At 43.3% G+C, this 466,206-nt stretch overlaps 2 protein-coding genes, 2 long non-coding RNA genes and 1 pseudogene across 33 annotated transcripts, besides 12 other annotated features; 2 read left to right on the plus strand and 3 right to left on the minus strand.

The window, feature by feature from the left end:
* Nucleotides 9,519-9,728: an enhancer, noted in NCBI's record as "active region_29460". NCBI's record gives its function as "activates an Ori minimal core promoter by ATAC-STARR-seq in GM12878 lymphoblastoid cells {active_cell/tissue: GM12878}" and the evidence as "EXISTENCE:reporter gene assay evidence [ECO:0000049][PMID:35858748]".
* Nucleotides 13,119-17,798, plus strand: PHKA2-AS1 (PHKA2 antisense RNA 1). Its single transcript, NR_029379.1, has 3 exons — nucleotides 13,119-13,451; nucleotides 16,028-16,161; nucleotides 16,970-17,798. It is a non-coding gene; the product is annotated as a PHKA2 antisense RNA 1 (long non-coding RNA).
* Nucleotides 15,121-106,937, minus strand: PHKA2 (phosphorylase kinase regulatory subunit alpha 2). 13 transcript variants are annotated; one of them, NM_000292.3, is made up of 33 exons: nucleotides 106,678-106,937; nucleotides 77,077-77,235; nucleotides 75,317-75,364; nucleotides 73,927-74,095; nucleotides 71,567-71,649; nucleotides 67,901-67,981; nucleotides 66,533-66,631; nucleotides 64,352-64,498; nucleotides 62,818-62,871; nucleotides 61,450-61,572; nucleotides 58,878-58,973; nucleotides 54,464-54,571; nucleotides 52,051-52,129; nucleotides 49,276-49,410; nucleotides 48,491-48,600; nucleotides 47,204-47,348; nucleotides 46,879-46,957; nucleotides 42,855-43,024; nucleotides 41,504-41,677; nucleotides 33,695-33,783; nucleotides 31,624-31,757; nucleotides 30,723-30,879; nucleotides 29,841-29,920; nucleotides 29,559-29,637; nucleotides 29,318-29,447; nucleotides 28,581-28,682; nucleotides 24,308-24,426; nucleotides 23,493-23,522; nucleotides 21,996-22,049; nucleotides 19,986-20,156; nucleotides 17,961-18,014; nucleotides 17,027-17,227; nucleotides 15,121-16,478 (listed from the first exon to the last, which is right to left on the minus strand). In NM_000292.3, the coding sequence occupies exons 1-33, from the start codon at nucleotides 106,753-106,755 to the stop codon at nucleotides 16,308-16,310; spliced, it is 3,708 nt and encodes a 1,235-aa protein (NP_000283.1). In that variant the 5' UTR covers nucleotides 106,756-106,937; the 3' UTR covers nucleotides 15,121-16,307. The 13 variants fall into 13 exon arrangements, 11 of the variants coding, with proteins under 11 accessions (NP_000283.1, NP_001427734.1, NP_001427731.1 ...); NM_001440805.1 differs by having other exon boundaries at nucleotides 21,972-22,049; NM_001440802.1 differs by lacking the exon at nucleotides 66,533-66,631.
* Nucleotides 38,066-38,358, minus strand: RN7SL48P (RNA, 7SL, cytoplasmic 48, pseudogene; annotated as a pseudogene).
* Nucleotides 106,739-107,239: an enhancer, noted in NCBI's record as "H3K27ac hESC enhancer chrX:19002034-19002534 (GRCh37/hg19 assembly coordinates)". NCBI's record gives its function as "activates a minimal SCP1, AML or CMV promoter by ChIP-STARR-seq in primed H9 embryonic stem cells {active_cell/tissue: H9 hESC(primed)}" and the evidence as "EXISTENCE:reporter gene assay evidence [ECO:0000049][PMID:30033119]".
* Nucleotides 106,739-107,740: a biological region, named in NCBI's record as "H3K27ac hESC enhancer GRCh37_chrX:19002034-19002534".
* Nucleotides 106,932-107,621: a silencer, noted in NCBI's record as "silent region_20686". NCBI's record gives its function as "represses an Ori minimal core promoter by ATAC-STARR-seq in GM12878 lymphoblastoid cells {active_cell/tissue: GM12878}" and the evidence as "EXISTENCE:reporter gene assay evidence [ECO:0000049][PMID:35858748]".
* Nucleotides 107,240-107,740: an enhancer, noted in NCBI's record as "H3K27ac hESC enhancer chrX:19002535-19003035 (GRCh37/hg19 assembly coordinates)". NCBI's record gives its function as "activates a minimal SCP1, AML or CMV promoter by ChIP-STARR-seq in primed H9 embryonic stem cells {active_cell/tissue: H9 hESC(primed)}" and the evidence as "EXISTENCE:reporter gene assay evidence [ECO:0000049][PMID:30033119]".
* Nucleotides 107,722-107,771: an enhancer, noted in NCBI's record as "active region_29461". NCBI's record gives its function as "activates an Ori minimal core promoter by ATAC-STARR-seq in GM12878 lymphoblastoid cells {active_cell/tissue: GM12878}" and the evidence as "EXISTENCE:reporter gene assay evidence [ECO:0000049][PMID:35858748]".
* Nucleotides 110,410-179,956, plus strand: LOC101928415 (uncharacterized). Of its 3 annotated transcripts, XR_001755808.2 has the most exons (4): nucleotides 110,410-110,877; nucleotides 111,081-111,164; nucleotides 173,629-173,804; nucleotides 174,527-179,956. It is a non-coding gene; the product is annotated as an uncharacterized LOC101928415 (long non-coding RNA). The 3 variants fall into 3 exon arrangements; XR_001755805.2 differs by having other exon boundaries at nucleotides 110,410-111,164; XR_007068405.1 differs by lacking the exons at nucleotides 110,410-110,877; nucleotides 111,081-111,164 and adding an exon at nucleotides 164,886-167,899.
* ADGRG2 (adhesion G protein-coupled receptor G2) lies at nucleotides 112,130-245,779 on the minus strand. 16 transcript variants are annotated; one of them, XM_006724455.3, is made up of 29 exons: nucleotides 245,726-245,779; nucleotides 205,525-205,569; nucleotides 191,540-191,658; nucleotides 163,012-163,047; nucleotides 160,412-160,459; nucleotides 160,290-160,313; nucleotides 158,765-158,800; nucleotides 156,436-156,477; nucleotides 153,807-153,860; nucleotides 151,006-151,061; nucleotides 150,042-150,097; nucleotides 146,732-146,771; nucleotides 146,239-146,276; nucleotides 143,927-144,021; nucleotides 142,422-142,488; nucleotides 136,509-136,897; nucleotides 133,436-133,601; nucleotides 132,449-132,605; nucleotides 130,803-130,946; nucleotides 130,058-130,180; nucleotides 129,043-129,088; nucleotides 128,825-128,928; nucleotides 127,581-127,702; nucleotides 125,669-125,937; nucleotides 122,684-122,783; nucleotides 121,819-122,102; nucleotides 118,874-118,975; nucleotides 117,719-117,871; nucleotides 112,130-113,871 (listed from the first exon to the last, which is right to left on the minus strand). In XM_006724455.3, exons 3-29 carry the CDS (start codon nucleotides 191,655-191,657, stop codon nucleotides 113,687-113,689), a joined length of 3,054 nt encoding a protein of 1,017 aa, XP_006724518.1. In that variant the 5' UTR covers nucleotide 191,658; nucleotides 205,525-205,569; nucleotides 245,726-245,779; the 3' UTR covers nucleotides 112,130-113,686. The 16 variants fall into 16 exon arrangements, with proteins under 16 accessions (XP_006724518.1, NP_005747.2, NP_001073327.1 ...); NM_005756.4 differs by lacking the exon at nucleotides 245,726-245,779 and adding an exon at nucleotides 245,265-245,291 and having other exon boundaries at nucleotides 160,421-160,459; NM_001079858.3 differs by lacking the exon at nucleotides 245,726-245,779 and adding an exon at nucleotides 245,265-245,291.
* Nucleotides 229,816-230,445: an enhancer, noted in NCBI's record as "OCT4-NANOG-H3K27ac hESC enhancer chrX:19125111-19125740 (GRCh37/hg19 assembly coordinates)". NCBI's record gives its function as "activates a minimal SCP1, AML or CMV promoter by ChIP-STARR-seq in primed H9 embryonic stem cells {active_cell/tissue: H9 hESC(primed)}" and the evidence as "EXISTENCE:reporter gene assay evidence [ECO:0000049][PMID:30033119]".
* Nucleotides 287,515-287,666: a silencer, noted in NCBI's record as "fragment chrX:19182810-19182961 (GRCh37/hg19 assembly coordinates)". NCBI's record gives its function as "represses an EF-1alpha promoter that drives an FKBP-Casp9 reporter gene in an ReSE screen in both phorbol 12-myristate 13-acetate-treated (for megakaryocytic differentiation) and untreated K562 erythroleukemia cells {active_cell/tissue: K562 | K562(+PMA)}" and the evidence as "EXISTENCE:reporter gene assay evidence [ECO:0000049][PMID:32094911]".
* Nucleotides 317,534-317,633: an enhancer, noted in NCBI's record as "active region_29462". NCBI's record gives its function as "activates an Ori minimal core promoter by ATAC-STARR-seq in GM12878 lymphoblastoid cells {active_cell/tissue: GM12878}" and the evidence as "EXISTENCE:reporter gene assay evidence [ECO:0000049][PMID:35858748]".
* Nucleotides 383,151-383,651: an enhancer, noted in NCBI's record as "H3K27ac hESC enhancer chrX:19278446-19278946 (GRCh37/hg19 assembly coordinates)". NCBI's record gives its function as "activates a minimal SCP1, AML or CMV promoter by ChIP-STARR-seq in primed H9 embryonic stem cells {active_cell/tissue: H9 hESC(primed)}" and the evidence as "EXISTENCE:reporter gene assay evidence [ECO:0000049][PMID:30033119]".
* Nucleotides 413,821-414,321: an enhancer, noted in NCBI's record as "NANOG-H3K27ac hESC enhancer chrX:19309116-19309616 (GRCh37/hg19 assembly coordinates)". NCBI's record gives its function as "activates a minimal SCP1, AML or CMV promoter by ChIP-STARR-seq in primed H9 embryonic stem cells {active_cell/tissue: H9 hESC(primed)}" and the evidence as "EXISTENCE:reporter gene assay evidence [ECO:0000049][PMID:30033119]".
* Nucleotides 414,322-414,822: an enhancer, noted in NCBI's record as "NANOG-H3K27ac hESC enhancer chrX:19309617-19310117 (GRCh37/hg19 assembly coordinates)". NCBI's record gives its function as "activates a minimal SCP1, AML or CMV promoter by ChIP-STARR-seq in primed H9 embryonic stem cells {active_cell/tissue: H9 hESC(primed)}" and the evidence as "EXISTENCE:reporter gene assay evidence [ECO:0000049][PMID:30033119]".

Below are 466,206 nucleotides of genomic sequence, written 5' to 3' on the forward strand. Positions count from 1 at the left end.
ACTAGGAGGGATGGGAGGTCCCTGAGGAGGGAGAACAGGCAGGGTCCCACTTGGAAGTACCGCAATGGCTGTGTCTTCCTTGGTCCTTCCAGGGCGTTGCTGCTTGTGATTCTTTGCTTTCCCAGGGTCCATGTGGGAGGAAACAGCTCACAGGTCATCAATGAGACATCGGAGAGAGCCGCTAGGTGTTGTGGCAGATGAGGCAGTGCCTCCACGTGTGCTCATGGGCACTCCCGGTCATGAAGAGTGACCCACCTTGGCAAGGCTCTGGAGCTTGGTGGCCTTTGACATCCCGACCCAGAGCCTATTCAGGATCCCAGTGTCTCCTTGGATTTGGAGACACTCATTCATTCCCAGCAATGAACACCAAGCTTTTCTCATTCCTTTGGCTTGTACAGTACAGACCCCTCAGCAACTGCGCTCCATGCACGCAGCACTGTGTGGACTTGTTCCCCTGGTAACCACCTTCTATTCCCTATTACTGTGAGCTGGACTTTAGATTCCACATAGAAGAAGGATCACGTGATATTTGTCTGTGTCTGGCTTATTTCACTTAGCATAATGCCCTCCAGGTGCATTCGTGTGGAGGCAGGACTTCCTCCTCCATTTTTTTTTTTTTTTTTAAGGCAGAGTCTCGCTCGGTCACCTAGGCTGGAGTGCAGTGGTGCAATTTTGGCTCACTACAACCTCCATCTCCGGGGTTCAAGGGCTTTTCCTGCCTCAGCTTCCCGAGTGGCTGGGATTACAGGCGTGCGCCACCACACCCAGCTAATTTTTTGTATTTTTAGTAGAGACAGGGTTTCGCCATGTTGGCCAGGCTGGTCTTGAACTCCTGACCTCAGGTGATCCGCCTGCCTCGGCCTCCCAAAGTGCTGGGATTACAGGCATGAGCCACTTTTTTAAAGAGACAGGACATCCAAGTCCGAGGAGACACTTGGATCCTGGGGAGGCTCTGGGTCAGGAAGCCAAAGGTCACCAAGGTCCAGGGCCCTGACAGGGTGGGGCACTCTTTGAGACCAGGAGTGCCCATTAGTACTCATGGAGGCACTGTCCCATCTGTCGCCCAGGCTGGAGTGCAGTGGCTTCATCCCAGCTCACTGCAGCCTCCACCTCCTGGGCTCAAGTGATCCTCCCTCCTCAGCCTCTTGAGTAGTTGGGACCACAGGCGTGTGCCACCACATCTGGGCCCACTCTGCCTCTGCTATGAGTGCTCTCCCCCAATGGCCATGCAGCCCTTTCTCTCAGCCCTTTCCAGTCTTTGCTCAGATCTTTTCTTCTTGACAAGCCTATTTAATACTGCTGCCTGACTCCCTCACTCCAATCTTTCTTTGAGGCCTGAGCCGGCCTCACTGTGGAATTGGCTGCATAACATCCCGATTTGTTAAGGTCGTTGCTTATCGTCTGTCTCTGCCTGAACTTAGGCTCTGAGATGGGAGGAATCACTGTTTTGTTCATGGATTCTCCCACGTGTCTAAATCAGTGCCTGGCATGTAGTAGGTGCTCAGTAAATACGTGTTCAATGCACTGACTGAGGAAACTGGAGCCCAGAATGATTATGTGACCTGCCCAAGGCCACCCAGCACACTGGGGAAGGAGCAGGGATGGAAGCCTAGACTCTGGTACCAGGATCAGAGCTCTTAACCACCGAATACTACTGCTCACCCAGTGACACCTGTGGCCTTTGGGTGACCTCCACCCCTCTTGTCTAGGTCTCATTAGGTTGGGCTGGCACCCTGTGTGCCCTTCAGTTTCCACCCAGGCTGGTGTCTGGGCTCTTTTGGGGGTTCCTGCTCCCACCTCTATATCCCTCCCAGGAAGTGGACTAGACTGTGTGGTCCCCACCAACTGTCCCCTCACTGCCTGTTACCCCCTCACTCTCTACCCTGTCAGAGGAGCAAGACGCAGCCAACTCCTTGTGACCTCAGCCTGGCCTAGGGGGTGGCTGGCAGCTATTAGAGTGGGCCTTGACTTTGAGAGACCCCTGAATGACATTTCACCAGCTCTCTGTGGCTGTGCCCCCAGTCCTTTGGCCTTCAGGCGAATCCTGCCACCTGTGAATTCCTCTTCTGTCAGTTTTGTCTCGGGGAGGGTCGAGGCATAATCCCAAGGTGCTGCGGGGTCCCCGTGAGAATGAAATGCTGGCCCTGGCAGCCTCTAAGCCTCATGCCCACAGCAGCAGCAGCATCCCCTCCATGTGTCTTCCCCACGCAGGAGAGGCACCAACCGCGGGGATGCCCTTGGGGGAAGCCAAGGAACAGACCTGCAGAAATAGTTCAGCAGAGGCCCCAGGACAAAGGTGTCCGCTCTGTAGTTCTTCTGGATTTGGGGGGGGAAAGTGATAATGATCACTGCAAACTCCATGCCTGTTTTTTCTTCCGGTCAACCTCTTATTTATTTATTTACTTATTTTTGAGTCAGTGCCTCACTCTGTCACCCAAGCTGGAATGCAGTGGCGCAAATCACGGCTCATTGCGGCCTCAACCTCCCAGGCTCAAGCTATCCTCCCACCTCAGAGTCTCAAGTAGCTGGCACTACAGGTGTGTACCACCACACCTGGCTAATTTTTATTTGTTAACTTTTTTGTAGAGATGGGGTCTCATTATGTTGCCCAGGCTGGTCTCAAACTCCTGAGCTCAGGCGATCCACCTGCCTCAGCCTCCCAAAGTGCTGGGATTACAGGTGTGAGCCACCTCGCCCAGCCCTGCATCTTTCTTTAAGGCTTAGTAAATAATTGAAATTTTAATACTCCAAGTGTGCGTGAAGAATCCCAATATGTATTCGCAAATTGTTGAGCAGACCTGTCCTCATGTCTGTCAGCTCAAGGTTGTTAACTGTGTCACTGAGATCTTCTATGTCCTTGATGATATTTTGGTCAGCTTGACCTACCAGTAGTAAAAAAAGATGTCTCGGAGCCTCCCACCAAGATGATGAAGTCATCTTGTCCTTGTACTTTTGTTAATGTTTCCTGCATTTATTTTGAAGTTGTTTATTGGATAAAGAAATGTTTAAAATGGAAATGTCTTCTTGGCAAATTTCATCTTTTATCATCATGTTATCCCGTTTCTCGTCCTTAATACCACTTTTGGTCCTGAAGTCTATTTTACCCAACAGTGACACAGGGGGACCAGCCCTCTTTCTGATAGCATTTGCCTGGCATGTCTTTTTTTGTCCTTTTCTTTGCAACCTTCTGTATCCATATGCCTACAAAGAGCATATATCTTTCTACATGAACCATGTAAACCCAATCTGTCAACATTTGTCATTTAACAGGGGTCTGGTCTCTTGACATTATTGTCACCATCGATCTAGGTAGCTGGTTTTGAACATGTTCATGTGTATGGTGGCTTCTCCTACCTGGTCCTTCCTGTTGCAGAGCATACGATATACACTGCTTTGCATTACAGACTTATTTTAGTTTGTCACGTTTTGTCTGGGTGACAAACAGATACACAGGCACTCCGTCCTGGCTTCAGGATGGAAATTCTGTGTTTCTATGTTTCTTGTCTTTTTTTGAGACAGAGTCTTGTTCTGTCACTCAGGTTGGAGTACAGTGGCGCAATCTCGGCTCACTGCAACCTCCTCCTCTCAGGTTCGAGTGATTCTCTTGCCTCAGCCTCCCCAGTAGCTGGGATTACAGGCGCCCTCCACTACACCCGGCTAATTTTTGTACTTTTAGTAGAGACGGGGTTTCACCATGTTAGCCAGGCTGGTCTCAAACTCCTGACCTCAGGTGATCCATCCGCCTCGGCCTCCCAAAGTGCTGGGATTACAGGCGTGAGACACCACGCCCAGCCTCTCATCTTGTTTTTGAATTGATCTCTTTCTCACCCCTTATATTCGAAAAGAACATTTGCATATTTCACATCCCAGAGTGTCTACTCCCTCACCTCAAATTCTATCATGCTGATTTTATCTAGACTTTTCATTCTGGGTAATTATTAATATATTTGCAGCCGGGGGTGGTGGCTCACGCCTGTAATTCCCAGCACTTTGGGAGGCCAAGGTGAGCGGATCAAGAGGTCAGGAGTTTGAGACAAGCCTGGCCAACATGGCGAAACCCCGTCTCTACTAAAAATACAAAAATTAGCTGGTCATGGTGGCGGGCACTTGTAATCCCAGCTACTCGGGAGGCTGAGTCAGGAGAATCGCTGGAACCCAGGAGGTGGAGGTGGCAGTGAGCCGAGATTGCGCCACTGCACTCCAGCCTGGGCGACAGAGTGAGACTCTGTCTGGAAGAAAAAAAATATATATATATATATATGATCTACAGATCATATATATATATGATCTACAGATCATATATTTGTATGATCTACAGATCATATATTTGTATGATCTATAGATCATATAGATCATATATTTGTATGATCTATAGATCATATAGATCATATATATGATATAGATCATATAGATCATATATATGATATAGATCATATAGATCATATATATGATATAGATCATATAGATCATATATATGATATAGATCATATAGATCATATATATGATATAGATCATATAGATCATATATATGATATAGATCATATAGATCATATATATGATATAGATCATATAGATGATATAGATCATATAGATCATATATATGATATATGATATATATGATATGTATATCATATAGATGATATACATGATATATGATATGATATCATATATCATATATCATATCATATATGATATATATAATAAATATTATATATAAATATGTATATTTGCTCTTTTGCTTTGGTTTTGATTACTCTTTGAAGACAATCAAAAATCTTACCAAGGGCTGGACTCAGTGGCTTAAGCCTATAATTGTAGCACTTTGGGAGGCCGAGGTGGGAGGATTGCGTGAGCCCCATCCCTCAGAGTGCAACCTCCGGCTTCTTTGTGGGGATATTTTTGTTGGACCTTAGACCTGCCCGTGCTGCCAGGTCCCCTAGCCTGCCTTCTCCCAGCCCAGGACTGATGCAAGGGGCCCTGGACAAGGCATAAGAAACTTCAGGAAGCATAGAAAGAGGCCATGACCATGACCCAGGAGGCTAAGTGCTCCTGGCAGACTCAAGGTTGCCCAGCAGCCATCTCCCTTCTTCCCCACTAACAGGACCCCGAGTTTGTTGCAGATATTTGACAAGTGAGGTCTCCAAAGGTGCCCCACCAACCTTGCAAGGCCCACGATGGTTCCAGACTTAGAAATCCATCCTGTTAATCCTTATTGCGCTTGCCAGTGATTAGTGTTAAACAGGCATATGACTCAGTCCTGGGCATTTCGAATTAAGGAAAAGTCTGCCAGAGGGCTTCTAGGAGAGACTTCCCTACCTGGAATGGGTTGATAGGGGGAGAGAGGGGTGGAGAGGGAGCGAGGGAGTGAGAAAAAGACTGGAGCAAGAGAGAGAGAAGCCAAAAGCTAAAGAAGAAAGCCCTGACTCTCCCTCCTTGGTTGGGATGTTGTCCTTTAAGGATGTGATGCTTGGAGCTGTGGCAGCCATCTTGTAACCATGAGAAAAGAAAGCGCCACTCTGAAGTTGATGGAGAAGAAAGACAGGAAGAGCATGGGTCCTTCGTGGCATTGTTGAGCCACTGAACCAACTCTGCAACCTCCCAGCTGCAGTCGTTGTCTTACATAGGGTGAGAAATGTCTTTATTGTTTGAGCCACTGACAGGCTGGGTAGCTGTGATGGACAGCTGAAAGTATCCTGAGAGATTACTGAGGAATTTGTCCTCTTGTGTGATCCTGCCTGCTATTTTAATTTAATTTTTTTGAGATGGAGTCTCGCTCTGTCGCCCAGGCTGGAGTGCAGTAGCATGATCATGGCTCACTGCAGCCTCTGCCTCTGGGCTCAAGTGATCCTCCCAGCTCAGCCTCCTGAGTAACTGGGATTGCAGGTGTCTGCCATCATGCCCAGGTGGGGTTTTTTTTTTTTTTTTTTTCATTTTTTGTAGAGATAGGGTCTCCTTATGTTGCCAAGGCTAGTCTGGAACTCCGGGGCTTAAGCGATCCTCCCACCTCATCTTGGCCTCCCAAAGTGCTGGGATTACAGTCACGAGCCACTGCACCCAGCCATTCCTGCCTTTTAGAGTCCTGGGAGGAGACAGGTTATCAGAACGCAGATCCCAGGCAGTGCGGCCTGCACATAGGCAGAGAAGATGACAGTTGGGAGTTAAGGACCCTTTCCCCATCACACTGGCCAGCTCAGGGGCTGAGAATTCCACAAGTCAGAGCTTTCACCGAAACTTGCATGTGACTTGTGAAATGCAAACATTCCAGGGAGAACTGGGAGTGACCCGCACCCTGTGGCTTCTTTCCTGGAACACTTCAGCACCTGAGTGTCTCCCAGGTAGCGGGAGGCTGGCTGTCGAGAGGACAGCATGGGAGAAAAGGGATTCGGAGGCTTTCTCAGAGGAATTCATTGAATATTTGCTCTGTTCCAGCAGCTTTATCCCCACTATCTTTTTTTTATTACACAAACATTTATTTAGCACTTACTATGTGCCAAGTAGTATCCAAGCACTTTAAAAATATGTCACACTCAATCTTGTGACAGCCATGCGAGGTACAAGTGCTCTCACTAAGCCCAAGTACAGAGGTGGTGGCCCTGGATGTGGCCCAGACAGACCAGTGCCAGCCCCAGTGCCACGCTCTGAACCACCCAGCGTGCCAGGCAGCTCTTGCAGTCTCAGGCTGCTGTGTAGCAGTGACACCTCCAGCGAAGTGGCACCACTTATTGCCAGCTCCCTGGACCCAAGCCCTCCCTGGTTGCCTGCCCTGGTGGGTCCCGAGTGGGTCAGACAAAAGGCAAGCCCTGCTCCTCAGCCTCCCCTAGGGGCATCCCCCATCCCCGGCTCTCTCCCTTCTTCTAAGGGCAGACAGGCTTCTCCCAAGTGAGGGCAGGAGGCTCCGCACCCCTTTGCAACCCCAGGCCCTTGGGCGGCAAGTGTCAAGAGGAAGAAGGAATCCAGAGATAGGTGAAGGATGAAGACAGGGCCTTTATGCTCTTCGCTTCTCTCCTCAAAGTGCCACCTCCTGCCTCTGTCTGCTCTGCTCTGTCCTTGGTCCGTATAGCAGAGCCCTGCTCGGGGCGGCGCTGATTTCAACACCCTTGACGTTGAACTGGGCTCCTCCCAGGTGTGCCAGGCTGGAGTCCTCACAGAACTCTCTCTTGCTCTGTTTAAAATGGATGTATCCCCCTAGCTTATTCTTAACAGTCCTCCAGAATCTTCCACCATGAGCATCGTCATCCCCATTTGACCAATGAGGAAATGAGGCTCAGAGAGTGACTTGCTATCCATGGCCACGCAGCTCAAATGTCACCTGTCTGATCCAATGCTTACCTTCAGACACACCCTGGGCCCTCCGGGATGATCTGGAGCCTGCAGACCTAGGCCAGCGCCACCGTGGGGTGGGGGAGTGGCAGCAGCCTCTGTCTGCTGAGACTGTGCCAGTGCCAGGGGTGTACAAACGTGATCATGACCTCATTACATACACGGTATTGTTACTGTTATGTCCATTAGCTTGTTAATCTCTAGAACCACCACATGAAGATGGTTTATATAATCACCATCCCATTTCACAGAGGAAGAAACTGAGGTACCAAGAGATTGTGTCTAATCAAAGGGTGTCCAGCTCTAAGCAGCAGCATGGGGGTCAAAATTCTGGCCCATCTGACCCCTGAGCTCCTGGTGGTGACAGGGGCCCGGGAGGTAGCCAAAGCAAGGTGTTGAGACCTTAAACCCAATGCTGCCTGTGTCACAATTTTGCCAAAGGCTACCATCTGGGAACAGTCCCTAGGGTGGCTGTGCCCACATCACAGCAGAGGCTACTTAAGGGCTTTGTGGGCTCCAAAGCATGAGCCACATTTCTCCTGACCTTGAAATGGACTCTTTGAGAGAGGCAGGGGGGGGACCTGGTGTCCTTGCTTCCTAGCTGGGACAGCCAGCGGACTCGGAGGAGCTAAGAGACTTGCCACTGTCCACGGTGCTGCATCCCCAGCCTTGCTGCACCACCCAGTTGCAAGCGTGACTTCTATCACCCTGGGCTGAATTTAGCTTCCTAACCCCTGTATGCTAAGCTGAGAATTCCCTTCCCCTTCAATATTTCTCTTCATATCTACTATCCAAACCTTGAATAAACTGAACAAATGAGTCTCTCTTCTGAGGTAAATTTGTTAGAGACTAAAGCAAGGTTCTTTGCCTAGATCTAGGTAAACATGGAGGCCGGAAATGGGCTTCTTTCTGATCTGCCACTGACATGTGTGAATTTCTGAAATTCACAAGCCCTCTTGAGTCTCAGTTTCCTCATCTGTAAAATCCAGGTGCTAACAGCAGCCCTAACTAAGCAGGCATAGATGATGATCACGTGCTCTTCAGCACCTGTGGAATGTGTCCCTCAGCTGGAGCCACAGCTCAAGTCTTTACTCTCCTCTAGTTTCCAAGACGCCTGAGGTTTACAGGTAGAAGACCCCCAGAGGACAAAGTAGCTGATTCCAGGGATTCCTTGGAGCCAATCCTCTTGGCCTCAACTATCCCCTCCTATATTCCCTCTCCCCACCGGCTGGGGTACGTACTCCCTGGCCAGCCTCCTGGAATGTTCCACTGGTCCCCACCTCCCAGCACAGTACCCCTCCCTCCCGCTAGTGGATGACTCACTACATTTCTTTCTTGCTTTTTTTCCGATTGTGCTTTTTTTAAGTTTAAAAAAGAAATGTGTCAAAGTCAGCATAGCACATCTATTTAAAGTGCAGAGGAAGCAGCCTCTGAACAACTTGCGGTGTGGAGCCTTTAGAACCTTTCCAGGCCTCAGCCCCAAAGTCTGTCACTGTTGCTTTCTAAAGCCCCAATATGAAGGGCAGTGGACGCTTAGGGACGTCAGGGGAGAGGTAAGGTGAGAGCAGGAGAAGGCAGGGCGGAGGAGGGTGCCCTGGGGATAGAGTCCCGGCCACTGTTTCCTTTGCCCACCCCATCCCCCGAGGAAGGTGGCGCCAGCAGATGCAGGTATATGGCTTTGTACGTGCATGTCGGCTTGAACGTGGTGTAGGGACCACGTAGGGTTTCAGGCCTGAGACAGCGGAGGGAGCTGAGGAAGGGAACAGGCATCGCTTCTCTCTCCCTCTTCTGTCATTTCATCACCCCCATTTTCCAGTTACTAGATTATCTCCCCTAAATAGCAGCAAAGCAGGGGCTGCTCCCGAAGGCTGTCAGCTCCTCAAAATAGGTGGAAGGAAGTCACATGGCCTCGGCACTGGCTCCCTTCCTGGCTCCGCCTCTCACACATGTCCCTCCAGACCTGCGGTGAAATGAACTGCTTCTCCCCTCTGCCTCTGCCATGGCTCCACTGCCCCCTAACCTTTAAAGCAGATCTCTCTGGGCAGGGTTGGCAATACTTGTCATTCTTCCCAGTGACTTGGGACAAAAGCCAAAGTCTGGACTCCTTGGTGGCTCCACTCCCGCCCCCTGCAGACGTGTTGGGTGCAGTACTGCCTCCCACGTTCGCACTGGCGGTTCCTTGCTGCCCGGCACCGTCTCCTCCAGCTAAAGTGAGGCTCAGGCCCTCACTTCCTTCAGGTCGCTGATCACATCTTGCCCACTGAGATCTTCTCCAGTCATCCCAGAGGACAGGCCCTCTGTGCTCCCAGGCCTCCCCACCCGTTCCTCTGCTTCGTTCTGCCCCCGATATGCTGCGAAAATCATCACTCCTTGTTCATTTTCCGGGGCGGGGAGGAGGAGGGGTCAGTCTCACTTCCTCCCTCGGCTGAGCTGCAGGAGACTCAGAGATGGCCTTGGCCTCACCCAGCTGTGCTGTCCCCACCCAGCCGGCTGCTTTGACATTTAAAGGACTAGTCCGATCCTGCTGGGTCGCATTCTTGAGCAACTCCGGCGCTGTGGCCCTGCACTTTCTGGAGGACTGAGTGTTTTACTCAGCCTTCACCTATGAGGAGCCCGTGAGACCCAGGCGAGGGTTGGGAGGGTCAAATCCCCACCTCCTGCCCCAACCCATCTTGAGCCTCTACCCTCTTCCCCCAGCATAGCTGAGCAAGTGGGACTGGGGCTGGTGGAGGGGTAGTGCCTGCCATTCAGGGGCCGAAGACAGTGGCTTTGCTAAGGCCCCTCCACCCCCAGCCAAGCCCAGGAAGCCCCCTGCATCCCCTCCACCGAGTGCCGGCAGTTCCCAGGCTGCCTGGCCTGTGCCCACCTGTCCCCGCGTTTTCTGCCGCTCCACACCCCCTAGTCCCGGCTCTGGTCACTCTGCGGAGCCTCTGCTAACCCTGTGCTGACAGTGAGCTCCCCGACCCGGGCTCCATCTTGACCCCTCTTGCACCGCAGACTTATTTTTGACTCTTTGCCCTACTAGGCATGGAGCCCTTTGTGCCTCAGCCAGCCAAGCCCAGATCCAGCCACGTGGACGTGTGCTGACAGCACCGTCGATGCACAGTCTCCACCAAGCTGGGACAAAGGTACACATCCTGCGGGGGCAGGGCGGGGCGGCAGTCACCACCCTAGCACTAGGGAGCTCTCTGCTTTAGGCGATGGAAAGCCCAGAATCCTTTCTGGTGAGATTCAGGCGGCAGTGCAAGGAGCCACTAAGAACGGCTGCTTCATCTTCTGGCGTGAAGAGCTGCGTCAGCCGCGGTGGGTGCAATGCCCTCTCAAAACCTTCTCCCAGCCTGCTGGGCCACTTTCGCTCCAGATCTCTTGTGGCTAATGAGGGAAAGGGGAGCAGGGAGCTGTTGCCTGCACTTCCAGAAGGAGGGGAGGTTGGGGAGAGGCAGAGAGGGCCGCCTGGCCTAGATGGCTGTGCCTCTCTTGAGCCCAGGAGAGACTCCAGTACTTACAGGAACTCAAACGATCCCTGGTGACAGCTGGAGGAAATTATTCACACTGTCAAGAGAGAGGCTTATACCACGAACGGTTCCAATTCATTATTTTTAAATCCCCCAGCTGGCTAAAGAGTTAGAAGAAAAGATGTGACAATCATTTGAGTCTTGTCCCAGATGGGCTGTCACTCAAGGGCTATGAAAATCGAATGGGACTGGGCTGGTGGTCACAAAAACTGCAGGGCGCACTGGCAATTCTGCAGGGCTTTGCAGGATGGTGGAAGGTGGTCTGGTGGGCCATACTGGGCAGCAGTGGTGATCCAGCCCCTATGGCTCAGTAGCATTTCTACCCAAAGACAGAACATGTAATTAATTGTCCTACCTCCATCCCAGAGGTGGGTACCAGGATGGCTTCCATGCACCTGGGGTGAGGAGGGGTTGCCTGCACGCCCCTCTTCACTCCTGACACACAGCCTTCCTCAGGGGCAAATGTGCCTCTTGCGTCAGCTCTCCAGGGCAGACCCTGGCGAGGGCACAGGTCCTTCTTTTATGGGCAGAGGAAAGAAAAGCAAGCATTCCAGCTGGAGCGGACACTGAGTTTCAGATGTTTGGCATTTGAACCTCCTTCCTGTGTTCAGGGGATCCCCATGTTATGAAGTGGGGACCTCCACTTTGGAAGGCAGAATTCTCAAGATGCGGCTTTTTTCTTTTCTTTGAGACAGGGTCTTGTTCTGTCACCCAGGCTGGAGTGCAGTGGTGCAATCACGGTTCACTGCAGCCTTGACTTCCCAGGCTTAAGTGATCCTCCCACCTCAGCCTCTTGAGTAGCTGGGAAAACAGGTGTATACCACTGTGCCTTGCTGATTTTATTTTTTGTAGGGAGGGTTTCACATTGTTGCCTAGGCTGGTCTCTAGCTCCTGGGCTCGAGACCTCCTGCCTAGGCCTCCCAAAGCGCCAGGATTACAGGCACAAGCCACTACGCCTGGCTGGATGCTGTTTTTTCTAACCTCTCCCTCAGCCGAGGCAGTATGCTTGCCTGAGACCTTGAAGTGGCAGCTAGTGGCTGTTTAAAATCCCTTTTGGTGACAAGTAGAAGCCTCTACATTTAGTTTCCAAAAGAGCAGAGGCAGTGGTCCCAGTGACAGTGCCCAGCATTGGGGGTGTCTGTGGTGTAAGTCCTGGGGTATGAACCTGGGAGTACTGGAGAATGACATGGGATCTTGGTCCTGGCTAGGGAGCCGCTTAGCCTGGTGACCATGTGACCTATCCAATATTGTTTAATAAACTTCCCACTTAACCCAGCCACAGTTGGTTTCTGTTGTTTGCAAATGAACTTCGAGACAATGGCAGCTGGTGGCACAGAGATTAGAGCCAGTTACTGGGATTTCTCTTTGGCAAGTCCATCCTGGGTTTGCATCTGGGAAGATCTTTCACAAAAGGAGATGTGGAAGGCACAACCATCCCCTCGTGCCCAATTCAGATGCAGCTTACCCTTTGCAGAGCCTGGCACCTTGGCTATGCCAGCTGCAGGGGAAAGGGGTGGCGGCCACCTGCAAGGGTTGGGCCAATGCTGCACAGGATTCGGGCTCAAGACACCAACACCCTGCTAGGCCAGCGCAGGGAACACTCACCACGGGAGCCTAGGGGCTTCCTCAGGGGCCTTCAAGCACAAAAAGAGATACTTTTCACCCTCCCACCCCCCAACCAGGCTGTATGCCTGCCTGGCCCTCAGTGGGCATGGCAGAAATGCTAGGATTCGTGTTGGATTCATGCATTTTTCAGAATAGTTTAAGGACTGCACGAAGACAGAGGGACGAATCACATGACTTCAGAGTTCATTGGTTCCAACTATTCCAGCTCTCCTGAGAAGGCATGTTTTGCCAAAAGTGCACATATGTTCCTCTAAAGAAAACCATGGTAGTTTTTTGATGGAATTTTTTCCTCTCCCAGGCATCGTCAGACGTGCCCAGCACTCGACTGCAGAGCAGCCTCTCTCACAGTTTCCACTCTCATTTCTCAAAGAACTCTCTTGGTACCTCAAGGCCGTGGCTTTCCTAAGTGGCTTTTTGAGGGAGACAGCAGGGACTGGGCTTTAAGGGGGCCACAGCGCAGCTTTCTTTTCCCCTCACAGGCAGAGCTATCAGTAGCCACGTCGGGTAGAACAGAAGGCATTCTGGGAACGCGGTGCTCTCACATCCTGCAAAGTACAGGCCTGCAGAGCAGATGGCAGGGACTTCAAAAGCTAAGTCACCTTGAAAGATAATGGCACAAAGGGCGATTGGGGGTGGGGTGGGTGGGAGGCTTTTGTACCCTTTTGCAACAAGGAAGCAGAAAAGACAAAAGCTATTTGCCAGCCTGGTGCGGGAATCAACAGAATAGAGAGATGGTTCTGCTGCAATTTCCATCAAGGGTGGCCAAGCCTCCAGTCTTCTTGTCCAGAAGTAAGTGGCATCAACCAACTCTGCCAAACTGCATTTCCTGCCTCCTGATCTGGGGTCTTTTCCTTTTCTTTTTTCACACAGGGAGTATTTCCATCCTCTCTGTCCAGGCAGCTGAGCCTTGACAACCTCTCCTCCCCTTCACCATGCCCCGACTGATCTCCTAATGGAGCCCCACCCCTCGAGTCCCTGGGCCTGTGGAAGGTAGGGTCTCCCCCTCCTCCTCATCCTCCCCCACTCCACTCCAGGTGGGGTTGCAATAGGGCTTATCTGGTTTCCTCTAAGCATGAAGCCCTTGACCAGAGGAGGAGCGGGAGTTCACGTCACGCCCCCATGCTTAGTCCTGGCCTTTTGCATTTTTTGTGGATGGGTAAACTGAGGTACATAGTGGTCAACTCATGCCCAGGATCACAGAGGCACTGGCAGGGTGGCAGGAATGCTGAATTCACCTGATGAGAGCCAGGGACAGCAGCGGGTGGGGCGGTGGCTGCTTTTCAACTGAAGTTGTTAAAAGGAATGCTTATTCCTGGCCCCACCGGCTTGCCCTCCAAGGCAGAACGTGTTAATACCGAGCCCCAGCAAAGGTTCAAATTGACTTCTTGGCTCTGAGCAGGGAGGTAGAAGTTCCTGCCCCCGCCACCCCCGGCTCGAGGCTCCAGGGGCTGCCAGGCTCCTCTCGCCTGGCCTAGAAACAATCCCCTCCTGCCACCTCCACGCAGGTGCTGTCAGGACAGGCCCTCTGCCCTCAAACATCTGCTCCTCTCCTCGGGGAGGGGGGCCTCAGCTGCGCGCTGAAGGGGCCAGGCCTCAGAAGCCTGTTCTCCTTTGAAGCTGACAGCTTGATGCCTGTGGAAATGCGGTCCTATTTCAGGATTTCATTTTAAAGAGGTTTCAAAGGAGTGGCTGGAAGGCTTGGTGGAATCGCTTATTACGGCTCCTCTCCCGGCCCGCAGCTTGGTGGCTGAGCACGTCATCATCATTGGCAGGCAGGTGACTGTTCTAAATTAGCACCTGGCTCATTCTGGAGGGCTCTAACTCTTCCTGAGCTTTTTCCAAGAACAACTTTCATGACTTATACCTTCTTATACCTTTCCCACGTTATCTGTTTGAAATGATCCACGGGGCAGGTGAATTACGTGTCATCTCCAAGACTCTTGTTTCTGTCGGGCATGTCTTAAAGACACACACACATGCAAAGGCTATGAAAATGCGACCCCCCAGACCTGGGAAGCTGCAGCCCGTGGAGCCTCAGGGGCAAAGGGAGCAAACTGGCTTGTGAGGGAAGAGCTGCTCTGGTCAGCGGCTGTTGTGGGATGGGGAGGGAACAGGGTGACCCAAGGGGGCAGGGGCCTGGTGCCATGTCTGCTCATGTGCCGCCCTCCTTGTCTCTGGGATCTGCCCCCAAAATGCAAGAAACGCGTAAGCCCACTGTAGCAGATATGGAGAGACTCCGGGGGATTTTCCTTTACCTAACTACTCTGCACCTCTGCAAGGGAGAGCATTATGGTTTGGAAGAAATGGAAACGGCATGGAAGTCCCATGTGGGCAGAGCCTGCACACCAAACCCTTCTAGACTGCAAAGGGTTTGACTCAGCCCAAAGAGGACTCTGCCAGGAAGCTGTCAGGCACCTGAGGCCACCTGCCTCTCCTCCGCTTCAGGAATAACCATCAGTACTGCATCTTGGCTCTGAGGGGCACTGGGCATCACGATGCCCACTCGAAGCAGCTAGGGCACGTTGATCTCTGCATCTCCATACAGATGTCCGAGGAAATGATCCCATAGCCTCATCTCTGTTTCAGAGGCAGAGGCAGAGTCCACCATAATCTAGCCCATTGCTCTCAACCAGACAGAGCGCACCTCCTGGCCACTAGGTGAGCATTTGTCTTTCAAGGTTTATTATTTACAGAAACTGTTTTCCCATTGGTTTTGTTTCCTTCCCCCAAGGTAAGACAATGCCCGGAGAGAAACTCCATTGCTAGGGCATTGGCAAAAGATTTGCCAGACCCTGACACCTGACTCAACCTTGCTCTCCTCCAATCGGTGCCTCCAACTGCACCCACCCAAGAGAGTGAAGACCAAAGTGCTTCTACCAAGAGGGTACAGGTTCCTAGCCTGGCTCTATTTTTCAGAGGGAAGCATTGTTTCTGCGGGGACATGCCTGTTCACTTCCATGGCACTGCTGACTTGTGCTCACCCTATGACGCCTCGCCCAGAGCACAGGAGGACAGTATCCACTGCGGGGCGTTCACCCCACGCGAGCGGGGACAACAGGTCTAGCCCTAAACAACTGCTTGCCTGGCTATAAGAGGAGCCTTGTCTTTTTTTTTTTTTTTTTCTAGATTCCAGAAGATGCAGTATTTTTCCTAAGGCAGGAGAAAACCCTAGTTCATAGACAGCCAGGATAAAAACCCTGGAAGACCATGAGCCAAGGTGAACGAAGAGGAATTTTCTAAATCTTGGGGACAGAGAATTATGTTACATCAAGGCAGCCATGCCAATAAAATGGAAGGCTATGAAAGCAAGCAAGGCACAAGAAAACCCCCATTCCACAGAGAGACACAAGTGTTCTATTTGGTGAAGAGTTTGGTGCACAGACAGACTGCATCCTGTGAAGAGGTGGCCCTTGTCAAGGCTACTGCCGCCAGGAGGATCTTTGCATCTTTAGGATGTGTCACTAGCTCATCGAAACTATTTCTGTAACTCTCTGCAAGAGCCAATTTAAGCTGGCGTCTCAGTTCCCTCTGCACTCAAAAGAGACCAATTTCCAATTCCTCCTCAGAGTCCGTGAGACCAGATGCTACAGCAAATGTTCCAGAGAAATGAACCTAGAAAATGATCCCGGGGTGCTCCTTGCGGGGGAACACAGGACTCCTCAGCTCTATCTCTGTGGCTTTAACATACATCAGTTTCAGGGTGAGTGCTACCATTGCCCCCCGAGAGTGTTTCTGATGGGACATGCTTTCCTGATAGCACAGGGGATCTTGGGGGACAGAAGGTTCCCAGTAAGGCTAGGGGGCACGTGACAGATTGAGAGTGTGATCATGTTTCCAGGTGAGACCCTATTGCATCTGGCAGCCCGAATTGGGCAACAATTCCTGCAAATAAGAAGCCACTGCTCTTGTTAGGTAGGTCATCGTCCCATAAGCCCCACTCGGAGCGCTGTCATAAAAGAAGTGGCAGATTCCTGTGGCTTGGTCTTTCTCCAGGGTGTCCATGGCACCAATTGACACCTGCAGTAGGAAAGGGCAGAGGGGACAATAAGCGGAGCCCCCACTCCCCGTCACGCTTCTGCGTGGTGGTGGCAGCGGGTCAACATGGGCAGGGGTGAGGGTTGCTCTAGTAGAGCCTTGGCCTTCTGAGAGGCTCCAATTCTGAGGGCATGAGGGCACGAAGCCAGCGCTGCCAGGGGGAATGCCCTACCTCTCTGGGCACTGCACTCTGTTATCACGCACCCTAGTTTGTAGCTCCTGACTATAATGAGGACTACTCTGTTGAACTTGACTTTGTGTACAGGGTAAGGGGTTCACCCATGGTCACATGTGTTGCAAGTGGTGGTGTTTGGACGAAAACCTGCATTGAGACAGGCCTATCCATCCCCAAAGGTCTTGAGATTTCCCAAGTGGCCACTGTACCATTTTCTAAGCAAGTGGTTGACATTTTTTCCCCATCATCTGTGATGACATTTTCTTGGTTCGAGTATATTCTTTCCTATTGGACACAGAATCTCCAGCCTCAACAGAGATAAATGCCAGCCAACCCAGCTCCCTGGCACCCCCACCTGGTCCTGCAAGAACAGCTGACTGGCCATCTGCACGATCTGGTCCACGTGGATGATGCCCCCGATGCTGGTCATCTCCGTGTCCGAGAGCAGCGTCAGCACCATGATGGCTTCCACCAGCAGCTGCCGGTACTCGGGCTGCGGCACGCGGTTCAGCACCGATTCGACATGGACAGCAAACTTGATCTCATGCGGGGTCATCTACCAAAGGGACAGGCAGGCAACCACCAGTGAGAGGACAGATGCAGCCCTATCAATCAATCACCGAGTAACCAAGGGTGACCGTAGCAGTGCCTGGGCTCGGGGCTCAGCGCCACTGCTGCCCCTTTTCTGGCCACTCCCTGGATCCTGCTGGCAGTGGCCCTCAGAGCAGGAGGCTGGAGTATGCCTCCAGGAGCCAGCCTGTCCTCGCCTGATTTATCTACCCTTCCCCCCATCGACTACAGCTTCCAGGGAGCAGGGACCATTTCTGGTTTCTCTTTCCTCTTCATTATTCCTTCCAGCATGAAGCATGGTGCTTTGGGTGGGGTAAAACTAAAAAAAAATCCATGTTAAAAAGAATGACAAATCACCTAGGGACGATTACTGTTTTTAGTTGGAGAAAAGGGCCGAGAAGGCTGCCCATGGGGCAGGCCAGGGTGGCATGGAGATTGGCTCCTTTCTTTCACCAGGGTTCTAAGGGGTGTCTGGCAAATGCAAAGAGCTTGCTAGCCCAGAAATGCTGAGTCTCAGGTGAAGAAAAAGGCTGATGCCAATAAATGCTGGAAAGACATTTTTGCCAAATATGAGGGTGAAGGGGCTAGACAGCTCAGAGCTACAAATGGCCTGTCAATTAGAATGAGCCCAAAAGGAGCACAAGAGGTCAGAGTCCATGCAATGAAGCCCTTATTGTGAACCCACAGAGGGGCCCGCCTCTGCGTTTTTCTCATCGTACCTCTCGGGTCGTCGAGGATGGGAGGACATAACCATCGATGGAGAGACCGTGGCACTGGAGGCAGAATAGAGCGCATTTCAGTCAGATTCCAGAATGGGATAAGCACATGCATGCACACACAGGCGTGCATGCACACACAGCACCCTCTGCCCTGGAAACCCATATGAGGGCTGGGACACGCCAGACTGTCAGAGTTATTTTTAGAGAGCTTGTTCTCACTGCCCACAGGCTGTGTTTTCGATGGAACAATTCTAGGGAACCCAGCAGGCATCTTTCAGATCTCCCCCGAACAATGCCCTAGGGGGCTGCCGAGTCCTCCCGGGAGGCTCCGCATTGTACTTGGCAACTGGGCCCGGGCGGCTGCGAGGCCCCTTTGGTGCCATAATAAAGGGGGATTTTCATGGCTCCTGCTGGGGAAGGGATGCTTCTGTGCCTTTGCAGGCATCTATTTTTGAGATTTCTATAATAAGCACCAATCACAAAAGCCTCCAGCACATGCACAGACATGCACATGCACACCCATGTATATAAATATCGAGTGCCAGCTCAACACAAAATGCTTTTTCATAATAGAAATATCTTGGTATTGCGCCAGTGAGTCCGAGCGGAAGCATGTGATGCCCCAGGAAGAGTGGGGAAATTTTCTAGGAACAGCTTGTTCTAGTCTAACTGGCCACCTTCTAAATCCCAGCACCCCGGCCTGGAGCGTCCCCAGTGGGCTGAGGGCAGAACAGCAGTGGACACTCCCACCCCCTTAAGAGAGGCGGGAAGTGGAGCAAGCACCATGAGCCCCTGCAGGATCCTGCCTGGGTCCCAGGAGTCCAGCTGCTCGGGCAGGGCCTGCTCCGACCTCCTCACATCCCTCTGCGGTGGCCGTGAGGAATACCTTGGGGCCCATGAAGCACAGGGGCCCCTGTTACAGAAAGAACCTTGAGCAAGTGGTGCCATGGCTTTGGGAAGGGGGCTGTTGTATGCTGTCACTGGGATTATTTTTTCTCTTCTCTCCCACTGTGAAATGAACTAAAAAATAGTTCTGGGGGGAAAAAAATGTCTTGGTTTGCACAGCTTTTAAGCGAGGCACACTGTCCTTCCATTCAAGGGAAAAGACAGGGAGGGCCTGGTGCAGCCCAGGGAGCTGCATAAACTCTCTCGGGCTGATGCAGAAGGGAGACACTGGGGGGGTACAGAGAATGCTGCCCCCCTCCTTGACAACAGGCGCTCAGGGAGGTGCTCCTGTGCTCAGGTACAGGCACCACAGTTCCCAGGGACAACAGCTGGGGAGACGTGAACGGCCCCAGGCAGATGGGAAGCGCAACAGCCGGCTGGCTGAGGGGAGTGGGGCCCCAGGGTGTGAGGGAGATTGTGCCTTCAGGGCACACAGGACCTGGGGCTAAACTGGAAGCTCTCCACCTCTGTACACCTTGGGACTGAACACGGCAGGTACCCTGGGAGGGTGGGGCTCAGTCACATCGCTGAACAGCAGGGACACTACTCCTGCCTGGATGTGCGGGAGGCTGGGGGGCTGGCCTACTCCAGGCCCCTCCTGAACTGTCATTCCAGGTTCCAGGCCTGTAGGTGCTGCTCTGGGTGGTTTTACAGGGTTTTCATCTGAAGCCTCCCAGCCTTTCCCTGTTCTTCTATGTTCCTAAAATACGTCCAAGTTGGTCCCACACAACCACAACCTAGACTGCCACCTTGTCTTACTTGCTGTGGTTCTCAACTGGGTTGATCTGCCTCCCACGGGATGTTTGATAATGCCTGGAGACACTTTTAGTTGTCACACGGGGGTGGGGTGGGGAGAAGAGATGGCTGCTGGCATCTGGCGGGTAGAGGCCAGGGATGCTGTAGACATCCTACCACGCACAGGCCCCCTAGCAGAGAATGCCTCGGCCCCAGGTGCCAACAGCGCTGAGGCAGAGAAGCCATCCTCAGGGCTGTGTGTTTGCTCGCCTGGAGGTGCCACCATGCCTTGCCAGGACAGTAAGGGGACGGTTCACTTCCCCAGGAGCTCGCGTCTCGGCTTACCTTCTGGAGGATCTTCCACACCCTCTGGTAGAATCCCACGGGGACCCTGTTGATGGCCCCATCCAGCCTTCTCCTGCGCAGCCACTGGCCCTGCCGCTCACCCCAGCCGATGTGATGTCCTCCCGAGTCTGAGGATGACGTGCCAGTGGGCGAGGATGGGGTGCTGGACCTCTGCAAGACAGACAGCTTGGGGCCTCAGAAGCCACGCAGCAGGTGCCCCAGGGAAAGTGCGCCATCTCGAAGGGCGGCCCTGCGACCTAGGCACAAATGCCAGAACACCACTCGCCAGAGAGGAACACGGTTCCTCCAGTCCACCTTGTCTGTTTCCTCATGTGAGATGACTCGCATACTTTGGGTTGATCACTTCATTCCATGTTGCACTCTGCCCTGCCCCCCGAGAGGCAGTCCCACCCCCAAAGCTAGAACCCATAAGGAGGAGGCCGAACAGGGCGAGCACGGGCTTGGGGGTCAGACTGCCGGAGTGCTAATCCCCACTCAATGCCAGCGGTGCCAAGGACACACCCGAGGCCGTCTGGCCCTGCCATGAACACTGATTCTGGGCCTCAGTCTCATCTGCACAGTGGGGACACAGTCAGGCATCCTATAAAGAGCTGCCCGGAAGCCTTCACCACGTGGAGACACAGAAGCCCCTGAGGCATACCTAGTGTGCGCTAAGTGCCCATGAGGGGCAGCTGTCACCCGCACGTGGCGCCTGTGCCACTGCAGTGGGAGAGCTTTGAGGGTGACAACGGGCCCTCGGAGCAGGCATCCATGGCTCAGGGAGACAAACTCCATAGTGCCCACTTCATTGCTGCAGTGCCACAGAGAAGTGACAGACACGTTTCCACAGGACAGGAACCACAGAGAAGGCAATACATGACACGGGGGAAGACAAACAGTGAAGCCCGCGTTTAGTGGCGAGGACCTCGCAGATCAGGGTCCATCCACCCACCCTTTGCAATCCCATTTCCGGCTTTCCCTATTCTTGGCACTGGGCTTTATCTTAATTTGGGGCAATGGCTGCCTCTGAACTGGGGCTGACTTTGCTGAAGTGAGGGAAGAGGGCGCCATCTCCTTCCCACCTCAACATTGGCTGGACTGATTCAGGCTCCAGAGGGGGACACTGTCTGAGAGGCTCCCCACCGCTGGCGGGGCGGGCCTCTGTGAGTGGGGGCGCATCCCCTCCCTGCGGCAAAGCTCCCAGCCTTCTGTCTTGCCCTGCGGGGCTTCTAGCTTCGAGACCTCCAGGTCGAGAAGGGATAACCTTCACTCTCACACATCTCTTTGCCTGGGACTATCTGGCACTTTTGTTTCTCGATAGTGCCACACATCAAATGTGCACAGTCAAATGTAAAGGGTTAAAGTGAAATCCTGAAGTGTGCTAGCAGGGCAGGAGGTGGAGCTCTCCTTTCTGCAGCAGTTGGATTTCAACAGATCTTATTTTGAAAAGGCAGTTCGGCTGGGTTATTCCATTGGGCTCATTACTGCCACTTAAGGCAACAATTAGACACAAATAAAAGTAATTACAGCTGCACTCCTCAATGACTCAGCTGATCCGGGCCCTCCAGTTTCAGGAGGAAGATTCAGCCTCTGCTCTGCGGTGAGCTCAATCCGAGCCCTGCACGAGATCTGGGGCATGGCAGGTGCAGAGTGCTAGTTGGCACATGTGGGCAAGGGCTCACCATCCTGGCTCCATAAAGAGGCATGGAACTAATGCCCCGAAGTTTCCAGAAGCTCTGGGAATTGGTGAGAAGGAAACTCCTCACCCACACTGTGCCAAGGAGCACAGGCAGAGAACTGAGAGCTTAAGACGGAGAACAAAGCTCAGGGCAAGCACTTTGGGGCCTTCTTTCTACCCTCCTCAGAATTCCAGTTGGAGGAGCCTGTGAGCATCCCGCTGAAAACACTTCAGCCCTGCTCGAATCCTCAGAAGTTGGGCATGAGGTGGGAGCATGAGGAAGGACGCGAGGAGGAGCGGGGACGGACACAATAATCCCGAGGCACTGTTACCGCAGACTTGGAGGAATGCGCACTGCTGGACGCGGCCTGGCCCACAGAAAAGAACTACAAAACAAAAAGAATCCACTCAGTTGACAGCAATGACACCAAGAGACACAGCAGAGAGGAGGGTCATGGAGCAGCATCCGAAACACCCACAGAAAGCAGCAGCAGAGAATGCGGGCGCAGAGAAGGTGCCACAGCAACGCACATAGGCAAGCTCAGGTGCAGGGGCACCTGCAAGCACCGCTCTGGGCTTCGACTCCACGTGAAACTTACTAACTGCTCTTTTTAAAAACATGAACTGTTACCATTGAATGTAAACATTAAATGTTCCTGTCATATGTGGAGGGTGCATCATCAAGTTAGGACACTATTTATTTTCCAAACTCACAGCCATGAAATGCTCACATTTTATGGTAAGAATTGTGAAAATCTACAGATGAACCAAATACCTACAGCTGACACTAACATGCTGCACCTAACATTCAGTAGATATTCATTAAATGAATGAATATGATGATCGGGCTGATACCTTTGGCCACATAAGTATTTCCTCGTCTAAAATCTAGAATGTACCCTTAATTTGCAAGGGTACAGTGTGCTATCTACAAGGTATTCTTACAAAAGAGACTAGAGATTGAAAATACCATAACACCTATTACATTTTTGGAACAAATAATATGTTCCTTGACGTAAGTGGTCAAAGTTTGTACTAGCTAGGTGACTCTAAGCCCAGCAAAGAACAGAGGTGATCACTTCATCCCCGTAACACGCAAGAACAGCATGAAATAGAGGCGGAAGGAACCACTCAGATTCACCCACGGTCAGGCCATCGGGATGCGGGGACAGAGGGACGGTGCCACCGAGTGGCTGGCAAGGGAAGATGTTTGAAAAGGCAGTTCCCTACTTGGAAACAGCATAAACTAGGAGAGATAAAGCATGTTTTACCTCTGGGCAACATGTGGAATCGGCCTTTACATGTCATTAAGATGTCTCTAGGCTCTTGTGGTAATACACATCAAAATATTAGAAATGCGACTCCAGTGTCCCAGAGGGGGGTGGAGAACATATGTCACCAGGGTGATATAAAAGAAGAGCACCCTTACATGTTTTTCCTTCCAGGGTTAAGTCCCCCCAGGCGATCTGAGGACAGGAATAGCAGCATTCTTTCTACTGATATAACCAATGACCGCATTTCCCCCCCATTTAGTTTTCTATTTAGTTCCCTCTTTTTGAATAGAAACTCCCACTGAGGCAGAGCCTGGATGATCTCTTTCACAAAGTACCCTACAAAGCCCAAGAGTTTGAGAAACAGATTATTTTTAAAGGCATGGGGCAAGGTCGTCTCTCCTGCCCTCGAGTCCTGCTCTCTGCCTGTGCCCCAGCCCGTTTGCTGGATAGAGCCGCCCTCTACACATTCACACGCTGCGGAGTCACAGCCTCACTTTCCACATTCAAGCCAGAAAGAACAGGAAGTAAAGGACGAACAAGGCAAAGGGGTGTCACCTGTTCATCAGCACTAAACCGCCTAGTCATCTGAAAGCAAAAATACATCAGGAAATCAAAACCAGCTTTGAGCCAAGAACGCGTGCTTCTTCTATTGCCCTCTCTCTTAATCCAGGGCCGTGTTGGTCAAACCGCAGGGGGTGACCCATGAGTGCATCATGGACTCCATTTAGTGGGTCATGAACAGCATTTAAAATGGAGCAGAAAATTCGAGTGCATTTCTCATGGTCAGAGGGAAACTCTTTCCCAGCATGGATCCTGGGCAAGGCCTAGCACAGCACCCAGCACGTTAAGACTCCGATGTTGAGCTGTGGCCCTGTGCGGTCAGTTCAAAAGGATTTTTTTTTTTTTTTTTTTTACCAGGAATTAAAGGTGAACTAAGAAAAGAGACCCCTGTGGCTGGTGGAGAATCCAAGTATCATGGGCATTCTGGTCTATTTCCAGAGCCCTCTTGCTATTTCGTTTGAAGGACACAGATGATTCGGTGACTTTTTGCATGACTCTACTTTTTCAATGGCTGTGGCCCACTCCTAAGAGTGGTTCTCGGGAACAGAGGCAAACATGGACAAGGGTATTTTCTGGAACGTTCATGAGAACATCACGTTAAGGTTAAGGATGAGTGGGTAAGGGTGCGCATGACCGGCTCTGGAATATCTATCTGGGGACAGGGGTGTGTTCAGATCCCAGACAGAAGGGACCTCCCACTCTACAGACAGTGGGCTGCAGCCTCATGCCCTAGGTTTCTGTCGCTTTCTGGGGTAAGCCCAGGTAGGGAGACCACCACTCATCCCTCGCTGCCACTGAGGTGTTCTTACCTGTTTCATTTCACTCCTCAGTCTGTTAATGCCACTCCTCTCAGTTTTGGTGACTCCGGTATGGCCCACCTCGTGGATGGAGATGGTAGGGCTGGATGTGGAGGAGTGGATAGGGCGCACTGGGTGGGAAACACACACACGTGGTTCTCAGGAACTCTACAGCATCCAACCCGAGGCAGGATCTGCCCCTGTCTCCCCCACTTGACAATGAGGGCCTTCTCTGCCTGGCCAGCGCTGTGTCTCCAGCACCGAGAGCAGCACAGGTGCAGCACTCAGCTCTTAAAGGAGTAAACGGAAGTGTGCAGAGTACTTAAGCACCATTATAACACAGTGGCCAGGAAGCCCCGACACAGTGAGATATGTTTTTTTTTTTTCCGAGACGGAGTCTCACTCTGTCGCCCAGGCTGGACTGCAGTGGCATGATCTCGGCTCACTGCAACCTCCACTTCCTGGGTTCAAGACATTCTCCTGCCTCAGCCTCCCGAGTAACTGGGATTACATGCGCCCGCCATCACGCCCGGCTAATTTTTGTATTTTTAGTAGAGGCAGGGTTTCACCATATTGGCCAGGCTGGTCTCAAACTCCTGACCTTGTGATCCGCCCACCTTGACCTCCCAAAGTGCTGGGATTACAGGCGTGAGCCACTGCAACCAGCCATGTTTTTTTATTTTTTTTGAGACAGAGTCTTGCTCTGTTCCCGAGGCTGGAGTGTGCGATCTTGGCTCACTGCAACCTCTGCCTCCTGGGCTCAGGCGATCCTTCCGCTTCAGCCTCCCAAGTAGCTAGGACCACAGGTGTGCGCCACCATACCTGGCTAATTTTTTGTATGTTTTGTGAAGACAGGGTTTTGCCATGTTGCCCAGGCTGGTCTTGAGCTCCTGGGCTCAAGCGATCTGCCCGCCTCAGCCTCCCAAAGTGCTGGGATTACAGGCATGAACCACCGTGCCCACCCTTGCTTTTGGATAAGTAAAAAATTATTCTAATAAAACATACCCGGCCAGGCGCGGTGGCTCACACCTGTAATTCCAGCACTTTGGGAGGCCGAGGCGGGCAGATCACCTGAGGCCGGGATTTCGAGACCAGCCTGACCAACATGGAAAAACCCTGTCTCTACTAAAAAAACAAAATTAGCTGGGCGTGGTGGCACATGCCTGTAATCCCAGCTACTCGGGAGGCTGAGGCAGGAGAATTGCTTGAACCTGGGAGATGGAGGTTGCGATGAGCTGAGATCGTGCCATTGCACCCCAGCCTGGGCAACAAGAGCCAAACTCCGTCTCAAAAAATACACAAACAAACAAAAAACATACCCGAGGCCAGGCACGGTGGCTCACACCTGTAATCCCAGCACTTTGGGAGGCCGAGGTGGGAAGACTGCTTGAGCCCAGGAGTTCAAGACCAGCCTGGGCAGCATGGTGAGACCTCGTATCTATATTTAATTAGAAATAAATAAATAAACAAAAATTTAAAAAAAACCCAAAGCACACCTTCCTTGTAGAAAACTGAGACCACTGAACTACAGAAGCTAGAACTAACATCTCTTGATATTTTAGTCATGATTCTTCCAGTTTTTTTCCCTATGACTGTGTATGTTTTTAACTAACAAAACAGTACCATCACATACATACGTATAGATACAGAAACATGAGATGGATACATACATTCTGTGGTATGGTTCTGTGACCTGCCTTTTTGTACTTGTATCGTGAATGTCTCTCCCTGGCATTAAATATTCTATCACATCATGTTTCATGACCGCATGGAGTTTGATCTGGTGAGTGTTGACTGGTCAACAATATACCCAATCCTATTTGTATTAATATTTTTCTAAAGGGTTCGTCATGACTAATGTGTAGGACCCACATGGACCTTGCTGGGCTCTGTCCCCAGTCCCGTGTGACTCTCGGAATGCCCCTGGAAAATGACAAAACTGCTGTGGGCCCGAGGGGCTGGCACCCCGGGCAGCTGTGGCCGTGGGCTGGATGATCCAGAGGGCCTCCTGGTGCCAGGCCCTGTCTGGGCAGCAGATGCAGGTGTGAATGCAGGAGAATTCAGTGCCACAGCGGGGTCTGGAGGAGAGCCCATGCCCAGGCCTGAGGGCAAGGTGCCAAATGAAATGAAGGTGGCAGCTGGAGAAGGGCCTCGGGCTGGAGGGGGAAGTGCTAGGAAAGCCAGGCTGCCAGGGGCTGGAGGTGGAGGCAACCAGAGGCCACTGATGCACTGCACCAGGCCACCACCTCTCACTCCCAACCTATCGCACCAGCCTCGGGGCTCAAACCGGTCCCTAGCCCCACCACCCACAAGCCTGGCCTCTGTGCTGTGGTAACAGCAATCATTCTAAAAGGCAAGTGTGATCGTATCACTGCCCACTCCAAAGCCTCCCAGGTCTAGCTGTCTTCAGGACAAAGGCCAAACAGTCCTCCCAGCATCACCTGAAACTCTACCAACTCGAGCCCTACCTCCCCTCAACTCCCGGCCACCTGCACCGCACTGGGCATCTGCCTGTGCTGGAAGGCCAGGCCCAGCTCAAAGGTCACCTCCTCGGGCAGCATCCCCTGCAAGCCTCACCATCCCACCTGACCCCAATGGAGCCATGGGAGTGGAGGGCACTGTGCAGGAGGAGTAGTGACAAATAAGGAACTTGGGGACAAGAACATTTAAAGGACAGCAGAGAGGCAGGAGCCCATAAGGGAGACTCAGTGATGAGCTGGGGAGGGAGGACAGACCCAGGAAAGTGGAAAACAGAAGGAGAAGGGTCTGGAAGCTACAAGAGGGGCTGTCTGGGGTGGGTGTTCGCTGGAAACATTTATCTCAGACATCTCAGGATTTAATCAAAATTCTAAGCCTATTTGGGCTTCCTAATTTACAAAAATTGAGCAATTACAAAGGACAGCTAACAAATGATGTTATATGTTAAAAAGACAGCATGTCTTCTGCTCTTGCTTGCAATCGCACATATTTATGACTTTCAAATGACATTACTCAGTTCCTAGTTTCATAGCATCTATAGCTGTACATCTAATGACAAATTTTTAGTAATTATCTGTGTCAAGCCATGAATACTATAATGATGAGCAGAACACATTAAATATTTATCTCGTACATTACCATTTCAAGGACTCTGCCTTGGAAAGAACTGGAAATTACTTTTGCAAAAGCATTCTGAGCACCCCTCCTTCGGGAAAGGAGAAAAACCACCAAAACACATCTGACTGCACGATGCTGTCTTTGTTTGCAGCCAGCACATGCTCAGGAAACATACAAAGTACCCAATGTCCTTCTTATTAAATAATAAAGGAATGATAGCCCACAGTGCATTTCTTTGGCTTGATGAAATAAATTCACCAACGTGCCTGCAAATCATTTAGCTTTTTTATGAGGAGGAGAAATGATAATTGCTTCAATTATAATTAGGGAACATTTGAGAACAAGAATCACGCCAGGACTTGGGTGATTATGTTTCCCAGCACTGCAAGCAGGGTTCCGGTTCAGATAAAAACAGAGTGAGCGAGGCAGGACAAAGCAAAATAAGTTAGCTCGAGCATGCTGAGGTCACAGAGGGGTCTCCTCCCTGCCCTGTGGAGGGTGATGTGAGGCCGGGTTGAGAATGTTTTTACCCAAACCAAAGGGCAGGATGCTCAGGTGGTGTGAAAGGACAGCCCTTTCACCCTGGCATTCGGGGTCCCCCACACTTCTAACACTTTTTTTTGAGAACAGAGTTTTGCTCTGTCGCCCAGGCTGGAGCGCAGTGGCGCGATCTCAGCTCACTGTAACCTCCACCTCCCGGGTTGAAGCAATTCTCCTGCCTCAGCCTCCTGAGTACCTGGGATTACAGGCGCGCGCCACCACGCCTGACTAATTTTTTTTGTATTTTTAGTAGTGACGGGGTTTCACCACGTTGGTCAGGCTGGTCTCAAACTCCTGACCTCGTCATCCGCCCACCTCAGCCTCCCAAAGTGCTGGGATTACAGGCGTTAGCCACCGAGCCCAGCCAACACTTTTGCGTAAGTGATGGTGCCAGGTGCTTACGACTACAGGAGGCGGTATACCACACCCACATGCTGTGCCAACCTGGGCAAGAAAAGCTCGCCCAGCACACTGCGAGCAAGTCTCAAAGCCCCCAAAGCAGGAAGCTTGAGCCTAGGACTCTGTCCATCTCCTTCAGGTAGGAGCCTTCTCTTCCCACATTCGCTATGCCCCACAGTGCTGGTTCTAATGTCTGCTGCATGTAAAGGAGGCAGCTCCCTGAAGACGTTAACAGGAGCATGGAACTTACCACTTCTTTCAACGCCAAACTCTTTCCCACTTAGAATATGGTGCAGGAGATTTTTCATATCGAAAGGGCTGAGGTTCATCAAACTTTCAGAAGCCTCTTCTCCTAAAAACAAATATCTTGTAAGTGTCCCAAACACAGGGCTGGTGGCGGGTAAAGGTAGGGTCAGGTGGACGTGGGTGGGGAGGGAGGTGATAGCAGATGCCATGGCAGGTCCCCCTGTTCAGGAGAACCTCACTATTGCTTTGGGGCTGAAATGCACTGTTCCGTGGGGATTCTAAATGCTGCCGTTTAAATCATGTATCTGCTTAATTCTTAGACACATGATGTTTCACAATGTATGATCCCCAACGTTGGATGTCTCATGATGGATTTTTATATTCAAATTGGTAGGGTTTCTCCCAGTGAAGGTGTTATAAAATGGGGGTGACATCTCATAGCAAGGGCATCCAGGAAGGAGCTTAGATGTCGGGTACAGGGCGGAAGATTCCACATCGCCTTTGAGGCTATAATGGTAAACATCACCAGAGCCCCATTCTCCCTGACTTATGAACTTCAGCTCTATGCCGCATGGATGGGAGTTCCATCTAAATGAGAGAAGCTGGTAAGGCCTGAGCTTGCCACAGGCTTGGATGCTGGGTTCGAGATAACCTAAGCAGTTCTTCCCCTGAGAGTGGAGGCCGTGGCCGGGTGGTTGGGGTGGGGTGCGGCGGGAGCTGCAGGAGCTGCGGGCATCTCACCTGAGCAGTTCAGGCTCCGTGCCAGCTCCGTGGCCATCACCTGAATGATCAGTCCAATCCGGAGTCTCAGCATCTCCACAAAGAGGCTGGGCTGCGCCCTGACATACATGGCCAGGTAAACCACAATCTCCTGAGGCAGACACACACGGAGATAGGGTTTCAGAGACAGGGTGAGTGGCTGAAGGGTCCCCTCCACTCTGAGGAAGGCTGTGGCCCGACCCCTCCCACACCAGCCCCAGACCTGCGTGAGGACGGCAATGCTGATGTCCTGCCCACTGGCCTCGTAGATGAGTTTTGTGAGCTCCTCTGGGGGAAGGGGCCTAGAAAGGAGCATTGTGTCACGAATGTGATGAGGTGTCTTGAGACAGTGCCTCCTCGCCCTCCATGGAACACCCTTATTTTCTGTGCTAGACGCATCCATGTGACAGAGTGTCTTTAAAAAGCCCCTCCTCCGAACACTGGGAAGCGCTGTTTTCCCCATGGCTCCCCCGCAAACCTGAGGTCCCCAAGGCTGAGGACTTACGCAGAGATGATCTTCTCCCGGGGCTCGGGCGGCAGGCCCACGGTGAGCTGCTTCTGGTGCGAAAGCAGGTCTGTGCAGGCCTGCGCAGTTAAGGGGAAGGGTGAGAGGCAGAGCGCGAGAGAGATACTGGCAAAGACGACAGACAGGCAGTGGGGAGGAGACACTGCCAATCAGATCGTACATTTACCTTTACAAACTTAGTGACCCATGTTGCCCTTGATCTGAAAAATTCATACCTAGACCCCAGACTAAGCAACCCAGACAGGGATGGGTGTCTGTGGTCTCTGTCTCCAATGTGTGGCCCCAAGCCTGGCTCCGAAGGGCCCGTCAGTGGGCGTTTAATGCCCATCCACTAGCAAACACATTGGACTCCCTGCTATTGAGTGAGACAGGGATGAGTCCGAAGATACCGATGGTAAGAGTTAATAACCATATTCAATTCCTAAGTTACCCGTTTCCCCATTATTCACATCTAATAAATGCCATCATCTTACCATCATGACACTGAACTCGAGTGTCTTAGAAAGCAGCTCTGGATTTTGCCTGGCCTTGGGGTTATAAATATTAATGATCACTGTACTGTGGATGTGTGAAAAAAAGAGAGCTCTAAGAGGCTGCCAGGCCACAGAGCACTTTCATTTGATTTCCTGGCGAGACTTTTTCCGTAGCCAAGAAAGAACAAAACCAATCCACTTGCATTTCCTTCCCTCTGCTCGCCTTCCTGGAGCAGCAGGCAGGCAGGAGAGAAGGGCCCGCTCCACCTGTGGGTTAAAGAATGGGGCTCCTTCACAAGTAAGAGGTATAACTGGGAGATTGGAAGTGGAAGAGGAAGGGGGCACGAGCTAGTGAGCACACATGGGCAGCCTGCACAGTCGCACTGACCTCAGCCAGGACCTCCACTTTCTTCCTGAGAAGGCCTGAGATGTAGCGAATCAGACCCCACTCCTGGTTCAAGCCGGCTTTCCCATAGAGCTCACCAAGAAGGTTTTGAACGGTGACCCCGTGCTGTCCAGAGAGATTTGTGTCCCAGCTGGGACCCCTGCCAAGAGGTAGAAAAACCCAGAAATATGGTCCAGAAAGTTTAGACTGGGAGAGGAATGGATCACTGTGCATTTTGCACAGCACTTGGGCTCTCCCAGTGCCCCTGAGTCTCACTGAGAGGGTTACGCCCGACCAAAGCTTCCCTATGTCCTTTGAAACAGAAGCCTAACATCAGGACGTGGTGGCCTCCTGGCCTCACATAGCCTTCTCATGCTGGGGGACCAGCATCAGTAGGCAGAGAAGGGGATGGAAGTCTCATTCCTGGTGATCCTGGGTAACTGGGGTGAATATAATCATGACCTGGGCTGGCTAGAAGGCCAAGAATACTACGGAAAAAATTAAGGAGAACTGAGAAAGCTTAGCCTAGTAAAGACCATAAACTTACTGCTACGGCTTGAATGTCTGTTTTCCCCCAATTCCTATGTTGAAATCTTAACCCCCACAATGATGACATTAGGAGGTGGGGACTTTGGGAGGTCATCAGGTCAGAGGGCAGAGCCCTCCTGAAGGAAATGAGTGCCCTTATAAAAACAATGCCAGAGAGCTCACTCGCCCCTTCCACCATGTCAGGATGCAATGAGAAGATGCCATCTATGAGAAAACAGGCCTTCCCAGACATCAAATCGGCCTTGAGTTTCAACTTCCCAGCCTCCGGAACTGTGAGAAATTCATTTCTGTTGTTCCTAAGCCAATCTGTTCATGGTATTTTGTTATAACTGCCCGAATGGACTCAGACACTTACTTTATGACATAAAGAATGTACAGAATGTCTGCTTGGTCCTGTAGGTTCGAACAATCTTTTAGCTGCTCAACCAGCTTCTCACAGTCCACGTCACCATGGTCATCTCTGGGCCACTGAAAGTCACTTTCAGGAACCTGTTCATACAAGAGCCAGAAAGCAGGGAGATGGGCTAGGCATGGAACTTTCGGAAGATCAAGAAGTGAAACACCAATCTGGTCTTGGAACTCTATTGCTGTGCTGTGCTCCAGTTTTCAATGACTTTTTGTACCTCTTTATTTATAGGCTTTTACTATTTTTGATCAGTGAATCACTGTGCTGGTCAACATTTGCAAGAGACTGGACTGAATAGGTTAAAATATATGTGAGTTTTATTTATGGAAGGTTCACAGACCAGTAGAACTAACCTCTGGTGTTAGGAATCATGACAGCAGTTATCTCTGGACCAGAAAAGGAGAAAGAGATGGGAGGGGGGCACAGAAGGTGGTCATTGATCCAGGTATACTGGCTTGGTGATCATTCATTGAGCTGAAGGTGTGAAGGATGTGCTATCCCCAAATATGCCAGATTGGTATATTGACAATTTTGAGTTGAAAACATTGGAAAAATTGTAGTTTCAGAAAGGGGTAGCTGACCTGTCTCTTTCTGCAGGCAGCAAGCCATAAGGATGCCTCTGGGAGGGGTACACTCCTAGGGCGTGAAAATAGCCCATATCACCAGAGCCCAGGAACTGGGGGCGGCAATGGACCTGTATAAATACACTTACCCAAGGAAACCTTATCTTCCACTAGTTTTACACACCCTGTGTATATATCTCCTAGTAACTGCCTCTAGCCAGATTTTCCTTGTCCTGTCCTAGCTTCTCAAATTTATCACTCTTTGTTTAAAAAGTAGGAAAGCATCTTGCTTTGACCACTTCTTCAGACTTCACTCTCTTGTGAAGATCCCCATGTACCCAGACAGCTAATCACCTTTGTATGCTTTTTCTTGCAGATGCCTGGTGTCAAGCGGCTTCTAGACGGAGCCGAAAAGCCCTCACAAGAGCTAAGGAGGGGTTGGAGGTGACCTCTCGCTTCTCTATTCCTGCTTTCTGCACCATGCTGCATATATGGTATAGTTATTTGGAAGCAAAACAAACGCAAAAAGGATGTAAACAACCTAAAATTGAAATCAGGGTAAAATCTTCTCCAACAGGCACTGAGTGTGCCACTGAGTCTGTTCGTGTGGGGTAGAATCAGGGAAGAGTCCTGGATAAAATAACAAATTGTGGGAATTAATGGAACAGGCTGAGATTTTATTCTCCTGAGCAATCTTATTTTTAAAATTTTTTTATGCCCATCTTTTTCCTGCAGTATCCTAAGGAATCTTTTACTGTTTTTTCTTACATTAAGAGCATTAGGAGCCAGGTGCAGTGGCTTGCGCCTGTAATCCCAGCACTTTGGGAGGCTAAGGTGAGAGGATCGCTTGAGCCCAGGAATTCCAGACCAGTCTGGGCAACATGGTAAAACCCTGTCTCTACAAAAAATACAAAAATTAGCTGGGCATGGTGGCGCACGCTGGTAGTCCCAACTATTTGGGAAGCTGAGGTGGGAGGATTGCCTGAGCCTGGAGGTTGAGGCTGCAGTGAGCTGTGATCACACCACTGCACTCCAGCCTGGGTGACAGAGCGAGACTCTAAGAAAAATTTAAAAAGGCCATTAGGAACAAAGAGTCCTGTACTCTGTTCCCCAAGTAGTCCCACCTTGGCTGGCTAAACAGTTAGGCGGGGTTAGGTAGTGAGCTTTTTCCTCTAGTGGCTACATAGACTCTGATGAGTAGGCAGCAAGGTAGTAGCTTTTTCTACAGGCAAAATGTAAAGGTTTGCATCAAATTCAATGTACATATTGATGCAAGTCAGATTCCAGACAACGAAGTGATTGGGTTCACACCCAAGCCCAGAGCTTCTAAACTGAAAGGTCCCTGATATCGAGAAATATGCTGTTTCTTTTGAGTTTAGCCATTTGGAAGAGTTTGGGGACTCATCCTGCATTGTAGAACACCATACTTTTAAAAAAAGCTGTTCCATATACTTTACCTTTTCTAGGAGTGGCTGAGGAGAATCAACAAGATTCAGTGATTTACGGTGGGCACTTAGAACTTTAGTCGGCAAAGTCATGGGAACAACTGGAAAACAAAAGAATAAAGAGAGTTATTCTGAGGAGGAAGAACAACACTTTTTTTTTTTTTGAGACAGAATCTCACTCTGTCACCCAGGCTGGAGTGCACTGGTGTGATCTCGCCTCACTGCAACCTTTGCCTCCCGGGTTCAAGCGATTCTCCTGCCTCAGCCTCCCGAGTAGCTGGGATAACAGGCACGTGCCACCACGCCCAGCTAATTTTTTTTTTTTTTTTTTGAGACAGAGTTTCCCTCTTGTTGCTCAGGTTGGAGTGCGATGGCGAGATCTTGGCTCACCGCAACCTCCACCTCCCAGGTTCAAGTGATTCTCCTGCCTCGGCCTCCCAAATAGCTGGGATTATAGGCATGTGCCACCACGCCTGGCTAATTTTGTATCTTTAGTAGGGACGGAATTTCGCCATGTTGGTCAGGCTGATCTCGAACTCCCGACCTCAGGTGATCTGCCCACCTCAGCCTCCCAAAGTGCTGGGAATACAGGCATGAGCCACTAGGCCCAGCCTAATTTTTATATTTTTAGTAGAGACAGGGTTTTGCCATGTTGGTCAGGCTGGTCTTGAACTCCTGACCTCAGGTGATACAGCCGTCTCAGCCTCCCAAAGTGCTGGGATTATAGGCTTGAGCCACCGTTCCCGGCCAATACTTCTTTTGAGAAGTATGGCGGCTGCTCCTTATCTAACACAAACCAACAGAAGGAAAGATCACTTATTTAGTTTAGCTTCAACAAGAATTTATCATGTAGCCACCTCATGTGCTAAATCTGGGAATAAGAAGTGAGCAGGCATAGATCTTGCTTTGAGAACTGGATTTCGCTTTTCCCTCCTGGAATTCAGGAAAAATGATACAACATCCCAGGACTGGAAAGAAGCTCAGAAGTGATTTCGCCTGACCTCTTTTTCTTTCGGATGAGGAAACTGAGAGACCCAGAGAGGGCAGACCATTTGTCCAAGGTCACTTCCCATAACCAAGGTGTCTTGGCTTCCGGTCCAGTATGCACTTCACTCTGCCACTGCTGGGCAGTAGGGCTTGTTTTTCAACCACCTCTGGATATTATCATTATTGATATTTATTCATTAAGCCATCCCTGTCTTCCAGGCTATATCATGTCATCTCAGGAGAACAAGAAGTTTTCAAGGTAAAGATGATGCATATTTAAAAGGCATTTATAGACCTCCAGGTTATATTTGTGAATTGAATACACACTGTAATTTTAATTCCTTCCAACCCTCCACTAACATTACAGAAAATATATACAGTCATGCATTGTTTAATGACAGGGATACATTCTGAGAAATGTGTCATTAGGCAAATTCCTCACTGCATGAACAGCATAGAGTGTACTTACACAAACCTAGATGGTACAGCCTACTACACACCTAGGTTGGATGATAGAGGCTATTGCTCCTAGGCTACAAACCTGTATCCATGTTCCTGTACTGAATACTGTAGGTAACTGTAACACAATAGTATTTGTGTGTCTAAACATAGAAAAGGTATGGTAGAAAGATGGTATAGGCCAGGCATGGTGGCTCATGCCTGTAATCCCAGCACTTTGGGAGGCTGAGGTGAGAGGATTTCTTGAGCTCAGGAGTTCAAGACTGGCCTGGGCAACATAGTGAGACCTCATCCCTACTAAAATTAAAAAAAAAAAAAAATGGTAGGCCAGGCGTGGTGGCTCACACCTGTAATCCCAGCACTTTGGCAGGCTGAGGCGGAAGGATCACCTGAGGTCGGGAGTTCAAGATCAGCCTGACAACATGGCGAAACCCCATCTCTACTAAAAATACAAAATTAGCCAGGTGTGGTGGCACATGCCTGTAATCCCAGCTACTCCGGAGGCTGAGGCGGGAGAATCGCTTGAACCTGGGAGGCGAAGATTATGGTGAGCTGAGATCATGCCATTGCACTCCAGCCTCGGCAACAAGAATGAAACTGTCTCAAAAAACAAAACAAAAACAATGAGCCGGGTGTGATGGTGCATGCCTGTAGTCCCAGCTACTGGAGGGCTGAGGCAGAAGGATCGCTTGAGCTCAGGAGACTGAGGCTGCAGTAAGCCCTGATCGTGGCACTGCACTTCAGCCTGGGTGACAGAGCAAGACCCTGTCAAAAAAAAAAAAAAAAAGAGAAATATGGTATATAAGATGAAAAATGGTTCACCTCTATAGGGCCCTTGCCATGAATGGAGCTTGCAGGACTGGAAGTTGCTCTGGGTGACTGGGTGAGTGGTGAGTGAATGTGAAGGCCTAGGACATGACTGTACACTGCTGTAGACTTCATAAATACTCTACATTCACACTGCACTGAATTCATCACACAGTGTTCTTTAATATTAAATGACCTTAGCTTACTGTAACTTTATAAACTTAAATTTTTAAAAATCTGACTTTTGTAATAACAGCTTAAAACACAGATCGTACAGCTGTACAAAAATATTTTCTTTCTTTTTTTTTTTTGAGATGGAGTCTCGCCTTGTTGCCCAGGCTGGACTGCAGTGGTGCGATCTCGGCTCACTGCAACCTCCACCTCCCTGGTTCAAGCGACTCTCCCACCTCAGCCTCCCGAGTAGCTGGGATTACAGGTGTGTGCCTCCACGCCCAGCTAATTTTTGTATTTTTAGTAGAGACAGGGTTTCACCATGTTAGCCAGGCTGGTCTTGAACTCCTGACCCACCCACCTGGGCCTCCTAAAGTGCTGGGATTACAGGCATGAGCCACCACAGCCGGCCCACAAAAATATTTTCTTTACGTCCTTATTCTATAAGCTTTGATCTATTTTTTAGTTTTATTTATTTTACTTTTTAAACTTTTTTTAAAAAATGAAAACACAAACACACACATTAGGCCTATGCAGGGCCAGGATCATCCATCACTGCTTCCACCTCCACAGCTTGTCCCACTGGAAGGTCTTCAGGGGCAGTAATGTACATGGAGCTGTCATCTCCTAAGATAACAATGCTTTCTCCTGTAATCCCTCTTGAAGAACTGGTCTGCGGCTGTTTCACAGTTAACGTTTTTTAATAAGTAAAAGGAGTACACTCTAAATACGCAAACCAGCAACATACTTATGTATTATCAAGTATTATGTACTATACATAATTGTATGTGCTAGACCTGTACACGACTGGCAGCGCAGGAGGTTTACTGATACTGGCATCGCCACAAACATGTGAGCAGTGCATGGTGCTACAAAGTCACTACAGCTACGATGTCACTAGGTGACAGAAAGGTTTCAGCTCCATTATAATCTTAGGGGACCACCGCCATATATGCGGTCTGCCATTGACCAAAAAGTTATGTGGTGCATAACTGTATATATTTTTTTTTAAAAGACAAATCCTTGAGAATGAAGAAAAACAAGAAAGAAGACGACAGGAACAGAATTTCAGAAGCGGGAAAGCTGACAGATGAAAGATAAGTGATTTAGCTGACACAAGGCAACCAATTCCCAAGTCTGCAGTGGAGAAATCCGAGAGCTGGTCAGTTACACCCAAGGCTCATCAGAAGTCCCTGGGGCCTGCTGCACTATGTGCTTCTGGAACTGGGGCCTAGAAGGGGTGTCCAAAACAAGGAAGGCTGGGGAGAAGCTATCTGAGAAGCAGTGAGCTCCCTGGACATCCGCTTCAACTACACCCAGCTTGATGACCACCTCACTCACTCTGACAGAAGACTGGAGGGTCTCTCAGAAGAGGGTAAAGGAGGAAGGGGCTCGAAGAGAGAGGGGCTGCTGATTAGCACATCTGAAGGCGTAGATACATTCCTTAAGGGAATTATAAGTAACTATATAGCTCCAGGCAACCAGGCCCTAATCCTTGAAATAGGAAATCCACTAGGAGATTGTAGAGTATCTCTGGGAAATCAAATAACTCCGAGTCAACAAGCCCCACCCATGGGCTTGGAGATTCTCATGCATGACCAGGTAAGCGAGGAGGAGCAGGGCATTTGAAGGAGGACGCTCATGTGGAAGACAGAAACCTAAGCAAACCGGAAAAGGTGACTTGGGGGAATGGAAACCATTCAAAGAGTAAAAAGGGTATATACAAACCAAAACAAAAAGCCCTGCCATTAATATTCTTAGAATAATAACAAATTGCCAGGTATGGTGGCTCATGCCTGTAATCCCAGCACTTTGGGAAGCCACGGCAGGCAGATCGTTTGAGGTCAGGAGTTTGAGACCAGCCTGGGCAACATGGTGAAACCCTGTCTCCACAGAAATAAAAATAAAAATTAGCTGGGTGTGGTGGCATGCACCTGTGGTCCCAGCTACTTGGGAGGTTGAGGTAGGGGGATCGCTTGGGCCTGGGAGGTGAAGGCTGCAGTGAGCCATGATCATGCCACTGCACTTCAGCCTGGGTGACAGAGCAGGACCTTTTCTTTCTCTCTTTCAGAAAAAGAAATTATACTGTATTTTTACTATTTTTTTGAGACAGGGTCTCGCTCTGTCACCCAGGCTGGAGTGCAGTGGCATGATCATGGCTCACTGCAGCCTCAACCTCCCGGACTCATGCGATCCTCCCACCTCAGCCTCCCAAGTACCTGGGATCACAGACATGCACCACCACGCCTGGCTAATCTTTTTTTTTTTTTTTTTTGTACAGACAGTGTCTTGCTACGTTGCCCAGGCTGGTCCAGAATTCTTGGGTTCAAGGAATCCGCCTGTCTTGGCCTCCCAATGTGCTGGGATTATAGGCATCAGCCACTGCGTCTGGCCAAGAAATTATATTGTAAACGTGAAACAAAAACAGACACAATTTGGGGAACAAAGATTTAAAACATGATAGCAAAAGTGGCTAAATTGAGGGGATGGAACAAAAAGTTGAGACAATGGCTTTCAGGACAAGACAGAAAAATGGAAAACAGAGGGAAAAAAATGATAAAGTCTTCTCTAGGAAGTCAACTTTGGAATCATAGGAACACCAGAAAGAAAGAACAGAGAAAATGTTGGGCAGGAAATGAGTCAAGAAACTTTTTAGGAAAACTTTACAGGACTGAAAAACAAATTTCCAGATTGGAAAGGCCCAGTGTGTATCCAACACAATGGATGAAAACACACCCAGATAGAGATTAAGGTGCAGCACTGAGATGTCAGAAGCCGGGAGCAGAGAAGATCCTAAACACTTTCAAAGAGAAAAACAGCTCATATTTGAAGTATCAAAAATCAGAATGAGCCGGGCACGGTGGCTCACGCCTGTAATCCCAGCACTTTGGGAGGCCCAAGAGGGCAGATTGCCTGAGGTCAGAAGTTCAAGACCAGCCTGGCCAACACGGTGAAACCCTGTCTCTACTAAAAATACAAAAATTAGCCGGATGTGATGGTGGGTGCCTGTAATCCCCGCTACTTGGGAGGCTGAGGCAGGAGAATCGCTTGAACCCAGGAGGCTCGCTTGAACCCAGGAGGCGGAGGTTGCAGTGAGCTGAGATCGAGCCACTGCACTCTGGCCTGGGCGACAGAGTGATACTCTTGTCTCAAACAATCAGAATGGGTTTAATTTCTGATATGGTTTGAATGTCTCACTCAAATCTCATGTTGAAATGTAATCCCCAGTGTTGGAGGTGGGGCCTGGTGGGAGGTGTTTGGATCATGGGGGTGGGTCCCTCATGAATGGCTTGGGCCATCCCCTTGGTGATAAGTGAGCTCTCACTCTGAGTTCACAAGGGATATGAGATCTGGTTGTTCAAAAGTGTGTGACCACTCTCTCTTGTTCCTACTGTCGCCATGTGAAGTGTCTGCTCCCCTTTTGTCTTCCGTCATGACTGGAAGCTTCCTGAGGCCTCCCTAGAAGCCAAGTAGATGCCAGCATCATGCTTCCTGTACAGCCGGCAGAACCCTGAGCCAATTAGACCTCTTTTCTTTATAAATTACCCAGTCTCAGGTATTTCTTTATGGCAATGCAAGAATGGGCTAATACATTTTTTTTTTTTTTTGAGACAGGTTCTCGTTCTGTTACTCAGGCTGGAGTGCAGTGGTGTGATCACAGCTCACTGCAACCTCAACCTCCCTGAGCTCAAGTGATCCTCCTGCCTCAGACTCCCAAGTAGCTGGGACTACAGGCATGTGCCACCATGCCTGGCTATTTTTTCTATTTTTTGTAGAGACAGGGCCTCACTATCTTGCCCAGGCTGGTCTCAAATTCCTGGACTCAAGCGATCTTCCTGCCTCAGTTTCCCAGATTGCTCAGATTATAGGCATGAGCCACTGTGCCTGCCCAGGTTTAGATTTCTCAACAGCAACACCAACACACTGATAGCAAGAAGACAATAAGTCATACTTTCAAAAATCTGCAAAAAAATGTCTTTTTTTTTTTTTTTTGAGACAGGGTCTTGCTCTGTCACCCAGGCTGGAGTGTAGTGGCACGATCTCAGCTCACTGCAACCTCTGCTTCCCGGGTTCAAGTGCTTCTTCTGCCTCAGCCTCCTGAGTAGCTGGGATTACAGGTGCAGGCCACCAAACCTGGCTCATTTCTGTATTTTTAGTACAGACAGCGTTTCACCATGTTGGCCAGGCTAGTCTCAAAGTCCTGGCCTCAAGTGATCCGCCTGCCTCAGCTTCCAAAAGTGCTGGGATTACAGGTATGAGCCACCACGCCCAGCCAAAAAAATGTATTTTTAATCTAGAATTCTATACCCAGCCAAACTCTCAAATGGGTCTGGAACATTTGTAGACATTTTTAAAATGGCAAGGTTTCAACAATTTTACCCACCGTGCGCTGTTTCTCAGGAAACTACTGCATGTCCTCTATTAAAATAAGAGTGAACCAAGAAAGAAGAGTTGGGATACAGAACACAGGAGAGCCATCCCAGGAGACAAGTCAAGGAAGCCTCCGGGGAAGATCCCAGGGTAAAAAGCACCTCAGACACTGAGGGCAACCAAGCCAGAAGGGGGCAGAGGGCAGTGCAGTTCAAAAACAAGTAAGTCGAGAGCTGTCACCACCATGCCCTCTTCCACTTCACTTTTTTTTTTTTGAAACCTACTGAAACTATTCTAGAATGTGCTCCACCAAAACAGAAGAATACATTGAGAAAGGGGAACACAGCAGATTCAGGAACCACGGAATCCAACTAAGGAGACAAGCCAGGGAAACTCCCAGGATGACACATATGCAACAGGCCTAGAGCGCAGTCAGCACAGATAGAAGGAGACTCGTGGACTCTAAGAAAGGCAGTGGAATTGAGAGATTCACCGATACGACTGAGCTTGTGGAAATTTGTATTGCGAGGCCACTGGAAGATGTAGAAAGAAAGCAAAGCAAATGAAAAGCCAGGGTAACTTTACCTTTCGAAAAAACAGAGTAAAAATGGGAATATAAACAGAGTATACTATAATGCTCAGTTGGAAATATTTGTGTACATACAATGATATAAAGAGTGAATACTGATTTAACTAAACTTTAACCCCTTGGTGGGTTAGGGGGAGTGAAGCAGAGGAGTGGTGATTTAAGACAGCCAGATCCTTACCCACTTAATCGAAAGTCAACAAGTACCGAATCAAGTCAATGCATGTGAAGACAGCAGTATGTACACATTATTTGAGAAATATGGAGATATGTACATACCAGAAGAAAGAGCTAAAAGAGTTGAAAGTGGTTACCTCTAAGTAGAAGCACGTGGGGGGCATTTTGTTGTCTTCTAGGATTCTTTGGCTTTTAAATTATGTCCCTGCATTACTTTGATAAAAGAAGGTATTTTAACAGGCAGAAAAGAGTTAATAACATACATGGAACTTCCAAACCCTTTGCTTTTGCCATCACAGAAAGTATGTCCCGCGTGGAGTGGATAGCACTGAAGACATGGCGGTCTTCTGTGTTCTTACAAAGAGGAGGCAGATAGGACCTCAACGATGTGCTTTGCAGAAGGTGGTTGATATAATGGTCAAGTTCGTCTTGGCTTTCTGTAATTGGACAAGCAAGAAAAAGAGCCAATGAAACCAAGCTGTAGAAATATGACTACACAATAGTGACCATGGGTAGCAAGCAGCACTGAGTAGGCTTAGCAGATGACAACACTGAGATATCGATATTTGCACTCCCACTCACCCCTGAAGAGTAAGAAGAGATTTACAGAGATAATGTATGTGTGTAGAAATTTGCTGTTTGGAAAAACTTTATCCCAGGAAAAAAAAACTACCAGTCAAGATAGTGTTTACATCTCGTCCTCCCAAGATGAACTGAATAATATGTAAGACAGCCTGAAGGATAGCAGCCGAAGTCTGGGCTTTTTGTTTTAATTTGTCATGAGTGAGCTAAGCCTTATGGAACTCCCAGCCCTAATTCCAACTACTATCTAAAAGTGAAAAACAGATCACCTCAAAACCTTATTCAGACTGACAAATGTTATATACGTAGGGTTTCATCACTCATATCCAACCAAACCTAGATCATTCTACCACTCCTTTGAAAATTCAAGCAGTATGTTTCTGTCTTCAGAATGTATGTATTCTGTGCAAAGTCCCCATTCCTGGCCAGCCACGGTGGCTCATGCCTGTAATCCCAGCACTTTGGGAGGACGAGGCAGGCTGATCAGTTGAGCCCAGGAGTTTAAGACCAGCCAGGGCAACATAAGGAGACCCCATCTCTATAAAATATAAAAGAATTAGCTGGGTATGGTGGTGCTTCCCTGTAGGCCTATAGTCTTAGCCACTTGGGAGGCTGAGGTGGGAGGATTGCTTGAGCCCAGGAGGTCGAGGCTGCAGTGAGCCATGATCATGCCACTGCACTCCAGCCTGGGCAACAGAGCAAGACCCTGTCTCAAAAACAAACAACAACAAAAAAAAAAAAAAAAAAAGAGAGAGAGAGAAGAAAAAAAAGAAAAAAAGTCCCCATTCCTGAAACTCTTTGTCCTTCTAGGTTTAAAAATGCCCCACTTTCAAGGACATCATTTGCAGTTTCGGTTTTTAAACGGGCATTTTATTCATTTTAATATATGCAAGTTTCAGAAGCCTCTTTTTTGTTTTTCCTTGTTTTTAATTATCAATCATTGTCTATATTTGAGTCTTAGGGCAATTTTATCACAATGCTAAAGTTTAAATAAATTCAGCGAACTACCCACAAAAGCATTCCAAGCTGTACCTTGATTACAGGTGTCTTCCAGATATCCTACCAAATCTGAATCACTATCAGGACTGAAAGTCCCTTCGCTGGCATTGTCAAACAACTTCTCATCACAGTCTGGATCCAGAAAAGTCAGATATGTGTAGAACGATGTGGTGAGAAATTCCGAAAGGTTCCCTAATTTTACTCTGCCAAGAAGACACCGTGTTAGGGACACAGGTAGTGTGTGGATAACCTTCCACTATGAATCACTGAGAGACTTTTGCACAACCATGTGGTGCTTCTGCCAGAATCAATACATATATCACTCTGCAGATTGCCCCATATAAGCGGTCAGCCAAGACATTCAAACAAAAATTCAATAGCAAGTATGAAGTGAACGCGCACAGCATATTAAAAGCCAAATGAATCACACTGACTTCTTACTCCCAACCCAACACAAATACGACTCTATTTTACTGAACCAACCAACAGTTTGACAAAATATATTGCGCAAACTACTTTTAAACAGAACCAACCCATGTTTTTGTTTTGTTTTTTCCCCCAAAACGACTGGCCCAGAAGCAGTGATTCTCTGGGCACACTCGTTCCATTATTTATGAGTCCCTACCACGAAACACTGTCACACAGGGACAGGGGTGCTATGATGGAAGAGGTCAGGTTCCCTCTAGAAGGAATTCAATGGGGAAGCCATCCCCAGACTGGAGCAGAAGCCCTGAGTGGCCCTATCACCTTAGGCTGGGCACAGTTCCACTGAAACCTGGACGCTGGGTTTGGCAGCCTGGGGCCTGAGGTTCTGCAGGTCCAACCCCACACGCTGGGAGCGATTTGCACATACAGAAGAAAACATTCTTAAAAGGTTACACCGGGGGAGCAGAAAGCAATGGATCCCTCCCTCAGAGTTATCAGCACCAGATTGGGATTTAGTTGAAAAGGCTGAGAAACGTTTAAAGAGTCAATTGAGGCATATGTAATGCAATAGTATCAGAGGTGCCAGAGCTTCAGCCTCAAAAGGGCTATAACCAGAATGACAGCCCGAGGGAAAGAAAAGCCTTTCTTTAATTGAGCACCCCCCCCAAGTGGATCCAGTGGGTATGTAGGGTGAGTTCAGCTTTTAAAAAACCCTCAGAAATAGGCTGGGCACCATGGTTTATGCTTGCAATCCCAGCACTTTGGGAGGCCAAGGCAGGTGGATCACCTGAGCTCAGGAGTTTGAGACCACCCTGGCCAACATGGTGAAACCCCTCTCTACTAAAAATACAAAAATTAGCAGGGTGTGGTGGCAGGCATCTGTAATCCCAGGTACTTGAGAGGCTGAGACAGAACTGCTTGAACCTGGGAGGTGGAGGTTGCAGTGAGCCGAGATCGCGCCACTGTACTCCAGCCTGGGCGACAGAGACTCCGTCTCAAAAGAAAAACAACAACAACCCTCAGAAATAGAGGAAAAGCCAAAACTGTGACTCAACTTATCAAGAACTTAATTATCTTTGCAATATAATTTTTATAACACTGTGTTACATAGTTATAACTCCTATATGTAATCTATAAATCATATACTAAATTATAACTATATTAATTTTATTTATAAAGCTCTTAATGATCATGAACTGAGCAGAAGTAGCCTAGGCATTCCAGTCTCTTCTAAGGCTCTCTGAATCATCTGCCATGGTCTATAACCAAGGGGCCCTCCTGACACCAATAAGCCCTCATCCAGCTCAGCACCAGGGCTTAGAGGCCGGGTTCTGGGTTCACACAGAGCTGCTGCACCTATTCCTCTTCTGCCAATGGCTCTCTGAGTCTACAGCTCCTTGTCTATGAAATGGGAATTCACCCCAAGTCAGAAAGTGAAGCCTCAATGAGACAACACATTGAATACACGGCCAGTGCTCAGTGAACTGCAGACAATTTCCTTTTTACAATGATTAGATCTCAATAAAAGGATTTATTTTGCGGCTGGGCACAGTAGCTCACACCTGTAATCCCAGCACTTTGGGAGGCTGAGGCAGGTGGATCACCTGAGGTCAGGAGTTTGAGACCAGCCTGGCCAACATGGTGAAACCCCGTCTCTACTAAAAATACAAAATTAGCCAGGTGTGGTGGCACATGCCTGTGATCCCAGCTACCTGGGAGGCCGAGGCAGGAGAATTGCTTGAACCTGGGGGGTGGAGGTTGCAGTGAGCCGAGATTGTGCCACTGCACTCCAGCCTGGGCAACAAGAGTGAAACTCCGTTTCAAAAAAAAAAAAAATTATTTTGCAAAATGGTTAATTATAGGCCTTTGGTATTCTCTCTCAGTTATGATGCCATGCACCAGGTGGTAACTGAAGCAAATTGGAGGTAAAATGTGCAAAAGTGGATGCAGATTGCTGGTATGGCACTAGTCCTGAAAGTGTATACAGCAAAACACTGGGGACAGTCTCGCGAGAAAGGCCAGGAGAAGCTTGGATCAAGGGCCACTTCAAGTCTACAGCAAAACCTGCAAGAAGCTCTGTGGGCAGAGGGACCAACCTCAGCGGGCTCTTCAAATCGCTCAAGGCCAGGGTTAGAAATAACAGGGACTTAACTTTGGGGACATCATGTGAAATGAGCCAGTCACAAAATGATAAATGTTGTATGATGCCACTTATATGAGCTATCTGGAGCAGTCAAACTCATGGAGGCAGAAAGGCTGGTGGTTGCTAGGGGCGGGAGGAGGGGGAAGTAGAGTTGCTATTAATGGGTGTACAGTTTTACTTGTTGCAAAATGAAAAGAGTTCTGGAGATTGGTTGCACAACAATGTGAATGTACTTAACACTACTGAACTATACACTTACAAATGGTTAAGGTAATGTTATAGGTAAATTACCATAATTTTAAAAAAACGACAGTGACTTTGCTGTGGTAGGAGTGTCCCTGGGGTGAGAGGATGTGAGAAGAAAGGGTGGGCTTCAACTCCAAAAGTTTTAGCAACTGGAATTCCATCAGGGACCAAACAGAAGCCTCCCTGAGCCCTGGAAAGGCTACACCAGGGCTGAGCTACACAGTGAGATTCTCCTTTTTTTTTTTTTTTTTTTTGAGACGGAGTCTCATTCTGTTACCCAGGCTGGAGTGCAGTGGTATGATCTTGGCTCACTGCAGCCTCTACCTCCTAAGTTCAAGCGATTCTCCTGCCTCAGCCTCCCAAATGGCTGGGACTACAGGCGTGCACCACCATGCCTGGCTAATTTTTGTATTTTCAATAGAGACAGGGTTTTGCCAGGCTGGTCTCAAACTTCTGACCTCAGGTGATCTGCCTGCCTCAGCCTCCCAAAGTGCTGGGATTATAGTGTGAGCCACCGTGCCTGGTCCACAGCATTCTCTTGGGGCCCTTCTGGTATATCCTAGGGGATGGAAGAAGATGAGAGAATAGACACTACAGAGAAGACCTCTGCCTTGTGACAGTAGAGGGCACAAAAATGGAAGGGGTATTCCTGGAGGGCAAGCCCTCTATCACTCAAGGTGCTTAAGCATAATACCTGGGTACGTCTTCCCTACTTGGGGCCTGTAAACCAGAAGGGGGCTCATTCCACAGAAGGTGAGGGGCCAGTGACCTACACAGACTCATTCAGGTGCTCTGCTGTGAGGGCTCTAAGGAATTTGCCAAGTCCTGCAAATGAATCTTAAGGTGATAGCATATTCAAGTTGGTGCAAGGAGCATTTATTGGGCACCTGCAGGATCCCAGGCAGAGTATTTTCTTCCACACCTTTTAACAGAAATATACACAGAATTCCATACATGCGTTCCAAGAAGAACAGATGTTTCAGAGGGACTTGATGGTTCACCTCCCTATGTCCGAGGCCTCCTGGTGCCTGTAAAGCTTAAAAGATATCAGCCGAGTGCTGTTTCAGAGATGAGCCAAGTTTCACACGGGCGACTGGATTAGAGAAGTGTTACCTTCCTGCTTACTCTAAAACTGCATGCTTTTAGGTTCAACAATTAATATGAAAAATGGGACAAGGGCAGCAAAGGACTTTAAGAAAGGTCAGTGCTACTCTTATATTTTTTAAAAAAATCACAAATTACCTGGCTCCTCCAAAATATCCATCCTCTAGTTTTCTAATTGTGGAGAGCACAGCAGAATGAATGTCTGAGCCATCATTTGCTAAGGAAAAAAAGTGATGAATTAGTTTAGTCTGGGCAGACTTTTTTTCCGTTATGCACTGAAACATTTTCATCAACACCATCTAATTAAAATATTTCTGGCATAGAAGATTCCCGAGATAAGAAACCAAACTGCTAAGAAGCCCCTTCAGTGCTTAGTTCTGGCCATGGGAGCCATTTTAAACATTTGTAAGAGCCCAAACCACCCCTGGGGCAGGAGGGAGCCTGCTGAAATCCCTGGAGTTACTGAGCATGGTGCGACTGATGGGGAAGGTGAGTGTGGGTCTGCCCGTCATCCTCCAGCAGGTGCACAGGTAGGCCAGCTCGATCCTTAGCATCTCCACGATCATCTCATTGTCGAGGGCCAGGTAGAAGTGATGCTGGTCGGTGAACTGAAAGTCAGAGGAGGCTGGGTAAACGGCCACCCTTTCTTTACCTGGAAACACCAGCTGACAACTCAGGTCAGCACTAATCCTGGGGTTTTATTGCCAGGCAAGAGGCTCAGTACTCGTTTCAATCCACCCAGTCATGGGGCTGCCCTGCTCAAGATCAGACAAATCAGTCTGCTGCCTGCCCGGGAGCTGTCGCTGTAGGGTGGAAGGGAAAGGTGCACTGCTAGATTTATTTCCAGCTCCTCAGATGGGGATTTAAGCATCTTGCCCAACACTGCTGTCTCTGAAAGCAAATCAATAACTCCTTAATTCCTGATCCTTCCAGGGCTATGGGTTCGAAGATGCTTTCCAAGTGGGGGCACTGTGAGCAGGTGGGAGGTGGACACTCTGTTTACCTGATTGATGGCTTTGGTTAATGTCAACTAAAGACACTGCTGCCTGATGTTGAGAACAAATCAAACTGTTCTCTTGGCCTCTGGACTAGTGCATGCTCAGCTCTGGACTGAAATTTGCTACTAAGGGAAATAGCTCACAAGCTTTCTGTGAGCAGCAGGGGCTAGGATGAAACAGCAGCTTGACCCAAGACCCCATGACCAACCCTGTGCCCAGGTAAGCAGGGATTGTGCCCTGCACTGCCAAAGCGATCCCACTGTTGGTCTTTCTAGCTGCCCAAATGGGTGAAAAATATTTTCTATGTACTTCCACAGGACTAGTTTTCTTTGGAAACCAAAGCTCTCCAGTAAGTTCCATGAGTACATTCAGTATCCCAGTAAGCGAGGGTGTGGCCAGAAAATCAGCCTGGCTGTGTGTTACACAGAGGGTCTGATGACAGCTTGCACAAGGGTCAGAGATGATTGTGATTAGGGGCACAAGGGCTGTGAGTCAAGTGACATGTCAACAGCAAACTTCTAAAGCAGTCTGAATTTCACTAATATTCATGACTGGAAGTGATGGCACGCCTGTCTCAAAAAGCATTTACCGAGCACCTACTACGGGCAGACTTGTACTAGGCTCTTGGTATCATTTCATATGTCTCTATTTGAACCTATGCATGCAGAATTCTGTCATATTCACAGGAGAAAAGCTTACCAGACAGCAAAGAGAACTTAAAAAAAAGATGCTCGTTGGCCTGCTCTCCTCACCTGGGGTGTAAAAGTAAAGATTTGGTTCCTAATCACATATAGTTTAGAGGTTCCAAGGACACCAATATGTCGATACGGTCGCCCACTCAAATTCATATTCTTATTCCGTCCTGTTTGAGAAGTAAAAGATAAATTGGAGTTAGAGGAAATACGGTTAACAAGTAATCCAGGCAACTCAGGCTAAGACTGAGCTTATTTCTAGATTAGACAACCCATTTTGGGGCTTGGTTCTTCTACTGCCATCATCCTTTAAAATGGCACGAAGCTGAATATTAAAACAAATCCCGCCCCCTTCTTTTCATGAATGTATATGAACAGTACCCAGTTGGAACTGCATGGAATAAAACTACTAAAAGGACTATAGAACATTTACTTTCGATTTACTTAGTATTGAACCATAATAGTAAACAAAGTCAGATTGTAGAAAAAGCATAGAGAACCTCCTCCCATTTTAATGTGTAAATGAGCATTTTCTGATACTAAAGGTAAACATGAGAAGCATTATCAAGACACAAATGACTTTTCCAATTGTAAATTTTTCAAGGTGGCTCCTTATTTTACAACAGATCCGGCGAATGCTTGGCCACCTGTGACGGTGCCCACTGAACGGGTGTGAGAACGTGCTGGTTTGCCCGTTCCTCTTCACATCGAAGCGGTGGAACCGCCTGCTTTAGTTTTTGTCCAAGTCTTTAGAACTTACGTATATCACAGTCTCCCTCAGACCCCAAATCTAGAACCGAGATGCCCCCATGCCAAAAAGGCCCAGGTAATTTCCCCAAACCTACCAAGCTTGGCATATATGTGACTAAGAATCCGGCCCGGCTGGACTTGAATTGGATGAATGTCCGCGATACTCTGGACGTTCACCCCGTGTTTCCTCAATAAGTCCTTAATGTGATTGTTTTCTGCCAAAACAGTAACTGTGAACAAGAACACAGAATGAGCGTTAGCTCATGACTCTTGTCTCTTCACATGGACACGTGTTCCTTACTGCCCTCTTCTGCCTGGTGACATACACATCAGCATGCTCTTCCATGCAATGACTGGCTTTGGAAATGACAGTGTTCGTCCTGCTGCTCCTCCCCATTCTGTCCTTGCCACCCCTCAACAACCTCAACGCCTATTTATCAAGTGCCTTCATTGTGCAAGATAGTCTGATAGGAGACTTCTAGAAATTGTCCTCAATAAGTCCCAAGCCAAACTGCCCCGTCTCAAGTAATGTCTTGCCTCCCTCTGGGTCTGCATCTATTCTAAACCTGCCTGGTGTCCCTTTTTATGCAGGGTCAGGAGTGGAAACAGCTCCACTTGGGGGATGCCAGAAGCCTGTGCCCCTGCTCCCAAAGGACGGGGGAAAGAAGAGTAAGATGGGGGCGCCTGCTGGCAGGGGATGTTCTGAGGGGACATCCTTCCCTCTAGAGAAAGCAAAGTAGGTCTGTGAGTGGGGATGCTGGCGGTAGTGGAGCAGCCTGGCCCATTCAGAACCCCCGCACAGGGCCCCACCGGTGGGGAAAAAGCACCCCAGGGCTGGCCTGGGCCCCATCTCTGGTGGGAGAGGCTGGGCACCTGGCTCTCCAGCAGGCGGGGAGCTGATTGTGCCTGGGACCTGGGGGCCCATGGAGGAGGGAGGCCATCACCGGGGACAACCCGGGATCGGCTAGGCTGCACCTGCTGTACTAGTACCGCTGGCCTTTCTGAGAAGGGACAGTGCTTTGGCAAAGGGAAGGAGTACAGGGATGGGACTGGAAAAGGGGAGCACGGCCACAGGGAGAGAGGTTGGTGCCATGTCCAGCTGCGGCCGAGCCCCCTGGAAGCTGCAGAGGCTCAGGGCAGCGCAGGATTGGCTACTGTTAAGTACAATCATTGTACTCACAGGCTAGTGGGGCCGGAATGTACAATACATATACATGCAGTTGAGAGTTGAGTGTCACCTCTTTATATTTACACAGCACTTGATGCCTTTTCAAGTATTTTAATATCCATTATCTCATCTGACCTTCACAACAAGCCCCCAGGGAAGCCTTGCATGCTCAACTGGCCAGTTACAGCTGCACGTGGACTGAAACCTAATCTCCCAGGCCCTCAGCAAATGGGAACATCAGCCATGCAGGGCTGGCTAGGTGGCTTTCCTTAACACCTGTCTCTTCTAAAGCTTCCAATGACAGGCATGACTCCACATTTATCAAAACCCCAGCAGCCACTCTCTGTAGGAGTAACTCCTTTAGTGCAGTGGTTTTGGGGGAGACCTGGGAGCCTCATGATCTGTGCAGCTGGATGTGGCTAAGTTTCTGAAACTGCACTTCCCCTACTCTGTGCCTGACCTTCTGGGAATTTCTACACTGTTCTATTAAACAAATGCTGGTCAACACCCATCAAAGTGTCCCAGCCTGCAGGTGGAAAAACGGTCTTAATAGATTCAAGGGACTAATTAGCAGGACATGCTCTGGCTTAGCGCAGGCACAATGAGTCCAGCTGGATCAGTCCACCTGGAAGTCAGGAATGGATTCACACCTACAGCTGCCAGCTGTGGGTCCTTGAGGGAGTGGGTTAACTTCTAAGCCTCGTGTGTAAGGTGGAGATGATGATCATCATCTCAAACTTTACCTAATCAGAATGCTGTGACAGGTGTATCTCATGGCTCTATTGACTGGGTGATATCAGCTCATCTCACCACAGCATGAGCCCCCGAAGCAAAATGAGCCAGTGGCTACAGAGAAATGCTTGTCATTTGTTCAATCACTGTTTTCAACGTATGGGTGCGTATGTGCCAATCAACATAGAAACTGCAAGAATGATATAGGCCTTGTCATTAAGAAGTGTACAGTCTCAGGGGCAATATGGTGTACACACAACATGCTATGACACTAGCTGGTGTGCTCTATGGGGCACAGAGAATGTTACTGGACTGCCAGGAGGTCCTCCCTAAGAAGGAAGGTAGGAAGAGAACTGCTCCACCCGGGTGCACACCACAGGCCAGGCACTACACCAAGCGCTTTCCCACTGCAGCCTCAGTACATCTTAGGAAGCCCCAGTCAGGGAGCTCAAGTCCTGATGACCCTGAGGCACAGAAGGGTGAAATCACTTGGCTAGGCGGAGGGCAGCAGCAGCCTGGGCTGGTCTCGCCCCTCTCCAGAAGAAGGGCTGGCTGGAGAGGAGGGAGAGGAAAGGTGGACACAGGTGAAAGGCGGAAAGATGTCAGGACTCCAAGGGAGGAATGAATGACCCTCAGTTGGGTTCTGAGTTTTCACCAGGCTTAGGCTCTATTTTTCAAAGAATAACAATGATGATAAATGACGCGCAACGAATCACTTGTGCCCCAGTTGCAATCAAGGTTTATATTCAAGACAACAATTGCTTTGTAGAAAGTCATTTTGTGGTTGGGAAGAATTCTGTTGCCTTTGGAAGCCACTGAGTTATATAAGGCATCTCACACAACTGCTACATGCTAAAGCATAGGCACATACACACTTTAAAAAAATTAAATAAGAAACTAGGCAACAATTTGAATTAAAATAACATTGGTTTTACAAAGTTAAATATGAACAGTAAACACGCTCACAAACCTTGTACTACAACATCAGGTTTGACTGAAGTGGAAAATCTTCTATTTAAGGGATCGATTTCACCAGCGGCAAGGAATCCCTATGAAAAGAGGAGCATTAACACTATGAAATATTGATTAACTAAAATTTCATCTTAAACTGAAGTGTGAAAATGAAATATTTTGGGGCTCAACATATTCAAGACTTTTTTCTTTATATTTTTCGAGTCAATTGCTTATTTTCTGTGAAACAGAGTAACATCATTCAAACTGCCACTGATAAACGTATTACATTTTTGCACCTAGCTCTCTAGGGCTCGTCGAATATGCCACCATCTTGTATGAGCAAAAAGAATGATAACCAATACTTTCTGAGCTCACAGTAACATGCCAGGCATTGTGTTGAGCCACTGTATGCGCACTGTCATATTTATGCCTCCTGACAGGTAGGCACTACTTTTGGGGCTCAGAAAACAACACCCCCAAAACAAAGACCTCAGCAGCAGCCTCAGAAGCATAAGTTTTCCTCTGACCTTCTCCTGCCTCTCTCTCTCAGTCCATTCTTCTGGAGGCGCCACAGAAACTAGAATTCTTCTTCCCCAAGGTGGGCATAGAAACCAGAATCCCTTTTCCCCAAAGCCAGCCACAAAACCTACAAATATTCTCTGTAAAAACTGGCCATAAAAAATTCCCTCACCTACCTTGTTTGGCTGTAGGTCATAAGGGCCCCACTCTAGGGAGGGACCTGCCCCACACTCAGAAGGAAAGAGCGCTGCACAGAAAGGCCTCGCTGGGTTTCCCCACTTGGTCCATTAGCATTCATCAGGCCCCTTTTGTCTAATCACATTTCTACACAGCTGTCCATATTTTGTTGAAACTATGCATAAAAACAGAAAATTTCCCCTAGATCTTGGGGTATTCATTCTGAAGGCTCCCCTGTATACATGTTAAGTATATCTGCATGCCCTTTTTTCTTATTAATCAATCTGCCTCATGTCAGTGATTTTTCATCAGACCTTTAGGAGAACACCTTGGCCCCCACGCTACCACCATCACCACTGTACAGGTGGGGAAACCAAGATAATGACCCAAGGGAAGTGGCTGAGTGGGGACTTGGCCCCCACAACCCCACTCCCTTGCAAAGTATTCTCTTTGAATATGCACCTCCTTGCACTTTCTACAAATGACACGAACCCCGAGAGAGAGGATCAAGGTGTTCTGGGAGTTCTGAGGAGCAACTGGACCTAGCGCTGGGCCCAGAGAAAGCCTTTACATCAGAGAGGAGAAAGCAGGGGAGGGGAGTTACTCGTTTCCCATCTCACTGATACAGAAATCAGAGCTGGAAGGTCAGAGATGATCAAGTCCATCCTTTTCATTTTACAGATGAGGAAACCGAAGCCCAGAGATTAGAGACCTGCCCGGGATCAGAGAACTAGTGAGAGACAGGGCTGGCTTTCAAAGGAGATATATGCGTTTTCCCTACTAATAAAGACAGGAGTGGAAGACACAGCCCCTACTCCAAGGACATGACCATGACACTGGGGAGTCTTGAGGTACCTGTAAAACAACTGTTTCAGCTCGGCAGGTAGTGTTCCTGAGGGCTGCTTCCACGGTGGTATCTTTCATCCTGGGCTTCAACACTCTAGGAACCCGGTGGCATGCTGACCCACCACCCCTTCTGCCTTTTCTAGAGCCTGGCAGCCCCTCAGCCCTTCCCTGGGCTCCTTCCCCTCCCTGCCTCCCCGGGGTCCAGCCGAAGCACTCAGCTGGGCAGGACCCTCTCAGGAACGACAGCCCATCTGATAAGGTCACTCATACTGAGGAGTGGGGGATTCATTTGAGGCGGCTCCAAAGTATTTGCATATTAAAACAAAAGCCTGGGGACAAGTCAATGGTGAACAAAAAGAAAGGTGTCAAGAGGCAGTTGTCTGCAGAAGGAAGGGTGCTGCAGGTTGTCCGGGGCAACACCTGACACAAAATTCACCAGAGAAAATCCGGCCCGCCACCTCTTTCTGTAGAGATCTGTGGCCCTTGTGCTTCCTGCTCCTAAGACTGGGGCAGGGGCACCTAGGGGCCAATCTAGTCATTTCCCAAATCTTGTATCTTCTAGGATCAGATGTGCTAACAATCCTGGCCCAGAAACTTCCAGCTCCTCTGACCATCAACTGGAACAGATTCTAGCCACAGAGGAAGAATGCTGGCAGGGGGTGATGGGGAGTGCTGGGCCCTCATGGACCTGAGCTGGTTTAATGGAAATATGGACACACAAGGCTGAGAGTCAAGCCCCGGAGCCAACACGGTCCAGTTGACCTTAAACGAATGAAGATGCAAAAGACATCCACACGCACGCCTGGCAGAGAGTCCCTATGCCCTTCTGGGGTTCCCTGAACCTCCAATCACATGGTTTCCAGTCTGTGAGGCCACTAAGCCCCTACCTCTGCCAACAGCGAGCTGAGGATGTACAAGGATTGGCCCCACAGATGAGGCACCTTCCCCATAGGAACTCGGTCTACTGTGTGAGGATTCTTGTACTCTTCATCTACCTGGAAAGAGAGACAAATCCAAAGTCAGAAAGTCAGAGGATAAAATGGCCATGATACCTGACCATGGGGAATGCACTGAGGATTTATGAAATGGTACTCATCCTCCAGGCCAATTCTGTGCAGGTGCCAGGAGGCTGGGGAGCAAGCCCCTTCCTCGGGGCTGCAAGGCTACAAAGCAGCGGAGGTGGAAGTCAAATCGCGGCCTGGTTCTGGACAAGCACTCTTCCTACAGGCACACGCAAGGCCACGAGCACCGGATGCCTGGCCTGCCTGCTTTGCGCACAGCTCTGGCCATGAGAACTCTCATGGCTCATGCTTACAATTGGCTGCATGATGGGTGAAATGATGGAAAACATCAGCCTCCAGCTGTGGCGGTGCATCGCTGGAGCCATCCCTAGGGGTTTATAAACTGTGCGCCTAATGCAAGAGAATTGCCAGAAGGTGGCACTATTTACCGAGGAAAAACACTTGGACTACTAGCCTGTAACCCCTCCTTCAGGGCCTCAAAAAGCTGAACCCACTGGGGGGCTTCTGTCTCAGCAAAATAAACTTTGGTGTTCTTTCTGGAGGACAGGGCTGGCTGCGCATTGTAAGCTAGTCTGCAACTTTCTCTCTTTTAAACTCCATGCTGGACTTTGACATTTCAGTCATCACATCATTGGTTGGGGGTAATGTCAGTGACCGCTTTTGTCTTCCAGAAAACGTAAGTCAACCAAAGGAAATAGGAAACATCCTTCTCCCAAGGGGAACATCACACCATGAGGAGACTCATCTTCTGCTTGCAGATTAATCAATGATGTTATTAACATATTTAGTAAAATTTAAAATTTTTTCAATAAGAAAAACTTTAGTGCATGAACTGAACAGAATTAAATGTCATTAGTAATCAAATAATCCAATAGGACAATAGTGTGGAAGGAGATTCTCCAAAATGTCATAATCTTTGGGTGGTAGAATTAGAGATAACGTTTTCTTCTTTCTACAGAATCCTAGATGTTTTGTCGTGCACAGAATTACTTGTATGATAATCAGGTAGTATGTTAAAACTATTTGAAATGTAAGTCGTGTTAAGAAAGACTGAAAGGTCAGGCATGGTGGCTCACACCTGTAATCCCAGCACTTTGGGAGGCTGAGGTGGGCAGATCACCTGAGGCCAGGAGTTCGAGACCAGTCTGGCCAACACAGCGAAACCCTGTCTCTACTAAAAATACAAAAATTAGTCAGGCATGGTGGCAAATGCCTGTAATCCCAGCTACTCAGGAGGCTGAGGCAGGAGAATCACGTGAACCTGAGAGGCAGAGGTTGCAGTGAGACAAGATTGTGCCAATGCACTCCAGCCTGGGTGACAGAGTGAGACTCTGTCTCAAAAAAAAAAAAAAGACTGCAGAGATGTAGAATGAGAAATATTCAATAGAGAGCAGACAAGGTGTCCAGTTTACAAGACAGCCTGGCTTTGCACTCCTCCCACCCATGAGCCACCTCCTGCCCCGCATGGAGGCATCCCCCTCTGCCTCTCTGCACACCGGTCCTTCTGAACTGCCCACAGGTCCTCAAAGGTGCTATGCTTTTGCTGCTGCCACTGCCCTCCATCTCATGGACCAGCTCGTCTGGCCCCTGCTAACCTGCAAGCTCACAGGGACAGAGCTGGCGCTGTAGCCACCCTTGTGCCCCAGTAGCTAGCCTGGTGCCTGGCACGGAGTGGCTGCTCAATCCATGTTTGCGGGGACACTTTCATTGGTCTCCAGCTGTCCACAGAGGGCCTTATGGTGCCCTGCACAAGCACATCTGGCTGAGGAAATGAGTGGGGCTCACATCCAAGCTGCATGCCACCCTGGCCCAGGGCTGCGGCTACCCTGATGAGGCCTTTTATCTAATTTGCACACAGGTGCCACATGGGCCTGTGGTGGCCCTGTGTGCAGAAATCCTTCCTGGTGGTCTCTACATGTTATTGATGTGACTGATAAACCTTCCCAGCTGTCATCTGGAAGGAGCCAACACAAAATGCAATCAGTGTCAAAGAGTGTGCAAAATCAGTGCCTAGCACACCAGTGTAAACATGCTGAGGACATTGTAATGACAAGCAGAAACCCAAAGGTCAGTGTGGAGTTTAGAAGACAGAAAGTCACAGAGTAATTTTTTACAATGTGTAGTCAGCACTGTTCATCAGAAAGAAAGAAAAGCGTAGCTCTTAACACCTGGCATTTACTATAGTCAGTAAAACGTGCCCTCTAGTAGAACTGGACGGCTCTTCTCTACCATAGAATAAGTAAAATACCCCTGAAGGCACTTATTTTCCCTTGCTCTGCTTCCAGGTTCCAAATTACCTCTCATTACCAATTCGGTTTTCCCGAATGCCTCAGTACTGGGAAAGGAGCGACCTGAAGCGGGATATGAACATGTAGCTGCTGGAAGGTAACCCAGCCCCCACTGCCAGCCCTGCCCCAACCCACATACCGCAGCACGCGTACTAAAAGGAATACATTTATTTGCAGGGGATCTAGGCTGAGGACACTTAGAAGGAACACAGCCCTAGCAGGCTCCGTAGACTGATCTGCAGAGTGAGGGAAGACTAGTTCCTCTCCAAAGTCTGGCCCTTAACCCTGGAACAAAATCAGTCCTGAGAGAGCTTGGATGATGTGGGCTGTCGGTTCATGTTGGGATGAGGGGCCATCAACATTCCGGAGCTCAGGGCTAAGGGTCCAGGCTGGTGGGGCTTGGTGAGCCCACCTGGAGCAAGCAGCCACCTCAAGGGGCCCAGTGAACAAGATGGGCTGATATAAATGCAAAAAACTGAATGCTTCCGGCAATGGCACATTCTACTTCTCACGGAAACTCCTTCCTTTGATTTTCTACTTGGTTTAACTGGTTCAGTGATCTAACACGTAATAGTTCCTTTTAGATGAAAATAAGGCTCAAAGTGATACACGGTGGTACCTTTTTTGCCATAAGGATCAAGTATCAGATTGCTTTAAAATTTATATTCTATGGAAAAGTAAAGAAGTCCACTATACTATTGCTTTCAGAAGCCTAGTGAGAGCATCCACTGTGTAGATACTTCCATCACACAGAAATGTACCACCCATTAGGAGGCAGTGTGGGGTGGCAGCAAGGCCCTGAACCTGGGGTCTGGCCCCAGGGCGGAGCCCAGTGCTGTGTGAGCTCTGACAGGTTCCACAGCCTCTCTGAGCTGAGGCAGACACTTTAAAAGGCCCTGCCAGTCCTGTGGCCATGTGTGTGTGGGCCTGATTGAACCACAGAACACCTAAACCCAAGTTGCCATATGCCAGGCCTCTGCTGGCTTACAACCTCCTCCAGGCCCTGGCGATTTTGGGGAAGACACGGTCCTCTGAAGGCCTTTTCATCCCACAAACACAATAATCAAGCCCTGAGGCACCAAAAGCATCCAAGGGACAGCCAGGAACCAAGAATTCTTCTTCTAACCATGAGATATTGACAGACAAATCTTCCTGCCAAGATAATAGGTCCATCATGACCCAATTTAGGAAACTTGATAGAATAAAACTATGTTTGGGCATTTTCTTGGAACTGGACTGTTTTTCTCTCCCTGATGTAGAATGGCTTCTAAGTGATTACTCAAACTCTAGCTTGCAAACTGCTTGAATCAAAGGAAGAGATTCTCAATACCCCTGTACATTGGCCTTCGTCTGTGGAAGTGTGTAAGAACACGGTGCACAATGGGTTTACGCTCTTTAGAGAGCCTGTGTCAGGGTTCGGGGAGGGACAGGTATCATTTGAAGGTCTTCAACTGCTGCCTCCCCAGGATACCCATGGTCAAGCGTGTTCCACATATTTTTCCAAAGTCATGATTCCTTGGGATAGACAGGAACACTACCTAAGGCTTTTTTTTTTTTGAGATGGAGTCTCGTTCTGTAGCCCAGGCTAAAGTGCAGTGGTGTGATCTCGGCTCATTGCAACCTCCACCTCCCAGGTTCAAGCAATTCTCCTGCCTCAGCCTCCCAAGTAGCTGGGACTGCAGGCATGTGCCACCATGCCTGGCTAATTTTTGTATTTTTTTTTTTTTTTTTTAGTAGAGATGGGGTTTTGCCATGTCAGCCAGGCTGGTCTCAAACTCCTGACCACAAGTAATCCACCCGCCTCAGCCTCCCAAAGTGCTGGGATTACAGGCGTGAGCCACCGCGCCCAGCCTACCTAAGGCTTTTGAAACCATGTTTGGAGAAAAAGTGTTCATTAGTTCGAAAAAGGGGATAAAGAATACCAACAGGCCAAGCAATGAGTCACTTATTTCTAGATAAGCGGTGCAAAGGGCCCTCTGCCACTGGGTTACCTTGTTAGGCGGGACAGCGTAGAGTTCAGGCACCAGGCGGATCCCATTCTTGCCTCTGATGAGTATTCCCTCCAGGGCCTCTCGGTATTCTTGGACCTGGAAAACAGCCCCATCATCCATGGCAGGAAGGAGGTCTGGTCATGATTGCTGTAACAGCGGTGCAACATAGAAAAAAAGCTCTCATGGCAACAGATTAGAGTTCAGACACAGGGCAAAGAAATGCACAAATACCCTCAGCTCCAGGAGTGCAGGAGGCACACTTACAGTGTTAGGAGGAGCTAAACACGATCGGCTATTCCTCTCAGGAGTGTATCTAAGCTCAGCCCTGCCTGTCTTGCTTCCAGAAAGAGAGACAGAGCACCCATCATACAGTAGCTGTTTCTTCCTCAAAATTCCTCTAGTAGTCATATCTACACTGTGTATCAGATGTCTTTCCTGTTCTGTCTTTAACTCGTCATGTAATTATTTCATTCTTAACCCCTCATATATTTAAATTTTGTCTCAGTAACCGGATTATAAACTTCTTGTGGGGGAAGCTATATCTTAAGCAGTGTACCCATTTCCACCTCTTGGTAAGTTTTCCACTTAAGAGGCATTCATTACTATTCAGCCATAAAAAAAGAATAACATTCTGTCATTTGTAGTAACATGGATGGAATTGGAGGTCAGTGTGTTAAGTGAAATAAGCCAGGCACAGAAAGATGCCACATGTTCTCACTCATGTGTGGGCGCTAAAAAAGTTGACCCCATATTAAAAATGTCATTGGGCAACAAGTGTGAGCGACAGCAAAGGTGTAGAAGGGTAGTAGATTCCATGAAGCTTAATCAACAAGACGCTAAACACAGTCATTTTCCTCTCCTGAGTTTTCTTCCCCCCATCATTGTTAAGCCTATTCACAACTGAAATTCTAAGTCAATTCTTTTGAGATCTTTCAATTCTGGGATAAAATGACAGAAAACCTAAGATAATCACTGAAGCCTAAGAGAAAGCATCAACAGTGGGGAAATATTAACATTTCCAGCTGACTGCTGGTTCTGAAGCCCCCCAGCATTCCTGAGCAGGAGAGCTGTCAAGAGCTAAAGTGAATCTCTGATTGCTCATCCCCACCCCCACCAAACATGTGATCAGAACCAGTTGAAAAAATGGCAAAGCATCTGCGATGTCAGTCATTCATGTAACCTGCACAAAGACAGGTCGGTTCTGTTCAACAAAGTATGCTCAGGGCTCAGCACAGAGCATGGTACCAAGTAGAAGCTAAAGAGATAGGTCATGAACAAATGAGAGTTGCATCAGTAAATGTTTACTGAGCACATACTATGCACTAGGCACAGGGACTATACCCGTGAACTGGAGAGAGATGGCCTCTACCAGCGTCCTTTGACAGGTAAGGGGGAGATACAACATAGTGTGACCCATGCTGTTATAGTTGTGGGTCGTAGGAGCACCTGCCCCAGCTTTTAGGGTCAGAGAAAGCTTTCTGAAAGAAGACACACTTACATTGAACCAAGGGAAGGGGGAGGGGCAATTGGGGAAGAAAAGAATGTCCTCGGCCTTTGAGAAGAGAGGAGGGCACATGGCCTGTTTAAAGGACTGAAAGGATTTCATTGTGCTTGGATCACAGAACTCAAGAAAGAAGCACTAAGAAATGAGGCTACAGGGGTGAAAGCAGGGATCAGATCATATGGAACCCCACAAAACGCATGAAGTGGTTTTCAAGCAAGCTTTCAAGCAAGGCAGTAGCATAACCTAATTTGCCTTTTAATAAGATCACTCTGGCATGGGTGAGAAGAATGGAAACAGCAGGGAACCAGGCCGGAGGCTGAGATTCGAGTGAGGAGGCTGTTACATGAAGTAAGATGTTATCCAAGAGCACCCCAAACTAGGGCTAAAGACAGCAAACCACTGGCTGATCTGGAAAGAACAACAGCAACAACAAAACCTGTCTGTGATGGAATGTTCTTGCTAGACCCCAGTGAACCACGCCTCCTAGTACTCATGCCCTTGTCTAGTCCCCTCCCGCTTGAATATGGGATGGTCCTTTAGCCAACAGAATGTGATGAAAGTGACATTTTGTCAGTTCCGGGCCTAACACTTATGGAAGCTTGGCAGCTTCTGCTTTTGTGTTCTGAGGGGAAAACAACCAACATGTAAAATTAATGGCCCAGAGACTACAATATTGTGAGAAGCCCAAGCTAGCCATGTGGAGGAGAACCAAGGCCCCCACCAATAGCACAGCTGAGTTCCCAGCATCAGCTGCTAGCCAGCATCAATTGGCCATGTGAGTGAGGCCATCTTGGAAATAGATTCTCCACTTCCATGGAACCATCCCAGCTGACAGCAGGTAAAGCAGAGACAACCTGTCCCTGCTGGGCTCTGCCCAAATTGCAGAATCATGAGCAAATAAATAAAATAGGTGTTGCTTTAATTCACTCAGTTTTGGGAAAGTTTGCTAAGTGGGAACAGATAACCGAAACAGTGACCTAAATTCTTGCATAACCCTATGTTCTAATAATAATCAGTATACCAGTGGAATGAAAATAATTATCAACGTAACACCCAGCATTTTCTCACCTGAACAGCATCACCACTGAAGACTCCATCTATTATAAAATATGTCCAAAACACAGGCCACTCACATTCAATGTTTTCGAAGAGCTTGAGTTCAGCAGGGTCATAATGCAGTCGATTAGGGTCCTAGAATCAAATAAGTCAAACTTTTAAAAGGTGATGTCAGAATACATACATAATACCATTGTGCCTCATGGGGTTTCCCATGCTTGACTGATTTTTACAGCTTTGAAGTTGGCATGAGTAGGATTTTACTATAATGAGATGCTGTTTTTGGCAGTTTGCCATGGTAATATTTCAGAAAGTAAGTCAGAAACATACACAAGACTCCTTGGTAGTTTATTATACTAAAGCTTCCTATAACTCTAACAAAGAAATAGCAATATGTCTACCACCAAGTTTGGCAGAGGATCTGATTTATATCATTATATTAGTCAGTGTGGCAAAGAAACCCGAGGAGGAGGCCACAGTCGGTCTTTAAGAAAAATGTGTGAGCCACAGAACCAGTTCTCCTTGTCTACAAGCTGGTTTTATTTATTTTTAAAATTTTAAAGAAATTTTTATTTTTTTGAGACAGGGTCTCACTCTGTCACCCAGGCTGTAGTACAATGGTGTGATCTCTGCTCATTGCAGCCTTGACCTCCTGGGCTCAAGTGATCCTACCACCTCAGCCTCCTGAGTTGCTAGGACCACAGGTACATGCCATCACACCTGCCTCACTAATTTTATTTTATTTTTTTTGTAGAGACAAGGTCTCACTATGTTGCCCAGACTGGTCTCGAACTCCTGGGCTCAAGCAATCCTCCCTCCTCAGCCTCCCCAAGTGTTGGGATTACAGGCCACTGCACCTGGCCTACAAGTTGGTTTTTTGTTTTTGTTTTTGTTTTTGAGACGGAGTCTCATTCTGTCACCCAGGCTGGAGTGCAGTGGCGCGATTTCGGCTCAGTGCAAGCTCCGCCTCCCGGGTTCACGCCTTTCTCCTGCCTCAGCCTTCTGAGTAGCTGGGACTACAGGTGCCCGCCACCACACCCGGCTAATTTTTTGTATTTTTAGTAGAGATGGGGTTTCACTGTGTTAGCCGGGATGGTCTCGATCTCCTGACCTCGTGATCCGCCCACCTTGGCCTCCCAAAGTGCTGGGATTACAGGCGTGAGCCACCGCGCCTGGCCAAGCTGGTTTTAAATGACCAGCTCACCGTCCCTACTAAAGATACTATGCTATTGCCTGGCTCCAGGCTTGCTGACTCCAAAATTAATACTTCCCTTTCCAATATTCCAACATAAAATTATAATCAGCAGAGGGAGAACAACACATTGGCAACTTAGAGATGAAACAGTTGAGGAAAGATAAGAAACAATATTTAAATACAACCTCTCTTGGAGTTTTATAACCATCTCGAAGGAAGCGACAGCATCCATAACGCCCCTAATAAGAGAAAGTACATTCGATGAGCTCAGAGAAATTTTTTTGCCTTTTTAATTCAAGTCAGCCCTGCACCCTCTTTCCCATGAATCTTTTAGTAATGAATTTTATACCAAGTGTTCTTTGCTGTCAGTATAGTTATTAATATATTTAAGTAATAAGCAAAATCAATTCAGGTTTGATCGGTACTTGGAAGGGAACGCCAAAACATTCCATCAGAGTATCAGGGCTGCAAGAGTTATTACCAAGAGTTCAGTGAACGACCATGCCTTCATTCTGATTTACTGTATTACACAGAGACCTAAAAGGACCCTCACTATTTAGAAAAGCCACCAAGGCAGATACTTGGATTGGTTTGCTCCTACTTGCAAGATTGGAAAGCTGCAAGGACATTCCCCAGGCTCCTGGAAGTTAGGCTTTGGCTGCAGAGGAGGCTCTAAGGTCAGATGCACCTCCACAAAGATTAGCAGAAAGGGAGGGGGCAGCTTCCTGTGCTTAGGACTGTCGCTGCTGGTTTTGGGCTGCAGGCTCCAGGGTTCTGCCCCAGCTTCCTGGATGCTACGAAAGGAGGGCAGGGGCAGCACTCTCTTAATCTGACGCCCTTAATCCATAGATCACAGCTTTGGGTGTCCATTCTCCAGTTCCGTAAGTATGTGGAGGCTGCTACAGCAGATGTGGCTCTCGCGAGGGTCATGGAGGCAACCACGTCCCTAGCCCTAGCGACCAGCACCGCACTGTCCTGGGAGTCATCCCAGGAGGCTGAGCCTAGAACCCGCTCTTCTTGTAAACACTTCATTCTCTGTATTCATTCCCTTCCTACTTCAACTACCTAAAGGGGTTCCCTTTTTCCCACTGAACCCTGACTGAGACAGCTGCTTTCTTTTGGGAATATGATTGGAGACATAGGGACTCCAAGGGACAAAAGCATTTTTCATGGAACCTAAGTAGGACAATCAATCTGCAGATTTCAGCTTAGGGAAACTTACATTCTTTGATAATTTTACCGATAGTTTCAACTGGCTGGAGTATTTAATATTCTCAGTTTAGTGTATCACGGTTACTGCATTTCACCTCAAAACAGGGATTATTTTAACCTGAAGGTAACTTTGGGATTGGCAAGTCCATTGAAATTGTGTGTAAAGTTTGAGGATATTGGGACATATGCATTTTTTTTTCTGGCAGTGACTCTATACACTGTCTGTGACCTCTAAAGGGTTAAGTAGCTCTGCCTTAGAAGTATGGTACTGGTACAAACTGGGGTTCAAAGGTGCCTGCCTGAGTGCCAGTTCTGCTTCTCAAGGAGAGAACCAAGCCACTAAATCACTCGGAGACTTTGTTTTCTTGCCTGTAGACTCAGCTTTGAACGCTGTATGCATCTGCTTAGATAAATCAAGCAATTAACCTCATGGGGAACTGAGGCATGGGTGAGCTGCTCCATGCACATCACACAGGACAGAAGGGCACCAGCATGACTAATGCTTACCTGGAGCTTAGAAATAATTTCATTTTTGGTCACATTTACAAGGTTTACATCTTCCACTGCAAAGGCCGGGAAGGAAATAATGGAAAGAAGTCCAGCATCAATTTCTTTAGATGTCGACGCTCTTGGCAGCATGGAGAACAGAATAGACTGAATGAAAAACAAAGAGGTGGTTTAACCTGGAGATGCGCTAATAGGCGCAGTATCTAGGGACCATGAGCTCGGCCCCAAGGGAACATTCGAATACGGTTGCCAATTTTGAGTAGAGCTTTGTCCTACCAACATGGCCCCTGCTGGCCAACACTGTATATCCAGCCAATGATTCCTATTCCTCAGGCGAGAAGTCAGGGCTTGGGGAGAGCATGGTACTGTCTGAAGCCCACGCTAAGAACTGCTTGTCTCCCTTCCTTCCATGCCCTATTGACTTTGCCAGACCTTTAGGACATGTAGGGGAGGAACTATAGGGCCACCTGTGTCAGTAGGCTAAGCTGTCTTGGCTATGAAGACAGAGACCAGAAAAGAACACATACATGGGGCCAGCTTGGAGAAATGTCTGGCTTCTGTGGAATGTGACCAGTTGGACTGGGTGATCCAGAAACCACTTAAAGGAGGAGTCAAATCCAGAAGATCTCATGAACACTCAGACAAAATGGTAAACCACAGAATTAGTTTAGTCCTAGAATCTTTCTAGGGTTACTTAGAGGCACTATAATATGGCCTCAATTATAAATAAGTGGCTGGATTAGGCGCTGGAAACTTGTAAAGGAGTTGAAATTATCAGGAAAAGTTTGGGAAAGGAAGGAATTAACACTGAGATCTAACACGTACAGACATGGGGCTAGACCCCTGCAAACATAAGCTCATTGAATCTTTCATATGAAGAAGGACTTAGGGTACCATGTCCAATTCACACCTGAGGACCCTGAGACTTCGAGCAGCTAGTAAGTGACAGAACTAGGATTCTAACTCAGGCCCAGCTGGCTGCAAAGCTCACGCATTTCCACTGGATTACACATCTATTAAGATGCACACCACGTCCAGGCACAGTGGCTCATGCCTGCAACCCCAGAGCTTTGGGAGGCTGAGGTGGGAAGATCACTTGAGGCCAGGAATTGGAGAACAGCCTGGGCAACAGAGTGAGACCCTGACTTTACAAAAAAATTAAAAAAAAATTAGCTGGGTGTGGGTGACACGTGCCTGTAGTCCTAGCTACTTGGGAAGCTGAGGCGGGAGGACTGCTTGAGCCCAGTAGTTTGAGGTTACAGGGAGCTATGATTGCACCACTGCACTCCAGCCTAGGCGATAGAGTAAGACCTCCTCTTAAAAAAAAAAAAAAAAAATAGACTATACCCCAAGAAATACCGGGACTACCTAAAGGGGAAAAATTGAGTGAGCTGGAAGATAGGGTCAAGATGGGTGGAACCCTTCAGCTTCAGAATAAAGCTTTATTTTCTATAGCCAACTGAGCCCAGGGCCCTGTTCTGTAACTCACTCTTCCCTAGGGTTTCTCTGCCTGGAAACACAAACTTCTACCAAAGCTCTCCATTCACAAGTCTTTATGTATCTGACCTTCTTTAGCCCCAGCAACGTACTTGGCACACAGCGGGCCCTCGCTAAATAAGAGTTTGCTGAGGGCCTAGCAATTGATGACGTGCACTCTGCTCAATAGAATCCTCCAATCTGTATTAGATCACTCCTTTCTCTGACCTGTATTTCACAGAGGTTGTACTAATTTCCCATCTTTCCCATCTCATTTCTTCTCCACTACCTATTTCACCCATCCCCAACCCCTCACCCCCAAGTGAACTAGTGCTTGCTCATCATTCAATTTGGGGGCACTGTGAACTAAACCTGAAAGAAAACCATCTATGTGCTCAAAAGACATAAAACAGACTTTGCCTCTTGCAAAACAAGGCTGCTTGGATTGCTGATTCCATCTATACAGCATCATGGTGTCTTATACTTTTCTGGCTTACAAAGTGCTTAGACAGACTAAGTTGACTGATTCTTACAACTAGCTTGTGAGGCCAGAGGGTCCAGGATGCCCATTTTATGGGTGAGAAAACTGAAGCTCAAAGAAGCAAAGTATCACCAAGCCAGCAAGGTGGGGAATCTGCACTGGATCCCAGGCCTTCCATGCCAGGACTCTCCTTCCCTGCTCTCTGAAATGCAAGAGGCTATTACCTGGCAGTGCTCGACCTCATCTGGCAGAACATGAATCACTGACTTGCGTCCTCCATGGGCTCCAAAAAGGTCCAGTTCATCAATTGCCTCAAGAGCTGCCTACAAACACAGGTATGAGTTACTTTTTCTTTCTAATAAACATACACTCCAATATCTGGTGTTCCTTTTTCATTAAGCAATCTAGTATACATGTTTTCCCAAAGGTAATGAAACACATTTTAAAAATCCAGCTAGACTCCTGTAGTCATGTTCTAGTCTTTTTTATTCTTTTCTTTTCTTTTTTTTTGTAGAGACAGGGTCTCGCCATTTTGCCAGGGCTGGTCTTGAACTCCCGGGCTCAGGTGATCCTCCCATCTCGGCCTCCCAAAGTGCTGGGATCACAGGCGTGAACCACTGTGCCCGACCCTATTCTTATTTTCAGTGGATCAGAGCTCTCCTGTACATTGCTGCTCATTATGGAAACAAGAAAGAGAAAACAGAAAAACATTTTCCCAAGTGAAGTTAGTGTTCTACCTAAAAATGAATTAACAAGTTCATAACGTTGTGTGTGTGTGTGTGGGTGTGTGTGCACTAAATTCATGGTCGTCTTTTCTCTCACATGTTTTAACAGTTAACTTCAAACATCTGGCACTTCAGAAAGTTAATTCTTTTAGTAATAAGTACACTTTCTGTCTGTTTACTTCAATAGAGCATATTTTTTGTTGCTTTAAAAATTATAGCCCTGGAGGCTCTACTCTGTCCAAAAAATACATTACATTCTGGAGGAGGGAGGGAAGGAGGCACACCATATGTCTATGGCAAGAGAAGCAAACTGGTGACCCACAGATCGAATCTGCCCCATAGGTGTGTTTTGTTTGGCTTGAAGAGTATTTTAAATGAGTTTGAATCAGAGTACCTTCAGGGAAAGTTTCCCAGTGTCCCCAATTCCTCCCCTGACCCCCACCTTGCTGTCTGGCTAGTTTCACTTCGTACTGTTATTTGACTGACCTTGTAGACTTTTGAACTTGTGAGTCCAACCTACAAAGTGGTGATATTCTCCAGTCCTCTCTGTGACCCAGAAAAGAAGACTGGACATCACACGTGCAGCTTCTTAAACAACAGCAAGAGCTTAGACCCATGGGTGATGGCAGCAGCTAACCAGGACGGAGCACTCTTACTTTCTGCCATGGGCAGATTTCAGCATTGGAAACCTACCTTCTTTACCTAGAATTTCAGGTGGCTGGGGTAACTGTGCCACTTGAATTTCACATCCTTGATGCTGACTTTTGACAAATATGCTAATCAGATTAAATACAAACTCCTGATGAAGGGAACCAAATCAAAGCAGTAAAAACATGCAGAAGGAAGAACAAACAGGACAACTGTCACCTTGGCCATTCCTACGGAGCTTGCATTCAATTCCGGGATGCCCTGATTAGTCTTATCTCCACGCTCCCACATTCCATAATCCTGGGGGAGAAAAAGGTGGGAATCAGAGGGGAGAAAGAGGTATATAAGAAGTGCTATGGGAAAAATGCTTCCTTTATGTTCCTGCAGCCACACTGAAACATAAGTGGATCTTCTCGGAGGCTTTGTAGACTCATACTGTGCTCTTCCTCAATTTCAGTTCATGCGACCTCTGTGCAGAATTTTAGAAGAAAATATTCAAGTGGGACAAAAGTGCATGCCACAACACTCTCAAATTTCTTATTTCTTATTTCTAGAAGGTATTCATTTGTAAGAAACTCTGGATGTATGGAGAACAAAATATTTTATCTTCTTAAGATTGAATAAAATGCTGCCTCTCTAGTCAATGCCTTTGAACTTATATTATGTTGTAAAATGGAAGACAGAAACTTTAGCACATGGGTCATAACTAGTCAAAGCCAGCAAAAGCATTTAAAATAATTTAGTACTTATTTTTAGCATTACCTCTTGGGGAAAAAATGCTCAGCAAGTAACTGGAGCCAAAGTCACAACTGAGACACAGAACACTGAACCTACGTGGTATTTACAAACCGATTACTAGGGATTGGCTCACAATGCTGGCACCCAGAGGACTTGATACATGTGTACCTAATGTATAATTCATATTTTCATTAAAAAATCCACATATGGGATGCTGTTTTAAACAATTCTATGTGTACTACTGAAAGCTGACCACCCAACACACACAAGACTGATGCCAACATTTCAATCTTTATTTTTTATCTCCAAAAAAGAATATTTTCTTTTTTTCTTTTTTTTTATTTTTATTTTTTGAGATGGAGTCTGGCTTAGTTGCTCAGGAGTGCAGTGGCGCGATCTCAGCTCACTGCAACCTCCACCTCCCAGGTTCAAGCAATTCTCCTGCCTCAGCCTCCCGAGTAGCTGGGATTACAGGCGCACACCACCACACCCAGGTAATTTTTGTATTTTTAGTAAAGACAGAGTTTCACCATATTGGTCAGGCTGGTCTCAAACTCCTGACCTCAGGTGATCCACCTGTCCCAGCCTCCCAAAGTGCTGGGATTACAGGTATGAGCCACCGCGCCTGGCCAGAACATTTTCAAAATATAGAGATTGAGACTCGGGCATCCTAGAGCAACTTCCCTGCTGAGCGTGCCTGGTGACTGAGCCTGGGCTTCTTCCCTTGAGCACTCTTCTCATCTGCGCCTTCCTGCAGCCCAACCCACCTTTCCTCCAACCCCGGCACTGGGTGATTCATCCTCAAAAACTGCTTTGATTGCTGCTTCCCCTTGTTTCAGGGTCTAAAATGACAAGTGGTGTATTTCCTAGTGGATCACATTCACATCTCTCTCTCTGAATGGCCATATGCCCCATGATTTGGCCTCCTTAGACACACCCACAAGCTGAGAGTGGAACATAAGATCCACTTATGTTCTACTCTTTTCCAATGTCAGCTTTCCTCCTAAATCTACTCCTTTCCTCTGTACCCTTTTCCTCAAGCACCCCCTAGCCCACCCAGCCACACTCAGAGCCTGTTCCTGCCTCTGGGACTGCACAAGCTATTCCTGCACCCAAACTCCCTATCTCCTCCCTTCTGCTGATCTAGACTCTGCTCAGCTTCCAAGGTCCAACTCAATGCCCACCCTTTCCACAAAGACTTCTCAAGTTTCTTCAGACCAGGGTTTGTCAACTTCAGCACTATTCCATTTCGAGCCAGGTAATCTGAGTCATTGGGGTGGGGGGAGGGGGGCCTGTGCATTGTAGGATGTCTAGCAGCAGTCCTAGTCTTGGCTCACTAGATGCCACGAACACCTACTGACCAGGTGCGACAACCAAAAATGTCTCCAGACATCGCCAAATGTCTCCTGGGAGGGCAAGATTGCCTCTCGTTGGGAATCACTGCTTTAGACCTGGGGTCAGGGAACTCCACCCAGTCTTTGGAACAAATCTAGTTTCCCACCTATTTTTGCAAAGTCTATCTGGGACAGAGCCATGCTCATTTATTTACGTGTTGTCTATGGCTGCTTTCATGCTACAAAGGCAGAGCCAAGTAGCTGCGACAGAGACCCTAGGGCCTGTAAAGCCGACCATATTTACTCTCTGGCCCTTTACAGAAAACCTTTGCTGACCTTCCTTTAGACCATAGTGGCTTTTTTAAAACCAGCCTTTACCTTTTCCCTCCTTCCCTGAGAGCTTTACACACTGGGGTTGTTGTGTAAAGGTGCCTCAGGCTTTGCCTTCCAAACCAGACAGAAGCTCGGAGGAAAGGGGGTTTATACACATTTATACTCAGCAAATCTGGCCCAGGCTGGGGCTCTGCCTGGCTCAAGCCCCTCTACCTGTGGCCTGGTTGGGGCGACGCTCATGGCATCCCAGCTCCCACCAAGGTGCTAATGCTGCTACCTCTTTAGCCCCAACTCAAGCCAGCACATATGCATCCCGTAGGACATGTTAGGATCTTATTTCAAACAAGCATAATGGGAACTACCATTTAATCCAGCAATCCCACTCCTGGGTAACTACCCAGAGGAAAAGAAGTCATTAGACAAAAAAGACACTTGCACATGCATGTTTATAGCAGCACAATTCACAACTGTAAAAACATGGGACCAACCAAAGGCCCATCAGTCAACGAGTAGATAAAGAAGCTGTGGTATATATATGATGGAATACTACTCAGCCATAAAAAGGAATGGATTAATGGCATTTGCAGCGACCTGGATGAGACTGGAGACTGTTATTCTAAGTGAAGTAACTCAGGAATGGAAAACCAAAGATCATATGTTCTCACTCCTAAGTGGGAGCTAAGCTATGAGGATGCAAAGGGATAAGAATGACACAGCGGACTGTGGGGACTCAGGGGGAAAGTGTGGGAAGCGGGAGAGGAATAAAAGACTACAAATAGGGTGCAGCGTATACTGCCCGGGTGATGGGTGCACCAAAATCTCACAAATCACCACTAAAGGACTTTAATGTAACCAAACAGCACCTGTTCCCCAATAACCTATGGAAATAAAAAAATTAAAAATAAAATAAAATAAAACAAGCATAATGGGCCAGGAGTGGTGGCTCACGCCTATAATCCCAGCACTTTGGGAGGCCGAGGCAGGAGGATCACCTGAGGTCAGGAGTTTGAGACCAGCCTGGCCAACATGGTGAAACCCCGTTTCTATTAAAAATACAAACATTAGCGGGGAGTGGTGGCAGGCACCTGTAATCCCAGCTAATCAGGAGGCTGAGACAGGAGAATCACTGGAACCTGGGAGGCAGAGGCTGCAGTGAGCTGAGATCATGCCACTGTACACCAGCCAGGGTGACAGAGCGAGACTCTGTTTAAAAATAAATAAATAAACAAAATAAATAAAAAAATATAACAAGCATAATGGATTCAGACAGAGCACAGAGTACATTCCAAAAACCTGAAACCCCCAACTCTATTCCAGGACAAAAATATGCAGTTTGTGTGTGGAGGTGACACAATCTCATAGCGCTAGTCTCGCTAACCTTTTGGTGAGCCCCAAACAGCCTGGCCCTCAAAACACTGTATGATTTTTATTCTTTTTGTTGACTGGAACATCTGAAAAGACTACCAGGGTTGATACTTACAGCGACTTTATATGCAGCTTCTATGTAAAAGACAAGATTCTGTATGAAGGCCACCTCATCGAGAGTGAAAATGATACGTAAGCCTAGCAAAGAAAAACAATGAGGTTATGAAGCCATGTTGCAGAGAGCTGCCAGTCACAAATTACAAATATCACACTAGGAAATAAACCCTTTTACCCTCATTTTCATTTTTCTTCCAAAGGCATCAAAAATGAAGTCTTAAGTAAGGCATAACAGTGAGTGTCTAATCTCCGAAAAGAGGGAAGGAAGGAGGGAAGGAAGGAAAATAAGGAGAAGGAAAGGAAGGGCTCCACTTTCCTGTGTGTGCCTATGAGTAGAAAGGGATGAGAGAGATTTGGGACCTCTGGTACAGGTTGGATTGATGCGGGGAAGGTTCCAACAGAGCAAGGATTTTAGTCCAGAAGAACCAGAGACACTGTCTCTATCTTTGAGAGAGCCAAAGAGAAGGGTGAATACTTTTCCCAGTGGGAGACAGGGAGTCCCCAGCTCCAGGAGCTGGCCTTCCACCCTGCAGAAAAATATAGTCAGTTATAACAAATACAGGTATTTTTAAAGTATGAATTCTGGAAGCTGCTATGGATATGATAGGAAATGGACTCTTACATCAATGAGGGCAGCTTAACTAGTAAGCCAGATTAGAATTTCAATCAGAACTAAGTTTAACTAGAAACTGAAAACAATTTGGCAATATATATGAGTTGCCTTTGAGTGATATCTAACTCTCAGAAGGAAGTAAATGAAGATGGGGTCAAAGTTGGTATTGCAACATTAGTTATAGTAGCAAAATAAAAGAAGGAAGGAATAGTTAAATTAATTATGGTATACCCACTGATAAACTCACTAAAATAATGTTTATGAAGAGCTTGTTATATCACGGGAGAAGTGCTTGTTATAACGCTACGTAATAAAAAGACTATGTTTATGTGTACAATGTGACCTTAAACATGTAAAAAATGCACAGGAAAAAAGACTTGGAGAAGATGCAGCCAAATGAAAGTTGGCAGTGGAATTTTTTTCTTTGTATTCTGTTATATTTTCCAAAATATCTACAGTGAGCTCATATTAACTTTCATAGCCAAAACGTAACTTCATAAATGTGTGATTTATTCACACAGCCATAACAATACTGCTTACTGATTTCTGGGATTTTGAGAGTTTCACACTTGCAGTCTGCAATGAATGGGAGGCCTCAGACACATCAGTTGACTGGACTGGTAGGTGATAAGAACTCCCAGACATAGCCGTTAAGTGCCCTAACCTGGGGGAGCATCTGTGGCACATGCCATTGTGAGAGAGAGACCACCTGGTGTGAGACCCTAGTGGGAAAGAGAGAGGCCTGGCGTCCAGGCTGCCACAGAGGCCAGCGGCTCTGGCTTCAATGGGAACAAGGCACACCGCCGACAAACTGTGAGCCTACTCAGCCCGCTGAGTAGCGGGCTGCTCAGCCCGCTCTGGGCACACTGCTGAGTGGCAGAAATGGTGGTGCTCAAATATAATTTGGAAAAGTGAGGGTGTGTCTAGAAGAGGGTGACCAGGGTAGTGAGTGGGAGAGCTGAAAGGACAGGGCTGCTGATCCTGGAGGAGAAAAGTCTAAGAGCAGGGGTGAGATGGTCTGCAGACAGCTAAGTGTCAAAGTTAGACCAGACCTAGGTGGCTCCAGGAACTAGGAGAGAGTGACAGTAAAGGGGTTCTGTGTTCAACAGAGGGAAGCTAAGAGAGCCAGCTCAACGGCCTTTACCCTGCTGGTGCCCAGGTGGAGGGTGACTGTCCTCTCTGCAGGTTACAGGCAGGGTCCCTGCACTCCCTGCCCTATTGCAGAAACAAATGCACAGAATATGGAGAAGCATGCTTTTCTTTTGTGTAAACTGCTGATTTATAATACTGATTGCTACGGTTTGAATGTGTCCCCTCCAAAATTGAGGTGTGGCCAATGTGATGGTATTAAGAGGTGGGGCCATAAGAGGCGATTAGGCCCTGAGGACTCCTCCCATCCTACATATCCTACATGGGATGAAGGCTCTTACAAAACACACTTCGTGGAGCCTCTGGCTCTCTTGCCCTTCTGGTCTCCCCCATGGGAGGGCACAGCAGTCCTCCTCTTTGGAGGATGGAGCCCTTACTGGACAACTGAGCCTGGTAGTGCCTTGGTCATGGACTTCCCAGCCTCCAGAACTGCGAGAAAAAGCATTTCGGTTCTGTATAAATGGCCTTGTCTGAGGTATTTTATTAAAGCAGTGAAGCAGCACATGGCCTGACACACTGGCCGCTACCTGTCCTCCTCCCACCCCTTTTCCGGATTGTCACTCCTTATACAATGGGCTCCAGCAACCCCAGCTCACCTGAGGCGGTCATCTGGGCCAGGAACAGGAGGAAGAGAGAGGTGGCATCCACCTGGAGGTGGCCCCACTGGTCGTCGCCCACCACCGTGCCACAGGTGGCGGTGTTGTACTTGGCGTGCAGGCTGTCCTTGGTGCTCTGAGTGTGTTTGAACTTCTCCACTTTGGCCACCTGAGGGAGAAGGCAAGCCCGCTCTGCATAGTTATGGGGGTTCATGGCTGGCAGAGATCACGGCCATGGCCAGCCACCTGGATCTAGAGCTCTTATCTGCTACTTCTGGGAGCCAGAGGGATGGAAGGCAGCTGCTAGGCAGCACCGCACAGAGGGACTGTGCTGGGGATTCTTTTCGCCCACTTGCCTAAAATGTCCCAGCCTGGGGGGAGTCTCATCTGCAGGAGTGACGGGTCATGACAAAGGGTGTCCTTGTCTACATATCCCCAGCTGTGACACACGGTAGATACTCAAGGAGAGATGGAGGGAGGGAAGAAGGGAGAAAAGGAGGGGAGGAAAGGAACCTGTTTAAATTTCAATTTCTTGTTTCTTAATGTTGAAAGGAAAAGAGCAACTATGTCTTTTCTTGCGCTGACTGAGAGTGAGGACTGTTTTGTCTTCGTCTTTGAATTTGTGCAGATCCTAGTATAATGTTCTGTGTGCAGTACATGCTCAATGAATTGTTTTATTTACCCCTCACTGAAAATACCACTAAACAATAATATCAAGTTTTTAAAACTCAAGCATTTCATCTCAATGAAAATATACCCTTTTACAAACATGATGGAATAAACAATAATATATGGCTTTCTAGACGTGGCTTTTAAAAAAAAATGTTTTCTTCTCCATTAAAAAAAAAGCATGTTTCTCCTTTTATCCATGTACCTCTTCAAAAGAGATTCTCAGAAACTGTCCTTTGAGACTGTGATACAATAGTAAAGTTACTGAAAATAATTTTAAAAAGAGAAGGTAGCTGGGCATGGTAACTCCTCACACCTGTAATCCGAGCACTTTGGGAGGCCAAGGTGGGAGGATCACTTGCGCCCAGGTGTTCAAGACCAGCCTGGGCAACATAGTGAGATATTGTATCTACAAAAAAAAAAAAAAAAAAAAAAAGGCCAGGTGAATGGTACACACCTCAGGTGGGAGAACCACTTGAGCCCAGGAGTTTGAGGTTGCAGTGAGCCATGATCGCACCACTGCACTCAGCCTGAGTGACAGTGTGAGACCCTGTCTCAAAAAAAAAAAAAAAAAAAAAAGAGAGAGAGAAAGTAAGCAAAATATTTTCAATTTCTCTTCCTCTTGAGAAGAAAAGTACAAAACGTCTTAAGCATGTTAACTGTCACAATTACAATGACATGGAATGCCCACTTGGCAAACACGTGTGTGGGTTCTGCCTACCTGTCTCATCATGCACTGGAGAAGACCTCGCATCAGCTTCACCACGTTCTGTGGAGATAAAGCAGAATCAGCAACACGGCCCAGGGTCCTTGCTGCAGGAAAATCACCTCCTGATCACTGTGGCTGGCAAGCCAGTGCTGCCCAGCAACTGCCCTGGAAAGGCCAGTCCCGAGCCTACGTGAGTGTTCTGATGGTTCATGTCCTCTCCACTCCATCATAAAGAAAGAAAAATCTCGACAAAGTGACTTATCTCAAATAAAGGGGTTGGATCAGATGATATCTGCCACCTCTGAAATTCAGTGACTCCTCGTTGACATCTTAGCAACACAATTTCTGTAAGTGTAGTACTCTGGAGCTTTATGTCACATTTCTTGGTAATTTATTTTTCTTACACTAAGTCCACCACGCCTGCCCAAAAGTAATGTTTGCCAACATGGCCATTTGTGAAACCATCACTGAATTACCGAGTAAAGCTCTAACAAAATGCAAGTGACAGCCAAGGTTTCTGAATAATAGGATTTATTGTAACCAATTACTAGTCTTATTATCCTCATTATAAATAACAACAATAATGCTACGTTAATACATGAGACACCATGTCACAGACGATCCACTGACCGTGAGGCCATCGAAGAATGTCTGAATCAAAGATAAATCCCAAGGGCTCTCATGCCAAGAGAATGATTTTTATATTTCAGTGCTCTCTACTTCAATGCTACCACTCAAAACACTTGGAAAATACCTCCTGTGTTCAGGGACAGATTATTTTGTTACAAACTCAGTGATGGCAAATCTTTGGTAGGTATCTTGGTTCTGGATTTTGGAAAACAATAAAAGGACTTCATTGTCCTGTATGGTGAATAATATAGGCCCCCAAATTGGATAACACCAATTTGGTTCAAAATTAAAGGGTGACCATAAATTAATAAGATTGCTTTCCTGGAATGGTTCAAATTAGAAACGTATTTTTAAGGGAAGTTTCAAAAATATTTTAAGCAGTGGCAATAATGTTTGGATAAATATCCTTCCAGTGTGACTACTCTGAAGAGTACATGCTTTGGAATGTGAAGCTGTGGTGAGGTGACTTTTAAAAAACATATCAGTTTATGATGATGTCTTGTGTATAAATATGTACAAAATGGATAAAGTACGTGTGAAAGAAATGTAACTAATTATACAAATTGACACTTTGGGGTTAGAAATGTGGATGCAGCCAGGTGCGGTGGCTCAGGCCTGCAATTCCAGCACTTTGGGAGGCTGAGGTGGGCGGATCACTTGAGGCCAGGAGTTCGAAACCAGCCTGGCCAACACGGTAAAACCCTGTCTCTACTAAAAATACAAAATTAGCTGCGCGTGGTGGCAGTCGCCTGTAATCCCAGCTACTCGGGAGGCTGAGGCAGGACAATCACTTGAAACCGGGAGGCGGAGGTTGCAGTGAGCTGAGATCGCGCCACTGCACCCCAGCCTGGGTGACAGAGTGAGACTCCATCTCAAAAAAAAAAGAAATGTGGTTGCTTTCATTTTCTATTTGGTGTGATTTTGGATGTTGTCATTGTTTTATGTGGGAATCTCCAAACTCAAACAGAAAGACCAATGTGAGGTTGAGATAATCTAAGTACCTCCCCAAAATATTCTATAGCAGAAATAGAGGAGAGGCCTACACCCAAACAGTTCTGCACACACAGCTACTTCTCTGTGGGTTTTTCAGTTCAAGGAGAAGGTGGCTGAGCAGCCGAGATACAGCTGTCAGTCACTATTACCTGCTCCAGCTCGTAGGCCTTGGCCTTGTCCTCATCGCGGTCTGCATTCTTACGGTAGGCCATGCCCAGGCCCCACACGGCCAGGATACTGTAGATGTTATCCCGCACCCAGGCATCCTTCTGCTCATGGCTGGCTGACAGCAGCCCCGTGACGGGATTCTATTAGAGAAGAGACACAAAATGGCTCAGTGCCATCCTTCATGCAGTCCCTGGGTAACAGATGCTTGTCCTAACAGGGTAGATGAGGACCGGGACCTGGAGCAGGGAGACCAAAGTTCCAGTCCTTGCTCTGCCCCTAACAGTGTGATCTTGGGTGAGACATCACATGCCTTCTCAGCACCTTAGTTTCCTCACTTGTATAATGAGGATATGTGACTAGAAAATCTCTCAGAAACATTCCAGCTCTTATGTTCTTTTGCTTTCAGACGAGACCACACTGTTGTAAGTGGTAAAACAGAAGAAACAGCAAACAGGAAAAGACTGCAAGGCTTTCACAAAGCTGCATATTGCAGACCTTAGGTCTTCTTCAGTCTTCATGTGTCCGCACTAATAGGTAAAGCATTGAACCTGTGAGCAAGAAACCTGGAGGCAGGGCCCCACTCCGCTCTCTAGCTGTGTGTGCCCAGGGAAGCCACTTTCCCTCTCTGGGCAATCCAGATACTTCATGTGCCTAAACAGAAGGTGCCAAGCAAGAGGACATCTGGGAGTCCTATTTAGCTATGATATCACGGGTATTTAAAAGGGCAACTGAGTCACTAAAAAGCCAGACCTTGCCACAAAAAATTATACACAAATGTTCATAGCAGCATTATTCACAAAAGCCAAAAAGTGGAAATAAGCCAAATACTCATCAACTGATAAATGGATAAACGAAATGCGGTCTATACAAACAATGAAACATTATTTGGCAGAAAAAGGAAGTATGGATGCATGCTACAACAGGGATGGACCTTGAAGACATCACCCTAAGTGAAAGAAGCCAGATGCCAAAGGCTACATAGTGTGTGATTCCATTTGTATGAAAAGTCTAGAAAAAGCAACGCTATAGAGACATAAAGTAGATTAGTGGTTGACTGGGCTGGGAGTAGAGGTAGAATCTGGAAGTCAGTGGCTGCTAGTAGTTTTTTTTTTTTTTTTTTGGTGATGAAAATGCTCGAAAATTGATTGTGGTGATGAATGCACAAATCTGTGAATATACTAAAAACCATCCAGTTGTACAGCTTAAATAGGTGAATTGTATGGTAAGTAAATAAAGCTATTAATTTTTTAAAAGCCAGTCCTAATAAACTCTGCCTAGAAATCAGATTAAAGAGTCACATAATGATAAAGCCTCTGTTGACATTTCCTGAAAATTTGTACATATCTAATAAAATGTATCATAACAATCAGAACCTTGTAAGCTTAAAAAAATTACATTACTGTAAAGGGCACCATATTATTTACAAGAGAGCTCATGAAAAAACTGCACTGGGTACTTTCATAGTGATACTGCCAATATTAAGTAAAAAACACTGGCATGGTTTCACATGTTCCCACCTAAGGAATTAAATATTTGACTTTCTCCTCTAACAAATCTATGCCCTCTATCAAAACATTTAAAACTCAACTGATATTACCCACAGGGGCAATGGCATTCTATATATTGACATGGTTCTACGGCCAACAACTATGAATCACTGATGTTAAAGTCAACCAGAATTGAAACCTAGGAATGACTGAAAGTACAAATCTTATTCCAATAGTGGACTACTGGTATTCTTTTTAAATAACGTATAACATAAGCATTTTGGCTGGGTACGGTGGCTCACGCCTGTAATCTAAGCACTTTGGGAGGCTGAGGCGTGTGGATCACTTGAGGACAGGAGTTCGAGACTAGCCTGGCCAACATGGTGAAACCCCATCTCTACTAAAAATACAAAAATTAGCTGGGTGTGGTGGTGCGCGCCTATAGTCCCAGCTACTTGGGAGGCTGAGACAGGAGAATCACTTGAACCCAGGAGGCAGAGATTGCAGTGAGCCAAGATTGTGCCACTGCACTCCAGCCTGGGTGACAGAGTGAGAGTTTGTCTCAAAAACAACAACAACGACATAAGCATCTTTATCTGTTCTGAGGTCTGTTGGGTAAGCCGGGGACAGGGAAACATCAGGAGACCCAGAGTAAGAACTCAACCCATTCCTTGTGTGCCCACCAACCATGAGTCTACTAAAACAAACAACCTTCTGGTGACACAGCAGTGATCGCTTACACATAGTGACAAGTGTGGTTTGGATTATGAAATATCCCTGTCCTGTTAACTGAAAGTCATCTATCTTACTCTTTAGACACGCTTAACTGTTGGAGTAGATTAGTTCATCCTCACCCAAAGCTATACTGTCTGTCCCCCTCATTCAACTACAGAGAAGCAGTCTGAATGTTTCAGGGGATTCTCATATTCAGAACCATACACATACATGCCGTGTAAAATTAGGGTGTTACTGCACTCAGCAATAGGAATATTTACTTTTTGACTTGCTTCTCTTGTTAAGTCTATAAAAACCAGTGCATTGTGTTGGAAGAAGATGGGGGTGGTTCCATTTTGATGTGATTCATAAAAACTGAAATGACCACAGATTGGCAGATACTCTGCCACTTCTGCTCTGCTGTCCTTTTTTTCTTTCTTTTTTTTGAGACGGAGTCTCACTCTTCTCACCCAGGCTGGAGTGCAATGGCGTGATCTCAGCTCACTGCAACCTCTGCCTCCTGGGTTCAAGCAATTCTCCTGCCACAGCCTCCCAAGTAGCTGGGATTACAGATGCCTGCCACCACACCCAGCTAATTTTCTGTATTTTTAGTAGAGACGGAGTTTCACCATGTTAGTCAGGCTGGTCTTGTGCTCCTGACCTCAGGTGATTTTCCGGCCTTGGCCTCCCAAAGTGCTGGGATTACAGGCAAGAGCCACCGCACCCAGCCACTGCTTTCCCTTCTAATAGGGATGACCCAGTGGTTTTGTCTTTGAGTCATTCCCTTGCCTGGAGATGGACTATGCTGCCATATCTGTACTCTCACTTACTGATGCTTATGAACCACCTGAACAGGTCCATCTCTTTGGAGCTCTGGAGTCTTTACTTTAAGTATGGCAATGGAGGAGGGAGAAAAAGGCTGCCCTGTCTGATGCCATTCTGCAAGCTAAACATAAACACAGGCAAATGCAGACCACAGGAGGATGGTGGGGAGATTGGTCCAAGCCAAGCCTATGGTTTCAGATGTGATCATTTTAACCATATGTTGCTTTCCAATCTTTGAAAAACACTATTTAGCTATATCTGCACCCACACAGAGCATTGTAGAAATACGTAACCATAAGCAGATAGATGTATCTTTTTCAGTTGTCTTTCTTCCTTCTCTTTTTTGCTTGGTTCCCTCCTCCCCTCATGTCAGCAATTCCACACACTCCATATAACAGCCTCATATATACATTTTTTCCTATGTGTTACTAAAACCAGATTATATATATATATATATATATAATTGTACCCCTTAAACAGGTGAAGTATATATACATATATATAATTATATATAAATTCCTGTTCATGCACAGGTTTTCTTTTTGAAGGTGGGGGTCACTGTTGTTTTGTTTTCTTTTGAGATGGAGTTTCGCTCTTGTCACCCAGGTTGGAGTGCAATGGTGTGATCTCGACTCACTGCAACCTCTGCCTCCCGGGTTCAAGCAATTCTCCTGCCTCAGCCTCCAGAGTAGCTCGGATTACAGGTGCATGACACCATGCATGGCTAATTTTTGCATTTTTAGTAGAGACAGGGTTTCATCATGTTGGTCAGGCTGGTCTCGAACTCCTGACCTCAGGTGATCTGCCCACCTCGGCCTCCCAAACTGCTAGGATTACAGGCGTGAGCCACCGTGCCCGGCCAGGGTCACTGTTTTTAACGAGCGGGATGGTGGGATCATATGATACACACTGCTGCACCCTGCATTTCTCTTTCAACAGGACCTATGAGGTCCCTCCATGTCATCTGGCATAATTCAAATTCATGAGTTTTAGAGGCTGCATCATATTCCATAGAAGATACCTGTAATAATGGGTATTCATTTGTTTTCTGGGATTTTTTTTTAAATTTGGCAATACAAGGACTATAATAAATATCCTTATATATTCAACAGTGCTTTTATTTCCATGGAATAGAATCCCAAAAATGGGACTGCTGGGTTGGCATATTATATGTGTATACACTTTAAATTTTCATAACTATTCGCTATCTCTGCCATAAGTTATCAATAGTTTTAATTTTTTGTCAGTCTGATGGATGTAAAGTGATATCTCATCACCATTTTTATTTTTAAAATTTTTATTTCCCTGACTACCAGTGAATTTAACCATCCAGTCATTCTTGTCTGGGAGGGAGGGCGGGCCACTGGATTTGCTCTTCTGTGAGCTGATTAAGTTTCAGTTTCTTTTGTGTGTGTGTGTGTGCGTGTGTGTGATGGAGTCTCACTCTGTCACCCAGGCTGGAGTGCAGTGGTGCAATCTCGGCTCACTGAAACCTCTGTCTCGGGGATTCAAGCGATTCTCCTGCCTCAGTCACTCGAGTAGCTGGGATTACAGGCACATGCCACCACACCCAGCTAATTTTTGTACTTTTAGTAGAGACAGGGTTTTCCCATGTTGGTCAGGCTGGTCTTGAACTCCTGACCTCAAGTGATCCACCCGACTTGGCCTCCCAAAGTGCTGGGATTATAGGCATGAGCCACCACACCTGGCCTAGTTTCTTTTTAACCAGGTACTATTTCACCATTTCTACCTACAAAGAAAGACAACCTTCCATGTATTGTGTTTAAGAGCAGGCTAGAATCAAACTGCCGTGTTCAAAGCTCTCCTATCATCCAGCTGTGACCTTGAGCAAATGACTTCGGTGTCCACCTGTCAGATGGGGATTATAACAATGTGTACACCTCATAGGGTTATTTGTGAAGATTAAATGAATTAATTCGTATCAAGCTTTTTGGACTCTGTCTGGCACACATAACTGCTCAATAATTGCGATGTTTAATATTATTCACCTGTTTGAACGGCTTTCATTAGCATTATTTCTTCTTCATATAATTACAATAATTTCAGGAAGTCAGATGATGTAGCTAGGGGAGGAATCTGCAAGTGAGTTCGATGTAACCATCATTTTTACTAGAAAAAAACACCAAAGTTTGGGGTGCCCTCTTTTATCATTACTATAAACATTACTGGTGAAGATATTTTATCACATTGACATTTTTGAAACAAAAAACCTGGCCACTCTGTCCTCTCCACACCCAGGTCTTGCCTTTCCCCTTCAAGTTTAGCCTTGAATTTTGCTCATTCATATAAATTTTCTCTGTTTACTTTGCTAAACTCTCTGTATACTTTGCCTGAAAAAAATCATGACTAAATTAATATCAGGGGCAAATTCTGTAATAATATCCACTCTCCCACTCTCCCACCTATATCAGGTGACCTGATGTAGAGTCATGAAGGACAGGAAATGGGGCAGATCTCTAGATATGGCAACTCAGAGGATAGCTAAGAATCATAAGCAGTAGGTATTACAAGCCGGTCTTAGTGGAGATAGCCTGAACCTGCACTGACAGTTAGCATCCCTGCCTCAGAAGAACCTGCCAATGATATCCTTAAACTCTATGAGAAGGGGCCACAGAGACAGAGGAGCCTAATAGAAACTGAGTTTCATCAAAAGCAAGGGGCCAAGAGCTGAACAGCTTGTCCTTTATCTCCAGCCACTTGTTCACCTCTCTTACCTTCTCCACCTCTTCTGGGTTTCTAATGTAGGAAAAGTGCCCTTGTTGGCTCCTGTTGATGAAAAATAAAGGGCAGGCCCCTACGACCTAGAATGGATTGGGCCCAGAGCTTGGCCCCTATGGTCTGGTAACAAACAACATTAACATCTCAGTGGCTTATTACAACAAACGTTTGCTTCTTGTCCATGCCTTGTGTCCACCCCTGGCCGGCTGTGGTTCTGCTCTGTGTTATCTTCCCTCTAGAAACCAGGCTACTCAAGCAACTTGTATCTAAAGCACTGACTGTTATGATGCCATTCTCATATTTGCTATAAGGAAATATCTGAGACTGGGTAATTTATAAGAAAAGAGGTTTAGTTGGCTCATGGTTCTGTGGGCTGTACAGGAAGCATGGGGCATCTGCTTCTGGGGAGGTCTCAGGGAGCTTTTATTCATGGTGGAAGGCAAAACGGAAGCAGGCACTTCACATGGTGAGAGCAGAAGCAAGAGGGAGATGGGGGAGGTGCCACATACTTTTAAACTACCAAATCTCGGGAGAACTCACTATTGCAAGGATGGCACCAAGGGGTGCTAAACCATTTCTCACAAATACTAAACCATTCATAAGAAATCCATCTGCATGATCCAATCACCTCCCACCAGGCTCCACCTCCAAAACTGGGGATTACATTTCAACATGAGATTTTGTCAGGGACAAACATCCAAACTATATCACTGCCCATTCTGTGCACAGGAGAAGAAAGACACAGCGAACCATGAGGGTCAGTTCATCATGAAGATAAAACAATCTTAGACGTGTATGAACCTAACAAGAGGTAAAGGAATAAACACATAGATGGACAGAACAGAACAGAGTCTAGAAATAGATCCACATGAATAGGGCAAACTGATTTTTGACAAAGATCTAAAGACAATCCAAGAAAGGACAGTCTTTTTAACAGTGTTGGGACAAGTGGACATACACATGCAAGAAAAAGAACCTCAATCTCAATTCCACAGCTGTAGACCAGTTTGAAGAATACTACCATCTCAACCATATTGAGTCTTCTGATCCATGGACATGGGATGTCTTTCTGGCACAATCTGAAACATGGTTTTCATACTACAAGATTCCTAAAGGCAAAGCCTATCTTTTTTGTTTACCACTCTAGCGCAAGGTCCTGGCCTAGTTAGGTACCTAATAAATAAATAAATGAATATATAATAAATCACTATATTTTTACTGATTTACAGTCTGAAATATCTTTTCAAAGGTATTTAAAAGTATAGACATTCTCTGTCTATATATATTTGTATTATACATAGCTAATACAAGTAAATTTACCACTTAAGAATGCTCATTTTGGCTGGGTGCAGTGGCTCACGCCTATAATCCCAGCACTTTGGGAGGCCGAGGCGGGTGGATCATGAGGTCAGGAGTTTGCGAACAGCCTGACCAACATGGTGAAACCCTGTCTCTACTAAAAATGCAAAAATTAGCCAGGCATGGTGGTGCGTGCCTGTAATCCCAGCTACTCAGGAGGCTGAGGCAGGATAATCACTTGAACCCGGGAGGCGGAGGTTGCAGTGAGCTGAGACGGTGCCACACTGCACTCCAGCCCGGGTAACAGCGCAAGACTCCATCTCAAAAAAAAAAAAAAAAAAAAAGCTCATTTTATTATTATGCATGTCCTTCTGTTCAGCCTTTCTTTAGGAAACTCAAAAGAAATAAATCAGATATACACAACATGAACCTTGAGAATGACTCAAGCAGAAGCTAAAGCCTCATTTTTGCTTTAAAAGTAGAAAAGTGGACAAAACCGGGGAGCTGCTTCAAGTACAGGAAATGGCTCATTGCTCAACTCAGAGCTGAGATGGGTCAAATAGAGAACAGTAATGTCACAGGACGGAGGTGAAGTTTAAGGAGGCAGAAGTTAGGGTAGTGAATTTCAGTGGGAGTCAGGGTGCAGTGGTGGAAGCTGACCAGAGAATACAGGATACATGACTCCCTAGGGTGGTGTGTGTGTAATTTAAAAACACAGATTCAACATTATAATTTTGTATTGTAAAATGAAAAACAAAAAACTAAAGTCTTCATCACATCAGCTTGAGAAACAACACTTAAACAATCTTCTTGACTGGTGGCAATACAAAGATGATGATTCTCCAAGCAAGCAGGGGATGGGTTAGATTTTAACAACAGAAGAAGGCAGAGATGTTGAAATAGTAACATACACTGCTCCTTTGTGGGTGCGTGCATGGGCATGGAGGGGCAGGTAAGGACTGCAAAATGGATGCTGAGCCAATACTGGAACAGCAGAATGCCAAGGACTTGGACAATAGATTGAAACAAACTAAACAGCATTCAACAAGGATTTGTACATTGGGCTCACATGTTTCATAAATTTTTGCTGAACTAATTTTATTAGCCATCACTCCCACATTTGAATTGACTCAGCTCCCTTTACACATACACCCCCACCCCTGGGATCCCAATAAATCTTTAAACAGAGCTTCTTCTCTCTGCCAAATCACCTTTCACACCAGCAGCCACTCTGTGACCCAGCCACAGCTTGCCCAACACTTAGGTACAAGAAAATTCATGAAGCCAGTCTACTAAACCCATCTTATACCACAGTCAAACAAACAAACAAACAAACAAAATTCAACTGGATGATACTGACTGCAAATTTTAACAGCACCCTACCAACAGTGTGAGTACCACGTACCAGAAAGCCAATGCTGTGTTAACAGAAGTATTGTTTTCGGAACAAGGGAAATAAGAGCCTCACCAAACGCCAGCCTGGCAGAGTACATCTGGTGTACTCTGTTACCACCAAACACCATGTTTTAAAAGAGACATTCACTACCTAGAGCATAGCCAGAGGAGGGTGATTAGGGCAATGAAAAAGCTAAAAGCCACATATCATGGGAAGGAGGAAGAACATAGGTGTTAAGGGGAGGCTTCAAAGAGCTGAAAGGTTGTCCTCTCCAAGAGGGATTCAATTTTTCCCTTTACTGAACTCTTCCGATTTCAACTCAGGGTGTCCCCTTGGGCCCTTCGTTTCGTCCCTGTCCTGATGGAAATGTTGTTGCTTCTGCCTGTCCAGCCCCTGTCTCCTCCCTTTCTAGTAGTGGCCTATAATTTCCCCTGCTCTGCCCAGTGTGGCTCTGGTGGGGCTTACTTTGGTCCTGGCCCAGCTGCAGGGAAGGATATGTGGTCCAGGCCTGGCCAATCTGGGCACGGTTGAGAGATGGGCAGACAACCCAAGTTGGACCACCTGAGAGCCACGCTAAGTCAGTCAGGACTTTCGCTGGAGCCACTACAGGAAAAGCTTGCTTTCTGTGGAGGCTGCCACTCTAGAAGACTATCACCTGCAGCTCCCAGGGATACCTCTGTCACTACCTGGGACAACCCTACCAGAGAATAAAGCCCACTCAGAGTCAAACAGGGCACTGTAAAGAGACATACCATATTTGATGACTTGAGCTCCTGGATCCAGACATGCCTGAATCTAGGCCAATCCCCTGGACTTTTCAGTTATTTGAGCAATAAATTCTCTCTTGTGCTTAAGGCTGTTTGAGGTGAGTTTCTGTCATTTACAACTGAAAGAATCCTGACAAATACAACCATGAATGCTTATATGGCCATGATGAACTAGACACCATAAAACATGTGTTTGGTGCTATTAAAGACATGGAAGAGTGAGGCAATACCAGGCAAAAGACATATGCCTGATGGTAGCAGCAAACTACTTATATCTAACAGTTTGCAATTCAATTTCTAGCTGGACGGCACAGAGATGAATGTTGTCATCTACCCACCAGAAATAACACAAAGTACCAATTCCCTTTTTCCCCTACCTGTGTCCCACAGGAAAATTGAAATAGCTCCTCACTGATCTCCTTGCTTCTGGTATTGGTTCCTTCCAATCCATCCTCCTGAAAGGGTGGTCACAGAAAGACCACCCTTTCTGTGTCTCTAGGTCACAGACCTAGAATTCGAAGATTTCTGCACTCCTCAGAATTCTCCAGTGCCTACAAGATAAAATCTAAATCCCTTTGATTGCCATCCAAGGCTCATGTGTTGGCTCTTCCCCTCACATCCAGCCTGATCACCTGATCACCTGACACTCCCTCCTCAGCCCCCAAGAAAACCTGAATTAGTGTTTCCTGCACACACACTGCTCTGGCACTTCCGGGCCTGTGCACACGCTTGCTCCTCCCTCTGCCTGTAAAGCTCTCCTGGCAAACTGTTCTCCTGTGGGAGCTCCCTCCTCTGCAAAGCCTTCCCTGATCTCCCAGGCCTTTGGTTCCCTTTCCTTCACTCCATGGGACAGAGGTCAGAGGCCTCAGACGAACCCTACCCTTGGTCTTTTTTCCTTTGGATTAAGAATCGCTAAGTGCATATCCCCACCTTGCTCAGTTTCGAGGGAAGAAAGTATAGTTCAATTATTCAAATAAAATACGCACAAGAGACCAGGATAAATGTTGAAAAGACATGATTTCTTACCACCACTCTCCATTGGTAAAGCAAAAAATAGAAAGTGAAAAATCCTGTTACAATAACGCCAACAACTGGTTAAATTCACTTGTACCAGAATTCTGTTCCAGCTACTGCCTTTTGAAATATTAAAGAGGAGTGGGGAAGAGCAATGCTTTACACCTGAGATGTGTTCTAAAGGAGGAATTATAATAGCATTTATTTTAAAATGATTGCATCTACAATTGAGACTACTGATTGTATAAGTAACAGTTTCTTTTTAAGTTAGTTTAAAAGATAGATTTTGTACAATTTGGTAGGTAAACCTCAGGTGGCTTGGAGAATAATCTTTAAACCATAAGCTCTAATATGCCTCATGCTTTACTTAAAGGGATCACAGGTGTGCAATTCTCACTTTCAAATAATGTATTTTTGTCTAAATTGCTGCTTATTCGATTCTCCCCTCTGGGTTTACAAACAATGCACAAGCTGCAAGCTGTCCTGGTCCGAGGTATTTGCACCATCTGACATGATGAATGATGGCCTATAGGGAAATAAACTGGGTTAGAAGCCAAGCATTGCAGGCATCCACTTGGTGCAGCTTCGTTCCAGATCCCCACGCTCATCTTAAAACTTTCGAAACTCACACAAACCGCTCTGGGCTCTTTAGCTACAATCAAACGTGTAAACGACTTTACCACTCTCCTAGGAGACTTTAATTCTTTGCCTCTCTCACTAATTCGTGTAGTAAGGAGGGAGGATTACTGAGATGTAAGTCCTGAGCCTGGTGTTGTGGAAACATACAGAACACATTCAGCTCAGGGGGGCTGTCAGTTCCCTCTTGCCGATACCTGAAATATTAAGTACTGGTGGATTACTGGGTGCTGCGCTAGTCAACTTTCAGCTGAACAGGGGTATTACAGATGTCATTATTTGATATTTTCAATTATAAGCGTGACTTTTATTCCAAATGTTTCAGGTCGGGGTTTGGGTTTGGAGCATGAAGACACCACATGTCACTCTACAATAGGGCTCTTAACCTGGGGCCTCCAGAGGATCCGCTACGAGTCCATGAATCGCCTTTCTGGGGTGTGTGTGGGGGGTGCACATTGTGGACAGGGACACGGAAGGCTACGAGACTCCTGAAATTTTTGTGCGAGCGTTTTTTCTAAGGAGAGCATTGGATATTCAGCCTCTATCAAATTCTCAAATGGATCTGTAACCCATTTGATCAAGAACCACTTCTCTAGATGTATTTTATGAACATTAATTATGTTCTCCCTACCCATTGTGAGACAGGTGTGGTATTTATTTCACTAGTTAACAGTGATATTCAAATATAAGCGACAAGGAACAATATGGCAGAACTAAGTTTAGTGGAATATTTAAATAAATAGCCTTTTAAAGTTTCACTATTTTAACACATAAAGTAAGGAGAATGCAACTTTGTTTCATATTCACAGCAATCTGGTGTATCTCCACTTATCTGGCCTGGCCCAAGACAGTGCTTACACAGGGCTGTCAGCTCACGAGAAGAATTGACCTTGAAAAAGGTCCCCTCAACTCTCTTGGTGGTGGCTCTTTTGTTTTTTTTTTGTTTTTTTTTTTTTGAGATGGAGTCTTGCTCTGTCACCGAGGCTGAAGTGCATTGGCGCGATCTCGGCTCACTACAACCTCCACCTCCCGGATTCAAGCAATGCTCCTGCCTCAGCCTCCAGAGTAGCTGGGATTACAGGTGTGCGACACCACACTCGGCTAATTTTTTTTTGTATTTTTAGTAGAGACAGGGTTTCACCATGTTGGCCAGGCTGGTCTTGAGCTCCTGACCTCAAGTGATCCCCCCGCCTTGGCCTCCCAAAGTGCTGAGATTACAGGCGTGAGCCACCATGTCTGGCCCGTTGGGGTTCTTTAACTGTAAAAGGCAACTAAGTGATCTGACTAGATCTTTTTGATCCCTGCAAAGCTTGAAACAATTCCAAATCTCTCCCTTGTGTGAGTTATTGCAGTCCTTGATTTGTAAATGGAGGATTTGAGCACTTTTTTTCTATGAATTACTCAAATGTTTTCATCTGACACTAAATTATTTAAACGCTGTCCAGAAAAGAGCAAAAGCCTTCCTCCTGGCTGTCCCCAAAAAGAGCTGAAGTAGGAGGTGCAGAAGGCAGGGCCCTGGGTTATCCCAGGAGGGGGAAAATGTTATCTATGGAGTGATCCCTTTAACACAAAGACCAGACAACCACCTGTCAGCCAGTCCCTGTCTAACTAGGCACTAAGAATGTCACCTCTGCCCCAATTGGACCCAGTGCTGCCCGAAATGCTGGAGCTGGTCCCTGGAGAAGGGCACTTTGGCTTCAGCGGGGAGAAGTACAGGGAAGGGACTGACTGGATGCAGGAAAAAGACGGGAGGGGAAGCTACTGCAGGAGGAGGGACGGCGAGGCTGGTGGCTCAGACAAGAATGGTGGTGGTGACAGAGGAACAGAGGCAGCAGGTGGGCTTGAGGAATGTTTAGGGTGTAAAATCAACAGGGCTTGGTGATGGATTGGATATAGGTGGGAGAGGGGAAAAAAGGGGCCAAAAAGACTCCTAGGCTGCCGACTGGGTGGTGGTGCCAGACTTGTTGGCAAAGATCTTGGGTTTGCTGGAAGGAATGAGAAACTGGGGGTGGCTTTCTCTCATTTTCTCCTGGGGTCACTCTTGACAGAGAGGCAAAGTTTTCAAGTCAGTGGAGCCTGTTACTAAGCACTGAGCAGGACCCCACTGGTGGCGAGTGAGGGGAGACTGGCAGCTGCTGGCTTGGCTGCAGCCGACTCACAGAGGCTGGCCAGTCACAGGAGGGACTCTGCATTTTGTTCTAGGAGTTACGAACACTATGGGAAGGCTGCAAGAGGAAAGTAGTGTAGTCTGGTGCCTGATGGAAGATCATGTACTACTTTGGAGAGGAGAGTCTGAAAGTGGAAGCAGGGAATGAATTAGGAGACAAGAGGGGTGGTCCAGTCAAGAGATGACGGTGGCTTCGATGAGGGTGGTGACAATGAATACAGACAGAAGTGGGTGGAGCTGAGATGTGTTTCGGTGGTCTCTATCCATTAGAAAATTCTCCCCATTCAAGGTGGGGAATTTCCTTCCATTCTAGGAGGAATCAAAGCTGACTCCTACACTATGTTTAATATAGCCTTATTTAAAAAAAAAAAAAGCCTCAAACATATAGGGAAGCAAAGAGAAAGCAATATAGCCCATATCCATATAACCATCACCCAGATCCAACAAATGAAAGCATTCTGCTGTAACTGTGCCAGTCTTTCCTTTATTAAAAGAAGAAAGAAAAAGTTAAAGATCAAGTTGAAGCCTTCCTTGTGGTCTTCTCTAATGGTTCACAAACTTCCCAGCAGTTCTCAAACTTTTTGGTCTCATGACCCCTTTACACTTAAAAATTACTGGAGACCCCCTAAGAGCTTTTGTTTATATGCATTCTAGCTACTCATATTTACCATATTGGAAATTAAAACTGAAAAATTTTTAAATATTTACTAATTCGTTAACAAAAACCTACCGCATGTCAACATAAGTAAAATTTTTGTATAATTTCAAAACAAAACATTAAAAAAAAATTTTCAGGCCGGGTGCAGTGGCTCACACCTGTAATCCCAGCACTTTGGAAGGCTGAGGCAGGAGGCTCACTTGAGGCCAGGAGTTTGAGACCAGCCTTGGCAAAATAGCGAGACCTTGTCTCTACAAAAAATTAAAAAAATTTTTTTTCAAAACAAAAAAGTAACAAGAAGAATGGCAGTGATTAACATTTTAAAAAATCTCTTTAATGTCCGGCTTAATAGAAGATAGCTATATTCTCATATATGCTTCTGTATTCACTTTGTGGCAACGTTATTTCAGTTGAAGTATATGAAGAAAATCCAGCTTCACACAGATATGCAGGGAGAACTATTTTAAGTCTTTTTGGATAATTAAGAATATTATTTGATACAATCAAAACTCAACAAGTGGACGGTTTCTTAAACGCCAGTTGAAATGTGGAATCTGAAATCATAACAATGAGCTTTATGTACTCTGACGTTTTAAAATCCATTGGTCTATCTTGAGCTTTGAATGAATCATTTGCCCATGTGTGATTTTATAACATCAAGCATTGGTCATTTGGAATACATCAGTTTAGTGAGTTATGCAGTTAGCCCAAATGTTGACATATTTCATTATCCACATTTGTTAATATCACCACCAATCTCATCAGAAAAGTTTTTTAAGTATCAGGAAGCTTTAAGTCAAGTATTAGGAGCTTTAAGTCAAGCTCACAGTGACTCACAAGCTCATACATGTTTCCCCAAAATGCCGGGCAATGGCTCACGCCTGTAATCCCAGCACTTTGGGAGGCCAAGGTGGGTGGATCACCTGAGGTCAGGAGTTCGAGACCAGTCTGACCAACATGGTAAAACCCTGTCTCTACTAAAAATACAAAAAATTAGCGGGGCGTGGTGGTGCACGCCTGTAATTCCAGCTACTTGGGAGGCTGAGGCAGAATTGCTTGAACCCGGGGGCAGAGGTTGCAGTGAGCCGAGATTGTGCCATTGCACTCCAGCCTGGGCAACAAGAGAGAAACTCTGTATATTTAAAAAAAAAAAAAAAAGTTTCCCCAAAATCTCATTTCAATTCAAAGTTTAAATTTTATCACTGGCAACAAATATTGTCAGTTGTTTTCCTTGCAGCAATAGGCTCACTTTGCTCATTTTTGAGAAAATGTCTGCCAAATGCCCAAGTCTGAATGACCATAATTTGACAACCTTTCAAGCAAAAATGGTGTCCAAGAAAAAAACCAAACTGCTAGTTCAGCTCACAGCTCAGACAACTGTGTAAATGATTTTCCTAGAAGCAGCCATCGTACTTCGGTGTGCAGCGGAAGTGCTTTATATGTACTTTTCACGTCAACACACAGAATATTTTAAAGATCAGATAAAGTTTAAACTTGAAAAAAAATTTTTAATGCTCCAAAAAGGACATTCTTAAATGCAATTGTTTTTTTTTTCCTTTTCTTCTTTTTTTTGTTTTTTATAGTATGTGACTCCTAGTCTAGTTTGGAGTCCCTGCCTTGATTTGTACTAAAGCACCAGCTTTCTATTATCACTGCAAATGTCAACACAGTGAAAAAAGGCAAATCACATCTTACGAATGGGATGAAAATAGTTTTGACCTCACAGAGATCCTGAAAGGGTGTCAGGGACCTTCGGGGATCTGGGGATCACCCTCTGTGAACTGTCACACTACTCCAAAGCCGGAGTGTATTTTTCTTGTCCATGTTTTTAAAATTTTTACAAGAAAAGTATGTGTCCATAAGCAAGATATAACCATATTTCAGGTGTTTTAAAAGTTCTACATACCTAGTAATATTCTATACTTATTGTTCTATAACTTGCTTTTTTTACTCGTCTTTAAATTTTTTAATAGACAAAAATTAGGCTGGATGTGATGGCTCATGCCTCTAACCCCAGCACTTTGGGAGGCTGAGGTGGGAGGATCGCTTAAGTCCAGGAGTTCGAGACCAGACTGGGCAATACAGTGCGACCTCGTTTCCACAAAAAATAAAAAATTAGCCAGGTGTGGAGGCATGTGCCTGTAGTCCCAGCTACTGGGGAGGCTGAGGTGGGAGGATCACTTGAGCCTGGGAGGTTGAGGCTACAAAGAGCCTTGATGGTGCCACTGCACTACAGCCTAGGTGACAGTGATACCCTGTCTCATAAAAAAAGTATATATTTATCATATACAACATGTTTTGAAATGTGTGCATTGTGGCATGGCTAAATTGAACTAATTAACATATGTATTGCCCTACATACTTATTTTTGTGGTGAGAACACTTAAAATCTACTCTCTTAGCAATTTTCAAGAATGCAATATATTGTTATTAACTACAGTCAACTATAGTCACCATTCAACTTTAAATGTTTGAGGGTTATCCAGTTCGATACATGTAAATCTGGGTTATTCATTTTAATGGCTATATAGTATTCCAGTGTAGCTAGATCTCTTATTTGTCCATTTCCAAATTGAAGAACAGTCAGATTGTTTCTAATTTTCCTCTTTTATAAACAATGCTTCAACAAATGTCCTTGTACATGTTTCCTTGGGCAGTGAGTAAGAGCACATCATTAGTGTCTATATTTAGATATGGGCCTCCTGGGTCATAGAGCATGCATTGCTTCAGTTTCACCATCTCAAATTGCTTTCCAAGGTGATTGTACCAATTAACAGTCTGTAGTTTACATCTTGCAGCATAGACCACTACCTAATCACCAATCCAATTTCCTCTTCTTCCTAGGCACTTAGTTATACTATGTTTCCCATCATCCCTTGCAGTTCCACATGGCCCTGTGCTTGAGTTTTAGCTAAAGGAATGTGAATGAAAGTAAAGTACACAATTTCCATGCCTTGCCCATAAAGCCTTCCCATGAATAATGTTTAGTACTTTCCTGGTACACCAGCGGGATGTCTACATCCAGGGTGACCTTGGAAGCTGCACACTGAAGATGGTAAGGCCACTGGTAGCCCAGGTATCTGGGTGAACCGCCCAATGACCTGGACCCACAATGGACTGTTATATGTGTACAAAATAAACTTCTGTGTTTAGCCAAAGAAATTTGGGTTTTGTTTGTCATAGCAGTTAGCCTACCTTAACTAATACATCTTCTCATGAGTGACACATGACACTTACCTCTTCTTCATAACCTTGCCAACACTTAGAATTATGCTTTAAAACTGTTGCCATCTGTCAGTCTGAATTTGTTGTTTAGATTTGCTTTACTTTCTCAGATTGCTAGTGAAGTTGAGCCATCTTTTAGCCCGTTTGCTTTCTCCTCTGCACATTGCTTGTTTACATTGTAGAATATGATACTATTATAGAAATATATAAAATTACTATAAATGATGAAGGGAATCACCTTGAAGAGATACAGTGAAGTAAGTCACCTGGATTTAAAATATTTTTTTGGTTATTCTGGTACTATGTTGCATATCTCTTCTCTTTGTAATGAAAAGACAATATTTACAAACCCAGAAGCTAAACAATGATGGTACCTGCTATTTCATCAAATTAAAACAAGCTCTCAACTAAGATGGAAACCTGAATCCAATCAATTATATAAATGGCTGACTCTCTAAGGACTCTCTTAGGATTAAGCTTTTGTATTATAGATTGCTAAATAACAAATAATTCCAGAACTTGGTAACTTAAAACCAATAAACGTCTATTATCTCTCACAGTTTCTGTGGGTCAGCAATTCAGAAGCAGCTTTAACTGGGTGGGTCTAGCTCAAAGCCTCTCATAAAGTTTCAGTCAAGATGTTGGCCAGGGCTGCAGTCATCTGAGAGCTTGACTAGGGCAGAGGATCTGCTTCCAAGACGTGATTCAAAAATCTTTCCCATTCTGTAGCTCATCTTTTAGCCTTGTTTAGATAAACTTCTTGTCATAAGAGGTTTTGCTTTTGCATATAGTTGAATTTATCAATTTATTTTATGATTTATGATTTTTATGATTAGTTTAAGAAATCATTTCCTGTCTCAAGATCATAAAAGTGTTCTATTTTAAGTTTTATAGCTTTGCTTTTCACATTTAGGTCTTTATTCCCTCTGGAATTTATTCTTGTGCACGGTCTAAGAGAAAGTCAGAATTTCTTTTTATCCATATGGACAGCCAATTGCCCTAACATTTTTTATTGAATAATCTATCCTTTCTGTTCTTGAGGTCTTTCCTCTTTTCCACTGGTCAATTTGTCTGCTGTTGTGCCAATATCACACAATTTTAATGACCTTAGATTTATGTTTTGAAATCTGGTAAGGCATTCCTTCCCCTCTTCTATTTAAAATGTGTCTTGGCTATTCTTGGCCCCTTACTACAGCATGTGAATTTTAGGATCAATTTCCCTGAAAAAGTCTCTTTGGGTTTGGATTGGCAGTCTACCGAATTTATACATTAATTTGGGGAGAATATATCTTTACAACACTGAATCTTCCCATTCAAGAACATGCTGTGTCTCTCCTCATATTTGTCTTCTTTTATGTCCCTCAATAGAGCTTTATAACTTTCTCCAGGCATGTCTAGCCCTTGCATTATATTCAACAGTTTTTGTTGCTACTGTGAATGCTTTTCTAAGAAATGATAACATTTACGAATTGTTTGTGGCTGCCATAAAGGGATACCTTGATTACTGCATATAGATCTTATATATGGGAAGCTTGCTTGAAAAATGGAAAACTCTAGTTCCAGTCACTTTGGGTTTTCTGTAGCACTTTTTTCCTGCAAATAATAATCTCCATGACTCTTATTTCCTTTTCATATCTGTTACATGGGGGCACAATTACAATGCTGAATAGAGGGGGTGATAGTGGGGATCCTTCAAGTTCTTGACTTTAAATCTTTCCCCAATACATTACTTACGAGGTTTGTAGATTTATTTTCACATTACCCTTTATCAAGATAATAAAATTCCATTGTATGCCTCATTGTCTAAGAGGTGCTTTTTCTGAGACGGAGTCTCATTCTGTCGCCCAGGCTGGAGTGCAGTAGCATGATCTTGGCTCACTGCAACCTCCACCTCCCAGGTTCAAGCAATTCTCCTGCCTCAGCCTCCCGAGTAGCTGGGATTACAGGCGCCCACCACCACATCACATCCTAATTTTTGTATTTTTAGTAGAGACGGGGTTTCACCATGTTGGCCAGGCTGGTCTCAAACTCCTGACCTCAGGTGATCCATCCGCCTCGGCCTCCCAAAGTGCTGGGATTACAGGTGTGAGCCACCGCGCCTGGCCTTAAGAGGTGCTTTTAAAATCATTAATGGATACTGGATTTTATCAAATGCTTTTCTATATCTATTGAGATGATCACACTGTTTTTCTTCTTTATTAATGTGGTAAAAATAGATTAATAGATTTTATAGTAAATTTCCTTGTATTTGGGGGATAAACCACACCTGATCATGATGTTTTTTATATACATTGCTTGATTCATTTTCTGAATATTTCACTTCATGTATTTAATATCAATATTCATAAGTGACTTTCCTCTGTAAGTTTTATGTTTTAACATGCCTTGTTTGACTATCATGGGGTATTGGCCATCTGAAAGGAGTTGAGAGCTGTCTCTCTTTATCTTTTATCTGAAACAGTTTAAGATAGGGATTATCTGTTAATCCCTTGCCCCTCTGTCTACAACAATGGAGGCATTGTACTCACTGGGCAAAATGCCAGCTCTGGCTAAATCTGCCTCTGCCAACTCTGAGGGTGCACCCATGCAGCTAAACGTGGCTAGAGAAAAACACACAGCCACACTGACTGAACTCCCTTAAATTAATGACCCTTAATGCTGTCCAACGATTATCTAGAAATCCCTTGTCCATTCATTCCCTTTTTCTCCTAAAGGACTGTTTCGTACCTTCTCTCTCAAACCTCCAATAACTCCTCCCCATCCTCACTCTCAGCTAGTGACCGTGCTTCATATTTCGCTGAGAAGGCAGAAGCAATCAAAAGGGAACATGGTGCTGGTGTGCCCTGCTTCCCTCGTTTTGATGGATGTGCTCCTCTCTAAGGTCACCTGCAATATATATGCTACAATCTATCTGCTCTCATGCACGCCAAGACTTTGCTCCTTGCATTATCAGTTTTTCCCTGTCTACTAGATCATTTCCACCAGAAACATAATTTCTCATATTTAAAAAAACCCTCCCAACCCCATATCTCCACCCAACCACTGCTCTTATTTACAGCAGAACTCTTCAGAAGAACAATTTAAACTCAGAATCTTCAGTTTCTGTCCTTCCCTTCTCTCTTGAATTCGACTTGCCCAATTTTTGTGTCTTATACTCCACATAAACTGTCGGACATGGTCACCAATAACTTCCACATCCCCAAATCTAATGGTCAACTCTTAGTCCTGATGCTACTTGACCTTGTCTCATTATTAGCCTTTTACTCATCTGATTACTTCCTCCTCCTTGAATCACTTTCCGACTTCCATCTTAGTCAGTTTGGGTTGTTTTAACAAAATACCATAGATCGGGGGGCCTAAACAACAGAAATATATTTCTTGCAATTCTGGAGGCTAGGAAATCCGAGATCAGAGTGCCAGCAGGGTCAAGTTCCAGTGAGGGCCCTCCTCTTGGCTTGCAGATGGCCACCTTCTTGCTGTGAGCTCACATGGTGGTGGTGGTGAGAACCATCTCTCTTGTGTTTCTTCTTAGAAGGGCATTAATCCCATTCATCAGGACCCTAACCCTTATGACCTAATCATCTCCCGAAGGCCCCACCGCCTAATGCCATCACATTGAGATTAGGGCTTCAACACAGGACTTTGAGGGGACACTGACCCTTGGCTGCTTTTCCTGCTACTTCCCTGATGGCTTCTTCTCATCCCCCTTGGCAGTACCTCCCCCTCATAATCTGGATCTCTCCACTTTTGGGGGTCTCCTCTTTGAACCTCATCTCTCTTCTGTCTGTACTTGTTCCTGTGATCTCGTCTCGTCTCGTCTCAGGGCCTTTTAACTTCCACACATACACCAATGACTCCCACATTTCTGTCTCTAGCCCAGACCTCTCCCCTAACTTCTAGACTCACATATTCAACTGCCTACTTATCATTTCTACTTGGATACTGATATGATTTGGCTCTGTGTCCCCACCCATATCTCATCTTGAATTGTACTCCCACAATTCCCACATGTTGTAGGAGGGACCTGGTGGGAGGTAATTGAATCATGGGGGCAGGTCTTTCCCATGCTGTTCTCGTGATAGCGAGTAAGTCTCACGGGATCTGATGGTATAAAAAGGGGAGTTTTCCTGCACAAGCACTGCTCTCTTTGCCCGCTGCCATCCACATAAGATGTGACTTGCTCCTCCTTGTCTTCCGTCATGACTGTGAGGCTTCCCCAGCCACGTGGAACTGTAAGTCCAATTAAACCTCTCTCTTTTGTAAACTGCCCAGTCTCTGGCATGTCTTTATCAGCAGCATGAAAACGGACTAATACAGATACCTAACAGACACCTTGAACTTAACAAAACTCTATCTTCCACCCTAAACTTGCTTCCCCACAATTTTCTCCATTGCAGTAAATGGTAATTCCATCCTAACAGTTGTTTAAGCCTAAAATCTTGAAGTCATTCTTGACTTTTCTTTTTTCACACACCCAATATTCACTCCACCAGTAAATCCTGTTGTCTCTACCTTCGAAATTTACTCCAAATCTCACCATTCCACACTGTCTCCACTTGAACAACCGTTGTCTGAGTCATCATGCTCCAACTGCAGAAGCTTCCTAACTGGTCATTCATTCTGCTTTGCTCCTTGGTCCCCTACAGTCAATATTCCATGCAGCCAATGGAGTGACTCTTTTCAAACATGATTTGAATGATATCATATCATTCCCCTGCTCAAAACCCTCTCAGGGCTTCCCTTCTCACTCAGAATAAAAGTCAAATTCTTTTTTTTTTTTTTTTTTTTTTTTTGAGACAAAGTCTCACTCTGTCGCTCAGACTGGAGTGTGGTGGCACGATCTCGGCTCACTGCAACCTCTGCCTCCCAGGTTCAAGTGATTCTCATGCCTCAGCCTCCCGAGTAGCTAGGATTACAGGTGCCTGCCACCACACCCGGTCAATTTTTGAATTTTTAGTAGAGACGGGGTTTCACTATGTTGGCCAGGCTGGTCTCAAACTCCTGACCTGAGGTGATCCACCTGCCTTGGCCTCCCAAAGTGCTGGGATTACAGGCGTGAGCCACTGCACCTGGCCCAAATTCTTTAACTTCCAAGATACATAAAGAAATCAATCTCTAAATGTTCCTTGGTCCTTCTCTGTAAAAGCATCTTGGACTAGGACTTTTTGGACTCATTCCATTTCTTTAAAGGTTACAGGTCTAATCAGGATTTAATTTTTTCTTAACACTGGTAACCTTTATCTGGAAAACAGCCCACTCTTAATATAGTAGTCCTTCCTTATCCGTTTTTGCTTTCTGTCATTTAGTTACTGGTGGTCAACTGTGGTCTGAAAATACTACATACAATAAAATATTTTGAGAGAGAGAGAGAGGCCACATTCACATAATTTTTATTACAGTATATTGTTTTAATTGTTCAATTTTATTATTATTGTTCTTAATCTCTTACTTATAAACTTTCTCATAGGTATCTATGTACAGGGAAAAAACACAGTTTATATATGGTTGCTACTATCTGTGGTTTCAGGCACCCACAGGGTCTGGAATGTATCCCCTGTGAATAAGGGGGACTCCTGTATTATTCATTTGTCCCTCCTCCCTCTCCTGATCCCTCTCACCAACCCTGCCAGAAGTCTGCCTATTTACTAGTCTTTTCAAAAAATCAGTTTTTCACTTTGTCCATCTTTGCTGTCTGTTTTATAGTACATTAATTGCTGCTTGTACCCTTATTTCCTTTCTTCTATTTTCTTGAATACACTCTGTTGTCCTTTTCACAACTGTGAGTTTATTAATTTTTAAATCTTTCTTCTTTTCCAATATATACATGTAAGGATATAAATTTCACTTCAAACCCCACTTTAGCTGTAATCCCATACATTTTTATTTGGAATGCTTTTGCTGTCATTCAGTTCTAACTCTTTCATAACTTTCCTTATAATTTCTTTTTTGATCCATGACATATTCAGAAGCAGGCTTGCTAAGTTTCCAAACATATATGACAGGCATCAGCAATTGTTTGTTATTGCTTTCTAATTTTCTTGCATTTTGGCCAAAAAAAAATGTGGCATGCATAAAGTTGATCTTTCAGTATTTTTTGACATTTCCCTTATATTCTAATCTGTCATCACTTTTTGAAAAAATATCTTGTGAAGCTGAAACAAGTAAGTATTTCCTATTGGTTCAGTGCGGAATTCTATGTAAGTGTACTTAATCGAATTTGTTTCTTACGGTGCTCCAATTTTCTATGGCCTAATTATTTCTCTGCTTGATCTAACAGTATCTGAGAGAGGGGGTTTAAAAACTCTCACTAAGATTATGGATTTGTCAACTTCTCCTATAGTTAGGTCAAATTTTGCTTTACATACTTTGAAGCTATGTTGTTAGTATTCTGCAGATTTAAAATTGCTATATTTTTCTTAGTGAATTAGCCCTCTGTCATCTAGCAATACCATTCTGTATCCCTAATATAATTTTTAAAAAATTTCAAAGTCAAAAAAAAAATTTTCAAAGTCTACTCGGTCTGATATTCATACATCAACGTATTTTTGGTTAGTTTTGTCCAGTATATCTTGTCCCACTATATTACTTTCAACCTCTCAGTATCCTATGTTTTAGGTTTTGTCTCTTACAAATGACACACACCTTTTAAAAAGTTTTAAAAAAATAATTTCTATTACCTGGGCCAGGTGCAGTGGCTCACGCCTGTAATCCCAACACTTTGGGAGGCCGAGGCGGGCAGATCACCTGAGGTAAGGAGTTTGAGACCAGCCTGGCCAACATGGCGAAACCCGTCTCTACTAAAAATACAAAAATTAGCTGGGCATGATGGTGACTGTAATCCCAGGTACTCGGGAGGCTGAGGCAGGAGAATTGCTTGAACTCGGGAGGCGGAGGTTGCAGTGAGCCAAGATCATGCCACTGCACTCCACCCTGGGTGACAGAGCAAGACTCTGTCTCAAAATAATAATAATAATAATAATTTCTATTATCTGGTGGATTTCAACATTTATACTCGTTGTGACAGGTGGAGATACTCACCACTATACTAATGAGGAAGACTCTTGTGATTACTAATACTGTATAGTTGGATTTATTTGCATCTTATTTTGTACTTTATATTTACCACACTTTTTTCTTTATTTCCTACCCTCCCCAGCAGCCTTTTCCTCCCTTCACTCAGATGATCAGATTTTCTTTATTCTGCAATCGTTTTTAAAGTTATATATTCCAGAGGCCTGGCGCGGTGGCTCACGCCTATAATCCCAGCACTTTGAGAGGCTGAGTAGGGCGGATCATGAGGTCAGGAGATGGAGACCATCCTGGCTAACATGGTGAAACCCCGTATCTACTAAAAATACAAAAAATTAGCCGGGCGTGGTGGCACATGCCTGTAGTCCCAGCTACTCGGGAGGCTGAGGCAGGAGAATCGCTTGAACCTGAGAGGCAGAGGTTGTAGTGAGCCGAGATCGCACCACTGCACTCCAGCCTGGGTGACAGAGCGAGACTCTGTCTCAAAAAAAAATTAAAATAAAAATAAAGTTATATATGCCACATATATTAATGGTAATGCTTAAACACAAACTCTTATCTTAAAAGCTAGGATAATACCTTCATCCTCCTTCTTAATGGGATAAGGCCCTCAGAATGCTTTCACTCCTGGCCGGGAGCAGTAGCTCACACCTGTAATCCCAGCACTTTGGGAGGCTGAGGCAGGTGGATCACTTGAGGTCAGGAGTTCAAGACCAGCCTGGCATGGTGAAACCCCACCTCTACTTAAAATACAAAAATTAGCCAGGTATGGTGGCACACACCTGTAATCCCAGCTACTCCAGAGGTTGAGGCAGGAGAATCACTGGAACCCAGGAGGTGGAGGCTGCAGTGAGGTGAGATCATGCCACCGCACTCCAACCTGGGCAACAGAGCAAGACTGTCTCAAAAAACAAACAAACAAACAAACAAAACAAAAAAACACTTTCACTCCAGTCTCTTCCTATTCTTCTGCCATATTATTATTTTCTAATACTTAATTATATCTTTTTTAACTCTCTCCCAAATTCCTCTTTATTATTGTTACTATTTGTTCCATACTCCATGTTTTATTTATTCCATTCTTCTCATTTTAAATTCCGTGGCCATTAAATAACAGTATTTACTGTCCCAGTCTCTTAGTTATTTGCTTTATTATACCAAATAATCTGTCGTTACAGTGAACACTGCCTTGACCATTGTTTTTCCTTCTGATCCATATTCTCATCACCATTTCATACTTAATACTTTTATTAAGGAGCCTTCAAACAGCTGTTAGTGAAAAAAATGTACAAAGTTCATATTTCTTACCTGAGCCAAAACAATCTAAGAATTTCTTTTAAAGGCAACAAATGTTTAAAGATACTTCCTAGAGTATATATATTTACAAAATCAAACCTGCAAAAGGACCTTTTTGTAACCATAGCTCTTTCATTCTTTGCATTAAAGATTCAAATAATATTTAGCAGCAAGTATATTTGGCAAATGACTAATGGGAAAAGTTCTTCTCTTTCACAGATACAGGAAAAGGAATTAAGATGTTAGCTTAACTAATAATTTAATTTAATAATTAATAATTAATATTAAATAATTTAATTAATTTAATAATTTCAGCCCTTACTGAAATTATGTGAACCAACTATTACCTCTAACAGAAGAATGATTGTAGGGAAAAGAAAGAGAGATCAGACTGTTACCTGTGTCTATGTAGAAAAGGAAGACATAAGAAACTCCATTTTGATCTGTACCCTGAACAACTGTTTTGCCTTGAGATGTAACTTTAGCCCCAACCTTGAGCTCACAAAAACATGTGTTGTATGCAATCAAGGTTTAAGGGATCTAGGGCTATGCAGGATGTGCCTTGTTAACAAAATGTTTACAGGCAGTATGCTTGGTAAAAGTCATCGCCATTCTCCATTCTCGATAAACCAGGGGCACAATGCACTGCGGAAAGCCGCAGGGACCTCTGCCCAGGAAAGCCGGGTATTGTCCAAGGTTTCTCCCCACTGAGATAGCCTGAGATATGGCCTCATGGGACGGGAAAGACCTGACAGTCCTCCAGCCCAACACCCGTGAAGGGTCTGTGCTGAGGAAGATTAGTAAAAGAGGAAGGCCTCTGTCTCCTGCCTGCCCCTGGGAACTGAATGTCTCTGTATAAAACCCGATTGTACATTTGTTCTATTCTGAGATAGGAGAAAAACCACCCTGTGGCAGGAGGCGAGATATGCTGGCAGCAATGCTGCTCTGTTACTCTTTACTCCACTGAGATGTTTGGGTGGAGAAAAGCATAAATCTAGCCTACGTGCACATTCAAGCATAGTACCTTCCCTTGAACTTATTTGTGACACAGATTTCTTTGCTCACATGTTTTCTTGCTGACCTTTTCCCCACTATCACCCTGTTCTCCTGCCGCATTCCCCTTGCTGAGATAGTGAAAATAGTAATCAATAAATACTGAGGGAACTCAGAGACCGGTGCCGGTGCAGGTCCTCTGTATGCTGAGCGCCGGTCTCCTGGGCCCACTGTTCTTTCTCTATACTTTGTCTTTGAGTCTTATTTCTTTTTCTCAGTCTCTCGTCCCACTCGACGAGAAATACCCACAGGTGTGGAGGGGCAGGCCGCCCCTTCAAATGGTGATTAGCTTGGCATATTTAACACAAAATGATTTCTAACAAATGAAACCAATGTAAATTGATCTCAATTTAAAAAGCAAATCAGAAACAGAGTTTAGAACTTGTTACCAGCTGACACTAAAAAAAATGCCTCCTAAACATCTGCACAAAGCTACAGCAGGTGGGGAGATACAACATACACTTTAGAAACCGTTCGTGCAGCTCATTCTTTTTTTTTTAATTGTGGTAAAATATACATAACATAAAAGTGCTCATTCGTTTTTCTAGAGTAGTTAGGGGACCTGCCTAAGATTACTCAGAGAAGGTGATGAGGCCTTGAATGGGTTAGGGCTCTACAACTGTGAACACTAGTTGTGGGGGTGAATGGGTGCAATCCTGCACTTGTGGGCGCATGGCATTTCCCGGCAGAACTGTGCTGGGAGTATCCTGGTTAGCCAGAAGAGCTTGATGACACAGGAAGGGAAAAAGAGGGCAAACATGAGGGCTACTCACCAACTACCCCCAAAATAAATACAACTAAAGGCTCACACAACTTTTTTTTAATCATTAAAATGTTGGGGAGGAAAGTCCAATCTCACAGATTTGCTTTAATGAGAAGACAATTCTTTTGCTTCTGAGGGAAGGCAAGCCTGGATAGCTGGGTTATTAGGATGACTCAGGTCCTGCTGGAAGTCTTCTACCAACAAAGACTTAAGGGTACCTTTCATGCCTTTGGCCACTGCTTGATGCAAAGGAAGGAAACTGATGAGGTATCTGTACTTAGGATCTCTTGGCATCAATGGGGAGACATATTTATGCTCAAGGAATGCGGAGCTGTAGCAGGACCTTCAGGAAAGGGCGCACCATGAGCCAGAGTACTCCTGCAAGGACCACGAGGCCTGGGCACAAACGTGTGGCCTCTATCAAAATCATAACACCACCAAGAGCACCCATTATTTACTGTTGCCCAGTAGGTGCCAGACAAGATAGTAGGCACTAATTTTTTCCTTAGAAACACTCAGTGGAAGCAAGTGTTATTATCCTCACTTTACAGATGAGGGCATGGACTCAGAAGGGATCAAGAAAGGTCACACATGTCATTCAAGGCAGAGCAGGGGATTCAAACCCAGGTCTGACAAAAGAACCAAGCTTCATCAGCTCTCCTTAAAGCCCTCTCCATCACAGTCATGAAGGGAAAGGTTTTTCAACTTGGATTTTAAAACACTTTATAGATGTAATTAGAATATATTCCAAGGAAGAAGGGGAAAAATAACCTTGATTTGCCTGCCTACTTCTTCTGCTCTCAACTTGAACATCATCTCTTCCAGGACTCCTCTACTGCTCCCACAAACTGGGCGAGGGGTCCTTCCTCAAAGCTCTCAAAATAAAGACCATCATCCTTCATGTGCAATCTCAAAAGCCAGTAAGCTCTGAAAATTTAAAGTGTTTTCGTAAGTTTGCAGCAAGCTCTTTTGGTGGCAAAAGATGAGCCGAACTAATATGAAACTCTTTTCAGCCTTTACTGAAATTATGTGAATATTCATATTCTGATGTGGAAGTAATAACCTGTTTGATGAAGGGGTGCTGCCCAGATCTGGCTGCAGTTATTATGGTATATATAGTACGTTGTACGCATATTACCTTTCTAAAAGCCAAACATTTCTGATGGGCAAACCACAACTGGTCCAAAGGGTTTCAGATAATGGACTCTGAGGCCAGGTGCAGTGGCTCATGCCTGTAATCCCAGCACTTTTGGGAGGCCGTGGTGAGAGGATGACTTGAAGTCAGGAGGTCGAGACCAGCCTGGCCAACGCAGTGAAACCCCGTCACTACTAAAAATGCAAAAATTAGCTGGGTGTGGTGGCGCACGCCTGTAGTCCCAGCTACTCGGGAGGCTGAGGCAGGATAATCGCTTGAACCCGAGAGGCAGAGGTTTCAGTGAGCCGAGATCGCGCCACTGCACTCCAGCCTAGGAGACAGAGTGAGACCCTGTCTCAAAAACAAACAAACAACAACAAAGAAAACAGATTAAGGGACTTTGGACCTATACCTTATGCATAAATGTTACTGCACTACGATCATTTATTCTTGTAACCCCAGCACTTTGTAGAGTGCTTTGCATATAACAGATACACCACAAATATTTCCTAAGTGAGGAAACAAGGCTAAGAAATTAGTTAAGAAGGGAAAATGGTCAGTGCCTTGGAAATGACCATGGCTCCCAACTTGCAGGTCAGGCCTCTAACCCCTGAATGCCACTTCCTTCGTTGACTTTGAAGGCCCTATAAATAGTTGCTGTTGATTGAGGGCAAGAAACATAGCTGCTGTCTTCACTAGGAATAAAAATAGTTCAGTGGTCTTACACTGATGGACCCACACATAATTTTAGCCCAGGAATACAAAGCATAGCAGGCAAATTCATACCTCGGACCACATGGGCAGTGTCATAGGACCCTGTGAGCTTGGGAGCCTTTGGGTCTGACCTGCTACATGCAGTGACCTTTCTAGCCTCACAATTTTCTTATCTGTAAAATAGCAACCAAAGTAGCCCCTAAGGGCTTCCCAGGTGGGTCTCTACCAAGACAGCTCATGGGAGGGACGGTAGCTGTCGCCCCACACTGCAGAGTCCTGCGTAAACTTCAGGAGCTTCTTCACTCCTGTCTACTGTTCTCATTCAGTGTAGTCTGTCCAAACCCCCCACACCTCTTCTCGTCCAAAAAAAGCAGAGTCAATGCAAAAAGAGGCAGTTTGGACCCGGGCACGGAGGCGGCTCATTCTCATCCTGAACAATGGCCAAAGAATTCTGTGAAAAGTAGCCGTAGCAACAGTTAGGTCCCCTGAATCTTAAGGAGCACGGGGTGGCAATGGGGTGGTAATCACTGGCTAGCAAGGACTAGATTCAAATAGCAAACTCTTAATTGCAAGGTCTCAGGTCACAAGAGGGCCAGACCTGGGAAGGAGAATGAGTTACATGAGAGGGTAGTTCCACGCGTTCCCTGGGGGCGGTCCCTCCTTACCTGGTAACACAGGATGGTTTGCTGCACCAGCCGCGCGTACCCGTCCAAGCGGACCCCGGAATTGCTCCTGCTCCGCATCTCCCCGAGGCTCCCAGGCCGCAGCGCCCGATCTGCCGCGTGGGCGCGGGACGTCGGGGCTGTGGCCTCCAAGCGGGTCTGGTTCCCGGACACTCACAGCCTTAGTCGGTTCTTGGGATGGGACCGGGCCGGAGGAGGTCGAGACTTTTCTAAACGCTAGCCCCAAAGTCCGGTTGGAAAGCAAGCCAACCAGAGCTCCGCGCGGCGGGGAGGCGCGGGGGCGGGGACGGGGGCTGGAGCGACGAAGGTCCCGCCTCGGCCAGGCCTGCTGGGCTCCCGACGCTCGCGGGAGCAGCGGGAAACCAGGTTCCGGGAGTGGGGCGAGGACGCCCCTGCCAAGCCCCTTTTACGTCCCGGCGGTCGCGAGGAGGTCCCCCGGGCGCGAAGAAGACGCCAGCCCACCCCAGCCGCCGGGGAGATCGCCCAGGCCGCGCTCAGCCCCGCCCCTGGCTCTGCCCCCGCCGCGGAGCGGAACCCTCCAAGTCGCGGCCTGAGGAGGAAGGAAAAGGGGGCGGCCCGGGAGAGCCGCTGCGAAATCAGCAACGGGCGGGAACCAGGTTGCCTCCCTGAGTCCCTTCTCTCCCCGGCCGGCTGCCAACCACAGCCAAGGCCAGAGAAACAGGCCCTTCTGCCGCGGCCACCTGGGCGCCTTGGACCCGCCCTCCGGACTCGCCCCCGCCCCTGCCGCGGAGTGGAACGTTTGGAACCCTGAGGGGCACAGGTAAGGGGGCGGCCCCGCCCCGCGCCCTGGAACGACCTCACGGCCCCGCCCACATCCCCGCCCCTGGCCCCACCTCCGCCGCAGAGCGGAACCCTCAGAGTCGCGGCCTCGGGGGGGACGAAAAAGGAGGCGGCCCGTGGGAGTCTAGGGGAACCCGGCTTCGGGCGGCGGACGAGTTGGCTTTCCTGCGTGGTAGTGTGGAGCCCCCCGAGACGGGTGCCAGTCCCACTCGAGGCCGGAGAAAGAGGGCCGCCTACCGCGGCCGCCTGGGCACCCCTCTGAGGGCCAAGATTGTAGTCCCACCTCTGGCCCCGTCTCCGCCGCCTAGCGGAACTGGAGTAGCGGGACCCAGCCCGGAAGAAAAAGGGGGAAGGCCCGGAGAGGTGCCCCAGCGACACCTCTGGCGCCTGTGACCCCGCCCCTAGCCACTTGGGCGCCGCTTCCTCGGGCAGGTTCGCAGTTCATCTCCCACGGGTCTACAGCTTGAAACTTGGCATTCATTATAATGTTTCGTGGCTGCTGATAACCTACAGTTCACAATCTTCGGCCTGGTATTCATTGTCCACCAAAATCTGGCCCACATAGGAATTTACTGGACAGCTAGACTAATGCAATCAATTTCCGCAAGCTCTTTTCCAGTCTCCATGCATTTACTCTATGCTTGACCCCTTCGGCCCTTCTTCCTCCTCCTTGACTAACTGAAGCCTATCTTTCCCTTAACGGCCAGCTCAGCTCCTCTATTAGCCTTCCCCATTTTCTGAATTTCTGTAGCCATTGGTTTAGTAAGAGCTTAGGACTTAGAGTCAGTTCATTTTGAGTTCAAATGTCAGTTCTGTCATTTACAAGTCGTATGACCTTTGGCATCCCGTTTTACATGTTTGAACTTAAGTGTTCTCATCTGTAAAATGGAGATAATCATAGCACCTACCTCACAGGATGACTTAAGATCAAGAGGATGAATATAAAGCATTTAGCACAAGCCTGGCTAGTAGAAAAATACTTAATAAATCATAGCTAATTTCGTTGTCACTTGGCCACAATGTATTGCCTCCTGTTGTTATTTATGTTTTCATGTGTGGATGAGGCATATTTTCCTAATTGGAATGTACGTTATTCATTGAAACAGTCTTTTGGTATCTCCTACTATGCCTGGTACAGTGTTGAGCATATAGTTGGAGCTCAATTAATGTTGCTCGCATGAGTAAATGAAATCAGTCCTGCTTAGCTGCGTTCCCTTATGTTTGGTCCTTAACCAAGTTTATATTAGATATTCCAGAACATAAATCTATGGCTTTACTCTGTCACTCAACTAAAGCACCAAACCCCACATCAGCTCACATATTACTTCATATAATACTTTGTTTTCTTAATATTGGCTTTTGAATTATGCAGTGATCCATGTGATGTGCCTCCATGAAGAATTTGCTGTGGTCTAGGGGTGAATAAAACTAGACATTGTTATCACCACTAAATGTTTTGGAATCTGAATATGTACTCTTGCTAGAATTTTCATGTATTCATCTCCATCTAAAAGCTGGGATCATTGCTTCTTTTCATTGTGGCTTTTGTTTCCATTGGGTCCTTCCTTAGGAGTTGATTTTGCAGCCATATGGGAAATAACTGATGATCTTTGCTCCTTATCTGGCATTTCCACCTAGTATAGAAACATTTTCAGTTTCCTGACTTCATTCTTCGCTAATTCTGCTGTGCACATTTGCACCCCTTTTGGTGTATAGGCAATCTACATTCTTCGGCTTTGGTCTATGCGATTGCATAGCAATATATAAGCTATGTTCTTCAATAAGCTCAAAATTCTGGGATAAAACCAAGAAGGAAGGCTACTCCGTTTTAGCTTTTAAATTTTTAAAGCAAATTTTAGTGATTCATTTTGGACCAGAAAGCTGTACTATATAATAAATCAGTCTCACATTTTAGTATCCTCATATCCCTGAGGTGCAAAACCTCCATATCTTGGTCCCCATATCCATGAAGCCATTCTCTGGTTATCACCAATAGAAACTTGTCTCCAAGTCATTTCTCAAATATTTGTCAAGAATCAGATATAGTATAATGATAGGGAATGTTATTGTTTCTGAAGCTGATTCATGATCTCCATAAAAATGAAGACCCAGAACTGGACCCTGGGGTAGCACCATGTATGATTTTTCTGACCCCAGCCAGAGGATCTGCCATCATCCTGCCACAGAGACTTCAGCCCAGGTAGTTTCCAGAGAGCCCCATGTTAACATCCAAGGTGGAAACCAATAAATGTTTCTCTTGTAGGGTTCAGGTCTTTGGCTCTAAAGAAAATCACTCCATCTTTGACCCAGAAGGTCAATTCTGAATGAATTTGCTGAAAATGACCAATTCACCAAATTTAGTTATTTCTATGATAATTTAGTTGACTGGAAATCATTTTTTCGTTACATTTTAAAGAATGTTGAATTTGTCTCTGCTCCAGCTTCCTGTAGCTCGTTTGAGGCTAAGAGATAAAGAGAGGAAACACCAGGGAACATAAGATTTCTTCACAGTGAGGAATATATTTATTAAATATATTTAAAAGAATATATTCTAAAAGAACATATATTCCATTTTTGCCTGCTCTGACTTCTTGATGCTGTACCTGGAGACTAACATGAAAAGAAAGCAGTATATACTGGCCAGGCGCAGTGGCTCACACCTGTAATCCCAGCACTTTGGAAGGCTGAGGCTGGTGGATCACTTGAGGTCAGGAGTTCAAGACCAGCCTGGCCAATATGGTGAAACCCTATCTCTACAAAAAATACAAAAATTAGCTGGGCATGGTGGCAGGTGCCTGTAATCTCAGCTACTCGAGAGGCTGAGGCAGGAGAATTGCTTGAACCCAGGAAGTGGAGAGTGCAGTGAGCCAAGATTGCACCATTGCACTCCAGCCTGGGTGATAGAGCGAGACTCTGTCTCAAAAAAAAAAAAAAAAAAAGAAAAAAAAAGTATACACTGATAAGAATTCTTCAAATTGAAGATTATGTTCTTATGTCTACCCAGTCTTTCCTTTTTCCTTTCCTTCGGACTCCAACTAGAACAGCAAGGAGCAGAGACAAAGACAAACTAGTCCTTAAAATGCTGTTATGGAGACAAAATGACACCAAACAAGTCCACTCTGTGAATTGGTTATGCTGTAAATTAATCTTTGTCTAAATGGCCTTTGACAAACCGACTGACTCCTAGCTGACCTCCTTAGACATACCCAGTATCCCAAGTGAAGCTGTTTCATCGTTTTTTGTTTGTTTGTTTTAAAGACAGGAGGTCTTTCTGTGTTGCCCAGGATGGACTCCAATTTCCTGGCTCAAGCGATCCTCCTGCCTCCGCCTCCCAAGTAGCTGGGACTACAGGTGCTTGCCTGGCTTGCTTCACCATTTTCAGTAAGAACGATCATGATGCTGCTCACTGAAGTCAGCAGACTTCCTTTGTGGGGTTAATGACTGCAGTGTGTTTTGAGGAAAAACAAAACAAAACAAAAAAAAACTACTCCAATATTTTGAGGAAATACTTCTTTAAATACTGGCCTCTGCCCTGACACTCCTTGCCTCCTAATATTGGCACCACCTCTGTTTCCTTACAATAGAGTCTCAGAACATGGGATCAATCTTAGACCCAAAGGAGGATGCTTCTCAGAAACACTCTCTGTCCTGCCGTACGTCTGTCTAAAGTAAGAAAAATAGATGAGAGAATTCTGCTTAAGGACCACAGCACAGACACAGTAGGAAAAATAAGGGGGTGGGACCTAAAGGATACTGGACATTGTGCATCCTTTTATGTATATTTTGGTTATATAATCTGTTTTGGGGGATTGATTTCTGAGGTCTCACCCCTCTCCCAATCTAGAGGATCTCACATCTTCCTTTGAATTTAGTACTCGGCATCTTTGTGGGAGCTGAGGACCTTGAAGAAGAGATTGCTCAGAGACCTCTTACCAGGGTGAGGCCAGCTTCCCGTATTTGGGGATCCCACATGCTAACCAGCAATGCAGAAATCCCAAATCCTGTTCTCACTTTTCAGTAGTCCTACCTGTTTGACACTGAGGAAGCAGATACTTGGATGAGATCTGAATTGGGTCTTGTACATTGCCTACAGGCCAAAGGCAATGTGTTGAAGAGATAATCTTGAAAGAGTAATGGGAAAGGAGACCTCAGAAACTGATCTCATGAGGCAGAACAACCCTTGCTCTAATTTCATAGTCACAGGGTACCTGCTGATTTCCAAAAGATGTTACTGTTATGTTTGTCTTCTTAAGAGATGGTGTCTCGCTCTGTCGCCTAAGCTGGAGTGCAATGGCACAATCGTGGTTCACTGCAGCCCCAAACTTCCAGGCTCAAGCAGTCCTCCATCCTCAGCCTCCTGAGTAGCTAGGAGTACAGGCACACAACACTATGACTAACTAATTTTTAATTTTTTGTAGAGACAGGGGTCTCCCTGTGCTGCCCGGGCTGGTCTCCAACTCCTGCACTCAAGCAATCCACCTGCGTCAGCCTCCCAAAGTGCTGGGATTACAGGTGTGAGCCACCATGCCCAGCCAATTGTGTTTGTCTTAATCAGCATGTCCTACACCACTTCCATGCCAGGCCACCAGGGAAAGAGACTGCAGATGTTTTTTCTTTGTGAAAATTACCAAACTTAAAGATCTTAACTGCAAATTTATTTCATTGATTTTAACATTTTTGATTTTAACATATAAATACAAGAAAATTAAATAAATCAGAAAAGAAATATTGCAAAGACAAGTCAGCACTCACAGAAATGTGTATTATTACTATGGTTAGTCTGAGATCCAACATTCACTTGAAATATATGCAAGAGAACCTTAGTGAAAGACTTAACTAAAAGGGGTTTGAAATGTTCCTAATAAGGATGTACTTGAGGCACTGCTCAAGCAGATGTAGGTAGGAAGCAAGATAGACCCTGTATATAACTAGGAGCAATCAAGGCTCGATACATGTAGCAACAATAGCAGTGTAGGACAGTTCCCTGTTCCCAATAGCTACTCCCCTTGTCACTGTGCATTCTTCAAGACACATTTAAAAAACAATTATAGCTCTGGCTGGGCCAGAGTGTACCAGTCATAACAATCAACAATGTACCATGCAGTTGCCTTTTAAAGAACGGCAATATGATTTTTTTCCATATATATGTACCTTTTTAAGAGAAGGAATCCTAGTCTACTCTCCTGTTCCTAAAGGCTCTGGGGATTTGAGAAGCGGCAGTGTATGTACCTCATCTACGTTCACAATTTTCCTGACACATGGTCTGGATGACAGTTCATCCCTCTCTGTGGCCAAGGTATAAAGCTAAACATCTTGGTGCAGATTCTATAATCTGACTACTGGGGATGCGGTCAGGGGATGGGTATTCATATTGGATGCTGTGTTTGGCTGTACAGGTCGTGCACCCAAGAGGGTGAGTGGGGCTAAAATATGGTCTCTCCACTCTGTTTGTCAAACCATGAGCCCATAGGGCTGTGTCTGCCCAGTGGGGGCATCTTTTCCTAACTTGCTCAAAGGCACTGTATGAGCTAACTGTGGCACTGTCTGCTTACATTTTCTCAGTCTGGCTGGGATCATTATTTCTTGATTTCACTGAGGTTTCTGTATTTCACATCCTATATCATCTCCAAAAGGAGCTTTAGGATTTGCGGAACGAGCAAGGATTTTCTGAATTATCACGTGAGACAAAACAACCATGATTCTACAAAGGAATACATTTACACAGTAGAAAATAAATACAAAAAAATGTAGAAGTAAGATTTTTGACACATGGGTCACTAGAATTTAGCTTATATACAACAAAGGCATGCACAACTAAACTCACCAACAGGCTGAAGTCAACAGTTGCTTTATATGATGTTATCAAAGATAACTTAGCCTCTTTAAAAGGTAGCTGAAAGTTCACTACCTTTTTTTGTTTTCTTTATAGGAGTCATTCTTAGTGTATTGTTTAAAACCAACCTTCTTATAAAATGAAAGATAAGAAACCAAATCAGAAATGTCTAAAAACCATGGTGTAATGTCTTGGTTTCTTCTTGTAATAATAATCATCGCCCTTAATTAGCTTATGCTTCTCCAGATGTTGCCGAGAATAAAATGAGTTGATTTTCATACATCTCACATTGTGTAAAAGGTAAAATTGGACATTTCACACTGTCAAGCATCATGCTTTGATTTTAGAAGAAAGGAATCACATTTGCTCAATAAAGTGTAAGCTTCCCCGCTTTGAAGTCCTTCTGAGAGCCATACGGCCTTTCCCATTGCAGGAATCTTCCTTCTCGTTAAACATGTGCTGTTTTCCAGTGAAATCGTGAAGGCACACATCTCCATTCTGAACACTAAAAGAGACCCCATTCCTCTCTGTAGAAGCATTTCCTGTATAAGGAAACACAAAGCGGGTGGCATGAAGTATCCACAGAAAGCATTAAAAAGCAAACAAACTTAGACATTGCTTTATTCTTAAAGATGTATTTGTAAAATATGTTTTTAAAAACATTTGTGATATATGTTCATATTTTATTTATTTTTCATTACTTCCCTAAGGCCACTCAAAGTAAGCATACCAAAGTGGAGATTGCTTCAGAAACCAGTTCTCTATGGCAGTTTTTTTTTTGTTTGGTTTTTAATGAAACAGTCAAAATCTGAAGCAAGGTAATATATTAATAAAAGGCCCACTTCCTAACTCTGGTTGGATATGTTTTGACTTCAAGTAGCAGCATATGTATAATATAAGCTAAGGTAATACTTTGGTCTCCCAAAAGGTTAATGTTAACAGAGATCCCCATATGTACCCTTAGGAAGTTCTTGGTTCCCTAGGTTCCTATAAAATGAAACTTTGTACCAGAGAAACCAGAGCAACCAGCTACAACAGTCATGGCAAGAAGAAATCATCTCTCTTGTAGATTAAACCAGCTCCTCTGACTAAATCAGGACAGGACAAATTCCCAAGAGGAAACTACCAATTCCAACTTCAGAGTCCAGGCCAGGGAGCAGCTGGGCACTCAAGGGTAACTGTTGGTTTGGACGTGGGCCTTCCCCACCCCAAGCAGGCCCTGAGTTATAGGGGAGCACAGGTGCTGGCCTCCTCTAGTTACTTGGCACCATCCTTCTGATCATTAGACCATTGGGAGACTATACACAAAGCTGAATAATAAGCCCATTTGATAGTTCATGACATGATTATGATAACAATGATCATAACAGTACTGGGACACTTTATTATCTCATTTAGAGCCCTGCAGGGTGGGTACTACTGTTATCCCCATTTTGCAGATGAGGAAACGAAGGTTTCAGAAATTAAGTGCTCTCCCCAAGGTCACACAGCTCAGAAGTAATGGAGTTGACGTGTGATGTTGCTTCCAAACTGTGATCCTTGTGGTCCTGGGTACCAAATGAGATGGCTGCTGGTACCCCACCCTCTAAGGCAGCTCAGAACTGAACTGTGTAATATTCATGCAAACTAGGTGATGAATATGGTTAACGTAGCTCCATCTGTGACACAGATCAAATAGGGCATGTGACTGTCTGAGGCAGCTGTTTGGATTTAGGCATTTCGGCTTGAGGACATTTTGGTGCAAGAACAATTTGGTCTGGCATAATAAATCATTAAACTTCTAGCTTTTTTTGTTGTTGTTGAGACGGAGTCTCGTTCTGTCGCCCATGCTGGAGTGCAGTGGTGAGATCTAGGCTCACTGCAACTTCTGTCTCCTGGGTTCAAGCGATTCTCCTGCCTCAGCTTCCTGAGTAGCTGGGACTACAGGTGTGTGCCACCACGTCTGGTTGATTTTCACATTTTTTATTAGAGATGGAGTTTTTCCATGTTGGCCAGGCTGGTCTTGAACTCCTGACCTCAGGTGATCCTCCTAACTTAGCCTCCCAAAGTGCTGGGATTACAGGTGTGAGCCACTGCGCCCAGCCCTAGCTTTCTTTTTTGAAATTGCCAATTCCATTCCTCATCTATCCCAGATGCTGGGGCAAGGACTGAGGAGTCAGGAATGGTTATCTGACATGCATATTATGTGATATTAAACACTGAGCCATTTTGGCAGCCTTAAAATGTACCCCCATCCTCACCGTCAAGCATCAAAAGTAGCTGTGTCAAATCAGCTGTGTTAAACAACTGTGGTAAAATGTGCTGTTTCCATGAAATCTGATTTCCCAAAGGATGACAACATGTTGATAGAGCTAGGCAGGTGAGGCTTCATCTCTGAGCTCTTTCGAGAATATGGACAAATCTGGTTTATGGATTCAGAGCCCCAGATGACCCTGCTCGCTCCTTTGATGTCTCTCCTTTCAATTTGCTTTCTCACACTAACGTACTAACCAGCTGTGCTCCCCGCTGCCTCGCCTCTGTTTACCTACATTGAATCATTCCTGATAGAGCTATTTGGTGTAGAGCCCAGAGCTTGCTTTCTGGTATCGACAGTAAAGAGCTAAGGCTATACAACAGTTATTTCTCATCTTTTACAGCAGTGATTCTCAACTGGGGGCAATCTTGCTCCCTTCTTCTCCCCGCTCCCCTGGGACAGTTGGCAGTGTCTGGGGACATTTTGGGTTGTCATAACTGGGGGCAGGGTGCTACTGGCTCTAGTTGATAGAGTCCAGGGATCCTGCTAAATGTCCTGCAATTCCACAAAAAAGAATTATCCAGCCCCAAAATGTCAATTGTGCTTGAAGTTGAGAAACCTTGATTTTGAGGCATCCTATGGTATTTTAAAAGCCTAGACAGGCCGGGCACAGTGGCTCACACCTGTAATCCCAGCACTTTGGGAGGCTGAGGCGGGAGGATCACTTGAGCCCAGGAGTTTGAGACCAACCTGGACAACACAGCAAGACTGCATCTTAAAAAAAAAAAAAAATTAGCCAGCCATGGTGGCATGCTCCTACAGTCCCAGCTACTCGGGTGGCTGAGGTGGGAGGATCACTTGAGCCTGGGAGGTCGAGGCTGCAGTGAACCGTGATCATACCACTGAACTCCAGCCTGGGCAATAGGAGACCTTGTCATAAAAAAAAAGAAAAAAAAAAAAAAAAGTCTAGACACACCAGCAGGACTGCCCATCTTCAGGAAACGGGAAAACTGGTAGATGTATGAACCTTCTCACAAATTTATTTGAGTTAGTCATGAAAAGAACTAACATCCTAAAACAATGAATACAGGCAAATTCTCCATGGAAGGAGAAACTATACCAGCAGAGCTTATGTTTTTATAAGAATGCAAAAGATATATTAAGAAGCAAGAGAAGGTAAAAATAGATAAGGTAAGCTTTTATGAGTAATGAACAGCCTGGTCTTATGAAAGAAAGAAAATGTAACAGAAGTTTTAGCTAGAAATGTCAGAATTAATGAGTAAAGGAGGCATGGCAGCAATAATCTGTTCAGATATTGGTCACATATATGGTCACCAATACTGGTCACAAGTCATCTTCCAGTATTTTGACATATTCATGGGGATTTGGGTGCTGTCACAAGACAGCCACATTGTGGGAAAGAATTAACAAACATGAAAAGCAAAAAATAGGAAGGTTTAAAAGTGTTGGCTGGGCGCGGTGGCTCACACCTGTAATCCCAGCACTTTGGGAGGCCGAGGTGGGCAAATCACTTGTGGTCAGGAGCTCGAGACTAGCCTGGCCAACATGGTGAAACCTGTCTCTACTAAAAATACAAAAATTAGCTGGGCATCGTGGCGGTCACCTGTAGGTCACCTGTAATTCCAGCTACTCGGGAGGCTGAGGCAGAATTGCTGGAACCCAGGAGGTGGAGGTTGCAGTGAGCTGAGATTGCACCATTGCACTCCAGCCTGGGCAACAAGAGTGAGACTCCATCTCAAAAAAAAAAAATGTTGAACATGTATATTATGATAGATGTAATAAAAATTGCTATAGTCTTATCAGCTATTTTAGGTACTGCTCTCACAGAAATAGCACAATACTGAAGTCTTTGGACAATAGTTAAGTGAGGATTTAAAATGTTAAAATTTTTAGGTCATCATCAATTCCCACTATGAAAAACCAAATCTTAAAAAATCGTTGTTCCAGTATTTGCTCTATAATAAATCAATTTGGATTAGTAAACTTTCTCTTCTGTAAGGGAACCACATTTTGATCCACTAGTCATATATGTATTAATAGTTACTCACTTTGCTTAGCCAAAATGCCAATAAAGGATAAAACTATTTTAAAAAATAAACACTAGCTTGAGAAATACTATATTGAGACATACATACCATTCCCGCTTGCGTGTACTGAGCAATCATTATTCACTAGCAGTGTGGTGGAGTTAGTGGAGTTACTGCTTGACTGTAAGGAATTTGAAGAGCTGGACACTCCTTGGTTTACAGTCTGCTTCTTTAAACCATTAGTAGCAGTTTTACTCCAGTCTACAGCAGAATAAGCATTACAGAAAAACAGGGCAGTATGTTGAAGCTCAAACGCAAGAGACAGATCACAGTGTAACAAGTCCTAAGCAACTGATTTCTCACTTCAGGATCTTATGGAGAAGTCACCTTCCACCAGTTGGTGTGATAACATGTATTTTCATTTGGATTATTTACATTTGTCCTTCAAATGACTGTGGGGTTAAAAGTAACCTATATTCTCCTAGAACTAAAGGCCAAGCTAATTTGATTATGTCTATAAATATCCATAGAATTAGGTAGTGATTCAGAGCCTCACACTGTCTTAACAAGAACACAAATAGTCTGTGTTGTAATGACTAATTGTTCTTCACTCCATGAAAATGATTGAACTATGTGTACTGCCATTTTCTGAATACAGACTCCCGTGTCGCCCAGATACTGCAAAGGTGGTATTCATGCAAAAGGAATGTAGCTTTTCAAACAGTACTTCATTTTTCTCATTTTCTTAAAAAAAAAAAATGAGCTATTTGCTCTACTACCCAACCGGGTATATGTGAAAATCACTTCAAAATAAACAAATGTATGTTACAACCAAATGTATGCTAAAGCTTATACACAAAGTCTGGCTTACTAACAAATAAAGCAACTGACAACCAGGACCTGTGGAGAAAGGATTGAGTTGAGATTTTAAAAATTACCAAGGTAAATATTAAAAATTACTTTGGGAAATGAAAAGCATAATCTCAATAGAAAATCAATTCTAAAAATTTTACTGTTGCTTCATTGAAGAGGCAGCCAGCCCATCAATTTTATTGCTCAAAAAATTCCCAGATAGAAATAATTATTTTTTAATTCACTAGATTTTTTTTTCTCCCTAATGTTCACGATCAATATTTTCTGTTGAGCAAATTCCAGATTTGCTGGAATTCACTGATTTCTAGATTGGATTTGCTTTGGATCTTAATTTATACAATCTTTTCCTTGAGATTTAAGAGGAAGAGAAAAAGTGAGGTAAATCTTTACCAGAATTTTCAGCCAGCCGTAACTTTCCACAACAAAGATACCGCCTCCATTGCTTCCTGACATTTTCTTTGGCCACACAGTAAAAGATGAATATGAAAAATCCTAAGGAGGGAAAAAAAACCCACAATGAATTCCAAGCTAATAGCTGAATGTCATAAGCTCACTTTGCACAAAAGATATTAATAATTATTTTGGCAGCTGTGGGCAACATGAAATTTTGCAAATTGAATAAAAAGTTCAGAGTCCTAGGAAAGCTTGCTGTCAAAAGGCATCGGGGAATGAATGCCTTTAGAAAATCTTTGTAAGATTAAGAATATTTATATGATAAAAGGAATCATAACTTTGCATTTCCACAATTAAATTCACTGTCTCCTCCCACATCCTGTCCTTGGCCTTCCGTATCTTGGAATTACAAGCCATCCACCCAGGATCCCAGCTTGGACTTAGGCTCCTGCCTCTCCCTCCCTCCCTATTTAGAATCCGTTTCCAAGCTCTGTCAAATGCCATCTCCTCCACACATCTTTCCCTTCCCACTCTCCTCCTCTCCAGCCCACTGCCATGTCCTTTGCTTGGATCTCTCTCTCCCCCTCAAACCCAGGCAGTACAGCAATGCACTCACCTACCTGCCTGCCTCCTCCTGACCTGCCCCAGGTGCTGGCATGGAGAGCAAGCTGAAGACCTGAAGGGGCCCTGGGACTCCACCTCTCACCCACTCAGGTGCCCAGTCAAGGCAGGCCAGGGCTCCCCAGCCAGCCCCATGGCTGCCACTCCCCAAGGCTTTTGCCAATAAATATTTGCTGAGTGAATGGATGAATTCTGGGTTCTCTGCTTTCTACTTAAAAACCCCCAATCTATTCACTTTAAAACCTTCATTTTAAGATACCAGGGGCCAGGCGTGGTGGTGGCTCACGCCTGTAATCTCAGCACTTTAGGAGGGTGAAGTGGGAGGATCACTTGAACCCGGGAGGCGGAGGTTGCAGTGAGCCGAGATCGCTCCACTGCACTCCAGCCTGGGTGACAGAGCGAGACTCCATCTCAAAAAACAAACAAACAAAACAGTTTTGCTTCTAGTAGGGTATATGTGCCCACCGTCAAGACCCATGTCTGAATATTACACAGCTTCATTCATTTGTCACCCTGGAAGTCGACCATTGGTTGCATTAGGAGAGAAACAGCATGTATAAGAGAGGCCAAAATCAGAAGATATATATATATTCAACCACCCCAAAAGCCCTGTGCATTAGGGTTAGTTTCCTTGTATAGATGAAACAATACATTCATTCCTTTTATCCATTCATATTCTAATGAGAAGATAATCTGGGGAAATGAAGAAAAAGGCAGATTCAGTTTCCACATTAAACATGTGAGGGTGGGTACCTTGCTTTCATGTCAATGATTAGTGTAATGTGGGCATATATATATGTTTTTTCTTTTAAAGTATCTATTACTTTCAGTATTGCCGTGGTTGGCAAATAAAACTTTTCTTAAGACCCTTAAAAAGAATTTGCTCATGTTTTTGGTTTTGTATGTAATACCATGCGGTGTAACACCTGGATATACCAATTGAGGAACCGCTATATTATAAGTAAAAATTAATAACCATATATAACCAAACAAGCATCTCTGCTGGCTTCCTCCAAATTAAAATAAGAACCAACAACCAAATTCGGCATTTGAATTTAACCTCAGGTTGGGATTTCTCTGAAAACCAACAAGATGATCTATTGCCTGATAGAACTAGAGAAGGACAATATGGGAGCAAAAGCAACAGGAAAGATGAACAAAAGCCAATGAGAAGGCAATTAAAAGGCATCCCCAAAAGAGGATTCAGAATAAAAGGAAACTAAGGGACAGTGAATTATTGTTATTGTAATGTAAACCTAATAGCCTGCTGGGCTTTTAATGCCAAAGCACTTCCATTAAAAATTAACAGCAGACACGTCTTTCATAACACTGCTCTAAAAGAATTAGTCATTTTCCTTTCTAAAGAGTACAACTATCAGGGTTCCAAGATGCATGGGCTTCATTAACCAATGGGAAACCTAAAGCAGATGGCGACACACAGAGCCTGCTCTCTTTCCCGCTGAGTGTCCCAGGGCAGCAACTTCTTGGGATTAGCCTTCAAGTAAGACTGCTGCCACTTGGGTCTGTCTGTTGCCTTCCCATTTCTCATTGTCTCCAAATCGCTGACCTAGGAGGGGAGAGTGGTGAGCTCCCACAGGCACAGTCATGGTATGTGTGCTTACAGTCTGCATGTTCTACTTGAATACAAAAGTTTTTTTTTTTAAAAGAAACCAAGTGAAGGAAGAATAATTGACTTTTTCAAAAAGTGTTCCTGGCAGGTTCCCCTCAATATGGTCTCTCCAAGGAGACAACTATGAATAAGGAGAAAAAAACACCATTTCTTGAATTTAGTAAGCACCTTTCCTCCAAGGATCTCAAAGCACTCCCTCTCAATAATAAATATGTTTTTCAATGAAAATATCATAAGCCACTAAATAAGCTACTTTGCATATACAAGCATACCTCATGGGGTTTCACAGATAGTACTTTTTTTTTTTTTTTTTTTTTTTTACAAATTGAAGGTTGTGGCAGCCCTGCGTCCAGCAAGTCTCTCAAGGCCATTTTTCCAACAGCATGTACTCACCTTGTGTCTCTGTATCAGCAGTTTTTAGCAATAAAATATTTTTAAGTTAAAGTATGTACATTTGTTTAGACATCATGCAATTGCACACTTAATAGACTATAGTCTAGTGTAAACACAACTTTTATATGCACTGGGAAACAACAATTTGTGTGACTCACTTTATTGCAATATTTGCTTTATTGTAGTGGTCTAGAACCAAACCCCCAACATCTCTGAGGCATGCCTGTACTCTTTTAGTAGCTACATTTTTATATTCAACTGGGATCATTCAGTTTGTATTTGATGCTGTAAAGCTTACCTTGTAAGGTATTAAAGATGGCAAACAGATACATGAAGGTCACGTTAACTGGTCCCCAGGCAAAGAAGGCAAAGCCCCAAGTTATTCCCAGTAAAAATGTAAGGCCAGCGATACTCCTGAGGTCTTGAATACTGGTTTTTCGCTGGGCTCCCAGTTGCTTCTTCTTTTTAATTCGACAGAGCTGAACCAGGACCACAATGAACATGCTGACGTTCAGCAAAAATATCACACAGAAATATCCCACCACCGTAATGTAGAATACTGCATTGTTGTTGATCCAGCAGCTGGAGTTTGTGGAGGGGGGGAAACAGGGGAAAACATATTATAGTAATGAACTAGAGTTCAAAATGATACAATGAATCTCTAACATTTTACTGAAACATTTTCTACCAGTACAAGAGAAAAAAAATGATAAAACTGCTATTCTCTACAACCATTTATAGCTCTAGGGAAAATAATCTAAGAGTTTATTTGAGGACACTTGGTGATTTAAAGTATTTTAAAAATAGACCTTTTTTTAAACATTCAGGATTTTGCCCCTGTAAATCCTAGCAACTCTGTTCTATGAGTCTTTATTAATATAACTGGAATGTCATTTTATCAGAGGCTAATGAAAATATTTTCAAAATAGTTCTTCCTAATTCATTTTTCTTTTCAGAATAGCTCCTAATTCATCACTTGAAGAGTAGCATGGCATTTCCAGCTAGCTTCTCTCATTACATATGACTGTGAAGGCTGCTGTGAAGTATTGCTGGGTTTTATTAGGATGATAGCAGGAGTCAATATGCTGATTAGATCCTCCGTTTTCTAGGAGCATTCCGTTTTCCAGTTCACTTAGCATTCCCTTAGGGGGCTTTGTACTCACAAGTCATCCGGTGAACCATTGGGGAATTTCCCATAGGATCCAAGCCCATAGTTATCTGGGGATATAGTCAGGATGATGGTCACAACCACAGCTGGTACCCCTGGAAGATGGGAAACATTGGTCACACCTAATTTTTTTTTTTTTTTTTTTTGAGACGGATTCTTGCTCTGTCACCCAGGCTGGAGTGCAGTGGTGCGATCTCGGCTCACTGCAACCTCCGCCTCCTGGGTTCAAGTGATTCTCCTGCCTCAGCCTCCCTAGTAGCTGGGATTACAGGCGCGTGCCACCATGCCTGGCTAATTTTTGTTTTGTATTTTTCGTAGAGACGGGGTTTCACCATGTTAGCCAGGATGGTCTCGATCTCCTGACCTCGTGATCTGCCCGCCTCGGTCTCCCAAAGTGCTGGGATTGCAGGCGTGAGCCACCGCACCCGGCTGGTCACACCTAGTTCTAATAACCAAAGTGGGTGACAAGACTAGAGATCACATCCTATTTACATCTTGTAGCAGAGACTGGCTAGCTGTTCACCAGGCTGGTTTCTTTTCCTCTTTGGCACATGACTGGATGCTCCCAGCCTCCCAGGCAGCTGGGTGTGTGTGGCCACATGGCTCACTTTGGGCCCATGGGATACGGGCACAAGTGATTTGCTCCACTTCCAGGCCTGCCCCATAGAAACCTCCTGTGAGATCCTCTACTTTCTTTTTGCCTGCAAACTTAGGGCAACCTTGAGGCAGAGTCTTCAATAGCTTGGATCCCTGAATAACTGCAAGACCAGGGACTCCTCTGCCCCTGCTAACTAGACTGTAGGTGAGTGAGAAATGATCTTCTACTGAGATTTCAAGGTGAATCTGTTACAGCTGCCAGTGTTGCCTTTAACTCCCCACCCCCCACCCGGCCCCCCTCTGTCACCCAGGCTAGAGTGCAGTGGCACAATCTCGGCTCACTGCAACCTCCGCCTCCGCCTCCCGGGTTCAAGCGATTCTTGTGCCTCAGCCTCCCAAGTAGCTGGGATTACAGGTGTGCACCACCACACCTGGCTAATTTTTGTATTTTTAGTAGAGACGGGGTTTCACCATGTTGGCTAGGCTGGTCTCGAACTCCTGACCTCAGGTGATCCGCCCACCTCGGCCTCCCAAAGTGCTGGGATTACAGGCATGAGCCACTGCACCCAGCGTTGTGCCTTTAACTTATACATGTCTGGAATGTATATTTAAGAGTCAGCAACTCCTGGCAAATCTTTCATTATGAAACCAAAAGTCCTCAATTTGAAGACTTTGAGACCCAGTGAAGGATGGAGGGTTCTGTCCTGGCTGATCCAGGGGGTGGTGACTGCTACTATGCTGGCTCTGTTGAGAGCCCACGGACACTTCCCTTCAGAGAAGGTACCATGAGAAGGGTCCCCCAAGTTTAAAATGGCTTTTGGTGGGGAAAGAATCCTATTCACCACTGCACACCATCACCCGCCAGCCCCATGCCACCGCCCCACACTCTGCACACTGACCAGCAGACGTCCTATCTCAAGGCTCTGGTAAAGAACAAACAATTCCTTGTCACAGACCAGTTGCAGTGCCTGGTAAAATCAAATCTAATAGTTCATTTAATGCCTTTGCGCTTGTACCTTCTGGTGACCCTGACATATGATAATTTTCTAAGTGAGACACTTTGTTAAAAATAAAACATTGGGGGTGGGGGCCTCATACTTAAGAAAGGAATCTGACTTTCAGCCTTCTCTAAAGAAGACAGAATCCGTGCCCAGTATCTGGAGCGTTGACTTATGTTTCTGGGACAAACAGGGAAAGGGTGTTGTTCTGTTGTTCTTCACAAAGACATAGTGACATAAGATAGAAGGCAGGGTGGCAAGGGTGGTGGTGTGCTTTCAATCTTGATGTGTAGGAATATTTAGCCTGAAAATAGAGGCAGTCTGGTTGGGGGGATGGCAGAAGGCTGCATATAAGGAGACGGAGAGCCAGGCTTGCTGTTTTCTAGCTTTGTGAATTGGGGGGATATCACATCATCACTTGGAGCCAGTTTCTTCACCTACATTTGGGATGACTGCCTGGCTCACCTCACTGGCTTATCTTGCATGGGGTCACTTGTGTGAAAAACAGGGGATTATACACACTGTTATATATTACTTGTAGATTATCTAAAGGACTCTCTGGCAGAAGAGGTATCAACTTACTGTTTTCTGCCTGAGCAAAACCACTGGTAAGTGCCACCAGGGAGCCAACTGAACTTAATGGAAAATCAGAACTGTAGAGCTTTATAAAATGGTTATTGGCTGCCTTGTAAGGTCATGAACTCCCCAGTAATAGAAGTATTCAAGCAGAAGTTAGATTATCTTTAGTCAAGGATAAGTCAGGTGGAGTTGAGGGTTGAAGAGGCTCCTGCATTGGGTGGGAAATTGAATGAAGAAATCTTCAACATATTTGGGGAGCCTAAGGCCTTGCGACCTGCCACCAATAGGCTGCACAATCTGAAATGTCATGCCCACGTGGCAGTGAAGTTACAATGGGTTTTATATGTACATTCTCTCACTCTGCCCTTCTTAGCATACTGTCATACGTGTCTGATATCTGGGAGGTACAAAGTAGAATGAGGCTGGCTGGGAGCTCAGGGACTGAGAGTTTGGGCTCTTTACCACCAAGCTAATGTTTTCAATATATTACCACCCCAAGCTAATGTTTTCAATATATTGAGCACCTTCTGTGCCAGCCCCAAATTCTAGTTCCTGGAGATACAAAGAGGATTCATGGTTCAACCTTGAGGAATTCCATATTCATAACAAATCCAAAGAAATAAACAGGTGTCCTAGAAGGAGACTTGACAAAGTTGCTCTTCGGGCAGTGCACATGTAAGAGTATAAAGCTGTTTTAGAAACTTGCTGAATGTGATCTGCTTCATCGTTTCCACCTGCTCAAAAATCAAAACACTAGAGAAAAGGCAGAGAAAGTCCAGGCAACATGCAGGCAAGCTTATACATACCCCAACCGACAATGCAGAATTTAAGGATGTATTTTCGGATGTAAGTATTAAATACTTTGACAAGGGCCAGGTACATATGGAATGCTTCTAGGCCCATCCATGTGAATGAGACCAAGAGAAAATAATGAAGAAATACAGCCACTGAGATGCAGAGGCCTTGCATCTTATACAGAGCAATCCACGAGTCCAGGAGGAAGACCAGGTTCAGCAGAAGCAGAGCAGCACACAGCTGGATGAGGATTTTGGAAGGGTAATCCCTCCGGATCTTTCTAAAAGGAAAGGATGAGAACAAGAATGAGCATTCTACTCTGCCAACCCTCCAACTTTTTTTTGGTTTAAGATAAGGTCTGGCTCTGTCACCCAGGCTGGAGTGCAGTAGCGTGATCTCAGGTCACTGCAACCTCTGCCTCCTGGGCTCAAGCGATCTTCCCACCTCAGTCTCCTGAGTGGCTGGGACTACAGGCGCTCTCTACCACACCCTTATTTTTTTTGTAGAGACACGGTTTCGCCATGTTGCCTAGGCTGGCCTCAAACTCCTGGGCTCAAGCAATCCTGCTGCCCTGGCTTCCCAAAGTGTTGGGATTACAGGCATGAGTTACCACACCTAGCACCAACCCTTATGTAAGCATATCTGTCAGGCTCTTTGAGTTTTAAGCAATTTATTTTTATTCTTTGGTAAATGTCTATATGCATAAATTTCCTCTGTTTGAGTATATGTGTATATGGGGTGGGGGGGAGCTTAAAACCAACAACAACAAAGGAAAAATCTAAACAGAATCATCTGTGATAACCATAAGGAGAATTTGTGTCTGTATTTCTGTGGGACCTTTTACATGCTGACTGTTGACGCATACTTTTAAATAGTTTGTAGTAGACTCTACTAAGCACTCGCCCTATTTCTCCCAGACTACTTTCGGAAGCATTGGTGCTGCTTCTCATGGAGTCTGCTATATTCAGATCTTCAAAATTTAACCAAGATTCCCATATTATTGTATGTTATTAGGTAAAATGAGATCATGGAAAGAAGAGTTTAAACTACAGCTAAATGTAATAGCATAGGAGAAGCCAGCTAATTGATGACATGTTCATGTTTATGCATGCAAAATTAGATCCGATGAAATCATTCTGAGTAATGGCTGGCCTTCTGGTTATTTAGTCTCACTAATAATATTTCCAAAGGCTCACTAGAAGATCCGTAGTCACAGCTAGACCCTAACTTTGGCACTGAAAATAAATTTTTACATTTCCTGATCAGTGTCCAAAATCTAAATCCAAGAACCTACATATTGTTTCGATTCGTTAATGCAATAAAAATGCCCATGTCCTTCTTTTCCATTAGAATTTGTTGGAATTACCCCCAAAAAGCAACCAAAGGGACCTGTCTGGTAAGCCAAGAAGGAAAGGCTGTTTTTTAGAATGGCATTCTTGCTGCAGAGCTACACTCACTGAATATCTATTTTTTTCAGTAAAGCTTTTACATCCTTATTTCTCTCCATCCCCACACCAGTTAATGTATTTAATCTTTTGTGTTTGCTCAGTATAATTTAGAAATGTAATTTATTAAACATAGTTCTTATGCTGTACATGGTGCTGTGGTCTATTTCAGATGGTAAGTCTCTGGGTTTTGGGGCCTGCATCCCTCATTCATTTCACACTTTATGTCTATCAGGTACTGGGTGTCATTCTGGGGCACCAAGATGATTCTGACACAACCCCTGCCTTCAGGGAGTCCACAGACTAGTGTGAGGACACAAGCATATAAACCAACAAGTCCCATAAAGTTGATACATGGATGCTCCACTAGCTGGGTGTACAGGGTAAGGCAGGCCGAGGAAAGGGCTTAGTTAATAAATGTTGGCAATGGAGGTGAGTGCTGAGTCCTAAATCCAAATTTCCGGTTGTGGATACTCACTCAAAAGCTATGTAGGTTACAAGAGTCACTGACAGAAAAATTGATGAAAGCCCACAACCAATATATGTAATGAACGTCAGAGCCATCATTTGAGCAGGCAGCACAGATGTCCTAGATAGGTCCTGGAAAATGAAATATTGCTTTTAATAATCAAATATTTTTAAATAAATACAAGACTTATGATGTATCAAGTATTCTAGGGATCCATTCATAGTCTATTCAACAAACCTATGAGGTAGGCACAATTATTACTATCAGGTAAAGATAAGGAAACAGAGACAGACACAGAGAGGTTAAGTAACTTGCTCAAGGACACACAGATAGAAAGTGGAGAAGCCAAGATTCAAATTCAGGTCTGGCACACTCCAAAGCCCACATACTTGATCACTGCATTATAGTGCAATGGAAAGGAACTGGACTAGGAGCCTAAAGACTGCAATTTAGCTCCTGCCTCTTACATTTCTTAGTTCTATGACTGTGGGCAACTATCTAACAAGAGAGTCTTAATTCTGATTTTAATAAAATGACAATAGCAACTCCCCATTCTACCTATCTTGCAGGACTGTTGGGATGATTAAATAAGAGCATTTATGTCAAAGTGTTTTGTAAAAATCTTAAAGTGCATTGCAAACTAAACAATTTTTATTACTCATCCTAATCTGAATTCCTTAGTTCTCTTAATTATTTAAAAGAGAAAAACTTAAATGTAAAAAGAGAATGTGAAAAAATACTTGTCTTTCATGTTCAGGTATTTTCCTTCAGGTGCATTTGCTTATTAGAAGAGGAATCTCTCTCTCTTTTTTTTTTTTTTTTTGAGATGGCGTCTCTCTCTGTTGCCCAGACTGGAGTACAATGGTGTGATTTCGGCTTACTGCAACCTCTGCCTCCCAGGATCAAGCGATTATCCTGCCTCAGCCTCCTGAGTAGCTGGGACTACAGGTACGCACCACCACACCCAGCTAATTTTGTATTTTTAGTAGAGACGGGGTTTCGCCATGTTGGCCAGGCTGGTCTCGAACTCCTGACCTCAAGTGATCCACCCACCTTGGCCTCCCAAAGTGCTGGGATTACAGGCGTGAGCCACCATGCCCAGCAAAGAGCAATCTCATTGGTGTATAAATCAGCCACAATATCATATCTGCTGATCTGTCACGGTTATCCATCCATCAGATTAGACATTGTAGTGTGATGCCCAGCTACCCCTCAGACTCAGAATTTAAGGCCACGTGGCACAGGCATATTACCAGCAGAACGCCGAAGCTTGTTAGATGGCTACAGGTACAGATGGTTTCATTCAATCTCCTGTCTTTGACAGAGCAGCCATTGTCTGACCAGCCTCCTCTGCCACCTGTTGGCATTGGGAAGAACATCTGTCCCATCAGCAAGGCCACAGCACCAGTGACTTCACACCCTCCCCAATTAACCCACTCAAGAGTTTGAAAAGGTTATGACTGGAACTTACCATTTCTGCCCAAGTCCCAAAATACACATCTCACTGTTAACTCATCCTGTGGTAGAAAGATAAATCACACATAATTAATTTACTGAACTAAAAAAAAAAAAAGCAAAACTGAAAGGTATTTGAAAAGAAAAAAAACTGTGGTTTTTTTTAAATTTCAGAATCTTAGGCTTAATTTTTAGAGAGTTCTTATTTTATATGGTCCCTAGAAGCAAGTAAGCCCTAAATAGACCAGCACTTCTTAAGCTCATCAATCGTGCATAGGAATCACTTTGGGGCCTTGTGAAAATGCACATTCTGACTCAGTGGGTCTGGGTTAGGGCCTGAGACTCTGCATTTCTAGCAAACTCCCAGGTGATGCTGATGCTGTGGGTCTGTGGACCACACTGTGAGTAGTGAGGTCGTAGATGATGCTTAGTGTGAACTGAGCTGAGAATCAGACCTGCAGCCACAGATCCACACACACTGATATCTGATATTTCACAGTTGTTAAGAGCTTGCTTTTGCACCAATTCTTCCTGGAAATTAGGTGGTCAATTTTTTTTTTTTTTTTTTTTTTTGAGACAGGGTCTCACTTTGTCACCCAAGCTGGAATGCAGTGGCCCCAACATAGCTCACTGCAGCCTTGAGCTCCCGGGCTCGTGATCCTCCCGCCTCAGCCCTCCAAGTAGCTGGAATTACAGGAGCCTGCCACCACGCCCAGCTAATTTTTGTATCTTTTGCAAAGATGGGGTTTTGCCATGTTGCCCAGGCTGGTCTCAAACTCCTGAGCTCAGACAATCTGCCCGCCTCAGCCTCTCAAAGTGCTGGGATGACAGCATGAACCACTGCACCTGCCCTGGTCAATTATTAAGTGTGTTAAAATCCAATGGAGAGATGTGATTCTAGTCCTGCAAACTACTCCAGCTGAGCTGAAGGTTCTTTCTGCCTGATCTGCCTTTTGCCGGCCATGCCTTACAAGCATAGTTTGTACAAGGTGTTCCTGGTCAATGAACAGACGGCACTGGCCTCTCCCCACCTGGCTCGGGTTGATGTGCTTTAATGTGACTGTCACGTTTCTTGTCAAGTTCCTGACGGTCAGGTTTGCAACACTCGATGATATGACGTAGCTGATCAGAGAGAGGTTCTCCAGGGAAGGATCCTGGCACATCAAGATGGCAAGGGTAAATGAGATATTGTCAGAGTTTTAGAGCTAGAAGGAACACTAAGGAATATTCAGTCCACATTGTTTATCTTACAATATAGGTCAGAAATCGAGGGACAAGGAGGAAAGTGACTTTCCCAAGGGATCACAATCAGAGAAACAGAGCTTGTTCTACAATACAATGCTCTAAATACTGAGCTAAAGCGCACAGATTGACACAACAGGATTTTGTGAATCTTTAAAGAGAACATAGCATTAAGCCATTTAAGCCGTGTGTCCCCAAGCAAGTCACTTAACGTCTCTCTGCGCCTCCATGGCTTCATCTGTAAAATGGGATAATAATAGTTCCTTCCTCTCAGGGTTGTTGAGAGGATTAGAGTTAACATTTGTAACTGCTTAGGATAGTGCTTGGCAATTGGTAAATATAAATACTATGTAACTGTCAGTTACTGTTATTTATCATCACCAGTATCATTAGGCTGCATTTAAAAATGAACTGCAGCATTTCGGCAATTCATTTGACTTACGGCAGCCTTAAGAATATTCGAGCACTAAAAGAAATGAAATGCCCTCATCTCCAAATAAAGCCCAAGCCAAAAGCAGTGAGCAGCAGTTTTACCTGAAACAAAGCAGGTGTTTCAAAAAAATTGAACTGAACCCTGGAAGCTAGCTCCATGTCATGAGCTGGTAAATTATTCATCAGCGATGAAGGAAGAGTAATTGTGCCAATACTGTTCTCAGGAGCTTGGGTTTCCAGAGAAACCTGAAAATCAAGTGGAAGATAAGAATAAATGTCTGGAGCTAGTATAATGAGATGGAAAACACATCTATTAAGTTGGTGCAAAAGTAATTGCAGTATGTGCCATTTTTTTTTTAAAAAAAGATAAAAACCACAATTACTTTTGCACCAGCCTAATAATTAAAACGCAGGGTTCTGTAAGGACCTGACCTGCGGCATCTCTATGCAAAATAGCTTCTACTTCTATTCCTCTGGTTGCTACTAAATTAAAGAAAGGAAGTATAGGCTGGGCACGGCGGCTCACACCTGTAATCCCAACACTTTGGGAGGCCGAGTCGGGAGGATCACCTGAGGTCAGGAGTTTAAGACCAGCCTGGCCAACATGGCGCAGCCCTGTCTCTACTAAAAATACAAAAATTAGCCGGGTGTGGTGGCAGGCGCCTGTAATCCTAGCTACCTGGGAGACTGAGGCAGGGGAGTATCTTGAACCCGGGAGGCGGAGGCTGCAGTGAGCCAAGATCGCACCAATGCACTCAACCCTGGGTGACAGAGCGAGACTCCATCTCAAAAAAAAAGAAAAAAAAGGAAGTGTAATAAGGAGAGGAGGCCTCCAAGAAGGAAAGGAAACATTTTAAGGATGCAAAGAAATAGTTGAAAAGTGCAAGATGACTGCAGACCCCAGGGAGACTGTAGCAGCAGACACACCAAGTTAGTGACCAGTTAGAGTCAAGTCCTCATAGAACCATGTGCAGTACACTTGTAAAGGGAAGACTATGAAAATTAAAAAGCGAGACTTGGTTTCCTTGGGTGTTTGTAGCCCCCAATCCCTCTAAATAGGTGGACAGAAAACACTAGAAACAGGAATGATACTCAGCACCACTATATACAGCAGTGCAGTTCTAACACTTGTTATAATATCGAAATGTGATGTTAAGTAGCTGACACCCCTGCCTACTCTCCCAATTGCCTAGAACCCTCTGCTGGATACCACCCATGCCACATTCCAAAATTCAGCTGCTAAAGGGTTAACGCAAGGTGTAAGGGGGACCTCTGACATCCTGTACCAGCCAAGACCAACGTCTTTTTTTTTTTTTTTGAGACGGAATATTACTCTGTCGCTCAGGCTGGAGTGCAGTGGTGCAATCTTGGCTCACTGCAACCTCTGCCTCCCGAGTTCAAGCAATTCTCCTGCCTCAGCCTCCTGAGTAGTTGGGATTACAAGTGGATGCCACCACGCCCGGCTAATTTTTGTATTTTTAGTAGAGATGGGGTTTCACCATGTTGTCCAGGCTGGTCTTGAACTCCTGACCTCCAGTGATCCACTTGCCTTGGCCTCCCAAAGTGCTGGGATTACAGGTGTGAGCCATGGCACCCGGCTTGATTCTATGGTGCCTCACTGTTCTAGATGCCAAATATTTTGAATATCACCCCTGACTATAAGCAGTAATTGCCTCAATCATGAAATACAATGGGGACTACAATCACACACAAGAGAATGTTTTTTTCTGCCATCAATTATGATGTACCTGAAGATTTGCAGGGTCTTGGGCCACAAAGGTAGTTGTGTTGAAACTACTGGCATTCACTCTGATCACAGCCAGAGCCAAAGAAGGGGAGGTTAGACTTATAGTCGTGTTTGAAAAGTTCAGCTGTAGGCCAATGTCATCCACTACTTTCAGCAATCTGTAAAGAAAGGTTGGCAGTTTATTATTTATTTATTTATTTATTTTGAGACGGAGTCTCGCTCTGTTGCCAGGCTGGGGTGCAGTGGCGTGATCTCGGCTCACTGCAACCTCTGCCTCCTGGGTTCAAGCAATTCTACTACCTCAGCCTCTCAAGTAGCTGGGACTACAGATGCACACCACCACACCCAGCTAATTTTTTGTATTTTAGTAGAGACGGGGTTTCACCATGTTGGCCAGGATGGTCTCGATCTCCTGACCTCGTGATCCACACGCCTCGGCCTCCCAAAATGTTGGGATTACAGGCGTGAGCCATCGCGCCCAGCCTTGTTTTTGTTTTTGTTTTTTTTTTTTTTTGAGACAGAGTCTCACTCTGCCTCCCAGGCTGGAGTACAGTGGTGCCATCTTGGCTCACTGCAACCTCCACCTCCTGGGTTCAAGTGATTCTCCTGCCTCAGCCTCCTGAGTAGCTGGGACTACAGGCACGCATCACCATGCCTGGCTAATCTTTGTATTTTTAGTAGAGACGGGGTTTCACCATGTTAGCCAGGCTAGTCTCAAACCCCTGACCTCAAGCGATCCGCCCACCTCAGCCTCCCAGAGTGGTGGGATTATAGGCATGAGCCACAATGTCTGGCCTCAAGGTTGGTAGTGTAGATTTGGCAGTCCCATCTGTCTCCTCATTCTAAGCAGAATATAGAGTAGCAACCTGAGAAACCATGATGTACCTGGTACTTGGGAGTAAAAGACTTGGTGATATTAATCATGTGAGCAGCATCTTTATCTTTGGAGGGTCCCCTCTTACCACCACTTCAGTTTGCGAAGTCGTACCTTTGAGCCAGAGGGGCCAGCATGTCAGGCGGGGAATGAAGGAGTCTGCTGACTTGGTTGATCATTTCTCCTGCGAGGTTAGGCTCCAGGCTGCCCAAGGACAGAGCCTTCTCCATCTGCAACACTTGGTTCTCAAGATCAGAAATACTGCTGGTGTTGACGATGTCTATATCAAAGAGCCAAATCGTGTTATGAACACACAATGGAAAACCCACTAATAAAGATAAACGTACATAGACCCTGTGATATGGCAAACTCACTCCTGGGTATTTGCCCCAGATAAATACAAACATATGTCTTAGGAAGACTTGTTCATGAATGTTTATAGTGGCCTTTTTCATAATAGTCCCAAACTAGAAACAACCCGAATGTCCATGAACTGGAGAATGGATCAACAAACTATGGTACCTCCATACAGTGAAATATTATTCAGCAATAAAAAGGAATTAACTCTAAATACACACAATGGCATGGGTGGATCTCCAGTTTTCCAATACATTATGCTAAGTGAAAGAAGCCAAACTCAGAAGGCCACATACTAAGTGAGTCTCTTCATATGATATTCTAGAAATATCCAAAAACCTGTATGGAAACAGATCAGTGGTGGCCAGGGGCTGGGGGTGAGGGGATTAGGTTTTGACTTCGAAGGGACACAAGGGAACTTTGGGAGTAGTGGGAAACTTATGTATCTTGATTATGATGGTGGTTACGTGACTGTGGGTGTTTCTAGCTGCACAGAACTGCAAAAATTTGATTTATCCATAAAATTGGATACATTTTACTGTATGCAAATTTTACTTCAATAAATCTAAAAAATATAAAGCACATCAGTGTATTTAGTATATACTCATATAAGCACAAGTATACTTGTATTTAATTTGTATCATGTGTACAGGATTTTATGTGGATTGCTGGAAGCTCTTTTGTGAAAAAGAGAATATTATGGGCTGGGCACGGTGGCTCGCGCCTGTAATCCCAGCACTTTGGGAGGCTCTGAGGCAGGTGGATCACCTGAGGTCAGGAGTTCTAGACCAGCCTGGCCAACATGGGGGAACCCTGTCTCTACTAAAAATATTTAAAAAATTAGCCACGTGTGGTGGCATGTGCCTGTAGTCCCAGTTACTCGGGAGGCTGAGGCACAAGAATCGCTTGAACCCAGGAGGCAGAGGTTGCGGTGAGCCGAAATTGCGCCACTGCACTCCAGCCTGGGTGACAGAGTGAGACTCTCTCTCTCTCTCAAAACAAAAAAGAATATTATGAAAGCTGGACTATCACCTGTAAGTCTGATTTTTAATAGGGAAACAATGATACAAACCTGTCTTTAACAACAGACAACTCTTAATTTCACCACTTAACATCCTATTATTTTGCCTATTCCCGTCAAATCTTTATGCATGTGTATTTACACTGTTATAAACATGGTGTGCAAACTATTTGTTGTTGGGCTATTTTCACCTCACATCAAGACTTGAAAATGCCCCCAAGTTTCTGTATATTTCTGTTTCTGTTCTAATGACTTACATGGTCGCATAATAGTCATTGTGTTACAGTAGCATATCTTATTTAATCATTCCTGTCTTCTGGAACCATTACGTTTATTCTAATTTTTAGCTCCTGGGTAACACCTCAATCTGTATCTTTTATGAATATGTCACTTTGCTTCTTGTTGCCCCAGGAATACATAGGCACCAGAGGCCACCTTGATAGTGTTTTGTGTAGCCTGTTAGGCTGAGTCTAGGGATCACTGGGAATTAGCTTTGGGAAGGTGGGCATCTTAGGCCCAGGCTAATGAACTTCAATTTTACTGTATTCTTCATCAGCCATTGGACCTTCCTTTGACTACAGCCCCAATGCTTTTCTAATTTGGCTGAAAATATTTACATTTATAAAAAATTATTGGCTGGGCACAATGGTTCACACCTATAATCCCAACGCTTTGGGAGGTTGAGGTGGGAGGATCACTTGAGCCCAGGAGTTTAAAACCAGCCTAGGCAACATAGCAAGACCCCAAAGCTACCAAAAAAAAAAAAAAAAAAAGAAACAATTTAAAAAACTTTACTGAAGAGAGAGCAGTGCAAATTTGAAGAAATATGAAGTCATTTGGCAGAAGCTCCTCATCTCCTGGTGATGCTGGCACCAGGGTGGAGGAGGTGGGTACCAAAATCAATCTAATGTCACCAAAAACTTGGCTTTGCCTCCCCCATCCTCCAAATTCTAGAGGAAGACCTGCCTCTTACTCATGGAACTGAAACTTCAGTGTATCCAGATTTCTCTCAGCTTCTTTCCCTCTTGCCTTTATCTCTGTACCACTAAGCCCACTTTGGACCCTGGAGGCCTTGGCGGTTTCCACAGCATTCTCACGTACACCTTCATTCTCAGCCTCATGCAGTTAGTGTGATGATTTTGATCCTCGCATAGAACAGGCGGAGGCAGAAGGAGCTTGTTCCAGATTACACTGTCTGCGAGGGCCCGTGCGGACCCAAGCCTGGGTCTTCACAGTGTTTCTCCCCTCCTACCACTACCTTGGCTCAGTCCCAGCTCTGTCACTCTGTGACTGACTGATTTTCAGACCTGCCAATTTTTTCTTTTGTCTTCTGTCTAAGCTGAGCTGCTATGTTTAATAGATCAAAAGTTTACTCTTCAGGGTGTTGAAAACAGTGTTCCAACCAACTTTTGTAGGAGAAAGAAACCTAGAAAATCTCCAACTCCATCAAATGAGATCTGTGCTTGCCCTTTAGAGCTATTTCTCCATTATCTTGGTCAAAACAATGGAACTCAGCCACAGCCAAGAAGCAAAGTGACAACTGCATGAAAGATACCGATACCTGGGAGCTAAAAAGTAGAATAAACTTAATGGTTTCAGAAGAGAGGAATGATTAAATTAGATATTGATTAAATTAGATATGCCACCTCAACACAATGACTCTTATGCAACCATGTAAGTCATTAGAACGTTAGAATCCCGAAAGGAAAGCTCTAGAAATCAAGCGAACATCATACAAAGAAAGGCTCAACATGGTCTTATCATAGATGTCTTGATTGGCAGATTGGCCGCTGTTCAAGTGACATTTACCTGTCTGGACAGGAGGTGCGCTGGTAGTGTTGACATTCGCAGGGGCAGACACGGTGGGAGAGGAAAATGAGGCTTTCACAGGAGGTGGGGTGCCGGAGACATGGGTTTGGGGCATAGGGGAAGAGATCGTTTCAGACTGTGGGGGCATGTCAATGGCAGGGCTGGAAGCTATGGGAGCTGAAGGCTGGGGTGAAAGGGGTTGAATCTCCCCTATTGGAGAGGGAACATTGTGGGTCACAGGTGAATAATCTGGAGGCTCAGCAAAAGAGGTAGCTTTGGGGACCTGGGAAAGCACAGTGGCCCGAGGCACCACTGGGATGGATTGGCTGGAAGAAAATGGTGGGCCACGTGGATGGTCAGCAAGACAGACAATGGGATCCTGCAGGTCACTAAAGGAACAAATCAGAGAGATACATGTGAGACACGAATGAGCTACAGAGGGGGCAAGTCTTTCCCCTCTGGCAATCATCTGACACCGTCAAGTTGACGTAGTTACATCAGGGACATGACACTTCCAGCCTCTGCCATTTCACACCCTCTGTGCACCTGCCACTATCCCCCAGCCCCTGCCCACTTCTACCACCTACTTCCTGGGAGAGGAATGGGCAAGGAGAGATGCTCTTCTGTGACTCCCCAGTTCACTGCTGCTCTGTGGCTCTGTGTCTCATGGTCACTCAATTGAGGGAATCTTCTCTGTGCTCCCGGGTGAGGGGAACTGCGAAATGTCTCGTGACCCAACTGGTTTTCATATACTAGGAATCTGTCTTAATCAACTTTACACTGCTATAGCCTGGCATAGTGGTAGCTGACCCATGGTAACTGACCAAGAAATGTTGGTTGAATGAAAACAATGAATCAAGCTGGGGCAAAAGAGGTGGTCTACAGCAGCTGTGTCTTCAAGGTTCCTTTAGCTCAGTGGTTCTCAACCTTGGCTGTGCATGAGAACTACCCAGAACATTTTTTTTTGAGACAGAGTCTCACTCGTCACCCAGGCTGGGGTGCAGTGGCGTGATTTTGGGTCACTGCAACCTCCGCCTCCTGGGTTCAAGTGATTCTCTTGCCTCAGCCTCCTGAGTAGCTGGGACTACAGGCACCTGCCACCATGCCCGGCTACTTTTTGTATTTTTAGTAGAGATGGGGTTTTGCTATGTTGGCCAGGCTGGTCTCGAACTCCTGACCTCCGATGATCTGCCCGCCTCAGCCTCCCAAAGTGCTGGGACTACAGGCGTGAGCCACTGTGCCTGGCCCAGAACACTTTTTAAAACATATGTGTATATAGATTTCTATGGCCCACTCCTCTGTGTTTGATTCAGCTGGTCTTGGGATGGGGCATATGTATTTTCTAAACTCTCTGGTGATTTTCATGGGCATCAAAGGTGGAGAAGTCCTCACCTACTCTCTGGCACAAGATCCATCAGTCTTGAGAGATCTAGGGAGGAACAACTAGAGGAGGAGCAACAAATTATTACCCAGGGAATATTTACTCAAGGAAGCCTCTGATCGATCTAGTGTCAGATGGAGACTTAGAACACCAACAAGAATGTGTTCTTAGAGCTTCTCTAGGGTGAGAAGAGGGAGGAATATTAGGTCAAGGGGCCTAAAGCAAGTCACATCTATAAAAAGAAAAGCCTGCTTGGTCCAGTCTGGCTGGTCACTTGGCCACAGGCCTCCCTGCATCCCCTGAGGTTCGGGGCAGTGAGGATAAAGGGTGTCAGACAGTCAGAAACATCATGAGTCAAAAAGCCTAGACTTGGCTGGGCACGATGGCTCACGCCTGTAATCCCAACACTTTGGGAGACCGAAGCAGTGGATCACCTGTGGTCAGGAGTTTGCGACCAGCCTGGCCAACATGGCGAAACCCTGTCTCTACTAAAAATACAAAAATTAGCCAGGCGTGGTGGCGGGTGCCTATAATCCCAGCTACTCGGGAGGCTGAGGCAGGGGAATCACTTGAACCCGGGTAGCGGAGGTTGCAGTGAGCCAAGATTGTACCACTGCACTCCAGTCTGGGTGAAAGAGCGAAACTCTGTCTCAGAAACAAACAAACAAACGAACAAACAACCTTCACTAGGGCTCCAGCTTTCACTACTCCTGTGGACAATTTACCCAACATCTCTCAGGCTCCATTCCCTAAACTGTACACTGTAGCAACCCACCTGGCCAAGTTGGGGTAAAGGTGCTTTGCAAAGTATACATTAAATTTTCTTCAGCTTATCTGGGGGCCTTCAGAAGGCCCCGTTCACTGGGCTCAACTGTGAAGAGGTTGCCTTCTACTCCTGTCATTTATGCTAGTCAGAGCCCTCCATCCACTGTGAGGCACACAGGGAAGCGGCAGAGCAGTGGTGGGCAATGCCAGCAGTACATCTGAACCCCTCAGAGTACCTCGGCACCGATGCCTGGGCTCCCACTCCAAACCAGCTGACCTGGAACCTCTGGCGGTGGGCGCAGTGCCCATTTTAATGCATGGCATTTTAATGTGCTTCTTTACTGCGGTGTAGCCTGCATAAAGTGTACTAATCTTAGATTTAGAGCTTGACGAATTTTATATATAATCACCACCTAGATCAAAGCAGAGCATTTCCAGCACCCTAGAAGGCCACCTTGACACATCAGTATGTTTTAAAAATACCCCAGGTATTTCTAATGTACAGTTAAACCTAAGAACCAACATATTAGAAAGACCCTGGGTGGGCATCTAATTCTAGCCCAGTGGTTCTCGAACTTGGCTGCACATTAGAACCACCCCACCCAGGAGTTTTTAAAAACTGGGAAGCCCAGGCCACATCCTACACCAGTCTCTGAGGGTGGGAGGCAGGCATCGATGTATTTTTGTTTTTATTTTTTATTTTTTATTATTTATTTATTTATTATTATTATACTTTAAGTTTTAGGGTACATGTGCACAATGTGCAGGTTAGTTACATATGTATACATGTGCCATGCTGGTGCGCTGCACCCACTAACTCGTCATCTAGCATTAGGTATATCTCCCAGTGCTATCCCTCCCCCCTCCCCCCACCCATCGATGTATTTTTAAATTCATTCATTCATTCATTCAGAGACAGGGTCTTGCTTTATCACCCAGGCTGGAATGCAGTGACATGATCATGACTCACTGCAGCCTCCACTCCCCAGGCTCAAGTGACCCCTCCTACCTCAGTCTCCCAAGCAGCTGGGACTACAGGTGTACATCACCCTGCCCGGCTAATTTTTAAAAACTGTTTGTAGAGACAGGGTCTCACTATGTTGCCCTGGCTGGTCGCGAACTCCTGGCCTCAAGCAATCCTCCCACCTCGGCCTCCCAAAGTGCTGAGATTACAGGCGTGAGCCACCATGCCCAGCTGCATCAATGTTTTTAAAACGCTCCAGAGGATTTCAACATGCAGCCAGGATTGAGAACCACTAGCACTGCTCTACAGTCTCTATACAGACCCTCGGTGCTCAAAGTGGGGTCCATGAACCAGCAACACTGGCTTCACCTGAGGAGCTTGTCAGAAATGCAGACTTTCAGGCCCAGGCCTTACTGGATCAGAATCTGCATTTTAACAAGATCCTGAGTGATGGATGTGCACGGTGATATTTGAGAAGTGTTGATCCAGTCCATTTCCTAATTTTACAGAGCTCTAACTCACTTCTTCATTTGATCTGAGATGCTGAAGGTAAAAAAGCATCTGCTCTGGAACACGGATACACAGCTAGTTAATGACTGAGCCCTAACTGGACATCAGTTTCACATCCTGACCCCTTTTCTATTCCTGTTTCTTCTTCTTAACCACTAGGGGCAGCCACTAGGGGTCAGTGGGGCTGCGTCAAAAGAGGGATGCTCTTCTGATCCGATCCCAATGCTTCCAGAAACTCTATCCCCAAAATGGGGCTCAATGCTCCAGCTTAATGGGGCATGTGAAGCTGAATGGGGCATGTTACTCTTTACTTTCTATTGCAGAAAATCCTGCTACAAATCCTTAACCAAAGACTTTTACCTGTTCCTCAAGGTCCAACGTTTTAATATTAGTATATCCCAGAAATCTGGCCCACAAAGGGCAGACAGGCTACACTTAGCCTTCTCTTCCCATCTGAGAAGCTACACAGATTTTTTTAAGTCCTTTTTTTCCAAATACAATTTTTATCTGATTGTAGAAGAATATAGAAAATGCTGCAAAGTAAGAAAGAAAAGAAAAAGTAAAAAAAAAAAACAAACAAAACTCATAATGCCAGCAGGCAGGTCACTCATGGGGAACCACAGTGAACATTTTCATTCCTGTCCTCCCTGTTTTTTTCTATGTATACACCTGTGGTCACATCATGTGTGACTTTCAGAGTCTTTTGCTGTTTTGGAGCACCCATCTCCCAGTTTCCCTCCATTGGAGCAATGATTTTAAGGCATCAATTCTCAACTTTGGTTGCACATTAGAATCGCCAGCAGGGCTTTTATTTTTATTTTTATTTTTATTTTTTTTGAGACAGCGTGTTGCTCTGTTGCCCAGGCTGGAGTGCAGTGGCATGAACATAGCTCACTGCAGCCTTGAGTTCCTGGGCTCAAGTGATTCTCCCACCTCAGACTACAGGCACGTGCCACGATGCCCAGTTTTTTGTTTGTTTGTTTGTTTGTTTTTTTTTAATTTTTTAGTAGAAATGAGATCTCACCCAGGCTGATCTTGAACTCTTGAGCTCAAGCAGTTCTCCTACCTGGGCCTTCCAAAGTGCTGAGATTACAGGCGTGAGCTACCTTGCCTGGTCCAGAAGGGCCTTAATGCCTAGGCTATATCCCAGGCCAATTAAATCAGAATCTCTGAGCCTGGTGACTGGGAATCAGTATTTTTTTTTAACTTTTTATTGGAACTAATTTTAGGTTTACAGAAATACTATAAAAACAATACAAACAGCTCTGTATACCTCCCACGCAGCTTGGTCACCCAGTGTTAACATCTAACATCCAGAATTAGACCCAAATGTCTATCAAAATTTAGTATAAGACAAAGGTGACATCTCAGATCACTGGGGAAAAGATGAACTTTTTCGTATTTAACTACATAAAATTGTTTCAAAATTTCCATGACAAAAAACATGATAAAGTCAAAAGACAACTAAAATACTGGGAGAAAATATTTGCAACATATACCATAGATATGCATATAAAGAGCTAATATGCACAATATATGAAGTACTTTTTTTTTTGAGACGGAGTCTTGCACTTTCACCCAGGCTGGAGAGCAGTGGCGCAACCTCGGCTCACTGCAAGCTCCGCCTCCCAGGTTCATGCCATTCTCCTGCCTCAGCCTCCTGAGTAGCTGGGACTACAGGCGCCCGCCACCATGCCCGGCTAATTTTTTTTTGTATTTTTAGTAGAGCTGGGGTTTCACCGTGTTAGCCGGGATGGTCTCGATCTCCTGACCTCGTGATCCGCCCACCTTGGCCTCCCAAAGTGCTGGGATTACAGGCGTAAGCCACCGTGCCCGGCTAAAGTACTCTTAAATAATGGATCAGATATCAATTAGAAAAAATACAGAAAAGACATGTACATGTAATTCACAAAAAGATACAAAACAGCCCCCAAATATATGAAAAAATGTTCAGACTCTGCCTTAGTAAGGAAATGTTGATTAAAGTAACACTGAGCTACCATTTCTCACCTATCAGACCGTCAAACATGTTTTTAAAATGACAAAACATTTAGTTGGTGAGTCTTGGGAGTCAGTGTTTTTAATGCTCCCCAGGTGATTCTAATGTGCAGCTAAGATTTCAAACCACTGGTTTAAGGCAGTGGTCCAAGTGGAAACTTCATACTGCAGAAAACTGCATTTTCCCTAAAATTGAAAGCCTTCTTTACTCCCAAAATTCTAAAACTCCTTAGCTAGCATGGTGATTTTTTTTTTTTTTTTTTTAAGGAGAAGGGTCAGCATGTTTGTTACATACCACTGAAGCTTTTCCAACTCTTCTGGGGAGGAAGGGCAGGGTATCCTGACAGAACAGCAGCAGTGTTCTAGGAGAGACAAAAGGAAAAGGAGTAAGAAAAATGCACGGTCAAGAACAAAGCAAGGTGGCAGCTCAGAACCATTAAGTATCACGGTTCCTACACTGCATTTAAAAGAGCAATTGTCTAAAACAGGTGATAAAATAGATTGGACGCCATTGTATTGACAATTATATACTGTATACATAGTAGTGCTCAAAAATATTTATTGATTTTTTGGGGGTTATATGCATGCAGCACTAATCACTCTTCAGCAACTCCTAAGAGGAATTCACAAGGAAACACATCTTGGAGGACATGATGTTAAGTGAAATAAGCCAGGCACAGAAAGACAAATACCGCATGATCTCACTCAGATGTGGAATCTAAAAAGTCAAACTCATAGAAACAGAGAGTGAAATGCTGTTTACTGGGGGTCAGAGGCAGAGGGATTGGGGAGATGTTGGACAAAGGACACAAAATTTCAGTTACGCAGGAGGAATAAAAGAGATCTATTGTACAACATGATGACTACAATTAATTAGAATGTATTGTATGCTTGAAAAGTGCTTAGAGAGTAGACCTTAAATGTTCTTACCACAAAAAATGATAGGTATGTGAGGTAATGCAAATGTTAAATAGTTGATATAGCCATTCTGTGATGTATATCAAAACATCACATTGTACACCACAAATATGCACACTTTTTGCTTGTCAATTTAAAAAGTGGACATATCCCAGTAGCAATCCATTGAACATTCCAAAAAGAATTCTCCTTCTCAACAGGGTTTATCATATTATCAAATAAGACATATTAAAACTTTATTAGCGGGGAGGGAGAGCATTAGGACAAACACCTAATGCATGTAGGGCTTAAAACCTAGATGATGGGTTGATAGGTGCAGCAAACCACCACGGCACATGTATACCTATGTAACAAACCTGCACGTTCTGCACATGTATCTCAGAACTTAAAGTAAAATAAAATAAAAAACTTTATTAGCAAGCAGGAAAAATAACCTTCTAGGGCTCTTTAAAAATTGCCCAATGGACAGGTGTGGTGGCTCATGATCCCCAGCACTTTGGGAGGCCGAGGCAGGAGGATCACTTGAGCCGAGGAGTTCAAGAACAACCTGGGAAACATAAGGAGACTTCATCTCTATTAAAAATGTTAAAATTAGCTGGGTGTGGTGGTGCATGCCTGTAGTCCCAGCTACTCGGGAGGCTAAGGTGGGAGAATCACCTGAATCCGGGAAGTGGAGGCTGCAGTGAGCCATGATTGTGTCACTGAACCTGGTGACAGACTGAGACTCTGCCTCAAAAAAAAAAGAGAGAGAAATTGCCCAAGGACAAAGGAGTCAAAACAGAAAGCTGTAACATATGTAAATTTATTAATTACATTTTCAATTAGAAAAATAACACATTAAAATCCACATGAAGATTAATGCAGCAATAATAGACAACTTACCCATTGGTCGAATCTTTACTCTTTCCAAAGCAGCTATTACAGCACATGCATTCATTGTATTATTCAGTTTTATTGTGAATGTACAATTTAATGTGCTGTAAGGAGAAATATACATAACCAGAATGTTACTAAATGGGAAACCTACTTACATATTTGTAATTGCTTTTGCAAACTTAGAGTGAGGAAAGGGGACACTGATACTGTTAACTTGTGATGTCACCCCAATAAGCTTGTAAATACCCATTTACCACGGTCTGAATTTTACCCAAAAAGACTTTATATTAAGAGACATTTATGGAGGTTCACATTCACAGAGGTTGCAAACCAGAGACTCTCTGACCACACATAGGTGCTGGCTCATTTTGCCTGTCTACACGATGAACAGGCAGGGGTGAAACTTGGTTGCAGAGACAAGCAAGCACCTTGACACCTTTAATCTCACCCCCAAAACACTAGCTGGCCACTTGCCTGGTGTCCATAAACATTTGAGTTTCCATCATGGGTGCCCTTTCACATACCAGTCTAGATGAACATCAAGATCTTTTTTTCTTTTTTTGTTTTAGATGGAGTCTCGCTCTCTTGCCCAGGTTGGAGTGCAGTGGCATGATCTCAGCTCACTGCAACCTCCCCGCCTCCCAGGTTCAAGCGATTCTCCTCCCTCAGCCTCCTGAGTAGCTGGGATTACAGCCGTGTATCACCACACCCCACTAATTTTTGTATTTTCATTAGAGATGGGGTTTTGCCATGTTGGCCAGTCTAGTCTCAAACACCTGACCTCAGGTGATCTGCCCACCTCGGCCTCCCAAAGTGCTGGGATTACAAGTGTGAGCCACTGCACCCAGCCACATCAAGACCTTTCAAATCCAAAATCTTTCTGGGGCCGGGTGCGGTGGCTCACACCTGTAATCCCAGCACTTTGGAAGGCCGAGGCAGGTGGATCACTTGAGTCCAGGATTTTGAGACCAGCCTGGCCAACATGCTGAAAACCTGTCTCTACTAAAAATACAAAAAGTAGCTGGGTGTGGTGGTGGGTGCCTGTAATCCCAGCTACTCAGGAGGCTGGGGCAGGGAGAATCACTTGAACCTGGGAGGTGGAAGTTGCAGTGAGCCGAGATCGTGCCATTGCACTCCAGCCAGGGCAACAGAGTGAGACTCCATCTCAAAAAAAAAAAAAAATCTTTCTGGGAATTCTATCTAGATTATTAGATAGCTAAGAATTGAAGACATTCTCTCTGTCCTTTCTACTTTAGCCTTGGTTTAGGTGAAAGAAAATTAGTGTTGCAATAACGAAAAGAGGTCAGTGAAATGAACTAAATACGTACAGTGGACAGGGAATACAATTTCATTGCCCTTATTTGTACCAATGAATAGTTTAATGAGTAGAAACTCTCATTTTCTAGGACTTTGACTGTCACAGAAGGCTCGGGGTTCAGATACTGAGTGTATTGCCCTGTAAGCCATCGGTTTACACAGCCAGGATAGCCAATGGACACAATTCAAAATGATAATCTGTGCAACCCCAAATAATTGTTGGACAAGCTGTGATTCACCCCTGTGTGCATGTGCTTCTTAATTTGTTCTTTTCTCTTTCTTTAAAAAAAATTTTTTTTTCAGACAAAGTCTCACTCTGTCACCCATGCTGGAGGGCAGTGGCGCAATCTCGGCTCACTGCAACCTCTGCCTCCCAGGCTCAAGTGATTCTTGTGCCTCAGCCTCCTGAGTAGCTGGGATTACAAGAGCCCGCCACCATGCCTGGCTAATTTTTGTATTTTTAGTAGAGATGGGGTTTTGCCATGTTGGCCAGGTTGGAATCCAACCCCTGACTTCAAGTGATCTGCCCACCTCAGCCTCCCAAAGTGTTGGGATTACAGGCGTGAGCCACCACACCCAGCCATGTTCTTTTCTCTTTCTTTCCAATCTTTTCCTTCCCCCTCTTTCCTTCTTTTCCCAAGCTCCATGTTACATTCCCTCTTTTTGTTCTGGCCTTCACCCTGCCTGGACCACTGGGAGCCATTTCCTGGTTATATTGGTGGCCCTCGGGGCTAAGGACACTGATGACCCTTAGCCTTGTGGAACCGGAGGTAAATGGCCCGATACTACACACTTCTCTGTACTTTGTAAAGAAATGAGAAGATGGATATGACAGAGTGATCAGTGTTTAGAAAAATAAAAATATTTAAATCCAAAATGTCATTAATATGTATTTATTTTAGAGGACCCCCTTTGCATTTGCAATTTAACTAAGACTCCTTAATACTTTATTTCTCATAAATGGAGAAATTATATTTATGAAAGTATTAAAAATGACTGACCTTTGGGCCTCTGCTGTAGCACACATTATAAAGTAAGTCTGAAACAAAACAAAAAACACGTATACACATATATGTTACTTTGGGCAGTTGGAAATATCAGAAAAGAAGACCTAAGGCTAATCACAGAATTTTAGAATCACGAGAGCCCTTAGGGATTGTCCACTTCACATTCCTACCAGATTCCCGGCATATCATCAACGCTCTTCAGGCCATACAATCTCTGTGAGGTCACTATTACACAAGGAAGCTCATTTTCTTGGAGTTTATATTTTAAGAAACTCTTGGTGTTACATGAAGGAAAATCTACCTCCTTATAATGTCTACCCATTGCTTCTAGTTCTGATTTTTGGAATAAAAAAACTAGTCCATTCATTCTCTTACACAACAAATTTGGGAGAATTTGAATACATATCTCCCAGGAATGCAGAACCCTATGCTTTCCCCCAGGTCATAACAATAATTATAAACAAGCTACAGGGTGCACTATGATTACCTCACTTAGGGTTTGCAGGGTTTTGTTGAGCTCTGAGCGTCTGTAATAAAATGAGAGAAATTGACATTAAGGAGACCATTAGTGATATTAAATTGAAAACATGTTAGATTTTAGCAATTAAATCAAGCACATGGTATACATTGCTTATGGTGTTCACTTTGAAGAAATAGAGAGTATAATAAGAGAGTCCTATGTGGCAAGAAAATAAATAATTTATATGACAAGGGAAACCAACCAGACAGGAGCTATGTCAGTTCTAGCCAAAAGTGAGTTATAAATTATGATTGGACAATTTTGTTATTCATTAGGCTACTGCAGCCTCAGGCAGCTTCTTCTGGCAGAGGGTCAGAGGGAGAGCTAGCCCCAGGCAAAAATTTTCGAGAGGGGCAGGCCACTCACCCTGGGGACCTTGTGCTTCTGATTTCTTCCTCATCCCGTCTCCCACTGACCTGGTCTGCCCTCTCTGGCCCTCTCCAACGCTGCCTTCCCCTCCTCACAACTCCCCCTTAGGAAATTCTCTCTTTCCTCTCCTCCAATCCCACTCCAACCATGCTTTCATTTCTTCAAAGTGGCAGAGCTTCACATGAAGTTGGGATGAGAGGAATCCAGTTAAAGAATTCATTCTAAGGCGGTAGTTCTCAAACAGGGGAGAGTCTGCCCTCCAGGGGATATTTGGCCATGTCTGGAGACATTTTTGGTTGTTACGCTGAGGAGGGTGCTACTGGCATCTGGTAGAGAGAGGCCAGGGATGCTGTTAAACACCTTACAATGCACGGGATACCCCCACAACAAAGAATGATCCAGCCTGCTGGAAGTCAAGAGTGCCAAGGTTGAGAAAACCTGCTCCAAGGAATGGTAGCATCAGGCAAGGTCTGGAAGGAAGAAGGGAAGGACCATGGCAATAGCTGCTAACTCCTCAAGCTGGCAGGAGCCATTCCTCCGTAACTGTGCTCAGAGACCACCTCCTGGGCTCAAGCGATCCTCCTGCCTCAGCCTCCTGAGTAGCTGGGACTATAGGCACATACCATCATGCCTGGCTAATTTTTTGTAGAGACCACGTCTCACCATGTTACCCAGGCTGGTCTCAAACTCCTGGGCTCAAGAGATCCACCTGCCTCGGCCTCCCACAGTGCTGGGATTATAGTCATGAGCCACCATGCCCCACCTACAGGTCACCTTCTTTCTGGGGGTTCCCCTATCCCTCCGCTGCAGTCCGGTTTAATTGCTCCTGCTGCTCTACATTCAGAGACTTAGAACATCCATCCTTTGGTACCCTATACAAGCCACCTTCAGTGCAGGGGTTGCACTGTATTGTTATTTGTTGCATCTTGTGTCTTCCCCACCAGATTCTAGAGCCCTGGTTCTCACAATTAGCCTCATGTTGGAAACATGCCAATGCTGGGTCTCAGCCCCTAAATACTGATTTGTTATGGAGCATGCCTGGGCACTGGGATTTTTGAAAGCTCCCAGGTGATTTTAATATGCAACCAGGGATGAGAAACATTGCTCTAGACTTGGTTTCCTATCTCAGAGAGTTGGGTTTATCCCTGTGGATCCCCAAGGCCGAGCACAAAGTAGGTGTTCAACAAATGCCTGGTGACCTTAAATGAACTCAGTTCTATTTCTAGTCTAGTAATTAAGAGTAATTACAAGTATGCCAAGTTGTATTCTAATTGTAAATTTGTGAGTTAAAAAAAAAAGTTTTGGCTGGGCACGGTGGTTCATGCCTATAATCCTAGCACTTTGAGAGGCCGAGGTGGGCAGAACACTTGAGGTCAAGAGTTTGAGACCAGCCTGGCCAACATGGCAAAACCCCGTCTCTACTAAAAATACAAAAATTAGCCAGGTGTGGTGCACATGCCTGTAATCCCAGCTACTCGGGAGGCTGAGGCACGAGAACTGCTTGAACCCAGGAGGGTGGAGGTTGCAGTGAGCCGAGATGGCACCATTGTATTCCAGCCTGGGCAACAAAGTGAGACTCCATCTCAAAAAAAAAAAATTATTCTATTGCCCAGCTAAAGTTTCAGATCCTTCCAGAGCATTGATCTTTTCTGCTTTACATTTCACATATATAAATGAATAGTTAGAAAAGCTAGATTTCATCAGGAGGTCAAAGAATAGGCATAAAGGACATGAATAACACCCCACCCCACTCCCAGTTCTTACTAGTTGAACTTCTTAACCACTACAAACTGAGTAGGCCCTAGGGATGTTTGCTATCTGCCAAATGCTTCTCTCTGCCTAGGCATTGCTGAATCATTAGATGTAGCCAGGTCAAAAAGCTAATTTGAAAGATGACCCATAAGAAGAGGGATTTGTTTTGTTTTGTTTTTAAATGAAAGATTTTTCTTTTCAGTGTCATCACAGACACTACAGCAGATTTGCTTCAAAAGTTTATAACAATCTCATTTGTGAGGCAGTAGCAATGTTGAGAGTAGATGAATTTTGTCTCTGATGCTGCTTCACTGGCTGCTATGAGGGCATAAACGTGAAGTTGACCCTTTTGGTGACGGACACAGTAAGATCATCTCCTGGCCTAGGCCATCCTGGTGGCTGACATTTTGACTTACTGTTTAACTGGGGGCACTTTTTTTTTTTTTTTTTGAGACAGAGTTTCGCTCTTGTCACCCAGGCTGGAGTGCAATGGTGCAATCTTGGCTCACTGCAACTTCTGCCTCCCAGGTTTAAGCAATTCTTCCGCCTCAGCCTCCCGAGTAGCTGGGATTACAGGCGCCCACCACCACGCCCGGCTAATTTTTGTATTTTTAGTAGAGATGGGATTTCACCATGTTCGCCAGGCTAGTCTTGAACTCCTGCCTTCAGGTGATCCACCTGCCTCGGCCTCCAAAAGTGCTGGGATTACAGGGGTTAGCCACCGCACCCGGCCAAGGGGCATCTGTTTGTAATGCATTTCTCATTGTCTGTGCTTGTCCTTCTAAGCCCAGGTCTACTTAACAAAGACTTTTCTCTGACTTATGAATCACTGATGCTTCATGAAAGCATCAACAAATCATATATTTGGAGTCCCACCTTGGACTCCTCTTTCAACCATGCTGGATATCAAATCATATTAAAACTCAAATGCTAATTCAAATGAAGCTGTTATATAACTTCAGCGCATCAAAGAGCCTCATGGGGATAATAGTTGATGTGATTATGGTTAATCTGCAAGGAAGTCAAGAACCAATTGGCTCTATAACCTTTGGGCTGGTCTCTTTCCCATTCTCAGTTTTCAATTGCAAACATGGCTCAAAAAGTATCCTTCCATAGTTGATGTCTGCAGTTTCAAATCAAACGGCAGATTACTCACTTTAATTCACTTAGAGACAGGACTCCAGTTAAGGTGCCATTCGTTATATGTTGATTCTGTTAGAAGCATAAAATCATTAAGAATATAACAAACATTGTTTTGTTTTTTCACTCTCTAACAGTAAGTTGTTCTTCAGTTTTATCAGCCACTCAAATAACTATACCCCAAAGACTGAATCCTAACTGTAAGGAACATTGTCTATCTAAATGATCAAGCTGCAGTTTTATAGAAAAGGGAGGGCAAAAAGTGGTTCTTAAAAGTTAATCCATATTGGCTGAGCCTGTTTTTGTTTCATGTTTTCTTTAAAAAATATTCTAAGTCAGCAGCTCTGATGTGCTGATTTCTGTCTTTCTTTATTTCACGAGTTCCTCACAAAGAACACTATTAACATTCTTGTCACGAAAGGTCCCGGATCTAAGTAACAGACCCCAATGTAAAAAGGAAAACTTGATAGCAGCCATTGCTGTATTTCTAGCAATGAGCTCATTGCCTGGCACATAGTAGGTGCTCAGAAATAGTCATCGAATGAATGAACCACATTTGGCCATCCTCTGAACCAATCTAGGTTTTGGGAAGGCTGATACCACTGCATCAGAATCCCCCATGGGGCAAAGAGAATCACATTCAGAATATTATTCATAGATTCAATACACATATTTCTTGTTGCTAGGAGTTTCTAATATAATTTAAAATTTTAACTGGCAGTAGAATTGCATCACCTTAACATTCTTATTCAGCAGCAAGCCTATTGAAAACTAAAATATAGTTATTAACAAAATACCATGATTATTATGAATTCAAGCCCTCGCTACAAAGCTAGGGACTCAATTAACATATTTCATTTAAATTTGGTCATAACAATAAATATACCAAATATCATAAATAATCTGAACCTCAAACAAATGTTTAAATATAAATGAATTTGCCTTTTAAGATTGCAGTAAAAAAAATCTTTAAAACTTACCTGGGGAACAGTGCTTTCTTTATCATATTGAAACATGATCTCACCTCTAAAAAATGCTAAAAATAAATTTTCAAAAAGATATTTGAGACTTGTATCCTTATAGCTTGAGGATTAATACCACATACAAAAAGATTATCAAATTATAAAGTTTCATCAAATTGTTTTTATTCACATTTACTTTGTCAGTAAGTTACTCAACTATTATCAATATAATTTTCAGAAAATATGAACTGTAAATTTTATGTGGGAATTCAGAAAGAGAAAACTTGTCCCCTTGTTAAGAAATTTTATTCCTGGGGACTTTGACTCTATCTGGAAACAAATAAAATAGAGACTCCTAAACAGAAAGACGTGGTGTGCACTTCATAATCTATATGCAGGGGTGTCCACTCTTTTGGCTTCCCTGAGTCACATTGAAAGAAGAATTGTCTTGGGCCACATATAAAATACTCTAACGACAACTGATGAGCTAAAAAAAAAAAAGGCCATGCATAAGTCTCATAATGTTTTATGAAAGTTTATGAGTTTGTGTTGGGCCACATTCAAAGCTGTCCTGCGCCGCATGTGGCCCATGGGCCGCAGTTGAACAAGCTTGATCTCGTGAGCAAACTGGCCTTGTGAGCAATGGGGCAAGGATATCACATAAACTAGAGCCAGGGCTCAGCCAACGTTTTTGGTGATTGAGCAGGTAGTCAATATTTGAGGGTTTGCAGGCCATATGATCTATGCTGTAACTACCCAACTCTGCCATTGTAGCATGAAAGCAGCCATAGGCAATACGTAAATGAACAGGCATGGGCTGTGTTCCAATAAAACTTTATTTACAAAAACAGGCCATATTTGGACTATGGCTGGTAGTTTGCCAACCCCTGAGCTAGAAGGCCTCCTCTTCTCATCATCTTTTATTGTACCCCAAAGTACAACAACTTATTCCTGCTTAAAAATGGCCAAGAAGGCACTAGACCAGTGTTTGACATGATCTATTTCAGCAACTTTTCTACTAAGAACCTCAGTTTCCACATATCGATACTGAAATTTCAATTCATACAGTATGTAATTATTAAAAGATATTTGAGATCTACATAGACTTATCCATTTTTAAAAATCTTAGCTTTTAAATGATTATTTAAATTGTGTGTGTACGTGCATGCCAACACCCACAACGTCTCTGCCTCACATTCTTATTGATGAATATTGAGTTTCATAAATGTGCTGGGAGCACAGTGGTAGCAGAGCAACCAGGAAGCCAGCACCTTTTGACTATCAGCCTGACTCTTGGTCAGCTCCCACTTTCTTCACCAGCCTCCATTTTCCTTAATGAACCCAGATTGGAACCTGCAAGAAGTGAAGGTTTCTAGTTTCTGGCAGGGTACCATGGGGTTTCTGGTGCCAAAAACCCTGATGAGGTTGTTGTCACCGACACTAAAACAAACGGTCAATTCAGTCCCTTAATTGGGGAAAACATTACTCCAACCAGCTTTCTGGCATCTGTTACTCAAGATGACCAGTTTTTTTTTTTTTAACTACATGTTCAATTTTCAAACAGTTATCAAACATCATGTAGACACAACACTGAACTAGACATTAGTCACCAGCCCAAAACATAAGTGAAGCACAAAAATAATGACATTATGGGGAATTCGGTGAACGGAAGAGTCAGAGAGGAGGGAGAGAAGGAGGAGGAAAAGAGAAGAGAGTTATACAATATACGAAAATGAAATGTATCCAACACTTTGCTTTCTTTAATCAAAACCAGCTAATATTTTCCTCCTATATTCTACCTGGAACGTAGTATCAGCAGAAAAATGAGCAAATCTTATATTCACACAATAGAAAGTGTTTGTGAAACATTCTTTCAATAGGACATTTTCTTGTTTTCTAATTTATCCAACCTTATTTTACTTGAAATTGTTACCTATGTTTTTCAAACAAATTATTAAACTGTTAAAAGGAATGGAATAAAGAAAATATTCCTGTAATGATTGCTTATTACTATAATCACAATAAGACTTTCAGAACATAAAATACCTAGTTAACTTCCTCTTCTCGCTTCTCATGATCTCTGGCCAATTCTGATCTGCCACACAATATTTTTCTGTTTTTCACATTTGCTTTCATTGGTTTTAACAAGGAAGGGAGCCCAGAGAGCCAAACCAAGGTGAGAAAAGTGGTTGTTTCATTCCGTCTGGCCCATGGCAGAAGGGAAAATATTCCCATTTCAAAAATAGCATGTTCTCAAGGGATTTCCATCTCAATTTTTAAAAATAGCAAATGGTCTTAGTTAGAAATGGCAAAATACACTATGGACACTACTGGAATTAGCATCCACTTAAACTAGGTGTACTTGAGTTTTCAACATTCAACAGGCTGATCCGCTTTATTCTTAGCAAGACGTTATCCTGTTTCTAAGCTCTAATACTTAAGGCCCTATGGAAAAGCTTGACAGATTTCTATATAAGAAGTGACTTTCAATAATTATTAATGTCTTTATTAGTTATGTTCACAAATTAATTCTAAGGGTATTAGTTATGGATTTAAAGCTATAATGAAAAATATTTATTGTAGAGCTTTATGTCTCATATTAAGGAAGTTAATCCATCTTCTCACTAGGCAACGGGAAGATAATTTCAGCCAGATATAAAATTTGCTTTTGTTTTTATTAGGGACTCCTAGTAGCCAGGTGGCATGAAAAGAGGCAGCTCCAAGAGGCACATACCACATACTCAAAAGAAAAGAAAGTGAACCATTTATCTCTATGGAGGAAATTTATCTGGTAATGTGTAATGTACACAAGAACTAACCTGAGTCATTGCAAATAGATGACAAATTGCAGATATTTCTCTGGGGTTTGACGCCTGCAAAGAAAACACAACCCAGCTGGTTAAGCATGTCAATGCCCGTGTTTATGTGCTGCATTGTCAAGAGAATTCATAAACGTAGGCATCAAATGTGGACCAGAAATATTATAAGCTGGAATTAATTGGATGGATGAATTCCACAAAGACTAAAGAAATGAGTTTTCATTTGTTGGTCATTTGTCAGCTACGGAACTTAATTCTTTACTAATCTTTAGTATGTCAATATCTGATCCTTAACTCCTCCCTAAAATTTTTGACCCCTTCCCAATTAATCCCTCTCCTGTTCAGTATAAACAGAGCACCATGAACACAAACCAAGTAGAGACTTTAAATGGAATGGCCCTTAATCATAGATCCTCCTTCTTTTCCTATGTAGGGGAGTCTATGAACACTCTAATGTTAATCCTAGCTCTTTATGCAAATGTATGTATGAAATAACATTAATGTCATAATATTGTTTCATGGGCAAAAACTACAAAATTCAAAACATATTTGCTGAGCATTAACCATATTCTACAGGCTTTGGGAGTTTCCAGATATAGATCCTGCCCTCAAGGAGCATACAATCTAGTGGATGATACTAGCCAGTAAATAAAAAGCATTTTTTAATTTACTTATTAGTGAGGGCAAAATGGAGTGATGACCAGGACAACAGACCACACAGGCATACAAAGGAGACAGAGATGACTGGGAGATAAAATGAGCATCAGAACCAAAACTTTATACGTATTAACCTGAGAAACACTTTCTCCTTTGGTGAGAGGAGAAGTGTATCTCTTCTTCAATTTGAAAAGAACTCAAGGTTTACTTCTCTAAAAAGCCTTCCTTTATTAATTGCATCCTTTTGGCAAAGCATAAGAAATCCATAGTACATGGGAGGAGCAAATGCTGATAATGTATTAAACAAACTGCCAAGGGAAAAACTTGTTATATTAAGAAATATTTTTGTCTCCTTGTTAGGTCTTGTTTGGTCAGAATTATGTGTGCAATGCCCAACTGCAAGTTTATTTCCATTGCACATTACAAATCCTTAAATTCTTTTCTATGAGAAAACTAGTTTGGGTACAAACTAAAATTATAATTTGAGTTAGTGCATGTGATATGCTTTCTGCTAGTGTGATTTATTGATGTACAGGCATCATGCTTTAGCGAAGACACCTATAGCTATGAGTTTTGATTTTGTGAGCAAATTAAATTTAGGTACCCCAAATTACCAGATCTGTAGATTTTTATATTGTTCCAAAGCAGTGTTACCCACACCAAAAGAGAAATATTTCATTTCTTCTTCTGTCTATAAGCAAATATACTTGCTTATAGATAGAACTCACTATAACATATATATTATGCAAATATAGAATTTATAGATTTTATAATGGGTAGTTATGCTGTAAATGTCCTTTAAACCATTGCTGTATTACTTACTAAACTTTTCATTCGATCATCTCATCTTTTTCTAAATTTTAGCTGCAGCTCCGTTTCCAGTGATGCGTGTCTTCTTGCTGTTCATTCATACTGAGAATTTTGTTTTTCCTACTGCTAGCATTCTCATCTGTAATCTCCTCTATGTACATGGCCACAGGTCATTCCTTAAATCATGAGTGAGAAAACTTTCTAAAGGGTCAGATAGTAAATATTTAAGCTTTGTGGGTCATATGGTCTCTGTTGCAACCACTCGTGTTTTACGCAGCAGAAAAATAGCTATAGAGAATATGTAAGCAAAGGGGCATGGTAGTGTTCCAATAAAACTTTATTCACAAAAACAGGCAGTGAGCCCGATTTGGCCCATTGGTGATAGTTTGCCAACCGCTACTTGAAATCAAGCCTTTGTCAAGCATGTCTTGTGTGTGTAGTCTTGTATCAGAAACTTAAAAGTACACATTTTCTTTGATTTAAAAAGAATTTGGCCAGGTGCAGTGGCTCAGGCCTGTAATCCTAGCACTCTGGGAGGCCGAGGCAGGCAGATCACTTGAGCCCAGGAGTTTGAGACCAGCCTGGGCAACGTGGCGAAATCCTGTCTCTACAAAAAATACAAAAATTAGCCGTGCTTGATGGCACAAGCCTGCAGTCCCAGCTACTCAGGAGGCTGAGGTGGGAGGATCACCTGAGCCAAGGAGGTTGAGGCTGCAGTGAGCTATGATTGCATCACTGCACTGTAGCCTGGGCCACTGAGTGAGATCTTGTCTCAGGAAAAAAAAATTTGAGGTTCATTCCTCTAACTTCTTCATTAATTGCATCCCCCTCTACTCCTATGCCTCTTAACCATGTCAGTAATACTTGTATAATCATTGCCTTTATCTGCATGCATGTTCATGTTAGTTATCTATTTTTTTGCCTTGTCTCCACCCATAGACTAGAAGATTCTTGAGGGTAGGCTCTGTGTCTGATCATTATTATATAGCCCCAAACACCTAGTACAATTTCAGGTACCCAGTGCATACACATCTGTTTGTTAAGACCAGATTTTATCTTGAAAAGTTTGGAAAAAAGAGAAAGAAATTATAAACACCAGCCATTTGTTTAATTTTACTTTAGTTATAAAAAGGAAAGTCTTGATATTGATAATAAGTCATACCTGATGCATTGAAGGTTTTTACTATAGTGATTTTAGTTTTTTCTGCAAAGAAACAACTTAAATATTAGAGAATAATCATTGCTTGTTTTTTAAAAACAATTTGCCATGAGTATCATTTTAGTGAAGTGCTAAAAAAAAAGTCACACTGTTGACACCTTTAAGACACTATCGGTCATCTCAGCAGCAGAATGAATAGGAACCGCATCCACGGATCATGTAGCATTGGCACAGGGTGAGTCTGGGAGTTGGAGTTCCATGTTTACGCAGTTAGATCACACCCATTACACACCCCACTGCCTGTGTAATTCTACTTTACTTTCCACACACTGCTGCTAGACAAATGATGTGGACTTACACTTCAGATATGTAGAATTAAGCCACTATCGGGACCTTCAGGTGATAGGTTGTAAAAACAGGTAATTCAGAATAAAAATTAATGTGAAACAGTACACATGGGATGTAAAGTATTGCTATTATACAATCAAGTGTCTCGCTATCTTCTTTAGGAGTTAACATAATACTATCCCCATTGTACTGATAGAGAATGCTATTCTCAGAGAGGTCGAGATCATCCACCTATACACAATCACATAACACGCCCACAGCAGAACCAAGACTGTTCAAAGTGAGTGACTCACAGGCAAATATTAACATGCCCTGAAGAAGCAAACTTTAGAAATGTCTTCCAAACACGTTTTGGGGACAGAGCCCATGGTTCATTCCCCAGGTAACGGAGAAGCAGGTACAGAAATCTTTGCTGTAAAAATGGCCAATGGAAAGAGGCTGTGTTCAGGGCATAGATTTTCACCGAAGCTCTGTCACCTAGGGTGGATGGGCAAATTCTGAAGAAAAGGCCAAGCTCAGAGATTGGAAACACACTTAAGAATGATGATGTTATCCTGGCAGAAACTCATCAGTAACAAAGACACACAAATGAGGTTTCTGAAACTGTCAGGTTTCAATGTGTGACCCATGAGCCAATGATGGGTGGTAATTATGAAGGCTGATAGCATTTCACATTGTCATTAAGAATCTTTTAGGTCCGGGTGCCGTGGCTCACGCCTGTAATCCCAGCACTTTGGGAGGCTGAGGCGGGCGGATCACAAGGTCAGGAGATCGAGACTATCCTGGCTAACACAGTGAAACCCCATCTCTACTAAAAATACAAAAAATTAGCCAGGCGTGGTGGCGGGCACCTGTAGTCCCAGCTACTCGGGAGGCTAAGGCAGGAGAATGGCGTGAACCCGGGAGGCGGAGCTTGCAGTGAGCCAAGAAGGCGCCACTGCACTCCAGCCTGGATGACAGAGAGAGACTCCGTCTCAAAAAAAAAAAAATCTTTTAAATATATTATTTTGTTTGCCCTGATAGTTTCCTTTTCAGAGCAAACAAAATACAACTGTGAAATGAACTTCTGGTTTTGGTAACTAAAGTGCTCTGGGGTAAAAATGTTTAACTTCACTAGTAATCATGAATGAAAAATAAAACCTAAGCGTTGAGAGAAAGATTTAATAAGATATGATACAGTCTCAGCAAAGGTACAGTGACAGACATTCTCATCCACTGCGGACAGGAATGTCGCTAGGCACGACCTTTCTAGAAGGTAACCAAGCAGTAGTATCAAGAGTCTTACAATATTCATACTGCTGACCCTTAGAATGCAATCCTTGCATACTGCAATCCTTAGAATGTATCTTACAGAAATAAGAAATGAATGCAAAGATGTTGGCACCAGAATGTTCATTGCAATAACTTCTATTAAAAAGATAGAAACAACTTTAAAGTTCAACATATGGTACAAAATGGAATATTATCAAGTCATAATAGTAAGGGACACTGGAATATACTTCTAACGTAATATTAAGTCAAATGGGCAAGATACAAAAATCTATGTAAATTATGACTATTTTGCAAAGGATATAAGAGTATATGTATATAAATATATGTATAAATGATACTGAATGGAAATAGACCAAATTGTTAACAGTCATAGTCTTAGGAAAGTAACATTAAAGATGATTTGTATTTTCTTCTTTGCATTTCTCTATATTCTCCATCTTTATGAGCTAATATGTATCACTATTATAATCACAAAAATAATACATGCTATTTTAAATGGAGTGCTATGGCCATCCTTTGGAAGTTTGGGAGTGTGGTGACAGAATTATAGTTCAATGTCAAAGTCAAAGGGGTCATAAATCAATGGTTGAAGGCACAGGAAAAAGGGCAAGGAGGCAAAAGAAAACTCTTTAGTAACCCAGTAGACTGCACAAGCAAGACACTCAAGAGGCTGCAGAAGAAGCTATTACATTTAGAAATCACTTGATATTACCTGTTTCGTTTGAAGGGAGTAAGCTTAAAGTAACATCTGAAATAAAATAATAAAAATTAGCATAACTACTGGCATGGTTTACAAACATGTGTGTCTTCCTAGGTTCCTTAAACATTTCCCTTTTCCCCAAATCTGGGAGAAGTTAGTTTTGCAAAAGCCAACTGACACTACTAAATGTTTTTGCTACCCATCCTCTCACTACTCCATTCTCCAACCCCTGGAGACAATTCCGGAGCAAATGTTCATTGATTCAAATGCAAGTTACATGTCTAAACACTTAGCAACACTCCCGTAACCATTAGATTTGAATAAACTCATCTATGTTGTTTAATATTTTGTCCCTTTTTTCTCTATTATAATGAACGTCCCTAAGGGATATGACATTTCCAACATTAATACTGATTTTAATATATAGCCCTGTGGATGCATAATACATTTTTACCAGTGGTACACTCTTATAAAGCAATTTAAAATAATTCTAGCTTAAATTTGGAGTAAATGACCATTATATTCGACTAACTTTTAAGAAAATCTCATTTGGATCCTGTTTGATTTAAAATCCAATTTAAAATCGATTCTATTGGCATTTCTTTAAATCCAAATCATTCTAGAATTTATGATTCTGGATGAAATTTTAGGAAAAAACCAAAAGGCATTTATTACATCATACTTAAAACACACACACACACACACACACACACACACACACACAAAATGGGATCCAAAAACTGCACCAAAGCTAAATTGAAGATATTATTTTCACTGTGAGAAGTAACTGCACATAAAAATGATAACATCTGTCCCTTCCCATTGGGCCAAATATGAATTTAAACCAGTTTTGATCAGTATAAGCTGCATCTATGATTGTTTAGCTCCTTAGCCACCAACCATATGGTGAGATTTGATTTTAACCAAGGGCTTGTGAAAAGTGTTGGGGTTTCATCGCAATAAGATGGAAGGAAGGCTGTCTACCCATTCTGTTCACTTATTGGAGGGAACAGAATGTACTGCTCTGCCCCCTTCCCTTGAATAAAGCCCACTTCTTTGCCCTTTTCTCTAGCATGATAGGGAAGCCATTTTTTTCCCATTTCATACTATTTAAAAATTGATCAAATCATCTGTAAAAAGGCTGTCTTTGAACACACTGTGCCTCCAAATCCATGCTGAATCATATTGAATAACTGGATGTGCTTTTCACATTTAAACAATCTGTCATGTAAAACTTGTTGGCATTGTGTTGGACAGCAAGGGAATGGATAATTCAAAATGTGATCGATATTTCTTTTATTTTTAGCTAACAATTAGAGTGGTGGACTGCTCTCTTCCCTCCATGACTGTAAGAATGTTATCATTTAACCAGAAAGTTTAGGTCACTCTCCAGGGTTGGCAAGTTTTGTTTTGGGTTATTTGAAACTACTCGACGTATTCAGAAATAATTTAGAAATGGAAACCTTCAACACCATTCATTATACTTATATTCATATTAAGGGTTATCAATTTTCACTTGCTTCAGAAAAATTCTTACCATTGAGGCTTGTTGTTTCAACCTCTTTTTGTCCCGAGGAGAAAAACAATACAAAGATATAATTAAAACAAAACTTTAACAAATTGGACTAAATCTAGGTTTAAATTTTTTCAAAATCTTGCCTGGAGTACCATTGGAGGAGGGGGCAAAACTGACAACAGATAATTTAGCTGCAGGAGAAAAAAAAATTAAATCAATATTTTGAAACGATTATTTGTCAAATTTTAAAGAATTAAAACTTTTGAGATATAATTACGAAAAGAAGTAGAAAACACACTAGCAGACCAAGTTGTAGTTAAATCTGCATGTCCCATAAGCGCTCAGTGAGTATAAAATTTAATCAGAGAATTGTAGGAAAAGAACCCAAGATGAGTGAACCTGAGACCCGTGATTGCAAAGCTTGCTAACTACTTATGGAATATTATAGAAATAAGATTAGGAACCAGACCAAAATACAAGAAATACTACTTTAAAAATTTTTCAGCCAGAGCATTCTAGAAAACATTTTAAATAACTTGCCGAATTACAATCATGAAATATATTGGCACGCTGGTGCCATTCTGTTACAGTGATGCCTAGCAAATCTTCCCACAGTAAATTTAGGATTAAAAAAATTGCTACCACTCAATACTGTACTACCTAACCAGATTTCCTGGTAAGTTATTTTAAAATATGGCTGCTATTAAGGCAATTAATCAAGTGATAAATTTCCTGTGGAATGACTCCACTTAAGCTAAGAAGTCAATCTACTACACACATTTTGCATATTTAAATATTTAAAAGATTCAATGGCTTGACCTCTACCTAAACATGGGAAAAGCAAACACCAACATTTTATAACTAAAATAAGTTTTGCAGTATGGAGCCTGATTTTCAGCTGGTATGGACCAAAGTTGGGTGTGTCAAGGCACTTTGGCTGGCCTGCTTTAGACTGCTCTTGTGTTGGCTGAAACACACACACCCTGTCTGTCCACATTATTGTTTCCATATTTTGTCATTTACTACATTTATTTATTTCTTAAATTACCAAGGATATTTCTTGAGAAGTAAGACAGTTCCTGAGCAATAAGATTCAAAGTGTAGATATAGAATCCTTTTTGCTCTTGGGGCAGAACAAAATAATTGGCCACAACTAGTTTTTAAGGAATGACTATTAATTCTTCCGAATGTTGATGAATGGTGACACTGTGCAAAGAAGAGACCTCTGGGCATGGCTGCCCATCCATCCCTTGATGCTACACTGGCTCTTACCTTCCAGTTTGCACTGCTCTCCCCCAGGGCACCCAGAAGCCAGGCTGTGACTAGACCCAGTGTGTCCCCCCAGAGTCCCATTCCCTATTCTATGCAAACAAGGTTTTGCAGATATCACCATGATTCAGTTTGCTAAGGACTATTCTATTGGAAGAAAAATATAGTGGTTCATTGTGCCCTAGAAGCTTAACAACTAGGGGGCAAATTGGCGAGATCAAAAGAGCTTGGACTTTGGAGGCCTGCAGTCCTGGGTTTGAATCTTTGCCCCATTACTCAAAAACTCGTAAAAATAATAGTTACCACTTACCAAGGGTTTACACTGTGCCTGGCACATATGTTATCTCATTCCGTCTTCACAACTACCCGACAACAGCTACTATTATTCTCCCTAATTTACAGGAGAGGAAACTGAGGCATGGAAAGGTTAAAGGAACTAGCCCAAAACCACACAGCTAGGAATGAAGGCAGGAAGGTGGTGGCCAAATTACAACTCAAGTCATCTGGCTCCAGAGAATGTGTGAACACGAGCATGTTTTATCCTCCCCAAGCCCCAGTTTCCTCATCTATAACACGAATATTTCCTATGCTGCAAGACTGAGAGGAGAACGAGGAGATGTCTGAAGGCTTCCAGATACATAGTAGTGCATGAGAAGTATAGCTATTGTGATTAATTGGATTTAAATAATGAATCAATAACAGTAGAAGCTCATTTGCACACAACTACAGAAAGAATGTGAGTTGACTCACTCCCCATCATAAAAGATTGTTCTGGAATAGATGGTGTACCCAAAAGAATACAGAAGTAGGAGTCAGAGAAGCCATGTGCTGCCTCTGTGTGATGTGGAGCAAGGAGCTGTGTGATCTTAGAGAAGTTCCTCAGCCACTCCAGGCTTCATTATCTCATCAACTAATGGACAGGGCTGGGTCACTTTATCCCTAAGGTCCCATTCCAGCTAGCAGTCTCGAATTCAGGTTCTGTTCCAGGCACTTGCCAATCTGGGTTCTAATGTATTTGCCTTCCCATTCTGGTGAGTGCTGGGCCCTTAGAATCCTAGTGAAAAATATCCTTTCAGTGGAGGTACTGAGGGTGTATATTTAAGTGAACATCTCATCTCATCTCCTCCCTTAAATGTAAAAACATCTGGCATGTTTATGTTCCTGATACTCTTCAAGAGACTTGTGAACTAGAATACTAAAAATAACTGCTGAACTTAAGTAATTACTGTAATGAAAACTAACAATTTAGTCCCCTGTGATTTGTTGCCTGGCTTTGTCCCGCAATATGGACGGATCAATATGACTGTCCTCTGGTCTATGCTTGCATTGATTTTTCAGGTGTAGGCTTAATGACCTAATTAAGCTTCTTGGAGGAAAACAATTTTGTTGTACCTGACTACATGCCATGTTTCATAGAGAACTTACAGAATAATATTTTCCTGAAATTCCCCAGAGTTCTAAAAAAACAACTTACCAGGTGGTGGTGACAAACTGGAATTATCAGTATCTTCTGTTGAGGAAAAGAGGTGATTCAGAATTAGTTTCATGAGGACTAAAATCAATAAAATTGTACTATATTAAGGATTTTTTGTCAAATAAGTAGGTTTCAGCTACTCATGTCACTAAAAAAAAGTATGTGAATGTTTATCAGCCTCACTACTGTAACAATTTCACTATCCATATGTACTCCATCCCATCATGTTATAAACCTCAAATGTGCACAATAAAATTTATTTTAAAAAATAAGATAAAATTAGTTTAATTTATGCACACATTTGTAGGAGATTAACATCTTTAATGGAAGTGAACGTAAGCTGAATTACAAATAGCTACCAAAAGAGGGCAGTATGTTAATTTACTATTATTTTCAACAGCCTAATCAATACTTTTTAACGTGTATGTTTGCATAAATTAAACTTCCATTAACTGTGCTGCTTTTGAGCACAGACGTTATATCTATTAAGCCATTTCTTTCTTATGAGTTAAGCTAGATCAGACACCTCTGGGTTTATAAACTACAAGAGCTGCTGAGTTATTTATTTGGGGAAAATGCTCAGATCTCTTAAAAGAAAAGTAATTCTATATTTCTATCTATGAAAATAATACATACATATTGGAGAAACGAGAAATTACAGATAAGCAAGAAGAAGAAAATAAAAACCATCTATAATTTCACCACTCAGAGAAAAATGACATTAACATGTTAGTATATATTATTTCTCTATGTGTGTATATATATTTACATATATAGATATATGCATGTGTTTATATGTGTATATATTTACATATATACAGATACATGCATATATGTTTATATGTATATATATGTATGTATAAGGATTATATCACACAAAAATATTTATAACTTGATTTTTCTCATGACAATATATCATGAACGTCATTCTATATCATCAAACAATTTTCCACAACACCATCTATGATGGCTGAATAGCACTTCAATTGTTGTATGTACTATTTATCTATATAACAAATTTCCTCTTAATGGGCATTTTGGTGTGTATGATTTTTCATGATTACAAACAATGCTGCAATAAATCCTTTGGGCTAAATTTTTACATACATATGTGGCTATTTCTTTCAGAAATTCCATAAATGTTGTTTGCAAAATGCCCTAGAGAAAACTTGGACCAATTTATACTACCCTTTAGAAGTGTTACATCCCCAAATACTGACCCACATGGGGTGTTATCTTATACATTAAAAAAATTAATTACAAAGGGATATTTTTACAATGTTATCTTGAGATACAATTAATAGGAAAGAATAAGTATGTTTGCAAACTAACATTGCACAGTGAAACATACCTGGTAGCCTCCAGGAGCCTATTTTCTTGAAATGATGGTAGGGTACTGATTGTTTTCTGGGATAATTAAAATCATAGTTCGGCTCGAAAGCAGGACTGAATGAGTGCCCAAGTTCCCCAATAACCCTGCAGCCAACAAGGCAAATGTAGGCAAGTGGCTAGGTGCTTTGGTGCCCTAATTTAATTGCAGTTACTTCTTCCTTAGTCTCTGTTCTTCTGTATCTCTCATGCTACTTTAATATTCCACTAATCTGTTGAGTTAGCTTTTAAAGGGTTAATTTTGTTTTTGAGACAGGGTCTCACTCTGTTGCCCAGGCTGGAGTGCAGTGGTGCGGTTGTGGCTCACTGCAGCCTCAGACATCCCAGGCTCAAGTGATCCTCCCACCTCAGCCTCTTGAATAGCTGGGACCATAGGTACGCACCACCACACCTGGCTAATTTTTTTATTTTATTTTTTGTGGAGATGGGGGTCTCACTATGTTGCCAGGGCTGGTCTTGAACTCCTGAGGCTCAAGCACTCACCTCGGCCTCCCAAAGTGCTGGGATTACAGGTGTGAGCCACCATGCCCAGCCTGAAAGGGTTAATTGAAAAAATACCTTTGGGAACACTGAAGGGGTCATCAGTCATTCACATCTTAGTATGAGTTCATTTGAATTGGGTGAATTCATCTGATCATCTAGCAAAGAGCTACCACACTGGGCAACGTGGGAAAGCCCTGGGTAAAATCAACATTCAATATGGACTACCCTCAGAATGACACCTGTCAGTGTGGGCAGGTAAAGTGAAGAAGGGCAGGCACCTGGCAAAGGCGGGGAGCAGGATGAAGGCACCTGGGAAGAGTTAGGTACCAGAGAAGAGGGATGGAGAGTGACGTCGAGGGGCAACAGAGGCTAACATTGCTTCACTGACAATTTTGCCCGGTGGATGGCCATAGTTCCAACCTTCTCCACTGCCAAATCTGTTGACCACAGCTGTGTACACACAGGGGGCTGATTTGAGTTTCACCTCTTTCTTACTTATTAGAAAAAAATGGACAAGTCAAGGGTAAGAGAAGAGCCAGAGCAGAGAAGGAAGTTTTCTGGGAAACTCACAAAACTGGTCCTCCATCCCTGAGTTTGATAGGCGTGGGCTTATAATCAAGAGCTGAAACTTGATCAAAATGTAGATAAGGCTGGGCGCAGTGGCTCACATCTATAATCCCAGCATTTTAGGAGGCCGAGGTGGGAGGATCACTTGAGGCCAGGAGTTCGAGACCAGCCTGGCCAACATGGCGAAACCCCGTCTCTACTAAAAATATAAAAATTAGCCAGGCGTGGTGGTGCACATCTGCAATCCCAGCTACTTGGGAGGCGGAGGCATGAGAACTGCTTGAACCCAGGAGGCGGAGGTTGCAGTGAGCTGAGATCACACCACTGCACTCCAGCCTGGGCGACGGAGCCAAACTCTGTTTCAAAAAAAAAAAGTAGATGAGGGGTTGGACCAGCCCAGGGCTGGTCTCTTTCATCATGAAATGTACAGGGCTCTCAGTAACTCCTGACAGGAAAGACAGCGGTCTACTTTGATGAAGGGAGGGAATCTAGTAAATTAAAGCTAGAGATTTTTAAATGATTCTTCTCTGCTTTTTTCTTTTGGCATTTCTTTTTCCTTTAGGAACCCAGCTGCTCAGTCACTAACATTTATTCACTTTTTCTGTCTCTCATTATGATGCTCCACCTCACTCCTGGTCCAACCTAGAGGTATCCCCACAGGACTTACACTTTTCTGAGGATCAGCTTATGTTTCTCTTGGGCCCTCTCCTAACTCACTTCCCATTTGTTACAACTTAAAGAGGTGGTCGTCATATCCAGTGAGTCATATATTTGAGCTCCATGCCACTCTTAGGAGACAAAACATTTCCATTGTTAAAAAGATTCATAAACAAAGAAAGGAAAAACATTTAAAATTTTCAGATTTTCCTTTGGAACCTACAAAGAGCCAATTTTCAAGCATTATTCATTTATGGAAGTCTCAATTTAAGTCAATAAATAAAATTATGGTGCCGTGTCTATAAAATTTACTCAGTATGACTCCCTAGTGATTTTTTTAAAACAAAGTCCATATATTCCAATTAGGATGAGCAGGAGTTTGGCTTAGAATAGAAGCCAAATGGAGCCAGACGAACTGGAAACTCAAGAAACTGGCCCCATCAATGGAGTCTCTTTCCCTACATCCCCTCCCAGGCATTTTTTTTTTTTCAGTTATTGCCACTACCTTCTAAACTCTAATCCCACATGGCCAAGTGTGGTTCGAGCACTGCCATGTGAATGTCTTGCTGTCATTGCTTCTCCAACTCAGTATATCCAAGAACTCATCCCTCATCACCCCACATCATTTCCACCCTTGATCAGTTCCTGAACTCAAAAGTATTGCCAGTAACACCCGCCAAACATTTAAGTTGAAAACTTCAGTACTGGTTTGCTGTTGCTGCTGTACCATTAACTTACTGGCTTCAAACACAAAATTGTTATCTTAGAGTTCTGCATGTCAGACGTCCAGTAGGAGTCTCACCAGATTAAAATCAATGCTGATGATGCTAGGCCACATTCTTTTCTGGAAACTCTAGGGGAGAATCCATTTCCTGCTTATTCAGGATAAGCAGAATTCAGATCCTTGTGGTTGTAGGACCAAGGTCCTCATTTTCTTGCTAGCAATACATTGAGGGCCATTCCTTCAATTCCCAGAGTCTAGAAGCCCCCCACATTTCTTGGCTCATGCCCCATTCCTCTATCTTCAAAGTCAGCCATGATGGGACAGGGCCAGGTCTTTCTCAGGTGGCATCACTCTGACTCCTCTTCACTTTTAAGAGCTATTAGGCCCACCCAAGTAGTCCACGATAATCTCATGGTCTTTCATTTTAATCACACCTGCAAAGTTCCCTTTGCTATGTAAGGTAACATATTTACAGGTTCCAGGGATTTTAGGATGTGGACATTTTTGGGGAGCCATCAGTCTTTCCACCATACTCAGAAACCCAGTTTCCTAAATTATGGAGAATGAGTTGCAAGGAACCGCCCTTCAAGAGAGAAAATCCTACAGGGGTCAAGTGAAGAGCCCAGAAACAAAGAGTTACTTTTAACAATAGAGTCGAGTCTACAAACCAAGATGCTAACTCTCTGGCCATTGCTCCTGACTCCTCCCCATCCCCAACTCCCACCTCCATATCCAGTCATTGCATCCTGGGCAGTCTTCTCATTGTAGCATGGGGCTGTTGCAAGGATTCTCAAAGAGAGAATGTACATGGCATAACAGGAATAGCAAAAACTGATCCACGCTTCCTGTGATCCAGGCTTACCACATGAAGGACTTCAAACATACTTTATTATTTAATCAGCCAACAACTTTGCAAATGTGATGAACACTGAGGATCCTGAGATGGATCGATTATCCTGGATTACCTGGGTGGGCCCAATCTAGTCCATGAGTTCTTAAAAGTGGAAGAGGCAGGCAGAAGAGTGGGTCAGAGTTATGCCATGAGAAGGACTCCTCGACCCTGAAGAGGTAGGTGATATCATTAACATCATTCCTTGTTAGTGCTTGAGAAACAGGATGGGTGAGGTTTAGAAACTTGTTCAAGGCCTCACAGATCATTGCTTGTAGACCTGAGATTTGAACGAAGGCAGTTTGACTTCTGAGCCTAACCTCTGAGGCTCTACTCTATCCCAGTTCCAATGACAAACTCTGTAGACCATAATCGAATACAGAAATGGGGGGTGTTGTTATTATTATTATTATTATTATTATTATTTTGAGACAGAGTCTCGCTCTGTCGCCCAGGCTGGAGTGCAGTGGCGCAATCTCGGCTCACTGCAAGCTCCTCCTCCCGGGTTCAAGTGATTCTCCTGCCTCAGCCTCCCGAGTAGCTGGGATTACAGGAACCTGCCACCACGCCTGGCTAATTTTGGTATTTTTAGTAGAGACGGGGTTTCACCATGTTGGCCAGGCTGGTCTGGAACTCCTGACCTCAAGTGATCCGCCTGCCTTGGCCTCCCAAAGTGCTGCAATTACAGGTGTGAGCCACCGCGCCTGGCCATAGGGTTTTATTATTAATCTTCTTTAATCTCTCTCTCATCTGTCCCTTCTCCCCATGCTCACTGCCCCCTTCCATACCCAGGCCGTCACTGCCTCATACCCGGGTGTAAAATTAGAACCTTAGAACCTTCTAATTGGAAGGAATCCTAACATTCTCTGCATCCCATTTCTTCCCCCATACAGTAATCCATCCACCAATTGTACACCCACAGTCTCAATTCAGCCTCCAAACAAGTTTTATCTTGTCTACATAGTGGGAATCATGCTGGAGTTTTTTGTTATTATTATTCTTTTAGTGACAGGGTCTTGCTCTGTTGCCCAGGCTGGAGTGCAGTGGCACAATCATAGCTCACTGCAGCCTCCCACTCATGGGCTCAAGGGATCCTCCCACATCAGCCTCCTGAGTAGCTGGGACTATAGGCACATACCACTACACCTGGATATTTTTAAAAAATTTTTTCAGAAATGGGGGTTTCAAGCTCCTGGGCTCAAGTGATCCTCCTGCCTTAGCCTCCTGAGTAGCTGGGACTACAGAGGTGTGGCACCATGCCCAGCTCCAAGTTACTGAAAATTTGAATTACTCACCAACATTTAAAAATCAGGAAATTTCAAATAAAATTCCAATTTTTCACCTTGTTTTACAAAATTGTAAGTTTTGGGAGATGACCCCTTTATGTCGGCTCCCTGGCCCTCTAAAGCATGCCCTGGTTACAAAAGCTGATGGAGCTGGCTCTCTCCTCTTTATATCTTCAAGTATTCATTGACTACGCCCTTCTTTCACTTGGCATTTGGAAAGATGTCATTTAACTTTTCCACTGTGTGCCTTGTTTACCCAACTAGACGCTAAGCTGCTTGATGCTTTATTTATTACCTTCCAGGAATCTAGTCCAGTGTCTTGTTTGTGGTTGATGTCCTAAAATATTTTTGCAATGACTAATGAAATCCTTAAGAAATCTCCGTCAGTCAGAGATCAGTTGGGAACCCATGACAGGTAGTTCAAGAGCAGGAATGTAACACAGGGAAATGTTGCAAAGATGAAGAACTGGAGCAATCCAGAGGTGAGCAACAGCAGGAAGATTCTGGAAGAGCAAAGGGGGGAGGTAATATTACCAGATACCGATGAACAGAGCCACAAGGCAGGAGTTCAGGCCACGGGATGTTGGAAGGGGTCTGTCCAGTGAGACTGGAATCATGGAAGAGGCACAGCCCCCATTAGAGATGCCAGCCAAACCGAGAGAGGGGGAGAAATACCCTGACTTCCCCTTTCCTCTTGCACTCCAATCTCCTGTCACTGACACCCACTGGCCGAACCTAGCTGGAAGCCAGTTGGCAAGGAGACATGAAAGATATTGCAAGGGGTCAGGTCCCTGTGATACAGAGTAAGGGAAGGATGGGGAATGGATCTGAAAGTAACAAGGCAAAATGACTAATGCAGAGTCAACAGAGCAAAGACTCAAGAATACTTCTTGGATGACTATGACTCAGATTTCAAAGTTTGGAGGAGTAGTTATAGCTGCCGATCACAGCAGATAGATGCCTTAACAGGTCTTACAAATGTATGCTAAAATGTCCACCCAAATACATATCAAAAACAGCATTAAAAAGTCAGCCATTGTGAGCCCCCATTGCCTACAGTGGTGACCTCAATAACATACCTGTTAATGACTTTTCCTCTTTTCTTAATGCCTTCTCCCTTCTCTCTTTTCCTAATGCCTGCTCCTTCACTCCTGATTCCTGGGATCACCTCCCAAATAAACTACCTGCACCAAAGTTATGCAAGATCATGTCTGGGTGTTTCTGAAGTGTTCATTTTTCTCCCTGCTATTTGACACCGTGGTAGATATTAAGACTTCAAATGTGAGATGGTTGTCTTACACCTATGATTGTGGTACTACTATGAGTATTTACTTCCACCACATTCTTCCCCAAGTTGGATGGGAAAGAAAAAGGCTTAATCTTTTGGGAGTGGATCTAAAAAGATTACAACTAGCTCTCCTTGCATGAATATTTTCAACCCAACTGAAACTTGTAATCTGGTGGCAGTCCTCCTCTGGATTGAATTACTGTTCCATAGAGAGATAATTAAAAACAAGCCACCACGCCTAGGCACTCTTATATGGGAACCCCAAACAGAACAATATTTTTGTTGTTATTACACTGGCTCTTAAGGGCTTGGGATAACAGACACTCTTCCAGGAACGGCATTTTCCGAGTTTACTACATAACCCCCAAAACTGAATGAAAACATTTCTAATTTGGCATATCCAAAACATGTTTACTCGCGCTGGGACACTGCTCAATAAGTACTCTTACATAATGTATTTATTAAATGATTAATAATGACATCATTAAAAAAAACTTCGGCTCTTAGCTGATGGAACTTCCCAAAGTGCAAGCAATCCGCAGTTCTAGGTGGGCTTTGGCCAGAACGGGAAGAAGGTGAAATGTGTTCTTGAGCCCCCAGCCCCCAATTCTTGCTTTTCTCCTGCCTTCGCACAGTATCGCCCACCCATCCCCCTGGCTCTTGATCCCTCCAGAACTCATCCTGGTTCTCTCAGGGCTTTATGAACTGTCCCTTCCCCAAGGGTCCACGAGATGCATTTTGGAGCGTCCATAAATGCCCCGAAATAAAATGCAAATGTGTGTTCATATGCATTTTTTCCTGGGAAGATTAGAGCCCCCAAAGGGGGTCTATCTTTAATTAACAAGCACTTATACAGCATTACTATATGACCGGGCACTGCGTAAATATTAGCTCATTTAGCCCTCATAACAACCCTATGAGGTACGTTATCCCCATTTCACAGATAGGGAAATGGAGGAAAAGAGCAGTCAAGTAACTTGCCCAAGATTACATGTAAAAGGGCAGACTAGGATGTGAGGCAGGCTCTCCAGCTTCACTACACCAGGCCGCTTCTCATCTTGGGCTGTGGGCTGAAGAGAAGGAAGGGCCACTGACCTACTGGGTGTCCACCGTGCTCCACCAGGAGGGATGTGTACTTTAGGAAGAATGAGAGCCTTGAAATTAACTTTCTGACCAGTAGAGGATACTGGGGGATCATTCCCCGCCCTTCCCAGTGCCTCTGAAACTAGACACATGGCTAGCAATCTACGCTGCTGGTCCTGGCCCGTGCTGATAATGGAGCGTCATGGCTGTGCTTTTCATTTAGAATGCTAGCCATGATTTCTGTTCACTTCCGAAGTGATTGGTGTAACTTCCGAAGGCTGGTAGCTTCTAGAGCTATTTCAGTCTGACGACATGTAAATGCTGCTTAGCGCTTTGGGAGTGGGGAAAGCGGGAGGCCGACTCACCTTTATTGGACACTGATGACACTGGCCTTATACCTGTGCTCCTCACTCAATGGAATCGCCCCAACATTTCCATGAAACAGACAGCTCTCTACCCCAACCTTATCTTCTCCTGCCCTCCCCTCACTCAGCCATCCTGGCCTCCCTGCCGTTTCTCCAACACACCAAGCATATTCCCACCTCAGGGCCTTTGCCTTTGCTGTTCCACCTGCCTGGAACACTTTTCCCCCAGAAGGCCCCTTGGTTTGCTACAGAGCCTCCTACACATTTTACTGAAATGTCACCTTCTCCGAGAGGCTGTTCCAGACCAGTCTATTTCAAACTGCAACACTTTCTGCCTCTGCCTGATCCTTTTCATCTCTTTATGCACAGGCTCGTTGCCATCTGGCGAGTTAATATGTTTATCCATATGCGGACATCCACAGCCCTGGGAGTGGCTGTCTCCTTAATATTTTCTTCCCTGGGCCCCTGACTTGCCTCATCCTAGTCCTGGCCCTGTGTCATATATAAGCGTTTTTTGTGTTTTTTTTTTTTTTTTTTTGTTGTTGTTGTTTTGCTACCAAGAACCAATTTTCCACCCCAATGGGGATGATAGCGCCTCCACTGAGAATGCATGACCTAGGCAAGCTTCTCCAACCCGCAGCCCACAGGCCACATGTGGCCCAATACAAATTCATAAACTTTCTTGAAACACTATGAGATTTTTTTGTGATTTTTTTTTTTTTAGCTCATCAGCTATCATGTTAGTGTATTTTACGTGTGGCCCAAGACAATTCTTCTTATTCTAATGTGGCCCGGGGAAGCCAAAAGATTGGACACCCCTGCTGTAGGGTTATCTCTGCTTCCTCCAGAAAAGATAGAGTGTGAAGAAAGAACCCTCTCCTCCCCAACTCCACTAGTGTCTAGAGTGATTCTGCTGCTAGCCAGCTGACACTTTCCTTCTCATCAAAGCATCTGTCATGTATGGGTTAGCAAGAGTCGCTTGTGGGAGTTTTAAGTGCAGAAGTGCCTGGAAAGGTGGCAGGGGTGCGTGCACCAGTGGTTTGGCTGTGGCGAGCAGTTTTTCCAATTTCCCTTAGTTCACACCACTCTTTGCCAGTTCACAATTGAGCAGTGATCACTTGGCATCTTAGTTTAGGTTCTCTGGGTCGCAGGGCCTAAGATCAAGACTGGAGTGCAAGTACTTTCTTTGGGAGGTAATCCCAGGAGGCAGGGAGAAAGAGACAGGGAAGGATGGAAGCCAAGTTTGGGGTGTTTGTTGTGGACAGTGGGAGCTCAAGTCCAAAGAGACCTCTGAGAAGCATAGAGAATGCCTTCTAGAATTGTCTCTAGGAAGGGCTGGAGACTGGGGCATTTATCCAAGTCTCCCTCCCCAACAGTTGACATTTGCTCCTGGGCCATTACTTCCTCTGCACTCCTGGGCTCTTCCTGTGACAGCTGAGCAGGCTGCCAGGGCTCGGGGGAAACCCCAGAGGCAGACAGAAGTCTGCGAGCATAGAACTGTCCACCTCTTCTGTGGCTGGTCTCATAGATGGCTCAAAAGGATGTCACAGGGGCACGAAAAGCAATGGCTACACTTGGGTTCCTTTGATTGACTCCTGTACACACTTAGATGGACACAATGGCGGAGCTCACCGATTCTCAACCCTGGCTGCACATTAATATCACCCCCAGGGAAATTACTGATGTAGTCAGTCGTGGTGGCTAGCACCTCAAATCCCAGCTACTCAGGAGGCTTAGGTAGGAGGATCACTTGAGGCCAGGAGTTTGAGACCAGCCTGGGCAACGCAGCAAGAACCCATCTCTAAAAAAATTTTTTTTAAATTAAATGACTGATGTCCAGATCCCACCCCTGATCATTTCAACCTGGGCATCTGCATTTTTGACAGCTCCTCTAGCAATTCCGATGTGAAAAGAAGATGGATGGAGAAGCACTGATTCAGCCATGGCTGACATGTCGGAGTTGGAATGGACAGTGCCCGGACCTCACAGTCTCAGAGAACTGGAGAAGAGTAAAGCTGAAGAGGGCATCATCTGGTTACAAATGACAAGTCCAGGGCTCCAGGTGAGTGCTTTGTGTAAGAGGAGACTGCTGCGTGGTGATACGATTAAAACTCATGTCCCCCACCTCCTGGTTCCATGTCGCACATGGTGCCCATGACACTCTTTTTGTTTTGAGACAGAGTCTCGCTCTTTCGCCCAGGCCGGACTGCAGTGGCGCGATCTCGGCTCACTGCAAGCTCCGCCTTCCTGGTTCACACCATTCTCCTGCCTCGGCCTCCTGAATAGCTGGGACTACAGGCACCCACCACCACGCCCGGCTAATTTTTTGTATTTTTAGTAGAGACAGGGTTTCACCGTGTTAGCCAGGATGGTCTCGATCTCCTGACCTCGTGATCAGCCCGCCTCGGCCTTCCAAAGTGCTGGGATTATAGGTGTGAGCCACCGCGCCCGGCCCCATGACACTCTGTAAACCTCAGAAATCACTTCCCTATGGGTTCCAAGTCCAAAGCCTTAAGGTAGAAGCTGAAAACTCCTGGTGGCAGACTGCATTTTCCATGAATGGCCACAGCAATATTTCTCATCTCACAAGTTCTTCCAGAACTTTGCCACTCTTCTGTCAAGAGGTAGAACCTATGTCCCTTTCTCTTGATCCTGGGTGGGCTTTGACTAAGAGAATATGGTGCAAGTAACACTATGGGCTTCAGAGGATAGGTGACAAAAGGCAACAGAGCTTCTGCCTGCTTGCTCTCACTCTCTCTCTTTCTCCCTCTCTCTTATCCTTAGAACTCAGGCCATGTAGAGAGGCCACATGGGAACTGAGGTTCCTAGTCCTCAGCTTCCACTGAGCTCCCAGCCAACAGCCAGCAATAACTTGCCAGATGTGTGCACAGGCCATCCTGGAAGCAGAGGATCCAGCCCTCAGCCAAGATGCCCCAGTTGATTCCATGTGAACTAGGAATGAGCCCTCCTGCTGAGCTCTGCCCAAATTACAGATCTGTGAGCAAACTAAATGACAGTTGTATTAAGCTACACAGAAATAGATAACTGGAATACCACCCATGTCTTTCTTTCCAAACTTAGTTAACTGAGTCTGAGCTAAAGAGAATTCACACTGTATATCTTATATTGAATACCCACTATATCTGGGGCATGATTGCTAATAATCCTCACAATAGCCCTACAATAGGAAACGATCATCCTCATTTCACAGATGGAGAGTTTAATGGTAAGCCTGAACTCAGACTCAGACTTGTTTGACTTGAGAGCCCATACCTCTTTCACTAAGCCATACCATCTCCATTCACTCTATGCTGTCTGGCCACCTGAGAGGCTGTCTGTAAGTCTATCTCCTTATTAACCCATCATTCCTGCTACTTCCATGATAATCGGCAAGGCTGAATGATAGCTCTCAGTTCTATGGGGTCTTTCCAGGAGAAGGGCCAAAGAGGAGTGGTTGATCACAAAGTCATCGGCACAAAAAGATGGTGGCCAAGCTACAGTCCTGCATGGCACATGAGCCAGATGATCAAGTAATGAAAGCTATGCTAAGAAATGTGGGCTTTATCTTGTGGAGAAGGAGATGCAGTAGAGGCTTTTTAAGGTACATTTCAGAACAATTATTATTTTTATATTTATTATATATTATTTATATATATAAAACCACAAATTATATGCTACATATATACATATGTTTTTATGTCTATATATAAACACATATATACGTTTATATATATATACATATGTATATACAACACATAAAATTTACCATCTTAACCTTTTTTTTTTCCAAGATGGAGTCTCATTCTGTTGCCCTGGCTGGAGTGCAGTGACACGATCTCGGCTCACTGCAACCTACACCTCCCAGGTTCAAACAATTCTCATGCCTCAGCCTCCCTAGTAGCTGGGATTACAGGCGCCCACCACCATGCTCAGCTCAGCTAATTTTTGTATTTTTAGTAGAGACAGGGTTTCACCATATTGGCCAGGCTAGTTTCGAACTCCTGACCTCAGGTGATCCGCTTGCCTCGGCCTCCCAAAGTGCTGGGATTACAGGCATGAGCCACTGCACCCGGCCTCATCTTAACCATTTTTAAGTGTACAGTTTGGTTGCATTAAGTATGTCCACATGTTTATGCAACCATCACCACCTTCTCTTTTTAGAACTTCTGCATCTTCCCAAACCAAAACCCCATACCTATTAAACAATAACTCCCCATTCTCCCTTCCCCCTTGCCCCTGTTCCTGACACAGAACAATATTTTTTGTATAACTATGAAATAAATGAAGGAAATCTGAAGTGGGAAGGCCAGAGAGTAAGCTACAGGGGTACATTGGGCAAGACACGATGAGGACTTGAACCCATGCTTGGGAAGCTGGCATGAAAAGAGAGGTTCAACAGATCCTACTAAGGTAAAAGTGAGAGGATTTTGCGGGGCGGAGGGGGGGTCACTGGGATGTGGGAGTGAGGAAGAAACAGGAATCGGCCTGCCAGCAGTTAATCTATCGAACTCCCATAGTCCACGTGACCCTGTCCTGCACCCCTAAAGAAGGCAGTGTGGCAGGTAGGTTAAGAGCCTAGACTCCAAAGACCAGGACGGCCTAGGTCCAAATCCTGGCTCTGCCATTTGCTAACTATGTAACTTTGACCACTTACTTAACCCATCTGCACTTCAGTTTCCCAGGTGAAAAACAGGCACGAAGATAAGTGTAACAGGACATACTTCATAGGTACTACTGTTAAAGTATTGAGAAGAATACACAGTAAATACTGCTCAAGTCAGTAGTTAATACAATGACTGTATTAGTCCGTTTTCACGCTCTGATAAAGACATACCCAAGACTGGGTAATTTATAAAGGAAAGAGGTTTAATTTACTCACATTTCCACATGGCTGGGGAGGCCTCACAATCATGGTGGAAGAGGAAGGAAGAGCAAAGGGATGTCTTATATGGCAGCGGGCAAAAGAGAGAGCCAAGTGAAAGGGGGAAATCTCTTATAAAAACATCAGATCTCATGAAACTTATTTGCTACCACAAGAACAGTATGGGGGAAACCGCTCCCGTTATTCAATTATCTCCCACCGGGTCCCTCCTACAACATGTAAGAATTATGGGAGCTGCAATTCAAGATGAGATTTGGGTGGGAATACAGCCAAACCATATCAAGGATGCGCTCTCTATTCTTCACTTTCCCAGTGACTTATCTAAAAATGATTTCTCCCTTCTACGTGCAAGACTTCCACTCCAGTTTCTTTTCTCCTTATATTATTTGCTTCCAGTTTCTAAAATATCCTTGGGATCACTTTGAGAACATGGGAGGAGAGAAGCAGAGGGCTTCAGGAAATCTGATGACCATAACTTACGTTTTATAAGTTCTTGTACAAAGTCAAGAACAGGTGAAATTTCCAGGAAGAATGTAGAAGACACAGTTAATCATGATGTTATTGGGTTGCCCTTAAGTGGGATGCATGGTCTCCCTAGGGGTCACAGGCTGGCTTCTAAAAAGTAACTAATTTTTTTCTGATTACAATCATAATGTGGGTTTATGTGGGAAGAATTCTAAGCCACAGAAAAATATAAGGAAAAACTTGAAAAGTACTCCTAATCTTACCACTCAAAGATAACGTTAGCTGGCTGCAAGGATCTTCAGAATTCTCTAGGCCAGTTGCAGAACTGAAACAACAAAACAGAGCCTTGGGAGATGTTAGCTTCATGTTTTATTTAGAAGTATTAGCAGATAGAAAATTGAGCTCATTAGCATGCTAGCATGTGTGGTGGCTCCATAATGCATCATCTTCGTTAGACCAACTACATTTCCCAAAATTCCCTTTCTTGCATGTTTCTAATTAACGTGGGACAGAAGAGAGTTTCCTGTGGGAGATCTGGGCAGATGTGGGCAGCAGCCATGTTGTAGCTCACATAGGTTGGCAATGATCAGTTGCCTCATCTTATTAGGACCAGGGAGGTGCGGGGCCTGTAACTGCTCCACCTTCTCCTGGGTTTTCCTTTTCAGCTTCTTCGGCTCCTTGGCCATGTGTGTACTTTATGATGAAGCGCCCAGCTTCTGCAGGATATCCATACTGCCAAGGTCAAAAGCAACAATAAGCGACGTGGGGCTCAGTCTGTTCTCGTGGGCTACAATGCATGCTTCTGGTTTCCAGGTTGTTCTTGCTCTCCCTTATTTTACATTTATCCTTCCTTCCCAACTGCCTGTCCGATAGATGTCGAGTCCCAACATCAGATGTGAAGATGAGAGCTTTATAGAGACTGCTTAACCAGCTCCCACAGTTGTATTAGGACAAATCCCTGTAGCAAATCCCTTTGTGTGTGTGTGTGTGTGTGTGTGTGTGTGTATGTGTGTGTGTGTGCGCGCGCACGCGCGTGCACGCACCTTAGTGGTTCTCCTGTGATTGAATCCTGACTTACACAGTTTGAGATAGAAACCTTCTGAAGCAATTAGATTAAATGGTCTATAACTGTGCTGTCCAACATGGTAGCCATTAGCTACATGTGGCTATTTAAATTTAAATTAATTAAAGTTAAACATAATTAGAATTTAGTACCCCAGTCAAGTTTCAAGTGCTCAATACTGTGGTCACATGTGGCTGGTGGCCACTGTTTTGGGCAGCACAGATATAGAGCACTTCCGTTATTGCAAAAAAATGTTCTATGAGCACTGGTCTATAGTGATAATTACTAGTATTTACTGAGTTCTCACCATGTGTCAGATGCAGATTCCAAGTTTGCTCTGGAGAGCACGATGCGGCAGGCAAACGGGGAAAGAGAGAGAGTGATGGGAATCAGGTGGGAGATTTTTTTTTTTTTTTTTGAGATGGAGTCTCTCTCACTCTGTCACCCAGGCTGGAGTGCAGTGGCACAATATCGGATCACTGCAACCTCCGCCTCCCAGGTTCAAGTGATTCTCCTGCCTCAGTCTCCCAAGTAGCCAGGATTACAGACTTGTACCACCACGCCTGGCTAAGTTTTGTATTTTTAGTAGAGACAGGGTTTCACCATGTTGGCCAGGCTGGTCTCGAACCCCTGACCTCAGGTGATCCACCCTCCTTGACCTTCCAAAGTGCTGAGATTACAGGTGTGAGCCATTGCACCTGGCCAGGTGGGAGATTTTTAATGACCAGGCCTGGAGGTGGCACACATCACTTATACCCACATCCATTGGCCAGCACTCAGTTACACGGCCACTTCTAACTACAAGGGAGGTTGGGAAATGTAGCCTAGCTGTGTGCTGAGGAAGAAAAAGTAAAAGCTTTGGTGCCAGCCAGTCTCTGCCACATCAGATTTAATTTGAGCGCTGTGAAGTAATTAATGCCCATTAAACTAAGGGTGGGACAAGATTAATGCTAAAATCACTCTCCCCAGCCACCATTTTCTCTCTTGTTCTTTGTCATGATATTGACAAGGTCAAAAGTCAGGCAGTCAGCATGAACCCGAGGAGGAGAAGTCCTTGCCACTTTGAGGCTGAATATGAACAGCCCCTTCTTTATGACTCACCCTATCAGCTTTGCTCCTAGCGAATGTTCATATCGTGGTTCTCCGGGACCCTTGAAAGTGGGACTCCTATGTGAGGAACTAGTTCTATAAACAACTACATGCTAGTAAAAAACCATTAAGAGGGTTGGAATTAGGCATAGTCCTGCTGCATAGAAATCCTACTTAGTTGGAAAAATTGTATTTTTAAGTTGCCTCTGTTTTGAAGCCACGTTAACCCTTAACCTTCAGAAAATCCTTAGCCAGCCTTTATACATTGGTAGCTCCTGTTCTAATAATGTCTTCTCCTCCTATTTTCTTTGGCTTGTCATGAGCTTTGAAAGTTTGATCTGAGATCCCTCACTTTTAATAATCTGTAACTCTGATTTGGTAATCTCCTACATATGAATAAAATGTCTGTGTTCATTTATTTCTAATGAATAAATGAACATGCCTGCTGAGCCAAGCCTTAAATGTGATTAAGGAGACTGACTTGGGTTCAGATCCTGGCTCTGCCTTGAGTAAGTTTCTAACATTCCTCTGCTTGTATTTCCTTATCTGTAAAATGGGAGTGATTTCTTTGAATGAAATTATATTACATTTATCAAGCATTTTATCACAGTTTCAACAATAAGGTGTAATTATTATTAATTCAGACTATATGATTCTGTGCCCTTGGATAAAGTTTACCATTATATAATAAACTACTTTTCTCACTTAATGCAAACAATGTGGTATCAGTAATTTGTAGAGGGCATTTTAAAAAATCATGAAGATGGTTTCTTCCAGGATTTACATGCATGAGATTTCCATTCTGACTATAAAACATTCTTATTTATTCACTAACACTAGGTTAGTGAGAATGTCTGTTAGAACACTGTGCTCATCTAATTCAAGTTTCCATAGTTTAGGATCATCATAGGAAGGCACCTCCTACAAAGATCATGGGGTTCCATCCCTTCGTATTACACATCAGGAAACTGAAGTTCATAGAAATCCACTTCAGAGGTAAAGGAGACTTGAAGATGACCTAGTGCAATACTGTACGTTTTGCAAAGGTAGTCATTTAGACGGTACTTTCATCATTTCAAAAATCGCTTATTTATCCACAATAGGCTGCACACACAAAAATTAGAGTGTGAGGCTGAGGCTGGGTGCGATGACTCACGCCTGTAATCCCAGTGCTTTGGGAGGCCGAGGCAGGTGCCCAGGAGTTTGAGCCCAGGGGTTTGAGACCAGCCTGGGCAACATGAAGAGACTTCATCGCTACTAAACATGTTAAAATTAGCTGGGAGTGGTGGTGCATGCCTATAGTCCAAGCTACTTGGGAGGCTGAGGTGGGAGGTGCGCTTGAGCCCAGGTGTTAGAGACTGCAGTGAGCTATGATTGCACCATTGCATTCCAGCCTGGTGACAGAGCAAGACCCTGTCTCTAAAAAATAAAAATAAAATAAAAATAGAGTATAATGTTTGTACCGTTTGGGATTATATCAATACTGGTTTTCTACTGCTGATCACAAACACTGGATACTGTCATATATGTTTTTACTCAACACCAAAAATGAGAACAATCTTACTTAAATAAATTGTGCAAAAGCATCTTTTAGGGCTTGGAGTTCACTGGAAGAAAAGAATTACAAAATAGGTCATGGGTGGGGAAAATACCAGATACCAAAATAGTCCAACCCCTTCAGTCCACAAGTGAGGAAACACAAGCTCAGAAATGTGAAGTCATTTGCCAAAGTTTATTCTTTTAATCCCATTTTTGAAGGCCTACTGTGTGCCAGGCACGGGGGTTATAGCAGGGAATAAAACAAAGTCCCTGGCCTCAAAGAGAGTTTACATTCTAGTCATATTATGCAACTCACTTCAAAGTTTTAAAACTCTACTTTGAAAACATCCTGTAACTGAAAACTTCTCACTAATTCAAACCCATCTCCTTCTGCTTGTGTACACCAAAACCCAGAATTGGTTAGACTTCACTGTGAATCCCAATCTGTGTAATATCAAATCATATTTCAAGTTAGGAGCAAGGCAAAAATGTCTACATAATTGAAAGACAACAGAGCTATGTGTTCAATTCCTGTTCATTCAATTAATCAGATAATTATAAGCAATTCTAATTTACACACTAAAGCAAAATTACTGCCATTTTATATCTTTGTTTATCTCTTCTTCAAATTAAAAAACTCTATGCTGTACTAAATACTATAGCAACATTAGAGTAACTTTTACTTTATGCTCTGTTCACTTCTAAAAGAAAAGTAACAAAAGGGTATAGGTCACACTGGACACGGATGTTAAAGACTAACACACATCACATCACAAACATCATTGCAAAAGTATCTCTAACTTACCTTGATGTTTTTTACAGCCCTGTGATCTTGTAAATGTGAGGCCTCTTGGCAAGATCAATGTGTTTCTTGTTATTTCTTGAACTAAGGAATGCTATTAAGGTGCATTTCAACAGCGTGTTCTCTTGGAATATCAACTTAAACCCTAATAGGTTAAATCAGCAGAACTGTTGCTTTTATGCCTTAGATCACTCTTTATCTTTATACAGTGCTTTGGGGATATAAATTCATCCCAGGATGAACAAATCATGCAAAGTTGTGTAAAAACCATTTTCAAGCCAGGCACGGTGGCATGCACCTGTAATCCCAGCTACTCGGGAGGTCGAGATGGGAGGATGGCTTGAGCCCAGGAGTTCGAGGCTGCAGTGAGCCATGATTGTTGCGCCTGTGAATAGGCACCGCATTCCAGCCTGGGCAACACAGTGAGACCCAGGCTCTAAAACAACAACAGCAACAACAAGAAAACCATTTTTAATGCTTCAGGACTAAATATTGGGGAAGTGGTTAAGAACACGAGTTCTAGAATCTCACCACCTCCACTTTCCAGCTGTGTGAATTTGGAAATTACCCAAACTGTCCAAGCCAAAAATAAGCACTTTCTGGATCTTGGTACTGTTTCTTTCTGGGTAACCTAGAAAGTCACTCCATTGCTTTGAGCTTCAGTTTTCTCTTCAGCAAAGTGAGGATAACACAAACTTTTCTACTAACCTCAAGGGGACACCGTGAGATGATGTATGCGAAGGTGCTTCGTCAACCGCAAAGACCTACAGGAGTGTCCAGTTGTGTTGCTGCTGCTGTTGTTAATCTTTAGTACCAGTACTATGTATGAAGTAGTACTAAAGAATCTGTCTTTAGTACCAGTACTATGTAGTAGTACTAAAGAATCTGTCTTTAGTACCAGTACTATGTAGTAGTACTAAAGAATCTGTCTTTAGTACCAGTACTATGTAGTAGTGCTAAAGAATCTGTCTTTAGTACCAGTACTATGTAGTAGTACTAAAGAATCTGTCTTTAGTACCAGTACTATGTAGTAGTACTAAAGAATCTGTCTTAGTATACACAGTACTGGTACTAAAGGCACTATGAAGAAGGCCAGGCATGGTGGCTCATGCCTGTAATCCCAGCACTTTGGGAGGCCGAGGTAGGTGGACCACCTGAGGTCAAGAGTTTGAGACCAGCCTGGCCAACGTGGCAAAACCCCGTCTCTACTAAAAATTCAAAAATTAGCCAGGCGTGGTGCCGCGAGCCTGTAATCCCAGCTACTCGGGAGGCTGAGGTGGGAGAATTGCTTGAAGCCGGGAGGCGGAGGTTGCAGTGATCCGAGATCGCGCCACTGCACTCCAGCCTGGACAACACAGCGAGACTCTGTCTCAGAAAAATAAATAAATAAATAAATAAGATACTATGAAGAGACACTGGGATTCTTCAATGAAGAGCAAGGCAAGGACAGCAACGATAACTTGGGGGATTTGCCAGTCGGCAAGAGCCACTTCTAGAGCTTTTATCCATTTTGAAATCAAGAGATTACTGGCTTTGTTATAACTTTAAAAGCCTTTGAAATTGCCTCACATAATAAATGTAGTTCGAAAAAATGTGACTTATAAATTGTTTCCAATTTCACATTAGGACTTTGAACAGGAGAACAGCCTTAAAATGGGATTGCAGAGGTGAGTGGTTCTCGGTTCTGCTAGCATCGCTTGGGGTATTTTGAAGAACCCCAATATCCAGGCTGTGCCCCCAGACCAATAATGTCAGAATCTCTGGGGGTAGGAGGCAGGTATTCTTTTTTTTTTTTTTTTTTATCTTTGAGATGGAGTCTTGCTCTGTTGCCCAGACTGGAGTGCAGTGGTGCAATCTCAGCTCACTGCAACCTCTGCTCCCAGGTTCAAGCAATTCTCCTGCCTCAGGCTCCTGAATAGCTAGGATTACAGGTGCCCACCACCACACTCGGCTAATTTTTGTATTTTTAGTAGAGACAAGGTTTCACCATGTTGGCCAGGCTGGTCTCAAACTCCTGACCTCAAATGATCCACGTGGCTCGGCCTCCCAAAGTGCTGGGTTTACAGGTGTAAGCCACCACACCCGGCCGAGGCAGGTGTTCTTAAATTCCCCCAGGTGATTCCAATGTGCACCCAAATGTGAGAACCTGGCATAAATAATCAGCAGCTCAGACATCACCCAAGGACTTCCAGAATGACATAATGTTCGAGGATCCCTGGTATTCCAGGACAATGAATGAAGAATCTGAAGATGGTCCCTACTGGCTGATTGAACTCACAGAATGTCAGACTGTGAAGGAATCTTAACGGGGAATCAGTTGAGCTCCTTCCTCATATGGAGGAGGGGAAATCCATTCTTCAAGGGTAATCCTAGCCAAGGTACAGCCACCTCACTGAAGTCTATACAGAAGTTTGGAGTAGTCTACACTGTATCAGAACTGACTGGGTTCGGATGAGCATAGTACTGCTGATGTAAGCTGAGGGGGGGCCCACTTTTTGGAATATCTCTAGGCTTTAGACTAGGGTCACAAATCGAAACCAATTAGACAACCACAGTTTACTGAGTACTTACTATGTGCTAGAAAATATGGAGGCTACAAAGAGAGAAAAGATGTCACCATTACCCTCTAGGACCTGAATGATGTCTCTACATACCTGAAAAGATAAAACCTGGAGGAGGATCAGAGTTCAAGATATGATGATGGCCTCCCACAATTCCTAATGGAGTGCCCTGACACATCATTCTGTGTTCAATATGTATTCATTTTAAAGCAAGTTTAAAATTTATAGATACAATTTAGATGTAGAAACAATAGCACCAAAACACACCAAAAATTCCTGAGCTGCCTTTGATATCTAGGGTGGCTCCCTTTTGTTTCAGAGCCTCCACTCCAGAAATATAGGAAAGAGATCCTTAAGTCTGATGATTTAAGGTAGCTTTGTCTCTTTTGCTCTAAAATGGTCTCTAGTTAACCCAATGACTTGTGAATAAATGCACAATCTTTGTCCACCCTCCTTTTCTTTCTGGTAGTCAAGATGGCGCCTGGGCTGAGAATGGCGTGCTAGGGCCTTTCTGGCAGCAGGGAGAAGGGGCCTGGATCTGTGAGCTCACCCAGTGCTGAGCCCTGAGTTCTCAATGGCCTCTCCAGAGACCTCCCTCATCCTGCAGGGCTCCTGGGTATCCAACTGGTGTCCACTGCTGAAGGCTGTGTCCAGTGGGCCCATGGTCTATTCTTCAGAATCCCATCCAGGCCTGGGGGGTCCTTCTCCTGCTAATACAGCTCCCTTGAGCTCTCACCACTGAATGTCTGTCTCATCCTCCATCTGACCCCTGGCCTAGGCTGTCCATGCCATAGTCTTTGCAGCCCTGTCCCCACCCCTGGATCTCATCACAGCTACCCACTAAGAACATGAGGGTACTTTAGAGTCCCTACTCTACCACATGAGAGCTGAGAGAGACTTGGAGGGGACATCATCTCCCAGAGGAAACAGTTTTGCCACTTCATCTCTGCAACTGCCCTGTGCTGACACACAGGGCCCATAAGGAGTCCTTACCTGGAGTTCCAAGTGGAGAGTGGGACACAATGCCCTCTGCTTTCAGTTTCCCCTGCAACCTATCTATGATAGACTCTCCATCACTCCCCATCACCACTTCCACCTGCTAGGGAAAGAGCCAGGGTCCAACAGACATGGCCTCATGCCTGGGTGCAGGTAGTAAGATTTGGCAGGGGTCAGTGGGGGTTGTGAGATTGGCTGAGCATCAGATCAGTGCCATGGTAAGCATTTATAACCTCATTTGTACAGACAGGGGATTGAGAGAGAATGAGGAGACCAGGACAGGGTCTGGTATTAGAGGACAAAATGAAACAGAACAGGTTTCCCGCCTCTCAGGAGCACGCAGCCCATTTCCTGCAGCTCTACCGACTTCCTCGCAAGGAAGACCAAGGACTCAGGTGAACACAGCAAGAGAGGATAGGAGGAAATCAGACAGCCAGGCCTCAGAGAGGGGAATTATAGAGGGACTCATCGCTGGAAATGCCTGCAGCACAGAAAGATCTAGACCCAGCCCAGAGAGAAAGTTGGGGATTGTAGCTCATGAGATCACCAAACTGGCTCAAATGTGTAATTGTTTCCAAATGAGGAAGACAACTCTGCAAGAATGAAATTATAACCATCTTCCACTATTATGTCATCTGCCCCTCTGGAAAATAGAATAGTTGTATCTAAAAGAAGACCTCCTTCAAAGATTTAAAAAAAAAAAAAAAGGCATTGGTACCGCCCAGGAGAGCTGGAGGCTGGAGGTGCCAAAACCCATTCTGGTAGACCAAGAATGAGCCCCTCAAATGTCACCAAATCACACAACTGAAAGTGTTAAGGTCCACGGGCTCTCTCTGTTGGCTAGTGGCCTGACGAGAGAGTGTCATCCCACCTCTCCCTGCCGTCAAGAGCTACTGAGTCACCTCTCAGGCTTCCAGGGTGAAGCTACTGTGTTTACGGTCCAGATCTCCCAGAGCCCCGGGTCGGGGGAGCTGCTGCTCTCTAACAGCTCACCCCAGGCTCCCTCTCCACTCCCCTAGCCCTGCACCTCAGTGACATGCTCATTCAGTCCCCAGACACTTACTGAGGGTGCCCTGGGCAGCCTGGTGTCGTGTGAGTAGTACAGGCTACAGATTCTGATGGGGAATCTTCCTAGCTGTGGGACCTCTAGGCAAATGCCTTCATTTGTTTGACAGTTTCTTTGTCTGTAAACCGAGATGAAAACTACCCACCGGAAAGAGGTTTTGTAAGGATTAAATGAGATAATGTGCGTAAAGCACCTGGAAGAGTGGCCCTGAGCAGGCTCTCAGTGCCCATCAGCTTCCCTCCCGTGAGTTCGCCACCCGCCTCGCCAACCTTTTGTCTGGCACTGACCGCACACTGCAAGGACTCACAGTACAAAGGAAGCCCGTAATGAGTGTGACACAAAGTGATATCCCCAGGTATGGATGGATAAAGAGAAGCAAGCACTGGGGAGGGGGATTTAATTCTTCCGAGGTCAGGGCAGGTTTTCTAGAGGTAGTAAGATTTGGCCTCAACTTTGGAAGGGGAGTTTCCCAATAGGGAGGGTCCCCAGAAGCAGAGTGGGGGAATATGCAAGTGAGACAGACAAGGGGGTGAATCCGGAAATGGGCACATTCATGAGCAGATGAGTATTATGGGGTACAATGCAACTGGGGAACTCTGGGAGATAACATAGAACACATCTGAGTGTGGTCCCACCAAGGGACAAGGAAGCTGGCATATTTAAATACCAACTCCCATTACTCACTGTTTGGGGGTGTTATCTCCCTGGCACTTCTGGTTTGTCCCGCACATGGGCCAAGCACACTCCCATGGACATAGATGATCCTCAGGGAGACATGAAAGCCGTAAGCATCCACAGGAACTGTCTGCAGGTGACCCCTGGGGTGGGCCAAGGGGGTATAGGCAGGGCACCAATAGCATCTGCTATAGGTGGCTTAGCATCGAATTAGACTAATCCACAGATCTGGCCACAGGCCATATGTGAGTGCCCTATAGCGCTGACTCATACTTTAAGACTTATAGTTTGTATTGTTCTCATGCGTCATAGTCACGGCCCTCCAACTGCAGTGTGAATTCCCTGGAGTCAGAGACGATGTTCTCAGCAGCCAGTACTGCTGGGCACACAGCAGGCAATCATTATCGCACAATTGATAACCCAGTGGAGAAGTGGCAGGTCAGTCCCCTTGGCCTTCAAAAACCAGGCCTGAGCCATCCTGAACTAAAAGAACCCCTGCCCCAGTCCAAAGCTATTGGAGGAGGCGGTGCCTATGAACCACCTGGGTGATCCAGAACAACATTGATTCTCACAATTATGGATTCCATCTTTATTTTTAATCTACAGATTCACAACTACCAAGCAACTGAGCCTAGCATAGCAGAGAGGTTAAGAATGTGAAAAGGCACCATAGTATAGAGGTCCAACATACAAGCTTTGGAGCCAGATGGCCTGAATTTGAATTGTAACTCTGCAACCTCTTAATTATTTGACCGAAGGCAAGTTGCTTAACTCCTCTGTGCCTCAATTTCCTCACCTGTAAAATAAGCTGATAATAGTGCCTTTTTCAAGGGGTTATAGAGTGGGCTTTAAATGAATTAGCCATTTGTAAGGGCTTAGAACAGTGGCTGGCACATGGTGAGTGCTATCAAGGTGATTATTCAGTAACATGAGCAGGGCGTGGTGGCTCACATCTGTAATCCCAGAACTTTGGGAAGCAAGGTGGGAGCATCACTTGAGCCCAGGAATTCGAGACCACCCTGGGCAATATAGCGAGACCCCATCTCTACAAAAAATTTAAAAAATTAGTTGGGCGTGGTGATGTCACCTGCAGTCCCAGCTACTCCAGAGACTGAGGTGGAAGGAACACCTGAGCCCGGGAGGTTGAGACTGCAGTGAGCTGAGATCGCGCACTCAAGTCTGGGCGACAACAAGATCCTGTCTCAAAAAAAAAAAAAAAAAAAAAAAAGTAAAGAAAAGAAAGAAAAAGAAAAAAACAAAAACAAAAACAAAATAAATAAATAACATGAATAAATACTCTTACTGGGCGTTCTGAGAGACAGGTGATGCCAGTGCTACTTGTCTGTCACACTTTGGGAACCACTGCTTTAAGAAATCAATTCATCAGAGATCTGGAGCAAGAAATGCAGTCAGCTGCCTTGAGTGATCACTCAGCTTTTCCCTACTTAGGTTTGTTTCAGAGCCATGCACTTTCCTATTTACCTGCCCCTGTTGTTGGCATTTTAAAACATAATTTTTCAAAAAGACATATTTCTAACAAACAGCTTTCATTTGGATGAATTTTTTCCCTTGTGTTCCACTTTCCTGCCTCATCTACCCCTGTGGTGGAAAAAGCACCGAAACGTGAGACTGAAGATCTAGCATCTAATCTGGACTCCGCCACTTCCTAACCAATAACCTCCCTGGGGACATTTACTCATCAGTAAAGTGGGGACTCTTGAGTTTTGCCCTGCCAAGCCCACAGTAATGTTTCAGTGCCCTAAGGAGATGGTGCGTGTGAGAATAGTTTAGATTTTATTTTATTTTTTGTTTGAGAGTCTCGCTCTGTCACCCAGGCTGGAGTGCAATGGCATGATCTCAGCTCATTGCAACCTCTGCTCCCGGGTTCAAACAATTCTCCTGCCTCAGCCTCCCAAGTAGCTGGGATTATAGGCGTGCACCACCACGCCCGGCTAATTTTTTGCATTTTTAGTAGAGACAGGACTTTGCCATGTTGGCCAGGCTGGTCTCAAACTCCTGACCTCAGGTGATCCACCCGCCTCGGCCTCCCAAAGTGCTGGGATTACAGGCATGAGCCACTGCACCCGGCCATTATTTCTTTCTTTAAAGAATGGCGGCTTTTTGACAACGTGCCCCAGTACCTACTTTTTAAAGGATTGCCAATTGTGTTATAGCTTGTTGGGAAGTTTTCCATTTAGTCTGTGTATTTGTATGTGTGTTTTATTTGTTTGTATGTTTTGTTGTTTGCTGCTAGTAGATTTTTATCTTATGCAATAAAGATTCCTTGGTCCTGCCACCCACTTCTGAATAAGAAAGTTATTTCGTTGTGTGTCCTTGATGTCTTAAGTATCAATCATTTCCTAGTCCCATTCCTAATGAGGATGCTTCTTTTTTTTTTTTTTTTTTTTTTTTTTTTGAGGCAGGGTTGTACTCTGCCACCCAAGCTGGACTGCACTGGTATGGTCACTGTTTACTGCAACCTCCGCCTCCTGGGCTCAAGCAATCCTCCCATCTCAGCCTCCTGAGTAGCTAGGAATACAGACACCCGCAACCATGCCCGGCTAATTTTTCATGTTATTTCATTTTTGTAGAGACGGGGTCTCACTATGTTGCTCAGGCTTGTCTTGAATTCCTGGGTTCAAATGATCCTCCCTCCTCAGCCTCCCAAAGTGCTGGGATTACAGGTGTGAACCTCCTAATGAGGATTCTTTACACTTGCCTTTGGCAGTTGTGCCCACAGAAATTGCAGGCCCAGCATTGCTGGTCTTTCAACTGCTTTTCTCAGATGCCTTTTCTTCTTGTTCCATGAACTTCTAAAGATCCCCCTTTCCGAAAATACCAGGCTGCTTCATCTGTCTGATTCTCTACCACCTTTAAATTTCCATATGGTTGTACCTTCAAGTAGATACATTTAAAAACAAGTAAACACCAGAAATAAACCCTCATCTATACGGTCACTTTGAGGCAGGAAAATAGGGTCTGGAGGCAGGGAACATAAGGCCGATTCACACTTCAGCTATGACAGGAAATATCCTCACCATAGGGTGTATGCTGAGTAAATGACTTTGTAACTTTACTTCATCCTCTTCATTTACATAGGGCATACACCAAGTAACCAATGGAAACTCCCACAAATTCTGTAACAGGGACTTTGAGCCCCTGTGCTCGGGCCACTCCCACACTGTGGAGTGTACTTTCATTTTCAATAAATCTCTTCATTCCTTCCTTGCTTTGTTAGTGCGTTTTGTCCAATTATTTGTTCAAGATGCCAAAAACCTAGACACCCTCCACTGGTATAACAAAGTGATTTTTGACAAAGTTGCCAAGACCATTCAATAGCAAAAAGGCAGTCTTTTCAAGAAATGTGGCTGGAAAACAATACCCACATGCACGAGAGTGAAGTTGGACCGTTACCTTATACCATATACAAAAATGATAAATCGATCAAAGGACCTAAACATAAGAGCTAAAACTATAAAATTCTTGGAAGAAAACATAGGGGAAAGTCTTCATGATATTGGATTTGGCAATGATTTCTTTGATATAACACCAAAGCATAGACAACAAAAGTAAAAATAAATAGACTACATAAAATTAAAAGAATTTATGCATGAAATGATACTATTAAGAAAGTGGAAGAAACACCCCACAGAATGGGAGAAAATATTTGTAAGTTATATATCTGATAAGGGATTAATATCCAGAATACACAAAGAACTTCAAAACTCAACACCAACAAAAACAACCCAATTCAAAACTGAGCAAAGGACTTGAATAGACACTTCTCCAAAGAAGATATACAAGTGGCCAATAAGCACATGAAAAGATGCTCAATATCACTAATCATTAAGAAAATGCAAATCAAAGCCACAATAAGATACCACTTCACACCCATTACCAAAACAACAGGAAAATACAAGCATTGTCAAGAATGGGAGACACTGGAATTCTTGTGCCTTGCTTGTAGAAATGTAAAAGGATATAGCCACTGTGGAAAACAGTTTAGCAGTTTCTCAAGATGTTCAACACAGGGTTATATGATCCAGCAATTCCCTCCTAGGTATATACCCCAAAGAAATGAAAGCAGGGACTCAAATAGTGATTTGTACACCCATGTTCATAGCAGCATTATTCACAACAGCCAAAAGGGGGAGACGACCCAAATGCCCATCAATGGATGAATGAATAGACAAAATGGGTCAATGCATACAGTGAAACATTAGCTGTTAAAAAGAATGAAATTCTGATACATGCTGCAACATGGGTGAACCTTGAAAACATCCTAAGTGAAATAAGCCAGGCACAAAAGGACAAATATTGTATGATTCCACTTATCTAAGGTACTTGCAATAAGCAAATACATAGAAAGAACAGGAACAGAGGTTACCAGGAAGGGGTGGGGGGGAAGGAAATTGGGAGTTATTGTTTAATGGATATAGAGTTTCTATTTGGGATGATGAAAACGTTTTAGAAATGGATAGCAGTGACAGTTACACAAAATTGTGAATGTACTTAATGCCAATGAACTGTACACTTAAAAATGGTTAAAATGATAAATATTATGTTATTTTACCACAGTAAAAAAATCCTAAATAACAAAAAAATACACACATGCAGATAAACAGAAAAAAAAAAAATGAAGAAAAACAGACACATTACCTTCCAGGGATGTTACCAGAACGACATGAAGACAAATGATGACAAGGAATATCTTGAACGTCAGTAAAACTTCTTCAGTTCTGCCAACATGGCCACACTGCCTGACAGAGAAAACCATCCTGGAATAAAGTAAGGAGAAGACAGATCATCACAGCTGCCATAATCACAACACAGCAATACCTCAAAGGTCATTCCTCAACCAAGGCAACCTGTGATCCTGTGCACTTCAAATTGCTATGGTTCCAGAGAATCAGAAACGCCAGTTGGGCACTGGTGACAACAAGCAAAACCCATGTTTATTATGGGAGGGTTGCCCAGTAGGATGTTATACTTAGAAGCAAGGTAGTCCATGTGGATTTATGGAAAACATCAACACATGCAAAATAACAAGAGAAGGAATAAAAAACACAAAATGTTACATCATTATTACCATTACACAGAATCTTTTCAATAATTATCCTTCTCTATGTCATTTTTCCTTAAAAAAATTTTTTTTTAAAGAGATAGGGTCTCGCTATGTAGCCCAGGCTGGAGTGCAATGGCTGTTCACAGGTGCGATCATAGTATACTGTGGCTTCAAGCAATCCTCCTGCCTCAGGCAGCACCACTGTGCCCAGCTCCTATTCATGTTTTTTTTGTTTGTTTTTTGTTTTTTTTGAGACGGAGTTTCGCTCTTGTATGTTTTATACTGTAAAAGGATAAGTGATATGGACAGGAGGCAGGGAAATATTGGGTAGAAGAGTGTGGCCCTAGACAAGGGCCACACCCTCAAGCCTGGACCCGCAGCCAAAAGTGAGAACATGCATTCTCATTTCCCTGCCCGAATGTTGCCTTTTCCAAAACCACCCTGGCCTGCCCTGCCCCCAAATCCTGTACCCATAAAAATCCCAGGCCCCACTGGCAGAGTGGCAGAGGAGAGAAGAGAAGTAGCCGGACCTTGGAGAGGAGCAGCTTGACTTCAGAGGGATGGCTTGACAGTGCGACTTCGGAGGAGTTCAGCCGCAGATGGCCGAACTCCAGGGGAAGACCACCTTCCCACTCCATCCCCTTTCCAGCCACCCATCCCACTGAGAGCCACTTTCATCAGCAATAAAATCCTCTGCATTCACCACCCTCCAATTTGTTCTTACAACTTCATTACTCCTGGATGCCAGACAAAGACCTTGGTGCAGGTGCAAGAGGCTGTCACACTGACCCTCCACTGAACTGTTTAACACTTACACTGTCCAAGGATGGCAATGCTAAAAGAATGCGCGGTAACACATGCCCTCTGGGGCTCGGGGGTCGCGGGCAACCTGTAGACGCTGCTGTGGGCCTGCACAGAGTCCTGCTCCTGCTGGTTGCCCAGAAGCACTCAACCTGGCCTCTGTACCCACTCACCTGCGTGCTCCCCCTCCCACGAGGGGTTGAGAGCTGTGGGCTGAGTAAGCGAGCCACTCCTTCATGAATCCCACAGAGGGGTCAAGGGAACTATCCAGTTTCATCAGTACATTGCATTTCCTTTTTGTTGCATATTATTTTATCATCATTGCTTGCATTTCAGTAGTTTATATCAGAATTGAATTTAAAAGCCTCATTTACCATTCATTCATTTATTCATTCAACAAATATTTATTGAGGGCCAATATGTACCAGATGAGATGTGAGGGCTGAATAGGAGTGAACTAGATGAAATGCACGTGCTGGAGGTGGGGCAGGGGCTAGGGGAGAGTTCAGCACACAGAAAGAATTGCAAATGCTAAGACTGTGTCTGATCCTCTCATGTCTGGGAGTTGGCCAACATTACCCCAAGATGGGCAGTCAGCACTAGGAGCAGAGGCTGGCGTGGGGTGCTGAGAAAGGAATCACTCATGGGCACAGGCACAAGCAAGGGGGTGGCGAGAGCCAACTGGGCAGGCTCCCTCTACACAGCCAGAGGGAAGTGGCTGGGACAAACCAGGCTGTGTGTCCTCAGCTAGCAGAGCTCTCGGCCAAGGGCACTCATGAATCCAGCCACCACTTGCAGCTTCTGCAAGCCCTAGAGTGAGTGTGAATACACAGTGGTGAAGACTAAAGAGCATGAGTTCAAAGGTCCCAACTTGGCCCCATAATATCTGAGTGACTGTGGACAAGTTATTTCCAATGGTCATGTTTCCCCATCTAGCAAACTGAGACAACAGCACCCACCTGATAGTGCTGTTGCGGTGAGTAAACAAGAAATCTTTGCACAGTGGCTGGCACTGTGAATGCACTGTAAATGTTAGCTGTGCTCTTCATTCATTCATTCATTCATTCATTCATTCAACAAATATCTATTTTGCACCTAGTATGTGCAGGATCAGGCAGTGCTGGGATTAAGGGGTGGAGGGCATGGAAAGAAAGGGGTTTTATAAGTCAGAGTTTCTGTCTCAAGGTAAAGCTGGCAATCTTTAAGAATTCTGTAATTGAATACTCATAACCAGCACTAGGAGAGTGATTCTTTCCTTGACCTGACATGATGATGTTTTAGACCAGGAGGTGAATCTTTCTCCTTCAGAAGAGGGCTTGCATATCTTAAATTAATAAATTGTATTATGTATTAATGCTAGAATATGTTAATCAATTATAAAAAGCCTCTAATTTCTCCCTCCTCTTTTAACCTCTCTCTGGGCATAATGGCATGTTATTGATCTTCCCAAAGGAGTCACTCAAATGAGGATGTTAACACAGTTGTGCAAAGATGTATCGATGTCTCTCTGGAGGAAAGATCTAAGTGTCTGCTACAGCTACACAAAACAATCTCAGTGCAGCTCAGAAATATAATGTTTGCCAAGGAAACCAGAGACAAAAGAGTGCTTATTGTACATAATTCCATTCATGAGAAACCGAAGCAGAAAAAACTAATTGATGTGGTGAGAAGTCAGGAGAAGGGTTATCCTTGAAAGGGAGGGAGTTATAACAATATTGGATGTGGGCACAAGGGAGGCTTCTGAGGTACCGAGAATATTCTGTGTGCCAATTACATGGGTGTGTTCAGTTCACGAAATTCACTGAGTTGTACACATATATGTATGCCATAAGTTTCAATAAAAAGTTTAAAAATTAACATTTTTTAAAGTTTTTGAACTCTGTCCCCCCTCCAAAAGCACTGCTTTAAAAAAAAAAAATGAAGGCATTATTGAGTGAACTTCAGTGCCACAGAAAATGCTCTCCTCTACAAATAGGCTTGACTGTACCTGAAACTGGTGGAGTTGACTTAGATTTAATTCACAAGTATTTAAGTGTAGCCTGGGGAGAGAGTATCAGAGTGGTTTATTTCTGGAAAGGAACTCAGAAATCACCTATCCTCGAACCCTCGTTCTACAGATGAAAGAGGTCCCATCATTGCAAGCTTGTCCAACCCTGGCCCCCGGGTCACATGTGGCCCAGGATGGTTTTGAATGTGGCCCAATACAAATTCGTAAACTTCCTTAAAACATTATGAGTTTTTTTGCAATTTTTTTTTTTTAACTCATCAGCTATCAATAGTGTTAGTGTATTTTATGTGCGGCCCATGACAATTCTTCTACCAATGTGGCCCAGAGAAGCCAAAAGATTGGACACCCCTGCAAGTCTAGGGGATGGGTCAAGGTCATTCAGCTATTTGGCAGAACCCTTACTCTTTCTACCAGAACACAATGCCAGCCTCCTGAGACTTTGTCTCCTTGTAAGTAAAATGTTTTGAGTCCATCAGGTGAAAGACATCAAGTTCAAAATGTTATTATACAATTTAAGAATGTCTAAAGACTCATTCTTGAGCTTTGCTAACTCGTAGGGCAGGACCTAAGTGGTGTACAAGATATGATCAAAGGCAAATTCGTGTACTCAGTGACTCAGTGTACATACACAGTGAGTGACTACTATGTGCTGTAACTGAGACCTCTGATCAAAATAAACTATGCCTTTTCACTACAGGCAGGATCTACTCAACTTCCAAATGCAGGTAGGAAAGGCCAGAATGAAAGATGACCCCAGCAATCATCTTGAAAAAAATATATAGATCAAGAACTTAATGCAGACTGCTTTCAGTTGTCAGATCTGGAATACGTTTCCTCAAGGCTGAACATATGTTTTTGGAGAAGTTTTATGGTATTTGAAATAATGTAGCTCCTACTGCCTTCTGCATAAACCGAGAATGTCCTATTAGGTCATAAAGTCTCTAGGATCACTAATCAAAGGGCAATCTGTGAAGTTTGAAACCTTTAGTCATTGCACATCAAAGCCATTTTTCTCTTTTTCAGCTGGAACATTGATATAGTTTGGATACGTGTCCCCATCCAAATCTCATGTTGAATGTTGGAGGTGTGAGCTGGTGGGAGGTGTTGGATCATGGAGGATCCTTCATGAATAGCTTGGGCCATCCCCTTGGTGATAAGTGAGCCCCAGAAGCAAATGCCACTATGCTTCTTGCACAGCGTGCAGAACCAGGAGCTAATTAAACCCCTTTTCTTATAAATGACCCAGTCTCAGGGATTTCTTTACAGCAATGCAAGAACAGCCTAACACAAACATCTATTCATCTTCTGGTGCAATCTGGGTTAGCTCAATGCTATCCAGGTCATCAACAAAGAGGATCTGAACAGCCACTGGTTCTTAGTAAATTTTTAAGGTGCTAAGGATGGCTAGGAAGATAGCAACAATTACAGAGAAAACTATTTGGTAGCATTTAAACAGTGAAACGTAGACCTTGACACTAGATTAAAGATGATCCCCAATTCATCTTTATCCAGGGCCCCCTTTTAGGTTGTGAACTCTGATGTAAATGGCAACCTCCCTCTAGAGTTGTACAGTGCACGAACTACATGACTATATGCCGTGGTGCTTCCACTCTAAAAACTCGTTCTAGAGCTCTTCAATTTCATTAAATAGTATCAGTATCATATTTTTGAAATATATATCATCAGTGCAACCTGTTATGCCAATAAATGATAAATCTGTCTTTAGATATAGAATAATCAAAGAATAATATTAGAAAGGGAGAAATAGCTTGATACCACCATAGGGCAGGTCTGTGTGAGGGTTATTCTCTGTTATCTCTGGTTAACTGGCATACTTTGATTATACCATAGCCACTATGATATAGACAATGATCAATATTTCTGACCTGAGTTATAAGAGGTATGATAATTGTTCCCTAAGTCTTCTAGAAAACTCTATGCTTTTGAGACATTTATACGGAGTCATATATGTTGGCTTACAAGACCACCACAAGGGGAAATGTAAAAAGAGAAGGACTGCAGGGGTTCTCAGTGTGGATAAAGTGAGAACAAAAAGTGAAAAAGCAGTTGATTTGGATTGTTCAATTCTCAAAGAAGTCAGAAAAAGAATCAGGAAACTGGTAAGAAAAGCATAATTAAATTTCTATTTGAACACTGCTCAATGACTTCGATACAGGAAATATCTCAGGGAAAAAAAAAATGTCTTCAGTGTTCCGGGAATATGTTGGGTTAGGTTAGTTAGATCAAACCTTGGGCTGAAGACAATTAAAAATCATGAATAAAATGCTAAAAGCATTTTCTTATTATTATTAATTATTTATTTTTTGAGACAGGGTCTCATTCTGTCACCCAGGCTGGAGTGCAGTGGCATGACCACGGTTCACTGCAGCCTCAACCTCGTGGGCTCAATTGATCCTCCTGCCTCAGCCTCCTGAGTAGCTGAGACTACAGGCATGTACCACCATGCCTGGCTAATTTTTTTATTTTTTGTAGAGATGAAGTTTTACCATGTTGCCTAGGCTGGTATTGAACTCCTGGTCTCAAACTCCTGGGCCTCAGCCTCCCAAAGTGCTGGGATTACAGGAGTGAGCCACCGCACCCAGCGCATTTTCTTTCTTCTTCTTCTTCTTCTTTTTTTTTTTTTTTTTGTTTGTTTGAGGCGGAGTCTCGCTCTGTCTCCCAAGCTGGAGAGCAGTGGCATGATCTCGGCTCACTGCAACCTCCGCCTCCCAGGTTCAAGCGATTCTCCTGTCTCAGCCTCCTGAGTAGCTAGGATTACAGGCGCCTGCCACCACACCCGGCTAATTTTTTCTATTTTTAGTAGAGATGGGGTTTCACCATGTTGGCCAGGCTAGTCTCGAACTCCTGACCTCAGTTGATCCACCCGGCTCGGCCTCCCAAAGTGCTGGGATTATAGGCGTGAGCCACCATGCCCAGCTGCGCATTTTCTTAAACATATCAAAGAGCTGGCCAGATAGAAAGGAATTGCCAGGCCAAAGGTGAAACTCAAGCAGGAACCCAGGTAAGTAATGTAAGCAATGAAGCCCACTTATACCTGTGGGTATGGGCCTAATGAGGCAAACCTGAGTTTCAAATATGACATATGAAAGAAAAGTTCAGAGACATGGAGAAAAGAAATACAATGTCTAACATACATTTAAACAAAATTCAAAGAGAGAATCAGTGTTTGGAATGATAATGACTAAGTGTCTCCAAATGGGTGAAAAACACCAATCCTCAGATTTAAGGAGCCCAAAGAATCTCAATCAAAAGAAATAAAAAGAGATCTACACCTAGATACATCATAGTGAAAATGAAAAAAAAAAACAAAAACAAAAACAGGAACATCTGAAAAATTGTCAGAAATACAAGACAGATAACCTTCAAAGGAGCAGCTGTTAGGCTGGGCATGCAGTGGCTCATGCCTGTAATCCCAGCACTTTGGGAGGCCGAGGCGGATGGATCACTTGAGGCCAGGAGTTCGAGGTCAGCCTGCCTAACGAGGCGGAACCCCCGTCTCTACCAAAAATATATAGATTAGCCAGGTGTGGTGGCGCCCACCTGTAATCCCAGCAACTCTGGAGGCTGAGGCAGGAGAATCGCTTGAACCTGGGAGGCAGAGGTTGCAGTGAGCTGAGATCACACTACTGCACTCCAGCCTGGGCAACAGAGCAAGACTTCGCCTCAAAAAAAAAAAAAAAAAAAAAAGAAAGAAAGAAAGAAAAAGGCTGTTAAGAAGCTGCTGTTAGACTGACAGCTATCTTCTCAGAAGCAACAATGGAAGCCAGAACCAGTGGAAGTCTATCTGCAGTGTGCCAGAAACAAACTGCCAACTTAGAATTCTGCTCTCAGGGAAAATATCTTTGAAGAATGAGGGCAAGATGAAGATATTTTCAGACAAACAGAAACTGTGATGTTGTTCCCTACCTGCAAATCATTACTGAAATCAATCCTAAAACATGTATTTAGGCAAAAGACATAAGAACTGAGATGAAAGGAGGAATGAGGAACAAAGAAAGTGGTGGGTTTGTGGCCAGGCCCATGGCTAACATTTCTAAGATACAGATCAAGAGTTTAAAAGAAGGCTTTGCCCTTATTCTTCCCCTAAGGCTTCATTCCAAGCTGTAAGAGGCTTTGTGCACACTCATGTGATCACCACAGCCTGCATACCCCTAACCCCCTCTCCTGCATGCATGTACCCCTTGGTCATCCCTTGGGTCTGGGGGTACGTACACCTGCAGCATGGCTTGCAATGAGGAAGGGGAGTGCCCAGGTCCTGGAAATTGGCACAGAATGTTTGGATTGGGAATTCCAGGGTCCCGGATTCCCAGAGTACGATCTAGAAGCAAGGGTGAGGGGAAGAGGGAGGTAGCTCCGGGTAGGCATGACTTCTTGGTGCCACAGACTTCTTGCCATTTGGAGAAGGGTGGAGCTAGAGAAGGGCCAGAGAGGGGACTCTAAATCACAAGTCACAGGCCAGAGGCCCCAGGTGCCCAGAACTAGGGGTAGTACTCTCTACTGGCAAATCCAAATGAACTTTTACTATATAAAACAGTGCCAGTCATGGTGGCTCACGCCTGTAATCCCAGCACTTTGGGAGGCCGAGATGGGCAGATCACTTGAGGTCAGGAGTTCAAGACCAGCCTGGCCAACATGGTGAAACCCCATCTTTACTAAAAATACAAAAATTAGCCAGATGTGGTGGCTGGCACCTGTAACCCTAGCTTCTTGGGAGGCTGAGGCAGGAGAATTGCTTGAACCCGGGAGGTGGAGGTTGCAGTGAGCCAAGATCGTGCCACTGGACTCCAGCCTGGGTGATAGAAGGAGACTGTGTCTTGAAACAAAACAAAACTACTATATAAAACAATAACATCTTGTAGGGATTAGTGAAACATGATAAAATAAAAACATATGGCAACTACCTCATATATATAAACATAGGAGACAATATATGCATTATATGTAATATAAGTAAGGAGATGACAAAATGAAATTCAAAAATTAAAGTCTTTCAAGGTCCTTGGATTATACTAGAGGAAGCTAAAGGTATTGATTATCTTTACACATTGAAAAGTTGAGTAGACATGTTGTAATTTCTACAACAGGTTGTAATATCTTTAGTAACTAAACAACAGAAATGGGACATATAACTTCCTAACTAGTGGAGGAGGAAAACAGTTTCTAACATATTCAGTCAGTCTGAAAAAAGGCAAGAAAGAGGAGAAACAGCAACAAAGAATGGTTAGGAAAAATAGAAAGTAATAAAGATTTAAAAACAAATGCAGGCCGGTGCAGTGGCTCACGCCTGTAATCCCAACACTTCGGGAGGCCGAAGCGGGTGGATCACCTGAGGTCAGGAATTTGAGACCAGCCTGATCAACATGATGAAACTCTGTCTCTACTAAAAAAAAAAAAAAAAAAAAAAAAAAAAATTAGCCAGGTATGGTGTCAGGTGCCTGTAATCCCAGGCTACTTGGGAGGCTGAGGCAGGAGAATCGCTAGAACCCAGGAGGCAGAGGTTGCAGTGAGCCGAGATTGCGCCACTACACTCCAGCCTGGGCAACAAGAGTGAAACTCTATTTCAAAAAAAAAAAAAAAAAAGCAGATCAATGATTCATGAAATATAAATGGACTCAATGATTCCATTAAAAGGCAAAGATTATCAGACTGAAAAAAATACAAACTCCAATTATATGCTATTTACAAGGACACAAATAGAACCTAATGATTCAGAAAGTTTGAAAGTAAAGAGATGGAAAAGATATGCTATGCCCACACTAATCAAAAGAAAATTAATGTGTTTATACTAATATCAGACAAATTATACTTTAAAGCAAAATACTTTACCTAGAAATAAAACCGTTCATTCATAAAAGATTCAATTCTGAATTGAAGACTGAAGAAATTTACATGTGAATGCAACTACTATAGCCTCAAAATACACCAAACAGCATTGACAGAATATAAGGAGAAATAGAACAAATCCACAATCATAATGAGAGATCTCTATCAGCAATTGGTAAAAATTAAATAAGAAAGTCATTAAGGATATAGAATATTTGAATCACACATTTAACCAACAACATGAGGACCATATCTAGAAGCCCCCATTCAACAACTGCAGCGCGCATAATCTTTTCAAGAGCACATGGAATGTCTGTGAAAACCATCCAGACCAACAGAAAAGTCTCAAAAGCTTTTTAAACAATTGGAAAACAGAAAAGCAGCATGTTCTTTGACCACAACACAATTAAGGTGTAATAACAAAAAGTTAGATGTGTTATTTAACAAATAACCCATGGGTCAAAGAAGTCACAATGTTTATTAGAAAATATTCGCCAGGCGTGGTGGCTCACACCTGTAATCCCAGCACTTTGGGAGGCCAAGGCAGAAGGGTTACCTGAGCCCAGGAGTTCGAGCCCAGCCTGGGCAACAAAGTGGGACCCCCCCTCCATCTCTACAAAAAAATAAAAAAATTAGCCGGGCATGGTGGTATGCGCCTATGGTCCCAGCTGCATGGGAGTCTGAGGCAAGAGGATCGCTTGAGGCAAGGAGGTAGAGGCTGTAGTGAACCATGATCACGCCAATGCACTGCAGCCTGGGCAACAGAGCAAGACCTTGTCTCAAAAACAAAAAAGATAAAAGAAAAAAGAAAATATTCGACTTGATCAATAAGAAAAACACTGTATATAAAACACATAGGATACAGCTAAAGATAGAGTGAAAATTATATTTTAAACATACAAATTAGAAAAAGAGAAAGGCTTAAAATTAATGAATTAAGGTTCTTAAGAAGTGTGAAAAAGTACAGCAAAATAAACCCAAAGAAGAAGAAGGAAGGTAATAAAAAAAAAAGCATATAATAAAAACAGAAAAAAGACATAAAGATTAACAAAGCCAACGTTGCTCTTTGAAAAGACAATTCTGGCAAAATCAAGAGACAGAGGGAGGGGAGGGAAAAAGGGGAGAAAAAGAGAGAGGCAGGGAGTGAGGAAGTAGCTAATAAGAGGTACGGAAAAAGCAACACACCTGTAAATGCTATAAACATAATAAATATAAAAGGCTCTTAGCAAAAACTGTCTTCAATAATTTTGAAACTCTAGATAGAAAGGGACAAATTTCTAGAAAAAAATACCAATTACCAAGAAGGAATCAAGTGGAAATGGTAAACATGAATAGTAGGTATAACCATTAAAAGTCTCAAAACTTGTCCCACAAAGAAAACTCCAGGCCCAGATGGCTTCACTGATGATTCTATCAAATATTTAAGGAATAAGAGTTTCAATCGCACAGAAACTCAAGAAAAAGAGCACATCTGAACTCACTTTTACAAGGCTATCATAACCCCGATGCCAAAACCAGACAAGGAAAGTCCTTAGATTTTTGCCCATTATATAAATCAAATGAGACTGTTTTCAGATTTCTCCAAAATGCTCACAGAAATGTCTAGAAGCAATTTCAAATCTTGTAAATTGAGGTAGTTTGAATAAATATTGGACAAAAGGAACTATTCTGAACTTCAGCAACAAAATTTTTTGAAGATAAGGTCACCAAGAACTAAAGCCAGTATTACCGTAGTAAGAGAAACAACATCCCATATGCCAAAAACAACCATGTCCTAAAGATGACAGAAACTAGGTTAACTGGTAAGTGCTGAATAGGAACTCTAAAACAGCAGCCTTGTATGTTGTTTGTCAGAGCACAAAGTAAAGCCAATGCTGAGCCATATGGCATCATTGCAGTGTGAAACTTACACATCTCTAGAATCAAATGGAAGGAAATGATTTGGTCTTTACAGTGCAAAAATGATTTTCTTAATAAGCGGTAAGTGCTTTCTGATGCAGAAAAAGGAAGCTTTATTCAATAAAACAAGTGAATCAATATCAGACGTGCAAGATTAGAACTAAATTGTGCGCTTAATGTAAACATACACTCACCAAACCTGGTGAGGGGTGTTCTGCTTTTTGTCTGGTTTGGTTTTTGTTTTTTTTTTTTTGAGACGGAGTTTTGCTCTTGTCACCCAGGCTGGAATGCAATGGCGTGATCTCGGCTCACCGCAACCTCCACCTCCCGGTTCAAGCAATTCTTCTGCCTCAGCCTCCTGAGTAGCTGGGATTACAGGCGCCTGCCACCACACCTGGCTAATTTTTGTATTTTTAGTAGAGACAGGGTTTCACCCAGTTGGCCAGGCTGGTCTCGAACTCCTGACCTCAGATGACCCACCCGCCTCGGCCTCCCAAAGTGCTGGGATTCTAGACGTGAGCCACCGCGCCCGGCTGAGGGGTGTTCTGTTTTTTGGCTCCCTTGCTCATCTCCAGATTTCTCCACTCTCTCATACCTGCGATCTACCATACTCTTGATTAGCCATGTGTGAATTATCCAACGCAAGGTGAAAGCCTACTTCATCTCTCTCCCCTCATTCTTCAGGGTCTGCCCCCAATGCTTGCAGTATGTTTAACACACAATAATGAGCAGAATAGCATAGGATTCGGGAGCATGCATGGTAGAGCCATCTGTCTGCCTTCACATCTAAGCTCCACCACTTATAGTGTAAACTTGGGCTGTTCCTTAACCTCTCTGGAGTTTAAATTCTTCATCTGAAGACGTGGAAGTAATGCTAAGACCTATTTCACAGGGTTCTGTGGGGATTAAATGAGGTAATGTAATGAAAGTCTTAGTGTAGTCAAGAAGTGTTAGCTATGATTACAAGCATAATTAGAAGACAAGTTTTTGGGTTTCTTTTATTGTTTTTTGGTTGTTGCTGTTGTTTGCTTGTTTTTTTGTGACAGGGTCTTGCTCTGTCACCCAGGCTGGAGTGCAGTGGTACAATCTCGGCTTGCTGCAACCTCCACCTCCCAGGCTCAAGCGATCCTCCTGCCTCAGGCTCCTGAGTAGCTGGGACTATAGGCACACGCCACCATACTCAGCTAAAGAAGATAAGTTTATAATACACTCCAGTACAAACTGTAAACAGATTTTGGAATTATTTCCAAAATAATTGACATTCATTCATCTAGTTGACGAATGTTTATTGAAGTTCTATTACAAGCAAGATTCTATGCCAGGGACTTGAGATACCACAAAAAACAAGGCAGATATCTTTCCTGCCCTCGATAGCTTAATAGCCACTACTCAGATTCATTGGTCATTGGCATGGCCAAATCAATAGTGATTTTTTTTAAAACAACAAACAAAAGATACTTTCTCTTCATGGTCCATCAGACTCGACTTTGCCTAAAAACAAAAACAAGGAAGCAGAACACAATAGCCTCTCCTATATAGGCTTGATCTCCACCTCACCCCCACACCCACAGCAGGCACTCGACAAAGATTTTTTCATTGATTTGGTCCAGAATCTACTGCTGCAAAATAATTCTATCAATATGTAGAGGAGAGAAATAAGAGGCTCTTCTTAAAAGCCTCCTGGGGCATTGATCTGCACTGCAGGGCTGGGGCAGGGATAGGGCAAAAGCACATGGTTGGCGGTCATCTAGGAAACCATGCTGGAGAGGAAGTGAGGGACTCAGGAAACCAACCCCGCCTCACCCACCAGGGCCCACCCCTCGCCAGGATTCTGTGCCCTTCCTTGGTTTTGTCATCACACCATGCCAATTCCTGCTTCAGGTCCCAGCTGGGCCATTTACTGGCTGTGTGACCCTGCTCAGCTGTTATAACCTTATTTATAGCAATAACTTACTAGTATCTATTATAATAACAATGTGTTATTTATCATGTAAGTTATAATGGGATCATTCTAATTTGTATTCATTATGATAGACATTTACATTGTTTACAAAATTTTGATAATTTATGTCAATGAATTCCCAGAAATACCACTATTTATGAGTCTCAAAAGAAATAGGCTGGGTACAGTGGCTCAGGCCTGTAATCCCAGCACTTTGGGAGGCTGAAGCAGGAGGATGGATTGAGGCCAGGAGTTTGAGACCCGTCTGGCAGCATAGGGAGATCCCGTCTCTACAAAAAATAAAAAATTAGCCAGGCATGGTTGCATGCACCTGTGGTCCCAGTTACTCAGGAGGCTGAGGTGGGAGGATCACTTGAGCCTGGGAGGTCAAAACTGCAGTGAGCTGTGACTGCGCCACTGCGCTCCTACCTGGGTGACAGAGGGAGACCCTGTCTCAAAAAAAAAAAAAAAAAAAAAAAAAGAAAAGAAAGAAAGAAAGAAAAGAAAAGAAAAAAGAAAGAAATAGGAAGCGTGAAAGTAGCGGCTTCAGAATTTCTATCTAGAAGAGGGTCATGGGCAGAAATCTGGTTGGAAGGATCCTTTGACAGCTGCATTTGCACAGCACTTAGGTCAGAGAGAGAACAAACACTTCCTTGGTCCATTACAAAACATGACAAAAGCTGTTAGAGCCAAGGGACACACGTCCAGGGAGCAGGAAAGGGGAAAACAGTGAAACAGAATCCCAAATAATTCCACGTAAATGATCATTCTCTTTCCCCAGCTTTGACCGCACCATGTAACTTCAAAATCGGTACCCATTTCTGAACGCCCATTCAAAAGCAATTGGGTTAGCAAGAAGAAACAGGTCAACAATAGAATCCCCAAGGAAAAGAAAGTATCTGAAGAAAAGAGAGCTCCAAGTGGGAGTGAGGAGTTAAAAACAAAACAAAACAAACAAAAAAGAATAAAGTTGGTATGGGGATGGGAATTTGCAATGAAGGAGGGAAAATAGGAAAGAAAAAAAAACCCAAGCTAACATGTTCCTCATTTCTACAACATTATCTCATAGAAATAGCATTACTCACCTGACCGCGAGTTCAGAAAACAAAGTGGAGAACCTCTGTGCACACCTGAAAATGAAAAATAAAAAATAAAAAGCAAAATTAGACCAATGGAAAGTGGACTTTCTTGACAGCATAATACTTCAATACTGCAGTGAGCTCATCAGCCGACGCCCCCTGGGCTCCCTACTGCACGTCACAGCTTGAACTTGGCAGTGGAGTTACAGAAAAAATGGATGTAAACCCTGCTGCTGAGGAACTTATATATAAACTGGAAGCACAAGCCCAAAGCCAGTTTGGGGACTGATCTTGTTAATGTGTTTTGTTTTGTTTTGTTTTGTTTTGAGACGGAGTCTCACTCTGTCACCCAGGCTGGAGTGCAGTGGCATGATCTCGGCTCACTGCAGCCTCTACCTCCCAGGTTCAAGCAATTCTCTGGCCTCAGCCTCCTGAGCAGCTGGTATTACAGGCACACGCTACCACACCCGGCTAATTTTTTTTTTTTTTTTTTTTTGTATTTTCAGTAGAGACAGGGTTTCACCATGTTGGCCAGGCTGGTCTCAAACTCCTGACTTCAGGTGATCTGCCCACCTCAGCCTCCCAAAGTGCTGGGATTATAGGTGTGAGCCACCACACCCAGCCTTGTTAATGTTTTTGTGGCATGAATTACTGTTCAGTTGAAGACTTCATTAACAACATCATAGGGCACTGGACAACGAAGTGATTGGACCAGACCTGGGGTGGGGTGGTCCCTTCTAGAGACCCTGCTTGGTTAGACATTTCTTCATGTGTTTGTGACTTCACTTCCCTAGAACCTAAACTCCTTGATATCAAGGATTGGGGCATTTAGGTCTCTTGTGCCAGAGGCAGAATTGTTTCTCCACTAAAGGGCTAACTCTTGGTTAATTACTAAGTTTGGCTCAGAGTTGAAAGGGGAACATGGGGGTATTTGCAATGATATGAGGGAAAACTCAGATGCACGCTGGGGAAAGAATGGGGTATCCACCCAAGGCAGAGAGCATTGCTGACGACCTGACTTGTATCTTTTAGAATATTCCAACATGCCTTACTTCTGAACCAAAACATTGGTCCAGCTATTAGCTTGAAGATGACAGTCACTTCACGTAATGGCATCTTCTCATGTGAAATAGGACATAATGACTTTCAAATGAAGATCTGTGATAAGAAACGATCTCTAAGGTCATCCTGGAACCAACTGACCTACTGACAGACTGTTATAATAGCAGTTCAGTGCCCAGCAATCCCATTACTGGGTATATACCCAAAGGAATAGAAATCATTTTATTATAAAGATACATGCACACATATGTTCATTGCAGCACTATTCACAATAGCAAAGACATGGAATCAACCTAAATGCCCATCAATGATAGACTGGATAAAGAAAATGTGGCACATATACACCATGGAAGACTATGCAGCCATAAAAAGGAATGAGATCATGTCCTTTGCAGGGACATGGATGGAGCTGGAAGCCATTATCTTCAGCAAACTAATGCAGGAACAGAAAACCAAACACCACATATTCTCACTTATAAGTGGAAGGTGACACACTTATAAGTGTGTCCATGTGAACACACAGACACATGGAGGGGAACAACATACACTGGGGCCTGTCGGGGAGGGGGTGGGTAGAGAATCAGGAAGAATAGCTAATGCATGCTGGGCTTAATACCTAGGTGATGGGTTGATAGGTATAGCAAATCACCATGGCACACATTTACCTGTGTAACAAACCTGCACATCCTGCACATGTACCCCAGAACTTGAAATAAAAGACAAAAATGAAGGCCAACCATGTTGTCCTGTCCTACGATGAACAATTGCGAACACATGTCCCAATGCTGAATGTGGACTAAATGTAGGATTAACAACTGAAAAACATTTCAATAATCAAAGAAAGAAAGAAATCTATTGTGACTTGAGTATCGAAAGAAGTTCATTTAACATTTGTGAAAATGAGAATTTTCCACATAGGGATTTCTGATATTTTGATGAAATTTCCCAACCCAAGCACACTACCTCTTCCAAAACCTTACTGATGACCATAATAAAGCACACTTAATGGTTCTTGGGAATCCAGTTTATTAATGAACAACAGGAGGCTCTGTTCGCTCCCTTGGAATACTTACAGGTAGAAAAGTAGGGCAAGCAACATGACATTTGTTTTTCCCAGTGGATGAAAAAATTGAAAAGCCTAGTAATATCCAAAGCTGGAGAGCATGTGGGGAAATAAACACCTGCATACACCATTGGTGGAAACATAAACTTTGAGAGAGTAATTTAGCTATGTTTTAAAATTTTAAATGTGCATGCTTTTTGATACAGAAATTTGAATTCCAGAGATTGTCCCCACAGAAATACTGACCCATAGATACAAAAATATACACACAAATACTGTCATTGCAGCTGTGTGTGTGGTGGGGGGAGCCTAAGTTTCCATTAGTAGATGAAGAGTTAAACAATGGCACATCTGTGTTTTGGAATATTATGCAACACTTAAAAGTGAAGTTCATTTAGGTGTATTAACATACAGAGACTGTCAATGCATATAAGGCAAGAGAAAAAACCAAGTTTCTGAATAATATATATACGAGGACTTGTTAAGATGCAATCAAAGTTATATGTGTATGCTTATTTTTTAATTAGAAATGGGGTCTTGCCTTGTCGCCCAGGCTGAAGTGCAGTGGCTCGATCACAGCTCACTGCAGCCTCCCACTCCTGGGTTCAAGTGATCCTCCCACCTCAGTCTCCTGGGTAGCTAAGACTACAGTCACGTGCAACCATGCTCGGCTAATTTGTTAGTTTTTTGTAGAGATGGGGTCTCACCATGTTGCCCAGGCTGGTCTCAAACTCCTGGACTCAAGCAATCCTCCCGCCTTGACCACCCAAAGTGCTGAGATTACATATGTGAGCCACTGCACATGGCCTATCCTTATTAATACAGTGACAAGGGTGGATGCATACAAAATAGCCTGGAAGGAAACCCACCAGTAACCCAGGAGTGTGATGAGGGAAAGGATGAAGCCAAATTGCTACTCCATAGACCACAGGCATGTCTTTACATAGTACTTACACAATTAAGTAGATTTCTTCTAGTGAAGAAAAGCAGAAGGAGGGCTGAACAGAGCTCCTCCATCAAGCTCAGTGGGTGGGGAATGGGACGGAAAGCCATCACTTGCTCAGCTCAACGTCATCTCCCCTTCGCCTGCTCTACCTCAGTTAGAAAGGCCCAACTGGGAACACAAAGACTTCTGGTTTCAGGGCCAAGAAACCAGCTTCCCAGCCAGGGAGCAGGAACTCACTTCAGCAAGTTGTGGAAAATAATGGCAAAAGCAATGATGCAAAAATGCCTGATGAATACCAAGGCCTCAACTTCATTAAAGAAAGGCCCATCCTTCAGTCCACAGATCCCTCCTTGCCCCTGTGGCCACCACACACCCACCAGCCTTTATCTCCTAGAGAAGCGGAACAGGAATGAGGATCTGATGAGCACCAGCGCTTCAGTGACAAAACATAGTGACTACCAATGTTTGGGGTTCTTACATCATTGAAGGGAAAGGGCAAGTCACAAAAGGAACCATATCAACTTATGTAAGACATGGCACGGAACAGAGAAATTTCGCAGAGAAGAACAGCAAACTCACCACTTGCTAGGATTCATGAAACCTCCCACAGTTGCAGATTGCCCCAAACCATGACATCAGGGAGGCTGGGAAGCCACCCAACTTCCTCTATTTATCAAGCTGGCTAAAACCCAGGGTAATACCAGCGTGACCCAAAAAAATAAATTTTAAAAAAGGCAGGCAGACTTTACAAGTGGTTTGGGTGGGAAGGAAATGACCTCCGGGTGTACTTAAGAGCCCTGCTCCAGTTCAGGGCCGCTCACAGGGAGGCTGCGTCCAAGAGTCAGAACTCCCATCCTGGGCACCTGGCCACAGCACCCACACATCCTAGGGATAATCTGCAACCCACTTGGGAAGGAGCACAGGTAACAGCAGCCCCAGGCAGTTGTCCCACTGCCCTCCAAGGAAGGACCAACCAAAAAAACCAAAACCAACCAAAACAGAACCATGACATACAGCATCCTGGAGGGCTCAGCACTTCATTAGGAACCTAATGATTCATTAGTGACCTAGACCGACAGGCACAGACTGGCTCGAAGTTCCTGGCAATGACACTGACACCGACACCATGGAAGAAATGACCAGAGGACAAAGAGGTCTTGATACATCGGGATGGGGCCAGAGAGAAGGAAAGAGGAGTTTCTTCACACTGGGAGGAAAAACAAATTGCCCAAATGGAGATGATGGGGAAGGCAAAGTTATATGCAGGAGAAGGTTGGGCATATGCACATTCTTGGTCTTAGAGTGGTAGGTATTGCCATCGAGGAACAAACAAGAGTGGTTCTAGAACCTTGTGGTGGCCCCAGTACTGATCAGACCCTGCCTAATAGGACCCTGACCTTCACAGACTGGTTTGTTCAGTTCTGAATGCCACCACTCAAGAGGAGTTAAATTGTGAGATGGTTCTGGAAAACTAAAGATCATTCATTCAACAAACATTTAACTGGGTGCCTACTATGTGCCAAAAAACAAGGCTGCTCTGTACGGTTGTGCAGGTTGTGCCCTGCACAAAGGCTCACGGCCAAGGGCACCAGCGAGCCTGAATCCAGAATGCCAGGCTTTGGCATCAGCTGTGGGCAGTAATGGGAGCACCGAGGAAGGACACCTAACCCAGTGTGGGGAAATGGATCCAGGAAAATCTCATCTAGGAAGTAATCATCAGGCTGCAGCTTAAAGGGTGCAACTCCCTTTATATGAAGACATGGGCGAGAGCATTCCAAAGAGAGGAAATGGCTGAAACCAAGGCACAGCCAAAGAGTTTAAAGTGGAAAGACAGTGTCCTGGTGTCCATCCTTGTTAAATTGTACAAGTGACTAACAGAGCTTTCGGAATTGCTTTGTAAAACATCTCAAAAGATGACCCCTGGTCATCAGTCTGGAGGGGCTGCATGCTGAGGTGGAAGGAAGCAGCCAGGAGAAGTCGTCAGTGGGCCTCTTGCAGCCGTTGCTACCATGCTTTATTTTCCTGCAGCACGAGAAGCTTTCTTTTCTCTCTTCCCTTCCCTCCAGTCTTCTCTCCCTCTTTTCTCTTCTACTCTCTTTCACCCTACAGTGTCCCCGTTTTCCTTCCCTTCCCTTCCCTAGCTTAAGGCTTGCCACGTGTATTCCGGGGGCTAGAATGTTGCTGGTCACCTCTGCCCAGAGCTGGAGAAGAGAGTATCAAAGACCACATGGTGAGAGCCTCACCTTCAAATGACTCCCAGACCTCCAGTCCCAGTGGTCTGGGTGAGGCAACCACCAACTCTCTACCCAAGATGACAGAACTAAGGCATTCCAAAACAGGACATAACCTTCCTTAGACTATAAACAATTCTCACTTTCACAAATGCATAGGCAAGAATTTACCAATTCTTTTACAAAAACATTAATTTACTATTTCACAAAAAGAACACTTATATACTTGATTTTTTAAATGCAAGTCTGACATTAAGCTATATTCACACAAAGTTCACCAGAGTGAGCTTTCTTCCATTAATATGAAAACACTTCACAGGATAATTGAATTTGGATCATCACAACTTAAATCAATCTCAATTAAGATGACTAACATTTTCTAATTAACTCAACTTCTCTTTCCACTGGGTAGCAACAAACACTGGCCATTTCCCTCTGTTTAAACTATGTTTTGATATTTTCTTTTGATATTTTCTTTTCTTTTTTGTTTTTTGTTTGTTTATTTGTTTTTTCTTTGAGACTGGGTCTCCTCTGTTGCTCAGGCTGAAGTGCAGTGGCGCAATTACTGCAGACTCAATATCCCAGGCTCAAGTGATGCTGTCACCTCAGCCTCCTGAGTAGCTGGGACTACAGACACATGCCACCACACCCAGCTACTTGATGGGTTTCACTATGTTGCCCAGGCTGGTCTCCAACTCCTGGGGTCAAGCAATCCTTCTGCCTCTGCCTCCCAAAGTCCTGAGATTACAGGTGTGAGCCACCACACCTGGCCTGATATTGTATTTTCAATGATGAGAGAAAATACGACCAAAAGCTACACAGATAAGGAAAGAGCAATTGTTCATGTAGGATGGGTCTCACCAAGTAGTAAGAAAACCACACACATAAATGTTTCCTTTGTTTAGTAAGCCTTTGTTGTATATTGGACACTTGGGCTACAAATTAAGGCTGGTGCATTAAAATTTTCCTGTTTCCATATATATCTGCCACGTGAGATGTACTAAACCTTAACTCCAGGAAATAAAAGATGAGGAAACCCTTGCCCATAAAGTTGTTATTATTCTCACTGGAAATGATTAAGAAGTTACATTATTATCTAGCCCTATTTGACAGAAAAACTGTGGAAGATAGGAATTTAGTGATTTATTAATAACATTTTAAAAATTCAATATGAAGACCTCAAACTCCACCTCAAAATTGCTGTATCTCTGCCAACTTTGCCAGCAAGAGAAGTTTCTAGCCCCTCCCTTTTGTGGCTGATTGCAAAGCTACTCATAAACTCTTCCTAGGGTGGAGGGTGGGAGGAGGGAGAGGATCAGGAAAAATAACTAGTGGGTTCTAGGCTTAATACCTGGGTGATGAAATAATATGCACAACAAACCCCCATGACACAAGTTTACCCATATAACAAACCTGCACATGTATACTTGAACTTAAAATAAAAGTTAAATAAAAATAAAATAAAAACCAAACTTTTCCTATTCTAGTTTGCCTATCTATTTTGCCTATCCAAAATTACATTGCAAAATCCATGCAATGTGATTTTGTTGCTCTACCCCTTGAATGCTCCACCCCTTGAATGCAGCAAATGTGATACAACCAAAAGTGTGAAAAGTGCTTGAGCATGGAATTTGCTCTCTCTTGCTGCTCTTTAAGGCTCAAGCCACCATGTAAGAGTGGAAACCAGCCTGAGCTAGTTGGCCAGATGATGAAAGACCCACGCCTGGTCAGGCATTGCTCCAACCAAGAGCTGGCCAACCCCCAGGCAAAGGGTCATCTGGTAGACTGGCAGGTGACAACAGATGCATGAGTGAGCCCAACCGAGACCAGCAGAAGAACCATCTTGCTGAGCCCTGCCAAGACTGTGGACTCAAAAAATGTGAACTAATTAAATGGTTGTTGCTTTAAGCTGCTAAATTTTGGGCTGTTTTGTTATGTGGAAAAAACTAACTTATACACCTTCTTTCTTCCCTTCCTCTTTACCCTTTCTTCCTTTCATTATTTCTCTCCACTCATCTTCCTTTCTTCTTTTCCTTCTGTAAGTACTACAAGTACCAATTTAAGGGAAGGGCCCATTATGTATAAAATGCTGGCCTGGGCTGATTCTAATTCAAAGCCTGCCTCATTTTCTTTTATACACTCCCTCTATACACTCCCTCTGGAACCCACATAAGCAGATTCTGCAGACCTTGCATGGTCCATGGGCCCTACTCATAAAGAGATGAACCAAGATGTTTCTGGGGACACTGGGCAGAGTTTGCAGCCCGTTTCTGGGCATTTGCTCATGATAATCTCCCTGAAAGAAATATTTGTCACTGTGACCTGTTAAGTGTGTTCTAGCCCTCCCTTCTACCCATTGCTCCTAGCCAGCAGAGAGGAGAAGAAAATGGGCCTTCGAGCCAGATGCCCAAGGGTTAAGAGGCATGGTTTAAGACCCCCTCCCTCACGTGGCTGCGCAGGCTAAGAAAGAAGAAAATATATTTATAACTACAGGAAACAATGTACTGTGAGTGGTAAAATGCTTAAATTTCCATTTGTTTACTATACAAATAAGAGAAAATCAATACGTTCATCTTGCTAATGACATCAAGCCACTCAGTACAACTCAGAAGCCAGAAGGTCATTTCTTAAAATGCTTGTCTTTCCTCTTCCACATTTCTAATTTATTCTTTATTCTCACTCTAACTTATTTTTTTCTCCTGAATGATGTATTTTTTTTTTGCACTTTTTAAAAGTTGATTTTTCCTTAGTGTCCCAGAACCTATTTGTTTGTGGTTATGATGTTAATGTTTAGAAAGGTCAAATTAGATGTTGAGGTTGGGTAAGTGTTCATATTCTAATGGGGAAACAGAGATATGATACAAAAATTCACACCAAGAAGTGCGATATTGCGATTACAGCAAGTGCCACAAAGCAATGCAACAGGAGCTCTGGGTGAAGACAGGGGGATCTGACCTAAGGGACTGGGGAAGGCTTCCCTGTGGAAGTGATGCTGAAACTGGAAGGGTGAGAGGAACTTGCCCACCAAAGAGGCAAGGAAAGACCGTATCAAGTAGAGGAAGTAATATGTGCAAAGGCACTGTGGCAAGAGGGAATGTCACTCATGTAAGGAACTGAAGAAAGGTAGGAGTGGACAGGACATGCCGTGGCAAGGAGAGGACAGTGAAAGATGAGGCTGGAGAGACAGAAAAGGCTCAGCTCCCAAGGGGGCTTGGTGGCCAAGGTAAGGATTTGCACCCTTGCTTTGAGAGCCATGGAAAGTCACTGAAGGATTTTAAACAGTGGGCAGCGTGTTCAGATTCACATTTTGACAAGATTGTTCTAGCAATTTTTGCATGGAAAATGAATAGGAGGGGGTCTTAGTGGAAGTGGGGGTCCAGTTTGGAATTTTAGCTCTCCATTCTCAAACATTGTTCTGAAGGTCTGAGCAATTCAGTAAAACAAAAATACAAAGTAAGAGTTAGAATCAAGAAATGGAGACTACAGATTTTATGTCACACACACACACACACACACACACACACACACACACACACACACGAAAATCTATTAAAATGTAATGGGTATTAGAGTTCAGAAAAGAAGAGTCAGAATAATTATACAAATGATTTTCCTCTACACCAGGGGCCTGCAGATCTTTTCTGCAAGGGTAAGATAGTAAATATTTCCAGCTTTGCAGGCTGCAGGATTTCTGTTGCAATTACTCAACTCTGCCATTACAGCACAAAAACAGCCACAGGCAATCTGTAAATGAATGAGTGTGGCTGTGTGCTAATAAAGCTTTATTTATAAACACAGGCAGCTTGTGGGATTTGGCCTGTGGGCGCTAGTTTGCCCTGCTCTCTACCAACGAGGAAGTAATTACGGTATTCGAGGTGAGAAACAAGGCTGGATGAAGATGGTGGTGGTGGTGATGAATGATGGACATACTGAGCAGTATTTGGGAGGAAGAATTGACGCGACTTGGGTCTGGGTTGGATATAAAGAGTGAAAGAGTGGCAGGCACTGCCTAGAGTTCAGCTAAGGCAAGTGAGGATCAAACGCAGTGAAGCAGCTGCATGTGAACTAGAATCCAGGTCATCTGACAACTTGTCCACCCCTTGGGTCTGGTGTGCCTTCCCACCACAGCCACCGGCCCTCTGCCAGCCCAATCCACAGCCTTTGATCCCAGCCCTTGCAGCATCCCAGCATCCCACTGCTGCTAGGTTACAAGTGTATGGGATGCTTTCTCGAAATGCTTTTGGCCTTCATAGTCACATACAATTTCTACAGAGTTAACAACACCTTCCAGCTTTTTCCCTCACATCAGTTCCCCTGCAACAACTTGAAAATAAGTCAGGTATCAATGACAACAAATTAGCAGAGTAGACAGTCAATGCCTAACTTGATGGGGGCGAGAATAAAATTGGGGGAGGGGGTGAAATTAACCAGACAGAGCAGCTTTAGAAAGATGAGCTTGGAGTCAGGTGTCTGGAGAGGATGAGGAGCAGGGTCAAAGGCAGGAGGGGGAGAGGAAACCCAAACGGGCAGGTGCGAGGACAGTAACTTCCCAAGCTGCAGGGGAAGGCCATAGCCTGGCCCAGCAAGAGAGGGAAAGCAGTCCTGCAGCTCCAAGTGGGGTATGCACAGTCCCTTTTTACCTGCTCTTACCCTCCAGCCTCACCCTCCTCACCCAGCATCTTAAAATTCAGTCCTTGCCTCTGTCTGCAGCAACTGCACAAACCCATCCTGAACCAGGACCTAGTCCAGGAGTTGTCTGGCGAGATGGAGGAGGACCTTCACGTTGACTTGTGTCTTAGAGCCTTCAGTTGCACTTGTTCTGTGAAGGCTAACAGGCAATTAACAACCAAGACCACAGATGACAAAACGGCACTTTGTATTCCCCTCCTCACTCCCTGCAAAGAAAGGCAGGATCAAGGAGAATATAAATTACAGAAGGAGATCAGGACCAAGGAGGGAAACTGGGAAGTTAGGAAGTAGGTAAGTAGGTCACAAGGCCTTCACCTTTATATTAACAAACTACAAACATGGCTCTTTGGTGCCCAAATAGAAAAGGGGATCGTGTTTTATTCTGAAATCTCATCCATGAACAAGAGAAAACATGACAATCCTTAGAGAAGGCCAAGCTTTTCCTCTTAGCTAGTCCTCAACTAACCTGCTCAGGGTTTGGCCACACTCAGCACCTCCACTTCCTCTTCCCAGCGTCTCCTGAACTGATTTCAATCGGGCTTTTGTGTTATTCTTATCAAGGTCATAACTTCCACCTTGGCACAATTCTCAGATCTCAGGTTACTCCTCCTCTCAGCAGTCTTGAATGGTAGATCCCACAGTCTGCAGGAAGTTGTGGCCCTTGACTGAGCCCCTCTTCTAAATGGAGGCCAGTCTGTGTGCACAAGGAGAGGATAAAGGGGAACGTTCTGAGAAGGCAAGAAACTCACATGTTCACTCCTATGCGTGGATGAACAGTGGGAGAAAACGTGCTCATGGTCATAAGAACACTGCTTTGAGGACACAAAGATGGGAGTGACTGATTCTATCTTTTGTGTGTTTGGGGAGATGGCGGGCAGGGAGCATGTAAACATGTTCTATACCAGAGAATCTGAAGATGACGGTGACCTAGAGTCTATTAAGACTTCACTAGAGTAGGACTCCTCCTCCACCCCAAAAGTTGTTTTTAATTTTTGACTAGTATCTAAGAGACCACCTCTCAAGGCTTGTTTCTGTTTTTGTTTGGTTGTTTTTTTGGTAAGGGCTTGCACCCAATAAAACATGCAAATTTCAATGACTGTGGTCACTAATGGGCACGTGTGACTTAATTTATCAAGTCAGACTATTCACAATAGCAAAGATATGGAATCAACCTAAGTGTCTATCAATGGTGGACATAAATGTGGTATGTAGGTATACACACACACACACACACACACACACACACACACACCCCATGGAATACTACCCAGCCATGAAAAAGAATGAAATCATGTCCTTTGCAGCAACATGGATGAAACTGGAGGCCATTATCTTAACTCAGAAACAGAAAGCCAAATACTGCATGTTCTTACTTATAATTGGGAGGTAAATAATGTGACATGGACATAGAGTATGGATAGATCAACATAGAGTGTGGATAGATGGATATAGAGTATGGATAGACATAGAGTATGGATAGATGGACACAGAGTATGGATAGATGGACATACAGTATGGATAGAAAGCAGGGAGGGTGAGAGGTAGGTGAGGGGTGAGAAATTACCTAACGGCTATAATGTACACTATCCTGGTGATGGTTACACTCAAAGCCCAGACTTCACCAATACACAATACCTTCATGTAACAAAGCTGCAATTGTACCTCCTAAATCTATTTTTTTTTTAATGATCAGGTCAGTTTGGGTGGTGAACAGGGATACAGCAGGCCTCAGTGACCAGGCAGAGCCCAGTGAGGTCAGGCATGGACAACGCACGCACATTGGGATGGGAAGGCCTGCTGTTAACTGGGAGAGAGAGGAGGAGGAGGTATGGGGATGACTCCCAAGGAAGGGCTTTGCCTACCTTGATGGGTTTGCTGGGCTGCGCCTCAGAAACTGGAAGTCAGTGCCATTCCCATCAGTGTTCCTACTGCCAGGAAAGTCTTGCAGTGGCTGGCTGGCCTTCCTGTTCGACTTTCTTTCCTTGCTCATCAAAACACTTTCTCTCCCAGCATCAACTCTACCTGCTCCTTCTGCTTACCACGCATTCCAGTGACTCTGCCCGGTTCCACCGGAAGCGGAGTTATTTTGGAAGGCTGGATGGTGTACGGTAGGGTGGAGGGAGCCAGAACGGGAAGCCTTGGATGGTGGAAACTCCTCTATCACCAGGGAACTTGGCTGCAGCCCCAAGCCCTGGCCTCCCACCAGAGCGGGGCCGTCCACTTTCTCCTTCTTTTTTTAGTACTATCCTCTCTGACCCGCCCAGGGCTGGGATGTTGCAGTGTGTTTTTCCAAGAGACCCGGCAAACAGCAACTTGACAGGTTCAACGGTTCCCATTGACAGCCTGAATGGACTCCTCTGAAAACTACGAAACTGGACACAAAAACAGCCCATAAAAATCCTGCCTCCCGCAGGCGTCTGGACGCTGCCTTTTCCCAAATGACCCTCCAGCAGCACGGATGCTGCATGGGTGGCTAAGCAGCATTTTTTGAGTGATTTTCCCAAAACTGGGGTGTTCCAAGTGGTGTGGGAGTATTATTTTTTCCCTTGCAGTAAGAGACTAACTCACCAGATAATTTGAGAAAACGGGAGACTACATGAGTCATGTTACTCCCAAAGCTAATCACTTGCCACTGTACCCCAAAGCCTCCATGAACCATGAGGTGCCCCGGGCCTGCCTGTTATGAGGTCTGGAACTCACTTTAATATACCGCAGGGAAGGCAGTGTGATGTTTGTGTGTGCCGGTGAGTTTAAGCTTGAACTCGATGAGTGCTCTGCAAACTTTATAGCACAAAGGCCACTCTCTCAAGGCAGCTCCTACACGTCCTTCTGCCATTGTGACCTTGACCTACAATCCACACTTCGCTAATCAGCATATCAAATGCCAAAAGCATTTTATTAGTGAAACTGGTAACTTGTTAATTAGAATGATAAATAGAATGCTGAGGAAAAAGTAAACATCAATTCTCTCATCCAAAATAAAGTAATCACATAATCTAGTCTCGGGGACAGCTGAAAAATTTTATAGTAAAAACAGTGCCGGGGAGCCAGGCGCAATGGCTCACACCTGTTATCCCAGCACTTTGGGAGGCCAAGGTGGGAGGATCACTCGAGTCCAGGAGTTGGAGTCCAGCCTGGGCAACATAGTGAGACCCTCCCCCATCTCAATAAAAAATACAGAAATTAGCTGGGTGTGGGGGCATGTGCCAGTAGCCCCAGCTACTTGGGAGGCTGAGATGGGAGGATTGCTTGAGTCCAGGAGGTTGAGGCTGCAGTGAACAAAGACTGTGCCACTGCACTCCAGCCTGGGCAACAGAGGGAGCCCTTGTCTCAAAAAATTAAATTAAAAAAATTTTTAAAGTGCAGTGTACATATAAAATGGAATATTTTAATCATCTCCCAGGTTCTCATTGGAAAGGCAGGGTTAAAAGGAAATGGACCAGGCCAGGTGCGGTGGCTCACGCCTGTAATCCCAACACTTTGGGAGGCTGAGTCAGGCGGATCACCTGAGGTCAGGAGTTTGAGACCAGCCTGGCCAACATGGTGAAACCCTGTCTCTACCAAAAATAAAAAAATTAGCCAGGCATGGTAGCATGTGCCTGTAATCCCAGGTACTTGAGAGGCTGAGGCAGGGAGAATTGCTTGAACCCAGGAGGTGGAGGCTGCAGTGAGCCAAGATTGCGCCACTGTACTCCAGCCTGGGTGACAGAGCGAGACTCTATCTAAAAAAAAAAAAAAAAAAAATCAGTATTGCAGTTAGCAATAGGTTGAAAACTACCATTTGATAGAAAAATGATTCTGCCTGGATAAAAATGTAATGTGCTCATGCAAGTAAGAACAAGTGTACAATATCTCAAAAGATCTTTTAAAACTCCCTTGCCATAAATATTACAAGCTGCTTTTGGTTATCCTATAGTACTAATGCCACATTATTGACAACATTGTCAAAGCCTTTTCACTATTACAGAAAAAAGGGAGGTGTAGGGAGGTGGTGAGGTATTTTCAGTGAGTCATGATGATAACAGCCAGTGTTTAATTGTAGCCTATCACAAGTCATGGGATAAAGTAGTTGCTGATATTTACTGCCTCCATACCTGGGATTCTTTACCCATCAAATGGGGATAAACTTCTTATTTATGTCCTAAAATTCTTATGAGTAATGAGTCAGTCAGTACAGGGAAAGTGCTTAGCAGACTTTGGCTTAGAGCACATGCTCAAAAATATTAGCTGTGAGTGTTAGTGCCATCGTTAACTGCTTCCGGGCACCAGGCACTCTGCAAATTGCTCCACATACATCTCTGTGGCTGACACTTCATGTGCTTTTCTAGAAGAGAAGAGGTCTGGCATGGGCCTGCTGCCCTTCCTGCATGTTTTCCTCCTTGGCCATGCCACTCCACCCAGCCCCTCTCTGCCTCCCCTCCTTATGCTCTTCTTTCCGCTCCCACTTGATCACAGCTGTCCCAGGAATGGAGCTAATATCACACCTGACCTCTTCGTGTGAAGGTCCTATTGAGCTTCCTCTCTCAAAAGGTATCTCTTCTTTGGCCAGGCGTTGTGGCTTACGCCTGTAATCTCAGCACTTTGGGAGGCCAAGGCGGGTGGATCACTTGAGGTCAGGAGTTCGAGACCAGCCTGGCCAACATGGCAAAACCCCATCTCTACTAAAATACAAAAATTAGCCAGGCGTGGTAGCAGGTGCCTGTAATCCCAGCTACTGGGGAGGCTGAGGCAGGAGAATCGCTTCAATCCGGGAGGTGGAGGTTGAAGTGAACCGAGATAGCGCCACTGCACTTTAGCCTGAGCAACAGGGTGAGACTCCGTCTCAAAAAAAACAAAGGCATCTGTTCTTTAAACCAACTCGGAGGACTGAATTAATGACTTATCCTTTGTTACAGGAATCCGGGGCCTGGGGGAGAAAGTGTGAATGCTATTTGAGGGACCAAGACCACATTTTGGAGGTTCATTCTCTCGCAGCTGAGGACCTTATACTGGGTCATCTCCTCCCCACCCCGGCCCCGGTGGCAGGACACCCTCACTGCATCGAGGGTGAGCGTACTCTGCTGTGCTCAGGCACCTTCCCATTCAACAAATATTTATTAAGTAAATACCATGTGCTAGGCACTACGGGAGGTGCTAGGAGTGCAGTGGTGAACAAGACACACACAACTGTGCCCTTTTGGGTTGTACGTGCCAGTGCGGCATTCAAACAAATAAAAACGCAAATGGATCAATCTGTGAAACACTGACAGTTTTAAAGAGAGCTATAAAGCAAACACATAAGAAGATGAATTATATCAATGATGCAAAAAGCAACTTGCTCAATATTACAAAGAAAGTTAGCAATTCAAAGGAATGTCACACATGATAATTTCTATTAAGATGCTCATTTTGGCAGGCGCCAGGCCAATGCTTTGCCACCGTGCCAGAAAGCTAACTGCAAGTGAGGGAACATGCCTTTTCACTCAATTTCTCTTCTATGTTTTTTTTTTCCTTTACTTCTAGAGATGGGACTAGGCTAGACCAGTGTGTTTATATTTCCTCCTAGGCCAGCTTCAGATGAAAATGTGTAGGAAAAATCTCCTTTTAAAGGAATCAAAATAATACTTAGAGAACATAGTAAACTGTCATTTGCTTGTAAGCTGTTTAGCTAAAGTTATATGGTTAGATTAGAAAATGTACTCCCTCTAGAGGTGGGGTAAAATTGCTGTATTCTTGATACACAGCAAAATGCCAACTGGAGGGGGGACCATGGGTGGGCTGAATTTTTTACTGGGTTTTTCTGTAATTTCTGAAAATGTAATGATAAAGATACATTTTTTTAAAACATAAAAATAAATATTCTCACAGGCATAGCAGATTTTGTAGGATTTTTTTTTTATCCAAGTAACAGCAAAACAGAACCACATCAGTAGTAGCTCAGTAAAACCTGTATGTTAGTAATAACTATAAAGCAAACACATAAAGCAGAGAAGTGGATATGAAGTGTGTTGGAGGTGGGGGAGGTAGCAATTTTAGAGAGGTGTCCTGTGACACCATCATGAGAAGATGACATCTGAGCAAAGCTGCTAAGGGAGGTCAGGGAGTGAGCCAGAAGGCACTGCCACACAGAAGATGAATCCTCAATCACCTATTAACCCAGATAAGCAAAATTGCTCCAGACAGAAATCAGTTCAGACTTAATGGGACAAAGCAATGGGTCAGAAGAAAATTAAGTGAGGCCAGGTACAGTAGCTCATGCCTATAATCCCAGCACTTTGGGAGGCCAAGGCAGGTAGATCACTTGAGGTCAGGAGTTCGAGACCAGCCTGGCTAACATGGTGAAACCCCATCTCTACTAAAATACAAAAATTAGCCAGGCGTGGTAGCAGGCGCCTGTAATCCCAGCTTCTCTGGAGGGTAAGGCAGGAGAACTGCTTGAACCCAGGAGGTGGAGGTTGCAGTGAGCTGAGATCGCGCCACTGCACTCCAGCCTGGGCGATAGAGCGAGACTCCATCTAAAAAAGTTAAAAAAAAAAAAATTAAGTGATGGGCTGGCATGGCCTTGACAAGAAACAACAGCCAAAGTCTAGCAAATGCTTCCTACAGCATGGATTGAACTGCTTTATTTGTATTAACTTGCTTTATTTGTATTAACTCACTTAATCTCTGCAACGACCCTGGTTAGGGCATGCACATAATTTAATGTCCAAATGGGGGTATGTGAGAGTAAAATGGGGCACTATTGATTAATGTGGAAAAAACAGGCATAAATCAGAGCTGCCTTGGCAAAACCAAGATACAGCACCACCTGACCTAGAAGGCATACAATTATGACTGCTTTACAGACAAGGAAACTGAGGCAGGGCACAGAGAGGTTAAATAACTTGCCTGATGTCACAAAGGTAAGTGGCAGAACAAGCATTTGAACTTGGGCTGCTGAGCTTCTGAGCCCACATTCGTGACACCTACACGTGATTGCCTATCTGTGTTTCATGTGCTTAGAAGCTCGTCACGCTAAAAACCTGGGTTGTATTTGTCACTGGAAAGTAGAAAACGCACCAGCTTTTAGAGTTGAACACCAGCATTAGGCCAGGCACAGTGGCTGATGCCTGTAATCCCAACATTTTGGGAGCCTGAGCTGAAAGGATCCCTTGAACCCAGGGATTTGAGACCAGCCTGGGCAACATAGAGAAACCCCATCTCTACAAAAAATTCAAAAATTAGCTGGGCATGGTTGTGTATGCCTGTGGTTCCAGCTACTTGGGAGGCTGAGGTGGGAGGATCACTTGAGCCCAGGAGGTTGAGGCTGCAGTGAGCCATGATCATGCCACTGCATCCAGCCTGGACAACAGAGCAAGACCCTGTCTCAAAAAAACACCAAAAAACACGACCACTTTACAAGGTCAGCAACCCTGGACAACCATAATAACCCCTTCAAGCCTCAGTTGAGTCACCTGTAAAACAAAGCTACTGAGACCTACCTCATAACAAACACTACTTCAACACTCAGATGACATCGTGTTCCTGACAACGCTTTAGAAGCTGAAAAGCACAACATGGGTAGAATCCTCAAAAGTTATCATAGGTAAAAATCTGCATTTCCTCTGCAAAGGGTCAAATAGTAAATATTTTCTGTAAAAGGCCAAATATGAACTATTTTAGGCTTTGCAGCCAAAATGGTCTCCATTGCAATGACTGAACTCTGCTGTTGCAATGCAAAAGCAGCCATGGAAAACATGTAAGTGAATGAGCGTGACTCTGTTCCAATAAACCTTCATTTACAGAAACAGATGGAGGGCCTTGGGCCATGGTTTGCCAACCCCTGGCCTAGAAAAATGCTATATAAAATTGCAACCCCTCACGGCTTCCTGTGCCTCTTTCCCAAGATTCATTTTCCTCCACAGACACCACCTAACACCATCTAACTGACCGTGTATTTTACTCAAATACCGTCTGCTTCACTCACTGGAAGATAAGCTTCTTTGCCGAAGGCAGAAGTTTTGTCTGCTTGGTTTACTGTTGAGTCCCCAGTGCCTGCAAAAGTGCCTGGCACATACTAGGGATGTTATAAACATATGTGAAAAGAATGCATGGCTGAATGAATGGAGAGGTTTTGAAAGAGTTGGACATACTATTGGGAAAGGAAGGCAAATCTATGCCAAGTAAAAAAGGAAACAGAAAGATAACGACATCTGAAAACGGGAAGAAAAGCGATGGCAAATGAAAGCAAACTCAGCTTTGCGATTCCTCGCGGGCAAAGGGTAAAAGGATTATTTGCAAAACCAATTTTGTGAGTTGTGAACATATGGAAGAACTAGAGCTTTATAAAACAATTTCCAAAGTTAAGTGGTTAAAATCTAAAGGAATTATTGGTTGGATTAAGATTTAGTTATGAGAATAGCTTGAGGTGTGTTTCAAATCAACTAATCATGAGATTGTGTGTGTGTGTGTGTGTGTGTGTGTGTGTGTGTGTGTGTGTAATTCCTGCTCTTCCCCCACCCTGGCAACTGTGAGTTCAGTTGTTCTCTGGGAGTGGTTTGTGGATAAAGCAAAGGAAGAAAAATGAGCTAGAGCTACATGTAGCCAAGAGAATCAATCTCACAAAAATAGTATTAAATGAGATGAAAGTTGCAAAATGTGAAAGTAAAAAACACACCAATCTTATAAAGCTTAAAAGGCATGCGAGTAGCATTCTCTCTTGCTTAAGGACATATTCCTATGTAGGAAAATATAAAGAAATGTATTAGAAGGATAGCCAGGCACGGTGGCTCACGCCTGTAATCCCAGCACTTTGGGAGGCCGAGGTGGGCGAATCACTTGAGTCTAGGAGTTCGAGACCAGTCTGGGCAACATGGTGAAACTCTTTCTCTACAAAAAATACAAAAATTAGCCGACCCTAGTGGTGTGCACCTGTAGTCTCAGCTACTTGGGAGGCTGAGATGGGAGGATCATTTGAGCCTAGGAGGCCAAGGCTGCAGTGAGCTGGGATGGAGCTACTGCACTCCAGCCTGGGCCATAGAGTGAGACGCAATCTCAAAAAAAAAAAGAAATGTATGAGAAAGATAAACAACAGTTTCAGGATAGTGCTTACCTTTATGCACTTTTGAAAACTGATGCAGGGCCAAAGTTAAGCACCTCCAGCTGTTACCCCATTAATGGTACAGGTTCAAAGGGGATGGAATTCCACATGCAGCACATACTGAACCAGCAGTGACCCACCCTCAACAGGTCCCCAAGAGCAAAGGCCATACAGGAGTCAGACCCACGTGCCTGATTTCCTGACCCAGTGTTCTGATTGCCTGAGCTAATTATCCACAAGCAGCTGTTCCCAGCAATAACAAGCCATAAGAAGTGGCTCGCTTTACTTCAGGTACCATTTGGATGTTAGTAGGGGAGGAAGATGAAGTATTGCGGTGAAAATATTGCCGGGTGTGGTGGCTCACACCTGTAATCCCAGCACTTTGGGAGGCCAAGGCAGGCAGATCACTTGAGCCCAGGAGTTCAAGACCAAAGTGCTGGGATTACAGGTGTGAGCCACCACGCCCGGCCTGGACTCCCTCTTTAAAAGGCAATGTCTTTCACATCACTCATAGATGCAAAAAAGCAAGATGAAGGACTCATTTCTCTTATTTTAAGGGGTATTTTGCAGGAACTGATATGAACATAACTCTGAGGACTAGGACAGGCCTTGGCAAAGTTAACAAGCCCACCTCACTTGAAGAAAATCAATTTCCTCTTTAGTACTCTTTGTGTCTTCTAGGTGGGGGCCATTCCCAACTTGTAGGTGCCCAGTGACCTCATACTTTTTCACTGGCTCTCAGGAGAAGGCCTCGCATGGAGGCCCATCGACCAGGTTCTGTGCTCATTTAAATTATAACACTTTAAACCAAGGAAATGAATCTCTAATTGTGGAATTTCAGATTTCAGCCAGATCAACAGATGAGATACTGGTGGGGGTGGGGAGATGGGGGTGGAGTCATGCACAGTTATTGCTGTGGACTTGTGTGTCCCTCCTGCCAAATTCATATTTTGAAGCCCTAACCCCCAGGGTAACCTGTCTCTCCCTCTCCCTCTCCCTCCCCGCTTCCCCCACCTCTCTCTGCCAACTGAGGACACAGTGAGAAGGCAGCTGTCTATAAACCCAGAAGAGGGAACTCACCAGAACCTGACCATGCCAGCATCTTGATCTTGGACTTCTCGGCCTCCAGAATTAAGAGAAATAAATTTCTGTTGTTTAGACCACTCAATCTATGGTATTTTGTTCTGGCAGCCCAAGTTGACTAAGAAAGTTACAGGGTAGTGTCAGAGGCATTTGAGCCAGAGTGACTCCATCTTGAATAGGGACTGGGTAAAATAAGGCTGAGACCTGTTGGGCTGCATTCACAGGAGGTTAGGCATTCTTAGTCACAGGATGAGACAGGAGGTCGGCACAAGATACAGGTCACAAAGACCCTGCTGATAAAACAGGATGCGGTAAAGAGGCCAGCCAAAATGCACCAAAAACCAAGATGACGACAAAAATGACCTCTGGTTGTCCTCACTGCTCATTATACGCTAATTATAATGCATTAGCATGCTAAAAACACTCCCACCAGCGCCATGACGGTTTACAAATGCCATGGCAACATCAGGAAGTTACCCTTTACAGTGTAAAAAGGGGAGGAACTCTCAGTTCCGGGAATTCCCTGCCCCATCCCAGAAAACTCACGAATAATCCACCTCTTGTTTAGCATATAATCAAGAAATAACTCTAAGTATTCTCAGTCGAGCAGCCCATGCCACTGCTCTGCCTACGGAGCAAACATTCTTTATTCCTTTACTTTCTTAATAAACTTGATTTCACTTTACTCTATGGACTTGCTCCTAATTCTTTCTTGTATGAGGTCCAAGAACCCTCTTTTGGGGTCTGGATCGGGACCTCTTTTAGTAACAGTAGCAGTCACCTAGCCATCCACCCTTATTGTTTTAATAGATGTTTTAACATTAAAGCTAGCCCTGTTGATACCACGTGTACTCTCAAAATACCAAATCCAAAGGACTAAGTGTCTAATTAGGACCCCCAAGATGCCCAAACAGAGAAACAGGAGTCTGGCCTGGGGGCAGCACAGCCTGGCAGAGGTATGCAAAACTGTGAGACATCCAGGACAGTGTGCCCAGTGAGGCCACCCTCCCAAACATCTCTGCCTGCTGTGGGTTCCAAAGATGAGACAAACCATAGAATGGGGAATTTCAAATACAAGGTCTTGAGGGGAAAAGGCTGGGTCCTATCACACGTCTGAACATATAGAGGGGCCCAGGCAGCCCTAAAATCCCCTAAAATGCACTAAGAGGCATAGATTGTGCCAAGGTTCAGATCCACTTCAGTCTGGGGAAGAAGGCAGGAGGAGGAGAAAGCTGAGGACATGGCTAAGAGGAGCAGTGACCATCGATGCAAAGCTTCGGAAACGGATGTAGGTAGGCCCTTGAAACTGAGTGTCAGGGGCTCTGTTCTGTAAAGGTCTGAGAAGGACTCCTCATCCCAAGAGGCTATGCAGAGAACCCACCACAGAGAAACTCAGTGAGGGAGGCCTGTGGAAGGGAGTTGGCTGCAGCCAGGATGTGGTTTGTAGGAGCCCCCGGGATGTGATCAAGCTTCTGAGGCAGAACTCAGAGATACACCCTCTGGGTACAGGTCAAAAAGACCTGAACTAGCTTGACTGGGGTGTCCAGAAAATCAACTCTGTTGACCAGATCCCAAAACAGCCCGGGAACAGAGAAGCATTCTCTCCATTATCAGGCTTATTTCCAGCCATCTGACTGTTTGGTGTCACGCAGACAAAATATCTAGATACTGGTGAGATGCCCCTCAGAAGAAACCCCATGGGGCTCCCCCTTTTTTTATAATAGGATTTTATTAAAATTAACAAAAGGAATTCCTGACTGTTGACCAGTTTTGCCTTAGTTGGGTTCCTTCAGAAGGTAACTCTGCTGGGTGTGGTGGCTCATGCCTGTAATCCCAACATTTTGGGAGACCAAGGTGGGTGGATCACTTGAGTGAGGCCAGGAGTTGAAGACCAGCCTGGTCAACATGGTGAAACCCCGTCTCTACTAAAAATACAAAAATTAGCTGGGGGTGGTGGCGGGTGCCTGTAGTCCCAGCTACTTGGGAGGCTGAGGGAGCAGAATCGCTTGAACCCGAGAGGTGGAGGTTGCAGTGAGCCAAGATCACACCACTGCACTCTCGTCTAGGTGATAGAGCGAGACTCTGTCTCAAAAAAAAAAAAAAAAAAAAAAAAAGTAACTCCAAGGCTGGGCGTGGTGGCTCATGCCTGTAATCCCAGCACATTAGGAGGCCGAAGTAGGCAGATTGCTTGAGGCCAGGAGTTCGAGACCAGCCTGGCCAACATAGTGAAACCCCGTCTCTACTAAAAATACAAAAATTATGTGTTTTGTATTTCTTCTTCCTTCTTTCTTTTTCTGCTGCTGCTGCTTCTTCGAGATGGAGTCTTCCCATATTGCCTAGGCTGGTCTTGAACTCCTGGGCTCAAGCAATCCTTCTGCCTCAGCCTGAGTGTTATTCTCTTTGACTCATCCATGAAAGTGGATCCAATGTGTCTATGTATATTTTTTAAATTAAACTTTTATTGTAGTACAAATTATACACAAGGCCATCAGCAGTAGAAAGGATAAACCATGGTAGTCATGCAGTGGAATATTATTTGGCAGTGACAATCATCCAACTATAATTAGTTGCTATTTAGGCCATGTTAAATAGGCCTTTGCAGGGACATGGATGAAGCTGGAAACCATCATTCTCAGCAAACTAACACAAGAACAGAAAACCAAACACCACATGTTCTCACTCATAAGTGGGAGTTGAACAATGAGAACACATGGACACAGGGAGGGGAACATCACACACGGGGGCCTGTAGGGGGATGGGCGGCTAGGGGAGGAAAAGCACTAGAAGAAATACCTAATGTAGGTGATGAGTTGATGGGTGCAGCAAACCACCACGGCACGTGTATACCTATGTAACAAACCTGCACGTTCTGCACATGTACCCCAGAACTTAAAGTATAATAAAAAAAATTTTTTTAAATACAAAAATTAGCTGAAATACCCCGTCTCTACTAAAAATACAAAAATTAGCATGGTGGCGTGCACCTGTAATTCCAGCTACTGGGTTGGGAGAATCACTTGAACCTGGGAGGCGGAGGTTGCAGTGAGCCAAGATCGCACCACTGCACTCCAGTCTAAGCGACAGAGCGAGACTCTGTCTCAAAAAAAAAAAAAAAAAAAAAAAGAAGAAGAAGAAGAAGGTAACTCTTTGGCACATATTCGAGATAAGTAGTTTATCTGGGCTGTGACCCCAGGAAACACAGATAGAATGGACACGTGAGTTGGGGCAGGAAGGCAGCCAATAGATGGCGTTATCAAGCCAGTCACCACTGGGGGCAATGGGAGTTTAGTCCTTCTGGGGAATTCTGGGAGCCAGTGTAGAACACCGGTCTGAATTATCCCACTTGAGGGTATGGATCCACTGACTTGCATCAGGCATTGGTTGAAGGCTGCTCCTGGGGTGGGGTGGGAGCTGTTAATTCCCTGGCACTTCCAACCTGCAGCATGGATGTGTAAAGAGGGCCCCCACAGAGAAATGTGCAGCTCGTGGCTGGAAGGTGACTGGTGTGTACTATAATGGTGGGGCCAGGGATGTTGAAACAGACACCTAGTTGCTCTGGAATGAATGAGGAAGTGTGCGATAGTGAAGCCAGGAGAAAAAAGAGTGGCTTAATGCCTGCCCCACCCCACTCCTTTCTCCATGTCAGTATCTGGGATAGTGTGTGTTTGTGTGTGTGTGTGTGTGTGTTTCGGTTTGGCGTGTGTTTGAGGTTAGTGGTTTTTCTTCAGGTGTTATGAGATATTTGAGGAGAGTCCAGGTGAGGGAGATTTGAAAGAAGTTGCTATTCCAGGTTAAAAAAAGAGCACTGCGGCTGGGTGCAGTGGCTCACGCCTGTAATCCCAGCACTTTGGGAGGCCGAGGTGGGCAGATCGCTTGAGGCCAGGAGTTCGAGACCAGCCTGGGCAACATGGTGAAACCCCGTCTCTACTAAAAATACAAAAATTAGCTGGGCGGTGGTGGCGGGCACCTACAATCCCAGCTACTCGGGAGGCTGAGGCATGAGAATCACTTGAACCCGGGAGGTGGAGGTTGCAGTGAGCCGAGATCATGCCACTGCACTCCAGCCTGGGTGACAGAGTGAGACTCTGTCTCAAAAAAAAAAGAAGAGCCCTGGGCTTTGTCTGCTGCTTTAATGCAGGCTACACACAACCTGGTTCTGCCGGCAGTGCTGAGAGGACAAGCCCAGAGGGGTACTTGGGAGAGCTGTTTATCATCCATCAGTGGGCAACGGGCAAATGCTCCATATAATCCCCAGGAACATGGAGGCAGCTATGTTCTAAAGCTTCGCTACTCAAAGTGCAGCTCCCCCGCCCCAACAGCAGCATCACCTCACCTAGGAGCTGCAATGCAGAAATCTCTGGCCAGTCCCAAACCTGCTGAATCCGCATATGCATTTTAACAAGATCCCCAGGCAATCGTTTTGCATGTTGGCATTTGAAAGGCACTGCTGTGCATGACACTATCTGCTAATCGTTTTCCCTGCCTAAAAATTTGTCTCCCACCAAAATCAAATGGAATGTATTTGCTTCATTTCAGACAATATTTGCTCTATCCAGTTGGTCAAATGACCAGATTAGCTGAGAGGAGACAGAGAAAAATACTACTGTCAACCAATACACCACAAAATAAAGCATAATTTAGTTTTTTAACCCTCCTTCTTTCTTCCTTTCTTTGTCCTTTTTACTTTTCCTTGGCAAGACTAGGAATCAGTGCTGAATAAGCCTGTACCATTCTAAAGCTATTCGGGTGGTAAACCTTTACCTCTATATCTGCAAAACACATTCAGCAGTTCCAGGAGTTTTGTTTTTTGTTTTTTTTTTTTTTTTCATTTCAAAAGAAATACAGCTGGGGGTGGGGATGGTGGGGGCAGGCAGGAAAAGAAAAAGCAAGCTAAAATTCTTAAGATATTTTAAAATGATGATATGATATAGGTAGTTGGTAAAGGAAAAAATCAGCATAGAAACCAATTATTAGAAAAAAATTAAAGTATAGGCTGGGCGCGGTGGCTCACGTCTGTAATCCCAGCACTTTGGGAGGCTGAGGCGGGCGGATCACAAAGTCAGGAGATCGAGACCATCCTGGCTAACACGGTGAAACCCAGTCTCTACTAAAAATACAAAAAATTAGCCAGGTGTGGTGGCACGCACCTGTAGTCCCAGCTACTCAGGAGGCTGAGGTAGGAGAATCGCTCCGGGAGGTGACACAAGGTTGCAGTGAGCCGAGATCGCGCCACTGCACTCCAGCACTCCAGCCTGGGTGACAGTGAGACTCCGTCTCAAAAAAAAAAAAAAAAAGAAAAAAGAAAATTAAAGTGTAAAAACAACTAATGCTAGAACTTAATAAAAAAAGTTACAGAAAGCCAGGTGCGGTGGCTCATGCCTGTAATCCCAGCAGTTTAGGAAGCTGAGGCGGGCAGGTTGCTTGAGGAGTTCAAGAAAAAAAAAAAGTTACAGAAAGAAAGTCTCATCATTGTCTATGGATACAGATGTGTGAGTTATGTCCAAAGGTGGCTACTAATCCTAATTGCATTCAGAGGAGAAAATAATTGACAGTAACCATAAAAACTATTAATAATCTATTTAAAGCATTCTTTTAGGTATTTACCTGGTAGTAATGCACATATATGTTCACTACAAGATAGGCAAGAGAATCACCCACAGCACCACTCATAAAAGCCAAAACTGCTGGAAACCAAACAAAGGCCATCAGCAGTAGAAAGGATAAACCATGGTAATCATGCAACGGAATATTATTCGGCAGTGACAATCACCCAACTATAACCACATGCAACGATATGGAGGAAATTCACAAACAATACTGAGCAGAAGTCAGGTAGCCTGTCTGGTACCACATATAGGAAATTTAAGAACAGGCACAATATGTGGCATTTGAGGGAGAACAGTAGTCACCCTTGGGGGGCAGTGAGTGAAAGGAGGCAAGAGGAGGGCTTCTAAAGGCTGCTTGTGTGGGATTCTTGATCTGGGGGCTGGTGACAGGGATATGCACAGTTTGTGAAAATTCATTGAGCTGTACATTTGTAATGTGTATAATTTGTACTTCAATAAAAGTTTAATTTAAAAAATATATGTAGACACATTGGATCCACTTTTATGGATAAGTCAAAGAGAGTAACACTCAGGCTGAGGCAGAAGGATCACTTGAGCCCAGGAGTTCAAGACCAGCCTGGGCAATATAGGGAGACCCCATCTCAAAAAAGAAGAAGAAGAAGAAAGAAGAAGGAAGAAGAAGAACGCTCTAAATATGTCCATGAAATACTACTTGACACACTTGCCTGCTTTCATAAGGATGGCTGCTTGAAATGATGAATCGTGATGAACAGGTGATCAATATCACAAGCTGAGTAATGGCGCCCAGCTCTTGACTCATGTATGAACTGTGAATACAATAAGCATTTGGCCCAGTTTAAAAAAAAATCCTACTGGGTCAAGGGTGATGGTTTCTCCAAATACCCCAAAAACATGTGGTATATTTCTGTCAAAAAGCGAATCATCTGCTGACAAAATCATTAGTCGTGTTCATTGGTACAGATTTTTTCCTGGAAGCTTTAAAATCCACTACAAGAGCTTTCCCAAAAATCACACCAATCTTCAAATAATACCTCAAAGGGAAACCACTTCAGTATACATCTTCCCAATCTTCCTCACTCTCTCCCCACATATTCAAGTCATGAATTTTAGACCAGTACAAAGTACTAAACATTTTTTGGTGCCCTTTTCTCAGATTTCAATAACACACACGGCTTATCACTTGTGTTATACCAGAGCTAACGTTGAAATGGGCACAGGAAATGATACTATTAACAAAGGCAGAGAAGAATGCCACTTCCTTTGCTATCCCCTTCTTCCCACCTAAAAATCCACGTGATCCTCCCAAATGAAGTGTTTCAAAAATTTACACGACAGAATCCCAAGATAAAACATGTCGATTTTGTGGAATCTGAGAACCAGTCTTGTAGTTAGGAGGGCCAGGAAAGTCCCACACTGAAAAATGTGACACTAATGATCCCTGGAATTCTATCACTGTTTTTTTCTTGGTAAAATGTAATTCCCCTTTGTCTAGAAACCCTAATAATCAGGATCCTAACACAGAAATATGAATCTCTTTATCAGATGATTGTCTTCACTGGAAACTTCTAGACTAGCCCCAGACACAAGAATGTACTCTTGGGGAAAGACAACAAGAGGACATTTAGTGAGTATCTTCCATGTGCTGAGAATCATGCATGAAGGATTAAATGTATCATTTATTCATCAAATATTTATTAAACACCAAAATTGAATACTACATGCCAAATACTATTCTAGGCACTGGGGGTAAAGATGTGGACCCTGCTCACATTCTAGTGTGAGGAGGGTGGAAGGAGGAGAAGAGAACAATAAATGTACAAATCAACAAGGAAATTAACAGATAATAAATACAGCATTGAGAATTAGAGTAAGGTGAGATGATATAGAAGGTAACCTGGTGGCTATTTTGGATCAGGTCATCAAAGAGGAGATATTTAAACTGAGATCTGAATGATGAGGAACCAGCAATAAGAAGATAAAGGAGGGACCAGGCGCGGTGGCTCATGCCTGTAATCCCAGCACTTTGGGAGGCTGAGGCGGGTGGATCCCTTGAGGCCAGGAGTTTGAGACCAGCCTGGCCAACATGGCAAAACCCCATCTTCTCTACTAAAAATACAAAAATTAGCCGGGTGTGGTTGCATGCACCTATAATCCCAGCTACTCAGGAGGCTGAGGCACAAGAATCACTTGAACCCGGGAGACAGGGGTCGCAGTGAGCCAAGATTGCGCCACTGCACTCCAACCTAGGTGACAGGGAGAGACTCTATCTCAAAAAAAAACAAAAAACAAACAAAAAAAAAAAACAAAAAAACAGAAGATAAAGTAGAGGACAGAAAGAACATTCCAGGCAGAACAGTTAGTATAAAAGACTAAAATGAGGTTAATGTGCTGGAAGAATCAATAAAGAAGCACAGTCAGCAAGAGAGATAGAAGAGGGGCAGGGACTAGAACATGGCAGACTTCCATAGTCCAGTAGGGAATGACACAATCCAACTAATGCTTTTAAGAAGATACTCTAGCTGCCATGTGGATATTGGATTCTAGGAGGCCACTACAATCATCCAAGAAAGAGACGGAGAAGGATGGAAGTATAGTGGAATAGTAGGAGTAGAGAGAAGTGGGAAGACTTGGGATACGGTTTAGAAGCCAAATTGACAAGATTTGTTGATGGGTTGGATGTGGGGCATGAAACTAGTAGGTGTGGAGCCTGAACGATGGAGTGAATGGTGATGTCATGGACTGAGATGGATTTCACAGGGAGAGAATCAGGTTTTGCATGAGGGTGACAGGGAATCAGGATTTTGCTTTGGAAAATATTGAGTTTGAGATGCCTCTTAGAGATTCATGCAAATTATTAAGTCTTAAGTGTAGGAAAGGTCACAACTGGAGATACTGGCATCTAGATGGAATGGAAAGCCATAGGAATGAATGGGCTCATCCCAGGAGAGTAGGTAGAAAGAGAAGAACAGTTCCCAGTGCCTTGGAGGGACATCAACCTTCATAGGTAGAAGAGAGGATGAGGAGACTTAGAATGAGCTACCAGAAAGATAGGAAAACCAAGAGAGCGTAGGATACTGGAGGCCACAACAAGAAAGTGGTCAAAGAAGGAGGGAATGACTGTCAAATGCTGCCGCCAAGTAAAACATGGTAAGTAAAGAAGTGATGGCTGTATTTGCCAATGTGGATATACTGAGGACTGACAATGTGGTGTGATAAAATATGAGCATCCTTTTAAGAAGATCTTCTGAGAAGGAGTGACTAGAAATGGGGGTGGGGAATGAGTGGAGGAGAATATGGAATTGATGAAGATATTAGACATTAGAGCAGGATTGTAAGCTGATGGGAATGATCTAGAACAGGGAGAGAGGAGTTCATTAGGCAGAAAAGAGAGAAGGAAACAATGCATAATTAAGTCCTTTACAATTTGTGCACTAAAATAATTAAGTATAGTAATGAATTGCAGACCTATTTTGAAAATATGAATTATTTGATACCAAAAATAAATAGATGAATCAATCAATAAATAGGGGAGAAGGAAGGGCTCTGGACCAAATGTGGAGGGAATACTAGAGTCGAAAATTATTATTTTCAACCATATTAAAGAATAGATCATACAAAAATCATCACTGGATGCTAAATCTAAAGGGAATTATTATTATTATTATTATTATTTTCAGACAGGGTCTTGCTCTGTCACCCAGGCTGGAGTGCAGTGGTCCGATAATGGTTCATTGCAACCTCGATCTCCTGGGTTCAAGTGATCCTAATACCTCAGCCTCCCAAGTAGCTGGGGCCACTGGCACATACCACCATGCCTGGCTAATTTTTTAATTTTCTTTGTAGAGACGGGGTCTTACTATGTTGCCCAGGCTGGTCTGGAACTCCTGGGCTCAACTGATCCTCCAAGTAAGCCTCCCAAAGTACTGGGATTACAGGCGTGAGCCACCACACCTGGCCCTAGAGGGAAATTTTGAGCAGGATATTTGTGTCTTCCCACAGACTGTGGATTTGGAAAGAAAAACCAATAACTACACAGTGGAGAAATTAGACAATGCCCTGGCCAAGTGATCAAAATTAACATCACCAATGAGGAAGAGATGGACATTATGAGCCTCCAAAATAAGATACCCTGAGAAGGATATAATGTCATCCACGCAGTGTTCAGGCTAAAAATGCATAACCTGAGTCCAATCACAAGAGACATCAGACAAACCAGACATGATTAATGTTCTATTAAAAAAAAAAAAAAAAGGCCGGGTAAGGTGGCTCACACCTGTCTGTAATCCCAGCACTCAGCACTTTGGGAGGCCAAGGCAGGTGGATCACGAGGTCAAGAGATCGAGACCATCCTGGCCAACATGGTAAAACCCCGTCTCTACTAAAAATACAAAAATTAGCTGGGTGTGGTGGCTTGTGCCTGTAATCCCAGCTACTCGGGTGGTTGAGGCAGAAGAATTGCTTGAACCCGGGAGATGGAGGTTGCAGTGAGCCGAGATCGCGCCACTGCACTCCAGCCTGGCGACAGGGTGAGACTCTGTCTCAAACACAAAACAACAACAACAAAAAAAAAACCAAAAAAAAAAAAAAAATCAACGTTACAAAGGACAAAGAAAGGCAATAGAAGTGTTCCAGACTAAAAGAGACTAAGAGACATGACAACTAGATGCAACAACTCTAAACCTGCCGGTGCGGTGGCTCACGCCTGTAATCTCAGCACTTTGAGAGGCTGAGGCGGGCAGATCACCTGAGGTCAGGAGTTTGAGACCAGCCTGGCCAACATGGCAAAACCCCATGTCTACTAAAAATACAAAAATTAGCTGGGAGTGGTGGTACGTGCCTGTAGTCCCAGCTACTCGGGAAGCTGAGGCAGGAGAATCACTTGAACCTGGGAGGCAGAGGTTGCAGTGAGCCGAGATTGTGCCACCGCACTCCAGCCTATCTCAATCAATCAATCAATCAATGCAACAACCCTAAACTGGATCCTGTACTAGAAGGAAAAAAATGCTGTAAAGGATGTTATCAGGTCTATTGTCAAAATTGGAATACAAACGGCAGATTAGATAACAGTATCTTATCAAAACATTTACTGAGATTGATAACAGCGCTGTGATTATTTGAGAGAATATTCTTATACTTAGGAAATCCCTACTGAAGGATTTAGGAGTTAAAGTTCTTGCTGCATGAAATTTATCTTCAAATGGTTCAGGAAAATCCTAGGTACACGAGCAAGAGTGTAAATGATAAAGCAAACAGGATAAAATGCTAACAACAGAGGAATCTGGATTAAGGGCATGGGGTGTTCTTTGTACTTTTTAAAAAAAATGTTCAGCTCATTTGTAAAGTTTAAAATTATTTCCAAATAAAACGTTAAGGCCGGGTGCGGTGGCTCACGCCTGTAATCCCAGCACTTTGGGAGACTGAGGCAGGCGGATCACCGGAGGCCAGGAATTCGAGACCAACCTGGCCAGCATGGCGCAACCCCATCTCTACTGAAAATACAAAGAAAAATAGCCAGGCGTGGTGATGGGCACCTGTGGTCCCAGCTACTCAGGAGGCTGAGGCAGGAGAATCACCTGAACCCGGGAGGCAGAGGTTGCAGTGAGCCGAGATTGCACCACTGCACTCCAGCCTGGGCGACGGGGCAAGAATCTGTCTCAAAAAAAAAAAAAAAAAAGTAAAAAAAAAAAAAGTCCCTGAGAAGACAAAGAGGATGAGGGACCCAGAGCCCAGAAAAGCAGCCAGTTTTTGATCCATTAGGGGCATTTCAGTCACAGCTTCACAGTGGCACTGGGGAACACTTTATTTGCACAAATATGGGCCTGTTGGGGGTCCAGGTAGTGGGTTATGAGGAGGCTCCTGTTGAATGAGCCAGAATCAGCAACTGATCTAGGAGGGGCAGAGGAAATAAAAGGTGTCAAACAACTGTTTTGGAGAATGGAAAAACAAACCCACTAGGCAAGCATGGTAGGACTGCAGGCCATGTTGAAGGTCCATTTGAGGTTTATTAAGGTCAGGAACAAGACCTGGACATCGGTATTGATTTATCAAGCTCCCCCAGTGATTCCAGTGGGCAGCGGGCTTTCAGAACCACTGTGCCACGGCAGGGTTTCTCAACCTTGGCACTATTAATGCTTGGGCCGGATCACTGTTTGTTGGGGTGAGGGTGCTGTGCTGTGCACTGTAGGATGTTTACCAGCATCCTCGACCTCTCCCCACTAGGCGCCAGTAGCACCTCCAAACCCTGCCAGTCATGACAACTAAAAATGTCTCTTGACATTGTCAAATGTCCCCTGGGAGGCAAAAATCACCTCCAGTTGAGAACCACTATGCTAAGCCATAAACGTGACAGGCTTACAAAGGTCAGGAATTGTGCGCACTCCTTGCTCTAGCTAGGAGCTTGTGATGAAGAACACAGGCTCTGAAATCAGATGGTCTGTATTCAAACCCCGGACCTACTGCTTACCTTCTGTATGACCTTAGACAAGTAACTTAACTTCTCTGTACCTCAGTTTCCTCATCTGTAAAATGATGAGAATTGTACCTGCTTCAAGAGGTTGGGAGGATTAAATGAGTTAATAGATGTAAAGCAATAAGGGTAGTAACTGCTCAGTAAATATTAGCTATCATTATTATTACGAGAGTGTCAGAAATATAGTGGATACCAGGTGAGTGTGTATTGGTTAATGAACTGCTTACATTAAAATACTCCACGCTTAACCTAAAGAAATTTCCACACTAACATTGGAACAGAAAGGCAGGGCACATTATACTTCTCTTAGGACAAGTGTCAGATTTTATCTATATTCTAGGCTCATTCATTCGGTCATTTGACACGTGGATAAAGCACCTACTACGTCCCACTGTTCTAAGTCCTGACAACACAATGATGAGCAAACTACACAAAGTCCCTGCCTTCCTGGAACTTATATTCCAGGAAGGAAAAGAAGACGCAGCATCAGTAAACAAATAACTAAATAACATAATTGCAGGTAACAGTGATATAAAGAAAACAAAAGTGGGATAAGGGAATGGACCCTTCCTGTGGTAAGTGGGGAGTACGGTTTTAGAATGAGGGTTAGAGAAGACTCAGATGAAACAAAGAAACTATCTGGTGAAATGGTGTTCTGGGCAGGTAGCACAGCAAACGCTTGGCTTGGGTGAGGAACATAAGCACGGAGGAGGCTGTGTTTGGAGAAGTTGAGAATAGGGAGTAAAGGAGGTACCAGTGAGGCCCTAGGGATTGATTGTAAGTGTGGTAGGAGGCGGCGCGGTGGCTCCCGCCTATAATCCCAGCACTTTGGGAGGCCGAGGCAGGAGGATCACTTGAGGCTAGGAGTTCAACAGACTGGCCAACACGGTGAAACCCTATCCCTACTAAAAATACAAAAATTAGCTGGGTGTGGTTGCATGAGCCCAGGAGTTTGCGGCTGCAGTGAGCTATGATCACACCACTGCACTCCAGCCTGGGCTACAGACTGAGACCCCATCTCGTCTAAGAAAAAAAAAAGTGCAGGCCGGGTGCAGTGGCTCATGCTTGTAGTCTCAGCACTTTGGGAGACTGAGGCAGGAAGCCTGCTTGAATCCAGGAGTTCGAGACCAGCCTGGGCAACACAGGGAGACCCCGTCACTACAAAAACTTTTTAAAAATTAGCCAGGCATGGTGGGGCAAGCCTGTAGTGCCTCCAGCTGCTCAGGAGGTTGAGGTGGGAGGATCGCTTAAGCACCGAAGGTTGAGGCTGCAGTGAGCCATGATCATGACACTGCACTCCAGTCTGGGCAAAAGAACGAGATCCTGTCTCAAGAGAAAAAAAAAGTCCGGGCGCAGTGGCTCATGCCTGTAATCCCAGCACTATAGGAGGCCGAGGTGGGTGGATCAACTGAGGTCAAGAGCTCGAGAAAAGCCTGATCAATATGGTAAAACCCCGACTCTACTAAAAATATAAAAATTAGCCAGGCATGGAGGTGTGAAACTGTAGTCCCAGCTACTAGGGAGGCTGAGGCAGGAGAATTTCTTGAACCCATGAGACAGAGGTTACAGTGAGCCAAGATCGCGCCACTGCAGTCCAGCCTCAGCAACAGAGATTCCGTCTCAAAAAAAAAAAAAAAAAAAAAAAAAGTGTGGGAAGAGGTCATTAGAGGAGTTTGAGTCATGGACTTATAAGACTGCATGTATTGGCTATTCTGTGGGGTCAAAAGTAGACACTGAAAGACTGGTTTAGAGGCTACACAGTAATTCAAGAGAGAAATAGGTAGTTACACTGATCTCAGAGCATAATAAATGAACTTACTTTGCATCATAGCAGGATCTGATATAAAATGAATCGGTTCTGGACATAATCCAGCAGTTTGGGGACTTAGAAACTAAATGAGCAGTTTTACAAAACAATGTTTTTCAAACTGTGGGTCAAAAAATCAAATGAAAGGGTAGTCAAATCAATTTGGAAAATCATGATCATCAGTTTAAAATGAAATAGAACAGATGAAAGATAATTGAAAATATCAATACATTGCACACAGGAGAAAGACAAAGACTTTGTGAGAGTTTGTTTCCATTATATACAAGTATGTTTGGACTGAGCTGAAATATAAAATGTGGCCAGGCGTGATGGCTCACGCCCGTAATCCCAACACTTTGGGAGACCGAGGCGGGTGGATCATGAGGTCAGGAGTTCAAGACCAACCTGGCCAAGATGGTGAAACCTCGTCTCTACTAAAAATACAAAAAAAAAATTAGTCGGGTGTGGTGGCGGGCACCTGCAATCTCAGCTACTCGGGAGGCTGAGGCAGAGAACTGCTTGAACCTGGGAGGCAGAGGCTGCAGTGAGCTGAGATTGCGCCACTGCACTCCAGCCTGGGCAACAGAGTGAGACTCTGTCTCAAAAAAAAAAATTAAAAAATTAAAAAAAAGAAAGAAAAAAAGAAATATAAAATGTACTTATTGTGAATGGTGGGCAAAAAAAGTTTGAACACTAGAAAAAGCTACCTTGTTTATACATGAGTAGGTTATAAACTGTCTCTTGATTCTCTTTCTTCCTCAGTACACCCAGCATTCCCCCAAATAAGAACATTATTAAAAAAACCTCCAAAGGTAGGTTCTTCATCATCTAAATAAAATGAATTACCAGGCGCAGTGGCTCATGCCTGTAATCTCAGCACTTTGGGAGGCCGAGCCGGGTAGATCACTTGAGGTCAGGAGTTCGAGACCAGCCTGGCCAATATGGCAAAACCCCGTCTCTACTAAAAATACAAAAATTAGCCAGGTGTGGTGGTGCGCCGCCATAGTCCCAGCTACTCAGGAGGCTGAGGCAGGAGAATCACCTGAACCCAGGAGGCGGAGGTTGCAGTGAGCCGAGATTACTACCACTGCTCTCCAGCCTAGTTGACAGAGCAGGACTCTATCTAAATAAAATAAAATAAAATGAATTGACTTAATGCTACACTAACTTCTCCTCCAGTGAGATCAAAATATGAACTTCCAAAGTCAAGAAGCAAACTAACTGATCCTAAACCTCTTAGGCTTTCAATGGGAAAAAAAAAAAAAGAATTCCAAGCAGAACAAGAAATTTTAAAATTAAACTTTTAGACTTTTAGCAAGCTAACAATGGAAAAGAAACATCCTGAGGATAATTAAGGTAGCCACCAGAACCCTATGGCAAGCACAATAGTTAATGGTAAAATAGTAGCAACTACTACTCAACATTATCCTACAGGGAAGCCTAGCCACTAAAGCAAGAAAATAAAATGAGGTAAAAATATTGGAGGGAAAATTCCCTATATTATTGCCATTTGCAGACAATTTGACTGTCTACTTTGAAAATCCAAGAAAATCAACTGAAAAACTATTAGAACTAAGAAAAGTTCAGTAAAATGGCTTGAATGTAAGATAAATGTACAGAAAAACAATTAAATAGCCTTCCTACTCACTACCATAGAAAATGAAGTGGGAAAAAAGGATACAATTTCTTTTTGTTTTTGTTTTTCTTTTTTGAGACAGAGTTTCACTCTTATTGCCTAGGCTGGAGTGCAGTGGCCCAATCATAGCTCACTGCAGCCTCAAAATCCCCGGCTGAAGAGATCCGTCTGCCTCAGCCTCCTGAGTAGCAAGGACTACAGGTGCATGCTACCATGCCCAGATAATTTTTTAATTTTTTTTGTAGGGACGGGAATGTTGCTATGTTGCCCAGGCTGTTCTTGAACCCCTGGCCTCAAGCGATCCTCCCACCTTAGCCTCCTGAGTAGCTGGGAATCCAGGCACGAGCCACTGTGCCCGGTTATCAGTTTTTGATAAAGCTCACATACAACATAGCCATCTTCTACGTGTTTACCTGAGTGAAATAAAAGTTTACATTCATCCAAAAAGCCATATGTGAATATTTATATTGGCTTTATTCATAATCATCAATAGTTGGTGAGTGGATAAACAAACTTTGGGATACTGCTCAGCAACAGTAAGGAATGAAGTATTGATCCGTGCAACATAGATAAACCTCAAATGCATTATGCTAGGTGAAAGAAGCCAGGCTCAGAAGCCTACAGAATACATAAGTTCTTTTACAGGACATTCTGAAAAGAACAAAATTATAGGGACAGCAAACAAATCAGTGGTTGCCAGGGGCTGAGAGTTGGGGGAGGCTGACTACAAAGAGTCAACAGGGAATTCCTTGGAGTGGTAGAATTCTTCTACATCCTGATACGGTGGTGGTTACATGACTATATACATTTGTCAAAACTTCTAGAACTGTACACTGAAAAGAGTGAATTTTACTGTAATAAGTTACACTTCAATTTGAAAAACATGGAGTAGACTGAAGAATCCATTAAATCGATTTGTAAAATGGGACAGTGTTTACCACAATTTATTTGATTGCGGGAATTTATTTTATGATAGCTTTCCCCAAATGTTAGCCCGTTTAAGTTCCATCACCCACCACCTCACACCACAATCCCAAAATAAATTCCATGCGGATTAAATACCTACACATTTTTGAAACCATAAACATTTTAAAAGAACTTTTTTCTTCCTATCTTGTGGTCAGGAAAACCTTTCTCAGTGAAGCATAAAAACTAGCTCCCAGGTTTTAACTAAAGTCAGAATCCCTCCTTTCTATCTTTTGAATCATGGACATCACAGAAACACCTCCCTCTCCCTCCTTTTGTTAATTTAATAGCACTCTTCCCAGTTTGGATCGTGTATTTGAAAGCGACTTGGCACGCTCAGGCAGAAAAGTGGAAAAATGTGTTTTTCAGTTTCATCTGAGCCGTCAAAGCACCAAGAACATATGTCGTGATGTCCTGCTCTGAGTCCCCACAATGATCACATCAGCCATGGAAAATCAGCTTCTTTGCTGGCTCTTCCTTGCACCTGAGCAAACTCACTTTGCCATTTCTGGAAGGCTGTTCATGGTACCAAAAACACAGCAGCTTTCCTTTCCCTGCCAAACCCGCCAATGAAATGCCACTTATCTGACTTTTTCTCCCTCTGCTGAACAAAATCATATCCATAGTTAGAGTACAATCTTTTTCTTTTCTGTATTTCCAACATTTCTTTTTTCTAGAAAAATACACACACCTGGAATCTGTGTTTTTTGGGCAAGATTTCTTCACAGACAAAATACTGATGCTGGCCCTGCCTTTCTTCAGTGTTTTTCAGTAGCTAAATATGCTCTATCCCCCTTTTAATGAAAGTCACCTTGCAGAGATGTGGGAGTGATAAAAGCAGAAGGGAATCCGATCCGGGCTGGCATCACGCTGAGGCCCTGTAAAAGAATACTCCTGAAAAGCTACAAAATTTGGCCACTTTTTGTTTTCCAGCTTTGCATTTGAGCTGTGAAAGCTGCCAAACCAAGCAATGTCCAGCTCATCTTAGATCTTAACTAAGCAAAATTTTATGAGATGCTAAATAGAGACTCCCCAATCCTTTGAAAATAACACACAACTTGTCAATAAACTTACAAAATTATTTCAATATCAAACTTAATTGTATTGTCTATCAATAATTAAGCTCCTAATAAACTGTTAACTGTTGATATTAATAAAGTAATAAATTTTGTCACACCATGCATGCCTGGGTATGCTCTTAGACTTATCTCTTCAGATAGCCAAAGAGGAGTTGAGAAAGATTGGAGATAACTGCAACATCTAGCTAGTCTTCCCTTAATAAACCTCTACTCTCCATCACCCACCATCTCAAACCCTGATCAAAAAATGGGTTCTCTTTCCACGTATGGTGACTATTAGGATCAGCTACATAATTTGTGGGACCCAGTGCAAAATGAAAAGGAGAGGCCCCTTGTTCAAAAATTAAGAATTTCAGCATTAAACCAAGTGCAGGATGCATGTCCATGAAGCCAGCCCTGCTATCAGATCATGTATTTGGCTAGAAAGTTGGTAAGAAAAGTAAAATATTTCGCTATTAAATGAGTAGTGAAGGAAATCAAATCATTTTACCCCAAAATATATTTCTTTGACATATTTTGAAATAGTTGACATATTTCTAAATATTGACGTATTTAGAAAGCCAGCCAGTAGAGCTAATGCAAAGCTGTCCTTGGTGCGGAAGATTTGCATTTGTAGAGAATCTGCACGGATGTAGCCAGGCTTTATCGAGGTCCTCCCTTGTCCAGATCTAAGAGAAATTAACTGAGGATCTGACCCCTTTAAAGGTCTGAAAGAAACATTTACTGTTTATTCTCTCTGAGGGCTGCCACCTGTGAGGTTTCATTGACATCTCCAGACCATTTTTGCTGGCCAAGCCTCCTCTTCTCCCCCTCTCACAACCTCTTTTACCACCATAACCTGTTTGGGGCCATGCGTTGAGACCCCTTTCTTTCTGTAACCTCAAGATAATCTACATGCTTCTGTACCCCATTGGGGGGCTGGGGGTAATCACTCTATTGTTCTCTCCCCGTGGACACATTAATACATTTGCATGCCTTTTCTCCAATCAATCTGTCTTTGTCAGTTAATTTTTCAAGCGAACCTTCAGGGGGCGAAGGGAAAGTTTCCCTTGGCCTTTATAGTAGCAAGTGTTTTTGCGTGCGTTTGGGGGTAGAGGTGGCAAAGAGGTATTAAAGCTATACATACTGTAAAGTCTTAGGACCTCGTCTCCCAATCTCCCACTTTTCCTAAGGTTTTCAGCCTGCTGGACAAAAAGTACTTCCGTAGGGCCTGCCGGATAAAGTGTGGTCCATGGAACAGCATCAGCAGCCACTGGGAGCTTCTTAGAAATGCAGACGCTCGGCCCCCACCCCAGACCTGCGGGATCAGAATCTCATTTTAACGGGATCCCTGGGGGATTATCGTGCACAGTACAGACTGTCACTGTCGAAGCAGCCACGGAAAACCTGTCCCCTGCTTCGTCTGGCTCTCGGGAGGTCAGCTCTCTTCTTCCCCCTCACTTTTTATCGGGTTTCGGAGCCTCGAAACTCGAGTCCCTGCCGAAATGCGCTCACTCCGAGACCACGAGCCCCCTCCTTCCCCGGCGTGCTCACCCCCTGGCTCCGGGCCGCCGCTCCGTCCCTCGGTGCCCGGGGCCACCTGTTCGGGGCCGCGCCGAGTGGTGCCGCCCCAAGCCGTCCGGGGCCCGGGCGCGTTCGCGCTCCGCCAGCACCGCCGCAGCCCGACCAGGCGCGCGGAGCCGGGCTCCCGGGAGTTGGCGTCTAGCACACCACCCGCGCGAGTCAGGCTCGTGGCTCAGTTTCCCGCGGGTTGGGGAAAGTACGGCTCCGTCCGAAGGTTTTGGAGACGCGCGTCTCCCCTTGGAGCCTCCTTTCCCACGGCGCGCGGGCTCCCCCAGTCGGGGAACTAGCCCCGGGGCTGGGAGCTACGCCTCCGCCTTTCAGGATGTTCCCGGGCCCCGGCTAGGAACAGCAGCCGGGCGGAAGGCGCGTTCGTCCCGCCGGCCCGCTGGCCCGCCGCCCTCCGGGGCTAGACGCTGCGCCCGAGCCTCCAGCGCCCGTGGCCGGCTGTGCGAGTCTGGGTCTCAGGACCCCAAGGGGCCAGACCCGTCCTGGCGCCGAGCGCTTACCTGCCGCTCGCGTCCTCGGGGCTGGCTGCTGGCGCCGTCCGGCCCGCCTTTTCCCCTCTCCGGGGCTGCGGCCCTCCTCCCCCCGCCCGCGGCCTCGGCGCCGCCCCCGCCGCTCCCGGCCCGCTCCGCCGCCAGCTCTCCAGCTGCCCAGCGCGGCGTGGCGCGTCGGGCGCTCGGCGGCGGCGAGGCTGGGCGCGGAGGTGGGGAGCGGGCGGGGCGCGGAGGGAGGAGGGGGAGCGGGCAGCGCGGCCGGCCGAAGCCGGGCTGGGAGCTCGGGGCAGGGGCAGGGGCCGGGGAGAAGCGGGGGCGGCGAGCTCGGCCGCCCACCCCACCGCAGCCGGGGGCCCCGCAGCGCTCCTGGGCTCCAGGCACTGCGGGACCCTCAGATGCCCGGCGTCCAGCCCAGCGAGCTCCTCCTTGGGGACCCCAACGGACCCCAACCTCCAGACTCAGCGGCTCACCTTTAGGGCTCGCCCCGGTACCCATATGCCCGTTTCAGTGTCGCACGCTGTAATGGGTGGGAGCCCCGAGGGCGCACTTCTACCAAGATATTCCTGAATCCGGAGATCAGATGTCAGACCACTTGAGAGGGGAATTTGGAGAGAGCAGTAAACGAGAAATGTCCCAGTAAAGGATTCAGTTCGATGGTTTTCCTGGTGAAGGACTGGAAATACACCGGGTTCCCAGAAACCGGGATCTCGGGCGCTCTGCCTGCTGGGGGTCGAGGTGGAGGGGGTATATAAAGTGAGTTGTCCCTGGTCCCCTCTACCTTTCTGTCTCAGCATCTCTCCTCCTGCATGGTCATAGAATAAAAACTAGATCTGGATAGGACTTACAGATCCCCTAAGCAATTTGTCAAAGTACCCTATTTTACAGATGGGAAAATGGAGGCTCAGTTCTACAATACGAATTAGTTGTAGAGACCAGGGAAAAAATAAGCGCTCTGAATTCCCTTTCCGGCTCATTTTACTGCCCCCCTCCCCCGCCGCCTTTATAGTCGAATAACACCTGTGTTTGCAAAATGCTTTGTCGTTTTAAAGGCATCGTTCTCTTTCGTTAAACCTGCGGGAGAATATACCATTTTTCCTTTACAACTAGAACAAAATTCTGGATTCTGAATTGCATTCACAGCCCTGGAGACGCGATGGTTATCAAGTGCAGATCTTTAAGGCATATCCTGGCTGACTCTGCCATTTTAGACACATGATGGGCGAGATGTATATTCTGCTTTGCAGGAGGGGTTGAATTTGTTTTGCAAACACCAGTTTATTAACACTCACAACATTCTAACTGAATAAATGAATGGACAGTCTTTTCAGAGAGACTTTTAACTGATTGGATTAAGGGAGAGTAGAGTCAGGAAGCTCATCCAGGTTACATAAATTAAAAGTTTTGATGAAGGGGAAAATGGTGTATTAAATAAACACACCCGGTATTACTCCAACGGGTTAAATTGGTTCCGTTTGAATGAACTTAACACGTATTTTTAACTTACATATAACTTTTGCATATTAACTTCTTTATTTTTGCTTTACATAGACCTCATACCTAAAGAATTTTCATACACCGCTAGTGGGAGTGTAAATTTTTACAAGCATTTTGGAAAACTCTTTGGCAGAATCTATTAAAGCTGAGAGTACAACTACCCTCTGACCAGCAATTCCCCTTCTGGATGTACACACAACCTCAATCAGTGTGTATGTTTACCAAAGGATATGAACTAGAATATCATACCAGTATATTTGCAATAGCCCAGATTGGAAATGACCCAGATGCCCACCAACAGAATGGATCGCAGACATTGTGATGGTATAGTCACAAAGCGGAATCCCAGACAGCAATGAGACTGCATGAACCACTGCTATGCTTAATATAGATGAACCTCTGAAACAATGTTGAGTGAAGAAGTCAGGCCCAAAAACACAGACACTATATGATTTTGTTTCTGTAAAGGATAAAACAGGCAAAACTAACCTATGCTGTTAGGATAGCGGTCACTGGAGAATAAGAAGGGCTTACAGGTAATGTCTGGCTTCTTGATCTGGGTACAGTTTAAACGGATCTATGAGCACTTTTCTGTATGTATGTCTCACGTCAATAACAAGTTAATATATGTCTATCTCATATTAACAGTTGCTTGAATTTCTAAAGTTAAGCGTGATACCAGAGTAAGTATGCTTTTCCTTTAAACAAACTTGCTGTTTAAAAAAGGACTTTAAGGCTCTTTGGGAGGCTGGGGTGAGGGGATTGCTTGAGCCCAGGAGTTCAAGACCAGCCTGAGCAACATAGTGAGACTCCATTTCTGTAAAAATAAAAAATAAAAAAAAATCAGCCAGGCATGGCGGTGCATGCCTGTAGCCCCAGCTATTGATTATTGTGAATAAAGGCAATATAAATATTCACATACAGCTTTTTGTGTGAATATAAACCTCTATTTCACTTAGGTAAATACCTAGAAGTAAGAGTGCTATGTCATATGGTAAGTTTAGCTTTATCAAAAACTGGTAGCCAGACACAGTGGCTTGCCCCTGTAATCCCAGCTACTGAGGAGGCTGAGGTGGGAGGATGGCTTGAGCCCAGAAGTTGGAGGCTACCATGAGCTATGATCATGACCCTGTACTCCAGCCTGGGTGACAGAGTGAGATCCTGTCTCTAAAAAAAAAAAAGAAAAGAAAGAAAAAGAAAAGAAATATGTCTAAAAAACATAAATAAGACAGTTCTTAAAAATTCATATTTTGCTGCACTTTCAGCCAAAGTTTCATTCTTCTTGACACACACTCTCAGATTCACATAACTCTGACATCAGGGCCTATGGAAGAGGAAAGAGGTTGGGATTAAGGAGGGAACCCCGGCCCTCCAGCCACAGGTTTTTCTGCCTTTTCTGAGAGAGGGAGCCCTAGTCACATGCCTTCTACACGGGTACTATCTGGAGATATGAAGGAAGGCTATGGCTGCTCAGGATTTGCAGGTGAATATTTATCCAAAGCCTGTGGGCTGATGTCCCAGCAACTGAAGAGTGGGTGGCTTTGGCTGTAGTCCCACAGGGTCTTTGAACCAGTGATGGAGCTTGATCAGCAGGCATCAGTCAGGCAGCAAATATGGCAGAGACCGAATAGAGAAGGCAAAAGTTCTTGTCACCTTGCCCCCTTCCCACTGGTAGGTCCCTTAATGAAGGTTCTTGGCAAAGGGAGGTGGCAGAGGAGGACAGCTCACCAGTGCTCAGGGCACGGCTCTCCTTAGAACTTCAAATGTAATTGACCTGTGGCCAAATCGTCTACAAATAGAGCACATGATGGTCTAAAACAGATTCATTCTTTCCCAAGGGAAACAGAGCATGAAGAGAACATGGGGCTCAGGTGCAAATCAAGACGGTGAGCTGGGCTGGGCGTGGTGGCTCATGCCTGTAATCCCAGCACTTTGGGAGGCTGAGGCAAGAGGATTGCTTGAGCCCAGGAGTTCGAGACCAGCCTGGCCAACATGGTGAAACCTCATCTATACCCAGAAAAGTACAAAAATTAGCTGGGCATGGTGGCGTTGCCTGTAGTCTCAGCTACTCAGAAGGCTGAAGTGGGAGGATCGCTTGAACCCAGGAGGTCAAGGCTGCAGTGAGCCGGGATTGCACCACTGTACTCCAGCCTGGGTGACAGAGTGAGACACTGACTCAAAAAAAAAAAAAAAAAAAAAAAGACTGTGGGATGAGGGTTTAGGATAACAGTAACAATCGACTAATACTGCTAGATCTTTACATACTTTATACTTGATTTCACAAAATCCTCGTGGCAACCCACAGAGGACTGTACAGCTGAGGAAACCAAGGCACAGATAGGTTAAGTGCTTTTCCTAAGGTCCACAGCTAGTAAGTGGCAGAGCCAGGACTGGAATAAGTCAGAGCACAACTCTCAAGCCCCTGCTCTCTTAACACCTGGGTGTGAAAGGTGGAATGGTGTCATAGCAAAAGCACCAGGTAGACAATCAGGAAACGAGGGGCTTGGTGTTTACCAGTGTTGCCACTAACTAATGGGTATCATCACTTAGACAGTCTGGGTCTCAGTTTCCCCACTTGTAAAAGACATAGGAGGTGGCAAGGTCAATTGAAACTTCAGTGATAATGCCAAGGTTTGGTTTGGGGGGCTTTAGGCCCCCCATAATCCCCATCAGCACTCTCATAGCCCAAATAAAAGACATGTAATAAAAATAGTGTACTATGCAAACAAAACAAGAAAAGTCCCCTCACCAACATGGTCCTCACTTCCCACACACGTGTAATCAGATTACCATGTCTGAATCTCTTCTTTATAGAAAGGAATTCTAGAGCAACACTGCTCAGCAGTCTCTTCTGGCTTAAGTCATTCATTCATTCATTCAACAAACATGTATTTTATGCATATGGTATCAGTGAGGATAGCCTAGGTTATTCTGCAGTAACAAACAACCCTCAAAATCTCAGTGGTTAGTATAAACAAAGGTGTTTTGTTTGTTTGTTTTTGTTTTGTTTTGTTTGAGATGGAGTCTCACTCTGTCACCCAGGCTGGAGTGCAGTGACGTACTCTGTAACTTCTGGCTCTGGGTTCAACAATTCTCCTGCCTCAGCCTCCCGAGTAGCTGGGATTACAGGTGTGTACCACCACACCTGGCTAATTTTTGTATTTTTAGTAGAGACCGGGTTTCACCCTGTTGGCCAGTCTGGTCTCAAACTCCTGACCTCAAGTGATCTGCCTACCTCGACCTCCCAAAGTGCAGGGATTACAGGCATGAGCCACCGCGCTTGGCCAAAAACATTAATTTTTTTACTCACACTACATGTGCATCATAGGTTAGAAGGGGGTGTTTACTTATTGCAGTCAATCAGGGATCCAGGATGACTGAGTAGCCACCTTCTCAAACATTGCTGGTTGCCGAGCTAGAGGGAAAAGAGAGCTCTGGACCACAAGTATTTAAATGCTGTAGCCTAGAAGTGGTGTACAACGCTTCTGCACCCAACTCATCAGCTGGAACTGTGCAAATAGTTGCACCCAGACACAGAGGGCCAGGAAATGCAGCCCTAGAAGGGCCTGCGAAGTGAAGAGTTGGAAATACTTGGTGAACAGCACCGATGACTACCACACCTACTACATGCCAGACCCGGGGCAGATGAAGATGGGCAAGATGCAGTCCCAGCCCTATAGTCCCCCCTCACAATCAAACCAGAGAAGTCTCTGGTGATGCAATTCTACCTCCATGGTATAGGCTTTGGTGGATCTAGGTGAGAAACCAATCACTGCCAACTTGAGTGAAGTCACTGTGTGATACAGCATTTTTTTTCTGGAACATTGTGTTAGTTGCAATGGTGGTGAACCTATTGCACAACGGATGAGATAAATAAATCACACACTGTCTCGTGGGAGGCAAAAAGGCCCTCTCTTGGGAAAACACTGAATGAAGACAGTTGGACATGTTGTCATTCTCTTCAATGAAAGTTACAAATGGCAGTTTAATGAAAAATGAAACCAGACCTTGGCCTCAACCAAGATGAGGAAGGTGGGACCAGCCCTTTTTGAGAATGTGTTCCAAGTTAGGAAGAGCTGGTGGCCCTGTGCCAACACAAATAACCCGAAAATCCGGAGGAAACTAAAGGCAGCACAGTCAATCTGCACGCTGGGATTAGTTTGTGAAACTCACCACCACCCTGCCTGGCAGTGAGTGAGCCCAGGGCTTGGGGGTTGGAGTAGGGAGTTGAGGGAGGAGGGCAAGCACATGTGGCTCTTTAGTAGTGAGAAGAGACAACTCTCAGGGCCAGGTCACATCTAGCTCAGTCCAAATTTGAACAGCAATGGCCCTTTTTGTTTCTTGGAGGAGTCCATGAACTCCTGGCCGTGCGATTTTAAACCAAATCTCTTGCTTTTCCTGTCTCTGAAACCACAGGGCACATTTCAGGAGAAAATTCTGGACAGACACATCCCTATAGCACCCTAGTTTGCCTTCTCTATCCGTTTTCCCCTAGAGGAAGATACTTCGAGACTATGCAAATATCCTGTTTCTCCTCCAACCTTCTCCCACTAATTTTAGCATCCATCGGTAGATCATGCATGCAACAATTATTCCTGTGGTGTTCTAAAGGCGATTTTCTATTTCCCTCATTCCTTCTATGTGAATTCATTGGAATCCTTCTATAGGGAAGAATTCTCTCCCATTTATTTATTCAATTATTTATTTATGTCAATATGAATTCATGGACAAGGAGTTTAGTCTTTGGGTTAGAATCCAATGTTGTTATTATTGACTTTATTGTCAGTGTCCCAGCTTCAGTCATTGCAAGCTCTTTCAGGCTGGCTCCTGTGTCTCCATTCTTTCTTGAGCACTTTCTTACTTTCTGGCACCATAATATGCTCCAGGCTCATTTGTATATTACCCTATTGTTTTTTTCATTTCACCTAAGAATATGCCTCATTTTAAGTCCCCTTCCTTTTTTTTTCTTCTTTTAGCCTTCTTTCTTTTTCTCTTTCCTCTTTCTTTCTCCTTTCTTTCTTTCTCTTTCTTTCTTTTCTTTCTTTCTTCTTTCTTTCTTTCTTTCCTTCTCTCTCTTTCTTTCTTTTTTTTTTTTTTGATGGAGTCTCATTCTTTTGCCCAGGTTGGAGTGCAATGGCGTGATCTTGGCTCACTGCAACCTCTGCCTTCTGGGTTCAAGTGATTCTCCTGTCTCAGCCTCTCGAGTAGCTGGGACGACAGGCGCATGCCACTACGCCTGGCTAATTTTTGTATTTTTAGTAGAGATGGGGTTTCACCATGCTGCCCAGGCTGGTCTCAAACTCCTGACCTCAAGTGATCCGCCTTCCTCGGCCACCCAAAGCGTCGGAATTACAGGCATGAGCCACCGTGCCCAGCCCCCATTTGTATGTTTTTAACCAATTCTCCAATCAAGGACCCACTGCATAAAGTAATGCTCCATTTTATTTGTACTAAGTTGCTTTTCTCAAGTTGTAACAGTTATGCTACCTGGATCTAGAGTTTTGGAATTTGGGGGAAAAATGCCTGTTAACTTAATTACATCCGTCATCATATTAAAATATTTTTGTTATGCCCATTGGCTTCATACTTCCTTAGTTTCATCTGTCGTTACAACATTTTTGGCTATAAGGATCAGAAACCACAAATCCACTGGTTTAAATCATAAGGAAATATATTGTTCAGGGAACAGGAAGGCCAGAGGCATAGTGCAAAGATTCTGGCTCCTTTTTGCTGTGGTCCTTTCAGCTCTGCCCTCGCCCTGGTTTTCCTCATGGTCATATGCTGGCAGTCAGTGGCAAAGAAGGCAACACAATACCTTGGCTGTGTGCATCAAGAGGGATAAGAGAAGGGGCAGGAGGGGGAAAAAAGAAAACACCTCTCCAACTGTGGAGTAAATAACTTTCCTTTCAGTCTGATTGGGCCAAAGTAGGTCACATGACCACCTCTGGACCAATTACAGATGCCAGGGGAAGGCCAGAAATGGATTGGCTTAAGCCTGGGTTCAGGAACCAATAATTATCAAGGGGAATGTGATTACCATGATCCGTGAAGACCGGTGGTTCTCCAATGTCAGGCTGCATCAGAATCACCAGGAAGGCTTGTTAAAATACAGATTGCTGGGCCGGCCCCAGCCTCAGAGTTTCTAATTCAGTAGTCTTGGGTGATGTTTGGGAATTTACATACCTGATTGTACATTTCTTTCTTTTCTTTTTTTTTTTTTTGAGACGGAGTTTCGCCTTTGTCACCCAGGCTGGAGTGCAATTGCGCCATCTGGGCTTACTGCAACCTCTGCCTCCCAGCTTCAAGCAATTCTCCTGCCTCAGCCTCCTGAGAAGCCGGGATTACAGGCATGCGCCACCAGGCCTGGCTAATTTTGTATTTTTAGTAGAGATGGGGTTTCACCACGTTGGCCAGGCTGGTCTTGAACTCCTGACCTCAGGTGATCCGCCCGCCTCAGCCTCCCAAGGTGCTGAGATTACAGGCGTGAGCCACCTCGCCTGGCCTCATTTCTAACAAATTCCCTAGTGATGCTGATGTTGTTAGTCTGGGAACTACCCTTAGAGACTAATTCTGCAGCTGGGGATGGGATCAGTGGACCCTGAGTCACATGGGCTGCATGGAGGTGGGATGCAGGGAGGAATGGGTTCAGGGTAGACCACTGTTATGGTCTGAATGTTTGTGTCCCATAAAAATTTTTTATGTTGAAACCTAATCATCAATGTGATAGTATTAGGGAGTGGGGCCTTTTAGAAGTGATTAGGTCATGAGGCCAGAGCCCTCATGAATGGGATTAGTGCCCTTAAAGAAGAGACCCAAGAGAACTAGCCATGTGAGGACACAGCTAGAAGGTGCCATCTATGAACCAGCAGGCCCTCCCTACACACGGAATCTGCTGACACCTTGATTTTGAATTTCCCAGCCTCCAGAACTGTGAGCAATGAGTTCTTGTTGTTGATATAAGTACCCAGTCTAAGGCAATGTGTTGTAGCGGCCCCAATGGACTGAGACAGCCACCCACTGGTGTCCACTGGATTAGCACGCGTCAAATCTCAATGTGCACATGAGCCACCTAGGAGTCTTGTTAAGATGCAGATTCTGTTTCAGTAGCTCTGAGGTGGGGCCTGCGATTCTGCATTTCTATTGAGCAATGCTGATGCTGCTGGTCCATGGACCCCACTCTGATGGGAAAGATACTCCACTGCCCTTTCCCTTCTTCAAATCCTCCTCTGCTCTCTCATCTATTGATTCTACAATGATCTGCCAATCCCGGGATGCCAGACAGCATCCTATGTCCTTCCCTCCACTGAATTCCCAAAGCCCTCACCATCTGCAGCATTCATTAAGCACGGATGACTCATGGCCTTGAATGTTGGATTTAAGTCACAGTTTTCATCTTCAACTAGAATATAAGGGCCTTGAGAGCAAGCCCTGCTGCCTCATTTTTTCCCCCTAAGTCTTCATGCCTGTATCTAGGTAGACTAGATGTATTTGTCAAATAAAGTTAGGCTATGCTGCAGTAACAAACCTGAAATTCAAGGGCTTCACTCCACAAAGATGGATTTCTCCTTACATGAAGTCTGAGGCAGGACAAGATACCTCTCTCTACCTTAAAGGTAAGGCATCAGGAACATGTACTCCCAAGATGGCTGAGGCAGGGAAGAGAAGGGTGGGAGAGGCACTGGGCTTTTAAATGCCTTGGTCCAGAAGTGACACATATCACTCCTGCTCATGATTGATTGGCCAGTCCTAATCCTGTGGCCCCAATGTAACTGCAAGGGAGGCTGGGAAATGTAGGAAAGCATATGGAATATTTGATACCAACCATGCCATAGTAGGTATCAATAGTTTCTTTTTTTTCTTTTTCTTTTTTTTTTTTTTTGAGACAGGGTCTTGCTCTGTTGCCCAGGCTGGAGTGCAGTGGCATGATCATGGCTCAATGCAGCCTTGACTTCCCGGGCTCAGACAATTCTCCCACCTCAGTCTCCAGAGTAGCTGAGACTACAGGCACATGCCATCATGCCCAGCTAACTTTTTGTATGTTTTGTAGAGATGAAGTTTCACCATGTTGTCCAAGCTGGTCTTGAACTCCTAACCTCAAGTGATCCACCGGCCCTCAGCCTCCCAAAGTGCTGGGATTACAGACGTGAGTCACCGTGCCTGGCCTAGTAGTTACTTCTTGATTGATAATTTGAGTCTCTTTCTCATGGTCTTTCCTAGTTTCAGTAGATCTTTCTTGAGAGTTCATCACCAAGACCACACCAGATTCCAGTAATGTCTTCCCTGACCAACCTATTTATACTTTAAACTCCTTCCCTCACTACTCCTGGCTGAATCGCTGTTTCCCTGCTTAGTTTTTCTCCATAGCACTAATCACCAACTAACACACATTACTTCTTTTGTTTATTGTTTGTCTCCCAAAAAGACAAGTCAGGAGGTAAGTTCCATGAGGCAAAGTCTTATTTTTCTTTTTTCTTTCTTTTTTTTTTTTTTTGAGATGGAGTCTTGCTCTGTAGCCCAGGCTGGAGTGCAGTGGTGCAATCTTGGCTCACTGCAAACTCTGCCTCCTGGGTGCAAGTGATTCTCCTGCCTCAGCCTCCCTAGTAGCTGGGATTACAGGTGCCTGCCACCACGTCCAGCTAATTTTTGTATTTTTAGTAGAGACGAAGTTTCACCACGTTGGCCAGGCTGCTGTTGAACTGGCCTCAGGTGATCCGCCTGCCTCAGCCTCCCAAAGTGCTGGGATTACAGGCGTGAACCACTGCGCCTGGCCTTTTTTTTTTTTTTTTTTTTTTAACTATTTTTGTGGCTATTGTGTCCCCAGTCCCTGGATCTGTGCCTAGCACATAGTTGATATTCAATCATTATTAATGAATTAATGTGTGGATCATGGATTTCTGTGAGAGGAGGTCATGCTTTTGTTTTGCTTTGTTTTTTAACCAGTGCCTTCCTGGATGACATTGGCCACGCTGGAGTAGATGTAGTATATACTGACTATCAAAAGCTTGCACTATCTAACGTTGGTGGTGCCAGCAACTTCTCTTGGTCTTTTGCTCTGCTCCTTCCTTTGCCCATCTGTACACTCAAGAGTAGGAGAAGAAGAGACTAAAGAGAAAGCGTCAGAAATATTGGTGCCAAGCCCTTTCATCTCTTAGGTTTGCCTCTGGATGGACCACGTCCCCGGGGCAGGCTGGGCAAATCACTGGAAAGCAGCCTACTAAATCGAGTTTCCAGGGCCACTCTGGGACACTGCTGCTCTCTCTGTCCACCTGAAAAAGAAAGTTCAAAACCACAAGTTACTCTCCAAGTCACCAGGTTAGGTGCCCAGTTTCCCTCTGAGGATCTGCTGCCCTGGCAAGAACAATCAAATCCCTTTCTTGCAATTGGAGAGGCGAGGCTCTTAGGAATAACTTCAGCCCCATGCCTTTTGTTTCATCCTCCTATTCCTCCACTCCACAAAGCGAAATATGATAGTAGCAGAGTTTCTGTAGCTTTTCTAAGAAATTCCTCTTTGCTGGCACATAAAAAGGACTCTCTTGGATTTCTGCCATTGGCTGTGGAGTTTTAACACATTGTTGTTGGCTCATCTGGGGAGCCAAGATGAGTAAAATATTCTCCAAACTCCTGTGGAAACACATAGCAAGTGTTTCCAACCATACTGTATTATTTGACCCAAAATATTTTCCCCCCTCCTCTTTGCCAATCCATGTGTTACTTCCCTCAATACTCCAAGTGGCCCTCCTTCCCCAAACCCAACAGCTCTTGGATTACTAAGAGGGTCTGGGGCCACACTAACTCATTTTGTGACCTTCAGCAAGTTAACTCCCTTTTCTGGGCCTCTGGTTTCACATCTCATGGAAAGGATGTATTAGAACAGTGTTTCTCAAACTTTAGAGCCGATCAAAATCATCTAGAGGGCTTGTTCAAACTCATTGCTGGCTCCACCTCCAGACTTCCTGATTCAGTAGTTTTGGGGAGGGACCCCAGGAGTTACATCTCTAACAAGTTCCCAGACGAGGCTGACGCTGATGGTTCAGTGACCACACTTTGAGAGCCATTGTATTAGATGAACTCAGAGGTTCTTATAGCTTGTTCATTCCATGAGTCTAGGATCAGTCTGAGTCAGGGCTCTTTTGGTCACAAGTGACAGAAACTTGACTCAAACTAGCTTAAGTAAGAAAGCGAATTTGGCTGGGCACCGTGGCTCACACCTGTAATCCCAACACTTTGGGAGATTGAGGAAGGAGGATCACTTGAGGCCAAGAGCTTGAGGTTAGCCCGGGCAACATAGCAAGACCCTGTCTCTACCAAAAATAAAAAATTAGCTGGACATGGTGATGCATGCCTGTGGTCTCAGCTACTCAGGAGGCTGAGGCAGAAGGATCACTTGAGCCCAGGAGTTGGAGGCTGTAGTGAGCTATGATCACACCACTGCAAGAAACAAAAAGAAAGAAAGAAAGAAAGGGAATTTATCAGCTCACATATCCGGGAAGGACAGAAGTGGAGTGGATTCTGGATACAGGAATTCAAATGATGTCATTGGATTTTTTTGTTACTTTCTTTTCCTTTCGTCCTCTTCCTCTCCCTTCCCCCTGCCTCCTACCTCTCAGCAGCTGGTCCCCATATTTCTCCACAAGGGTTTATATTGGCCCTGGTAGCAATCCTAGAGAAGAAAGAGAACTCTTGATCCCTGGTTCAGTGTATATTCATCCCAGAGACAGACTCTCCTTGGTCTGGCTTGAACCATCATATGGTGAGGAGAATGGAGCATTGTGATTGGCTAAGCGTAGGTCACACGCCTCCTCTTGAAGTCAAGGACTAGGATATTAATGATGGGCAGATTCCTTTTTATATTATAACCTCTAGATCTGTCTTGTTCATTGCCATATTTTCAAGTGCCTAGAGCACAGCAGGTGCTTAACAAATATTTGTCAAATGAATGACTCAATCACTTCATGAATAGTGTAAACTATTAGTGAATCCAGCGATCTTCAAAATTGGTGATTCTATGCACTCTGGGGGTAGATGTGAAATTTCTTGAGATTTTCACAATTTTTTTTCTGTACCCAATGAAAGTACAGTTTGTTGCTCTTTTTTTTTTTTTTTTTCCCTTCCAGTGGGGATGAGAGACATTATGCTAAAGCCCAGCACATCCACCACCCCTGACATCCTTCTGGGTTTCTGAGGCGAATTCTGATCCTGAAAACACAGTCATATATCTTTTTGCATCAGAATAATGTAAATTCATTCTAAATTAGATCCTCTTTAGTCTCTTTTAATGAGTATCCTATAGGCTTTTGTGGGTTTATCACTTAATAAGGTCTATTTTTCTACAAAGAGAAACAACTCCTCCCAACCCCAGACTGTATTACAGTAGCTGCTTTTTAGGATATTTGCTGAATCTCAGGACCTGGGTTTTTTTGTTTTTTTTTTTTTTTTTTAAATCACAAACACTGACCCTTTGGAGGCCTCAGTGTCCTCATTTGTAAAAGAACAGGGCTGACTTAGATCAGTGGTACTCAGATTTGGCTACCCATTGGAACCACCTGGAGAGGTTAAACAAATTATTGATGCTTAGATCCCATCCTCAGAGAATCAGATTTATATGGTGGAGGCATCTGTATTTTTTAAAACTCTGTAGGTGAGTCTAAGGTGCCGCCAGAGTTGAGAACCACTAGCTAGATAATTCTAATTTTAAAATGTAGACAAAGTCATAATGCCAGCCTGACTGCTGGGGCAAATTACTTCATCTCCTTAGTACTTGGTTTTCTTCTCTATAAAATGGAGATATTAATCGTACATAAGGTTATTGTGAGGTTGAAAAGAGATGATCCAGCTAGAACCTTGCCATTCAAAGTGCGGTTCATAAACACAGTGGTATGTGCATAAACTGGGTGCTTTTTAGATATGCAAAATCCAGCTGGGCACGGTGGCTTACAACTGTAATCCCAGCACTTTGGGAGGCCAAGGCAGGAGGATCACTTGAGCTCTGGAGTTTGAGACCAGCCTGGGCAACATAGTGAGACCCGCCCCTCCACACCCCCTGGATCTCTACAAAAAGAAAAATTTTTAAATTAGCTGGGTGTGGGTGTGCACATCCGTAGTCCCAGCTTCTTGAGAGGCTGAAGTGGAAGGATCACTTGAGCATGAGAGGTGGAGGCCGCAGTGAGCTATTATCATGCCACTGCATTCCAGCCTGGGCAATGGAGCAAGACCCTATCTCAGGAAAAAAAAAAAAAGCAGAACCCAAACCTAAGACAAGAATTTGACTGTAAGTAGTTACAACTAATGAGTGGATAAACAAAATGTGGTAGATCTATACAATAAAATATTGTTTGGCCATAAAAAGGAATGAAGGGATTAAAAAGGCTTTCAAAATTGTAAAGCCCCACACAAGGTGCTTCCTTTTAGGTTATTTCTATAGGCTAGCAAAACATCTGTCAGTTACCAACCTTGGTCCAATCTAAGAGTCAATAATGGCTGCTGATATCCATACCCCTGAGGACAGGGGCCTCAATATGTGAATGAATGAAGAAGGTCACCAGCGAAGACCCTCCCCACTTCTTTGCCCACCTCTATGAGGGCAGAAGTCCCTTTGGGACTTGCCTATGAAAGTTACGGATATTCCTTGTCTTTAGTGAAGAGAATGATAACAGCTGGCCTTCTGGCTTCTTGCTAGTTTGAGTGTGGTTTTGGAACCAGGATTGACATCAACACCTGGGAGCTTGTTTGAAGTGTAGAATCTGAGGCCCTCACTCCACACCTCCGGCATCAGAATTGGGATTTTGATAAGATTCCCAAGTGACTCGTATGCACATTAAAATTTAAGAAACACTGTTCTAGATAGTTTTACACAATATCTTCCTAGTCTATATTTTAAAAAATTGATTTAGGAGAGGAGAGTATTGATACCTTCTCCTGAATTTCTCTCCCCTCAAAATGAATTTTTAGAACCTCAAAGCTTGCTTTTTTTTTAAATTATATTTTAAGTTCTAGGGTACATGTGCACAGCCTGCAGGTTTGTTACATATGTATACATGTGCCACGTTGGTGTGCTGCACCCATTAACTCATCATTTACATTAGGTATATCTCCTAATGCTATCGCTCCCCCCTCCCCCCACCCCATGACAGGCCCCGGTGTGTGATGTTCCCCACCCTGTGTCCAAGTAGAACTTCAAAGTTTTAATGTTTTTCATTTGCCCTCATGTTTGGGAAATGCTTTTCCCTTCATTTTCCCCCTTATTTACTCATTTTTAGTCATACATTTTATTCATCATTCCACAAAGTGATTCTTTGAAATAAGAGGACGACGTAAGACTGTTCCTCAGAGTCCCCTGGGACTATGCTAAAAACCATCACACCCCTTATGAGGCAACTAACTTCTCATTGTCAGTGCAAAGCTGTGTCCTCAAGGATAGCTTTTGCATGCAAAAATATTATTCAGAGGCTAATGTAGTTCTTGGAAATACCATAATATTCAATTCAAATGCAACTAACAAACTTTAAAACTGAAATCCTTCTTAAATTTTTAAGTTCAACTCGCAAATACCATTGTTTTCTTTATAAATACAATTTCGTTTTATCAATAATTTTACAGACACTTTCATAATTAAGCTCTTTTAAATCATTTATATCAAATTTGTACTTTTAACATATTTTATTTTCTGTGAAGGTACATTGTTCCCTAACAAGTTCCTTAAGAATGTCACTGGCTGGGCGCGGTGGCTCACGCCTGTAATCCTAGCACTTTGGGAGGCCGAGGCGGGCAGACCACCTGAGGTCGGGAGTTCGAGATCAGCCTGACCAACATGGAGAAATCCCATCTCTGCTAAAAACACAAAAATTAGCCGGGCATGGTGGCACATGCCTGTAATCCCAGCTACTCAGGAGGCTGAGGCAGGAGAATCGCTTGAACCTGGGAGGTGGAGGTTGCAGTGAGCCGAGATTGTGCCATTGCACTCCTGCCTGGGCAACAAGAGTGAAACTCCATCTCCAAAAAAAAAGAATGTCACTGATTCTAATAAATCTAATATGTTAAACTTCTAAATAAGTTCTTTCAAATGTCCTAATACTGTTGACAAGCATGATAAACTGGTCATAACAAGCCTAAATCAATTAATTACTCACATATATATTTTAACTACAAGCACAAGGCTAACTTGTTAGATAATCAAATAATCAAAATTATCTTGGACATTGCAAGTAAATATACACAGAGAATTCCCACATGTAACACAAAAATATGAATACTATAGGTTTGGCATATTTATCTCTATACTTAACTGTAGTTTTTCTTAGGGTTAAATCAGTGGTTCTCAAGAGAGGGTGATTTTTGCCTTTCAGGGCACATTTAACAATGTCCACAGACATTTTCGTTTGTTGTCCTGTCTCGGGGGCCTGAAACACTCCAATGCCTCCCATCTCCCATTGGATATAAATATTTTTTTTTTTTTTTTTGAGATGCCGTCCCACTCTGTCATCCAGGCTGGAGTGCAGTGGCACAATCTCGGCTCACTGCAACCTCTGCCTCCCTGGTTCCAGAGATTCTCTTGCTTCAGCCTCCTGAGTAGCTGGGATTACAGGCGCCCGCCATCATGCCCAGCTAATTTTTTTGTATTTTTAGTGGAGATGGGTTTCTCCATGTTGGCCAGGCTGGTCTCAAATCCCTAACCTCAAGTGATCCGCCTGCCTTGGCCTCCCAAAGTGCTGGGATTGTAGGTGTGAGTCACCGCACCCAACCCTCCCATTGGATTCTGCATATTGGTCAGGTTTTTTCTGGCTAGATGGTCAAGTTCTAAAGTCATTCTAATGCCAATTATAGTAAGGAACATATATATTTATATAAATAAATTAGTAAAATTATGCTATAATAAAGTATTTAATAAAATTATACATAATATATAATATATGGTATATAGTACATATATATTATCATATATATTATATGTATTAATATATAAATAGTGCCAAGCACTGACGTTTTATTTTACATTTATTAGTGCTCTAGACATGAGAACTATGGCTTAAACTGCTGATAGGCTCTTGCAAATCTCTCTCATTGATCAACATTGTCTATTCACTCATTCAGCAAGTATTTATTACTTATTGTCAGATACTGCGGAGGTGCTGGGGATGAAGAGGTAACCAGGATATACACAATCTCCACTCTCATTGACATTACACTCCCACTCTAGGGCTGTTCTTAGGATTAAATTATATATATATATATATATACACACATATATATATACACACATATATATACACATATATATACACATATATATACACATATATATACACATATATATACACACACATATATATATATATTTTTTTTTTTTTTTAGACAGCGTCTTATTCTGTCACCCAGGCTGGAGTGCAGTGGCGCCACTTCGGCTCACTTAACCTCCGCCTCCTGGGTTCAAGTGATTCTCCTGCCTCAGCCTCCTGAGGAGCTGGGATTACAGGTGCGTACCACCATGCCTGGCTAATTTTTTGCATTTTTAGTAGAGACGGGGTTTCACCATGTTGCCCAGGCTGGTCTTTAACTCTTGACCTCAGGTGATCTGCCCACCTCAGCCTCCCAAAGTGCTAGGATTACAGGTGTGAGCCACCACGCCCGGCCAGCCCTTTATACTTCGTAAATTACCATGCAAATTCTAAAGACTCAGGCACACATAAGCTATCGTGGCTTCAAGTGGGAAGCCTTTGCCTCTCTGGGATGTAGAGCCATCTCAGGGTTGAATTCTATAAAGTTACAATTCTTTTTTCTCTATGACAAATATCACAAAAGAACTTGGTTGCACTGCTCTTGAGTGTGGCTGAATCGGGTAGACACAGCCAGTAAGAGAGGCTCTGCCATCTTCAGCCTGTAGTTCTCCAGGTTGCCCTGGGGTCCAATAGCCAGCTGTTAGATGGAGGGAAGGGAGAGAAGAATGTGAATGGGTAGTTGTTACGGGTCACACCTGGGTGGTACATGTCATTTTCGCTTGCATTTCATTGGCTAGGCTAGAGCTCAGTCATATATGGCCATAGCTAACTGTAGGGAGGCTGGGAAATGCAGCCTGCCTAGGTGCCCAGGAGGAAGAGGATCTAGTTTTAGTGACCAGATAGCCACTCTCTAATGCACCTGCTCACACATGATTAATTATAGTGGACAGGATTATATGAAAACCCTGGACTATGCATTTTGAATCTTAATAGTTGATTCATTTTATACTCCAAAGCTTAAGACTTACATTTAAAGGGAAAGATAAAATGTTTTATTAGTTAATTTTCCAGGGCAACTCTCTTTGCCTCTTAGAGCCGGAGTTTTTTCATCCATAAAAGAGGGTGTTGAAATAATAAAGATTAGAGCATAAAGTAATAAAACAGAAAATATAAAAATGAGAAAAATCAATGAAATCAAATGTCTCTTCAACAAGATCAACAAAGTTCTTTGACAAAGAAGCTATACTGACCAAGAAAAAAAGAGGGAAGAATCGAATTACTAAAATCAGAAATGAAAGGAAGGGGTCATTATTACAGACTCAAGAAGAAATAAAAAAATGTGAGTAGACCTGTAACAAGTAAAGAGACTGAATAACCAATCAAAAAAACTCCCCTCAAAGAAAAGCCCAGGCCCAGATAGCGTTACTGCTGAATTCTACCAAATATTTAAAGAAGTAATACCAATTCTTCACAAACTCTTCCAAAAACCAAAGAGGAGGATACACTTCCCAACTCACTCTATAAGGCTAGTATTACCCTGATAACAAAACTAGACTAAGACATCATAAGAAAAGAAAACCACAGACCAGTATCTCTCCTAAATATAGATGCAAAGATCCGCAACAAAACTAATCCAGCAACATATTAAAAGGATTGTACGTGATTTATCCCAGAAATGTAAAGTTTGTTTAACATCCAAAAATAAATTACTGTGATACACTATATTAATAAAATAAAAAGGTCAGGCACAGTGGCTCACGCCTGTAATCCCAGCACTTTGGGAGACTGAGGTGGGCAGATTACCTGAGGTCAGGAGTTCGAGATCAGCCTGGCCAACATGGTGAAACCCTGTCTCTACTAAAAATACAAAAATTAGCCGGATGTGGTGGCACACATCTATAATCCCAGCTACTCAGGAGGCTGAGGCAGGAGAATTGCTTGAACCTGGGAGGCAGAGTTTGCAGTAAGCCGAGATCATGCCACTGCACTCCAGCCTCGGCAACAGAGTGAGACTCTGCTTCAAAAATAAATAAATAAATAAAAATAAAAGACAAAAACCACATGATCATCTCAATAAATGCAGAAAAAGCATTTGATTAAATGCTTTCATGATAAAAATACTCAAATCCTTTCACGATAAAAAATATTCCACAAATTAGGACTAGAATGGAACTTTCTCAACCTGATTTTTAAAAAAACTATGAAAAACCAACAGATAACATCATACTTAATGGCAAAAGACTGAATGCTTTCCCCTACAATCAGGAATGAGACAAGAATATCTGCCCTTTTTCTGTTTTTGTTTTTTTTTTTTGAGACAGGGTCTCTCTCTGTCACTCAGGCTGGAGTGCAGTGGTGCCACCTCGGCTCACTGCAACCTCCGCCTCCTGGGTTCAAGTGATTCTCCTGCCTCAGCCTCCTGAGTAGCTGGGATTATAGGTGCCCGCCACCATGCCTGGCTAAATTTTTTTTTTTTTTTTTTTTGGTAGAGATGGGGTGTTCACCATGTTGACCAGGCTGGTGTCTGCTCTTGATACTTCAATTCAACATTGCACTGGAGGTTCCAGCCAAGAACATTAGGCAAGAAAAAGAAATAAAAGGCAGCCAGGTCAGAAAGAAAGAGGCAAAATTATCTCTAATCACAGATAACATGAGCTTGTATATAGAAAATCCCAAGAAATCCACTAAGAAACCACTAGAACTAATACGCAAGTTCAGAAAAGTTGAGGCTAAAAGATCAATATACAAAAATCAATCGTATCTCTATATACTTGCAGTAAACAATCAAAAAATGAAATGAGTAAAATAATTCCACTTACTATACCATCAAACAAAATAAAACACTCAGGAATAAAATTAAAGAAAGAAATGTAAAACTCATAGTCTGAAAACTATAAAACACTGTTGAAAGATCTAAATAAATAGACAGACAACGATGTTCATGGATTGGGAAAATTAATATTGTTAAGATGGTAATCGCCCCCAAGTTGACCTACAGATTCAGTGTAATCTCTACCATAGTCTAGACTGGCTTTTTAATAGAAATTGACAAGCTAATCTGAAGATTCATATGGGAATGCAAGGGATCCAGAATAGCCAAAACAATCTTGAAAAAGAAGAACAAATTTAGACTCAAACTTACCAATTTCAAAACTTACTGCAAAGCTATGTTAATCAAGACAGTGTAGTATTAGCATAAGGACAGACATATAGATCAATGCAATAGAAGAGTCCAAAATAAACTCTTATATTTATGGCCAATTGATTTTCAACAAGAGTGCCAAAACAATTCAATAGGGCAAGAATCGTCTATTTCAACAAATGGTGCTGGGACAACTGGATATCCACATGCAAGAACTAAATTGGATCCCTACTTTATACCATATACAAAAATTAACTCAAAGTGGATCAAAGACCTAAATATTAGAGCTAAAATGATGAAACTCTTGGAAGAAAACATAGGCCTAAACCTTCCTGGACTTGGATTGGGCAATGATTTCTTGGATATGATATCAAAAGCACAAACAACGGGAGGAGGAGCCAAGATGGCCGAATAGGAACAGCTCCAGTCTACAGCTCCCAGCGTGAGCAATGCAGAAGACAGGTGATTTCTGCATTTCCATCTGAGGTACCGGGTTCATCTCACTAGGGAGTGCCAGACAGTGGGCGCAGGCCAGTGGGTGCGCGCACCGGGCGCGAGCCGAAGCAGGGCGAGGCATTACCTCACCTGGGAAGCGCAAGGGGTCAGGGAGTTCCCTTTCCCAGTCAAAGAAAGGGGTGACGGACGCACCTGGAAAATCGGGTCACTCCCACCCGAATATTGCGCTTTTCAGACCGGCTTAAAAAACGGCACACCACGAGACTATATCCCACACCTGGCTCGGAGGGTCCTACGCCCACGGAATCTCGCTGATTGCTAGCACAGCAGTCTGAGATCGAACTGCAAGGCGGCAGCGAGGCTGGGGGAGGGGCGCCCGCCATTGCCCAGGCTTGCTTAGGTAAACAAAGCAGCCCGGAAGCTGGAACTGGGTGGAGCCCACCACAGCTCAAGGAGGCCTGCCTGCCTCTGTAGGCTCCACCTCTGGGGGCAGGGCACAGACAAACAAAAAGACAGCAGTAACCTCTGCAGACTTAAATGTCCCTGTCTGACAGCTTTGAAGAGAGCAGTGGTTCTCCCAGCACGCAGCTGGAGATCTGAGAACGGGCAGACTGCCTCCTCAAGTGGGTCCCTGACCCCTGACCCCCGAGCAGCCTAACTGGGAGGCACCCCCCAGCAGGGGCACACTGACACCTCACAGGGCAGGGTATTCCAACAGACCTGCAGCTGAGGGTGCTGTCTGTTAGAAGGAAAACTAACAAACAGAAAGGACATCCACACCGAAAACCCATCTGTACATCACCATCATCAAAGACCAAAAGTAGATAAAACCACAAAGATGGGGAAAAAACAGAACAGAAAAACTGGAAACTCTAAAACACAGAGCGCCTCTCCTCCTCCAAAGGAACGCAGTTCCTCACCAGCAACGGAACAAAGCTGGATGGAGAATGACTTTGACGAGCTGAGAGAAGAAGGCTTCAGACGATCAAATTACTCTGAGCTATGGGAGGACAGTCAAACCAAAGGCAAAGAAGTTGAAAACTTTGAAAAAAATTTAGAAGAATGTATAACTAGAATAACCAACACAGAGAAGTGCTTAAAGGAGCTGATGGAGCTGAAAGCCAAGGCTCGAGAACTACGTGAAGAATGCAGAAGCCTCAGGAGCCGATGCGATCAACTGGAAGAAAGGGTATCAGCGATGGAAGATGAAATGAATGAAATGAAGCGAGAAGGGAAGGTTAGAGAAAAAAGAATAAAAAGAAATGAGCAAAGCCTCCAAGAAATATGGGACTATGTGAAAAGACCAAATCTACGTCTGATTGGTGTACCTGAAAGTGATGCGGAGAATGGAACCAAGTTGGAAAACACTCTACAGGATATTATCCAGGAGAACTTCCCCAATCTAGCAAGGCAGGCCAACGTTCAGATTCAGGAAATACAGAGAACGCCACAAAGATACTCCTCGAGAAGAGCAACTCCAAGACATATAATTGTCAGATTCACCAAAGTTGAAATGAAGGAAAAAATGTTAAGGGCAGCCAGAGAGAAAGGTCGGGTTACCCACAAAGGGAAGCCCATCAGACTAACAGCGGATCTCTCGGCAGAAACCCTACAAGCCAGAAGAGAGTGGGGGCCAATATTCAACATTCTTAAAGAAAAGAATTTTCAGCCCAGAATTTCATATCCAGCCAAACTAAGCTTCATAAGTGAAGGAGAAATAAAATCCTTTACAGACAAGCAAATGCTGAGAGATTTTGTCACCACCAGGCCTGCCCTAAAAGAGCTCCTGAAGGAAGCGCTAAACATGGAAAGGAACAACCGGTACCAGCCGCTGCAAAATCATGCCAAAATGTAAAGACCATCAAGACTAGGAAGAAACTGCATCAACTAACGAGCAAAATCACCAGCTAACATCATAATGACAGGATCAAATTCACACATAACAATATTAACTTTAAATGTAAATGGACTAAATGCTCCAATTAAAAGACACAGACTGGCAAGTTGGATAAAGAGTCAAGACCCATCAGTGTGCTGTATTCAGGAAACCCATCTCACGTGCAGAGACACACATAGGCTCAAAATAAAAGGATGGAGGAAGATCTACCAAGCAAATGGAAAACAAAAAAAGGCAGGGGTTGCAATCCTAGTCTCTGATAAAACAGACTTTAAACCAACAAAGATCAAAAGAGACAAAGAAGGCCATTACATAATGGTAAAGGGATCAATTCAACAAGAAGAGCTAACTATCCTAAATATATATGCACCCAATACAGGAGCACCCAGATTCATAAAGCAAGTCCTGAGTGACCTACAAAGAGACTTAGACTCCCACACATTAATAATGGGAGACTTTAACACCCCACTGTCAACATTAGACAGATCAACGAGACAGAAAGTCAACAAGGATACCCAGGAATTGAACTCAGCTCTGTACCAAGCGGACCTAATAGACATCTACAGAACTCTCCACCCCTAATCAACAGAATATACATTTTTTTCAGCACCGCACCACACCTATTCCAAAATTGACCACATAGTTGGAAGTAAAGCTCTCCTCAGCAAATGTAAAAGAACAGAAATTATAACAAACTATCTCTCAGACCACAGTGCAATCAAACTAGAACTCAGGATTAAGAATCTCACTCAAAGCCGCTCAACTACATGGAAACTGAACAACCTGCTCCTGAATGACTACTGGGTACATAACGAAATGAAGGCAGAAATAAAGATGTTCTTTGAAACCAACGAGAACAAAGACACAACATACCAGAATCTCTGGGACGCATTCAAAGCAGTGTGTAGAGGGAAATTTATAGCACTAAATGCCCACAAGAGAAAGCAGGAAAGATCCAAAATTGACACCCTAACATCACAATTAAAAGAACTAGAAAAGCAAGAGCAAACACATTCAAAAGCTAGCAGAAGGCAAGAAATAACTAAAATCAGAGCAGAACTGAAGGAAATAGAGACACAAAAAACCCTTCAAAAAATCAATGAATCCAGGAGCTAGTTTTTTGAAAGGATCAACAAAATCTATAGACCGCTAGCAAGACTAATAAAGAAAAAAAGAGAGAAGAATCAAATAGACACAATAAAAAATGATAAAGGGGATATCACCACTGATCACACAGAAATACAAACTACCATCAGAGAATACTACAAACACCTCTACGCAAATAAACTAGAAAATCTAGAAGAAATGGATACATTCCTCGACACATACACTCTCCCAAGACTAAACCAGGAAGAAGTTGAATCTCTGAATAGACCAATAACAGGAGCTGAAATTGGGGCAATAATCAATAGTTTACCAACCAAAAAGAGTCCAGGACCAGATGGATTCACAGCCGAATTCTACCAGAGGTACAAGGAGGAACTGGTACCATTCCTTCTGAAACTATTCCAATCAATAGAAAAAGAGGGAATCCTCCCTAACTCATTTTATGAGGCCAGCATCATTCTGATACCAAAGCCGGGCAGAGACACAACCAAAAAAGAGAATTTTAGACCAATATCCTTGATGAACATTGATGCAAAAATCCTCAATAAAATACTGGCAAACCGAATCCAGCAGCACATCAAAAAGCTTATCCACCATGATCAAGTGGGCTTCATCCCTGGGATGCAAGGCTGGTTCAATATACACAAATCAATAAATGTAATCCAGCATATAAACAGAGCCAAAGACAAAAACCACATGATTATCTCAATAGATGCAGAAAAAGCCTTTGACAAAATTCAACAACGCTTCATGCTAAAAACTCTCAATAAATTAGGTATTGATGGGACGTATTTCAAAATAATAAGAGCTATCTATGACAAACCCACAGCCAATATCATACTGAATGGGCAAAAACTGGAAGCATTCCCTTTGAAAACTGGCACAAGACAGGGATGCCCTCTCTCACCACTCCTATTCAACATAGTGTTGGAAGTTCTGGCCAGGGCAATCAGGCAGGAGAAGGAAATAAAGGGTATTCAATTAGGAAAAGAGGAAGTCAAATTGTCCCTGTTTGCAGACGACATGATTGTTTATCTAGAAAACCCCATCGTCTCAGCCCAAAATCTCCTTAAGCTGATAAGCAACTTCAGCAAAGTCTCAGGATACAAAATCAATGTACAAAAATCACAAGCATTCTTATACACCAACAACAGACAAACAGAGAGCCAAATCATGAGTGAACTCCCATTCACAATTGCTTCAAAGAGAATAAAATACCTAGGAATCCAACTTACAAGGGATGTGAAGGACCTCTTCAAGGAGAACTACAAACCACTGCTCAAGGAAATAAAAGAGGATACAAACAAATGGAAGAACATTCCATGCTCATGGGTAGGAAGAATCAATATCGTGAAAATGGCCATACTGCCCAAGGTAATTTACAGATTCAATGCCATCCCCATCAAGCTACCAATGACTTTCTTCACAGAATTGGAAAAAACTACTTTAAAGTTCATATGGAACCAAAAAAGAGCCCGCATGGCCAAGTCAATCCTAAGCCAAAAGAACAAAGCTGGAGGCATCACACTACCTGACTTCAAACTATACTACAAGGCTACAGTAACCAAAACAGCATGGTACTGGTACCAAAACAGAGATATAGATCAATGGAACAGAACAGAGCCCTCAGAAATAACGCCGCATACCTACAACTATCTGATCTTTGACAAACCTGAGAAAAACAAACAATGGGGAAAGGATTCCCTATTTAATAAATGGTGCTGGGAAAACTGGCTAGCCATATGTAGAAAGCTGAAACTGGATCCCTTCCTTACACCTTATACAAAAATCAATTCAAGATGGATTAAAGATTTAAACGTTAGACCTAAAACCCTAAAAACCCTAGAAGAAAACCTAGGCATTACCATTCAGGACATAGGCATGGGCAAGGACTTCATGTCCAAAACACCAAAAGCAATGGCAACAAAAGACAAAATTGACAAATGGGATCTAATTAAACTAAAGAGCTTCTGCACAGCAAAAGAAACTACCATCAGAGTGAACAGGCAACCTACAACATGGGAGAAAATTTTCACAACTTACTCATCTGACAAAGGGCTAATATCCAGAATCTACAATGAACTCAAACAAATTTACAAGAAAAAAACAAACAACCCCATCAAAAAGTGGGCAAGGGACATGAACAGACACTTCTCAGAAGAAGACATTTATGCAGCCAAAAAACACATGAAGAAATGCTCATCATCACTGGCCATCAGAGAAATGCAAATCAAAACCACTGTGAGATATCATCTCACACCAGTTAGAATGGCAATCATTAAAAAGTCAGGAAACAACAGGTGCTGGAGAGGATGTGGAGAAATAGGAACACTTTTACACTGTTGGTGGGACTGTAAACTAGTTCAACCATAGTGGAAGTCAGTGTGGCGATTCCTCAGGGATCTAGAACTAGAAATACCATTTGACCCAGCCATCCCATTACTGGGTATATACCCAAATGACTATAAATCATGCTGCTATAAAGACACATGCACACGTATGTTTATTGCGGCATTATTCACAATAGCAAAGACTTGGAACCAACCCAAATGTCCAACAATGATAGACTGGATTAAGAAAATGTGGCACATATACACCATGGAATACTATGCAGCCATAAAAAATGATGAGTTCATGTCCTTTGTAGGGACATGGATGAAATTGGAAATCATCATTCTCAGTAAACTATCGCAAGAACAAAAAACCAAACACCGCATATTCTCACTCATAGGTGGGAATTGAACAATGAGATCACATGGACACAGGAAGGGGAATATCACACTCTGGGGACTGTGGTGGGGTGGGGGGAGCGGGGAGGGATAGCATTGGGAGATATACCTAAGGCTAGATGACGAGTTAGTGGGTGCAGCGCACCAGCATGGCACATGTATACATATGTAACTAACCTGCACAATGTGCACATGTACCCTAAAACTTAAAGTATAATAAGAAAAAAAAGAAAAAAAAAAGCACAAACAACATAAAAAAAGATAAATTGGACTTTATCAAAATTAAAAACTATTGTGCTTCAAAGAGAAGCATCAAGAAAATGAAAAGGCAACCCACAAAATGAGAGAAAATATTTGCAAACCATATATCTGGCAAGGAACGTGTGTCTAGAAAAGACAACAAATTCTTACAACTCAATAATAAAAAGCCAACCTAATTCAAAATGGGCAAAGGATCTAAATAGACATCTATCCAAAGAAGAGAATGGACAATAAGCACGTGAAAAGTTACTCATGATCATTAGCCATCAAGGAAATGTAAATCAAAACCGCAATGAGATACCACCTCACACCCACTAGGGTGGCTATAGTTAAAAGGAGAGATAATAACTAGTGTTGGTGAGGATATGGAGAAATTAAAACCCTCATACACTGCTGGAGGGAATGCAAAATGATGCAGCTGTTTTGGAAAACACTCTAGCAATTCCTCAAAAGGTTACAGATAGAATTACCATATGATCCAGCAATTCTACTCTTTGGTATATACCCAAGAGAAATGAAAACGTATGTCCACCCAAAAACTTGCACATAAATGTTCATAGCATCATTATTTATAATACCCAAAATGTAGAAACACCCCAAATTTCTATCAACTAATGAATGGATAAACAAAATATGATATATCCAAGGCCAGGTGCAGTGGCTCACATCTGCGATCCCAGCACTTTGGGAGGCCAAGGTGAGAGGATCACTTGAGCTCAGGAGTTCAAGACTTAGCCTGGGCAACATAGTGAGACCTCATCTTTACCAAAATGAAAAAACAAAAAATTGCCTGACATGGTGGCACATGCCTATAGTCCCAACTATGTGGGAGGCTGAGGTGGGAGGATTGCTTGAACCTGGGAAGTTGAAGCTTTGGTGAGCCTGATCATGCCACTGCACTCCAGCCTGGGTATGGAGTGAGACCCTGTCTCAAAAAAAAAAAAAAAAAGATATATCCATACAATAAATATTTGGCCATAAAACAAAATGAAGGTGATAAAAAATGTGATCAAAATTGTAAAGCCAGAAATGAAGAAAATAAAGAAATTCATTTATGCTTTCATTAAAAAAAAGAAAGTGTAAAGCCCCACACAAGGTGCTTCCCTTTAGGTTATTTCTATAGGATGGCAAAACATCTGTCAGTTGTGTGGTGTATTTATTCATATACAATCTGCATTCAGTCCATATGTTCAAACAATCACACATAAAAACTCCAAAAATCTTGGGACCTTCTGCTTCAAATAATATCATATTATTGTGATAAATAACTTTCAGATTTGCTTCAGTATTGCAAAAGACCAAAGATTTTTTAAGTTTCCATGCCTTCCTGGGGGGAAAAATACTGAAATAGAAGAGAGAATAGGAAAATAAAGAGATAGATGGGGATAGAAATTTTTCCACATTCCATACTTTGGCCTTTTCTTCTCCATCCTTTTGGTACTTTTATAACTAATATTTCTCTTTTCTTTCTTTTTTTTTTTTTTGAGACGGAGTCTTGCTCTGTAGCCAGGCTGGAGTACAGTGGCATGATCTCGGCTCCCTGCAACCTCCGCCTCCCGGGTTCAAGTGATTCTCCTGCCTCAGCCTCCCTAGTAGCTGGGATTACAGGTGTGCACCAGTACGCCCAGCTAATTTTTGTATTTTTAGTAGAGACGAGGTTTCACAATGTTGGCCAGGATGGTCTCGATCTCCTGACCTTGTGATCCACCCGCCTCGGCCTCCCAGAGTGCTGGGATTCCAGGCGTGAATCACTGCGCCTGGCCTATAACTAATATTTCTTTTTCACTCCTTTTCTCCTGCTTAAATGCTGCCTTCATCTTTGTTCTCTCTTTTTTCAACTATCTTTCCATCAACCTGTGTACCAGGATGAATGAAATATGTTCATTCAGAGATGGGCAGATGGAGTTCATTTGCTGTCCGGAATAGTTGGTGAGGGGAGGGGTTAGGGCCGGCCCCAAATTGTGATATTAACAAAATATTTCTTTGTCTCTTTGAATACTTCCCTGTCAAGCTATCCCTCAAGACTTTTATGCATTGATTCAACATTCACTTACCTACTGGGTACCAGGTACCATGCTAGGTTCTGGGAACACAAAATGAGTGAGATTTCTTTCCAGACCTCAAGGAACTCATAGCTTAGTGCAATGTTTCTCAACCTTTTTTCATTATTGCCCCCCTAAGGAGCCTCTTTAGACCTTTTTGTACCCTAATCAAACCCCACGTGCCCATGAAATTTTAAATCCACAGATACACTGTGTATCTGTTTTTATATTTGTGGCCTTTTGGAGGGTCAGCAACCATTGTCATACCTAAGATTTTTGTACTTCCCCTCCCAGGAACCAAGTTTTGCCCTCTTGGGGGCCATATTGATTCCACCAAGCATGCATGATTTAGTGGGGGAGAATGATGTAAACAAGATGACAAAATGATGTAACATCATCAAGGCAGAGCAAAATGTATCAGATCTCAAAGAAAGACTTTACATCCAAAGCTACTTGGATGGCAAGAGCCTGAGCTGGGAGCTTCTAGAAATAGAAAAATCAATACAACAAGGTCTCTACCTCCAAAGCATTTTCCAAAGAGCAATTCTTCCTTCTTCCTTTGTTCCTTCCTCTATCTCTTCTCCCTTCCCTCCACAAATTCTTGAGTAACTAGTAAGTGTCAAACACTGAATCCCTTCTCAAACTTTCCTTCCCTAGTCCAGTTTTGCTCCCTTTTTTTTTTCTACTCTTCTCAGATCCCAGTGCTTTTCTACTCTCTCTTAAATTAATTTATTCAGGTCCCTTATCTCCACTAATGCATAAATGACTAATGAAAGTTGAAAATGTTACCTTTCTGTGGTCAAGACAATTCATTATCTTACATTCTTAGGTACAGAATCTTAGTTTTATTCCAGAGTGCAAAGGAACCAGTGACAAGACTACATTACCCAATCTACCTCGCAGCTAGGGTTGACGGATGTGGTGTAAAGAGAAGTGGTTGGTTGGGATGTTCAGGAAGCTTCTTTAAAAGTAGGAGCTGGCATGTACTTTTTGCCTTTTCCTCTTAATCTTTTCTGCTGGCCAGAATACATATATGACAGCTTGAGCTCCAGCAGCCATCTTGGACTCCGAGTGGAACTTGGAGGTAGAATGTACATACTTAGAATGATAAAGCAAAAAGACTAAAAGGGCTTGGGCTCTTGACGGCCTTGGGACTTCCCTCCTAACATTGGATTGCCTTCTTCTGGATTTACTATACATGAGGGAAGAATCAACTCTTAAGGGTTTAAGCCACTGCTATTTTGGGTTTTCTGTTTCATGCCACCAAATCAAAGACTAATATCTTCCAGTGGTGGTACCTGCATTTCAAGAGGCATTGAAAGTTTAACCTAAAAAATGAAACTCTGTCCCCAAGTTTCAGGCAGAAACCAGCAGCAGGATTTTGAGATCTTAGATCTTCTTTGGGATTTTGAGATCCTTGTTGGGATGCATCCCTAATATCTATAAAAATAAGAGCTGTATTTTGTAATTACCTTCTACCTGAGCACCTCTGCTATGTTAACCAATCTATAAAATAACATTAAAATGCTACTTTCTTGTGGAATTATTCATTTAAGTGTTAATTATTCATTTAAGTGAGTTAAGTGCAAAACAAAAAAAACCCTTTAAAATAAGTATATAGAGCCAAGCATGGTAGCTCATGCCTGTGATCCCAAGTGTTTTGGGAGGCTGAGGCGGGAGGATCACTTGAGCCCAGGAGTTTGAGACCAGCCTGGGCAACATAGCAAGACCTTGTTTCTATAAAAGAAAAAAATTAACCTGGTATGGTGGCATGCGCCTGTAGTCCCAGCTACTTGAGAGGCTGAGGTGGGAGGATCACTTGAGCCCAGGATTTGGAGGCTATAGTGAGCTATGATAGCGCCACCGCACTCCAGCCTGTGCAACAGAGCAAGACCTTGTCTCAAAAAAAGAGAAAAGTATATAAATGTTTAATTACTAAGTTGATTGCTTTTGATGGAAATCAACTACCTCTACAAAAGCATAATTCAGACTTATGTTTGGGCACTCTTATAACCTGTGGTTTTTGTTTGTTTGTTTCCTGGGCCTGTGCTGAGGAAACAAAAATCTAGAATAGGACTTTGATAAGCCACAATTATCTTAATATATACATGCCCATGGTAGAACGTGACTCAGGTGGTGAGTTGGTACCCAGAGCAATGTAACACTAATAAGAAGCTATCTCTGCTTAGTCACACTACCGTTAAAAATTTCAATCCTACCTACTTGGAAATGGCATGTAAGAATTCCAGTGGCTAAGAAAACATGAATCATGAGGGTTGGGGAAAGAAAAATTGGATTTGTTAATGTGATATTGAAAATCTACTATGTGTGTGGTTGTCTTACACATTTTTTGATACCAAATTATGTCTAGGGATTTAGATCCCAGGACAAGTATTTAAATGTATTTTTTTATTTAACCTCTAAGAAATTGGGAGCCAGTGTGAAGCTGCAATTCAAGTCCCTATTTCTTTTCTTTCTTTCTTTTTGTTTTGAGATAGAGTCTCATTCTGTCTCCCAGGATGGAGTGCAGCAGTGCCATCTCGGCTCCCTGCAACCTCTGCCTCCCGGGTTGAAGCGATTCTCATGCCTCAGCTTCCCAAGTGGCTGGGATTACAGGGGTACACCACCACACCCAGCTACTTTTTATATTTTTAGTAGAGATGGGGTTTCGCCATGTTGCCCAGGCTGATCTCCAGCTCCTGACCTCAAGCAATCCACCCACCTCGGCCTCCCAAAGTGCTGGGATTACAGGTGAGAGCCACTGTACCCAGCCCAAGCCCCTATTTCTGATCTCTGCCCTCATTGCAAACGTGCATTAATTCACCCAAACAGAAAGACACTTATTCATCTATAAAATTATATTATAACATACATATCTAAGTTTTCCAAAGAGTGCATTTGAGCTGCTGAACCCCTTAAGCTACCAATAAAAAAACTCCTTCTCCACACAGACCTCACTCAAGCCATGAACAGCATCTTGCTGAGATTTGCATAATCACATTTTCCAGAAATGCACCTAAATGTTTATTATGGTTCATAGGGATAAAAATTGCTTGCTAGTTACTATAATGCGTGCTTGTGTGAAACTGAATACCAGTCCTTGAGACTTTCTAATTACAAATTCATGCATAAGAAGGAGTAATCCCATGGAAAGGATCAAAATTCATGAATAAATATATTCACGAATATGTATCTACAACTACAGAAGTTCCTATAGCCGAAGGTCAAAATAATCTGCACCCACCTGGAAAATCAGTAACTTTATGTGTAAGATCAGTGATACAGTTTGGCTCTGTGTCCCCACCCAAATCTCATCTTGTAGCTCCCATAATTCCCACGAGTTGTGGGAGGGAGCCAGTGGGAAATGACTGAATCATGGGGGCAGGTCTTTCCCGTGCTGTTCTCATGATAGTCAATGGGTCTCACGAGATCTGGTAGTTTTAAAAATGGGACTTTCCCTGCATAAGCTCTCTTCTCTGGTCTGCTGTCATGTGAGACATGCCTTTCACCTTCTGCCATGATTGTGAGGTCTCCCCAGCCACGTGGAACTGTAAGTTCAATAAACCTCTTTCTTTTGTAAATTGCCCAGTCTCAGGTATGTCTTCATCAGCAGCATGAAAATGAACTAATACAATCCACTCCCCTCAAATAAAGCCAAACTGAAGTTTCAGAACAAATAAACAAAAATATAGCATTTAGAAGAAGGCAGGAAGTATAGAAGTTGAGTGAAAAGGACCCATAGCAGATTGTTCTGAGGTCAACTATTACTTAATAGTCAGGGTTCCAGCAGGAAACGGAAGGTATACTTAGCTGGGATCTGTGAAGACAGTTTGACAAAGAGAATATTTATGGAGGTGTGGGCAGGGTTAAAGAAACCAAGAGATGACAGAGCACCCAGAGACTAGCAGCACCTGGAAGCTCTTGCTCCCCTTGGGTTGGAAAAGGGAAGGAGAAGAAATGATGGTACCAGCTTCCAGTAGGAGCCAGAGCTATGGAGAGGGGATGACTGACAAAAGCTACAGTTGTACAGGGAGACAGCTGCTGTCATAACCAGGCAGATGGAGCAGGGAAAGAGCTGGGAAGAAATAGCCCAACCTCTCTGTCTCCTTCCTCCCACTCTTCAATAACCTGTGGTAGCTCCCATTGGTTGAACCCAAACAGAATCCAAGGATAAGGGAGTCCAGGGCACAGAGCAGAGCCCAGATGGGCCTAGGGTGGGTTAAGAAGAGATATTGAAGGCCAGGCATGGTGGCTCGTGCCTGTAATCCCAGCACTTCCGGAGGCTGAGGCAGGCAGATCACCTGAGGTCAGGAGTTCGAGACCAGCCAGGCCAACATGGCGAAACCCTGTCTCTAGTAAAAATACAAAAATTAGCCGGGCGTGGTGGTGGACGCCTGTAATCCTAGCTACTCAGGAGGCTGAGGCAGGAGAATCGCTTGAACCCAGGAGGTGGAGGTTGTGGTGAGCTGAGATCGCGTCATTGCACTCCGGCCTGGGCGATAAGAATAAAACTCCGTCAAAAAAAAAAAAAAAAAAAGAGATTGAAAAAGAGAATGCCAGCATGCTGGAAAATACGCAGATGGGGATAAAACCAGTATCTATGGCCAGGGGCGATGGCTCATGTCTGTAATCCCAGCACTTTGGGAGGCTGAGGCGGGTGGATCACCTGAGGTTGGGAGTTTGCGACCAGCCTGACCAACATGGAGAAACCCCGTTTCTACTAAAAAAAACCACAAAATTAGCTGGGTATGGTGGCAGATGCCTGTAATCCCAGTTACTTGGGAGACTGAGGTGGGAGAATTGCTTGAACCCAGGAGGTAGAGGCTGCGATGAGCTGAGATCACACCATTGCACTCCAGCCTGGGCAACAAGAGTGAAACTCCATCTCAAATAAAATAAAATAAAATAAAATAAAAATAAAACAGTACCTACCTCCAAAATTTGTCTCAAGCATTAAACGAGACAGTGCATGTAGAATACTGAGCACAATGCCAAGCATAGAAGAAGCAGCTAGTTAATGTTAGCTATTGTTTTTTATTGTATGGGCAATTGAAGATTCAGATATGTTTGTTTCAAGTCATGGTCAGTTTATCAATCAGTATTAAGATGTATGACCTCTTAAAGCTGGCTTACACAGATATCTTTCCAAGCTGCCTTTTTTCCATTAAATTGCATGACTTTATACTCCATAACATAACCAGTGATGTATCAGACAGCAGTTTCATCTCCCTGAAGCCTGCACACTCACACGATCTATTAAAATAATAAAACACACACCAAAGAATGTAGAGGAACTTCTCCTTCCCCCTTTGGAAAAAGAATATATTAGTTTTCTTCTCTTTTGATCTGCAGGTGGACTCATAAAACATTCACATTCTAGACTCCTCAGCTCCCAAAAATTCTTCCCCACCTGCCTTTGATGCCTGAAATTCTTCCATAAAGGAATAAAGCTTTCCTTCTGCAACTGAAGTCAAGACATGAAATGAAAATGGCCCTTGGGAAAAGAGCATATTGGCTAAGAGTTCAGACACTTCCCGGGCAGCAAGTTTTGATAGAGGCAGAAAGGGTGAGAACAGGCTTCCTTTAACTACCCAGGCCCTGCTGAGACTGACACAGAGAGAAGTGGGCGTGTTCCCCACTGCTGTGCGAGGGAAGGAAGGTCCTGAGGCCTGTGTTGAATTAAAAAGGGCGTGACTCAAAGTATTGCAGCCAGCTGCAGGGGAGAACTGGAACAGTTCTTGATGAGTGCCAAGGTCAGAGCTGGGAAGTCAATTTCATGTGTGCCATCCAAAAGGTGAGGCCAGGACAGAAAACTAGTATGGAATATTAGTTGTGCCTGGGGGCAATGGTCAAAATCCATAACAGGTATAGTAATATAGAGATATGGATATAGAAATATAATATATGTAGATAGAGATAAAGACATATTTGGACATATTGGTACATATTATATAATACAATAAAATGAAAATACATAAACATTTTTATTCTCTAACTAAATACTATATGTTTAAATATCATAAAACTGCTTATTGCATCATTCATCAAATAATTCTAATAATTTCTTAATTTTTGTTTTTATCTTTTTTGAGACAGAGTCTTGCTCTGTCGCCCAGGCTGGAGTGCAGTGGCACGATCTCAGCTCACTGCAACCTCCGCCTCCCAGGTTCAGGTGATTCTCCTGCCTCAGCCTCCTGAGTATCTGAGATTACAGGTGTGCACCACCACACATTGGCTGGGCGCAGTGGCTCATGCCTGTAATCCCAGCACTTTGAGAGGCCAAAGCAAGTGGATCATGCAGGCTCAGGAGTTTGAGACCAGCCTGGCCAATGTGGCGAAACCCTGTCCCTACTAAAAATACAAAAATTAGGCCAGGCATGGTGGCTCATACCTGTAATCCCAGCACTTTGGGAGGCTGAGGCAGGAGGATCACCTGAGGTCAGGAGTTCGAGATCAGCCTGGCCAATATGGCGAAACCCCATCTCTGCTTTAAAAAAAAAAAAAAAAAATATTGGTGCCTGGTGGCAGGTATCTGTAATCCCAGCTACTCTGGAGGCTGAAGCACAAGAATCGCTTGAACCCAGGAGGTGGAGGTTGTAGATCTTGCCACTGCACTCCAACCTAGGTGAGAGAGTGAGACTTCATCTCATAAAAAAAAAAAAAAAAAAAAAAAAAAAACAAAAAATGCTTCTGTAGCTTGGGCCCTACAGGCTGCCTCAGGAGATTCAAATATTCTTCCTATTTTCATTACTTTAATTTACAGATGTTCTATTTAATTATTTCCAATTATTATTTTTGTATGGTAGTGCATTATAAAATTTATTGAATTGAATTTATTTAAATCTTTTACTTCAGGGATCATTAAAGTTTTTCTGTAATGAGGTGGCAGGTAAATATTTTAGCATTTGCAGGACACACGGTGTCTGTAGCAACTACTCGATTCTGCTGTGGTAGTGAAAAAGCAGTCACAGACGATATAGAAACAAATGGGTGTGCTGTGTTCCAATAAAACTCTATTTGTGGACGCTGGAATTTGAATTTTAGATAATTTTCACTTGTCAACAAATATTTTTCTTCTTTCGTTCACAGGCTGTACAAAATTCGGGAGCAGACTAGATTTGGCTTGTGTGTCCAGGGAACAATTTCTGTTTGACCTGATTTATATGTTTAGTGTATCATCCAAAGATAATTGAATGCAGTGGCTTATTTTCAATTTAAAATATCCAGAAAGATTTCTAAAATTTTGACTGAAGCTCTATTTTTTTTTTTTAAGAGACAAGAAGGCTGGGCGCGGTGGCTCACGCCTGTAATCCCAGCACTTGGGGAGGCTGAGACGGGAGGATCACGAGGTCAGGAGCTCGAGGCCATCCTGGCTAACACAGTGAAACCCCATCTCTACTAAAAATACAAAAAAAAACTAGCCGGGCGTGGTGGCGGGCGCCTGTAGTCCCAGCTACTTGGGAGGCTGAGCCAGGAGAATGGAGTGAACCCGGGAGGCGGAGCTTGCAGTGAGCCGAGATCCTGCCACTGCACTCCAGCCTGAGGGACGGAACGAGACTCCGCCTCAAAAAAAAAAAAAAAAAAAAAAAGAAAAGAAAAAGAAAAGAAAAAAAAGAGACAAGAAGGTCTCACTCTGTTGCCTAGAATGGAGTGCCAGAGTGCAGTGATGTAATCACAGCTCACTGCAGCCTTGATCTTCCAGGCTCAAACGATTCTCCCACCTCAGCTTCCCAAGTAGCTGGGACTACAGGTGTGCGCCACCATGACAGGCTAATTAAAATTTGTTTTTTGTAGAGGTGGGGGTCTGGCTATGTTCTCCAGGCTAGTCTCGAACTACTGGCCTCAGGCAACCCTCCTGCTTTGGCCTCCCAAAGTGCTGGGATTACAGGCGTGAGCCACTGAACCCAGAAGAAGCTCTATTCTTTTTACCAGGCAATAAAGTTTTCCTGTAAATATTTGTCATTTCAATAACTTTTTTTCAAATACCAACAATAGAGTTTAAAATATTATTCCTTTTGCTTCTATAATATCAACAAAACCTGTTCAACTATGCTCAGAGTCTTGAATTTCACAATTTAGGTAAGTTATTAAAATACTTTTATGTGGCTGGTCGCAGTGGCTCACGTCTGTAGTCCTAGCACTTTGGGAGGCTGAGGCAAGTGGATAGCTCGAGGTCAGGGGTTGGAGACCAGCCTGGCCAACATGGTGAAACCCCATCTCTACTAAAAATACAAAAATTAGCCGGGTGTGATGGCGTGTGCCTGTAGTCCCAGCTACATGGGAGGCTGAGGCACGAGAATCGCTTGAACGTGGGAGGCAGAGGCTGCAGTGAGCTGAGATCACACCACTGCACTCCAGCCTGGGTGACAGAGCAAGACTCTGTCTCAAAATAAAATAAAATAAAACAAAATAAATAAAATAAAATAAAAATAAATAAATAAAACTTTTTTGTGTGAAACAGTTGGAGCACCTTTGATAACTTTTGACATTTTAATCTCTTTGTTTCAGATGCTTTCCTAAAAATTATTTTCTCATTTCACTAGATAAGTTCTGCAATAAGGAGGACCTTAGGTTTGGATTGCGTTCACATGCTTATATCAATATACTGTTATCTTTGAAGTTCTCATAAAAATTTCCCTTTTGAAAAGTTTGATTATTTTTAACTGCCCAGTTGACATGAAAAAGACTAAGAATGACAAATCAAAGATTAGGAGGGACCCAAGGAGAGGACTGCATTGGGCAAGTTGGGGGGCGGAGAGTTGTGGGGAAGAGGCAGGGCCAGCACTATGGTGTGAACTGTATTTGGCCCTTACTACTTGTGTGTGAGCAGTTGTAGGGGCTTGCCAGGGGCTGAAGGAAAAGTGCAGTGGTTTGCATAATGAATGGGAAGGGAGAAGCAAAGATCATAATAAAATGGATGGAAAGGAAAGGAAAGGAAAGGAAAAAATTGGCCCTGGCAAGATGGGAGAGGGAGCAAAAAGAGGGTTTGAGGCTGGGCACGGTGGCTCATTCCTGTAATCCCAGCACTTTGGGAGGCCGAGGTGGGTGGATCATTTGAGGTCAGGAGTTTGAGAGCAGCCTGGCCAACATGTGAAATCCCGTCTCTACTAAAGTACAAAAATTAGCAGGGCGTGGTGGTGGGCATCTGTAATCCCAAGTACTCGGGAGGCTGAGACACGAGAATCGTTTGAACCCAGAGGTGGAGGTTGTAGTGAGCTGAGATCACGCCACTGCGCTCCAGCCTGGGCGACAAAGAAAATAGGATAGTGTTTCTATTCTAGATGAATAAAAGGCAGAGGAGGGCTGGGGGTTGAAGATGCAGGGGAATCAGGTAATGAGGGGCTGGGAAGGGAGGGGCTCCAAGGCCCAGGATGATGGGAGGTAGACAATCCCGTCTGAGAGGAAGGGAAGATCATGAGGATAGGAGGCAGAAAGAACCTGTCTGACTGGGGGGTGGTGGGAGCAGGGGACATGACGGAGAAGTGTGAGGAAGTCACGCATACTGAAAGGAGAGGACTTTAAGGCATGTTGTGAAAGTTTGAGACCGTTGCTGTGGACAGTGGGAGAGAGGATGTGATCAGAGGCTGGGACTGTGGAATTGATTTTAAGATCCTAGTTCTCTCCAATTGCACTGCCCTGGCTTTATGATATTGCCAAGCTGTGATGTCTTCGAATAGGAAATTAAAACTATGTAGCCTATATTTTGCATCTGGAATTTTCCAGTTCCATTTCTTGCTGCTTCCTACACGTGAACAACCATTTCACGCCGAGATCCACCTCTCCACAGTAGTTCACAGAATCCTGCCTAGGAGTAGGGAGAGAAAACAGCTAAGTGGAGCCCCCATCGTCTGTCCAGCAACCTTATCACGTTATGAATCCAGAAGCAATTCCACTTGGGCTGTTTGTCAACAGAGCTCACACAGTCCAGTTAGCAGCCCCTGGAGTCCGTTCAGGGTAGCCTCGGACCATGACTGGATTCTCCAAAGGCCCCCTCTGAGTGGCTCCCTTTGTTACCAAAATATGAAATGCCCTTGGGGTCTGATTTCCAAAGTTACCTATCCAAGGAAGACCCCGTCAAGTGCTCCTCCACTCTCTGGCTTGGACACTGCCTGGGCTTTTTCAATCTGCCCATTGCCCTTCTCTGCTGCCCAATGTACCCCAACCCCCATTACTAGACAGGCTCCACCAGGCATGCCACACCTCCACCCAGCCAGTTCCCGCCATGAAATGCACTCTGACAGGCGCTTCCCTTCAGCAGCAGCTGCTCAAATCTGGGCAGAGCCAGAAGTGGCCTGTGGGGCCCCTCCCCTGTGCTTACACTCCGCAGACAAGCAGACCTCCGCTCGGGTCACCCAAAGTCCTGGTGCTCCAGGGTGGGACCCAGCCCAGCACAGCCAGGTGGTACAGTCTCACACTCCCTGGCCTCCTGGATGCTCCACGCTCCATCTGCAGGTCATCTGTCCTCTCACTCTGTCTCCAGAGCCTGTGGAGGCAGTTGGACCCATTGCTAAGGTACTTGGCCACGGAATGGCCATTTCTTCTGAGAAGCAGGCCTGCCAAATTACAGGCTGTAGGCCTTCCAACTGACCAAAGGTCTGCATTTGCAGCATGGAATTGAAAGATGTCCTTCTACCTCCATGGGCCCTATCTACCAGTCAAAGCAGAGGCTAAATACCACTTCCTCCATGCAGCCTTCCCTCATTCCTGTGATTAAATGTCATTTTTTTCCTTCTCTAAACAGCCGCAGAGCCTCACCAGGGCTTTAAGTTCATTCATTCATTTGTTCAATAAATATTTATTAAGAATCTTAATGAGGCTGGGTGCGGTGGCTCACGCCTGTAATCCCAACACTTTGGGAGGCCAAGGCGGGTGGATCACTTGAGGTCAGGAGTTCCAGACCAGCCTGGCCAACATGGTGAAACTCTGTCTGTACTAAAAATACAGAAGTTAGCTGGGCGTGGTGGTGTGCACCTGTAATCTCAGCTACTTGGGAGGCTAAGCCAGGAGAATTGCTTGAACCTGGGAGGCAGAGGTTGCAGTGAACCGAGATCGTGTCACTGTACTACAGCCTGGGCAACAGAGCAAGACTCTGTTTCAAAGAAAACAAAAAACAAAACAACAACAAAAACAAAACAAAACAAACAAACAAACAAACAAAAAGATCTTAATGAATATCCTGGGACCAGGCTCTATGTGCCATGTACTAGAACATAAGGATGAAAGCACAAGTTCTCTACCTCATGGAATTTTCCTAAGTAACTGAGAAACGGCTGTATACCCAAACAATCTAATATTAAAAAATTATTGTGTGGTAGGTAGTATAGTGGTTAAGAACGTGGGCTCTGAAGCCAGATTGCTTGGATATGGATTTGAATCTCAGCTCTACCACTAACTGGCTGTGTGAACTTGGGTAAGTGCCTTAATCTCTCTGTGCCTTAATTTCCACATCTGTAAAATAAGATAGCAATAATACTTATCTCACAGAACCTAGACCACTGAAAGTGTTCTATAAGTGAGTTCCTAGTATTGTTATTTTTATTTTCTTCTTTTTTTGAGGCAGGGTCTCACTCTGTCGTCCAGGCTGGAAAGCATGGGTGACCTCCTGGGCTCAAGTGATTCTCCCTTCCAAGTAGCTGGGACTACAGGCACGCGCCACCACACCCAGCTGATTTTTTACTTTTGCAGAGACAGGGGTTCGCCACATTGCTCAGGCAGGTCTTGAACTCCTAGACTCAAGTGACCCTCCTGCCTCGGCCTCCAAAGTGCTGGAATTATAGGTGTGCATCACTGTACCCGGCCGGGATCCTTTTCACAGTTACAAGTATGACAGGAAGTTATAGCATGGTGACAGCACTGCACCCTTGGAACTTTATATTAGAGTTCTCTATGTCTCACTTTCCCCATTGAATTCTAAGGCCCTCCAGGGCCGACTTACCTTTACCAACTGCGAAGAGCTGGACTCTGTCCCTTGCACTCAGTAGGTGCTCAATGACTATCTACTGGTTTAATGAAAATGCGTTCACCCAGATTTGGGTCAGCTCCCAGGCCACTCCAATTGGGTGTGAAAGTAACAGGAGCCGCCCCTTGCCTCCCAGACCAGATCCTGAGGGGCTGCGAGGGACTGTGGTCAAAGGAAAGGGACCAATGAAAATGAAGAAAACGCTGCCTCGCTAAGAGGTGCCACGTTTTCGTTCCGGGCTTTACATTTATTCCCTCTCATGAAGGCCAGCTGGGGTTTGGCTTTTCTACTTCCATGATGTAAACGTATTTTCAAGCATTGGTTACTTGGCTTGGGAGTTCACTGGGTGGACCTCAGCACTGAAAAATCTGTTCTGGGAGCTGTTAGCACTTTCTCACTCCCTTCCCCCTTAATAAACTAACTGCAAGAGAACCAAAAAGGTCAGTTTTAAGGTCCACAAAGGCAAGCAACTTACAGTTTCCCTAAGAAAGTCAGTTCTCTTTTCTTGGGGTTAAATTGTCATTGACCTGTTATGGAATTTTCTAGAAATTCCTCAAATTTCTTCAATTTTGAGTTGTGTGGTCCTGAAGAGAAAATATGTCATGCTGGTTTTCATGTTGAATGGCTTCCAACGTGAAGTCCTGGCAAGTTTCTCTTCTCAGTTGAACCCCAGCAGGACTTTGAATTAATTCTAGTAAATGATGGAGATGGATGGCTTGCTCATTGCCAACTTCACTGGAGTAAGTTATGGCAAGTTGACTTAATATGTTTTTCTTTCCTACCTTGGGTATCACATGCCTGGCTAATACCTTCATTACTGTAATTTCCAGTCTTCTGCAATCTCATTAGAGAAGTGTTTTAAAAATATAATTCCATAAAAGGTATGCAGAAATGCTAATTGCAAGTTCCTCAAAGAAATGTGTATTATGGAGTAGAATTAAAGGGGGCATGGATTCAAAACTGGGATTAAATACATGCAAGAATGTAATCTGTGCGTATAGGGTGGCCTGTTATTGAAGATGAAGGAATCACAGAATTTAGAGAAGAAAGTCAAATCAGAGATCTTTCTGCCCAACTACTCAGAGAACTAAGTCTCACTTACAAGATCCAGGACTGCCTGAGTATCTCCAGGGAGAAATAGACGTCTACGTGTGGCCCTGTTTTTGCTCTACCCGGACTGCCTTGACATTCACCTCTCCATTCCCAAGGCTGTTCATTGCAGACACCTGCGACTTCCTGAGGGCATTTTTGTTGGAGCACATTTGGCCCACATGCAGGGCGAATCTGGAATGCTGGGGGGTGCTTCTGGAAGCAGCTCTTCACCAATGGTTGGTGAGGAATTGATGAATAAATCCCCACCTTCCTTGTCTCTTGCAGGGAGAACTCTGAGGTACCTTCTAGGTAGTCTCGCAGGGCTCCCCATCAGGATCAAGCTCTAATTGCCCACAGCAGTAGCTGATTTGCTAATACCCACTTGCTTTCTTTCCCTCTCACTTCACTCTCCCCAGCCAGTGTTGATTGGGATCAACTCCCAAAGCAACTACTTGCATACTTGCACTGGAATCCTTGTCTCAGGGCTTGCTTCTGGGGGCAGCTCAATTAAGATAATTCCTAGTTCTGAAAGCCTAGTTCAGGCATTAGTCCGTTTTCACACTGCTGATAAAGACATACCCCAGACTGGGTAAATTATAAAGAAAAATAGGTTTAATGGACTCACGGTTCCATGTGGTTGGGGAGGCCTTACAATCATGGTGGAAGGTGGAAGGCACGTCTTACATGGCAGCAGGCAAGAGAGAGAATGAGAGCCAAGCGAAAGGGGTTTCTTCTTATAAAACCATCAGATCTTGTGAGACTTATTCACTACCACAAGAACAGCATGGGGGAAACTGCCCCCATGATTCAATTACCTCCCACCGGTCCCTCCCACAACATGTGGGAATTATGGGAGCTACAATTCAAGATGAGATTTGGGTGGAGTCGTAGCCAAACCTCATCACCCACCCTCTCCTTGATGATTTTACATGTTCTCCACCTGGCCTCCCAGCCTGCAGCGTCTTCTCCTTTCCTGTCTCACCACACATTGCTTCCAAAGCATCCTGCCTCCTAAAGCATTATTCAGATGTGTCATTCTGCCTGCTCAAAATCCTTTACTATTACCCCACATGCTAGGCAGAAACAAAAGTCCAAACCCCTCTCGTAAATCTAACCCATACCTAGCTTCTGGCTTGCAACAGCCTTGAATGTTTCACGTGCTTCTGCTGATCTCCCTATTCACAGTTGCTAAATATTTGCAGAATAAGAAGGTTTCAGGGAGGATGAAAAAAAGTCATCTGGGGAATATATTATACCTTCATCTTCTTCCTACTTAAGAGAACTTCAAAGTACTTCTTTGCTCTTCTGAATATACTATAAATAGATTAGAAGCAATTTTTTTCTTCCCCAGTTCTTTCATTCCAGAGATAGGGCTCTTATTAGTCTGATTAGAACAAAATTCTGCATGTGAGTGTCCTCCTGTAGTTTCCTAGACTGGAATTTAACTTTAATTCCAGAAGAGAATTAAGCTACTGATTTCCAACTGCTTTTTTATTTTGTTTAAAGCCCAGCCAATAAACACTGTAATGCTAAACATCTCACACAAGCAGACAGAGGGAAGGAGGTTGTCTCTAAGATCCATTTAAGAGCTAACATGCTACTAACAAGCTCCTGTGATTTGAAGGTGTGATTGCTAGGAATGAGTAGGTGGGTAGATTCAAAGACTCAGAGATGAATCTAAATGTGTTCATGCATCCCATGGTTTTAGTTTAGTCAGTCCAAAAAGCCACTTACTGTTTAAGTCCATAAAATGATCAATGAGTGTTACCCATCAGGCCGTGAACGAAAGTCGGCCACAGTCTTTTCTTCCCCCAGAAGCCCCTGCCTCCCCCGCTCTACCAATACTTTCCTGACCTTCGGACTGGATGACTCTAACATGCTTAATCTAGTCCTGGCTTCCTCTTGAGAAAAATAAATATTAAATGTGAAATGAAAACCACACATGTAATAATATTGGGATTAATGAGGTGCTGAATTGTATTCGTACTTTGCTATGGTTGGCAAGTAGGGTATGCAGCTGAATTCAAAACTGTGGAACCGTTCGTAAAACAAAAATGTTAGCCCAAAGTCTTGCGTTCACCATGTGGCTTTTATCTTACCCGATCAGCATGGCAGGGCCTTCCACATCTGGGAGGCAGGGCAGACAGTGGTGTGGCCTGGGGGTTCTGGGGAAGCCCCAATCTTTAGCCTCCGTGCTTGCTAGTCAAAAGAAAAGAACAGATTGTTCCTGCTTACCTAGCACTGGTGCAGTTTGCTGGGGAGCGTTGTCATCAGACCATTATTGGTCATTAAAATGTAAACTCTCATTAGATTCCAAGAGTAACTAGCTTCCAAGCAGAGCTGAAAGGAGATGTGAGTTAACCTTCATGTGTGCAATTTCTCACGTATTCATTCCAATACCTCTTTTGGGAAGGTGTCATTAGTCCCATTAGACATGAGAAAAAAACAAGTCTTAGAAAAGTAGGTGACCCACCACAGTTACATAGTTGGCAAGCCAGGGTTTAAACCGAAGCTTTCTGGCTGTAACTCCAGGAGTCAGTGCAGGTGCCACTCATTCACACCCTTAGAAACACAGGGATGCATTCTCAAATGTGCCTTTTCGACTGTCCTATGTGGCAGGTGAGCGTGACAGTTGGAACCATCTTTGTGAAAAGCAATTTGTACTATGGTATACACATTTTAAGTGTGTATACTTTTTGACTGCGTAATTCCACCTTGAGGGATCTTCCGGAAAGAAATGACCAGAGATGTGGATGATTACTGGAGATTTATGCAAACAGATGTTGATTACAGTGATATTTATAATAGCAAAATGCTCTGTGATTCCCTTACAAGGGGAAGGGCTAAGTCACTGTAGCAGAGGTTCCAGTTAGGCCAGAACAGAGACTCAAATATGTTGGGCGTCCCCAGCCTCTGGGTATAGGTTTGAATTAACTGATGCACATGGGCATCAAAGCAGAAAATGCATTGACTCGAGGCCACAGCTGGAGTTTGGATATAGACAGACATGTCAGATACAGTTGGTAGGGAGGAAGAGGAGGCCAACAGAAGCCGGCTTGCAAGGAGGGATGCGGGCAGGGGAGAATCTTGAAAAAAGAATCCCAGAAGAGAAGGGATTTTGGTGTGATCAGGTGGATTCGGCAACACAGTTTGAGATTCCAAGAGGAGCAGCGAATGCACTTGTGACACTGTAGGGGAGGAGTAGTGCGAAGGCTGCCTATGTGAACCAAGGGGGCCCAACACGGAATGTCTCACACGGCAAAAGGCTGCTGGGTAATTAAAGGGTATGAGGATGGAGATAATGAGTGGTCAGACCGAATCTTCCTAAATGTGTCACCAGAGGCTGGTGAAGCAGAGATCCCTTCCAAGGAGGGCACAGATGACTGAAACAGAATTCAGAGAAGCAGAAGCAGACTGAGCCCTGTGGCCCAGACTGATGGTTGCAAACACATAAAGTGTCTCTACTTTTCCCCAGACACTCAAGAAAGACTTCACAAGGGACTGGGATTTCTGAGTGAGTAAGTGGGGCTGAGAACACATGAGATGCAGGGATTGGAAAAGCTATTTCTCTGCACCCATGGTCTACAAGCCTAGGATTCGGAGTTGATGTGTTATGGCTCATTTTGCCCACCTATTGCGGGTACATTGAATTTCCTGGAACAAACTCTCCCCTCCCCCGCATTCTACCCCACAGCTCATTAAGCAGCAGTTTAGAATCTTCTCTTGGTCTGCTGTCCTGAGGATCACCTTGGCTGGTTTGTGGACTACCCTCTTGGCTTGAGTTTCACCCTGGACTGCCATCTTCCCACTTCCACTGGACACACTTAAAGAACTATCCAGTAATCATGAAAGAATAATGCTTTGAAAGGGTTTTAAGTGGAATGCATATAATCATAAGCAAGTAATGCAGGATAAAAAACTATATATATAGCATAATTTTCATTATAAGAATGCATTAAAATATTGGAAGGAAATATGCTAAAGCCTTAAAGTGGGTAGTGGAGTTACAGATGGCCTATATTTCATTTTTATTTAACTTCTTTTATTTTCCGTGAGCTGGAAGGTATTATTTTATACTTACAAAGGGGAGTATTAAAAATGTGTTCCTTTTCTCTCTCCAGAGTCTAACAAATGAAAAAGGCAGGCAGTGCACAAATCTATTAAATTTGGGTTGAAAAATAGATGGAGTTGGCCTGGAAGTTGCTAAGGCAGCCCATCTGGTTTAGCTGTATTGGATGAAAACCAGTTGATTCCTTAATTTAGCATTAGCTTGGGTCACTGGTGCTTTTATACAACCTCAGAGAGAGAATTGAGCAGTTCCATATCTGGAAAACTGAGATAGTACCATCCTGATATAGGTGGCCCAAGGGGAATAATTTTGTAAGACGTGGCAAGTTAATGTTTGCAAAGAAAATGCTGTCTGTTCTTCAAGTGTTCTCAAAAATAGCATGTTGAGACTAGACAGCGTCCCCATCCAATTGCAAAAGAACTTCCAGTTCTCATTTACGATAAGTGAACCTTGAGTTAAATATTGATTGGTAAGCCAAATGTGTGCATGAGGATTTTTATTAGATATTCATATCAGCAAGCACACACATTTATATTTTAAATTCAGAATTTATGATTTGAACCTAACCAACTTCTATTTTCACTAAGATAGCAGTAATTTATTTGTAGCATGCTTTATGCTCCCATTTTTTTCTGAAGCCTGAGAACCTTCAGCACTCCTGTATTAACTTTTGCATTGTTGCTTTGCACAACTAGTGTCCCACCAAAATTCATATGTTGAAGTCTCAACCCCGAGTACCTCAGAATGTAACCACCTCTTTAAAGAGGTGATTACGTTAAAATAAGGCCATTAGAGTGGGCCCTGATCCAATATGACTGGAAGAAGAAACACCAGGAGCACTGTCCATGCACAGAGAGACAGCCACATGAAGAGGCAATGAGAGAGTGGCTATCTTTGAGCCAAGGAGAGAGGTCTCAGAAGAACTCAACCCTGCAGGCACCTTGATCTTGGACTTCCAGCCTCCAGAACTGCGAGGAAACAAATTTCTGTTGTTTCAACCATCCAGCCTGTGGTGTTTTGTGACAGCAGCCCTAGCAAACTAATCCGGCCTCCAGCCCTGTTTGTTTCTGAAGCCCAGCACTCGCAAGTCACCCCTCTTCCCTCTGACTCTCAAACCCACATGGCTCCTGTACATCTCCTAATCTGGTGTTTGCAGATTGGAACCCAATAGTGGGTCTGGAAGACAATTTAGTGAATCTTGACCAGTATATGGAAAATGAAATAGACTAAAATACAACAGAGTGGCACAGAAGAGGATAGAATAAAATACAGACTATCAAAATGCTACATGTAATAAAGGTAAAGTATAGCTCTTGTGAAGTCTTTATTTCCATTATGTATGTTTATATGTGTATACTAGTCCATGCTGAATTTCATACTGTGGACCATGGTAAAAATAATGTGGAAGTCACTGACCTAATTGGACTCTGCATTTTTTCTATCTCCAACTTCCAAAGCACTTTCATTCTGGTTGATCATCAGCAAAATTCACGATGAACTTAACTTCCTCCAAATGTTCTGTTTAACTGGCTAAAACCAAATAGGTCTCATCAATGCAATACATCCGTAGCAAGGATAGACGCTATTAGACATGCTCTAAGCAGGAAACCTGCTTCATCTTGACCTTTGTTGGATTTATATAGAATAACTGTATATTCATTTTTGAAGGAAAGAACGAAGCTATTTATGAAAGGCTGGAAATATAAAAAATTAAATCTAACATTAAATTTCATAATTTCTCACTGAACTTCCTCTTTTCTAACATGCCATTAATTGTAAGATGGACCATTACTTAATAATGGAGTTCCAAGCAAGAAAGAAACCCTACAGAGTTGTGCTGTCCAATATGGTAGCCACTAGCCACAGGTAGCTACTTACGTTCAAATTAATTAACATTCAAAATTCACTTCCTTAGTCTCACTAGCTACATGGCAAGTGCTTGGAACTCCATGTTCTATTATAGAACATTTCTACTGTCACACAAAGTTCTGCTGGACAGCACTGCTGTGGTTTTGATGAAAAAGGAGTGAGCAGAAAGTTTTCAGGGTAGCCGCGGTTTGCAAAAGCAGTGGCGAGCAAATTGCTTTGGAGAAAATAAATTGTAACGGATTGTGCATGGGAGTAGTAGCTGGATGTTTACTTCCTCCAAGAGAAGGAAGTAAAAATTAGAATTGCATAAAGAAGGAGCCCTACAAAAATAGACGTGTCAATATAAAATAGCAATTATAATAATTTTTATTAAGAGCTTGCTATTGTCAAGCACTGTGCTAAGTGCTTTACAGATTATCTGTGATTACAACCCTATGAAGTAAGAACTATTTTTACTGATGAGAAAATTGACAGTCAAAGATTCAAGTTGTTCAAAAACGGACTGAGGAGGTGGCAGCAAGGATTTGAAGCCAGTTTCCAAGCCTCATTCTCCTTCTCTTATACCAGCAGTTCTCAACTGGAGATTGGGAAGGTGGAGGTGGGGGTCAAGAGGTGCTTTCATCATCATCAGGCCTGACTGGGAAACCAGGAACACTCCCTCTTCCCAGGAAACCTTTTCCCAAAGCCCTTCTTCATCCCACCTCCAGCCTGTCTCCCACAATGCCCTCTGTAGCCGTTCTCAGCCTACAACCGCAAGGCTGAGGCCAGAGTGGGCATCAGGTGAAGACTGTTGTAGACCCCTAGGGTTAGAAACTCTAAGTGGAATGTAAAGCCAGGGAATGTAAAAGGACAAACAACTCTCCAGGTGATTCTCATACACATGCTCCAGTTGAAAAAACCAGGCTGGGCACAGTGGAGCAGGCCTGTAATCCCAGCACCTTGGGAGGCCAAGATGGGAGGGTCATTTGAGCCCAGAAGTTTGAGACCAGCCTGGGCAACATGGCGACACCCCATCTCTACAAAATATACAAAAATCAGCCAGGCATGGTGGCACACACCTGTGGTCCCAGCTACTTTGGGAGGCTGAGGTGGGAGGATCACTTGAGCCCAGGAGTTCAAGGCTACAGTGAACTGTGACCATGCCACTGTACTCCAGCCTGGGCTACAGAGTGAGACCCTGTCTCAAAAAAAAAGAAGACAAAGAAAAAATTGTGCTACCTGGAAGGCAGTTAAATATTTAGTTGGATGAAAATAATTGTTGTAAATATGGTTACTGAATCAAATGCAAAATTCAAAACCAAATCTTGGAAAAAAACACATAATGAATACAATATAATAATTATCTGGGTTTTACAGCCCCAGATCACAATATTAAAGACAGGACTTCATAGAGGATTAAAAACAAAACAAAATAAACAAAAAACCCACTCAATTGTTAAATGGCTGCTATAAAAAATTCTGCTTTTTTCATTTAGCCAACTAGAGAAATATAGGTTTAGGGCTACATTTAGTAAACTTCAAGGTAACCACAACTTAATAAAAAGTACAATAAATATACAAATAAATTTTAAAAATTAACAAAAAAAGTAACCACTACCAGGATTAAGAACCACCTTCCAAATTACCAATGAAGAAAACAAAAACACAGTGAAAATGACATAGGCAAGAAAATAGCAAACCTGGCCTGGCACAGTGGCTCACACCTGTAATCCCAGCACTTATGGAGGCTGAGGTGGGTGGATCACCTGAGGTCAGGAGTTCAAGACCAAGCTGGTCAACATGGTGAAACCCTGTCTCTACTAAAAATACAAAAATTACCTGGGCGTAGTGGTGGGCACCTGTAATCCCAGCTACTTGGGAGGCCGAGGCAGGAGAATCGCTTGAACCCGGGAGGTGGAGGTTGTAGTGAGCCAAGATCGCACCATTGCACTCCAGCCTGGGCAACAAGAGTGAAACTCTGTCTCAAAAAAAAAAAAAAAAAAAAAAAAAAGAAAGAAAGAAAATAGCAAACCTAAAAGAGAGTACAAAGAAGATGCCAGAAATCAGGACATATGCATCAGTTTTTAGGCTAATAGTCAATGTTTGACACTGTGTAATAAAAAGCAGAGATGGGGCCTGGTGCAGTGGCTAATGCCTATAATCCCAACACTTTGGGAGTCTGAGGCAGGAGGATCACTTGAGGCCAGGAGTTCAAGATCAGCCTGGGCAACATGGCAAAACCGCGTCTCTACTAAAAATACAAAAATTAGCTGGGTGTGGTGGCATGCACCTGTAGTCCCAGCTACTCAGGAGGCTGAGGCAGGAGAATCACTTGAACCTGAGAGGTGGAGGTTGCAGTGAGCCAGGATCGCACCACCGCACTTCCAGCCTGGGCGACAGAGAGAGACTCTGTCCCAAAAAAAGCAGAGGTGCTCACACTGGGCTAAAAAGAAACAAAACATGATTGTGTGCTGCTTATAAATGACAACCTAAAACAAAATTACACCAAAAGGTTAAAATTAGAAGGACGAATAAAGACACACCAATCAAAGGTAGGCAAAATAAAGCAGCTATAGTAGTATTGCTAAAGAAAGGATTCCAGACAAAAATACTTTTCAAAATGAATATTTATCAAACACTGAGATCAAGGAGGACTTGACAAGCTTAAAACAACAAAGAACTTCTCAAAGCTCTCTTCACAAGGACACATTTTTCTAGATTTAATGATATAAAAATTTTAAGCATTTGAATAGCTAAAAGCAACACAATCAGATGGAAAAAGTAAACGAACTGATACAAATGTTTCCAACAACTGTAACACAGGATTATTAGCTTTAATATATAGTTTGTACAAATCCCCATGAAAAATATTAATGCAAAGATAGACAATTCAGAAAGAAGAAAACTGAATCAATGTAAATCAAATAAGTTAGACTAGCAATGAGATAACTTGCTTCTTTCAAATTGACCATTTTGTAAAATCCCATTAAGAGCACTGGTGGAAATATAAATTGGTATATTATTATTTGGAGATGATTCTGGCAGTAGCTTTCCAAAGCTTTTAAACAGTGTTCACTCCTTTTGAAACAATAACTCCACTCTGGGAATCAAGCCTATGGACAGAATCAGAACTGTCAGACCAAGATTTATGAGCAAAAATGTTCAGGAAACTATTCTTCATGATAGAATTTTGAGAGAAGTCAGAATGTTAAATGATGGCAGGAGTTTTCAGAAAAGTATGATATATCCGTAAGACTATTATGAATCATCCAAATAATATTTAAGAAGTTGTTGTTCCTGTAGTCCCAGCCAGTCGGGAGGCTGAGACATGAGAATCCCTTGAACCCATGAGGCGGAGGCTGCAGTGAGCAGAGATCGAGCCATTGCATTCCAACCTGGGCAACAGAGTAAGATCCTGTCTCAAAAAAAAAAAAGAAGAAGAAGAAGTTGTTAAAATAAAGAAATGATGCATGGTGTATGTTAAGTAACTTTAAAAAAGAAACCAAAAAATGGAATGCCAAATTCTATACACTGGATATTGAATTGCATACACAGTATCATCTCAACTAAATTAATAGTGTCTGCCTTTGAGTAATGAGATTTTACAGTCTTTTTTCTGCTTCTGACTACTTTCTATACTTTCTCAATGTTCTGCATTGAGCACAGGTTATTTTTATAATCAGAAAAAAATTGAGGAGAAAAAAATGACTCTCAGCCATCGTCAGATCTTTAGTTCTAGCCCACTTTTTATTAATCAGGATTCTTGGCTGCAGAAACTGCTTCTGGCAATCTTGAGCAAAAGTTAATTTGTTGCAGGGATTTGGGAGACAAAAAAGAAGGCTTGGGGGAGCCTGATTAGCCCTGGACTGTTGCATAAATGACCTCTAACCAGTCTTCATTTTTTTTTTTTTGAAACGGTGTCTCGCTCTCTCGCCCAGGCTGGAGTGCAGTGGCACGGTCTCGGCTCAGTGCAAGCTCTGCCTCCGGGGTTCACGCCATTCTCCTGCCTCAGCCTCCCGAGTAGCTGGGACTACCGGTGCCCACCACCACACCCAGCTAATTTTTTTTTTTTTGTATTTTTAGTAGAGACGGGGTTTCACCGTGTTAGCCAGGATGGTCTCAATCTCCTGACCTCGTGATCCGCCTGCCTCGGCCTCCCAAAGTGCTGGGATTACAGGCGTGAGCCACCGCGACCTGCCCAGTCTTCATATTATATCACTCAGGCTTCCAAAACCGGGGAGAAAGCATCCCATGGTCCCCTAGCATAGGTCACCTGCTGGCATCAAGATGAGGAAGCTGGCTCATTAAAATCCACCAGAGGAGACAGACACCACCACCCTCCAAGACAAGACAGAGTGGGAGAAAGGTGAGCCCCCTCAAACTATTAGGGTGCTATTAGGAAGTGGGGAATGAGATCCTGTTGAAGTGAAATATGATGTCGCCACTGTTTATCTCTTCTGTGGGTCATTTTGCGTCTGAAGTGTCTTCTCCATCGTTTATTTCTTATCCATTTAAAAAATCTCCCTGAAAAGCAACATCCTTCCCTCTGCACCATTTCAACTTTCTCCCTCAGATTCACCAATCAAACCGACTGTCAGATTCAGGGGATGTTTCTCAGGCTTGATCTTTCTAAATATTCTAGTTTGGGATTCCTTAAAAGCAGAACCTGAGACAAGAATTTGACTGTAAGTCATTTATTTGGGAGGTGACCCCAGGAAACACTGGTAAAGGAGTGAAGAAATGAGAAGGAAGGGAAACGAAGTCAACACAGTGTGTTGTTAACAAGTTATCACGATGGGCAAGCGAGGCTTAATCCCGCGGGGAACCCTGGGAAATGGTGCAGAACACGTATCTCAGAGTTAGGTCACCCAAGGGGCAAGGGGGCTGGAGTAGTTCTACACCAGCTTCTGTCAAGAGTTGGTTGAGGGCTGCTTGGCGGAGGGGGGCATTCCCTGGCATTTCCAGCCTGTCATGCCCATGGACAGAGCAGGCTCTGGAAGCCAGAGAAAGAGAGTTGAAGCAATGCAACTTCTAGCAGTTGGAAGTCTGGCAGCACACACTGGTAAGGGCCGAGGGAATGTGGGTGGGGCACTGGCAGTATTTGCTTTACTAGACATTTCTGTGTGTGGTTTCACATCACTGATGACTCTTTCTGACTCGCTTCCTTTCCGTGGATACTAGAACACCCCACCCCACTTGTTTTCTGCCCTCTTCTCTTGCCACTTCTTCCCAGTCTTCTTCACAGATTCCTTGGTTGTTTCCCCCACATCCCTGCCAACTTAGATGTTGGTAATTAGCTATTGTCTTCTCATCCCACATACTTTCCTTGGCAACCTCAATCACATCTTTTGTCACCAAAGCCCATCTATAGCCCAGCTGGTCCACACTGAGATTTCTAGCCCTGCTCTCTTTCATGGAGTCTAGACCCAACAGCCTAATGAATGCCTCCACTTGGGTCTCCCGTGAGGCCCAACAGGTCTAAAACTTACCTCTCCAGATCTCTCTCCACCACTGAGGGCCCTCTCTCAAAATGGCAGCACTAGCCACCCAGGTTCCTAAGCCACAGACCCGGAGTCATCCTTCCTTCCCTCTCCCCTCTCCTTGCCCGTGATGTCTAATTGGCCACAATCCCTTTAAGGCAGACTACTGTTATGCACCATCTTTAATAAAGTCAAGGTGTAGAAGGTGCTCCTCGCTTTGTCCCCAACATTCTTTTTGCTCTTTTTGGGCTCAGCCCACTTCCTGAAACTTTGTTGACTTCATTCCTGCCCCCCTGGCTTGCAAAGACCTCAGTCTCCCTGGCTCACCTCAGAGTGTTTGCTACAGCCTCAGAGTTGCATTTATTCTCAGGATCCTTCCACTTTTGCTAGGATTCCAAATCATTTAGGGTCCAGTTCACTTGTAAGTTACACAAATCCAAAATAACTGGGCCTTAAATAAGATAGAAGTATATTCATTTCTTATGTTTAAAAAAAAAATGTCCAAAGGAAGTCAGTCCAGGGCTGGTGTGGTCCCCTGGAGGGACTCAGTTTCTGCTTCTAATGGGGAACCCAAACTTGGACAATAGAGTAAAAATACACTTGGGGCATTTGATTCAAAATAAGAATTCCCCTGAGCACAGTTCTCTGACAACTTGGGTAAATGTCAGGTGTCCATAAATCTGTGGAGGGCAGAAGCCCTTGGAAAGTTTTCTTTTTTCCTTTTTTTTTTTTGAGACAAAGTCTGTCTCTGTCACCCAGGCTGGACTGCAGTGGCGCAGTCTCGGCTCACTGCAACCTCCGCCTCCTGGGTTGAATTGATTCTCTTGCCTCAGCCTCCTGAGTAGCTGGGATTACAAGTGTGTGCCACCATGCCCGGCTATTTTTTTTTTAATTTATTTTTAGTAGACATGGGGTTTCACCATGTTGGTCAGGCTGGTCTCGAACCCTTGGCCTCACATAAACCCTAGGAAGGTTTTCAAGAAATTACTTGTCCTCCAGGTGGAACTATGACATGACGCTGCTGTGCAGCAGTCTAGAAGAAGCTAGAAGAAGCCTAGAAGAAGGTGGGAATCAGACAATGTGAGGCTGGAGGACTTTTTCCTCCTGGGGTTCCCTAGGACACTCCTGCCCACAGTACCTCCCACCACCATCTGTCTCCCAACTTCTCAGCATCTTTCTTCTCCTCCTCCCTTCAGGCCTACTCACGGTGGAGCCCAGCGACCAGCTCACAGGCTTCCCCACCATCTTACCCCACCCTGGCTCCTCAAGGTCCCAAACTCACCTACCACTGGAGGGAGGTGTCCCTGGGCAGCCAGAGCCCTAAGAATAATCTGGAAACACCTGAGGTGTTACGAGTTGAAACTAGCTTGTTGAGTTAACCCCTCCCAGGGGATATTTGCATCTTAACTGGGAACAATCATGAACCAGTGTTTTTTGACCACATGGCTCTTGAAGAAAGTGACAATTATCTGAACCCTAGGACACATAGATGAGGCCACTCGTGGCTCTAGGCTACTAGTGCAGGATTCTGGCCATTCAGAGCCCCACCCTCTGCCTTAGGTCCCACTGGTAGCTCCAAGGGCTGAGGGGGGGTCATTATCTCAGCCACACTTTTAACACGCCCACCCCCCCCCGCCCCACCCCCAGCACACTGGCAGGAAAACCACCTTCCATTGTTGAGGGAGGGATGTGTGAATAAGCTGCCCAGAGGGCCGAGGCAAGATTGAGAATTAGTGCCTTGAAACTGAAAAAATGTGCTTTTAAAACTTTTACTTGGGAAAATTTCCAGAACGGCACAAAAGTAGAGAAGGCAAGTAACCCCTTCATACCCACCATTCAGATTCAACAACAACTCATACATTGCTGTTCTTGTTTTTTTCAGGTATCCATCCCCCAACACAAATCTCAAAATGTCAGTTGTCATGTCATTTCACTGCAATAGGCATCTGAGGGAGGAAGGGAGAGAGGGAGAGAGGGAGGGAGGGAGGGAGGGAAGAAGGAAGGAAGGAAGGAAGGAAGGAAGGAAGGAAGGAAGGAAGGAAGGAAGGAAGGAAGGAAGGAAAAAGAGTTTTCTTTGTAACCACAATGCTATCTTCACAATTAACAAAACTAACAATTTACAAATGTCATCCATCACTCAGTCCATATTTAAATTTCTAGACAATTGGGAACACAGAGGAACACTTTTTAAACGGTGTGATACTCTTCATGCAATCAGAGCAGATGTGTGTAGGAATAAATGAGGACTGGAGGGCTTGTACTCAAATCCTCTCAGAACATCCAGTTGACCCAAACTAGAATGGAGTCTTGCTAAGCTGAAAAAGCAAATTATCTCCTTATACTTAATCAGTGCAATAAAAAGGAAAAATGTGCATTTCAGTTTCGCCCTGTGCTTGTAATCTCAGGATTTCAAAGGTACTGGAGGGTCATGTTCACCCCCTTCAAAGGGCACATATTGGTCTCCCTGTGAAACAATGTGAATAAAAGAGTCCCTGTACATTCGAAGGGGGAACATTACAGTGCCCACTTGTCGTTACTTACATCAAAGGCTCAGAAAAAAAAAATGATGAGGATTTGTACATTTGTCCATGAGCCAGGAATTGTCCATTAACTTTCTAAATGATTCGGTCACAGTCTACTGAATTTGGAAGAACTGCCAAGGATGAAATAGCTTTTCCTGCTCAACTGGAACTAAAGGAAAGTGGCTTGAGACAGAGAGTGATAAATGAGAGAAAGATCAAAATCACCGCAACGCCTACAGCTTGCTTAGAAGAGACTTGGCTTTCATCTTATCTGGTAGAGCTCCTCCTTGCTTGAAAATGAGTGCATTCTAGTTACAGCTAACATTTTTGAGCTTTCACTCCAGCCCGGGCACTATTCTCAAGACCCTATATGCCTTAGCTCATTTAATCCACACAACCCTTTGAAGTAGGTATGATTATCATGCTCGCTTTTACAAATTAGGAAACTGAAATGCAGAGACATTAAGGTATAATTTGTCCAAGATTACAGAGCCAGTAATTGGAAGAGGCAGGGCTTGAACCCAGGGCATCTAGCTCTGGCCTGCACTCATAACCACTGTGTTATAGCATGTTGGGAGGAAACACTCTGATTTGTATATACATAGTCTCGTCTGATATTGCCTCCATTGTTTACCTTTATCTCGACGCTTTTGCCACTGTCTTCATTAATCTCTCCTTACCCACCTGTCTTTCTAAATGAAGCTGTGAGCTCCTTGAAAGCAAGGACTGCTATGTCCCCACAGTGCTTAGCAATAGCAGACGTTCATTAGCTGCACATCCAATGTAACAGGTCCAGGACTCAGGTGACACAAGTGAGGCACTGACCTCTGGTGCAAAATTGAAGGGGGCTCAAAAACACTTAGTCATCAATATCAATCATGTTTTAATGCATTTTTTTTGAGACAGGGTTTCACTCTTGTTGCCCAGGCTGGAGTAAAATGGTGCAATCTTGGTTCACTGCAACCTCCGCCACCCGGGTTCAAGTGATTCTCCTGCCTCAGCCTCCTGAGTAGCTGGGATTACAGGTGCGCGCCACCACGCCCAGGTAATTTTTGTATTTTTAGTAGAGACGGGGTTTCACCATGTTGGCCAGGTTGGTCTCAAACTCCTGACCTCAAAAGATCCACCCACCTCGGCCTCCCAAAGTGCTGGAATTACAAGCGTGAGCCACCATGCTCGGCCCAAACTTGGTATCTTAAAAATGGAATTTATGCTTTAGCTAAGAACGTCAAATGGCACAACTAAATGAAATCGGTGGGTAAAAAAATGGGAGTCAAAGGCTTTAGAGGTTGCTAACTAACACATTATCAGCTGCTTATATATAATATTGAAAACTGTGACTTTACTGCTACCATTTTAAAAGAATTCATAACTTATTCAAAAAACATTTAGTCAGTATGGACCATGGAGTCTTTCCCTTTTTAATTTTTTAATAGAACTGCCAATGGACCATAAAATGTCCCCAAAACCCTGGTAATCAAGTAATTTATTAGCCACCAGATAAACCAACATTAAATGAAATGGCCGTGTATTTTATTTTAAAAAATCAAAACAAAGCCTAGTCACTACTCTCAATGAATAATGAAAAAGACAAAGTAATCAAGTAATTTATTAGCCACCAGATAAACCAACATTAAATGAAATGGCCGTGTATTTTATTTTAAAAAATCAAAACAAAGCCTAGTCACTACTCTCAATGAATAATGAAAAAGACAAATAAACCAACACATTCAGTTAACAAACGTTAAAGTTATAAGAGACATCAGTTCTAGGAAACTCTTTACGCTGGCCTGAATCATTTGAGGTTGGTCCTGTTATTTCAAGCAGATTGGTACTGAGGTGACAGCCATTTACCAACACTCTTGAAAGGCCCTGCTAAGAGGACATCCTGCTAACAATGACTCATTCATTAAACTAACATTCACTGAGCACCTACCATGTACCCATGTTATGAATGGTCAGTGGCCTGAATGTGTCGCCCCAAATTTCAGATGTTGAAATCCTAACCTCCAAGATGATGGTATTAAAAAGTGGGGCCCTCGAGGAGGGATAAGGTCATGAGGGCAGAGGATTCATGAACTGGGATTCTGCCCTTATAAAAGGGACCCCAGAGAGAACCCTGCCCCTTATGCCATGTGAGGACACGGTAGGAAGGCACCGTCTGTGAAGCAGGGAGCAGGCCTTTGCCAGACACTGAATCTGCCAGCGCCTTGATCTTAGACTTCCCAGCCTTCAGCACTGTGAGAATTTCTGTTGTGTATAAGCCACCCAGTTAATGATATTTTGTGATAGTGGCCTGAACTGACTAAGACAGCCAGGTTGTGTGTTAGATGCTGGACACAGAGATGCAGAGGTTAGGTGCACAGAGATGCAAATAGTTAGGGCTCTACTTTTAAGTGGGGTGGGTGTGGGAGAAGGTCAGCAGGAAACAGTTATAAAACATTTAGAGATCTACCAGGAGGGATCCAGGGAAGGCTTCTCAGAGGGGCTAGGAGCATGCCAGGTTGAAGTTGTAGTGTTTGAAAGGACCCAATAGAAAGCCCTTCCCCACTTGAGACCTGAATCACTCATGGACAAAGACAAAGAAGTTGGCAGTTGGAGAACAAAATATCATCTTTATGACTGATAGGACTGGTATTAGAGAAGGTGGCTTCCACCTGCCAATGCTTACCCCCCAAATTAGACTGACCACCCACCCAGCATCCTTGAACCAGGGCAGACCTTGCCCACTGCAGGGGCAGAGCCTACCTCTGGAGCAGTGGAAAATGGTGACTCCTTGGGGGCAGCTTGTACCCAAAAAGGACAGGGTGCACAATACATGCCCACATGTTGTCTGTATGGTATGAATAGTGTGATATAAATGTGCATGTGTGTATAAGTAAACTTTAATCTAACTCCTAGAGGTAGTTAGCTAGAACTTGAAATACCTACTCAGAAATCCATATTCCAGAGATGTTGAAGTGCTGCAAATATTGTTATCTAAATCTATAACCAGAGAATTTGTTAATACGTATAATATGTATGTTATAAATACTTTTTATTGGTAAATGACTGGCGTTTGATCTATATCTATGTATATGTGTGTGTGCATATATATATAAGATATATCAGTCTAGAAAGATTTTGCAGGCCCAACTGCCTTTGCACAAACGAAGTATAAGGATCTGGCAAGCTGAGTCATCTAATATCTTTGGAGCAGTAGCCTGGTTTGAAATTCTCATGGGTCCTATGCCCGCCATGTCATGGAGGACTCAGCTGGAGACTTAACTATAGGATCGGCCAGTCCCATCATCAGAATTTTGTTGCACCCATCTTGGAGTGAACCCTTCCTGTAAGGTGCCTGTTGGAATGCACAAGGACAGAGAGTGGGACGCCCACGAGTTTATGAGACCATGTTTTTGTGCCTACTTGCTGACAAACAGACATTTGGTAGGATTTGTTCTAAGACTGGCTTTTGTTAGAACAGACCACCTAGTAGCTAGGTTGTCGGGTGGGGATGTATACTGCATCCTACTTTTCTCTGCTAGAGCTTACCCAAATGAAACACCACAGACTGACCACTGAAGAATGGCCGAATTGGACTGGGTCAACTCGCTGCAGCCTTTCCAAGCTCACTAATCAGTTGAGTCACTTCTCTCTAACCCCAGAGCCGGAGAGGGCAGGTGTGTTACACTTATCGCTGTCCGTTCACGGGAAAGGGGAAATCAGTAGCAGGGAATAAGAGATTCTCACAAACAGTGGATAAGCCAGTGTTCCAGGCAATAGGAACTGCATGTATGAAACCACAGAGGCCTGATGAGCACGTTCAGGGAATCATAAATCATTCAAGGCTCCTGGAGTATGAAGGGCAACAGGGGGAATGGTGGGTGATGAAAGCAGACATCAAGGCAGGGATCTGCCGCAAATCCATACAAATAATTTAAGAACCATGGAGCAGTTCTAAGTAGGAGGCAAACAGGATGGGATCTGCATATTAAGGACATCACTTTGCTGGCAGGGTGCAGCAGAGAGGGGCAGCAGCAAGACTAGAGGCAGGGATACCAAGAAAGTAAGCAAATGCCAAAAAGAGATGGGGAAATGGCCTGAACTGAAAGAGCAGAAGGGAGATGGTGAAGGAGGGAAGAACATGGATGCTATTTATTTATTTATTTATTTATTTATTTTTGAGCTAGGGTTTCACTCTGTCACCCAAGCTGGAGTGCAGTGGCTCAGTCTCCGCTCACTGCAATCTCTGCCTCCAGGGCTCAAGCGATCCTTGTGCCTCAGCCTCCCGAGTAGCTGGGACTACAGGCACGTGCCACTGCACCCAGCTAATTTTTGTGTTTTTTGTAGAGACGGGGTTTTGCCATGTTGTCCAGGCTGGTCTCGAACTCCTGATCTCAAGTGATCCACCTGCCTTGGCCTCCCAAAGTGCTGGGATTACAGGTGTGAACCACCAGACCCGGCCCATGAATTTAGAAAGGAGAATTGGAAAGATCTAATGATTGAGTACATATACAGGGTAAGGGAGAAAGGCATGTAGGGTCATCTTCATTTTTAAAGTCCATAAGTAGGCACAAGTCATAGAGAAGCATTCAATCTACACATATTTATTGAGCCACTAATGTCTAAATAATAGCAAATTTATAGCAGTAGCTAGAAATTGTAATGTATAAAAATGGTCAAACAAATGGAAATAGTAGATTGTATTTCCAAAGATGACTGCCACAAACACAAATTTCCAAGTGTGAAATCCTTCTCTCTGTTGTCTAGAGAGTGCCTAGAAGCCATGAATCCCTTAATATGTGTTCCTCATGTTCAACAGACGATTAACCTCTGCTTAGGTAGTGCCTGGCATGCAGTAGTCTCTCAATAAATACCTGCCGAATAAATGAGACGATAAATCTAGAAGAAGCATAGTGCCCTTGTATGTCAATTGTCTGTTGCTGTGTAGCAGATTACCCCAAAACTTAGCATCTTAAAGAATATCGATTATCTCACAGTTTCTGTGGGTGAAGAATCAGGGGACAGCTTGGCTGGGTGGTTCTGGCTCAAGGTCTCCCCCAAGGCTACCATCAAGGCATCAGCTGGGACTCCAGCCATCTCAGACAGACTTGACGAGGCTAGAGGCTCCCCTTCCAAGCATACTCATGTGGCTGTTGGCTGGAGGCCTCAGTTTCTTGTCTTGTGGGCCTCTCCAAAGGGCTGCTCACCCATGGCAGCTGGCTTGTCCCTGAGAAGATGATGATGATGATGATGATGATGATGATGATGATGATGAATGTGTGTGCGTAAACAAGAGAGAAAGAGAGAGCCATGCCACCCTGCCTTTTATAATCAATTTTCAAGTCACATGCCATCACTCGTGTCTTATTCTATTCATTAGAAACGAGTCACTACCAAAGGCCAGCCATCACTCTCGGGATAAAGGATCACACAATATCAGGAGGTGGGGATCATTGGGGACCAACCTGGAGGCCACCTACTGCACCTTGTGAATTGTTAATAGACGACATAAGTAGCAGCCCCCAAATGCTCTGACAAATGTGTTCTTTGCTGGTAAAGTGATTATAAATTATTTGTCAACCTTTCTCTCATAGTTTTGCAAACATGGTAACGCTATCACCTCTTTGCTCTTCAAATGCAAAAGGCACTCACTCCAGCAGGTAAATGGACGGTAATAACAACTACCTTTGCACTGCAAATAGTCCAGGTAGGTTTGGATGAATTGCTTGGAGGCTGTTTTCGTTTGTGTGTTTTGAAGCACAAGATTGTTCCTTGACTAAAAGGAAAAGTTTGGTCTGTTTTCCTCAACCCCATCTTCACCAACCCAGCAAAACAAGATACCAGGTCAAACATAAAAAAAGACCAATGGACTCTGATAGTCCATTTCATTTAAACCTTTGTTCTAAGATGACCTGTGATAAGACAAGCAAAATGTCTCTATAATCAGGAGTTTTCCCATGAAAGCGGTCAGTGTTTTCCAAAGATCAAAACGTGAATTTGCTTCAGGGAAGGAAAAAAATCATTTTATTGGTTAAAATGCTCACACTTTCTGTCTCATGAAAAATTTAAAGGAAAACTAAATGCTTTGTTTGTTAATGAACTTACTAAAGGGTGATTTGGGCTGTTAGCCAGAAGCAAAAACTGGTCTCCTAGGAGTATTTTCTAGTTGGTATGCCTTTATGGTCATTGGACGAGTTAGAGATTGCTGCCTATTTTTAGCCCATTATTTCTGCCGACTCAGGCAGCGCCTGCACGGCTCTTCATTCCATGGGGTGCGTCTCTTCATGCCTGTTCCAGATAAAAACCTCAGGGTAAGCAATTAAACCTTCCCTGGGAGCAAACAAAGAAAAGTGGAGAAAACAATTTTTCCCTTTTACAGGGCATTTGAATAAAGGAATCCCAATAGAGAAATGAAATTTGTCCACTTGGTATCAAATAAACTAAGAAAATTTCCCTAAATTAAGCTGTGGGTGTGAACATTTTCACACCGCCTTTCTCCCCAAACGGTTTTGCATGGTGCTGCCCAAGCTGACCCAGATGTTCGGCATCAGTCTTCCATGATGACGTCTTCGCCTTGGCTGGCGGGAGCTCAGTGTTTGCTCTAGCTGATTTTTCCTGAACTCTGTACCCCCAAGACCAAGTGCATCTTAGACCTTTACAGTTTTGTATCACCTTGGCAAACTCTGTGTGACTGGTAACCTTAGCCATAAAAAAGGCTTTTAAAACATTTGTTCCATAAAGTTTTTCCTTTGAAGTGTGCCTCTAGTTGGCATTTTGAATATCACGTAACAAACTCAGACTCGGCTTTTGTGCTCATGTTGGCCACGTGGCCATAGGGCCTATTAAGTTTTGACTCTGAGGCTGATTAATGGCTAGAAGCAAGTTTATCACCACCGATAGATCTTTGAGGAAAGGTAGCATTTCTCCTTTCATTAACCAGCTACCTTTTCTAGCAAATGTTTAAGTAACAATTTACGTTGGCGTCGACTAGTGCTTCTCCAACAGTAATGTGCAATGAATCCCAGACATCTTGTTAAAATGCAGATTCTGATTTAGTTAGGCCTGAGGTGGACACTGAAATGCTACCTTTCTGATGAGTTCCCAGATTATGCTGATGTTGCTAGTCCCAGACCAATTTTGAGTTTCAAGGCCCTAGAGCTCACCCAATAGTGATTAGAAGGCAAAAATTGATTTGCTTTCACAGAAATTTAGTCCTTGCTCTTAGATGAGAAACAACAGCTTCTCACCTAAAGAGATTCTCTCTCTGTCTCAGGGCAAACTTTTGAATATCCCTCTGGCTAATCAGCTCGAATAAAGAAAATAGAGTTTGAGCCACTGTTAATCTAATAGTTTAGCGTTTAGATCGATAAACACGTTCCTTGCTTCTAATAATTTATAGTAAGTAATGGAAATTGGGTGGACATTTTTAGTGGTTTGTCTTTTCTCTACAAAATGTCAGCACTTTAGCTGTGGCTTATTTACTTCGTTTGAAGTGACCTCAAATGCTGCTCAGGAAACACTCTACAAGCTACTTTAAGATAATTAATCACATTGAACTAGTGATTGGCTTTTAAAAGCCTTTCTAATGCCAGTACATTCTCAAGGACTTTTGGTGTCATTTCATCAACCTCCTCCCCTCTCCTTTCTCTCTCAACTGGCTCATGGCCTGCAGACCACAGAAAGCTTCCCAAACTCATTGATTAATACTAGTAATTGCAAGTAGCAAGATGGAGGAGCCCATTTCTTTAAGGATGCTTCATCTAGCTTCAAGAAGCAAACTGGCTAAAAGAGACTGCCAGTGGGGCACCAGCTGACAGAGAATTAGCAGCAGACTACAGAAAACCAACTCTGTTGGTTACTGGACAGCTGTCAGCAAACCTAGAAGACTGGCCACATTTAGTTCAACACACACGACTGAATTTAGCAGAACATGTTTGCTTTGGGGTCTTTTTTGTCACTTGGAGAATATGGGGTCTACCTGTGATTCGCACTGGACCTCTCTCTTGGATTGGATTGATTTGCCAAGGTCTTGTCAGAGTAGATACCCAGGACAGAAATAATGCAATTTCACAATTTCTATCTAAGTTGTTCCAATGTCTTGGGGGCCCTAGAACCTGTTTGTTTTCTAATAAGGTAGGGAGATTTACCTTAATTTTACAGAAAAAAAGAAGAAGCTACTTTTTGCTGCATTACCCTAGATAGAGAAGCCTCAGGAACCACACGGTCTGGGTTCAAATCCTAGCACTGTTTCATTACTAGCTATATGGCCTTCACATAAGGTGACTTAAGTCACATAACCTCAGTTTCTATATCTGAAAAATGGGGATAATAAAAGTACCTCCTCTATAGAGAGTTTGAAGGAATACCCCCCTGGCACAGAGGAAGTGCCCAATAAAAGCTACCTATTATTTGAATACCATTCAACACAATTAACTGCAAAATATCCAACATGGAGTATTGCAGCATAACCTACTATCAGTTTCTGTCTGTGTAATTCCAAAACAACAGATCAATTGTCTGCACCAAGTCAAGCCAATGGTTTGGTGATGTGATAAGGTAGCTGTACCTGCCCATCATCAGAGCATAGCAGATGTAATTGTTTCTACCCACCCTCCCAACCCATGAGGGCTTGAGTGAGAACATAAGTGATGAAAAATGCTTTGAGAAGTTGAATGTCCCACACCAAGAAACCCCACATACACAGTAATAATTACTATAAACTACACTAACATACTACAACCCTGAATTTTAGTTATAGTTTTGATTTTCTAAAAACCCCATGTGGCATAGGTCAACCCATATCCAAGTGTGTATTAGACCTACTGCCCTGAGGCCGGGCGCGGTGGCTCACACCTGTAATCCCAGCACTTTGGGAGGCTGAGGCAAGTGGATTGCCTGAATTCAGGAGTTAGAGACCAGCCTAGGCAACACAGTGAAACCCTGTCTCTACCTCTACTAAAATACAAAAAAATTAGCCGAGTGTGGCAGTGTGCACCTGTAGTCCCAGCTACTTGGGAGGCTGAGGCAGGAGAATTGCTTGAACCCGGGAGGTGGAGGTTGCAGTGACTGGAGATCACGCCACTGTACTCCAGCCTGGGTGACAGAGTGAGACTCCAGGAAAAAAAAAAAAAGAAGAAGAAGAAGAAAAGAAAAAAGAAAAAGATCTACTGCCCTGAATTAGGTGCTGTGGGAACTTTAAAGATGATGTAAGACAAAATTTCTGCTTTCGAAGGTTTGGCAATCTATGTTGGAGAGACCAAGTGACTGCAATTCACTAAGAGGACGGGGAGCAGTACAGATTCAGAGAGTCATGGGAGATTTTCTAAATGCCATCATAGGAATAAAATATCAATTGGTTTATCTCTATTTGAAACTCGGCTTTATATCTTAATGAATTCCAATTCACTCCTACAATGGCCAAAAATTGTGTGTGTGTATGTGTGTGCAAATTTGTTGCCCTAGTCTAGTTTAAAGCCACTATTTTTCCATTTTTCATTCATTCAGCAAATATTGATTGAGAGTATGTGTGCCAGGAATTGTGCTCTATTTATTCTAGTTACAATTGTATACACAAGCCTGGAGTCCTTCAGGCAGTCGTCTTTGCTAAAATGAACAAATAAGGGTAAAAACTTTCCACTCTTCAATTAGGCAAAATATCTATGTAGGCCAATTTTAAGGCGTAGGATTCGTTTTAGAAGCAGTCATTGAGACACTAGTGGAGAAATCCAAAATTTAAATATTCATAGATGTGTACCAAAACCAGAAATGGTTCTCAGTACCTTTACAGTAAAAGCAGAGAGCCTGTCGCCTGCCTGAATGTTCCAATGTCGTTCCATTGATACTTACGGTATTATTATAATATTAATGGTAACCTGATTGGTTACAATCAGACCCTCCCTTCAGGAATCCTGTAATAATATCCCAAGTTGCAGGATGCTGAGGGTAAAAAATCATTGTGCAACTACACAGATGGAGCCATTTTATGTCCAGCTACAGCACACAATCTTTGACACTACAATCTTGTCATGGGTAGTGACTATCTGGGGCCGGTGGCCTAGGTGATAAAGGAATTTACCAAGACAGTAGTAGGTAAAGAAAGGCAGATTTCTTAAAGAAGGTAAGAAAATATGTTGCAAGGCTGTAATGGGCAGCACAGCAGAGAAGGGGCTATCTGCAAAGAGGCAGGGGCTGGAGGGAAGTTTTATAGGGTCTTGCTGGAGGGGGCTACATGTGGAACAAGGTTGTACCCACAGGTTGTTTGTGATTAGCCATGTCTCAGGAAAATTATTCATTGTTCTTTCTCACCTGAGGCCCTCCTCCACCTGGGGCCCCTTCCTCATTGTTGCTTACTTATCAAGACTCCACAAATCTGTTTATGAATCAAGAAATGTTATAGCTTAAATCCCAGGGCTCTCCTGCCCCCAACAACTCTCTGAAAAATGCTGGAGAATATGTTGAGGCAAACAGGTTAGAAAAGCTCAAAATAGAAACAAATGCTTGATGAGCGTATCACAACTGTTGACACTTCAGCCCTGTGATAAGGTAGCTGTACCTGCCCATCATCAGAGGATGGCAGATGTAATTGTTTCTACCCATCCTCCCAACCCATGAGGGCTTGAGTGAAATGTAAGTGATGAGAAATCCTTTGAAAACTTGAATGTCCCACACCAAAAAATCCCACGTATACAGGGAAGATCAGTATCAGGGAAGGGAAGTCAGGGAAGATCTTGCTGTTTTTATAGGGAAATCTTTTCCCTTGAAATCACTTTGGAGAAAACATATTTTTTTTTTTTTTTGCCATTCGAAAAAAAATCTTTACTTATAAAATAGAATGAAAAAACTGAGCCCAAACACACAAAAGCCTTAAATTCATGCTTCTTATAATTTCCTACTGTAGTTCTGCTAGTTCTTAAATTTCATGATGCTCAAATTCTCCTTTTTGCATATCTTTTGTAGGTTTTCTCCCTCTCTGAGCAACGGTTGCCAGAGTCTTTTAGAATGACTTGTATTTGCTAATTGGATTAAAGGCCCGATAACGGCATAGATTTTTTTTTTTTTTGCAACATCCTGGTTAACATTCCTAATCTGGGCAACAGATGTTTCCACACCTTTTTGCATCTTGTGTTCAGTGATTAAGGTAAGGAACTCTTAGAATCTTCTAAATGATTCAAATTCATTTTCCACACAGTTGAAAGTGGCAAGTCATTAAGATAAAGGCTTTGAACCTCAAATGTTATAAACAGGAGGTGAAAGAAGGTGGAAAAGGGAGGGGAGTCTGTCCTCTTGTTCTTATTGTTTTCCCTATTTCTCTCAATTCTCAGAACCATCCTTCCATTTAATTTATTTATTGAAGCAGTTAATGCCTTTTATTATTCCATGCATATGGATAAAAAATATTAAAATGCACTTACTAAGTGGAAAAGGAAAGATATTTCCAACTTAGATGGTTACACCACTTTCATTACTGCGAGTTCATGCACCTAAAATACCTTAAAAAGGCAGGAAAAATTTTTTCCTGTCAGAAAAAGAATGTACTAAATTAAATACATGAATAAAACCCTCCCCGATTCCTCACAATAATTGTGTCTCAACTTGCTTTTCTTTCATTCAATGTTTATATATGTTTTGTAGGCCATTGGTGTTTGAGAAAATGGGAGGAAAATTGTTTGTTTGTTTATTTATTTATTTATTTATTTAGAGATGGAGTCTTGTTCTGTCACCCAGGCTAGAGTGCAGTGGCACGATCTCGGCTCACTGCAACCTCCACCTCCTGGGTTCAAGCAATTCTCCTGCCTCAGCTTCCCAAGTAGTTGGGACTATAACCTCCTGGGTTCAAGCGATTCTCCTGCCTCAGCCTCCCGAGTAACTGGGATTACAGGCATGTGCCACCACGCCTAGCTAATTTTTTGTATTTTTAGTAGAGACAGGGTTTCACTATGTTGGCCAGGCTGGTCTTGAACTCCTGACCTCAAGTGATCCACCGGCCTCAGCTTCCCAAAGTGCTGGGATTACAGGTGTGAGCCACCGTGCCCAGCCAAAATGATTATTTTAATATCAAAGTTGAGGTCTGAATGAAAAAATATGGTTTCTAATGTTCAAGTAGTGTTTTTTTTTAAAAAAGCACAAAAGTCTTGTTACAGCAGCACCCTAGTTGGACATGTTAACAAAATTAATTTTTTTAAAAAAGTTAAATACTACTAATAATGGGAAAAATCCTTTGGCTGTGTTTATTGGTGAGACTGATTAATCTGGCATTATAAAAACCTCACCTTTTCCACAACCAATATACTTGGAATCAAAGATGTGTGGGGCCTCTGTCTACATAGATTTGATACAAAAGCCTTGGTGTGCATAAAGAAATGGAGATTCTTGGGTCCTGCACACAGAGATTCCAATTTGATACATCTGAAGTTTGCCTGGGAATCTGCATTTTTAACCAACAGCCCTAGATGATTCTGACGTTGGTAGTTCAGAAACCATTCCTGGAGAAGCCTGATGCTGTAGCTCGACTTAAGATCTGCAACAATGCAACCCAGCCTGACATCCTTCAACAAAGATCCTCAGGGAGTTGACTTGAAAATGGTTTGATATCTTGAAATACATTCAGAATTATCCTCAATTATGACAGTTGTATTTTGCTAAACACCTTTGATCTTGTCACCAAACTCCTCTCGCAATTAGCGAATATGCAAGGACATGTCTGGTAATGCTTTACTAAGCACATTATGCGTTTGGCCAGAACTCTCTGGTTAGATAGTAGAGATGGGGTCACCTAACTCACCCAGTTTTGAAATTCAAATAAAGTGTTAGGATTCAAATAAAGGGTTCTTAGCCTACCACCATTATATATCAGAGTACTAATTGTCATTTAGAATAAATACTCATAAATGACATCTACATATATATTTTTTGAGACAGAGTCTCACTCTGTTGCCAGGCTGGAGTGCAGTGGAGTGATCTTGGCTCACTGCAACCTCCGCCTCCCAAGTTGAAGCAATTCTCCTGCCTCAGCTTCCCGAGTAGCTGGGACTACAGGCGCGCACCACCAGGCCCAACTAATTTTTGTATTTTTAGTAGAGACAGGGTTTCGCCATGTTGGCCAGGATGGTCTCGATCTCTTGACCTCGTGATCTGCCCGCCTCGGCCTCCCAAAGTGCTGGGATTACAGGCATGAGCCACTGCACCTGGCCGATATCTACATATTAAAAACACGTCAAAAGGCTAAAAGGAAGGGGTTGAAGACCCAGTTATTTTGACAATCAGTATATAGTATAGTCTGTTTTGCCAGACTTCACCAGGTATTGTTTCTGTTTCTCTTTCAAAATCAGTTTCGATGTATTCATGCAAGCGAGATTGGAGGCTTCTGGTGAATTCTAGAGTTCTGGATGGCCCCTGAGTCATTTGTCCCTCATCACAAACACTTGGAGGTGGCTACAAGAGAGAATGGCTTTTCTTCCTCTGTGTGAGTGGTAGAGCACCTCTACAAATGAGGCCAAACAAGCTCTCACAAATGAGGCAGATGGAGGAGCTCCTGTGGGAGCCGGCTATTTCCTTCCTCCATACTTACCCCTCTTTTCTGCTCTGTTGCCACCCTGGAGAAAGGAAGGGCAATGTGGCAGGAGACATTATATACTCACAGTTCTTCCACTTATTCCCTTCACTGTGCCAGGGCTTCACTGGGAGAGCATGCTTCCTTCTCTGTCCCATTGACTTTAAGCTTGGCCATAAGACTTGCTCTGAAAGTGGGAGGAAATGATAATGAATAAGTTCTGGGTTAAATTGCATTTGTTTGTTTGTTTGGAGGCAAGGTCTTACTCTGTTACCCAGGCTGGAATGCAGTGGCACGATCATAGCTCACTGCAGCTTCAAACTCCTGGGCTCAAGCCATCCTCCTGTCTTAGCCTTCGGAGTAGCTGGGACTACAGGCATGCACCACCATGTCTGGCTTATATATTTTTTTTAATTGTTTTTGTAGAGATGGAGTCTCACTATGTTGCCCAGGCTGGTCTTGAATTCCTGACCTCAAGTGGTCCTTCCACCTCAGCCTCCCAAAGTGCTAGGATTACAGGCCTGAGCCACCACACCTGGCCCTGGGCTGGATTGTTAAAAGGCATTAGGCATTTCTGCCAGGGCCTTCTTGCAGCCCTGTCATCTACCATGAGTAGAGCATGCCCCAGAGATCTGCTGGCTCCAGAATGAGACACATATACTCAGTCTGACTTGCAGGCAGCATTAAACACAGCAGCTACAGCCAATCCACAGACACATGAGTGAGAAAAATAAACATCATTTTGGTAAGCCACTAAGATTTAGGGGATTGTGTGTTATGCAGCAGCAACATAGCATTAGCTGACTGATACAGAAGGGTAATTGCTATTTACCAATGGCTCATTCCTTGCCAAGCACCATTTACATTAGCTCCTGTAATCTACAAAATTTCCTTCTGAAGTGTACTGATCCTTCCACCTTTCATAAAACATAAGCTCAGCTAAGGCAAGGCCCCAGTGATAACCACTCAGTGGCTGAACCAGCAATTCCAATTCACATGTGCTCATGTACAAACATGGTGATTATTTCACGGCCCTCTCCTACCTTCCTGAAGTTTACACCACACATAGTAGCAGCAACAACATAAAAAACAATTTTGCTCTTCTATGAAGGGCTTTACAGTTCAATGCACTTTCATGTATCTTCTTTCATCAATAAGAAAATGTCCAATTACTAATTGGGGCAACACCTTGTCCTGTTTAGTTCTGTTCCAGATTGAATCACGGTCCATGCGATTTGAAATGGTAAGTCTTTGGCTCAGAAAGTATCATGCTTTAAAAACCACAGGAAGGCTTAAAATAGACTGGAATATTCGGAGGTGCCAGGTATGAAAGAAAATCCACCAGATAAAAACCAGTTGAGCCAGTGTTTGGAGCTTTAGTTGACCAAAGCAGGCAGATGCCATAGAAACTACTCAGGATCTCACTCTGCTGCCCCACTGGAAGAGATAACCACTCAGAAGACACCAGCAGCATTGTCACTATTGCCTCTCAGAAGAAGCAGCATTTTTTTTTTTTTTGAGATGGAGTCTCACTCTGTTGCCCAGGCTGGAGTACAGTGGCATGATCGGCTCACTGCAACCTGTCCACCTCCTGGGTTCAAGCAATTCCCCTGCCTCAGCCTCCTGAGTAGCTGGGATTACAGGTGGGCACCACCACGCCCGGCGAATTTTTGTATTTTTAGCAGAGACGGGGGTTTCACCATGTTGGTCAGGCTGGTCTCAAACTCCCGACCTCATGATCTGCCCACCTCGGCCTCCCAAAGTGCTGGGATTACAGGTGTGAGCCACCAGGCCCAGCCAGGAGCAGCATTTTTCAACTCTGACTGCACACTCAAATCACCTGGAGAACTTAAGAAAAAGAAATCGCTGGGCCCTGCTTCCAAGCAAACTGAATCAGAATTTCTGGATTTGAGGCTGGGCCCCTGCAGTTGCGAAAGCTCCCCGGGTGATTCTACTATGCAGTCAGGGTTGAGTCCCACTAACCTGAAAGAGACAAGCAATGTATTTGCTGACGTTTACCATTAAAAACCAATTCCGCTCAATGACCTACACCTGGTGATGGGGTGCATCTCAGCTTTGCGTGCCTTTGAACTTCCTACCCAATGACTCTCCTATCATCATTTCTTCTCTACCACTTCCCTTTCTTGCATTGACTGTTGATGAAATCCACATTTATTTACTGAAATCCATATGTATGTCAATTCCTGAAACAGTGTTTGCCAAAGGATAAACTATACAAGTCTATAGGATTTGTAAGGAATTCACTTCACTGAGGTCCTATATATAGTAAGTTAACTTAATATATGTCACTGGCCTCACTAGCAAATAAATAAATAAATAAATAAAATCAAAGACTGTCATTTATATTGCTTCTATACAGGGTTCACACTTCGCCATAAATATTGCAGGGCGCTGACATTCTGGTTTAATTTGCACATTCAAGTTCTCAAGAATTCGCTTTGATTTACATAGTCAGAGACTGCATGCTGTCACGCCTCTTGTATAGAGACCCCTTGTGGCGTTCACCTGATTGCCTCCTCGGTTTGTGTGGGAAACGTTCCATTTCTTTTACAGTAGGATGTACAGCTCCTTTACTGCACTGGTGGTTGTTAATTTCAATACATTTGGATAAAAATAACATCTAACATTTATGGAGTACTTTCTATGTGCCAAGTACGGTTTTTTGTTTTTGTTTGAGATGGGGTCACTCTGTTGCCCAGGCTGCAGTGCAGTGGCACGATCATGGCTCAGTGCAGCCTTGACCTCCAGGGCTCAAGCAATCCTCCCACTTCAGCCTCCTGAGTAGATGGGACTACAGGTGCCCACAACCACGCCTGGCTAATTTTTTAATATTTTGTAGAGACACGGTTTCGCCATGTTGCCCAGGCTGGTCTTGAATTCCTGGGCTCAAGTGATCTGCTTGCCCTCTGCCTCTCAAAGTGCTAGGATTACAGGTGTGAGCCACTGTACCCTGCTAGGCACCATTCTTAATGATCTGTATGCATTTGTTCATTTAATTCTTAACCCTATGAAGAAGATGATGATGATTGCCATTTTATAGGTGAAAAAACTGCGGCACAGAGAAGTTAAGTAAGGTCCTCAGGGTCATACACTTATTAAATAATAAAGCTAGAAATGGAACCCAGATCATCTAGTTCTAGAGTCTGGGCTTTTGGCCACTAGCATATACCACATCCCCCAGCAGGTGGGGCACCTGTTTAGGTACATTTTAGGAGAAAGTGTGGAGCCACTGGTACTCTCATCACTGCTGGTGGAAGTGTAAATTGATACAACTACAAACAAATTGTTTGGCAGTAGCTCCTAGAGCTGAACATGTAATTCCTGACCGTATACCCACCAAAAACGTACACTCATGTTGGTGAAAAGACATGAACTTGAATGTTTATAGCAGCACCACTCATAACAAGACTGCACTGGAAACTACCTGAATGTCCATCAACAGGAAGATGAGTAAATAAATTCTGGTGTATTTATACCACTATGCAGCAATGAGAATGAACAGTCTCCCAACTACCTGAGACAAGATGGGTAAAACTCATGAACGTAATGCAGACGGAAAGAAAACAGGAAAAAAGTACATGCTGGATGATTCTATTTATATGTAGTCCAAAGACAGGCAAGAAAGAACCTCTGCCTTTAGGGACCAAGCTATTGGCTACCCTTGGGGGTCAGAGTTGTGACTGGAAGGAGCAATTGGGATGGGGGCTTCTGGGGTGTGGGTAAAGCCCTGTTTCATCATCTGGCTACTAGCAGCAGGCGTGTGTTTCGGTTTTGAAAATTCAGCAAGCTGTAGATTGAGGTTAGATACACTGTTCTGAGTGTATGGTGTATAACACTAAGAAGTTTGAAAGGGTACTATGCTATCTGCGATCAGATGTTATCTTGGTTAGAAGAGTTAGGTAAATATCTTCAAATAAACGTCTATATTTAAGGAAAATTGTCACTGCAGGCAGTTTGCGACATCTCTAGTGTTTTCCCTACTTTTCCACTTCTTATCAAAACGACCACCTGAGTTAATAATTGTAAGAGAAGATGATGGGCTCGCTCAGGCGTTCGGGACAGTATAGTGTGCTCGTGCTCGCCCCCAGACAGGGGCTCAGAGTGACTCATGAGAGTTGTGTGAAGGTGCCGTTGCTAGGAGCCATCAGAACAAAGCGTCCTGGCTTGCTGGCCTCCGTGTCTTCTGGAGCACCCACTTACAGGGGTGTGGAGAGCAAGCAAAAGCAGGGCATAGGTTTCTTTTGTAGAAATCTTCAAGAATGAGGAAATTGAGATCTGGGGTGAGAAGCAACTCTACGTGACATTCTGCTGAAGGGCAGCCCCTCTTAGGAAAGATTCAATGCAAGCGGGTGGGAGCTGCTTCAACTAAGAATTCTCACTACTCCTGCACCTGTGGAATCAACCAATAACCCACCCTCCTACAGCCCAATCCACAATGCTCCATTTACCCCACTTCTGCCTTTGAGAGAGAGAAAGAGGGAAAAATTTCATCAATAACTCACAAAGGCTAAGCTTTGCCAGGGAAATTGCTAACTTTTATTTGCTTGAGAAACACACCTACCAAAAAGACTTTTATTAACCCGGATGCCTTCAGCCAAGTTCTTTCAAGTTAATCACATAGGTAGGGAAGAGCTTTCAAATTCAGATCAGAAATTATAATCAAACAGCCACAAAATTTACCTCTGTATTAGATAAAACAATGGCTCCCCACCTCGCCCCAGCCCATGAACCAGACAATATTACCAGATACACAGAAACCAGGAAGTCAAACCTCTATCTTCCATCTCTTCCTCTGTATGTGACACAGAATTACAGTAATTAAATGAGATAACTTTGGCAAAGAGTTTTCTTAGAGTTCTGCTGATTATTCTCAGGGGGAAAATCATATTAAAAGGAACTAGTTGAATTTAATTACTGGATTCATTCATCATTCATTTTCTGAATTTGCTCCCAGGTATGATTTCCAGTTGAATTTTCAATCTCAAGCTATTTCCAGAATGGGATTTATTCTCACCTTGTTCGCTCCATCACCTCTCCTGTTTGTCTCCCCTCTCTCACCACTACACACCTGAAGTTCCCACAAGGGCTTAGTGGGACTGAAACTAAGAAGCCCAACATGACTTCAGTGGCAGGAATATTTTCAAAGATTTCCCTGTAGATGGGTCTGGATACTCAACTATTGCAAAAAGGCCTTGGCTTCCTTCTGGGCTACTGCCCCGGGGACATTGGTCTCCACCTCAGCCCAGCGGCTCGGTGCCCTTGAGCTGGACATGGGAACAATCACCAACTTTCAGAGCCTTTTCAATTCCTTATGACGGCAGAATTGAGGCTCCCAACTTCCACCACTACTGCAGATTGGATTCACTGAGGAGCTTAAAAGGAGGCATGAAAAGTCCTCATGAAGGACGGTGTCCCAGCTGAGTTCCGAACCAGGAGGCAGTCTGTCATCAGAACCACCCAGCTGGGCGTTCCTGCAGCCCTGGTCTTGCCTGAGTTGATTTCAGGTGCTTTTCACTTGAAGGTGAAAAGAGGAGGAAAAATACCTGGAGAGAAGGGAGAGGGGAGATTAATTCTAGGCCTGGTGTCTACCCCATGTCTGATCTGATGAAGGTTCTGAGACTCTAGAAAGATAGAAGTCAGGACCTAAGGCTGAGGAACTCCACTCATCAAAGACTCTCTGACATGCTGGGCCCGAGAGGGGTCATGCCCCCCATCCCTACTCTGCCACAGACCACCACATAGCACTGGCACTCTGGGCCTTGGGGTGGCCACTAATAGAGAATAGCAAGAAACAGGTACCTACCCAGCAACTGTCAGGAGCTAGGGACCCTGACAGCAAAACAGCTCAGAAGAATGTGAGCAAGCCCTTTCTTGAATACCTATAAGACACTTGCCCTGCGAAGTCCCAGGGACATTAGAGGAGGGTTGTTGTTGTTTTTTTTTTTTGTTTGTTTGTTTTTGTTTTTTCTTTTTTGTGGGGGTGAGGTGCGATGGGCTAGGGGGTCCTCATAATTTGGGCATAAATGTTAATGTGCTATCATTACCCCAAACTGCTAACATTTGGGAATATTTTAATTATTCTAAAAAAGGATGTGCTCCCCAATCTCTTTAAAAATTAAACAGATTGTGTTTTATGAAGCTACTTTCAGAATATATTAAAGGTGCGCTATATAAAGAATAATTAGATTGTCAAAATACTTTGAGAAATACCGGATATATATATAATGTCAAGCAGGTTTCTTTTTTTTTTTTCTTTCAGGACAGAGTCTTGCTTTGTTGTCCAGGCTGGAGTGCAGTGGCATGATCTCGGCTCACGGCAAACTGCCTCCTGGGTTCAAGCAATTCTCCTGCCTCAGCCTCCCAAGTAGCTGGGACTATAGGCGTGTGCCACCACACCTGGCTAATTTTTGTATTTTTGGTAGAGACGAGGTTTCACCATGTTGGCCAGGCTGGTCTCGAACTCCTGACCTCAAGTGATTCATCTGCCTCGGCCTCCCAAAGTGCTGGGATTACAGGTGTGAGCCACCACGCCCAGCCCAAGCAGGTTTCTTTACTGAAAAACTTCTCAGATCCTTGAATGTGCCAATGGGACGAGTCCCTGTATTAATCAGGATGGGCTAGGTTATGCTGCAATCACAAATGACCCCACAATCTCAGTGGCTTACATAGACAAAGGTTTATTCCTCACTGGTTTTGCTGTACATCATCTTCACTTTGGGACCCAGACTGGAGGAAGAGACTCTAGTGTTTGTTTTCATTTCTTGTTTTTACACATAATATAATGAACAGATCTTATGAATTTTGACAACTGTATACACCAGTGTAACCACCACACCAATCAAGATATAAAGTATTTCCATCATCACACAAAGTTCCTGAGTCCCCCTTTCCAGTCAGTTCCTCTCCTGGCCTGGGGCCACCACTGATCTGATTTCTATCACTATAGATCAGTTTTACCTGTTCTAGAACTTCGTGGAAATGAAATGATGTAGTATATATTCTAGTGTTTGGCTTTTTAGACTCGAGGTTTTTTTTGAGAATGATTTATGCTATTGTATGTACCAGTTGTCTATTCCTTTTTCTTGCTGAAGGGTAGTCCACAGTACAAATATATCGCAGTTTCTTTATCCATTCACTTGTTGATGGACATTTGGGTTGTTTTCAGTTTGGGCTACTATGAATAAAACTGCTACAAACACTCCTCCACCAGTCTTGTAGACATAAGTTTTCATTTCTTTTGGGTAGATACCTAAGAGTGGAATGGCTGGTCACGTGGTTGGTGTATGTTTATTTTTATAAGACAAAGAAATTGACCAACTGTTCTCCAAAGTGGTTGTACCATTTTACAACCCCACCAGCAGCATATAAAAGTTTCCATTGCTTCACATCCTTGCTAACTAGTCAGTCTTTTTACATGTTAGCCATTCTAGTGGGTGTGAAGTGGTATCTCACTGTGGTTTGAATTTGCATTTTCCTGCTGACTGATGTTCAGCATATTTTCATGCACATTCCTTTTCCTTCTTTTGTGAAGCCTCTGAAACAGCCTCTGTCTAGGAAGTTATTGGTCTCCCGGCAAAGGAAAATAAGAGACATGGTGAACCTGGAGCAGATCCTGAAGCTTCTGCTCCAAAATGATACACATTATTTCTGTCTACATGTATTGACTAAAGCAAGGTACACGGCCACTCCTGAGTTCCACAGGGCAAGGAAGTCCAACCCTCCCATGAGGAGGGTCACTGGAATGTTTGGCAAAAAGGAATATAATCTACTCCAGTCCCCAAGAAGGATATCCTAGTGGAATTTATTTTCTCAACAGGACTGTATGGTGCCTTTTATTCTCCTACTTCCTAGGTGTACCCAATGTATAATAAATGCCAATCAAGCTTGTCCAATCTGCTCACACATGTATGAGCAGCCTTGCACCGCCCTCTTCTTTGGGTTTGCTATGTGCCATTGTACTCACTTCAAGAAAAGATAAGGGGCAACTTGACTGATGCTGGGCAGGCAGGCATCCAGGAATGAGAAAAATGAGATCCCAGGTGTTCCTTCTTCTAGTTCTATAAAACTGTAAAAAGCATCCCCCATCACCATGAGAAAGACAAGACCACAGTTAGGACCTTGTTTACCTCTTGGAAAGGTCTGTTTGTGCAATGTGGTGGGTCAAGCTAGCCTGAGGAAGTTGGCTTTTATATCTGCTGGTCTTATCAGTTGTCTTTATCTCCTTTTTCTCTCTCTAAGGAGCTTGACGTGAATTTTTTAAAAAGTCTACTAATCTGTTATTTATTGCAGCTTTATTTGTAATTGCAAAATATTGGAAACAGTATTAACACCCAAGCATAGGAGAGTGGCACGTACACAATGGAATACCATGCAGCTCTGATAAAAGATGCAAAAGATCTCTATGAACTGATACAGAGTGATTTCTGGGAGCTAGTATTGAAAAAAAGAACATGAAAAAGCATATATAGGTTGCCAGTTTTGTGTAAGAAAGAAAACATACATATTTCTGCTTATCTTTACAGAAAGAAACACAAGAGGGATAAACTAGGAAACTTTGCATTTGGTATCCTGCAAGCAGGAAGTGAGTGGAAGGGATACAGGAGGGATTGACACTTCTCTGAATGTAGCTTTTGGTGTAGTTTTAGCTTTTGAAAGCAAGCTAATATTCTACATATTTGAAAAGTTAAATTAAACCCATAAGAATGAGAAAGGAAAAAAACTAAAATGAAAGCAAATGGAAACGAACCACTGTGTATCAATGAACATCAAATGAACATCATAATTACACTGTATATCAAAGGAACATCATAATTATACAGGAGGGAAAGGAAGAAAGCAAAGAGAGCACTAATCCAAGTAATTTAAGAATACAATATTTGACTATAAACTCTCGGTGTCGGACAGGGTAGAGTGAGAGATGAGGGGAGAATCACAACAAATTCCAAAGTCATTTTGTAGAGCTGTCTGTTGTAGGATGAGTGAAATAATGCTGAAACTATTTTAGAGCCATTACAGGGCTGAACAAATGAGTAAACGTGTTGATGTCATTGAGAGCCAGCATTCTCATTATGGACGAAGGGACAGAAAAATATGAAATGGGGGAGGCAGGAAATAATCCTGTGGAGATAAGCTGAAATTGGAGGTATCAGTGCAAACTCATGATTTCTGAAATGTGCACATATATGTCTATATGCATGTTTACATACACACTATATATATGTGTCCATGTGTAGGCATGTATATGTATATATACGTGCATATATCTCTTAACTCTTTCCAGTGAAAGGGCCAAGAAGCACCGATAAAATGAATACAAATAGCATAGAGATCTTGGTATCTAATACCATTCGCCATTAAAGGAGCCAGAGCTCCTAGGAAAAATAGCTGAGTCCAGGGCTGGGATAGTGTAGGTACAAGATAATCCTGGAGTATTCTGTTATGTCGGAAAGTAAAGGAGTGCTCAAAAGCATGATGGTGGCCTGTCACGAAGATTCAGGAACCAGCTTGAAGGGGCTACTGCTGGTTAAATCTGGGACAATTTATGAGTTCATACTGGTCAGATAGACAGACAGACACGTATAGGTGCAGAAATAGGACAGAGGGGAAAAGCTTCTTCTACTTATAGTTGAATGTCAAGGGCCAGAAGGTCAAGGTGGACAGGGTGTTAGAATCAGAAAAATCATCCTTTTTTGTTTGTTTGTTTGAGGCAGGGTGTCTCACTCTGTCACCCAAAGTGGAGTGCAGTGGCATGATCACGACTCACTGCAGCCTCAACTTCCTGAGCTCAGGTGATTCCTCCTACCCTCTCAGCCTCACAAGTCACTGGGATTACAGGCGTGCACCACCACAAAGTGTTGGGATTACAGGCATGAGCCACCATGCCCGGCCAGAAAAATCATCATTTTGCAAACTTCATGGTAAAAATTGGCTTGAGCAAGAATCATCAATGAATTGTAAAGCTAGGACATTTTGATGAAAAGCAGGATATTTGCATGAATTCAAAGTGTCTCCTTACAGAGTGTATATTAGATGCAAGGGGGAGGGATCCAGTGACATTATAATGGAGAAATTGGACAACACTTTGGGTGATCTCAATTAATTTCCCCCATGAGGAGCAGATGGACATCACATACCTCCAGATGTGATACCTTAGGAAAGGCACGCTATCAGCGCAGTTTTCCAGCAAAGAATACACAACCTGAATCTAACCAGGAGGAAGCAAGACAAACTCCAAAGTTCTAGAAAGGAACATGTACCCAACCTGTCCAACCACAAAGCTCATTTTAATGAACGAGCCATTAAATATGGAATACAGTGTTCTGAGGACTTGATATAGGAAGTTATGTCCCAGAAAAGGGGACATAACATGATCAGAAATGGTTTTTACTGGGGGAGAGGGGCTTGCAGAAGAAAACGTCAGTTCCAGGACCAGCTCCTTTCCAGGGTGCAGCAAGGGTGGTTGTGCCTCCTCCTTCTAGGTTTTAGACCCTGAAGAAATGTCAGCCAACATCTTCACCTTCTTGCCTGTGCATCTAGGATGGACAGATGGACAGATGGATGGGCAGATGGATGAAGCGGTGGATGATAAGGAGCTGCCCGACTTCATGGCTCACCTCTGTAATGTCACAAAAAGCTCTGGACTGGGAGTCAGGCTTTCCAGGTGGCTGCATCTGGGTCACACACACAATGACAGAAAAACATCATATGTGCCCACAGCCTCCAGAGGCTTTATGACCACTTCCCATCTGAACCATGATATAAACGAAGGAAGACACCCTGTATACAAGGGGAGTGTTTTAGTGAAACAACTCCTGTGGTAATTTTGCAAAATAGTATCAAGCGTCTCATTACCACATTGATATTAATTAAACAAATATCAGGAAAATAAGTATAATTTTGCTAAACTCAAATGACTTACAAGGCAGGAAATGATATTTCTGTCCTAACAGTATATCAAATGCACTTTATGCAATGTGATGTTGGATTTCACAAATGATACAGATTCTCTTTTTGTCAAGTTCATTGGCTTTGAAAGCTGGGGCAATGGACTGCCAAGTGCAGACAGAAGAGTCAGCCAGTTGGTAAACAACGTTGGGCTTATTTATTTAATAATTTACTTATCACAGAATTCCATCAGTGCTTTGAAAATGCCTTTAATTGATGACAAGGAGGTGGTGTTAGAGAACTTGCAAGGGGCTCTGGCTGAGACCCAGTTGGTTGACAGGAAATTTAGTGGATATAGGCAGAAGTCAAAGCAGCAGCCTCTAGGGTTCTGGTGCCACCCCTGCCCCACAATGCTGGACTGAGAAACCAAGGGATGAACTGGAAGCTTCGGGTTGTCAAAACTTTCTGTGAACAAATGCAATCAAAACCCAAAGCTCCCCATTTGAAAGGCCTATGAAAATGGGTTAATTAGGGTCTAGAAAATCCTGTGTGAAGAGTACTCAAAACATCTAAGAGTTTGATAGTGGATGATTTCTTCTCTTAAATCTTGCCAGGTTAATAGGGGGTGAGTTTGGGGCTGAAAGTAAGAATTTGGAGTGTGCAGACTTTTAAAGTTCTCCTGGTTAGTGTCATCCCTGGAAAGCTTTCTTTGGGAACATTTTTGGAGACTACAGCATGGGCAGCTTCACAGCTGTCTAACCAGTGCGATGACACAGGGCCTTGTGCTCAGAAAAGCCCTGTCTACAGTTTAATGCTCAATTGTTATTGTACTGAAATTCTTGATAATTTTTTCTTCGCATTTGTGTTTTGTAAGTGAAGCCCGATGGGATGGGACAATGGAGCAAGAGCTGGGGGGAGCTTAGAGCCTGGCCCACCTTGGGGTCACCTTCTGCTGCTCCCCACCTCTCCCAATGGGTTTTTGGCCACCCCTTCTCCTCCACCCATTGGAGCCCCAGCCCTACCTGGCTGCCTCCTCTCTGCCCTGTGACTGACCTCTGCCACCATCTACCTGGGGCAGTGCCCAGGTAGCATTGTGGGGAGGGGGTAGAGTGCTGTGGGTAGGGTGGGGTAGGGAGCTGGGGGAAAGAGTTGGAGACCCATGTTGTACCAGGCATAGGTGCCAGAAATGTCCGGGTGCCACCTGGAGCCTCTGGTCAGGCATAGCCACAGTTGTCCCTGCTCTGGGCTGGCAGCACCATGGTGGGCTCTGTGGGCCACTTGGTAGGTGCGAGCCTCTAATCCACCCCAATCCAGATACTGAGGTTGCAATTTATTGAGGGTTGGTCACCTGCCATGGGTGGGGGCAGTGGGCCGTGGGAAGGGGGTATTGACTTCCCCTGGGGCCAGGGCACCGCATACACACTGATCTAGTGGCTGGTGGGACAAGGAACTTGACAGGCAGTGGACCATGTGGACCACATCACAGGATGGGACTCCAAGTGCCTGTGAGGATTTAGTATGACACTAAGTCAGGACTAAATACACCATGACAGAGAGAGAGGGCGAGAGAGAGTGCGCATAGAGGAAAGGAAACATTTGATATTTGAGTACATATTGAGTACATTTAGCAGCATTAAGAGACAGAGTCTTATTATGTTGCCCAGGCTGGAGTGGAGCAGCACGATCACAGCCCACTGCAACCTCTAACTCCTGGCCTCCAGCAATCCTCCCACCTCAGCCTCCCATCTAATCCTGCTTTATGGACAAGGGGTCCTCCATTCTCATTTTGCACCAGGCCCTGAAAACTATGTAGTCAGCCCAGGTTACAGAATACATTTCCAATAGTTACAATGAAGGGAAAGGAAGCCATATCCACTGTCTTCCCACAGGCTGGTCTGGAGAGTGAGGCCACTCCCACTAGATAACAGTGAGCATGAAGAGGCCACTCTCACTCTGCCCTTCTTATATATTTTGGTCCTGCATCCTGTTGGCTATGGCCATATAATGTTGCCTGCTACAAGATCTGGGGGCAAGGGTTTGGAGTTGTATTTGCTGCTGGTCCTGATCTTAAAACTTGACATTCTAAATCTCTTCATTTTGCATTTAAACCATTTTGGGCTCTCTCCAGCTCCCTCTCACCTTCCTGCCTTCAGTGGGTATGTGCCCTGCTTGTCTACCTTGCAAACCAGCTGGAACGTGCTGCTAACACCCAGACACAGGCAAAACCTTTGCATTTCAAATGGTTTTGCCCCACAAGTGGGTGACAGCAGGACAGAAACGTTTCTGAGACTCTCCCGAATAGCCATGCTTGGAGTAGTGTTTGCAGGAGGACGAAGGGAAGGGCAACCCGTTTGTAAGAAATATATAGTTACTTACCTTTTTTTTTTCTTCAAATTTGAAAATGGAAGCCTAGTAATTCATCTAATAATGAATCAAAACAGACACTTCAATGGACAAGCCTAATGAAACCTGATGAGGTCAGGCCGTGGGAGAAAAAACTTCCTGCATTGAGAGAATCAGAAGCATTTCCCATTTTGAATTTTTTTTTTTAAAAAACAACAAACCAATAAACTCCAAGTGAACTCCAGTTTCAGGATTCATGAGTAGTTCAGGAAAGAACTGTTGAGTTATCTCAGCTGTGCTGAACATTTTCTTCGGTTACTCCCATCAGCGGTTGAGATCATCAATATTGGAAGGTATCCTAGTATGTCTCATCAGGCTGTTTGAAACTGTTGATGTCAGAACACATCACTCTTCCCCTTTACTTTTTCATCGATAATTAATGGATGAGAAATCCACTATGATAGTGTTAGAATCTACGGCCCCGGAAGAAGTTGGTCCTGGACTGCTGCCTGGTTGCATCTGACACCATCGATGCTGCCAATGCCTGGCCACCAGCATGCATTATAAGACAAATGACAAAAACCCACCAAGGATACATTGGGAGTGCTTGCTAAGTTTAGAGGCATCCATTAGCAGACTCTTGTTAGCGAAATGGAAGTTTGTTATTTAGAAATTTTGCCTTGAATTATTAATTTACTTAGAAATAAGAAATGCTCAGGGTTTTAAGCCAGATCAGCTTTGATCCACAAAGTCATTCTGACTATTTTAAGATTAGGAAAGGCTGTTTGTCCGGAAGAGGACTGACTAGCTCTTGAGTACCTTATAAAGTAGCAAATGACGGGCCATTTTAAGTGGCTTGCATTTAGTGACATCTACAGCCTAGTCAATATTTTAACCCTTACTTAGAGACTTTGCCCATGATGTTGTGAAAAGATCACCCTAGTGCTGGGTGGCATCTGGCTGCTCCTGGCCTCGACTTAGCACTTTGACCAGTCATAGCTTCCATTTACTCAGTGCTTTCTACAAGCCAGGAATCGCATTAAATGCTCTCTATATGTTGTTTTGTCTTCACAATCATCTTAAGACTTAAATACCATTATCCCCATTTTACAGGTCAGGGGACTACCACCTGACATGGTTCAGTCACCTACCCTGAGCCTCACAGCCATTAAGGAACAGAGACATGCTCCTTACCACATCTGCACACTTCTAAATCCAGGGTCTGGGGTTTGAAGAAAAAGGGAAAAGGCCATATAAAAATTACTAAGCTCTAAATTATCTCCCAAGTGGTAAAACTTAGACAATTGCCATAGAACCAATTATTCTGCAGTATTTCCAAACCTTGCAGAATCTACCTTGTTCAGGAGGATGCACACACACACACACACACACACACACACACATAACAGCCCTTGGCCATTCACACCAGGGCCCTCAGCAGACACCCTCATTTTGAGATCTTTTATGCTCAGAGCCAGGTTAAAAGATAGACTAAGAGGATAAGTGCTCTGAGCACCAATCTATAAGGACAACAACGTCCCCAGTGGAAATCGGTGGTACCATTTAACTTAGACTCTCATGTGACTATTTACATAACCATTGAGATCTAAACTGGTTCCACTCCAGCCAAGTACCCAGTAGAATGAAAAAAATGATCTTGGTACCAGCTCGGGTCCCCAACTAAACAACTGTTGCATCAATGTTGAAAGACTATCATCTGAAGCTCACCAAATGATTAGTTGCCTTGAGCTCCAATATGTCCAGACCCGTTTGTGCCATGGGTTCCTGCCTGGACGGCAGACCCCACTTCTGGTCTCCGAGTTCCGGATTCTCAAACACTACACCTAGTCTTCCATTTCAACTACACGGTCCACTTGCTCTCTCACGTGTGATCCAATGCATGAAGTCCAGTGCTTGCCTCTGTACTTGGACTTTCTCTCTGATTCACTATGGAATTTGGGGAGAAGATCTTGATTGACCTGCTGGCCCTCAAGCCTGTCCTGAGTTTGACTTTATATACTAGATTTTGATTTTGGCTCGGGGCAAACTACTCTGCTTGTTACATGGCTAGCAGGCATGCCCCTGAGTCCATCCAGGCTGGGCCTGGCCTGGCCTATTCTTTGCCCACCTGGGACTAGCAGCCTTCTCTTGCTTCCCAGCCTTCCTGAGAATTCTCCCAGGATGCCCCTGCTTGCTGCTTGTTCAACATCTTCTGTAGATGTGAGCTCTTTCTTCACCACTATCCCCAGCACCTGGTATGGTGCCTGTCATGTAAAAGGTGATCAACAAATATTTGTTGAATAAATAAATGGATGGATATTTATTTACTTAGCTGTTACATGGGCACTTTTTTTTTAAGAGGCAGAATCTTGCTCTGTCATCCAGGTTCGAGTGCAGTGGTGCCATCATGTTTCAATGCAGCCTCAAACTCCTGGACTCAAGTGGTCCTCCTGTCTCAGCCTCCCAAGTAGCTAGGACTACAGGCATGCACCATTATGCCTGGCTATTTTAAAAAAATATTTCGTGGAGACAGGGTCTTGCTATGTTGCCCAGACTGCTCTCAAATTCCTGGCTTCAAGGGATCCTTCCACCTCAGCCTCCTAAAGTGCTGAGATTACAGGTGTGAGTCACTGCGCCCAGCAAGACTTCTTAATAGGGCATTAGAATCACAATATTTTGATAAATTGGACTTAATGAAATGAAAAACTGTCATTTAAAAGGCAGCTACAAATAGGAAAAGGTAAGCCACAGACTGTGAGAAGATATTTGCAAAACATATACCTGACAATAGACTTACGTATAAAACATTTGAAGAACTCTCATAACTTGACAAGAAGACAAGCAATCTAATTTAAAAACTGGCAAAACATTTCAACAGGTACTTTACCCAAGTCGTTGGGATTACAGGTGTGAGCCATCTCACCTGGCAGTTACATGGCACTCAATATGTATCTGACAATGCTGTAAGGATTTTATACATATTAAACTCATTTAAATTATTTTTTGAAAACTGCTCCCCCCCAATACTGTATTATATGTCTTTTGAGGACAGAGATTGTGCTTGTTTCTTGCACGACGTCTGACAATAAATGTATAGTGATTACATGAAGATACCTATAGTTTTAATGGTTGAAGTCAGATTTCTGAATCTACATCTTTGTATTAGAAGCGATGTGAGGAATCAAATCTCTTAGTTAGGGCAGAGTGTGGGACCCATATTAGAAAATTCTCACATTTAAAAGGGCTGCATTTTGGGCAAATTATTTCAATACTTATTTCTCTAGCATGACAATTTCTGCTGCTGCTACATTTTCATTCTTTTCTTTCCTTTTCTTGAACTCTCTCTATTTTGACAATATCTTTTGCTTTGGGCCAAAAAATGTAAAATAAAGAACATTTTCAGAAGGCACTTCAGCAGCCAATTGTAAATAACGTGGGCCATGAGACTTCAAAAGGTGCTGTGTTTTCTCCTGTTTTGCTTCGATGATTATTGTATACAACTTCTAGGCCCCATTAATCTGGAAAATTCTTTTTTTTTTTTTTTTTTTTAGTTGGCACTCATTGTCTCATTTAATTCTTATAACAACTGTGAGAGATACACACTTTTTAAAAATATATTATTGGGTTTGGTTGAATAATATTTTGTTGAGGATTTTTGTATATAATCATGAATGATTTTTATCTGTAATTTTATCCTCTCCCCCTTTTTAGATTTTTTATTTATTTATTATACTTTAAGTTTTAGGGTACATGTGCACAATGTGCAGGTTTGTTACATATGTATACATGTGCCATGTTGGTGTGCTGTACCCATTAACTCATCATTTAACATTAGGTATATCTCCTAATGCTATCCCTCCCCCCTCCCCCCACCCCACAACAAGCCCCAATGAGTTCATGTCCTTTGTAGGGACATGGATGAAGCTGGAAACCATCATTCTCAGCAAACTATCGCAAGGACAAAAAACCAAACACCACATGTTCTCACTCAGGTGGGAATTGAACAATGAGAACCCATGGACACAGGAAAATTCTTATTCTTACAGAAATTTCTCTGCTGGCAACACATAATCTGCTTCATCACAGGTCAGGCAGGTTCAAAATGTGTCAAAAATGTAACACTTTAGGTGGGTGGCTCAGTGAAAAGCTAATATACTTCTCTTGCAACGTGTTTTGCTAAGATATTCAAACAACATTTCATTTAGTTGATGTTAGGTATTCCCTTCTTACCCCCAAAATATGATTTCCAAGAGAATATGAGGGTGTTGTGTTATTTCATAGTCATTGCTTTGAGACATTGGAGAGAAGGTAAAAATTTGAAATCAAGGCCTTTGTTTTTGGAAGATCCACTGGAACCTGCCTCTTCTCTTTCTCTTGAGAAAGAAAATTTTGAGAGTATTAAGGGCATTTTATCAGGTGAGGAGCCTTTTAGCTTTTGCTAAAAACAAACCTTCTGAGCTTTTTTAAGAGGCCAAAATATTTTTTAAAAACATGATACATGTTCTAGTTATCGATTGCTGCAAAACAAATTACCCCCAGACTTAGGGGCTTAACACAACCATTTGCTCACCATTTTGTGGGTCAGGAATACAGGGAAGGCTCAGCTGAACACTCACTGGGGTCTAGTACATGATCGCAGTCAGACGTCTTCTGTACTTACAGTCAGCAGAATCTCAGCTAGACAGGACAGCCACGATGGCTGGCTTGCAAGTTGATATGATTTGTCTGTGTCCCCTCCCAGATCTCATCTTGAATTGTAGCTCCCATAATTCCCATGTGTTGTGGGAGGGACCTGGTGGGAGATAACTGAATCATGGAGGTGATTTCCCCATTACTGTTCTTGTGGTAGTGAATAAGTCTCATGAGATCTGATGGTTTTATAAGGGGAGCCCCTTTTGCTTGGTTCTCAATTGTCTCTTGTCTGCCACCACATAAGATGTGCCTTTTGCCTTCTGCCATGATTGTGAGGCCTCCCCAGCCACGTGGAACTATGAGTCCATTAAACATCTTTTTCTTTGTAAATTACCCAGTCTCAGGTACGTCTTTATCAGCTCCATGAACATGGACTAATACACAAGTCGAGTAGTTGATCCTGGCTGTTGGCTGGGAGTTCAGCTGGGGCTGTCCACTGGGACACCTACACCTGCCTCTCCATGTGGCCTGGGCTTTTCACAGCCTGGTTGCTAAGTCCCAAGAGGGAGCAGCTGGAGAACATAGAGACTTAAAAGAGTCTCTATGTTCAAAGAGACTTAGGCAGAAGCTTCCAAGGCTTCTTCCCACAAGGTTGTGGAAGTCACATAGCATCACTTCTGCCACACTCTATTGCTTCCAGGTAAGGCTAGCCCAGATTAAAGATGGTGGAAGGGGAGAATTGGATGCTACCAATTTATGGGAGGAATGTCAAGAATATGTGATCTTCTCTGAAAACTGCCACAAGATTAGCAATGGACACATGAATGAATTATGATTGAATGAACGATACCTACCTAATTTTACCTGGAAGACATGCCCTCAAAATTCTCTGCTCCTTTAAAAAAATTGCATTTCTTCTGTAGCATTCTTAGGTTCAAAATCAAGTGATTTTACCATGAGAAAGAGTTAATTACACTAACTTTTTGGCATCGGGGAAGGAGAGGCAGAGCTGGTGTCTACCCACCTTGCAGGTATCCCCTTTCAAAAATAAAACTCATGTTTTCACCCATTTTCATGCCTGAAATCCTTCCAATAAAGGCTTTTCCTTCTATTGGGTCTTTAGAAATCACCTGGTGACACAGATTCCACTTGTGGAAGAATAACATCTTAGTCTTCTCACATCTCAGCTTTTGGGGGAGTTAGAGTCAGAGTGAGGGGAAATTGGAAATATTGGATGGTAGGAGTTAGTGAAGGGATCAGAGCTTTTCCCACTTCAGTGGTTGAGAACAAGGACCTCCTTACCCCGGGAGTGTGATATAGGGCAGGCTAGAAGTAGGAGAATAAAACTTAATGGGTTGATAAGAAGAAACTGAAGGTTAACTTCGTGTTACAAAATGACCAGAGCAAGCTTGGTATGGTGCATAGACAAGTTAGCAATAGAGTTTACCCTGAGCTATCAGAGAAATTCCTAACAAAGAGAAGGGAGAAAGAAATATACACCACTACCTCCTATGCATCGAGCAATGTGCTGAGTCCTTGACCTATACTCACAGATTTAATTATTATGGCGACCCTTCACAAGAATATTATCACTGCACCATTTTGCAGATGAGGAGCGCAGAACCTGAATGTGGAAGGCCCCTGGGTCCCTGAAAAACCTTCTAGGAGACTGAGCAACATTAGACTATGATGTCAGTGATAAACAAATCTACTGAGTATTCAAGGTTTATTTGGTACAGAACCAATGCTACCTTTAGTGAATACAGCCTTGGTTAATTCTGCCTCTCCATCAGTCACATAGGTTAATTCTGTCTCTCCATCAGTCACATAGGTTAATTCTGCCTCTCCATCAGTCACATAGACAACATATCCCTGTTGGTAACACTCTCGTTAGATGCAGCAATTCTCTACGTGGGGGGGCGGGGGGAGAGAGATGGAGAGGAGGTGATGTGCAGAAGGATCTCTTAGGAAAGGTGTATGTATGAAGTCTCCCCAACTCCAGTCTGCACCCTGTCTTATCAACCCCCCTCCCCCTGCCCTGACACCATGTCTCCTACCTACCCTGGGATTCCAGGTCACTGCATTTAAGGTTTTAGAGCAGGAGAACCACACCACTTAGGAAAGGGAATCTGGCGGTGGAATGTTGGATGTATTGGGGTGGTGGGGTGCTGAGTGGAAGCAGCAAGAAAGAAGCATTGGGTAACAGTTTGGGTGAAAGGGTTGCAGGCAGATTTGGAGCGCCAGGTGGGGGAAGGCTATTGAAGGGCACAGATGCAGTAAAGATAGGGCAGGTGGAAACACACAAGAGGACTGACTGGACAGGGGGTCCAAGGAGAGAAGAGCTTTTGCACCCTGGGGACTGGGAAAATAGTAGTGTAATAAACATTCCAATTGCAATCAGTCTTGCTCAATAGATTTGTTATATCATATATACGAATGATTTGGGACGAAGATTTTACAAATCATTTGATTAAAAGGAGGGCAACAGCCAGTCTCTACAACAGCTGAAGGAATCTGTTTAATTCTTTCCACTAGAAACCTGAAAAAGCTGCTCTCTTCCCTCTAGGGGATCCCCCGATGGACAGAACCCAAGATGAGCTACAAGACCCTCCCCTGATCCCTGAGGGGCACTCCTATATCCTTTGACTTGACAAAGTCTGGATTTCAAGCCCATTCGACACAGCAGCCCTTTCCTTACCCAGCCCCCAGAGCAATTGATCAACCCTTCCATAGTGTTCTAAATGCCCGGCACCCCCGCCCTCCACCTCAGCTTCCTTAGGAGTGAGTTAGGCACTGCTTCTCCGCATCTCTGCAGGAAACACTTTCCAGAACTCCCAAGCAGCCTTCCATAAGTCTCCCTCACAAGGCTGAACGTGAAGGAGGTTATGGTCCTTCCATCCTTGAAGCACAGCAATAGTTCTCTCCAAAGAAACTTCTTCACAGTCCCCTCACTTCTCCATGCCCTGACCTCTTTTGATGCCTTTGATGCCCAGTTGAGAGGCCCAGAGTTGAACATTTCTCCTGTAATTTCTACCCATTGAAGTTTGTTTGCTTCCTGTTCACTTTGGTGTCTGGTTTCTGTGGTATTAGCACTTCAGCTGAAACTGAGGCAGAGAAACTTCTGTTCTAACCATCTGTTGCATAGATTACACTATTGTATTAAAACTAGGCAAAACTTGATTTTTAAAAATCATATTTCCTGCATTTAAAAAAATATCTCAGCCACCATTTTACAAAGTCCAATGTTATTTAAAATTTCTGCTTCTTCAGCTCAGTCCTATCAATATGCTGACGGCCAGTGTAATTTTTCTCCAATCCTTGGCAATTTTTAAGCTAGAGATCACTTTTCATGGTGTAACTGATACAGTCATTTCCAAGCCATCCCTGAGATTTGCAGAGCTAAGTACAGTGACTTACATTTTTGCATTTCTTAATCTAAATGGAAAAGAAATCTATTAGGAAACAAGTTTCTGAGGAACAAAAGCAATTTTCAAGTGAACTGTCTCAATTACCTCCAATGCCCAAAACTATTTTGTATAGATTCATTTACCAGTGGAATGTTTAATATAAATTGTGGTGTGTTCATGAAAGTCATGCTTAAAGAGATGTTTTAATTCTAGAGAAAAGAATGTGCATATCTGGGTATTTTTCTTTCCTGGTGGTTTTTTACATATTCTACTTTTAAAAAGAGAACATATATTATTTTGATAATCAGATTATCTACATGTGTGTATGTTTTCATTTGAAGAGAGTGGGCTAGAAAACTCAAATGGCCTTTACAGTGCTATCCATTAGAAATATGATGCTAATATATTTGTAATTTTAAGTTTTCTGGTTGCCACATTAAAAAAGTACAAAGAGGCCGGGTACGGTGGCTCATGCCTGTAATCCCAGCACTTTGGGAAGCCAAGACGGGTGGATCACTTGAGGTCAGGAGTTCGAGACCAGCCTGACCAACATGGTGAAACCCCGTCTCTACTAAAAATTCAAAATTAGTTGGGCATGGTGGCATACACCTGTAGTCCCAGCTACTCGGGAGGCTGAGGCAGGAGAATCGCTTGAACCCGGGAGGTGGAGGTTGCAGTGAGCCGAGATTGCACCACTGCACTCCAGCCTGGGTGCTGGGTGACAGAGTGAGACTCTGTCTCAAAAAAAAAAAAAAAAAAGTTAAAAGAAACAGACAAACTTAATTTCAATAATATATTTTATTGAGTCTGATGATCCAAAGTATTACCATTTTAACATACAATCAATGTCAAAATTACTAATGAAATATTTTACATTTTTCATACTAAATTTTGAAATCTAGCCACATTTCAAGTGCTCAAGAGCCTCAATGATGATTTCCTCATAAGAGATGAATATTAGAGTTCTTCTTATTAGCCCTTGTTGGTTGAACATGGATTTCTTCTTACATGCTTGATCAAAATTCTGGGAAAACACAAAATTGCATGAAAAAAGACCTCAGTTTTTTGAGTAGAGCATTCTTGTATTTGTCACCCTACAAAAGCTATATTTATAAATGGAAACTCCCATTCCCTTTAATGATTTGTTAAATCCCAAAGCAGTGTCTAGATAAGCAATAAATTGCATCTCAAAAGCATGAGTCAACCCTAACGGAGAATAGATTAGTTCACATTATGGAGACCACTGCACTCCAATATTTCTTGGTACTTATCTCTTGAGGTAACACCTTCAAATCAATAGTTCTTTTCTATTTTTAATGTCCTTCTGCCACTAATCTGTTCTTATGTTCATTTTGCTTGCCCAGCTAAGATTTATGCAGGGATCTGACTGTTTTTCTAGAGGTTTTTCCCCCTTTGTAGGAGCAGATTATATTTCATCAGGAGTGTGTTGTCACACCAGGATTTAAAGGTTGGCAACATACCTCATTTTTAGACTAAAGGAAGATAATTCTCAGGTCTGCTGCATTAAGAATAAAACTTGAGCCTAATGTGTCCTTTTTAATGTGGTAAAAAAAAAAACCATGACATTAAATTTACCATCTTAACCATTTTTAAGTGTTCGGTTCAGCAGTTTTAATTACATTGTTTTAACAACATTGTTGTGCAATGTTACATGTCGTTGTGTGCTTTTTAAAATGCAACTTAGTCAAAGAAACAAGTAACCTCTCACCCTGTGTAGACAGGTTCATTTGTTGTCTCAAGCCTCAGAAATTGTTGGATGAGGAATTTAAAACTAGGTCATGGGCCCATAAAGAACCAGGGAGGCTCTGTCTGACAGTGAACTCTGTCTGACACCTTGTGTGATGGAAGCAGACAAGCTGTCCTGTCTTCATCATTATGAGGTTCCAGGACGTAGTGTTATCTTTACACGTCTGCTGGAGTTGCAGCACACTCTATGCAAGGGTCAGGATGGTCACCTGGGCCCCTAACGTTTCTCTTGTGACTTGGGCAGCTCGCCCCTGCTTGCTCTTAGTCATCAGCGGATGTAAGATTCATTCGATGGTGACAAAGACCGTAAAAAGCTCAGATCTTTCAGTTAAATCAAATGTTCATACCACCTGTTCAGAGTGACCCAATGTACTTTTCTTAGACACTGTTGTTCAGGAATTTGCATCTTTATAGGCTCCCACGTTAAACAATGTTTGATTGCGACTCTCCTAAAAAGTGATTTTCACTGCTAGATAATTTACTGGCCAGCAAAGTCATAGCTGTTCTATATTTGACATGCCAGTGATCAAATGACACATATTGAACTGTATAAATTTTAGACTGCAGGTGTTGACATCAATTTAGCAATCTCGTGAAATTATTTCCTTGCTGTCTAGAGATACTTTATGTTTTGTCAACTTTTTATTTTGAAAAATGTTCAACCTAACAGAAAAGTTGCGAGGCTAGCACCATGAACTCCTGAATGGCCCGTACCTTGATCTACCAAATTGCTAACAGTTTGCCACATTTGCTTTCTCTCTCTGACTAGAGATACATTTTTTTAATTGAAGTGAAATTTACATGACATAAAATGAACCATTTTAAAGTGAACAATTTGGTGGTATTTATTACATTTCATAATGTTGTGTAATCACCAACTCTAGTTCCAAAACATTTTCATGACCCTAAAATGAAGCCTGTATCGACTGAAGCAGTCATTCCACATTTGCCCTCTCCAAGCCCCTGGGAACCATCAATCTGCTTTCTGTGTCTATGAATTTAGTTATTCTGGACATTTCATATAAATAAAATCATACAATATGTGGCTTTTTGCACCCGGCTTCTTAGCATACTGTTCTCAAGGTTCATTCACAATGCAGCATGTTTCAGTAGTTTCACTAAAGACCCTTTTAATTGAGATTGTAAACTGAGGATGGGGGAGCATTCTGTTACCTATGTTCCCCTGCTCCCACTTCACCCCATAAACAGGCTGGAGAGGGTTGTAATCTCTTAAATTTCATAGTTCCTTTTTAATCTAGCATTTCTTTGGGCAAAGGGTAGTTGTTTATTCAAGTTCACATCCTATAAGCTTATTTAATAGTTTAAAATGGGCATAAAGAAGAAAATACCCAAAGATAACCACACTAAATAGTTGTATCACCCTGGATACATCGCTTAATCTCTCTTGCCTCAGTTTCTTTATCTACAGAACGACCAGGCTGGCTTCAAGCCCTAAGAGTCATTGTAATGAAAATGGTATGATTTGATTCCCCAGACAATTCAGCTTACACTTTTCTGAAATCTGTTACACCAAAGAGCTACTTTCTTCCTGTGGTTAATGAAAGCAAAATTAATATTGATGAACCACTGAATGTGTGACCCTGGAGGTTACAAACTGTAGCTTGGATGAGTTTACAATTCAGCTGGGGCTAAGAGATAGATGAGCATGTGACAACAGGGATATTCATAGCCAGAAGACAAATCTTGTTAGGAGAGATTAAATATTCAACATTGAACCACCACATGCCCTGGAGGGAAACTGGTATAAATGCCAACAAGAAATATCAGCCCGTCCTCACCTCTTCACGTATCACTGCCCTCTTTGATTTGACCAGTCATCTGTGGGTCAAATGGCTATAGAATGCTCTGGAAAGCAGGGGGCAGTTCAGGATGAAAGGGTACCTAGCTGGTACACCAGACAGAACATTCTTTGTTGAATTTCTTTTGAGCATTGCACTTGTTTTTAATTGTTCCAACATTTTATTACGAAACATTTCAAACTTAGCAAAATTGAAAGAATTTTACAGTGAACACCTGTATACCGCCTTTTAGATTCTACCATCAACATTTTACTATACTTGCTTTATCAAGTATCTCTCCATCCTTCTATTCATCCATTGGTCCATCTTGCTTTTTAAAGAATTTGGAAATAAATTACAGACATTGCATACATATTATTAACTAGAGTTCAATATTTGCTTGCTGATTTTTCTTTGGTAAAATTTATGTACAATGCAATACACAAATCTTAAAGTGTACATTCATTGAGTTTTGACAAATGCATACACCTGGGTAATATAAGCTCCTAACAAGGTAGTGAACATTGCATTTATTTCTTAATTTTTTATATAAACATGTTGTTTTAAAAAATAAAATAAAAGACTGCAGCTGCCTAACCCTTCCTCTCAATCCTATTTTTTGCTTCCCGAAAGCCACGTCTTACAAATCTTTTACATGTTTTTCTTGGTAGTCTTTTTTTATATTTCTGCCTAGAACATTATTCTTGCCATTTCTTAAGTTTTCAATTTTAGAATTAGCTATTGGTTAGCTACCATGGAAGAATAGGACTAAGCTATCTCAAATAATTCCCGAAGCATGTCCTTTTTCTTTTCCTACACCCAATATATTTATAACACAGCTCTTGTTAAATCAAGATCCAACGTTTGTGTTAATTATATAAATATCGTTCATAGTAGACAGTAAATACTGTTCCATTTTGTATTCTAACTTTGGGTTTTCTCAGAGTTACTAATCACCTGCTTTTTATTTGCTTTTAAAATATATCTCACCAATTCATCTCTAAATTCTCTAAGAAAACTTTAAAATTCCTTTCAAGGTGGTTTAACCCATTAAATAGTGCATCAGTACCATTTTCTCTTGGAGGCATCACTCTAATCTGTGTTATTTGCTCGCTGGGACCGCAACAGGGCTGCCTCCAGGGCTCCACTCTATCTTGATCCTGTGTTGGATTCCCCATTTCTGGATCCTACATTTTCCTGATGAGTTCTCCCCTCCCTTTGCTGGAACACATCCTACAGTAGTTTCTTGAGCTGGTAAACTTTATGAGATCTTGCCTATCTAGGAGTGTGTTTATTCTAACATCACATTCGATTGACCATTTGTCTGGCTGTAGCTTGGATATCACTTTCCCTCAGAAATTGGAACATGATGTCCCACTGTCTTCTGGCTTTCATTTTTGCTATCTGAGGTCATACTGTTTTCTGATAGTTTATATGTACCTTTGGAACGTTTTCTGTGTCCTAGTGTTCTGAAATTTTATGTTTGTATGCCTTGGCATGCCCATTCAATCTATTGACATTCTTTATTCCTGAGGGATGTTTTTCTATTATTTCTTCGATGATTCCCTCTGAGAGAATATTTTCTCAGTTCTCTTTTTCCGTAACTCTTATTACTTGAGTGTTTGACTTCTGATTTGAGCCTACAAGCTTATCTTTTCTCTCCTATAAAACAAATTTTATTAAATATTGAATAAATTAAAAATTATCTTTATAAAATATGTGTAAATTAAAAGAATAACAATGCAAACAGTGCCACCATCAACTTTAACAAGAGTGACACCAGTGAACTTCAAGCTTCCATGTGACCTTCCCAGATCCAATTGCCTTCTTTCCCACCTTAGAGGTAACCACTACTCTGAATTGTGTTTACAGTGCACTTTTCTTTGTAGTTTTATCACATACTTCTGTATCTCTAAAGAACATACTGCTTAGTTTTTAAGGTGCTTCAATTTTATATTAATGGAATCAGACTATGATTTCTGAGATTCGCTTTTTTGATTTTATGTTGAATGCTTGACACTCACCCATGTTGTCATATGAAGCAGTAGTTTGTTAATTTTCACAGTATTTATGCATAAGTCATAATTTATTTATGCATTCTTATGTTAATGGGCATTTGGGCTTTTTCCAATTTCTTACTATTAAAAACATTGCTCCTATGATTACTCACCAGCAAATCTCCTAGTTCTAACATATATACCTAGGAATGGGATTGCTGGGTAATGGAATGAGTGCATCTTCAACTTTACTGGAAAATACCAAATTGTTTCTCAAACTGGTTATACCAACTTATACTTCTATTGCCACTGTAGAAGAGTTCCAATTGTTTCCCATCTTTGCCAACACTTAATTTCATTATCACTTGAGTTATTGTTAATTAGAGGTATGTGAAGTGATACCATACTATGGTTTTAAAATGCATTTCTCTGATTATTTATAAGGTCAAGCAATCTTTTTATGTTTATTGAAAATTTATAACATTTGTATTTCTTTTTCTGTTCAAGTCTTTTTGTCCACTTTTAAAAAATTATGTTGCTTGTCTTTTTTTTTCTTTTATTTCTACAGCCAGGAGTTCTTCATATATTTTGAATACTAATCTTCTTTCTGTTACTTATGTTGCAAATATCTTCTCCCAGTTTGAGGATTTTTGGGTTATTTTAAGCTATCTTGTATTGATCTTAATTTTTTTCTTTTCTTTTTTTTTTTTTTTTGAGACGGAGTCTTGCTCTGTTGCCCAGGCTGGAGTGTAGTGGTATGATCTCGGCTCACTGCAACCTCCAGCTCCCAAGTTCAAGTGATTCTCCTGCCTCAGCCTCCCGAGTAGCTGGGATTACAGGTGCCTGCCACCACACCTGGTTAATTTTTGTATTTTTAGTAGAGACAGGGTTTCACCACTTTGGCCAGGCTGGTCTCGAACTCGTGACCTCATGATCCGCCCGCCTCAGCCTCCCAAAGTGCTGGGATTACAGGTGTGAGCCATCGTTCCTGGCTGAAGAGGATCCTAATATTAATGTAGTTTGGGTCTTATTTAAGGAATCACCACTCTAGGCTGGGCGTGGTGGCTTGCACCTGTAATCCCAGCACTTTGGGAAGCCAAAGTGGGAGGATCGCTTGAGGCCAGGAGTTCAAAATCAGCCTGGGTAATATAGTGAGACCCTGCTTGTAAAAAAAAAAAAAAAAAAAAAAAAAAAAAAAAAAAAAAATTAGCTGGGCATGGTAGGCATGCACCTGTAGTCCCAGCTATTACAGAGGCTGAGGCAGGAGGATCACTTGAGCCCAGGAGATTGAGGTTGCAGTGAGCCATGCATTCTAGCCTGTATGATAGAGTTAGATCCTGTCTCAAAACAAAACAAACAAACAAAAACAAAGAAATCTCACTCATTCTGAAGTCATACAGATATTTAGATATCTTCCATATTATCTCCTAAATGTTTTTGGGTATTGCCGTTTGCATTCAAGTTCTTTAATCTATCCAGAATTTATTCAAATTTTCCCATATATAAAACCATCTAGACCTGGTGTGTTTTCTTTGTGGGAAAATTTATCAGATTTAAATTGATCTAATTAAACTGATTTAATGGTTAGAAGGTTATCAGCTTTTCCATTTCTTCTTGAATCAGGTTTGGTAAATTACATATTTCTAGGATTTTGTTCTTTTCACCTGTATTTCAAAATGTACTACCTTAAAGTAATATATAATATCCTTATGTTATCTTTTTTTTTTTTTTTTTTTTTTTTGAGATGGAGTCTTGCTCCATCGCCCAGGCTGGAGTGCAGTGATGCAATCTCGGCTCACTGCAATGCCCACCTCCTGGGTTCAAGTGATTCTCCTGCCTCAGTCTCCTGAGCAGCTGGGATTACAGGCGCCCACCACAACACCTGGCTAATTTTTGTATTTTTAGTAGAGACGGGGTTTCACCATGTTGGCCAGGCTGGCCCTTGTATTACCTTTTAAAACCCCATAGCATCTATGGCTACATTCTTTTTTAAAATTTTATATATATATTTTTTATTTTAACATAAGTTATTGGGGTACAGGTGGTATTTGGTTACATAAGTTCTTTAGTGGTGATTTGTAAGATTTTGGTGTACCCATCACCCATGTATACACTGCACCATATTTGTAGTCTTTTATCCCTCGCCCACCTCCCACTCTTCCCCCCAAGTCCCCAAAGTCCATTGCATCATTCTTATGCCTTTGTGTCCTCATAGCTTAGCTCCCACATATCAGTGAGAACATATGATGTTTGGTTTTCCATTCCTGAGTTACATCACTTAGAATAATAGTCTCCAATCTCATCCAGGTCACTGCAAATGCTGTTAATTAATTCCTTTTTATGGCTGCATAGTATTCCATTGTATATATATATCACAGTTTCTTTATCCACTCATTGATGGGCATTTGGGTTGGTTCCACGATTTTGCAATTGTGAATTTTGCTGCTATAAATATGTGTGTGCAAGTATCTTTTTTTGAATAATGACTTCTTTTCCTGTGGGTAGATACTCAGTAGTGGGATTGCTGGATCAAATGGTAGTTTTACTTTTAGTTCTTTAAGGAAACTTCACAGTTTTTCATAGTGGCTGTACTAGTTTATATTTCCACCAGCCGTGTAGAAGTGTTCCCTGTTCACCACATCCACGCCAACATCTACTGTTTTTTTTTATTTTTTGATTATGGCCATTCTTGCAGGAGTAAGGTGATATTGCATTGTGGTTTTGATTTGCATTTCCCTGATCATTAGCAATGTTGAGCATTTTTTCATATGTTTGTGGCCCATTTGTATATCTTCTTTTGAAAATTGTCTATTCATGTCCTTAGTCCACTTTCTGATGGGGTCGTTTGTTTTTTTCTTACTGATTTGTTTGAGTTCATTGTAGATTCTGGATATTTGTCCTTTGTCAGATGTATAGATTGTAAAGATTTTCTCCCACTCTGTGGGTTTTCTGTTTACTCTGCTGACTGTTCCTTTTGCCATGCAAAGGCTCTTTAGTTTAATTAGGCCCCAGATATTTATCTTTGTTTTTATTGCATTGGCTTTTGGATTCTTGGTCATGAAATCCTTGCCTAAGCCAATGTCTAGAAGGGTTTTTCCAATGTTATCTTCTAGAATTTTTATAGTTTCAGGTCTTAGGTTTAAGTCCTTAATCCATCTTGAGTTGATTTTTGTACAAGGTGAGAGATGAGGATCCAGTTTCATTCTCCTACATGTGGCTAGCCAATAGCCCCAGCACCAAAAGGGTGTCCTTTCCCCACGTTTTGTTTGTGTTTTCCCCACTTTATGTTTTGTTTGCTTTGTCAAAGATCAGTTGGCTGTAAGTACTTGGGTTTATTTCTGGGTTCTCTATTCTGTTCCATTGGTCTATGTACCTATTTCTATACCAGCACCATGCTGTTTTGGTGACAATGGCCTTATAGTATAGTTTGAAATCGGGTAGTGTGATGCCTCCAGATTTGTTCTTTTTGCTATGCGGGCTCTTTTTAGGTTCCATATGAATTATAGAATTGCTTTTTGTAATTCTGTGAAGAATGATGGTGGTATTCTGATGGAAATTGTGTTGAATTTGTAGATTGCTTTTGGCAGTATGGTCATTTTCACAATATTGATTCTACCCATCCATAAGCATGGGAGGGCGAGACAAGACCGCTTGAAAATTTGCCCAAGGCTATCTGCCTCCCAGCTTTGAGAGAAAAGGGCTTTAATTCTTCCCCCACCTGTGAAGTCTGCACTCTGGATTTGTGTCCTCCCCCAAGTTCTGGCCAGGAGGCTTCTCACCCCATTTAAATTGTTACAAAGTTCAGCTGGAGAATTCCTTCTCCCTGTGGAGTTTAACCACCTGCTCCTCTGGCCACCCTCCCAATGGATTCCTGTGGTACCAGGCAGGAATGGGCTGCCTGGGGACCCAGCGAGCTCCCAGGGCTATTCTGCTGCTTCCTCTACCCTTGTATTTCGCTCCGCTCTCTAACTTGACTCAGCCCCAGGTAAAGTAGGAAACTTCTCCCACAAACAGACCTTCTGCTTCTCCAGTGCGGGGGTGTGTTCGGCAGAGGAGGGTCTCCCTTTCCCACTTCCGCAGTTGGGGCACTCATAGTTTTGGGGGGTCTCCCGGGTCCTGCAGGAGCAGTTCACTTCATTCAAAGGGTCTGTGGGTCCTCCGGGGACCCACAGAACTGCTGCTTCGTTCTTGCAGTCAATCTGGAGCTAAAATTCACAGTGCAAGCCTCCACACGCTGCTCTATCTGGAGCTGCAATCTAGTCCTGCCTCCCATCCACCATGATCCCCTGAATCAGTTGTTTATATTTTTAACTACTGATCTATGGTTACATTCTTAATATGGTTCATTCTTGTCACTTTTCTTTCTTTGAATTAATCTTGTTATATGTTTGCCTATTTTGGATTTTTTAAGAACTAAATTTTGGCTTTGTCAACATTCCTTTGTCAACAGAAAAACATTCTGTTTTTCATTTCCTTATTTTGGTTATTATATTTATAATTTCTTCCTTTTACCTTCTTCGGGTTATCCTGTTCTTTTCTCACTACTGAAGTTGGATACTTAGCTCCTTATTTTACAAATGAATTCTACTAAATAATAAAGGAACTAACAATTCTAATCACATACAAAGTATTCTAGATTATAGAAATAGAGGGAACACTTGCCAACTCATTTTGAGGTTAGCATAACCTCGATACTAAAACTTGACAGAGAGGATATGAGAGAACATGGCAAAGGAAAATTACAAGCCTAGTTTTCTCAGAAATATGTAGATGCAAAAATCCTAGACAAAATCTAGCAATATACAAAAATGACAAAAATGACCACGATGACTTTTCCTCAGCAGTTTAGGGTTTAATTGATTAGAAAATCAATTAATACAATTCTTCATAGTACCAAAATAAATAAGAAAGGGCACATGGTAATTTCTATAGATGCAGAAAAACATTTTTTGAGGACATTATCCATTAATTATAAAAATTCTTAGCAAGTTAAGAAGGAAATTTCCTTTGCTGGATATAGAGTATCTACAAAACTATACAGCAAATATCATAATTAATATTGAAACATTAAATGTATTCCCCCCTTAAAATCAGGAACAACAAAAAGTGGCAGCTATAACCACTTCTTTTCTTTTTTGTTTTGAGACAGGGTCTCACTCTGTGGCCCAGGCTCGAGTGCAGTGGTGCAATCACAGCTCACTGCAGCCTTGGCCTTCCGGCTCAAGTGATCCTCTCACCTCAGCCTCCCGAGTGGCTGGGACTGCAGGTGTGTGCCGCCACTTGGCTAATTTTTAAATTTTGTGTAGAGATGGGGTCTTGCTATATTGTCCAGGCTGAGCCACTTCTTTTCAACACAGGACTGCATATTCTAACCAGTACAGTAAGAAAAGAGAGAGAAACAAAAGGTATAAGGATTAAAAAGAAACAAAAATGTATTGGTCACAGACGACATTATGGTATGCATAGAAAGCTAAAAAAAAAAAACTAGAATTAATAAGAGAATTTAGTAGTTTTGCTGTAGCAAAAAAAAAATCAACCTACAAAAAGCAATTGCATTTATTTATTTATTCATTCATTTATTGAGATGGAGTCTCACTCTGGCACCCAGGTGGAGTGCAGTGGCGTGATCTCGGCCCACTGAAACCTTCACCTCCTGGGTTCAGGCAGTTCTCCTGCCTCAGCCTCCCAAGTAGCTGGGACTACAGGCATGTGCCATCACGCCCCACTAATTTTTTTTTTTTGTATTTTTAGTAAGACGGGGTTTCACCATGTTGGCCAGGCTGGTTTTGAACTCCTGATCTCAAGTGATCTGCCTGCCTCTGCCTCCCAAAGTGCTGGGATTACAGGTGTGAGCCACTGTGCCTGGCCAGCAATTGCATTTATATACAATAACAATCAACAGAGAACGTAAAACAATTATAGCTTCTAAAAGTATAGCATACCATAAAATAAACATGACAAAAGATATGTCAGAATTTTGATGAGAAAGTAAAAAATTCTGCATTGTAAATAAGCATGGAAAGTCTAAATAATTGAGAAGAAATAGCATGTTTATGAAAGAGTAAATTCAATACTATGAACATGTTGATATATAGTTTGATACAGTTCCAACGAAAACCTCAAAAGGTATTTTTTGTAAAACTTGAAAAGCTGACTAAAATATTTGTTGAGGATTAGAGAAGCAGGAATAGTCAAGATACACCTAATAAAAGAAAACTAAGAGGAGGAACTCATTTTCCCATTATCAATAACTATTTGAAACCTATAGTAATGAAGACAGTGTGATATACAGCAATGGAAAAAGAAATCTCTGTGGAGAAACAAATCTCCCAGAAAACAAATTTATGTGGAGGAAGAACCACTCCAAAGACCTTTTCACCTGCCCAGTACTGTCACAGGAGTAAGAAATACATTTCCATTGTGTTTCCGCCATTTTATATTTTTGAATCTCTTTTTTAAAGCATTAGCCTCTTCTAGTACAACTTCTATTGCTTTAGCAGTCATCCTATAAATTTTGATATGCAAATAGTAACATCAATATTTAAATTAAGACCTCTACCTGTTAAAAACACAAGAACTTTAGAGAATTTCAACTTTAATCACCATCTGCCTGACTTACTTACTACTGCTATTGGATGTCATTGTTCTATTTTTTTAACCCTAAGATCTTTTTGCTTTTGAACTCAATGTTTTAGATTACGCACATATTTACTACTTTATTTGCTCATTTTCTCTTTTTACATCTTGAACCTTCCATCTGAGATCACACCTTTTCTGTCCACAGTACATTCTGTACAAGTTCTTTTATGAGGAAGTCTGTTGGTGCCAAATTCTCAGTATAGTAAGTCCTCACTTAATGTCATTGGGAGGTTCTTGGAAACAGAGACTTTAATCAAAATGACATACAGCAGGTCCTTGAATAATGTTGTTTTGTTCAATGTCATTTTGTTATAACATTGATGATTGATGAGAAAAGAAAATTGGTTTCATTACATGTCATTTCACTTAAAGTTGCAGTTTTTTTGTTGTTGTTGTTGTTTTGCTTTTGTTTTTTGAGACAGAGTCTCGCTCTGTCACCCAGGCTGGAGTGCAGTGGGGCGATCTCGGCTCACTGCAAACTCCACCTCCCAGGTTCAAGCAATTCTTCTGCCTCAGCCTCCCGAGTAGCTGGGACTACAGGTGTGCATCACCATACCTGGCTAATTTTTGTATTTTTAGTAGAGACGGGGTTTCATTATATTGGCCAGGCTTGTCTCGAACTCCTGACCTCATGATCCACCCGTCTCGGCCTCCCAAAGTGCTGGGATTACAGGCGTGAGCCACTGTGCCCGGCCTAAAGTTGCAGTTTCTAAGAACCTATTGACAGTGTGAAGTGAGGACTTGCTGTATTTGGAAATATCTTTATTTTGCCTGCAGCCCTGTTTTAGGGGGTGCGGGAGAGTTCAAGTGGCCACAGTTTTAAAAATTCACAGGAAATCAAATGCAACAAAATTAGGATAGTGAGACCTTGATGAATACATCCTCCCGGAACAAAGTCCCCACAAGCAAAGAGTGAAGTGGAGGCTTGACAGAGAGTTATTGTCCTTCACCTCTGCACAAGGCATGCATCAGGCGGGGAGGGGACACGACATTACCCCTCAGATCCCTCCACAACGAGCCGGGGGCCTAATGTAGCTGAGAGCAAGATTGCACTGCGCTGAATCAGGGGACTGGCTCATCCGGGAGTGGCCAAGAACTGTGGATGCCGTGGGTGTGGGCAGACCCCACCGTGCTTCACCTGGAAGTGAAGTGGAGTTTCCTACCAAGCCCTCCATGTAAGGCTCCAGCGTTGCATGACTTCTGCTTCTCGAATTCACCTGCTCAGGGGCCAGACTTCCATGCGCTTACTCAGTGCAGACAAGAGCAAAGTGGGTGAAGTCTGGGGATGTGAGACATTCTTTTCTATCTCCTGAAACTGGCTTCTTGCCTTGTCATCTTATGCTGCTGCTGCCACCTAGCTTTAACCAGATATCACCCAAAGACAATGTCTTGTTGGCTTGAAAGCTGCTACAGTGGCGAGAGGCGGCAGGAACACCAAGACCACAGACGACAGTACAAAGCCTACTTTCTCGAACCCTTTCAGCCTGACTCCCTCCATTTTAAAGAAATATGTATAATCATTCCCATGCCAGGACCAAGTCACTGGCAGGGTTCTTAACAGCAAAGTGGAGAAAAGGGAGGCCTAAGCAGATTGAACCTATTCCAAAAGAATGTCTTCATCCATCTGAGGCCTATGAGTTCTCAATGAAGGTTGTGAGGTTTACCAAAAGCTGTGAGATTTGTTTTGCTTCATTAAAAGATTGTTTTCCAGGTGGAGGTGAGCTCAAGTATCACCTGGGACAAGTGTCAAATTATAGATTCTGTCAACTTTAGCATAAATACTGAATTCTTACGTCTGGGGCAGCGTTAGCCAATAGAAATATCATACAAGCCACATATGTGATTTTAAATGTTCTAGTCATCACGTTTATAAAAAAGAGAAATAGGTGATATTCATTTTAATATTCGATATTATTTAAATAACATATTTATTTAATTTTAATTGTGTATATATATATATATATATATATATTTTTTTTTTTGAGGCAGGGGCTTGCTCTGTCACCCAAGCTGGAGGGCAGTAGTGTGATCACGGCTCACTGCAGCCTTGACCTCCTGGGCTCAAGCGATCCTCCCAGCTCAGCCTCCCAAGTAGCTGGGACTACAGGCGTGCGCCACCACATCAGGCTAATTTTTTAAATTTTTGTAAAGACGAGGTCTCACTATGTTGCCCAGGCTGGTCTCAAACTCCTGGGCTCAAGCAGTCTTCTTGCCTTGGCTTCCAAAGTGCCGAGACTACAGGCATGAGCCACTGTGCCCAGCCTTAATATTAGATTTTATTTAAATAGATTCCAATAGATTTGATTTTAATTGATTGTGTTAATCTTAATGATATATTTATTATTTACAATTAAGATAATATATTTTCTTTGTATATCCAAAACATTATCATTCCAACACATGAGCAATACAAAACTTTTATTAATGAGATGTCTTTAAATTATTTGTGTATTTATACTTATGGCACATCTCAGTTTGAACTAGCCACACTTGCAGTACTTACTGGGCACGTATGGCTGTGGTTGCTTTTTGGATAGTGCCACTCTAGGGAAAGACCCTAGAAACCTGTAAGTGTAAAAGCATCCCAGGTGATTCTTATCAAGTAAGTCTGGCAAGTGCTTTAAGGAATGGACTCTAAACAATGAGCTTTTGTGCCATTTTGATGGCCTCACGGATACGTATGTAACACTGGAGTGAAAGGGGCCTGACAGGTCACAGTTCCTCCCTTTTACAGATGAGAAAACAGAAGGAACTGATTTGCCAAGGTTACGTGTCTGCTGGAACTAGAATCCAAGTCGACAGGTGCTTCATTTTTTATTTTTTCCACTGCATTTGTATGTGTTCTTCAGACTGTCTGAATAATGGGAAAAAGCTATCAGAGTGACATTTTCCCAATCTGGTGAACCTACCCCCGTCTCAATCCACGCTTGATTTTGAGGTAATAAAATAGTGAAAACTAAAAACTGCTACTGACTGGGTGCCTGCTGTGTTCCAGGCACTGTACTGTGTGCTACTTACATACTATATGCGAACTTTCACAATGAACCTGTAAATATTATGCCCATTTTGAGGATGAGAAGAGTAAGGACATGTTCAAGTTTGCAAATGGGTCAGTGGCAGGGAGAGAGTTTGAACCGGGGTCTAGTGCCTAGACCACATCCTTCTGCCTATGCGTGCTGCTAAGGCATGGGCTGGAGATTCTGAGATGGCACCAAAGGTGGTATAAAGCTCATCCCCTGGCATATGGCCCAGTCACCACTGCCATGGCCCTTCCCGAGGCTTGGGAGCATTTCTCTAGCACAGCCCACCTCTTTGGAAGGGTTGCTGGTCCCCTTCAACCCTCTGCTATGGGGCATGCCCTTTCAGTTCTCCGAGCCATCATAGCAAGGATGGAAAAAGTCCTCTACCCTAACCACATCTCCATCCTTAGCTCTAGGGCCTGAAGCTCTGGCAGTGGAATTCTCAGGCTCTCAGTTCAAATCGCAGCAGGGGAATCTTCCTCACACACAAATCTGCCATTAATTGGATCTGGAAAGTGCCACAGATGGGGGAAAATGATGAGGTAGCCACGCCTTTGTATTTGGTTTGGCAAACATCTAGGAGACCAAGTGTTCGGGGTTGGTATATTTTAGAACCTAGTCCATCAGTTTGGAATCGAGCTTACACCATCTACACAGAACATAAAGAAATGTGTGTGCGTTGGGGTGGGGGTGGTTGGAGAAAGTCTTAAAATTGACACACTGTGTTCAGAATAAGCAAAGTTCTTCTTTCACTCCAAAGAAGGACAGGGAGCTTAGAACAAAAGCAAGTTTTCTCTGGTCTACTCAGACCCCAGTATTTTCTAATTAAATCAAGCCAGGTGAAAATCTGCAACAAGCGATGGTTAAGTTAGCCTTACAGGAGAAAGGAAGTAAGAACAGCCGGCAGAGAGGTGGGTACCAAAAGTGGGAGCAACCAAAGCTTTGCCTTTGGGACCCTGTGAAGGGGCCACAGGGATAGCTTCAAGGACAGACCAGTGGGAGCGGCATCACTCCACTTGTTAGACATGCAGATTCTTGGACCACACCCCAGACCTAGCGATTCAGAAACTTAGGTTGCGGTCTCGCAATATGTGGTTTAAACAGAACTTCCAGGTGATTGTGATGCGTGCTCAGGTGCCAGACTCATTGCTTTTGGACGATACAGTAGTTCTCAAAGAGTGGTATATTAGGCTCGCACAGTGGGGGCTTTTTTGGAAAAAAAAAAAAAAAAAAGTCTGCCTGGGCCCATCTTGGAGACATTGTGATTTAATTGGTCTAGAGCAGGGCCTGGACACGTGAACATTTGAAAAGCTCCCCAGGAGATTCTAATGTGCAGCCAGAGTTGAGAACCACTGCTTTAGGGAATGGGGTCCCGGATCCTGGGCCCGGCCCTACCCTCACCGGCGGAGTGACCTTGGACCCTTCACAGGTCTGCCTCCAGTTCTTTTCTCTCTCAAAAGGCATTGGGAAGTGAGTTGTTGTCAACGACCTCCAGGGCATCTCCCAGCTTTAGCAGGCTTGGGGGCACCAGCCAGTGGTGACTCTAAAGCTTCCTCCTAAGCCCCTGGCTATTGCTTGTAACTGGGGACTAGTGCCCGTAAAGGGTGGGGTTCGAGACAACCCCCTACTCAGCATCTGGGAATAAAAGGGCTGACTGCTGAAAACTGACATCCCCAAGGAGTTGATGTGATCCATTGAGCTTGCAGAGATGACCTTCTGGAAAGCCCTTGGTATGTTATCATCCCGAATAATGAATTAGCAGGAAAAATTTCTCCTTATTCTCGTAAAGCTGTTGACAGGCCACTTACGAAACGTTTCCAAAAAAGAAAAAAAAAAAAGTCTTACTATTGCAGAGGAAGGCTTGCCTTGCTGCTCAGACTGTGGTTCATGGATGGGCAGTGTCAGCATTACCCGGCTTGCTAGCAATGCAGAATCTCAGGCTCCATCCTTGATCTATGAATCAACATCTGCATTTTTTTTAAATTATACTTTAAGTTCTGGGATACATGTGCAGAATGTGCAGGTTTGTTACATACGTATATACATGCCATGGTGGTTTGCTGCACCCATCAACCCGTCATCTACATTGGGTATTTCTCCTAATGCTATCCCTCCCCTAGCCCCCAGCGCCCCTCCCCATCGACAGGCCCCAGTGTGTGATGTGTCCATGTGTTCTCATTGTTTGACTCCCACTTATGCGTGAGAACATGGGGTGTTTGGTTTTCTGTTCCTGTGTTAGTTTGCTGAGAACGATGGTTTCCAGCTTCATCCATATCCCTGCAAAGAACATGAACTCATCCTTTTTTATGGCTGCATAGTATTCCATGGTGTATATGTGCCACATTTTCTTTATCCAGTGTATCATTGATGGGCATTTGGGTTGGTTCCAAGCTTTGCTATTGTGAATAGTGCTTCAATAAACATACATGTGCCTGTGTCTTTATAGTAGAATGATTTATAATCCTTTGGGTATATACCTAGTAATGGGATTGCTGGGTCAAATGGTATTTCTAGTTCTAGATCCTTGAGGAATTGCCACACTGTCTTCCACAATGATTGAACTAATTCACACTCCCACCAATAGTGTAGAAGCATTTCTGTTTCTCCACATCCTCTCCAGCACCTGTTGTTTCCTGACTTTTTAATGATTGCCATTCTAACTGGTGTGAGATGGCATCTCATTGTGGTTTTGATTTGCATTTCTCTAATGACCAGTGATGATGAGCTTTTTTTCATATGTTTATTGGCCGCATAAATGTCCTCTTTTGAGAAGTATCTGTTCATATCCTTTGCCCACTTTTTGATGGGGTTGTTTTTTTTCTTGTAAATTTAAGTTCCTTGTAGATTCTGAATATTAGCCCTTTGTCAGATGGATAGATTGGAAAAATTTTCTCCTATTCTGTAGGTTGCCTGTTCACTCTGATGATAGTTTCTTTTGCTATGCAGAAGCTCTTTAGTTTAATTAGATCCCATTTGTCTGTTTTGGCTTTCGTTGCCATTGCTTTTGGTGTTTTAGACATGAAGTCTTTGTCCATGCCTATGTCCTGAATGGTATTGCCTAGGTTTTCTCCTAGGGTTTTTATGGTTTTAGGTATTACATGTAAGTCTTTGATCCATCTTGAGTTAATTTTTGTATAAGGTGTAAGGAAGGGGTCCAGTTTCAGCTTTCTACATATGGCTAGGCAGTTTTCCCAGCACCATTTATTAAATAGGGAATCCTTTCCCCATTGCTTGTTTTTGTCAGGTTTATCAAAGATCAGATGGTTGTAGATGTGTGGCGTTATTTCTGAGGCCTCTGTTCTGTTCCATTGGTCTATATATCTGTTTTGGTGCCAATACCATGCTGTTTTGGTTACTGTAGCCTTGTAGCATAGTTTGAAGTCAGGTAGCGTGATGCCTCCAGCTTTGTTCTCTCAATAAACTAGGCATTGATGGAACATATCTCAAAATAATAAGAGCTATTTATGACAAACCCACAGCCAATATCATACTGAATGGCCAAAAACTGGAAGCATTCCCTTTGAAAACCACCAAAAGACAAGGATGCCCTCTCTCACCACTCCTGTTCAACATAGTATTGGAAGTTCTGGCTAGGGCAACTAGGCAAGAGAAAGAAATAAAGGGTATTCAAATAGGAAGAGAGGAAGTCAAATTGTCTCTGTTTGCAGATGACGTGATTGTATATTTAGAAAACCCCATCATCTCAGCCCAAAATCTCCTTAAGCTGATAAGCAACTTCAGCAAAGTCTCAGGATACAAAATCAATGTGCAAAAATCACAAGCATTCCTATACACCAATAATAGACAAACAGAGAGCCAAATCATGAGTGAACTCCCATTCACAATTGCTACAAAGAGAATAAAATACCTAGGAATACAACTTACAAGGGATGTGAAGAACCTCTTCAAGGAGAACTACAAACCACTGCTCAAGGAAATAAGAGAGGACACAAACAAATGGAAAAACATTCCATGCCCATGGATAGGAAGAATGAATATCATGAAAATGGCCATACTGCCCAAAGTGATTTGTAGATTCAATGCTATCCCCATCCAGCTACCATTGACTTTCTTCACAGTATTAGAAAAAACTACTTTAAATTTCATGTGGAACCAAAAAAGAGTCCGTATAGCCAAGACAATCCTAAGCAAAAACATCTGCATTTTATCAGGCCCCCTGGGCAATCATATGTACATTACAGTTTGAGAAGTGCTACTTCGAGCATGTAGCTATGAGACTTTTTAGATGGGGGCCTGTTATGGACTGAATTATGTCCCACACTAAAATTGATATGTTGAAGCCTTAACCTCCAATACCTCAGAATGTGACTGTACTTGCAGACCGGGCCTTTACAGAGGTGAGTAAGGCTAAATGAGGTCTTTAGGGTGGGCCCTAATCCAATTTGACTGGGATCCTAATAAGAAGAAGAGGCAATGGGCATGTGCCTTGTGAGGGCACGGTGAGAAGACGGGCCTCTGCAAGCCCAGGAGAGAGGCCTCAGGAGAAACCAGCCCTGTGACATCTTGATCTTGGACGTCCAGTCTCCAGAACTGTGAGAAAATAAGCTTCTGCTGTTTAAGCCACCCAGTCTGTGGTATTTTGCTATGGCAGCCCTAGCAGACTAATATAGGGCCTCTGCTAGGATTTAAGCTCCATGAGATTTTATTCACTGATGTATATCCCCAGTATCTGGTACATAGTAGGCACGTGATGAATATTTGTTGAGTAAAAAAAAATGTTGATCCCCACTTATTTGGTATCATTAATCCAGGGGCACGTTCATAGGCTACATTTTTGAGAGGGGGCAGTTACAGGGTGTTCTGCTCATCCTTTTTAAAAAATGGTGTGAAATGCCAAGGCATATTCCTTTTTCAAGTAAGGCCTCTAAGAGTTCTGGAAAAACTACATAACATTTCCAGTACTTTTTCTCTTTCCTAACTTCTGTAGCACATTTTGCCATGTGACTGGTGTTCCCTTTAATCTCAGAGAAGACTCTGCATTCCCAAAAAATGTTCTTATAGGTGGGGTTAATGCCTCCCAGAGAGAAAGGGAGGAATTAGAACTACACGCTCACCAGATGCCAGGTTATCTGGAAATACACAGAAAACATCACAGTATATGGAAGCAAATTAAAACCGTTTACCTGCAGCTGAAGCCCACCCAGCTTAAATGTTCTCTTGGTGAAAGGCTGTAAAAGGAAGGGAACCCCACCCCCAACCCAAGTGTAACACTTGTTAAAGAAATTACATCGCATTCAAAGAACAGAATACTACACAGCTGTGAAAAAGAATGAGGCCACTCTATTTCTTAGATGCAACAACTTACTAGACATAGGAGGGGAAAAAGCAAGCTGGCTTTTTTGTTTTTGTTTTTGTTCTGAGACAGGGACTTGCTCTATCACCCAAGCTGGAGTGCAGTGGTGTGATCTCAGCTCACTGCAACCTCAACCTCCTGGACTCAAGCGATCCTCCCACCTCAGCTTCCCAAGTAGCTGGGACTACAGGAGTGTGCCATCATGCCCAGCTAAGTGTTTTTTTGTTTTTTTGTTTGTGTGTTTGTTTTTGTAGAGATGGGGTCTCACCGTATTGCTAGGGCTGGCAAGGTGATTTTTGTGTATAAATGGGGCTATGTGAATTTACATATGCTTGTATACGTATAGAATATTTCTGGAAAGATAAACAAGAGTGGTAACCTCTCAGGAGAGTTTTAGGGATCTAAGAAGGAAGACTTACTTTTCATTATATACTCTTGTGATCTGCTTGCACATGTTACTATGTATATGTATTACATTTTTAATCTAAAATTTGCTTATGTGAAAATAAATAAAAACTTGTTAGTCCAGAGCTTGAAGCAAAACACAGTGCCCAAGCTCTCTAACTCTCTCTGGAACAAAAAGAATTTTTTTTTCTTATCTCCCAGCTTATTCTCTGTGGCACCTTCCCTGCCCTATGTCACTCAGACCCCACAGTCATAATTGGTGCTACAGTGGCACCTGGCCACTGCAGCAGCAATTTTCTCCTTTCCGTTCAATCGACCTTTGGCCAATATATTTTTTAATGCCCATAGAAATTGGGGCCCCATGATTGGAATCATTAAAAAGAAATCTAAAACTAATCCTTCACCCAGTAGTCCTTTCATCCCCACCCTGAGAAACTATTTTATTTCGTTTTCCCTCGCCATGAAAACAGCATGTTTAAGCATTTCCTTTTCCAAAGAGATGTCAAAAGTCCCCATGAGGCTTCAGAGGGCAGACCCTCAGCAGCCACAACCCTCTATAACACAGAGTCCTAAACTTGGAAATAAGCAACAACTAAAAAAACTCTTTAAATCCCTAAAATAGTGGTTGTCGCTGAGTCAGGAGAATAGGGTCTGGAGGCAGGGAACCTAAGGCCGATTCACACTGACTTCTTAGAAATAAATTAAAAGAAAAACCCCAAATTCCCATGCCCAAGTAACAAAAGGACCAGAAGCTACTCCCTTTGCAACCCCCCTCTTTTCTGTGTGGCAGATGAAAAATTGAAAGTACCCCTGATTGATCCCCTCCGGAAACCAATCAGGCTGGTCGTGGGCCAAGTCTTCATTTGCATAGGAGTATAACTTTGTAACTTCAGTCTCTGATTGGTCACTTTCTGCAACCAATCAGATGTTTGCATAGAGTGTAACTAACTTCACTTCAGCCTCAGACTGATCACAAGCCACTACTTCATTTAGATAGGGTGTACACCAAGTAACCAATGGGAAACCTCTAGAGAGTATTTAAACCCCAGAAAATTCTGTAACCCAGGCTTTGAGCCGTTTTCTTGGCATGCTCCCACCCTGTGGAGTGTGATTTTGTTTTCAATAAATCTCCGCTTTTGTTGCTTCATTCTTCCCTTGTTTTGTTTGTGTGTTTTGTCCAATTATTTGTTCAAAGCACCAAGAACCTGATCATCCTCCACTGGTAATATCACCAAGCCCTATGTTAATGCTCTGGACTTTGTTTCCTAAATCAGTGGTCCTCAAATGAGCATGAATCAGAATCCCTGGGAGGACTTAAGTCACAGATTACTGGGTCCCACCCCTAGAGTGTCTGATTCAGTAGGTCTGGAGCAGGGCCCAAGAATTTTTATTTCTACCAGGTTCTCAAGCGAGTCTGCTGGTCCTGGTCCGGGGACCACACTTAGAATCCAGGACTTCTAAAGAATTACCCTAAGGCAGTGACTGTCACTAAAAGCTTGACTAACTCTTTTAAAAGTGTACATTCTTAACATTTTTATCATAAAAACTGTGTGTATTCATTGAAGGAAATTTTGTTTAAAAATGAAAAGCAGAAAGAAAAATGTATCAGCCATAGTGCCAATATCCAGACCCAATCACTCTTTAAAAATTTTTTTTTAATTTTTTATTTCAATAGTTTTTGGGGTATAGGTGGTTTTTTTGTTACATGGATAAGTTCTTTAGTGGTGATTTCTGGAATTGGTGCACCCATCACCCAAGCAGTGTACACTGTACCCAATATGTAGTCTTGTATCCCTTACCCCCTCACCCTTCTCCCACAAGTCCCCAAAGTCCATGATATCATTCTTATGCCTTTGCATACCCATAGCTTAGCTCCCACTTCTAAGAACATACAATATTTGGTTTTCCATTTCTGAGTTACTTAGAGTAATGGCCTCCAGCTCCATCGAAGTTGCTGCAAAAGACATTTCGTTCCTTTTTATGGCTGAGTAGTATTCCATGGGTTATCTATACCACATTTTCTTTATCCACTCGTTGGTTGATGGGCACTTAGGTTGGTTCCATATCTTTGCAATTGCAAATCGTGCTGCTATAAATATGCATGAGCTGTATCTTTTTCATATAATGACTTCTTTTCCTTTGGGTAGATACCCAGTAGTGGGATTGCTGGATCGAATGGTAGTTCTACTTTTAGTTCTTTAAGTGGAACAACCACTGTTTTCCATAGTGGTTCTACTAGTTTGCATTCCCACCAGCTGGGTAAAAGTGTTCCCTTTTCAACACATCCATGCCAACAGTTATTTTTTTTTTACGTTTTAATTCTGGTCATTCTTGCAGGAGTAAGGTGGTATCTCATTGTGGTTTTAAATTGCATTTTCCTGATTAGTGATGTTGGTCATTTTTTTCATATGTTTGTTGGCTTTTTGTATATCCTTTTTTTGAGAATTGCCTATTTATGTCATTTGCCCAGTTTTTGATGGGATTATTTTTTCTTCTTGCCAATCTGTTTGAGTTCCTTGTAGATTCTAGATATTAGTCCTTTGTCATACGCATAGTTTGCAAATATTTTCTCCCACTCTGTGGGTTGAGACAGGATCTCACTCTGTTGCCCAGGCTGGAGTGCAGTGGTGTGATCACAGCTCACGGCAGCCTTGACCTCTGAGGCTCAAGTGATCCTGCTACCTCAGCCTCCTGAGTAGCTGGGACCATAAGCTCGCACCAACCACTTCTGGCAATTTTTTTTTTTTAACTTTTTGTAGAGATGGGGTTACACTGTGTTGCCCAGGCTGGTCTCAAACTTCTAGACTCAAGGTACCTGCCCACATTGGCCTCCCAAAGTGCTGGGATTACAGATGTGAGCCCCCATGCCCAGTCTGGACCCAACCACACTTGACATTTTACTGGCTCTATACTTCTGAATAAGCCTGCTTATCCAAGTCCCCAGGCCACTGCAGATTAAAAGCTGATATCCAGGGCTGGGTGCGGTGGCTCACGCCTGTAATCCCAGCACTTTGGGAGGCCGAGGCGGGCGGATCACGACGTCAGGAGATCGAGATCATCCTGGCCAACATGGTGAAACTCCGTCTCTACTAAAACAACAAAAAAATTAGCCAAGCATGATGGCATGCGCCTGCAGTCCCAGCTGCTCAGGAGGCTGAGGCAGGAGGATTGCTTGAACCTGGGAGGCGGAAGCTGCAGTAAGCCGAGATTGTGCCACTGCACTCCAGCCTGGGTGACGCCTGGGCGACAGAGCGAGACTCTGTCTCAAAAAAAAAAAAAAAAAAAAAAAAAAAAAAAAAAAAAAAAAAAAAAAAAAAAAAAAGCTGCTATCCAGAATGTCATGGGAGTTAAGAGGGCAATTAAAAATGTCCCGAAAGATGGACTTGCTAAGTGGCAGCTGAGAGTGAAAGCAAGGAGAGGAAAATGTGAAAATGTGAGTGGATGCTGAACTACTTCACCATGTGACAGAATTGAGCCTGTTCTTCACCTTGACCTCATCATATACACATGGCATGATGGCACCTCTAAGGAGAGGCATCTGTCTCAGAGAATGAGAATGGCAGAGAAAAACGAGGACTTACTAAAAGAAGGAGCTGAGCCTTAGCTGCTTCCCAAAGGGAAACTTGGAGTTGAGCAGGCGAAGAGTAGGGGAAAAGGCACTCCAGGTCCAGGGGACAGCATTAGCTGAGGCCCAGATCCTTCCTGCACAGGCACCTAAGAAGAGCCGTACTTCCATCAGAGCACCACTAGAAGGGTAGAGAAGACTAGAGGGAAAGCCAGAGAGTTGGAGGCTGTGTCACAGAAGGTGCCCTATTCTCTCTTCCCAAGCTTGGACTTTATCCTACAAATAATGGGAAGCCGTTGAACCATTTTCAAACCCCAGTATGATGTGAGCAGGTGTAAACAGCCCATCGGTGAGTGTGAAGAGGGAGATGTAGCTTTTCCAGTAGTCCAGGCAGAGGTGGTGGTGAGCTCCAAGCATGAGGCAGAGGGACATAGGGGAGGATTGAGGAAATACTCAGAAGGCAAAATCAGTAGGGTTTGGGGACTGACTGGGGTGGGCATGAGAGAGGCAGAGCCCTGGAGACTGGCTCGTCAAAGGGCTGTGTCATTGGTCTCACCTCCACTCGAGGCAGATGGAGTTTGTTCCTCAGGGAGAAAGATGTGCTCAAGCTGGGCCATGGTGGGTTGGAGGTTTGAGATATTATCCTATTGGATAAGATCATCTTCCATATTCTCTATTAAAGAAAACAGATTGTATATATCACACTTCAGAATGATTTCACCTTTTAAAATGTAAGGGTTAAAATGAAAGATTTGGGCCCCCAAAGGAACTAGTTTCAATTTTCCAGAAAATTATGAATGCAAATTTCCTCATTCCCTAAGTCAGGAATTGCTGTGATGCAAATATGCCTTCACGTGATGTGAACTACGTTCATCAGGCAGCTTGTCCATCAACAGTTTCTAAGAGTCTTTGGGACTCAGAAGTTGCTTATTTCATGCATCTGAATCTCTACAAAACTGTTTTGGAAAAGCTTTGGCCTTAGCTCAGCTTTCCAATGACTTGTCAGGGCAGAGGTGAATGTAATCATCTTCTTAGAACACAAGTAGATTTCCTAGAAAAAGAGCAGCAAGGAACACCATGAACAGAATTGCCTCATGCTCTTGAGACATCTGTTCACCACCCAGGCCACTTGAGAAAAGAAATGAAAATGCACATCCAGAAAGCGAAGACTGAAGAAAAGGCACAATTACCAGGGCCTGAAAGTGCTGTCTTTGGTGGGGGCCACTTTAAAGTTCACCACAAACCGTGGTGAAAAAGAAAGGGGGCTTCCCTCGTTATCATTGCAGTGTTACGGGATGTAGGAAGTCTACGTCAACTTCTTTGCATCCTTATCAGTGCTTTCTACATTTGATAACCTTCAGTGAGGTGTCTGAAGAGCCAATCTGCCTGGGAAAGGATTCTTTTAAAGTGGACCTTACCCCTGGATACACGTTGGAATCACTTTGGCACACTATAAAAAGGTCAGATGCCTGGGTTTCATCCCCAGAAAGTCTGCTGTTATTGGTCTGGGGTATAACCTGGGCATCAGGCTTTTTAAAAAGTCTCCTCAGGCGATTTTAACATGTATCCAGGGGTGAGAAGCCATGCATTCAAGCCATACTGCTGACACTGAAAAAAACTTTTCCACAGTAGAAAGTTTTAATGTCCATACAGAAAGTACATAACTGAATTTGCAAGATCTGAAAACATTTGAGTTAAGGCAAAAGCAAGAAAAAGAAAACCTCCCCCCATTTGCTGAAATATTCACAGCTATGCCGAGCCCACTAGCCAATCAGACAGCTGGGCCACTAATGACCATCATGAACCTCGAAGTCCACATTAAAAAATGTGTACCAAGCGTGTGTAAGCTTAGCTGTTTGTCCATTTCTGTTGGTAGAGCTGAAATTGAACTCAGTTTCAAAAAGTAAGATTCCATATAGTTGTCACTTGCACATATGGAGAATTTACTAAGTGTTTGGCACTATTCTAAATGCTTAACATTTGCTAATTTATTTAATCTCCCCACCATACACACAGACAACCCCACATCACAGATGAGGGCATGGAGGCACAGAGAGGGTCAATAAGTTGCCCCAGGTCACAGCCAAGAAGTAGAAGAGTTGAGATTCAAACCCAGGACCCTGGAGCTTACACTTTTAACCCCCACACCATACAGCCGCTACCTTCACAGGAGAACCCCTAAATGAGAATGGGGATGGGGAGAGAGAATGCCATCTGCACCGTATGGGCATGGTGGGCGATGCAGGGAGGAGCCAGACATCTGCCTCCAGAGCTCACCAGCTTGTAAGAAAGGCCAGGGCAAAGACATAAGACACCACCAAAAGTAGAGCAAAAGAAGTGTACAAATGAATGTGAATGAGGGCTCAAAGGAAGACAGCTTGCTTTTTTTTTTTTTTTTTTTTTTTTTTTGAGATGCAGTTTCACTCTTGTTGCCCAGGCTGGAGTGCAATGGCGCAATCTCGGCTCACTACAACCTCTGCCTCCCGGGTTCAAGTGATTCTCCTGCCTCAGCCTCCCCAGTAGCTGGGATTACAGGTGCCCGCCACCACACCCAGCTAATTTTTTGTATTTTTGGTAGAGACAGTGTTTCACCATGTTGGCCAGGCTGGTCTCGAACTCCTGACCTCAGGTGATCTGCGTGACTCAGCCTCCCAAAGTGCTGGGATTATAGACGTGAGCCACCGCACCGGGCGAGAGGTTGCTTTTTTAATCAGTAAAAGCTCCCTGGAGGAGGCGGTGTTCGAGAATAATTCCTTCTGGCTATAGCACAGGTGAGAGGTATGAAAGTAACAGGAAGAGAGGTGGAAGGAGACTGGGGCTTTGTTTTAGGGGCAGTTGAGTCGCCAGGTGGGGCCCCCCTCCCCTCACTATAATAGAACCCAGCATGATCTTGCACACACGGCGAGCCAAGTTGAGCTCTCTGAAGGGAGAATTTCCAGGTGAAAGTCAGTGAACCCAGTCTCCCAGCCCTGAATTTTGCCTCTCCTTTGCGGTTTTGTCCCATTGATACCTGTTGCTGCCCCATCTGTGCCCCTACCTTCCTCATCCTCCAAAACTCCAGCCAAACATAGAGAAATGCCTCTTTCTTGGCTGCTTTTGGCAAGTTGGGGCATGCCGTCACTTCAAAGAACTTTGATAAATCTTAAGGCGGACTAAAAGGAAAGCAGTGTATTTAAATAATAATATGTGAGGATGGCGATAGTCAAATTTCCAAATACCAGGTTTCTGACTCTATAGCCCAATACAAAGAGCTATATGGCCCACAAAGTGTCTTTATGCTTGGATAATAACCCACTCTAGACCAAAGGGCTAGTACAATCTTGTCTGTACCATCTCTAGCTTCTTTCTCTTATGGTTCCCCTGCTTGAGTTGCAACAGCAAGGGTTAACTGACTATGAACCCTTCCTTCCTTCCATTACCTACCCACCCATCCTTCCAACATAAATTTATTGAACATCTACCATGTGACACCCATGGTGCTAAAAGTTAAATGGTCAATATTTTTCTGTGCCCCTCACCACCAGGAAAAATTCTGATTCTACCCCAATGTGTTAGAGTGGATGATTGTTATCAACTCTTCACTCTTTTTTTCTGCCAGTGACCTTACAGTGCCTCCCACTAGAACAGAAACAGTATACTTTCCTGTCACCATTGACTTTGGCTTGGCCATGTGACTTGCTTTGGCCAATGAAATGTTAGCATATGTGACATAAGCAAAGGCTTCCAATGTTCTAGATGTTTGGCTTGTGCCCTTGTACTTCTGTGGCCCTTCATGAGAACATACCCCCGGTAGCTGCTGCTCCCAGAATGAGAAGATTTGGGAGTAGGGGTGACTCAGTCTACAATCCAAAGGCAGGTTCTGCTGATTCAAGCCAAGCCCAGCGAAACCATAGCCAACCAGTAGACCTCTGAACAAGAAAAATCAATGTTTTCATAGTAAAATATTGAGAATCAGGAGTTGCTTGTTACGTAGCATTCTTTTTGGCAATAGCTGACTGATACACCTAGATAAGGACTAGACCGACCAAACAAAACCCCTCCATATACCCCCATGCTGTTTTTTTTTTTCCTTTTTAACTACAAAAATTCTCAACTTTTTGGTGTGGGTATCCCAATCCCAGGGTCCTCCTCTCTGTTCCACTTTTAAGTTACAGAGCTACAGCCAACTGGAAGAGCTCTGGCAGTCAATACCACCAATAGAGGGCCAATTCTTTCAGGCCTCAGCGTCCGCTGACTGCCAGGAGCATCTCTCTCTATCCTATGGAGGGGAAATTACCTTACCAAAGTTCATTCAACACTAAGGCTAAAATACACATGAAATCAGTAGAAGTCATGCTGAATGCAACCAGTAAGGCCTTTTGCTTGTGCAAAATAAAAAATATATACTTAATTTGTCATAAGATTGGGAAACTTTGAAGGGGTTTGAATAGAACAGGGATATGATGGAGTGGTGACATGTGGCTGAGGTACTTGGCAGAAGAATTCAGAAAATGGGCTTTGGAGTCAGAGGGACCTGGATACCTGCCTGATATCTGTCATTTACCAGTTGGGTGACTTGGGGAAGGCTACTAAATGCCCCTGAGTTTGTTTCAGGTGTAAACTAGGGATAACATGCAAGGACTGAATGAGTATTGTGTATAAAGTACCTAGTACAGTGTCTGGCTTATAGGAGATTCTTAATACATAGTAGTGGTTATGCAGATGATTTAGGAAGGTAATTCTATGGTACCATAGGGGAACGGCCAAAATCACACATTTATGGAAAACTTACTGTGTGCCAGGCACTATTTGGAGGACTTTACATTTATTGATTGATTGAGATGAAGTTTCACTCTTGTTGCCGGGGCTGGAGTGCAGTGGTGTGATCTCGGCTCACTGCAACCTCCACCTCCTGGGTTCAAGCGATTCTTCTGCCCTCAGTCCCCCGAGTTGCTGGGAATACAGGCACCCACCACCGAGCCTGGCTAGTTTTTTGTATTTTTAGTAGAGACGGGGTTTCACCATGTTGGCCAGGCTGGTTTCGAACCCCTGACTTTAGGTGATCCACCCTTCTCAGCCTCCCAAAGTGCTGGGATTACAGGCGTGAGCCAACATGCCCAGCCTGCTTTTACATTTATTAACAAATCTCACAACAACCATGCAAGGTAGGTACTAATATCCTCATTATATAGGTGAGGAAACTGAAGCGCAGAAAGATTCAGTAACTTGTTTGAGGTCATACAGCTAGTAAGCTGTGAAAGAATTTGAACACAGGCAGTCTGGCTCCAGAGCCCTTGCTCTTAATCTCCATGTGTACTGCCTCTAAGCAGGCAGGCCTTTTAGAAGGATGGATGGGGAGTTCATATGAGCCAAGAGGCAGACCTGGATTAATCTAGCGGCCAAGGGCATGCAAAGGAGGAAACTAATAAAAGCGTCAATGCAGAGGTATAATTGAGCAAGCTAACTTAGTAACCAATTGCAAGTAGTGGGTATTGGAGGAAGAGGCAGAGCTCACCCTGCTGTGTGTGAGTTTTGCAAATCATGAAAAGATAAAGATTCTCAATCGGTTGTATGTTCTAAGAAATTACATCATGTCCCAGTAAGTTATCATGAGATATTTGAGAAACTTGAAGCATCTTTACAGTGGGTGGAGAATCAACCCAATCTTGGACTACCATTATTGAACTATGAGAGGACAAGTGAACTTCCACTTGGCCTTTTTTCCGGCCCAGAGATTCCACTTCTTCTATGTTATGCCAAAGCCATCCACATCAGAAGGGCTCTTGTGTCCAAGGCTCAAGCAAATGAAAACTATCAATATGCACATCCAATTCTGATATTGAATGTCTGCCTGAAAGTCAATCATAACTCTCCTTACCTTCCAAAGAATGACTCCCTCACACATACTGCCACCCCGCTCCAACACCCACCACTAACTCTATTCCTTTGGCGAGTTCAATAAACCTCCCTTATATTAAGGATTCAAGCATATTTACTTTAAGATTGTTTATTACATAGAGAAACATGTTTTCACTGTTCAATTGATATATTTTTCTAGATGCAAAAATTGTTTCCGGGCCGGGCGCGGTGGCTCACGCCTGTAATCCCAGCACTTTGGGAGGCCGAGGCGGGCGGATCACGAGGTCAGGAGATCGAGACCATCCCGGCTAAAACGGTGAAACCTCGTCTCTACTAAAAATACAAAAAATTAGCCGGGCGTAGTGGCGGGCGCCTGTAGTCCCAGCTACTTGGGAGGCTGAGGCAGGAGAATGGCGTGAACCCGGGAGGCGGAGCTTGCAGTGAGCCGAGATCCCGCCACTGCACTCCAGCCTGGGCGACAGAGCGAGACTCCGTCTCAAAAAAAAAAAAAAAAAAAAAAATTGTTTCCGTATTGGGTTGGGATGGGATACATCATGATTCTCTCCATTGAAATTAATGGAAACATTTTTTAAAAAATTACTTTTCACTTAGCAGCAGGGCTTTTAGAACAAAAGGAAATATGGGCTATTTTGGCCATGTGGTAGGAATTCAGTACGTGTTTGAATGAATAGGATTGCCTGCATTGATGAAAGTCACAGGAGGAGGGAGTTTCAGGATGGAGAAAGAGGGCTGGCGTTACTCCCTATGGCGAGAATACATAAATTATACATTCTTTTCTTTCTACTCACACATTTTAGTCTCTTAGTAGCTGCTTGGGATGCATTTTCTCATTTGGTTCTTTTAAATCTGAGATAGAGATCGATAGTTTCTTACTTTGGTAGTTTCCTTTTGAAATATTAAAATGACCAATCACTTGCAAGTTCTATGAGGTTACCCTCTCCCATAAACCAGGCCAGCCCCCAAGACTGGATTATGGGGTGAAAGGCCTGTGTTAAAATGTGGACTTTGCTTTGGAAAGGTAGAAAATGAATCCACTGGAAGCCATTATCAGGTTGACACGAATTAGTGTCCTGAGGGGTGGGCACTCCCCTGTCACACTGTCCAGAGGTTGAAGCTCAGCCTGGAGAAGTGTACATGGTTGAAAAGGGACACCTGGCAAGATAGGAGAGGCCATATATAGGTACTGGATACCTGGGCCTGGGGAATGGGTTGATGGGAGGCCACCCAAACAGACAAATGTACCAAACATAAACAATTGACTTCATTAGTTTTGCTAGAATTGGCCCTTACTGTTGCATTGAATGTTGTTTAGAATGTTTTATCTGTTGGCTATAAATTAGACATGAAGTTATAGAGAATTTTTCATTGCAGCAACATGTATTGTAGTGAAATTTGAATCCTTTTTTAAAAACCAAGCACTGCCCATATAAATTAGAAGTCCAGTGCTGGACATTGCCTGTGGCAGACACTGTTGGCTGCCTATCTAACAGCCCTGTCATCCCCTTTAACAAATAGAACCTTGGTTTTTATTCAATTATCAGATAGCTATGTGTTTCAAAGAAGTCCAGGACACTCCCCAGCCCAATAGATTAATTCTTGAGTAGTCAAAGGCAATCGGAGTAACTCTTCTTGGTGGTGATTGGTTTGAGAAAGAACTTGTGACACACAATTCTGGCCAGTGGAACACGAAGGGGACATCTTCTGGGAAAGGGTTTTCTTTAGTCAAAGAGAGACATACGGAAAAGCTGGCCTTTATGCCTCTGTCTATGGCTGAGAGAAGAAGTGATAGTAGGACCTGCTGCAGTCATTTGCAGCCATGAGGGAACGAGCATGAGGACCAATGCCTACAGGCTGAGGATGGCAGAGCAGAAAGAAAGATAAACTGGGTTCTTGATATCATTAAACTGTTGAAGGAATTAACTCTAGATCTTGCTTCCTTTGGACTTGTTATATGAGGTGATAAAGGGTCTGATATGGTTTGGCTCTTTCCCCACCCAAATCTCATCTTGAACTGTGGTCCCACAATTCCCACGTATCATGGGAGGGACCCAGTGGGAGGTAATTGAATCATGGGGGATGGGTCTTTCTCATGCTTTTCTCATGATAGTGAATAAGTCTCACGAGATCTGATGGTTTTATAAAGGGGAGCTTCCCTGCACAAGCTCTCTCTCCTCTTGTCTGCCACCATGTGAGACGTGCCTTTCACCTTCTGCCATGATTGTGATGCCTCCCCAGCCAGGTAGAACCGTGAGTGCATTAAACCTCTTTCTTTTGTAAATTGCCCAGTCTTGGGTATGTCTTTATCAGCAGCGTGAAAACGGACTAATACAGGGTCTTACTGTTTAAGCCCCTGCTACTCAAGGTGCTGCATGATTACCTGTATTGCCAGCCTGCTCGGGAGCTTGTTAAAAATGCAGAATCTCAGCCTGCCCCAGACCTACTGAATCAGAATCTGCAGAGCCCCAGGTGATTCCTAACCACATTAAAGTTTGCGAAGTGCTGGTTGAAGCTGTTTTAATTGGGTTTACTGGTGTTGGGAGCTGGAAAGCATACTGATATCCTGCCTTACAACCTGATGGTAAAGATCTTGTTTTTATATCACCACCAAAAAGAGCTTGCAAGGAAAAGACAATAGTGTTGCTACTCATGCAATTATTCAGGACCTATTAGAGAAGTTCCCTGGCTCTTTAAAACTGCTTTATTTCTGAAATCAAGGGGAAGCAACTCATGATCATACAGTGAATGTACTTTTTTGGCTTCAAAGGTAAAAATAGCTCTTAATGGTTCTTAAGCTCACTAAAAATTCAGGCTGAACATATACCTCTTGAGTCATCTCCTCAAAGACTAAAAGGGGCAAGAAATGGAAAGAGAACAAGGCACCAATAGGAAAAAAGCTCTAAACTGTTTACTTGGTTGAGATCAGATTTCCTTATCTCAGATTTCCTCATAAATTTAGTTACTCAAGAGTAATTGCGGCTCTTCATCCAGATTGCAAATATGTTAATAACACAAAATGGCAACAATTCAGCCTTGTAAGAAAAAAAAACAAGATATGGCATTGTTATTCCTAAAAAGGCTACTCGAGTTTCTTGAGGTTGCCCAAATGAGACGATTTCATAAGTCATTCTGTGTTTACACTGAGTTTAGGCAACAGTTACAATAGAAGAGGCCACTGTGATTACTTAATGGTCTATTGGTGGACTTTTAACCAAACCCAACTTCAACAAACAAAAAATTCAGCATTTTTTTTTTGAGGAATCATCACCGTTCTGTTTTGATTGTCTTTGACAAGCTATTGAGAAATCATTTAGATTGGTGCTTATTATAAAAACACAGTTATTAAAATTACTTTCTAGCCAGCCTGTATTTCTGAAATCCCATTCATTATACTTGAGAAGTAAATAGCTGAGGAAAAATGCTGAGAGTTTAAACCAGTGTATTGTTTAGTGATTATCCTTTTTTATTAAAAATAAGGCCTCAGGATCCCAAATTTCACTGGCATCTTATTCTATAGCAATCTTACAATCTAATTGGGTAATGAAAACTAAGTCACACTAAAGTTCTTGCTTTTTTTCCTTTTACTCTCAAATTTTATAGCTTGGAGAAAGCTTTTGGATTGTTGAGTTTACCTGTCTCCTTCTACAGATAAACTCTTCGGGACTCAATTTTATTGAAAGGCTTACTCAAGGTCTCGTAGATGATAAATGATGGAAATAGCATCTTGGGTTTTTTGGGTTTTAGAGCAGCACTCCCTTTCTGTTCCTCAGTGCGTCTCAGTGAATAATCTTAAAATTCTGTTCTCATGAAGCTTCCAGGATGCCAAAGTCACTTGGCTTTTGTCCTCCCTGACCCAGCTCTTTCTCCACCATCCCTGCTGGTTCTTTTTCAATTCCTCAAACAGTAAATGCTGGCAGGCCCCAGGTCTCCATCATCAGACCACCTCTCCATTTAGTCTCCCTCCACTGGTGATCTCATCTCATCCGATTCATAGCTTGAACTCTCATCCATCTCCCTCCCTCTTCACTCCAGGGCTACAGCTCCATCTGCCTACTCAACATCTCTTTTGGATGGCACCAGAAACTTAACATGCCCCGAAACTAACTTTTGTTTTTCCATATCAAACCTGCTCTGCCCAGAATCTTCTCCAATTCAATAAATGGCAATGCCGTTACTCTAATTTTTCAAGCCCAGAAGCTTGACTGATTCTATTCTCTTACACTCTATGTCTGTTGCATCAGCAACTTCTAATGGCTCTACCCTCAAAATACAGCCACAAAATACAGACCACTTCTCACCACTGCCACTGTTATTATCCTGGACCAAGCTACCATCAATTATCAACTAGATCACTGCAATAGCTTTGTAAGTGGTCTCCCACTTCTACCCTTGATCCCCTAGAGCATATCCTTAACATAGAAGATGGAACAGTCCTATTCAAACAGAAGCTACATTATATCCTTCCTCTAGGCCAGGGACAGTGGCTCATGCCTGTAATCCCAGCACTTTGGAAGGCTGAGCTGGGTGGGCCACTTGAGCCCAGGAATTCAAGACCAACCTGGGCTGTTGCAGGAAGTCAGGAACCCCGAATGGAGGGACCGGCTGAAGCCATGGCAGAAGAACATAAATTGTGAAGATTTCATGGACATTTATTAGTTCCCCAAATTAATACTTTTATAATTTCTTATGCCTGTCTTTACTGCAATCTCTGAACATAAACTGTGAAGATTTCATGGACACTTATCACTTCCCCAATCAATACCCTTGTGATTTCCTATGCGTCGTTACTTTAATCTCTTAATCCCATCATCTTTGTAAGCTGAGGAGGATGTATGTCGCCTCAGGACCCTGTGATGATTGCGTTAACTGCACAAATTGTTGGTAGAGCATGTGTGTTTGAATAATATGAAATCTGGGCACCGTGAAAAAAGAACAGGATAACAGCAATGTTCAGGGAACAGGAGAGATAACCTTAAACTCTGACCGCCAGTGAGCTGGGCGGAACAGAGCCATATTTCTCTTCTTTCAAAAGCAAATGGGAGAAATATCGCTGAATTCTTTTTCTCAGCAAGGAACATCCCTGAGAAAGAGAATGCGTTCCTGAGGGTAGGCCTCTAAAATGGCCCCTTCGGGGGGTGGCCATCTTTTACGGTCGAAGCGGTAGGGAGGAAATAAGCCCCAGTCTCCCGTAACGCTCCCAGGCTTATTAGGACGAGGAAATTCCCACCTAATAAATTTTGGTCAGACCGGTTGTCTGCTCTCAGATCCTGTCTCCTGATAAGATGTTATCAATGACAATGCGTGCCCGAAACTTCATTAGCAATTTTAATTTTGCCCCGGTCCTGTGGTCCTATGATCTCACCCTGCCTCCATTTGCCTTGTGATATTCTATTACCTTGTGAAGCACGTGATCTCTGTGACCCACACCCTATTTGTACACTCCCTCCCCTTTTGAAAATCACTAATAAAAACTTGCTGGTTTTGCGGCTCAGGGGTCATCACGGAACCTGCCGACATGTGGTGTCTCCCCCGGACACCCAGCTTTAAAATTTCTCTCTTTTATACTCTGTCCCTTTATTTCTCAGACCGGCTGACACTTAGGGACTACAGAAAAGAACCTATGTGAAATATCGGGGGTGAATTTCACCTGATATCTGGCTGAATTTCCCCTGATACTGTGCAACATGGCAAGACCCCGTCTCTACAAAAAATGCAAAAATTAGCTGAGTGCGGTGGCACATGCCTGTGTTCCCAGCTACTTGGGAGGCTGAGGTGGGAGGATCACCTGAGCCTAGGGAGGTGGGGGCTGCAGTGAACCGTGTGCCACTGCACTCCAGCCTGGGCAACAGAGCAAGGCCCTGTCTCAAAAAATAATTATCCCTCCTCTGGCTCAGAGCCCTCCAGTGGCTTTTCTTCCCACTTAGATTAAAAGCCCACAAGGGCCCACCAAAAGCCATATACCCTACTTCCGTGCCTTCACCTTCCTCCCATCACCACCTCTGACTTCATCTCCTACTAGTCTCTCTTTGCTCACTCTGCTCCAACACACTGCTCTCCTTGCTATTCCTGAAATATGCCAGGCATTCTTCTACCTCAGGGCCTTTGTACTTGTCATTTCTTCTGCTGGGCACACTCTCCCCCCAGATAGCTGTTCTGCTCCATTCCCTTATCTCCTTCACACCTTTTCTCAAAAGTTGCCATCTCAACGAGACCTTCTATGACTTCCATATTTAAAACTGCAAGCACTCCTCCGCCATCTTGGCACTCTCTATTCTCTTACACTTTTATTTTTCTCAATCATATTTATCCCATCTGACATGTTTTGCACACTTGTTTATCATATTATGCAGGGTATTGCCAAATGACTATTAAAAACCCTGGAATACTGTGGCTTGAAGAAATTACACGCGAACAGTCTAGGCGAGTGGGGTGTCTCTGCTCCAGTCATTCAGAGATCTTGGGTTTTTCCCATGATGTTCCTCTGCCACATCCTAGGACATTGTTCCCATCTGCACAGTTGAAGTTGGGGTACCACCAGCTCCAGATTCCTGCTGGCAGAAAAGGGGATATGAATATGGAAGAAGCACAACCAGCGTCTGAAAGCCCAATCTAGGAAGTAGTGCAGGTCACTTCTTGCATTTCAGTAACAAGAGCTTAATCACATGATCACACCTAACTAAGGGTGGTGAGAAATATAGTTTAGCCAAACATCTACTTTCTAAGGAAAAGATGGAAAATGGATTTGTAGTGGACATCTATCAACATTTATTATCTGTATCCCTTCTCCCCATTAGAATAGGTGCTCCACAAAGGCAGGGATTTTTGTCAGTCGTACTCATTTCTGTATTTTGAGCACCCAGGATAGTACCTGGCACGTTAAAAGAGCTCAATACATATTTGTTGACTAAAGGAAGGAACTGAGGCTGTGAAGTTAACCCCTCAGGGGGTTGACATTAGCAGACATATCTCTCCCAGGATACCCTGGCATTGATTTTTTGACCAGATTACCTGAGAGCTCATTAGAATCCTTCATCTGGGGAAATGCAGACTGAGTCTTCTCTTTTACTGCATCTCAGTAATGAAACAGTTGCAAATTCTGTCTCTGCTAATGTAATGCAAAAACAGCCTCACCAAGCGTCCCCTATATACAGAAAGATCACCTTGGCCACGGGAAGAAGAACATTCTCCCAGCAAGTGGGGAGTACCTTGGTTCAGTAGGGGTCCTAGAACTATGTCCTACAGGGAATCGGGATGGCAGGAATCAGAAGTAGTTTATTTAATCAATAAAGCACTGTTGGTTGCAATCCTTATCTGTTTCATGTTCCCTAATAAGTTTTTGTTAGGACTTCAGCTCCCTGCCTCCGGTCATTTGCTCTGCTAATTAGCCAAAATTAAAAGCATCCAAAGAGCCTGGACAGTGGCCTGAGAAAGCCTTGAATGGTCCATGAACTTGAGTTGCTGTCTCTTTCCCTCCCTTCCCCTGGCAGACAGAACCCTTCACTCTCTTCCCAGATAGAATATACTCACACCACGATTTTCTCCAAATGTTCAAAATATAGCTTTTTAGAACTTACTGAGTGACCCAAAACTCCCTGTAACAAGCTTATAGGGCCAGTCATATTTTACCAAAAGTTTCCTAGTGCAAACAGGCGCCTCTGATGTAAGGGTTGGCTCTGCTGGGCTCCAACAGTGGAAGAAAGGAAATCACCATGAAGCCCAGGAACAGAAAAAAAAAAAAAAAAAAAAAGTTTCCTTCCTTCGGGAGAAAAAAAAATATCCCAACACCATTTTCAACTTAAACTAAGCAATGGAACACAATGTTCCATTTTGTGTGAATTTTGTGTCTTAACAACAGTCTTTAAATCTAAAGTTCATATTAACATTCTCAATGGGTGATGGTTTCATGATTAATTCAAAACCCAAAGAATTAAGCTCCAAAGCTGGCTAAGGTCACTTGAAACAAATAATAGTGAGGTGTTTGGGGTTTTTATTTTTGTTTGGCTCTTCACACCTCGAAGTGAAAAGATTGAAACTCTAAACCCTCCAAGTGAGTTTTATAAATATAGCCACGATGGAGGTATTGTCCCATTTCCTTTTCAGAGAATATGTTGCTAAGTCACAATATGTTCATGAGGCTTTGGTGCAGAATCCATTTTAGTAAGAAGACCAATTGCGGCAAAGCCACATTTGTTTTTGGAAATTAGAAATTATGCTGAGATACTTACCCTATGCTTCTGAACCTTTTTTTTTTTTCTTTTAGGTCTTTTGGAAAATGGTAAATGCCTCAAAACCTTAAAAGACTTTGACATTTTAATTTGTATGCTTTCCTTGTTGGATATTCTGGGGGTATTGAACAAAAATATTAGGAAAGCAGCAAGGGATAAATGGAAAGAGAGTCAAGACGGGGTTTTTAAAAGAGAAGGGAAATTACGCACATCCTCCACAGCACACCCATTACCTGTGAGTAATGTTAGGTTCTATCCACTTCCAAAGGATTATCTTTTGGCCTGTTTTTTACGTTCAACTTGGTTATCTAATACCATTTTTAATCCATTTCTTAGATTTTGAGAAGACATTCGTGAATGAAAGAATTGTTTCATTAGCCTTCTTATATTCGAATTTCCTGAAAGCTCCTGGGTAACACTCCCCAAATTGGAAGAGCTGAAGGCAGAGCCTGCTAATGTAGACCCAGATCTATGTAAAAGCACTTTACATTGGTTCCTTGTTTAATAAATAGGTTTAATAAGTTAATAAGTTTAAGATTATTCTAAAGAAAAAAATTTAGCCAATTCTATTGAATTTCTGTTATATTTCTCTTCCTTGCTCCAAAACACAATTACCATTTCTGAGTTTCTTTTCACACTGCAGTTTAAATTTTGGGTGGTAAAGGCTGAAGTTAGCCATGAATGGAAAGTTTTAGTCCCGGATTTCCAAAGAGCACCTGAAAGTTGAATCATGGAGGGAAAAATCACCAATCATGAGATGTCTAGAATGGGCAAATCTATAGAAATAAAAGTAGATTCGTGGTTGCCTAGAGCTGGGGGAGAAGGGTGGGGAGTGACTGCCAAAGGGTATGGGGTTTCTTTTGGAGGGATGAAAATGTTATTAAATTGTAGTGATGGTTGCACAACTCTGTGACTATCCTAAAAAATATTAAATTGTGGCTGGGGACAATGGCTCATGGCTGTAATCACAGCACTATGGGAGGCCGAGGCAGGGTGGTCGCTTGAGCCTAGGAGTTTGAGACCAGCCTGGGCAACAACGTGAGACCCTGTCTCTACAACAAATACAAAAATTAGCCAGATGCGGTGGCATGTACCTGTAGTCCCAGACACTCAGGAGGCTGAGATGGCAGGATCAATTGAACCCAGGAGTTTGAGGCTACAATGAGCTATGATTGTGCCACTGCACTCCAGCCTAGGCAACAGAGTGAGACCCTGTCTCAAAACAAACAAAAACACCATTGAATTGTATGTACTTTAAACGGGTGAATTTTAAGTGAATTGTATGTCAAAGCTGTTTTTTAAAAAAAGGATGAATGTGACTAGCTTAAAGCAAAGCTTCAAACAAGTGTCAGAAACACTCCCCTGTGCTAGCTAACTCTCTCTCTCTCTCTCTCTCACACACACACACACACACACACAAACACACACACACACACACACACACACACACACGCGCCTTTCCTGCCCCCCACTCCCCACTATATCAACTCCATCCCCAGCCCTGTAAAAGCAGGACAGACCTAGGCTGGCCTGAATGGAAAGAACAGGCTCTCTTCAGCAAGGGAGACTGAACACACCAGAAAAGGAAAATTGAGTCATTATTGCTTCCATTTGTGAGAAAATCATTGTTTTCCAGATTCACCACGCACATTTTTCAAACGTTGAAAGCAAGTCTGTTACTCCCCTCAGAAACCTGAGCGATAGACCAAGTCTCACCTCATACACCCTTGTTCACACCTTTGCTTGAGCAAGTGACAGTGTGTCATTGATCTTTAGGAAGGAACTATCCAAAATGTTGGAAATATGTTTTTAAGTTTTATGAGAAGCGAATGTGTGAGTGGGAGCAATTCTACCAAGATGCCATAAAACCCAGGAGGGTATGAGATGAGGAAAGTCAAGAAGGAAGTGAAAGGGATCCTCAATATTTGACCTGCATACAAGAAGGTACAATTGCCACATCCCCCCACTCCCACCTTCTTTACCCCCATGGGGCTCCTAATTCCGATGGGTAGTGAGGAAGGTGAGATGGGTGTTTGGGATACAGGAGGATTTGCAAGAAGCAAAGGAAGGTGTGTGAAGGGGAGACTGGCGTGGAGGATGGTGGGAATGTGTGTGACTTTGATATTTACCACTTTCCTTGTGGGACGCCTTGGGGAGAGAATGAACATCATAAACCACTCAAAATATTTGAGGGCAAGTTAACTTAAAAAATGATGGCCAGGTGCGGTGGCTCATGCCTGTAATCCCAGCACTTTGGGAGGCTGAGGCGGGTGGATCACTTGAGGTCAGGAGTTCAAGACCAGCCTGGCCAACATGGTGAAACCCCATCTCTACTAAAAATACAAAAAATTAGCCAGGTATGGTGGTGTGCGCCTCTGATCCCAGATACTTGGGAGGCCGAGGCAGGAGAATTGCTTGAACCCAGGAGATGGAGGTTGCAGTGAGCTGAGATCACGCCCCTGCACTCCAGCCTGGGTGACAGTGAGACCCTGTCTCAAAAAAACAAAAACAAAACAAAAAAGCCAAACAAACCGATTTCCTTGCACACTGACTGACATTTGATAAGGAATTAGTGTTAAGCATTTTAAAGAAGTAATACTGGTATTATGATTATCTACTTAGAAAAGAGTCCTTATCTTTTTAAGATACACATTGGAATAGCTATGGAGGAAACCATGTTACAGTTGAGATTTGCTTCAAAAAAATGTAGGTGAAGATGAAGTAGGTGGGTAGGGAGGGGTGAAACAAGATTGGCTGTGAGTCGTTAATTGTTGAATCGCATGAAAGATCCAAGGGGGTTTGTTATACTATTCTGTCTACTTTGATAAACGTTTGACATTTTTTTGTAATCAAAAGCTTAAACATTTTAAGAAAACAGTTTTAAAAGCATTTACAACAAAAGTTGGAGCCCATGGTCAAAGATGCTAAAAAGGGGCTTAGTAGAAATGAAACACTCTGAAATAATATTCTACAATATTAGTAAGGAGTAGAGAACTGACAAGTGTGGATGGAAATGCCACTCTATAATCAAGTTGAAGTGGACGACACTATTCCAGCAATGTCTACTCCTGTCGCCCATTTCAGAAGGGAGTTGACCCAAATAGGAAGTGGCCCGGCTGAGCCTAATTGGGAGTAGCTGGCTGACGCAGGGCCTCTTGGTCTGCACACGCTGCCAATCTGAGGAGTTCCCCAGCTGAGAGCAGGAATGAGGGACTTGGGAGAAGAATGTAAAAACAACCTTTTTTTTTTTTTTTTTTTTTTTAAGCTGGAAATTACTCTGTCATTAGTTATTTTTTTTTTTTTGAGGGGAGGGATAAGAATTATAACTAACTTGTTACCTGCCCCAACAGCATAAATATCCTCTATCGCACAATTTCTTATTCCTTCACACTCATGCAATTTGGCCTATCTATGGTATGATACACACTGGAATTTCAACTAACTGTCATGAAACTGATCAGAACCTTCTATTAACCAGGATTTTGCTACACTCTCTGTTCAAGAGAAAACTTAGGCTAACAACAAAAAAAAATCAGGAGGATTTGTTTTTTTCAAATTCTATACATTTTTACATTGAATCTGCATCTGTAGAACTGTATTTGTAGCTGAACTCTAGATCAGGGTCAGCAAACTGTTTCTGTAAAAACTAGACCAGAATATTTCAGGCTTTGCAGACCCAATGGTCTCAGCCATTGCTATTCAACTCTGCCATTGTAGCAGCCATGCATAATATATATGAACAAATGGGCACGACTGTGTTCCAATAAAACTTTATTTATGAAAACAGGTGGCAGGCCAGATTTGCAGACCATTGTTTGCTGACCCCTGATAGTAAACTATCAATTAAATGCATTGTATTAGTTTCCTATCACTTTTGTTAACAGATTATGACAAATTACCATTTTAGTGGCTTAAACAAATTTAATTATCTTACAGTTCTGAAGGTCAGAGATTTGAAATGGGTCTCTCTCGGTTAAAATCAAGGTGTTGGGAAGGCTGTGTTTCTTCTGGAGGATCCAGGGAAGAATCCCTTTCCTTGATTTTCCAACTGGTATGGGCTGCCAGCATTCCTTGGCTCATGGCTCCTCCCTCCATCCTCAAAGCTGGCTACAGCCATCTGCATCCTTCTCACATTGCATCATTCTGACCTCTACTGACTCTCTCCATATTTTAGGACCCTTGTGATACCATTGGACCCACCTGGACAATCCAGAATAATCTTCCCATTTTAAAGTCAGCCAATTAGCAACCTTAATTCCCCTTGGCTGTGTAACATAACATATTCACAGATTCCTGAGATGGGAACATGGGCATCTTTGGAGGGACATTATTCTGTCGATCACAGGGCCTACTAGGAAATAACCCACTCAATAATCACACTGGTAGGTTTTGCTCACTTTCAGGAGTTGGCTCATGTCATTGGCAACGATGAGTGTACATCGACAGCGGAAGAATAACACTTCCAGCTTTAAAAGGAGAACAGTTAGTTCATTGTGATACAGAGGACTGTGTATGCATCAGCATATATCACAGCACACTGGGGAGGCGGCATGGGACACAAGAGCATGTACTTAGGGGACTTTGAATCAATTACTTTCTTTGTGGCATCAGTTTCTTGATGTATCAAATGGGAATAACAGCACCTACCTTGCAGGGTATTGCACATATTACATGAGATAATGGGAAGCAACTAACCCAATGCCTAGCCTATCATTAATGCTGTTTCTGCAGAACTGTTAGATTCTACTTAGAGTCAAATCATGTCCCTTTTTACACAATAACCACATGGAGAAAACATGCTATGGCCTCATTTCCCTGTGAGGCAAATTTTGGTTCTACCCCTACTGCAGCATTATAATTGGGTCCTAATTATCAAGTCTAAAGCAACATTTAGATGGCCTTAAAATAGCACTGTATATGAACACCTAGTTAATAAAAACCTTCTGGGGATGATAATACCACAAAATATTTACTCTCAAATTACTCTGGCAGACCATTTTCCGGGGACACTGCTGAGGGCTTGCCAAGAACAGTACTTGTCATATTTTAAAAATAGATGTCAGAAAACCATTCAATAAATGCAGTAGCTTTTATAGTCTTAAGAAATGGTGTTAGACTGCTTTATCCAGTTCAAATATAAAAGCAGAATTATTTTTTCTCATTTTGAGAGTCAATCATCAGATGTTTTCAGTAAGTGAATTTTAAACTATTTGGGGCATTGTACATGTCCTGCCAGTATTCTTTTTTTTTTTTTTTTAAATGGAGTCTCACTTTGTTGCCCAGGCTGGAGTGCAGTGGTATGATATCGGCCCACTGCAACCTCCACCTCCCGAGTTCAAGCTATTCTTCTGCCTCAGCCTCCGAAGTAGCTGGGACTACAGGTGCATGCCACCACACCTGGCTAATTTTTGTATTTTTAGTAGAGATGGGGTTTCGCCATGTTGGCCAGGCTGGTCTTGAACTTGTGAGTTCGTGATCCGCCTACCTCGGCCTCCCAAAGTGCTGGGATACAGGCGTGAGCCCCCACGCCCGGCCAAAGTATTCTTAAATATCTTCTTGGCATTCTTAATTATTTTTGTTTTAGCATTTTACAGAAGTTGGGGAAAAGCAAAAATTAGCTGCCCAAGGCCACCAAGGAAGCTAATGACAAACTAGAAAAAGAAATCCTAATTCCCATCTTAATGCCCCAACCACTAACATACTCATATGCAGTATTAAATGAAAACAAAGCATTCCCTCCTAGAGAACTTCCATAATCTCAGGAGAAATATTGACATATTGCATCTGAGTCATTTTTCTGTGGTCTGTCTGAGTATCAAATTCTGAAGCTCTCCAAGCTGTTCCAAATGCACACCTATTTTGTATCTATCTAGCCAGAGCATCTGGGGTGAAAAGAGCATTCTCAAATGCACGCTGATTTCAACATTCAGATGGTTTTTAGGGCAGTTCACGTAGAAAGGAATTATTTTCTTTGAAGAAAATTATTCCGACGACTAATAGCTTTCTCCTTCCTCATCCCTAGGGCTTCCCATGTTTTTTGAATTCTCCACTTCAGAGTAAATCCTTAAAGTGAAGCTGACTCATGTGCCCCATGATTAACCATAACTTCTTTTCCTTTCCTCTTCCAGATCCTTTCCACAATGTGAATATTTCCTGCGGTGGCTAGCCAAGAGTCTTCCGCCAGTCAAAATGAAGCGCAAGATGACCACGTTTTTTAGTAAGTGAAAGGTCTTTGAAAGTGGATTCCAGGTCTCCAGTGAACTTGGAGACAGGCTGCCATCTAATTGTATTTTTAAAAATCAAATTCTGAGAGCAATAAGATCAGGAAAAGGCACAAAAATGGGTGCAGTCATTGTCAACTTCACCAACCGATTTAGATCTGTATTGATGGAATTTGATGATTCTTATCAAAATAGACCTATAAATATAATCAGAAGTTATTTTGCATCCAAGAAACTTATCTAATTTAACCAGATTCCCAATTTAAGTCCTTGGAAGAACTGGCCACAGGCATAAAAGAATGCAATTGAAATGCCATGAATACTCAAGAATTTGTTTTTTTTTTTTCATATTTATCACTGTTGTTTCATAACAATATATTTCTTTTAGCTGACACATGTGTTTAGAAGTATGCATCTCAGAAAAGAACTCATATTTTTAAAATAATAATATCCGGTGGTAGTAAGAACACAAAATGAGCCCCAGATACTTCTGGTGAGAACTGGAATGGCCTTTCTGCTACTTGGCAATAATGTATCAAAAGCCTTAAAAATATGCATCACCTTTAACCCAGAAATCCCACTTCTTGAAATGTATTCTGATAAAATCATCAGCAAGGCACAGGAAGATATACACTTTCGTGCATCATTCTGTATGATATCATCATAGCATCCTCTATATCAAAAACTAAAAACCCATCTAAAAATAGAGAATCAATTAAACAAATTGTAACATATGTCCATAATATGGGATATATCCAGCTGTTAAAATTATGTTTTAAAAGAATTTGATGAAAAGATTTAAGATATAGTATTGAGTTAAAAATAAATTATATGCATTATGTACAGTGTGATTCCAATATATATGTAACTTTATGTGTAATGTGTAGGTGTATAAAAGAGAAAAAAGAATTCAAGGGTATGTCCCTAATATACCAAATACAGTGATAGTGATCATCTCTGGTGTTTCTGTACTTTCTGTCCTCTCTACAATGAAGATGTTTTACTTCTTAAGATCATAATACATGTTGGTGTTTTTTATTTCAGAAATGGGCTTTTGCAAGAAACAATCTTTGTTTCCAGTCTTGTTTCTTTTGTTAGCCATTTATCACCTTAAGTATTTACAGTGTTTGGTCCTAAGTAGTTGGACTGGCCAGATGCCAGGTCCCTAATGGTGTTTGAGTATGCTGGTGTATCAGGAGACAGGCGCAGCAGCAGCCAAGGGAGGGAATAAAGGGGCAGGGGAGACAGGGGTGAGGAGTAAAAGAGAAGCAACAGTTTTGATGCAAAGATGGATGGTGTCTTTTCTCTGGACACAGTCACGCATGGCTCAGGGGATGCCTGAAGGCAGGACACGGGAGCTGGTCCAGGGTATCAGGCCAAGCCTGGCTACTGTGTTGTGTCGGGCATTGCCAGGTCAGCCCCAGCTTCAGGGATGGCCTTCTGGTAATGTGGTCAGGAGGCTTAGCCTAGAGTGACAGAGGAATCTAAGTGGCAGGCATCTGGCTGGGAGGGGACCCACTCACTGGGCTGGAGTCAGTCACAGGCCTGGAGGTAGGCTCGTATCTTAGAATGACTGAGATATTATACAAGATGAGCATGTGGAGGCTGAGGATCCAGCCTCCACAACTACCGGGAATGCGCAGGGCTGGAGCACGTTTGGATGCAGGCAAAAGCCCAATTACCAGGACACAAAGTTGAGGCTAAACTTGCAGCAATGGTTACTTGATGTTAAGTCTCAGAGAGCTAGGCTACACTTGCTAGAATCTCTCCTGCCAATATGAGAATTGACAGGGACAACAAGCTGGTCTATTAAAGAAGGGTCTGCCGGACGCAGTGGCACACAGCTGTAATCCCAGCACTTATAAGACCAGCCTGGGCAACATGGCAAAACCCCGTCTCTACTAAAAATACAAAAATTAGGCCAGGCACGGTAGCTCACACCTGTAATCCCAGCACTTTGGGAGGCCGAGGCGGTCAGATCACTTGAGGTCAGGAGTTCGAGACCAGCCTGGCCAACATGGTGAAACCCCGTCTCTATTAAAAATACAAAAATTAGCTGGAGGTGGTGTCAGGCATCTATAATCCCAGCTACTTGGGAGGCTGAGGCAGGAGAACTGCTTGAACATGGGAGTTGGAGGTTGCAGTGAACTGAGATCATGCCACTGCACTCCAGCCTGGGTGACAGAGCGAAACGCTGTCTTAAAATAAATTAATTAATTAAATACAGTCACAAAAGTTAGCCAGGTGTGGTGGCATGTGCCTGTAGTCACAGCCACTCAGTAGGCTGAGTTGGAAGGATTGCTTGAGCCCGGGAGGTCGAGGCCCCATTGAGCTGTAATTGTGCCACTGCGCTCCAGCCTGGGTGACAGAGTAAGATCTCTTATGGAAAAAAAAAAAAAAAAGAAGAAGAAGAAAGAAGGGGCAATTAATTGACCCTAGTTGTGGGAAAAATAGGCAGGACATAGCATGTGAACAATTGAAGTGGAGTCAGAGAATTCTGTCAGAATCTCCCTGATGCAGTTTAGTTTACAATCAACAAGACAAGTGAATAGACATCCTCTATGTAGCAAAAACAGGAGGCCCTTAACAATGTGAACCTTAGCCATTCCTGCTCAAATCCCTTTATGATGTCCCTAATAAAGATACGGGCACACATCAGTTCAGATTGGTAATGTCAAGAATGTGTCAAAAATAAAAGGTTGGTCTACATGCATTGTAGCTTTGTTTTGCCAGATAAAGGAGAAATTTGTATAGGAGGGACATTTTAGTATCGCTACACCAATGCCTCTACTAAAAACTCATAAGCAGAATTTCTAACTCCATAGTTTCAATGAAAATGCCACACTATACAAAATATTCTAGCTCATCTGTTGTTTTTATAAAGAGTATTTGGTATTTAAATATTTGGCTGGAATACAAGGTTGAATTTTGCAGTATTTCTTTCCTTCAGATCCAAAAGTTGAAGATATTACTATAACCTTTACTGGAAACAAATGTCTCTTGATGATAGCCCACATTTGATTGGCTTTCCCAAAAGTACAGTTTCTACTCTATAGACCCTTATTTCGGTGGCTTATAGCTAAAGCAGCGATTCTCAATCTTGGTGTCTTATTAGAGTTGCTTGGGAGCTTTTATGATTCCCAGAGCCAATGCAGCAGACAAATGAATCAGAATCTCTGGAGGTAAAACCCAGGCATCAGGATTTTGTAAAGGTCCCCAGATAATTTAAATATGTGGTCAAAGTGGAGATCACTGGATGAGAGTGATCATATTAATTTATTATCCAAACTAGGACACCTTTAAGAGTGAAAGGTGACACTATTACTGATCACTTTGGGCCAGTTAAGTCCTAGCTATGCCAGGGTATATGGTCACTCTAGTTTTGGCCATCAGCTAATGTCACTCTTGTCCCTTAAAATTTACAAAAGCTCACATGAAAGCTCTACACCCCTTGGGAAATCCCAGTGTTTCTGGAATCTCTTGAAAATCCTTTTAATTTCCTTTAATTCTGATTTCCACCTTTGGTTGAATTCTCTGCTTAGTCTCTTAGAGCTTTTTTTTCCTCATCTTTACTTTGAGAATGGCCTAAACAGGGGACCCAGGCCCTTCTCCTGGTTCTCCATCCCACGCCCCAGAACAAATATCCTGAGGCACCTGGCTAGATCTAGCTAAAGGCAATCATATTGAATCACCATATAGGAGATCATTTTAAATGTAATAAATTTCCTGGTGCCTAAAAAGTTCCCTCGGCCATTTCTACTGCCCAGGACTCCAGTCTCTATCATATTTCCTGACTCTTCCTCTTTTTTTCTCTTCCATGTCGTCATTACATTCCTGCTTGTCCCTTTCTTATGCAAGGTGATCTACCACCTCTTTTTTTTTTTTTTTCTTCTGAGGCGGAGTCTTGCTCCGTCGCCAGGCTGGAGTGCAGTGGCGTGATCTCGGCTCATTGCAACTTCCACCTCCCAGGTTCAAGCAATTCCCCTGCCTCAGCCTCCAGAGTAGCTGAGACTACAGGCGCCTGCCACCACGCCCGGCTAATTTTTTGTATTTTAGTAGAAACAGGGTTTCACTATGTTGGCCAGGATGGTCTCTCTCTCCTGACCATGTGATCCGCCCGCCTCAGCCTACCAAAGTGCTGGGATTACAGGCATGAGCCACCGCCCCTGGCCTGATTTACCATCTCTTTAGTGCTTCGTTCCAACCTATGGTATAAGGGCTTCCCTGTCTATTCAGGGAGTATAGACAGGCTTCCAGGCTTCCCTGTCTATATTTATATATTATTTGAAGGGTTTAAATTGGGATTGAAATTCTAAATTTACTTGTGACAATAGGTGTTCCACCAAACAAAGCAGCATAAAGCAGCTTATCAAAGGCCTTTCTCAAAAACAGTTCCCTCTTTTAGAGAAACTCAAATGCCAGCTGGAAAACATGTTTTTGCTTACTCTACTGCACATTGACTTAGATATCCTTGGTGTCAAAACTTGCTAGGAACCCACTAGAATGGCTAAAATCAAAACAAGTGACAATGCTGAGTGTTGGCAAGCCCATATAGAAAGTGGAATTCTCATAGCTGCTAGTGGGGGTGTAGAAAGATACGACCACTTTGGAAAACTGTTTTGCACTTTCAATAAAGTTTAACACATATCTATCTTCTGACCCATCAATTCCACTACAAGGTGTTTACTCAAGAGAAACAAAAATATGTCCCCAGAAAGATTTGTGCAAGAGTGATCATAGCAGCTTTATTCATACTAGCCCAAAGCCGGAAACATCAACTGTCAACAGGAGAATGGATAAACAAATTGACACATCCATACAATTAAATACTACTCTCATCCATAGCATGGATGAATCTTACATTATGCTGAGTAAAAACCAAAAACAAAAAACCTGGACACAAGAATACATATTGTACAATAATATTTATATGAAATCCTAGAACAGACAAAACCATGCTATGCTGATAGAAGTAAGAAAGATGAGAGAAATTTCCTATATCTTTTTTTTTTTTTTCTTTTTTGAGATGGAATTTCACTCTTGTTGCCCAGACTGGAGTGCAGTGGTGCAATCTTGGCTCACTGCAACCTCCGCCTCCTGGGTTGAAGTGATTCTCCTGCCTCAGCCTCCTGAGTAGCTGGGATTACAGGTGCCTGCCACCATGCCCAGCTAATTTTTGTATTTTTTAGTAGAGATGGGGTTTCGCCATGTTGGCCAGGCTGGTCTCGAACTCCTGACCTCAGGTGATTCACTCACCTCGGCCTCCCAAAGTGCCGGGATTACAGGCGTGAGCCACCTTGCCTGGCCAAAATTTTCTATATCTTGTGCTGAGTGGTGAATACAATTGTAAAAAAAAAAAAAAATCATGTAACTGCATAGCTACAAACTGTGCATTTTATTATATGTAAGTTATATCTCATTTTTTTAATCAGAAAACAATTACCCCAAATATGACCTGCTGTGACACATTTGGACCTTAAAATGGGTATTTTACACCCGCAGGGGAAAAGGTGGGAATTAATATTTGGGTCCTGCTGTATAACAGGCTCTGTGTGAGACTTAACATAGAAGAATTAGACTTTTCCATAATACTAGGAAAATATTAGGAAAAAATTACTAGGAAAAAAATACTAGGTAATCCTAGGAACCAAATGTAATTCTGTGACATTTCTTATCAGGCCCTTTCAAGAGCAACCATTTCAGGCATTTTAATGGCAGATGGAACTTTTAAGGAATTTTCATTTCTAGGTGGACTAATAGTTCACCTTGAAAATGACAGTAATGTGCATCCAGTTTAACATGATAAAGCATTTCTATATAAATGTTTGATGAATTTCATGTCAACAAGATTATATTTGCCAGTAGAAGGGCTTAAATCAGGATTGAAATCCTAAATTTACATGTGACAATGATAAGTGTTCCATCAACTTGAAAGCACACCAAACAAAATAATAAATTATCCTTGGAGCCACAGTGAATCTTTTTAATACATTTTTATTTCAAGAATATAACAATCCAGGAAAATCCCAGATGTTCATTTTATAAAGCCAAAATGAAGAATAGAACAAGAATAATCTATAAAACAGAACTTGCTATTTGGGGGAGAAAAATGAAGTGTGCAGGAAAAGAAAAAAATGAATGTAGGTTTTCTATTATTCTTTTGTCCTCTACTTCTCCAGATCTATTTGCTTTATATATTTAGGTGCTCTGATGTTCCATGCATGTATATTTACAACTGCTATATCTTGTTGCTGAATTAACTCCTTCATCATTATATAATGACCTCCTTTGTCTCTTTTTAGTTTTTGACTTAAGATCTATTTTATCTAAGTATAGCTACTCCTGTTCTTTTTTGGTTTCCATTTGCATGAAGTATCTTTTTTTGTCTATGTGTATCCTTACAGGTGAAGTGAGTTTCTTTTAGACAGCATATAATTGGGCCTTTTTTGTTCTGTTTTAATCCATTCAGCTATTTAACCCATTTACATTCAAGGTTATTAGTGCTAGGTAAGGACTTACTATTGCCATTTTGTTTATTTTTTTTTCTAGTTCTTTTGTGGATTCTTTGTTCCTTCCTTCCTTTCTTGCTGTCTTCCTTTGTGATTGTGATTTTTCTCTAGTGATATGTTTTGATTCCTTGCTTTCTGTTTTTCATGTATCTACTATAGGTTTTTGGTTTGTGGTTGTCGTAAGACTTATAAAAAATATAGTTATAACAGGTTATTTTAAGCCAATAACAACTTAGCTTTGATTGCAAAAAAAAAAAAACAACTTTATATTTTTACTCCACTCCCATTCCCCTCACCCACATTTTGAATTTTTGATACCACTATTTACATCTTTCTATGTTGCGTATCACTTAACAAATGATTGTAGTTATCATTTTTAATAGTTTTCCACTTTAACACTCATACTAAAGCTGTAAGTAATTTATACACCACCATTACATTATTAGAATATTCTGAATTTGACTGTGTACTTACATTTACCAGTGAGTTTTATCTTTTTAAATGTTTTTATGTTACTCACTAACATTCTTATCTTTCAGCTTAATGAACTCCATTTAGCATTTTTTCTTTCTTAAATAAGAAGCATAATTTAATAAGGCAATAAAAATATTTAAAATCAATGTGATAACAACACTGAATATTTTCTAATTGTTTAGAGACCATTTATTACCAATAAATTATTATAGCATCACCTGTAACCATGAGAAACCACCCAGAAATACTTATATTCTAGAATGGAAAGATATCTTGTCATACTCTCATGACTGATTCTGATCAATTTTATTAATATTAAGATCCTGAGCAGGGTACATATTTAAGCGAATAACATTTGAAGGGAAACTGCCCTTATACATACTCGTGCCCATTTTGACCTCTTCTTCAAGTGACAAAAGCTCAGTATAATTGGTTTCCCTAACCAAGAGAATCCTCTCCAATAAAATTAATGCCCAGGAGATCACACGAGCCACCTTCCTCACAAATGCCCATTTAGAGGGCCCAGTCTTAAATTGACCTCTCCAAAGTCCTTTGCTTTTTTAAAAAAGATATCTTTTTGTTTCTGGCTGGGCACAGTCGCTCACACCTGTAATCCCAGCACTTTGGGAGGCCAAGATAGGCAGATCACTTGAGGTCAGAAGTTTGAGACCAGCCTGGCCAACATGGCGAAACCCCATCTCTACCAAAAATACAAAAATTAGGCACATGGTGGTGTGTGCCTGTAATTCCAGCTACTCAGGAGGCTGAGGCACGAGAATCATTTGAACCTGGGAGGCAGAGGTTGCAGTGAGACAAGATGTTGCCACTGCACTCCAGTCTGGGTGACAGAGTGAGACTCTGTCTCAAAAAAAAAAAAAAAAAAGAAAAGAAAAGGAAAAAGATATCTTTTTATTTCAATAGCTTTTGGGAGTACAAGTGGTTTTTGGTTACATGGATAAATTGTATAGTGGTGAAGTCTGAGATTTTGTACCCATCGTCTGAGTAGTGTCCATTGTACCCAATATGTAGTTTTTTATCTCTCACCCCCACCCTCCACCTTCTGAGTCTCTGAAGTCCATTATATCACTCTACATGCCTTTGCAAGTCCATTTTATCACTCGACATGCCCTCATCCGTAAAAGAAAGTCTAAACTTTAAGCCTATTATTGGAAGCTTTTTATAATCTGATCCAAAGTTTTATAACCTTTATCTTCTACGACTTTTCTATACTTGCTCTTTGGTCCAGCTAACCCTGTCTACTTAATGACTTCAGAATGACTTTCCAATTCTCACCTCCAAATTTTGTTGATGTTATTATTCCTAGTAGAGTGGCAAAGTGGAAAAAGCATAAATTAAGTTCATTCTCACTCCCCGTTTGGCCACTTATTAGCTATGTGATCCATGTGAGCTTGAGCAGGTCTCTCAATCTTTCTTAATACTGATTTTCCTATCTTTAAAATGAGAATATTAGTACCTACCTCTATTTTGATAGTTTAATACTCTATTTTAAGTACTAAATGAGATGGCTGATATGTCTGACACATCATTCAGGATAAATATTCCTTTCTTATGAGGTTTTATCTTCACTTCTGCCTTGAATTTCCCACCATCTCTAAGCCTTCCTAAATCCTATTCTTCCTTCAGAGTCCCACTCAGGTCCTACATCTTGAAACCTTGTTAAACCACCCACTTCACCACTGAATTGGTCATTAATATCATACTGCTTGATGTTGCTTTTTAACTTTTTACTAGAATATCTTGCCTCCTCAGTGGTCTTGTAAATTCCTGCAGGGGAGGAACTATTTTTGTGTTTATTATACATCAACCACAGTGCAAGTTCATAGTAGATTTTGATAATGTGTTTCTTCATTAGGATGGGGGAACCCAACAAAACTCAATGGCAAGGCCAGCTACATAGCTGTGTGATATGGTTTGGCTCTGTGTCCCCACCCAAATCTCACCTGGAATTGTAATCCCCATAATCCCCATATGTCAAGGGTGGGACCAGGTGGAGGTAATTGGATCATGGGGGCAGTTTCCCCCATGCTGCTCTCCTGATAGTGAGTGAGTTCTCACAAGATCTGATGGTTTTATAAGCATCTGGCATTTCCCCTGCTTGTACTCACTCCATCTGCCACCCCGTGAAAAAAGTGCCTGCTTCTCCTTTGCTTTCCACTATGATTGTAAGTTTCCTGAGGCTTCCTTAGCAATGTGGAACTGTGAATGAATTAAACCTCTTTCCCTTACAAATTACCCAGTCTCAGGTATTTCTTCATAGCAGTGTGAGAATGGACTAATATAGTGTGCAACCTGTGCAGACAACAGGTTCCTATGTTCAGAAGGGCCCCAAGCTTGGTTTAATGCTTGGCTGTTACTGTCTTGGAATTCTTAGTAATTTATGAACAAAGGCCTTGCATTTTATCTCACATTAGGCTTTGTAGTTATGTAGCCAGTCCTATGTGAAGTCTCCCTGATTTGAGGAGACAGAATTCAGAATGCAGAGTAGCCAAGGTAGATAGAATGGAAGTATCATAAAAGAGAAAGCTATACGGAGAGGGGGCTCCAGAGATGTGCAGAGAGTTCCTCTCAAATCTTCGGCTAAGTACTTATGTGTGCATATGTATAAAGGGACTACCCAAGTCTAGAGAAAGAATCACTGGGCCGGGCGCGGTGGCTCATGCCTGTAATCCAGCACTTTGGGAGGCCGAGGCTGGTGGATCACCTGAAGTCAGGAGTTCGAGACCATTCTGGCCAACGTGGTGAAACCCCGTCTCTACTAAAAATACAAAAATTAGCTGGGCGTGGTGGCACGTGCCTGTAGTCCCAGCTACTCGGGAGGCTGAGGCAGGAGAATTGCTTGAACCCAGGAGGCAGGGGTTGCAGTGAGCCAAGATTGCGCCACTGCACTCCAGCCTGGGCGACAGAGCAAGACTTCATCTCAAAAAACAAAACAAAACAAAAAAAGAATCACTGGAAGGGAAAAGAGAGAATAATCACCAAAGTTTCTTTATTAATATCAAAGTTGATTTCAAAGTAAAGACCATTCCCAGATAGAGTTTTTTCATAATGATTAAAGATGACATAATCCTAAATATTTATTTAGCATTATTTATCACGAGGACATAAAAATCCTAGATGTTTATATGCCTGATAACAGAGCTGCAAAATACTTGAGGTAAAACTTATAGAACTGGAAAAATAGAAAATTCTACAATTATGATCAGAGATTTCAACATACCTACCTCAGAAGTTGATAGAACTAGTAGACATATAAAATCAATAAGGATATAGAATTGAACAACACTATCAACCCACTTGACATTATAAAACATTCTACCCAACAACAGCAGAATACACATTATTTTCAAGTACACATGGAAACTTTTAGCAAGATGGAACCTATTCTGGGCCTGTTTTAAAATGTAGGTTTAATTATTATTCAAATATGGTGAGTCCAACAGAACAGGAGACAATTGCCATTGAAAATATAGTTTGTTCTACTCACAGATCCCAAGAGGAGGGGAAATTCATGTCACAGGGGACTACACAGGGAAGTACCAAGGTCAGTCAGAAGGCTCAGGGAGAGGTAGGAACTGTGTGCAAGAGCCTTTATTGTGGGTTTCCTTGAGCGGGAATGGTGAGACAGGGCAAGCAGGCTTGAAACTGGCTAATTTAAATAATTTCAGCCTGCTCTGGCCATAGGAGTTTTCTGTCCCTAGTACCTGGCCCTGGGATGGTTAGGGCAGACGGGTAGAGTGGCCTGGATTGTAAGAGCTCCATAATGGAGGTGGTTGGGTATGGGCTCTGGATTTGTTGGTTTGCATATGAAAAGCACAGTCCCAAGTGAGTTGTTTGCTATCTCTAGGAGCTATCTAGCCCTGGGATTGGCGGCTCCTCTAGGGTCAACAAGGCCCTAAAATGTCAATGCATCAGAAAATACATAATAGGCTGGGCGTGGTGGCTCACGCCTGTAATCCCAGCACTTTGGGAGGCTGCGGCAGGCAGATTGCTTGAGCTCAGGAGTTCAAGACCAGCCTGGTGGGCAACATGGTGAAACCCTATCTCTACCAAAAAATACGAAAAAAAAAATTAGCCCGGCATGGTGGCCTGTGCCTGTAGTCCCAGCTACTCATAGGCTGAGGTGGGAGGAGTGGTTGAGCCAGGGAGGTCGAGGCTGCAGTGAGCCAAGATCCTGCTACTGTACTCCAGCTTGGGTAATGGAGTGAGATCCTGTCTCAGAAAAATAAATAAATAAATAAATAAATATATATAAAATAAAAAGGCATGATTAATACAGGGCCATAAAACAAGTCTCAATAAAATTAAAATTATTCTTATTCAAAGTATGTTCTCTGACTACAATGGAATTAGACATCAATAGCAGATATCCAGAAAATCTCCAAATATTTAGAAATTAAACAATATACTTAAACAATATACTTTTATATAGCTAATGGCTGAGGGGAAAAAACAAAGGAGATTAAAAAGTATTTTGAACTGAATGAAAATGAAAATATAACATATCAAAGTTTATGGCATACAGGTGAAGCAGTTCTTGGAGGAAAATTTATGATTTCGCATTGAAGGCTTATATTAGAAAAGACAGATTTTCCCATAAATGGCTTAAGTTTCTACCTTAAGAAATAATAAAGAGCAGAAACTAATGAGACAGAAAACATAAAACTGAAAAATCAATGGAACTAAAAGCTGTTATTTGAAAACAATAAAACAAATTGATAAATCCATCGTTAGGTCGATCAGGAAAATGGAAAGAAAACTATCAGAACCAGTAATAATAGAGGGAAAATCACTATAGATCCAATAGACGTTAAATAGTTAGTAATGAAATATCAAAAACAACTTTATACCAATAAATTAGACAACTGAGATGTAATGGGCAAATTTCTTTAGTGAGCTTTGATAGTTTGGTCATTAAAGAAGTAGATAGCCCGAGTTTCCCTATATCTATTAAATAAATTAAATTTGTGGTTAAAACCATTCCCACAAAGAAAACTTCAGGCCCAGATACCCTCAATGGGGGAATTCTACACATAATATTCCAGAAAATAAAGAAACACTTTTTTTTTTTTTTTTTTTTTTGAGACAGAGTCTTGCTCTGTCACCCAGGCTATAGTGCAGTGGCGCGATCCTGTCTCACTGCAACCTCCGCCTCCCAGGTTCAAGCAATTCTCCTGCCTCAGCCTCCCGAGTAGCTGGGACTAGAGATGTGTGCCACCACGCCCAGCTAATTTTTGTATTTTTAGTAGAGACGGGGTTTCCCCATGTTAGCCAGGATGGTCTCGATCTCCTGACCTCGTCATCCACCCTCCCTCGCCTCCCAAAGTGCTGGGATTACAGGCGTGAGCCACTGTGCCCAGCCAGAAGAAATGCTTTCTAACTCATTCTATGAGGCCAGCATTACCCTGATACCCAAAGCAGACAAAATCATTACAAAAAACAAACAAACAAAAAAAAACTATAGACCAATATCTCATATGAATATAGATACAAAACTTAAAATTTGAACAAGTTGAATCCAGCAATATGTAAAAAGAATAATACAGCATGACTAAGTGGGATTTATCCCAGGAAAGCAAATGTTGGTTTAACATTTGAAAACCAATCAGTTGTAATTTACTGTATTAACAGATTAAGAAAAACCATATTATCTCAATAGATGCAAAAAAAAATTTTGACAAAATTCAGCATGCATTCATAAAAGCTCTAAGAAAACTAGGAATAGTGTGCAACATACTAAGCCCAATAAAGGACATCTACAAAAGCCTTCAGTCTTTACGGTGAAAGACTGAATGCATTCCCCATAAGATTATAAATAAGGCAAAAATGTCCACTCTTAATACTCCTATTCTACATTGTACTGAGTGTCTTAACCCATACTTTAAATCAATTAAAAGAAATTAAAGGCATACAGATTGGAAAGGAAGAAATAACATTGTCTTTATTAACAGACAATATAATCATCTATATAGGAAACCCTAGGGAATCTACAAAAAAAATCAAACTAGAAATGATTGTCAACTAATTTTATTTCTATATACTAGCCACAAACCATCAAAAACAAATTTAAAAGATGCCACTTGTAATAGCATCAAAAATATGAAGTACTTAGGGATAAATTTGGCAAAATACATGAGTTATACAGTAAAAATTATAAAATATTTCTGAAAGAAGACTTGAATGAATGAGGAGATATATACCGTGTTCGTGGATTAGAAGGCTCAATATCGTTAAGATGTCACCTGTTCCCAAATTCATTTAGAGATTCAGGACAATCTCAATCAAAATCTCAGCAGGCTTTTTTGAAGAAGTTGACAAGCTGATTCTAAAGTGCATATGGAAACACAAATGACCTAGAATACCCAAAACAATTTTGAAAAAAGAACAAAGCTGGAAGACCTACATTACCTGATTTCAAGACTTACTATAAAGCTAAAGTAAGGAAGACAATGTGGTAAGGTAAATATATACTTTTAGATCAATGAAACCAGAATAGAGTCCAGAATAAAGTCACATATAAAACATCAATTGATTTTTTTTTAAAAAAAGGTGCCAAGTCAGCTAATAAGAACATTTCCAACAAATAGTGCTGAATAGTGCTGAAACAATTAGCCATATGCAACAAAAAAACTTGCAACTTTTACCTCATACCAGATGTAGAATTTAAGTAAAAAATATAAGAGCTAAAATTGTAACGCTTCTAGAAGAAAATAGGGAAAATTTTAGGCAAAGACTTTTTGTTAAAAAAGATTTTTTTCTCTTTTTTAAAATTTAAGAGAAGGGATCTTACTATGTTGTGCAGGCTGGACTCAAACTTCTGGGCTCAAGTAATCCTACCACCTCAGCCTCCAGAGTAGCAGAGACTACAGGTACATGCCACCATGCCTGACTCCAAAGACTTCTTAAGGGGATATTAAAAGCACTAAATATTTTGATAAATTGGACTCAATAAAATTGAAAAACTATTCTTTAAAAGTCAGCTATGGCCGGGCGTGGTGGCTCACACCTGTAGTCCCAGCACTCTGGGAGGCTGAGGCGGGAGGATCACCTGGGTTAGGAGTTCGAGACCAGCTTGGCTAACATGGTGAAAACCTGTCACTACTAAAAATACAAAAAATTAGCCGGGCATGGTGGTGCACGCCTGTAATCCCAGCTACTCAAGAGGCTGAGGCAGGAGAATCGCTTGAACCCGGGAAGCAGAGGTTGGAGTGGGCCAGGATTGCGTCACTGCACTCCAGCCTGGGTGACAGAGTGAGACTCCGTCTCAAAAAAAAGTCAGCTACAAAGATAAAAAGGCAAGCCACAGTCTGGGAGAAGATATTTGCAAGACATAGATCTGACAAAGGACTTGAATATAAAACGTGAAGAAACTCTCCTAACTCAATAAGAAGACAAGCAATATAATTTAAAAGCTGGCAAAAAATTTGAACAGGTACTTTATCAGAGAAAACATAAAGATAGCAAATAAGCAATGAAAATATCCTCAATATCAATTATTATGGAAATGTAAATTAAAACTCAATGAGATACTGTATTAATTTGCTAAGGCTACCATAACAAAATACCACAGACTGGGTGGCTTAAACAACAGAAATTTATTTTCTCATAGTTCTGGAGGCTGGAAGTCCAAGATCAAGGTGTCTGCTGGGTTGGTTCCTTCTAAGGGCTGTGAAGAAAGGGTCTGTTCGATGCCTCTCTCCTTGGCTTGCAGATGACCATCTTCTACTTACGTCTCTTCAGATCATCTTCCCTCTATGCATATTTATTTCTGCATCCAAATTCCCCACACTTTTTTTTTTTTTTAAGACAGAGTCTCACTCTGTCACCCATGCTGGAGTGCAGTAGCACGATCAGGGCTCACTGCGGCCTTGACCTCCCAGGCTCAAGTGATCCTCCTGCCTCAGCCCCCCAAGTAGCTGGGATTACAGGTATGCACCACCATTTCCCTCCCTTTTTTTAAGGACACCAGTTGTATTGGATCAGGGCACACCCTAGTGATCTCATTTTAACTTGATTACATTTGACCCTATCTCCAAGTAAGGTCAAATTCTGACATGCTAGAGGTTAGGCCTTCAACATATGGATTTGTGGGGAGGGGGACACAATTCAGCCTATAACATCACTGCATACGTATTAGAATAGTTAAATTTTAAAAGATGTGTTGGCAAGGATGTGGCACACCAGAAACTCTCATGCTGCTGCTGGTGGGAATGGAAAATGGTGCAATGACTTTAGAAAAGCTTGGTGGTTTCTTATAAAGTTAAACACATACCAAGAAAACCACACAGAAATTCCACTCCTAGGTATTTGCCCAAGAGAAATGAAAGCATATGCCTATACAAAGACTTGTACAGTAATATTCATAATAGCTTTATCTGTAATAGCCCTGAACTAGAAACAACTCAAATATCCTACAAGTCAATGGATAGACAAGTTACGGAATATTATTCAGGAACAAAAAGGAATAAACTATTGATACACATAGCAACTTGGATGAATCCCAAAATAATTGGTCAGTGCAATGAAAGAATCCAGACACAAAAGATTTCATTTATATAAAACTAGAAAATGTAAACTATTAAGTAGTGAAAAGAAGCAGATCAGTTACTGTGAATGGACAAAGGGATAGGGGAAGGGAGAAATTACAAAGGATCATGAAGACATACTTGTTATTTCAATTGTGCTGATGGGTTCATATATATATATATATATATATATATATATATATATATCAAATACATCTATGAAACCATCAGCATGTATGTGTATATAAATATATATATACACACAATATGTTAATGCATCAAATTATACTTTTGAAATATGTGCAATTTATGTTTATATCAATTATACTTCAATTAAGCTGAAAATAAAGGGAGGTGATTATATCAACTCTTTTTTTTTTAGAGTGATTGCAAAGTTATACCACTTTCATTTCATTTCACAATCATTTCACATGTGTTGTTATTCCAATTACAATTCTAATGTTACTTTAGATTTTTTTTTTAATTATACTTTAAGTTTCAGGGTACATGTGCACAACGTGCAGGTTTGTTACATATGTATACATGTGCTATGTTGGTGTGGTGCACCCATTGACTCGTCATTTAACATTAGGTGTATCTCCTAATGCTATCCCTCCCCCCTCCCCCCACCCCACAACAATCCCGAGAGTGTGATGTTCCCCTTCCTGTGTCCATGTATTCTCATTGTTCAGTTCCCACCTATGATTGAGAACATGTGGTGTTTGGTTTTTTGTCCTTGCGATAGTTTGCTGAGAATGATGGTTTCCAGCTTCATCCATGTCCCTACAAAGGACATGAACTCATCGTTTCTATGGCTGCATAGTATTCCATGGTGTATATGTGCCACATTTTCTTAATCCACTCTATCACTGTTGGACATTTGGGTTGGTTCCAAGTCTTTGCTATAGTGAATAGTGCCGCGATAAACATACGTGTGCATGTGTCTTTATAGCAGCATGATTTATATTCCTTTGGGTATATACCCAGTAATGGGATGGCTGGGTCAAATGGTGTTTCTAGTTCTAGATCCCTGAGGAATCGCCACACTGACTTCCACAATGGTTGAACTAGTTTACAGTCCCACCAACAGTGTAAAAGTGTTCCTATTTCTCCACATCCTCTCCAGCACCTGTTGTTTCCTGACTTTTTAATGATCACCATTCTAACTGGTGTGAGATGGTATCTCATTGTGGTTTTGATTTGCATTTCTCTGATAGCCAGTGATGATGAGCATTTTTTCACATGTCTTTTGGCTGCATAAATGTCTTCTTTTGAGAAGGGTCTGTTCATATCTTTTGCCCACTTGTTGATGGGGTTGTTTGTTTTTTTCTTGTAAATTTGTTTGAGTTTATTGTAGATTCTGGATATTAGCCCTTTGTCAGATGAGTAGATTGCAAACATTTTCTCCCATTTTGTAGGTTGCCTGTTCACTCTGATGGTAGTTTCTTTTGCTGTGCAGAAGCTCTTTAGTTTAATTAGATCCCATTTGTCAATTTTGTCTTTTGTTGCCATTGCTTTTGGTGTTTTAGACATGAAGTCCTTGCCCATGCTTATGTCCTGAATGGTATTGCCTAGGTTTTCTTCTAGGGTTTTTATGGTTTTTATGTAAGTCTTTAATCCATCTTGAATTAATTTTTGTATAAGGTTTAAGGAAGGGATCCAGTTTCAGCTTTCTACATATGGCTAGCCAGTTTTCCCAGCACCATTTATTAAAGAGGGACTCCTTTCCCCATTGCTTGTTTTTGTCAGGTTTGTCAAAGATCAGATAGTTGTAGATATGCGGCATTATTTCTGAGGGCTCTGTTCTGTTCCATTGGTCTATATCTCTGTTTTGGTACCAGTACCATGCTGTTTTGGTTACTGTAGCCTTGTAGTATAGTTTGAAGTCAGGTAGCGTGATGCCTCCAGCTTTGTTCTTTTGGCTTAGGATTGACTTGGCAATGTGGGCTCTTTTTTGGTTCCATATGAACTTTAAAGTAGTTTTTTCCAATTCCGTGAAGAAAGTCATTGGTAGCTTGATGGGGATGGCATTGAATCTATAAATTACCTTGGGCAGTATGGCCATTTTCATGATATTGATTCTTCCTACCCATGAGCATGAAATGTTCTTCCATTTGTTTGTGTCCTCTTTTATTTCCTTGAGCAGTGGTTTGCAGTTCTCCTTGAAGAGGTCCTTCACATCCCTTGTAGGTTGGATTCCTAGGTATTTTATTCTCTTTGAAGCAATTGTGAATGGGAGTTCACTCATGATTTGACTCTCTGTTTGTCTGTTATTGGTGTATAAGAATGCTTGTGATTTTTGTACATTGATTTTGTATCCTGAGACTTTGCTGAAGTTGCCTATCAGCTTAAGGAGATTTTGGGCTGAGACAATGGGGTTTTCTAGATATACAATCATGTCATCTGCAAACAGGGACAATTTGACTTCCTCTTTTCCTAATTGAATACCCTTTATTTCTTTCTCCTGCCTGATTACCCTGGCCAGAACTTCCAACACTATGTTGAATAGGAGTGGTGAGAGAGGGCATCCCTGTCTTGTGCCAGTTTTCAAAGGGAATGCTTCCAGTTTTTGGCCATTCAGTATGATATTGGCTGTGGGTTTGTCATAGATAGCTCTAATTATTTTGAGATATGTCCCATCAATACCTAATTTACTGAGAGTTTTTAGCAGGAAGCGTTGTTGAATTTTGTCAAAGGCCTTTCCTGCATCTATTGAGATAATCATGTGGTTTTTGTCTTTGGTTCTGTTTATATGCTGGATTACATTTATTGATTTGCGTATGTTGAACCAGCCTTGCATCCCAGGGATGAAGCCCACTTGATCATGGTGGATAAGCTTTTTGATGTGTTGCTGGATTCGGTTTGCCAGTATTTTATTGAGGATTTTTGCATCAATGTTCATCAGGGATATTGGTATAAAATTCTCTTTTTTGGTTGTGTCTCTGCCAGGCTTTGGTATCAGGATGATGCTGGCCTCATAAAATGAGTTAGGGAGGATTCCCTCTTTTTCTATTGATTGGAATAGTTTCAGAAGGAATGGTACCAGCTCCTCCTTGTACCTCTGGTAGAATTCGGCTGTGAATCCATGTGGTCCTGGACTTTTTTTGGTTGGCAAGCTACTAATTATTGCCTCAATTTCAGAGCCCGTTATTGGTCTATTCAGAGATTCAACTTCTTCCTGGTTTAGTCTTTTGGGAGGGTGTATGTGTCAAGGAATTTATCCATTTCTTCTAGATTTTCTAGTTTATTTGCGTAGAGGTGTTTGTAGTATTCTCTGATGGTAGTTTGTATTTCTGTGGGGTCGGTGGTGATATCCCCTTTATCATTTTTTATTGCGTCTATTTGATTCTTCTCTCTTTTCTTTTTTATTAGTCTTGCTAGCAGTCTATCAATTTTGTTGATCTTTTCAAAAAACCAGCTCCTGGATTCATTCATTTTTTTGAAGGGTTTTTGTTTCTCTATTTCCTTCAGTTCTTCTCTGATCTCAGTTATTTCTTGCCTTCTGCTAGCTTTTGAATGTGTTTGCTCTTGCTTCTCTAGTTCTTGTAATTGTGATGTTAGGGTGTCAATTTTAGATCTTTCCCGCTTTCTCTTGTGGGCATGTAGTGCTATAAATTTCCCTCTACACACTGCTTTGAATGTGTCCCAGAGATTCTAGTAGGTTGTGTCTTTGTTCTCGTTGGTTTCAAAGAACATCTTTATTTCTGCCTTCATTTCGTTATGTACCCAGTAGTCATTCAGGAGCAGGTTGTTCAGTTTCCATGTAGTTGAGCAGTTTTGAGTGAGTTTCTTAATCCTGAGTTCTAGTTTGATTGCACTGTGGTCTGAGAGACAGTTTGCTATAATTTCTGTTCTTTTACATTTGCTGAGGAGTGCTTTACTTCCAACTATGTGCTCAATTTTGGAATAGGTGTGGTGTGGTGCTGAAAAGAATGTATATTCTGTTGATTAGGGGTGGAGAGTTCTGTAGATGTCTATTAGGTCTGCTTGGTGCAGAGCTGAGTTCAATTCCTGGGTATCCTTGTTAACTTTCTGTCTCGTTGATCTGTCTAATGTTGACAGTGGGGTGTTAAAGTCTCCCATTATTATTGTGTGGGAGTCTAAGTCTCTTTGTAGGTCTCTAAGGACTTGCTTTATGAATCTGGGTGCTCCTGTATTGGGTGCATATATATTTAGGATAGTTAGCTCTTCTTGTTGAATTGATCCCTTTACCATTATGTAATGGCTTTCTTTGTCTCTTTTGATCTTTGTTGGTTTAAAGTCTGTTTTATCAGACAGTAGGATTGCAACCCCTGCCTTTTTTTGTTTTCCATTTGCTTGGTAGATCTTCCTCCTTCCCTTTATTTTGAGCCTATGTGTGTCTCTGCATGTGAGATGGGTTTCCTGAATACAGCCCACTGATGGGTCTTGACTCTTTATCCAATTTGCCAGTCTGTGTCTTTTAATTGGGGCATTTAGCCCATTTACATTTAAAGTTAATATTGTTATGTGTGAATTTGATCCTGTCATTATGATGTCAGCTGGTGATTTTGCTCGTTAGTTGATGCAGTTTCTTCCTAGCCTCGATGGTCTTTACAATTTGGCATGTTTTTGCAGTGGCTGGTACTGGTTGTTCCTTTCCATGTTTAGTGCTTCCTTCAGGAGCTCTTTTAGGGCAGACCTGGTGGTGAGAAAATCTCTCAGCATTTGCTTGTCTGTAAAGGATTTTATTTCTCCTTCACTTATGAAGCTTAATTTGGCTGGATATGAAATTCTGGGTTGAAAATTCTTTTCTTTAAGAATGTTGAATATTGGCCCCCACTCTCTTCTGGCTTGTAGAGTTTCTGCGGAGAGATCCGCTGTTAGTCTGATGGGCTTCCCTTTGTGGGTAACCTGACCTCTCTCTCTGGCTGCCCTTAACATTTTTTCCTTCATTTCAACTTTGGTGAATCTGACAATTATGTGTCTTGGAGTTGCTCTTCTCGAGGAGTATCTTTGTGGTGTTCTCTGTATTTCCTGAATTTGAATGTTGGCCTGCCTTGCTAGATTGGGGAAGTTCTCCTGGATAATATCCTGCAGAGTGTTTTCCAACTTGGTTCCATTCTCCCCATCACTTTTAGGTACACCAATCAAACATAGATTTGGTCTTTTCACATAGTCTCATATTTCTTGGAGGCTTTGTTCATTTCTTTTTATTCTCTTTTCTCTAAACTTCTCTTCTCACTTCATTTCATTCATTTGATCTTCCATCACTGATACCCTTTCTTCCAGTTGATCGAATCGGCTACTGAGGCTCGTGCATTAGTCACGTAGTTCTCGTGCCGTTGTTTTCAGCTCCATCAGGTCCTTTAAGGACTGCTCTGCATTGGTTATTCTAGTTAGCCATTCGTCTAATCTTTTTTCAAGGTTTTTAACTTCTTTGCCATGGGTTCGAACTTCCTCCTTTAGCTCGGAGTAGTTTGATCGTCTGAAGCCTTCTTCTCTCAACTCGTCAAAGTCATTCTCCATCCAGCTTTGTTCCATTGCTGGTGAGGAGCTGCGTTCCTTTGGAGGAGGAGAGGCACTCTGATTTTTAGAATTTTCAGTTTTTCTGCTCTGTTTTTTCCCCATCTTTGTGGTTTTATCTACCTTTGGTCTTTGATGATGGTGACATACCGATGGGGTTTTGGTGTGGATGTCCTTTCTGTTTGTTGTTTTCCTTCTAACAGTCAGGACCCTCAGCTGCAGGTCTGTTGGATTTTGCTGGAGGTCCACTCCAGACCCTGTTTGCCTGGGTATCAGCAGTGGAGGCTGCAAAACAGTGGATATTGGTGAACCGCAAATGTTGCTGCCTGATCGTTCCTCTGGAAGTTTTGTCTCAGAGGAGTACCCAGCCGTGTGAGGTGTCAGTCTTCCCCTACTGGGGGGTGCCTCCCAGTTAGGCTACTCAGGGGTCAGGGACCCACTTGAGGAGGCAGTCTGTCCGTTCTCAGATCTCCAGCTGCGTGCTGGGAGAACCACTACTCTCTTCAAAGCTGTCAGATAGGGACATTTAAGTCTGCAGAGGATTCTGCTGTCTTTTGTTTGGCTATGCCCTGCCCCCAGAGGTGGAGTCTAGAGAGGCAGGCAGGCCTCCTTGAGCTGCAGTGGGCTCCACCCAGTTGGAGCTTCCCAGCCACTTTGTTTACCTACTCACGCCTCGGCAATGGCAGGTTCCCCTTCCCCAGCCTCACTGCTGCCTTGCAGTTTGATCTCAGACTGCAGTGCTAGCAATGAGTGAGGCTCTGTGGACGTAGGACCCTCCAAGCCAGGCACAGGATACAATATCCTGGTGTGCCGTTTGTTAAGACCATTGGAAAAGTATAGTATTAGGGTGGGAGTGACCCGATTTTCCAGGTGCCGTCTGTCACCCCTTTCCTTGGCTAGGAAAGGGAATTCCCTGACCCCTTGCACTTCCCAGGTGAGGCGATGCCTCTCCCTGCTTTGGCTCACACTCGGTGCGCTGCACCCACTGTCCTGCACCCACTGTCTGACACTCCCCAGTGAGATGAATCCAGTACCTCAGTTGGAAATGCAGAAATCATTCATCTTCTGCATCGCTCATGCTGGGAGCTGTAGACTGGAGCTGTTCCTGTTCGGCCATCTTGGCTCCCTAGATCCCAACTCTCTTTAAAAAGAAATCTGATAATTCTAATGCTATTCAAATTGCTGTAGACTATAGAAAAAATTTTTAAAATGTTTATATATAAAGTTGGACTAAATTCTGATAAATATTGCAAATACATACATACAGTATCACAGTCTAATCTCAGTTACGTATTTTGAGGCAAAAATTCCGAATAAAATATGAGCAAACAATGTAGCAGCATATTGATCAAATTAATGACTAAGTACATTTTACTCAGGATTAAGAAAAATTCAATATTAGTAAATTTTTAAAATATTATTTGTCATACTAATAGATCTGGTGGGAGACGAAGTGATCCTCTCTCTAGATACTGAAAAAGTATTTGGTAGAAATTAGCCACTATTTTTTGCCACTATTTTTGATAGAAAAAAATACACATAAAAAATAGGAAGATATAGACTCTTTAAGATGTGCACCCACACACATAGCTATCTTTGGTCAAAAGCCAGCATATTACTTAAATGGAAAAAGGCTAGAGCCTTTCTCATTAAAGTCAAGATCAAGACAAAGAAAACCATTATTTGTCACTGTATTTGAGGTACTACTGAGCACAATTAGATGGGGAAAGAAAACAGAAGTATAAAAATTGAGAAGAGGTAAACTATCAAAAGAATCAATGGAAAAATGATTACCAATACAGAATTTAGTAAAGCAGCAGGGTAAAAATTTAATAAACAGCCATATGTCCAAAGAAAAATGAAAAGAAATGACCACGCTTACAAAAGTAACAAAAATTCTCCATTACCTAGGAATGAAATTCTCAAGAAATATTAATATACAATATCTATGAAAGCAAAACTTTGAAGGACTCTATATATATGTGTGTGTGTGTGTGTGTGTGTGTGTGTATATATATATATCATGTTCTTCATGAAGAATTGCCTTCATAAAGATTTTTTAATAAGAAAAAGACAATTCTTCAAAAATGGGCAAAAGACCTGTAGCATTTCACAAGGTAAAATACAAATACCCAATACAAGTATGAAAAGATCCTCAATTTCATGGGTTATCAGAGAAATACAAATTAAAGCCAAAATGAAATACTATGTACCTGCAAGATTGGCAAAAATGACTGTCTGACAATATCATGTTCACAAAGATAAAGAATAAGGAGAACCCTCATAACCAAGGGTAGGAGTCTAAATTGCCAGAACTGTGGCACTTAGAAAAGTACAGTTTGTCATTGTCTTCTAAAGCTGGAAATTTATATTTTCTCCAGATTATAAACAAACCATTCAGAAACTTGCCCACTTATGTACCAAGACACAAGTAAAAGAATAGCAGCATTGTTTCTGATAGCCCCAGATTGGAAACAACCCAAATTTCCATCAACAATAAAATGATACATTAAAGTGGTGTATTCTTACAGTGGAATACTGCACAGCAGTAGAAATGAATGAACTAGAGCTACATGAACAACCCGATGAATGGCACAAAGCAATATTTTGCATTCTCACAAAAGAATATGTATAATATGTTTCCTTTTAGAGAATGTCAAACTAAATTACCACATAGATGATGAAATTATATGAAAGTGAGAAAGTGATTATAATAAAAGCCAGGTTCCTTTTAGGGCAAAGGAAAGGAAATAGTAAGGAAGACTTGGATGCTTAGACTGTCCTTTTGTCCCTTTTTTTTTTTTAACCCAAATGATATTTAGACAGGTGTCCACTTTATAATGTTTCATTATGCCTCCTATTTTTTTGTGTACTTTTTGCCAAGTTATTTCAGAATTTCAAAGGAAAAAACCCCCCTACAATAGTAAGATGTGCTAAGTATATAAAAAGATACCAAGAAAAAAGGAATGGCAGATGGTTCTTAAATATGAGACAAGATGCTCAGCCTCACTTGTAAAAAAATAGATGCAAATTAAAATTATATTCAGATACCACTTTTTGCTTATAAGATTGGCAAAAATCCATAGCACGCCTTGTTAGTGAGGCTGTGGGAAACAGACATCCTCATATATTAAATCTGCATGATCCCTGTGGAGGGTAATTTGGCAATATCTATTAAATTACAGATGCATATTACCATTTCATCCAGTAATCCAATTTTTGGGAATTTCATGTAAAGTACACCTCCTTATGTCTAAAATGATTTATGTACAGTATTATTCAAGCATTATTTGTAACAGCAAGTAAATGAAAACCACTCAAATGCCCATCAATTGAGAACTGGTTACATAAATTATGGTACAGCTGTACGAGGGAATCCATGCAGCTAGAGCAAGGCAATGAGGAGGGTCTGTATGTACTGACATGTAAAACTCTCTAGGATGCATTATCAAACAAAGGGAAAGATGCAGAACATTGTATATAGAGGCTACCTTTGTTTGTACGTGTGTAACAACTCTGGAGGGATATACATAACAGTGAAAGATGATAACTATAGGAGGGCAGGGAGTGGAAAATAAGTGAGAGATGGAAGTGGGAAGGAGACTTCTGCTATATAACCTTTATATATAATACACATATATAATATATACATACAAAATATGTAAATTATATAATTTTATATATAAATATAAAACTATATAATTATGTATATTCTATATAAAATTATATATTATATGATAGATTATATATTTATAATATATTAAATTACATATTTTATATAGTGTATTTAAATGTTTGAAACAAGTAGATATAATATTAATTCAAAAAGTTAATTTTTTTTTTTTTTGAGACAGAGTCTCGCTCTGTCTCCCAGGCTAGAGTGCAGTGGCACTATCTCAGCTCATTGTAACCTCTGCCTCCTGGGTTCAAGTGATTCTTGTGCCTCAGCCTCCTGAGTAGCTGGGATTACAGGCATGTGCTACCATGCCCAGCTAATAAAAAACTTAAATTCTCAAAGGAAAAAATATATATACACAAAAATGTTTACCGATGGAACCATAAGTCTGTTGGTGTTTGGGGATGGAGAAGAGACAAATGACTTCACACTCAGGTGAACAGGACCAAGTCTGTGAAAATAAAATGACACAACTCTAATAACCAAAAAGTCACTGGAAGGTTCTTGGATAACACTGAAATACCATTAAGAGCCCTTGATACCTTGTGGCAAAGGGGGAATCAACAGTCATTGATTGATAAAAGTTACTAGGAAAATTGTTTCCTTTTTATACCCCATTAAAGTTGAGTCTGCTCACTAAACCTTTGCAATTGTGAAGCGTATCAAAGGATACAGAGTTGTGTCTGCATTTCCTATTTAGTTAAACTTGAAGTTTCATTATTCTTTAATTGAATGATACATCGCCAGAAGTTAAGTAATTTCTCTTAGATATCAGTAGAAAGCTTATTTACTGATAGACATTAGCATCTTAGTAACATTTATGATTGATGAGTCAATTCCACTAACATTTCCTTGCTTGGAAAATTCTATGATCTGGTCCAAGAAATTTCTCAATCTCTACCTCTTTTAATTCTATTATATGTAACATGTCAGGCAATTTTCTTGTGTAGACATTTTTCATTTTAAAACTGCATCATGTCGTCTTTTAAAAATTTTCAGTGACAATCATGAAACCAAATTTAAGTTAAAATTCAACCATGTCTGATATTACAAATGCAAATACCACCAACATAATGTTTAAATGGTCAGATCATTTCTATACATGGCATAGACAATCACAATCACATCACAACTTGCTGCTTTGCCTAAAGGCTGGCAAATTTTCTTAAACATGTATTGCCATTTGGGAATTGTTAAAATATTTTAATGCCTCATATTATTGAGAAGATATGTTCAAGACTTGTTAAAGTGAATTTACGTAATTTTCATCAGTACCTTTAGGATATAGTTTAGGGAATAGGTAGTAAATTTCAAAGTTTGTAGGTGAATTGACTGAATAACATCATTTAAGATTGTGTTTAGCTGCATATGGCCTAACTGTGGTGATATGTCCAAATAGGGGTATATTTCTCACATCGGTGGAATTCAGAGGTTGGCAATCTGATCTGCAAGCAATGTCCTAGGATCCTTCCACTTTGAACTCCACCATCCTTAGAGTGTGGTTTTCCATACTGTGCTTGTTACCCAGTGAATATGTGATGGTGACTCCATCACCAGCCTTATGTCTGCATTCCAGCAAGAAAGCATCAACAAGACAGGGAGGTGGGGGTAGCAGCCATATCAGAATATCAGTCACATTCCCAGAAACCCCTTGTTGACATCTGTTCAGGTCCCATCAGCTACAATGTGTCACCTGGCCTTACTTCACTGCAAGGGAATCTGGAAGGGTATTTTTAGCTAGGCACGCTGCCTTCCAGAACAGAAGTCTGTGTCATCAAAGAGAAAATGGGCATTGAGTATAGGTATCTAGCAGTATCTTCCCTGTCACCAAGAGGTTAAGACAAGTTAAGGACTTGTCTCCTTACTGTCAGTTAAATGCCCCACGATTCAGAGGTGGGGGCGCTGAGGAGAAAAATGAAAAAGAGCATATTCACGCAACAATATATTTCATCCAAAAATCCCACTGTTTTTAGATACAAAATTAGCTCCTGTGTGGTTATTAAAGAAGATTTAGGTTATGTAATCCAGAATCCTGGTGTAACCCTGGACCACATGTGATTGTTAGGATCACCATGAACTAGACCTTGCTCCACATGGCTATTCTTGTTTCCAGTCACATTGTCTTCTCACGTTCACCACAGAATGGATGGCAAGACAGAGCTGGTCATTCGCTGCCCCACAAGAATATTTCTATAAAGGTTTCTAGTGGAGGCCATGAACAATCATCCTTGGAAGAGAGTCTTGACTGGAAATAGCTGTCATTGGGTATACCTTGTAGAGAATCAAGGACCCAGAATGGGTCTTTTGGTCCTGTAACTAAAGAACACAGACCTTAGCATGGCCTGTATCAGATCAACTGAGTTCAGTTTTCTGGACTCCTCAAGATTATCATTCAAAAAAATGATTTTATATGTGATTTACAATGATTAGACCAAGAAAGCAGACTGAACCCACATGCCAGCTTTCCCTTCTACCCTCAAAGCTGTTGAAATGACAGAAAAGATATACACACACAGTTTTGAAAATAATTAATGCATGTCAGTGCTGGAAAATAGGAATCTCTGAAAGAGGGAAAATGAGATTGAATAGAAAGCAAGAAAAAATTAGAGATTTTAGAAACTAAAATTTTGATTGTTGACATTTTCTGCCGTGCAAGTCCTAGTTATTTATAAGAAGTTTTAAGAGAGGGGCCGGGCGCGGTGGCTCACACCTGTAATCCCAGCACTTTGGGAGGCTGAGGTGGGTGGATCACCTGAGGTCGGGAGTTCGAGACCCCAGCCTGGCCAACGTGGTGAAAGCCCGTCTTACTAGAAATACAAAAATTAGCTGGGCGTGGTGATGCATGCCTGTAATCCCAGCTACTTGGGTTGCTGAGGCAGGAGAATCGCTTGAACCGGGGAGGCAGAGGTTGCAGTGAGCCAAGATTATGCCACCGCACTCCAGCCTGGGTGACAGAGTGAGACTCTGTCTCAAAAAAATAAAACCCCAAAACAAAACAAAAACAAGTTTTAAGAGAGGAAATAAAGTGTCTTAAGCCCTGTTTTCTAAGCAGTTAGCACCTTCCAAATTAGTAGTTTAAAAATCATGGAGTATAGCTCTTTAAAGATGAAGATAAATCATAGTAGGGTAGAATCACTACCAAAGTTTTGGATTTGGAAAGGACTTTGGCCATTCTGAAAAAATGAGGCAAGTCTAACCAATTTGCTAGCCCAGCACAAAAGAGGATGTTGCTTCTATAGTGTGATATGGTTTGGCTCTGTGTCCCCACCCAAATCTCATCTCAAATTGTAATCCCCATGTGTCAAGGGAGGGACCTGGTGGGAGGTGATTGGATCATGGGGCAGATTCCCCCATGATGTTCTTAGGATAGTGAGGGAATTCTCACAAGATCTCATGGTTTTAAAAGTGGCAGTTTTTCCTGCACCCTCTCGCTCTTCTGCTGCCCTGTAAGATGTGCCTTGCTTCCTCTTCGCCTTCTGCCATGATTATAAGTTTCCTGAGGCCTCGTCAGTCATTCAGAACTGTGAGTCAATTAAACCTCTTTTTCTTTATAAGTTACGCAGTCTCAGGTAATCTTTATAGCAGCATGAGAATGGACTAATACATAGTGCCTGAATGATTTGCTAGCAATAAAAAAAATCCATCATATTTCATGTGGTCCAAACAAGGCTTAAGTTGTGACAGGTGCCAAAACTACACTGGAAGCCTTGACAGAACCAGCTGACTCTTCTATACAGTTTCCAGCCTCTAGGCTTTTCAAGTCTTAGCTGGAAATACTAGAAACAAAGTCTTTCCCAGTCTTTTGAAGTTTGTCTAGCAAAATCACTTTGTGATTTTGTGCTTAAAAAAAAAAAGAAGAAGCATGAATCTGATTCTGTAAAACAAATTAGTGTGTAATGAAATGATTTAAAATTTACTACATTCATTATCTGCTCATAGTATCTGGTGTGATTACATTAAAACTCCATTAGAGAAATATGGAATGGTCCAGATTCAGAATTATCTGATTTCTTAATGAGGAACAATAGGGCATTTAGTTGGTTAAGAAACAACAGTTCCTTTGAATTACAAATTAACTCAATATTAGTGTTGTGGTTTTAATGCATTTAATATTTCATCACAGTAGGAAGTCTACTAGGCTTGAGACAGGACATCTCAATTCTAATTCTAGGTCTGTTACCACATGCCTCATGACTTTGAACAAAGCAGTTAACCTCTCTGAGCTTTGGTTTCCTCATCTGGAATATGAAAGGATTGGACTAAAATATTCTCCAAGGTTTTCTTCCTAACTCTGAAATACGGTGGTTCCATTTCTTTTTTTCCCCCCAGGGCCCTTTGATTCCCACACCTCCTTCCTCTATTCCAGGCTTCTAGGTTACTCTTGCCTCTACTTCCCCCACTGCCCAAGGTTATTCTTTGTGACATCTGCCATCCTAGGCAGTAGCACCTATCCCAGGCTTCTTCCTCCTGGACACCAATGAAAACTTCCTCTCATGTGTCCCATTTCCTCAGAGCCATTCTACACGTGGATTTCCTTCTCTGAATAACAGTTCCTTCACCTAAGGGAGTGAAGTGACGCTGAGGATAGGAGCTACTGTGGCTAGGGCAGGGTTGGGGAAAGGTCAAGTTCTGCTGTCTGTTCCATGCTGCTGGGGCCTGTTGCGTGAGAATCGAGGCTTGCGTACTTGCCTTTAATGTGGGTCTGTAAGGAGGGTCCTGGGGGGTTGAGAGACTGAGGGAGGGAGATGCCCACCTGGTTTTGAATAAAAGCAAAGGGAAAGCCTTTGCCCAACATGCATAAACGTCAGCCTATTCAGGCTGGGCATGGTGGCTCACGCCTGTAATCCCAGCACTTTGGGGGGCTGAAGTGGGCAGATCACTTGAGGTCAGGAGTTCGAGAGCGGCCTGGACAATGTGGTGAAACCCCGTCTCTACTAAAAATATGAAAATTAGCCAGGCAGGTTGGCACGCGCCTGTAATCCTAGCCACTCAGGAGGCTGAGGCACGAAAATCACTTGAACCTGGGAGGCGGAGATTGCAGAGGTTGCAGTGAGCCAACATGGCGCCACTGCACTCCAGCCTGGGTGACAGTGCGAGACCCTGTCTCAAAAAAAAAAAAAGTCTATTCAGTCATTTAAATTTTAATTTAAACTTACGCAAATGAGGTAGAGTACATGTAATTGCATCTGTGTACATAATAACCATTATGTACAGTGTTGTAATAATTTATATCTATACTTAAACATAAGTGGTTTTGTTTTGATTTTTGCCTATGGGGATCTCACCCCAAACCCTTAGATGTTTGTCTAATTCTCTCTCGGGTTTTTTCTGCCCATCATGGGCTTTGAAGGAAGTTTGCTGGGCAGTAGAGACACCAAGGCACTAAGAGTAAAAATTTCTTCATGGCCGGGTGCGGTGGCTCACACCTGTAATCCCAGCACTTTGGGAGGCCGAGGGAGGCAGATCACGAGGTCAAGAGATCAAGACCATCCTGGTCAACATGGTGAAACCCCGTCTCTACTAAAAAATACAAAAATTAGCTGGGTGTGGTGGCACGTGCCTGTAGTCCCAGCTACTTGGGAGGCCGAGGTAGGAGAATCGCTTGAACCTGGGGGGCGGAGGTTGCAGTAAGCCCAGATCGCACCACTGCATTCCAGCCTGGCAACAGAGCAAGACTCCATCTAAAAAAAAAAAAAAAATTAATTAATTCACAATCCCCTATATTGCCTGTCCTCCCAATTCTATGAGTCAGTTGGCATATTTATCTTATAACCCTGCATGTCACAATACCCACCCTGCCTGTGACCCAAACACAAGGTCACAAAGTGCCTGCGTGACATTTACAAGCTCTCCTGAACCCCAAATCTTCTCTCCAAAAACCAAGTTCCCCCGAGCATCTCCCTTCTGGATGGATTGGCATGGTTGTAGAGTATATTTATGCACATGTGTGTTTACCCTGCAGGCTAAGTGATTGCAGCTTCTCTTTTAACACGCTTACATGAGAAATGTCTCCTGCATATAGCCTGAAACTTTATTTTTCACTTTAACCAAAACATTATCTCTCACCTATCAATATCTTGGCCCACGTGGTGTTGTGCCACGGCAGAAATACTGAGTATGAGAAAACCAAAAGGCAAGGAAATTCTGTGTCGCCTCCCTTGGTATTCCACCTCCCCACCCCCACCCTCGTGTCTAGACATTGCAGCAGGCTTAACAGTTACCACCCTTTTTTTTTTTCCACATTTCATTAATTGGACAAGTCAAACAATCGCTAATCTGGCAATTCTGTGCAAGTTAAAACACTGGAACATGTTACCCCGCATTGCCTGCCAAATCACACTAAAATTCGGATCCACGAAGGTGCTGAAAGACTTTTTCAAAAGTTTGTCCTGCCTGGCTTCCTGCTTTTTCGGCCGACTTTGAAAAGGGATCAGAGGAAGCTGTTCAAGAAGCAAATCAACAACAACAGCATAAACAGCAAAACAGCATAAAAAATAACACTTCTTTGTTATTTTTCACAATTAACTGAAATCCAGAGTTTGGTGGCAGGGGAGAAAAAAAGGGAGTGGGACAGAGCGTCCCCACACCCTGAGATAATTGCATCAGGGTGGAAAAATGACCACCACACCCAGGCGGTCAGATTTCTGGGGTCACTTAATCACGCTCTGCACACCTGTGCTCAGAAGGCAGTGCAGCTGCAGACACAAATACTGTTAGATGAAGAAGCCAATGATCCTGTTCCTTGCTAGATTTAGCTGCTTCCAAATGTCCAAGATGAGCTCAAACAATCTTTGAAAAGTGAAGTGAAGCAAAAGCACAAAAATGGTCTCTGCAGTGTGCTCTGCCAGAGTCAGTCTCGGGGCCAAAACTTCTCTTCCACACTGCTTCAACCTGTGCTCGGCCTTCCACTAGCCCACAGGACCTCAGTTTCCCATGGCCATGATGTTCTTCAGATGCTCTGTGCATGGGGCGAGCTGTATAAATGAGGGTCTCCAGCAGACCCCAGAAGTACCGTCAGATTGAGTCCCTCTAAATATCATCAACTCTGTCTGCACCTCTTCCTCCTGGGTTTCCTTGCTTATAGTATTCCCAGTAAATGTTACTAAGAGGTGAGAATGTGAACACTTGCAGGAAGCAGAACAGCAATCATTCTTTCATCACAGATTTCCATGGAAATCCAGGAAATGAAACAGAAAGGAAGTTGATCAAAGAACTGCTTTAGGTTTGTAGTCTGATTTTCATGAAAGTTCGTTCAGGAGACCATACTAGACAATCTCAAAGACCAATTTAGGCCTGAAATGCATCTTCTTTTTTTTTTCCCTACACATTAGGATTTGGGTCTGGATTGGGAACAGGATGTAATATACCAATACAGGCCATGAGCCTGGCTGCTGAACTTCCTGAGTTCAAAAGACGTGGTTGGTTGCCACATCCCGCCATGGATTTGGTCTATTTTATAGCTAGAGGCAAAGATCCAGTGTTTGAGCAGAAATCCTGGGATGGTTCTGAGATTGCTGTTGATGATCCCAAACCTACCCTGGAAGTCTTCAGAAGGACAAATCTATCCATCTCTCTAGGGCACTTAGAAGAGGACCTGGGGTTGGCCTGGAGCCTCTGAAAGCAATTACCAGCAAAGCCGATTCCCTCGTGGGAATCCACTTCAGCTTTTACACTCATCTAGAGCTAGCACAGATGATAAAGCAGGTTTGCCGTCAGTGCCCTGTATCCCCTGTTAGAGCCCACAGACCCCTTATTGTTCTTTCCCTTTCTTCCTCCCAGGTACTTAATGCACTCATGAGGCCCCTGCATGGTCCAGCGTATTCCACCAGCTAGATGAACCCTGGTGCCTCCCAGCCACTGTCACACCTCACTTGGATCCTGCAGCAGTGTCTGGTCTTGGACCTCCTACAATCTGTTTTCTATCCTAGAGCACAAATCTTATCAGGTTATAGTCTTTCCTAAAACCCTTCCTTGGCTTTCCATTAGCATTAGGTTGGACGGCACGCTTCTTTCCATGGTGGGCTTGTCATTTAACATCTGGCCTGTGCTGCTCTCTCCAGCCTCACCTCTTGCTACTTTCCTACGCACATGCAATGCTCTCTCCAGCCTCACCTCTTGCTACTTTCCTACGCACATGCAATGCTCTCTGCAGAATTTTCTTCAGTTCCTTTACTGCACCATGCCTTCTGGCCTTCATATCTGCTATTCCCTCTCCCAGAATACTCTTTCCTTCCTTCTTTGCCCAGGTCATCATTGTCATGGGGTCACTCCTCATCTTTCTCCACCATGAAGCCCCCTAATTTCCCTAGGCTGGTTTCTGTTCTCTTACAGCCACCTGTACGTCTCCAGTCACACCTCCTTGTCACTGCTTCGTTGGTTGCCTGTCATCCCTGACTAGACAGAAGGCTCCACGGATGCAGGAACTTTACCTGTTTTGTTTGCCATCAATCCGTCCAGGCACCTGGATGTATTCTTACTGACATGCTTAGCAGATTTAGCAGAAACTCACCGTCACCCTTGGCCTGATGGATCTTGAAAAATAACAATACTATCTAATATTTCCACTTCGGGGTCTACAACATTACTTCCTTTGAGACATCATGTTGAGAGGTAGGCAGATGAGCTCCACTTTAATATACCAGTGCCCTGGGGCTCAGGGCGAAAGCCTCAAGCGTCATTGTCTATTCACTCAGTGGCTACTTCTGTCTACAATACAAAAGGCCTCATGTTAGTTTCTAAGGATACAAAGATGAAAAAAGAATGATCTTTGTACCTGAGAATCTCAAAGTCTAGACGGAAACAAAGTGTGAGAAGTTGTAATGGAGGTATGAACAAAATGTGGTGGAAACAGAAAAGCTACTGACTCGACTTGGGGAAGGTGGAAAGGTCACAGACAGTCCCTCCTGTCTTCCTGCAAGCTTCCACTGATCCTTTGAGACTAACTTAACCTGTTACCCGATCCTTGTCTTTTCTCCTCTCTATCCCTTTTTGAGGCTCCCTCAGTTCTACATAGAACAAACTGAACCGTGGTCCCATAGCACACTTCTTTTATAACACCTATCAAGTTCCTCGAGTCTAGGAAATTTCTGTAAGTCAGGAAAAGCGGAAGTCGGGCCCACCAGATGGCTGCTACATGTGGGCTGAGGAGCCTCCAGAGAGAGAACTTGATCCCAGACACACTGAGCCCAGTGGGAAACCTTAGTCATCAGGCAGGAGAGGCAATCCACAAGCTGAAGGATGAGAAGCGATTCTGAGGACAGCAGGATGTCTGCCACTGAGATTTTCATACCTCTAAACCTCCAATGCAAACTCACAGCTGGAGTGTGAGCTGGAGGGCTATGAATGAAAGCCGAAAGAGCTGTTTCACTAAGAACCTTTAAGAAATTAAGATATTGGCTGCATGCTTTGGGAGCCCTCTAACAGACTGAGACATAAAGGAGAGATGGGCATCCTCCCCCTTTGTCCACTGCAGACAACTTCTCTGGTACTACAGGGACCCCAATGAGCCTGGAATTGCCCCTGGCCAAGCAGCAGTGACACCCAGCCAAGACTTCGATGCCATAAGTAGAAAGACAAGCACCCAGTGGGACGAGATAGATTCCTAGGGTAGTACTTACCAAATTGTGGGGCTTGATGCATTAGTTAGTGGGTCATGAAAATAAATTGGTGGCTCATGACCAGCAGTTTTTCATAGACTAGAATAGGATTAAAAAATCAGAGCGCCTCACAAGTAGTGTTTTATGGAAGTAGGCATATATGTATATGCAAGTATGTGTGCATGTGTGAGTATACATGTATAAATGTACTGGGTCATTATGTAAAATATATCCCTTCCTGTGGACCATGGTCAAAATCACAAAGGGATTGCCTGTGGAACAGTAGTATATGATAGAAATGGTAGTTAACTTAAATCCTGTATTTAAGTTCATAAATATTCCCAGATATAACCAAGTAGGGTTTGCAAGAGCTAGCTGCACGATCTACTATAGTAGCCACTAGCACATGTGGCTATTTAAATTAATTAACTAAAAGTAACAATTCCATTCCTTAGTAGTACCGGCCACATTTCAAATGCTCAAAAGAGACTTGTGGCACAAAAGAGGCTATGCTCAAAAGAGTCTAGTACATTTTTTGCATATTCCTTATTGGATAGCACAGATATAGAACATTTCCAACATCCAGAAAGTTCTATTGGACAGCTCTAGGCTACAGGTTCCATATCAGCAGGAGCGGGGAAGAGTTAGTAAAGTATAGGCACTGACTGTTCTGGCTTCTGCCTATACCCACAGACAGATGAGCCCTGGGGATCCTATAGAAATGATGTACTATCTACTTTCCCACAACCTATTTCCAGCCTGTCCAACTGGATTGTGAGGCCCTTGAAGATGGATGCTATGTCTTACTCATCTTTGTCTACAAGAAGAAGAGCAAGTTTGGGGAACTGAGAGAACTGAAGCTGAAAAGATTATGGGATATCCAGGAAGAGATATTCCCAGGATATGATTCTTAACCCTGCTTCTGTGTCAGAAATTACCTGTGGAGTTTTAAAAACATGCAAATGCTTAGGCCTTGCTCTGCATAAATTGGACCAGAAATCCCAGGGATGGGGCGTGTACACCTATATATTTTTAAAGTTCTACAGATGATTGCGAAGTATAGTCTGACTCCATCATTGACCCCTATAAATATAGAACTTGAAAAAGAGGTTAAGCTGGACATTAGATTTAGAAATCATCAACATGTAAACTGTACTTATGCAAGAGGAATGGATGAGTTCACTCACGGAGATTGAAGAACAAGAAGAGAAGATAAAGTACAAAACCTAAGATGGAAAGAGGCAAGACTAACATAGGAGTCTGAGAAATGGAGGCCAAAGAACTAAAAAGGAACATCAGTAAGTGTACATTTAGATGCAAGTAACAGAACGTCCTAGCTCACATCAGCTTAAACAATAAGGAAACTGACTATGTCACACACAAGAAGTTCACTAGCATGGGCTCCAGGCATAGTACATGAGGATTTCAACTTTACTTCTGTGAAACTTGTCCAGAATAGTGTCGGCTTCCTCCCCAGGCTGGAGGGGAAGTGACTGCAGAAGTTCTTAAAACAATTGTTCATTGTCATGTGGGATAGAACCATCACGATTGACTTAGACTAATCATATTTGGGTTTGAATGAATGTCGAGGTGTCAATCACAGTAAACAGGACAGAAGGGAAGCAGAAGAGATGGGTGTCAGAGAAGTCAAAGGAGTAAGTAGATTACCTGCAGAGTCAAATGCAGCATTGAGGTGAGGGTGCATACTTTGCACATAGTAGAATTGAATTATTTTTAATAAAATATATTTTCTGGTGGTTGATCATGATAAATTAGCCTTACCTAGCTGGAACCATGGTGTATAACAGCTCAGAATTCTAGCAGATCACTCAAAGGCAGAGATCAAGAAACAAAGAGGGTCATAGTAAAACAAGAAGAAAAAAGAATGGAAGGTCAAGAGTAGGGAGAAGAAAAAAGAAGTTTTTAAGTTGCCATTAACAGCACAGAAGACATCTTACCATCATATCCGGCCAAGAAAAAATGTTAAATCAACCAGAGAACACATATTCCAAAGATTCAGATTTAAGAGCAGCTGTAACTTGTGACTTATGGTAAATTTAAAGAACTTCAGTGTCTTGTTTTACTTAGTGTTGTCAAGGCAGCCCCATGGCCTCGAAAACTTTGGCAAAGCAATTTTTGGCCAACAGAGAAGCCATCTCTCAGAGGCCTCCGTTGGCCATTACCCACTATATAGATCAGTTCCTTGATGCTATCCTCAGAACAAATTTTCCAACAGATGATAAGTCAATGAGAACACACTGAGAATTGTAAGATAATTTATTTTCCATCTGTTTTCACCTGTATTCAATTGAGGATACCAGACCATAGCCCAGGCAATATATGACAGAGGCCAAGGGCTACTCCACCCGTATTTTTAAAAGTGCCCATCATGCCAATTTTAGCATTGCAGCTGTAAATAACAAGACCCCAGAGTCCCGGGGAGTGATCTCATTCCCAAACATACATCTGAGCTTAAAGATAACCAGTGCGTTGTTAGGGATCATTGTGTTACTGGGGGTGCTGAGCTCACTAAAGCTTATGTGGCCCAGCTTCATTTCCTGAGGGTTCTTATGTACATTCTCCCCTCCCTTTTCCATCTGGGAATTGCATAAACTGTTTCCCAGGGACCAAAATATAAGAACCATGCACTGGGAGATTTGGTAAGAAGTAGGGGAGGCACATCATCTCTACTGGCATAGTCTGATAGTTTCATTTTTGTATTACTCAGTGGGGAATTTAACAGCAAAGCACACTGGAGATGTCGATTGAAAACTCTCCTTAAAATCTGTCAACAGTTTCCCATGGCTTTTGCAATAAAGATCAAATTCCTAGTATGGCTTACAAGACCTTGCAGGGTCTGCCAGCCCCTCCAGTATCCACCATGCTGCCCCCTACTTCTCACTGTCCTCTGGTTCCCTGGCAGAGGAGGTCCAGTTCCCTCTATCTGGAACCCACTCTACCTCACACACAGTCTTCACCTACTTTGTTCTTAATAATCCTAAAAAGTTCAACTCAAAAGTTACTTCCTCAGAGAAGCCTTCCCAGATTATATTAGGATCATCCTTTATACCTTTTCCTACTATTTGAATTTTTTTTTTCTTCTAGGACATTTATTCAATTGTGTAATTGGTTTTTTAATTTCTGTCTTTCATGAGCACTCTAAGTATAATATTATGAGTTTAGTGATCATGCCTGTCTTGTTCACTCTACTCAGCACCCAGCCCAGTGCCTGGCACATTGTAACTCAGTAATTAAGTGTCTTGCCTACCAAATGACTGCATGCATGAGTTGCCATTCCTCATCTCCATTTGAGCTAAAGTGGGTTATTCTGAATCTGTTCAATATTGAAATAGCTCAAAAGGTTTTTTCTTATGCTAGTTAGTTAAATTCCATCTGATTTCTTCTCCCTTGTTCAAACACTTTTTTTTTTTTTTTTTTTGAGATGGAGTCTTGCTCTGTCGCCAGGCTGGAGTGCAGTGGCATGATCTTGGCTCACTGCAACCTCTGCCTCCCGGGTTCAAGCGATTCTCCTGCCTCAGCCTCCAGAGTAGCTGGGACTACAGGCGCGTGCCACCATGCCCAGCTAATTTTTGTATTTTTAGTAGAGACGGGGTTTCACCATGTTGGCCATGATGGTCTCGATCTCCTGATCTCGTGATCCACCCGCCTCAGCCTCCCAAAGTGCTGGGATTACAGGCGTGAGCCATCGTGCCTGGCCCTGTTCAAACACTTTTTAAATAACAGTTTCTTTGAGATATAATTCACATGCCATATAATTCACCCACTTAAAGTGGACAGTTCAATGATTTTTGGCATATTCACAGTTATGCAGCCATCACCACCAGTAATTTTTGGTATGGTTTGGCTTTGTGTCCCCATCCAAATCTCATCTTGAATCGTAATCCCATAATCTCCATGTGTCGTGGAAGGGACCCAGTGGGAGGCAACTGAATCATGGGGGCAGTTTCCCCTCATGCTGTTCTCATGATAGTGAGTGAGTTCTCACGAGATTTGATGGTTTCATAAGCGACTGGCATTACCCCTGCTGGCACTCATACTTCTCCTTCCTGCTGCCATGTGAAAAAGGACGTGTTTGCTTTCCCTTCTGCCATAATTATAAGTTTCCTGAGGTCTCCCCAGCCTGGTGGAACTGTGAGTCAGTTAAACTTTGTTTCTTTATAAATTACCCAGTCTCAGGCAGTTCTTCACAGCAGCATGAGAACAGACTAATACAATTTTAGAATCCTTTAATCACCTCAAAAGGAAATCCTGTACCCATTAGACAGGCACTCCTCCATTTTCTCCCAGTCCTAGTCAATCAGTCTACTTTCTGTCTCTGTAGATTTGCCTATTTGGGACATTTTATAAATGGAATCATATAGTATGTGGTATTTTGTGACTGGCTTCTTCACTTAGCGTAATGTATCAAGACTGTAGCACATACCAGCACTTCATTTCATTTTATTGCCAAATAATACTCCATTCCATAGATAAACACTTTATCAGTTGATGGTCACTTGAATTGTTTCTATCTTTCAGGTATTATGAATAATGCTGCTGCTATTTGTACATTGATGTGCAAATTTTTGTATGGACATGTGTTTTCATTGTTCATGGCATATACATAAGAGTAGAACTTCTGGGTCATATGGTAATTCTATGTGTAATCTTTTGAGGAACTGCCAAACTGATTTCCAAAGCAGCTGCATCATTTTATATTCCTACCAGAAGGATATAAGGGTTCTAATTTCTCTACATCTTCACCAACACTTGTTATAGTCTGACATTGTAATTAGAGCTATCCTAGTGGGATATGAAGTAGTATCACATTGTGGTTTTTTGTGGGGTATTTGTTGTTGTTGTTGTTGTTGTTGTTGTTGTTGTTGTTGTTTTGAAATGGAGTCTTGCTCTGTCACCCAGGCTGGAATGCAGTGGTGCGATCTTGGCTCACTGCAACCTCCGCCTTTCAGGTTCAAGCAATTCTGCCTCAGCCTCCTGAGTAGCTGGGACTACAGGCATGCACCACCACGCCCAGCTAAGTTTTGTATTTTTAGTAGAGACAGGGTTTCACCATGTTGGCCAGGCTGGTTTCAAACTCCTGACCTCAGGAAATCCACCTACCTCGGCCTCCCAAAGTGCTGGGATTATAGGCGTGAGCTACTGCACCCGGCCCATGTTGTGGTTTTGATTTGCATTTCCTTGGTAATGAATGATGTTGAGTATCTTTTCATGTGCTTATTGGTCATTTGTACACCTTCTTTGCAGAGCAGTCTATTCAGAGCCCTTTCCTATTTTTTAATTTAGTTGTTTTCATTGTTGAGTTCTTTATACATCCTAGATATGAATTCCTTATCAGACATCTGATTTACAAAACTTTTCTGTCCCTCTGTGGGTTGTCTTTTCACTGTTTTGATACTGTCCTTTCGGGCACAAAACTCTTTGATTTTGATGGAATCAAATTTATCTACTTTCTCTTTTGTTGCCTATACCTTCGGTGTCATATCTGGTGTCATATCTATGAAATCATGCCTAATCTGAAGTCATAAAGACTTAGGCCTATTTTTCTTCTGTGAGTTTTTATTTTTGATCTATTTGAGTGAATTTTTGTATGTAATGTGAAGAAGAGTTCTAACTTCATTCTTTTCATGTGAGTATCCAGTTGTCCAGTACTATTTACTGAAAAAACTCTTCCCCCAATTGAATTATTTTGTTACCTTTGTCAAAAATCAATTAACTGTAAATGTGATTTATTTCTGGACTCACAATTTTATTCCATTGAGCTATATGTCCAACCTTATACAAGTACCACACTGTCTTGATTGTTGTAGCTTTGTAGTAAGTTTTGAAATTGGGATATTTAAGTCCTCCAACTTTGTTCTTCTTTTTCAAGGTTGTTTGAGCTACTCTGGGTCTCTTGAATTTCCATGTCAATTTTAGGGTCAGTTTGTCTATTTCTGCAAAGAAGCTAGCTGGGGTTTGGATAGGGATTACATGAAATCTGTAGATCAGTTTGAGAACTATTGCCATCTTAATGATATTAATTCTTCTGGCCTATGAACATGAGATGTCTTTCCATTTATTTAGTCCTTCTTTAATTTCTTCAACAATGTTTGGTAGTTTTCAGAGTACATGTTTCATACTCCTTTTGTTAAATTTATTCCTAAGCATTTTATTTTTTTATGCTGTTTATAAATGAAATTATTTTCTTAATTTTATCTTTGGATTGTTCATTACAAGTAGATAGGAATAAAATTGATTTTTGTATATTGATCTTGTACCCTACAACCTTGTTGTTAAAGGTATCACAACCTGGAATCTGAACTATCAGTTCTCTTTCTTTCTTTTTTTTTTTTTTTTTCTTTTTGAGGTGGAGTCTAGCTCTGTCACCCAGGCCAGAGTGCAGTGGCATGCTCTTGGCTCACTGCAAGCTCCACCTCCCAGGTTCAAGCAATTCTTGTGCCTCGGCCTCCCAAGTAGCTGAGGCTATAGGCGTGCACCACCACATCCAGCTAATTTTTGTATTTTTAGTAGAGATGGGGTTTTGCCATGTTGGCCAGGCTGGTCTCAAACTGCTGACCTCAGGTGATCCACTCACCTCGGCCTCCCAAAGTGCTGGGATTACAGGTGTGAGCCACCGTGCCCAGCCTATTGCTTCTATTTCATCTAATTAATCACATCTGGGTTGAAATCTTACTGTTCAATGTTACTCTTTATATGGAGGTTTTATTTTAAATGAATCAATTAAATTGTCATATTTAAAGGATAACTTGGCTGAATATAAAATGCACAGACCACACTTTTTTTTTGCTGAGAACTCTTAAAGCTACTGCCCCATTCCTTTTGGGCTAGACATGGCTATGGAGAAGAATTAAACCCGTCTGCCTCTATCCCTCTTTTGTGGTTGCCTTCTTTGTGCTTGGATGCTTGATTGAAACTCGATTACTTAATAGTTCCGTATCTTTTTCCTCGAATGGAGGGGTTTCCTTTAGATCCACAGCAGTTATCAATTTCAGTAAATGTGATATTGGCAGTACTTTATCATGCATATTCCAATTTTGTCAATTGACTCAATAATGTTCTTTATAGCATATTCCCTTGTAATGCAGGATCTTCTGTAAGTTCATGTATTGCATTAAGTTGTCATGTTCTTTAAACCCCTTCATATGAATCAGTTCATTGGCGTTTGTCTTTTATGACATTGACATTTTAAAAAAGTACAGATCGTTGGCTTTTTAAAATAGAATGTTCCTTAGATTCCAGTTTTATATTCCCAGCCAGAATACCCAGAATACTATATACATGTTGTTGTGTCTTTCTCAGGGTCTCACAGCCATCTGATGTCTATCTGACCCTCATTTGTGATATTAATTCTAATCCCCTCATTGAGATGTTACCCAATTCTATTGCATTACTAATATTCTAAAATGTTAACATTTGTCTTTTTCCTCTGTTCCAGCTGCATAATCTCAAACTTTTTCTCTGTCAATAATTTGATATTATACTTTGTATCCATTCTCCTTGCTGTTTCTAATTGATTCATTCAACCTCTAATAGTATTGTTCTGGTCCTCAGTATGTTTCCTTATCTCTGACATCTCCCTTTTTAGCCACACCTGTTGTTTCAGCATTTCATCTTGTTTCTTTGTCTTACTTTTATTTTCTCATTCTCAGTGTTGGCAGCTGTCCAGATCTGTTTTTCCTGACATGATGTGGGTCAGTTCTTGACCCCCTTCCAATTTACCTAAAGTTTATTTATTTTTCTCTTAAAGCTCCAATATGAGGTCTAAATCAGGTGTTCTGTACACCGTTCTCCACCCTAACAATATGATCATGTGGGTGGAGGCAGAGAGTTCAACTGGAATTGTGTGTCCCCAGTGGACATGGACTCTACAGAATTTCTTCTGTGTCCTATGCTAGGAGTTCAGACCTCATACTTGGGGACATATCCTGTTCCTAATGTGTTGCATCTTTAGGCTTGAAATTTATGCTTCAAATTTTAAATGAATCCATAGTAAATGGCACAATCAGACGATTTAATTTTTCTGTGTCGAATAAAATACTCAAGGCTTTTCCTTGTTTTTTCCTAGAAATTGTTACTTTCTTTTTTTTTATTATTTTTTATTTTTTTGAGACAGTCTTGCTATGTTGCGCAGGCTGCAGTGCAGTGGTGCAATCTGGGCTCACTGCAACCTCTGCTTCCCGGGTTCAAGTGATTCTCCTGCCTCAGCCTCCCAAATAGCTGGGACTACAGGCATGCATCACCACGCCCAGGTGATTTTTGTGTTTTTAGTAGAGATGGGGTTTTACCATGTTGGCCAGGCTGGTGTTGAACTCCTGACCTCAGGTGATCCTTCCGCCTTGGCCTCCCAAAGTGCTGGGATTACAGGCATGAGCCACTGTGCCCAGCAAGAGTTTGTACTTTCCTTGTCAATTCTCTTTTCTCCAAATTGAGAGTTACTGGTAAGAGTTTGAGTTTTTGTTGACTCACCTTTTTCTCCTCCAGTATGACTTCAGGTGACTGTAGGTAGAGGTAAGGATGAGGTTAAGAGCAGTGGTGTGGGGGTAAATGTTTAACAACTGGCTCTCAAAAATAAAAATCCCTAATGTATAAGGTATGCCAATTTTCATAGTATAAATACTCCCACCATCGCCAGGTTCAAGCTGCCAACGTGACACTACTAAATGTGGAACTGGCACACACATCATTATTATATAGTATTCCTACCACACAGATAGACTAAATGTAAATGGCCTCAGGAGCATAGACAAAACCAAGATGAAATAAAACAATTAGGGAGTGATGATTTTTGAGAATTTACTACCTTTGCTTTAAATATAACTTACTAATTATAAATTTATATAATTTAATTTGTAAAATTGCTGTGTTTATGAACTGGCTCAAAAGATCTCTGAAAATTGGACTTTGGGCTCCGACAAACCCCAGTATGAAACCGCTCTAACACAGCATTGAGCCCAGAGTAAGAGACTGAATTATCCATTTCTTCCTCTGGCCACCATTTCTTTATTTTTATTTTTTATTTTTTGGCACAAGGTTGTACCCCTTTTCTTCTATGGTTGCTGTTGTTAAACTTTTGCTATTTTTTTAAACATTCCTTTTTGTTTGTATTAAGGGAAAGAAATTCTATGATTGGCTTCATCCTGCCATCTTTATTTCAAGATCTTACTCTTTTTCTTGCTCTACAAGTTTCTCTTGGTCTTTTTAGGTTTTGTGTACTATTTGGAACTGAGAAGAAAGTAATAGCATCTAAAATAGAAATCATAAGTCTTAGCTAAGTATAAACACTAACCAGAGTTGGGAAAACAGTAAGTTAAGCACTCAAGTTGAGGAACGTTAACAAAGAAACAATTGTAGAACTATGTAAAGATTTCAAACAGACAATATTCAATGATAATAATGGAGATAATTTACCTTGAAGAAAGAAAGAATCCTTTTCCAACACATGGCAGATGAGCAGCCTCTTACATGTTACTTTGAAGGGTGAGGTTTGGTGAGAGGTGCCTCAGTGTACCCAAGAGCATGTGAGCTGGTCAAATACAGGTAATTTGTTTTATATATATATGTTGGCCAAATTATTTATACATACACACACACACATACATGTACACACATACACACAACATATATATAATTTTTTGAAAAAAATTCTATACGGAGAAATTAAAAGTGTTTTTAAAGGATTACTTATTAAATGATTCCTCACTGAATCAAATCATAGATTCTAGTCAGTATTTCCAAAAATACAAGTTATTCCCAGCTCTGGCTGAACATTAAAATCACCTGGGGAGCTTTTAAAAAGCACCAATGCCAGGACCCCACTCCAAAAAATTGTGATTGAATTGGGCTAGGGTGGAGCTGTGCTATTAGTATTTTTGAAAAGCTCCCCAGGTGATTTTCATCAGCAGCCAGGGTTGAGAATCCCTGTCATAATGTAACATTTAGCATTTTATTAATACTTCAGAGAATTTACTAAAGTAAATGTATTCGCCCCATAAGACAGTAATGAATAGGAAAAAAGGTAAATTTCCTGGAGATATTTAAAGAAAAACCAGATAATCACAACGTCATGAAGGTCTGTTTTGGCTGGGCCTCCAAATGTTTTATAATTTTTAAAAAAACCTATGCAATGACTTATGGAGCAAAAGTTTAACCATTATAATAATAGCTTAAAGCTACATACTGAAAAATAGCATGTTTTCAGTTTTTCTTTTGGAGTTCAGGATTGTCATGATCGGGACAACAGCATGTACAGTTATTCATCAGGCGGGGAGAGACCCCATGAACCTTCTACAATAAAATTCTATTGATGTGTTTTAGTTAAAGGGGGAGCCAAAATTTATCCTTTCTGAGCAAGCTGTTTCTCAGGAAGACAAATTAAAATGATAAATAAGATTTTAAGGGGAGATCTCTAAAATATTGAACCGAATCAACTTCCCCCAAGGACTTGATTACAAGGGAATTAATAGACTTAATAGATGCGGTAATTATCTACTCATCAAAACAGGATCCCCGAAGATCTCTTCTACTTTTCAAGTTAGATTTAATTATTGAGTGTATTTAAAATAATATAGATACATTTCTCTATTAATCAGGACTCTTTTGGTTGCACATAAATCCAATTCATTTAAAGTTAAGAAGAGAAGGAATTTATTGGGTCAAATGACTAAAAATTCTAGAGACAGATTTCAGGCAAGGCTGGATCTAGGGTCTCAAACAATGTCATCAGATATCGGTCTTGTCCTTTCCATCTGTCTTCTGTTTTCCCTGCAAGTAGACTCCATTCTTAGGCAGATTGTCTCCTCATGGTAGCAAGATGGCTGCCAGTGGCTCTAGGCTTTCCTACAGCTGTTCAGCAGCCCCAGCAGAACATCACTCCATCTCAACGGTGCCAACAAAAATCACAAAATTGAGTCTTACTGGCTCGGATTGGCCTGGTTTGGGCCCCTCCTTGAGCCAATCTCCATATGCACTGGGGTGCCATATTCTGATTGCCCAGGATTTTTTCACATGCTTACCCCTGGAACTGGAGTGGGGTCAATTCCACCTGATTTACATGATTGAGGGTGGGGTAGAGTGTGGTTACCCAAAGGGAGATTGCTATCAGAAGACTTGGGGAATAGATGTTGAGCCAAGAAAAACAGGTTCACCACGATTTAGACAAATAATTTCAAATTAAACTTCCCCACCTCTCTTTACTCCAACTTCCCATACAGCTACAACCACTGAGGCTTTATCGTATCTTAGAAGTTATTTTGTTTCTCAAAATTCAAGTATCCTATATCCCTTTGGTATCGTGAATAAATATCTTTGGATAAGAGTTAGGTACTTAAGCAATAAATGCTGAAGGGGGATTGTGCTATATGAGGCTACTACTAAAGTTTGATATATTACCTTTTTATTTGCCTCAAGAGAGCTAAATTTTATTTGGTATGAGAAATGTAACTTTTTAAAGAATAGATTAACATGGCTGAAGACACTGCTCTCTTTAGTGACAGAGACAAAAAGCCTTATGTCCAAGTTTCCCTTGAACCCAAAGCAGATGTCTTGAGGTTATTTTCAAACTAGAAGGAAGCACACCCTGAATGGATGAGAATATCAATATAAACTACCTCAGAAACACCATCAGTTTCCACAGTTCTGAGGTGTACTGTTAGAAGCGAGTTAGGGACCAGTGTTGAAAGAGTTTATGGTTTCTATTTTGTTAGTCCCAGTCGTCATGGCAACCCACGGGTTCTACATAAAGCCTGAAGCCAGCAGACATGTAATGGAATACATTCCTCCGTGTGAGTCAAGCCTTGTTGAAAAGGAAGCAATCACCCTGTTATGGAAATAAATCATAAACTCCTATGAACTGCCCAGCGTTGAAATAAGCAACTTTTTTGGAATCACATTTCCCCCTCCTCCCACATATTTTTGATGATAAGTAAGTTGGCAGCGCTTCATTTCTGATGAGACTGTCCATTCCATCTTTGAGAAGGGGCGTGGTAATCTGTGGCCTGCCTGTCTACCTCCCGAGATTTCAGCAAGGATCAGATGAGAAAGTACGTGAGAGAACTGTGAACAATGCATTGGGCTACACTAACGTGGCTAGTGCTATTGGTTAGAAGTCCTTAACATTCAGAAATGGAAGTTCCAGATATTATTTTCACCCACCACTGAGCCATTAGAGACAACTTCCTTTGACATACATACTAATATTTTGTTCAGTCTAAAAACCCAAGTGACAAAACTTCCACTGTTCCCCTGGGGCATCCTGTTCCACCACAGAGCCAGCAAGTTCATGCCAGTAGAATATAGTGTTTAATAGCTTGGACTTTGGAATCAGACAGATGTGGATTCAAATCCCAGCTCTGCTGCTTTGTAGCAATGGGAACTCAGGCGTGTTACTTAACATTTTTGCATTTCAGATTCTCGTTTATAAAATGGAGGTAATGGCACCTTCTTCATAGAGCTGTGAGGAAAATTCAATACAATAATGTTAATACAATAACGTTAATACAGTAATGTTAATAAAAGCACCTAGCGGTCTCTGGCACATAGGGACAAATACATGTTAGATATAATTGTTATTAGCTTTATTCTCTTGGGACATGACCATTTTTACTTTCTTGCTAATTCTTGTTGGAAGTGTTTCTTACCATATTAAATTCTTTTTTCTTCTTGATTTTCTTTCTTGCTTTCAAGTACCATTTTAGGCCGGATGTGGTGGCTCACACCTGTAATCCCAACACTTTGGGAGGCAGAGGTGGGAGGATTGCTTGACCCCAGGAGTTCAAGACCAGTCTGGGCAACATAGTGAGACCCCCATCTCTACAAAAAATGAAAAAAATAGCTGGGCATGGTGGTAGATGCTTGTAGTCCCAGCTACTTGGGAGGCTGAGGTGGGAGGATCCCTTGAGCCCAGGAGTTTGAGGTTGCAGTGAGCTGTAATCGCACCACTGCACTCCAGCCTGGGCAACAGAGCGAGACTCCATCTCAAAAAAACAAAACAAAACAAAACCCAAAACGCCAAATGCTATTTTAATACTTTCTGCTATTTTAATCATCACCTTTTGTTATCTCATTGATTAGAATAAATACAAACCATTGATTGGTTTATCCTTGAAAAGTAGATTTCATAACAAAGATTCTTAGCATCTTTTGTTACTTATTGTCCAGTATTATTATTATTGGCTTTACTGGACTATGCTGACCCCAACTCACCACTATGTTTTCACGGGACCTCCTTGGCTCAGATATGAGGACATTGTTAAAGTGTCAGTGGGAGAACCCACTTCTGGCAGGCGGGATAATGGGGGTCAGCGGTGACAGCCATACACTCCCTGATGCCTTCACCTGGCAGGGAGCTGGGCTTGGATGGTCCACAAAAGCCACGTTGCACAATTTTGGCAGCAAGTTTCATCCATTATTTATCCATTACGTGCACAACCTGGTTAGATGCCTGCAGCTTGGGCCTGAGCTCTTCATCATTCCAGCATTGTCAGCCTGAGCCGACCGGTTTCTGCTTCTAGGAACGTTCCTTTAGAGAGGGGTGGAAATTCCACCAAACTCCAGAATTCCTTCAAACTCCTGAACTGGTGAACCCTTGAGCAGATTCTTCTAATAGACTCAGAAGAACAGGATTTGGAACTGCACATTTGCATAGGATCAGTTTTTCCAAGAAATGTAGCCCTCCCTTTGGATAATTAATTTGGAAACATTGGCGATTCCTTCTACCTGGCCACATTTGTTTTCCCCATCTTCTTGGAGACTGACCTTAAAATAGTTTCTCTATTTTCATCCTTCCAGAGATTTCATGTATTCTTTTCCAGCATCTTCATTAATTTTAATACCAGGCTGATTTTTCTCTGCCATAAAAGGTTTTTAGGTTCTTTAATGATAGCTCCTTGATTCCTCCTGAACTTGCTTCTCCAGCACAGAGTACAGTTCAACAAAAGGGATTTTTACAAGCACACCACATCCCTTAGTGACCAACATGATAAGTAATATATTCTTGGCCTCTCCTTCACCAGCAAGCCTCGATAGCTGGGTTGTGTGGGGAGGGAGGTGGGTACAGTAGTGAATTCCCAGAGCAGATTTTTTCCTCTTTACTCAAAGACACCTTGAGGACCTCATGTTCAACTCAGAACTATTTTGGGCAAAAAGGAGACAGGACATTTGATACCTTTGTGTCTGGGAAAATCCTTCCCAAATAGCATTAAGACTCTCATCTCTTTGCAGCTGCTAATGGGTCGGTCAAATGCTGATTACACCACCCTTGCCTTTGTCTGTACTCTGAACCTAAGACCACTTCCTTTTAGTCTGGGCATTTCTTTAGTTAGAAACACAACCTGAAGGGAAAAATGTTTTTGATTAGAGTCTGAGGCAATTTTTTAAAAAGACTTCATGTGCTCCAAAATTATTTTATTCCATCCGACCAAATAGCCTGGTGTCTATTTTTAAAAATATCGATTATGCCCTGCAATAAACTTGCCATTTTCAGAACAACACAAACTCTAAGGCAATAATAGTGATCTGTAGTTATATTGGTAAACTAGGGGTACCTAACTTAATTGGAGTGTGGTTTTTAAATTGCAAAGTTGTAAATATTATTTACAATTTCTTCACTAATGGAGCTGTAATTTCATGCAGAAAAGGGCTCCTCACCCTCAGCACCATTGACATTTGGGCCGGAGAATTCTTTGTTAGAGAGTAGTGTTCGGGGTCCTATGCATTATGGGATGTTTAGCAGCACCCCTGATCTGTACCCACTAGATGCCAGCAGAATTCTCATTCCAGTTGTGACAACCAAAAATGTCTTCAGACATTGCCAAGCATCCCCTCGGGGACACAACAGCCCCCTGGTTGAGACACACTGATGTACAGGACCCCGTGACTCAGTCTTTGCCTTGCTTGCTTTTCTGGACTGTGAAAATCTTAGAGTCTGATGAAAAATAAGAACACATTAAGTCCCAGAATGTCCCATTTCGACTCTATTATTATAAAATCCTTTACTTTTCTCATTTGACATTTTTAGGAAAACAATAACATTTCCAAATATAGTTATGATATATAAACATTGGCCCCTGGCACATCTCACCTCTCTGCTAATGGGTCAACAAGAACAGGACTTTTCGTGAGGTTTCCCAAGAGCTTGCAGGCCCCCTCTCTGGCCTAGTTCACTGAGGGCCAGGGTAAAACTACTCATTAGCAAAGTGACTAATCTACAGGCCCATTAGTTGAAACAGTCAGTGAGGGGAAAAGGAGCATAATGTTTCCTGTGTGCTGTTTTCTTTTTTAAAGTTTAATATGCAGTCGTCTAATGAGTGGCCACGTCCAAGTTGGTTTTACAAATTGGCAAGTTTGGTCTTTTGCTGTCCAAGTACTTCCAGGCTCATCAGGATTTCTATAGGCCCTGAAGTAAAAGGAAAATGGTGGCATCCCATGCATTCTCTGCTCTAATAACTGCTCCTCTACCCCATCTCCGCTTTCCTTTGCCATCCAGCTTCTTCCTGACTTAGGCTTTCTTGCTATTCTGAAGACCGCCTGACCATCCCACCCACTCCCCTAAGCTTGGAAAGAGGCAAAGAAAAGAGCAGTAACCAGAACCTGGAAGAGAAGCTGTGGGGGCATCCATCTTGTGGGAGCTGGTTGGTACACCACAAAACCCAGCAAGCCATGTTGACCTAGCGGGGAGGGGACCTGGAGAATAAGTAGCCCAACCTCACTCTCTCCTGCCCTCCCGTTCCTGCCGCAACCTTCTATTGGCCAAACCCAACCAGAAGAGGGAGAGCAAGGGAGCCTGATGATGCCATCCATATGGGGCGGCCTTCCCAGGCATACAGCAGAGTGGAGGAGAAGGAAGAATGGATCTGGGGAACAAACGGAAGATATCTAGCCCACACTGCAATCCCAAGGAACATCAGAAGCCCTTGGAGTAGGGAAAGATGTCACTTGAAAATTCTCCCCTGGTAATTCCCCTATGTCCTCTGGGGTGGAGACAAGCTGCCTTAAAGCATGATGGAATTTTTCAAAGCTCTCTAACCCCCTGCAGAGGGTTCCATTGCCGAACTACCCAGAAATAGACTCAGCTTCTACAATCACCATTCCATTCTATGCCTTTTCCACTTACCCATTGTTTTTCTGATTTCTGCATGAATCTGTAGGAAGATCATTTGCTAATCTGTTTTCTCCTCACTTTGGTGTTCACAGTCACTTCAACTCCATATAATATTCTTACGTAAAGCAAACTTTTAAAATCAGCTTTATTAAGGTATATCTGACAAATAATAAGCATTTCACTTCACATGGGAGGTCATGAATATTCCTTCATAGAAGAGTGTGGGCATCCCTAGCACGTGGACAAACTGTGTTGGCCTCTGGGGTTTTTGGTTTGTTGGTTTGGGTGGGGAGGGGAGTGTTATTGGGGTTTTTTTCTGAGAAGCACACAAAATCACACTGCTTTCTGGAAAAGGTACCATCTCAAATTAATAGCACTACGAAAAATGTGAAATCCTGGTGAACAGCAGAATGATACTGCATATACCCACCTAAATTTGAAGTGTCTCTCAAAGCATCCCCACTACTTAGAAATATCAGTGACAATGTAGTTTCTGATTGACTACTAAGAGAGTTTTACAAGGTATGATTTATAAGCTAATTTAAATATAGCAATCATCATCATCTTCTTCTTCTTCTTCTTCTTCTTCTTCTTTTTTTTTTTTTTTTGAGACAGGGTCTCGCTCTGTCACCCAGGCTGGAGTGCAATGGCACTATCATAGCTCACTGCAGCCTCACACTCCTGGCCTCAAGCGCTCCTCCCACCTCAGCCTCCTGAATGGCTGGGACAACAGGCACGTGCCACCATGCCTGGCTAATTTCTTAAATTTATTGTAGAGACGGGGTCTCGCTCTATTGCCAAGGTTTGTCTTGAACTCCTGAGCTCAAGTGATCCTCCTGCCTCCACCTCCCAAAGTGCTGAGATTATAGGCATGAGACAGCACACCCAGTAGCAATCTCCTTGCATAGCAAAATAAGTAAATCTCACAAAGAAAATGAATATGGGAAACTAATGTTAGTATCATCAAAACACAATAGACAAGAATAATGGAAGTTGTAGGAGTTACCCTTCAGTTTACATTTAAATCTACAAACATCATTGTGGGATGGTTACACCTAGATAAGTTATTAGTGTCCATTAATAAGTACAGCTTTTATTTCAAAAGCATATTTGAATTTGACCACTAATATATGTAAAGCAAGAAACCAAGTTTAACCAACTTCAATATTAACAAATAATTAGCTTTTACAATTGAAGTGTAAGCAGAGATAATCCCTGAATATTATCATTCTTTCTATCCTTACTGCTAAGTTTTTAACTATTACATTTACATTTTTGTGTATGTTTGATACTCAGAGATACACATATAATGACGTAGCTTGTGTTTTTGTTTGAGAAACTTAAAATTATGCTCTGATATTATGCCAAAAAAAAAAAGACTTGAATTCGCTACCACACCTGAAGTTGACACAAAATCTGCTAATCTACATACTCTTCAGAAGCTGCTGTGAATTTCTAATTTCTGGTAGGGTTGAGGAACAAAAGCCATCTATATCCAAGACCAGTTTTACATGTGGGTGAAGTCAGTGGTTTATTATTTCAACAAAAATTAATTGAGCTCCTCCTATATGTGGGGCCCTGTGCTAGATGCTAGAAATGTAGTGTAAATGTGACAGGAAATGTCCTGATTATGTTTCAACAGAGGAGACAGACAACAGGTCAACAAATAAGTAGGCGGTGTCATTCCAGGGGGTGATAAGTCCTCTGATGGTGTGAAAGGATAGGAAGTGGCTAGGTGGGTGGCTGTCTTAATAGGATAGTCAGGGAAGGCGTCTCTGAGGAGATGTTGTTTAAGCAAATATCAAAATTGGTGGCTCATGCCTGTAATTTCAACACTTTGGGAGGCCGAGGCAGGAGGATCCCTTGAGTACAGGAATTCGAAACCAGCCTGGCTGATGTGGTGAAACCCCGTCTCTACAAAAAATACAAAAATTAGCTGAGCATGGGGGCGTGCACCTATAGCCCCAGCTACTCACAGGAGGATCGCTTGAGCCCAGGAGGCTGAGGTTGCAGTGAGCCATGATCGCACCACTGCACTTCAGCCCAGGTGACAGAGCAAGACCCTGTCTCAGAACAAACAAACAAACAAACAAACAAACCCACGAGTGGAAGAGTGAGCCATGAGAGTACCTGGAGAGTGTTCTCAGCAGAGGGAATGGCAAGCGCAAAGGCCCTGAGGTGAGAATAACCTTGATATATCCCAAAAACAACAAGAAGGCCAATGTGGGTGGTCTGGAGTGAGCACAACATGGGATCAGAGGCAGAATCCAGCTAATGCCAGGCTTTGTACACATAGGAAGGCACTGGGGTTTCATTCTAAGTGCGATAAGAAAAACTACTGGAGGATTTTAAAGGCGAGGAATGAGCTGATTGAACTTGAATGAATAGTTCTGGCAGCTGTGTGGAGAATGGATGAGGAGGGGCAGAGAGACTGTGGGATAGTCTAAGCAGGAGATGATGACAGCTTTCTACAAGGTGAAATTGGGAGCATATCAAGAAGATCTTCTTTAGCCAGGCATGGTGGCACATGCCTGTAAGTCCCAGTTACTCATGAAGCTGAGGTGGGAGGATCACTTGATCCCAGGAGGTCGAGGCTGCAGTGAGCCAAGATCGTGCTACTGCACTCCAGCCTGGGCGACAGGGCAAGACCCTGTCTCAAAAATTTAAAAAAAAAAAATCTCAAAAAGACCTTGTCCTAAAATATCTTCCCCACTACCCACCACCCATTCTAGAAATTCCATCTCACATGTACTAAAATCAGAAGGATACAAACATGACTAGCACGGCACCTGTGCGAGGTAGTAGTTCATTTGTTTCAACATGGCATTTTTCTGGGCATTCCTTGAAGTTGCAGGCATATAACATCAGTTCACCAGCTGCGTGGTACCAATGAGTTTATCAGGGCATTTTCCCCTAGGTCAGGCTGAAATGGGCAGCATGGTGGGGAACCCTGGCCTCAGCAGAAAGAAAGGAGAAAAATGGAAAAAACTTCTTCAGTGGAGGAAGAAGTCTGTAGTGGGCACTGAATAAGTACCTGTTGAAGAAAAGAACCTTTCCTGTCTTTTCTATCTTACCCAGAGCTGACCCAGCGTGTTGAGTAGGCCACCAAATGGCCCACAGTCATCAACACCAAGGACCAGGATCAAAACATAGAAGACATGTAGGTGTGGACTCAGCCCCACTAGACCAGACAAGTGGGTGATCAGCTGGCAGAACTCCCCATAGCGGCTGCAGTCCTGCAGCTTGGAAGACAGGCAGGCCTCTGTGAGGAAGCTGCTTGACCTGCCTTCCAGAAGGGCTCTGAGGACACAGGCCATGACTATACACAGCTAGGGATACCCAGTAGCCTCTGAGCCTGTGGCCATGACCCTCTGGAGGTTGTGCAGCTGTATACCCCCTGAACTCTGGAAGACAGGCCCGCAGGAGGAGCGAGGGGTCTTGTGGATGTGGACTCTGAGCTAGGACACATCATTGCTTTGCAGAGCAAAGCCCTGCAATCATTAGTACTCACTCCACATGCAAAAGAACTCCCTGCCTGTCTCATGGTTTGTACCCATTTTGTTCTGCTTATGCAAGAGTAGCGTTTAGGGCTGGGTCTTCCCTAAACCCTACTCTTGCACCAATGGATCCTGGTGATCATAATCACCAGAGGTAAATATGTGCATTGTCCTGACCTGAATGTTTATATTGGTTCACTCACCGGGTCCCAGCACAGTGGTAAATAAGGTACTGCTATCTTCATTCTCCAAGGGAGTCTCAGAGAAGTTAAGTCATTCGCCCAAGGTCCCAAACCTAGAACCCAAATCTGGGCTTCCTCATGCCGAATCCAAGGCTTTTCTCATAATCCCAGCTCACAGTATCACAGGTAGATCATAGCAAATCTTAAATTCACGTGTGTTGGAAAGAAGGGAGGGAGACATCAAGTGGGGAGGGGGTGATTATGTCATATCTTTAGAGAACTGATCAAACAGTGAATTGAAGCACTTGGATGCCAACCAGTTCTCTAAGCTCAGTTTCTGAAAATTTTGACCTCTGATAAAATTATTTCCTGGGTGGAAGATCATTAGATGTCAAATCAATCATGTTGGCAAGATGGACTTTAGGGAGTTTTAACTCCCTATCCACCCTTTCCCCATCCCTACCTCCCACCCTTTTCAGGGCAGGTTTACATTTAATTCTATATTGATCAGGGAGCCAAAACAAATTTATATTTAACTTTCTAAAAAAAAAAAAGCTAGATGTTTATCAAACCTCTATTGTGTGTAAAGCAAAAGTCCAAGGGCCATGGGGAAGCTATGTTTCCTGGAACCTCAGAGTTTAGAATGTAGTGTAGAACTGAGTCTAATTTACTTAACCTCATAAGACCTTAACCTTCTTATCTGTGAATGGAGATGATAGTGCCTACCTCATAGGATTGTTGTGGGGATTAAAGGAGAATGTGCCATATACACTAGTGCATAATAGATGCTCAAAAACATATAGCAATGACTCCATTCCTGGAAGGGTCAGTATGTTCTTAAGTAACCAAATTGTATTAGTCTGTTCTCACACTGCTAATAAAGACATACCCGAGACTGGGTAATTTATAAAGGAACAAGGTTTAATGGACTCACAGTTCCACATGGTTGGAGAGGCCTCACAATCATGGCAGAAGGCAAGGAGCAGCAAGTCATGTCTTACATGGATGGCGGCAGGCAAAGAGAACTTGTGTAGGGGAATGCCTCTTTATAAAACCATCAGATCTCATGAGACTTATTCATTATCATGAGAATAGCTCAGGAAAGACCCACCCCCATGATTCAATTACCTCACACTGGGTCCCTCCCACAACACGTGGGAATTGTAGGAGCTACAATTTAAGATGATATTTGGGTGGGGACACAGCCAAAACATATCACATATCCAGCAAATGACATTAGAGGTATGCCAAGAGTTGGCTGATTTAACTTCTCACTAAGATGTAAAGGGCTGGCACTGGACCCCTTCCCTAGTAGGTTTTGATAGGAAGAATGGAAGGGTAGGCTTCTGAGGCAGGGAGCAATGCCAAGAAAAGGAAGAACACACAATGGGAAACAAAGTGCCCGAAGGGCTCAAATAAGATGTTCAATTTGAGGGCAGAGGCAGGCAATAAGACACCAAACCATAAACAAAGCTGGTCTGAGTATTTGTTTTCTTTGTTCTGCACCTCCTGGAAGCAAGTGCAGCAGGGAAAGGCCAGGAATTCTGAAAAATAAAGGTTCATGTTAGCATCAGTCCCAACTCACCAAGCCAAGCTGTCCTAGAGATTTTAGCTGTGCAGCATTCATCCTCATTGCCCTATGGGTTCTGGTCAATGGAAACTGGTTTGCTCTTAGAAGGATTTTGCAAGCTGACTTCAGTCCCTGACAACATCTGTACTCTCTTGCTTCCCTTAGAACTTGAAATAATATTTAGGGACTGTCTTGAAACACTGAGTGCTGTCTGGTTCTTTAGTTAGGTACTTCCTCTATCATCTCATCCTGTCCACTGAAGGCCCCAGCTTCTATGAAACAAGCAGGCTGCAGGCTGCCTTGGTCACATGGTGCCTGGTTGTGTTACCACTGCCCCAGTTTATGCTATCACATTACCACTTAGGCTTCTTGGGATCAGAGCTTGAGGCCCCCATCCAAGATGACAGCACATTAACTTGTGCTGCCCCAGAGAAGGCCCTGCATAACCTGAGACCCCCATTACTGTGACTGGAATGAATGAAACCAAAACACACGCTTCATTGGAGAAACCTTGGTGGAGCAATTTCAAAAGGACTTGAAAATCACACAAATCATGGGAATGTCAATTAGTGCAGCCACTGTGGAAAACAATTTGGTGGTGTCTTAGTCTGTTCTGTGCTGCTATAACAGAATACCTGAGAGTGGGTAATTTGTGATGAACAGGTATTTACTGGCTTACAGTTCTGGAGGCTGTGAAGTCCAATATCAAGACACTGGCATCTGACAAGGGCCTTCTTGCTGTGTCCTCACATGGCAGAAGGTGAAAAGGAGAGAGAGAGGACAAGAGGGGGACCAAACTCACCCTTTTATAATGGCACGAATCCCACCCATGAGGGTGGAGCCCTCATGGCCTATTACCTCTCAAAGTTCCCATCTCTTGATACTGTTTCAATGGCAATTAAATTTTAATATGCATTTTTGGAGGGGACAAACATTTAAATCATAGAGGGTGGTAACTAAACAAGTTAAACATAGACTTGCTATGTTTATGCAGTTCCACTCCTGGGTGTATACCCAAAAGATCTGAAAATAGGTGTTCAAACCAAAACTTGTACACAAATGTCCATAGAAGCATTATTCATAAATAGCCAAAAGGTGGAAACAACACAAATGTCTATCAACTGAGGAATGGATAAACAAAAGTTGGTATATCCATACAGTGGAATATTACTTAGCCATAAAAAGAAATGAAGCACTGATAACAGTCTACAGCATGGATGAACATTGAAAACATTATGCTAAGTGAAAAAAGTCACAAAGAGCCGATATTATATGATTCAATTTATATAAAATGTCCAGAATAGGCAAATCCATGGAGACAAAGTAGTTAGTGGTTGCCAGGGGCTGGGAGGACAGAGGAATGGGAAATAACTGCTTAATTGAAAAGGGGTGATGAAAATGTTTTGGGCCTAGATAGCAGTAATGGTTGCATGATGTTGTGAATATACTAAATGTCACTAAATTATACCCTTTAAAATGGTTAAAATGGTAAATGTATGAGTATTTTAGTATAATTTTTAAATTAAATAAAATTTTCAAAAAAACAGTTTTAAATACTTCCTTCCTCCCCATATTTTTCCTTCTTTGAACAACCTTGCAGAAAATGCAGTCAAGAAGTAGTATTTGAATTTTGAAGTCTTAGAAGTTTTTAAAAAACAGCTAGTATCAGTTGAATTTTACCTTTTCAACATGTTATTCATTATAAAATATATGGAATTATTTAAATTCATTTTGTTTTTATTTTTCCTGGCTTCATTGCAATATAATTGACAAAAATTGTATATATTTAATGTTTACAACTTGATGTTTTGATCTATGTACACATTGTAAAATGATAACCATAATCAAGCTATTTAACAATTTATAACCTCACAGTTACTTTGTGTGTGTGTGCGTGTGTGTGTGTGTGATGAGAACACTTAAGATCTACTGTCTTAGCAAATTTCAAGTATATGACACAATATTGTTACCTATAGTCATCATGCTATACGTTAGATCTCCAGAACTTATTCATTCTGCATAACTGAAACTTTGTACGCCTTGACCAACATTTCCCCATTTCCCTCACTCCCAGCCCCTGGCAACCACCATTCTGCTCTGTTTTTTATGAGTTTGACTTTTTGAGATTCCACAAATAAGTGAGATCAGCAGTATTTGTCTTTCTATGTCTGGCTTATTTCATTTAGCATAATGTCCTCCAGCTTCATCCATGGTGTTGCAAATGGCAGAATTTCCTTCTCCTGTGGGCAGAATAATATTCCATCATGTATCTATACACCACATTTTCTTTGTCCATTCATCCATTAATGGACACTTAGGTTGTTTCCATATCTTGGCTATTGTGACTAATTGCTGCAATGAACATATGAGTGCAGACATTTCTTCAAGATACTGATTTTATTTCTTCCAGGTATATACACTCAGAAGTGGGATTGCTGAATAATATGGCAGTTCTATTTTTAATTTTTTGAGGAACTTCCATACTGCTGGGAATTTTACAAGGTTCCTCTTTTCTCCACATCTTCATCAACACTTTTCTGTCTTTTTGATAATACTCATCCTAATAGATGTGATGTGATATTTCATTGTTTTTTTGATTTGCATTTTCCTGATGATTATGATGATAAGCACATTTTCATGTGGCTGAGGTCTATTTATATGTCTTAATTGAAGAAATGTCTATTCAAGTCCTTTGCTCATTTTTTAGTCATATTATTTAGTTCTTTTTGCTGTTGAGTTGTTTGAGTTCCTTATATAGTTTGCTTAGTAACCCCTTATCAAATGTGTGGTTAGCAAATATTTTCTTTCATTCTGTAGTTGTCTCTTCACTCTGCTAATTGTTTCCTTTGCTGTACGGGAGCTTTTTAGTCTGATGCGATCCCACTTGGATTTTTTTGCTTTTGTTACCTGTGTTTTTGGGGTCATATCCAAAAAATTATTGCACAGACCAGCATCAAAAATTGTTTTCCCTATGTATTCTAATAGTTTTACAGTTTTGGGTTTTACATGTAAGTCTTTAATCCATTTTTAGTTGATTTTTTTATATGGTGTGAGATAAGGGTACAAATTCATTCTTTGGCATATGGATATCCAGTTTTCCCAAAACCATTCCCTGAAGAGACTATCCTTTCCCCAGTGTGTAGTCTTGGTATTCTTGTCAAAGATTAGTTGATCATATATGCATAAGTTTATTTCTGGACTCTCTATTCTGTTCCATTGGTATATATGTCTTTATGCCAGCACCATGCTGTTTTGATTACTGTAGCTTTGTAAAGTATTTTAAAATCAGGAAGTGTGATGTCTCTAGTTTTGTTCTTCTTTCACAGATTGCTTTGACTATTGGGGGTCTTTTGTGGTTCCATATGAATTTTAGGATTGATTTTTATATTTCTATGAAAAATGCCATTGGAATTTTTACAAGGATTGCATTGAATATATAGATTGCTTTGGGCAATAAGAACATTTTAACAACATTAATTCTTCCAGTCTGTGAACACAAAATATCTTTCCATTTATTTGAGTCTTAACTTCTTTCAGTAATGCTTTATAGTTTTGAGCATATAGATCTTTCACCTCCTTGGTTAAATTTATCCTAAATATTTTATGTTTTCTGATGCTGTTGTAAATGGATTTTTTTTTTGAAATTCCTTTTTCAGCTAGTTTGCTGTTATTGTATTAAAATGCAACTGATCTTTGTATGTTGATTTTGTATCCAGCAACTTTATTGAATTTGTTTATTAGTTGTAACGGTTTTAGTGTCTTTAGGGTTTTTTACATGTAAGATCATGTCATCAGCAAATAAACAATTTTACTGCTTCTTTTCTAATCTGGATGCCTTTTATTTATGTGTTGTTGTTATTTTACCTAATTGCTCTGGCTAGGACTTCCAGTAACATGTTGAATAAAAGTGGTGAGAGTTTGCATCTTTGTGTTGTTCCTGAACTTAGAGTAAAAGCTTTCAACTTTTCACCTTTGAGTTATGATGTTAGTTGTGGGCTTGTCATATGTGACCTTTAGTATAATGAAGTACATTCCTTCTATAACTAATTTATTGAGAGTCTTTATCATGAAAGAGTGTTGAATTTTGTCAAATGCTTTTTCCTGCATCTATTGAGATGATCATATGATTTTTATCCTTCATTCTGATAACTGTGGTGTATTACATTTACTGATTGGCATATGTTGAAACATTTTTCTATCCCAGGCATAAATCCCACTTGATCATACTGTATGATCCTTTTAATGTGCTGTTAAATTCAGTTTGCTAATATTTTGTTATAGAGTTTTGCACCAATGTTTATCAGGGATATTGGCCTATTATTTTTTCCTATAGTGTCCTTTTCGGCTTTGGTATCAGGGTAATGCCTCATAAAGTGAGTTTGGAAGTGTTCTCTCCTCTTCGGTTTTCTGGAATAATTTGAACAAATTTGTATTAATTCTTCCTTAAATGTTTAGCAGAATTCAGCAGTCAAGCCATCTGGTCTTGGGCTTTTCTTTGTTGAGAAGTTTTTGATTACTAATTCAATCTCCTTACCAGTTATTGGTCTATCAGATTTTCTATTTCTTTATGATTCAGTCTGGGTAGATTGTATGTTTCTAGAAATTTATCCATTTCTTTCAGGTTATCAAAATTGTTGGTGTAGAATTGTATCAGTTATAATGTCTCCTCTCATTTATAATTTTATTTGAGTCTTCTCTTTTTTCTCAGTTAGTCTAGCTATAGGTTTGTCAATTTTATCTTTTTAAAAAACCAATTCTTAATTTTTTTTTTTTTTTTTTTTTTTTTTTTAGAAACAGAGTCTGGCTCTGTTGCCCAGGCTGGAGTGCAGTGGCACGATCTCGGCTCACTGCAATCTCCGCCTCCCAGGTTCAAGCAATCCTCCTGCCTCAGCCTCCCAAGTAGCTGGGACTATAGGCAGGCACCACCAGGCCTGGCTAATACCAATTCTTAATTTTGTTCATCTTTTCTATTGTTTTTCTAATCTCTATTTCATTTATTCCTGCTCTGGTCTTTGTTATTTCCTTCTTTATGCTAACTTTGGGCTTAGTCTGTTCCTTTTCTAGTTCCTTGAGATGTAAAATTTGAATAGAGACTCTATGTAGAGAATAATATTGTGTCTACCACTGTTGAATGTCTCGGCCTTGATAATTATATTGTTTTTTCATAAGAGTTTCCTTGTTCATAAGAGACACATGCTGAAGTATTCAGGGTGGGGTAAAAGGTTATCACGTCTACAACTTGTGCTCAAATGGTTCATTTAAAGTTATGGAGCGAGAGGGAAAGAGGGAGAGAAAGCAAATATGGTAAAATGTTAACAATACATAAATCCAGGTGAATGGTGTACAAGTATTTGTTGTACTGTTCTTGTTGTTACTTTTGTGTAGGTATTAATTTTTCTAAATAAGTTTTAGTTGTCATGGAATATGATGAAATGTTCTATGATGAGGCCCTGAGGGAAGGGGGGACAGCAGCCTCATGATCCCTGCTGCCTTGTCAATGCCCCAGGAAGGTGGCAAGACCTTGGAGGGTATAGCCATGTGATACGTTAAGGGACACTGAGTCCCAGGGACAGGTGCTCAGCAAGTAACTGGTAGAGCCAAGATTTGAACTCAGGCAGCCTGACTTTAGAGTCTAGGCTCTTATCCCCTCTGCCATGCTTTTGGGTGGCTGCGCATCTACCCATAAGGCCAGTTTTCCCTGTACAATTCCCACTTCTAGCTCCCAGCTTGCAACATAGAACCTGTGATTTATTAGAGGAAGATGCTACTCTGTGGTGTAAGAGAAATGTCAGAAGCCTATCCCAGCTCAACAGAGCACAGGAAAATTATTCATTCCATCCCTCTCAATAGGCAGCCAAACTTTCCATACTGCAGATGACTAACAGGTAGAGCTGATTGTGCCCAGGAGGGCAGGACTCTACTGCCAAATGTCCTGGCTGGTGATGCTTTCCCCTCCTGCAAAGAGTGAGGTTCTTCCAAGCGACATTGGTATTCTCCATCTCCCCCACGGGTGTGTGACTTAGGTAAGCCTGCCAAAGTCGCACACTGCACCTCATCCAGGGCCTTAAAAGAACTGGTCCTGCACTGACGGCAACTTGCGAAGCATAATGAATTGCAGATTCCTTCTGGAGATGCTTCAGCTCCTTGATGTCTCAGATGTGTGGCCAGCATGGAGCGCTCCTTGGCAGCGAGGATCCTTCCGCCTCCAGCTGGAGAGGAGGTCCAGATGACAGAAACCAAGGGTATCACTCAGATAGAGCATGGGTTTCCCAAGACTCTGTGGAGCAGGCTCACATACATGAATGGGGCTTTGGGGAGCCTACCCTTTCAGCAGATCCAAACCACACAGATCACAGAGATCTATGGAAAATAATGTCTTCCTCATGAGTTGACTCAATGTTAGCAATAGTCTTTGGTTTGGCTCAGTGGCACTCTGGGTGGAGAAATGATGCAAAGAGCTTTTTCTCTAAGAAAAGGGGGCAACAAAGTTGGCAAAGGACATGCTCTGTAACCTCAAGAAAGGCCTTCCCAAGATAGCATTTGCTTTCTGTTCAGGGAAGCACCATGGGCTTTGGTTCTGTGACTAGTGTTTCCAGTTATATTTCTTACCTATTATTATCAAACCATAAAACTAATATGGATGCAGCTGTCTATAAATTTGATTCTTCCCCAAACCCTGAGAGGTAACTGTCATATATCCCATTTTACAAATAAGTAACCAAGTTAATATAAACCAAAATGATTTTAATTTTAAGCAAGATCAAGTTAGAAGCAGAGTACATTCAACAACATGGACAAATCTCATAGATATTAAGTCAAATGAATGAAGCCAGGCAAGAAAGAACACATACTATATGATTCCAGTTATATGAAGTTCAAAAACAGGCGAGAAAAGAAATCAGAACAGTGGTTACTTCTGGGAGGGTGGTATTGACTGGCAAGAGGCATGAGGGAGCCTTCAGGGATGCTAGAAAGTTCCATATCTTAATTTCAGTGGTAGTTCCACGGGTGTAGACATATACAAAAGTTCATCAAGCTGTACTCTTTAAGATTTATGCACTCTATTTAAATTATCTCTCAAAAAAGAGGTCACAATTTTTACAGAAATCTTAAAAGAAAATATAAGAAATCTTAAAGAAAATTTGGGGTTTTGAAGATGCAAAACCCCAAATTAACAATCAGCCTTTATTTAGATGGGTGTGAGCAAATCCGTTTATATCAGTTACCATAAAAATTCAGTTAAGCTTTAGTTATTCTGTATGTTGACATCATAAAGTTGCCCTTAAAAAGAAAACAACAAAAATCCAAAGAAGCGTCCTAAAACGTTGAAAGGTTTGCTTCCAAGGACTGTTGACTTGTAAACTTGGAGCTATGAATGCTTCTTATAGGAACTTACATTTCTTAGAATGTTTACTTAAAGTTGTGGCCTCTGATTGCTATGAATGGTTGATTTTACTCAACTACCTTTGATTACCTGGATGGCCATGACTGTGATCTAATTCTAAATACAGTCATGTGTTACCTAACAATGGAGAATGTTCTCAGAAATGCCTTGTTAGGCAATTTCATCATCTTGCAAACATCATAGAGTGTACTTACACAAACCTAGATGGTATAGCCTACTACATACCTAGGCTACATGATATAGCCTATTGCTCCTAGGCTATAAACCTGTCCAGCATGTTACTGTACTGAATACCATAGGCAACTGTAACACAATGTAAGTATTTGTGAGATAGTGATTTTTCAGCTCCATTATAATCTTATGGGACCACTGTCCTATATACATTTTTTCATTGACTGATTGTCGTTATGTGGTGCATGACTGTAATTCAACCATGCACTTCTGGGAATTAAGAGCATAGTTAAAGGCATTTCTCCTTGAAAGACATTTAGAAGATAAGGCTACCAAATGTGAGAAACAGGCTTGGAGTTTAGAGATTTAAGGTGTATTAATGTGATTATGGAGGCTATGCAGGGTAGACCAGTAGGCTGGAGACCCAGGGAAAAGTCAATGTTGAAGTTCAAGTTTGAAGGCAGTATGCTGGCAGAATTCCTTCCTGCTTGAGGAAGGTCAGTCTTTTGTTCTATTCAGGCCTTCAACTGATGGGATGAGCCCCACCCACTTTATGAAGGGCAATGTGCTTTACTCAATCTACCAATCCCAATGTTAATCTCACTCAAAAACGTTTGACCAAATATCTGGGCAAAATGGCTCAGGCAGGTTCACACATAAAATTAAACATCACAAGTCCATCCCTTGTGAACCTGGCATTTATATGCATCTCCTTAAGCCACACTTAGTCTCTAAATAGAGATAATAACAAGGTCATAATTCCACCTAACATGATAGAACCATCCTGCATACAACTGAAAACCCACTAACCCCTTCCCCAGAAGAGAAGGTAAAGTCTTTAATGTTTACCCTTCTCTTTGACGTCCCATAACTTAAATACTATGATGTAAAGTGAATAATACCTAAATACTATGATATAAAATCAACACATCTTATGTTACATAACAAGGGGATAAGAAAGGGAAGAAACAAAAGGTATTTCACACACACAAACATAGTCACAACAAAATAAGAAATACTCATGACGATTACAGTTCTGGTTTCTATGCTAGTCACATAGTCATAGCTGATGTTTATGACTACCTTCCTTCACTATCCATCAGTATTCCCTTTGCTCTAAGAATCCTATCCTCATACAACAGCATCCAAAGGCTAGACTTGGGAAGGAAAATACCTCTTTACCTCCAATATTTTCTTAAAAGTCAGGAAAACTTTCCCAGAAGTCCCCAGACAGTTCCATATGTCTCATTAATCACAACTGCCTTCCAGGCCCATTCATAAACCAGTCAATAGCAAGCAGAACAGAATTTCCATGATTGGCTTAAATTAAGATTCTTCCCAAGGATTGGGGTGGGTGGGGGGGACGGGGGGAGGGGGTGATGTCTGACACCTGAACAAAATCAAGGCTCTCTTCAAAAGAAGAAACGCAAAATGGCCGAACCAAGATGCAACCAACAGTATCTGTCACACAAAGTCAGGAACAAGACAAGTACAATATTACTACTGTTCAACAATGTCCTAGAATCCTAGACAAGGCATTAGGACAAGAAAAAGAAATGAAATACAAATAAAAGAGGAGAACATTGTCAGAGTATATTCTGACAGTATGATTTTCTGGCAAATCAACTGAAAATGAACAGACATGTTAGCGATGAAAATTATAAGTTGTAATAGAAAAAAATCTCTTTTTCAATAGCTACAAAAATGATAACATACCTTTGAATATGTCTAAGAAGAAATGCAAAAAATAATAAAAAGCTAAGTAATTGACATGTATTTGCAGTAGCAAATTAAGTACTTAGTCCTTTCAAGATTAAATAGAATCCTCTCAAGAATCCAAAGAGCTAGCACTCTTATTATCTCCTCTTGCCCTGTGAAGAAGCTAGAACACAGATTAGCTACGTTATTTAAGGTTGCACAGCTACTAAGCATCAGAGCTGAGAATAGAACCCAAGAAGTTGGCTCGGGAGCTGGTGTTTGAACTACTACATTGCATCAGCTCCTGAAGAGAAATTGATGAAACCTGACTGAACCATATATTGCAAGATAATTTTTTCTAAGACAGGGTCTCACTGTGATGCCCAGGCTGGAGTACAGTGATGCAGTCATGGCTCACTACAGGATCAACCTCCTGGGCTCAAGCAATCCTCCTGCCTCGGCCTCCCAAGTAGCTGAGACCACATGCATGTGCCACCATGCCCTGCTAGGTTTTGTACTTTTTGTAGAGATGGGGTCTCGCCATGTTACCCAGGCTGGTCTCAAAATTCCCAGCTCAAGCGATCATCCCACCTCAGCCTCCCAAAGTGCTGGGATTACAGGCATGAGCCACCGTGCCTGGCACAAGAGGATTTTTCAGACCTTCATAGGATGATTCTAAAATTCACATGGAAATAAGAATGCACTGGAATAGGCACGACATTGTTTAAAAAAAGAGCAATAAGGGAATGTCTTCTTCTACCAGATAGAAGAGCATGCTATATAGCTATGATAATTAAAAATAGTACAGTATTGGCACAAAAAACAATAGAGCAATAGAAAGGAATTCAGATCCCCTAATAAAGAGACTCATTTGGAGATTAAGTACAAGCCTTTCAGTGACCTGTATGTATGTATCCCTCTTGAGTAGATACCTAGAAGTCGAACTTGGGGCAGGAACTCTATTCTGGTCTATGGCTGCAAACATCCTTGGTTCAAATCCTGGGTCAACCACTTGCTAGATGGCCCCCCATGTGCCTGTTTCTTCATAAGTAAAGAGGAAATGCTCAGAGTACCCACCTCATAGGATTTCTATGTGAGGATTAAATGAGTTAATATTGATGATGTGCTTTGACTGGTACCCAGCACATAGCAAGCGCAATTGAAGTGTTTGTTAATTAAATAAATAAAATAAATACAGTTGACCCTTGAACAACATGAGTTTGAACTATGAGAGTCTACTTATACACAATTTTTTTTCAACCAAAGGAAGATTGAAAATACAGTATTCTTGGGGCCGGGTGTGGTGGCTCACACCTATAATCCCAGTACTTTGGGAGGCTGAGGTGGGCGGATCACCTGAGGTCAGGAGTTCAAGACCAGCCTGGCCAACATGGTAAAACCCTATCTCTACCAAAAATACAAAAATTAGCCAGATGTGGTGGTGGGCGCCTGTAATCCCAGCTACTCAGGAGGCTGAGGCAGGAGAATTGCTTGAACCTGGAAGGCAGAGGTTGCAGTGAGCCCAGATTGCACCATTGTGCTCTAGCCTGGGTGAGAGAGCGAGACTCTGTCTCAAAAAAAAAAAAAAAAAAAAAAAGAGTATTCTTGGGATGCAGCACCTGCAAATATGGAAGGCTGACTTGGTCTAAAAGGGCTGACTGTGGGACTTAAGTATTTGAGGATTTTGTTATACGCAGTGGGGAGGAGGGTGTCCTGGAACCAATCCCTGGCCTATACCGAGGGATGACAGTAGATAACAGCAGTGGTAGTTCAAATTAGTGGGGAAAGGATAGTCTATGCAATAAATGGGCTGGGATAATTAGCTATCCATTTGAGGAGAGGAGTTGGGATTTCCATATCATGCCATTCAAGCCAACACATATGCACTCACACATATGCACACATACATAAATTTCAGGTGAGTAAAAGACATAAACACAAAAATATAGAAATATTAGAAGAAGATATGGAATCTGTTTATAACCTCGGAGTTAGGAAAGGCCTTCTTAAGACCAAGAAAACCCCCCACAAACTCATTAATTATTGACATGATTCGAGATGAAATGATTAATAAGTGTAACTGCATCAAAACTAAAAATAAGGCCAGGCATGGTGGCTCACTCCTATAATCCTAGCACTTTGGGAGGCCGAGGTGGAAGGATTGCTTGAGCCCAAGAGTTCAAGACCAGCCTGGGCTACATAGTGGGATGGCATCTTTACCAAAAAAAAAAAAAATTAATTAGCTGGGCATATAATGCATGCCTGTAGCCCCAGCTACTCAGGAGACTGAGGCAGGTGGATTTCTTGAGCCCAGGAGTGCAAGGCTGCAGTGAGCCGTGATCGCACCAATGCACTCCAGCCTGAGCGACAGATCAAGACCCTGTCTCAGAGAAGACAGAGATTAAAAAAAATAAAAATATCTGTACAGCAAAAAAACAACATAGACAAGGCTTAGAGACACGATTGGAATAAAATATACACAACATATGTGACAGGTAAAAAATGTACTGCATATATAAAGAACTCTTAAAAATTCATAAGAAGACAGACACCCAAAAGAAAAATGAGCAAAGGATTTAAGTAGGCAATACACAAAAGTTGAAACATAAATGATCAATTACTTAGGAAAAGATGCACAAAATCATTAGGAATGGGAAAATGCAAAGTAAATAACTGAGATTACTACTATTCACCCATCAGACTGGCAAAACTTAAGAAGTATGACCTCAGGGGCTGTGAGAGGTGCTTTCAGGTACCACTGTTGGGGGTGTAAACTGGGAGGCAGTCCACAGGCCCTTATTTGAAATCTATAGGACCAGCTGTATTTCAGAGTTCACAACACTTCTAATTCTAGAAAGGCAGTGCAATGTGCCCACCATATGTTGCATAACACCCACAACAGGGTCTGTACAGCACCTTTAAAACTCCAATCCAATTAATACGTTCTATAGCAACTCTAAGACTATTAAACACTTTCAATAGGCTCATGTCACTTCAGGTAAGGTTTTGGAACCAGATGGATTCAGAATGAATTGGATTTTACCACCAAATGAATCAGCAAAATCCTTTAAACTTTCAGAACTTTTTGGATATCAGAATTGGAGTGATGAGATTGTGAGCCTGCACTGCTATTTTGAAGGTAATATAGCAATAGCAATAAAATCCAAAATATGCAAACCCATTGACCTAGCAATTCCACTTGCTGATATAGACCCTAAAGAAACACTCCCAGCCTGGGCAACATAGTGAGACCCCTCTCTACAAAAAAATACAAAAATTAGCCAGGTGTGGTGGCTCACACCTGTGGTCCCAGCTATTCGGGAGGCTGAGGTGGGAGGATTGCTTGAGCCTGGGAGGTCGAGGCTCCTGTTACCCATGATCATGCCACTGCACTCCAGCCTGGGCGACAGAGCAAGACCCTGTCTCAAAAAAGAAAAACACTCACATGCATGCTCAAAGAAACATGTGGGAGGATGTTTATTACAGCATTATTTGTAAGGATGAAAATCTAGAAGACAAGGAAACGCTCATTAGTATTAGAATGCTTACCTAAATGAAGATGGCCCCATACTCTGGTATACAATGTAGCATTTAAAACAATGAGGAAGATGTGTATGTGCTGGCATGGAATGATCTCTAAGAAATATTCGTGTGAAAAAAAGTTTGCCAAACAATAATTGCCATTATCACTTATGTAGAGAGAAAAAATAAGATGATGTATTTCTTTAGATTCATGGGTCTTAATCATGGCTGTGCATTAGAATCTATGCATTAGAATCAACTGTGGAGTTTTTAAAACTCCCAATGTCCGGGCAGTGCCCCGGACAATTACATCGGAATCATGCATAGGACTCAGGTATAAGGGCTTTGAAAGCTCCCAGGTGATTCTAATGTAAAGCCAATGATGAGAATCACTGAATTCACTCTGTCTCTTAAACACACACACACTTTTATGTGAACACATAGAATAACAGGCATGAAAAATGCCCACAAAACTGACTATTGTGGTAACCCCTAGAAGAGGACTAAGATTGGAAGGGCTTTCTTGTTTGTCTGTTTGTTTGTTTTTGAGACAGAGTCTCACTCTATTGCCCAGGCTGGAGTGCAATGACATGATCTTGGCTCACTGCAACCTCTGCCTCCTGGGTTCAAGTGATTCTCCTGCCTCAGCCTCCCAAGTAGCTGGGATTATAGGCACATGCCACCATGCCTGGCTAATTTTGTATTTTTAGTAGAGACGGGGTTTTGCCACATTGGCCTGGCTGGTCTCGAACTCCTGACCTCAAGTGATCCACCCACCTTGGCCTCCCAAGGTGCTGGGATTACAGGTGGCATGGGCTACCTTGCCCAGCTGGAAGTGTTAATCTAGGGCTGAGATCAGCAAACTGGATTTGGCCCATGGACCAAATTCAACCAGCAGCTGTTTAATAAATATAGTTTTATTGGAACACAGCCATGCCCATTTTGTTTACCTATTACCTGTGGCCGCTTAGTTGCTACAGTGGTAGAGTCCAGCGGTTGTGACATAGGGACCATATGACCTACAATGCCTATCATATGTACTGTCTGAAGCTTTACAGAAAAAGTTTGCTGATCACAGCTCTAGAAAAACTTTAATCTGTGTTTTTGAAAATAGAGAATTCACTCACATTTGTTTAATTTTAAAATACTTAAACACTGATAAATAAAAATGTAGATATCCAAACTAGGAAAGGAGAAAAGTATGAAAAGATATAGCATATTAATGAATTAATTAATGCTGATGTCTATATAATGGGATTATTTGTGATTATTTTCTTTTTTGCATTTTTTGATATTTTATAAATTAGCCTATATTTTGTGTGTGTGTGTATATATATATATGTGTGTGTGTGTGTGTGTGTGCATATATATATGTGTGTGTGTGTGTATTTTTTTTTTTGGGTGGGGGGAGGGGGTCTCACTCTGTCACCCAGGCTGGAGTGCAGTGGTGTGATCACAGCTTACTGCAGCCTCTGCCTCCCAGGCTCAAGCAATCCTCCCAGCTCAGCCTCCAGAGTAGCTGGGACCACAGGCATGCACCACCACACTTAGCTAATTTTTGTATTTTTTTGTAGAGATGGGGTCTCAGTATGTTTCCCAGGCTGGAGTGCAGCGGCACAATCATAGCTCATAATAGCCTCAAACTCCCAGGCTCGAGTGATCCTCCCACCTCAGCCACCTAAGTAGCTGGGACCACAGGTGTGTGCCACCATGTCCAGCTACTTTTTTGTATTTTTGGTGGAGACAAGAGTTTTGCCATGTTGCCCAGACTGGTCTCAAACTCCTAAACTCAAGCAATCTGCCTGCCTCGACCTCCCAAAGTGCTGGGATTATAGGCATGGGCCACAGCTCCCAGCTATATTTCTAAAAAACACAAAACTTATTTGAACAAGCCATCTGGGTCTGCTTTGATGAGGGTGTGTCCTCCTGCACATTGTATGTCTCTATCGGGTTGTCCCACAGGAACTTGAAATGCAACTTGTACAGAACCAAGCTTTCATATTTCCTCCTTTCTCAACCCAACCCCACAGGCAGTGGGCTCCTCCTGCTGCTTCCCTGGAGCCAGTCCCCTTCCACTCTGTGCCATAAGTCCTCAGCTGCAGAATTAGCTTTGCATTATCCTTCACACCACACGAACTGCCCTCCTTCCTCCGGCTCCCTTCTAGCCCCCTTTCCCCACTGTCACCAAAGTCATCTTTCTAAGATGGAAATCAAATTGAAGCGGCCTCTTGTCTGGAGAGGGTGATGGAGGGGATAATTACGGTGACCCCACTTGGCTTCCATCTTTTGCTGGTGTCACCCACTGACTCTGTTGATGCAGTTCATACAGGTCAGCCTCCCGGGCCACGGGAGAGGATGGAGAAGGTGGAAAGTGGGATTTTGATAGTAGAAGCAGAAGATACACAGCACCGCAACTAGCCAAAATGAAACAGATTGCTCTCCAACCTGCCTTTGCTGAACGTGCATGTACATATATTTTTAAATATATATATATATATATATATATATATATTTAAAAATATATAATAGAGACAGGTCTCTCTATGTTGCTCAGGCTGGTCTTGAACTTCTGGCCTCAGGCGATCCTCCTGCCTTGGCCTCCCAAAGTGCTGAGATTATAGGCGTGAGCCACCACGCTTGGCCGCATGCATGTACTTTGAATCGCCTGTCTTCATTTCCTTCCACCCACACTACCTGCCCATTTCCCATACATTGGCACCCCCTTCTCTGTGTTTGAGGTCCACACCGCCTCTGGATGCCTATGCCCTTGTGCTTTGACCATTTGATGATGCCTCCTTAAACTTTTCTGTAACCATAGGCCAGTGTGGCCTCCAAGAGAAAGTGTTGCTGGAGCCGAGGCATGGATCATGAGAAGAGGAATCTGTGCAGAGATCTAGAGGGGGGGCCACTCTATGCAGAAGAAAACAGCAAGTTCAAAGCTCTGAAACAGAAGAGAGCTTGGGTGAAATGTTTGAGAAACAGACAGTAATCATGCAATCCAGTGTGCAGAGCTGAATGCTTGTCCATAACGAGAATGATCAGCTCCACAACCCCACACATAAACAGCCCTCCATCACTGGGTGGGAAAGGAAGCCTTACTTTGACAATGTGTTTCAGTTCTCTGGATCTGCTGGCTCATCTGTGAAGTGGGAGGCTTGGCTGGATCGAGCCTCAATTCACCTTCTACTCTAAAAAGGTCTAACTCTTTCATCCTACAAGGAAAACAGCTGCCAGTGTCATTAGTTTATTTGAAAATACTGAGTGGGCATCTGCTATGTGTTCACTATGGAGCCAGGGCAGCCCACACTGTCAGTGCACCAATGGTAACACCCTTGGCACTCACCGTTCCCATGCCCAATGGTGGATTCTTCCTGCAAGCACCCCTCACTCTCCAGCCAGGGGCTGTGTCTGGCTATGGTGGGCCTGTGCTGAGCCAGCTTGCAGGGAAGGCCAGGGTGACAGGGAGTTCCCCCCAGGAGAGCCCTCCCTCTGCCAGTGATCAATGAGAGTGGGAGGATCAATACCCCAGCTTCCTCTCCCCTCAGCTGGGACAATCCCAAGATGTGTTCTGCACTCTCTCCTGGAGCTTCCCAGGGGTATGAAGCCCCAGTTGTCCACAAAGGTAACGTGCTCCTTAGAATGCCTTATACTGGCTTCTTTCTCTTCCCTGTCTCACTTCCACACTCCCTGACTGGTGCTTCTGTCAAATAAACTACTCACACTCAAATCTTTTGTTTCTTTTTTTTTCTTTTTTTTTTTGAGACAGAGTCTCACACAGTCTCGCAGGCTGGAGTGCAGTGGCACAATCTTGGCTCACTGCAGCCTCTGCCTCCCAGGTTCAAGCAATCCTCCCACCTCAGCCTCCAGAATAGCTAGGACTACAGGCACGCACCAGCATACCTGGCTAATGTTTTTATTGATTGATTGATTGATTGATTGTTGAGATAGCGGTCTCCCTATATTGCTCAGGCTGGTCTCAAGCTCCTGGGCTCACATGATCCTCCTGCCTCTGCCTCCCAAAGTGCTGGGATTACAGGAGTGAGCCACCATGCCCGGCCTGCACTCAAATTTTATTCTCTTTCTTTTTTTAGACCGAATCTCTCTCTGTCGCCCAGGCTAGAGTGCGGTGGCGTGATATCAGCTCACTGCAACCTCCCCCTCCTGTGTTCAAACAATTCTTCTGCCTCAGCCTCCCCGAGTAGCTGGGACTACAGGTGTGTGCCACCATGCCTGGCTAATTTTTGTATTTTTAGTAGAGATGGGGTTTCACCATGTTGGCCAGGCTGGTTTCGAACTCCTGGCCTCAGGTGATCCGCCCACCTCGGCCTCCCAAAGTGCTGAGATTACAAGTGTGAGCCACCGTGCCCAGCCTCAAATCTTATTGTCAAGATCTGCTGCTGGGGCTGCCTCACCTAAGACACCTAAGACAGGTAGTTACAATAAGAGATACCAAGGACTGCAAAATGTGTCTCCACCCACAATGACCTGACCATCCAGTTAGTTGTTTTCAAAGATAGACACGAAAGCCTTAAAACTTTTGATCCAGCAGCCCAACTTCTAAGAATATCCTTTGGAAAGAATCACACTTGTGCACAAAATGTTCATCTTTCATCAAAGCACTGAGAATAATAGATAAAACCAGAAAAATGTAAATATCCGATGGTAGGGAGATGATTAAATAATACAACAAAATACAACAAAATATGATACGGTCATTCGAAATTATGTAGTAGAATGTTCCTTAATGATATGTACATGGTTCTGCAGCAGCATTTAAAAAGAGTTACAGTGGGTAGGCGCAGTGGCTCATGCCTGTAATCCCAGCACTTTGGGAAGCTGAGGGGGGCGGTGGATCACTTGAGGTCAGGAGTTTGAGACCAGCCTGGCCAACATGGTGAAACCCCGTGTCTACTAAAAATACAAAAATTAGCCGGGCATGGTGGTGGGTGCCTGTAATCCCAGCTACTCAGGAGGCTGAGCCAGGAGAATCGCTTGCACCCTGGAGGCCGAGGTTGCAGTGAGCCGAGATCGTGCCACTGCACTCCAGCCTAGGTGGCAGAGTGAGACTCCGTCTCAAAAAAAAAAAAAAAAAAAAAAAAAAAAACTATTTCTGCCACATATCATTTTTGTTAATAATATATTTGTATTTAGAAAAAAATACTAGAAAGCTAAAACACCAAAAGTTTGACAGTTGCTTGCAGTTTCTCTTCTCTGGGTTTATCTGTATTTTTCACTTTCTGAAAAGAACGTGCATTTTCTTTTCAGGCAATGCATGATTTATTTTCATAGTCTAAGACCATGTTCCTCAACTCCAGCACTGTTGACATTTGGTAACATGTTGTTCTTTGTTGCGGGCTTTCCTGTGTGCTGTGAGATGTTTAGCAGTGTCTCTGGCCTCGTCCCACCAGATGCCAGTAGCACCCTCCTCCCCAAGCAGTGACAACCAAAAATGTCTCCAGACACTGCCAAATGGCTCCTAGGGACAAAATCACTCCTGAGATTTTGAGAACCACAGGTCTAAGAGAACCTGAAACCATAAAACGTATCAATGAATGACCATGAAATGAAATAAGATTATTCAAACTTTGTTTCAGATTTGCATGATATTTTTTTCATTTTGAAGAAACCAGCGTCCTGCCAACATTTAACCTAAAACCATACTTATTCCAGAAGATGAGGCCACGTCCTCAAATGTGTAAAACAGTAGCAAACAAGAAGTGCCAAGATGCAGGAGCCACGTTTCCCCTTTTAAACTCCTTTGTCCACTTGCTACAAGTTTGAGACCTCCAGAAGCTGAAGTCGGGCCAGCCTCACAGGGCATCTATTTCCCATTCGTCCTCACACTGGACCAAGAACAGGAGAGAAACAGAACCCTCTGACATGTTCTCTATCCAAGGCTTCCTAAGGACCCTCATTCGGACTGATGGACTGTGGTTTCTTGTACGTACACAGATGCAGCTGACGCAAGGGTTTTGTGATACAGTATTAGTCTGAGTGGAGAAGATTCCATGAACATGTCATCTAGTACCATTCTAGGCTCTGAGAGGAGCACCATGTTCAAGATACCTACCCTTGGAGGGTCCTCCCATTCTAGTGAGGAACACCCACGACAAACACATGAACAAAATCATTCCACGGAGCAGATGGGTCTAGTCACGGGGAAAAGTCACTTGGCGGCAGCAGGGAGGGGCAGCTTTATCTGGTGACACCAGCTGAGCCCTCAGGGCAGAGAAGGGGGCATCTATGCAGAGATCTGGGCGTCGGCTGGTGAAAGAGCTCGGAGCCTGGAACAAGTGGGAGTATTGGAGGAACAGAAGGGAGAGACGATGTGGCCAGGCTACAGCCAACAGAAGGCCAGTGAGGAGGGGAGAAGTCGGGGTCCGATCAGGTCATGCCTTAATAGGTCCTGGTAAGAACTCTGGCTTTTACTCTAATTGCAGTGGGAAAGCACCGGTGCGCATTAAGCAGGGGAGGGACAAGATCTGGTTTATGCTTTTGGAAGACACCCTTGACTGCCGCATAGAGAGTGGACAGGAGCAGGACAAGGCTGCTACTTAACCTCCGCAAGAAGCCCAGATGAGAGACATGGACAAGCGTGGCCCAACTAGGTGCAGAGGTGGAGGCAGTGACAGACGCAGTCCTGTTTAGAAGAAGGCTCTAGAACTGTGTGGGAAAGCTCAGGTGCCGTGGAGCACAGCTGAGGAGTGGCGGTAGTGTGGCACTCAGGGCTTTGCAAAGCTCCAGGGTGTGAAGCGGTGACTGATGACAGAGACCATGAATGCCAGGGCGCTGGACACCCATTTTGATTTTTAAATAGGCTAATACGGCATCTTGTAACATCCCTGCGAGTCAAAGCCCAGGGCCCCAGGAGTTCCCAGCTGTGTGAGCAATGCAGACCAGGGGCCAAAGCGCAGCCCAGTGCCAGGAAGAGCCCTGGATTTGTCTTTGACCAATCCCTAATCAGTGGCTGATGCCTAAAACACCACCATTTGAGATTTCTTTGGAGTTTAGGTCTTTAGCTGGGAAGAAAACGCAAATTCCCTTCCCAAAGGCAAAACAGAAGGTGGTGAGGGAGACTGGACCTGAAGTTAGCAGTGTGACCGTGAACTTGAGGGCAGTCAGACGGAGAGGCCGGTCAGGACAGAAGATTCGGATTTCCGATTTAGAAACAGCTTTCGGGCTGTGGAACTGGAAATAATCAGGGGTACATTAGCTGGTGAGCCTCCAGGAAAGCAGGCTTTGATGGAATGAGGGAACAGGACTCTGTGGCTTCGGGGGATCTCAAAAAGGAGGAGGCAGCAATTAGCACCAGAAAGAGCCTCCAGCTGGCAGGAAGGGAGCTTGGCTGCTTCCCAGGTTTCCTAAGCGAGCTCCAGCCTGGCCTCGAGTGTGTCTGGTCTGCAAATCACCGGGCCCTTGCCTTGTCCTTCTGCAGCTGCTGGTGCAGCCCAGCCTTGGGCAGAGTGAGACACTCCCTTCTGGGATGAATCCTGTGGGGACCCTAAAGGCAGCTTTTCCAGGCTCCTCTGGGCCATCAACCCAGTTAATTGGAAAACCATGTTCCTGAATAACTAAGTTACTGAAATAGTTTCAATAGCTTCTGAAAGCACAATCAAACCTAATTTTCTTACTGAGTTTCTTTTTTTTGAGACAGGGTCTCACTCTGTCGCCTAGGCTGGAGTGCAGTGGTGCAATCTCAGATCACTACAGCCCGGGTTCAAGTGATCCTCCCACCTCAGCCTCCCAAATAGCTAGGACTACAGGTCTTACTTTTTAAAAATAAACTTAATTTTGCTTATGTTTTAGTTCACTATTTTTTAAAAAAAATCTCAACTTGAAGGCATTGAAAAGAACATCGTTATTCCAGTCTTGATCACATTTCCCCCTACCCGTCCAACTGTCTCAGCCTCCCAAGTAGCTGGGACTACAGGCGCCTGCCACCACGCCCAGCTGGTTTTTGTATTTTTAGTAGAGACGGGGTTTCACCATGTTGGCCAGGCTGGTCTCGAACTCCTGACCTCAGGTGATCTGCCACCTCGGCCTCTCAAAGTACTCAGATTACAGGCATGAGCCACCATGTCCAGCCTCACGTTTTTAATTCATTCTTCCTATTATGCATCAACTACTGTAGTAGAGGTTGAGGAGATTGAAAAATTAGATTATTTGATTTCTGCCCCAGAGGATCTACTACTGGTAGGAATAATGTGCAAACAAGTCATTAAAATGCAAAGAATAAGCCCTATATTAAGATATATTCAAATCATATGTACTAAATTTTAACTTACATTTTAATTTACCAAGTAAATAAATTCTATAAGTTTATCACCATGTATTAATATGGTTCTTGACTAAATTCCAAGAGAATTCCAGACACGTGACAAATTTTCTCATTATGTTACAGCACCACCTGTGGAATTCTTATGTAACTGCAGAGCTGGCTTTTTATTTCTTATGTTAGATGTGGACTTTTTACATAATTGCATAACAATTTTTAATTTGTTGTGTTAGAGTGTCATCATGTGGAATTTTGTGTAATTGCAGAATATATTTTTGTATCTCTTATGTTAGAATGCCCCCTGTGGGGTTGTCATGTAAATTGCAGGATTGTAGGGCAGATTTTTTTTTTTTTTTTTTTTTTTTTTTTTTTTTTTTTTTTGAGACAGGTTCTCACTGTCGCCTGGGCTGGAGTGCAGTGGCGCCATGCACTCGGCTCACTGCAGCCTCCACCTCCCAGGCTCAGGTGATCCTCCCATCAGTCTCCAGAGTAGCTAGGACTACAGGTGCACACCACCACGCCTGGCTAATTTTTTGTACTCTTTATTTTATTTTTATTTTTTTTGAGACGGAGTGCAGTGGCGTGATCTCAGCTGACTGCAATCTCCAACTCCCTGGTTCAAGCGATTCTCCTGCCTCAGCCTCCCGAGTAGCTGGGATTACAGGCACGCGCCACCATGCCCAGCCAATTTTTGTATTTTTAGTAGAGATGGGGTTTCACCATGTTGGCCAGGCTGGTCTCAGAAGCCTGACCTCGTGATCCGCCCACCTTGGCTTCCCAAAGTGCTGGGATTACAGGCGTGAGCCACCGCGCCGGGACATATTTTGTACTTTTGTAATAGAGATGGGGTTTCGCCATGTTGGCCAGACTGGTCTCCAACTGCTGGCCTCAAGTGATCCGCCTACCTTGGCCCCCGCAAAGTGCTGCGATTACAAACGTGAGCCACCGCACCCGGTGAGATTTTTTTCTTTTTTCTGTTTGAAATAGTCTGGCTCTGTTGTCCGGGCTGGGGTGTAGCGGTGTTTTTCTTATTAATGAGATTGGAGTGCCACCTAGTAACATTTTCTTGTAATTGCACACAGATATGTTTTTCTTATTACTCTGATTACATCGCCCCCTGATGGAATTTGCCTGCAATTGCTTATGAGGGTCTTCCCTATTACTCAGGTTAGAGTGCCACCAGGTAGAATTGTCGCGTAATTGCAGGACAAATATGTTTTTCCCACTATAGTGGTCCCTGCCAACCCTTATCTTCAGGGGATATGTTCCAAGTCCCCCAGTGAATGCCTGAAACTTTTGAATAGTACTAAGCTCTCTGTATACTGGCTTTTTCCATCTAATCACCAAGATGGCTAAGTGACGAATGAGGGGTAGCATATTCAGTGTGGATACCGTGGACAAAGTACTGATTCACAGCCTAGGCGGGACAGAGCAGGACGGTGCGAGGTTTCATCACATTACTCAGAACAGTATGTAATTTTAAACATGAATTGTTTATTTCTAGAATTTTCTGTTTAATATTTTTGGCAGAGGTTGACCGTGGATAACGGAAACTGCAGAAAGCAAAACCGTGGATAAAGGGGACGGCTGTACGCAGGTTAGTGAGTCACCTGGTGGAATTTTTCTGAAACTGCAGAACAGATCTGTTTGTTATTTCTCATGTTGGAATGCCACCTGGCGGAATTGTCCTTTGTTAAAAAGTACATCTATGGTCCTCAAACTTGGCATCCAAAATACCTGGAGAGCTTGTTATTTTATTTTATTTCTGAGACAGGGTCTTGCTCTAGCACCCAGGCTGGAGGGCAGTGGTGTGATCACAGTTCACTGCAGTCTTAACCTCCCAGTCTCAAGCGATTCTCCTGCCTCAGCCTCCCAAGTAGGTGGGACCACAGGTGCACCACCACGCCCAACTAATTTTTGTATTTTTAGTAGCAGTGGGGTTTCACCATGTTGGCCAGGCTGGTCTCAAATGCCTGACCTCAAGCAGTCCTCCCACCTCAGCCGCCCAAAATGCTGGGATTACAGGCGTGAGCCAACGTGTCCAGCCCGGAGAACTTTTTAAATCAAAGATTGCAGGTTTCCACTCCCAGAGTTTCTTATTCAGGAGGTTTGGGATGGGGTCTGGGAACGTGCATTTCTAACAGATTTCCCAGTTTGTGTTGATGCTGCTTGTCTGAGGTGCACTTTGAGAATTACTAAGTCCTCAACTCCTTAAATTTTAGTTGCCCACATAAGTGGGTTCTTTCCTATATGATTTTCGCAATTCTTTCATCTTTGAAGAACTGTAGAGATTTGAAATCTTGGCTTTCTGGAGCCTTTCCAAAGAACTCAGGATACCTTTTTTTTTTTTGAGTTGGGGTCTCACTATGTTGCCCAGGCTGGTCTCAAACTCTGTGCTCAAGTGATCCTCCCGACTCCTGAGTAGCTGGGACCACAGGCATGTGCCACTGTGTGCAGCTCGGGATATCTTTTGATTAAATCTACCAGTTGCTTTTGAAAACAGTTTTTACAACCTGATCTAAGTCACTTTACAATGTAGGGTTTTGTCTGGTTTTTATAGCCCTGCATCCTAGAATAGGCACTCTTGAAATATCTGTTGGACGAGTGAATGAATGTGGCCCTTTGACACCATGTCAGTTGGATAAATAGGGTTGTGTCCCACAATTAAAGCAGATGAAGCTCTTTGTCTCCTTCCTTCTCTATAACCTATTATGCTACAAAAAAAGAAGTCATAGACAGAATTCTATCCAGATCATTTATTTATGCAGGCACAAAATGTGCCATACATCCTGTTCCCTTAAGCTTGGCAAGGGCCTGTTCTCTCCTTCTGGGAACCGTGACAAGCTTCTTCATGAAGTGTTGATCCCAGGCAGACCCAAACAGGTGGCTTGTCAGACGGTTAGACTCTATTCACACGAGGGCTGGCGGCCCTGAGAGTCTTTTGAGCCAACTGCATATATATATATTTTTTTGAGACGAAGTCTCACTCTGTCACCCAGGCTGGAGTGCAGTGGCGTGATCTCAGCTCACTGCAACCTCTGCCTCCTGGGTTCAAGTGTACCCTCCCTGGCTCAGTGTAACCCGCACGGACCTAGGGGGACTGAACAAAGGGGACTGAACGTGGGAATAAAAGACAAGAGACAAAATAATACATTTGGAAGAAGGGGTCAGTGGCACCTCAGCTTCCCAAAGTGCTGGGATTACAGGCGTGAGCCACTGCTCCAAGCCAGAAGATAGAAATTTCTAAGCTTTGCTTTACCAGTGAGGACCCAGGTCACCAAGAAGTGAAAAGATTTGCATATTTACTTATAGTCACAAGATTCTAGTATAGTGCTCATTAAGGATGGGGCTCTGTCTTAAGTGCCTGACAAATATTAATCCATATAAGCTTTATGACAGCCAGCCCTATGAGATGAATGTTGTCATTATGCTCCATTTAAAGACGAGGAAACCGAAGCACAGAGAGTTTAGGCAAATTGCCCGAGGTCACACAGCTGGTAAGTCGTTGAGCCAGGATTTGAGACCAGGCAGACTGGTGCCAGAGTCCAGATGCTAGGCCGCCTCTCCGTAGGACAGTTCTTAGGTTTCCAAAGGCTGCTTCCGTTTGGGGATCAGCCACAGAAAATGATTGATAGTAACTTCAGGCCAGACTCATCAGTGTGTGCCTAAAATCTTCCCTATTAAAATATGTATTTTTCCACATATCTCCATTGGATAATAGAAAGACATGATGGGCCGAGTGCAGTGGATCATGCCTTTGATTTCAGCACTTTGTGAGGTTGAGGTGGGAGGATCGCTTGAGCCCAGGAGTTCGAGACTTGCCTGGGCAACATAGCGAGACCCTGTCTCTATTTTAAAAATCATATAGAAAGATATGCTCATACTCACTGTGGTTCACCTATCTTAGATTCAGGAACCCCGTGCTCTCCTGAACACACTATGGCACCTCCTTCCATTAATTTCCTTTAGGATCCTGTCATGAGAGGGCACAGCTCATCTTCCATATTTACAAAATGCAAAGCTGACATGAACATCCTTCTCTGGCTTCCCATTATTCTTAGGAAAAGTGTCTAAATCTTTAATGAGGTCTAACAGGACCAGGACAATCTATTGCCAACCTCGTGCTCAGCGCTCAGACCACAGCTAGAAGGTCTCCTCCTCAGTGCTGAGGTCTGAATGTGCCCCCTAAAATTCATCTACTGAAACTTAACCTCCAATGTGAGGGTATCAGGAAGCGGGGCCTTTGGGAGGTGATTAGATGATGAGGATGGAGCTCTGCCCCACTCCCCCAGGCCCCTTTGAATGGAATTAGCACCCTGATGGAAGAGGTTGAAGGGAACACCCCAGGCAATTTTTTGCCCTTCCACTCTTCTGCCATGTGAGGACTCAGCCAGAAGGCCCTCACCAGACACTGAATGCCCTGACCGTGGACTTCCCAACAGCCAGAACCATAATAAATCAATGTCTGGGTTTGTTTGTTTGGTTGGTTTTTATTGTTGTTGTTGTTTGTTGTTTTTTTTTTTTGAGACAGGGTCTTGCTTTGCCACACAGGCTGGAGTGCAGTGACACAATCGTGGCTCACTGCAGCTTCGACCTCCCGGGTTCAAGCCATCCTCCCATCTCAGCCTCCCAAGTAGCTGGGACTACAGGCACCTGCCACTATGCCCAGATAATTTTTGTCTTTTTTGTAGAGATGGGGTTTCACCACGTTTGCTAGGTTGGTCTCAAATTCCTGGGCTCAAGCAATCCACCTGCCTCAGCCTCGGAAAGTGCTAAGATTACAGGTATGAGCCATCAAGCCCAATCAGTGTTTGTTGTTTATAAGTTACCCAGTCTCACGTATTTTGTTAAAGCCGCCCAAACATTACAAATCCCCCAACAGCTTGATCTAGTACTTCCTCAGGGGTTACAACACAGGGATATTAAAATTATATGGTTCCTTTTTTATTTACTGCTGGAAATTATTCTATAAAGAACTATTCCTCATCAACTGTTTGTTGACATTGAAATTCAGTCTATGTAAGAAAGACAGGATAAATCCTTGGTTCTTTCCCTTTGCCAGATTTCAGAATAATTACTATTGGGCTGGTCTTTGCTTCTAGGTATTTCCAGTGGAGAGAGTTAAGATACACACACACATACACACACACACACACACACACACACATCGTTTTTGCTTTGAGACACAGTCTCATTCTGTTGCTCAGGCTAGAGTGCACTGGCACGATGATGGCTCACTGCAGCCTCCACTTCCCAGGCACAGGTGATCCTCCTACCTTGGCCTCCCTAGTAGCTAGGACTGCTGGTATGCGCCACCATGGCCGGCTAATTTTTTATATCGTGTAGAGACAGGGTCTTACCATGTTGCCCAGGCTGGTCTTGAACTCCTGAGCTCAAGTGATCTGCCCACCTTGGCCTCCTAAAGTACTGGGATTACAAGTGTGAGCTACCGAGCCTAGCCAAGATGTATGTATGTGTGTGTGTGTGTGTGTGTGTGTGTATCTTGAGGGGGGGAAATAATCATGAGTTTATACTGATATTTCCAATTCAAATTCAGGACCTCTTGGCTTTGACCTGTTGAATTTTACATTTGTGTCTCTGTTTTTTATACTGAAAATCTTGGTTCCCAATGGCATTAACATAATTATATATTTACTTTATCAGTGTGGGTATGTGCAGTCTTAAATAATAACACCTGACAAATGAGAACAATTTAAGATTTTTTTCTGTAGAGATGGGGTCTCCCTATGTTGCCTAGGCTGGTCTCAAACTCCCGGGTTCAAATGATCCTCCCACCTCAGCCTCCCAAAGTGCTAGGATTACAGGTGTGAGCCTCGCCTTAAGATTTTTTTTTCCAGTTCCTTTTGTCTTTAGGCTATACCCCACCAGGCATATGCAGTCACATTGCTGTGGTGTGAAATAACTTGAAATCATTCTCTGCGGGGTTATGCTGACAACTTGGTATGTTATTAAATTGGTTTGTTATATTTCATTTCCATTGTTATGTCATTGTGTTTTATGGTCGTGTAAAAACATTTATATGGTTCCAAAGTTAAAATGACCCCTAGCCATAATCCTTTCACCAGCTGCTGCTTAGTACCTCAAAGACATTTGCAAAGATTTGTTGACTTTTATGACACATGTATATGATTGTCCTACTCTAATTCATCTGCTGGGGGATGGGTGTTTCTTACTGGAAAACCGGAGACATGTCAAGGAGCATGATTTGCCTTAAAGCTCAGCTTGATCGAATACTTGTAGGGTGATTCGCTAACGAAAGGTAAAAAGGCATATTTCAGGGTCTCTAATCAAAATTGCCCTGCTTCACCCAGATACGTTTTTTTTGTTTTGTTTTTTAGAGAGATGGGGTCTCGCCCTGTCACCCAGGCCGCCATGCAGCGATGCCGCCATAGCTTACTGCAGCCTCAAACTCCTAGGCTCAAGCAATCCTCCCTCGTCAGCATCCCTAGTAGCTGGGACTACAGGCATGCAACACCATACCAGACTAATTATTTTATTTTTTGTACAGACGAGTATCACTTTGTGGCCCAGGCTGGCCTCAAACTCCTGGCCTCAAGTGATCCTCCTGCCTTGGTCTCCCAAAGTGCTGGGATTACAATTTCCCCCAAGATTAACGAGCCCTCCTTTCTTAAGACTTTCTCTTCCCGCCTTTTGCAAATCTTTCTTTCTCTCCGGCCTCCTCTCCTGATACAAGAGTCTTTTGTGAATGTTCTAGCGCGTTACTATAGCCTATAGTTATTATAGCCTATAGTTAATGACTATAACATTACTATAACGTTACTATAGCCTATAGTTAATGACTATTAACCACAATCATCACCTGTCACCACTTGACACAGCATCTCACAGTGTCCCTCACCTTCAAAGTTGCTTCCAACTCTGCTTTCAAATATCTGAAAACAGCTGGGCGCGGTGGCTCACACCTGTAATCCCAGCACTTTGGGAGGCCAAGGTGGGCAGATCACCTGAGGTCAGGAGTTTGAGACCAGCCTGGCCAACATGGTGAAACCCCGTCTCTACTAAAAAAATACAAAATTAGTCGGGCATGGTGGTGCTCGCCCGTTTTCCCAGCTACTCGGGAGGCTGAATGAGGAGTATCACTTGAACCTGGGAGTCAGATGTTGCAGTGAGCCAAGATGTCACCACTGTACTCCATCCTGGGCAACAGAGTGAGAATCTGTCTCAAAAAAAAAAAAAAAAAAAAGAGGCCGGGCGCAGTGTCTCATGCCTATAATCCCAGCACTTTGGGAGGCTGAGACGGGCGGATCACGAGGTCAGGAGATCAAGACCATACTGTCTAACATGGTGAAACCCTGTCTCTACGAAAAATACAAAAAAAATTAACCGGGCGTGGTGGCGGGCACCTGTAGTCCCAGCTACTCGGGAGGCTGAGGCAGGAGAATGGCGTGAACCTGGGAGGCGGAGCTTGCAGTGAGTTGAAATTGCACCACTACACTCCAGCCTGGGCGACAGAGCGAGACTCTGTCTCAAAAAAATAAATAAATAAAATATATATATATACACGTATGTGTGTATATATATGTATATATATGAAGAACAAGAAGTGCAGAGAAAATATCCTAGTCATTGAAAAATTGGTTACTTTGTTTCTGCACTGCAAAGTTACTTTAAACTTTGTAATGAATCTAGTGGAGAGATCATTTGAGATGAGGCAAATGTCCTGTTTCTCATCATACATTTACCCACTAATTTTAGCCTGTATTGATGATAATTCTCACCTGCAACAGTTACTGTGGTCTTTGCCAAATGGTGATTTTCTTTTTCTATTTTCATCATTCCTTCTATATTAATTAATTGGAATTCTACTGTAAGGAAAAGTTGTTCCTTCTAACCCATTGATTTGTTCAATCATGTATTTAAGTAGGACCTATATTTTACTTGTTCCTTGCTATATCTTCAGTGTGTAGTACAGTGTCTGACACAAAATCGGTGCTCAATAATAGGTGTTGGATGAATGAGCAAATGAATGAATGAATTCATATTCATATGGCCTACAGAGTTCCCGTACATGCACAACCAATATCACCACCCCGTGGAGATGACTCCCAAATTAATATTTTTAGCAAATGTTCCAGACTTACAACTCCAACTTCCCGGGGGACATCTTCAGATAGCTGTGCCACTGCCACCACCAGGTCAACATGTCCCAAACCATTCAGACCAGCTTTTTCTCCTGAGCTGGACATCTGGCCTCCAACCTTTTCATTCTCTTTTACCTTTCATATTCTATCAGCAGCAGCAGCTGCTGAAATCATACCATGCAAGTTTCTCACGTCCATCTCTGCCTTTTAATGGCGCCCTCTCACTCCTTTAAGAAGTTTTCTTCCACTGCAACACGATCTCTCAGTCCAGAGTCTGGCCCAGTGCCCAAATTATTTCTCTAGCTATGCTGAGAGCTGGTCATGCTTTGAACTTCTGCTTTGAATACTTTCAGTGACACTGGGAGAGAATTATCTCATTGGACCATTGTCATTGTTAGAAAATTCATTGTTATGCTGAAATGAAATGATTTTATTCACACACACACACACACACACACAAAATAGCTCTTCCTCCTGGAACATGACTGGCCTGAAAATGTGTGAAGACATATCCAATCCTCTCTGGTTTTACTGTTCATCCAATTTTCTGTTCTCCTCCTGGCAGGAGGATTATATTTCACCTTGTGGAACTCAGACATGGTCGGGTAACTAGCTCTGGTCCGTGAAAATTGAGAGGAAGTGACATGTGTCACTTCTGGGCAGAAGCTTTGAGAGCCGGTTTAAATGATCCCTTTTCTCTTCATCCATGAGACAAGCTAAGTTCCAGAGAGAGGGTGCCACGCTGTGAGGGACCTGTGTTACGAGTACGATGGCTCGCGTCACTTCAAATTCTTGAAATCACTGAAATTTGGAGGTCAGTTGTTACATCATAACCCAGCCAATTCTAGTTAGCCTGTTTTCTTCCTAACTTCTTTAATCGTTCTTCATAAGTCACAATCGCAGCCCCTCACCGTTCTGACCACTGTCCCCTGGATTCCACTCAGTTTACTCATTATCCCCCTTAAAATGTGGAGCCCAAATCTGAACCCGGAACCCCAGGTGCAATCCCACTAGGACACAACACAATGGGTTCCTGAGCCCTTTGATCCTCTGAATAGAGCCCCTTGTTGCTTTGGTGTTTTGTCTCTGTGTGTGCTTTTATCATCGGCTGAGCCACGCTGTTAACTCGCAGTGAGCCTGTGAACCAATAACTAGAGAAAAAAGATTTTT

The sequence above is a fragment of the Homo sapiens genome, chromosome X (assembly GCF_000001405.40).
Source record: "Homo sapiens chromosome X, GRCh38.p14 Primary Assembly".
Lineage (NCBI taxonomy): Eukaryota > Metazoa > Chordata > Mammalia > Primates > Hominidae > Homo > Homo sapiens.

Bases quoted from the DNA above. Each gene is read 5' to 3' on its own strand.
- PHKA2 (NM_001440805.1), bottom strand. From the start codon at position 106,755: ATGCGGAGCAGGAGCAATTCCGGGGTCCGCTTGGACGGGTACGCGCGG. The intron at 31,758-33,694 runs GTAAAGTATATG...TTGTATGAACAG, and splicing joins CTCAGCCACTCCTAGAAAAG to GTTCCTGAAAGTGACTTTCA. The intron at 23,523-24,307 runs GTAAGAACACCT...TTTTGCTTTCAG, and splicing joins TGAGGAGTGAAATGAAACAG to ATGACTAGGCGGTTTAGTGC.
- ADGRG2 (XM_047441755.1), bottom strand. From the start codon at position 205,637: ATGCTGTCAAGAAAGTCCACTTTCCATTGGTCTAATTTTGCTTTTTAT. The intron at 144,022-146,238 runs GTCAGTCATTTT...TTCTCCTTACAG, and splicing joins GCTACAGCAGAGGCCCAAAG to CACATTAAATTGTACATTCA. The intron at 125,938-127,580 runs GTGAGTATCCAC...CTTTCCTTTTAG, and splicing joins GTAACCTACATAGCTTTTGA to AAAGATCCGGAGGGATTACC.